This window comes from Ischnura elegans, chromosome 9 (assembly GCF_921293095.1).
Source record: "Ischnura elegans chromosome 9, ioIscEleg1.1, whole genome shotgun sequence".
NCBI lineage: Eukaryota > Metazoa > Arthropoda > Insecta > Odonata > Coenagrionidae > Ischnura > Ischnura elegans.
In genome coordinates this window covers 91,813,108-92,325,085 of record NC_060254.1, presented here as the reverse complement: position 1 = coordinate 92,325,085, position 511,978 = coordinate 91,813,108, and the positions used below count along the sequence as shown (strand labels likewise).

At 38.4% G+C, this 511,978-nt stretch overlaps 6 protein-coding genes, 1 long non-coding RNA gene and 1 other non-coding gene across 14 annotated transcripts; 5 read left to right on the top strand and 3 right to left on the bottom strand.

The window, feature by feature from the left end:
* Window positions 1-55,187: 55,187 nt before the first annotated feature.
* Window positions 55,188-253,083, bottom strand: LOC124165111 (cilia- and flagella-associated protein 298). Of its 4 annotated transcripts, XM_046542404.1 has the most exons (6): window positions 252,912-253,083; window positions 252,609-252,829; window positions 247,588-247,823; window positions 243,830-244,000; window positions 242,581-242,796; window positions 55,188-60,771 (listed from the first exon to the last, which is right to left on the bottom strand). In XM_046542404.1, exons 2-6 carry the CDS (start codon window positions 252,745-252,747, stop codon window positions 60,661-60,663), a joined length of 873 nt encoding a protein of 290 aa, XP_046398360.1. In that variant the 5' UTR covers window positions 252,748-252,829; window positions 252,912-253,083; the 3' UTR covers window positions 55,188-60,660. The 4 variants fall into 4 exon arrangements, with proteins under 4 accessions (XP_046398360.1, XP_046398363.1, XP_046398362.1 ...); XM_046542407.1 differs by having other exon boundaries at window positions 252,754-253,083; XM_046542406.1 differs by lacking the exon at window positions 55,188-60,771 and adding an exon at window positions 241,934-242,296 and having other exon boundaries at window positions 252,609-253,083.
* LOC124165109 lies at window positions 132,549-159,238 on the top strand. Of its 4 annotated transcripts, XM_046542401.1 has the most exons (4): window positions 132,549-132,812; window positions 132,880-133,220; window positions 152,788-156,373; window positions 158,070-159,238. In XM_046542401.1, exons 3-4 carry the CDS (start codon window positions 155,070-155,072, stop codon window positions 158,116-158,118), a joined length of 1,353 nt encoding a protein of 450 aa, XP_046398357.1. In that variant the 5' UTR covers window positions 132,549-132,812; window positions 132,880-133,220; window positions 152,788-155,069; the 3' UTR covers window positions 158,119-159,238. The 4 variants fall into 4 exon arrangements, with proteins under 4 accessions (XP_046398357.1, XP_046398358.1, XP_046398356.1 ...); XM_046542402.1 differs by lacking the exon at window positions 132,880-133,220 and having other exon boundaries at window positions 158,306-159,238; XM_046542400.1 differs by lacking the exon at window positions 132,880-133,220.
* On the top strand, window positions 165,981-232,791 carry LOC124165110. The gene is made up of 5 exons (XM_046542403.1): window positions 165,981-166,539; window positions 205,027-205,289; window positions 217,449-217,852; window positions 227,705-227,971; window positions 231,563-232,791. The coding sequence occupies exons 1-5, from the start codon at window positions 166,264-166,266 to the stop codon at window positions 231,922-231,924; spliced, it is 1,572 nt and encodes a 523-aa protein (XP_046398359.1). The 5' UTR covers window positions 165,981-166,263; the 3' UTR covers window positions 231,925-232,791.
* A 2,769-nt stretch (window positions 253,084-255,852) lies between the features above and the next one.
* On the bottom strand, window positions 255,853-278,642 carry LOC124165550 (ATP-dependent RNA helicase DDX55). The gene is made up of 12 exons (XM_046543005.1): window positions 278,558-278,642; window positions 278,313-278,452; window positions 277,947-278,054; window positions 277,470-277,778; window positions 275,866-276,087; window positions 271,571-271,764; window positions 270,259-270,350; window positions 268,739-268,944; window positions 263,691-263,865; window positions 262,005-262,131; window positions 258,897-259,182; window positions 255,853-256,585 (listed from the first exon to the last, which is right to left on the bottom strand). The coding sequence occupies exons 2-12, from the start codon at window positions 278,433-278,435 to the stop codon at window positions 256,496-256,498; spliced, it is 1,932 nt and encodes a 643-aa protein (XP_046398961.1). The 5' UTR covers window positions 278,436-278,452; window positions 278,558-278,642; the 3' UTR covers window positions 255,853-256,495.
* Window positions 266,107-267,316, top strand: LOC124165551. Its single transcript, XR_006866252.1, has 3 exons — window positions 266,107-266,261; window positions 266,747-266,911; window positions 267,111-267,316. It is a non-coding gene; the product is annotated as an uncharacterized LOC124165551 (long non-coding RNA).
* A 2,400-nt stretch (window positions 278,643-281,042) lies between the features above and the next one.
* LOC124165582 (YEATS domain-containing protein 2) lies at window positions 281,043-303,027 on the top strand. Its single transcript, XM_046543039.1, has 13 exons — window positions 281,043-281,263; window positions 281,508-281,686; window positions 283,438-283,709; window positions 286,042-286,221; window positions 287,000-287,145; window positions 289,136-290,007; window positions 292,127-292,347; window positions 296,489-296,666; window positions 296,845-296,995; window positions 300,576-300,737; window positions 301,235-301,443; window positions 301,542-301,612; window positions 302,286-303,027. The coding sequence occupies exons 1-13, from the start codon at window positions 281,176-281,178 to the stop codon at window positions 302,419-302,421; spliced, it is 2,865 nt and encodes a 954-aa protein (XP_046398995.1). The 5' UTR covers window positions 281,043-281,175; the 3' UTR covers window positions 302,422-303,027.
* An 11,528-nt stretch (window positions 303,028-314,555) lies between these two features.
* Window positions 314,556-329,632, bottom strand: LOC124165945. Its single transcript, XM_046543489.1, has 6 exons — window positions 329,309-329,632; window positions 328,202-328,407; window positions 324,276-324,449; window positions 321,475-321,580; window positions 316,029-316,149; window positions 314,556-314,614 (listed from the first exon to the last, which is right to left on the bottom strand). Exons 1-6 carry the CDS (start codon window positions 329,325-329,327, stop codon window positions 314,587-314,589), a joined length of 654 nt encoding a protein of 217 aa, XP_046399445.1. The 5' UTR covers window positions 329,328-329,632; the 3' UTR covers window positions 314,556-314,586.
* A 5,669-nt stretch (window positions 329,633-335,301) lies between these two features.
* Trnal-uaa lies at window positions 335,302-335,385 on the top strand. Its single transcript has one exon. It is a non-coding gene; the product is annotated as a tRNA-Leu (tRNA).
* Window positions 335,386-511,978: the final 176,593 nt, after the last annotated feature.

The following is a 511,978-nucleotide window of genomic DNA, read 5'->3' as shown; positions in this document are numbered from 1 at the left end:
CGATTCCGACTGCTCTCGCTCGCTCCCTCGTCGTGGGAGATTTGACTGGGCGGAGCGCCGATGGTGGTGTGAGCGAGTCGGGGAGACGGGGTTCCCTCTCGCTCTATGGGAAGTTTTTCGTCGGGGTGGCGCGCGCGGGGGAGGGTTTCGGGCTCCGTGGTGGGGGTAAAGTGGGGTTTTCGCGTCGGAGAGACAGCGGAAGGCGCGCTAAGGGCGTTTGAAAATGCACGTTCGTGTGTGTGCGAGTGTTTTCGTGTGAGTTGCAAGGCTAAAGGGAGTAGGTGAGGTTGCGTGGCCGGTGTGCGTGAGTTTTATGTGTATATGAGTCTCCTCCTTGGGCCAACCCCACTCCTTTCCCCTCCCCACCGCTCCTCCGCCGAACTTTTCCACCTCGGTCCGCCACTCTGTGTACGGCGCTCCCGGCGCGCCGCTCTTTCGGGCTGCGGTCGAGGCGGGAATGAGAGGGCGTGTTTGCCCCGGGCGCGGACAGGTGGCGCGCGGGGAAGCCGGCAGCTTCGCGTCGACGGGGGTGGTCTCTTGCGGTGGACGAGGACACGAAGAGGGAAGCCGTGTTCCAGGATGGGTGCGCGAAAAGCCCTCTCTTCTTCCCCGCCCGGCCACGTGGGCGCTCGTGTTTATGGATCGTGAGAGTGTGGGAGGGATGCACGGGAAGACAAGGGGTCCCCTTCAGGGGTTGCGGTTGAGGAGGTATTTCAAAATGACAGATTCTTCAGGGTTCTAAGTAGCACCACTCAAGGACTGTTCTGTGAAAGAAAACGGTAATTCAGTGCCTGCTCTTCACTGAGCATTTTGTCGTATTTGAAAGTTAATTCTTCAAAAATTATTTGAAACCTTGATTCATTTATTCAATTTCTACTTTACATTCTCCCTCTTAAAATTTGTAATATTTTATGAGAGGAATATAACGCTTCGTTTACATTATTTAACTTAAAAAAAGCTATGGAGTGGTAGAATGACATATAAGCTTCGATTTTTTCTCATTAATTTTTAACGATGGAGTATAAGGATAATATTTGCCGCGTTATTCTAAACTAATTTTTTCTCGGGATATCATATAAATGCACTTTAAGCAGTGTAACCTTTGGATTTTTCAAACCGTTCGAACGGATCAAATTTGGCTTAAAATAATTTTCCAGCATACATTTCTTTTTCATTAGGATGGCTAAAATAAATTACGGACATACCCGAGCCTCTGAGCCTCTCAGACCTCTGAAAGTCATTCTCTTAAAAAAAACAAGTAATTCTTAACCGATTCACGACAAAATGAAGGTAGTTTTTTCAATGCACCTATTAACTACAATACTTTGCAAAATAGTTTTCTTACTTGATTTCCAGTAATCCACAAGTAAGATTTCGAGGTATCCAAAGTAATGAAGGTTAATACAATTTTTTTTTAAATAATCAATTGGTACGTATTGGTTTACAGTTTACAGGCGAAAGAAATAAATTTCTGACAGTACTATATTTCCTAAGTTGAGAAAAATTTTCGCAAATTAGCATGATTGCAAAAAAATAATTACTCATTTATTAAGTTTTCATTACAATCGTGTAGCAATTCCAAGGCGTAACCTCCCAGTAAATATTAGCAAAAAGGTTTTGCACTTTCATAGATTTCCCTTTGCCACTCTCATTGGTTCAATGCGAAAATTGTTTAGACAGGAAATAGTAGAGCTCACCCCTGACTAAATCCAAATCGTAGTCGTTGCGATCATATGAATGAGGGCCTTGGATTCAAATCTGAGAGCACTGCGCCACCTCGTGCTAGTAGGATTAAGAGGATGTATAGCCCCCAATTGGACAGACGTATTTTGTCATTTTACCAGACAACTTACTGGTTAAAAACTAAAATAATCATCAAAAGATTCTCAATAAATATAGTGCACTCCCACCTATCTTCATCTACAATTTCACGTCTTTGAAATTACCGCAGTAGTTATTTTTATTCAGTCAGTAAAATTTTAAAGAATCAATGCATCTTGAAAGTTTAAAAATTATAGCTTAAGTTGTAGAATAGTCATTCGTATTTAAAAACCACCGCTTGTTAGACAGTGATGCGTATTCATAATGTATGGAGGTCCTCGAGGGGATCTCCCGGAATAGGCAACGAAATGAAGGCATATTTTTTCCAATGTATCCAGGAAGCATAATATAAGATACACTGAGTTGTAAGGTCCACAAAACCTTAATTGACCAACCAAGGTTTCGAAATGTACCCTGAGTCATTTTCAAAGGCGACATAGTGTACATATCACCTAAAGGTGACAGAATATACCTTTGAAAATGAAATAGTGTACATGTTGAAACATGGGTTGGTAAATTAAACTTTTGTGGAGCATACAACTCAGTGTATTTTATTATGTTTCCTGTCACCAATTTCCACCGAATATTGCCATCCAGCATTAAGTTGGTCCAATGTATCCATTAAAAACAATGCCTTAACCGAATATTTTTCAAAATCGTTTCTAGTAAACCACCAGTTTGGTTCTAGTGACCAAAATCATTCAGCAAAATAATCACATAGGTAGGTAGTCAAAATGAAAAGTAATGACGAAATTCGTCCAAAGGGGACGTATCCTCTCAATCCTCCAAGGAATTTCCTTTCCCAAAGTTGCGCCCTAGGCTATAGAAATGTCCTGGAACCCAGAACATTTCTATAGCCAAGGGGACTGCACAGTGGAGGCCCAATTTCATCCCATAGCAGAGCGGTTTCTGTCGCCATTTCGGTCGCATGTTAATCGGTTTCCAAAAGTGACCGTGACGCGGTGATGAGTAAAATGTGTTCCACTTTTTTCCAATATTTTGCTGTTTGATATTTGTGATTGCGAGGAGTAGCATTGATAACATATGCATTTGATAGATCACTTCATCACGTATATAAATAAAATCAACTGATTTGAGCGTTACTTGGTGGAACGATGATAAGTTCATGGTTAAACAAAAACTCTTAAAATGTTAGTCTAAATAATGTGCTAAAAAAAATGTTAGTCTTGATAATGACGGTGTAAATGTCGAAACTAGTAGACTGTTAAAATAAAAGTTTGTGGAATAGTACCGAGTTTTTGTTTCACCATAAACGTATATAAATTTCGTTTAACACTCCTAATTATACTTTATTTCCCAGTGAAACTCGGATCAATTTGTCCGTCAGCGATGCGACCGTTTTGTAAACCAATCGGTGGTTGACAGCACATTTAGAGGCTGACTTGATGATCTTCTCTTGCAATATTCGTACCCAGAACATTTCAGTGGCAAAGAGCACAACCCGCTTCTCCACCACTGCCCCTATCAGTGGCGCAGCGAGGGGGGTTTCGGGGGATAAAACCCACCCCAGAGCTCAGAGAAATTTTTAAGTTTAATCCATTTTACTTAATTGGATTGATATTACTAATATAATAGTGTAAGGATTAAAAAGATATCCCTCAGAAAGCCGCAAAACTCATCATTTTGAACAATTTATCTAAAAATTCTGCAATTCATTAATCTCGCACCTACCGCTTATCCTGGTGGGTATTCCATACCCCCACACACCCCGGTATTAGTTGCACCTAAACGCCCCCAGCCTTAGTGAAGAGTTCTCGGGATCGCCACCGGGTCAGGAACTCCATATCTGCAAACGTTTCGATGTCCGACTCGGTCATCGTCCTCAGGGCTGTGAATGCCCATCGTCCTCAGGGCTGCGAATCGGACCGAGTCGGACATCAAAACGTTGGCAGATATGGAGTTCCTGACCCGGTGGCGATCCCGAGAACTCTTCATTAAGTCCATTCGCCGGGAAAGCACGAAATATTTCCCCCCCAGCCTTAATTCTTGGCTGCACTCCTGCACCACTGTCCCTGTAGCCTAAACATATTCCGCAAAATTAACGCATGAAATATCACCTGAGTCGTACATCTATGGACTGAGGATCGCGAAATCGCTCTCAACGAATGCTCCAAGAGTCCCGGGGTTAATTCCTGTAAGTGTGTCAAGAGAGAGCCGCGTTCTGTTCCGCGCCTGCCTTCTGTCCCATGACACGCCTTCAGGTGCCGTCGTCGGGGAGTTCCAATCGGAAGCGCGGGTGCGGGCGATCGCATTACGAGGAATGCAGGGGCGCGGGTGCAGCGCAGCACGTGTTTCCCACACCCAGGAGCGATCGAAGGCAGGCGCGAGGGCGGGCGGTTGGCGGGAAAAAAATAAACAAATGAACGCGATCTCGCGCAGAGTGCGTGTGAATGTGGGCATCAACGCCTCGCGCTCCGTTCCCATGATGCCTCTTGAACTGCACCCCTTGATTTATATCGCCCACCACCACTCACCCCCTCCATGCATTCCAATGCGAAAAGCCCTGACCAAGGGAACTACACTAAAGCATCCATTAATGCTCGACTTTTGTTGCCACTTCGGGTGATTTTTGATCGGTATTCTATAATTTCTACAGTGCGGCAGGAATTTGCAATCCATCATTCTTGATCATTGTCAATGTCGTATTTATACTCGAGAAAAATAGTATTGAAAAGTTATGAATTTGATTGCTTATATGGATTGCATGTTTCTCTATGGAAACGAGGCTTGGACGTTGGCAGCTGCAGAGAAGTCAGAGGAGGAAGCATTCGAAATGTTGGTGCTGGTGCTATCGAAGAATGATGAAGATAAAATGCATCGACCGAGTAAGTGATGAGGAAGTGCTATGAGGGGTGGGGGAAAAGAGAATTCTTTTAAAAACGTAGGGGAGAAGACTGTACTGGTTTGTTGGCCACATTATAACACATTATGAGGGTCTGATGGAAGTAATCGTAAAGGACAGGTGGAAGGGAAGAAGGTCACACGGCAGGTTATGAAGGAAGTAAAAGAGAATGAATGAGTCGCAGTGAAAAGGCTAGCGGATAGGAGGGAGGAATCGAGAGCTGCATCACATCAATCTTAGGATTGTTGACTACCTAATGATGATAATCCACAATTATAGCTTATTTCCTTGGGCAATTCGGAACGCTCGACCGTCTGAGAGGCGGTTGGCGACTTCAGCTAATTTATTTAAATGTGCGGTGGGTTGTCACACATTTAGTGGACTTCTATTACAATATTCGTGGCCACGACACTTATGACAGATAATTGAATTTCTATGGTAGCCCAGTTGTTAAAGTGCTAGAGTGCTGAAGCTTCCAGGGATCAAATATGGATGATGGACAGCGGACGCCTTAAGATAAAAATCCTCCAAGTTCTAACTCTCATTTTTGCGATATTCCGTCATCAGTATGAGCCTCGATTTCCTTAAACTGCTGCCTAAAGTATGTTGTGAAGTAAGGAGGAGCGCAGTGAATTGTCAGATTTTTATGGCAATTTTTACATTTTTTTTTACAATTTTACATTTAATTTTAGAAAAATCCAAGCAAATGGCTACTTTCAGCCTTACGACCAATTTAATTTTTACGACTATATATGTATCTTTAACGGTAAGTATGACCGCGGTTCGTCATAACTGTAAAACGCATCTCTTTCTCTACTAATTTTATGCGTACTTCAATTTCACGATTGAAAAACTGATAGCGATTAGCATCGTGCTTCCACGAGAATGGAAGATATTAACTACCGTATATATAAACACAAATAATAATGATGAGGATCAAATGGTTCGATCGAGTAAGCAATGAGGAAGTCCTTCACAAGAGTAACAGAGAATAGATGCCTCATGAAAACCTTGATAAGAAGAAGGAACACATTTTAGGCCATATGTTGAGACACGATGGACCGATGAAGACAATCGTAGAGGGACAAGTAGATGGCAAGAACGGAAAAGGAAGTCCTCGAATGAAATATATGGTACAGGCAAATAAGGTATGGTACAGTATTTGGAGGAGGCGACCGACAGTTGAGGCCATTTGCGCCATGAGGGAAGGGGTAGGTAAGGAAGGGTGGAGAGAAACCTGGCGTCGGCATTAGCCTGCTCCTAACGAAAGGCGCCGAGGGAACCACGGCTTAACGTCCCATCCGACGGACGGAGTGCTGCGCTTGAAATGTCCTCGACACAACACTCAAGCAGGGATCGGGCAGTCTCTGAAAGTTCTCTGCCGCTGCCAGGATTTGAACCCGGGCCCACCGGGTGGGAAGCCAACACTCTAGCAACCTCACCACCCGATCCCCCTGCAGGAAAATAAGGATGTGAAAGAGAAGAAATAGGTAGGTGTGAAAAGATTGCCTGATATGAAAATTAAGTGGAGAGCTACGCCTAACTGTTGACCAATGATGATGAACCTTTTCTGTGTTACAACTTGAACGGCCACGTTTTGTCCCCTTCTAGTTTTGATTATGGGTACGCCCTTGGAGGAATAGAGTGTAATCCTACGTTATTCACATGGGTAATGAAACAGTGATCGTCTTTTCCTAAAAAGTGAGGTAAAACTGGCTAATTAGGTCCTCCTTCCCATTCATATGCTTTTTACATTTACCCTAACACCAACTATTTCAGACTGCCGCCGATTCCAATTAGCACAACTTAAAAAAACATTGTCAACATTTTAGTTAATTATTACAACTTCCACGGTATATGCTAGTTTCATTATTTTTAAGTCAATCCATGTCAAAATTTACAGCGCAACCAAAACCCGCAACCTCCACCCTATTGCACCACCGTGACAGTATAAATTGATGCACAATAAATGCAATTTGTTCATTTAGCCCAGATGGATCCCACGGCAAAGGAGATAAAATGGTGGCATTCTTAAATCTTGATGATGGTTAACCAAGAAATCATCACTGCTTGAAGAGAAATGTTTTTCTAGACAGAATAGTGTTTCCCGAATATCAGCGACGCTCATGAAGGAAATATACCAAAATAACGAGATAGTCTCCTTATCAACCTTTTGAATCGAGTTCGTAACACTAAAAATAAATATTGCTGTTTTATTTTTGGCATATTTGTACATTATTATGACTGTGAAGCTAACTTTTACCAATTTTTATTTCATTTCTCGCATAAAATTTTAATTGTTTACATAGAAGTTATGTTTGCATGTTGCCGGAAGTATCCTTCCAGTGAAGAGCACTCTGGAGATTGTTTTTAAAATGTCACGCAGGCCAAAACGTTGCACGAGCTTTTATTGCTTCCTGGCATGCTGTTTACCGCTGCATATTTAATTCGTGGTCGCATATATCGCGCACTCGACCAAATATCAAATTGGGAAAAGTTTTACGAACTTCGGTGAACGAGGTGTGTTCAGAAAATAAAGGGAACTAAATTTTTAAATTTCTCTGTTTTTGAGAGATCGATTGCCAATGATTTTACTATGCTAGTATACATGCACCTCAATTATGACACAATTTTCATTGGTATTCATTGCTTACTTTGCATTGACATGTTTTTATGAGCTCGGCGATTCCCGTATCACACTTAATTGCTTGTTCGTGCAAGGGCGTACCCAGGATCAAAACTAAGGGGGGGCGTAACTCATGGTTGTTCAAGTTGTAATATTTTTTAATATAAAAAAGGCTAATGAAACCAACATTTTAAGAAAACTATAGTAGCGCTTTTATTAAAAAAAAAAGAATTAATTTTAGGTACATGTCTTATACTAATATCATTTTTCGTGAGTTAAAAGAAAATTCGTTGAAAACTTTCGTTTTAATCCCGCCCTGATTTTCCTTAAAGGTTTTTGCGATTTTTGCTTTAAGGAAGGGGAATCTGCTAGTGCTGTGCGAGTGTCTCGTCTCGACGGTCGAGACGAGAATTTCATTTTTCGGCATTGTCGGGACGAGACTCTCGGCGCGGCGAGAGTCTCGCCTGGGTCGAGAGTCTTGACGAGAGTCGAGAAGTCTCGCCTCTTCGAGATTTCTCGATACCGGACGAGACTCCCGGAAAAGGCGAGAATTTCCGATGAATACCGCAATCTGTCGATGATAGCCCTTACGGCTTTTATAGATTTATTCACATTATAAAAATATTTTATTTAATGATTCAACCTCTGCATCCATTTTTTTAAAGAGTGTTCACGATGCTTATAGAGTTCCCAACGAGGGATTTGGAAAAAAAATTATTTCCTTTTCCTAACCTCAATATTTAATACAAAATAATAATAAAATAATAAAAAAGTAACATTCACTTGTAAATTAACAAAAAAGAGATCATAGTGTAATTCTATAGAATTTTGTATATCTTTTTGTAATGTTTATTTATGGTAACTAAGGTTCGTGGTTACCTGTCAATTTTGGTTAATTAAATAATAAAATATGCTAAAGCTGTCAATGTCGATTTTATATTACAACTATTTTTAGTTTAGGAAATATATAAGATGTCTTGAAATAATCTTTTTGTTACATCATTTTCAATGTCTAAAATAGAAATAGTTCGAGGAGCCGGGAGTCTCGACGGGTGTAAAACTGGGCCACCGATTGGAAACTTTCCGTCAATGCCACCAAGTGCGAACATGTGTGTTTTTCCAGACGCCCAAAAGCCGGCGATGGCCCGCAACTCTTCTACGGAAATAAAAGAATCCCAAAACGCCTGTCTGCCCGATACTTGGGAGTTGAAATGGACAAACGACTAACTTGGGCGATCCACATCCAAAATAGTATCAAGAAAGCCATCGGATAAATGCATCCCTGTTTCCACTAATGCGCTCCAAATCGCCGCTGCCCACGAAGACAAAATTACTCCTGTATAATGCTACGATAAAACCATTATTAAGCTACGCATCACCGGTTTGGCTGCATGCAGCGGCAACTCACTTGAAGAAAATACAAACCACAGAAAATAAAATCATCAGAAAAATCATTGGCGCGCCTTGGTTTATCCGGAACCAAAATATCAGAAAGGATCTCAAAATTACTCCTATTCTAGCGAAACTAAAATCTGCTCTAGAAAAATTTGCCCTTACATTTGATAAAACAAATAATGCACTGTTAAAAAATCTTTGGGACTACGAACCTTCGCTGAAACCAAAACACCGCCTCCCCAAATGTGCCCTCAACCCTTCCCATATCCCTATCCTCTAATTCCCTGTCCAGTATTATTATGCTATGACTCTTTTAATCTGTAAAACGTGATCAACTAATCTGCCTGCAACATTACTAAACGAAACGCCCAGGAGACAGCTGCAAAGCTGGGAACTGCGGAAAACAACAACGAGAAATATACTTGGACTTGGACTAGACGGGTGTCGAGAAATCTCGAAGGGGCGAGACTTCTCGAGTCTCGTCAAGACTCTCGACCCAGGCGAGACTCTCGGCGCGGCGAGAATCTCGTGCCGACAATGCCGAAAAATGAAATTCTCGTCTCGACCGTCGAGACTCTCGGGTGGTCGAGAGTCTCGCAGAGCCCTAGAATCTGCCCCCTTCTACCCTTGGCTGGGTAAACTATAACCATGTGTTCATGAATGTTTGGTCTAGGACAATATGTACTGTAAAGATGTCTCTAAATTAGCCAAGCATGGATCCGTGTGACTTTTTTCCTATTCCCAAAAATAATGGGAAACTTAAAGTGTCGTCGTTTTACAAGCTTACATGACAGTAAAAGAAATCGCTGCTGGAGCTAAAGACTATCACAGCTATAGATATTGAGGAATTTTTCGAGGAGCGGAAGAAGCGCGGGTACAAGTGCATATAATCTAATGGGAATAATTTTGATGGCGACAACATTAATGCTGACGAATAAATCAAAATTTTTTTCAAAAAAGTTCTGTCACTTTTTATACACATCTCGGCCTTATAAGAAATCTTCTGTTGGTTCGAGGTACAACTACTGGTGGATTACCATGTATTAAATGCTACCAAACTTACTTTTTCCAATTATTTACCAATTTTATGACAACATTTAAACAATTTTATTTTACATAAATCTTTTTCAGCACTAATTAAGCAGTTTTTTCGCTAAAATATAAAGTTTATTTTTAATTTCAAGTTTATTATAAAAACAACTATTTCATGAGTGAAGGGAGTTGGATCCAGTAGGGGAAAGGAAATTCACAAATATAAATTAAGGCTGTTTTTGAAAATCTGAATTCAACACTCAACTAACAAGGATAAACAGAAATGAATCCCGTCAAATACATTCGCATCGGTGCCGCAGAATTAGTATCCTTTCAAGAGGAAAAACCAAGGTGCGGGAACTTGGGGCATAATTTTTCATTCGCGGCGGTCAAGTAGATTGGATAAGATTTTACACTCACGTTATTATTTCGACCACGCCCAAGTCAATGGCGGATCGACACGGAAGGTATACATGAGAAACCATGGGGTGGGAGCTCGAAAAAAATGACAAAGTAAATAAAATATTCAAAAAGAGTGCATGCATCGTCATATTCAACCACACTTTGTAATTTCTGAATGAAACCTTACCACTTGGGAATATGACGCCAGTCCATGCATGCTATGAATCTTCTATATTATTTCTACTGTATTTTTTCCTCAACTTATACAACTGTACCTTTTTCTCAACTAATACGCAACCAAACTCTACAAACCAGGTACCAAAATGCACAGAATTTATCAGAGAACATGCAACGGCATATCTTACTTCCTAAATATTGCTATTGTTTCCTAAAATAGGTTTTTATAAATTAAAAAAACAAAAAAACGGTAAATGTTCCTGACGTTAACGGCGGAAAAACTGATACATTTTTTCATTTGCAACAATATCTCGCATTCTTTAAATAACTTTTATCAAAATGCGGCTGATTCCACATTCAAGTCTCCTGTTGATACATAAGTATGAGTCATCATGTGCGTTTAACAGAGGATAGTGTAATTACTTCCAATGTTGTGCTTAAATTGATCCTCTGACCTTAATTTGTACATAAAACCCTGCCTTTTTTTTCTACATTTTAAAATTAGAAACGCGCCTATCCCTCTGTGGACCTGCATTGAAAAGAGCGGGGGAAGCCCGCTGGGAGCGGGCGCAGCACGCTCGTAGATATATAATCCAAAAAGATATTCCGTCGACGTGATGTGGTAGATATTTATCATCTTTAAAGATGACATAGCAATTATCCATATCAGTATCATATATACATAATATATAGTATTCATATAATATCATTATCAATATTGTCAACTTATGTCCGCTGGATTAGTTTTTAATGTACCTACTCACAAATTGTGTTCTAAACATTTTGGTTTATTTTTTCACTCAAAAGCCAGAGATGGATTATTCTTACGAAACCACAAATTAGAATCATATTATAAGAATAACAAAGAGCATTATGAAAGTTGAGAGACTCCAACTATTTTTGGGAAGAAGATGATGAGATCATAGCTATAGAAAATATCCTGAAATCTTAAGTTATGTACTTTATTGCGGAGAATATAACTTTAGCTTATTATGATGAGGTAGATCCATTTTTCTATCATGAAGGAATTCAGGATTTTTTGTAACCATTCATCTCAGGTAGAAAATGACAGTTATATAAAATGGCTGTATTTATATACCATGAAAATAATTCAGAAGCCCTTATACCCCACCCCCTCTTAGAGTTGAAAATTTTATTCTTTTGCTAATTTTGGCCCATGAAAGACCATGACCTTATTATTAACCTCATTCAATGATACACCTTAATCAAAATTCACCATTACATCAGATGTCTTCACATTGTACTAAGGATATGCCTACCCCACTTTTCTTTATTCCAGCTAAATAAAATGTGGGACTCTCCTCTATGTATTCAGTGACTGCTCGCAAAACTTAATTAACCGAGGATTTTCAATCTAAATAGGCTAACTGTTCACCCGCTTATACACCCAGTTTCGCGTTCATTTTGGGGTTTCCCGGAGAATATTTGCCCCGTCTCATTTTCCGCAAAGAAGATGGAAATTTGAGTAGCCCTCAAAATCCCAACTCTAAACGTCCGTCTTATTACTCTGTGACCAACTTACGTCGTCTCAGCCCTTTTTTTCATTTGTTTTGAATCTAGGTCGCTTGGAGTGACCAATTTCGTTTTGTTCCTAGAGTTCGCGTCGATACGCGCTATTTTTAGGCCTCCGTCACCGTGCAAACCTCACGGCAGGGGAGGTAGGGACGGGCGCAGGGAATGAGAGAAACCATTTCTTACAACCAGCCCGCCCTCTCCTGCATCCTTGATGTTATCTGTCGACCTTTTCGACGTTTATCGGACGAAATGCGCGTATTGAATCAATTGAACCGGAGGCACCGAACGCTGCACGAAAGGGTCTACTCTGTCGTCACTGCTCGAACCGTAAAAAAACGGAATCCTCAAGGGAAAAGGTAAGAGCAATGGATAAGTCAGTCTTCCATTCGTCACCAGATGATGACGTGCCAACTCGCAATCTAAGTTGTACTTTAATAAATTCAAGTGGAATGTTGAAACCATGGTCGGTAGTTGAGTCGTGAATTTAAGTGAGGATATTATCATTTGTAGTTTTTATCATGGATATGTCAACTTTCCACCAAGCCAACCCTGAAACGATTTTATACGATCATAAACATTTTTTTTGTTACTTTTCATTATGGTGGCTTGTTTCCATGAAGACACGACGGGACAACGAATTATTCAATTCGTTCATTGGAGTTCCAATCATGGGTTAAAAGGAAATTTATCAAATAGATTTTACAGGCCAGTTTTAAGTCATGCTAGGCATATCTGAGTGATGATATGCCTAGAATCACCGTCCATATCTTGAAAATTACTGAGGAGATCCTATTTCGGACACTGTTGATAAAAATGTTCTAATTGAAACAGTTCAGATATACCTTTGGAAAACATCATGCGAATTCCACAAAATTCGAGATGGCCCAAAGAAAGGGTCTCGTTCCTCTTCCCTGAATGCGTGAGAATATTCCAATGGCTAATTTTGTGATAAGCTATACCATCACCTATCCAAACCAATATTCAGGTTGAATCAGTATGTACGTAAATAAACGCGAAGACTATGAAAGCATACAGGGAAGAAAACACTTTTCCGATGTCATTGCAGCAATATAGCCTCAATATTTTAACGGTATTAACTTGGAACAATAATTATGTCGATCAATCGGCATTTAAATACGGACTTTTTCGGATTTTTATCGATCGGGAATTTCGGAATCGAATAATAATGTCGGAATATCGATTTTCAACAAGAAAAAATGAAGCACAGCAGTTTTATATTTTGAGAACTTGACCTGAAAAACTAAATTATTTTGTGCAATATTCAGTGTGTAGAGGGCTTTTTAAGGCCAAAGGAAACTTACAACTATATATTAGGAGTAGTAATGTGGTAAAGAGGAATTAGTAGAACTGAACGAAAATGTAGAAGCACCTTGGAGTTCATCTATCATGAAGATTTGTGACTAAAATATTTTCATCTGAAAAAAATGAGTTGTTTTCCAGTAAAATAGCCCCCATTGAGTGTATCATATAGGAATACAGATTCTGGATATCGATCGGTAGAGATCTTTGAGGACCTCCTATTTTTTACACAAATAAAACAAAAAAATCTTATGAATCGACGGAGTAGGAAAAAATTAAGTCGTAAAATAAAATCTTACAGAGACAAATAAACGACGTGGTGGCCTTAGAAAGGCAATATTTGTATAGTAGACAAGAGTGTGGGCAGAATAGCTTGAAAAGTCCACGGATAGAGTTTATGTAACAGGTGACGATAGACGTGAAAGAGACTTCAGTAAAGAACTGCGTCAAGTTATTCTCTATATGTTTTTGCCAACGATGATGAACTAAGGCGGAATTAATGTAAATTGATAATGTTATAAAAATAATTTTTATAACGTAATTCTAATTTTATAATGTAAAATCATATTACTATTTCTTCTGAATTGAGATGCGGAAATTAGCTTTGTCAATAGCCATCCAATTCCTTACTGTAATTTCAAATACTTCCGTTACATATTTTCAGCAACCAATGCAATGACCAAAAGCAAATAATTTGACCATGATGGCATTCCTAAACGTTGATTACTGAATTTCGATTCAATTAATTCGTTTACCCAGGTACAAGATACAATTTTACCAAACATATGACAAGAAATAAACAAAAAATTGTCAGTTTGAGACAGCAGATTCTGCATAGTTCCATTTGGAATTAAATAGTAAAATCTGTAAAAAAAATATTATTGAGTTCGATTTAAATTTTTAAAACACAATTAAAGAAAAGATGAAAAGGCAGCGAGAGGTTTATTAAATCGTTCTCAAAACCTGATTAGTAATCTCTAAATCGAAAGTTCAAAAATCTCTTAAAAGTTAACTTGGAGCTCAAAATGGAGCTCATATTGGAGATCAAAAATTGGAGCTAAAAATTGAAGAATACTACCCAATCTACGTGAAACACGAAGGCACTGTGGTGGAGAAAAGTGTGATGAAATAGGCGGAGAATGAAAATAGGACCTTTGGATTTCTGGCAGCTCTGAGAGGCGAGGCATTGGGGCATATCGGGCATCATCGCTGGGAAGGGCAGACCATACTCTCGTATCTGGAAGGCCACCACACAAAGAGAACTTTGAGAAGATACGAAATTATAGGAAAGCTTTGTATCTCTATCGAGCCACCTCATCCGTTCACTGTGCTTTGAAACCTTTGGCGCAATATATTGCACGCGGTCAGTCGAATACAAGATCTCATGAAATCACGCTAGCATATTCTTAAACAGTATAATTCTTGCATCATCAAAGGTAAATAATTTGTTCGAAAATTACCCAGAGAATAAAATCATCCGCCTTGAACAAGATTCGAACCCAGATTTCCCGATTTCCAGTCTAGTGCTTAAGACAGTTAAGCTACCGAAGCGTCAAAGCCATAGAGTATATATTACTATTTAGAGTGTTATAGTAGAGCATTTGTGGTCATAACCCTCTGTTGAAATTTGTGGGCAATAATGGACTAGATGGTGCTGTGGGCTGCTGAAAATAGTATGTGACTAGCTGTCCATTTCGTGCCCATTGTGCCATCTTGTCCGGTATAGTCCACAAATTTCTACAAAGGAGGAATGCACAATTTTCGCACAATTTATGTGCTGCGGGTGACGCCGTAAATTTCTCACTGTGGCTATCCAACGCTTTGATCGATGGATTTTCTCATATACAGGAAAATTCTCCAAAATCGTTGGCACATTAATGGCTTTGCCTGGTTTCGCTAATAGTAGGGCCCTATTCGCTCCTATAGCGTTGAGGTGTTTTTCCCCATCCCTTTCCTTCCGCACCTTTCCTCTCCCAGAGGCGTCGTCGGGCTCCTATCGCGGCGGCGCCTCTTTCCTTTTCCCTTCCTCTCCTCCCCCTCCCCAGGTGTTCGGGCGTATAAGCCACGGGCTTGGTTCCCGGCCCCGGTGTGTTGTATCCTCAAAGGGCTCCCCTGAGCCCTCATTCGTTGTGGCTACTCCCGATATACTAAAATTAATGGTGATTTCTGATAATAATGGTAATAAATACTTTCTTTAATGCATCCAATGAAGTTTTGTATATATTGTATTTCTAAAATCATATTATTATTTCCTCTGAATTGAGCTTCAGAAATTGACTTTGTTATGGGTCATCCAATTCCTTATTGTAACTTCATATACTTCCGTTACATATTTTCACCAACCAATGCAATGATCAACGACTAATAATTTGACCATTAGCTTTCGCATTTGCTTCCTTGTAAAAATATTGAAAATTACTTTGTAATTATAATTGTTGGTATTGTCGTCATAAAAAAAAGAAATAAGCATCTATAAATTCTGGGATAGTAGCCTCACCACAGATATTTCTTAGAGGCTACTTATAGCTTACTTTGGATGTAAAAAAAACTGTAAAGTATTTTTGAAGATTTTTTCTGTTTTTAGAGGTAATATTACTCATTATTATTTCATTATTATAATTAAAATATGTCCAATACGTTCTTGGATAACTAAAAACCAGCACTGCTTATCGGGGGCAATTACCAATCTTCTTTAATGTTAATGTTCAGTTATGTGGTGTGTTTGATGACACAAATCCCCCCTCCATTAATACTCGCTGGTTCCCTTCTTAATCTTCCTGGCTGTCTTCCAGGGAAATATTCTCCTGTCTCAATACCTCCATTAATAATGTCAGGTAGCTGAATTTTAATCTTCAAAAAGGTTTAATACTTCCATTACATTTCATTTTTTCTTTATTACTCGAAATCCCTCCGATCTTATCCGTATAAATTCATGTCTGAATTGAAAAATTTTTAATACTTTCAAAATATCTCGAGCTTACAACCTAGTCGATAGATTTCCTTCAGTTTTCTTATACGGTGGCTAACTCGATAAAATTTCAAAGAAACGTCTCTATTTTATATTTTATAACTTTTATTTCTGAACACACTCCTTCGATATCTAATGTAATATATAAAATCCTGATCAGTGACACTTAAGCAGAACTGATGGAGACTACTGGCAATGATAAGATCGCCTATATTTTAAGAGTTTTCTTGGCGCACGAGTTTCACGGTTTTTTTTCTCACCCGGGTTTAAAAATAATTTCTATTGAATTTGTCACAGAAAATAAATTAATAAACGTCAAACATCAAATCAATGCAGCAAAATCATTACATAATTCATCCATTAAGCAGTGTGAGTGACAGGCCATAAAACAAATACAAGCCATGCCTGGAAGATAAGAGATAATGCCATTAATTCGCGGTGGTCCGCTTCCAACTTGTGTACACAACCTCATTTTGACTCGGTGACGTGTCCACAGTCGTTATCGCGGCAAAGAGAAGAGAGATATTGTTGGTCTCACTCGATTCTCCAAAACGTTGGGCCACCGTTTCCATTTAGTTTCACCTCGCCGTCGAATGCAGCGCAATCAATTCTACCGAGGGAGGCGTCGCCTCGCCATTTGACCGTGAGTGGGAGTCACAAAAAAATGGAACATATATATATCCAGAGAGCGACTCATTAAACGTTGAGGCCAAGCTTTGTAGCCAAGGTCACCTCGAAGTCTGCCTTGCAAGTGCATTGTCTCACGTAGGAGGCCGACCCTTTCCATATATCTCCGAAAGGGCGCATTATTCGCGCTCACCCTGACGACATCCTTCGCAGCGAGGAGTGCAGCAGGATCGAGTGTTTTGAGAGATAGCCAGGGCCGCCGGTTTGAAGGCCCTGAATGGAAGAAGCACTAGCGCCCGAAGAGGGGTCGAGTCGAAAGAACGGGAGAGGAACGAGGTCAACCAGCGGGACGCGAGCACAAGAGAGAAAGCGAAGGACAAGGCCTCAAGGTAATGCGGCGGAATATAGCAGCACCTACAGCAAACAAATATGTAGAATAGCGTAATAAGACCCTGAACAAAAAAACTGGAGCATATTGAAATTCTACTACAGCAGTTCATGAAAGCAATTTAGCGCATGGAATAGCAAGATTTTCCTCTGAGGAGATTATAACAGTAAGTATAATATTACCGGAGTATGGTCAATAAATATAAGTTAATGATGAAATATGTAACAAGATATAATCCCATTGAATACGCTATGGCTTAAAAGGCAACTTCTAATTTTATCTTGAGAGAGAATCCATATCAAATCCACATCAATAAAAGCGAGTCATTAAAATAAACAACATTTACCAAGTTTTCCAAATATTCTCTCATCCTACCTCGATTCTATCCCATATTATGTCATTATCAAAATCTTTTCCTAATATTTCACTAATAACTTTCCTTTGTGATGAAATATTTATCATAAAAACCCACGTCAGATAACATACATGTATCAGCGCTTTCTTACGATATGTTGACAGTAAATATTAACAAAACATTGTCAATATTTTATCAAATTCATATCGACATCATATTCAAATCGCAATAGGCAATGATAAGTAATAGAAGTCCTTAAAAACAAAATATTTATCAATTTCAAAATGTACATACTCGTTTGATGTTATTATGTTGATGTTATATGACTTCTACGGTCGAAAGCTTGGGTTGTTTGATTTTTTTGCACGTTAGCATTAGATATAAAATATTTTTTTTATAACCAAGAGTACTTTAAAGGCAGATATACACATTTGGTTGGGAAGCAGTGAGATCTTTTGATAAGAGGGGAATTATTGTGCAGTGTGGGAGAAGAGACGAAGAGTACATTGAAGCTAATAGGGAAGGAGGGTAAAGGAGGGAGGATGAAAGAAAGGAAAGATATGCGGGAGGTGATGAGGGTGGGACGAAGAGAGAGGTGATAGATGGAAACTAGAAAGAGAACGGCGAGTTGCGGAAAGCTAGAAAAAGGATGGGAAAAGATGAGAAAGAGTGTTAGAAGGGAGAGGAATTTTATGTTTGGCAGCCAAGTGTGTTCGAATATCGCTGCGCAACTATCTGCGGGCCACGTCACATGCTGCTCGACGGCAGACAGACTGACCATCCCCTCACTCGCTTACATGTCCAAGACTCTTTCGTTGAGTTGCTTTGTGAACTTGTATCGTAATACCACGAATATAGTTGTTTTTTAATTAAGTGAAACGACGAATTTCATTTCGATTACCTCAACCACAGAATACTAATCCTTAAACTATTCTCGCGTAATCCGAGATACTGGTTCCGTTTGCAGAACTGCAGAATCGGCGCGCACAAAGTGTGTACTTAGCGTGCCAATCACGTCACTTAACGGAATGGCGAGACAATTCCAAAGGTGCTTCAATTGACGGAATGCTCTTTTTAACAATATTCAACTAAGTTGTTACGGAGGCTTCCGCGGCGATTACATTGATGATTAATTTCCGGGTTAATCCCGCGTCGACTCATTTTTTAGTGACGACATTTTCGGGCGCTTTACAGCTCCAGGACCAGAAGACGGGAGCTGGAACTCACCCGAAACTGTCGTTCAACAAAATATGAGTCGAAGCGGAACTAACCCGGAAAATTATCATCAATTTAAATGAGTCTAGAATCATAGATTACGTCTAGTGACGTAATCTATGTTTCTCTGTTCACTCCTTGGTATAGTCAGTTCAATTCGGAGTCGATGGAAAGCAAATGCATGCAGAAATGTAATGTTTTGAATAACCATGAGTTGGGTGTTTATTTAGTAATGTATTTTTGGAAAGTAGCCAAAATGGCCGGCATTCAGGGAATAACCAGCGGTTTTGGGCCGGCATAAGTGTCAAAACCCTGCGTAAGGCTGGGTAAGGATTAGGCTAAAGTGGTATCGTTGGGCTCATTAGACTATTTCATACACTAGTGAGGGTTTAGGGTTACAGGATTTTCTTTTTCGCTAAATGGGAAAAAACAATTGCTTCGCATATTCCACTGTCATTACCACTATACTTAGGATAGATTTTTAATGTCAAAGATTGAACAAATATAAGAAAAACTCTTCATTTTTTCATTTATTAGCATTTATTTTTTTAAAGTGCGTACTTGAGGAGAGACGAAACTTAGCTTACACAGTAGAGACTTATAGCGTACCGCCCCTTGCCATACATCCCAGAGGTCACTAGCACTAAACCATGTAAATTTAGATCTCTCTTTTCGTAAACTTCGCACAGCTCGCGTAAATCTTTCGAGTCGGTGACTCTGGCCAAAGTTGAAGTGCCTTTAATTCGGGAATGGGTTTATTTTTTTCGGAGTGGGGCCAGGGACTGGCAGTGAAGGGGAGCAGAGCGGACCAAGGTCCCTTGAGGGCGCGGAAGAAGAGGGAAGGGGTTGGAAAGGGGGGCATGGGGAGAGGCGTTTGGGAGGGGTTGCTCCCGTTGGAAGAAGGGTGGCGATCCCTATACTGCGAAGTTGGGGTAGGAAATCGGGGTTTAAGGCAGGAAGCGATAGGGAAGCAAGGGTGAGAGGGTTAGAGATTTCGCTTAACGGCCATGAGAAGATGGGGTGGAAACAGTGGCGAATCCGAGATAGTGACAAGGAGGGGCTAAATAGGGGGGGAGCTAGGGGTAACCTCCCAGCGGTAAAGGGGGTCCGGGAGGTTAAATAAATGTTGAAAATTACGACACTTATAACAACACTGTAACGTTGTCTCACAACTAATTTTCCATGGAATTAACCGTGTAAAGCAAACATTTATGAATATTTTTAATGATGAATAACGTCTTGGAATATAGGCCTGAGAATGATATACAAACTTTTTTCGTGAATATTTCTTTTCATTTATGTACAATTGAATCCATTTTAAATTTTTTGTATCTTTTCTTCTTTATATTATTTTTCCGGCCTCGGTGGCGGCGGGTTTAAGTCCTCGCCTGCCAAACCGAAGGTCGCGGGTTCGAGTCCCGACTGGGTAGGTTGCCCCAATCCAGGGAATGGTAGTGTGTGATAGTCGTTGTTTCATGTTATTTCTTCCGATGTAAAAGGCGATGAATATAAATAAATAAATGAAATCTTAGAAAAAAACAATTTTTCATACCTGCATGTATTAATTAATTGTACCCATCATCATTAATAGCGCTGAAGAAGATATATGAAAAATATCGGAACGTTGGCAAACAAATTTGCATATCATTCATTCTCAGACCTATACTCCAGGACGTCGTTTATCATTTAAGTATTGAGGTCAAGAGAAATAAATCGATGTACATTTGTAGTGATTTTACCACTAACTTTCTACAATGCATAGCGTTTTTATTCCTTATTACATAAGGTTCAAGGCAGAAATATTTTTATCAGTTTTAGCTTTCGGGTTTATCAAGGCTCTTCTCTCCAGCATATAATCGACAACTAAACTAAAATAACCATTTATCTAGTGTAAATTGGGTACCCCAGGAGGTGCTATAGCCCCTCTCTGGATCCACCGTTGGGTTGAAAGCAAGAGAATGGGTCGTCAGTGATAAGTATAGTAGATTCCCTGACTAGCTCACTGATTAGCAACAGAATGCCCTAAGATAAGGTGTAAAAAATGGTAATGGTTACGAATATAAACTGGGTACTTACTTCAATAGACGAATTAGCAAAAATTAAATTGGCCAAGGTATGGACATAACCATGAAAAAATATTCGGCCGGGAAACCAGCTAAGCCAAATAATATTTCCTGGTGAACTTCATCCTTGGTGTATTTAACTTACACCCCTGCGCGTGACTGCGATTGGAGTCACTTGTTTCATGCAGTGCTTCAACAATGAAATCTTTATATGATGGCCTACATTGCGATTGCTATTAGCCCATGCTACATAGAACATTTATCCTAAAAAAGCATATTATAAGTGTAAAGGTGTGCTGGAATTATATTATCATGCATACGGCCAAGGTAAAATACATACGCTCGATGATGAAGAGGATATGTTGATTATTCACTCCAAATTCTAATGAAAACAGTAGCACATCAATAACAACTCCATGAGGCATTATTTTGTGCGTGATGTAGCGGCCATGACACGTTTCCTGAATATATTTACAAAAATATTTAGCTTAGAAATATAAAAATGAATACTTACACATTGATTTGTTTTAAAAGTGAGCTTTTTCGTCACAGAGCTCAAATTTTAGTTCCAGTGAACACCAGTTTAGTGCCCTGAAAAACTGTGCAAGTATCGACATTGTGTGACGCTACGATCGGTCAGGAACTCATTTAGAAAAGTATGCAAGCAGAATACTATATGCTACTAATTTGAATATGATGAAATCACAAATAAATATCATCTTCCCAACTGTTAAGCCGGTGGATTGGTTTTGATAGAAGAGGGTAAATCTCACCCTAGTCTGGGATACGGGCATATGACATCGTTATAGTCAAGATAAGAGGGGCGTCTCATTGTCTGCACCGCGTCACACACACAGGAGCACGACCACACACCTCACAGTTATCGTTAACAACATCCGCAGGGTTGGCTCAGGACTTGAACTCAGGATCCTTCAATCAGAAGCTCAACGCTATCCGCTGTGCCTCTCTCCATTAAGTAAATATCTCGCCCTATGCTTGATGGCTTATATAAAGTAGATAAAATGCTATTACAACCATATTTAGACAAAGAATGCCACACATTATTTTTTAATACACCGAAGATCGAAACATTCTTAAGGTATGCAATGTACCATTTTTAATCTTATTATTATAAATACCGATTATTATTCTATTATATTATTATGTATAATCATTGATAACTATTTATTTTTCAAGGACCACTATTACTTATCATTGCCTATTGCGATTTGAATGTGATGTCAATATCGATTTGATAAAATATTGACCATGTTTTGTAAATATTTACTGTCAACATATCGTAAGAAAGAACTGATACATGTTTGTTATCTGACGTGGTTTTTGATGATAAATGTAGTAATAAATTAGTGTTATGCTATTTTTAAGTCAGGGGAATTAACAGGCTGTTCGTTTACGACAGAGTTTTTAGTGGTAAGTGCTAACAACTATTACCTTTTATACTCTTAAAACACGGAGTTGATCAGAGAAAAACTCGAAGGAATTCTTGAGGATATATGGTCAGCAAAGTAATAGTCACATTGATTTGTGGAAATTCATTGTAATATGATACAAACAGCTATAGCAATTTTCCACACCATTTTATTTCTATATTATTTCTCTGAAAGAGCTTTTAATAACGACGCTTAAACATTGAAATTTGTTGAGTGGAATATTATTATAGCTGTAAAATTTTAGGTATTCCCGGCGTATAGATTGAAGAAAAATTTCTCGGGATTCCGACCGGGTGTGGTATTGGGTTAATTCTCCCAACGTTTCAATGGCTAAGTCTGCCATTGTCTTCAGGAGTTCACTTGTAATGGTACTTCTTACAATAAATAAATAAGTACCGTAAGAAGTACCATTACAAGTGAACTCCTGAAGACGATGGCAGACTTAGCCATTGAAACGTGGGGAGAATTGAACCAATACCACACCTGGTGGGAATCCCGAGAAATTTTTCTTCAATTATTATAGCTGTTTATATCTTACTAGCATAGTAGTACAAGTACATCGATTCATGAGGCAATCGGCATGAAACATGTTAAATTATTTTCCAGATAAATATTCATCTAGGAATTTTGCATTCACACCTATCTAATCACTGTAGTATTCTTCATGAGCATATGAATATAGTCTGAAATTTTAAGCTAAATATAGAGAGATAAGTATAGTGCATAATATTAGCTAGTGTATATAGAAGTATATATTGATTCAAAAGGCGAATGATATCAAAAATGTTATAATATTTTCTAGATAAAGAATCTTTGAGGAATTTTACCATTAATACCTATCCAAACGGTGTAGTAACTGCATGTACACAGGAATACAGCCAAAAATGTTAAGCTATATATAGAGATAGAGGTATAGTGCTTAAGATTAGGTCGGTTTTAACGATGCGGCAGCACGTTTGAGGAAAAGAGAATGGACTTTTGGAGTCGGGGAGGGTGTTGTAAGGGAGCAGAGGCGGGGAGGAGACGGAAGGGGAGGCTGTTAGCGGAGAGGATGAAGGGTGAATAATGGCCGAAGATAGGGAATTGGGTTAAAGGACTGAGGAAGTTAAAACTGTGGAGATGGCGAGATAGGAAGGGGTTCTGAAGGGTTCAGGAAGCCCGCTCAGGGTGTGTGGGATAAGGGTTCGAGAGTTGAGTTGAAAAGGGTTTTCTGTGGGCTGGATTTGGAGTGCCTTCGATGTCCTGGGCGGACGACTTCATCCGGGTGCCATAGGGCCCCCCCCCCCCCTTCCCACTTTTTTATTTGGGATTGAAACCATCGCAACGGATTTATAGCAGCGAGAGTATAGAGTCAGAATAGATTCCCAGGAGGTGAAGCAGCTGTCGGTTCACACGGAACATTTCGTGTTCACGGAATAATTCAGCGCTGTGGTCCTTGCACGATTTGCTCCCATGTTGAACTACGTTGCTGACAACCTATCCTCAAAAGTACCTCCGTTTTTTTTCTCAGATCAACTCCGTGTTTTTAGGAGTTAAAAATGATAATGGCTGTTAGCACTTGCTACTAAAGGACTGCAGTAAACTAACAGTCTGTTCATTCCCCTGACTTCAAAATAATGTAATACGGATAATAAGGATAAGTGCTAACAACTGCTACCTTTTATACTCCTAAAAACACGGAGTTGATCAGAGAATAAATCGAAGGAATTCTTGAGGATATGTGGTCAACAAAGTAATAGTCACATCGATTGTTGACGAGCTCGCTTCGGCATTTAAAATGATAGGATTAAAAAGTGCATCACATGCATCAATAATTTTTCGATCTTAAGTTTATTGAAAAAGAATGTGTGATCTTTTTCATAAAGAATGTGTGACATTCGAGTATGGTTGTAATGTCATTTTGCCTGCTTCATATATAAGTAAGTATAATATTTCTATTATATGAACTCACTGGAAAACATGGTATTGTAAATCTGTGATGTAATTTTGCTCTATTTGTTTGCAATGGTATTTTTACTACATTAGCTAATGAAATACAGACAATAATGTTTTTTATCAGCCTATTGTCTTTACTTCATGAAATTTGCGATAAGGAGAGAGGAGAGGGTACTATCCGCTTTGAAATCGTACAAAATGAAATGAACACAGTCGGTAGTCCAGAAAAAAATAATCCTATGGGCAAGAATGGCGTAGTTGCTATGGGGATCACTCGTTAGTGGATACGTATCATTCCTTGAGTAAAGTTAAGACAGCGAATGATTGTATGATCTTAATTATACGAGAGCTAGCTAAATTGAAGCTTATGATTAGGTATAAGCAAGTATAAATTACATCAAAGAGTTTTCTGTGCGAAAATTTTTAAATCCTCATAAATCACAATCAGACGCCACCTGTTTACATCCTTTTATTTAGTTTTAAAAACAACAAATTTGAAATTGAAACTATCGATTCGAATTTATTGCAGCGAGAGTACAGAGCCAGAATAGATTCCCACCCAGGGCATGACCTTAGAGCCATAATTCTGCTTATAATTAATAGCACCTAAATTTTATTTAGAAATTATTTCTGATATTAGGATATATTGAGAATATTATTACGATATGGGTATTATGAGTATTATGGGTATTTCGATCACAAAAAAAATTAAAATAAATATTCTCCAACTTTTCGTGCTTCGATGCATGAATTACCTATGAACAGTCAATCAGGGAAGTTTTTATGACAACAGCATTGAGAAAAATGAACTTACTGACACTGAGTTGTACTACAGTTCCCCACGCACAAATTTCATAACAATCTTTTTGATGGATTGTGCGTGATGAAGCAATTAATCATTTTTTGGCGATCTTAATCAGAAATTTTGGGATGATAATCACACTTGACTCTAAATACAAAACAAAAAGAGAGTCTTCAACGGCCGTAAAATTTGTCACCACTCGTCAAATTATTACCACAAACCGGGTTATTACCACAAGCATACAACCTGTGATCCTTTGCGGAGCTAATGCGGTTCTGCTAAGGATGGCAAGTAAATACACAATCACACTCGCAAGCATTAAAAACATTAACTCACACACACAGTAGGGCACAAATTCCAGAAGAACCGCTCAAAAAGAGCGTAGTAAAAAAACACAAACGCGAAGGAAGGAGGGTGTTTATGTTTTTTTGCACTTTGCAGTTAAATATTTATTTAATCCAAAGGTGGAAAGAATAGGCCTTTACCACCGGAGTAAGGTCAAAACTTTCCGTTAGATTTCATTGCTAACCAAAATATCTGTATTTAATAGATTTCAAAAATCTAAAAAACGAAACTTTCCCTCAAAATGAGCGTTGATTATTTGCGTATTAAATTAAAGCAGAGCAAAAAATTCGGAAGTTGCAGGATTATGTTACCGCTGCGGTTGATTTCAATTGTTGTGAAGCAATCCTACATTCTAGTATATTTTTTATTAAATATGTTTAAACTAATTTGTCAAAGTTAATTATTTCCTTTTGTACATTACCAATTTTTTTTTATTATGACTTGAGTTAGTGATAAAATCTACTTTTATACCCCATCCCGCAAACGTGTTTGACGGGAAATGTTAGAATACTGGCCGTTATCCTTTCAAGAAGTGGGCGTGAGTATTACCAAAATATAGGCGTGCATTGGGATTATTTTGATAGTGACCTTGAGTTGTAGTTTGTAGTATCGGTGATTATGCTAAATTATTAATTACGCTGTGATCAAGTTCCAAGTTCTAAATGAATTTTGGAAATCACTGCATAAAGTATGGTAAAAGGTAGCATGAAATCAGACGTGAAGTTTGTCATTATCCTGACAAGGATTGAGCGTGAACTATCAAAATTTAAAGTGTTCGAAATCAACTAATTTTGGCGTGACTTGGTGGAACGATGAGATAAAAAGAATATGGAGAATAAATATTGGTAAAGCAAAAACCCAGTATTTTTCCACAAACTTTTATTTGAACAGCTGCTCTTGATAATAAGGCTATAGCAGTCGAAACTAGTCGACAGCAAATAAAAGTTTGTGGAACAGTAATGGGTATTTTCTTCCCCATGAATTTAAGGTATTCATTGAGAGCATTTTAATTATGAGCATGAGTTGAAGTTTTCAATATTACTGATCATGCTGAATTATAAATTTCGTAGTGACCAACTTCATTCACTGAATGAATTCTAGAATACACTGCATAGGACGAAACATAAAATCAGACATGAATTAGGCACAATGTTAACCGAAGACTTATTGAACGCGAATAGAGCACGGTGTCTAAAAATGAAAGCACGGTACATCTCGGCGGGGACCTAGGGAGTTTTCCTCCCGTTGGTGTGTAGGGTGGACCCCCCTGCCACCCACCGGTCTCACCCGGGCGTCCAGGGACTAGGCCGGCTGCAAGGGGGAGGCGTGGGACGGGGGAGGGGGTGTCAGGCGTAGAGTGGTAAACAAGAAAGGGATCCAGGAGAAGTCAATGCAAGCGGTCTCGGAGAACTTGCTTGGACCAGGATGAACGCGGAAAATGTTGGGAACTCGAAATGATCGGTACCAGTATCAACCCATTTCCGCCAAAAAATATGTCTGCTTGCGATTTTGAAGATATTATGGCATGTCGCTCCGACGGCCATCAAAAGACATCATTACTCAATGTTTCACCTAAGCGAAATCAAAAATATATACATTTTCAGCGCTATTCAGGAAATATTTAAACTACGTGTTCCTTCATCCTGTAAGGTTTAATGATGCAATATGCATCTGCCGCAATAATTATGATTGAGTTGAAACTTCTCGCTGTTTTAAAATGAGAAGTCTTGAAATTTGACTTCTCCCAGAAGCAGTTCTGAGAGTTATCCATTTTGGAAGTTATCCTTTTGAAATACTTTGGCGGTGGATTGATCAGTTTCCTATGGTCCGTGACCGCACGGCTACTCTGGGTGGTAATGGCTTCCAAATCTAATGTTACCCATTTCCTGCCATTTCTTGCTTAAAGCAAACTAAAATTTTCAGTTAAAGCATTTTTTTGGATGAGGGAAAATTAAAATTATCTCTTCAATGTCCTATTTTTAATTCTATCATACTTAGCATCCTTATACAATTTATGCCAATGCATACCCATATATACCTACTTATCCATTTTTGTCTGTTGTCATCCATTTATTCAATGATTTTATTTTTTTAACATATTATTATAGTTTTATATTTAATGAATAATACTTTTATCATTTTTTTCCTTTTTGAAATCAAGTCTTGTATTTTTTCTTATCGCCTCAGAATATCAATTTTTTAATTAATTGCTTATATCTATGTTTTTAAATTAGTTTTATCAATTTTGTAATGTAACATTACATAAAGAACTCACTTATTAAATTTCTCAAATTTATAATGCTGAATACACCAATTTTATCTCATATTTAACCCAATCATTCTAAAGGTACATACGTATTCCCCAGTATATATTTTATTTATTACCTATTGGTATAAAATTCCCTAGCATAAGGTCAATTTTACCATTTTTACCGTGTTATAGTTCTCAAGTATTTAGTCTTTTATTTCTTTATGTATTAACTTTAAATATTTTAAAATTTCTTCATATAATAAGTTTTTAATTTCAAAATCAATTAGTTATAACACAACCTATAGTTGCCTGATGATACTGATGCTAATGGTGAACGGAGGAAGTTACCAGCTTGGCAGTCCTCATGGTTTGACTTTATCAGCTACAAAGTGAAACAAAATAGTCCAGCGGGCCAATTATCTTAGCTGATGTGTATTACATGGCTAAATTACTAATACTTTGTCAAATATCCTTGGCCAAGGTAAGAGGGGACTGAGGCCTCACCCAGGCTAGGTTCAAAAAAACTTGAGTGAAGTGAAATATTGAAATTCCGAGTTGATCCCGTCTTTTTCGGCAAATGGGATTATTTCTGCCAGTTTCAAAATTAACTAACGGATGGATTAGGCTAATAAAACATCAGGCAGCGTATTTGTAACAAATTGAAGACAAAATAGTGAGCAATTTTTCATCGACAGCCTCATTTTCCCTGCACGGTAGGGCGTAGCCACTTGTCTTCGGGCTACTTGTCAGAAATATATAAAGAAAAAAAAGGGCAAATGGTCCATCTAAATGCGGCTATTAGGGAATATAATCGAATATTTATGAGAATATTCCCATAACCTCAATTTGCGGATATTATCAGCGATTACGGAATAATTGTCGGGTTTTCGATAGGGAGTGGTTTTGGGTAATTGGTAGAATGTGGAGCCAAGTTCTTGTCGGTATGTTATTTATTTATTTATTTATTTACATTCTCGAGTGCCCTGATTGGTTCTTACTCGCTTAAAGAATTTGGCTTAGCGATGTTTGCGCTCGTAAAGTGTGCACTTTGTGAGCTAAATCGTCTGAATGGCCATAATGGTGAGTTGTAAACATCCAAGTGGCCATCTACACTTGCATCTATTTGAAAAATTACAGCTTCTGATTATCAGAAGATGGCTGAGAAAAGCCACACTCTTGTTGTATGTTAAAACAATCAGTAAGGCATTGAATACATATTTGTAACCATTTTGAAAAGCCAGTAATTTGTCTCATGACAAATTCCCCCACAATATCGTGATGCATTGCACCAGTAGTATACAGTACATAAATATTTCAAATCTCCAATGTTTCATTTTTGTATACACCAAGGATAATATTCGCCGTAAAATAATCACGTATGCCATCAGTTACACCACCAAGCCTAACTGGTAGCATACCTGCCATGGAATTGGTCGATTCGTGTTCGAATACCGGCTTAGCCAAATGATTTTTTCATGTCGAAGTCCATTCTTGGTTTATATAACTTCGCATTCGTGACTGCTTATGAAATTACTTGTTTCATGCAGTCCTTTGGGTCTCAACTATTCCGATTGTAGACCCAAAAGGAAAAATAAGACAGGAAATAAAAAATTATTGTCAATACAATTAGTTTAAAGATAAGTAGAGTGGGCCTAACCAGAATTTATGGCCTTGATAATAAAATTTATAAACTCTGATCAAATGCGATGATATGATGACAATCATGATGGTACGATTAAAATAAATAGAAAAATTACTACCAAATTATATTTTACTGCCGCATCTTACGATCACAACAGCGAGCATTATAATTTAAGTGTGTTTGTTGCATTCAACGATAAATTAGTCTCCTTCCGGCCAGTAAATTTTAATTCCATGACAGAAATACCGAAATCACTGTTTATATACTAAATTGCACTGAGACCTCCAGACACTATGCCAAAAATATTTCGACCAACCAACTTTTGGTTCACCCTCCTCATCCGAAGATCGAAGCAGCATTATTCAAAGGCCACAGACCTCCGCAGCTAATTCTGTGGACAAGGATGCTATCCATGAATGATTTATTAGAGTGATATCCGTGGGGAAATCATCGTCCCACTTAGTCCACAGTGGATTAAGATTCCCTCACATGCAGATTCATGGGCTGTAACTCAAACACTGCAAAACCATGACCCAGTCAATAAGTGAATAATTACTTGAAATTGCTCACCTGATTCTCAGCAAGAAAATCAAGCAAAAAAAATTGAAAGCATCTATATTATCTATTTATTTTGTCAGTGTAATACCTATGCTTTTTACTTCTAACAACTGATTAAAAAAATAGCCTTCTAAATATTCACAGTTTGCCTTCTTTAAATAAATAATACATCCATTTTAACATTTCTGTTTTTTATGTAGGGGTTAACTTTATAAAAACTTTTACTAGACTCAGCACATCAAATTCACTGCTTTCAATTTTCATGATGTTATAATCAATGCCTCTCCACGGAAAACATATTTCAATGTACTGTGATTTCTATTTAGGTAACATCTAGTTTACGTGACTTATGGCCATGGGGCAAGATTGGTGGACCCCGAAAAATCTAATGGGTGTGCTTATTATTTTGATAGGAAATATTATTTGTATTAACTTAGTTACTGATGTGAAGGAAAAGAAAAACTAATATAATAATATAAGTATATACATGAATTTCCATGGAAAAAATTCCCCGGTGTCAAGAATCGAAACACGGATCTGCTCGAGCCATTGTGCTGACGACTACCCCATCCGACGTCTTTGAAAAATGGGAACACTTAACATGTATGTTGTAGTGGTCTTCACAGTGCCCCAGAAAGTCAAAGGTCCGTGGCTAGATTGTCGGTCCACAAGATTTTCTTCTCATGGCAACGCATGTCATCGACTTTCGGGAATCAGGCTCGAAATATATCAATCTTCTATATTATTTCTACTGTATAGATACCTTTTTCTCAACTTATACGCAACCAAACTCTACAAATGAGGTACCAAAATGCACAAAATTTATCAGAAAACATGCGACGGCATATCTTACTTCATAAATATTGCTATTGTTTCCTAAAATTGGTTTTTAAATAATTAAAAAAAACAATAAAACAAAAAAAACAAAAATCGGTTAATATTCCTGACGTTAACGGCGCACAAACTGATACATTTGTTCATTTGCAACAATATCTCGCATTCTTAAAATAACTTTTATCAAAATGCGGCTGATTCCACATTCAAGTCTCCTGTTGATACGTAAGTATGAGTCATCATGTGCGCTTAACAGAGGATAGTGTAATTACTTCCAATGTTGTGTTTAAAGAGGTCCTCTGACCTCATTTTGTACATGAACATTCCAATTAATTTTGTACATAAGACCCTGCCTTTTTTTCTACATTTTAAAATTAGTAACGCGCCTCTCCTTCTGTGGACCTGCATTGAAAAGAGTGGGGGAAGCCCGCTGGGAGCGGGCGCAGCACCCTCGTCTTAAGGTATATTTATCACTAACTTTTTCCACTTCACGATAGTACCCTTATTATGGTTTGCATATTACCTTAATCTTGTCGGAATCACTTGGATTGCTCTTGTTTATATTTACTCCGAGGCCTCCTCCCGCAAATACCCACCTACCCCATGACGATGAATGGGGATGAAAGAGGGGGGGTGGTATTAAAGGGGAGGGGAGAAGGGGGTCGGAGAGGGGTGCCTTGGGTGTGGTTGGGAGTGGTAGGCGTGCGGGAGAGGAGAGAACTACTGAAGGGGCGGCTGGCTGTGTACAGAAAATGGGTACATGTGAAAAACCTAACACTGAGCTCCAAAAAATATCGTCAGGAAGAAAGCACGAAACAGAAGCTTCCGTTCTGTATACGAGGCCTTAATTTTAAATATACATAAACAAATGAAGGTCTTCCAATGAAAAACCAAAAGAAGTCATTTTTTTCGGAATATATATCGGAGAACAGCATAGCGCAAATATACTGAAATATAATGTATTGTTTACTTATTTTAAATTCAGAAACTACCGCACGTAATTCAACTATCTTGCTATCACTATCAGGTATTATACAGAGATGTTTCATTATATATTATACAGAGATATTTTATTTCTAGACAGATGTATGCATATCTTCCAAAGGTAGTGGAAGGGGAAGAATCAGAAAGATGAGTAGGGTATGGAGAAGACAAGGGCACAGAAACATAGTTAGAAAAGAACCCATCGTACAGACCAATAAAATAAAATTCCCCCGCGTGTCACATGACATCTCTGTACCAAATGATAACTGCAATACGATTGAAACACGTGTAGGATTTTCTGAAAATGAAATGAGTATACAGTTTGATATCCTAGACGATAGATATTTCTATGACGAAAATAAATTAATTTTTCTCATTTCAACGGATGGTGCACGAGTTGCGCCACGCGACTATTTAAGTGACCCAAAGGGGGCGCGGTCAGTTTAAGGGCTAAGGAGAGCAGATGAGAGAGAGAGAGAGAGAGAGAGGGCGAAGGGAAGAGATTTTGGGGCAGGACGAGAGGATGAATGGGGATGAAAAGAGGGGAAGGTGTGGGGGGTGGAAATAGGGGAGGGTGGGTGGGGTAGGGGCTGTTAGGGGTGCGGAGAGGGTGGAAGTCCCAGGCGGGAAGGGGGGAGGAAGGGAGGGGGTTGAGAGGGAGAGGAGAAGGGTGGGATCGAAGTTAGATCGATACATCTTGAAAGAAGAAGTGCTCTCCTTTCCCCCATCGCACCCCCTGCCACCCTCCCCGCCACCCTTTGCAATCCCAACCCCTCCCACCCAACCCCACTCCTACCTTCAAACAAACGAGTGTACAAGCGCAACCCCCTTATCCGTGTACAGGTATTTACGAATAATAGAGATGACCACAGATGCTATGCTAAACATAAAATTCACACGCTTGGTACTTTTGCGTTATGACATTGATGTTTTTATATCTATTAAATATTGTTCAGTGCCGGCATAGTTGAATCAAATTAACCATGTTAATCTCTATCACAAGGCATGCAGGGTTGTGAGGTTCTATCGCACTGATCTGAAGGTATTTTGCACCAAGTTAATTTGCTGCAAGATTGAGTACTCTATGCTATGTACTTATGCTTGTAATTTTTTTCACATTTGATAAAAGATTTGCTATTTGTTACTTATCACTTGCCTTACTCTACGATGAAGTTCTATCGCATTGATCAGAAAGTATTTTGCTGCAAATTAATTTACTAAAAGATGAAATACAATATTTATGACGGCATTTTTTCACAATTGTCATTGCATATTCTTGTGTTTTCAGCATTTATTTAAATATTCAACTGCAGAACTTTCCCCTGGACTGGAACATGGATTATACATACCAAATATACAAACAGGTTAAAGGTTTTAAATTTACTATTTTCCAGTGTTAAATGTATATTTGCAGCCGAAAGGATATTTTTATAAAGATTTACTTTTAATAGTTGTATAAGTGGTGAAAAACACAAAAAAATTCGTTTTAATTTCCATTATTTACCACTACTTACAAGGTTTTTTTTCTGTTTTAGAATGTGATACTAGATAAATTGTGCCGAAGATTGCTCATGTTGTGTTGAGCATAAAAAAGTAGAATCGCTATTCATAACATACTATTTGCTTTAAACATACAATTGCGCCATTTAAATAGCAAATAATGTTTTCAAATTTGAATAATATTGAGTTTTTCGGCGCTGTGTTGTATTATGACTTTTGGCAAAGCCAATGAATATGGATAGTTGTTCCTTCACAGCCATCTAGGTTACTAGGGTAAGATGATGGAAATTTTAATAAATGGTACCTATTAAAAATATCATGCATATTAAAACAGCTTAAACAAAACATCCTTATTCTGACGTTAATGCAAAGAATATCTTGAACCACTCACTTATGCTCATACTCAATACTCAATTACTGCAACTCAATTAATGCTAAATTAATGCAACTGTAAAAATGAACAATATTTCTATTTATTGGTTAACGCTAGATCGCCAATCCATAGGATTTTTCGTCGAAATTTCGCTTACAATGTAACATGATTGATAAAATTAGAACTTGTGATGAAGCTTTGATGGTTTCATAAAAATATGATTTATTTTTATTTAATTGATATAATACATAGAAATGCAGTGAAAAAAATATGACAGGAGAATTTTAGAGTATTTTAAATTGTCAACCAACTCACGAAGAGATATTATTACTCATCAATTTCATACTAGAAAGATCCAACCACGCAAGCTTGTAAGATTTGATTGCTACATTATGAATATTTTTATAAAGGGTAATAAAATGCATTATACTCATTTAGACGTAAATCAAGTGAATTAGTTGCTTTTTACTAGCTTTTCTCAGTTTGAGAGATTTTCAACCTCATCAGAAAACATTTTAACTCCAAGTAAATTTCATTTCTGTCACTCAAAAAATGAAAATTTCATCTAAATCAAAGAGGAAAACCATATATTTAAGTTACTTCCAGTATTATAAATTTATTTGCAATGGAATCGAATTATTTGACACATCAAGCGAAGCTGAATTGTACCTATTTCACGGCGCCATAAACTCATGAGGTTTGGGCCTATTGAATATACCAATGCTTTAGTTACAATAATTAATTCTATCGGTACTTTAAATATATGATGCACCACATAAAAAGCTTAATCTGTCCTAAAAACAATCGATTGCATGTATATTAATAGGTTTGTTTGCCAATTCGTATTGATGCTCAGTCAATTCAAAGGCACGCCTTGTTAACTTGTTGACAATCCGAAGTTTATAATAATGACTTGAAGTAGAATACTTTCCTTCGCTCAGAAACTTGCCGCCATACCTGGTAATCCATACTCGTTATTATACCTATGCCCTGCATCATAGTTCTTATCTTTATGAGCTGATATTGTGCGGGGGTTTTCCTGCAGTGGGTCTTTTTTCCAATAAGGACGAAAGTCAATATCCTTTGGTTTTTCCCACGTTTGTCCACATCTTTTTACCCTTGGTAAATGTAACTTTGTTCACCTTGCATTTTTTTATTTTTAAAGTATACCCATATGTTTCTATTGTTACAATTTGACTACATTTAATTTCAAGAGTAATGTATTCAACTGCAAATATTTAATGTATGGCGAGGGGTTAGATGGAAGGTAGGACTTTTTTCGTCCCAATCTTTTTTTTCAATAATAAAAATAAATTGTTTATTACTCAAAAAAATATAAGTACAAAATAGAATTAATTACATAAAACGGAGTAACTTTAGGAAAGTAGCCATTTAGGACAACCTGTTTTTTGGCTACCATCATTACATCGGGTCATGCTGACATATTAACATTTAGGCACAGCATTTGATTTGAAGCACGAGTAAGTACGTACATGTATTACATGGTATTATATCACAGAAAAAAATCGTCCATACTTTGCATTCTGAACAACCAAGACTGTATATTTTTCATAATTACGATATTATTTTTTGCTTTCAGGCATGAATCAGGTAATAAGTTGTACACTTTTGGGCCTATAAACAAGAAACAACGTTTTATACTACGTAAGATTAGGCCTTGGTAAAGTAATACGTGGTCTTCGTAGAGTGAAGGAAGGACGGTTGTATAATAATAACCCCGTATTTCCACTTCTCATGAAAAATCGACGTAAAACCTTGTAAATAAAAGATGTCTCAAGGAAGCAAGCCTATACTACAAAATAAAGGAAAGGAACTTTCAAGACGGCTCTTTTTTTAAATTACTCTAGTAAGCCTTTTTTGCAGTACAACAATGGATCTTATAGAATTTTTATAAGCTGGACCCCAACGAAATACACCGTAGTTTAGCCTGGTATTTATCTTTCCCAATAAAGACGAATTATTATTGTAATAACATTATAATTATATTTTCCGTTTCGTAGCTTTATGTGAACCATTTCTCCCCGTGATAACCCCATTTTCCCCTACCCTGAAACACACTCCTCGGAGACGAAGGCCCCTGGCTCTCCCCGTTCATTCATGTGCTCAGCGAGACTGGCGCTCAGCTTCCCCTCCCTTCCTACCTACCCCTCCCCCCGCACTTCCCCACCCCTCTCTCCGCCATTCACAGTCCACCGCTTTCGCCCCCTCCGGGACACGCCCTCTACCGCCCCTCCGAAAAACGACACCCCGCCTTTACGCTGTCCCAGCCCAGACCCTAGATTCGACAGTGTGGGCTCCTGTGTTTTGAGCGGGGACAACATGTATATAGAGTATACATGCTCAACTTTTACATAACAATATGGCCACTTAACGTGACAGAGAATTATTCATTCCTTTACGCGATTGTTCGAGCCATACAGTTCATTTCACTTGATGATTATGTGATGATAAAATATACAGCAATCGAAATTTCTGAAGAAATCTTTCTTAATTAACATAATGAAAGCATTTTTCTATTTCTACACATCTTTATTTCTACCGGCCCAAATTTCGGCACTTAAAACGTTTCTTAACCAGGATTTGGTTAAAACTTGCTTGAGAAATGGGTCGGTAGAAATAGGTAAATAACTGTGGAAATAGACAAGTGCTTTCATTACTTATGTTAAATTTGATCATATGACGAATAATTGTATGCATTAAGAAGCGCGCAAGAGTAATAATATTTATTAAACGCATTCATGAATATATTAAATATAAGCGCCATTTATATAATATATTATATTTTCTCTTTTTCCATTTTGTGTAATATTTCGCTATCCCTTTCTTTCCACTCCAAGCATTAGTTTTTTCCGCGGTTATGCCTGTACCTTTCCTCCCTAGAGAAAATATTTACAAAAAATAATAGTACATATAATAGATACAGGTAATGAAGGTAGGCAGGTATATAGAAAATAAATATAAGTTGAAGAAGTAAGTGCTAAACCTAGGTAAAAACCAAAAAGTAAAGTTTCGAGAAAAAAGAGAAACAAAAAATTGTTCTTGCATTAAAAGGGTCTATAACGTCAGTTATCAATAATTTCTTCTGAACTTATTTGAACTTTTTGTTGAAAATAACTATGTATGCTGGTAAAGAGCAGGAGGGGCTTTATGTGTTTGTAAAATATCAGTTCTTCCAAAATTGGTATAATATTTCGACAGTCTAACTCAAGATCTACTACCTCAAAGCCTCAGCAAATAAATGCAAGCGAAAAGCATATCCCTACTTCCTCATCGTTGGTTATTGCATGAAGATATTTAGCTTGTTTTTCTGGTGTGTTACCAAACAGGCTTTTCTTGTCATCATCGGCAACACATATCGCATTACATCCCAATCAGATATCTCGTGGATCGCGTTTTCCAAAGAAGCTAACAAGCATAAAAAGAACACCTGGTGGCTTGGTATCAAGTTCTGCTTCTTTATCTCACATGATCCACCCTTATAAATAACAGAAAATTCTCCAGCTAGTTATAATGCATTTTTCATAAAAAATAACAATAACATCAATGCAATTAATCAGATTATTTGTAACAGCGATCTATTCTTTAATGCTGCTGTTCCTTATCAGATTAAATATTTACATTAAATTTCAATCTTTACATTTTACAATAACATATGTGTCGATAATTTTTCATAAAAAATAACCTTCCACACATATATTCGTCAGTAATGTTTATGTAAACATGGTAGGAATACAGGTGTGCTCGTTTAATTTTGAAGCAGCTTTATAAGCTCTAAAAGATTAAAAATTACTCTGAACACAAATTACTAAATTTCCCAAAGATAAGGCCAAAATATCACCATATTATTCTTATCTGACTTTACTCTAAGTAATACCCTGTTTTTCCCAAAGTAAAGCATCCGTAACTGAATACATGTTCATCTATGTCCATATAAACCTCTCAGTCGCCTAAACATTCCCCTTCCTATGAAACTTTTAATAGAATCCGGTACAAAATCCTCATCTTTAATAGAATCCAGAACCAAATATACAGGTGACAGGGTATAAATAATATTCACTTATTTTCCGAGTTTCAGTACGACTGCAAATAAATTGGTGCTGTTCCTGCTCTTAATAGAACGAAGGATGGAAACAGACAAGGGTTTAATTTTCAGGGTAAAGTTAAGTGCATTATCTAATCATTAGCTGCACCAATTACCGTAGCATCCAAAAGCCTCCACTGTTTTTTACTGCTTTTTTATCTTTGTCTTATATGTTTGTGGAGTGTAAATATTGCAAAAACTTGAGTTAAATTATCATTGAAAATTTATCTTATATATCTAATCATTAATCGTACCAATTAATTTTACATTCAAAAGCCCTTGTCGATTTCTTCACCACGAATTAGTGGACGCGACAATTTGACGACGTTTGTAGTTGTAAAATTCCAAAAAAATTGAGTTTAATCATCATTTAAAATTGTGTTCGTTAATATGCATTAATATGTTAGTACAGTGTTATTAATTGCATTAAATAAACTTATAATTAGTAATATTAAAATACACACCAGAAATCTGCCATTTATTCTGATCTTTTCCCATCAGTTTTGTATCTATCAGTCACAAAACCCTAGAGCATCCATCCCTTATCCTCCGCTATCCCACTGCAGATAAGACGCCATCTCACCTCATCAAGGGGCTTTTCCCTGGACCACGGAACTAGTCTCTTTGTTTTACTGTCCCAGGCGAGACGGGAATCCGCCCGGTGGGTTTGATTTCTACTGCAGGGCGCCAGGGGTCTGGTTCCTCAGAGAAGGAAGATGTCAAGGTCCCGAGCAGCACTTTTCATCTACATCTACATAGTACCATGTTATATTTCCCTCCTTTCATTGAAAATGCAGCATCTAAATATTTCCACACAAATTATTGAAAATGAACGAAGTTTTGACTTTGCTGATTGTAAATTGAGATTTAAATATTTTAAAAAAATTACAATTTCAGTTTAAGAAAGTATTTTTGATGAAAATAGGCGAGAGGAATAAATTATAAAAAGCTATAAATACTTTAAATGACTGAATTTTTCACAACTGGAGAATTTATTTTCATCAAAAACAATTGATACTCAAAGAATTAAGAGTATTTTCCTATGTATTGAAATACTATTTAAAATATATAAATAAACGTACTGCTTAGGTATGTCACTCTATATCATTTTTCACGAGTTTCAATTTAATTTTGCGATCTTTATCCAAAGTTATCCCTTACAATCCAAACGGTAATTCATCACGAGTAAATTTAAGACGGACCAAATGAAAATATTTATTGCGATGCCAATTATTTTATACAAATTCTCAATAAGGATTTTTAAAAACTATCATCCATTGTAAAATAAATAAGTAAGCCGTTTTAAGAATGCACCTCGTAATAAATTCTTCACAATATCTTTCTATACCCAATGAGATAGTAATAAAGGACCATTGTCCATTCCAAATTTTTAATTCTATTTACCGCTTTGAACTTCCCATGTGATGTCTGGAAGAAAAGATTCTCATCAGTGGTGATATATTGAAGAATTCATCTTGAGCACATAATTATATTAAGGGAAGTACTATTTATTTTCATGTGGATCATTGTTTTTTAACACACTTATTTTCTTGTTTTTCTTATTAATGGAAGCGTGACTTCACGCAGTAAAGCTCTTATTTTGAGCTCCACCTAACACGTAACTCAATTTCAGATGAGGACTCTTCATTTATAATAAATCGAGTATCACTTGAAATGATTAGTTCGAGATTTCCGCTGAGTACCTCTGACCAAAAGTTTAGCAAACCTTCAAAATATGCGTGTTGTCAAAATATCAAATTTTAAGTTTTACTCTGTATTAATATACTTCTTGCGTGTATTTAAAGGGCAACAACAAACATCCCAGAGTTTCGTGGCAAAAGTAATCAAAATACCTGCCATTCATAAATTTTTAAAATCAGTCGCGTAATTCTATGGTAGCATCCGGAACTAATGGGTGGAGTCACAAAATACATATGCTGGTGAATTTAATATGGTGCACCCAAGGGACTCCACAATTTCCTCTTGTTTGCGTGAATGCTTACGGCTGCCATTATGCTGATTAAACGTTATCTTTAAAATTAAAATTTGCTCGACCATATGCGTAGAAAACGACGCTAAAAAGCATTAATTTCAAGTCCTTGCTCATATTTTAAAGATATTTCTAATTTGTGATGCTGACTTAGCAAATGATTACGAATTAAAAAATTTTTATGAGTCCATAATTTTAAAAGAATTTATTATGATTCCATAATTTTAAAAGAATTTTTAAATTATGGAATCATTATGGGCTCATAAATGGAGATGGAGACACGCCAGAGCATAATCAAGTACAACTATTATGAATATAAGAATTATTAAATGCAATTCTTCGGTACATACTGTAAGGAATTTTTTCATGCTGTGAAATACATGTTTCGAGAGTTTCAAGAGCTATCGGATTTTCATTCCGCATCGCTAAGAATAATAATGTTCAATGAAGCAGGTTGTCATTAAGTTAATATAAAAATAATGTTTGCATTAAAGAAGTATTCAAACTTATTACTTAAATTCGGGATATTGGAAATCCATGGACAGTATTGAATTCTTCCTTTTTTAACCACCCGCATTCCATGTATCTCTTCTTTTCTTTGGTTGGAAAAAAGTGAAGTAATCCATTTTAGACTCTAATATAACACTTTCAATTACTGTAAATGAAATGCAGTCATATTCACGTTTACCTGTTCAATTTGTAACGCATATTTAACGCATATTATCAGGCCAGTGCCACTACCGATGAGTTTCAATACAGCCGTTAGATATCAAAGTACACGGATATTTGCAAATTCAACCTTAACAAATTCATTTGCTCTAGATCAGAGGTTAACTATCCTTTCATGATTAAAGGCCACACATTTACTGCTCTCTCTCGGCGGCTTAGGACGCAATTACATGTAACTTCATGAGATTTTAAAAGCATTAGTAAGATGCGCTTTGAATACTATTCAAGGGGCAAAATTTATTTTTCATAACCGCCTTTTTATCTACAATACATGAAAATTAACTATTGACATTCTTAATGACCATAAGAAATTGGTTCAACCTGCAGGGGATAGCTTATCAACTATCGATCTTGAGGGAAAATCGAAACTTATAAGTATTAAATTTGTGTGCAACAGATTTTGTCAACGATTCCTTCATATAACCAAAGCTCGAGTAGAGTGTGGGCTGTTGTATTTGAACCAAGGAAAAGAACTCCGTGCGTTTGTTTCAGGCCTCAACTATTTATTCTCTTTCTGTAGCTGTATGGTTTTCTTGTATGGAAGGTGCTGCCATTGAGCGGCGTCTAAATGCACTTTTTCGAATTTGGAAATGACTATAAAAACATCAGAATACCTGAGTTTCTCTTAATCCGCACATGACAATACCATGGGCTTCATAGAGTTGATAAAATCTTCACTTATACAAAACAAAATATTTAAACCACAAAAATAGACTTCAATAATATCCAATCTTATAGAAATGAAAACAATAATATACTTATCGATACTTGTGTGCATTTTAAAGAACGATATTTGTATCGCCGAATGGGTTCAGAATTTTAAATGAAGGAAACGAGAGAAATCACGCATCGCCTTCGAAAACAGGAGCAGAAATCAAACGAAAATCTCGTCTCGTGGAATTGAAAGCACTTGGTCGCAGTCGCGGCAACGGCAGAAGGGAAGAAAAAGGGAAGAGAAACACTTTGCCTTTAACCTAATTCCCGTCAATCGACCCGTCCTGCTGAAACGCGCGGAGACGTGTTTAAACCTCCTTTTGGGGTCGATCATCTGTCGACGCGGGGCTTAAGCTTTTCACCGATCCAATTCAAATGAGCTCCCCTCTATCCCGACCCCCCGTCTGCGCCTGGAGAAAGATGTGAACCCGCTCACGGGTGTCGGCACAGAGAGAGACCCGCCATGGTGTGGGTGTGAAGGGCTTAAGATAGGAGGGAGGAGTTAGCAGATATTTGACCCCCCCCCCGACCCTCCTCATCTCTCTCCCGGTCCCGTTGGTATGTCTTCCACACTTTATACCTTCCCTTCATTTCCTCCTAAGTGACATAGAACCCTTTCGATTGATATGTGATACACTGCGAGCTATATCAAACAATCTCACAGCATATTTTTCGCTGATTTTTTTCAATCAACCAAGCATGAATCTTTTTACATTCAATATCTTACCTTAAAATTTCATAGGCATAATATTGTATTAAAACACCTTAAAATACACCGTTAGTTTGCTGTAAAATGTGACAAATTCAATTTTAAATTCAGAAAGTTGTGATTTTAAGATATAGTTTAACATGATTAGGTCTGAAGTATCATGATTAACTCTGAAACTATAAAAGACTTCCCACCAAAGAAGAAAAGTTGCTTGATAACCTTTTATGTGATTCGTCAACGTTAAACATTAGACATTAAACATTAAAATGTCAATTAACCACATTGCACATTTTACCTCGCTTAAAATTCCCTCCAGTTCACTTTAGGTGGCAAAGTAGCCTAATGATAAAGATTTGATATCACCAACAGTCATATCTTATTTAGTAACTCCATTTTTTTCAAACTAAAACGAATCTTTGCTTTCCATCCAGGAAAAATATTTATGCCTCATTATCAACATGGCAAGCGGCACTTATTTTTTCTTGTACTTGTTAATGCAAACTTAAAGAACGAGAAAATGATTGAGCAAAGATATCTTTCAACAAATAATTACACTATAACTACACTAAACATTCAAATAATATTATTTAGGAGGAACTTTTCCTTAAAAATTGATGGTGTAACGAATTGCGGTTAAAAAATATTTTATCCATCAAAATCAATTTATTGAGATTATTTAAAGAAAAAGCATACAGATAGTATTAAGGCAGTGAAAATATTGTTCTCCTATGTTTTGGGATAGGGTAGAATAAAAGGCTTAGAAAGATAAAAATCTTTTCCGTCGCCACCAACGAGATCACTACCTCCACAGTGTTCTTACGTATCAATGAAATATAATGCAGGTACGGAGGCTTCCGCGATGATAAAATCGTTAATCGCTTATGGGTTAGTGCCGCGTTGACTCATTTTGGTGGACAAAACTTTCGGACGCATTCCAGCTCTCGTCTTCGGGTCCAAAAATCAATCTTTCTAAGCTTTTTATTCAATGCTATTGTTTTTTGGACCCAAAGACGGTAGTTGTAATGCATCTGATACGGTCGTCCGTCTAAATGAGTCAACGCGGAATTAATCCTTAAAATAATTATCAAATACAATGTATTCCATTTCGTGGATGAATCTTACCTTAAAGGTAGTTTTAGCGGCATTGGTTGAAGGCAAGTATTGTACTCGAGCTACCAATTATTTCCTAAAAGAGTCGCCAAAAAAATTAACAAAAGAAAACATAATTAGGGATGAAATACTAGTGCAATTTTGCACCGCAAGACAATTCAAGCGTCAAAAATGATTTTTAAAGGTATTTACAGTACTAAACTTGTCTTGTTTCAACACTGCTTCTAACCTTTGCAAGCTGAACTTTTGAAGACACACCTTGACTAAATATTCACAATCTAAGTGATAAATCTTAAATAATTATGATTATTTACAAGAAAAAGATATGTAAGATGCATATAACAGCTGGTAAACTAAATATAATTATAATATTTGCGTTACTTAGGCGAATTCAGTGTAGTGGTTTTCGTTTTGCGATTTAGGTACTAGAGATCCCGGCGGCGATCTTGCGATTTTTAGGGAGTTTATCAAAAATATCTTCATCATTTCATCATGAACTTATACTTTCCCGTAAATATTTATATTCGTCTCAAAATTTTTCCTCTGATGAGTACCGTCTCAACAATATCTTTTTAAAAACAGCATCGCTAGCTCAAAAAAACTGTATTTTTTATAACAGCCCATGTTAATTTATCCTAATTAAAAACGCAAGAATCCCATTTTCTTTGGATCATTAAAAGTGTATATTTCAAAGAATATTTTATCAAAGTTTCTTCAAATTCCTTTCAATTTTTGCGAGGAGCTCTAACTACCTTAGGTCTGGTGTAACAAAGTGCGGTCAGGCTGCTATCCCTACGAATTCATTTGCGTCCCACCGCTTCCTCGTCCTCGATTCCCTCTTCTGTCTCTGCGTCCTCGTCCCTTCCGACCTACTCCGCCCCCTCGGTTGGGCCGGGGAAATTTCATTAAGCAGCGGCGGATGTGGTCTCCGAATATCCCGAGGTTGCTTCTCCCTATAGCCCATTAGGACATCTCCAGTTCCTTATGCCATGCACTCTGGACCGACAGATTAACTCTCAACTTCCACCAATCCTTCCGCTAACAAAAGATGGACCTCCGTATCCCATTGTCGTCAACTATCCCTATGAGACTTCCCCGATGAGTCCAGTTGTGATTGCTCCCTATCCTTCTCGAATGCGGTCATCGGAGCGTGACGCTTGGAAGCAGATTTAGCCCTTAGAGTCACAGTATTCATTAAAATGGTCATGACTATTTGGGGATTTTAACCTCTCAATGTGTATACTCGTCCATAATTATGGGTATCGACCATTAAATTAGCAACCTAAAAATTGCCTATCATTCTGGCAAAGTATTCATGACTTCATAATTGAGTTTGTATATCAAAAATAAATACTTCTTTCAAGGCAGAGAAAAAAAAAGTCTGACTCAAAAGGTTAAATGGGATACGGATAAAATCACTGATCGGAACATTCTCTCAACAGAGCCTTATAGAACACATTGATTAATCCTACGTGATGTAAATGTTTTCGGCAAGAATATGTGAATTTGTGTTTCAAAGTATAGTTTTCATCAAAAAATTAATATTCAATAAAACTTGAACTTTAGAAAGACATATTAATATATCTCTCAAATATATTATTGATTCCATTAAATATATAGCAGAGAACCTGGAAGATTTACAAAAAAAGATATGTCACATCATCCTACAAATAAAACTCATTTTTCAAAGAGACGATCAATTTGACAACATTTTGCAAAGATTTTAATTCTTCAAAAATATTGATAAATATACTACCTAGAATATATTCCAGGAAGAATTTTTAACTCGGTAATCCCTGTCCTTTTATCATTTTGAATGATCAAACTTTAACTGTAGAAAAGGAACCACCTTAGACCAATAATTATTTCAGCAATTCATAGAGATTATAATATCAAACATTCTTTTCACACTTCTGATCATAATATGATACTTGGTTACGCATGAAAATAACACATTCTTTAAGTCCAATTCAAAATTATATTTTCGAGCACTTTAACTTGCTTTTGGAAAAACCTATTGTTGATTTCATGAGTACGAACAAACTTCGGAGCACTCAAAAAACAACGGATCTCTGAAGGTAAACGACGATTTCTCTCACTTTTGGTGAATAAGTGAAGGAAAAACCCGTGTGCCATTTAAGATTTCAGGTGGAACTAATATACTGAAAAGGTAATGTTTCTGATGAAAAATTCTTCTTTGGGAGACATTCAACACCTTCGTGTACTAGAATCTTAGTCCTTGGGAGGAGACTTCTTCGTCAAAGCATCCCAGTGTACCTTCAGTGTTCGTAGGTCTTTCAAAAAAACTTTCAGTTGCTTGTTTACGTCTCTACCTTTGAATAATTGGAGAAGGTCATATCTCATCTGTTATAACTAGAACCTTGCATACATCCTCACGTGATAGCAAGTGCCGGATATTTAAAACCAACCGTGTAAACGAATATTTGTACCAAGAATTTTGAGGAGTAAAATTCGCACCTAGTATTATGTCAAATTATAAAAGAGAGGATGGGCAATATCGGCAGACGATGGGTGAGTGTGTGAGATATATGAGTGGGTGAGAATGCAAGGGGTACAAGTGATTTCTTTTTTCTACACTGAGTTAGGTACCGAAATTAGATTTAGAAGACAAATGAGATCAATTTGTTGTTTAGTAGTGCATTTCATTTTCCACTCGATGTCAGCGCAGAACAGAGACTCACTAGTATCCCTTGGCAACCATGCTTTGTTATATTTCTTCTAACAATTAATTTTGCCTAACTCTGTTGAGAAAAAAATCACTTGCACCCCTTGGCTTCTCGGCCCCTCATATCTATTCTGAAAATGTTGCCAGGGTAACAGCAGCCCTGGCACACAATAGCATTTTCCCGAGTAGTTAGAAATAAAATATTTCGCTATTAAACAAATCATGTCGATCGCAAAAAAATATCTGAAAATCTATCGAAACGCTGATGGGGTAATGAGAAAAGAAACTCATTTTGTAAGAAATAAATGCACCGTGTGGAAAATTAAACGACAAAATTTGAGAGATTCGGCTTAAACTTAATTTTTAAGATTACTTGTCGAAACCGTTCATTATAACATAATGAGCGCTACTCTAATATACCTTTTGAATATTGAATGAACTCCTGAATTTGTAAAATCTTATTTATACTGGGATAAATTTGGATAATTGACTAGAAAATGAAGCAAGTTGAAATCAAGCAAGCAAGCAAGTTGAAATTTAGTTTCAATTTATAATTTCTAATGGTGAATGAATCATGCCTATGATTGATTATTATTTATGTACCATCATGAAAACATATTTTAGTTATGCCGAAATATTGTCTGGAAATATCAAAACTTATAATTTTGCATTGACTACAAGAATATGACCTCCGATTAAAATAATACCTCTAACAAGAAAACTGTAACCCCTCCTACATAATGCAACCTTCGTATAAAAATCTGACAGCTATAACTGCTCACGTAAAAGGCATCCTTAATTGAATGCATATTTACTAGAAAAATCTTGTCGGAAAAAAATCTTAGGCATAAGATTTAGGAGACGACTCAATCAGGAAACAGAAATGAAAAAATAAATGACAGGAAATATACTTAAATTGCAAAGGACAGTTACATAATAAAAGAAAAAACTTTGTTTTCCAATGCTAATGCGGGCATTATAAAGTTCTAGACGGCTTAGTTTTTAGCATTATTTAGTTCTATACGGCTATTTAGTTCTAGCATTCATCGAATTATCAGCTCATTTGTTCACCAAAAGGTAAATTTATGAATCTAGGACGATATACATATATTCTATAACAATAATAGATTTAAGAATATCACTTGAGCTCCAAATACTACGTGATACATTTTGTCAGTGCCATCGATTTCTAGCAGCGCTAACATATTATTAACAAATGCTAAATAAAAGGTACTACATAAGAACCATTGCTTAAAAGGAAAATATCTCAAACTCAAAATATTACTGATCCTCATTCAAGGTTATTGTAAATTTAAATGGTCAACATTGTCGATGGCCGACACTACTAGTGTGGCACTTAAAAGAACCTTAATATTTATCACACCTGATATAACATTAAGAAAATAACCATATATATAAATAAAAACATTATAACGTCGAAATATAAAAGCACTATCCACGTTCTGAAAAGGTAGCGCATTGATTTAAGGTTTTTGAATGCGCATCTGTTGAAATTCTGATGCCATGCTTTTACCGGATTCTCCGATACGGTCATGCCGCCAGGGGAATTTCTGGGCCCCACAACCTAAAGCAACATCACCAATCCTCCGCAAAGTCCTCCTCCCCTAAATCCGGTCCCTCTCTTGACAGTTCAACTCCCTTATCGCTTCTCACGCCTCCCACGGACCCATATTCCTCCCACGGCTCCCCCTTACACGTCCCTAACCCTTGACCATCTGGTTCCAAGTTTTCCCCTTCAACCTCTACGCCTCTCTTCCAAACTCCTCCATCGTTCGCCTCAAAATTGGACTTCCCTCCGAGAGCTCAGAATAACTTGAGTCAAATGTTTCGTGCCAATTTTTTTTAACGGAAAACAACTTTTCCGGAAAAAGCTGGATGAAATAAGTTAATAACGGCACAAAAAATAATTATCTAGGTGGCTATTCAATGGAAAGTACAAAAAATATTATAAAAATATATTCATTCTCCTTAAAGAATTTAAAATTTTAAACGCCATAAAAAGCCAAATTTGAAGCGTCAGGTGACCCCAGAGGAAATTGCCTGCTGGAGAGATCAGCATCAGAAATCATAATACTGTTCACACTGTTTCTTTTCAAAAAAAAGTCTTCTAGATGAACTTTTTATGCATAAGGAGTAAAATATTAAAATACAATACAGGAGAAAAATCTAATTGAAATCAAATTAGCAAAATTAAATTAAAGAAAAATTATAATTTCTTTCTATATATGGTAACAAGCTGAGAAAAACGAACGAGATACCGTTTCAGGTTTTCACTAAATACTTTCTTCGAAAGAAATCGAGTCAAGCATACAATTTTTCTAAAACTCTGCATTTCAGGAATTAACTAGAGTCATATTGGTTAAATACCGTCGTCAAGCGTGTATTGTTTCATCATCTTGTGGTGTTCTGCCCGTCGGCAGGTCCGATGCAACAACACTGTCTCCATCCTTTCCAGTCTCCGGCCATTTCTTTGAAGTTTCTATATTTTCGTATTTTTAAGTTGTCAATAAACTTCAGCCTTCTCCTTCCCCTTCTTCTGATCCCGTCTACCGTTCCCTCCAAGGCTACCTTCAAGTCCCATTTCCTCTCATCAAATAACTATATTATTGTATTATTTTGTATTATTTCTTAGTGATAAAATAATTCTTGGAGTATAGGTCAAATGTACATAATGCAATAAAGTTGTTAGCCAACGTTTCAGTTTATTTAAAACTATCATCAGGGCTATAAATGAAAACATGAAAACGCCTGCTATGACCTATACTCCAGGAATTATTTTATCATTAATAAATAAGGTCAAGATAAGAGGAAAAAGAAATCTAATTATCATTTCTTAGGTGTGATTTTCTAACAGTGGTTCTATCCATCTCTCCTTATTTCATCAGATATATTCAGCCTTATGAGCTGAAAACGGATCATAGCTATTCTTTGTCTTAGAATGAAAAAGATGCAAGACGCCGAAATAAATTTAATTACCATGCTCTGTAAGCTGAATCTTACGCGTCACGCGGTCGTCAACAGTAAAGGAATAAATCCTAAGCCGTGAACCGCTTCCCGCGGACAAGTACCTTACACCCAACCATACGACATTAATTCCTCAGCCTTTTTGCCTTTTTTTAATTTCACATCATGTACAATACTGCAAACTAAAATAACTCCCTAATGTTAATGCCACCAAAATTCAATGCAACATGCTGACAACGAGAACATACCAGGTAAAGAGGCACTATTTAACACAAGCAAAATGCTAATCACCATAACCACCCAAATATTAGGACTATCTATTAATTGTGTTTCACTTCAAGGCGACATCAAATCAGGATTTTGTTTACATGACAAGTTTCTCGCCTCTAAATGGGACTCTGAGAGAATAGATAATATCTAAAGGTCTGTACCAAAAATATCATTATCTGCCCAAGGTAATGTTTTTATATTTTCAAACGGCTTTCCGCGTGTTAAATTTGATTTAAGCAAACTATTTAAAAGCAAACTATTCCCCAAAGTTAGTGTAAACTTAAATTCAATATGATATGATTGTACTCGAATTACTGGTATAGTTCCTATGTCTTTGCAGGAGTATTTACAATGCCCCCTTCAAATATTAAGCAAGTACGGACGTAGCTATAGGGGTAATACGTAAGGAGGAGGTACGGTATGATTTGAAATTATCATAATACAACTGCCATCTGTAGAAAACGTAAATACTAAGTGATCGACGCATAGATAATATTTTAGAGCAAGAATTTTCTAAATGTTCGGGCTTCCCCCTTGGTGCGGCTACGGCGCCAATGGGGAAAATACAACAGCCCATTCGTCCATCCAGCTGCAATCATAGTAAGCCATAAATATAAACGCAAGTTAATAAACGAGGACATTATATCATGACTGAAAAGAAATTTCAAACAATAGCATGGATAAAATTATACTTTCGAGAATGTATTTAGGTGTCTATGTTATTACTGCAACTTTAGGAAACGAAATACCTTTGCGTTGTATTCGTTAAAACCGTAAACAATACACTGCATTTACTTAAAGTAGGGATTTGAACAAATAGCTAATTTTTATGATAATGAAGAAATAATTTTTAATCGATTATAACTACCACCTCTAATTTGAAAAAATTATGATTTTTTAAATGTATTTAGCTGTAATTAACGTCATTTTAGCAGAGAAAATCAACCAATTCGTTCCCCACTGTTCTCTCTCACGCGCTGCATGCATCATATACCGACCAGAATCAATATTATTTGTTTGAATATCTCTAATCACTTCCATAATTTTAAGCTGCACATCAATAAATTTTTCCACAACTTCGTACTCACGGTATCAAATAGTTCATCCAAATACAGTCAATACAGTACCATTTCTTTGTTTAAAACCAGAGAATTGAAAACCCGCGACCACGCTCATACTGTCCACGAAGAAGTGCCTCAAACTACCACACTCTGTGGCGCCGTGGCTCCCTGCTTGCCAGTGCCAAAATATCCAGCGGATGAAGTTTGAACTTATACGTGATGCTGCTATCCTGGGTTAAATCAAAAGAGAACAAGTGAAGAACGATAATACATCAAATTATTAAAAAAACACCTGTGCACGATAAATTCAATTTCATATTATTAATGAATATCTTTCAGCTCTATTGATATTAATATATCCTTCTTCATAGTACGCATTTCTTTATGAGATACGTCGTATCATACGCTAACACACGCCGCGTTTCAGATGTGAACATTGAATATGGATATTAAAACACAAAATACCACGCTATATACATTAATAACAACATTTTTAAGGACTTCAAAGTTTCAGTATGACTCTGCTTCACATTTATTTTGATAAATGATGTGTTCTACTATTTTAGCATATAAATAGAAAGAGGAAATTGATGTACGTTTTAAGGTGGATCCAAAGTATCCCTTTTTCAACTATTAAATACATACAGTAATCGAAGGTTTCATCTTTAAGCGATGATTAAAGGAAATATTGCTGAAAATATCTTTTTATTGATCTTCAGACCAAGCAATCAGCCTAACATATAAATACCGGCATGAAGCAGTAAATTTTAAATTTACAGGTGGCGTTTTATTGCTTTTAAATGCAATTTTTGAATAGAACAACACGAGACAAAGTTGTTACTTTCGATCGATACCTTTTGAATTTTTACCATAGCATAAACAGATGCAGGTGCTTAGGTATTGAATGAAAAAAAAACATCAATTAACACCCTAATTACCTATTTCAATTTGTTTTACTATTCACTTCATGTTTAATATACTTCATTTTATTATGACTTGAAATCTCTTATCAAAATCCTTGATAATTTTTCAGCCTCAGCCATTTAGTGAAGTTAGCTTATAAGTTCTAAGATGGAGTCAGAATGAAGAGGTCAAGTTTTTAACAGTTATTGAGATAGTTAATATACTTCCTTTACTATATAGCACTATTTTGGTAAATTCTAGTTGGACATATTTTTAGAAATGTATATAATCATATTTAAAGTTCTCAAAAACAAAAAGGTATTTCTTTGTAAAATAAATGATGATCTATAATTTGCGACTCCCAGAATACAACATGGAAAGCAAAATATTGTTTTACAGTACCTTTTTTATTCAAAATTTCGTTAGAGTAACACCCAAAATTAGCACTAAATTCTAGCTCAAGTCCTATATTTAGCAGCTCAACTCTAGTTTGAACACAGTATTAAGTAATTAAAAGTAATGATTGATAATTAAACTATTTTTGAACTAATCCGAAAATATATTAAAGAATCGGATAGCTACTTATATTTATTCATTTTACATTACTATTTATGAATAATGGCGCTATCAGTGGCTGCAATAGAGACCGAAGAGGTTATGTATCCTGGTGAGTTTGCAATACCCGCAAGCACACTAGTACCACAAGTTGCATACGTGAGAGGATGACTAATTAGCCTTATTCCATTTCTCTACACCGAGTTACCGAACTGTCATTGTGAAACACCATTTCCCAACACTGCCGAATAATGCCTGTACTTAATTCCTAAATAATAGCTCTTGATTCTATTTTTCTAAAAACTGAACTTTTATCTTGTATTGAACAACGCACAAATCAACATAAACACTAGAATAGACTGCTGCAGCTTTCCTGAAACATTGCACAATTTCTACATTTTAATAAAACTGAGTCGTTAAACAAACGTGAAAATTGTTCATTTTAGGCTCGGGACAAAAAACTTTTCTCTTTGAAGGCAGCGATCTGGAAACATGACTCAATCAGTTTGTGGCAATATTTTTCGCCATAATATATCGACGAGATGCTACTTGTTACAGCTATTTTATTAATTACTTTACGTATAAAATAAAGTTTGAAGTGAAGAATTTCACTATTAACATTGTACTCATAGTATTTTTCGGCATTACAAATTTCTTACAAACTAATCCCTGGCCTTCATCAACGCAGTGTCAAATAATACTTTTAGCTAATTGAATTTAATGCATAGTTTGAATGGAATAATTTTAAATATTAATAGGATTCTGCCGTTTCCAACCATTAACAATGTCGTCATCAACACAGATACAAAATTTGACGCTTAAAATTATTTTTCTATCTTTGGCTTAATTTCAGCAAATTACTGGGCCAGCCATCAAATTTATCACGCAGAGTAACATATCTCTCTCTTTTAACATATCTCTATGTCCTCTAACCTTAGGTCTCTGCAGTTATGACTTAGGAGATTTAGCGATTGAAATATGATTAACATTCTGATTAAGCTATGCAAATTGTAATGATGAATACAATTTTTTCCTATGCACAGTGAAAGAAGTATATTTCTAAAAATATCAAATATTCATTTATAAGGCCCAGGTTTAGGTAAGGCTGAATATCGAGTAATTCACTGTGGAGCGACTTACTATCATGACTATCATAAGTAGCAAGTGATAGTGAGTCTAGACAAAATTACACCTTTTTTAACCGAAGAGACCTGTAAAAGCATTACCCACTAATACATTGCGTGTCCAAGCCCAAATTCTTATCTAAGGTATGCAATTAAAGTTCAATAAAGACGCACGGATACTTTTAGTCAAATAAGCATAATTTCATGCCTTTAGTTCCAGTTTAGCTTTGCATTTTCTTATTAAGGTATATAATGTGGTTTTTTGAGCTTTTAATATCCATATTAAATTTTTGGCTGGATAAAAATTATCAGTATATAAAATATGCAACTTATAAGTAGTCTTCATTATTACTGAATTCTTAAACCACCTGAAAAATGTAACTGATTATAAGCTGATAAAGCAGAACTAAACCACCGCTCTATGATAACATTAACGTTTAGCATTAACAATATTTACCAAGCAGTCAAATGAAAATAAAACCTATACCATAACGTCCTTAAACTTGTCTAAGCATATCGTTGGTTAATTATACTGACGATAATTACCATTCATTGGGCTAGTATATTGCTATAGCAAAATGCATTTAACATGGAGCGGTAAGCCTAAATATTTACGCATCTAAAATAATTATGACATTAAAACAGGATATTGGTAAGAATAGCGGAAGAAATTTCGTAGGAGAAACAATTTGGCTTGAGGAAAAGGAATTGAACACGGGAATGGCCTGTGAACATTGTAAGGTGAAAGGTATAGAAGGAAAACAAATGATTCTTACTTTTATTGATTTGGAAATTAATTTTAATCTTGTTTCATAGAATAAAATGTTTGAAATTCAAAAAGAGATAGATTTGGTATTGAAGAAGAGTAAACTCGTAAGAGAATTGTATTTGAGGCAAAAAAACTGCATTAAAAACATATGCAAATATGACTGCATTGATGGGTTTTGAAATATTATGACAGAGATTCTATCTTTCGGTAACCGCGTTCAATATAAAAGTTTGACCAATGTCTTGATGGAAGGAAGGATTCACCATAGGAGGCAGGAAGACTAGACGTATAAGATTCGCAGATGACATGGTAATAATAGCATATAATACTCATGAACTTCAAAGGTTGATTGAGGTTTTAGAAGAAAGGATTACGAGGTATGGGATGAAGATAAATCCACGAAAGATACATGTGAAAATTATACGAGTGAGGAAATAGAAAAGGGTGTAATAGGAAAAGAGCTACTGATACCTAGGAACTATGATGACAGACGACAGGAGAAATATTACAGAAATAAAAGTAAGGATAGCGATACCAAAAGAGACTTCAGCCAAATGAAAAATTTGCCCACGAAAGCCTAAATCTAGAGCTGAGACAGAGACTATCAAAGTCCTTCTAATGGACTGTTTTCGTGCGTGGATGTGAAGCGTGGACATTGCGTAACAACAGAAGCTTACGAGATGTGGGTGTGAAGAAGGATAGAAAAAGTGAGATGGGTAGGCAAGATGACAAATGAGGAGGTTTTGAGCCAAGTAAAAAGGTAGATCGCTCCTCACGGAAATAAGGAAAAGGAAAGAAAACTGGTTGGTCCATATGATAAGGGGGAAATTTATATTAACTCTGGGACGTGGAGGGCAAGTTGAAGTAGAGAGGAAAGAAAAGAACTAAATTGGTGAGTAGGATGAAGGTCAACAGCTAAGAGGAAACAGAGAAGAAGGCTATAGGCAGAATCCGATGGACACCGAAAAGGTGCACGAGACTTACCGAAGCAAGTTAATGATGATGTGCTAGGGATGGTAACAAAAAAATCCATACAGATGAAACAACTATCGTTACAAGATAACCTAAATATCAAGTTGGAAACTTACAAACAAAAATTACCCACGCATATTGAAGTGAATTCGATAACCCCATACCCATCAAATTGAGAAAACTTTATTTAAATAAAATCTGAAAACTGAAATGTTTCAAAATTATCGTCTGCAAGTTATGGACCAAATAAATTCTGCATTGTTGTACTCCAACGCACTAAAACAGTCTTAAGTTATCTCTCATAATTTAACCTTGATTAATGTCTAGGAGTGTAGGTCTTCAAGAATTTAAAACAAATATTTCCCCAACGTTTCGGTATATTTTTATACCCTCATTAGGGCTTTTGAAATGCATATTATTTGTTTGATCTTGAATTTTCTTGTATTAAAATTTGTTAATTTTTCAAATATATTATTATGTATTAAAAGCATTAACTCCAAGACACCAATCAATGTTAAAAATTGAGGTCAAGAGAATGAAAAAACTATACCCATCATATTGCAATTCAAAATTTCTAACTTAAGGAAAATAGTTTATAAATATAGCCTCATTGAAGCATTACATTAAATAAAATGCAAGTAGTCAGGAAAAAGTATATCGACAGATATGAGGAGATGTTTATGGTAAAGATTGCTCAATAAAAAATTTCCAGTAACCACATGGTATTTGGAGAACATCCCAAACTATATACCTACCTCTTCCTCAAAATGTGGCACTGGATATGACAGACTTGCAACATTTTTTCTTTAGTACCTAAAATCCTCTTGTAGCATTAATGAGATTAATATATTCCACTAAAATAACCTAGAGATTCATACAAAACTCAAAGTAATAATATCCTAAATAGAAATAAATGAGTAGCCTTAATCGAAATGAGGTAATATTGATAGAGTTAGAATACCAATAACCTTACCCACTTGAAACTCAAGAAAATTAAATGGTCTTCTTAAGCTGTCTTCTCAGGCGACAAAAATCACATAAAATATTTAAAGCTTTGAAAAACTTTATTGTTAACCGCTGGCAGATGAAAAAAAGCAAATGTATGCAGCATAAAACATTGTACATAACACTTTATCATGTGCCAAAAACAGTATAAATTTTTTTATTTCACATTTTATTCTTGGATTAGGAAAACAAATAATAGGAATAAGAGGACCACGCGTATATTTATTGATTTTGTTCTCAAATATTTGAACTTTCGTCGAAATACTTGCAGACAGACTGGAAGGACTACTCACGTGTCAAGATTTGATTTTCATTTAATTTCAGCAATCGGCCCCTTACTCACAGCAGACGGAAAAATATGTACAAAGTCACGCACCCTAGTATCCTGAGATACCGATAAATTAAAATCGGAAAAAATATAGTTATTTGTACAATCTCAACAGTTTACGTCAACAAAATAGCCATAAAATTATAATCGAATGAACCTTTTGCTAGGAGTCGAGAACAACGTTTGATACGTGGAAGATGGTTACAAACTTATGAATCGGAGTTTATAGGGGATGGTGAAGGGCCATATCCCTGCATTCCGTTCAAATTTCCATTTAGGAAGAGATGGAAAGTCCATTAATAAATCTTGAGGTATTGTAAACGTTTACTCAGGATGGTGCTGAATTGAAGAGTTATGGTGAACAGCTGGTCCCTAATCGGGAGCCATATTTATTTCCTTTCGCAGGCAGAAGATGAGAAGATGCTCTCTTCAAGGACGGACAATGGAGCATGACGTCACATGACCCCACGTAGAGCAACAAAACCAACCTTGAAATGCTTCAAATATCGACTTGTGACATTAACCTCCTCTGCGCGAAATAATAACAGTCTCAACAGCGTGCGCTGGTATCGCCCTACTTCTTGTACGTGCACTATAATTCTCATTGAAAACTTCCACTTCACACCTTATAAATATGTAAGAAATACTTTCAATGGATGAATAGCCTCTGAACGCGCAAGTGCGAAAAATTTGTTTATTTTTCATATGGATGAAGATTGCAGGAGACGTGGGAGAATATAGTATATTTGTATTCATTAATATAGGTAGCAAGCATGTATAAAAGCGCTTAGGCCGAGCTGTTCGACCAGAACGCACGGAGCACATTGAACTTGTGAGTAATAATTAATAATATATTAATGATTTACTTCCTTCTTAAACACCAAAGCTTGGGAAAAAATAGGGTAACTGTTCATTACTCGTAAAACCATCTTCTGATCACATTTTTTGCACGCAAATTTGTTTTTGGTAATATTTATACACTACGTTAATGAAGCCGATATTGTTTTTTTTTTCAATGCGACCAGGAAACCTGGGATATTTTCTCCACCTACGAGTGGAAAGGGACTGATTGCGTGTTCTCGTGGACGATGCCGTCATTAAAAAAATGAAGGCTTGTCTCCTTCCTCTTTTCCTGCTTGGTTTGAGCTGATATGAGCGGAGGACATCATTATTGTGTCGATCTTTCCGGGGCGAAGCCGTTTTGAAATTATCCCTTGCTATGGGGTCGCAAGAGATATCTCACTCGCAACGCATCCTCTTGCTCTATGGTGACCAGTGGCACCTTTCCGAAGGGGCATAGCCGCAGAGCAAATGCAAAAATTCGTTATATATATACATACACACACACACGTAGAGCGATTGATTGAGAGAGACGGATAGTAGGCATAAGATAGAGAGAGTTTGAGAGACAGATTGATGGAATGCAAATCTGGATGGAAAACGTCAATTTAAACCTTGAATTCTCACCCCCAAGCAGTGAGCGATATCAGTAAAATTCAGAGGACCTCAATTCAAAAAATAGTTTTCCCCTCGTTTCGCAATAACTTCGGCGCTAAGGCCAGTATGACTTCAGGCTGAAGCTACTTCAAAAACATTGTTTCTTTGTATTTTCGTATAAACGTGCTGCATAATTCGTTTGCTCGTCAACTGACTACTAAAGCGATACACTAGTGATACAGGTTTAATTCTTCATTGCAGTACGTTTTAAAAACCTATCGCAGTAATTCGTGACGGAACGATTTGAAGCTCTATTTATGCCGGAAGCCTCATGATGTGATTAAGGTGACTTTACCAATATTGTGGATGAATTTGATCATGCTAGCAAGGGAAAGGCTTCCACATCATTGAACACGAGAGGCCAAAATAAAATAATAAGATGTTGAATGCGACATCATACGCGCTGGTTAGTAACTAACCAGCGCTGGTCCATGTAGAAAGGATTATATTATTGCGGACGTAATGTGAAAATCGACTATGATGAATTACAAGCCATAAACTATATCATGGAGGTGGAATGGAATTCTCCTCTCTCCTGGTGCACCTACTGCCGATGATCGCAACAGTAGGACTTGTTACACTAATCACACTATTAAACTCAATTTCTTCAAATTCAGACCTAAATATCAGCTTCACGGCATTATGGTATCAAAAAATCAAAATAAAAACTATAAATCAATAGTTCATTATAGCAATAGCTAATGTGCTATAATAGCATTACTCGAATCACTGAAATAGTATAACTAGAAACTTTTCAGGTTGAAGTACGAACTCCTCTACCCCATAATATCTAGCCTGTATACAGTTCGCTATTTACATAGTACTGAATGAGTAAGTAACTACATTCACACAAAACCTGATAGGTCATTGCCAAAAAAAATTCTAAGCAATGACAAACAGCTGGGCTTACTCTCAGGTCTTGCTTAATCAACCATTAAATATGTTTTGTGCTCGGCTTGAACTACGAATCAACACTACCATAATGAGGAGTTTGTGAAAAGTAAATCGATAAGCAGCATAAAGAATGTGATTTAAGCTCAAAACATCTCAGACTTATGAATTCAAAAATGACGGTAAATTCTTGCAAGGCAACTCATATCGAGTATTTGGTGCTAAAATAACATCTCTTTACCCCATTTTATGAAATGAAGGCGTTATAAAGGCTTTCTCCCAGTCTCATTAAGGTATAACCAACGAGTAATGCGGAGGATCAAAAATAAAAATACGTACACCGTGTGCTTAGACGTAATGCTTAAAGACAATAAAGGAGGAAAAGTGAATTGGCTTACACACGATGCTAATATTCTCATAAATCCTAAAATTTTGAGATAACAGGTTTTATTGTTTGCATCCACGAAAATGGAGTAAATAATTGTTCCTACTTCATCAACTGCAATGACTAACACAAAAGACTGCGAAGAAATTGAAATTCTTGCACTCACCTTTTTTACTCCCTAACTAGCATTTGGCAAGGGGTTAAACTAACTTTTACGACGTAATATCGCTCGCGGGAACACGTCAGGATTGACTGATTCAGCTATACGCACTAGCTTCTTTGAAACACGCTTCACTGGAACGACGAGTCTGAGACCAACACTTTCACGTGCATTTTTACTTCCCGATGATCATACAGGAAATAAAAAGCACACAACGCACCTTTGAGTCACGTGTCATGATACGATATACACATTAGAGCCCACAGCTCTTTATGAACGTTGTATTCACGGGCTATCCCGCATGGACGGCACGGTATGACAAAAGATAACGAAAACGATCGCTAGCCACCGTGTTGATTATTCTAGAGCTTTAAATGTTGGCCGACTGAACTAAATTACCTACACGTCTAAAGGAGTAAAGCTAACACGTTTTTAGCACTCCTTGCTGATTATTTAAGAGAAATACTACATTTCTACTATAAGCCCTCGTCATAACAACCTTAACTGATATTAATCCTGTATATTGAAGAAAAAATAAATTGATACTGCTTACTTCACTTCGACAACGGAATCCAATTCAAAAGTTTCTTGAATAAATTACGCCAAAAGGTCAAAAGAGAATTTTATCAGGATGTTATCCGGTTGAGAAAGCTGAAATAATGGTAAGGATGTATGCATGAGTGGCTCGCACAGAAAAACTTACGCACGGATTCGAAAGATAATAAAATCCAAGTGAATTCGCCTGAGTTTCAACTAATTAATAAATCACGCAAGCCACGCCATGCAACTTTACTACCCCACTTTCCTAATAATTATAGAAACGAAATATGCAGCAACTGTGGTCTATATCGTTTCAAACCGGCCTTTTTTCTTTATCCCGAAATGACTTGTAACCATTTCCATCTCTCTCGCCTTCTCATCTCAGGAAGCCTACTAAAGACAACGTCTGAAAACTCGCGTTCATTTGTTTCCGCACTCAAATATTTTCTCTCCCCCTACCTCATTTCCGTCCAGTTTTGCCTCCAGTGGATAGTCAACCAATCCTATTTTAGTCAAGTTCATTCAGAAATAATGACTAGGGATGAAAGCAATTCGTTTAAATAGAGATCGAAAAAAAACGCATTGGGCCATCCATTTTTCCACCCGCAGGACAAGGAGGCGGTAAAAACTGGCTGTGTGAACTATTGGCTGCAAGAGTATTCCTATATTTTTATGCATCGATATTACTTCCTCTTTAATCCTCATAGGCATTTCATTTCGGCATTATTAATTTTTTCTGGATGAAGGATTCATTGACTAGTAATAAAAAAAATCACGCATGTAAATTTACTGTAATACATGCAGAAAATTTTTGTAACACATTTTAACATACATGTGTAATCTACCAGACAAATTAAAAGCGGTGAATATGTATCGAATTTCGACAAAAATGTGTTGTTCCCACAAAGCGAAATTGTGTTCGCGAGTTAGAAGCTTGTCAACGCTATGCGTTATCAAATACATTCCTCCCAATCTAGTAAAAAGAAAGAAAAACTTTCATTCCTCTGACCTGTTCCCCATTAATATTTCGATTTAGGAACCTAAAAACTCAAATGGCCCATTACTATCTCTTCTGACGCACAGTGGATGGAGAGAAGAAGCCTTCCAAATCATTTATCTCCACAGCCAATTGTCAAAACACGTAATCAACGAATTTTATAGAGGTTGTGTGCCATACTGAAGACGTAATGTGCATGTTTTCACTCACAAAGTAAAAACACCTCCTCGCGAGAGAAAAATACATAATTATCGCATTCTATTCGTCCTTAATATGTTTCTTTTTATTATTATCAACAGCAGCACTGCGAAATATCTCCACAGGCAGCGGCGGCGGCGACAGTTTTATGCTAATGCAGCATGCTTTATTTAAATGCGTGTCTGTTGGGCAGAGGTGTGGCTTTTCTTTTTTCAAAAGAGTTCCCCCAGTGAATTCACCGGATCGAAGTCCGAGCGATTGTTGATGCGGAGAAACTGATGATAGTGCTGACTGGCGAGTGTGGTGGAGTTGGCAAAAAGGAACGAGCGAAGAGAGAGGTGATTTGCAGTATCAAAGTCGGGCGGATGAGGGTCTCCTGCTCGGCTCTCGGCGCGCGCCTCGGATGGCTGACGGCGGGAAGGGCAGCGAAGTCGGACGGAGTCATCTTGGTCAGCGACTCCTCGCTCCTCCTCCCGCGCCCGACGCCGCCCGACCTGCGCGGCATCCCACGGGCGCCTTATTTGGGTCTCCAGGAGATACTCCCGAGGCCGTGGAAGGAACGTTTCAAACTTCTGCTATCGGCCCATGAGGAGGAGTGATACTGGTCGTCATTGTCTTCGTCAAGTTTCTGCAAAGATAAGGGAAAAGGCACCTCATTAGAGTTGGCATTGAAGCATAAAAATGATATCCCTTGAAGTTTGTAAAATTTCTACAAATGTTTCTGAAGTTTTTTTTTTTCAAATATAAAATATTAATAAAGCTAGATGAAAAATATTAGTGAATAAAATGCAAATTAAGAAATTCCTAAACAATGGTCGGCCTCGGTGGCGACGGGGTAAATTCCAGACAAACAAGAGGTCGTGGTTTCGAGTCCCGCCTGGGTAGGTTTCTCCTACCTCCATGGATGCTCGAGCACGTGTATAAGTTGAAATGCTTAAAATAACCCGGATGTAAAAGGCTGAAATGAACTGTTTTCGGTCGGATGTAAATAAATAATTATAATGAGTTTTAACGTTTATGGAGCATCACCCAAATGACACTCTGACAATAAGCAGTAGCGGATCCAGAATAGGGACAAGGGGGGGCTGAGGGGGGGTTAAAATTCAAGTAGTAGAGGGGGTCGCAAAATAATTACCATTCTATATGGTGTAAATTGGATATCCAAGGGGGGCTTAGCCCTCTTAGCCACCCTTGATGCACCCCTGGGAGTAAGTATGGGAGAAGTTGGGAGTGGGGGTGCAGCCACCCAGCCGAGGGTTTAGGGGCTACGAAACACCCTCAAGAGTATCGGGGAGAATTCCATATCCCCTAGGTTCTCCATGAAAATTTGGTTAAATTAGCTTATGAAAGCAGCATTTTAAGAACTATCTAAGACTAAAATTCATTTAAACTTTGATGTTTTTTGTTTTCATTGCGCTTGAATGTACAGGTTTCGTAATATTTTTCGAACAAATTATCATTTAAGCTGGGTGGCCAGGCTCCCCCCAACCCCCCCCCAAATCTGCATTGCAACCCATTGCAATAGGATGTTCAAGGATATCAATCATGCATCAAGATATATCAATGCGTCGGAGAAAGAGGAAAAATCACCTACTTTAACAGAAAATATAAATTTTTTAAACGGTGAAACTTCATTTAAAAATAACAATCTCTTAATTTTCAGATTTTACAGAAGAGTTTCCTGCGACAGGCATTATGGCCTGGTTACACGATACATTAACACGTACGGGTTAATGTCTAAATGTATGAACGCGAGAATGAACGCTAAAATGCACCGTGTAACCACCCAACTTGGGCGGATGCATGCACAGAAAATAGAACCTATTCTAATTTGGTTCATGCGTTCGTACATGATCCGTTCCGGTCCACCAAAATCATCCACGCAAACGTACATTAACTTGTACGTGTTAATATACCGTGAAACCAGGCTTTTAGTAATGATTTGAGCCGGCTTAATGGCGCGTGGATGATGTATTCATTAAATGGGAAATCAAGAGGTGGTAACATCCGTTTAATCTCATGGTCTAGACAGAAAACTAAGTCATTGTTACAACCTTATGGCGACAGTAGACCTCATCCGAGAAGAACACACAGGTGCACGATTGATAAACATTCCACCAAATTAGGGTATCAAATTATGATTTGATCAGACTTTGAAATGCGAAGTACTATTTAATGGTTTAAGCTGTGCAGGATTAAGACGGACAATTACCCACAATCCATATACAGAAATTTTCGGGGTTAATCCCGTAATTCCTGAGTAAAACATGATATAGATATAGACAAACAGATATTCATATTAAACATGATACATGATATTTATTAACGGGCCTTTTAACAAATTATTTTTGTATTTCATCAGTTCTTTGCAAATATTTTATGGTTTTGCTGATGAATGGATACAAGGATATAAATCCATCAGTAGACCATTTGAACCAACTCAATAATTGCCTACAGTAATTAAGTAAACAGTGGTAAGGAAGGATACGTTAGCATGAAACTGGATTTTAGTTCCTGGAATTTCATTGAATTCCATTGAGATAGAAGGATATTTTTTCTTGAGAAAATACGTTCTTAACTATTTTTATTCAGAAATGGATGAAAGGCGAAAATTTAATAAGGTAGCCTTGAATGGCGAAACTTTAAACCCTGAAATTGAAATGAAGCCATAGCTCTAACATTAGAAATAGAATAAAAATTAATAACTAAAAGATTTGAAAAAATAACATTGACAATTTTCTCAATAAACGTCAAAAGAATATGTTCAGCTTAAGTTTCGGTATTCAGCGAAAGTTAAGAAATTTTGTTTCGAAATAGATGAAGCTTGTAGTTGCTGGAATGTTAAGTTTTCAAAATATGGACAAAACGTACAAGCTATTTTCGACCAGGGTTTGAAATCCTCATGAATCATCTCCAATTTAAAAAAAAAACAACTATAATTTCATAGCGGGTACGTAAGAAGGTAAATCATCAATACATCAATGGCTTCCGATCCGGAAGCCTATTTTCTCCATTTAAAGGCTTTACATCCAAAAATCTTTCCCAGGCCAAATATGACTTCAGGGTGTAACGTGCGACTGATACTTTTGGTGCGTTTTACTGCGCGTAAATCTTTTTAAGCATCCCTGGTAAACAAAAATAAGGATACATTCAGCCTAAGTTGCGATCGATATACTGCTAAATGGATAAAGCTTGCTTGCTGGCTTAAATATTCCGGAATACTGATGCGATAACTGAGAAAAAACTAGTCATTGAAAATGCATATTTTAGGATACTGGACAGCGTAAAATGAGCAACAATTGACATCAATGTGTGAGTGGTTACATATTTACGTAATTTATAAAATTTCTCAAAAAGAGTATGAGATATTTATTCACGAATTTAGAATTGGTTTAAAACATCCTAACTCTTGAAAAAGGAGTGCACACTCCTTAATTTTAAACTTATGGCCATTAAACATTCGATAATTCCTTCCACGCCCGACACGTTTACGAAGAACTACCGTCTCCATTTCCATTTACAGTAAAAATCTTAGGTAAAGGCGTAATATAATATAAATATCTGACTAAAATCCCACAAAAATTGTTCCGAAAGTTCATAAAAACAACAATTGCAACTTAAAGATGATAGAATAACAGTCCTCTTTCCCATTAATTTATAATTTACCATATTTCACATACAAATATAATCATTCATGGCAACATCCTAATTCTTCGCTCTTCAGCGTTATTTTATGGACCAGCAGTATAACTTAATTTATTACTAAGCAAGAGAAAACCTAAAATATCTGCCTTCAGAGAATGAATATAACCATGACTCATCCAAAATTTCTTCCATCGTCCTATAATTGAGGCTTTGGGCAGGGTTTATGATAACTGTAATGGCAACATATTCCTATCATAATCATGTAAGAGGCGATCACAAAATATAAATAAGATTTACTTTACAGCGAAATTATTCTCATAGATTCCGTGATTGATTAGCAGAGGTGTCCCACACTCCAGCGCTCTCATTTCTGACGGCCTTAGAGCGAACTACAACGTCCTCTGCGGGAGAAGTAGGAAGGTTGGCGGCGATTTTGAACGAATCAAGCGCAAATACGAAAAAGGTTCCTCACAATGATAACCAAGTAACTAATGAGTACGTGCAACAAGCCATACCTATGCTCAAAGCTGGAAAAAGCAAGCATTTGTTTGAATAGCTTAAAGATGCCAGAATATGGGAGATGAAATAATTCAAACTATTTGAATGCTCTTTAAATTGCTTAAATTTTAATGCATTGAAGTGCAACGATACGGATAAGCATTACGAAACATTTCAACTCCGATTGTAAACTTGTAGTCCTCTGAAAGAAATCAAGGGCACCGTATGGATAGAATTTTACGAAAATGTGCAAGTTTACATCAGTCAACTATCCACTTCGATTGTAGAAAAAGAGAGAAACAACAAGTAATTTTCAATGCATATTAGCATTAATTTACAATTTAGAGATCCGTATTACTCTCAGTCACGAGAAGTTCCGCTCAATCCACAGAAGAGCTCTCAAGCAGGCAAGACACAGAGGATTTGACTTATACTGTTACTTCAAACTTTATACTTCACGACCCCTTATTATATTTATACTATTTGACCCACACCTCGTGATATAAAAAAAATATATGTATACTGTTACTTCTATTCAATGGCATATACCGTCGCTGAACTGCTATTTCTTTCACATTTCATTTCATTTGCCATGAAAAATCGTGGGTTACAGGAAATCGAATCATTTCATCATTAAAGTAAGAGTACCCATTTACATGAGATAAATAACGAAAGAACAGGAAGTGCTTCCTGGATTGGCATATCTTTTAATAGTAAGGTTTCAAGCACTGTGGATATAGATAATCCTCCTGAATCTAGCTCTAAGTGCAAACTTCATGAAAACAATTTAAACTCTGAACACATCGAGTCAAAACATTACTTGTATGGCTTTCTTCAGATAGTAAACGGAAGAAAATACCGTAACTACTTTAACTTCATGGCCTGATAAACATGGCCTGAAAAAAAAAGATGCCTTACGAGTTACTTAATCTGTTAAGGCAAGAAATGAAAAATGATGCATTATTCAACCAAGACATTCGGGTTTAATGAAGAAAAAAGTAGACAAACAACAAAAGCAAATAAAGATGCAAAGATTATGTAACTGCCCAATGAAGTTGAATAAAGAAGTTATTTATTTGGAAAAACAAAGTTTATATTTTCATTCACTGACCAATTATTTGACGATTTCAAACACTTGTCAAAATATACTATCATGAAAAAAGAAGTGGCATTGCTCCAACTTTGCCATTTGGCCGAGAAAAGAGGGCAGTTATACTTTCTTCTAATATAAATTGAGTCTCAAAAACACTATCCATAATATTCCTCAAGCGACTAAAAATGCTATGCCTAAAATAAAATTTGTTATTTCAAAGTAAGATGATTGATTACGAGTTTATACGTGGCCGTATAATCACGCAATGCATTAATGAGATAACTGCGGACAATCAAGCGTCATAGCTATAGTGAGTCATCCGTAAAGAAGCACAAGGCATGAAAACACCTCATGGCTAGTAATCTCATTCCGGTTAAAGAAAATAACCCTTGCCCAGAGGAATTATTGGGACAGTGTCAAGTCAAAGTATTAAGTCAAGGCAATGAAACCTATTTAACATATTCAAAGCACATTTTGTATTTGTCATTTTTATAATTGCGGTGTAATTCTTAATAATTGCATTTATTCCATAAGTAACCTCGATAACGCTCTTCACATTGCCCTGGAAACCCAAAGGTCCGCATCACGATTCTAGGCCCTAGGGTGCTAATCTTGAATATTGAGCAGAAAGTTTGAAAAAAATAACTTGATATTAATTCGCGAAAAAGACACATGAACCTATGATAATTGGGGGACAAATATGATTCTATAATGGACTTAGAGCTAAATTATCAAATAGAATTTCAGTTACCTCATCCTTACCTCGACATGAAAGAATACAATCAACGAATGAAAAAATTCCTTAATTACGAGAGGCATCGAAAAGGGCTTGCGATTAATTTCAAAAGGTATCTTCATTGAGGTCCTAAAAAATAAAAATATATTTGGCCTATATATATTCAATTTTAACACATTCAAAGCACATAAATACATTGTGAGAACTCCATATTTACGACTTATATCATCCCTCATATGATTTTCATATTACACATTTTCCTGAACTTCTTGCCGAACTTGGCCCTTTGGCTCACCTTTTATAGTTTCATCCTTATAGAATTTCATAGCCACCAGCAAAAAAAAAACAATCATATTGTTATATAATAAAACCCTATCTATTCCTCATTAATATTTAACTAGTTGAATACATTTTTCCTAAGCGTTCAGATAATAATTTACATTTGATGGAAAATTTATATGCCTAGTAAGAAAATAAAATTTATCGCATTCCATTTTCTCGGGCGTTACATCCACAAATTTACTCATTATTTTAAAATAATGGAAATATATTTGTTTTTCCACACAGATAAATCAGAAAGCCTAATTATCGACGAGGATTGTCTTCATTATGCCCACTGGTAACAGAAGGTATATCTAGTTTTGTGATAGTCAATTCGGTAAATATTATTCTAATTACCGATGTGCCTGATAACAATCATATTCTAAACCAAGGTCGTTTTGTAATAATACTACGTGAAAAAACAAAGATTTCTTACGATTTTAAAACATAATTTATCGTCGATTCCTAAATTAAACAATTTACAATCTTCCTCCACTAGACTAATATCATTTATTGTAATATGTAAGAAACGACCAAGAAAAGGTTGAACACTCAGAAATTACGCCCTTTTAATGTGAAAGAAGGTATTAAGAAAGAGAAATTTTAATTCCCGACTCATTAAAACAGGAAATGACATCGTTGCTATGGATTGAGGGCGTTGCCCGAATTACAGCGGAAAAGGGAAATGGTTGGTGAAAGCTTTCACGCACAGTAACGCAGCCTTTAAAAAAGAAATAAGAGTTTATCAAAAAAAAAACAAAGCCATAACCATGTAAGTTCCACGCCATGGGATGGCAGAAAAGATTAAGTATCAGACATAAATACGGAAATAATTAAATAGATTTAAAGAGAATAAATCATCTTATAATTGCTCATGGATCAACACCTAAAGCTGTTGTCACCGTGCACTTTAGTAAACTCCAAATCAGGAGGATTTCTACTCATGGAGCCAAAGCTAATGGAGTAAAGAGTACGACTTGGTGCTGGTGAGAATATTCCGCAAAGCATGCATTCACCACCATTCAATATAGCAGAATTATAAAAAATCGTCGATAATTATCCATTAAATTGGATTTTTAGAAGATAATTCTCAGATTACCAAGTGCATGACAGCGCCGTCATAAGGTCTGAAACGGTTTTTATGTAACTGGATCCATAATCGTTTGCTTAAGTTTTCATCAAGGAAAATAATCATCAGTGGCATCCCTTCTGGGCTCTTTTTCCTTTTGAATGAATATAACTTGACTTTTGCCATTATCGGTTAAGTTCATTAGTTCCTTATTGTCATCGTGCAGAAAAAAGAGGCATTTAATCTTGAATATCGAAACAAATGATAAAACCTCAGTAATTTAACCCGAACGTTTGTTTGAATATGCAATGGTAGAACTCACCTTCGGCTTATCCGCAGGCGAGTAAATATCACACATTCTAGGTAGTGGGGTCAATTTCTTTCCCTAGGCTACCTTGCGCTTCAAGAATTTTATTTGAGGCTGTCAAGAAATTTACCAACTAGACTACCAACCTCCAGAAATGATAATTAGTGGATCGTACAAACAAAAACAAATATGATTTGAAAGTGAAAGAAATATCAGGAGGGTAATCGAAATCAATCGAAGAATTCCCTCTACCCTCTCCAATCAAGTCGATAGAACGATATATAGTCAATAGAGTATGTAATGCAGAACCCAAAACCGCAAAGACATCTACAACACCTCTATACCAAATATCCCAAACTTACTACACCACCATTGCACACCTTCACGTGTCCCCACATAAATACGAAAACTATTACTGGTAAATCAAATTCTGGCACTTTCCAAACTGAAATTGAGCTAAAATTTGAATTCGATACCTCTCAGAGGATAAAAGAGTTTTCCAAAGAAAAATAAATCACATACAGGTGTACACAAGAAATAATAATTCCACTACACAAATTTAACTTGTTAATACGATTCAGCATATTATTTTCGGGAGACAATGAAATAAAAACTCGTAATTATTTCGTTATTACTTCTCCATTTACTCATCTTCAACCAAAAATTGTGCTAATTTCTAATACATTCTATACTGGATGGTTTCATTTAATTAACGATATATGTCCAGATTGGCTGTTGGTATAAAATGTATACAGTATATGTAAAAGTCATATACGCTAATACACTATGCGATGAATGCATGAAATTTTAGAAACAGCGGTCCCGCTTAGTAGACTTAGTCTGATATCACGTGAATAGCACTCAGTTAATCCTAAGACCACCAGCTTCAGCATTCTGCAATATAGCGCGTAAAATGCAAAGTAATTTTACCGATCCATTTTTCAAAGTGTCTTGCTAACATCCATTAGGCCCTCTCAATCATTTGAATGCAGTTTAACTTTGACCTATGCCAAGCACGCAAAAACTTTCCTCTCATTAAAAAATTAACTCAGATGATTGATGTTCTTCCTGATTACCTCTCATTAGCCTTTATCTTTAATTTCAACAGTTTACTCATTCATCGTCATCAACACTTTTTTCTCCATCAGTGATATTGTTCCAGAAGGCGTTTCCTATTTTATTCATCTGGAAAACATTAAAAATCCGGAAAAAGAACCAAATAGCAATGAGGTTGACGTCACTGAAAATTTTCATTCTTATAATATTCTCAGAAGAGAAAAATTGGGAAAAGAAATGACATATTTCGGTAACATACAGGGACTTAATGTGGCACTAAGCTGAAGAACGTTAGCACATATAGAGCAGATGGAAGGGAGCCACAAGGAACACCAAATAAATAATAGGTGTTTTAGAAAAACTTTTTTTTGAATAGATGAGTAAAATATCCCCCGGGAGAACAGAGAGGAAAACCTGAGCGTCTATTCCTACTTTCATTCGCGGTTGTAAACTTATGTCAGCGAAGAATTTAGCGATTCTGAGAGAGCTTGCTATATTATCTTCTTATGGCGCTCGTCTTATATTACAATCCATATAGTTCACCAAATAAAACGATACAAAGTAATCCTCGTAAGTAATTTGTAATGGTAAGTTAAGATCATCAAAAAAAGTTTTAAATTGACTAAGAAAGCTTACCACAGGATATCCAGAAAATTATTTTACTGTATTTCTAGTACTTGATCGCTGAAGAAAAAATAATGATAAACCACTATTTTCGTAGTTCTTCACGTTTTGTTCACTGGGCCTCATTACAAATACGATTCTTAAAAAAACGAAGTCCCTCATCAAAAGACATCAAAAAAGGTTAAAAAATAATTTTTAAGTCATTCCCAATAATTCAGCATGAAAATTATATCTACCAACGTTGAATATCCGATGTTTTTAACATTCACGCAAGGAGCTGCTCTGCATTTATATAGAGTATTTTTGTCAAAAATGACTCACTTATCTACTAAAAACATTTCTTGACTCAGGGTGGCTAAGATATTGTTAAAGAAACTCAAGTTTATGATAGGATTCATCATTAATTTTCATATCAACTATAGATTTAAAAACTGAGGATAACACTTAAAATACGCATAGGCAATCAAATCACCAAGCGCTAAGTGCTGGCAAAGAAACAGGGCTATACGTTTAAGAATAATCATTTTTTCCATTCATTAGAAGGCTTTGCATTTTCAAAAATAAATGTTCAAACATAAAAATAAATTAATAAAATTCTTTTACATTTCGTGGCATAAATGTGCGATAAAAATGATAATTTTGAACTGATTACACAAGTAGATTATTTATTTATTCAGATGAGTACTTGAGCTTGATATATGATGCCTCCAATTATCATGGTGGAATCACATATCACAGCACGGCGGAATATACTTTTTTAGCGTTTCAATATCCATTTAATTACGTTTAATTCACTTTGCCAAATACGTAAATTACTCTATTTGTTGTAAAAATGTGTGTTCTGCAAAATTTATCTATATGGTTAGTTGCATAGTATCAGAAGTACGCCAAGTAATTAAGATAATTAAGAAATATGTAATACATTTGAGAGCGGACAGAGAGATAATTTATAAAGCGCACATAAAATTATTAATGATCAAAAATTCCAGTTCATATAATTTAAAACGTTTTTTGCCAACGTTTCGGTTTATTTTAAAACCTTCCTCAGGGCTATGAATGAAAAAATGAGAGTACAATAAAATACAATAATATACAATAGTGATACATAAATAAAGTTAACAAAACATTTTTTACAATACATAATATAATAAAAATGACAACATAAACTTAATAAAACTTTTTGCATTATATGACCTATACTCCAGGAATTTTTTATCATTAATTAAAAGAGGTGAAGACAAGTGAAAAAATAAAAACTAATTATCATATTATTAATCAAGAACGCCACAGTAAATATGACTTCCTTATTTAATTTAGGGAACAATATACGAAACGGTGTTACTAATTACAGAAATGAATGTAAAAAATAATGACATTTGATACTTCAGTATTACAACCCAATGAAACAACTAAGTTTGCAATGCATCAAACAAAATCAGTACCTATGCAAATTATAAAGTTTACTAAAATGGTAAATTTAAATACACGATAGCTTTCGTGATTGCAATATTAATAAAAATCTGAATGTGAGGAAAATATGTAGCTACCATCGTTCGAGGCATATAAACGATACTTTAAATGAACAGTGCACAGCGTTTTATAATTCATCACTTAGAAAGTTACACAAACTGATTGTCCTCCTGATCAGCGGCAAACGAAAAATAACAAAAAAAAAGTTAACACCAAATTGGTGGAAAAACATTTTTTCCGATCGTGACACTACAGTATACCTTGATATTATGTAGTCTCATCTGAAGAAGATAGGAATAATTCGTAGATGATGACGAGTAAAATATTTCACGCGCTAATTGAAATAAAACAATTTATCTGATACCATATCTTGGTGTTTCAGCTTTATCCAACCATGGGCAAAGACGCTTCACATAAAACAAGACATTTCCAGCATACTTTGCGATCATTTCCGGCGGGGAACCTTACGCAGCAGACGTCGCAACTACTTCTACTTGGCCAAAGGCAAAAGTGGAGCAAGGGACTGCGCTCTTACAATCTGTCAAAGGAAGTCTTGGGATTAATTGCCAAGCTCCCCTCGGTCGATAAATGCAACCCCTTGAGTGCGATTGCTCAACTCAGACGCATGCGCCCCAGAAATGGGAAATAGAGTCGGGGCAACCCCATTGAAATGAAGCCGGTATGAATCAACCATTTTGCACTGCATTAGGATAATATAAGCAAATCATCTAAACGAAGAGTCTATAATTTCAAAAATACAAGCAATTGATTACAACCTAGAATTTCAACATTCAAAAAGAGTGAGTAAAAATTACTGATAATATTGTAGTATCACAAAGGGTGAAATTAGCATGAAGAAATGCTTTGGCTTAACCGAGATACAAACCCTCATCTAGATTCCCAAACTAGATCTCCTCAGTCGACCCCAGATCTTTTTAGGAGATCCATGTTCGTATCCCATCCAAGCCAAATGATTTTCCGTGGAAAATTTCACCCTTGGTGTAAATAACTTTACACCCGGGCAAGTAAATGCGTAGAAAGTCACTTTTTGGATACAGCACTTAAGAGAATTTCATTTACGAATAGGTAATGCTTAAATGGCTGAGCTCATTTCGGAGGATATAGGGGGCACTATTTTTGTTTGAGTGAGAATCTGGAGTCTCCCAAAAAGATAGTGCACTCCATCTAACAAATTTTGTATCATTGACGATGGAATTGAATCATCTGAGCGATTGATTAAACTTTAAGAAATTTTTAAAGGTTCTTGAATGGTACAAGTGATACATTTCGCGGCCACAAATACTTTTCAAATAGCATTACAATAACCTGTCGTACTAAAGACAACGAACAGCCTGTGATAGGCATTAGCACCAAAATTTGTGACCAAAATATTAATGCAGGTATGGATTAATGCTCCAATAAATTTTAATGCCGCTATATACAATCACTTCTAAAAAAATTATAACGAGGGCCCTTAAGATTACACAAAGAGACTTTTACCAACCCAGAATTATCAGTAACATATTCAAAACTCAGCATGAGGACATTATTACACCTAAAACAAATCTCCATTTGAGCGATTAATTCATAAATTACATAATAATCGCATTGCTGAGAACATAGAAAAGTAATAAGTAGATTCAGCACTTGTATTTGCTGAATTTCAGAAGAAAGTTTTGTTATATACTTAATTTACAAACAATATCCCACTCCATATTGAAAAAGACACACCGGAAAAATACAAATGTATTAACATAAATTCATCCCTGAGCACGATGGCCGAGTCGGATATCAAAACGTCAGAGTAATGTTCCTGACCCGGTGGCGATCCCGAGATCTCTTCATTAATGCACTCATTACTTGGGAATACGTCCAACATCTATTAAATTGCAATCTCAATAAGAGATTTCCATTATAACAAGAAACTCATTACAGTAATTGGTTTTTGAATGCCTAGCACGCAATGTGCCACCGAACTGACATACACTTGATTAAGACATAAATTTGGAGAAGTGAGCGCGTTTTTAATCCTTCCACTAAAGCCACTTGGAACTGATAGGGATAATGTGTATGGCATTCGCATTAATAATTACTGTTGAGCAACTCCCTTCGTTGGCGGGAGCATACTCATCAAAGCCCCTCTAAAACCCTATAATTGCGTAACGTAGAGAATTAGAATATAAAAAGAAAATTTGCAATATTTACTTTTGCAAAAGTGTGTCACAATTGCACAAGAGAACAAGCAGTTCGTACAGGTTTTGAAGAAACGAATTATAAAATGTTATGGACAGTTCATGTTAAGTATCGTTCACATATCATTAACGATGACAGCTAAATATTTTTCTCGCCTTCAGATTTTGCTTAATATTTCAATCACTACAGCATTAAATTTTAAAGCTTAGAAAAAATTGTAATTTGCATAAGTACCGATTTTTTGTATGCATTGCAAACACTGTATACTTAGTTATTTCATTTGATTGTGATACTTAACTACCAACTGTAATACATTTTTAAACATTCATTCCTGTAATTGTGGTGGGTATCACCCTTTAAAATTTTGTTCCCTGAATAAAACAAGGAAGCCATATTTTACAGTGTATTGCCCTCGAGTTAATTCAATATAATTTAAATTTTATTTATTTATTTTGAACAACCAATGTATTTTCGATTTAATCTCAAATAGTTTAACTTTTACACAGCTGTATAAAGACTAAAGGAAATCTGCGAATTCATATTGAATACTATAATATGAGTCAAATCGTACAATCAATAGTAAAATTAGAAACATAATCGTAAATACTGCAAAGATGAAAATATATACGAAAATTAATCTTATTTTCAATAAATTATATATAAGTTTTCTCGGTTTAATTAATTATTATCGTTATATTCTATGTGTGACTGTTAAAATTATTTTTGGGCGAGCTTTATCAAATATGTTTTATTACGATAGTTATTCTCCCCTCAGACGAAAAAAAAACAAGCACATGGAATAAGAGACCCCATAGCTATGTTAAGCCTGAAAAAACACGATCATTTTTAGTCGCGAAAAGTGATCACTATCGCGATCACTAGAGTGATCACTCGCAAATGATCGTCGCCGGCAATTGTTTTTCGCGATCGCGATGAGGATTCCCATCGCTATTTTTCATCACTCGTCCGGTCGCTTTTTCCGTCGCTAAAACCGTCCCTAATACCCCATATCGGCCAATCAGAACGCATGACCGTATGGTGTTAATGCAGCGCAGCGTTTGACAATTGTGGGAACGACATAGATAAACAAACTCGCTATATAATTTCGTTACGTGGGTCCTATGACAACGAGCTGTGATATCGGAAATGATGCGAAAAGCGACGGCGGGAGTGACCGTGTGATTCGGAAAAATGATCACTAGAGCGATCACTTTTCGCGACGAAAAATATGATCGTGTGATTCAGACTTTACACTATTAAAATTAGCAGCGTTCAAGAAAAGGGCTTCTAAACGTAAAGAGATTCAAAGAATAACTAATGCATAAACAGATATGAAAAACGGAGATGAAATTTTCCAAATAAAAGATAGATTTTAAGGCTGCGTGTAAACTCCGTACACAAGTTTATCGAGGTATTTTTTTGCGAAGCTCTTCAATTCTTTCATGTATATCTATAATGTCTTAGCAGAAAAGTCGGGAACCCAATTTAAATGAGATATGGCTGATTGGTGAGACTCGGCACTAATCTGGACAGGTGACTAAGGAAATAAAATTATATTTCCTCAATTTACTGTCTCAGATACCATTTACTCATTGAATCACACTCAGAAGTCAGTTCTTGCAGAGAAATTACGAGATATCATTCACCAAGGTTAAAACTTGATAAATGCGAGTTTCTACGAATAATTAATGAGAGAACTCAACGCACCTACAAAACTAAGAGCACTTCGTCCTATTGATGTATACTGGAGGAGACTGAAATGTACTTGGTATGATGTCGACTACATTATAAATCTTTACACAGCCTCTGATTGAATTTCAATTATCAGGGGCATTGTGAGAGTAATCTAGCAGATAAATAAAATTTACTTTATTCACTTTGCACTAGCATAAAAAATAAAAAATCGGAAATACTACGTAACGTCATTTTTCCAGCATTAATTATGCGATCTCTTAATTTTATATACAACCCTTAATTTTTAGTAAATCTAAACTACCTCGATGCTCTCGGTCCCCGATACTGCGACTTGTGTTTTCAATAGCAGGGATCAATAACTGCGCTAAAGACAACCATCATCAGCATTATCATACTCAATTTTAGCTTCAAAGTTTCAATCAATGAGAAATACCAAATAACTTAAGGCAATAATTGACGATTAACGATGACCAAGCAGCAGGAAATCTCTGATTATTAAAATACAAAACATCCGGTGTCCTTCCAAAGATTTCTGTAATAACGTTATATAAAGATGTACATCTTAATATAAGATAATAAGATTTTTTAAGGTCCAATATCGATTCGATATCAATATCGATTGGGCTAGTTCGAGTCTATCGAACTAGCCCAATCAGAGGCGCTGTCTATATCACTCCCTTCACCCGATTCCCTTTAAACCCTTCCAACAAACATGGATTTCAACATCCTCATGCACCCCACCCCCACCGACTCTACTTCCCCAAAATTTAAATCCTTCTGCTCTTTAAACATAGTTAGTTCTTTCTGATAAGAGTCACGAATTTTCTTTCTTTGGCAAACAACCTAAGCATTTCAATGTTCCACAGGCTACCCACAAAAATTACTGCTAAAATTCTAACCCACATTCCCTTGCATTACGAAAATTCAACAGAGAAAAATTATTTCCCTGGACCGGTATTCCAACGCGTATCTCTCCAATCTGTGCCAGGACACTTGAACCACCGAGAGATCTTCTTCACCTGATTTATTTTACCTCCCTCTAGGGAATAAGATGCTTTGGTAAGTTTTAGAATATCTGACGCGAATAAGGAAAAGCAGGGTTCGGATCCCGGTAAAAGAAATTCATTTTTCTTCAGTGAACTCCGTAAAGGTACGCGGCGATCAATTCCTTGAACTGACATACTTCTTTTCACTGTTAGCCTTCACTCCTTTCAAGTTTCTGCTATTTAATTCCTAATCACTTTCATTGCCATTTTCATTCGATTTAAAAATAATTATTTCTCAAATAAATTCATCAAATTATCGGTCACAGGCTTCGGTGAAGTACACGCTACTACGTTAGTTATGTTAATGGCCCTGGGTTTGGATACCGACAGGGTAGGTTTTTCCATGATTAAGGACATGATTTTTCACCACCGAGAGTGTTTCGTGATTATTCAGATAGTAGATGTTGCGGAAGGTCTAAGTATACCTAATTCCGCCGGTAAAAAAAAAACAAAAATAAATCAATATCAGAATCAGGCTATCGACCTATCCCTATAAAAGGCCTATCTTCGCATGCATGGTAGCCGACTGGCTTCATAATATTTCTTAAAGTGCATTTTTAGCAAATTTATTTCACTAAAACGCTTTTTAAAAATGTTTGCTAATTTCATCTAATGTAAAAATACAACCAAAAACAATGCCTGCCGCTTTTTCATAATATGTGCGAACAACTGTTAGGCAAAAAAAAACACTCAGAAGAGGGTCATGGCTGAAAACCAACACGTCTTATTAGGCGCGAAAGTATAACTATTTCATTACAAGTCAGACCAGTAGTTAAAGCTAATACGTGAAAGAATGAAGAGGAAACTACATCGAGGCCAATGGCTGACTAACAGTTCACTTTAATTTCTCATTACCCACAAATTCATGACACCCAAAAACCCATTTCAAGGTGTTCGATCCGATAACAAGTAAAATGTAAATAAGGACTCTCCACGAAAAACCTCAAACGAACCATGCAGGCAATATTTAAAGGAAATGTGTAGAAAAAGGACTAGAGTAAAAGGACTAATGCCTACAAGATATATCATTACTCATGCCTGTGGAACGTGATAACCGAATAAAAATCGTATCCTCACATAGCCAGTAAGTAGGAGAGAAGGTTTAAATACAGCGTGGGAAATACAGATTACCAGTAGAAGTGCTCGACACTGATCGGTATTATTATTACGATCCTTTTCATAGTAGGCGCTTGATTCCGAGTGGTTGTCAACGCGATCAGAAATATCAGAAATTTATCTTTTCAAAAACAGATTATATACTCACTATTTACAGAAGGAGCGCTGAAATTAAAGATCATAAGTACTCTCAAAATTAAGTTTTTTCAACAGCTTTTATATTGCGATTGCATGCTCTTTAATATTGGGCGCAAACAATAACTATTACATGATACCTTTAATACGTTAAATTCACAGACCCTGATTGATTGATCACCCTCTATTACCTTTTCTAGTGTAAGTATCCCTTACTTTTCCTGCTCTCTCTTAATTGTACAGGGTGCGTTCCGAAAGTAATGGAATTATTTTTTTCAATAAATTCATTGAACATGTTTGCTTCATCACTTTACATTCTTCATAGCACCGCCCTTGGGCTCCTACATATTTTTTCCAGCGATTCTGCCATGACAGGTACGCTGCCAGGGAGGCTTCTTCGGGGACCTTTCGCAAGGTCCTTGTCACGGCTGATAGGGTGGTTACTTACAATTTTTTTAACTGGCTAAATCGAAGGATTATTACTCCTGGAGTACGAATTTCACGCTTTTAGATTTTTAAATGACGATATCTATTTTTCGCGATTAAATGGAAAGTGAAAATTTTCAAGCGCGCGAAAACGCGACGGCTAAGTATGAATGCTGGGTAAACTCCGTGTGACGTCGTTCTGGTTCCTTGGGGCGAGGCTTGAGCGCTGATACGACGCAGGATGCTAGCAGGTAGCAGAGTACCCTGCTAGCTGGTAGCGCTTGGCTTAAATAAGGATTATTAATACCTTATCAAACGAGGAAAACTTTCCGACCTTAGCCAGTTTTAATAGGTGATTATTAAGACATGTTTCCCTGAGCTCTGTGCCTCATGCATGCATTGGTAATCTCAGACGATGTAAAACTCCTATCTACTCGTATAGAAACTATGTCCCTGTGACGTCACGAGGAGTGGCATCGCATGCGCCAATCTGGCCTTTTTCAAATGAGGATAAAATTGACCATTGCCATTGGTCTAAACCGGTATTTCTAAATAAAATAATTTTTATACTATGAATACACTAACGGTGGGTAACGAATCGCAATCAATACCTTTCGTTTCCTTTGATGAAGGAAACTACCCTATTGTGTCTTTTCTATAGGAAAGGTTCAGTTCAGGGCTGCTTCGATCTGAGGTAATAGAAATAAATCTGCTGGGGCGACTTTAGGATTGTAGGGGGTTAGGGCAGAATTTAAACCTTAACCGGTGACGTGCGGTCTGAGAGACCGCTGCGTTTCTAAAATTATGAATATTTTCAAAATTGCTATTTCAAAATATCTATAATCCTCGTGAGCGACATAATTTTGTATAATAAGGACGTAGCACTCTTAAAATTTAACTTTCTTATTATTTATTTCTGAAAATTTGTAGCTGAATTTTAGTAGCGGTCTGTGAGACCTCACGTCACTAAATTGTAAATCCATTAAACGTAATGCTGGTGGAAATGATTCAGAAAGTTGTTAAAACAATTCCTAGCGATTTTTAAGAATAATAATAATAAATAATTTGTAAGAAAACACTTTTAGCTGCATAACGTGGATAATTAAGTACTTACTTAATTAAAAAAGTACCATAATAAAAATAATAACTCAAGCGTTTTAATATCAGTTTTTTGATCCTGTTTCAAATAGTAACAATTTTTACTGAAAAAGTTGGTTCGTATTTGGAATGCATAATATTGATATAAGTTTTATAATAGTTGAGAAGTCAAAGAAACAGTAAACTAAGCAATAAAAATGACTTACAAACGTTTCACGAATTTTTGTTTTATTGCGGTCTCCCAGACCGCACGTCACTGGTGGTGTATCAAATATTTCACGTCAATGGTTAAGGGTTAAACCTCGTGTTATGCATGAACTCGCGGACTCGGAGCGTGTTGTGGCAAGGTCGAGATGGATTTGCCACGAAGCGGAGATGTATATCCTCGTCCTGATGACACTTTTTCGGAGTTTTTCCATCCCGTACATGTAATTGGGAGCATTAAATGTCTATCCATGAGAAAAATGCCTTACAGACCACTCCTTTACAGTCTAAAAAGACAATGAGCACTGATTTCACTCTTGATTTGCTCATTCTTGCAATTTTGGAAATTTACCTCTTCTCGGCGCTTCTTAAAGGCCTTTAACCACTTCATACCTTGTGAGATGGACAAAGCAGAGTTCCCGTAAACCTCACAAATAATTCTGTTTGTCTACTCAAGAGATTTTTACAGTTTAGCATGAAACTTACACTTTCCTACATCGTCGATTCCATTTTTTTTATCGTGACACGGTCGGCGCGCAGAGGTTTACAATAACTGACGTCCTGCCGCTCTCACAGCTTGGACAGTACTGACACTGGTATCGTAGTAAAGCTTAGAGTTGACCCCATCTACTTTTGATCCCACTTTGAAGAATAGGAGCGGCACAGAAAATTCAGTTGCATCACTTTCGGAACGCATCTTGTATACCATGAAACACTGAGAGACGTCGAGCTACATAGTTGATGATAAGTTAGACTAAGAGGAAAGCAAATTTGAGGCGGCTACCCGGGACATATGACTTAAGGTAAAACAAAGGAGGAAGAGCATCAAGTGGTTTTTGCACCCCTGGAAGCCAGATCCACTCCGGCGTGCTGAACTTGGACTGATCAGCCGTATCACTCGTTTCCGATTGGCATCAAGATTTTAATTAGGGAGATAAATCGAACCTTGATGCTTTTTTTCAGGAGTGAGGGCCCTTTGAAAGAGGATAAATGGAGCTATGCAAGAGGGAGCCTGGCACTTGGCTGGAAGGAGGGGAAAATGGAGGAGGAGGGGGAGGGATTGAGGGGAATACGAGGAGGCAGGATGGATCAACTGCTGCCCCAACGGAAGCGCGCAAATCGATACTCATTTTTTTCACAATCGCCACAGTTCCTGCCGATTGTTACCCAAATACGGTTCTCTCCGTACAGGCCTTTTCATGCCAAATCAACATTCTGCAAGTAAAAAAATCTTAGAAAAATACTGAACGAGGGAGCGGAAAACTTAGTCAATTACGCCCGACCTATTCCACAATTCTATCAATGCCCTAGATCTCTGGGAGACCGTTCTTTCGCTATAAAATCTTTACATCACACAAACTTTCACATTCACGCACGGCCTTTGAAGAAGAAAAAATGCTAAAATTAAGAAGATGCCGATTCAAGACCATAATTAATACTTCAATTTGACAATATCAACATTTTATTTTGGGTACAGCAAGTCCAAGTCACTGAATTTAACTTCTCTAATACAGGAAGCGGCCGTTGCCAGTATGAACCATTGTACACTTTTCTTATGGAGGAGCACTAAAAATTGAGAAGTTTACTGCTTATCGATGGTAACAGAGCGCAAATCTCGAGCAAACCATATTCGCACCCCTAAACACAGCTCCTCGGAGTGGGAATAGTGCCACCAATGGAAAAGTACCGCCAGCCTTACCCCGATTTTTTTAGTTCACACGCCTGCGGTTGAACCCAGTATAGTTTTACCTTCATCCAACACACCACTTAGCAACATTTGGGTGTAATCAGTGTGCGAATGATCATGTTTTCGTCAACTTTTGAATTTGTGTGGCCATTTATGAGGTTCTTTCGCGATCGATGTTTGACCCCCAGTTTTTTTTTTATCCATTCCCAATTGAAGGAAAATCACGAGAAATCAAAAACCTTACGTAATTCCCGTACATTAAACTGCGGCACTGCCCGAAAGGAAGCAACGTTTCATGGGGAAGTAACATTAACCCGACGAACCGTGGGGTGCCGTCATTGGGAGAGGACAGGGAAGCGAGTCAGAGCGCAGGATTGTATCGATTGCTTGCGTCACTCTAAAAAGGTGAAGCGGATAAATATCGCATTCCAAAACGAGCGCTCCCTCGTGTGCAAGCCATGCCAGGCATGCACTGCAGCTAAGAATACGCCCACAAAGAGGCGCCAGAAGCCAAGCACATAATTCACCAGCAAAGGAAACATCTTAATACCAAATGAACCTAGAAAAAAGAACATGAATTTCACAAAGAGGAAGCGCGGTAGCCTAGTAGGTAAAACTGAACTTAGGCTCCCGACTTAAATCCCCGATTAAGGCATCAGACATCACAAAAAAATCCTATAAGTGCAAGTGGGCCCACGAGAATGGAACTAGGTCCCCTAGCATAGAATGTGAGAAATTTTGGGGAAAAAACACGGGGCTTAGCCTGGGGTGATCTCTACCATCACCTATCCAAACCAACCTTTTTGGTTGAAGTACTAAGCGAGTGCTTGGCAAAACTATGTCAACACTGCGATAAAATTATGCCGTGCTTATATCTAGAGAAAAATAAGCCTGAACACTCATTGCTGAAGTTGAAAACTAATTTGAGAGAATACGGTAAATCTCCCAGCATACTAGCAGAAGTCAGGCTGATTTCACATATTAGGAGAAGAAGAAGCACCCTAACCCCTTATGCTACATCATTTTAAGACCTGAGGAAAATAGGATTGAGAAGTAATCTTTGGCAGCTGTTGAGAAGAAGCGTTTGAAACACCTGGTTAAATTGAGTTCGAGAGAGGTTATATTGGATTTTGGCCTCGCCCGGAACAGAAACAGAAAAAAACATAAGAAACAGAATCTAGCGTAATAAGGAGGAAAAGTTTGATATTTAACACAAAGAAAGCACAAATATTTTTTCACTCTTCTTTACTTCATTTAAGCATTAAATATTAAAATATTAAAAATTACGATTAGGTACATTCATTGGGTGCATTAAAAGTATTTTTCATCTTTTAGTGCAAATATTTAAGTTGCATGCAAAGAAATAAAATAGAAACCAAAGTTAGTTTTGGATTCAGAGGCAAAAGGCAGCCATTCTTTTTTTTAACTAGAAGAATATATCGAGAATTTAGAATAGCGCAAGTTCGCATTTCTCAATTATTTATATTGATATTACTGAACATAATGAACAATTCAGTCAAATACAGTAATAATCAAGAAAACAACGTACACAGTTAAGAAGATAGGCTCAAAAATGTATAATTCAACCCTAATATTTCCGCATGTAATAAAAAAATAGCCAATATAGAAGACACCCGTCGTGGCTTATGAGCAAACAGCTTAGAGAATATGGATAAGGAATAGTTATGATTATAATAAAGGGAGATGGATAATTAGATCCTTTTAGTCTGAAAGTTTCGTATTCTGGAGCAATCTGGGCCTAATTTAGTGTCATTTTAATGTCTTAATTACAGCACCCAATTGCTAACTCTAAAGGTAGTCTGGAGGCCTAACAAAGTATTCTAATCATAATTTCTGAGTACTAATGAACATTATAACCATAATTTGCTAAAGCACATATTGTTTCGAATTAAACAACATTTTCGTAAAAAGTGTCGCCATAAGAACCAGAGTTAAAAGTTGAACTTTCAAATGCAAATTACAGAGAATATAGAACAGAAAGTTTATATTTGGTATAGCTGATTGAGTAGAAGATGGCTTGAGAGTTGATGAAGTAAAAAAAGGACTTGACATTTGATGAAGAAAAATCACAAGAGGTCTGAAAAATTTTCATGACAAAAGCCTATAAGCCCATGATAAAATTAAAAAGAGAATTATTCATAAGCAACGACACTATAATTTGATTACTTATAACAAGGAAGCAGCCAAAATTATTAACAACTCTGGATGAATAAACTTAGATTCATCCATAGAAAGGGAATTATAATGAATTAAAACACAATATTCACAGCAAAGATAAGAAAAAAATTATAAGCAGCAATTTGATAATGAGTATACAGAGGTATGGGGAGAAAAGTTTTAATCAGATATGTTGAAACAGTACAATGGTTGATGGAATGTAGCGGCACGTTCCTCTTGTTTCCACTATGTTATGGCAAATGAATCCAAATACCAAAAATGGGACAAGTACCAATGACCCATTATACCAGTATTGGTATAAAGCAGTTCATCCTTGTTTCTGGGTTTACTTTCAATTCCCATGACCTTAATAAATTGATAAAAACTCTTTCCATTTACTTTTAGGTGGTATAATTCATAAGCATTTAAGTATCCAGGAAGTATGCCATTAAATCATCATAATTTTATTTTCATTAGATAACCTGTTTCCCTATGAAAATTATAAAAATAGATCGACCAAGAATGTTTAGTAACCATAGACCTTATCAGCCGGACGGAATACGAGATATCTTCTGTATAACAGCTCTCTAGGAAAAAGCCTAAACGTCCATCCAAAGTAACCCCTTTTGTTATTTCCTTTTTCATTATGCACCGAACTCTCGCATTCCCATGCATCCTAACAAATCTTAATTGCTACTTTTTCTGTCCGTATTTAACAAAAACTATTTAAGGTTTCAGCTCATCAAGAAATTCGCACTTGTGTGAAAGTGATTACAAGATATACTACTTTCTAGGAGTCTCAGCACAGTGCTTCCCTTTCCTACACACAACCAGACAAGTCTTTATTCACGTCTAAGCTTTGAAAATTACGCACTCTTTCGCCTTCAAGTCTTCTTCCTACCGTTTTTCATAAGGACATGGAGGAAATTTCCTAAGTGCAATAGTTAAGCGGAGACGATGACACGTCACTCTCGGCCTCAGTCTAATTATTTCATCCAAAAAACAAGTTCCGCATAACCTTGTCTCTTCTGATATTCACCATTCTCTTACATCACCATGAACCGTCTGCCTATGAGTATTAGTATTCTTCCGCACCACTTTGCGATAATTAGCTTACCAAATAGTTAATGTCGAATAGGAAAACCTTGCAGATTTTACATAAATAATTTAAATGTCGACCAGTTTCTGAGCGACATCTTCAGGTGCAAATACTCGTTGATCAGAACAGACAACCATGGAGGAATCGGCATGATTAGTTACACAGTAACAATGGAAAACTTTCTCTTATGCCCTCTGTATATTCCAAGTAATTGCGTGATCCTCATCGGTTTCAACGTAGATTGCCAGTTGGAAGGATTAAAAGTTAAAGTTAAAAACATATTTTACACCGAAACTACGTTCTTCCAAATAAAATTAGCGGATAGTACAGGACCTTTTTATAAAAACATACAGGAGGTATTTTGAAGATGCAATCGACGACTTAGGTAATTTGTGCCATTGGAAAGGTAGGGAAAGAAGGGTGGAGAGAATCACGGCGACAGCGTTAGCCAACTCAAAAAGGAAGGCACCGCAAAGACAGTGGGGCATTAAACCTAATCCGAAAGACAGAGTTCTGTGTTTGAAGTACTCTCCACACACAAGCAGGAATCCGGACATCTGGGAAAATTCTCTCCGAAAACCCGTTTTTTGTACCCAGGCCTACAGTAGGGAGGCGAGCCCTTAACCCTTTCTAACCAAGAGCTACTTTTGGGAGAATTCAAATTTCAAGATTTTTCATTATGAAAACTTGAACATTTTTCAATTAATCACAATTACCATGGCAGCTGAATATTTCGTCATAACAATTAACACCACAAAATAATGCGAAACTTAGATATTTCCTAAACAGAACATATAATGCATACATTTTTGATGTTGCTCAGAAGCAACATTGGGTTATAATGTGTTAAGCAATAACACAAATCAAATCGGGACTACTTGGTTAGGTAACTAGGTTACCTACCGCTTATTTACACAAGATTTCTCCAAATAACTTCTCTTAATTCACTTATCGATACAGGCCGAAGGCTGACTCGGTAAGTAATGGTAGGCATCGCACCCAAAAATAAGCCACAGGCATGCGAATATCATACATTCAGGCAAGGATGACCACTTCCTCTCCCTGAGCCACATTGCCTTTCGAAGGCTTTATTTGGGGGTATTCGAAGGCTGAACCCGGGACCCTACGATTAATGACCAAGAGCTCTACTCGATACGATTAGGTTTCTGAACTTAATACTGTCGCCTCAAGGGAAGACAAACATCCAATGGTTCTAGTACTAACCTCATGAAAACGTATTCGAATGCTTTACCCGGGAATTGGACCCTACGATGAGAAGTCAAGCGCTCAACACGCTTAGGTTTTTGATACTAACAATGTCGTCGCAGTGGAAGGAATACGTCCAATGGTTCTTATGCTAAGCTGATGCAAACCTGTTCGAAGGCTTCAACTGGGATTTGAATGATCTTACGATCAGCGGCCAAGCGCTCTAGTCACTAAGCTACCAATAGACTTAGGTTTCTGAAATTAACAGTGTCGCCACAGGGGACGGCAAACGTGAAATGGTTCGGGTGCTTAGCTTATGCAAACCTATTCGAAGCCATCACGCAGAAATGGAACACGGGACCCTACGCACAGCGGTCCAGCATTCTACATAATAGACTAAGAGTCCGCTTAGGTTTCTGAAATCAACACTTTTTCCACAGGGGAATTATCATATAAGTAACTTTTACAGGTAAAAGAAAACACTTGAACACTCCGGATTTCGAGGTTGGAGGAAAAAGTATTTCTCACGTACAAAATATTCGATACTTCTTACAGCATGTCACTTAAAAATACAGCACCCGATAATGATACTCCAGCATTCAGGAGAGTGCAAGTTTTTCTTTCACCAAAGTGTATTGTAAAAGTAACTAGTAAAATAAATGAAATACCACAAAGAGAACACTATTAAAACTTCATTCGCCACAGGGGAAGGCGAGCGTCCAATGGTTCTAGTGCTAGGCTGATGGAAACCTCAGAGCAGCGCCTGCAGGAGGTGAAGATGTTCATCGCTTGCGACGGCGAGGCAACTAGTCCAGGAGGGGAAGGAGGAGGAATGGTGAGCCTTAAAGGGCCCATTGATGGCATCCGCCCTTACCCTCTCGAAGCCTCCCCTTTAACAAAATCAATGCCTTCGAACAACGGCGGTGCCACCTCCGTTGATCCGGACCCAACGCTGAGAGCACATCTTGGCGGAAAATAAACACGATCGGGGGAAAGACAAAAGCTTCCCCTCCACCTGCTGGTTTATTATTATTTTTTCCCCTTTGAAGGACCTATTGCGGCCGGATGAAATCACTTGAGAAGAAATCGAGGGTGGTAAAGATCGAACATGCATTATGACACTCACCAACGAGAGGGAGATGGCGAACGATTACCTAAGCTTCAAGAGTCAGTAAACTCTTAAAAAGGGCCACCGGCTCTCGACAGTTGTGGCGATATCCCGGAATAGATGTGACACCTTTACGCAGTAAAACGGGTAGTAATGACAAATCCAGGGAAACTGCCACATAGAAGGAACCTTAGTTAATTGATATATTTATCGACATCTACCGTATTTTGCGGCTCAGAATATGAGCCATTTACCGACAGGGCTCCTTAGTACAGACTAGAATTAAACAAATCGAACTTATACGAATAATTATTCAGTAATTGGTTTACTTATGCAATAAAATCACTTCACTTTCTCAACCGCGCCTATCGTAATGACCAACTATATTATACCAACCTAAATTCTGTGCGCCTCTCTCCCAGAGATCAGATCAGTTTTACACTTGTTTTTTTGCTTGTGTACACAGTTTTACTCTCTACCTTGTTCAAAATCATTTCGTCTACCAAACCCTCCTTGGACCTCTCAACGCCCTTCGGATAACTAAAGAGGCAGAATTGAAAAGACATCTTCTCATGACTTCTTGTTTTATTCTTTTTTATATTTTATAGTTTTATAGTTTATATTTGTTAAAGCTGTACATTATGAGAGTTATTATGAATTCAAATAGCATGTAGACTGTTTTTGAATAATTTAATAAATAAACGATTCAAACACCTACAAAGATTGATGCCAGAAAGATAGTATTGAAATTTTGATATGCGTACGCAAATTTCGCTCGAGATTCTTGAGGGTAAACTTAGTTTTATTTGCCCACATTTTCTTCTCTCTGCAGAGAAGGTCATCCTGTATATTATTGAAGGCCCTTCAAGTATACATGCCATATTGTGTGAAACGGCTAGAGACATTTCTTCATTACTAATCCGTAGTACCATAATATTAGAATAAAACGTTTTGGAAATTACAATTTAGCAAGTGATATTACCTCGCAATGCACCATAAATTTAATAAGTATTTGGCGATTTCATCATTGCAGCTAATTATTTAATGACACGGTAGATTCAATAAGTACTGTCGTAATATCCAGAACTGGTAATGCACACAATATACTATTCACTATGCTTCACATGTCGCAAAGGTTTGCAGAGCATTAATCAGTACTAATTGATTGACAACTATTCAAAAACTAGTCTATATTCCCATGCGATTGAACATATTCTGAAAATTTGCACCAACTAAATAAAATCAAGCCATAAATCATGAATTTGCGGTGATTTTCAGCCAATGACAATTTACAGGCACAGAAATGTACATCTGTATCTATGTTTCTCCAAAAACAATTTCAATACTCGGCAGAGGTAGCTAAATTATATCGATTTTTAGTAAGGGTTTTTTCGCAAAGCCAAAATTATGAAAATTCACATTATTTTTCAGTTATATTAATCATATTATTAGCTAAAAATATGATTCTATATGATTAGGGATGAAATAATACCTCAATATGTGACTTAATCCCTCTTTTTGTCGTCACTTAAGCTTTCCGTCACCGTGGTCATCATGACTTCACAGTGTGCAAGGTGGAAAAAAGATGGGGTAATCTTTTACCCTGCAGAGATTTTTTAAGCAAAGACACTCACTTATACTTTTTCAAATTGAATCTCAAGTCAAATTTTTTAAATGTATTGGGATAAATATTTCCATGAGAAAGTCCGAGCTGAGGCAACGATGGAGCAATAAATCAAGTGCAAAAATTGCTATTCATATAAAAATCAATATCTCATTTTAGTGAGGCTAAATTCGAGTCGTACTTCAAAAATTAAATAAAATCTGGTTCTTCTTGAACAGATTATACGGAGGAACTCTTCCCAGAATAATCCATTGCTTTAAGGGCCCCACATTCTCAAATTTCTACAACTAACATAGTCATCGCTTCACTTGTGATAGTCAAGTTAGTAATTGCAACAGTGAGATGGAGCTCTACACCTGGTGAAAATTCCCAGGAGTATTTTTCATGTATTTAAAAACTATCTAAGGAGTACTTTCTGATGCTTTGGAGTTAAACCCTTCTTGGTGCTAAAGAATCAGACTTTTTTCTCCCATGCCAGAGATCACTTCAAAGTTGATGAAGCCCTGAAGAGACATGAGGAAAGGAAGAGCGGCTATTTTAGTCGGCTATTTTAGCAACACGACGAGGGTATCCCTGCAACACTAGAAAGTCATGGAAGACGTAGGCCGTGAAAGCATTAATAATATATAAATATAATGGGTTGCCTAATCTCATTGTGGTCATTTTGGTCTTTTCGTTATTATATTTTCGCCACAGCATCTCATATTCACGGCTTTTTATAAGACCAACAAGAGTGCTTCGTTCAGGATCGCTTTTCTCTCAGACTTGTACGTCAAATAACGCACTAATAGCAGTATCAGCAACCACCTCCTTCATCAAATCTTTTCCTGTACACCTCAAGGTGAAAAACTTGTATTGAAAAATGAAAATAACACTATGAAGGTAAAACTGAAATTCACATCTGGCTGAAATTTTTTTATAAAAATCAATATAAAATTTAAGTCAGTATTTGATTCAAACTCAGTCAGTCTTAAAATACCAGTTTTTCCTTCGAAAGGCCTCCCATATCTTTTAAGAGTAGTTACAGTATAAAACGCATAAACACACCTGGCTCGGACATATCGCTCGAAACTAATACTTTTGAAAAGACAGAACTTCAAATATCTACAAACACAAAATTATCTCTATCGTAAGGGAATTTTCTATAGTTTAGGAAACCATAAACAAATTTAATAAAATCTTATCTCACTAGTTAGAAACTTAACACGAGTATTAAAACGCACAATTATTTATTTCATCAATCCTAAAGTGAAAGGTTGGGAAAGAAAAGAGTTAGAGAAACGTCAAGAAAAGGAATTATGGTTTTTACGTTTCGGCTGATGAAAATTTTACACTTATTATTTACTAGGTTTTTTCATCAATTTTAAGGAAATATATTGTCGTATAATTTATTTTCCAAACTTTACAGCGATAAAGAAATTCATGTAAACGTCTTCGCAATCCCTTATGCTAGGAACAGCTAAAATTCACCTAAAACTAGTGCCAACAATTATATTAGCCGTTTCTGTTGCATGAATTCTAACTATTAATTATATTCAATAAACCAGATAACTTGTAAATATGGCTTTTTAAAATTTCCTGATCAAAAATTGGATATTACGATTGAGTCCTCTGAATCACTGCTATCCAACTCACGTATTTACGTTCCTACTGCATATTTTAATATTGTAACATTATAACTGAAATCATGAGTGAAGTACAACATGATACAGAGAAGTAAGCTTAGAATGGAAGTATATTTGCTACCTTTGCACTAATCTTTAAGGTATAACTCAGTAATTATTGAGTTTGATGCCTGATTCATAGATTGTCTTCGAGAGCATGTCAGTCTGACGAATTACAGGTCAATTAGACAAGAAAGTACATCAGATTTTTAAAAATAAGCTCACTTAGAAAAGAAGGATATAGCAACTGTTAAAGTTACAAACCAGGAACAACAAGCGAATATTCCAATAATGACAATTTGGCCTCCGCAGCCACAGTTCTATTGCTAATGAAACAAGGAAAAGAGCATTGAATATACTTAAATATAAGTATCATTCATCACTAGCCAAAATTCTACGTGTTTTTGGGAAGTTTAGAGGCTGTTTTTAATTATTTGTACATACATAAAAACCATAAATACGAGCATCAATTATACCGAGAAATTTAAAGTCAGAAATGGAAACAGTTACTGATCTGATGCATTAACTGAACTAGAAGCGTTTCGCAAGAGACAATAGTATCATTTTAAATAAAAATATCCAAATTTTGAAATTTTATTTACATTCTTGAGCAGGAAGTTTTAGCCAAACCCACGGATCAAATGACTCAGCTAAATTTTCAAAGAATCAAAGGTAACACAAGTTCGATTCATGTGAAAAAGCCATGACTCCTATGTTTTTCATAAGCAATGTTGTTCTTAACATTTTCAACACAGTCAAATATTGAAATTTCCACCGAACGTATTCCAGGCTACGATTTTTCTGATGACGTAATTCGAAGTAAATAAAATAATTCACTTACTCACATGAAACCCATGTCTTTTTATTACCATCTACCCAAATGGCTCCAAGGGAATATTCAAAAAGGCATAAATTCAATAAAATTTTAATGGCCAAAATGCGGCCAAATTTAAACGAAGATATTAATACTGACGAGAATATAAAAGTCTGCATACTATATATCAAAGGCACGACGGACAGAATGTCAAGAATATTGCTGAATGGCTTAGTAATGATTTTCAAGTCAAGGGAACTTATTAAGGACCCTTAGAGGAGCATCAACCACACAAATAAAATGGAGACAAAAGGATAAAGACAGGCGAGACTGCCTAAGTTGGAGAAACATGGAGGACAATCGAAACTAGAGTCGTGGAACATAACGACACCATTCGACTGAGGAAGAGAAATAGGCGGTCGCAGAGTAGGCTGCCCAAGAACAAGACGTAGACACCGAGAACGCCGATATTCTCGCAACAGATAAATACTACGAAACGCGAAGTTTCCGTGAGGTTTTGCAGATAAGGAAACAAAAACAATTTTAATAGGGGCAACGGACAAAGGATTAGTGACACCTGCCTTCCAGCAATTTCTACCAGGAACACCGTCTGGAATATTCCAAATCCAACCCCATGATCATGGGGACTGCATAGAGGAGGCCCAATTCCATCCCATACAAGAATGATTCTTGTTTCCACTTCGGACCTATTTTAATCGGTTTTCAAAAATGACCGCGGAGCGTTCATGACCACAGTGCGATACACTTTTTTTTAATATTCTGCAGTATAATGTTTTTCATTGCGAGGAATAGCTCTGAAGTGTAATAAATTCGATAGATCATATCATCTTGTGTAATATTTTGGTTAATATCTCTATTTATACCTCATTTCCCCGTGTAACTCAGATCACTTTGCCCGTCAGCGACGCGAGTGGCGACTTTAGGCGAGAATATTAGCCCTGACGAAGTATCCAGCTGCGGAAAAGAAGGTTAGCCATTTTCAATCATTGATGCGGGAAAACCCAAAAGTAACTCTTTTATGATAAAAAGATAATTTTAAATTCATTAAAAATACTTTCCCAATCAGAAAATTTTTCTCACAACAATAAAACTACATTTTAAATTGCATAGTGCATTCAAGGCTAGTTTAAATTAACCTCATGATTCATCGGGAATAATAAAATAATAATACCATTAATTTTCATCTAAGAAGTCTAAATTAATTCACTGGAGCACCTTATGGTGCGATGGAGTAACCCTGAACGATTAGAATACGATCCATTTAATGACGAGTATAAATCGATTAATTTTATGCCTTTTCCCAGAAGCCTTAATGCAGAGGGAGAAATTCGAATCGGATCAAAGGATAAGTATGTAAAATTTTTCTTCACGATATAAAAGCAAAACAAAATAAGAATGGTCATGGTAGTCAGCGATTTTCCCAGGTAATTCCCATGCTAATAAACAATAATAAATAAATACGCAAATTATTACGTCCAATCCATTTTAAATGTACTAGTACCTCACAAAAAGCACCTTGCACGCGATTTATATAAAATTGTTCACAATAAATCTTTTTTCCAAGTGGACAAGATAGCACCAATATTTAATACCTGTTAAATGATGAAGTTTTTACACAGGGCTGTACAGAGGCCGATAGCTGTTTTAACGGGATTAACCACTAAGGATGAGTCCTACCAAATTATCCGAAACATTTAATCCCTGTTCGTGCTATTAAACGAGGCGTATTAGAAGCTGAGTAGTAACACCTGACGGTACCGATTTTCCTTGAAACTAAAATCGAGAAAAAAGGTTATGGTATCCGAAAATACTAGGGCTAGGAAATGAAAACAATTAGCGACCTAATATTGATCCTTCAAGTGGACAACTGAAACCGACAAAATTCAGGGGAATTAAGGTGATAGCAAAAGAATGAATTCTACAAATTCTAACAGTGACTTTTCCATCTTCTTTCCCATGTCTGTAACGAAAGCTTGTGCATTGGCTGTTATTAAGATAGAATATGACTGAAACAAATTATAAAACAATCGATTCTTGAACTCTAGGACTTAATTTTTTCTGTTAGAATCATTAAAAGAGCATGCCTGACTAACAATTGAAATACCCAGTGTCTAATGTCTGTTAAATTCTAACAATTGTTTCTCTCTGACTTCATTCCTTATATATATTTCTATAATAGACTAACGTATTACTCATAGCAAACTCACATTCCAACTAGTCATGATACATCATACTTCATGCCTCTATTTTTAGAAAGAAAGTGGGAAGAAAAAATTGCGTACATCAAAAGGTATGCAAGTACTTTTATAGTTACATTAAATTTTCTTGTTTAATACCAATAATAACTTTTACACGCTTGGTGATGTTACTCAAAATACAATACTCGACCGTGTATTTGAAATATATTAAAATATCCCAGGTTGGACAGAAACACAGGACACAAGCAGATAAAAAACAAACACTAACTTAACTAAATTTTCGGTGGTAAACATCCACCTTCCTCGGAGTTAGGTAGGAGACTCAAATATATTAAACTAAAAAGTATGAAATCGTTTCATGCTTAACGTGATGAAAATGCGATATGTCAATGGTATAATATAAACAACAAATGGCAATTTCCACACTTTAATATACAACTCCACTACCGACCATGTTTTTGATACACTACATCATTTTCAAGGAAGTGAATTTGCAAAGCGTTTTCAGTAGAAATTCATACCAAACTATATTGCATTTAATTTTACTACAAAATTTAGAAATTGTAAACTATACTTGATTTTTTATATGTAAATAGTAGGCTTCTTCAAAGGCCATGAATATATTCATTTTAATGAATAAACACAATCTTCTTTACAATTTTTTTATATATGATCAAAATCGCTGATCAAAGAACTAACTATATTATTCAAAATATATTATTGCGATCAAAATAGCAATTTGAAAACTCAGAAATATCAAAAATCTTAAACAGCTGAGGCAGTATGACCCAGCATGGTCAGATAATTATTAATTCAAATACGGAAAAAGAAATTAATTACAAATTAAGAAAATCTGTTTGGAACTGATAAAATTTGGAATAAACCTGGTAAAACCTCCCTTCAATCGCTATAAGTACAATTCTCCTACTTTCAGGAAATGAATATCTGGAATACCAAGTAGAGGTAAGTGGTCACGTAATACTTCTTTCTCCATTCTTTAAGTGAAGAGAAAATTTAATAAACCGAGAAGTATAATGATATTACAAAACCTTTTTAAATGAATATACGCAAATTTTCAAATAAAAACAAAAGGAGAAGAGGTATAATATCTCTCCCAATAATAATAAATGTAATTACATTATTGATGAAAATTACATGAACTATATTTTATAAAACTTCTTCACGTGTTTAAAAAACAGGTAGGGTTATTTCAATGTATCCAAAATTCATTACCGTACTAGCAATTATTCGGGATGAATGAAAAATTCTTTCGAGAGGGTTCTTTCGACTTTCACGTATGGGAGATAAAAAAAATATGGATGCATTTATAATCGCATGCATTTGTGTGATACGATTATATTGTTAGTGTACAACTCATGCTTAAACAGTGTTGGTAAAAGTACCCGGAAAAAGTACCTGAGCTCAATTACAGTTGCTACGTGCAAAATGTAATCAATTACAAGGACAAATTACTGATTTTTTGAAAAGTGATCAGTGAAATTAAAGCCATAATAACAATTACTTCTTACAAGATTGTCTACTTTAGAGACCACCTGACATTTGTCAAATATTGCAGCAAAAATTTGGAATGAGTGAGTCACAGAAATTGCAAATTGCAATTTCGCTTGCGATACATACAATTGTAAATGATGCAACAATACAAGGGTTGTCATATTTTGTACCCTTCAAAAGTGGGCTACAGCAAATAAAGTCTGAACCTAAACAAGCAAATTATTACAAACTTAGGCACTCGATTTTAACCTAGGTAAATCAGTGAAATCAGAAAAGTAATTCTCGATTACCAGAATGTAACTATTACGACGAAAGTAACGATATCTCTTTCACCTTAAGGAGTAAACTACAAAAAAAATTATATTTCGTATAAAGTAATCTATCAAGTAAAAATTACTGCAAAAGTAATCGTTACGAGTTATTCGATTACTTTCACTCTTTTACTTACCAATAATGTGCTTAAACTACCCTGAACATCGAAAATTAATTAGTTCACAAGGAACCGAAAGAAAAAGACAGCGCTGGATAGCTAATGAGAATTGACAATCGCAATTCCAGGCTTTATCCTCTGCTATACAAAGAGTAGAGCAAGAAATGGACAGGCGCTTTCTTAGTATTCATGAAAATTTAATGTTTATAAATTCTCCTTGATGGATCCTCCCAATAGGATGTAGTTAGCACATATTTCTAGGAAAATACCCTAAAATATTATTCAAAAGCCAAACTTCTATACTAATGGCCGTATTCATTATTTTGAATATTTACTGAGACACGATGAAAGCTATAATATGTATTCGTATACCAGGCAAGAGAAACAACTGCGTTCAAAATTCAAATAGTTTGATATAAACTGTACATTTCCCTGGTGCCATGAAAATGACGCCGCTTACTCACAGGCTGCAGACGAAATGAAAAATACGAGCACGTAATAAGGCATACATGGATATTGATTTTTTTTCGGTCGATATTCACACAAAAAACGAAATTAAGTACCCCAAAATTCGAATTTATGCGATGACAATTCTTTGTTATTGCGTGAAAATCTGTCATAACTCCGAAATATTATTTGCAAGACCCACGAGCTGGAAGGCATTAGCGTAGCACGTAACTTGCTCCCTCGTTTTTATCTATCGATTTGGGCAAAAAAGATAGTTAACATCGAGCTGAAAGGGAAAGAAACCATAGCTGGTGACCATAGTTTTCTAGTATCCTGAGAAAACCGTGATTCATGACGAAAGTGGCGTGAAACAAATAATATGAATTAATGCATAAAATAATTTAAATCGCATTAATAATTAATCAAATGTTCAAAAATGGAAAATATTCTAATGCCATCATCCTCCACGAATAGTTTCCACGAACAAAATAGATGTTAATATAGGTCAGTTTCCCATTATGGGATTAATTTCAGAAAAATAAAACCATTTCTGTGCTTTCTGGAGTACAAGGATATTATCGTGACAATTAAAATGAACCCACGTTATACTATATTTCTTACTTGTTATCGTATACGAATATTGAAGCTAGACCCATAAGCATGCTTAACAAATGCATCAGCTACTAGTGACATGTACTGGTACAATGAGCAATATCGTTGACATAATTAATACAATTAATTTTGATTGATTATCTTATTATTAGATAAAGTCGTGTGCTATAATTGAATGTGCTATGACAAATGTTAGCAATTTGTAGAACTGATGACTAATTTAGATAATGTTACATGAGTACACTGGGAAAAGCAAACAATAGACAGCTTTAATTGCAATAAGCACGGTGATATAAGAATTAAAATGGCCTCCTTAGAAAACCGTTCTCAAACTCGACGAAACCTCAACATTAAATATCAACTAGGGAATCGTAGGCGATGCAAAGAAGCGAAATGGGGAGGAAAAAATAATTAAAAATACGGGACATGAAAGAAGTACATTAAAGACTTAAAATTACATGTTATTAAAGTCAGGATAATTTGTCTTCTCTGCAAGTGCTTAATTTCATGAAAATATAATTCAATCGAAGCAACAGACTAACAAATGCTACTGTTGAAATGAGTAAATCAGACCCAAAGTGGACGCTTTTATTCATTCCATTTTATCATTTCAATCTTGGGTGCATGTGCACGGGTCGAAAATGGCTCTCGTTTACATTTATATGAGGTTGGTTTTTTGATCCCCAACCAGCAGTTATCCGCTCCATTTCACAAAGATTCACAAATATTTAGTCATGTTGAAAGCAATTTCATTCCCACTCGCTGAATTTTAATTAATTAATAATCAATGGTAAATTTAATGGACGATTCATGATTTGTGTTGGAAGGTAAATGAGTGTATTGCATTTGAGCTTTATTAGAAACGTAAAAGATTGTTACATTACGATTTTACGATCCTACCTCGCAAAACAGCAGAATCCTTTGTGAAATTGAGACGAGTGGAAAAATGAGAATTTAAATTAACAGTCGGATTTTATAAGGCTGGAATCTGCGGAAATAACTAATACTTCTGTTTATGTTAATATGAGGGTTAACTGTATACATTTTTATGCAATATTCTCATACTTCAAAAATTATTTCATCCGTCTACAATTTAATTTTACTTTCAAATGTAATTTAAACATATATTATAAATAATAATATGCAATCAAATACGCCCTAATAATCACGAATTCATCCCGTCAATTATTGAACATTAGAATAAGCATAAAAAATTCCATAAATGAAAAAGTTAATCCCTATGGTTTGAACTAATAATTATGCTCTAAAGCAAAAAAAGAAAGATCAATAGTCTCTCCAAAAATTCATATACAACCTGACCATACTTAAACACCACTTAGAGAGGAATTGTATAAGAAATCTTAACCACAATATTAGACGTTTTAAGATCTGTGCAAGATTTGTATAATCCACGGATCAGTGGAAAATACAACATAATTCACAGTGCCCGGCGATATCTGGTGGAAATGTTTTATATCCATGAGAATAAAATAAAATGGTAAACTTCCACACAATTTCATTTACAAAGTACCGACCCGGTTTCGACACGTAATGGCTGTCACCATACATTTGAAATGAAGTAGCAAACCATTACGCCGCACCCTATTTCGAAAACACATAAGGGCGGCTTGCAGACAAATGTTATTATTTCATACGTCGACCTCTAAAATAAAAACTCACCGACGCATCTCTAGGTAAATGCAGTAACATTTTAAACAAGGCCGTTATTACAGTGCTCTTTGTAATGAACTGATATTTATGAATCATAAAATATGATTCAGCAATACCAGTTATACGTCACCTTCTTTTGTCCATAACCTAGACAACTTCTACTCGAGGGATTGCTCAATGAAATCGTAATATTGAAATTCAGTTCAAGCTACTTTTAATAGCCACTTTTTTGCCTTATTGAAGTAAAGATGAGGACCGACTTTCAGAACGAATTATTTTACTTCGAATTCATACTTCAAATCCATTTCAAGTGAATAACAAATTTAGATAAATGAATGAGGTAAGACAAGTGCAAGACTTCGAGTACAAGACATAGGGGGCAACAATAGCCATCGGATATATAACTGGGATTCGCTGGAGTGGAAAGATATTGAAAAGTAGAATGGAGGAGCGAACGCGAAAGGAACCATAGTCGTTCCGCCATCGCCTGAGCATCAATTGCAAAACGCTATCAGAAGGCATTACTGAGTCATGTTCCAAATAATATTAATAACAATTCAAATGACCTATTTTGAACCAATAAACTTTTAGCAAACACTAGTTACAAGTTAACTGTTTACCTTTGAAATTTTATTTCTAAACTACTATCAATATCAGCAATTAAATAAATTCAAATGGCAAGTTGACGCTCATATCTATACATATTTAAATAAATGCCGAGGAAAAATTCATAGTTCCCTATAACAAAGCTAAAAATACTGTGCGGGAACTAAATATGAAACAAATGGGTTTCCCCATTATAAAATTACCTCAAAAAGCTGCCATTGACTTGAAGTTGTCTTTAAATTAAGTTGGGCATTTTATCATCGGATAGTTAACTCGTGACAGATATTCACAGATAGCCCTTTGGTATTCGCTCCCATGATATGACATAAGAAAATTTCAGAGGGTATCACGCAACTAACGGCTCCGCCAGAACCCCAACAAAGACACCCCAGGGCGGCCATCCACTTACCCCTTTGCTGCTTCTCCACTTGTTGGGCTTCCAACCTTGCCACCAGGCAGGGTCCCACCGCCCGCCACCCCGTTACCAACACCGTTACTAACTCCATTACCCACACCGTTACTAACGCCGTTACCCACGTTGCCGCCGCCCAAGCCGTTGGGCACCCCGCCTTCCGTTAGCCCTTTGACCTCTTCCAACTCGCCGGTGACACTACCGTCCCCAGCACCAACAACACCGACACCTCCATTGTCACCACCACCGCCCTCCGACCCGGTGGGTGTCTTTGCGGGCACCACTGGTTCACCGTCCCCTTCTGCACCCTCCCCACCCTCCCCGCCTTCCCCTCCCTCTCCTGTACCCTCACCCCCCTCTCCACCCTCACCACCTTCTCCACCCTCCCCCTCCTCCGGATTCTCCTCCTCCTCGTTGTAGATCTTGAAGTACGCGATGGCCAGGTAGACGACCGAAATGATGAAGGACGGCACCGGAATCAGCACGGCGTACACCAAGTCCATGTGAACGTGGTGCATGTCCAGCGTGGTGATCACGAGGGCGGGGTCTATCCGAGAGTAGTGACAGGGGAAGCGAGCGCCCACGTGGGTATACTTCCCGTGCCATATGCTGCAGTTGAGGACCGGAGGGTAGCCGCATCCTTTCACATTGGGGTAGAGCCGAGCCGCGGAGTAGAAGACGTATTCCAAGGTTTCGTTGTCTCCTGGCTCGGGCAACTCCGTCTCGTTGAAGAAGAACAGATGATGCGGGATCGGGACGTAGTTCCCGGAAGGTAGCTCCTGAGGGATTGCCCTCGGCGACCGTTTAAGGGTCTTTTCCAGGTCGGCCCTGTCCCAGCTCTCCACCGACACCTCCCGTCTCTTGCGTCTCCGCTCATCCTCTTCCTCTTCCTCCTCCTCGTCTAGGTAGACGATGACCTCACCGGGGGCTCGCAGGCGGCGGTAGTCGACGCGGACCTGCAGGCACTCGTAAACCTCTCGGGTGCAGCCCTCGCGGCACGAAGCCCAGGAGCAGTTGCTGTTGCCGCGACGGAAGTCGATGGACACGGTGACGCAGTCGGCCGGGACCGGGTCGAAGGCGGCCGAGATGGTGGAGAGGGCGGGGTCGATCACGAAGGGCACGAGAAAGAGGAACGCGAACAGGCTGAATATGCTGACGAGGACAAAGAAGGCTGTCACGTGGAACAGAACCTTCTCCCTCAGAGTCTGCTTGATTACCTCCTCTTCGGGGATCATCTTGTCACGGGTGGTCGGCTCTTCTTCCTTGCTTGTTTACCTTTCTAAAAATTAACACCTTTTAAGAAAGTCCAGAAAAGAGCCCTTTTCTACCCTATCCGTCACACCACTAAATACATGCTAAGACGCTACTGATATCACGGGGTCATAGAGGAATCACTGGTATTTTTAGCGGTCTTCCAAAGAAGGCGGTGAGCGTGTAGGTGGTGGTTTTGTGTTGGCTTTCGTCAGGAGAGCAGCTGGCTTGAGGCGGGGAGGGGCGAGGACGAGGCGACCGGCTGGCGAAGGAAATATAAGGTGGGAGAGTAGGGTGGATGTGAGAGGGGTGTGTGTAGATGGTGGGAGATCGATCGGGGCCGTCAAAATAGAGGAGTCCTTTTTTCAGGTCGAACTGGATGCAGAAAGAACCTCGGCGATACAATGTCCGATGACTGCTTTCTAGAATTTCGACCACTGTAGGGATATCGATCCCGGTCGGTCTCTAGCAACTATTCCTAGCAACTTCACAACCGAGGAATGAGATGACACGGATGATGATGACAGTTATCACAAGAAAAAAAGTGCAAATTAACAGTAACCTGTAAGTAACAAGGTGGGTGTACCAACAGTATCCTATTTTGTTATGACTCTGCGATCATATATGCTCAATCCCTAAACTAAACTCTAACCCCTAGAATAACTACAATACATCCTTGCTAAGATAGGCTAAAAACTGGCTCATTGCTCACTGTCCGCTTAGAGCAGGCGTGAAAGCTAAGGCTCACCGGAGATAACATAACTTGAGATACCAACAACAACTTCACATACACACACGACGAATCAATGAGATCCCTTCCCCCTCTTCTCTAGATGAAAGAGGGAGGGGGCTGCACGAAGCTGCGTCAAAGCGCGTGCATCGCGGAGAGAAACTCAGAAGGCCACAGGCGAAGACAGAGCATCATTATTCTCAAGGAAAGACACAACAGTGGTGAATACTAAGCGATTCAGCGTCTATGTCAAGGGAGAGGCGGTTCGGACCTGGACTAATTGGATGCGCGGGCGAAACACTTCTCCACCAGTATGCACTCAGAAAGAGGGGTAAGTCGCGTGGACCGAGAGAGGTGCCGGGCGCCACACCCACCGCTCTCCGTCGGACGTCACAAACGGTGACGTGGGCGCGAGCCGCCACTGTCCGGCCCGAGGGAAATGGAAGCCGAGCCGAGGGTGTCGACCACGCGGCACGTCAAAAAGGGACCGACTCTCGGACACCCACGCCCCCCGCTGCGGGCTCCCCCTGCACCCGGCGCCGGCGACTCCAACACCGCTCTCCGCCCGCCTCCACCTCCTCCTCTGCCCCTCACTTTCCACCCCACCACCCGCTGGGGGACCCCGGTACCCTCGCACCAAACAACACCCATTCACGACTGACACGAGTCCGAGGGCAGGGCGCTACCCTCCAAGCGCCCTCCTTTCTTCCTCCTCTTCCGCTTGTTCCTTCCCAACATCCGACGACGACTACCTCCGAACCGCTACCACTCCACACCGACGACACCAATCACGCGGCCGTCGCCCGCTCCCTCCTCGGTCCACGGTGGTTATCGCATCCGAAGCGTGGTTGAGCAGCGGCGGCCAGCGGAGTCCATCCGTCGGAGGTAAACACGCCCGGCCGCCCCGAGGACTCAGCTGCGCGGGTGGGGAGACCTCACGGCCGGATCAGGGGGGTAAGCTTGAGGGGGTTGAGCTGGCGGAGGCGCCGCGCCGCGTCGGGAAAGAACAGCCGCGCACGACCAGAATGAGTGTGTGGGCGGGAGATGGAGAGATGGAAGGACACGGATAGAGGAGAAAGAGAGAGGGGGGTACGTGGGGGATGAGGGGGAGGGAGGGGTGGGCAATGCTTTTTGGCGGGGAGTGCGAGAGGAGGAGGGGGGGGGGGCTTTTGTGCAGGGCGCTTATGTCTGTGCGTTTGCGAGTTCAAGATAGGTGAGGAGGGGGAGGGGCTAAGGGGGCAGCTATATGAGGACACGACACGGGAGCGAGAGAGGGTGGGCTAGACGCAGCGTCGCGTCACCGCACGCCGCTCTGCGCCACCGCCGCCGACGCCATCGACTTGAATGCGGGAGGAGAGCGCGTGTGACGTTGGAGGGAGGAGGCGGGGGAAGAGGGGAGGGCGTAGGGGTGTGAAATGGAGGGGGAGAGGCAGAGGAAGGAGTCAGGGGTAGGACTGGTTCAAGGGGGAACGCGGGGGTATGGGTCGAGTAGGGAGTAGATAGGATGGGTGTACGGAGAGGAGAGCCAAGGGGTGAGGATATGGTAGGGATACGGTGGGGAGTTACGAGGGTTGCATTCGTCCGGGGAGGGGGTAGGTTGGGAGCCCGCGTTGTGGGGGTAGTCTATAACTCCCGAGGCGCAGGGCCTAGCCCCCTGCCTTACACCGCTCCCATCCCACACAAAAAAGAACGGTATGCCCTAGAAGTGGATCACACCAACACCAAGAGAACGACTCTCCTCCCCCGCCTGCTCCTCGGCAGGCCTGCCAGTGGGCTAAACTGCTTCTCTGCAGCACCACCTCCGCACGCGGAGGGGGGCGCGGAGGGGGGCGCGGAGGGCGAGCGGGGCAGGGAGCGGCGACCCCGGCGCCACGGCGCCGAGACGCGGAACGAGCGGTGCTGGAAGCTTCCGAAAAGTGCCCACCCCGCCCGCTCCTTGCCCCCTCTCTCGGTCCTTCCCACTTCTATCTTCTTCTTCTCTTCCTCTCTCCCTCCCACGTCCGTTCTCATTCTCTCCCTAAGCTTCGTTTCTCTTTCTCTCTTCATCCCTTCTCTCCTGCCGACTCTTACCCCACGCATATATCGATCTACTCTCTTGGTCGACCTCCGGATATATATGAAATAAGGGCGGGTCGAACGGCCAACCTCTAAGGATTTCCATCGACTGTTTCATTGTAGTTTTTTTTTGTTTTCTTCCAACCACTTCTGCATGATATAACTGATGACTTAAGGTTTAAATGAGTGAAACCTTTACATTGTGGAAAATGAAAAAATAAACTATGTTAGGTTCACTTATATATTAGAAAAAACGCGACCCGCGTTTCACAAAATACGATGTGACTACGTTATGAAACCCGGGTAGTGCTTTTTTTAAATGAATTAGTGAGCCTAGCAAAGTTTATTTTTTCATTTTCCATAACTTTTATGTGGATGGGGTGAATAAGTAAGGAGATATATAACGCCACTTTTTCTGTTCACCTTTCCCTGGTTGCTCAATTATCACCTCGGATAATTCAATCCTATAGGCAGTCCATGTAACTACGATGAGAAATAACTGAGAAAAGATAAGCCTCTCTTATTTCAACTAAAAAAAATAAAACTTTGTGTTTGACGGAATTATTACATGAATAAATTCTTAGCCAAATTAAAAACAATGAATGCGATGCTTCTGCAGGCCATCAATATAATAGGCAGGTAATAGTGCATATCTGATGTTGAATCCCTCAAGAGAATATCGGCATTCAACAACAAAATCATTATCAAAAAATAAAATCTCGTAACCCTTTCTCACTTTAAGCATGACTTAAATTATTTGGATGAAATAATTGAACTTCTCGATTTTCCTCTTTCTATTTAAAAACTAAAAAATTACAATGCCGTTTTATAATAAAGGCTGAAGAGGATTGCAAAACATAGTTTCGTTCAAACACATAAGGTTAGAAATAAATAATGGGAATATTACTCTTTTTCCCAAAAATCCCTATAGAGTAGCTAAACAAGGGTTCCTTCAGAATAATTTTAAAACCCCAACTGAAAAATTTAGGTGGATATATAATAAAAATCTACTGATCATGCAGTGTGAATACGCGAGGGTGAAGCTGACCCTCGAATAGTGTGAACACGATGTCCATGAAAGCTTCGAATCCCACTTCACCAAAGGGGTGGCTCGGGCGAAATAGGTCAATAAGTACTAATATCCTACCGCAACAACTCCCAGGCAATGCTATCGGAGATAATTACTTCCGAAATTACAGCACATCAATATTAGAATTTGCATGAAGCAACGCATTACGACGCAGTTTCCAAGCCCCAGAGAGAGGCTTTAATTGAAATTAAAAGGCAAGTCGATGTGTACTGCAGCATCAATAAGAATTCCTAAACATTTTTGTAAGAGGTGAAAAATAATTGGCAATTATTATTGAATTGCCAAAACAAAATAATATGCAGTCAACTTACCAAATTGTTTTCATAACCTTACCTCATACAACATAAAACATACATACACGCAGAATCAATATCCTCATTAGGGACAAATAGATTTTACATCCTTTTAATCATTCACAATTCTCGAATACCGCACATCAAATGTTCAAATACGAGCTAATCATTAAAAAAAAGCGATACGCACACATCTATTCGCATCGTTTCTTCAAAGAAAATAGTGACTGAATCGACACTTCAAAGCTGTAAGCATGAAACTTTTCTGCCCCTAACAAAGTTAGTTGTTTTACTCATTCAGTTAAATAAACTGTAAGACATGCAACTACAGAAAATAGAGGATTGCAGAGAATTTTTTTATTAAAATGCTTCCTGTGAGGCTAATATCATTATTTAATTCCTGAAAATATTTATCCTCAAAAGTTAGTAGAAGGTTTCCGCTTACTAAATAGTTCCAGTGTCATTAGTATGAGATTCCAAGCTAATTTTATTCTTAAACGAAATTCTGGAAAATAACAGAAAATTTTAAATAATTTAGATTATTAAAATTTTAAATTAGAAAATTATTCATTACTAAAAACATTCTTTTTAAGTTTCAATATTCAGTAGACGATTTATATCGCTAAGGAGACATAACTCCTAAAGTAAACTGCAATGAGGAGAACAAATAATTCATGTGATAAAATTTACATTTCCAATTTATGCCATTGATTTCACCCGCATGAGATAAAAGGATATATTACGAGGATAAAGGATAAGTTATAAGGATAAAAATTGGTAACAAAAATTATCTTACCAACTGTTTCAAATATAAATGCTTCCGAGTACAAACTAGTGTATTTGGCAACGTATTTAGCGAGAATTTCACCACTTGAGGAGGGACTTTATAACGTTAACGTTTAAGTATCCATGTCAATATAGGGACTAAATATACCAAGGAAGTGAGTGTAAGAGTAGAGGAGAAAGACGAGCTATTAGAAATAATTCTTTAAAGAGGAATGAGAGACACGATAGCAGGAAAAATTAAAATTCAGAATTTTACCTCGGCGAGAAAAAAGAAGGAATATTAGACCCGCAGGCCAGCAATTAGCCCTTAAAAAAACTGAACGCGAGTTATTTAAATAGCTTCTGTATTTTTCCAGTTATTCCCAGCGGCAATGGGAGTGAGGTCAGAAGTTCATTCTAATAATTCCATTCGAAGGACAAAGAAGATGAAATTTAAGTGGTGGCGGTGTTCTCAGCACGCTGAGAGGAGGGAATCAGAGGTTCTGGTAGCCTGTGGCGATGTCGTAGAACACGCGAAAATGAGGTACTTAGCGTCATTTTGAATAAAAAGGTGGTTAACGAGAACGGAGACCGACAAGCCACCTCCAACAGCTCCTACTTCATCAACTACTGTGTAAGAGCCTCTGAAAATCCATCCCGTTCATAAAAAAGTTTCTCTAAAACAAAGGAATTGAAACACTTGTTTTCCAAGGAAAAGAAAGGCTTCATGAAGAGTGCACGAATCCAACAAAGCGGTAAATGCTATTCAATAAAATTTAAAATGACTATGCATAAGAGTGGGAAATCATGAAGCCCGTTTAGTGCATTAGCGTATAAAATAATATTTTAATTGGGTGCTTTCCCCGACCCGATATGGGTGAGTTTTTTATCCATCAATACAAACAAACCACTGTGGAATTTCCCGTTTTACATATAAATGGTAAATATATCATGTAAATTTACAACGTTAAAATGTTCTTTGAGTTGAAAGGGTCTCAATACAAAATTATTATTTCATTACCAATTAATTATTGAAAAAATGAATAAAAAAATTAAATTGTGCGAATAAACCATGTCCACGATGGAATAATTCCCGCAAATACACAGGTTTCCGCTTGGCAGAGAATTGACCACAGGGCTTCCCAAATTCGCGATGGATTATCATGCCACTAAGCTCCCGCAAGCTTCCTTTTAAAAACTTTTAATTCACTTGAGGTTTGAGTAGACCCTAACCCTTAGTTGCAGTCTAAATAATAGACAAATGGATCCAACTAGGCCACGAGCCAAACTAACTTAAGATGAATCCAATAATTAAACTCACATTTACTTAACACGCGCAAAGTACCAATCAACCCTACATTCAATCTGCCGAAAAGTCACCAAATAACGCGTTTTGACTGAAAAAAGACCGAATTTAAGAGGAAGAGGGTGGTAATATTTTGTTCTCTTTGTCGCATCAACCATCGTTTTGTTAATGGCAACAAATTTAAGCTGACTTATGTTGCCACTCTTAGGTAAAAGTATGTATTCCTATCAAAATAAACATTAGTTAGCAATTCACTATACTCATAAGAGTTTTACTACATAAACGTGATATAGCGAAAGTCCGCGATATTGAAATAAAATGTATTTGCACTTTTCCACAGTTATTTTAATGCGCACGACGTTTACGATGCGTTTCGCCTCACTGAGCCATCATGTGGTAAAACAAACGCATTAAAATAATTATGAAGGAGTAGAACTAACTTTCATTTCAATTCGTCACAAATTGTTATGTGGCCATGTACATAAATTCAATCAGTTAAAACCATGGATTTTCCAAGGAAGAAAACTAAATTATTAGCCAGCGCTTCCTAAAATGTTTGCTTACCCCTATTGTGTAAGAAGCCATTTCGTAACCGCTGTGAAAGGAGAGAAAGTGGAGCGCCGCGTTGCGGATGTAATGACGAGAAGCCGTCTTATGAAAAGAAAGCAACATTTAAGGCGACGTGGGACTTGAGCGCAGTGCAGGCGCGAATGCTATTGATTAAATCCAGACATGGAAGAACTTGAAGGATTTGACCTTTGATGATCATCATTATTACAGTCACTGAACTCCGTAAAGCAAAGTAGCAGAAATGAGCCGTAGAAAAATATCGATCACTTGCATGTGAGAAAGCCCTGACCAAACCATCACGATTTCTCCAGCTTAAGTTGAAGCTCGGCGTGGGCATTTCAATGGCATTCAAAGTACTAGTAGAAGGACTAAGGCGTCGAAAAGATAAACCTGGGAGTTTAGCATGGAAATTGATTAAATTACATAAGAACGTACGGGATATACTTAAGGATTTAGTAATATCTTACCACTTGACAGACCAAAAAACGCTATTTTCAGTGCCAATATACGCAGCAGCTAAACTACTCTAGTGACTTTGATGAGCTAACAAGTGTTTGACTGGTAAAACTGATTAAATAAAGCTGAAAAAATCCGAATATGCCATTCACTGGATAAAAGCTTCAACTTAAAGGTCTTCTTTGCTAGGTAAAGGTATAGTGCAACCCTGTTTCTAGTTGAAGGAGCTCATACCGGAGTCGCACGTATTGCTCACCCGTTTTCTTGTAATTGATAATACATTTCTGGAGGTTTGCTTCCATTGGGAAGAAGGGACTAATGATAGGAGGAACAACCAGCAGTTGATGTTATTTGCACCATAAGGAAAGGTAGACAAAAACTCGAGGTCGCCTCCTATGAACGAAAATCGCCAAGGAGATCAAACATTAACGTCCCATCCAACAGACGGAGTGATGAGCTTGCCGTGCCGTTCACAAAGCACTCGACTAGGAACTAGGAAGTCTCTAAAAGATCTCTGCCTCCGCCAAGAGTTGAACTCAGGACAAACGTAGAGTGAAGCCATGGTCGAAGCCACCACATCAAGGCCAGTTGGCCAAAAATAAATTCTCACATAGTCACCAAAGTGAATCCAATATGAACGATGCCTGAGGTAGACAAACTACTTCGATATTGGTCATTCACACTCATATGAATTTTACAGATAACCGCTGACACATTCTAAATGGGATATTGAAATGGGACGCTAGATGCTAGAAGCGTAACAAAATTCCAGGAAGAATACGTAATTGTCAACATGAGTTATCGATCCTCAATTCTATCCACCAACTCGGTTTAGATTGGTAAGTACTGCGCAAGTACTGAATATAAAATCTGCTCCGCCTTGATGTACCTTGGCTTAACAGAAACCGTTATGTCCATCTACTGGAAACATTGGAAGCCTTTTTACTAAGTGTGCTTAAGTCGGAAAAATAAGGGTATACGACTGAAAATTACTCTTGGAAGGATCAATATTAATGTTACTGCGGGGAGAACGCGACTTCGTGTACGCCTATGCGGTTAATATCGTCATTTTCCGCGTATGGGACAATCGCGTGATTCAGCGAATTTTAAGATAATAATACCCTTTACCCAGCAACACCCTTCCTTAATGACATTCCGGCTTGTACCACGGCACAACCTTAATTTAAGGCCTGAGAAAAGCTGGACTAATAGTACCAAGCCATGATAATTTCCAACAAGACATATTTTACAAAAATAAACCTATACCATTGGTGCTCCAAAATTGTGAATGGACGTCGTAATTGTCTCACCTAGAGTATAAAGAGTATTTTTTAAAATTACTGCATTCAAAAGACTAATAAAAATATTGAATACCGAACTTTTCAATATTCTTGTACCGTTAACCTGAAAAGTTTTTACTGAATCAATTTTTCAGCAGTCAACTGTATTATTTCATTAATCGCACGACGGCAAAATTTCAAGGGCCATTGAAGCCAACACAACAAGGCCAGTTGGCCAAATAGAAACTCTCACATAGTGACTAAAGTGAATTCAATATGAACGATGCCCCAGGTAGACAATCTACTTTGGCATTTGTCATTCACACTGATATGAATTTAACAAATAACCGCTGACGCATTCTAAATATATTGTAATGGGACGCTAGATAGCGTAACGAAATACCAGGAAGATTCCTGATTACGTAATGGTCAACATCAGTTATTGATCCTCAAATGTTTTACAATTCCTCGACCCTTGAGTATTTATCGTCAAAATGATTTTTTTTCAATCAACGATGCACACAAAAGCCAATGATTTGTTTGGATTCCACGATGCTACAAGGTGAATGAAAAAGACTTCAAGCATGCCAAGATCTCGTAAAAGTAGAAAAGTATACGCATTACTAAGACAAAAAAAATCCTCACTCTTTAAAACCCTTTTATTATCGATTGTTTGGAATGCTGCTCAAGTGAAACCACTGGTAGGTATTTACATTCCCAAAGCATGAGAAATTCATGCCCCGTTGGTAGTCCAGGGGTTAATATGACTTTACTCTTTCAAAACAAAATTAAGAAAAGGGCGGGTTGTCTTGGAGAAATGAGCGAATTTTAGCCATCACATTATCTATGATAAGATGTAAAACCATCACTTATATAATCATTTAAAACCGCCGTCAAATCTTGAATTCGCCCATGTCGCAAAGCCAGCCGATAAACATAAATCCGAAAGTGTATCAAAAATGAGAATACAGTTTAATGATGTACCTGGATGATAATAATGAATCTGAATTTTAAAAATGGCTATTCTTCTATGAAAGAATATATTCATCAGACAAAAACCTAAGAATACTAGTGTCAACGGCAGCCATGCAGACTGTCCCATTACTTATATGTAATTTTTGACCTCCTATTTTAGTATCGTACAGGGCCTATGGTATAAGGAAGGCCCTAAGGCTTGGGTATAATCGGAATGGATGTAATAAGATAGATTCTGCCTTTTTTAAGCGTAGATAGTTACGATATCTCTTTTCTTACGCATATCTCGTTGAATGAGCCAACGCCAAACTTGAAAAAAAAATATCAAGTTCTATTTATCAAATACCTCAACACTGAAACCGACAAAGCCAAAAAACCGCGAGGTAACCAAAGTACCTACTAATTCTTACATCCATAACAAAATAGCTAACTCCAGGCCTCAGGGAACGAATCAGAATGCTTGGAAATTTTCAAATCCAACTGTACTCATTAGATGCAGACGACACTATTCATACAGCAAATAAGGCCAAATCCAAACGCAGAGTCTTAAAAATCTCACGTACCTACTGCCGACACGGAACAGTGGAGTCCTTGTAAGCCGAGAGGTGTTCAAACCTTTGCACAAGAGATATTCGGGCAAGTAAACAATCAGAAATCCGATTTCACAAATTTAAAAATTTATATGTTTCATCAGCAACCTTTGTCTCTCAGATTTGGTCCATGACCTCCAATAGACTCATCAAGCTAAGAGCAATCGTACCTTTTACTATTTCACGATTTAATCTCCGACCGTAATACCGTTCCCAGACGGGACTCAATGAGAGAACACCATCATAAAGCTTCACAGTATCCAATAATTTCCCTTTAAGCACGGAACGACTCCCCCTGTTCACTTGAGGAGATAACCAAATATTCCCCTTTTTGAATGAAGTTTCATTGCGATGATGTGAAAAAATGAAGCAGGTATAGAAATCCCCACTCTCAGCTTACTTCACACGAATAATTCCAGAAGTTACCCAGACGAAAGTTTTGATTTCTTTTCTTAACTGGTCATAAGACGGCAATCCAAATTTATTCGTTTTAATCTACAGGCAATAATTGTGAAAGCAGCATATGCTCTTTTACGAAGCTAACTACTAAGCATTCTTCAGATAGGGCCACAAGGTTGAACCTTAGCGTGAGACTAGAGAATAAGATTCTATCTACGATTTCCGAAAAGGGATCGCCCTATTTCAGGAGTCTAAATATTTCACGATCTACGAGTAAGGAGGATGGGTGAGGTCTGTTTGAATTTATATCTCCTGTAGATAATCGAGTAAGGAATAGAGGGAAAGTGAAAACATATGAGGTGGTAGGCAATCCCGTCTCATAGGCAGTTTTAATACTAAATGCCACACCATATATGTTTATTGATTAAGAGTCCACATTCCAAATAAATCGAACATGCAAAGTGAAATCTAAAGGCCTCCATTTCAAAAAAAAATCAAAAATGGGTGTCAGCAATTGTAAGCCAAAAACCCGCGAGGTAACCAAAGTAGGTACCTACTAATTCTTAAATCCACAACAATATAGCTAACTCTAGACCTCAGGGAACGAATCAGAATACTTGGAAATTTTCAAATCCAACTGTACTCATTAGATGCAGACGGCACTATTCATACAGCAAATAAGGCCAAATCCATACGCAGAGTCTTAAAAATCTCACGTACCTACTGTCAACACGGAGTGCATACTGAGTTAAAAATTGATAATTGTGTGTTACTTCTTAAAGAGCATCGTCAAGAAGTGGAAATGTGTCTCATTCGTTCAATTAATTAATTCGTCGTCCGCACCAAGAAATGCAAATACCATCGTCGTCAATGAGGAAAATACGGTAAAATATGTCAAATGGTGGTGCCTAAAAATACCGTCATCAAAAGAATATGTGCTGACCGCATCATCTGATTGTATGCCAAACCGAGCTAAAGCTCCAATATAAATTGATTTTCATGTATAATTAACATCGATACATATTCGCATATTATAAGTATTCACTGGAATGAATAAAAACTTCCTTTAGGGAGACATTGCGAACAATTGCGTATCCCCTACCAAGTATTTTCTTAAGTGGATAGGACCGAAGACAGGAAAGCCAAATCTTTATTGAAATTGCTAGGAAAAATACCCCTGAAACGGAATCGAAAAGCATGAATGATTAATTACATATTAACCGGAAACAAACCACGAAAAGTGTGTCTTTTTTGATTTTATGCCAGTAAAACTATCAAACTATACATTGTGAAAAAAACTGATAAGATTGGAATGCCACAAAACTGCCGCCTTCCGCTAGGCAGGTAAGAAGCTAAATGTTAATCTCTCCCCCAAGCCGTTATTACGGGATACTAATAGTATTTGCGTTAAAAATATAATGTCTTAAAAGCACTAGGAATTAGATGCCGCAACTTTTTGGAATTTAGATGCATACATTATTGGGTTAATACAAAATTAATGTAAGTACTCCAAAAAAATGCGCCATGAATTTATACTCACATGAAGCATTAGAGACCTTTTCCAGGCATAAAATGCATGGAATATGATAGCTTACATGTTAGACTCTAAACGCATACTACTTGTATAGAACGATTGTAGTAGGGATTCATTGTTAAATAGAATAATTACAGAAACACTAGAAGTTTCACTAAGTAACAATGTGGAAATGGCATCTACTGCAACCGACATAGTGTCAAAAAGTACAACCAATTCAAATAAAGCCAAGCTTTTAAAACACAGTCGTTATAGAAACAAATAGTCTTCAGTCTTAGTTTGACAAAGAATAGTTAAATGAAAACACAACTAGGATGTATACGAAGACACAAACACAGCAATTCTTAAAGCAGTAAAAACGATTGTGCCTTCAAATATTTAAATGCGTGTTAAAATTATCTAATAAGTGCGTTTTACATGCTATACAGAAGCATTGCGGTTAATAAACATAAACAACATTTTCATTTGTACCGCAATACGAAAAACAGGCACTAATTTGTAAAAATACTACAGCAGACGCTACTTTGTAAGTCTAAACCCTTCACAAATAGAGTCGGCAAAGATATAAACCTCTCGAAACAGCAACGAAGGCAGCTAATAGAACGATTTCTCGGAGGTAATCATTTGGGAGTCTGAGACACAGATTAGATGGGGGCAGAGTGTGAAGAGGCGAGAAAGATGGCATCATATTACGGTAATCGGCTCCGCTTCAGAATGAAAAAGGAAAACAACAAAACGACCAAAAAAATAAAGGAAAGCCTAAGCTGCAGCAAGGAGAGGTGTAGGGGTGAAGGGCTTTGAGGAGGGGAAAGAAGGGAGAAAAGGGTCGGAGAGCAACGTCAAAGGCGTCAGCGAGAGGGTCCTCTTAAGTGCCATTATAGGAGCTCAGAGTATGGGAAGGCGTGGAGAGATCCCGTGGACGGGGAGGAAAAGGTACGATCCCGGGTGGTGGAAGGGCGTGAAAGGGAGAGGTTTATAAATAAAAAAGCACACGGGGATGGGGAAAATGCGAGAAGTAAGAGTGCAGTAAGAGGAAGAGGACGCCGGAGCTGGGGTTGTTTGATTTCATCCACACGAGGTAAAAGAAATGCACAATAAAAAAAACAGCCTGGATATATTCCAAGTCGTTCACCCGATAACTCTTCTGAATGAACAGTCCTTTTTTCATGTTAAGTGAAGATAACCCATGATGTTTTTCTCTACTGCACTATTTCTAACGTAAAATGGAAAAGGCATTTAAAAAATAAAATTTTTGAGGAACTACCAGGCTGGGTCCACTGACTAAATTCATTTTTAAACGCAAAGCTGTTTCAATTCGTCGTAAAGATAATTTTGAATATCAACGTAAGGAAACAATACATTAACTTACAATGAGTAAAACTGAATTTTGCTAAACACAACGATAAACTGAACGCAAATATGACATTGTTCATATAGTTACCGATAAGTAAATTTTACGGATTAGTGAGCATACAGATACAACAACAACATTTACATGAGGACATCTATAAATGTTTCTTTCATGGCACCATAAAGTACGCGATGCGAGACGAATAATGAGCAACTGTTAAGCAAATTTCATTAATCTCTCCTATTTGCTTTAAGAGCAAACATACAGCCTAATAATGAAGAATTGTTTTACGTTAATTGTTTTGCTGTTGAAATATTTTCACATGGAAATATGGGTAAATAAATTCCTATTGACTTCGAGTATAGCTTACTATGCAAAAGTAAATAATGAAAACCAAATATAGAAGTACACCCTGATCATACGATTAAAATATTAGTACCATATTTGCTTTGGTTGCTCTAAATTTTTCTTTGCAACATCGTATCGAAATTATGAATAGAACAAGACCAAAGACTCGCTATAGCCGAGTAATTCTATGCGAGTTGAAAAAGAAAATTAGTAATATCTAGGCCTATGGCTAATATAATATATTTAATCATGCAATAAATCATAGGACAAATGAATTTGGGGAAAAACATTTTCTGAGGGTAAAAGCAATAAATTACTAGCTCTTTCTGTTTTTAATAAATTGGAGAGAGCGTTTTCAGATATGATATCGCACAAAATTTTCCAAGCCCAATCCAAAAGAATCCAAGCCCTCACTACGACGACTTGCAAATAAAAAAGGGTAGAAAAATTTTTAAACTACCATGCATTACCTGCCATCTAATTTTGTTCACAGTCCAATTTTTCATCAAAACGAAGTGCTGAAATTGAATTTTATCAAAACAGGGAGTGTACCAATAGTTAATACCCATTCAACTTAATTTTTATATGCTGTCTCGGGTTAGTTTTCAAGCTGGATGGAAATTAATTAGTAACTTGAATCTTAAAAGCATACGTATTCTCTGTTGTAAGATTCACAAACTAGCAAGTATTTTACTCGATTGTAAGCAGTGGGTGATATAGGTCCACTTACATCACTATGAGCTGTCTCAAGCGGTCTACGAAGTGTGTGATAGACATGTGGAAGACGTGTCTGTTTCCCTTGCACAGAAATATCTCACAATTCATATTTAGCATTTAACTCACACATTCCATCCACCGCTTTACTAATCTGCTTCATGCCATCAATTCTTATGTAACCCAATCTCCGGCGCCATAACTGTCCATCCATGATTCTCATAAATTCCTCGACATTAGATAATGCTTTTAACTACAACTTATACATATTTGACTCTCTTCCTCCCACTGCAACAACAGTTTGATTTTTAGTCACGGGTGTTCTCTTCTCAAACTTGCTTTGTAAATAAGTCCATATTTCATTTGCAGTTTCTTTACTTCGCACTTGTAGAAACTGAGAAATTCCCAAGCTCTGGATAATGTACCTTTTACAATTTTTCAAACTTCTTCAATTCTGTTGTAGCATAATCTTTACTTGCCCGAGTTTCAGCACTACCTCATCTCTGTATTTCATTTGGTTCCATCCGTTGCTCATATGGCACTCTCAAATGCTCCAGCAGTTCATTTTCATCTAAGTAAATCTCTATCTGAAACTTCCACTCATCATATTTCTTTCCATCAAAGAGCTGAATTTTTTATTCAAATTTGTTCTTACGAGAAAATGCCACACATCCAAACACACTCAACTTACTTACATTCTTTAGTACAATTTTCCTTGCTTTCCCATCAACATAACAGTTCAACACATCACCAATTTATTTTGAGATAAAATAGATACTTGCTTTTGCAAGCAGATCCTCTTCTAAGATATGACAGTATAGATGTGTGAATGGTGCAGTGTATGTTAATGAGACTGATAAGATTTTTTTCCAGGAGAAAGGAATTCAGTTTGAGTCAAGTATCCCACACACTCCTCAACAAAATGGAGTTGCAGAGAGGATGAATAGAACCATTTTAGATAAAGCCAGGTGTTAGGGTCTAGTTTAAGAAAAACATTTTGGCTGGAATCTGCAATTGATGCTGCTTATTTAATTAAAACGAGGCCAACTAAATCATTGGATAGACGTAGGGTGCCAGGCGAGTTATGGTATGGTTTCCGTCCAGATGCAAGTAAGTATTTGAATGTGTGGCATTTGCATGCAAGAACAAATCTGAATAAAGAAGAAAATTTTATGAGAGAGAAAACAAATGTATTTTGCTTGGTTTTTGGCCTAATGGCTATAGATTGTGGAGCCTATCCGATAGAAAAGTAATATCTGCATGTAGTGTATGTAAATCTTTTAAGATGAGAATGAATGTTCTTTTAAGGTCGAAGTAACTAATTATTTTTCCATCCGGTATGAAAATCAACCGACGACAACATTATCCCACTGAATAAATTTCAAAATAGAGGATATGAAACCTTAAAATAGAATACGGAAGTTACTCATTGCCATTCTTTTTGTATACATTAGAGAAAAATAGTGGAAGAAGATATCATGAGCGTTGGAAAATTTGCATCGTAAGAAAAATCACGAACGAAAGAAAGTTATCACAGACGATCGTAATTCATATTGATGGTGTGCCGATGACAACTTCACTGCAGGAGGTGGAAGGGCAAAGCCCATTGATTATTTGAAATCCGCGTCATCTGAAAAAACGATCGGCAGTTTCCACTCCGATAGAACCGCACGATTGGCAGTTTCCTCGACTACGGACGAGCAGGCTTCCAGACTGTTCCAAACATGCCCAGAGCATTCTAGAATTGAATGCTTAGAAAAGCTATTTTATCCACTGCTTCCATGCACGATGGATAGTTTTGAATTTAAAGGTAAACGTTTTCCACATTTTTAATAATACGTAACAACGTGATAATAAATTGAATCATGCAACATTGTTCAAAAAGATCATTTGGCTCATGCGAGACTTGCACTCGCATGGATGACTGCGTGTACAGTCACTTTTTTCATTCAGCGCTCGTCAAAAAATTGATTTAAAATATATAAAACCTGAAAATTTTCTACTGCCACGCAAATGTTCAAATATATTATGTACAAGTTGAATAATGAGTATTTTGGATAAAATAAAACAAAGTTGTTTTCCTAAGGAATAAAAAATTTGCCATTTAGTTTATATAATAGCCAAAAGCTAAAAAATGTACATAACAGAGCAATACGGAAATGGTTATAGAAAGATAACTTCAACATATTTAGGCGTTACATGGTGGAAGTTCGATATATTTAAATAAAATCTGGAAGCACTTTTCCACAATATTATGATTCGTACGACGCCTTTCGGCTCACAGAGCCATCCTCTCGTACAAGACGCATTAAAATATTGTGGAAAAGTGCTACCAGCTTTTTTTTAAGTAGTTCTAGAAAGAGATTGCCAAAAAATGTTCACCTCAGTCATCCGGTAGGAAGTCTTAATCAGCCACCCACTAGCCAGGTGAATGCGGTTTTTTTACGTACCTAGAGAAAAGATAAAAATATTACTACTTGCAAATGGCACCAGAATAACATCATACTACCACGTACACTAAGGATAAATTCAATAATGCTTAACTCTAATAATAGCTGTATAAGCCATCAAACTTAAATGGTAAATGGCTATATTTAGTGTAACCGCGTAATAGATTACATAATGACAGAAAAACGTTTGTATGGTCCAGAGGTTTTTTCTTTATACCGACCAAGGTTTCGACAAACTGTTGCATTACCAAGGTAGAACTTCACATGACCGGAGCTTATAATATAAACCATTTTTGGAGGTGGTTAAGATTGGGGGAAGGGTTAATGGAGTATTGGACAACTTACTCCTTTTCAGAGGCTTTGTTGTTCACCCTGCTCAGTTCCTTTGCGTTACCGGATCTTCTAAAGTGCCTTTACAAAGTTAAACAAGATATCACAACTAACAAAATGGTAGTACCTATAACTTAATTTTTTCCAGGCAGAATACGGTAGTGAATTTTTTTCTGCAGCTTCCGATCGGCATTTGTTCTCCATCCCCATTGAGATTCATTTCATCGCCTCCTGGGCTATTTGATGGGCATCATAAAGCATATAATGAGTCATTCATCGATTATTTCGTGTATAAAAGGCCTTACCCGGTTGATAGCTTAAAATAGCTCACTTCATAAAATACTCCCCATACTGATCATTGCTACAATGAGAACCGACCCAGAACATCATGCAATTCCCAATCAGGGAAACTTCAAGATAGCCTCTAACCTTTCACATGGAGGGTTGCCAATAACCATGGATGACTTGGTAACATTTCGTTTCCGCAATACATTTATAAATTAGAGATTCATTTTATTTCCCTTTATCTGAGAGGAATACTCCAAAAAATAGCCCATTACCAAACTATATTTGTACGGTCAAATCGCTGATACCCGTTCCACGGGTGAAATGACTAACGATTGATGATTACGGATCACTCGCTTGTTTTTCGGAATATCACTAGAACATGTGCAATTTAAATTATTAAATAACATATACAGTAGTGAGATTTAAATCTTTCGCAGCAGTTAAAACTTGTTAATTTTTCTGCGGCCTCAATCGACATAATCTCGCCATTTCTACAGAGGGTTCTCTTAATGAATTCTACATCGTCTCCATAGCTATTTGATGGGCAAGATAGGACTTGAGGATGATGAATGAGTCGATATTTACATTTTCTAGGAGATTAAGAACCTCAACCCTCATCTTTTACGCCTTTACCCTATAAATACGACTTTATCTCTGGTAGTTAAACGCGTCCTTATCGTTAAAGCAGCAAAATCGTAAGCATTGGAATATCAACAATTGCTTATGTCAAACATTGACTAAAAGAGGTACTCATTCTTTTGGAAAGCTCTAAAAGCCACTAGCTGGTCATCGGTGATCCTGTAAGTAGTCCATGTCAGAGGTATAACCTAAATAAGATATTTCACTGAATAAAACGGACTGAAAGAAATGCAACAGTTCATTTTCCATGCTATTCATTGATATTTTCCCAGTTTCAAAACTCTCTCAACATTTCATTGGGCATCCTATGGTATAAATAATAATGACAAAAGAGTATTAAATAAAATACAATCTTAGAATGTACACTTGATATTATTATTTCACTGAGTTATTATTCCACGTCTCTTCCAGGTTTCGACGCATTAGCGTGATTTTTTTAAAAATCCCCTTGAAAATGACGGCAATACGCTGAACCTAGTCGGGTAAAACAACGCTAGGAATAACAAAAGTTTGTAATCCATTTACCTAAGACATAAGACAGCGTAGAAACCATTAGCGCTTGCACAATTTGTCAGAAAAAAATACATCCCTTAAGTTCCCTCCGCGTGATAATTCACATTCCACACTTGAAGGGGAGAGTAAAAATAATTTTCAGGAGTGGAATACGTAATCAAAAAGCTATCATTTTATCATTGTAAAGGCTCTCCTTATGGGAGAGAATTGAATAATAATATATGGAATACATTTACGCCAATCAGGTTAGTCCTCGAGGAAAACAATTGGTGATTTAAAGAACATTAGGTTTCTTGTGATTATGATATACAACTACATGAAGAAGTATGACAATTAATTCCACTAGGAAATGAAACTTTTATCAAACTTTCCAACTAAAAAAATTATTTGGCGTTTGCATAGGTTGGTCCACAACTAAACTGGTAAACTTTCCCCCATGTTTTTTATGCTAGTTGTTTACCATAATTCCTAGAAAAAAGCAATAATAAACCTAGGGTAGAAATTATATTTCTTGCAAGTCTCATAGTTAAATAAAACTTAACAGAGCTTGGGAGGCTATGATACATTTCCAAAAAGCAATCTGGCTATATGGTACAGAGATGCAAGGCAAGAGATCCTGCCTCCTGCCTCATTTCTTCTTGACATGAGGCAAGTGTCAATTAATATTAGAAATAAAAGCACATAGGTGATTGATTTCACAAAAATTTAACAGTGTGAACGCACACTTCCATGTTATCAATAAGCAGTTCATACGTGCTGCATTAAAGGTTCAATGGAAGTTTGCATAAAGCCATCGATGAATCAAGCTACATTTTTATTTCGAAGAAGATTACAGCCGAAGGCGCAGATAAATTACCGTGCCCCCCAAAATCAGTTGTTAATTGCAATTCCGTAAGATTGTAGTTCTCATAAATGGAAAATCGTTTCAAATCCATCCGATTTTTGAGACCGATGCTCTTTGTAGTTTATGTATAATAGCAAAAGAGACGTGATAAATCTGAAATTTATTGAGAATTCAATAGCATTAGCACAAAGTAAAAAATATATATTGAGAAATAATGCTGAAATAGCATGAATATGCAAATCAATGAAGCTCTAAGTAAGAAGAAACATTACATTTGGCGATGTCCCAGGGCTATTTTTTCACTATAAGAGTTGTTCTATAAAAAAATAGCGATATTATTTTCAATAACACGCGTGCTTATTGAAGGTGATTAAACAATCAACGCTTAAGTCAAATGTTTACGTAATGTCTTAGATCCGTGTATTAGCGTCAATAAGATATAACTAAAATATCATCTAAACAAATCAGACTTCCAGAGGTTCTCAATAAGCACACGTATGCTGGTGAAACCAATACTTATTAATAAATATAATTTAATATCATTAAATCGATAATTAATATTTAAAAATATTATAATTCATGGAAGTGGCACCACGACCTTCAGATACTAAAGGCAACATATGCTAAAGTATTATGCATGAATTATCTAAGCAAGCAAGGAATATCTTTTCACTTCTGATTCACTACATAGCCACCATTTTTCTTCCACAGTCCTTACCCATTAGTTACTAACATCACCATGTGCAAGACGTCGGTATCATTTATAAAATTTTCCTATCATTTCGCAACATTAATTAGACATTAGATGTCTTACCATCACAACCAGAACTGAAACAGTTTTCTATCTCCTTAACATAGAACAAATAATTAACATACAAATGAAGCAGATGTTAGGCCATTATTTATTTATCCATGGCTGTAAAGAAGCATGATCCTTCTTACGTTAAATTTTGATGCTGAAAATCAGCCTTTAAGGAAAACCTCAGTTAAGAAAACTTCACTTCCAGTTCGCAGCAAATAACTGCGGTTACAAAAGGGTCTAATGATTATATTTTTGCGGTCCTCGAACTTTTCTTTTTCTTGGTGAGAGGCGTCCGAAACAGCTCTTGGACACGCCAAGTCAACGTGCCCAAGAGACCCTCACCCTCTCTGACATCTAACGGCGAAACTCTCAAACTCGAAGAGCCAGTAAAGCGGTGAGCTTAAAAATTCACGCCAAGGATTTGACCCCGTGTCCGAGGTCAAACACCTGAAGGCTGCAAAAAGTATATAAGCCGGGGAAAACGTACCGTTAGCTCATATCAGCTATGTTCTAAATGAGCGCATTAGTAATAACTACATCACATTAATTACGATGAAACGGAACCGCTTAAATGTTACATAGATTTATTATTGACCATTTTTACTCTCCATTCCTTCCATACGAAATAGGATTATCCCCACCCATTTCACCCTTTCTTTCAATCTTATAAAATGCGTGGGTAACTTAGTTTACTCGAAGCCAAATCGTCGTTTCTAAAATACCAAATGTCCACAGAGTCCACTGACTTTCGTTGAGACCAAAATACTGATAACTTTGGAGCATTAAAGCCCAAACCAAAATCCTTAGCATAAACAACATCAAGGTATAAAAAAACAGAAGCATGTCACACGGCTGAATAATTTGGAGGTAAAAAATAGGTATCATAACGTGTATTCCAATAAGCCAAAAAGAAACGTCATCTCTTTTTTATAAACATACAGGTGAGATAAAATAATTCGACCGATCAGGTAGCAAACGCTGAAGTTATCGAAAGGTAGTGAAGTACTACGAACGATGCGATTCTCTTGTTCCTAAGAAGTGCCATTATATCTACATACATAGAGACATACGGCATTCAACTGGACCCGTTCTATGAGAAATGAGCTTTACGGGGACGTCTTACGTCGAAAAAAGTTTCAAGTTCTTGGTACACCGAATAAGAAAATCAGATCAGATGTGGTAATTTCTTCTTGGATTTCCAATAAATTTAGGATCGAATAATAGATTTCCTCATACTTTCGAATTTGCAAATACCAAAATTTTAGACACAGAAAATAACTTAACAAAAATATTATTTTAAGAAAATATGGTTTATTTTTCCATAACCAATAAAAAAGTTGAGATTTGAGAAATTTTCATTTCAATTGTTTCAAGGCTTGAACTCCAGTATACGATTCGTACTTACTGATAGTGTAAAAAATGAGGTGAATATTGGCATGGATCTACTCCATATACCCCCAAAATTTTAAGTTTATATCTCATGTTTGCAAAACACAATGTGCCATGAAAAAAAGACGAAATACTGAATGGCCGAGCGGGAGCGATTCGTCCTCTTTAGTTCTTGGTATTGGTAGGGCAGCATATCAATAAGAGCGAAGGCCGACTGGAATTTCACAAGGTCGATGGCATGTTCTGCGCGACAGATTCTTTACGGCCCTATCAGACTATGGTATCACGATCAGTCCAACACGCACGCCACCAAGAGGTCGATTGAGCAATGCGAGAGAAAGAGCATTTCCATGCAGGAAAAACCAGGGGACACTAGCAGTAAATCCGGACCATAATTTGAATTCATACTTCTGAATAAATTAAATCCATTCGAAATAAACAAAAACCTCCCGCATTAGTAAAACTTTGAATCACTATAACATTATTAAGCACAAAATAGCGAATAGGCATTTGTCTACTTAATTATAAACACAGGATCGATTTAAGTCATCCAAAATTATCAATACACCAGAGCATCACCCGGTTCACAGAATTAACTTTTTCTTTAACCATTTCCATACAACCATTCACTAACACTACTCAGATTGAATGTACGGACAGTTGTGCTTGATAGGCAATTCGTAAATAATTGGTGCTTAAAGAGCTTAAAAATGTGCGATCCATCTGCTCCTCCATCTCAGACTTTATTAATTTTGCCTAGTGATCATTTATAATTCCTAATCTTAGTTAGATATAAGGAGTATACTTACTTCATAGAATGACAACAAAATTATGTGAAAAATTAGTTTTTTAGAAAAACATGGTTAACTCGGGTTAAAAATCAAACCATTATAGAATTATTGAAGACCATCGTCAAAATCCCCGCCAAATTAACAGAAATCCTGTCAAAAACTCCGATGATGTATGGGCACCAAAAGAATAAGAACAAGCCGCTAAATTTCAAATCAGCTTGTTGTTTTAGAACCACGGACTGTTACACGGAGCACTTCATCAATGAATTATCGAAAATTTCAATCACATGAGAGAGAGAACGAGAGAGTGAAAACAATGTTCTTCACTTATGGAATAACTATGATATTTTTTTTATTAGCACTCAGATTCGACGATATTAGAGTCTTACTTTAATCTTAATTTGAATTCATATTTTTTCCCCATGCGACATTAGCATTTACGCAAGCATAACGGGAATTGGCACCCTTCGGGACAGAAACGAATACCAGTGGTAAAGCTTATCAACTAAAATCTGGTGCAGGCGGTAGGTGATTAAGACCAAATGGACAGATGGTGAGAAAGGAGCAGCACCGAAGAATATGAGGGTAATAAGAAGCTCGATACGCAATGAAAGGCTCGGTGCATGGACCATGTCATAAGATAGAGTAATTATGAAGTTCTCTACGACTGTCGTCGTTTTCCTGCACTCAGCTTCCATATCTCTCTGTCATTACGATTCTCTTCTCTCATTCCTCCTATTTCCAGTGCTCTCCGCATTCGCTGTCTCCCATGCACTCAGGGTCTTCATATTATCAGTTTTCTGGAGGTCTGCAATTCCAATACTTACTTGGATCATCTGGTGTCATTCATTCCATTAACATTAATATGGCCGAACCAGAGTAGTAACTTCCTATCTACCTCGACGACTACATCTTTTTTTTTCAATTCCTTCATCTTCATTATTCATTTCTAGCATTTCAAAGTCTACACTTTCTGCAACTCTTTCTCATGTAATCTCTCTCAGTCGTCAATAACCTATCTCTGTTTTTTTACTCAATGTTACTAAGACCTCAGCTTCATATGTCATTAAACTGACTACCATTGTTTTAATGTTCTCACATTCGTTTTTCTATCAATATGTTAATCTAATGGAGATAAAAACTGAAGTAAATTTCCCGGAGAGAACCAAGACATGAGGATTTCGAGCAGATTAAGTAGGAAGAAGAACCTTATGACATTTAATCGAAAGGTTCACTGCGGAATTTAATATCTCCACCCGGATTCAAACTGCGGTGGGACCCACCGGTGGGGGAAAAATACTTAATGGAAATACAATCGTCAATTTTTTCTTAATATTCCCTCCATCAATATCCCATGATCGTAATCACCTCTATTTTCATCAAGATTTTATGGGAAAAATAAAGGTAAACTTTAAGTTTATATAAAAATAAATCCCTCAAAAAGGCAACGCATAGTTCAAGGACTACGCTAGAGGCCTTCCTATTGAACCCTCCCCCAGTGCTTTTGCATCGTGAGTGATAGACTTAAGGATAAAGTCAGATGGGAGCAACCTGAGAGCGGTAGCACCATTTTATTTTTAAATTCGATTGTAAAGTTCCATTCTGAAAGGACGTCAGGAGGTGGGGGTATCGTAACACACGAAACGTATGTTTTTCACCAAAAATTGTGCGCCGACGTGTTTTCTCTGATGGGCCAATAGGCGGATGGTCGGACATTTTGCGTGTGGCACCACCCATTCTGGCGAGAGTGTGACCCACCGGTGTCACACATAATTACCATTCATACCACATAGGTTACCATGCACAGTATACACACGCCAAGTTATATCACAAACTTCTCATTGCATCACTTGACGACAGCACTGAAATGAAGAAAAATAAATTTGCCGCCGCGCTCGGAGGAAGTCAGGTGTGACCCACGCCGTGCGGTCACGCCGCCAAGGGAAAAAGCAGCATACTATGAACGAATATTTTTCAGGTTTCCCAGGGAGTGGTTTTGGGTAATTGGGTCCAACGTTTCCACGGCTGAGTCTGCTACCATCTTCAGGGGTAGAATGTGGAGCCAAATATTTTACGGTATTTTGTTTATTATTAATTGTATTATTTATTAGTTTTTACTTAGTCTTGCGATTTGAAATCTATGAATGAATGAATGTATAACGGGTAATTAGATGACTTTAACGGCACTAAAAATTGAGATAGCAGGAAACAAATTCAGGCCACCCACAGACAAACCAAAAGTACTGAAATTCGTGAATCTTCCGGGTTTTCGCCGTGTTACTTGTAATAGGTTGACGACAGTTTCGCCGGGATTCCACCAGGCGTCTTCTGCTCGCAATATTTACTACTAAACCTATATAAAACAACGCGGAGAAAACCCGGAAGATTGAGAGATTCGCGAATCAAGAACGCCACGGAAAACTACACAGGTAAGAAAAGCATGACGAGAAAACATACGTTGAAGAGAGGCAAGGCTCCAAGAAACGCCAAGCTCTAAGAACTAAGGGTGACGATGAAGTCCTTAATGGATCGTAAGGCTTCTGTTGAAGCAGACATTACTCGACTCGTTACTCCGTTATTTCTACGAATTCCTGAGAGAGGGAAAAGATGAATTTTCTGGGCACAAACCATACTTATGCACACGGACTGGCACGTCATGTTCTCGACTAAGGTGAAGCCTTCCGAGTGTGTCTTAAAGAACACGGAAGAGGGAAAGGTAGTAACCAGTTTAATACTCCGCTCTTTCATATTCCTCTTTTTCACTGCTACGTAGAAGGTAAGAAAAACAAAAATAAACCACCTTCATTTCCAAGTGTCTTGAGAATGACGATATAGCCGTCGAAACTATTCGACAGCACCATAAACGTTTGCGGAACTGTACTGTGTTTTTTGTTCTACCATGAACGCCTTCATTCTTCATTCAAGAAGTTATTGAAAAATTTCAAAAAGTACACCATGTGCAAGGTCTATTACGAAAATAACAGAAATCATGACATTTTGAAAATTATTTATTTATTCGTCTACATTGACGTTGCCGCTTTCAAAAAGGACCCCATTATATATTATGCACTAGTGCCAGTGCTTCTTCCAATCCTCGAAACACTTCTCCAATTCGATCTTTGGTTTATCCTTAAGTTTCAGCGATTTCTTTTAAGTCACTTATGCTTGTAAAACGACGGCCCTTATTTTTTGTAATAGAAAAAATTCACACGGAGACATGTCTGGCGAATATAGAGGCTAGAGTATCTTTACATTACTGTTTCTGGCCAAACATTTACGAAGAACTAATGAAAAGAGGGCCATAAATCGCTGAGCTCATAAAATCACGTCTAACCTTAACGTCTGCCGCAGACAAAGTAAATTATGAATACAGCCTTTGAAATGTCATATGAAATAACATTTTGGGGTCATTCCATTTTAAAAAAACCAATATAATTAAAGTTTGTTCCTCGATATTTTTAATTATCCTGATTTTTTATCATTGGTTGCCTACACGTAAACAATCACAAAACACAATTTGAAAACATTTACAAGCCACACTTTTTTTGGGCGGCTGGGTAAATTTTGATGAAAAACGTGGTTTGCGTTAAGTTTAATTTCGAAGCTATTTTAAAAGATGTCATAATAATTTAAAAACCAGTTTAAAAATCAGCATGAAATAAACTTTAGGAAAACATTTTTTTTAGTTTCTACAGTTAAAATCTTTCCGTAAAAACTCGGGAAAAATTTGTCAATACTAACTTTTTTAAATAATAATTTTTTATGAAGGTAATGAGACTCACTAATAAAATGTTATTTCTGAGTTGAATACTTGAAGAGCTACTTGCAGTACATGATTTAGTAGTGAAAATGCACTCCTTTTTTTCTAGAACTTGTCAAAAAATGCCGAAAGCCTTTTAGCGTCGATTTTCGCAGGTCAACATCTAAAAAGGGACTGAATGAAAACAATGAAAATTTTACAGTATGTTCTTTATACACATAGAAATTTCTCATAAAAATTATGACTGAGACTCTACTACATTTAGTGCACGGATTAGTGAAAATCCGTAAAAACGCAACCATTCTACACGCTTCTGCAGCGCAAACTAGGGCTCGTGCAGCGCAAGTTAGCACTAAAAGGCTTCATTAAATTATTTCATAAACAATAAGTTTTATCTATAACATTAAAATAACATTTAAAATTTTATGTCAAATTACTACTGAACTCTTCAAACTATAAACCCGCGAACAAATTCCCGTTATTTTCTGAACACAACTCATACGAAAGAAATATGGAGAAATCATCATTACAAAAGTGGAACAGAAATTTTATATGGTATATTGCATATTATATGCTGACTGCGATAAGATAGGTAACATAAAGGTAGACTGGCCTTACATTCACCCTTGGAATTTGGGCGGTGAGTAAAAATAATATAATTGAAACAATTCCTTACCGGCATCTGTAAAAAAAAAAGACAAATTATAAATGTCAAAACAGAACTGTAACATCCATCGCCATTGGGTGACGAAAACTTACTCCGCAAAACAATTGCGCTACCTCGATTGAGGTCAAGGTGACTGAATGCTTTGCAGCAGCGGAGGGATAGAAGCAAGCCAAGACGCCGGCTCCATAGATCCATGATTCACAAATCCTTTGAACCAAATAACGAGGCAGCGCAGAGGAGCGAGGTTGGTGGACTGGGAGGTTGCAAGGGGCGCCACGGAGGGGATGGCGGTGGAGAGTGGAAGTAACGAGCTGAAAGAAGGTGCGGGTGACGTAACGAGCCTGCATCCGAGGCTCGCCACACACACACACACACCCAAGAGATACCCGCAAGGACACGATAATGATTCACGCTTCTTTGACCGTAAAATGCCAAGGGACGTAGGCCGCAGGAAGGGAGCAAGGATTATCACACAGCTAGAACATCTGCTGCATGACATTTTGAGAGAGACATATTGCAATGGAATACACCGAAATGGAGCCAACCGCTATCAGGCATGCAGGATAATAAAACTATTATTTAATCACCAAACCTATGAAATTTTACAACATGGAAACATTCTTTTTTTGGAGGGGGGCTGTGAGCGGAAGAGCATTTCTAATAATATCATCGCGTCGGCTAAAATACAAAGTTTTCAATAACATACTTTCATTAAGTCTTTTCACGGGAAAGGGTATGCACCACATATATTTATTTACTTTACACAGATTCAAGAGCTTCCTGAAGAATATTATGTACGCTAGTAACCGTTGGAATATAATAAATTTAAGGATGGATTTTTTTTTCAAGTATATATCACAATAACTATTCAAAACCTGAACTTTTCGAGAATTTATTTTGTTGATCATGTTATTTCATAAAAAATTTTAATCCTATTTAATACAACCCAATACTTTATATCATTATATTATCACACACATATATCATTAATTTTTTTATTTTGCCATAAGGGTTTTAAGCTGGTCAATAGCATAAAAAAATGACTTTATCTTGGTCTTGGGGTCTCAATATTTTCTTAGAATATGCTTAAGTCGACATACTTTGTTCACGATTGTTTCCACCAATTAATCGGAGGTAGTGCATTCATTATCGCATTAAGGTATTTAAGTATAAAAGCACACGATCTATGTCACGTTTTTTCTTGACCGGCCTCACACCCGATAGAGATAATTATATTTTTATGCAAATTCTACCCATCTTTCTACCTATTCATTAGGTTATATAGCTGTATATATTCTTTTTTGCTTCGCAGAAGACATCGTTGTTAGCTTTTCGTCTGAAGACTTTCACAGCTTCTTCTAAAACTTCGATCCTTGGAAATTGAAAAGTTGTACGACGTCGGATTATCACATTCTTTAACACTGTTATGCTAATGCAACACAGCTGGATAAGTTTTTGGGGTACGATGTAAATGAAAAAATAACAGCTTACTTCCTTCAAAATAATTAATTTTTGTGTAAAATTAGTTTTAAGATTATAAAGCTCTATGTATAAAAATCACATAATGAGGTTGAAAAATGTAAACACTCAACTAATATCCCAGAAACTATTAGAAATATCACTCCCCTACCTTACATACCGTTATTATAAGAAGGCACCATTCCCATCCCCACTTTCTCCTAAGTATTGTGTCATTCATCGATTAATTGACTGGGGATTTTAAATAAAAATCATGAGAGGAATCAACTTCGCAATAGACTTCCATGAAATGTACTCGCATCAAAGGCATGTTCAAAGACAGTCTCCCAGAGGATATCCCCTAACAGCCATACTTACAACTCTTCATGGTTAATTTCGTGGACCGTTGCCTATTTCATCGGTCAATCCAAAGGCTCCTACCTATACTCATACCTGAACCAATTCTGCTCCCAAGTTCACGGAATTTAAGCCTACGTTTTCATTTAAGTAATCCTCTAACTAATGCCCTTTTTAACGCTTTTTAAAATATTCCAGGAAAAATCATCTAACTTCTTATAGAATTCAAAGCTATCAGATTTTTAAGTTTTTACGCACTTCCGATGCAAGGATAACAGGGGCGATGTTGGTGGCTTGACCATTTCAGCATGACACATGAAAATTTCTGCATGAATTATATGTGAATCATATATGAAAATTCCGGTCACAATAAAAGATTTCATTGGAATTCCCACCTTTAGCGGGCGTTCTGATTGTGAGGGATTGTAGGTATCTAACTGGCCAGGAAAATAACATTAAAAAATTTATTTCCTCCGTATATGCAACATAGAAACGGAAATTCACCACAATTTTTCGTGTATTTCTTGTCTGTAGCCACTCTTTTGTCACGTTATAATGAAGATTCAGGTCAAGCACTCGTTATATAATGATGCGCTGGCCGGAGTGGTAAATTCAAATAAGGTAAGTGACCGATTTAATAATAACATACGGACTTAAACCGCGTCCCTGAGTTTAAAAAGCCGCAATTAATTTCATAAGTCACCGTTCTCACGAGATATTTCGTCAGGTGACCCGCAACGGATGAGATGAATCAGTCCAGCGGCCGCAGGGATTACCGCGGCGCCTCTGCATAGGCACGCATCGTCACGAGAAATATAAATAAGCACGCCGCGGGCGAAAACTTTCCCGTTTTGAAGCGCGTCGCTTTGAATCTCCACCTCGTAATTCACGACGATAGATTGAAATGAAAGCCGTAATACATAAAACAAATTGCCAGCCATGACTCAAGAAGTAACAGCGGAATAACGTAAATGAAAAGTTTAACTGTTTTTTTTAGGAAGGAATGGCATTTTAAATCCTTTCAGTCTTTCAAAAGAACGAAGTAACGAAATTAATATTTCATCAAATTTCTCACCGGGCAACTGCCTTCCACGAATGGTAAACAGTTCACCTATTTGATATCTACATTTTCCTTCACAAAAACTAAAAAAATACACAGTTGTTGTCTCTCTTAGTATTGAGACCACTTGAGAGTAATGAGAGCAATGAGAGTACATTGATCAATGAATTTCCTTACAATATACCCGTGACATAACTCCATATTTTGTGATATAATAAACCTTTATCAGATATTTAACTTATGCATGCATTTAATGACGATAAGGAAGGGACCTGACATCACTATTCTAAAGATTAAAATTTGCTCCACAGAAACTAAGAATTTAGCACGCTTTCTCCTCACCATCAATGTTATATATTTGTTAGTATTCAATGTTTCTGCTACCACTAAAAACAATTTTCATCTGGTGGACTTTGAGTTAGCTGTCAAATGAAATAGTCACGGGAAGTTATAGCTTATGGCTGTAAAATCCTTCCGCCTTCCTTTAAAAGGCTTGCAAGGAACGGAAGGAAGGTAAGACGAGCACTGCCGTCAAGAAGAAAATCGAAGGACAGAGGCAAGCACGAAGCGAGGAGACCGAATGCAACACTAAATATAAATGCTCGTTGGGACGACACCGACCGACTTCGTGGGAGATTCGTCGACGTAGTTGGAGCTCAGAAGCTTAAGCATGAAAATAAAATGTCACCATAGCTCTAGAGAAGAAAAAATGTGAAAAATATCAGATAGGTACGTGTAATTTTCCTACATTATGTAACCTTTATGTATCCGTCTGTGTGAGTACCAGGGATACTGCGGAAAAACTCGAAAAGCGTACTCATGGTGACTAAGTAAAGCATCTCATGTGTTTTTTTTTAGTTTATATTATGTGAGTTGCGAAAAATTGACACGCAATAAATTTCACTCAAATAAAATTTTGAATAATTTCTATACTTATTAAGTTGATAACATTTGTATTTAATTTTATACATGTAACAAAATACTAAAATTATATATATATATAAACAGTGTACAATGGCAATTTGAAACTAGTCGTCACATTTCAGGCGTGGGTATTTTAGGAGATATTTCTTGAATAACAGTAATGGTCACTTAATCATGATCACTTTGGATATTCAAGAATTCTTGATAGAAATGGAATAGTTACCGGAGCGGGCCCAAAATACTTTTCCCGGAATATATTTCACCCGGGTCGTGAAATTATAATACTTTTTTAATTTCAGCGTTCTGCCATTGTTGATAAGATGGGCTGAATGGAGTGAGCAGAGAAAACAAAAGAAAGACAACGTGTGGAGTAGTAATGAGGTGGTAGGCTGCGACGCTGAGGAGTAGAAAGCCCTCTTAATAAAAGACAAACTCATAAACAAGGGCAACCTTCTTTAAAAAATAAACCTGCCGACGTCGGTACCAGCAGGAGAGGTAAGATTTTTATCGATTGTCCCAATCCGTCCATTCCTTCAAACGGAAGCGTAGAAATTTAAAAATGGGTACGATAGAATAACAGCGAAATTATAACAAAGCAATGACAAGGAGAAAACATACATTAAATGACAATTGTAGAGGCTAGGATAGCAGAGAGGATAGAAACTAACAAAAATAATAAATCCAAGAGTAACAGAAGTTAATACGTCGAGGAAAAATGGTTTTACTGTCTAAAAAAATATGGCACGACAATAAATCTAGTTTGAGTTCTGCCAAGGATATGTAACAACGTACGATAATAATCAGTATAGATTGTGCTAAATAGGCTTCGCTCCTACAATTATGCCACAATTAAATTAAGTGAAAAGATTTATTACGTAAAATAAAAGGGGAGACATAGAGATGAGAAAATTCTAATGGCCAAAACACTAAAAGTCATGAAAGACGATGGACGAATGAAGAACTAAAAAAAAACTTGAAAACGCAACGTATTGTAAGCCTACTTTCTCAGAAGAACACAGTAATACGTTCACTAAGGAGACTTTCTTATTGCATAATTCAAAGGGGAATCATGAAAGCAAAGAATAAAGTATATACACCAAAGTGAACCAATATACGTTTGTATAAACTAAAACAAGGCTGTAGAGAAGAAAATAATGAATTACTACAGCCCTGGAAGATACATTAAAACATCATACAAGCCAAGAGAGAAATCTGGGTGTGCAAAGGATAATTAAATTATATGTAAAAATAAGGCATATTTAACTGATCATCATTAAATTATGCTGTATATAAGGAATTGACAAGAAATGAAACCATCAACAGCTTAAAGAATAAATAATTCCGTCCAGGAAACAACAATAGGTATCTTTGAGATATAAACTTCTGGTTTATTACATTTTTTCGTATTCATTGACCGTTTCAAGAAATACAGAGCCAGCAAGAATAGCAACGGGCGCAATGAATGTGAGGAATATAAAAGGAGGGAACTGCATGAGAGATAATTCGGATTCAAACCAATGCGCAAATAGGGCCATAAAGAATAAAGGGTAATTATGCGCAAAGAAAAAGCAAATGGATGTTAATTTCTGAAAGAAGGTGCTCCGTTGCCATCAAGAAGGAGTAAGAAATAAACAAATTAAAGATTAAATAGGAAGAAATATGACCTTGAGGTACTTCAATAAAAATAAAACTAAGAATACAAAAATTACGACTACGCAATAGGATTTTTATCATACATGAGGCCTTTAACTGCGGGTGAAAGTAGGAAAGAAGATCTGCAGAATAGCAACGTGTGCAATGAATGTGAGGAATATTTAATGAGCAACAGTACTGAGAACTGCAGGAGAGATAATCCCTATTTAAATCAATGCGCATGGGAGAAAACAAAGAAAGTATAATGATGAGCAAAAAGAAGGCAAATGGATGTGAATGTCTGAAAAAAAGTTTTCTGCTGTCATCAAAAATTATAAGAAATACATAAATTATACATTAAATGAGAAGAAAAATGACCGTGAGATACTTGAATAAAAAAATAAAACAAATATCGAATTTAAAAAATCAAGACTGCATTAGGTGTTACATTTACGTGTGCCCACTTAATTGCGGGTGAAAGTAGGGAAGAAGATCTGCAGAGTGAAAATCATGGAATTGATGACTGGTGATGATAACGATGATAGGGTAAAAAAAATGAGGAGACAGGAGGAGACTAGAACGGAAATGGGGTAGGTTCCGAGAGCGGAGTGGCGGTTGGAGGGGATACGAAAACGGAGGGGGATGGAGAGAAATGTATTGCGGGGAGACCGCGCAAAAGAGCCGAGCCAGGAGCGGTGGAGGGTGTCAGGGGAATAGGGGAGGGCGGAGTGGTTGAACCGGCCGCCGACAGATGGCGGCCCGATCGGCAGCAGGTCGGGGCGACGCGTGCGGCCCGGAGCCGAAAGTGGAGGAGCGACTCGAGGTAGTCGAGGCGCAATCCGCCCCGCTCTCAACCGAGGGTGGCTCTACTTTTTTCGGCCCATGCCCAACTTAAACAAGCGCGAGCTCCGGGAACGTCCGAACCCAGCGGCGAGATAAGCCTCACGATCGGAGCACACGAGGAGGCGCGGGACCCCAAGGAAGGCGAGATCGAGGAGGGAGACACGGTTAAAACGATAACCCGCTTTAAGACGAAGGTAAGCTCGAACGACGGCGTTGATGATCGCAAAAAATATTTTAATAACCCTTTCTCTGGCGGGCTAGGCCAGCTCGCGGATACTTCCCCCCAGAAGCGGGCACCGCGGCACAGACTTTATTTAAGGTCACGCACTCCCCCCCGGTGTGTATCTCGGTCGTTGCGTCCCACAAGGCGGCCTTCGGGACGTCACGGGCCGTCACCCACCCACCTGCACCACACCACGAGACGCGGATCTTGCGCCGAGGAAAGAGAGAGGGAGAGTGATTAATTCACGCGAGAAATATATTCGGAAGACCTGGTGCATGTGTGTGTTGCCGTGACAGGCTCGTGTGGTGTTTTGACCAACATCTCTTGAGAGGGAAACCTCAGCAGTGCGGAAATAAAAACACCCGAGGTCTGAAATGAGGTCTGTTCTATCTTGACCATTTTCTTTTCAATCTCTTAACACATTTAAACCGCTCTTTTTGCGATTTGTCTCGCATATTGCTGATTATCTATCTCTTGACCATCTATAGCTTTTATTCTACCTGCACAATGCATGCATTTTTAAAAGTAAAAACCCCCAGGGCGTGCTCTGGAACGTTCCACATTCTTTCTTCTCTCCGATTACACATAAACAAAACGGGAGGGATCGGTACCTTTCCCTCCGCTTTGAGTAGTTTGGAAACAGCTCCCGCTTTTATTTACGCCCGCCATTTTTAAGGGGTTCGTTCCCCGGCCTCCCAACCCCGCTGCGTGCCTTGCTTTTCACGCGTGCCGTCACCCCGTGATCCGAATGGGCGCTACCAAGCAGTTCTCACGTCGCTCACTTGGGCGACGTTCAGCTGTTCTCGATGCCTTCCGAGCAGGACGTAATTCGCTTGGCAGTCCCACCGCGGCGCTATCGGTCGTTTTCGCTCTTCCTCTTCCAGAATTTTCCCGAGAGCCCGGATGACCACGAGCGCGCATAGATGGAAGGGAGCTCCTTTCAAGTGGCCGCCTTGATGGCTGGCAGTGAATGAAAATGCGGAATCAAGCAAGACTGCAAAAAGTGAGGATTATATAAAAATGCCGAAAAACTGCGCAGCAAATGCGCAACAAAGAGTGGGCGAAAAGGTAATTATAAGCGCATTCTATAAAGAGGGAAATCCGACGACATTTAGGTGAAGAAGACGGAAGGAAACAAAATGATTCTAAAAAAAGAAGCATTGGGGACACCGGCATGAAATTCTGACTGGGAAGCAGGATAAGAGATTCCGTGCACGATCAAGTCCTCGAATCATGAGCCCCTCCGAAACCCGTGGAACCCTTTCCCAAAACCTTCTCGAAATTATTTTATAATTCAGGATCTTTTTTTCTTTTATTTTTTATCATTCTCGGTGTCCTTGCGAAACCTTTCCTTTCTCTTCTCACCCCTATCACACAGGGCCTTCTCCTCAGCCACACTTAAACACCAACAAACTCCCCCACCTCCTCCGACGTGTAAGAAAAACAGAATGGCAGATCCTGAGCCATGCCGCCGCTGCAGTGACGGCAGCGAGCAGGCTTCCACTTATTGATCCGGTTGGCGCCGAAGGGGTCAGAGAAGGGAGATGTGGGAGAAGTAGTGGCGGGGATGCTGCCATCCCCTTACCCCCGCGTCCAGGGTGGGCCCGGGGCACGAAGGTTGCCCTCCCCTTGCTGGAGGGTGGGCGAGGGAGGGAAGGGATCCAAGCCCTGGGATGGGCACGGAGGGAGGAGCAGGGGTGGGGGGCGAATCGAGTGCCAAAGAGAGAGAGAGAGACATGCAGAGGGAGAGGGGGGTGTCGGGAAGAGGCAAGTAGGGCGGTGGGGGGGGAGGGTGCCGAGTCGGCGCCGATCCCACCACCTGGTGCCGCATCCACGGACCACAGCAGCAGTCTAGAGGAGTATCACACACGACCGACTGCTGTGGGGAAGGGCACGGGTCCCGCATCCCCCATTTCGACCAACCCCCGGGGCGCGCAAAATACCAAGGGGTGGTCGTAGTTACGCGTGTGTTTCCTGTGGGTCAGTGTGCCGACTAGAAACCCATGAAGGATCTGTTCCCCTCGATCGAGCGCCAACGGTTTTAGCGCGGAGGAACCCGAAAAAAAGGGACCGTTTCAGCAGACTCCCCCGGCCGCGGGGGAGAGAGGGGGTAACGGGTTGCGGTCTACCCGTGACAGAGCGCGTGTTGCGAGTGATTTGAGTGACGAAAACCTCAGAGCATCGGACTGAAGGAAGAAGGAAAGATCAGACCAGTGCCACCATCACTGGAATAATCGTCAAGGATATTCACCACGGAGGAGATCAACCGGATGGCCGAGATGAATCGTAGGTGCGACACCGGCAAGTTGAAGGACTGTCGAAGGTCCTGAGAGGAGGAGAAAGGGAGGAGAGGGACGTTCTCTCCCGCGGGGGGGTCTCGAGCGGGAAGGATCGAGGCCATTCGATAGCATTCTCACGCCTCGGATGGTGCGCTTGCGGTAGACACCGGGTGGCGCCTCGATATTGGGATCAAGCCAGGAAACGTCGCCCATTTTGACCACGTGATACGAAGGAATCAAGGTCAAAGGGGAATTACGTCCGGCCCCAGGTTGTATATATAGAAGCAAGAATAGCCTAATCGATCCAACAAGGCGAGACTGCCGACGTTCCACAAGGGAGAGGAGAGCGGGGTAGCGACCTCGAGATGCCGAAACACGTCCCGCCAGAGGATCTCCTGATCCCCCCGCAGGACAACAGAATATGCGGGACGATATGCGTGTGCCAGATGACCGCAGTCCTCAGCAGCGTGGCCCTCGTCTATCTATCGGTGGCCGTGTACATGCCCTCGATGCGGGCATTCAAGTCCGGCGTGGACGAGACGCCCGTCATGTGTACCACCATCAGCACGCTGACCAGCAGCGCGGAGCAGTGCACATGGGGCTCCTGCGGTGAGTGGTGTCTCTCCAAGAGCGGTGGTGGAGGCGGTGCCACGTGCGTCCAGATCTTTGTTACCCTCCGGCGAAACGGCTCGCACCTATTATTTCAGAACTGTAGCAGCGCGGCCACCAAGACTTGTTTCGGCATCGACTCGGAGTCCGCGCGCAAGATGAGGTGCATCAAGGACGAGTGCCGGAATCTGACAGGCACGTTCAACTGCACCATGGGCAAGTGCATCAACATCACGGACGCCTTCGAGTGCGTCTTTCTCCGGCGACCGCAGCCGGTGGTGTTGCCCACGCCCGGGATGGAAGGTGGTGGGACGGAGGACGGGGGGGCAGTGATGGCACCGCAGCTCTTCCCGGACGAAGAGCCGCCATCAAAGTGCAGTGGTCGCCGAGGCAAGATCACCTGCATTGAGCTCGATGGCCTCCAGCAGTGCGTGAGAGGGACTTGTACGAAAATACGACCACCGTATAACTGTGACCGGCGGTGCGTGGACATTCCTACTAGAAATAAAAACGTCATCTTATTGAGCGGCGATAAGGTTTACCTCTCCAGGTGTACCTCAGCTGTTTTGGCAGAGCCGCTGCCGCCAGAAGGGGAAGAAGAGGAAGACGAGGACAAGGAAGATGAGGAAGAGGAAGAGGAACACGATGACCCGGCGTCGATACCCCATGGGAAAGTGGTTTGGAAATCGTCCAATAACCCGGACGACATCTTATTGGCCTCCTGCCACAGCGTCATCAACACCACTAGAGGGGTAGAGGCAACCGATTGCATAAATGGATCCCTGCTGGAAAGGTCGCGACTAGCTGACCTCACCAACTTCACCCACCTGACGCATTTGAGCGCCTTCTACGAGCGAGCCCTGGACGAAGGAGACCCCCTGATAGACCGGGAACCCGTGGCCCCTCCCGAGGCAAGACTGATCATATCAAACCAGTCCAGGTTACAAATCAACCTCGAGGGATGCGTAAACACGCTTCGGGATGAGTGTAGGGAGTTCCTGAAAGAGTACGGGAGAGACGGGACAGACCACAATGCTAGGGCGCGGTTCCCCTGTTTCTTCGCCCCTGGCCAATCAATGGAGACCTCTGAGGACGGCATGTCCATGACCACGGCGGTGGCTCGCTTCGATTTGGCCGCCACCTACCGGGAGTTCATGGTGGCGGCGCTGCTGCCGTCCGTGCTTTTCGCCGTCAGCTGTTTCACGCTGCTGCTATGCCAGAGGACCGTGGCCGTCGGGGATGACGCCCGCATGAGGTTCACTGGGTGCTCCAACATGTGCAAGGGCAAGGAGACGTCGGATGGCCCCCCGCCGGAAGAGGTCAACACGGTGGGCACGGAGAACAAGTGCTCTCCGGGAGACGTAGTCGTGGACATGGGGGAGGCGGCGAAGAAGGGCAAAGTGGACGAGGAGGAGGAGGAAGAGGACGAGGAAAGGGCGAACGGAGATGGAGGGGGAGGGGGATCGGGGAGGCCTTTCTGAGATCAGTCACGTAAGTAAGAGGGTTGCAGTGCGGTAGGGCACGCCTCACTCCCTCTCTCTCTCTCTCTCTCTCTCTCTCTCTATGCTGGGGCGGGGGGAGAGGTCACGTGAGTTCACGAGGCAGGTGGGGAGCACGCGGAGAGTCACGCCAGGCGAGCGAAATTATTAGGTGAAAATGAAAAAAAAACGAGCTATCCATAGGAATAGGCTTTCCAAATACTAATCTGATTTTGGCCGTTATCGATGGGGCTGCAGCAGACTTCTTTACATTTTATTTTTATGCCTATGATTAAGATGACGCAATTTCTTGCGATGGATTTTGCAAGGATATATTTTTCTGGACTTATATATTAGGCTACGTAGAGTGCGATTTATTCTAAATAAAATAAAAGTCTTTCAGGGCTTCGTATTTTGCGTTATTTTGGCATGAATATTTTTTACCCTTCTTACAGGATCGTATTCAAGAAAAACTGAAGACAAGCAGAAAGTATAAGCGTCCTTTTGGCAGAAAAATCTTATATTGAAACTTGGGCACACATCTTCATTTTCTGCGAAAAAAACTCCAGAAGTTTTTAACATCGTGATTTGCGGAGAAAAAGCAAATGCAATCGTTCAAAACTAACCTTCTTATGGTAGGAGATATGATACTACCTAGCCTATATAATCAAAATCTTCAATAAAAATGGTTCAGCGACATTTTAAGTAAACAGTGCTGAAAATGTTAGGCTAAGTCAGTGGCCTTTCACAAATAAATCACAAGTAAATCTCCCAAAACTATAGCAATATAATTCTGATTATAATATGAGAATATCATTATAATTACAGATACGTACTAATTTGAGGCGAGGCTGGAGCTTCCTTTGAGTGCAAAGAAAGTTTTATTTAAAGATTTTAATTTATATCCTTCGTCATATTTTAGCTGAGTTGAGTTATAAATAGATCAAAATGAGAGCCCTCCTCACCCTCGTAAAAATAAATGTATGCCCATGCCATTCAATTTTTAGGCAAAAAGATAGTGGAGAGCTCAAAACATATCACTTGTAATTACCAAACATTAAAAAAAATGCGTGCCCTCAACGCAATTACATTAATCATAAAACAATTAACTTTCAATTAAGCCATAAACAAATGAGCATAGAGTCATAATTTTACAGCAAACTGTTCATACAACCACCAGTAAGTTAGTTGAGAACGACCAAAATGTTGTCTCAGGAAGTACTTTCACTCTGATTAAACCTAAAGATACTATTGAACCTTTTGAGACTCTCCTTCGACTCTTTAAATGCATTATCTTTTTGTTTATTGTATTTGTACACCAAAATCTTAGAAAACAAATTGGCTTCCGCAACATCTTATATCGTAAAAATAAAAGATTATATCCCAATTTGTGACACCTCTGCGTCAAAATTGTTGCATACGCAGCACTTACTGAGTTGACTGCAGTATATAACCGCGCATACGCTTAAGTTTACTTGAACGATTCATAGGTTTCCCATGAAATTTTGGACTAAACGAGCTAGAACGTCCACACCACTAGACTCCTGAGCGACCTATATCGACCGATATAATCAATAGGAGCGCAACTTAAAATGCACGGGTGAGAGTGTTACTTAATTATTCCCGCCCAAAACCTCCGGCTCGATCAGCCTCGAGCCTGATAAAACTCGTCCAATCAGGGGACAGTCAGACACGCCCAGAGCGATAAGGAGCTCGCCAACACGAACGAGGCAGCAAAGAGAAGGAAGGCCGGCAGGAGACGTAAATGTCAATCAGCGGAAGCGAGACGAATGACGTTGGGGGGCACAAAAGAGGCGGCTCTGAGGAGAATCCTTTTCGGCGAGGATGAATGGGAATCCGGGGAGAGGGTAATGGGGTCGGTAGGCCTTGCAGGGAGAGACCCTGTCGGGGGAGAGAAGGAGAGGTTTCGCAGCAGGGCGCCTGGCGCTTCGTGGGGGAATGGGGAAGGGAGGGAGTGGCGGGGGGGGGGCGAGGGGGGAAAAGTCGATGGAGGAGGGGAGTCACAAGGGGTTAGTAGTGGGAACCCCGAATCGATTCCACGCATAACGCCACTGCAGTGTTTCTTCCTCCTACACTGCTCCCAGCCTTACCCTCCCTCATTCCCCGTCCCGACTTCCCAACCTCGTCGAATAGTTCTCCACGAAGGCAGTGCTCCTTAACACTAGAACCGCGGACTTTTTCGTATACCTAGAACCGCGGAGGGGGTCATTTTGACCCCTCGCCTTTTCTGGCCATATTTTTAGTATTTTGGGTTTCTTTTGGATACTGCACTATGTGAAATGAAATATCTGAGATTTATAATGAAATTTGAATGATATATGGGCGGTATAAGCGCTAGATAGGCTACCCGCCTTACACAAATAATGCTTTTTTTCACATTTTACTGTATGTTCGGCTGAGGATGGGGGAAAAATCTAAATTTTTTTAAGAAAAAAGAAACACATTTATTGGTGCAGAGTAGCATACAGTAATGAAGAATGTAGAATAAATTCATTTCGTTGGGTAATAAGAGAAACACCGAACAAGGTAAGTGTAGAAAAGGTAAGTAAACCACATTGATTACTTTGGTTTTCTTGACCAATTTTCACATTGCGAAACTAATTTCTATCTTTTGGCTTACAGGATAGACATATTGCTTGCATTGTCGAAGTACATGGACCGCAGACAACTTTCTTACATTCCATACAGAGATAGGATGACTTGTTCTTGCTTTTCGCAGAGCATACCTCAAGTACCTGACATTTGCGTCGATTCTCCAGCCCTCTTAGTGAGAAGAAGGGTGGGCCCCATTCTTTGGACCACAAAAAGTCAAGCTCCAAGTTCCTTGCTCCGTACCAATCACGTGCATACAAAACTGCAATGAAAGCTTCCAGTTCATCCATAGATACCGACCAGTCCTTGTCCCCACTTTCTTCACGAGCCCGATTTTCCGTGCACATCTTCATGTGCGTCAGCATAGTTGGAGTTGTCACTAAATCCCATGCTGAGCGAACAACACCCTCATGAATGTGACGCTTTGCGAACGCAGAGGGTCCAGGAGCTTCACGAAACACATTGTGAGCGTCCCTCCGCCCAACATTTCCGGGGCCAATGTCTCTTACTGTCCATTCTGTTCCATCTGTTCCAGATACTTTGTCACCAACCTGAAGTGCATGCAGTGAAGAAGAAGATTGAAGACTAGCACGCCCCCGGCGAGAACCACGTCGTCCTTGTACCTGGCCACGAGGAGCGGCAGCAGCAAACTCAAGCGGCTCGTCGTCTTCAGCAGGAGCGACAACAGCATCGCCACCCCAAGTCCTCGATGGCCCCGAGCACCACAGCAGAGGCCCTGGGCAGTTCCAGGGCGACCACGAGTCCCTCGAGCAGGAGCTGTGGACGCGACTTGGTCCACGGGAGGCTGTGTTTGGGGACCACGTCCACGTCGTAGTGTGCGGGTGGTTGGCGGCTGATAGGGAACGAACTCCTCACCATCATCACCTGTTCTAAACAAAATAAATGCTTTATGAAATAGATTTGTAACAATTATCAAAGAATGCGAGTAAAATAAAAATAGGAAACTTACCAGTGTCTTCGCTTGAATCTTCAGTCAAGGACTCTTCACTGTCTTCCTCAGCGTCAACGCCGCCGTCATACACTACAACAGGATCATCCTCCGCCTCAGAGAAATCCTCACGCACATCCTGAAGTTGCTCGAGAATACGAGTGACCTGTTCTGCGGTGTATCTCTTTGACCGACGCATCGCTGGGCGTTGACCGGAGTATCACCCTTGAAACGGTATTGCCCTTTGTTCAGCGCTGAGCGATGCAGCGCAACAATCGAAAGGGCGAGACGGCGAGCCTGTCAGTGTCGTGAAAAAAGACGTGTTCGTTCTGTGAAAACCAATACGAGGCGCACTCCCCCTCGACTCATTCGACTTCTCGCTTCACGCAATACCGCATTGCCGCGCAAACTGATGAATTCGGGTGAATTGCGAAGTATTACATTATAAATCATGTAATAGAGCTAGCAACTACAATGACACCACACTGGTAGGGGAGGTACGGTAGGGGAAGGAAGGAGCCTTGAGTGGGGGTAGCCGAGGAAAAGGGGATGCCCGGAAATTTTCGCGTAGGTCCATTTCTACGCGGCTCGACTCTCACATTCTTTCAGGCGTCTGCTGGGCGGGTTGCCTTTATCTGCGGCCTAATAAGAAACGAAAGAGGTAATAAATGCCATTCCCACAAATTCGACCTTAGAAAATTACGCTTGCGGTGAATTTCCGCTGCGAAAATATAAAGTTCGGGAACGACAGCAGAGCAGGGGTCAAAATGACCCCTACCGCGGTTCTAGGTATATTGTTGTCTAGTGTTCACAAAAATAGTCCTAGAGCGTCGGAATTTCGCACGAATACGCCTTTCTACAATTCATTAAAAGTCAGAAAATGTCAGGTTTGTGAAAAAAAAATCATGTGTGAAATATACATGTTGAAAATCATAAGGGGTCAATTTGACCCCTTCCGCGGTTCTAGTGTTAAATGTATTGATGGCGCATTTTTTTATTTCTTTTCACGCATCATATTGATTTGTAGCGACACACATTGACTGACAATTGTGGGAGTGAGAAACCATTGGTTAAAAGTGACTTATTTTTCTAAACAGTGTTAGATACAGAATTTAGGTAAATAAAACAAACGAAATCAACCAGATATTTTATTTTCCACTCGATGTGAGCATAGAAAAGAGACTCATTCGTATTCCCACGCCATTACGTTTTTGAATATTTCCTTTATTAATTTCTGTAACTAACTCTGTTTAGACAGCAAATCTCTTTATACCTTGGCTTCTCACCCCTCAATTGTTTTCATTAATGTTTAAGCAATGTAACTATTATCACCTTTAAATATGTAGTTCCAATAATAATTTCAATATAAAATTTAAATTTTCACAAAAATTATTCTTGACAACATGCAGAGGACGGCCAAAGCTATCATTAAACGCAGCAATTACGTGCAGGGATGTATGAACTGAAAATAAAGTAAAGATAACATTAAGAGGATAGGCCAATGCATGCATATTTAAGCGAGTGCAATAACAACCTTTTCATAATTTAAGAGAAAGATAACTCCCTGGCTAACTAATGCAACATATAATGTGCAGTACATGGCATAACGAATTGAAATATTGGCTACAACTACAGCTATATCGAAAATTTAAAATTATTTTCGCTGTCTGGTATCATTTCGCAATCTGATGTATAAGCGAATGATTTTTTTTATTAATTCTTGAGTTTACAATAAAAAGTAAACGCGTACAAATATATAGTTTCCATCGAAACTAACTCCTCATCTCGAAGAAAAAATTCCGAGCAAAAATGTTATGAGATATAATGATGAAAAATGTGCTGCAATGTACCAAATAGATACCTTGCCTACCGCAAAAATAAGCTCCGTCAACCGAAGTTTCACCGGCGAGACAAAAAAAACTGCCTGACATCGCCCTCATGAGAGAGACCCCGAGAGAACCCCTGGGGGTGAAGGAGGGAGAAGCGTGAGAATGATATCTCGTAGCCTTCATCCTGGTTTTAAACCTTCTCGAGGGAGAGTGTTTGGCAAAGAGCTCCACCGATGCCATTGGGTCGATCATTTAGGAAGCTAGCAAAAAATGGGGACGTTCCCACGTAGGATGCCATTGTTCACGATTTCTTAGACGCCGTGTTGAAGAGGCTCCCTGATGATGATGACAAGGGCGTTCTCAGCATTATTCTAGCATTATCATTCAGAAAAGCAAACAATTTCATCAATGCCTTTGAAATATCAATCAATTCGTTCATGATCACAGCGGTGGAAAGGGATTATGAACATTAGGCAGACTGAAACGGTTGGTGAATGGAATGGCCGACATTTTTGAAAATTTGTTGCTTTTGCTGTCAGATATAAACAATGGCCAACGCCTAATTTTGAGCAGAATTTACTGTGATGAGAACAACATACATGCCGTATGCCGTACACGAAGTCCATTTTTTTCCACTACAGGATCATAAAAATTATCCCTACATGATTTCAGTCAGTCCGTTGTTACGACATAATGTTAAATTTTGTAGTTTAATTGACCTATTCTATTATCATTCTGCTTTTTTCAAGTCCTTTTTTCCTGAGGGCTAGGTTCAAATGATTATTTGAAAAAAACTTCCCTGGGTAACGTATCGATTGATTCAAAAACCGTCCTCAGGGCCTAGAGTCAGCATTGACACATTTTATGGACGACATCAATCAATTTGTTTTCCATGAATTGTTTTAATCATAACTCAAAGCCCAAAGGATACTTAAAAAATAAAGAGAAACGTTGCCCGAGGAGGTTTTTCAATAACTTAAAGTAACTTTACACAATTTTGCGAAAGCAATAATGCTATAAATTGATAAAATATTTTGAATAATTTGAAAAATAAATAAAACCTCAGAATACATAAAAATTCTTCGTATCATTCACTCCTTAATGAATAATTACCACGTTCTTACCAACGTTACATGTCAAAGCCAAGAAATTTTAATTTTTAGATGAAATCTTATCCCTAATGAGGCTCTGGCAGAGATAATAAAGGATAGTTCACCATTTGATGGATTACAGGTCAAGAATATCCCCTTCGTTGTAATTTTATTACAGGTAGGCTAAAACCGGCGACAGTACTCCCTATTCCCTTACACCACATCATCCTATGTTTCATTCGGCTTGAGGTATTAATTCGTAGGAGATAAAGAATTAGCATAGGGATAAATTTCTCACCGACATTATGAACGTATTTCGTAACGTTAGTGGAGCATAGAAAAGAAACTCTTCTTCGACGTAATATAACGCACTAGTGATAAAATTTTACTCAAGTAGTACAGTTAATAGAAATGGAACTTGGAAGACAGTAGGGGTGTTCGAATCACCAGTAGATAATGTGAGTGGCGGGCTAAAAACAGCAGAAAATAAAAACTTATAACAGATATTAAGTGCGGGAAATTTGATGTTACTATAGAAAGTCTTCTCAAATGTGAGCCTCTGATTAAGTTACCCGTCCTAAATTTTCATTAAATGAACCCCTTCATATAGGGGTTATTTTTTTCCGACTTTTAAATCCGTTTATTATATTCGACTTATCGTCTTAATGACGACACTAACTCTAAGCTGGAAAATGCGCACTTTTTGCGCAGCATAACGATTACGTATCCTCCGCGTGACCATGAGAGACACGAACCGTTACACGACACACCGCTTCCGAAGGCTATTTAATGAGTCATTGCAACGCAAACCCTTCAATTGAGATAAGGCGATAAGACATTCCGAATGCATCAGGTAAGGGAAAGGCATTTTTCTATTCTCCCGCTTGAAGTCAGGTAATTTTCTTTTTTCTCTATGAAATGGCTTCAATGGGAAACACAGTTACCGATGGCAGTAAACACGCACGCACAAAAAACATTTGGCGCCCTTATGGAATCAAGAAAATGAACTCACAATTGTAATAGGTTCATTTTACGAAGACCGATGTCAAATAAGGGGTGAAACCTATGTCTGAAATATTTCAGTTTAGGCTAAATCCAAATAGAAAAAATATGCGCAAAATATGCGACGAATAGAAAATTAAACAAAGTAATAAAGGTGACTAAGCTCTATTTGCATCATATCATCGGCAATGAGGCGTGAATGAGCTACCTGAAACCACTTAAAACATGTCATAAAATTAAATTCTAAAAAGGCGGCCGACAAAAATATTTAATTATTTTAACAGTCTACATATGCCATAGGCAGAGATAATATATCACAAACATATCAAATTATTTCTTCCAAAACTGCGTTTTCTATATTTCCATTCTCTTTGTTCATTTTAGAAATAACTAATAGCTTCTAAGTTTATAAATCAAATCAAATAGCATTTGAGAAGAGCCAATAATCAGAGGATTCAGGCGAAATGGAGAGGAAACGGAACATACGACAAAGAATCACGAGCAATTTCCACAATTTTATAATAATTGTACGACCAGTTTCGCTTTTAAGTGAAATGAAGCGACCTGATAAACGAAACCGGTCCTACAGCAAATATAAAATTGTGGAAATTCTCGTGCTCCTTTGTTATGAGAGCCATTATTTTAGCCCTTGATTTTCAGTTACCATGTCGTTAGTTGAGTAAGAACCAACCTCGAAAGAGTATTGACGCGAAATTATGAATATTTTGTTCGGATATTATGTGCGGCATTATACAAAAGGAAAATAGCCGAGGAGATACGCGGTATATTGATTACTATAACAGCAAATGCATTAGAGGTACAAAGCAGTTAAATATTTTTTCTATTCCCTAGCTACACTTTAGACAATATGTGCATGTTATCTAAAGTTTTATCAATGCTTTCAGTTGTAACTTAGAACAGATATCGAAAGCATGCGTAAGCTGGCTATTATTAATATTGCATTACTTCTTTACTATAATTCCACACTAATGCATGCCTAAAAATTACTTTATCTATCAAGGTCTTCCTCATGATATATATTTTTATACCGCATAGCTCATTATCTAACAAATATTCACCACTTCAGAGAGCATTTACTAACGCATATTGATATCAATTAATCAACATTTACAAATTGCTATTCGTCATCTGAACCATAATCACATCATTAGAAATGAGATGACTAAATTTGGCAATATGAAAAAACTGTCTATTTATCATGGAGAGAAATATTTTTGAGCCTACAATGATTTGGATTTGTTAACACATGAGATGCTTCGCAAATACAGAGCAACGTAATTTACACTCAAGTTTCAAAACGGTTCCAACCTAGGTATAACTTATCAAAAAAAACCTTTTATACCAAACTACCCGTAATGATTATTAATAGTCAAAACTACCTTAATAACTCGGTATACTCCAAATTGTATTTAAAGCACATTAGCAACTACTGTACACGATGAAATAAACAAAATAAAAAATATATATTGACAAAGATGAAAATTTTAGTTTTTCATATAAGGAAAAAATTCCACGCTTCAGTTTTCGAATGAATGAAGAGATAACATTTTACTTCTTAGCGCTTATGAAAACGATTATGAATTTAAAGCATGGGATCTCATAAGTATTTTATATTGGATTTATTTATAACCTTCAAGAAAAATCGCTACCATACTTTAATATCTTCAACTACGTTAATCATATGCTTAAATGATCTTAAAACTGTGATTTTATATTAGAAATGAATTTTAAGTCAGATAAAGGAATATTACGGTACATCTTCTGCTGACAGATCCTTTCGTTAAAATTGTTCATCTCAATAACTTTATATATTCATATAGATTATCTTGGAAATTTACAAATTCAATGAAGGCTACTTTGTAGAGAGAAAGAAGATTTGCCAAAAATCAGCTCGAAGAAACATAGGGCAGGGTTACATGTTTAAGATATTAAGTCGATAATGAATCCCGATATATATGCCACTCAACATACACAATGACACTGTACGTTGCATACCCACTAAGGATAATTCAACGGTCACAGAGGATCTAAGATATGATTATCAAACTAGTTTAAGCCGTAGTTCACTTAAATTATATAATACCCATACTCATTAATAGCACATATGAGTGCCAAGAGCAACCTTAGGTTAACATTTGATTGATGGTTGAATTTCGACCACAATATTCTGTCCAGAAAAAGGTGTAGGTGGAATTTAAAAAGTGTAATAAAAATTATTAGTACAAAACCATTAAACTTCGGAATGAAGCTGAAATATCTATTATGCGTCAAGATTTCTAGTTCAAATTATTTTATAAGAAAATAAAAAAAACATGAAAACAAATGGGAAGAAATTTGAATATGAATGTGAAAAATAAATGTGAAATGAAATAGCTGGGGAAGGATTATGAAACAGTATACCTAGAAGTTATTTCCATGGAGAGAAAAAAATGGATTAGGTGAGTTTATTTTCTCCACCACTACAGACCTATTTCCACAACGTACGCTTTATTTGCCTCATCATGAATTTCTCATTTTCATTCAGTCAGAGGGCTAATTATGTTGCCTAAAAATAACAATAATTGTTCAAGAAAAAGCGACTTTAGCACATAAAAGACAAAATAAACTATTAGGAATTTAAAATAAGAAGAGATTTCATTTTTACATTCAATTTCCTAATGGTGTTTTTGTTTCATTTTATCAACTCTTAATAGTTATTTTCAAACAACGAAAGTCAAGCGTGTCAAATCATTTTCTCTCTTAGCGAGTTTAAGGTAAATCAGTGCTCGGTAAGGATTAAAACATCCTGCAATCAGGTATCAATAGAATTGTCATGACAAATTATAATCTTAGATTTTTCATTGTATATGAAGTATTATTGAATAATATTAAAGTATGGCAGCAATATTTCTTGAAGGTTATAAATAAATACAATATAAACTACTTATGAGATCCCATGCTTTAAATTCATCATCGTTTTCATATGCACTAATAAGTAAAATATTATCTTTTCATTGATAGGAAAGCTGAAGCGTGGATATGATCAAACAGGCCAGTTTTAGTTTCTATATGACAATGATTATGGAAAAATGTGATTTAGAGGTCATAATTATGCAAAGGTACCTTCACACCTTTTTATAAGGCTGACCTGTTTATAAATTCAAGCGGCCAACGTGAAAATGCCAATGATACGCTAGTGCACAGCAACATTTAAAAATACTACAAATAAGACCTTGACTTGATATTACATCATAGCCCTGACATTTTTTCCTGTTTTATATTAACTAAATTTCAAGAAAATCGAAAAAAATAAAACGATACATGCCGCAACACATTAGTAAAAAATTAAATTTCAAATTTTCATCGACCGAAACAAAATCAGAACATCAGTAAATAATCAAAATAAATGTTTCTCCCACCGTCATCAAAGATCTGCTGTAAGTAGAGGTGTAATTCGTAACACATTTTCTCACTTCAGAAAATTTCCAGTGTTAGCACAGCGAGCATATCCCTCTTGCATTCATTCGGTGAAAAAGTGAATACTGATAACAACATCCACATATACTTATGAGTGGAATCCGAATGGTTTGAATATCAGTTAACGACGGAAAAAGCAAATTTTTCGGCAGCAAAAAAGGTAACTACACAAAAGGCTCGTTGTCCTTTCATAATTTACATCGATGAGACAACGGAAGCGACACAACTCTCTGGATCAATCATTATTAAATATGAGAAAAAAAGTGAAAGAAAAGCTATGGGAACGACCAGGTATCATGCTCAGAATAGCTCGCATCGTCTCGGAAACGAAATGGAAATTTTATAGTCTCCTAATTCCACTTTCAGCACTTGCACGAACCTACTCCACGCCGGACCAAACATTAAATCATCTTCGTGGACTTTTATCCTCTTCCTCGAACAAGGATAAGCCCAAACACAGGAGTCGGGGAATAGCGGCTATTTCAGACGCTACTAAAATTTTCATCGACCCACCACCACCGCTGCCGCCAATACCAGCGGCGAAGGACCCCTGGGCGGGGACATGTTTTCCGAAGACCCTTCTGTCAACCCCATCAATCAACCCGGAGGAACACACGCACACCAAAGTAAATTGGGAAAATAAAAGGATGACGTAGAGTTTTCGTCGGAGCCCACAAATTCAAATAAAACTGCTATAACTACACGTTTTCCCAGCTTTCACTCCCCCTAGGTCTTTATCTTTCCCTTGGTTGCATATGGGGGAAAAGAACCACAGCCGTGGATCATTGTTCCTCGGAAAGTTGAAGAGAACGGTCACTCTCTCAGTATTTCAAACGGAACGTTACTTGCAGAAGCCAGGGTAGAGTTTATACTGTATCTGGCTATGTTCGCGTGATAGATAAATTCGCCGTGAGGTAATGACGCCTTTTACGTGGCCTCATGTTATTTTCCACGAAGTTGTGACGATCAAAATATAGCATTGCGAGGATTTTATCTTGGACCCCTTCATTCTATGGTGAGTAATCCCGCGCTTTGATTAATTAACTAGTGGTAAGGGTAGACAACAACGTTCAATGTATCACAGGTGAGTTTGTTAGAAACATCCGGGCTTCTTCCCATCGATGAACTATCCCCAAAGAACTCAAGTGATCCAACAACGACGATTTGATAGATGAAAGTATAGACTAACCCATGCTATACTACTGATGAATGAATTTTACTCTTTCAAAGAGAGAGATATAATTTTTTCGTCAGTTTATATCCGATTTCTCACGCGCTCTCATCATATAACTTCTCATTATGGACTTCATTCTACATTTTCCTGCAGTTAAAACCGAATTAATACCAGGGGAGAATCCTTGGGGAAGTTAAAGTACTGAGTATAAGACGTTTAATTTATTTATCAAAAGAAAAATGAACTACAAAGGTTCTAATGTAGAACCTTTGTATCTAGTTTTTCGTTGAAAAGGTTTATTAGATGAAAGGCCCCTAAACTGAACTCTAAACAAAATAAGCGAGGTATGAATTACTGAGTACAGCTACCGCAAAACACGTCCATTTAAAGTAACAACACGCTTAAGAACGAATAAGGGGAATAATTTCACAAGAGATACAAAAAGGTTTTTCATTCATAATTTTGCACTCCTTTGATGTTTCATACGCATTTCATTGCATTCGATCGCTATTTATAATAAGTCTAGTTTCCAGACAAATATCATGTATGTTACGTATATGCAAATGAATGCTTTGGTGATGTTGTCAGCCTTGACAGAAGAATCTTTTATATTATTCTGGGAATCAAATCATTATCCCAGCTTTTGATTTGAGATCATATTGCCCTTGGAAGAATAAAATGACTATCAAAATGAAAATAACAGCTTCATGTAAGTGCCCGAAATATTTCTTTTAATGACGCCATGCACCCGTAGGGCTGCGAATCCATCGTTTTCCATCTACTTATCATCATAGCATATTGTACTGTTAAATCCTGGCTTCAAAATATACCCCTACTCTACCTCTTTCCTTCTACAAATACCCATTCATAACGACATCCACGCTTTACTTAATACGTAAATTTGCGCATAAAATGTTCTTTTCCATTACCTACAAGCCAAGCAAGTTACATTTGAATAACACTTGTTTCATTTCCTTGGATAATAGTTACTTATTTAAGCAATATTTGACCCCAGCACCTACTACAAGCAGGATGCAATATCATATTCACGATCAAAGCCTATATCACACAAGTTAGTGGGATGGAGGAATTACGTGTTTGCAAACGATATTACTAAATATCACAAACTGTAAAAATATATTATCAAATTACTTACACTGGAAAGATGTCGTATAAAATAGCCAAAATCCACAATTATCAGTGTACTATAAAACTTATTATTGCGATCAGTAATTCCTATCGCTAAGGCAAGTTATTTAATTCGGTGTTCCCGTCTCTTCCCTATGATTTTACATAATTTCCCCCAACATTAATTTCCACAGAAAGGCACAAAGAGGAGAGAAACTCCAGCAGTACCACTCCTGAGCCAGTTATGATGCAGTAGTGACATCTGTGGACAATTTTATATCCTTTTTCTTTTAAATGCAATTTCAGGATTCATACGTCATACCGAAAGTATGTACAAGAAAAAATAGTGAAAACAAAATTACGCGACTGACAGATGATATAAATCCATATTTTATTTTCTCCTGATATACAAAATCCATTACCCTTGCAATCATTTATCATTATTGGCGAAAAATGGGAGCAGCGAGCGTGTGCCGTTCATGAATAGGGATGAACCCAGAGAAAAGTGGCATAATTATTCGCTCTTTGGCACAGAAGATGGTTATCGTGATTATGTGGTCGGCTATAGATACCCGTTATATGCAGCCAAATACGAATTTGAAAGAGTGAAGTCATTCAAAAATGGTCCTAAGGATGGGAGGGGAAAAAGACTACGTATATAATGAGATGTGTGCAAGCAAACAAGATTGAATACATAATACATATTCTTCTTCAAGGCTATGCTTTATTGCAGCCGGTATGAATCTAGAGTATACTTTTTTTAGAGAAATGCATAAGAAGCTAGTACATCCCTATTGACGTATTACGGACTTTTCAAGGTACTTTATCATTAGGAAAGAGTTTATCATCACTGTGGGGAAATAAAACAAGAGTCCATGACTGGGAAATTTTCGATTCGGTAACGATAACCCATACACGTTATACTATCAAGAGAGTAACGTCTAAAGCTTGCCATACCCCTTTCTCTAGAAGGTCACATAATTTTGATATCTCGCAGTTGATAATTCGAATATAATTCAAAGGATAAAACTATAAAAAATACAGCTTTTAGCTATGCTGCCTAATACTATTTTCCAGTATGCCCCCGATAACACTATAACAAGGGCTGAAGAAATTTGATGTGCACCGTACAAAGGGACCAAAGAGTTTGAAATCTGTAAACATGAATTTCAAGAAACAACAGTGCTAAGTCGCAATAAACACATTCAAACGTTCACATTTCAATGTTAGTTGGTTTCAGTCCACATCCTATTATTACAGAACGCCTCGTGGTTTAATTACAGCTTGATGAAGAGATTAAAAGCAATATATTATCTTCCACACAGAATATTCCACATTTCACGGTCGCGGTAAATGAATTTTAGGTGTGGATAGTTGCGGTATTTTCAATGCCTTCTTCAGTAAAAATTCCAGCAAAATTAATTCTTATAAAACTCATCTCATTAGGGGTACAAACTTAAAAACCGGGTCAGTTTGTTAGAGAAAGTATGTATTGAATCTAAGTGAAATTTTCATAAATTTAAGTATACCGGGACTAGCCTCAGTGCTAACTTTTACGGGAGTCACCCTCAATGCACAAATTGTGCGAAATATCCACAGAGAAAAAAATCATTCGCCTTGACCAGGATTTCGCCAGGACCAGGATTACAGGAAAAAAACATTCCCTTATCCACAGGGAAGAATGGACAAAGGGAAGAATCGGTAACTTAACTGGCTAAAATCCTGGTCAAGGCGAATGATTTTTTTCTCAGTGGACATTCCGCACAATTTGAAATTTTCATGATGGATATAGGAAATATAAGTAAAATATTTCAGCCTCAAGTGATTGCTAATATTGAAAGGTGTAACGCCAGCTGTGGCCTATCACAATGGCATTCTGAAATTAATTATAACATATAAAATATCGTAAGGTTTCTTCGCGAATACTATTGATAAAATCCTTTCGGGTTTGGTACCGGGTAAGGCTGTTTAAGGCCTACGTTTTGGTGAGAAATGCCCTCATCGTGTTCAGGGCTAAGACTGACTACTCAGACGATGTTGATTAATGTGGACTCAATGTTCCTCGTTTATTCGTGACAATGAGAGAGTTTCTCATCAAAATGTTGGCCTTAAACAGCTTCATCCAGTGCCAAACACGATAAGATTTAATCGATTGATTATCAAATGTTTAAAATAGATTAGTGCCGTCACACGGTACAGGTTGATTGTGTTCCTAGTTTAACTCTAGCATAGTGAACAGCTTATATTTTCGCAATCTCATGTCCCATTCATTTTTCTTTCCCTTCACCACCCACCCCATGTCGACGATGACCTACAGGCGTTCCCCTCCTGCAGTCGGGGCCCAGCTGTAGCAGCGGCAGCCTGAGCGGAAGCAGCGGTGGCCTCCGCCGTTTCCACCTGCCAAGTCCCGGCACCTTCCTCCATTCCTTCTCCAGGCGCTGAGGAGAGACGAGGGAGTCTATAAAGGACGTGCTCGCTGGCGGGCGAGCCCTTAAAAGCAAGGGCCTCGCCCGTTGACACGCGGCGAACCGAACGAAGCAAGCAAAGAAGACGGACGAGCGGGAAGTCGAACTTCACCGCGTCGGACAGACTCTCGAACATCTCCTCAACCGCCCAAGTAGAAGAAGATAAAACGCTGAAGAGGCCGTAGAAGAAGAAGTGTTTCAAGTAAGCGCGTCGACGGGGAGACATCTAGTGAGCACCGCTGAACCGCAGCAAACAAGCAAGCAAGCAGCAAAAGAGGCATCGAAACCAAATTTTCTCTAAATATCACCCGCGGAGCTTTGCCAAAATTTGACCTAAGAAATCTTTCAAAAAAAAGCACACACAAAACACGACCACGCCACACGTTTAAAAAGATTAAAAACACCCGCTCGAGTATTGAATATTATCTATATTTATATTTACCTATACATATATATATATGAAAAAAAGAAAACTACATTGCCTTTTTTTGATCTCTCCCGATCATCACCGCTGTAGTTCTTGATCCACACACTTTGCATAGATTGTCTCACGTGGTTTTTCATTGATTTTTCCATTAGCTCGAGTGAGAGGGAGTGCAAAAGGGCAAAAAAATTAATTTGGTGGAGAGAAAAACGAGGAAAGGACAGTATTTTTTCAATTATTTACGACTCCTGATACTTCATAGCACGAGACTACCTCACCCCCCCCTTCAGAACCGCGACAAACTCCTCCAGGAAACATTATAGCAAGTATAGTAGTGTCTTTTGAACCGACCCGGACAGAATTAGTAGACCGCCAGGAAGAAAACAAGAGAGATAGATAGAGGTTGTGAAGAAGAGAAAGAGTAATAATAATATTAATAATATTTGTATGATCCCAATCCTCTCCTCCCCCGTACCCTTTAATAATTGATAAACCCTAAAGCAGCAGCAAGTGAGCATATAGCAGCGCCGACAGCAGAATTTCAGCGGCGCTACCGCGAGTGTGCGTATTGTGTGAAAGGAGGGCAGGGCTTTCCGGGGGAAAACGTTTCAAGTTTATCTTTCCCGCCGGAACGACCCCTGTCGCCAGTTTCCCGAGGCTGCGGAGGAGGCGGAGAACTGTCAACGAAGTTTCAAAGAAGGAATTCAAAACAAAAGATACAGGCGGCCGGTTGAGAGAACACGAGTCACTGAAAAATATATTACACGCGGGAAGCACGAAGAACACAAGAGAAAGCGAGTTTCGTCATTTAAAAACAAAATCAGGAGGGGAAAGCGTGATTATTTTCTCAAAGAACATTTTTAATTGCACCGAACGAATAATAATAATAACAATTAACAAAAAACTTTTTCCAACCAACAAAGCATGGACTGTGACTAACTCCTTCATATCACGGCTTTAAAATAAAAAGAGAAAACACTAGGGAGAAGATCACTGCCCAGGCACGTTATCTTCCCGTCCAAACCCTTCGTTTTTTTAGCTTTAGACACTTTGTGCATGGGTAACATAAAATAGGCTCAGCGCCCACGTGCAGCGGTCGTGATAAATCTTTTTAGCTTGCATGACACTTAAGCCGAAAGCATCTCTAAATACATTAGGCTGTAAACCAGAGCGTAACGCAATATTCACACAAAGAAAGTGTATTATATATATTTAAATATATACATTTGCTGTTTTACTCCTATCAAAAAGACGGAGTAGTCCAAAACATTTTCGTCGGCAGCGGTTAATTGGCGGCGAGATCACATTTTTACTAACCACGACCTCCAATCTTCAGCATGAGGAAAGGCAGAGGAGTAATTATCTCTTAGCAAACCTTAATGATACAGAAGAAACAAATATAACACCATACCATCCCAGAGTAAATCAAAGTGATACAGTTGTCCTCCCACTTGACAAACCAGACTGTACCCAAGCTCTCTTTCCACCCAGTCCCACATTTTTCTGCCCGGTGAGCACACACGGCCGATATGGCCGAGTAGCGGCGCGATAGGTTCGTTGGCCGCCAACGGTTTCGCTCGATAGAGGGCGTGGCAGGCAGAGAGGTGGTAGGCGGCCCCAGGAGGCGACAAGGACGGCGAGCTGTCGTCGCGGGGGGGACCGGTGGCGGCCTTCCGGGGCTTCCCGCTAGGGTCGGAGCCGGAGGAGTGGATGGACATGGAGCGGCAGGCCATCATGGGCTCGGAGGCGGAGCTGGCCCGCGAGGACGGGGCCAGCAGCCCGGAGGGAGGGAGCGTGGGCGGGGGGTCGTCGAACAGCGGCAGGAGGCCGGTGTTGCCAGAGGCTCTGGCGGAGCCACTCGTGCCGCTCGCCGAGAAGGCAAAATTGTACGCCTCCATCTGCCTCGGCACCACCGCCATACTGTCCGCTTTCGCCTTCCTCTTCCTCATCCCCTTCGTCGTCGACCCCGCCATCTCAACCATCCTCTCAGACTTCGAACCCGAGGCCGTGACGTGCATCACCTCTAGGGTCACCTACGCCGAGGGCATGCGGAACTGCTCGTGGTCCTCGTGCCGCGAGGGCTGCACCACGGCCGCGCTCAAGTGCCACCAGATCCTCGTCAACTACACCCGGGTGCCGTACGCTGAGAGCCTCCGGAGGCTGGAGGAAGTGCAGGAGGCGCGGCGGAGGCGGCGGCGGCGGAGGCGCGAAGCCCAGGAGGAGGACACCTCGCACCCGACCCCTTTCCTTCTCCACCTGTCCACCCCACCGCCCACGTCGCCCGCAGGGGGCGGGCCGGCGACCGAGAGAGCCGCCCCCGGGAGCCCGGCGGAGGCGGCGGACCACCACCCGACTCCTCCCAAGAGCCGGAAAAGACAGCCGCACCCACTGGGGGGGAAGTCGGTGACCGCCCTGGTGGAAGCTCCCCCACAGACCAAAGTGGAGGAGGAGGCGGCCGCGGCGGCCACTTCGGAGGAGTCGGCGACGGTGTTCTCGCCGCCCCCGGCCGAGGCGGAAGGCGGGGATGGAGGCGCCGACGAGGACCTGGATGACGAAGACCCTGAGGAGGACTCCATCTGGGACGTCGTCGACACCAAGTTCTTCGTCAACACGGAGGGGTGCGGCTACCCGCCTAGGGTCAACTGCTCCGTCTTTGCAAAGCAGTTCATGACCCCACCGGAGCCAGGCAAGCCCAGGATCTTCCCCTGCTACTACAGCCGGATGTACCCGGAAAGGGTGGTGGCCAAGTACAGCGCGGAGGAGAACATCAAGCACCTGGTGCTGTCCCTAATCGTGCCCAACGTCCTGTTCGTCGGCTCCATCGCCATACTCTCGTTCTGGTACTGCCCCGGGTGCTGCGGGAGGGGTCGGGGGGAGGGCGTGGGCTCCGCCGCCGGCTCGGGGGCTTGCTCCCCGGTTATGGGCTCGCTCGGGTCGGGGGGCAGCCTGAGGAGGGGAAGCGGCAAGAGCCTGAGGGGCAGCTCCAGCACGGACAGGTTGCCCACGAAGGAAGAGTAAGTATCCGAAGTCGTTCGCTTTTTGATGTGCTACTCTACTTTACTACCGCATGATTGCGATTCCTTTTAGCTGTCTCGGCCCCGAGGGCGATGCACGAGCCGCGGGTTGGCCTACTTTGTCTCTGAGAAGGGTGGCTGGGAATGGTTGGCCGGTAGATGGCGGTTGGGAGGGGGGCAGTTTATGCACTGGAGATCGCGAAGAGTACTAGTGCCGAGACGGGGCAAAGAGTAAAAAAGAGGCAAGATAAGTCACTCGGGTTGGGAGGTTAAAGGATTTGATGGCAGGAATCAGAGCTTCAGATAGAGAGCTTGCTTGAGCAATTTAGATTTTTTGCAATTGCCGTATTGCAAAATTAATTATAAACCGCTCTTTGGCTGGTTGTGTATCCCAAGTCATCCACCAGCGAGGAATCAATTTTATATCATTTCCGAAAGAGAACGGAAAGCGGTCCAAGAAAGATAAAAAAAAGAGCCTTTTCCATCCACCTTACTTAACTGTGATGATTAAGTAAAAGAGAGTTCCCTGAGTAAATTTTAGTTGGTTCGCTTTGTGTCTGTGTTGGCAAAGTGCATGGTAAGCCAAGCATTGGTGTCGTTAATCCTATTAGGCAGAGTATGAATGTGCATCCGAACCGCAGGCATGGCAAATAGGAAAGCGGAAATGAAAGGGAAAAGAACACAAAGCTATCTCTTACATTAGATATCGCATCGAGAAATCTTTTATAATATATACATATCATTGTTTGCCAAGTTAGACATAAAATGTTAGCCATCATTTTATCTTTGAAAATGATACGATGGAGTGCGAGAAGCATTACAATATCTCTTAATACATACCTGCATCAAGAGTCATTGAATCTAGTCGCTCGACTCATTTGAATGAAATGAAATTATAGAGAATGACAATAAAAGCAGCGGATCAACATTTGCTACAAGCGTAATTTTATCCGAGAAATAATATTGCAATAAAATGCTGTTCCCGTATAGTAACCTACAATTTTATTTCAAATAGAAAGATTACTCAAAGATATACCAACTTCTAAGAAGTGTAGAGACAAGGATTTTGAGATAAAAAAGTTTTCTTCACGCTATATTCTTCGATTAACGCACAATTAATTCATGAAGTATAGCATTTTTATAGAAGAGGTGACTTTTTTAAAAAATTACGAATTTGCCGAGAAACCAGCAGAGTAAATACATTAGGCGGCCCGCTAACCTAAGCAAAGTAATAAATGCGTTTTTTAATCGCGGGAGAGCAATGACAGGATGATAATTACAGTGTGATAAGAGAAGCTTTGAAAAGGAGATATGGGGTACAAGAGTATTTATATTTTTTCAACTGAATAGCATACAGGTTGAGGGCAATCATCAAACACTTTCAATGAGACGGCTGATCGCACTTGAGTCAGAAGGGATAGCCAAAATCACGCAACACGGAGAAGGGTTTGGACAAATTCACTGATACGTAATATTGGTGGAAGGGTGGACATTGGGGTTTCACGCTCAATCAGAGCTACACTACACAACATAAGAGGGAGAGACAATAAATACAACATAGCATACAATTAATACGAATTAGAAAATTCATATAATTATTATGACAAGGTATTTCCCTTTCAAATCTGCTTAACCTACTCACAAGCACGAGTCTTGGCATAACAATCCCATTTTTTTTTTGTTCTGGAATTTACAGGGGCTTCGTCCGATTAAGGAAAAAAACGCGAGTTGGAATAAGTGAATAAGCAAGTCTGAAATAAGAATCCCTCGCGTCCATTGAATTGAATGCCCTCTCTGTCTGTCAAAATCTCTGTCACAAAAAAATGTCCAAGGGCGGTCCCCTCTAAATCCAACTCTGCTACCAAAAAACCAAAGAGATAGCGGCTGAACTGTAATGCCATTCTGTGTATGTGTGTGTTTACTCTAACACAGAGATATTGATGAGGAGGACGAAGACGACGAAGAATACTGACTAACTGAGAGACTGCAAGACGACCAGCATGGTCGGGTGCCTTTCCCAAGAAGAAGAATGGACTGTCGATGATTGGAGCCGCCATAAAAAAACCTTATTTGAAAAAATAAAAGAAAATCGATCTTATAGTGCCATATTCTCGCCATAGTTTCAGCACACTTCAGAACAAAAAATAAATAAAGACACACCAAAGCTTCGAAAAAAATACTCATTTTCCTTTTCAAAATAATTCCCAAGACATATTTTTCAATATAATATTTCTTAGTAAATTCTCAGTGTGTATTGTACTGGGCATGATGATATTGCTATTTTGACGAACAATCCTTTTATAAAGGAATGCTTCGCCATTAACCCTTTAAAATGCACTCAATTATGCCGACTCATTGTGAAATACCCGAGTTGGTCATTACTGCTCATTTGATATGCTCGAGACATAAAATCAATCGAGTAGTTACAAGTCGTTCACTTTTATTCAGCATGTTCTCTATCGTAGGTATAGCCGTTTCTCTTATACATAAAACAATAACCGTTGTAGATTACTAGATAGTATTTATAGACTACAATTGGTGATTGTTTTGTTTTAGTTTACAAATAGAAGCTGTGACACATTTTGCGTACATCCATCAAATGAGAACAAGAAGTGCATGACCTATTTAGACTTATCAAAAATCCCTTTTCTTCATGTAAAAGCCGAAACAAAGAACAAAATAAGTGCCATAAATTTGATTGAAAATCGTTATATTATTGATGTTATCTTTTGTTAACGTACTTCATCAAATAAATAAGCCATATTGGTTTCTGTTTTCATAAATTATCAAAGTTAAATATTGTACAAAGAAATTTGTTATGTTATAACTTTTCAGTTAAGAAATAAATTACATCAGTGTTAAAAAGGTCTCTGTGTTTTATTTAATCCTATATCCTCCAGGGTTCTTATGGATCGGTATTGGGGTGGAGAATTTCAAAATGGGCGGTGGCTGATTTCTCACGACCCAAATCACGAGACGTCACGTGGTCTCTTTCCATTGCCTTATTTATTCACCAAGCTCACGCACATCACCAGTAAGTTTCCCAAATAGAAAATCATCTAGGACAAGGGGGAATACATTAAACTTTCTCGACCATTACACAGAATTAATTGGGGGAATGGGGCAACGCTATATATTGAAAATAAGTAGGAATTTCCTTTAATCACGAGATGTTGTGTGGGAAAATATCAAAATATTTTCCCAAAGTCACAAAGAATATCATTAATCATCAATCACTAAATACATATATGATGGGATTAAATTAGTACACATCCTTCAACCAATGCCACAAATTTCCAGGCGAGTTTAGCCGCATTTAATTTCTCTTTACATTTCATTTTATATTTATGCAAGTAAAATTTTAATGCCTGTTTGCAAGTAGATAGAAACTGCTTAAATAGCTGATAGATTTTTATTAATACATTTTGAATGATATAACAATCTGTGATTTTATGCTAAAATGAAATGATTTAGGATAATTTATTTCAATATTTTTGGAAATTTCCGATATTTTGACATAGCGGGAGAGTAACTTTGTAACCACTTGAAAAATTCTCTAAAACAGCATGTAATTAGATACATACTCCTCCCTGATGAAGTAGCATAATTTTAACTCTTAGTTTAGTGTATTCAATTATGAACCTTAATTGACTCAAAACTCTAACAAGTGTCCTGAAACCAGAAACCCCACCTCGAAGAGCACGGTCATTTGATCGGACAGAAATTTAACATTATTTTCCTGAAAGTCTTTTCAGCCCAGCAAATCATAATATTTCCCCATAGGAATGGTGCATCAAATAAGTAGTAAATGACAACCTAAGTTAAGTTCAAATTAAAAGTTGATCTTCCCATGTTTTCATTCGATTAAAATCAATAATCAATTAATCCTCTTTTGAAATTCCTGTAATGGCAACCGGTAGCGCATGTTTCCGGAAAAGTGCACATAATAATCATTTAAATAGAGTATATACATGTAAAACTGAGATATCTCTCGAAACATATTAACAATTTCCGCCATTACACCATTTGTATTAATAAAAATAATTTGGGAACGCCAGGGCTCAAAGCAAGAGTAAATAATTTAACTGAATTACCTTGCAATAATAACAACCTCTCAAATAACTAGCATAGTTTGGTGAAAAGTTCCAGACGCCATAAGCTAGTACGAGAGTGAATTTTCACCTTGATAGGAAGAAAGAAAGCTGAATGTTATCTATCTCATGTAGACCTTAACATTTCAAAATAATGCTCCCCCAACCCCTCTATCAACAATCCAACTCATCGATGAGCCTGAGACACTCCGTCTGGTAAAAATGACCATGCAATCAACGCGACGCAACAAATATTAATGGCAGCATAATAACCACATTTCAAAATCACCAAGGACACGTGGGAGTTTCCGAAAATTCAAAATTCTACCGCGTCCCCATCGCAGTCATGCGCAGAGCTACGGCCTCGTTGGCGAGGCTGTAGTTGAGCAAGCGGCCGCCAGGAGGCCTTGAGTGAAGCAGTACGGGCTATTATCATGCCCTTGTCCCAAGCTACCAAGAGTCTTGAACCGTAATGATTTTTTTTTTAAGCGCTTTAGATCTCTTCCGAAAAAAATTCAAATACAGCGTTAGTTTTTCAACAATAATAAACACTGCGAATTCAGTCTAGCAATAAGACAAATAAGCAAGCATAAACCTTTTATCACTTCTCATTATTTCTGTTTATTACTACTTATCACTTTCTTTGATATCTAGTTAATGTCAATAATGTTTCACATGCAAGAACTACATCAGAGCTTCATGAGAGAAAAACAAGTTCGATGATAAAGTCAAATACTAAGGTCGTCGGATGAAAATGAGATAAGTTTTAAACAAGAGTAAGAGGAGCCAAGGCGGGCTATGAGGTGGGCGTGGCCCATACAGAACAGGGGTACTGCGATTCAAATATAAAGGCACACATTTTCTCATTACAAGCTGTGGCGCAAGAAACGATTTTAAAGAAGATGTATAATGCATGTGCATTTATTTTTATCGTACATCGTTGAAATGCTCAGCTAATTGAGCGAATCTAAACGAGCCTCTCAAAATGTCCATAATTACAATCCGTGAGACATTGTGAACAGAGAAAAGAGATAATCACCAAGAAAAAAATATTCAGTGAGTAGTGTATTTTTATCAAAAATTTACTTTTAGTTCGATTTTAAATGAAAAAATATTTTTTTCTTCTTTTCAATCTTTTTAATTCGAGTTGGTATATGGAGCACTAACATCTAAAGAGTAACTACTCATATCCCCAGAAATACATAAGGAAGAGGAAACTCAGGAATTTAATGAGTTTGAGTACTAGGTGCCTATTTGTCAGATCATGGTTCGAGTCAAGGGTAAAATGTACGGTGTTTCCTCAATCGAATTTTTATGCTCAGAATGCACAAACCGATGACTCCTAAAATGGTCAGTCCCGGGTAGGCTACGCGAATGTTAATAAAATAAGCCCTGAGTAAAAAACGATATTTTTCTTTCATTAATTAGGATTTTTATCCCATATCATTTAGATGCAGCATCTCTGGTGTAATGTACGAGGAAACTGCTGTGATAAAATCAAAGTTTAATTGGATGACTTAGTTAAGAATTTGCTGAAGTGTTGAAAAAATCAATGCGCCCTATACCTCTTACTATATTCCTAGGTCATAGATATGCTTGGTAGCATACGAAACGAAACACAAAGCTGTAACTAAAACGTATTCCGCAGTCATAGAGATTATCCTTAAAATACCATGTAGGAAATCATCATTCATGATAAAAATATCCTGCCACCACCACAGCATGGTTCGTACTTCCATTTAACCATACATTTTCTTAAATAAGCTCTATATCAGGGTTAAGTAACTTCTACACTCCGAAATAATTTTTTACACCTCGCAAAATGATTATCCGCGAATTGTTTTAACACTTAGGATTTTAACACTTGTCCTATGGAACTTCAATATTGGCGTCTTAACTAACCACGTCTTTTGAAAAGCACCACACAGGCATGGCGGGTTAATAACTCTTATTCTAAATCAGAGCAAAATCATTTTGTCTCCCGCTCTTATATAAACCTAGTAGCAAAGTCTCGACAAGTGTCTTTTTAGTTCAAAACAAAATTAAAAATGCATAAACGCAACGAAACAAGACAAAGGTAAACATCAAGCGTTTCCAAAAATGTAGAATTCCCACATATTCGTGACTGCAAAATTCTCGTGATCGAGGATGAAATTATGAAAAACCGGAAAATTACTCAGCGGAAAGGTCAGAAAGTCCAAAAGAAGGCCATGAATATGCATGCGTATCGCGATCAATAACTCAAAGAGTTGGCCAACGGCGACCATGCAGGCTAAACACACGCACTCGCGCGGGCAAGTAGAGCACAACGCACGCACGAAAAGAGACCGTGAGGCAGTAGGGATAACAGCCGTTGAGGCGCCAAGGACAGCGGGCAAACTAGGCGCCAGATACATTAAGACCACTCCCTCAACTTGTTTCCACACGCTCCTCCGAAAATCAGTGATTCAACGTTAAGATTGGTTTCGATAGGTGAAGGTAGAGCTCATTCCGGACTAAGCCACAGGCGGGTGACTTTCGCTCAGCAATGGTAATGGGAGCCAGTTCTTTCTCCTGGACCCTTCTCGCACTTAGAGGATTTTTATTTGTAGTGTCCATAGAGATTTGAATCCGGGACCGTTAGGCCAGTAGCCTAGCGCTCTACCCAGTAGCCCATAACCAAGGATGGCAACAGACTCTATATGGAAGTCAAAACCAGTAAAATTTCAATATTTCCGTGCCCGGGAGCGAATTGTAGAAAAGAAACGATTTAAACACGGGCAGCTGAACTCAGGGTCAACACGAAATCGGAGTAAAAACTACTTCGGGTCGAAACTAAAGTAAAAGTTTGAGACGAAACGAAACGCAGATAATGTTTCGCAAGGGAGGGACCACGTGCTTCACCTCCGAACGGTTTAGTTTCGACCCATATACCGAGTACGAAATATGGTTGAATGAAGTAGAGGCTCGGCCTACCGCCATTAGATCCATAGGGCACTCATATTTTTACCACTAACAGGAAAACGGTGAACGCAAAATGGACATTCTCATTTTTAAGCTCAATGTTTTCAACTCTCTACACGAATGTAAGGCTAATGGGTCGAAACTATTCTCTATCATCCCCTCCACTCAACTTCTGGGATTGAAACTTAACTATGAGCAGCGGAGTTTCGATTAATTTCGTTTCATTCCCGAGAGTAAAGTTTCATCCCGGGTCGAAACTTAACTTCCTGGTGATTTTAATTTCGCGCGGGAACGAAACAAAACCTAGACCTCGTATTTTCGTTTCCCTCCGGGTCGAAACATTGTCGTTTCGTTTCACTAGCCATCCCTGCCTATAACCCTACCATCCAACACTAATCGACATTTACACATCGGTATAGAACGAAGCCCTTAAAATACCCTCAAAATTCTGCCATGAGCGAGAAGAGAAATGTTCCAGCCGGAAATTTCGGGGAGTTTGAACCCCCTGACAGGCCCCTCGCTCGCAGCGGTCTTGTACGAAGGAGACAGGTTCCGATGAAGCGAGAACTAAGCGGAAAGGGAATGCTGAGGAGCGTGGTGAAGAGTATTAGGTATGTGGGAAAGAGGGAAGAAGGAAGGGTTGAGAAAAAAAAGAGTGAAAAAGATGGACCATACAGTGCATGAAAGAGAAAAATTCACTCAAGGAGGGGGGTGGGTCGTGGTAGCACGCAAAATGCTCCATTTAAATTTACCATCAACGGTGTAAAACCTAAAACAATATTGACAGAAATAAATCTTCACACAGTCACTGGGTGCTGAAGCCACTACCGATTACGATAAAAAAGTATTTTAGACGAAAAGGTACGATGAATTTGACAATGACATGGGTGTAAAAATTATATACAAATGCAACCCTGACATGTTTACATTCGTACTTAACGTTTCTATGTAAATTTAATAATATATATTATAGATAAAAAAGTATAAACTGCAAGCATTCACATAATATGTCAAACATTTTAGCACAATTGTTAATAGAACCAAAAGCTTTACAACATCGGCTTTATCCGGGGGCAATACATCGTCTACGCTAATACATGTCGTTCGCTATGAATACTTAAATAACTTTACCTTGTCACCAATTACTAATTTTTGGTCAATCATTTTAAACAATCAATAGAGAGAAACAAAAATTCCTTTTGCCTCGAAGCCAGAGAAAGGTACTTCGCTTGCAAGGAAAGGCACCAAGGGTTTAAATGTGACATGGTTGTAAAACATATTTATATTCGCGAAAATTGGATAGCTTGTTTCAGGCGCCTAGCATCCAAAACATTACGCTTACTGACATACACACAGCCATCAAGCGTAAAAATTATTTCTTCACCACAAAAGAGATGCACATCCCAAATGTTTTCTCAGCAGATAATGGTGTCTGAAATAAAAATATTTCCAAGGGTAATCAACTACCATAAATCCCTTCATCAACGGTTACATTCATAAACGCTAACAATTTCTAAAACAACAATTTTACAACGTAATTTTTACCCAAAAAAACCTTAGCCAAGAGCATCAATTACTCGATTTTTTATAGAAACTAATCATAAAACTAAAAACATTGGCACCTTTACGATAGATTTATTAGGCTGGTCTAATGTAAAATACATAATGCGAGGGGCTACAACTCGTTTCAAGCAAGGAAATATTCTTAAAAGTTTCTAATTCGATGAGTCCTTTCGTAATCCACTCGAACTGGAAATATACTGTCATATTTAATTATGACTATAAGTCAAGAATGAAACCTTTTATTTTCGCTGAAAAAAGTTCACGTTTCCCAGTAAATTATACATAAAATTAAGTGTAAACTTCGAGGGGCAATAAAATGTCCAATGTTTTAGCGCGGTTGGGAATAGAACCAAAATCGTAACAATATCGACTTCATTCGGGGGAAATAAATCGTTTACATTAATACAAGTCATTTGCCATGAATACTTCAATAAATTTTCACCAATTGCAAACTATTTTCTAGTCAGTTTTATCACTCAAAAGAGATTAAGACAGATTTCATAAATAATAAAAAAAATTACGCACTGATTGTTATTAAATTCCAAGGTACACGTAAAAAAATCTAGCTCACAGCGATAACACTCATCTTTAAGTCCTCAAAGCCAATGAATCACTCTCGAAAATGATGAAGGCCTCCCGCTGTAACAAACAAAAACACTCCCCCAACTCGCGAACTGATCGGTGGCGACGTCTTCGACCAAACCTTGAACTCCATCCTCTCGGAGCGTAATCAACACACCCTTATCCGCGCATGCCCACGACGATTCAGGGGGAAGGCTGGCGGGCCACTGGGAACAATTGGGGAAAAGCCGGGACTGGCATTGGGGAGGGGCATATCGCGGGGGTTTCATACGACGACCTGGGAAGGGGTGGCGGGGAGGAAAGGGTCCGGTACGAGGGAAGGGGACGGTGGGACCGAGGGCGGGGACGTGGTAAGGGTCGCCCATGGAGGGGAGTGGCGCCTGAACCCTTCAGAAGGGGGCGGGGGGATTGGGGGTTGGTGGACGTAGCGGAGGGCTGAGAGTGCGTAGGGCGCGGGTGGCGGTCTTCGTGGGTGCGGAGGGGAGGAGGCGCGGGAAGGCCCCGTGCTGAGTCGTTGGGGATCGGCTAGAGCACTTCGCTCGGCGCCATAGCCATCGGCGGTCGGAGACCAAGCCGACAACAATCCAAGGCTCTGACACGAACGGGGGGTGCCTATGCGTGGGGTCGGGACACTGGGGTGACCTTTCCGGAGGACGTGAAACAGGAGGACAGGGTTAGGGGAGGTCTCTCACAGCAGGAGCAGCGCCGGAGATGGGCCGCAAGAACAAGGCCCGGCTGGTGCCGGAGCAGGACCGTCGGATCCTCGGGGGGATTTGCATCTGCCAGTTGACAGTAGTGCTCAGCATCGTCTCGCTCGTGTACCTCACGGTGGCCGTCTACCTGCCATCCCACCGGGCCTTCATCTCGGGCCTCGACCCCGTGCCCTTCACGTGCAAGACCATCTACACGGGGCTGCCGGCTTCCTCGTGTTCCTGGGCCTCCTGCGGCGAGTGGTGCCTCACCAAGACCTCCGGACTCTGCCCACAGGTAAGAGATAAGAGGAACGGGGACCAAAAGACTCGAGTTCCTATCACGGCTCCAAAAACAACTAGTACAATTCCAAATTTAATTTTATTCAACTGACCCAGGTTACAGCAAATCCATGTCATTACAAAGCTAATGGCAATTGATATTAGAAATAGATTGCGATTGATTTAATTCATGATAACAAAAAATTGCTAATACCTAGGTCGGTTGAATAAAATTGTGTACCGGAAATTGGCACGTAATTTTTGCCATTATGACTGTTACGCACTCAAGTTCTCGTAAGATGATTTAAAATTTGAGTAAGCCCTCAGTTCTTTTTTTAAATATGTGAACTCAGTAGGACAATTTTCTGCTACATCCACGACTGAGGCGTTTCGGGAGATCGGAATTTAATGCCCTGGTATTGAAATGCAATGTATAAACAAGCTTAGACTTGGTATGTTGCCACTCGCACGAAAACATCTGTAGATCAAACTCCAAAGGAGGGCATTCATCAGGAGAAAAGCATTTCACTTGACCGGGAACCGAGCCCAGACTTCCTGTTTTTCAGCCAGGTATGCCACAATATACACAAACAAATATCATCAGTTGAGAATTTCCTTCCTTGGTGTCTCGTGTGTCCTAAGATTCAAAGCCTTCATGAGTTCCATAGCTTTGATTTCCTGAGGGCTTACAATGAGATTTCTAATTTCTATGTGCTCCTTTCCTGACGCATTACCACAACGGCAAATGCTGATGAATGACGTGTTATGATTGTTTGATCAAGACGGTTGGTGCCATACACATCTCTACTTTACCATCAAGAATAAAAGTTTGTTTTTCAAACGTTAGTTGAGAGAATTCAACTCCCGTGAACGAAAGATTTACTTCAGTTAATGAGCATAAAGCAATTTCCAAGAGTAGAGATTTAATTTCTCCCAAATCCGTTACCTGCAGTTTAACAGCGGTTTCACGCAGATGATACACCTTAATTCGCTATTTAAGCATGAACTTGTGGTAATTTCGAGGCATGCTAGGAGGTCTTCTTACTAAAACTAATTATAGTTTCCGTTTTTACATTACCTAACCAAATGGTCTGGTCCATTTCAGCAAATAATATAACATAATTTGCTCCAGAAGTAAAATATTCGAAACTTCAAAACACTCCTTTATCTCAAAACAAAAATACTAAGAAAAAATCGAAAGAAGTTTTCCCATAAAATCAGCGAAACCAGATGATTTTGCTCTCACTTATCCTTTATAGTCTTTCCCAAGACATCCGATGTTAGATAACAAAAACAGTCCGTAAATACAGACTTCGAAGAAAGCTTTTTAATTAATTTTTCATCCAAGCATGATATTAGATGCATCCTATGAAAATAAATTTATCAATATTTCCTGAATTTTGTTAAGTATTGACATCACCAAACCTCCGAGTTTCATTCCTGCCCAGTAAAAAACGCAAGACCAGGGAATCTCACTTAGCACGCAAGCAACACTCCCACAACGGCGTTTGAGTAAATAAAAACCCTCGATCACCTGTCTGTGCCCATCCAATGGATATCTTGACTAGTAAACAAAAGACCCACTTAATCGCTCCATTAGTGCCTCGATTCATTTTCCCTTCTCAAGTTCCCTCTCCGCGGGATCGACACATCCTCCAACTGACAAACCGACTGCTTTATCGCGTAGAGTATCAATTTAGCAGCGATGGAACATTTCCCATTTGTCACATTTGAGCTAAGAGACAAACCATTGATCTCCCGGATCGTTCCATCCTGCTTTATATCAAAGAGAAAATCAACTTAAGGGGAGAAAAGAATGAGCGGAATTCGACTCGGCTATCGCGCCAAAGAGTATTTTTATTGGTAACAATAGAGAATATTGTTTTAAAAACACAGCATTGAAAATGTCTACCACTATATGAAGCTGATAATTTTTGCCAAAACTTTGACACAAGTAATTTTTAAAAATTTAAAATTATTTACAAAATTATTGGGAGTAATTATTAATTAGTTTCCAATTTAACGCAAAAATAGTTTTTATTCACTGCATGAGTAAATGGTGTGAACGAAAATATAATCTCCACATCAGAAGCGATGGTGTCTTTGTAAATGATACGGATGAGTTATACGCATAATGATAAGAGATATACGCATGAGAAAAACATGGATCCTGATTTTGGAGAAAAACTATGGCAATCAAACTCACGAATGCAATGAATAATAAAAACGAGCTCATGTGGCCAAAGTTGAAAACAAGAAAAAACCCCTATCAATCTGGGCATCGATAATTCATTTTTATTTCGACGGTTTCCACGTCTTTTAATATTTAATAGGTGTTCTCCATGAAATAAATATCTCATAAGAAATGTATTCATAAATGTGAAGCTTAAAATTTTCAATTAAAGATTTCAAATTTTTCTTACCCTCAGAGATGATTCGTTCTAAAACGTGGGCCAATAATTAATATTTTAATTTGGCTTCGAAAACTGCATACCACAGTTACTGGTGGCTGTACCAAGTGTACCAATAGCTATAATCCCCTCTCCACAGTAAATGTGAAGTAGTGTTTCTATGTATTATACTTTCTATTCATAAAATATTGACAGTTCATTAAAATTGCTATTAGACCGTTAGTAGTACATATTAAAATGTAAATAATTTAGTGAAAAAGAGGCAAAGGTACAATAATTTTGAAGCAATTACGTGTTTTACCACGCGCCCGTGTTGCAGGGCTCTGCAGGGCTACATATAAATGCAAAACGAGTAAAATTCACATGATAATAGCAAAGTTACTCTTAGTACTTCTCTTAACTAATCCTCCTCACCCGTGACGATATTTCAAGAGGGTCGTACCCATTAAATTAATAACGCAAATTACGCATGATCCCCATAGGGTGTGAAACCTTTTTGAGAAAAATTTTTCTCAGTTCTTGCCGTGTTCATTTACGACGTACGAATCAGGGAGGGGGAAAAACGAATCACTCCGCTCCCCGGCACGGTGCATAGGTTTCAGAGTGAATCCCACAGGTGATACGGCGTGACTTGCCAACATCACGTGCAACGATCACTCGAAGTGGGACGGAAGTATTTTTTTTTTCGCTCCTATGCTATCGCTGAAACTATTCCTTCCATTCGTCATAAGTCGCATAATCCCTTTCTTTCAAGTTAATTATTCCGACCTCGTCGTAATTTTTCCATTTTGGTTGAGAGGGAGAACGATGCATAATTAGAATTCATTCTGCGGAGGGAGAAATGACATTTTGGGTCGCACTTGTTTTCCCTCATCCACACTCTCGTCGTCCTCTTCTTCCGACACGATTTCCGTTCCCCCTCCCTGGCGTTTATTCAAGTTTTCCCCCAGACGGGGTCGATGCGACTCGCACCGCGGCGCCAAAAGCCCGAGTCCCACTTCCATTTCCATCAAACACCCGAACGCAACACCTCTGAGTACCACTGGAACCCAATTCTACGTTCGCACTCCCCATTTCACCGACGAACGAAACTACCACCACAGCAAATTAACGCGGCGTAGCTCCGCATGATATTACCATCAACATGAAGTGTAGTAGAAATCCAACCAACACTAACTCTATACAAAAATCTATATTGAAATAAACACTGCAATTTTCCGCGAATATAAACGTTTATTCCGACCTAGGTATAATGCACCTTGAAGATGATATAGTAACATCGAAACCTAGGTCGAAATAAAATTTTGTAATCGTGGAGAATTTATTTCAATATGGAAAAATTCACTCCATCATGCTTGGTTCTTCTGATGACATAAATAAAATGTATCTTACAATTGGAACACTTTTTAGTTTTTTGTGATATAGTTATGCATAGCTACATCCCCTACTTAATTAGCTAGAATTATGAGAAAGTTCAGCTCTTTTCAACTAATAGTCTCGCTACATGTAGTTACTCTGATGTAAGTTGCTGTAAACTAGCACACACTGCTCTGAAATGCTCAACTTCTGGTCTGCACCAAGTCAAGTTTACAAGTTGTAGCGAACGAGGTTTTATGCTGGGTAACTCTCTACTTCCCATAGACCGGAGATCAGCAAGTATGCAATGTAATTGGGAGTAAAGATGATATTCCACTTTCAAATCGACAGAATACCAGCTGAAATTGAGGGGTTCAGAAATAAAAGGGACACTTGGAAAAGGCCAAGCCATTTTTATCCACCGAAAATTTTTGTTTGGTATAGATTAAGATTTAGCTAAGTTACAGAGGTTTTAGAATTAAGAAACGGTTGAATATTAGATTATTTTGTCCATCTAGTCAATTACTCAACTATTGATGGATGAGAAATTGAGCTTCCGGTGGTAAGCTTTCGAAAGTATTTAGGTGACCCATACCACAACGGATGGCAAGCCTTTTAATACAAGAAAAATGCTGTGTTATACCCCATTAATCTTCCACATAATGATAATAGAACTTGTAATATCATCTCGTAAGGTTAGTTGAAGGAGGTTGGCGACAGATAATGACATGTTTGCCTCTATGGAAGAGAATAATGAAAATAAATCCGATGCTAAATGCTCAATCCGACACTTTACTTGGAGATAGCACCCAATAAGGGAGCGGAAAACTTATTAAAAATATTTACTGCTACTGAGGCTTAAGCCACCATTATTGGAATAGGAATAAGTATTCTACTCGTTACGTCCATCCTATTCTTTGGGACCAATCAAAGCTCACCTGCTGCTATTCTAAATTATCATTTTTGTGATATCCAACAATAAATTACCCCATTAAAAATCAAGTTTGGCGACTAAATACCACAGAATCAACTATTAGATTGGCTGATGAGTGTTTATTTCCAAAGCCAAACTCGCTCGCGTAGCCTGCTATCATATGAGCTGCTATTTCATATAACAGATAAAACTTGTAGTAAGATAAATGCTGTATGAATAAATGACAATTGAAAGTGGATATATTATAAACACTCGATATAATCGAAAAAAAATAATTTAGCGAATTTATCCATATTCCGTTATATCATACATTTCCTTCTCATAACGTTTAAAGCCACTGATACTCACACTCCACACGGACGAAAATAATATTTTTCAGCATTTGACTAAACGAGACATTCGAAAAATGCTATTTGCATCAACTAGGATGAATTTGACGAAGTGGAAAAAATATACGCTTCTCTTTTTTTATTCCGAATCCGACCTGGCGCCGCGCAGCAATTTTCGAGTAAGGTTAAGAATTTCCTCGAGTAGCTTAGGGAAACGTACATCACAATAGTACCAGAGTTTTTCCGTGATTTGGTAGATATACAAAGTCATGGATTATAAGTCATTTTTCTTCATCCCAAACTCTTCAATCTCAGTGTAAACAATACTTCAATTTCTCAAGCAAAATTTAGTTGCGAATTAGTGCCAGAGAACCTCGTGAAATATGATTTGATGCTTTCCCGGCGAATAATGTGGGTAAACTCTTCTCGGGATGTCCACCAGGTTAAATTATCCATATTAACCAACGTTTAAAGCTCCGACTCGGGGCTTGAAAAGTTGGCTGATATGGATGATTTAACCCTAACCCGGTTGGAATACCGAGAAGAGTTTACCGACCTACAAAGCCTCGTTTATTTACCTGAATTTGAGAAATTTAGGGCATATACCAATAACCTAAGGTCTCCAGACCTGACGATGGATTCTATAGTATACAAATGGCAGTCCGCTAAATACAAGAACACTTCAATGTTATTCTCAGAAATCTGCACACTATACCGGGTGAATTGTCTTGCATTAAGAACATAGCTATACTCTAAGTTGCAAATAAGTGGTTTGCATGCTCTACGATAGAGCGTCAGATGATTTTTCTGGGTAAATAGATCCTATTGCAGCAAAATATTCTGTTCCTGGAAAGGAAAATTTGGGCAACGAATACAGTTACCTGTAACACACTATTCAATTTTCATTTATCCCAAGATAACGTATTTTTTGCATTAAAAAATTCACCACGTACCTACATTAAGGTAATGTACCGACAGATAGGCACTGGCGTACTATCGGATGACGGTCCTGAAGATGACAAAGGGGTTCATGACCACTTGTTGTTCATTATAAGTACCTGTGGATATCGATAATAGATATGGGCACCAATAATCAACAATTTTTCTAAATAACCAAAGTTTTTCAACTGAGGATAAACCCTTCAAGACAACGTGAAGCCTAACGAAACCGCAGCTGAATGCTAGACAGTAAGATTTTCTCACTCTTAGAAGCTCGTGGGATATCACAGGTGGCCCCGGGAAAGAAATTGGCTTCCCTACCCAGGGTGAGAAGATTTCACACTCCGATGGCTTACTTGAGGGTGAAAGCCACCATCGCCAACCGAAAATACTTTCAAGTCGAAACACTGAGAGACTGAAAAGAGCCTAAGTTCCTACAATTCCGGCTTCCTTTCAAATTAGGCGTCTCACTCAATAAACGTGAAATGTTTGAAGAGATCGTTATTGCGGAATATTTATAACTGTTGCAGGCACTGACAAAATCAATAAATTCATTGCAATTTCCATAGCCCCTTCGATGGGCAATGAGTTTAATAAGGAGCACGATAATGTTCAAACGAATTTTCCAATATTGTAAATTTCAGGGAAATAAAATCCATAAAGTTCTTTTTTCTGCACAGTCATTCAGGCAATGCGTCGACAATCACTCATTTCACCGTTATGCACTACATGATATTATTTTCCCTATAGCTAATACACTTCTTTGCATTAATAATATATCGTGTAACTAACTTCAAGTTGAAATTAGAACAAAGTTCATTGTTTCAGCCTAGATTGTTTCCATGAACAGTATATACTTCAACCGTTCCTTTACTATCTGAATGCTCCAGCCCATAACAACATCCACAAAAATTGACAATTTAGCCTTTCACTTGAAATCATAGAGAAATGAAAAATTTTACTGGCGATATTCTTCTGTACTTATCACACCAAAAATTAATTTTTACCCATCTCTAAATTAGCATTTCAATATCCATAGCAATTGATAATGTATCCTTGAGCATGAATTATTTTAAATTATATTGGCACTACATCCTTATTGACCTCAAAAGTCTAGTCATTATTGATTTAATCCCTTTTCTAGATAAACATTTCACCTAAAATACATGATATAACTCGTCATTGCAGGCGTGACTTCAAGGAATCGACGTAGTGAAGTGGAAAAACTCCATTATTACACATAAATTTAATGCTGTGCGACCTAGGCTTCGACGTGGCGTGTCCCCATCTGGTACGTCTTCGATGCGAATGTACCAGATGATTACGTGCTACGTAAAAACCTAGGTGGTACAGCATTAAATTTATGTGGAATGTACAATTGCATCGAAGGCGAACCAGTTTATAGCGTGCCTCGTCGAAATCTAGGTCGTACAGAATTAAATTTAAGCGGAATTATAAAGTTTTTTCATTTCATTACACAATACATGATGTGATTTGGTTTCAACCATTCGGACGAGATAACGTTTGCCAGTCAATGTAACGACAGTAGCATCAAGTTCTTTAGAGTGGCTGTAAACGGTCGCCCTTCTTGTGATCCCGCCCGTCAATGCTTCCCATGGGAGACGGGTCCGGGGAACTCCGCACGGAAGGGAATGCAAAACACCCCCTCGTTTACCGTCTCCTTTCAAGGGTTTCCTTTTGCCATTTCCTCCGCCTCCTCCACCCAACCCAGAACGCCCCCTTAACTTGTTTTATGTGAGTTCGTCCCCAGCCGAAATACCGACTCTCCCACCGCAATTCCCTAAACTGAACCCCCAACCCTATCCTCCCCCACCGATGCCACCCTTCCCGTTTAAGACCCCCTCTTAAGTCCGCTTCGCAAACAACGGGGACTCATCCTACCGAGGAAATTAATTCATGCGGGGTGGGGGATGGGATGAGGGTCGGTTTCGGAAGGCTTTAAAGCGGAGAAGGTCACCGGGGGTGGGCCGGAGATGTCCGGGGAAGACTCGAGCGACGGTGGTCGCCAACGAAGCCCATTTGCAAAATTAAGGAGAGCGTCCGAGCCACAACGTTTCGCGCCCTCCTGAGGGAATTCATTAAGGCGTGGGGAGAACTTTTTTTCTCTTAGTCATGAGCATCTAGAGCCACATTATCACGTCCTACTGGAGAAAAATGGTTTGAATGAAGTAAGTAAACATGTCAATCTACCTACTACCACGCCAACCGCACCAATAGGGTCGTTGTGGGAAGTTTTTGGTCTACAGCTATTAGCGTGTTTACGTACCCAAATCAGATAAAAATTCATCTTAGAGCCCCATTATATTTCTAGGTCTGACAGCAGCAATAATTTAAGAGAGATATTTTGTCGAACGAATTGATTTGGGAACTCGTTTTTCCCCCGAACCATAAAAGACTAATAAATACTCGTCGTAATTTTATTTGCTTTATATATGTAGACGGCTGATGTCCTAACACCCCCTGCCACACCTCTTTTTAGGCGGCTTGCGGGTTAGTATGTAGATGTAGAAGAAGTTGAACGTTGGTGACTACGACTAAGCATTTATAAAAGTCCTTCATTTTTTTTTGAAAAAAATGATTTCCATGCTATGATAGAAGCGAGCGAGGACTCAAGGGTTAATCCCCCCGAAAAGACCGGGAAAAACAGTTTTACGTGAACCCTCTCTTAATGGACTCTTCAGAAATCTATATTCCCATCCACGTACACTGTCCCACTCCCTGAAATATTTTACCAGCAACGGCCTTATATTATACCTATCCGTTTGGTCCAAGTACCTCTCCTATTTTATCGTTTCCGTAGGACCTGGAAAAACGTTTTGGTTCAATGACGATGTTCTCCCAATCACTTTGAAATATATCTGCTCTTTATTGCACAAAAAATCTACGCCCAAAACGTACCTACTAGTTTCTAGCTGATCCCAGCCTAATTCGTGTAAAACATGCGTGACGTGGATAAAAACATCGGTTGGGCGATATTATACCCCGCTGGGAAGTGTTACAATAAGTCAAGCGGAGGAACGATGTAAACAGTGGAAATAGCAACAACGCCTGAGGAGACAAAATGTTTGCTCCGGCTTTTATGCCATTTGGCAGAGAACATAAATCATTTGTCCCAACAAAAAGGCGCAGGAAGGAGGAGAGGGGTTATATAACAAGTGATGAGAAAGCAGAGGTTTGAAATGAAACGAGACTCCCTAGCGGTGGTATTAGTCTTGCTTGGTCAACAAGAGAGGCTCATTTCAATACTACATCCATGCACAACACCGAGACCACCATTCCGCGAAAACCACGAGAACACGCATAATACCATGACCTTGTGGCCAGGAGTGCAAGGACACCATCCGTGTAAGTTTACAATGAAACTTCTGGTCAACACATGGTGAAATCTCAAACCAAAAACGTAAATTTTTCGAATGCTTCTCCCGTTTTCCGTAAATTCCGTACCTACGTCGAGTTCATCATTACGAGACACTAGGAAGGAATAAACCCTACTAATGAAATTTCACTCAAAAAAAACTTAATAACCAATCTAAATTCAAGAGAATCTTAGTCATTATCTGAATAACATGATTCGATAAAATCTAGGAATTACCTTTGAATTAAAATGTGAACAGCGGCACAAAATGCGAATCCAGACCTTAGGGTCTAAATATAAAGCAAAACTCTGTACCCGTTCAGTCCTCTCAAAACCTAAATACTGCCCCTGAAGAAGGAAGTTGAGCTTCAATAAGTTAAAGTTCTCCGGGAAGCAAAAACATTCAAGTTTCAACAGAGGAATTTATCAGTGTATTATATCCCTTATATCTCGATTAGTTTTATCTTAAGCTAGAAATACCAACAGGGAATACAGGCTTAACAGTTTTTATTTACTTTATTTTCCCAGCATGCTCACATTAATGGTGTGCTGGAAAAAGCAAGATTCAAACGTTGAGCAATAAGCTTTGCATTTTCCTAAATATATTCTAAACATCTCAGGACAATCTGCGTTTACTCGCACAAATAATAGCGCCTCAAGCATTTATTTTCGGTCGGCCCCTTTCTCCTGACGAAGTTTGAAGATTTGGCTATCCAATGGTTGACCTTTAGGAAAGCCCAAGGAGCCTTAGAGGACAATACGATGCGAATAGAAGGATGAAAACCAAATGTGTGGCAGAGGATCAACTTTTTATGCATGAACAAGTTGAGTCATTCATTCAAAATATGATAAAAAGGATGGCATCATTTACGAGAACGGTATTTTCCTGTCCTAGCTTTTCCACAGTGTGCAGTTAAATTGTATTTCATAAATTCAAAGGCAATTAATGGCAAAAGTATATTTGTATTTATCAGCTTAAACTATCTGACGATTTCCATTGAGGCATATGGGTAAAAACTACGAAAGGACGGATCCAGGATTTTTTCGGATCCGGATACGGATCGGATCCTTGATTTTCGGAGCCGGATCTTTCGGATCGAATATTTTCGGATCCAAATGCATTTTCAAATTCCTGACGCTGAGATTCCCCCGATGACTGTTCAATTTATTGGGAAGAGTCACACTATGAGCCAGTCGTATTTTGCCTTTTTTATTTTCCACGGCTGAAATTCTCCTACGTAACCTCTGCGAGAGCTTTCAGACAAAACGGTTCATGAGTAGCACAAGAATCGCATGCGACAGCGCGTTGGAACACAGAATCGGAACTCTTTCCATCCTTATGGTTGATTCCACTGAAGCTATTATTTAAAATTTCGGATCCAGATCCGACGTCTTCCGCGACTTTGGTTCCGATGTATCCGATGAAGGGCAATATCCGCGGATATTTGGATCCGAGGTATCTGATCCGACCATCCCTAGTAAAAACTTATGAAGTAAAACTAGTTTCCCAAACTTTCTTCGCATGCTAGATGTATAAAAACATATACTGCCACCCCGGCTGCAATGCGCTTGCAAAATGGTCCAGACCGCTACGAACATACTTGGGTTGTCTGACTGGCGACGGACCCACGGCAGTTCGCCATCCTTTGGCGGAAAGGATTGCAGTATTTCGCATCCGAGATTGTAGATACTGTCATCTCGAGTATATTTATTCGCGAAGTAAGCGCATTAGATTAGTAATCATCGAATCAAGGGGCAATTTCCAAACCATGTGCATCCTTAGAATTCTATGAAAATTTTCGAGACACATCTCTAAATACGTTCGCCATTTGACTAATTTGAGGTAATAATTGACTTTAGTGACCCTTAAGACAATTTTACCGATAAATTTTGCGTCCTGTGATAAATTTGCGATATGTTTGGGCCAAAACTGCAAAACAATTAACGCTACTGTGTTATCCGAGGACATAATCGAATTCAGCAGGTTTCAAAACCTTCGTACACCGAATTTGATTTCAAAAACCCACAAAATGTGGTCTCCAGAGGTTTGTTTCGACATAGCGTCATTTCCTAACACTTTGCGGCACACCGCCGTACCTTCACCGCCGTTTCCATGAAGGATGGCGAAAAGTAACATCGTTCGAAATCAGCCTTATTAGTAAACAAGAATGTGCCGCACAGGAAAAATGTCATACTTATCTCAGATAACTTACGGGAAAAGTTACATATTCTCTCTTCAGCCTCTCACAGGGAAGAGAACTATACATTTCATCCGCCTGCGAAAGTTTAACAGCAAGCTCATCTTCAAAATCCAGCCTCGCAGCCGTGTTCAATTAAGTCTCCTGAAATGTTTATGTGACGAGCATTTCCCCTTTCGCTCGGATTCACCAGGCAAAATATTCCGCGTCGTACCGTGTCTCCAGCCATTCGAAAACAAAATAAGCGCGGCGTAAGCAATAAATAGGATGGAACCGTTATGGAGGCGCCATAATACAATTGCGTGGCCGGCAAATAGGTCATCACGTCAACGTCGCGATAACTCGTTAGTCCACCCACGATCTCAAGAAAGTCATTTCGTGAGGTTTTAATTATTTTCCAGACTGGACTTGCGGGAACGTGTCAAACAAGATGTCTGTTCACTGGTATTGACCCCGTTTAAAATCCATACTCCGTTGGATACCCGTCCAAAGTGAGGGAATGAAATGCAGTACGACATGTAAGAAATAGCCAAATGCTATCGTAAAAACAGTTGAATGTAACAGACACAGAGTCTAGCAGGATAAAATGTTGAAAGAGCTAGCTGATTGAAAACAGAACATTACTAGTGTCCAGCATGTCACACTATCATTGTATCCGCTCAAGAAAAGGGCCGTGATTGAGATAATGAGTTCTTAAATTTTCAATTCCATGTTTTACCTTTCCGAAAAGTATGAAAAAATCCGGAGAGGCGAAAGACACATCGATGACTGTTTTAGTTTTTTCGTGGTACACATGGGGTAGACGGAAAATCAAATTCTTTTTAATTTTTCAATTATTGACACAATAATGATTGTGAATATAAAATTTCGAAGCATAACCATTACATTGCTCCCAGAGAAATCTGTTTTTTTTTCCATTACCAAACAGTTTTAATATCTTGATGTGCGATGGATATAATAATAAAAACGTTTTTGACCTTCACGTGACCACAAGGTTTATGACTGCTAAGAAAGCATATTTTTAATGGTCTGCGTGGTGGTTCTGGTCTGGTTTCAAACCACTAGGGAGCACATTTTACCTTTTTATCCTGCTAGGCCTTTTGTCCCACTATTTTCAAAAGTTCATTGGCATTAGAAATTTTTCTAAAAGCAATTGCTAAATAGAGATAATCCTACACAGTCCTAACACTTCTGTTTTAACCACGCCTAGCTTCCCTTAATGATTAGCCTTGGAAAGGGTAAAAAAAATAACTGCGCCAGGAAAATGACTATGGCCCATTAGGAAAAGAGATGACCCGTCGTAAAACTGTAAATTGTAGCTTTAGCTAGAGAAGCATTAACCCGAGAATATTTCGGTATTTTCTTGATCAATTTTTTAAAAAGCGAGAGATTTAATACAATATTACCAGTACATTACCAACAAAGAAATTATGTCAAGGAACGAAATGCAATATAGCGGTCGCCGCCTTTGCTTACTTCAGATTATAAATAAATTGTCATAACCATAGACGTAGATCTATTAGTTCACCGAGTTAGAGATAATATTAATTATATTTAAAAAAAAAAAACGTATTTCTAACGAGGTTAGCGATTGATACGATACATCTTAATGCCACGCTAACTTAATTTATCTGGAAAAAATAGCATAAAGCCAAGTACAAATTCCGCTTGTGACTTGAGAGCTAGTAAACGGATGAAAATGTTTCCTTCCGCGAAAAACTCTATCATGCGTTTCCATAAATCGATCACAACCACGGTTTTAAGAATAAAAACACCATTCTTAGGAGGAATGTAAAATTCATTAGTGATTCTATTGACTGAGTGAGCTTACAAAACAATTCAGAGAATTGAAAACCCTACGGAATAATTAGTCAAAGTAATAACGAAGACGTACCAAAAGAGGCAGCCCAGACTAAGCATAAATAGCCCAAGTTGCTTATTTGGAACCATAAGAAGCTGAGATTATAGTAGCAATATTGTAACATTTTGATACACAAATATTCTACTGAAATACATGAACTACGGATATAGTTCCTACTAATAAGTGGAGATAACATGGAATTCACTATCAAATAAATCTTTCTGGTTTATATATACGGAATTGAATGTGATGTCTTGACAATAAATGCGCTTTTTACATGACATCAGTCATATTCGGAGTGAAGTATACGATGCATTTTTACTCGGAATCTTAGAAACTTGTAAATGTTGTGTAGATGTAAATGTTGAGTAGAAGGACCTTTTCCCAATAAAATAAATTATTTATTAATTTTTTATTGAAAGATCCCACTGCACATGCCATTGAAATTCAAACTTTCAAAATAATCCATCAAAAATCTATTGAGATTAACATGACACTTTAGCGGCTTATATTACCGAGGCAGAGATGCGAATTCCGGTTCTATTCCATGTCACGGCAAATATTTACAGCACGGGATAGTAACATTAGCATAATTAATCAATTAAAATACTTTCAAGTATACAAGAGTTAGCAGTTAAATTTCTAAGCAATTTAAGACAAAAAAATTAGACAGTGATAGATGTGAAAAAAATCGAGGCTTTGACGCATAAATTATGCCACTAATACGATCACTCTTACGACTACACCGAGCTTCAAATTCACGACCTCTATTGTAACCTTATTCCACATAATATCTCCATCCATATTAAGAGTCTAACACCAGGAAATATTCAACGACGACAAACCACCCGATAAGGACAGGTCAAGTAACACAGATACACACATAAACTGAAAATGCAAGGATATTTAAGTCACGAAACACGTGAATCGTGCGTGCCATGGAAAAGTTATGCACTACGGAGATTACAAACACCTCTAATTGAATAAAAGGACAGCATGAACGAGACTCACTTGTTTCATCAAACACGAACGCTTGTTATAACACACTGACATCAAACAACACATCGTACGAGAGAGTTATATTGCGCTACACACCTTGGATGAAAATTTTAAATTACCAGGTAGACGTTTTAAACAAATTTAGGCCATTAACATGCACCAACAGAATTAAAATAACACGAGCATGCAAACAATAAATAAACTATTTTAGGAAGATATGCACAATTAACTCAGATACAGAATATTTACAAAATGTCGACCGAGAATCGTTGGTCCCTTTGCCATTACTTCCCACGGTAAAGATATTAGTATGTCTGACAAAGCATTATCATGCAAATGCAGGTTTAGTGAGAGTCAAGATTCAGTAAAAAGATATTAAGTAATAAATCTAACCGGACATTTACGTAGACTGGGTGCGGTGAAGATGGCTTGAAACCGAAGTTTAGACAACAAAGGTTGAGTGACGTTAAAAAAATTACGAAGACGCCTTCGATGGAAGCTGCCCATCAAATTGAAGGATTTTTGCAATTTCCAATTTGCGCACACAATTTCTAGGACATCGATTTACTTCGCTCTGGTATATGATAATCGGGCCTAAAATATATTTGCGATTGCACGCCTTAAGCTACACAAAAAATTCTCCATGCTATTTAGAATGGAGATTAGAAAACACATACATATGGTTAGTTTTGTAGCCCAATAACTACGTAAACTGTAATTTGTTATCGAGATAAACAAACGTTTACGCCTGAAATCAGGTTGGTGTAAAGGTGTACCCGTGAGTGTTAAAATTGAGGCCTCCATAAGCAGAATTCGTAAGGTTTCTATGATTATTCATTTCGTTGGTCATCCAATTATTCGTCGGAATCCGGGTCACTTTATTTTGAAAACAAAAGTGGTATAATTAATAGTTACCCAACCAAGAAACCTTAAAATGGTATACAACACAGTAAAAAATGAGTTAATGATTTTTTTACAAGATTTGCTATTGAACACCTCAATTTTAACGCTCAAGTACACCAGCCTGTACACCAACCGTTAAACTTATAGGATACATTAGACAGCCCAAAGGAAAAAGAAGTGATACTATCCCCAGTATGTGTAAAATACATGCGCGCATCAACTTCACATCAAGAGAACTCCACGTACATCTATCTTACAAACCTGTGGGCAGAGAAAAAGGGACTCCCTCCGAGTTACAATTACTCGTGGCTCAGAAATGTTACTTATTAATAATGAATCGCGGCAGAGGCGGGGCTTTTTTCATCGAAATCCCGGTCTCCCTTCTTCCTCAACGAGGAGAGGGTTTTCGAGATTTGTCTCACGAACACTTTGAAGCGCTTCGGGAGATGTGTTAAGGTTTACACAAACCCTGTAGCGTTTAAGCAGGATGTATTTCGCACTCTTCCGAACCACATGGTGAGAATAGCTACTGTGCGCAACAAATTTTAACGAATATTTTGTCCTAATTTAATCCTTATTATAAATTGCAACGCCGAATGACAAGAAAACGAGTAAAAAGAACATTATACCTACCATACTGGGAATGCATCATTAACATAAGAAGAGGAACATCAACCGAAAGGACAGATTATTAGATTTATAAAAGAAAATGTAAACCCATTTATCGCATAAAATACAAATTACCCAAATTGCGGCTCGATATCTCACAAAAGAATCACCCAAGATTGAAATAAAATAGAAATTTGAAAAGGAAAACTTCAACTTATCAAAGTTAAAAAGTAGAACACCCAAGATAAACCTCATTTTTTTGTTTAATTTTTGAGCAGTCTAAATTTACGATGCTAATCCCTCAGATTGTTTAACATTCCCAAATAGTTAAAGTCAATGCCTGACAACTGGACTACAATGATAGACCTAGAATTAAAACCTATTCAACATGCGTGAAACACCTGAGAAATCACATGAAAATATACAATAACTTCAAGGTAGAGAGCTTTATGCATTATCTATGAAAAAGTACTAGTGTAGATCACTCCAATTAGAACGCTTGGCCCTTGGACCCATAATACATCACTCTCCCGTATAGGCTACAGAAACCATCACTAAGCCACTGGCTACTTCCAAACGGACGAAGGCGTGAGAACAAAATATCTCTTAGCGCCATCCGAAAGCTCAAACCCGCTATTAGGAATCGATTCATTTTTGGGCGAGGGCTCTGGTCTTTCGGCATAAAAATTTATCTGAGGTTCATCATGCACCAATATACTCATCTCGGCTTTCATTTCGAAAGCTGATTTCGACAGATGAGGGCAGGGTTCCTCCCGAGCTTCGCCGCTATACAGGGTAAGGAGGTCACTTCCTTTCCCCGGGCCACGAGCGATTGACCAAGAAGTTCTGTCAGGCAGAAGAAGGCGTCGTAAGAATTTTATGGCATGGATAGTTGCGAAGCTACTTTCTTCCAGGCTCCAAATAAGATAAACTAATTACGGTCCCCAAAATACCTTTCATTTAGTTTTAAAATTTTCAGTTAGCAACGAAACTCTCTTGTATAATATCCGCTTGCGGATTATAAGTCTTAAATAAGATCGTTCACTTTCATTTTCCATATAATATATCATTTTTGTACCTCTTTCCCCACAACGTTGGAGCCTTCGGGGCCCCGGTTGTCCCAGTAAAACCCGTACTCTGGAGGTATCATACGCTTTACTCCAGAATTAGAACCCAGTCAAATGCTTCACCCACGAGGCAAAAAATTCCACACTCCTCAGTGACACTTATGAATGATTTCAACAGACAGATGTGGAAACAGAAAAGAATATGCTAGTGAAATGCATAACGCGTGACTAACAAATTTCAGTGCGATACTTTTTGGCAGAGAAGTCTAAATCCTTCACACGAATTTAAACTCCGGATCAGTCGGCCAGTCACGAATCACGAATACTACAAAAGAGGATCCCCTCAAGTCGGCCTCTAAATTTTTTGTCAACCCCCGCGCATTTAAATGGGTTTACAGAAGTCGCCACTCACGCCGCTGATGGACGAATTGATCCGAGTTTCACAGGGATATAAGGTAAAATTAGGGGTGTTAACCAAAATTTATATACATGATGAAGTGATCAATAAAATCCATAACTCTTCAATGCTGTTCCTCGCAATTAATAGCATTATATTACAAAATATTGGAAAAAAGTGGATCGCATTGCACTCATCAAAGCGCCGCGGATATGTTTGAAGGCCAATTAAAATGCGATAGAAGAGGCAACAGAAATCAGCCCTTTATGGGATGTAATTGGGCCTCCTTTAAGTAGTCCCCTTGATCACAATATTCAATAGGCTATTTTTTTAGTATGAGTTTTTGTGTATTTCAATAGAGGGAAAGAGGGAAGCAATAAAATAGCGATCGTAACCCACCAATTTTCCTTTTCCGCCCGATAAATTTTGCTAGTGGAGTGCCACCCTTCATATGATTTCAGGAATTCTTCTCGGAAACTCGTAAATACTTTTCGTTCAGAGGAATGGATTATGAGAGGCGGGACGATGAAATACTATGTACGTGATCAACGAGGGGAAGTCCAAGGTCTTCACTCGGATTAGAATGCTTGGTACATGGGCCCATAATACATCACTCTCCTCAAAAGGCAACAGAGACCGTCACTTAGCCGCTGGCAACCCCCAAAGGAAAAACACAAAGATTCCAACTATTTTCGTACAGGGAATTATAAAATTAGAGTGGATATATCAAATAAATAGTATCCCACTTCATTTAAAATCCGAGAATTTTTTAATATTATTATCCAAACCTCTACCCAGGACCCATAGGATTATCAGTATCACCCCTCACTCTACCCAAACGGCTGTGAGGGCCAATACATGGCTGCTGGATATCCCGAAACGGAACGCGTATATGATCCCAAACTCTTTGTAAACAGAGGTCGAGAGAATGACAGGCGGGGTGATGAAACACCAACGGCGGTATAAGGGAAGCCCGTCAAGTTTCACCAGCAGATCTCGAACATATTTTTCTAGATGATAGAAAATGGATACCCATGCGATGCAATTTTGGTATCAGCCACCAACGCTCAATGCTTTTCGAGATATTAGCGACGGAAAGAACCAAAATTTGACAAAATTTATGCAACCAGAAGCACAACAATAGATCATTTTAATCCGTTCCAAGGATGAAGAGCACCAACTGTATACTGCATAAACACTTCTCGAGATATCGCGCGGGTAAGATTATGTAAGAGCGCCGACGTTTCGGGTACCGACTCGCTACTCATTCTCATGGTTATTAATCTTACCCGCGCGGTATCCCGAGAAGAGTTTATACATATTGTTAGCCGGGAAAGTGTAAAATCTTACACAACTGTATATTGTTGTGTTGCAGGATAAAATTTAGGCGTACTACCACTCCGCCGCAAGCTAACCCCAAACGAAATGCGTGAACTGATCCCAACTCTTTTTGTACAGGGGAATATGGAACGAGAATGGATATACCAGGTGAATGACCGGCCACTTTCATCTTTAAATTCCGATAGTCTTTGATAGAATACTCCAAACCTTTATACGGACAACAAGAAGCAATAGCCCATGAACCCATCCCGATCAACCAATATGGTATGACGCCCACCAATGACTCCAAACCCCGGAACGAAATGCGTGAATGATTAGAAATTCCTTTTGTAAATGGGAATACGGAATGAGAGAGTGGAAATAGCAAGTGCGTGACCTCTTAGTTCCTTTCCAGTCCGTGCGAGCCACCCCCTCCTCCTCCTTCCTTTCACAGCCGACCTCTCTCCTCATCTCCCTCCCTCCTCGACGGAACCATTCTCTCCGCACACACCATTCTCCGAAAAAAATAAACTCTCCTCCTCCACGCCCCTTTCTCATTTCCTCCTCCCCTCACATGCACACGTATTCGCCCGACCCGCTTCAACCCCCGCCACCCCATCCCCGAGGAGTAGCGTAAGGTGGGGGCGGGGAGGGAACCCGCCCCTGGCGGCGCTGGCTAGGGGCGGCAAAACTCCTATCCTACAATAATCTTCAGAAATATCTAGGGAGCGTCCAAGCACAGTAGTGTAAAACTTTGTTCACCAATCGACTGGTTTATTTTTCAAACAGTAATAATAATAACGTTTATCACTCCATACTAATTATAAGCAAAGACATACAAAATGTAAGGAGCTTTAGGAGACCCAGAAGGCGGACCTGTGTGTAGGTAACCATCATTATATAATAATCTGTCATGCATTGGTTTATAAACAGTATAAAAAGGACATGTACCAACATTAAAATAAATAATAACTTTGACTAAGAATATTATTATAAAAAGACAAATTTGATTTAACAAATTCCTGATGATGCCCGAGCAGATCCCAAAGTAAAATCCTCGTCGAGTTGGCATGTATGATACCACGCGCCTATGTGGCTTGTTTTTGGGTAAATTCTATCCTCACATATTGAAAACAATTTTTGGGTTACATCCTTGGGTGAGGGGATAAAAGGGATGGGTGTATAGAAAAGGTACGTTTGAAATCTTTGCATCAGTAAATTGAAGCATAAAAACAGTAATAACACTGGAAATGCTATTTTCAACCGAATAAAGTAAAAGTTATAACTATACCATAATTACACAGTGTTTCAGATGCAGACATTATTTTCGATTAGGAAAGTCATTCGCAGTCATCATCAAAATTAACAGTTAACTATGCCTCCGGCGTTTATTATCTCCGATAAAGTCGATTGTAAATCGCATATCTCTTTCAGCAATTCCAAAAACTCAAAGCAAGCGTCACCGTCTCTTACATAATTGGGAAGTATATAATATTAAGGTAAAATCTGCAGTCCTGTCAAGGCAGGGAAAAACCAAATCAAATTACATACATTTTCTTCAATTCTACGATTGGCAAAAGACATTAACCGATTAATATCTACTATTTTTTATGATAATTCATTTATATTAGAATTCAAAATTTATTTTCATTCTAATAATACTTTCTATGGGGTAACTAATTGTGAATAACAAAATTACAAAAGCTTTCCGTCCTCTAAAAATGAGGAGCGTGTAGTCAAAGGCTAGGTCGGCGGGCAAAAGATCGAAAAGCCCTGTATTCAAAGCACGGAATTCCATACAATGAATGAGTGAACGCCTGTATCTTAGTCTGGGGTGAGTTCGAACCTCAACTACGCAAACATACCCTCGGGTTGAATCAGTGAGTAAGTGAGAAAATGTTGGCTTATTAAAAGATCTTAATTTGTGGAGAAAAGGGGGTGGAAAATCTGGTGTGAACGAGTGAAATTCACGCGCCTGTATCTTAGTCTGGGGTGAGCTCGAACATCAACAAAGCAAACGAACCCTCGGGCTGGATCACTGAATGAGAAAGAAAATGTTGGCTTATTAAAAGATCATATTTCGTGGAGGAAAGGGGGCGGGACATCTGGCATCTGCCCCGGGCGGCACAACCCCTACGTTCTCCACCTCCCCACCCTACTCCTCCCCACAATCCCCTTGCCCCCCATCCATTCCTTTTCCTTCCATGCAACCCATAAAGCCGCCTTACCCATCGATCCAGTCAGCGGAAAACCGTGAAACAAAAATAGTTCGGAACCGCACCCATTCCGTCCCTTCAAATACACACTCCCACAACCCCCGCGGGCGACGTGACGGCCGCTAAAAGCCACCCCATGTCAGGATGACATTGGACGAGAGGACGTGTGCCACTCAATTTACAACGTCAACCCTAAGTCAACAAGAAAGACTTTGGGGGCAACGCATGAATCCATCCACGAGACTATCCCGGCTAACTGGCCCAAAACGTCCAGCTTTCCCCACCCGTTGACGTAAACAATTTTTCATTTTACTTTTCTTTAACTTCATTGCACCGACAGTACACTGACGCCTATTAAATCTGGGATTTATCAGCAAATAACAGTTGAAGGGAAAATGATTCATCCCTATCGCCAGAGAGGACTACAGAGTACGCTACGCATGATATCAAGGTAGTGTGACTTTACGGGGGTTCGGAACCCCCGAAATTTCTCATGTACTGTATGATTCCATCCACGATGTTACCCCGGCTGGCTGGCTGGCCCAAAGCGTCCATATTTTCCTCCACGTAGACGTAACCACTTTTTATTTTTTTTATTTAACTTCATCACCCCGAAAACAGCATGCTGACGGCAATTACATTGGGGATTTACAAAAAATATCAATGGAATTGACCCCACCACCATACAGGCCGATAAACATGATATCATGTCCGAGTGGGAGTGGACGGGGGTTCAAACCCCCTAAAATGTCTCTAAAATACGGTCTTAAGTGTAGGCCCTCTAAAATGAGCCCCCCATAAAATACCCTTCGTATAAATACCTCGATATATACCTTTCATCAGAATAAACCCATCATAAAATGTACCGTAAGCTAAAATTATTGGGATAAAAGATCATCTAACAATCCACAACATGTGTACCTACAACATCGTTCTCTATGCATGCATGATCGAAATTTATTTATCCTACTGCCAATATCGCTGTCGTTATAAAGACTACCAATTACTCGACAGGTGAGATAATATGGGTAATTAATTACTTTGACCGCTTAATTACTGCAGTCATTTTTACCTTCCCACCCAGAATTGAATAATACCGGCACATTCTTAGCTATGTAAGTTCTGCAAGCTTCTCAACTAGGGTAAGGAGAGAGAGAGAGCAATTAATAAACCATAATTTCTCATGCAAGCAATGCTTCATCCACACAATTCAAGCGTCTGGAAATCTTTCCCATATATCGTCGCAATTTATTTCCAGCATGGCCGCTGAATTACAAGAATTCAATGGTAATTTATCTTTTAAGCCACTCTGCTTATCCTCATTCTGAAATTAGCTAAGCCATTAAAAAAATCGCGAGTGAGTTCCTTCGTATGTGGGGAAGCCAGTCCTTTCACGGGGCCATCTGCTATGTTTCACGAAGTCCTTACCGACAGAAGATAGCTTTGTCTAACGCTTTGTTAATTAAAGCTTGACTTAACTATGCGTAACTATGGAGCAGAGAACTCTAAAAGAGCATACGTTGGTAAAAAAGACAAAAAAATAAACATTCTCAAAAAACAAGCACTCTGGAATCGATCTTACGATTGATATACGGTTTCCGCCGTGACCGAAGGATTTGGTCATTGATCATAAGCCAAGTAATACCCACTTGCGGTAGTATGAAGGGGTTTTTAAGGCTTAACAAAGATTCGAACCCGAGACACTTAAGCTTGTAGGCCAGTGCTCTGAGTACTAGACTACCATCCTTGTTAGTAGTGACATCAGATAAAACTTCAACTGACACAAAATTCGCTTGAATTTGAGAAAGTACACATGATTTGCATTGCGATGTAAATAATGGCGCTCTTAGTTAGCCTTAGTTTATTTAACTGATTTTTCTACTGTTATTACTGTACTTACAACTACGTTCTCAAAAGTTAAACTCATATGAAGAAATAAAAGTCCGAATTACTTCCTTAGAGTATCGAATAGTGGAAACGGTGATTTTTCAACTAACAGAATACCCCTAATGGCATTTATAGTTAAATGGTCTTAAAACAGACTTACAGGTATTGTAGGGCATTGAGCAAATATCAGCGCTTTTAAACCCTGCTGGCAGTTGACATATCTACAATTATTTTTAATTAAGTGATGGACTTCAAAAGATAGTTTTACGCTCGACGTATAGAACTGATAGAAGAAAGAGAAACTACCGCTTTATATGTAATTAGGATTCATAACGTGGTGCAAGGTCATTAAATTTACATTAGGCCTTTAAAGAGCACCTAAGACACGCAATATATGATAGCTCAGCATTTGCAACGTTACACAATAAAATGAGCTCCCTGCTTCCGTAGAATTATGCGCTTCATATTTAGAGCCTATCGTGTCGGGGAGGCTCAACTCATACTTTTAAGAATGCAGGTATATAATCATAAGCACAAACTAATATTTACTCTGCACAAACTAAAATCCTTGTCTACAAATAATTGTAATTTTCAAACCTCATCCACAGCAATTATCCCCAACATTTATGGTTGATAAAAGAAAATTCGACTCGGTCTCGATACATCGTCCTTTTTATGCAAAGTTCTACCACTTTTCTTGAGCTCGTGGGAGCGATAAACGGTTGGGGTCACGCACGAGGGAAAAATGAGGCCATGGATCGACCATCTCCGACAATGCGTCGCCCCGGTCGCGAAGGGAACTATCCCGGGCAAAAAATAAATTTCTCAAGGATTCCCTTCCTCAAATGTGCGGGAAATTCGTAATAAGAAAACGACACGAAGAGCAACAAGCTAGACACTACAATGAAAAAAATTATTTCAGGTAAAAACAGAGCACGTTGCATGTACTAATGCGTAAAATGTTGTGGCATAACTTAGTGGCATATCCTTATCTCTTAATCAAACTGCTTTCCTGAGTGATAGATTTACTTGAACGACTGTCCTACGTAAACGAACAGTAAACGACTACGTAAAACCTCTATTCAGCGGCCACTGTTTTCCCCTTCGTTGGCCGCTCATAACTGATTTCTCTGCATACGAAAATATAATTGTCCAGCACTCCACACAATATGAACCAAATATTGTACATCAAACTCAATATCCAGCAAGTAATCACTGTCATATTCACTCTGCATAACTCATCACTGATTGTCAAGGAAGCATGCTATTGTTCCCTTCAGAGAAATTTATCAGACTTTTCCCCTAAAAAATAATTTCCAGACAAACACGACGCGTCAAAGATAATAATCGATTGAAACAATGGGAAATCTTATACATTCCGCCGGACCATTAGAGAATCCCAGCCCCTGGCTTATAGTGAAATTAATAATAACAATCAAGAGATAAAACCGCCGCTCAAATCTCAATGCTTAGCATGGATCATTTGGGGGGATTCAGGAGCCTTGATGCCGAGTTACAATGAGGTAGACAATGTAAAAACCTGCTCTTAGAAATAATACATCGTCCCACCTTCCATGATAATTGAAATATGACGCTGATATTTGAAACGGTGTAAAAGTCTATTGATTATGGATATACTAACAGTCATTTAATAATACAGATTATTTTCAGTAAACACAAAGTACGGGATACGGAAATTACCAATTAAATCCTAAATCACACAAATTAATCGCAAAAGTTATGGATTTTCTATTTCCATTGGATGATTGGCTTGTAGCGCGCGTGTCAAAATTAAAAAGAACGTTCCTAAGACACCAACGATGACGACAGCTAACTGCGTCACAAGTCGCAAGATTCATACACCACGATAGCACGTCAGATGTGGGCGTTGCCAAAGACGAGGCTACCCCGTCGACGTTTTCGATTACTAGAGAGCGGAAACTTTGGAGCACCTTTATTTCCTTTCACATGAGATAACGGATGATCACCGAGGAGAAAAAAGGAGAAAACCTCACTCGGGGCCTTCCAATAGATTTCGTGAATGAAATTGAGACTTCTATTCTGACTGGACGACTACTATCATTTGGGTAAGGATTTCATTTAGCCAAATTGACTTTCCTCGGATACAAATTGATGCAACACTGGATTTTTTTACTATTTTATTCTAAATGGATTCTTTTGTTGTAATAATAAATCCAGGTTTACCTTTAAGCTTACATTATTGACGGTAATAAAATCATGTTGTTTCAAACAATATTTTTCGCAAAAAACGACAACAAGTTCTTTTTAATTTTGACACGCGCGCTATATGCCAATCATGTATTCGAAATAGTAAATCCATAACTTTTGTTATTAGTCTGTGTGATTTCTGTTTGATTGGTAATGCTCGTACCCCGTCAGCCTCGGTGGCGGCGGGAATAAATTCTCGCCTATCATACCGAAGGTCGCGGGTTCGTGTCCCGCCTGGTTTGGTTGCCCCTTCCAGGACATGGGTGCGTGTGATCCTCTGTCGTTGATTATTTAAACTACCGATGTAAATGCCTCATTGTGCTGTTTTCGGGGTTCATTTAGATAAATTAAAAAAAAAACACTTTTCCACTTTTCCAACGTCTCCTGTGCTGGTCCATCAATTATTCTCTCGATAAGGTATTTAACAGGCTGAACTCTCGCATGTTGCGCAGCAACCACCCCAGAAAACTATGTAAAAGGTATTTTTATTAAAATGTTTCGTAGGCAGACAAGGAGGCCCTAATCTAGACGGAGCCCCGAGAAAAATTATTGAATTAGTTCCCGGAAAAATCATCAGATCCTTTTGTCGATAATCCTATGACTGGTTAGACGCTTTCTTACGCACATAATTTCTTCTAAGTTAAATTTTTCGACTTTGGTCCCCTTCTTGGAAAATTTTTACCGGGATAAACCAAATAATGGAATACCTTAAGTCACTCTGTGCGTATTTAACTTTTAAAAAATATTGCTATTAGCACCAAAGATTCATACCAAATATTTGAGTGGCAGTATCATTATTTTTGTTTGGTACCGTACTAGATCAATTAATATCATTCCCGCTTCAATCTAGAATTCACGTCTTCTATTGTTTATAATCCAGAATCCTAACCCCACCTTTGAGAGCACGTCACGAGCAATAATGAACTTTAATTATCCTGCTCATTCCCTTTTTCACATCACCGCAACGCCTACTCCAAGTCTACAGAGCACCATCCACTAATTACTTACACAAAGGACTCCATGCCACGGAAAAAATTAACGACTTCAGTTCATGCTCTCGACATGACAATTCAGCAAACAATCAGTTTTCCTAATTAATTACTGCGGTGAAATTTTCGAATTAAAAAAAATATGATTGTCAACAAATGTATGATGAACAGAGCCTATATCATTTGAAAATATTTCCTCTTCGCCACATTCGAGATGACTTTGATTCCAAAAATAACTCAGCCTGTCTTATCGGGTATAAAGAGAGCGATAGCAAATGGACACAATTTAAAACACAGAATGCCCTTCAGTAGAATATGATTTCGCAAAAATAAACCAAAGCCTTCAATGAACGTTGAAAAAGCGTAAATGAAATATCGTCTCAAAGCTCCCGGAGTCCACTTGATCAGACAATTGGTTTTTTTTCCAAGATCGTAATATACGTGGGTCAAAAATGGTGAAAACTAAAAGACCTATGTCTTCTAATTTACTTCAAATCCGTAAAAATACGACCTAAGCTATAATTTTCTCATTATTCTTATGGTGAACACCCAAAACCCTCCTTTTGTGTAAAATAATTCAGCTATGTGTACCAATGACGCCACATTCCTCGGTCTCTCCATCACCCAGTTATTGGCCCTGGAAATCATGAACTATTAATAGCCGGGTTAATATTGAATTAATTCGTTCACCCCTTTACGCTTCTCTGATCTTCTGATGTTTTCATTGCCAAAAATTGCAGGTCATATGGTTATAAACATGTAGAATGTATCCGAATCACCCCACACATTTCCATATAAAGTTGGAAAAAGAATACGCCATATCAACACATTGAAATAAGCTATAGCAGAAGGAAAACTGAATAAATGGAATAATGATTCACTGCGAAAATTTAGAACCTTTTCGAGGGAATACGACACCGATCGGTAGAGGATCAAATACTTCTATAGGTAGACTTTCTTTGTTTCAAATATGCTCAATTTGGGACGATTTCTTTATGTATCAGACCTAGGAATGTGACTAGCATTTCGCCTGAAACCTACAATCGTTTGTACCGAAGTAGTAAGGGATTTTCACATTCTATTTATAAATAGAACCAGGAAATATTTTTAAGAAAAGATTGGGAAACAAGGAAAAGAGGTCTATCCTGCCCAATTAGCTCAGATCACATGAGACAGAAACGATGATACCGGTACATGGATCAGCCTTGTGCCATTTTGTATACAATATTTCCCTTACCACAACGCTATAACAGAAATCTAGGGAAGCCCCAGTACGTTGTGACACGGAAAACTCATATGAGACGTTTGTCACTGGGAAATTCAACCCGACCACGACATCGCTAATATGTTGTTCCTAAGTCCAATCTCAAATCAACAGCCTTGCTATAATCCTCTCCCTTTTATAATCCTTTTGAAGAGTCTTAATTTGAACCGTGTTGCACAAACCTCCGGGGAGGTGGGAGTCCTGCAACAAGTCCTTATAATCCCACCCTCTCTAGGGACATAAGCCACCCATCTAACTCCACCCCTTCCCTCTTCCCTGCTGTTCGGCGACCTTCCCCCTAACGCCCAATCTCCTAGAAGACCACCCACGGGCAGTGGTGATAACAGGAGTTTGAGATGGCTACGAAGGCTTAAGAGGACGCATCGCTTGACTGATCTTTTTTCCGGACTTATTTCTTGTAGGTAGGATTTAAATTAAGCGGTGCGTCGACGGCATAAGTCATTTCGCACCTTGAAAAAAAAAGAAAAAACCACACAGTTATAATATTCAATTATCAAATGTTACAATTTCTTAAGAAATCCGGTGGTTCGTATAAATTTGATTACAGAGTCGATGTGCTCAATATCGTTGCCAAGAATTTTGTCAATGTCTCCAGATATATTCAGCGCATTACGTATAAGGCGATATTCAATGCATTCAGTCAAAATATGTCGTACGCTGGGGAAGGAGTCGTAGTTCTCGCAACGAGGTGGAATTTTTTCTTCCGTAAATAGGTGTGAGTGTGTTAGGGTGCAATGCCCTATGTATTTCTTGTTTGAAACCTAACACTATGATTTTGGTATCATCAAGGTGCCCAGAGTAGACCCATGTTAATATTCCTTGAATGTTAGAAACGAAAATTTTACCCCGGTACTTTCTCAGTTGTAAAATTCTATATTTTAAATACAGCAAGATACTGGCAAGTGTCACGGAAGAAGACTAAATACTACCGGCCGACTATTACTTCGCCTCACATTTATTGCACTTAGGCAATTTCGACTGGAAAGCCAACCGCCAAATTTTATAGCTATTTATTTAACATTCAATCGCGCATAAAGGATATATAACGTCTTCAATATTAGCAAGGATGGTCAAAAATGTCTCTAACTATCTTTTGCCAAGATATAGAATGACAGAATTACTAGAGGATTTATCTTTTACGCCTATATTTCATTAAAAGCAGGTATAAAATGCCTTGGAAATAAAATTCACAACAAACAGCGAAAAACTACCTTCAGCGATATGTACACTTTCCCGGCGAACAACATGCAAAAACTCTTCTCGGGAAACCGCGCGGGTAAGATTATATGAGAGCGCCGACGTTTCGGGTACCGACTCGCTATTCTTTAGCCGTGAAAATGGGTAGCGAGTCGGTACCCGAAACGTCGGCGCTCTCATATAATCTTACCCGCGCGGTATCCCGAGAAGAGTTTTTTCACACCTTCAGCGATGACAACCAACAATTATACAAACACGTGTTGCTAAACTTTTCATCCAAACAATTAAAAAAGCTATTAAAACACTTGTCAGAGTGTTATAATTCCATCGATCAAATTCAATTACATTTAATTCAATTTATTTCATTTACCGTTTAATGTAAACGGGTACAATTCGCTACTCCACCCATATGCGCATAAGGATAGGGAATGCGTTGGAAGATGGGCTTCGCAGAAGATGAAGAGGAAATCGCCCACTCCTCTCCAACTTCCGAAAACCGTCGCGTTCCATCCATTCTCACCGAATCAACCATGTCCGTTTCACTAACCTTTCTCCACCCCAAACTCACTCCAGCCACCCCATTTCCCCATTCAAGCCCTTTCCTAACTCCCGCCAACTAGGGGAGCCCAACGTTCTCATTAACCGACGAACGAATTTCTAGTTTCCCTCGATCGCCCATCCCACTGATTTTTCGACCACCTCGGTCGAAGCCCTTGTTCCTCTCATACGGATTCTCCACCATCCACTCGAGGGACTTGTCCTACATCACCTTGTTTGATGTGAAGGAGTAACTTCAATAATTATCTCGGAAATAACTTGAGGGCGTAATAACGAGATAGAAACAAGATGAGGAACATTCATTGTTTGTTCGTCAATGAGAGGCGACGAGAATGGGAATTTCCACCTATGAAAGCCATACTTATGAATGCAGCCGGAGTATTTTTTTTAGAAATAAATCCCTTTTTCCCCTCAACAGCATAACAGCAGATGCCAATACGTTTCCACTAATTATAAATGAAAAATTATGCGACGGTAGCGATGCGATTGCTTCATCAAAGAAAACGAAATCCATTGATTCGTTACCCAACATTAGTGTAATCAAAATATACAAATTATTTGGTTTTAGAAATCCCAGTTTATACGAATGGCAACGGTCAATTTTAGCCTCCTTTGAAAAAAGCCAGATTGGCGCCCATGTGATGTCACTCCACGTATTCTATATGAGCAGATAGGAGTTTTACATCGTCTGAGATTACCAATGAGGCATAGAGCTCAGGGAAACATCTCTTAATAATCACTTATTAAAATTGCCTATTGTCGGAAAGTTTCCTTCGTTTGATAGGGTATTAATAAGCCTTACTTAAGCCAAGCGCTACCTGCTAGCTGGTTACACTGCCACCTGCTAGCAGCCTGCACGGTAGCGGCGCTCAAAGCCTCGCCCCAAGGTCACCTCACACGGCGGAAGCGGGAACCAGAATGACGTCACACGGGCTTTTACCAGCATTCATACTTAGCCATGGAGTTTTGGCTTGAAATTTTTCACTTTACATTTAATCGCGAAAATTAGATATCGCCATTTAAAAATCTAAGAGCGTGAAAAGCGTACTCCAGGAGTAATAATCTTTCGATTAAGGCAATAAAAAAATAATAAGACACCACCCTATTTTGAGTCCGGGTGAAATACAGCGTCACACCCAGCTAATTCCCGCACGGACCCCCGATATCCGACACCTTTAGCCATTCCAGAACTTGGGGCTCTCCCTTGAGTCTTCTCTCTGCTGCGAGAGAGCATCGGCACCCAGCCGCATCCGCCATGGGCCGACATAATTACATCGCACATGACCTCACCCCATCCTTCCCACTGTATCCAACCAACCGTCAAACGTCCACTCACAGCCATCACAACCACTTCATCCGCATGAGATACTAATTCGCTGTACAGTAAATGCGATGGCAAAATGGAAGGTCGGAATTAAACTATGCCGACGTTGTGTTTTGAATTATGCTCACTAAAAAAGTGCGACGCTTCAACAAGACGACTGTTTTCATGATTATTTCACTAATGATGATTTCACTGGCCCGCGTAAGAAAATACCAAAGCGTCAAAAAGCAAAAATAATGAGATCAAGATGAGATCTTTTTAATATGCAAGCCTGAAAAATATTTGTTATACTCTAATCCGTTTTCAATCAAACAGTTTTCCGCTCGGTTTGAACCAAAAAACGAGACATTTACTGATAATAAAATGAAACCACCAAGTTCATAGCCTGAAAACGCTAATGAAGAGCCAGAGAAAGGAAGAAGAAAACAACCAAGAAATTCAAATTTCCCATGCAAATACTTTTTATGGGAATTTTTTTCGTTTATTTAAATTTATCGTCAATTTCGTTTATTTGAAAATATTAATCAAATTCCACAAAGTTTCACCGAATACAGTCAAATCGTACAAACAATTCCTCGAATGGGGATTTGGGCAACGCCGTTGTGCTACGGAATGTGACCTCCCCTTTCGGGGAAGCTTCACTGTATCACTTGCTAGTAGACAATGGGTCACCGTCACTATTTCAGACTAATAGTAGGCTTTTACCTAATGAATAATTTGGACAAGCATAGGAAAATGTTTGCATTGCATACCTTGCCGATTTTGGATCAGCTCGATCAAATTCACTACAAGTAAATATCATCAGTAACTTCGCATCGTATTAGGCGTGTTTGAAGACGCTTGAAAGATGGTGGTTGCTAAGAACCGAGTCTGACAACCACCTCCCAGGAATTTCCACGAGGATTAAGAGTGATTCACTACGAAGCCGTATTCATGCGGCAAGACTCGTCAGAAGACACACCCAAAAAGAGTATCTGGAGGAAAAACTTCGCGCTCTTGGTGAAAAAATCGGAAACTAAAAGACTCATTGACCAACGCCCCTCGTAAAAATACAAATAAACGTCCACGAACAAAGCTCTCTTACAATTTATGATATATTCGTCATAAATACTCTCATAGCTCTATTTTAACCAGACGTGTGGTGAGATATTCGATTAACTTTACTTTCTCAGCTACAATGGAATCAACTTGGGGATTATTCTGCAGGACCTAATGAGAATCGAGGTGGTCACCTAGAGATTCTTAACGAACTATTTAAAAAGAACTTTAAAAATGAGGACCGTAAGTCAGAGATAGAAGCACGTTTTCTTGTATGTAATGCCTTAACACCATAATAAGAGGACTGAAATATTATGCAATGAGGTGTTCCAAAATACTAATGGCAGAATATTCGTCCGACAAAGGATATATTATGGAAAGAGTGTGTTTGGAGTGTGTAAGATAATTCGAAAATATTTCATACAAGTATTAAAAAGTATTCGAATATTTTTTGCAAAAAGCATTCAATTAGCTTATCTGCCAGTTGTTCCCCTTTATTTATCATCATTTTTAGTCAATTCATAACCCATGCCGAGCACTTAATTCTCCGAACTCATGGAATATTCTGCGGTATTTGCCCCATCCCTAACGCTTGAATGAAATTTTGACTTATAAATATCTTCTAAAATTCCCATTTATTTTTTACAGTAACTTTTCACAATCTAGTGTCATCATTTCTCCTTAATGGATTGCCAACTTGACATTTACCACGATAGCAATATCAGGCATAGCAACCAAGAAACGCACGCAGAATACGGAGGAACGCAAGTATTGCGCTCAAAGGGAATTTCGATCTTCTATATTCTTTCTACTGTATAGATACCTTTTTCTCAACTTATACGCAACCAAACTCTACAAATGAGGTACCTCATTTGTCAGAGAACATGCGACGGCATATCTTACTTCCTAAATATTGCTATTGTTTCCTAAAATTGGTTTTAAAATAATAAAAAAACGGTAAATATTCCTGACTTTAACGGTGCACAAACTGATAAGTTTGTTCATTTGCAACAATATTTCGCATTCTTTAAATAACTTTCATCAAAATGCGGTTGATTCCACATTCAGGTCTCCTGTTGATACGTAAGTATGAGTCATCATGTGCGTTTAACAGAGGATAGTGTAATTACTTCCAATGCTGTGTTTAAAGAGGTCCTCTGACCTCAATTTGTACATGAACATTCCAATTAAATTTGTACATAAGACTCAGCCTTTTTTTCTACATTTTAAAATTAGAAACGCGCCTATCCCTCTGTGGACCTGCATTGAAAAGAGAGGGCGCAGCACGATCGTCTAGCACAATAATGTGCTACAGGTAGTAGTGAAGGAGAAATAGAAAACAAACTCTTGCAGTAATGCTACTTAAAAGGTAAAATGAGCCCATCATTGAGGCCGAAAGGACGCAACACCACATTACCAACAAGCTAGTGAAAAAAGCGGTCAAAGAATGGGCAAAAATTGGCCCCAGTTTCTTAGTTCTTATATTAGTTGAATTCTTTCATTGTTTTTATATTAATAATGCACATTTTTCCTCTATAATTGCATTCTTCCTTATCTATTTTTGTCTTCCTTCCATTTTATGTGGCTCACTAAACACCAACTGCAAGAGATTTAAATACCAATTTGCTGTCTGCAATTATAATACGTAATAACAGCCAATAAATCATCACATGCAATGCCTTGGTGTGTGATTATGCAGCTAATGCAAGTCCTGCGCCGTTTCTAAAAGGAAATGAGTTTAATTCATTTGTGATGACATTAACTATTCGACAGATCTAGTTGCGAGCTCATAGCTTGCCATATATCCTCGATACGTGGGGGTCAGGATAAATTTAATACTCGGAGGTCAACGTTGCTTTTTCTTTCCAACTTCGTAAGAATCAAGACAGAGGCCATGTAAATGGGTGCGCGAATACTACCACACTTAACAGCATTCAGCTAAAAAAATTAACCAACTGTAGCCAACCAAAATCCGAAGAAAATCTTTTTACTCACTGAATTATAACCTAAATAATAAACTATTTAGCCAAACCAATGTTTGAATAACAACACTCATCTTATTTTTTTGTTATAACCAGTAAGCCGCTGATCGGGCAGTAAGAAATCACCTCAAGGGCCACACGTAGCCAAGCCCTGATTTAAATTATTGATATTTTACATAATTTTCAGCAAGTGATTCCTGGAGTTTGCTACAAGATAATTTTCCCGTAAAAATTGTAGCATTTGGTTTTAAAATAAGGAACAAATATTTGATAAGGATTACTCAGTTTTAACACAAAACGGATTATTCGAATGATCAACTGCGAATTAAAAAACTGGCATTTTGAGACTGGAAATATTCTGCAAAACTCATCATTATCTTTTCGTCACAGAATCATTTTTCGTCATATTCAGAAGCCCCCATCCATTCCCCTGAGTGCTACAATATTTCTCTTTTAGAATAATGGCGGTGACGTGACGGCGGGATGTATCACTGAATTCATTTCGAGCCATTAATATTAATTTACATATAGCGTGAGAGGCATTAAAAATTCATACGGCTCTTATACGTTTTGATACTGAAGGGAGGGAAGGAGGATCTGGGCAGCAGAGAACCGTTGCGTAATACCACGATTTTAAATATGTGATGAATTCGGCACCTCCTCAACCTCACAGTCAGAAGACATAAATCCTCATTCCAAATTCAATTTCAGTCGCGAGATTTTTCAGAGAGAGACAAATTTATAGCTTTGAAATTATATGTTCAATTGTAAATATTCACGATTGCATATTCTAATATAAATAAATCCAAAACAACGTGCTGAAAGGAAATAATAATACAGAATGTAAATCAAATAACAGAAATTCCTAGTGCGCGATTTACAACAGAACTAGCTTACATCCTAATATCCAGCTGTAATAGGTACTTAAATCCTTGCACCAACAAACACGATTCTTTGCAAGCCCAAGCGAATTCGCGTCTCAAAATATAAGAAAGTACACACTATTGAAGAGAAAGCAACTCCATTTTCAATCGACAATTAACAACAGCTACGAAAAGAGGTGCAAGTTCACAGAAACGCAGTTTGTAATGAAAAAATATAGTAATTTACCACACGGTTTTATTGTCTGCTGCCGGTTTCAACGGCATCTTCAAGAGGTTAAAAAAGGTATTGTGTAACCTTTTGAAGGTTACAAGAGGTTACAAACCCTTTGGAAATATCACTATTGAGTACAAACCCGTAGATAATAATGAATCTATGAAGAAAATTACAAAGATATTTAATCCTATACCACGGAAAAGTTCCACTAAATAAGCTGGCCAAGGATGAATTTTATTAAGATGAAACTTAGGTCCTTCCCGCAGAAGAAAAGTTTATGCTTCATACTCATTATGCAAAACAAGAATACATGTATTTTCCAAAGCCAAATGCCGTAGTGAAGGGGCATGGACTAGGAGTTTAATGGAAAATTTTTAATAGATACAGAAACCAGCTGAAACTAGGCACGAAGAAAAATAAGATCTTAGTACGCACTGGAAGAGAAAAAGTCAAGACAAGAAGAAAAATAGGTACAAAAAAACTGCCAAGAGGTGAACCATTTGTTATTTGGGAAGCAGGATAACTAGCGATGAGAAAAATGATAAATTTACCGCAGAATAGCCCAAGCAAAGAGAAAATTCCATCAAACGAAAGGTAAAATCACCGCGGTGAATCTATACCTTCACTGCAAAAACGCTCAACAATCGCCTTCCTTACTAGGGCTAATAGATGAGCGGATTTGATTCGTTGGGCGATTGTTGAGCTTTTTTGCAGTGAAGGTATCGGAATGTAAGCATAGGAGTGAAGAAATAATTTGTCAAAACTTGCTTATGTAGTACGCTTCCTTACGGAAGTTAGTCATGGATGACGGCGGAGAAATCAACGGTGGCGGATTTCGAAATGGGGCACTACAGAAGAATGATGAGGAACAAATGGATCGACCGAGCAAGTAATGAGGACGTCCTATGAGGGGTAGGAGAGAAGAGACGCCTCGAGAAATACTTGATGAGAAGATGAAACAGCCTAATCGGTCACATCTTGGTACATGATTGCCAGATGAAGTTAATGATGAAGAGGCACAATTACATGGGAGGAACGGAACAGGAAGACCACGAATATAATACATTGAACAGGTAAAAAAGGATGTGAAAGGGAAGAGATATGTGAGAGTGAAAATATTAGCTGACAGGATAATTGAGAAAGGAGCTGCGTCAAACCAATCTTAAGATTGTTGAGCCGTCGTGATTACGGTCCTCGGTGTACCTCCAAAAGTTACACCTGTGAATGTAGATACCCATCGTATTATATTTTACACAAAATATAGAAGTTAATGAATTAATTTAGCAAACGCTAAATAAACCTTAAAGATCAAAAAATATGTTTCATGAATATTTAATACCTCTTTAAATATTTTTTAATGCAGCGCGCCCAACAGCTTTGCAATGGGTAGCCTTCGTTTAAATGCAACCCATAGAATGGACTCTGCATACGCTTTCAGTTCCACGCTCAACCAATCCGATGTCTCCAGTCTTCAATTTCGGCTTATATCCGTCACAAAAAAACGGCGTGGCTCAACTCGAAGTCTCTGCTCAGTCTGTTCCAAAATATGCCCGCCGGCCAATGAAGAAGCACCCAGCCTTCGTTGGAAAGCTTTACCTTCAGAGCACTAACCACGTTATGCATCGATCGAAACTTCCATCAGCGAAACTGAAATTGGTTCACCCACTCCTCTTCCTAATAGCCATCCTCCCACTGCCAAATCCACTCGCGCACTCAATCTAATCCAATTTCCCATGCTCCCCCGAAATCATTCTTCCAACCCTCTCCCATTACGGTACGATACTAAATTACGCTACAGCAACGCACTTTTTGGATTGAATTACGACGCAGCATTTAGAAACGTATCTACATCCACAAGATACCCAGGAACCATATCTAGGTTACTTAGTAAGGGATAATTTTCTCCCAAATCCGGTCCTCAGAGACAGAGAGTCATCTCTACATTAATCTCAAATTTGAGAGCTCAGTTTTCAGCCCAGATTAACATAGCCGTGAGCATCAGTTTTGGAAAAAAATTGTAAAATGTCCATGAAATGTGTAGAGCAAGGGTCTTCAACCGCATGCGGCACGCCGACTAATTTCTTGCGGCTCTTAGAAGCTGAAGAAATTATTGTATCTCACCACAATATATAAAATAGACACACTCCTCAAAAATAAACACAGCCAAAAATCGTATTGATTGAGACAACTTTTTCATCAATAAAGATTATTGCACTTTGAAATTGTTTTTTTATTAATGGGGAGGTGACGAGCATTGTGGCCCTTCGAACCATGTGAAATCGATTTCTGACCCTTGTATTAAAGAACAAGGAAGACCCTGATGTAGAGTGTAGTGCACAGGAAGTAAAATTGGTCCTTTGGTTGATAGGATATGATAAAAATCAAATTTAAAACTAGAAATTTGTATTCTTTCAGATTAAATTTAAATAAAGGAACATATTTGTAAATTTGGAGGTCATGAGTAACACAACGAGATTTAAATTGCTATCAAAATAAGAATTCACAGTTTTATTTCCCAGAATAGGCTGACGATAAATATCTCTGGGATTAGATTGCAGGGTCCACTCTTTAAGCTTTGGAGACTTTTCTGATGAATGATCACTGGGCAAAAATTAGGGATAATTATTATAGGGCTGACTAAGAGTTTAACTTAACAGAAATAAACACTTTTTTCAAGGCTATTAAGAAGAATATTATATTTTCCAAAATATGATTTTTTTCTCACGCCATTATAAGTACAAATATATATCGCTGGCATTTTTGGAACCTCACGTGCTTTTTTTCATGACCACCTCAAACGTTTTCTATAAAAGCATAGAAATATCAAAGAGTTTTTTTCACGAGAACATCAAGCGGTAGGTTTGTGACGGTAAGATAATACTAATAGGCTCCCATTTAGCAGCCAGTCACCACAGAAAGCGATCACATATCTCCATCTACTTAGGCTACTCTACTCTAATTAGTTTACTCTACTCCTTCCTGCACAGCTAACTTTATTTGTACAATGGCAATATCATTTCTGTATCATTCAATCTATAAGTAAAGCGATCTCTTGGGTCATGCAAGCATATTCGCCAATTCACTTACCTATTCCCAAACCTAAGAAGATAAAAACTCAAAGAATAATGTTCTAGGAATACTTTCGTGCTTCTAGATTTCCCTCAGGTAAAGTCTGACCCTGAGGTTCATGAACTATGGGACCAATGAAGTGGAGAGTGTCCACCAAAAACCTAAGGCAGTATACGAGAGGAGGGAGGAGAATATTACGTTTTTAACACTAAATTTCATGATACACAAGTTAATTTACTCATATCCGCCCAATTTAATAAAAACATGAGTATTTAAACAAAGCAAACATTTATCACGAATATTAATAACTTCTACCAACCCAATTCTAATGCACTTAAAAAGCAACCGTAAAAACACGGTTGCTTCTTGGCATTTACCAACTCAGCAAGAATTGTGATAAGGTTATAGATAAGCTGAACCAATACCTCTAGTACTGAAATAACGTCGCCTTGGTATTAAGGTGTACACAATGCCAATCTCCAAATGACAATGGCACATTCAACTCACATTAAAATTTCTTACTCTACAAAATTCTCTAAGCAGACTTTCATATTAGGGACTAAAATATGTCCCACCAAAGACCTGATTTGAATCAAACAAACTTATCGAGTAAAATTAAATTATGTACAAAACCTTCTAGTAAGTGGGCATCTAAACTACTAAAAACGGATACAAACATAAAATGTGGTAATATTCCAATAAAAATTATTCAAATCCTTCAAAGTTTGGGATTCTAACAACCACCACCGCAACGTTTTTCATGGCAGCGTAACTTGCGCCATCCATATCCCCCATAAACGACCATTCTGGTACTTTTTACATTTATCAGCTTGAAATATTGTTATACAAGTGCCAATCAATGACCCACGAACATCGCTTCAATGTCTTTCACTAGCTCAACATGTCTGATCCACTTTTTCCCGACCCTGCAGATCAATGTGATGGTGAGGAGGAACGGCTCTACGCTGAGGCTGGAGGGCTGCCGAACCGAGTCGAGGGTATCTTGCCCGCCGGCCAACCCGGCCGCCCTCCGCCGCATCAACTGCAACGTGGACGAGGCCTGTGGCGCCATCTCGGGCGTGTTCAACTGCTCCCTGGGACACTGCGCCAACATGTCCGAGATATACCAGTGCCACAACGCGACGGGTGACGGTCCAACCATTGACAGCGACAAGGACAACATGAAGCTCAACGGGTGAGCATAATCCTCGGGGGGGGGAAGGAGACATACAACCGCGGCCATCATGGTATTGACAATCGGCGAGGCTGTTTAATAAACGGACTACATATACAAGCTGGTTTTAAAAAGTATCTTCGACGCGAATATCGGGAAGTCGTCGGACACTAATGTTCCTCTGTTTTAAATATTTGAAAAAACCTATGGAGAATAAATCATTAAGTCCAAATAAAAGCCCGTTTTGGAAATAAACAGCGATAAATATAGCATTAAAGGCTATATTGACGAATATTAAAGTTAATCTAAAGAATTTTATGGTTTTACAATGAGTGAGAATGATCAACAAATGTGGAGCGTATGCAACCCGCGTGCCACCAAAAATGTCTGCCTAGGGTGGGGCGCGCTCACTCTTGGGGCCGTATCTCGGGAACCTCTGGTCACAATTGGAATATGTTTTAGGAAGAGCATGACAAATGTCCATTGTATCGTTAGTTTCCATTTAATAACAGTTGAAAAATACCAGCGCCTTCTTATCGCCATTCATATCCGAAAAACAGCCGAAAATACCAAATTTTCTCAACTTTGAGTGAGATGCGGCACGTTTTCCCGTTATCCAATTGAAATATTATTTTACAGGACATGTTTTTACACCAGTTGGCATAAAATTAGGGGGTATCCCGAAAGAAATTCGAAAAATCGACAAATAAGGACCACCCTACTGTTTATGCACGGGCAGAGTCCTCTGGATGGCCGTTCTCTACACTAACCCCTCATAGAGTTATATCATGTCTAATACCTTACAAAAATACTATCAAATACTGAAAGTTAAAAAAATACACAAAACCAATATCTATCAGCAGGAGAAATCGAATCTGAATCGTGCCGTGCGTTCTTGCGAAGTTGGAACTTATTTAAGCGTGTTAAATTAATAATGTACCCGTTGTTGCGCCGGAGTATTCTGCGTCAAGATATCCAGACCCAAAGTATTCCGCGCCCAACCTTGACGGGTGGTGCCCATGTGCGTTAAATAGTTTGATTTGGGATTTCCCAGCGTTTAAATTTTAAATTATAAAGCCTTTCTCCTATTTTGTCTGAGATCTCGTGATTGCTTATATTCTTGACTCCATTGGTAGATTCAATATACCTTCGTTAGGGTCTTAGCTTTCGGACTCTGTATATCCCAGCTATACAGCGTACTATCGGCAATCCTGAGGACTCTGGGCGCGAGATAATTTCGGGCGGGATAGCTCGACTCGGAATACATCAGCACCATAATGGGTACATTATTAATTTAAGACGCCTAAATAGGTTCAAACTTCGCAAGAACGTACGGCACGATTCAGCGATTCCTCAGGCTGAGATTTCTTGGTTGAGTGAATTTTTTCTTACAGTATTTGACGGTGAAAGTAAAAAAAGAAAACTATTTTCAATTTTCCAATGCTTCGTTACACTTAACATGCGATACCAGGGCATATTAAAAAGCAGAAATACTATACACAGGATTCTCCACTCCCACGGTTCCATTGATTACCACCGGTCGCAATAAATAGCGGCGCTCCAGTCGCTAGGGTACACGTCAACATACGTATTAGTCCGCGAAAGATACGCTACGCGGAGAATGTAATCGTTTTATTGATAAAACTTAAGCTCAATTAATTAATATTAAGCTCAATTACATAACTAATACTTTTTAACAAAAAGCTGTTAAACATTTTACAAGTGAAATGTAGCCCCATCCTGTGTTCCAGTGGTTACGGTGCTGGAGTACCATTTTGAAATTCCATGACTGATTCCCGTCGGTGGTATTTTTTTCAATGATTCCTTCTACTTTTTCTTTTACAGAAACCTGCTATTCAACATTATTTTCATGATTTTAACTGAAAATTTTATTTATGTGTGAGGAAATGTTTATGTGCACTTGCGACGTCCAATTTTTTTCCATTTTTTCACGCGGAAGCCTCCTTCGAATTATTTTAATATCGTGTCGCAACACGACGCATTTTTAAGATGCACTTGTATTTGGTTTCCTCTTATGTTGCAAAATGATATTGTGAACTCATTCTTACCATTCATGCCTAGATTTGGAATCATATTTCGTTGTCCGTTGAAATTCTAACACCCTTCGGAGTAGAAAAAAAACACAACCGGAAAAGCTATATTCTTTGATGATTAAAATTGACATTTCTCTTGATGGAAAAAGAAAAATATATCAATAAGACGCTTCTCTGGGGCCTCTTGTTAGATGAGTGACCGCTCACTGAAAAGAGGGTCGACCGTCCCCAACTCCGGAGGAAGAACTCATTCCCTCCCTGGCTCTCTCTCTCTCACTAAATTTCAACGGTTCTCTTCCAATGATTCGAACACTAGGCTTGAACAGGGTTCCCACTCTAACTACATTAATAAATTCACGGTTTTTTCCAGGTTTTCACGGCCTAAATGTCATCAAATTCACGGTTTGTAGATGAGACATCCAAGAGGCAGAAATATTGATCACGTAACAATCATCGGCCACACGTTAACTAAAAGTTTAACAAACGCAACAGATGCCTTGAATGCAAATGCAGAAATGAAAGTGCTATCTCTTATGACGTAACCTATAGTTAGCAAAATTCAGGTCCTGCTAAAGGGTGTGTGTGTGGGAAAATGGAGAGAGCAGGGTGGCAGGGAAGTGAAGAAGTGCCTGATTTTTTGCCAGGGTTAATGTCTTCCAATCGCAGGATTAAGGTCAATGTGCTGTCATGGCACACGGACCAATTAATAATTGCGCTTCGAATACACGTGTGCAGAAAAATGCGTGGACAGTATCTGCACGTGGCTCGACCTTGAAACATGATCAAAGCATCGATTTTTCTTTTAATCTGTCTATCGTAGTTCTACAATCAAGTTTGAGAGATTTCTAAGGTTTTATGACGAAAGTCACGGCTATTTTCAGATTATTTCACGATGGACAAAATTCTCAGCTTATTCACGGTTTTAAGGTTTTCACGGTTGAGTGGGAAACGTGTTGAATTGTAAGAGTCCACAATAACGCATTGCAGTATGAAAAGAATCCAAGTACATGTATATCTTAAAAATGCGTCGTGTTGCTACACGGATTTAAATAAATTCAAAGGAAGCCTCCGTGAAAAATATCGGGAAAACATGAGCACAAAAAAATTCCTCGCGCAGAAAAAAGTGAAAAATATCTGTGCAAACCATGGAAATAATCGTGAAAAGCAGGCTTCCGTAAAATGAATTATGAAAAAAAGTACTGCAGACGAGTCTCGATCTTAGAACCTCAGCGTAGAAGTACATTGACATACAAATTGACATCAACTACATTAACACCAACCGATTCTTGCGCCACTTGTGACTGAAGTTGGAGTGCGAGATAATGCGCGGAAACCGGTTTCACAATAAAGCGGCAACTGCTTTCAAGTGCAAGGGCGCAGATATGAATTAAGGCTGGGGGGGTTTAGGTGCAACTAATACAGGGGTGTGTGGGGGTATGGAATACCTACCAGGATAAGCGGTAGGTGAGAGAGAGTAGGTAAATTGCGGAATTTTAAGATAAACGGTTCAAAATGGTGATTTTTACGGCTTTCTGAGGGATATTTTACTACTCCTTATACTATTCTATTAGTAAAATCAATCCGATCAAATAAAATGGATTAAACTTCAAAATTTCTCTGAGCTCTGGGGGGGGGGGTTTATACCCCAAACCCCCCCCTCGCTGCGCCACTGCCCTAGTGGAGCCTCCTATAGTAATATGAACTCTACGTTTACTAAGGAAAAAAATTATATCTAGATAATAGCCACAGATCGAACATTACAAATTTTAAAATGTGTGCCTCGCATTTGTCAGATTGTTACAACCTTGACGGGTACTATGCGTAGAATAGTTTGATTTGGGATTTACCAGCGTCTAAATTTTGAATTGGAAATCTTTTATTCTGCTTAATCTAAGATCTTGTGAGGGCTTATGTTCACGACTTGAATGGTAGATTAAATAGACACACATCAGGGTCTTAGAAATTGGACCATTCTCAATCCATTATCCCAACACCACGCTTAACTTGCCTGACGTTTGCAAACAAGGAAAGAGAACACCATGATTGAGGAATAAATGGTACCCATCCAACTTTTCAATTTTTCAATGCTGTTTGTAAAAATAGTCACTTCCACTTCATTTGACGCCTAGACGAATCAAGTAACCATATATCCAATCTAAAAATTAATAAATTTGAATTAACGTGAAACCTAATAGAATATCTTACACGGTAAAGGAATATTTAAATTATTAACACAAATACCTTTAGCCTTCCAAATATGTACTATTACAGTACATAATGTGATAATTATCAAATCAATAGAGTACTTAAATCGCCGATTTCATTCTCAAGGGGTTACAAAGCAACAAAAAGGTACGCTAGCAGATGAAACTCAGGTTTTTACCCCCGAAAAAAAATTTACCATACAAACAGATGATGTAACAGAGTTAAATACGTTTCCATATTTCAGGGCCGTAGGAAAGGGGAGGAACTAAGGGTTCAAATACCTACTGCAACCCGTTTATAACATCGTAATTAATTTTCATACAACTTTTACGGCTCTGCGCATCGCGTGCGATGTTGTATGTGATGAATAGATATTATTACCGGGAATTGAAGCCGAAACCAACAGGTGAGTAGCCCAACGCTCCAGCATCTACACTACGACTTCACCCTTTAAATTGGATGGAAGCATAAAATAAATGGACATAGTTTTTTAGAATAAGTTTCGCTAGCATGACTGAATTATTAATAGCATTAGGGATATCGAACAAAACTCGGCAAGAACCATGATAAAGAAGGGTGGAGAAATATCGCCAAATTTATCAACTCTCCAAAATGAGTTTCACCGAGTCAAGATCCAATTGTTCGAAAATGATTTATGAAACGACTCCGTCAGAGACCCTGAAATGGACGCAGTGGGCACAGCTGGATAATAGGCCGCAAGTCCCATTGGTTCTCATTCATCAGGGTAAATTTCACAAGCCGTTCCTACTAATCCCGATAAATTACTAACACCTACATCCCAGGCTTTACAGAATAAGATGAACAGTTTATTTGATACTTTGAGAATAAGTCCAAACAGTGAAACCCACCCAAAAAAAAAGGAGATAAATTCCCAAAACCTATCACACGCTGGAATTAAATCTAGCCGTCATTCTTACAATACGTCAGGTATTGGCATTAGTAGTCCAGCACTCATCAAAAATGACAAAAAATAATACTGCAAGGATGAGAAAAATATCCTTTCCGTGACCTTTCATACACATATGCTATATTTGTCCAAGGTGAATACCAGGACCGAGGAACAAATGTTGAACATGAAGGAAGGAAGTTATTGAAATATAATACTGGCCAGAAGTTTCACGTAAGTATGATTAATTACTTCATATTTGAATACACTATGGAATAATCTTCCCCAAGAGGAGATGGAATAATTTCTCAGTTCTTCTCTCATGGCAGTGTGATAAGCAAAAATTTGAGTAAAGCATACATCACTTCACAAGAAGTTCGAAGGAATAAGAAAACTTAAGAGGAGAATTTCCATCGTGGTAGGATCAACAGATATAACAGCGCCACTAAAAAATATCTCTCTTTTCTACATCCTCAGCCTGCGGCCATAAAACATCCAGGCCCACTGTCGCAAAAGTCATGACGGTGTATCTCATGTACGAATGAACATGTAGAAGCGAAATTATTGATAGATCCATTACACTCTGGGTAATTACTCTCCTGGGTGCGAAAAGTCATTACGGTACTTGGTTTCAGTTGGCGCAAAAAAACGGTTGTATGTTCAACAAATCTACATATTCGGCTTTCACTTCGTAGCTATGGAGTGACTCTAAAGCAATTCAGAAAACGTAGCAAGGAAAGTCTATTCTTTCAGGCGGTTGATCGATGAAATAGGCAAAATTAGAAGAAAATATTGGAAAACTTTCATGAAATGATATGCACTTAGTTTCTCGGCACAAGCTCCTAAATAGTGATTAAGGGTCGGATCATACAACACCATCATGCAAGATCTATAGATTTTTACTGGCGTACAAAGTGTAAAAACGATTTTCGGGTTTTACACCGGGTAACTGACTGCATGTCTCCCGACGTTTCGAAGAACTACTTCCTCTTCGCCCTCGTGAATGAATCTGAATCATCAGAAGATCCCCTAAGAATATCGTTCAGAAGATTCTCTAAACCTAAAGACCAAACCCGAGAATCCTTTCCGCACAGGAACACCGTCAGTCACTAATTTCCAGATTCACGTACACGCTTATTTTCTGGGCGCGCGATGAACAAAGGCGGGCGTGAGAAGGGGATGAAGTGGACGGGATATAAGAAGAAGGGAAAGGAAGGAATAGGATGTGTGCCTCGGCATCGATCCACGCGCACGAGAAGGAAGGAAATGCGGGAGCGTCCATGGTGCAGAGCGAATACGGGATGATGGAATCGGGGGAAAAAAAACTAAGCCAGCAGCCTCCCTCCACCGCTCGCTATTCCTCAGAGCGGCCTCGAAGGAATTGATAAGACGCTTTTCAGGTCTCTAGGTTGGATAACTATTACTTATACTAATTCTTTTTTTAAATAAAACGACCCGGGTTTCAATGAATAATCATCATCATCCTGCGTAAGTTATCCATTTATCTTATTTTTGTAACCTTAATTACGTAACGCAAGGAGAGATGAATTTTGAAACGGACGCCAGAATGGGGGAAAATGATGAGTAAATATATTGGTATAAGGGAACACACGGCGGAACAGGGTAAGCTATTTTTAAGTGCGAAAAAAGCAGAAATAACTATAACTAGTTCAAATTGGTGTTGCTTAACCTAAAAGTAACACCAACCTGGACTAGATATAGTTATTGCCGCTTGCGCAGCATCTTTTTTCGCACTTAAAAAAATCGCTTTACCTGTTCCGCCCCGCCACCCCTTTCCGCCCCGGGTAGTGTTGCCCTTGTTATTAAAAAAATTAAAATTTCTAATTTACTTAAAACTAGAGGTCCTTTGAAATTTTTCTCTAAAATGCTTTATAACCAGAATAAACCACACCCATAAACGAATATATTCCCATAATTTTCCCCTTTTCTGACGTCCGTTTTAAATTCACTCCTTCTTCCGTTACGTAACTAAGGTTACAATAATAAGATACATCGATAATTTACGCCCGGTGATGATAATTCATCAAAACCTGGGTCGTTTTATTTATTAAAAAAAAGAAGAGGTATAAGTAATACTTATCCAATCAAGAAATCTTATAATGGAATACGGCACAGTTGAAAATGAGTTAGTTAACTTTAAGACGCTTTTCCTTCAACTAGCACAGATAAATGCGTGATCCACGCTGTCGACCCTTGATTGGATTCTCGGTACAAAGAAAGTCAAATCATTAAATTTTCTGGTGTAAAAATGAAATGCGGGTTGCATAAAACCAAAATTTGTTAACCATTCTCACCCAACGCAAAACCATAGGACTCCTTAGATAAACTCCTTTTAACTATGTATACATAATTTTTAAGGTGGTATTTATCATTATTTATTTATGAAAATGGGCTCAGTTGTAGTATTTTCTTCTCAAAAGGTTTTTTTCTCCAAAATCAGCCTGAATTTAAACAAAATATTAAACTTCAAGGCTCGGGCGACAGTAGTTAATATTATGCGATTTTGAAAAAAATCAGAGATACAAGTCCGCAAATTTCCCGAAGGGAACAATTTGATACCGAAAAAAGGTAATTTTTCGGCCCACCCTAGTGGGCACGTCGGATGTAGTGCTAAGCTTGAAGTACCTACCACAAAGCATTCATGCACAGATCGGGTTGTCTCTGAAAAATATCCACCACCGCCGGGATTAGATATGTTTCTAAGTCTCTCACAAAAAAGAACAAGATAATTCTCTCTAAAAGCTACTTTCATGGATAAAAGGTCGAGGATGTCCCTGAAGGCTCAGCCATTTAAAAAGTAAATCTTTCATCTCTCACAGCAATAATGTAATAAACTCAAACTTACGCTTTGAATATAAATTATATCAATAATTAACAGAAAAAATAATTATTATAAGTCAGAAATCAATACGCGCAATACAACCGCTAACAAGAATATGTAACAATGAAAAAGTTCGTATGAAAAATATTAAAATAATGAAAAAAATAACATAATGGATAAAAAATTTGCGGAAAATAAAACAAGTTACAGCAATTATCTAAAGCATTTTTCATAAAAGAAAAATTTTAAGACAACATTGGTAAAATAGATTAACAGATTTCACGTTTTTACCTCATGTGCCGTTCCTAAAAGCGGCCTAGCCCAGGAAATGTCTGGCCAGGTGCAAATAATACATCACAGTCTACATAAAAGCAGCACTTGTCGATTTTATAATAATATTATGATTATAATATTATTATAAAATAATTACATGATTAACGACGATCAAACAGTGGTGGGCACATACTGACTCCAAACATACACCCTTTCGCTCATAGTCAGGCCTTTAAGAACGATATTCTACATAGATTCGACGAGGGATGCCTGAGATAGAAGAAGAAAGGGCATCGGACTGGGCGTGATTTTAGGACAATGAATAGGTCCCGAATTCATAATCAGGATCGCAGTCACATAGGGAGGGGGGATAGGGAGGGAAAGATAGTCGTATCGAGGGGTAAAGGGTTGGATCACGCGCCGCGTCACGGGCAAAGAGGAATGGAAGGAAGCCGGAAAAGTGCGACAAAGCGTTGCGAGCAGGGAAGAAGGCACTGTTGCGCCAGAGTCACACAAGCCTCTTTAATACGCCATTCAACAGAAAACCCTACCTTAAACTCGCGTAAACAAACAGGATACGCCCCTGCATATAATATGGTGGTTTCCTATTATTTTTTATTGCCTTAATCGAAAGATTATTACTCCTGGAGTACGTATTTCACGCTTTTAGATTTTTAAATGATATATATTTTTCGCGATTAAATGAAGAGTGACAAATTTCAAGCGCGCGAAAACGCGACGGCTAAGGGCCAACGCTGGTAAAACGCCGTGTGACGTCATTCTGGTTCGCGCTGCAACGTGTGAAGCCACTACCTTGGTGCGAGGCTATGAGCGCCAATACGATTCCGGCTCCGAACAGGTAGCAGAGTACCCTGCTAGCAGATAGCGCTTGGCTTAAATAGTGATTATTAATACCCTATCAAACGAAGGAAACTTTCGGACCTTAGCCAGTTTTAATAGGTGATAGGTTAAAAAAAAACTCCGGCCGTGCGGGAAGATTGGATTATTTATGCACGTCGCGTTGTTGGTCTAAGTTAAAGTTGAGACCAAATGCCACCATGAATAGGGTAGTTTCCTTCATCAAAGAAAACGAAAGGCATTGATTGCGATTCGTTACCCATCATTAGTGTATTCATAATATACAAATTATTTGGTTTTAGAAATCCCAGTCTATATGAATGGCAATGGTCAATTTAAACCGCATTTGAAAAAGGCCAGATTGGCGCCCATGCGATGCCACTCCACTTAACGTCACAGGGACCTAGTATCTATACGAGTAGATAGGAGTTCTACATCGTCTGAGACTACCAATGCATGCATGAAGCACAGAGCTCAGGGAAACATTTCTTAATAATCACCTATTAAAACTGCCTATGGTCGGAGAGTTTCCTTCGTTTGATAGGGTCTTAATAATCATTATTTAAGCCAAGCGCTACCTGCTAGCAGCCTGCAAGGTAGCGGCGTTCAAAGCCTCGCCCCAAGATCACCTCAACGGCGACAGCGGGAACCAGAATGACGTTACACGGTGTTTTCCCAGCATTCAAACTTAGCCGTCGCGTTTTCGCGCGCTTGAAAATGTTCACTTTTCAATTAATCGCGAAAAATATAAATCGTCATTTAAAAATCTAAAAGCGTGAAATACGTTCTCCAGGAGTAATAATCTTTCGATTTAGGCAATAAAAAAATAATAGGAAACCACCCTATTGCGACTTAAGGTGTTAGTGAGCGACCCCTACTGTTTCATCACCATCAGTCATCAATCCTCACATTGGTTAGATGCAGTGGCAGATTTAATTGGCCATGTAATGAGACTCGGTTGTTTAAAATTATTTACATTTTTTCCAGCGGAAATATCACGTCCATTTCCACCCGGAAAACCTGGAAAAATAATGACAGGGCAGGAGAAGAAATACTAAATAAAAGAAAGCGTAGTACAGGATTCTACCAGAAATTGGTTCAAGGTTGTCTCACAGCAGCTCAACGTTTGAAAGCATCATACAAAACGGAAGTAGAGCCATCATGAATTGTCGATGGCTCTTCGGCGACGTTCACGCGCTTGCGAGTCAGCCGGTATTCAATTACGAATTTATGGGAACGACGAAATCTGAAAAACCTGAAGCCTTGCGAGCATCCTGATTCCAGTTCAGATTCCGTCAAATCGAGCGTTTGGGAAATCGGAAGCGAAAGAAAATTGATCGAAGGACGAGCACAGGTGTTCCGAGGAAATGAATCAAGCATGACCCAGCCTTTAACGGGTATCGCTTCGCCTTCGCATGGGCGTGTCCAAAATTCGATCATGAACATGAAAATCAACGCTAGTTGCGCCTCCAAATATCATTTCCCCTTCGTTAATAAACGTAATTTTTATTTCGAAATATCAGGACGTATTCTTCATGAAACAGCTATTAATTGTAGTTTTAAAAAAAAATTTTCTAATAAAGTCCTAAGTCTTATTCTATGGAACCTTCTGCAGTGGAAATTAAAAACAAAGCATAACAATGGTCCACCTGAGAGATTAATTAGTAGCATCCCCTGTTTTTATAACGCACTAATCTGAGGAAGTCACAACAAAATGAAACCCAGAGCATAGCGAATAATTCGATATAGTGGACCATTACGACGCGAAATTTTTATTTTCTCTAATTTTACCTAAGCGAAACACGAAAATTCTGTAAAAGGCCATTTCCAATGTATTTAAGAAAGTAGTTTAATTATATTCCCATCTCTCTCACATCTGAAAGAACTAATTCTTTGTACCCGTGAAGTCATCGGAAAATTGCTCACACAACAAAAGTTGGTGAATTGCAAAATATATTGATATTAAAGATAAATTTGCTTCATATGGCTGCTCCAAACACACTACAAAAATGAAGAAAAAGAAAGAGAGATGGCATTAGGATGGGCTTAAATGGTTTCGCTCTCCAATTCATTCATTCTCTATTGAGATAGAGCTTGAATATTAAAGGCACCGTTGTTTTTCAATATGTAGATCTGTGGCTTACTTCTCGAGCTATTAGCGGCGAAAAATCGACAGCCTCAACCCTTTCAAAGATAATTTGATGACGTCACGCACTCCTGCTGAGCAGGTCACCGCTTCTAAACAACTCATTTGACTCGCGCCTCGCCCTTAAGGTACGGATTAGTGGAGGGCATCACTACTTTGGTCCCAACATATCTCCAGAGTCTCAATAGCAACGTGGTATTGCGTCACGTAACTTGCAATATAATAAACGAATCGTAAATTATTGCGGTGAATTTAAGTAGCAATAGAAATCATTCAAGGAAAGCTCAGTGACCTTTCATTGGTTAGTACAGTCAAAAATATTTCAATACATTGATTCGTTGTTTCGGACGTGAATTCATGGAATCGACTTGACATATTGAAATGCAAATATAGACAGATATAGACAAATATAAAACAGACAGATAGACATAGAAGACACACATGTATCTTCGATGCAAATGCATCATATGATGACGTGCCATATCGAACAGTAGGTAGCACAGTATTAAATTATGTGCAATTATAAAGTTTTTTGTATTTCACTATGTTAATGAACTAAATTTGATTTTGATATGTGTTTAATTTTCCTCCCAGGTTCATAGATGTGTGATTTTCCCATGTCACGTGATACATATTATGGTTATAGGTTTTTACCTAAGAGGATGCTGGCTACCCGCTCTCAACTAATCCTTACTCTAAGGTACTATAGTTACGAATTCATTGACACGGCGATGACCGCTACATGCCTCTTCCTTTGGAAGTAGCCCATAAAGTGGAGATCGTTTCCCTACCTCATCGAGTCAAATCAAATCGAAATCAAATTTCTTGGATTACGTGCGCTTTTGTACACGGACCAAGCCGCTCTTGCTCAAAATTTAACTATATCCTTCCACAGATTCTTCGAGTGCCACAAATCCAGGTGCACGAAAATCCGGAGACCTTTCAGCTGCGACCGCTACTGCCCGCGGGTGACCACGCAAGGGGTCAACGTCATGATCATGCACGGTGACACGGTGCACACGGCGTGGTGCAAGCGCGCATTCGCCACGTCCACGGACGAGGGCGAGGAGGATGACGAGGCCAAGGTATGGGAGCCGCAGGACGGCGTGCTCATGGCCAACTGCCAGACCGTGATGCGGTCCGAGGGCGGCTCCACCGAGGCCTCCACCTCGACGGCCGGGTACTCGACCGGCGGAACCACCATCACGGGCACTGACTGCGTCAACGGCACGCTTATACCCCCAGACAAGCTGCCCAAGCCGTCCGTCAACTTCACCACGCTGTGGGCGGCCTACGACGGTGAGTGAACTAATACTTGGAGGGGTATGTTCTCGACACTGATGCAAATTATTCCGCTCGGTTTTCATCCCGAAAGGTTGATTGCGATTGGTTGGAAACACAATCAGGATTTGAGGGCTTGTCAGCTTGTTGTAAATACGATTTCATCTTTGTAGTTAGAAGTAGTCTAATAAAGCATTTTTACCCTTCCGAGGGTAAAATGTGCATACAGCGACATCATTGTTTCATTTCAGTCAAGTTTTCATTCGATAATTGCTGAATAAATGGTAAAGAGCCCATAACTAAGGATTGGGATAGAAATTTATTTCCGATTAGCGTCACAAAGTACAAGCTTTTTTATCTCGCTCTAAGCGTCGAAAATTAATACGGCCAACCATATTGAAAGTCTCGTGGAATTGTACAAAGGGTCTCAATTATTTTTAATGTACAACCGTTTACAAAGAAACTTTTGAACCCTTGAACTTGATTCAGATAGACCTGAATCCATGAACTTCCTTCACTTCCATGCAAATCGCATAATCTCGAAAGTAATAAGTACTTTCCTCATTATCCAAATGCTGAAGAATTTTCCAGGTTATGCATACAACAAAATCGTTAAAAGTGTCAGTTTCTCAGCTATCGCCAATTCTGACGTAAATGTGTTCTGACAGGTTAAACAGCTTTACGCGGTAGACTAAAACGAATATTGGTAAAATAACCAATACATGTTTCAGTAAAATGTATTACAAAAATGGCTACCATTAAAAAACACGCACCAAAGGAAGGCGATTAAGGATAGCTAACCCATTTCTTACTTCAACTCTTTAAATGCTGCAACAAAATATGAAAGTTCTGACAAAAAATCGGCGGTGTATAAAATTTGTACTTAAAATACAAAACTACTCTTCAGTCAACTACAGCTGCAATATGAAACTGTGAACTACCGAGCGAAACATTTAACACTTAATTTTATCCAATTTCTTCATTCAATATTTTAATTTAGGAATTTCAAAATATATTTCCTCAAGAATGCTGGAAAATGGAGCTAATTACTTTGCCTATTTAAAACGAAGTAAATTATATTTCTAAAAGGTGAAATAGATTTTTTAATAGCTGCATGAATACTTTTAGAAGACTAAATCCGGGTTGTAAAAGTAAAACGCATCATGAGAGTGCGACACGATTTTGTGACGATACAATGGAGAAACAACTTAAAACAAATATTTTAGATGTCAAGAGAGACGTAGCCAATTTCAGAAATGGACCCCAGTCTGGGCTAACGAACGGAGAAGGCCAAGGGGTGTAGGATATAATCGAAAATACCATAATGAGAGAAATAAGTATCTAGAAGGAGCAATCAAACAACCGTCAGTGAAAGAATTTGAGGGATTATCGAAAACATCATACTTCACTAGAAACCACGTTAGATTATTAAATAAAAACGTCATTCGAATTGGAGTTTCGCATAGCCTATCCCAGCGGTTCCCAAACTGGGGGTTGCGACCCCCAGGGGGGTCGCGGGCCGTTCGGAAAGGGGTCGCGAGATGTATACGAATAATAAAGTGAACTATGTACTTAAACTTAGACAACCATTTTTAGGGGGTCGCGGCTAAAACGTATGGGCTAAAATGGGTCGCAGAAAGAAAAAGTTTGGGAACCGCTGGCCTATCCTAATGCTAAAACAACCGAACAGAGGAGTTGAGACGGTGCATAATCACAAGGATAAAAGAATATCTACTGTCTGCCAAGCCTCCAAAAAATTTTCTCGTGTGTTCCTAGAGGCAGACCGAGATTCCGAGAATTTCCGAGAAACGCCTATCAAGGTTGTTCTGTCTTATCAAGCAACGAATTATTTAGTCATTTGCAGTGAAGACAATTAGTTGTAAAATATTTTTAACATAAAATAGTACTAATTACGAAACATCATTACTTGGCATGATCTGACGCAATAACTACGAAAAAAAAATGAAACCAACTACATAATAAAGAGAAGTTTTCAACTCGCGCAAAGTGTTATATTTCTAGTTAGCTATCAGAGAGAGCTCTCTCGGCAATGAAGTAACAACCTACTTCAGCATTAAAAACTACCCACAAAACGTTTTCCCTTTTTCGCTAGATCAAGACGATAGAGGAATTACATGTATCAATATTTAATTCACCGTCCTTATTGTATTTATTCCAATTTCTGGAATATCAGCATCAATGATTGTTGATTGATTATGACAATAATAGCCACCCACCATTTATTAGAACGTCATTCAATTTTAACCATGGTTTGAGAGTTCTTACACATTTATCGAAAAAAAACATTAATTTTTCGCTCATCGATAACCAAAAATTGCTAAGTGCCATAACAATAATAAACACGTACACATTGGTTAAAATAAACAGCATAAAACAATGGACATAGCTCATACATTACTCTAGAAACTTCGTAAATCTAATACTGGAAAATATGCAGTATTCCAACATCTGGGAATAAAGATGTGCGCTGGCATAACGGCATTTAGGAATCCGATAATGGAAGCCACGATTCCAAGTCGAAATGCTTTCCAAGACAGATAAAACGGGAAACGAATTAAACCTGGCGCAAAGGCGACGTTTAACGATAGGAACCATGGGATGGGGTTCGCACGTAAACTTGGATATCGATGTGACAAGCAAGGGGAGAAATGGGGTGAGATGAGCGCTGTGGCGTAGGAGAGACAATTAATGATGGGAAGTTAGGGCGGAGACAGTACGTGAAAGGTAGCTTGCATAATTCTACAAGCTAACCCGCCCCAATGATAGTGTGGCGGGAGGAGTAATGACGACTCAGTTCACGAGTACGACAATATTATTTCCAACAACTGTATTTTTCCACTTGGTGCACCACAAAAGAGGGGGTGAGAAGCCAAGGGGTACCAGTTATTTTCTTTATGAACGGCGTTAAATACAGAAATTGATTTTTATAATATACAAAAACTTGGTGACCAAAGGATACGAGTGAGTCTCTGTCCTATGCTGACACCACGCGGAAAATCAAATGCACTACTAAATATCCAGTTGATTTAGTTTGTTTTTTACCAAATTTCTGTTCCAGGCTCTGTTTATGGAAAAAAATCACTTGTACACCTTGGCTTCTCACCCCCTCGTATGTGTTATCTTACTTTTATTTTTACTTATTGTTCCTTAAAACCGTTTTCTTTTAAAGCTGAAGAGCAAACAAGCACGACATGAAATGGTGGCCAAGAGTAACATTTATTACAATTTTATAAAAATCTTGAACCAGTATTTTCTCCGGAGAGCATACCTATTAATCACTTTCATGTGGGCCATGACTTTTTTTGTCTATGTGTAACGTTTCTGCTCAGCAGCAAGCAATTATTTTGTTCTCGTTCATACGTAGTTATAGGCAAGTAAACATGGAATCCGAATTTACAACAGAATGGCGGCAATATCTTACACTACAACTACTTTGCTAGTAATGAAGGAGTCCCGAAATATATTTTCTCAAATAGTATGGAAAACATTCACGTACTTAACCGGGAAAATGTTGCTTTCTACTTGGACTCATTTCATTCGATAATGTTGCCAAATATTAGGATTTGTTAAAAAAAATTGAAATGATATCTTCCTGTCACAATTCTCAAGCATATATACTCCCATTATCTGCATTACAAAGATCAAAAACGCTTGGTGTTTAATTTTTTCACTCCAGCTAAATGTGATAACCGTAAAAAAGTCTTCAGTCGAGTGAGGCTTTTTTAGGGTTATCATTTATAGCGCAGAGAAAACTTGCCTTCACTCTTCGCATTTTAAATTACATCAAACAATCGATCATCAGGAAGAAGTTTTACCCAAGAACCCGAAACATTTCCTGTACTACCCAGATGGCCAAGAAGATGTGTAAACAAATATCATATCTCAATTCTGAGATCTTTTCGATGGCTCCAAAGGAGAATACTCTGATATTAAATTTTTTCCCGCGCTAGAGAAGCTTCTGATCTGTCCGAGTGTTCGTCCAACTTTTTTTCGATAATCGATTAGTCTGACCGGTATACAGCTATTTTACACACCTCAATGTCAGTCTCATTCAAATCTAAACATTGCCCTTCACTATCACTCCGAAGCATTTACAGCATTTGCAGTCTTTCAATCCCACTATTATTAGCAAATGAATTCTTACATTTCAACTCCTTATCGAAACAAGGCCACAGCCAACACATTAATACTATTGTAAAGAAAGCAAACTATTCAGAGTGAGGTTGCAAAATTCTGTGGCAAGCCTAAAATAAAAAATCATTCTGCTTAGAATCGATTTTGGTCGATTTTTCAAAACAAAAATTTGACTTCTATCAAAATCGATTACCCAATCCCTGGTTTTAATCCGTGGGTTAGTATGACTCCCGAATCATGTCCTGTTTGTAACACAACCTGAACCACCCATACTAAGCAATATTTAACCCCATATTTGGCACACAGTGTGGTATTATAGCTGTAAAATGTCATGGGAAAATTGGAATTTTTGAAGGGTTTAGCAACTGACCCTTTACCTAGGCTATGTGAAAAAAAGTTGCAGGCAGTGGTAATTATTGATGGTCTTTATATCATTAAGTATCCAGTATCAATACATTTAAGTATCCAGGGAGACGCGACGTAAGGTGCACTAGCCAACAGGGTATACTCATGGCGGGATAAAGATAGAAAGAGGACCTAAGCTATTCCACTTTTGAGGCCTTTCCATCACTCATATTTAAGTTTGCTAAACCAGAGCGTAATAGTGTAAGGTACGTCAATTTCCCATAGCACTCAGTGAACCTATGAACTATACTTTGTAACGTAGCAACAAACTATGCAACTCAGTATATATAAAAACGAACATACCCCATGATCAAAACGTGTTGATCTTCTTCAATGAATTCTTATGTTTGCTTATTATCATATGCGTAGAATTTCTCCTTGTTTTTGGTTCAGTGTTTTAGCATTCATTGTTTTTAGAATAGTATAATTTCATTAATTTAAAGTATACCGGGACTAGCCGCGGTGATAACTTTTACGGGAGTCACCCGCAATGCACAATCGTGCGAAAGATCCACAGAGAAAAAAAATCATTCGCCTTGACCGGGATTAGACCGGGATAGACCGGAAGGCAGATGATTTTTTCTCTGTGGATCTTTCGCACGATTGTGAATTGTGACTCCCGTAAAAGTTCTCTCTGTAAAAAAGTAAAAACTCTGGATCTTTCGCACAGTATAATTTCAATTTTGCCAACAATATGAATGGAGGCCCCTCTTGATCTTTAGGCCTTGGGCTAAAGCCAAGTTAGCCTACTGGAAAATTCGGTCCTGGGTATACTATCAGAATCATTCTAATTCATGAGAACAAAGTTTCTTTAAATTTTTGGAAATATTTCGTCAACATACGGAGACGGGAACGGCAAAAATTTCCTTGAAAGTGTCAGGAAGAATGTCCGGAAACACTGCGCGGCAATTTACTACACTTTACAGGAGGAAAATAAGCACGGAAAGGTGAGGTCGATGAATTTAAGGGATCACGGCGGGACGATGAGGTTGGTATGAGCTCTAGGGCAAAGGTTAAAGGTTGCGCGAACCACATCGGATTGGGTTGCCAGTGGGAAAGGAAATGGAGTGGAAACGAAGGGACAAGGTAGGTAAGTGCGTGACAAAACCCCAGAGGAGGAGGAGGGGAAGACAATCACCTGAATAATGAACGAGGAGGTCGGAAGGAATTAGTCGTCTTAACCGTTCGCTAAAGAGCATGACTTAGGAACTACCTGATGCATCGACTGCGATTTTTGATGCGCCGATTATAAAGGAATAAATTGATGGGGCAGCTGAGTGAGTGGAAACTTCTACATTCATCTTAATTTAGAATGCGTCAGTTCTACCTTTTTGTCCGTTTCTTTCGCGCCAAGCCGGCTCGGAACGTGGAATCATTTAGCTCCGGATTTAGCTCCGGATCTTAATCAAGTTCTTCACTTTCATTGATTAACTTTCAAAATCAATTAATTATTTTCATCAGGCCATTAAGAAAACTAAATAAAATTAAATATAAAGTTTTTTGACGAGTGACTCGTCCCATAAAATCACTCTATTTAAATTATGGTATGTAATTAATCTCGGTGAATATTAACAAAATTATAAGTTAGTCCTTTCTCAGTGACTTATGTTAAAAATAACTCTCAAGATACAAGCCGATTCAAATTGTTTGTGGCTAACTTTGTAACAGAACACTCTTCCGTCATCTTACGAGCAGCAATATCGGCTGGGATTTTATTAACTTGAGCGTTGAGCTTAATGGATACGTTCTGTAGAAACATTTGCCACAAATTATTTAACTCGGCTTGAATTTTACAATTTTTTTGAGAAAATTACTTCGGCTGCTTCGGTTCCGATTACGGTTTTCTGGTCAAGAGCCAATAACACTGAGAACTGAAGAATCGTTCGATTAACTAATGTGCTACTCTTCATACACGCCCAGGGGGAAAATAGGGAAGAGAAACCCGGCGTCGTAATTAGCCCGATCCTGACAAAAGAAGACGAGGGGACCAAGGCGTGACGTTCCATCTGATGAACGGAGTGTTGCACTTGGAGTTCCTTCCATTAAGTACTAAGAAGGGATATCGTTATGAAATTCGTAAACAAGGGCCCGTGGATATAACCTTTACACTCACGATAGACGAATTTTATAAAATAGACCCTACCAGAGTTAAAATCGTCTATTGCACAATAACCCAAGCTTTCGCGATCCATTCTCCCACACAATGCCACCTTTCTTTTAGTTCAGTGCTACTGACAGGTATAGAAAAAAATCAACATACGATATTTTTAAAGTGATAAATAACCATAGGGGAGAGTCGCCTAATATTGGATACCTTTATTGAATAATTGAAAAAATATTTTAAATTATTATATTAAAATTAAACGATGCTAATGATGTAAAAACATGATATTAATTACATTCTGTCATACTTTTAAGCAGTTATTTTAATATCTTTCAGTGTGGTATAAGTTTTTCATGCTTTTGACACTTTTCAAACTTGTTCAATAAGGTTCCTATTATTGAATAGTACCGTACAAGAAAAAGTCAGGCGAAGTTGCTGTCAGAAAAATAGTATAATAGTTTATTAATGAAATAAATGTATTACTAATTACTAAAATAGTTAATATACTAGTATACCTTTTCGTGCAGACTAGCATGATAAATATTACATTAATGTCAGTATTGCGTCTCTTGCACTGATTAAAATCAACATCGCGATGGAATACATTCGGGTGGAAACATCGCAGAACCTCGCCCACTAGGGGGAGAAAATGTTCACCCAGTGCACGTAATGTAAAGCACGGAAGAAGGTCATGCCCGGAGAGTGTTCGATGTGACGTAAGAGGCCAGAGGGGGCGGGAAGAGTTCAACTCGCAGCGCGCACGGACGAGGCATAGAAAGAGCTTATCATTCCGAAGGAACTGAGACTAAATACAAAAACATGCAAGGCATGACAAGCGACTTACGACCGCTCCGAAAATCGATATTACTTCTCGCGGCAAATATTCAAATTCCCACAAGACAAGTACCCACGTACTCAATCGAAATGGCATCCCGAGGGAGGAACTTGATTCGTACGATTTCTTTTCTTTGTAACCGTTCGTCATGAAAAGGTTAAATCATGTCAGTCGTTTCTCAGAATTCTTAGGTTGACCTCAATACAGGAACTGACCACTGAAATCCATACAAAGTGAGTCGCAATAATATAAAGCCCGGAGAAAAGGGTAAGGCGCGAATTATTTCCAAGGAAACGGAGCCATAAACTTCGGAAAGGCTTTAAAAAAAACACTTAAAATATATCACTTGCAATAAACGTTAATATGCGAATTGTAAGTTAAGGTAAATAACTAGTTCTGGAGCCACAAAATAAAATATATCCAATTAAAATAATGGCAACGCTTAAACATAAAAATTCGCTTGCAATTACTAAAATTAGCGTGTTATTTTGAGCAAGAATAATTAGTGGAAATTTACGAGCCATCAAATGTTATAAAACACTGTCAGCTAATCGTTGATGGATCAGGGTGCCAGTAGTAACAGAGTTGTTTGAAATACTTTTCACAGGGAGAACCGTAGCCAACATACAAAAGTCATATAAAGGTCGGGTAGCCACAAATATACGACTGTTCTCTCACTGAGCAAACTTTTCAAAAACTTATATTAAGAACCCCTTTACAACGTTGGATATCGATATTCCATAAAAGCGAGCCGCTTTGACACGGTAATGAAGGGACGTCGATATAAAGAGCGATTAAGGGGTAAAAATCGATCCTTAATTACGTAATACGTTTCGAAAAATAAACCCCTCATAAATGACAAGCTGTCAATAGCCTTGGAGAATGAAAACAAGTCGAAAGATTTTTTTAAAAGGCCGTCATTTGACCCGCAGATATCTCCATCGCTTCGGAGTTTTGACGAATCGCTTATTAAAACGCAAGTGCTTGGTTATGACACACATACTTCCACGTAAAGTATATGATCGTTCATCTGGGGTAATAACTACGCTCTCCTTAGGTCAACAAGTTCGCATTCAAAGGCACAAAAATAGTTCTACTCATTTTTTCATCATGGAATTTCCACATAATTGGATGCTAAAATTGTGCTAATGCTCAGGAAATGTTATGTCTCCATTCAAAATATCGCGGATTACGGAGCAAACTACAGGTACACAGTCGAAGTGCACCCTACAACCAGAATGCGCAACGACCCTTCTTATTCAATAATCCCACACAGCAGTTTCTGGTGTCAAGATAGGTCAAATATTTTCTGCGTATATTCATACCTATTTTTACCAGAAATTAACAGAAAATATCTCCTAAGGGTCAAGCATTGATCAAAAGTTGAGTATTGATGGCACCATTAACTAAATATACCGCGATTTTTCGCTAAAAAGTTCGTACGATAAATTCAAATTGCTTTAGAGATTTTTCCGTAGCTAAGTGCAGTGAATGGCATCATTTCTCAAACCTCTGCTTCTAATTTTTGTATAAAAATGTTGTTTGGTTTTCATTAGAGCTCATGCCTTGTTCAAATAACATGGTTCCAATTTAAATGAATTTTCTATCCAGGTACGTACAGATTGTAATTTTCGGATAATATCAATAACATATCGTTTCGATTAATAATAGGTATCATAATAACGATTTTGCTATAAATTTGTAATTTACGGAGTAATTCAACCCAACAACGTCCGATTCGCAGACATTTTGATCGCATTCAAATAATTTTACACAAATCCGCATTAAAATACTTCCAATACACAAAAAGAATAAGATGAATTCGCACTGTCCTCTCCGTGCATCCCTGGAATATGGTTACAGAAATATTACCTAATGGCCCATGCCTTGTTGATACAACCATTCACCTCTGTCGTTTGCCCTTCGTTTAAGTCCCGAACAGTAGCTGTACCCTAATTCTTCTCAATTTCGTCCAATTACATCCTCAGTCGCCTTGTTCAATTCTTTCCAAGTACATACTTTCCCATTAAGAATATTTTTTACAAATATATTTATCGAATAAAATTTATATGAGAATATATGTCCTTTTCTATCTCCATCACTAATATTCTAGAGCTTCCAGATTTGTTTTTCTTTCCGTTCACATCGTTCCAGTTATCTTCTACCACATCCACATTTTACTAGCCTGCCCCTTTCTTATTTGCCAAAAGTACAATGTTCACTCCCATACATGAGTGTTCTCCCCACAAATATTTTTCAAAGGATTTCCTAATATTTATACTTAATATTTTTACTGTTATAGAAATTTTCTACGACATTGATGCCTATTTTGCCTGAGGTGACAGTATCTTCAACGATTTTCTTTTCGCAGCTAGTCTAGACAACCCTGTGGATCCAGAGGGGGCAAGGGTGCCCTCAGAAAACTTTCTGGTCATCAACCCTTACATTCGACTGTACATCAACCTCGAGGGATGCGTGAACACCCTTCGCGGAGAGTGCCTCCAGTTTCTGGACACCCACGGCCGGGATGGGCGAAACCAAACGGCAGCGTCCAGATACCCGTGCTTCTACCGGACCATTACGCCCGAGGAGAGGATAGGATGGCGAAGGCGTCCCAAGAACAACGTCACTACGACTGGTAAGCGAGTGTCAACGTGTTCCTAACAACTAATAGCTGCACTATATAATTCGATCGTCCTTAGAGGACGCATCTACCCCAATCGCACGCTCATATTTTGTATTTTCCTGTCTTATTACGAGGCGCGTTTTTTAAGTAAGTACCGTATTGAAATGCTAAAATACAGTAAACTTATGATCTTAGGTTTTCCCGGCGTATCAGAAATTTCCCGGCGATTTAGAAATACCGGTTTAGACGAATGGGAATGGTCAATTTAAATCCTCATTTGAAAAAGGCCAGATTGGCGCCCATGCGATGCCACTCCACGTGACGTCACAGGGACCTAGTTTCTATACGAGTAGATAGGAGTTTTATATCCTCTGAGATTACCAATGCATGCATGAGGCACAGAGCTCAGGGAAACATCTCTTAATAATCACCTATTAAAACTGGCTAAGGTCGGAAAGTTTTCCTTGTTTGATAAGGTATTAATAATCCTTATTTAAGCCAAGCGCTACCTGCTAGTAGGGTACTCTGCTACCTGCTAGCATCCTGCGTCGTATCAGCGCTCAAATAAGGTCACCTCACTTGGCGGCAGCGGGAACCAGAACGACGTCACACGGGGTTTTCCCAGCATTCATACTTAGCTGTCGCGTTTTCGCGCGATTGAAAAATTTCACTTATCATTTAATCGCGAAAATTAGATATTGTCATTTTAAAATCTAAAAGCGTCAAATACGTACTTCAGGTATAATAGGAATACGTACTACAGTAATAATCTTTCGATTTAGGCAACAGAAAAATAATAGGAAACCACCCTATTAGGCCGGCTGCATGGGCACGGGCATTCATGCAGCAAAACGATCCCTTTACTCCGCATCACTCGTCTTTTGTTCTCAATTCCCACGCGCGATTAGTTCTATCTCTTACAAAATTTCACAGGATTTATTAAGTCACCACGAGGCAAAACAATCGACTAACACAACCCCTTCCCTATCCCAAAACACGGGTCCACACGCAGCCACTAGAACTCAAGTGGCTTCGTAGGTGGCAATGGACGACGGTATATAAAAGCTTGTTATTCGATACAATAAGTGCCTTATTATTAACGGACATTATGTGAAAAGGTCGTTTAAAGTGTGGGCTGTTATGTAAATATAAAATTACCACAAAAACTTCAGTTTTTTTAGTAATTCAAAACGGTACTTACTTTTTTTTAACTAGCCTAAAGCTTATGTAAGACTTGTTATCACCTTGAAATGTAATTTTTCGAATAAAAAAGAATGAAAAATCTTCTTGGTTGCAGTACTCGGCGGACATTCTGGGGATGCTATTTCGAATTCAGGTAAAAGAGAAATAGTTTTCACCGAAAAGTTTCGCTCCTAATCCTAACGGGTCCCTCCTATTCAAATTATTTATTTAATTAACGATTCCCCCTTCATATAATATACTTTTATAAATAAAAGAATGAGTCAGAGTTCATTTTATTGGAGAAAGAAGAAGAGCCATGAAAATGAGAGCGTAATTCACGTAATCGCTGCCCAAAAGTCTTATGTCAAGAATAGGCTCTTAGGCGATTTCAGTCGCAGTAATGACTAAGGCCCGCTAACATAATGTAACAAATAACTCATGCTACTATCTTATGATTTGGGCATTTTGACTGAAGGCAAAGAAATAAGGTCTAATGAATGAACCAAGTCTCTCATTCCTATACCGGTGCCGCGGGTCCATCGATTCAAAACGCTTCCAACCACTCCTTTCGTCTCTCATCTAACGTAAGCTCTTATCTCGCTCTCGGCGACCTTTTTCATTCTCCCTAATGTCCTCGATCATTTCCCTATTCTCCATTAATGATATCCCTCTCCTTGGGCCCATCCAATGTCATCTTCCTAGCATACGCACCTTCCGCCCCTTGCAAGCCTTATCGCGACTCCGCCACGCCATTTACTTTCTTTCCTTTTTCCATCGATGATTATGGAATTATTTTTTCGCTAAATTTAGAGGAGACCCACGAATCGAATGATATGTGGCCCTCTTAAATCATCCTACCCAAGTGAAATTAATAGCTTTAGACACTACAAGAACTTTAAATGGTAGTGCACTATTAGCCATACAGTTGCTCCATTATCCTCTTATACTCATAATACCCTGCGAGCCACCTCAAGGGTGTTTGGCAGGGGGAGATCAATCACCAGCATGCAGCATGCAATTAGACTACCACTTACACACCACACGGTCCAAAACACGTCAAGCATACAAACAAATTATACTATCACATGCTGTTAGAAATAATAATAAAATTCAGAAACATGCATAAAGCTCTAACTAAGTTAATAGGCTACACTACAAGTCATCTCATCTATTTGTGAGTTCTAACGCTGCCGTTATAATCTTTTATTGATCGTGGAAAAAAGACATCCTGAATCTGTCTGTTCTACAGTCTATCTCTCTTATTTCATTTATATGATCTGTTCTTCCGTAGTATGTTGGCATCCGTAAGATATGGCTAACTCCGTCAGAAAAGACACTGCCCTTGATATTATCTAAAAGGTTTAGTCTATTTTTCAATCTGCGGTATGACAGAGATTCCCATCCGAGTTTATCTAAGAGGTCAGTTACACTAACAAGACTATCGTAACGACTTTTCACGTACCTGGCAGCTCTTCTTTGCACGCGTTCTAACTCTGTTATTTAGCCTTTTTCATGAGGGTCCCAAAAACTGGCAGCGTACTCCCAACTGGGGTCTAACGAGGGAGAAGTACCTGTCTTTTTCAGGTTATAGGCTTACGAAAAAATGCTCAATTTTTAAATGTGTACTTGAAAGTTTTCTATTGATTCCGTACACAATTTTGGCTCAATATCTCACGCCTCGACGCCATAGTCATTACATGAATCATGTATTTTTGAGAAAATACAAGCTTAAGTATGAAATTCGAACAACTGATAGATATGCAGAACCATTTATTTGCATTTTTGACCTTCTGAAGAACAAAATGTAACTTTTGCCTGGAGGACAGTGGAGGAGAGGCCTCGAGAAAATTTAAAACTTCGTAAAATGCTTATTTATGCTTACTAGGGGAGAGTGGTCAAAAACAGCCGAAAATGTGCATATGTAATACTTGAACTCTAACTAAGAGAAGTTCCTACCCCTAACTTCCTTTCCCTAGCTACCGCTACTACCTGAGGTAAGGTGGCCATCAATTTTTTGGCCTAAACCGAGACATTTAAGTAGCTGGTAGAAGGAGAGTCCCTGCAGTGAAGTCCGAAAACCTATACGCAGCCTTACTCCATGGAAATGGGTTTGTAAAATGAAAACTAATATTATTTTTCATTATAATTATTCCATTTTTTTCCTTCTTTGACCAACTACTCTCTAAACTCTTATTGCCGTATTTTGTTACGCTTTCTGTTATATATTATTATTATAAAACATAATTCCCATAACTTTTGCACGAAACCGGGACATAGTAGAGAATTTTCAGACTTCGACGGGACGCCCTCACAAGCGGCCTAAACCGGGACGCATGGTCACTTTAGCTCGAGGGCACATGTGACACAGCAACCACCCACCAAATAACTTAACGCAATATCGATGTCCCCTTCCCATTGCAGAGGAGTCCACGACGCTGGGGGTGACCTCAGCCTCCCCGCCGACATCAACGGTGAGGACGACCCCCGCTGCCCCGACCACCCCCGCGACGCTGGCCTCGTCTGATGGCAAGTACGCCTACGCCCGCTTCGACCTGGCGCAGACCCAGAAGGAGCTGGTGATCGCGGCAGCTGTTCCCTCCGCTCTCTTCGTCGTCTCAGCGGTCGCCCTGCTCGCCTGCACCCGCGGCGTCCGCGTGGGCGACGACGCAAAGATGCGCTGCACCCTGTGCCGCACCGGGAGCGGCTCTTCGCCGGTCCACGAGCCGGAGGAAGAGGGTGCGGGAGCCGGGAGGAGAGGCGCGGCCGGCAGACGGCAGCAGTGAGGGGTCGAATGAGTCAGCAGGTGCCACGTGCCCGCCGCATTCAACGTTAGAATGACGTGAAGCGTTATTAGGCCGACCGAAGCTATGCCCACGTGGAATCACATTCGGATTAGACGCATGTACTCGTACGAAAAGAAAACTCAATACAAATTGGGTGGGAAGCATTTGGAGCCCGTAGGATTGTCGATAAGCTTTACCGATTGATTCCCATAAATTACGGAATTGAGTATGCTATTAAAAAAACATAAATGTAAACCATTGAATCGTCCCTAAGTAAACGTACTTAATTTCCATTAAATTTCATTAATTTTCATTTAAACGTAAAACGTACTCGAACATAGTGACAAGAGAGCATACCACCCTCAAGACCGATCATTGCAAGCACTTAAATCATTTAAGATCTCAGGTCTTAATAATGTAAAAATAGTGTGTAAATCGAACGAACCGTTGTGCACTGAACTGGGATTGGTGAAGAATTACCTAAATTACTCGGCCGGAAACCATGCAAGACAATGAGTGATCACGAAAATAAATGAAAATTCAATATAACATCTTCTATGATTTGCCCACCAATGAATATTTCATTTATATAACATTCTCAGCACTGTGGAATTTGGGCTCATGTAATTAGTCTTTAGTATGAGAGTAAGCAATCCCCAGAAATCAGGTGAAAGGAAACATAGGAGACCATAACAAATTTTTACCCAACTAATGAGTACAAAAATTTATTTCAGAAATCTTTTTCATTTCATTCAGTCCACCAATCCTGAGGCTCACAGATACAAAACGGCAATCTTAGTGGAAAGCAACAACAGCCATAGAGCTGTGCACCTCGATAAATTCCATGTTTCTTGGTACAAGCAGGGACGCCGACTTACAAAAAATATTGGGGGGGCCCAAACCGGGGATATTGCCCCGGGAAATTTTATAAGCAGTGACTTTTAAGTTTTTTTAGCATTTTAGAGGAGTCATATGATCCAAATTAGAACCCTGATAACTCGAATCTCGATATCTGGATGCTACGGGGAAAAAAGACAAGCCTGACACATTTTTCCTCACACCCATAACGAATTTTTGAGGGGGCTCGGGCCCCCTCAGGCCCCATGAAGTCGGCGCCACTGGGTACAAGGACATGAACACATAATGGATGAAAATTAAAAGCACTTCAAGTTCTTTTTTAATCAAAGAGCCCTGATACCACCCAATATAAAAAAGAAAGCGCCAAACAGCTTCCATTTTAAGAATTTTTCCGGATAAAAATGTGAATTCCCAGAATTTGCAATGTTTCATAGAGCTACAAGTCCTGACACAACCATCAGACATATTTATTTTTAATATAAAACACATATTGACAATTTCCACTTTATTAATAGTTTTTATCAACGTTTAAATCTATACGAAGTAAAACACTATGTGAGGGTGAGGGACTAAACATGTATGCTCCCTCACCATTGGCTATTTTCCATTGTTTCATGGAAGAAATATGTAACTGATTCTTTTGGTACACTGATAGCTCTAATTTTTACAAGATACATAAATAATTTGAAAGGCCTATAGATTCTATTTTCAAAAAATCGGCCAAAATGAATGCCTAATGAGAGAATTAACAATAGGAAGAACTGAGTAGAACCATCGTACTGAGTCACTTTTGCAAGCCCAAAACTGCCAAAAAATCAAGGGGAAAGGTGTGGCTAGCCCTGGTGACCCTGGAGACTGATTAAAGCATTGGTTAAAATGTTTCATCACAATGCAGATTTCTCATGAGCTTCGAAAGAATAAATGGGCAGCCTAAAGCCCATTTTTTCACTATGAAAAGAAAAATCCTAATGCTTCATTGAGCCTAGATAATTTATAATGGAACATATTTTGGCTACATACTTACGTTAGCATAGAATTGCAAAAGTTTTTTTATTACATTAAGTTGTGAATGCAATTGTTTACAAGTTTCGTATATCGCATCAAAATATATTTTAACCCTTTTACTGCCAGCCCATTTCAGGTGGGATGTACGAAGACTGCAAAGGCTATTTTCTGGAATTAGCAACATTTCAGATTTAAAAATTTTTCAGCTACCTACTTAATTTTATTTAATACGTCTAGAAATTTCCCAAATCTTAAGATATATTTACATCTTAAAACCATAGGTAAATTATGGGGGTTTACATAAAGTACAGCCTTTGAAAAGGCCACAATCACAAAAAAAAGAGAGAAAAGTGAAAACTGCCTGGGGCCGATAAATCGGCCCCAGGCAGTTTTCGCTCAACCAGCGAGTGCTGATATATCAGCCCGGTGGCAGTATAAGGGTTAAACTCCCTTTCCATTGAGCACAAACAAATAAATGTCACCAATTTTAATGTTACTGCATTTTTATACCCAGTGCATCAATTTTTAATATAAATGGAGACAGGAAACTAATTATACATTAATGAAATTGAGCCTGAATATTGTTTCCCATTATGATCGCATTGGCAAAATTCATGATGTCTCACAAGCACTATTGTGTTAATACCCATGTATTTTTAAGGGACCACACAAATTTTTTATGCAAAAATCATAGAATGTACTATACATACAAACAATGTTCACTTTGATGAACGAATGATTCTCTTTTAGATACTTTGAAGTTACCTCAATATACATGGGTAGATTGAGCAAATATAAAAAATGAAGCATAGTAAATTAAATGCATTCCAGTCAAAATTAACAAACAATTGAATATTTTGAGCTGCTCCAAGCGGTTCTCAAATTAGTTTTCATCAAAAAGGAGCACATGGCTGGGTTTTCACAATAACAATCAATCATTCAAAATTTCATAGCAGGACAATTCAAGGGCAGCAGTTAAAATTACTATGGCCAGACATTTAACTGCCTAATTCACTATGGGAGGGTCTAGGAGTTCAAACCCCCTGCCCTCAAAATATTTAAGAATACAATCTGAGGTGAAGCCACTTCCAACAAACCCTTACATTCCACCATTTTCTCTGGGTATAGCCTTGAAACCCAAATATCTACGCTCACCAATCTGAAGAAATTCTAAGAGTGTATTATTTCCTCAATCATGCCTGATGATACTTAAAACATATGCAAATCCATATAAGCTCTCTGCAACACTTTCTTAAGGACTGGCTGCTGCCTTTTTGCATCCTATACCACTTTTTCATACTCATCAGAAAGATAAACCAATTCAATGAAAAGTTGTGGATACATCTTCACACTCAATTGTGTTGATGTATGGCATTTGTATGAGGATGTATATTTTTTAAGTACATACAATAACAGACCCAAAATGTTCAAGGTATTTCTCATCATCTCAAATTTGAATTAATAAGTGGGTTTAGCCTAACAATTGGAAACCTATGATGATGTAACTTTTTCAACGTCTTTTGCTCTAAAAATGATACTGAAATTTGCATGAGGTATGGCAACAGATAAAATTAGACAAGTAGAACTACAAAAATTATGATAGAGAATTTCCACTATTGTGATACAAGGAGAAAATTTCTATAAAGCAAACCAATCAATCTGATAATGACACCAATATGTGGTCATAGCTTATAGAAGAAAAATGTCTCAAGCAGTAAAAGGCAAACTTTTAATGAATGGAGTCCACAATTACCTATGAATAACAATATCTTTCTCTAAAACCACTTTCATATATTTATAAAATGTACTCCTGCACACCTCAAAATAATCAGAAAAACTAAATGTATAGGAATTTTACATTTGTAACACCAGTTCAAAGAAAACTTGACAAGGAAATAAATATGCCGATTTTGCACCCAAATGTTAGGGCAATATATGACGGATACTATATAATGTCATATTTAATGCCAGATAACATCTCAGAAGTGCATGTGATATTGAGATGAAAAAAGAGAAAAAAAGCTACAAGGCCATTTTATCTTTTCGGTTTATTTAATGAAAATAACAAAAAATATGTTTGCCTTTTATATGAAAAACCTCAGCTATTGTACTATACCAAGTTCATGGTGTTACTGCAATGGAATGATAAAAATAATAACATGATATATACATATATAAATATTTTCTGGAATAGTCTGTATGAAATTATTACCAATTGTACATCAAAGTTTAAGCTTGTGAATGGCAAGACTGTTATTAAATGTGAGATAAATTTGTACAAAATGCACAATGAATGTCCTCACCCTCTTTAATATGACTTGATTCCATTTTCCTTAGAGCACCAAAAATATGTAGTAGATAAATATTTTGCAATGTTCTTGTATTAAATGTGCCTTTCTCATATATTCATAATCCTTGTATTTTGAAACTGAATGTTATACAATGTTAACTATTTACCTATTGGTACCAATAAATGTCATGAAAATGGCTACATACTTATTGACACTGTTTTCAGTTTGAATAAATGAAAAAATGCATGTATTCTAACCTTTAAGGAAAATTAGCCATCCTATTAAAGTCATAAAATAAGGAGCAAACAAGAATTCCCCACCATGTACAAAATCAACCTCAACAATTTTTGGCAGTAGCGCAGTGAGGGGGATAAACCCCCCCTCAGCTCAGAGAGATTTTTAAGTTTAATCCACTTTACTTAATTGGATTGATATTACTGATAGAATAATGTAAGGATTAATAAAATATCCCTAAGAAAGCTGTAAAACTCAACATTTTGAACCATTTATCTTAAAATTCCAAAATATATTAATTTCGCACCTACCACTTATCCTGGTGGGTATTCCATACCCCCACACATCCCGGTATTAGATGCACCTAAATACCCCCCAGCCTTAATTCCTAACTGCGCCCCTGACTTTTGGTGCTATGCTTGACCATAACAGGTGATTCATTATGCTTTTGGGAAAGTAATCATAGGCCATTCTATAGAAATACAATAGGGTGGTTTCCTATTATTTTTTATTGCATAAATCGAAATATTATTACTTCCGCATTTCACATTTTAGATTTTTAAATGACGACATCTATTTTTTGCTATTAAATGAAAAGTGAAAATTTTCAAGCACGGGAAAACGCGACGGCTAAGTATGAATGCCGGGAAAAGCCCGTGTGACGTCATTCTGGTTCCCGCTGTCGACGTGTGAGGTGACCTTGGGGCGAGGTTATGTGTGCCGCTGCAATGCAGGCTGCTAGCAGGTAGCGCTTGCCTTAAATAAGGATCATGAACACCTTATCAAAAGAAGGAAACTGTCCGACCATAGACAGTTTTAATAGGTGATTATTAAGACATGTTTCCCTGAGCTCTGTGCCTCATGCATGCATTGGTAATGTCAGATGATGTAAAACTCCTATCTACTCGTATAGAAACTAGGTCCCTGTGATGTCACGTGGAGTGGCATTGCAAGGGCGACAATCTGGCCTTTTTCAAATGCGGTTAAAATTGACCATTGCCATTTGTCTAAACTGGGATTTCTAAAACCAAATAATTTGTATATAATGAATACACTAATGGTGGGTAACGAATCACAATCAATCCCTTTCATTTTCTTTGATGAAGGAAACTACCCTATTGCATACATATACTAAGTTAAAGATTGACATTTAACATAAAATTTATTTTGTACTTATATGAAATAGATCTACGAGCCATGTCAAGGCATACAACATGTGAATAACCTTCCCTGAATTCACCCCATCACAAAAATATTAAGCTAAGTATTTTTTCAAAAGGGGCTACATTAATTTTTATTGTTGGAGGTGTATGATGCAAAAGTAAATTTCTTTTGAACTAAAAAAAAATTGAAGTTAGAGATTTTTAAAAGTTGTTTTAAACCTATCCTGACACTTATCTTCAGTACCTGGATAATTGTTGCAAGATAATTTTGCTTGAGCTCAAATTCCTACACCTTCAGCATCTCCCATTATATTTCACCATGTGTACAAATATACTATTGTTTGATTAATACCGTATTTCCCCTAATATAGTCCCCCCCCCCTTCTAATTTTGAGGCTTCAGTTTTGGGAAAAGTTAAAAAATGCATTTAAATATAGTCCCCCCTTTACTTTTACCACAGGCATTTTTGGAAAAAAAAGGGGGGACTATAATCAGACATGTACAGTATGTAGGCACCTACAAGCCCCAATTAATTGACATCGTTGGGTCAATAAAAACTTGGAAGGTTGGCACATGAGGTAACCTGGATCCCTCACCTGTATGCCACTAAAGGCCGTATCACACTAGCGACTGCGACCGCCGCTGTGACCGCGATTTCGGCTGCGGCTGCGACTGCACCCCATCACACATTGCGGCGGACGCCACGATCGCGCATGCGCACATATGAACGTTTCTGCTTGTGGCATGTTTGTTTACGAAAGCCCAAAGAATAGATAGAGAGCAGCAATTGTTGAAAACGTTCCTAAAATATGTTAAAACGTACTTCATTTTCATTCACCTGTGTACTCGGGTGCAATATCCAATATACTGGGCTTCCATCTTCACTTTAAAAATCCGAAATTATCTCAGCGTTATCTTATAACCTTCTTGAACTTCCCTCGCTACGTTAACCAAAACAAACAAACACATCTGCCGCAAGCGCGCGAGATTGAAATGGAGCTCTCTGATTGGCTGCGACTGCGACTCAGAACAATAGCCGGTCGGCTATTCTTCGGAGTCGCAGTCGCAGCGCCGACTGCCTCGCTCTGATTGGTCGACGGGCCAGTCGCAGTCGCGGTCGCAGCCGCAGCGCCGGCTGCAGTCGCTAGTGTGATACGGCCTTAAGAGCCTACAAGGATGGATGCTGTGCTGGGGCGACTGGGCTCGTGAGACAGGATTCAAAGTCCAGGCACAAAAGCCCTAGAGAATGGAATGCACAGAGGAAACTCACATTCACGTACAGGTTGCACCATCACTTTCTTTCCAGTGGGCGTGCTAACCACAATACTAAGGACCAGGTGGAAATAAATTGGTTTTTGAACTATTCTAAATCCTGCATGAGAATGGACAAAGTATTTGGAGCAAAGGGATTTATACTTTTTGTGGGAAAATAAGGTGGTCTAGTGGGGAGAGTTTCTGGCTACTGGCTGAAGGATCTTGGGTTCACTTCCCATTGAATTTACTAGAAGTTTTTGGATGCCACGAACAAAATTATTGCAATGCAAGGAGGCCAAGTGAAAGGAAATGGATCCCCTACCATGAGTGTGTGGAATTCACAGGTTTGTGGCCTAGTCAGGGATGATTAAAATCCTACCTATTACAAACAAACTTTATGACTGAACCAATTAGTGAACCACTTGATAAAAAAATATGAAGATAATGAATAATAAAGAGTATCCTCTGATGTCATCTTATGGTGGCATGATAGATAAAAATATTTTCATCATATTGTGACGATTATTCGAGAAGATATATGCAGATGACAACATACACATTGAATTTCCAGCTTTGCTCAAGACTGTTTTTAGAAGATCTGATTGTCATCATCGCGAAGTCTCTTTATTCCAATTAAATTAAATATTGTGGATTTTACATGTGTCAGGAGGGGTTAACAAAGTAAAGTGGTTGGCAAATGGTTTCTAAGTACTTAAAATAACTCCACCCTTTCAATAATTCAACACAATATTAGTGCACTGAACAAGAGCAAAAAATATTAGTGCGTGCTTTTGTGGGGGTACTGCACCATTGTAGGTATACTAGAGGAGATCCAGAAAGTATAAGTAACATCAAGACTACTTGAGTTTTTGTTGGAACATAACTTCAGTTTCAATGTATGAACTATTTTAAGGAGAAAGAAATCACCAATTCCAGTGCTTATGAGGGTAAGCCACTTCCATGGTGATACACCATACTCAGAAACTCTTCACAGTATGACAGAAAGAATATTTTTCTAAATTTCAAAGTAGCAGTCTCAAGTTTGATTCCAAGAAATTTGTTAATCATTACTAATGAGAAGCAAGGAGTTGGCAATACCACATACTTTATTTAACCAACCATGTTTTTGGCATAGTACTATGTACATTCATCTAGTACAAGAACAAGGTAACATTTAGGTATGTACTTGCAAGGCATAGAACATTCCCAGTAAGCTGGAGGGTTATCATCAGGGTAACATCCGGTGGGTGGAGGGGAGAGGGAGGGAGTTGACTTGGAATTTGAGGTGTGGGCCGTATATATGTATCTATTGTGAAGGGCTAGGGTTTGAATGGCAAAGGAAAGTCAGTGACCACGTGACACACTAAAATGGGGTCGGGGGTGGAGGACCAAGCTTTAAAATGGATCCGTAAAAATTCTATTTGCTTGCAGGGCAACGCATGGTACTAAGGCTGGTGGGTGGGGATGGGGAATTGAAGTCAAAGTGGGGATGGAGGTTGGGCTGGGAGGAATATACAAAAGAGGGAAATGAAAAGAGAACAAAATTTTGCTGACAATCTTTTCTTTACATTTCACACTCAGTACAATCTCTAATTGCTCTAGTGCATCTAGTCATTGTCTGCTATTTTCCTGCTGAATGATCACTGGTTGGAAATCACTATTATGGTCTGCTTCTGATAGATATTTTGCAAATATCAATGTCATTTTGTTGGGATTTCAACCATAAATAATTTGCTCCATTTACAATGTACGTGAGGCCGTTTATTGCCTCGTAAAATAGGAAGTTAGAATACAGTTCGAGAACGTCTGCTATAGAACAACTGCTGTGTAGCAGGGCGGGTTACAGACTGAATAGAACACAGCAGGTCACACGAGAACATACAAAAGCAGTGCCGCCAACCCTTGGAAGTGTTTTGGTTACGACATCTTAACAAGTTTACAACACAACACAATTCCATACTTTTAGCACAGGTTTCTCGTTCTTAGATTTTTTCCTTGAACTTCCACTCAGTTTTACATTGGCCGCTACACATTCACAATTAAGTTTCTGCACTCCACTTTCTATTAGCAAAGGAATTAAAAAGGGTAGGTGAAAGCACGTTTTGTTAGATATTTTCTGTTACGGATGACCACTTTCATAGTATCCTTCAGTATTTTTCAGTAGACCTTCAATGACAGGGAACCTAAATAGAGGTATTGTCTCCATTTACCACCCTAACCTTCTCTATGCTGAGATTTGAAAGTATGTATCATTTCTGGAAATTACAGACCTAATGTAGTGAAAAATTTAATTGATTAGATCTTCAGAATGGCTGTTATAAACTACAATCATTTTAATTGTATTGGGTTCTTTATGCAACTAAGATTGGACATCAGAATGGACACTGGTATATGAATCACTGCATTAAGCACAAATAGTTTTGGAACTAAACAGATTCTAAATTTAGCATGAATCATGTGATAAGTAGATAAATTCTTCCTGAGGATAGTTTTGAAAACCATTATGAGTCTTGGAAAGGATGTGTCAAAGAAATTGAAGGAATCCTATCCTATCCTTTTCCATTTTGAACTGTATGTTTGATTTCAAAGAATATAAAGACCAAGGAATTTTTGAAGTGGCCTTTCAGTCCCTGCCCAGACATTATCTACTAGTTCAGAATATCATCAAAGAAAACCACCTAAAGAATATGATTTTTGCATGTCTGGGGTAATTCCTTGAAATGTACTGCAAAGGGTGATAGATAGTCTCCAACACTCTCCATAAAATATGCAAATGATTTATAGCCTAATATCTTTTATATTAAAATTTTAATATTCTTCGTTTTTTATAATGAAAATATTACTGATAAAATTCCAAGACAGGCATCAGACTTGGGCAAAGGCAGACATCAAAAGACTTGTTTGTAACGGATTTACCATAGTACAGAATAAAAAAGTAAAAATCACGCATAATATCACAGTAAAGGATAATTTCAAAGCCTTTCATTTATAATTCTAATGGGAACAAAAATTCTCATAAAAAGTAAGCTAATATTTAGCATATTTCACAATCTCCTTCAGACTCACCCTTAATGTCAAATTTCTCTTTTATTTGGGGTGAATAAACTTAAGATTCTGTCTGAAACATAAGATTAAGTTAAGAAGGACTTCAATGGGGAAAATAAAGACCATAGGCAGATTTAGGGGGTGCAATTCAAGATGACAGATTTGCCCGTCATTGGTCTTTCGCTAGTCAGCACTTGAAAAAAAGCATCATCCAAGTGGAAAAGGGGCTCGAAAACTGTCATTATTATACATGTAATTCATTAATACTTTCATATAAAAGTAAAGAATTTTTGTACAGTAATTGTTGTACATTGTTTTTAATGTCAAATATGAGAAAATGAGAAGACAAGCCTGATGACAATGGACGACACAGCCATCAAAACGTCGGCAGAGATGGAGAGCCTCACTCAGTGGGAAACTCGAAACAACTTCAACATCATCACATGCCAGGAAAGCCTCAGATCTTTCTTTCCACACCTCTACGGAGAGGAGATTCACCAAAGCATCCGTCAATTAGAAGAACTACAAAAGGAGAGGGCAAGTCTGTTTACTCAACTTGTAGACAAGCCTTGATGACGATGGATGACATGGCCATCAAAACGTCCACAGAGAGCCTCACCCGGTGGGAAACCCAAAACAACTTCAACATCATTATATGCCGGGAAAGCCTCAGATCTTTCTTCATGAGAAGATCGTTTGCCTGTCGGACTTTGAGCCCCCCAGAAAAAAAAATTCAGGATCCGCCTTTGAAAGAGACAGCACTTTTGCAACATTCTATCTAAGAAGATAACAAAATATGAACTTACCTTTAGCTCTTCCTGTCGCCGATAAGCATGGGACATCCACTGCTTCCTCTCCTCTTCATTCATCACAGGCTCCCTGGAAGGTGCACCATGCCCTCTCTTCTGTAGTTTAACCACAGCTTTGGTTTTTTCATTTTTGCCAACGTAGTCCTTCAGCTTTTTATCTTGCAGCATTTCTTTACCCGAAAACCACAGCTGAGCCATGCATATTTCAATCACCTGAAATTCAACAAATTATTGAAGCTCAAGCTCAACAGCCAGTAAGCAAAATTAGCTTTCCTGCAAGACCCCAGAACCTGGATGAGGTTAATTCACCACTTCCCCAAAATAAAGTCGGCTCCCCTGAATGGCACTTCCTTTTGGCAGTAGACAATATTAAATATGTATAAAGGGCCATTCAAGGAGTTCTTACTGCAACAAATCTCAACACTTAATTCAATCCAAAGAAGGTAAAAAGGAGTATCATTCAAAAGATGAATTTATGGGCTTTACAGTAATTAATGAATTAATAATGTATTTAGAAAAAATTTTACAGAGATTTTCATTCACCCCGGTTTATCAATTGAAAATGTTCAATTTTGCTGTTTGAATATCTCGGGCAATTCCCATAGCTAAAGTCCTAAAATTGACATTCATGTTAACATCATCAATGATATCCTTCTTTCCAAATATTTTTGAAAATTAGAGCAGTTAAGGTCAAAATGGAGATCAATATGACATGTTATTTATCTTATACATTTGAGCACCCCAAAATTACATACATGGATCACAAAGGAGCTTTGACTTCAGTGTATTTACCTACATAAACCTATTACTTGTATCCTTTTCACTATGCCATTCTGCAATATATGTATGTACTGCCTAATGGTTAAATATTATACACTGAGTTTGTTAATTAAAAAGCAATTACTTTCTTATTTATCACAATTTTTTGCATATTAAGCATAGTTATTTTAAATTTCACCCCATTTAGTTATAACTTATCAAATTTCCTCGTAAAAAAAATTACGAATCCCCTCATTATACAGGTGAATACCTCAGCAAAATCCGGCTAAACTTCAAACCCAGCATAGCTCAAAGTCCCTACAGAGAGACATTTGAGGTGTTCAACTGTACTCTAATCCAGGCTTTCAATCCTATAGAAGTGTTTTAGAGTAGGGATGGACTGGTAATATTTCATGGGATTTCTTTTCATTTTTATTTTTATTTCAAGAGGGGAAGAGCCATAGTATGGATGAGATCATTTTATCACCTCCAGAGAATAATGAGTTCCCTCCAAGTCCTCAGCATTCTCAAACTCCAATCTTATTGGGTCATGTGGTGGCAGCCCCATCGGATAAACAATCATTGTGGCTCCACGCAAAAGCTCCAAAGCTTCTTGAATCATGCTCAGTGAGAGACAAACTCCACGTTCCACTTGTTTCTGGAAAACACAGATGAAGTATCATAAATTATTCAAGTCTTGCATTTAAGGATGGAAATATTCCAGTTTTTTTAATTCCAAACCTGATTCCTCCCAACTCCTAAACTTTAGATTTTCAATTTCTGATTGTGAAATATGAAGTACCTCTATTCCAAAGTTTGAATAATAGAATAAACTTTTCAATAAGCTACAAATTATACATAGTCAAGCCATGAAATAGAATGAGGCACAAGTTTTGGATATTTTTTTAAATCTTAAAACAAAAAACATTAAAATAAAACTAACACAAACCTTTAGAAAACTGACTTCAAATATATTTTGGTGAAGAATGGATTAGATGAGAAGGAATTTCCATATGAACTATATTCATTGGAATTCAAAACATACAGAACTAATTGAAATATTTACCTTATTTTTCACTTAAAAAATTAAAGCAGAAAAAGTTAAACATATATCCTAGAAAGCCACCTCTAAGTTGTTACAAAATTCTTGATAGAAAAAGGGGAACATTTAGCTCTATGGCATCAAAGAAGCAATATGGAAATAAAGAAAAAACCTAAAATGGCTGAGCAATATCTCCCAATGCTAATTCACCTGGCAAAAATTAATCAGTGTTGGTGTGAGGGAAGGGAGTGTGTTTCACGGCAGGGAGCAAAACCCAGCCTTTCGACCGGAATAGCCAAACTCGCTTAAAACACATTTACATAGCCACTCATATGCAAAAGCAATCAAACCAAGATCCTTTACAAGGGCTGTAGGGACACAAACTAAGGCTTCCTGGTCTACAACCCAGGATTCTTCACACGGTTAAAGAGACCCTGCTGAGGATGCCTAGTTGTTGGTATATGTACACACCAGGGCTGGGAAAAATACAGACTGAGGAGTATTTGAAATACAAAAATACGGCTCAAAATGTCTTTGAAATTCAAAATAAATACAACTCCAAATGTATTTGGAATGGAAAATAACACTCCAAATGTCTTTGAAATGCAATATGCAAAATACCTTAGACTAGGGTATTTGAAAAACAAACTACAAAATAGATATTTTAAATATGTAACTTTTAAAATACAAAGTACATTTGTATGGAAACTAAGATATCTTTAAAAAATATAACTTGCCTTGGCACTTCATGGATGGTTGCAAACACGAAGAAAATAATTCTAACAGAAACAAAATAATCTCTGAAGCATAATGTTAAAAAACTGTTATCAGAACTACTTCAAAAGTAGGTATTTCACAAACGTACTGTTTATTGTAGAATGGGAAAATACCAAAAATCTATATGTATGTATTTGAAATACAAGATACATTCAGGTCGTGTATCTGAAATACCAAATACAAATTACAAATGTATTTCAAATATGTATTTTAAAATACTTATATTTGAAATACTGCCTAGCCCCGGTACACACATGCACTCGGGAAACAAAATAATCAATAATAACAAAATAACAAAGCTACCAATGACAATGTTATTAAGGAACAATATATTGCTTTCAAAAAGTACTACTCAAGTTTAATCACCACTACTAAAAGGTCTTGTAATATCAATTCCATCTATTCTTCTGATAATAAATCAAAAACAGCTTGGAATATAATAAATAACACCTCTGGAAAATTGAGAAAGAATAAATCACCCAAAGAAATCTTACACAATGATATTCTTGTTTCAGACCCAGACATGATTGCAGTTAATTTCAATACGCATTTTCTCAATCCCTTGAAAACATCATCTATGTTACAAGTCAATACAGATAATTGTCCTCAAAATAACTCTGTTCTAAATAACATGTACCTTTACCCTACCAATGAGAAAGAAATAGAATCAATCATTAATAAAATTAATACAAAACACTCAGCAGGGTGGGATGGGGTTCCCTGCTCCCTCCTAAAGGGTAATTGCATAAGATATCTTCTTACTCCTATCACTCATTTGGTCAATGCCTCTCTCTCCTCGGGTATTTTCCCTGACAAACTAAAAATGGCAGTTGTAACTCCTCTACACAAAAAGGGTGATATTCAATCAATTGAAAACTATCGACCCATATCAAAACTTTCAGTTTTCTCTAAAATATTAGAAAGTGTCATTTCAAAAAGAATAATGTCATTCCTGATAAAAAACAACATCTTATCCAAATCTCAGTTTGGTTTCATAGGTGGTCTTTCGGCAGAATTTGCCATTTATAAATTTATTGACTCTGTTCTTGAAGGTCTTGATCATCACCTCAATACCGTTGGTATTTTTTATGATTTGTCTAAGGCTTTTGATTCTGTTGACCATGAGACTCTCTTGAGGAAAATCCATATATATGGTATGAGAGGAATTGCAAACAATCTAATCAGGTCATTTCTTGAAAAAAGAACCCAGGCAGTAACCATTATAACCGATAACATGGTTAAACATACCTCACCTCACCAGGAGATATTGAGGGGTGTTCCTCAAGGCTCCATTCTTGGGCCCCTGCTTTTTTTGTTATATATCAATGATCTACCCTCACAATTAAAAGGAAATATTTTTATGTATGCTGATGATACAAATCATCTACTGAAACATGATGGCAATATTGTTGCTCCCACTCAAAATGCTGTCATCAAAATGGAAACATGGTGTTCATCTAACAAAGTGGCTATAAATAAATCCAAGTCTTCCTTTATATTTTTCCATCCTACTCAAAAAAAAATTGATTACAGCCCTTATATTAAATTTTCGGATTGTACTGTTAAGCGGGTTACTGATACCAAATTTCTAGGCATCTCCATCAATGAAAATCTAAACTGGGATACCCATATAAATTGCATTTCATCCTCGGTGGCTTCAGGCTGCTACTTAATTAGACGGGTGATTCAGCTCACAAATACAGAAACAGCTAAATCAATTTACTATGCACATATTTATAGTAGATTAAAATATGGTATTTTAGCCTGGGGTCACTCCCCTAAGTCAGTCCGTCTTTTTAAACTACAAAAATGGTCGGTAAGAATATTATGCAAAGCTAAAAAACAAGTTAGCTGCCGTAATCTTTTCAAAAGGTTACAGATCCTTCCCCTTCCTTGTATATATATTTATTATGCTGTGATGTTAATTAGAGAATTTAAACAAAAGTTGTGCCTTACCTTGAATAACGATATTCATGATTATCATACAAGAAGTAGAAATGAGCTCGCAGTGAGGCAACAAAATCTTTCTCTCTTCAGTAGAGGGCCTATCAATATGAGTATTAAAATTTATAATAAATTACCTAAATCAATCAAAGACGAAATCAGACCTGGCCTTTTCAAAGCAAAATTAAAAAAATATCTTTTAGATCATTGCTACTATTCAATTGATGAATTCTTTGAGGATGCCTCGCAACTAATGTAACATATGTATATATATATATATTGTGAGTTACTTTGTATTTTTGATTTGATTTTTATGTTTTCCTGACGGGTCCTATATATGTATATTCATATCTTTTCTGTGACCAATAAAATATTATTATTATTATTATTATTATTATTATTATAACAGTCACATTCATATTCACTCATCCACAGACGGCTTCCAACATCCCAGGAGAAAAATAGCACCCACAAGGGCTTACCTTTGATGTCATTGCTTTAGCTTCTTCAATTGTATTCTTTAAAACTTGCTGCATTTTTTCATTGGGTGCCTTGCCATTTCTCCTTCCCACAGGATCATCTTTCTGAGTAAATCCTCCACTAGGAATACATTTTTCACCCCACTCATCCACGAGCTTCAGTTCAGCAACTTGCTCATCAGTTAACCCAAGCATGTTGGGTGGGAGATAGGTTCCATGTTCAGCAAGATTTTCCATTTCTGAAAGTAAATTAGGAATCCACATGAAAATTAGTAAAAATAAAGTAAATTAGGAATCCACATAAAAATTATCGATAATGGTTGAGAAACACTGAGATAGCAAGGTGTTCTCAAAGACAGGCATCGCCTCCACACAAAAACGTATGCAGCCACAAAACTTTGATGCAATGATATTTGATTTCTCAATGAGGGTTAAGGGAGCATGGTGACCAAGTGGGTAGTGTGTACATAGTAATTTTATAATTTAACTCCTGAAGACGATGGCGGACTTAGTTATCGAAATGCTGGGACCTGTGACCCAAATCTGCACCCCGTGGGGGACCCAAGAACTATTACTGCAGTATTTTATATTACTGTCTTCAATTAGAGCTAAATTTCAACAACAAAGTCCATGGTAATACTATTTCGAATCCTGCCACATGAACTTTGGTAAAATATACATGACATCTACTACGATGAGCCTTGGTAAAATTGCCAAGGGAATCAAAGCACCTCAACAGCGTAGTGGTATTCACAGGGGCCCGTAAAGCCATAGGTCCGTGGTTTGGTTACTAGTCCAGGGGAAATTATTTCATGGCAATTCATGAATACTAAGTCCATACTTACATTCACCTCTGGCAGTCATGTTCATCCAAGCCCCGGTAAGAGTAACTACCAAAGCAAGATTAGAACTTACGACCTTCAGTTCAGCAGGCCAGGGCATCAACTCCCAAGCTGCCACCAAGGCTAGCAGCTGGGGAACTGATAGAAGTGTTATGATTCCCAATGAGATGCTCATGATGAAAAATAGCCCAGGGAAATGAACTGGCCTCCAACTCTGAATGAGTGAATATCGTGCACCCATACCCAAGTCTGGGTTGAGCTAGACCCTCATCTATCCAAACTAACCATCTAAATGAATAACTGACAATGACTTGAGGGTTTAGCCTGAAAGCTATGATCAACTTTCCTTAACGTCCAATTCAAACTAACAGAGATGGACCCACCTAATAAAATTCTTCATTTCCAGTTACCACCGCTGTGGCGAAGACAGCAGTTTTGCTGGCACAACTGCCTGTGTCTTTAGGTCAAAGAAACTGTAGTATTTGCCACAGCAAAAAATGCGGAAGTGACCACAAATGAAGAATTCCACCACACCACAGAAATTTCCATCCACAATGACCCACCTAATATGATAAATCAACTGGCACTAATTAAGTATATATTGATTTGAATACAAATTTGATATTTTATCACAATACTTTCCTCACACCGACTGCTCTCCTCCTTTTGATATTGATATCGAAAGTCACCAGAATGACTACTAGCTACTCTCCTCTGATAAAATGAAATTTCAGGTCCAAACAAGTAGACTTCTTTAAGAACCAAATACATAGCAATGAAATATGTTTGCACTACAGTGCAACTCAAAACTAACCAAGGTAAATGCTTCCTAAATGGTGAACAGTTCTTGAGAGCCACTCTAGAGCCAGGGTCAATCTCAATCTACACAGTTCGCGCAGCCAATAAGGACGACAACCCAAAAGGGTCTGAGAGTCACTTTGCCCTAGGCCTAAGATTTTTATGAGCCACCTAAATCTTCCTTAAAGCCAGTGGCGTAGCCAGAAATTTCTTTTGGGGGGGCTCCAATACCATGGGTGAAAAGTTTTGAAAAACAGGCTAATAAGTAGAGGGTTTTAAACTATGATGGTATGGTATTTGGAGGAGGCGACCGACAGCTGAGGTCACTTGCGCCATGAGGGAAGGGTAGGTAAGGAAGGGTGGAGAGAAACCCGGCATCAGCATTAGCCTGCTCTTAACGAAAGGCGCCAAGGGGACCACGGCTTAACGTCCCATCCGACGGACGGAGTGTTGCGCTTGAAATGTCCTCCACACAACACTCAAGCAGGGATCGGGCAGTCTTAGAAAATTCTCTGCCACTGCCGGGATTTGAACCCGAGCCCACCGGGTTGGAAGCCAACACTCTAGCAACAACACCAACCCGATCCCCGGGTTTTAAACTAATTTACACTTTTCATAATCGAAAAAATTTTATTTGTCAAAGAAATCTTTTGTAAATTAATGATTTTTCTATATTTTTTCTTTTATGAAGGAAAATAATTATTTTTTTTTATTTTAGGGGGGTCAGGAATGGCAACGCCACTGCTTAGAGCTCATTTTTAAAGATTAAGATTGGCAGTGGGAAAGAGTCCCGAGGAAAGAATTGCAACAAGCTCCAAATTCCCCATGGGTTAGAACCCATGGGGAATTTGGAGCTTGGGAGCAGGGGAGTCCCCTTTTAGAACATATGTACATGTACCTAATGCCAAAGCAATTGCTTATTCCGGTAATGATTCCTCAGAAATCAATTTTTTTAAACTACACTAAGATGAAATACCTCAGGACTTTGTGCCACAGATATCAAAATGTTTTTTAAAATCTAAAAGTTTAGCATTATTCTGAAAAAGGATGTAAAATTGAAGTGACCTGAGGAGTTATTTTCTCACTTTTAGGCTTCCATTCTGGGAGCCTGGAATACTCTTCCCCGAATCAGCTATCAACCAAATTCTGCAACTGGGGATAGCTTTCTCAGACCAAGAATCAGTGATAGCTTTCTCAGACCAAAATAGGGGAATGAGAAATATTTCATAAAAACACAGTTTTCAGATTTCAAAATTTCGACTACAATCCTTGGATTTCAACCGGAAGAGCAAATCCATTATTGGACAGACTTCTAATCACAATTCCACTTTAGAACTACAAATCAGTTGTCAAAAAGCTGAATATAATAAAACAATCATTCTAAAAGCAGCTTCGCATGTTTGTGTATGTTGTGCTCACAGACTGGATTACACAAATGAAATTTGAATAAATTGCTTTTGTAGGTGATCATTACCATTCAAACAATCTGAACGGATGAAATTTAATGGAGTGATTATTTTATACAGAAAACATTAACATGATGGGAGCGAGACAATAATGTACCCTCTAATTTTATTGGGAGGCATATGATTGCTTGAGTAGAAATCAGTGAGGATCAGCCTAAAGTGGGACATCTCAACACATAATGCAACTTATAAATAATTTGAATTTCCATAACCAACCTTTGGAGGGTATTTCAAAGAGAAATCAAGTAATTGTTTGCCCATAGTTACAGCATAAAAAATTTCTAAAAATTAAATAAATTCTATTATACACAATAACTTGCACAATTAATAGACATTTTTTACCTAAAGATATTTAATTTTTGTGAGATAAAAATATATATAGACCATAAAAAAATTTCTTCGAAGACAAATTTGTAAGGTTTTAGACCAACCATCTTAATCAGGTTAATAAATGGCTCAGTAAGTGGATCAATGATTTTATTTTTACCTTCATTACAAATTTACTATGAATCTAAGAACATAAAAGGGGATCATAATCTGGTATTATCTCATGAAGAAGTCCTTGATAATATATATGCTCCTCCAGTCCACAAGGTATACAGTTACTTAGGTCCTGATTCCATATGGGGAAAATTGACCCAAAACAATAATGTAATAAAAGTCAGGACCATCAATATTGAAATACAATAAATTCCCCCTTCATGAAATGCTTGAATTGTGGTGGATTTGGTGCATAATCTGAGGTGTTATACGTGGACTTTGTAAAATTTAAAATTTCACCGATTTTTTTTTTCACTCACAACATACGTCATCAATTATGTCCAAGCCTAATTTGCTAATGAAACACATTTTTTATATTGCAACATTTGCATACGATTCAAAAAGATTCCCTGTCCAGAAATAATGATGATTCAAGATGCAATGGAAACCCCCTTTACGACCGATCATCTGGAACTGATTAGTATCGTAAAGCGATGGTATACTGTAATGCCATTGAATAAATGTAAGTTCATAGTAGGTATTCGAGACAAAATGTTCACAAAAATCACATGGTTCCGCCAAATAAAATTATTCCCTACGCAACAAAAATTGAAATTATAAACCGCAAGGTGTTGTTGATAGCAATGAATTTATAATTGGAAGGAGACTATATTTACAACGTCATAGAGACATTTTATTAACAAAATAAAACAAAAAATTCAGAACCAACTAAGTAAAAAATCACGAAGTAAAAATTAAAAACCATAAAATATACCCTTCAATACCAATACATGGGGATTAAGGGTGCCCAAAATTGAGGCTGATATGGCTCAATGTGAGCTTGTGCCCTTCAAAATGAGAATGGAGAATTATGTTCTGAAGTTAGAAAATGATCACCAAGTTTCATTAAATGTGCAACAACGAAATTAATGCCATAAATTAGTTCATACGCCAAGCATAAGACAACAGGGATAAGTAATGAAGATATGTGAGAGAACTAGGGTTGAGAAAACGCAATATATACTGACTGTCAGGGCATACCATATAAAAAATTAGTCTAGAAAAAATTATTACTGCACTATTTCCTTCTCAATAACTTCATCAATTCCAGATGCCTGGCTTAGGAAAGAACCCTACTAGTATACATGGCTACGAACTAGAATTACAACCTCTAGTCTATACACCATAGATCTTCCAAATAACCTGTTGTGACATATCTTCTACAAGGGCAATACGTTTTCAAACAGGATTTCACATTACATCCGCGCCAAATGCAAGTTTATAGCCGGTGCGGCAAGAGTCTTTCAAATGAGCCAAACTAGTTTTATTTTTCAAGCACAAACGCTGGTATACCTTTTTACATTTGATAATTAAAATCACGAAAATGACAACAAAACCAGGATCTATGGGTGATTATCTATGAAAACATTATTCTTACCATTGCAAATTCGGGATACTTTAAGTTTTCCGTTGTAAATAACGGTTATATCGTTAACCAACTGGCTGATATCAATTTCAACCGAGGTCTCGAACAAAAATTGGCTTTCTTCGCCTTTCTTAACGTGAAGTAGCACCATGTTTACCTGAATCTCTTCTCTCAAACCGCAGCAATATCAATTGTCTCGTCAAAAGCGTTCTGATTCTTACTTTAAACTTCCCCTAAAACGAGATATGGGGTCAATAATTCACACGGGTGCTCAAAGATTGACAGAATGTAAGTTTACTTCGCTCTCGAGTTTACTTTGCCAGTGGTCGTTTCTATAGTGATGAATGAGTACCAACGTAAATAAACGAGTGACTCAACGCCTGCAACCAAAAGTTATAAGGAATTACAGAAATATTATTATTATGAGGATAACATAAGTCCACAATCATTTATCAACAGTAAAATCCACAATTACGAATATTTTTCGAAGTAGTCTGTATGACCAAAATTACCAACCTGTAAATATAGCTAATATTTAAAATAACATTATATTTGACGTTGCGGTAAGATTATCACGGCTGAAAAAAATTAATCATATATTTATCACAATTTTTTTTATTTACACTCAAATGAGGGCAATGCTACCGCAAGAAAGATTCAAGCAAAAATTGTAAAAATAATTATTAGGTTGGCTACTTACGTTTTTACGAGTTTCATCAGTAAATAGTTCACATTTTCACCGCAGAGAGCTCTTGGTAGCAAGATGGTTTCAGCGGTATTTTCGAAATAGGGTGATTTCTCTCATCGACAAATGATAATGAATGAGGCTCGACTCACTTCCACCCACTTTTTACAATGACTATTTTACTGTAGTTGAAATAATTAATGAAAAATTATTTCAATATTAAAATTATATGGTACATAATATCAACCTGTTCTCACAAACATTATTTTCCTTCCAATACTCTGGTTTTCACGAAAATATTTTGAGATTGTTCAATAGTTTAAGGATTTTATCATATATAACCACTTTGAATCTAGTAGACAGTAAAGTCTTGTCAGCCTTTCCAACAGGTAAACAATTAAAATGCAGATTTAAACTTTTCTCGGGTTTCCGCTATGTTCAATCCAAAGTGTTCAGATAACAACTTCATGTCCTAACCCATCATGTCCAATTATTATGTTCATTACCATATCAATCCTAACCAAGTTATTTTTGCTTTCCTTACCATGTTCCCAACATATAAAGGTTACTTGTTCAATCCAAAGGCACAATGGTTCACGATACGAGACAATTAATTAGACCTAGTACAATAGCCATTTTCACATGTTTCCACACTAGTCTTTCATGTGAAGAGTGCCACTATAAGTAGAAATGCTACCCATGGATATAGAGCATACTTCATTGATAAGTGGCTGACCAATAAAATTGCCAGTTATATTTCAAAATATTCAGTGGTGAGCCTGAGAATGAATTTTTAAATAATGATTTGCCAGGAAAAGTGAAAACATACATCACTAGCCAACAATCTACAAGAATTCTCATTCCATGGCATACATCCATCCCAGCGGAGGACTCCCGAAGAGCAGTCTGCTGAGTGTTTTACACATCTAAAATCTGAGCATGGATTTCAAGTGGAGTTAATGGATTTTAGTACAAAAATATGTATGTATACATTGACTTCAGTCTGACAACAGTGCCAATGACACTATAAGTACATATACATGCGTTATGGAGTGATTTAGTATTTCATACGAATTATGACCCTTTTTTTGTCTCCTTTAATATCAAAAACAAATGATGCAGTGGACATGATTTCAAAAAAGAAAATGAGACAGTATGAATGGCATTAATATCTTATCAAATCCGTGATCCGTTATCTTCCCAGGCCATTGTTGGTTGATATTACGTGTACAAGAATATTTCTTTCCTTTAAGAATCCTATACATATCATATTAAACATGATTTTCGGGTAAAAGGTACAACAGAGAGCAATGGTGGAGTCATTGACTCTCCTGGCAGCACTCCTCTTGGCTTATGTCCCCATTCATAAATGAAATGATGCTAGACGGTGATGAGCTAAACTCATTGTTTCAGCGCAAGGGGTTAGCAACATACTTACTTGCATTCACGAGTATACCAGCGATGGGTTTTATGCATTTGATAGATAGTAAATCCTTCACTGCTAGTATAAACTGGATTCATAATTGTTGTTTTCTGCCAGTCACCAGCCCGAAGCTCTAAACTCAAGCAAGAAAGATTCCCAAGGAGCTGGACCACCCACACAACAGATTTCACTACTCTCCTTACAAAAACCAAACAGTATAGAGAGCTGTATTACTATGATATAAAAGATTCACTTCTAAGTTATCTCAAATATTTATAATCAGTGTGAGGCTGGCCTTTTTTTCAGATTTGGAAAAAGTTATGCACAAAATGGGGAGCTAGGTGGCCATGAGGTTTCATTGCTTTTTTGTTGTCAAGGGGTGCCAGTTAAAAAGTCCAGGTTAAGTCTAACCACGCAAAACTAAAATATTCCCAGGGAAAGGAACCACCCGCCAACCCTGAGTGTAATGTACTCACTCACCTTTGGCTCAGACTGGGAGAGCTATAAACTTGACAGCCCAAACCAACCTTAAGGTGACATCACTTAATGAGTGATGTTTTCCCGATCTCCATACAATCACAGCAAAGTTTACATTCACAAGCAAAAATTTGGTTAGGGAAGTCTGATGACCCCAAGTAATTAGGACTCGGAAGCAGTGATTCCTTTTGATTTTGAGCATTCCTCGGATCTTGCACCTTACCCGCTAAGGTGCAAGACCTGAGAAATCTTTACTGCTATTGTTTGCCAGGAAAAAACAGACATTTTATGACTAGGAATTGTGTTTGGTAGGACTGAAAAATTACCATGTCCATGAAAAAAAATGTAAAGTTGCAAATTTTTGATTTTTCCAACCTATGACTTTATGTTAGCAAAATTTGGTCTGCCACAATCAGATCTACCTCTCTGACTACAACCCTGGACCGCCAAGATATGACCCACACATCTTACTCTCACAGATTTCTACTCTGCTACTGGAATTACATTTGGATCATTCAAATTTTCAATTTGCTAATGGAGGAGGTTTTGTGAAATGATTTTATTTACCACCTTTACTTTTTACACCCATTTTTAACCACTTAGTGAGGATTTTATTTACCATAATCTAGGAGCCCTCACTATTGGTTGTGCTTAAATGAAACAAGACAGACTATTTTACAAAACTGTGCTATATTCATGAAAATATATCTGTACAATATTTACAAATTTCAGTACAAAATCTCTCCTTGTGAAGCAGTATGTATTTGAAGAACACCTAATTAGAGATGCTGTCGCCAACATTTGAAAATAAAAAGATCAATCCATAAAATTGTCATTGGTGTACACACTGAAACCTTTAAGCTCACAACTTATTAAAATTCAATCTCAAAAACTAATTTAAAAACTTGAATTTACAGTAGCAACCAGAAAAGATACTTAAAGATTATGAGATATGAATACATATTAATCACATGCCTGAAATAAAATAGCAAGAATAAAAATTAAGAATAAAAATTTGTTTCGATCATATTATTCCAGAAGATTACTTCTTATCTTTTGAATAACCACAGCTCATTTACACATAAAGCTTCATAAAATGAACAACAATAATTACAACAAAAACAAAGAGAGCAATAAATAAAACAATTATCTCAAGAATTCAACTGAGCTCATTAAATGTAAGAGCTAACTCATATTAATTCCTCAAAGTCATTTACATTAGACCAAACATGGCTCTCACTTAAGAACAACATCTACTGTTGTCAATTTTTCCTTACTCATGACAGAGCATCATGCCCATGTATTTACACAATTTCAGGTTGCTTTCACTTCTTCCATCTTACTTTCTTCACCGCCTGAGTCGTCACCCACACCAAAAGCAGAATCAAACTTCTCTTCCGAAATCTAGAAAGTTCACAAAAAACTAAATAAATACATGAATTTAAACCATAAGTACACAGATATGTATCCAAAAAGTGTATGAATTTAAAATGCTCTTCAAAATGAAACAGAAACGGTCAAAGTGGAAAAAATTGATGAAATGAGCACAGGAAAAGGTCATTTCTTGCTGGTTTTCTCTTAGTAAGCCTTCCCTGCACATGGGATCCTAAATTTTTTTCCTTCCTCCTGTACCTCTAAGTAACTTTTTATGCCAAAAACCTTTCCAGCATTTTGGAACCCTCCAATCTTATCCTGGGCCACTGAGTAAAGATTATCGAGTCCCCATCACAGGCAATGCCCAGGCTCAGTTGTTTTTGAACATGTCTTTCTCCTCAAAATACTATTTTTGGACAATAGGGTGGTTTCCTATTATTTTTTTATTGCCTAAATCGAAAGATTACTCCTGGATTACGTATTTCACGCTTTTAGATTTTTAAATGACGATATCTATTTTTCGTGACTAAACGAAAAGTGAAAAATTTCAAGCACGCGAAAACGCGACGTGCAAGTATGAATGCTGGGAAATCTCTCCGTGCGACGTATTTCTGGTTCCCGCTGCCGCCCTGTGAGGGACCTTGAGGCAAAGCTGAGTGCTGATACAATGCAGGCTGCTGGCGGGTAGCTGAGTACCCTACTGACTGGTAGCGCTTGGCTTAAATAAGGATTATTAATACCTTATCAAACGAAGAAAACTTTCCGACCTTAGCCAGTTTTAATAAGTGATTATTAAGACATGTTTCCCTGAGCTCTACGCCTCATGCATGCATTGGTAACCTCAGACGATGTATAACTCCTATCTTCTCGTATAGAAACTAGGTCACTGTGACGTCACGTGGAGTGGCATCGCATGGGCGCCAATCTACCCCTTTTCAAATGAGGATAAAAACGGACCATTGCCATTCGTCCAAAACGGTATTTCAAAAACGAAATAATTTGTATAATATGAATACACTAATGGTGGGTAACGAATCGCAATCAATGCCTTTCGTTTTCTTTGATTAAGGAAACTACCCTATTCAAGAGAAATAACTATCAGTAATTAATTTCTTTAGGTTTAACAATCTTTTACATCTTTTGATTGAAATTCTAGCATCGATATTAAAATATTAAATACAATAACGTAAATTTAAGATACAAGCAGATGATAACTTTATGAAGAGGTTTAGTACAAAACTTGAACATACAATTGTATCAAAAGCTGTTTTTCATTAATTTTTCAAATTTTCTGCTTCATTGTCCGCATTAGAATTAATTTTAATCACTAAGTAAGCATATTGGCACAGTAGACTCATGCCTTGAGCCCTCAAATGCCTTGAAAAAAAAACTTTAATTTAAATCTTGCGAAGGTTTCCATACTGACTTTCATGATTATTGCAAGTTCTTGGGCTCTTCAGCCATGTTTCTGATAAACCCTGAGATTCTCAACGACGAATTCATATGACGATATGTATTCCCAAGCTTGTGAGGAAAAAAAAAGCTACAGACCTTCTTACCTGCCTGACCGCATGTAACGGCATTCATTTGTTTGACCATAAAAATTCATGCAATTTTTAGATACCCTTTTAAGCAAAAGGGATACCTTTCCATGCAAATAACACTAATGTACACACTAGTATGTTCTCTTTATTCATTACCAACCTCCCAAAAAACACTTTGTTTTCCCATTCAATGCTCTTCGCCAAGAGAAAAACAAAAAAAACTACATTAAATAAAAATAAGTCTTGGCCCTGGAAGATTTGATAGGGGCTTGTATTGGTACCCATTAGTTTCATAATCAATGGAAATCTCCAGACGAAAGAACTGGATAGGTGTATGGGCATGCATTCCTATGGGAAATCCCTAAAGCTAATACAAGTACCACTTGGCTTTTACATGCATAATAGCTTCCACTCATGAATGAACCGAATGAACCAGGCTTCTTTCCGTTGACCAGATGAAAAGCTGGATAGCTATTGAAACAATTGTTTCTTTAAGTGAATAAATGCAACTGGAGAACCCAGAATCACACACGGACCAAAAATCCAAAAGGTGACATAACAGAGCAGGGTTCAACTGACTGAGAGAAATAAAGATAATTCATGTTCATTCTTCAGAGAATGCTCTAATGTAATTGTATAATGTAAGGGTCTGCTGGACATGCTAGAAAATAGCTCCCCAGATATTCAACAGTAATTAATTGAGCAAAATAGTGCACTGGCACTTGCACCGATATGGAAATTCAAAAAGAAACAAGAATTACCACAGAGCAAAAGAATAAAACAATGTATGTACATACTTTCTTTTTCTTCAGCTTTTTAAGCAGGGCAATATCCTTAGCTAGTTCTTGCAGGTCTTCCTCAGTAATTTTGTTAGCTTTCCTTTTGACACCAGAAGCTTTGGCTCTTTGCCTCTTCTCCCTTAGCTCTTTCTTTCTCAATTTCCTCTCCTGACGCTTGACTTTACTTTCAGACCATGCCTCTGTTTTTTTAAGACGGGTACCATCTTTATTTTTCGTAGGCCATTTACCAGTTTCCTTGAATTGTCTTAACTTCTCTTGCCTTGCCTCCTCTCTTTGCTTGTCCCTAAAAATGTAATACATTACATTAAGAGTGTATGCATACAAAATATGAAAATCGTAACCCAGAAGTACCCGAGATTAAAAAGGCACCATTCTAAATACCATCTACGGCACAAGGATAATGCAATGACTTTTTGTACTCTATAACTGACATCACTTCACCCTCAGACACTAAAAGTGCCTTATCCCAGCTCTCCCACAACCTCTAAATGATGCCAAGAAGATACAGGTTCTATATTCCATGGAAAATGTGAATTTACATAGTTATTTATTGAAAGACACAAAAGTTTGTGTCTTTGAATAAATTAAAAGAGCTTCCAACCAATGTTCAGCAGGAGTTCAGCACTATAAAATTCGACAAATGAACCAGGCATCTCTAAGTCAACCAGGTGATAAAAGCTGGATTGAAACAGTTGTTTCTTTAAGTGAATAAATGTAGCTGGAGAACCCTGAATCAAGCACTGAGCAAAAATCAACAAAATTAGAATTAGATACAAAGATACAAGAATACAAAAATCTAGAGTTAGATAGCCATAAAAGTTAGACTGAACAGAAATTACACAAGAAATATCAATCACAAAGCATTGGTAGGAAAAGCAATGCAAAGTTAGAAGGTCTTTTAGCAAACAAGAGTAGCAGCATAACAAATTTATTTTCGACAAGGTTTGGTAAAGACAGGGACAGTGCCACAACATACTGGATCCATAAAGAACGCAAGAAAAATATTTATTTACAATGGGATTTGGAGTCACATGGACAGTGTCGTAGCCCAGTTAGTAGAAAGGAGAAGAGAGCTTGTACATGCAGGGAAGGCCATGAGGGAATATGTGGGAAAATGGACACTGTTTATGGCCCATTAACCCTTAGACTTTGGGAACGTTTTTAAACGTTTTGTATGCTGACTGCAGGAAAAATGTTTTTAAAGGCCGCTTTACATGGGGCACATACTTGCACAATCTGACATGTGTACGAAGGTGCAGTCAAAATTGCATCGCGTAAAGCTGTGAACACATGCGGGAATGCGTGGATGTGAGATGGCAAAATAGCCCCTGTTCTAATTTCCTTCATGCATTCGCGCAATTCTACACAATTTTAGAAATTAAAACAGTTCTAACCTGTGCAATTCCATGCCCCGTGTAAAATGGCCTTTAAACATTTGACCATTGCTTGACTACCTTCAGCAGTATCTCCAAATTTTTACTGCTACCTAGGTAGAGCCCAAATGCACTTTCTCTCAATGTAGCAATTAGAGATGGGTCAAATAGCAGATTTCTCGAACTCAAATATCGAATTCGAATATTAACCCTTTCGAGCTGAGCTCCTTCACGGAAAGTTGCTTTTGGCTGTACGAAGGCTTTGAGCATTTCTTTTTTCCCCTGTACGGAGTTGTTTCTCGGCAAGGAATTGCCCAGGTAGTCGTTTCCTCCACTGAATGACCCTGCCTAGCGGGGTGGCGGACCCTTTCCTTGGCAACTGGGCAAATATAATCCTTGACCCTTTTCCCGAAGGCAGCCCATCACGGCATACTTTTGCGGTCAGTTTATTGTTACTAGCGTGATTTTAATTTTTTTAATTTGTTACTATTGCAGCAAATGTCAGTTCATCAATGTATGTCACCTTTCATTTTGCAATGCCTCTAGAAATTTTAAATGAAGTTCCACGGTTATTTTAGGGCTTTCAGCAAAAGAGCATTATATCATAGACCAAAAATTACTTTAAAGGGAATGAAATCTTTCAATGTATCTAGCATACTTCTAGGTATTTACGATTTATGATATTAACATATTTTAGATCCATGATGCCCAAATCCACACTCCTCATTCGCGTCTGCTCTCCACAAGTTCTCTGAAAACATGGGAATGAAACATTTCGAATTTTTTTAGAAGAATATTTTCCCGAAAAATTCTCATAAAACTACTTGAATCAAACAAATTTGTTGTTTGAAATGGCTAAATAATATTTATCAAGCATTTTCACTTAGATAGATATAAATTCAAATTACATACAAACAAAATAAGAAAGAGAAGAGAATTATATTTTACTACATTACGAGGGCTTTTTTTCATAGGAGTTCAAGATCACGGTCCTGTCCTATAATTTTCCCGAATCCATTGTTCGACGAAAATGAGACAAAATGTTTACGATGTGTTATTTGTGGCTAATGACAACAGGCACATAATTTGAATCTTCACCTGGAGATTGAACTGCCATAGGCAGAAGCTGAGTGCCATGGGATAGTAACATTAGCGCAATTCCCAGGGTCCGCTATAACCCTCCATTCCGCACTCACCTCCCCCCCTCTGACGCTTTCCTCTTCTCCGAAATCAAACGAAAAGTCCCAGCTCACGCAGGGATCGCATTACGAAGACCTTAGCTTTGAAAGAAAATATCAAGTTACTCAAGAGCAAAAGAAATCTTTTTCGCGCCTTTTTGCCTTTTTTGCACCTTGACTTGTTTTAGCCGACTCGCTTCAAAGTTCCCCTTTTATGGAGGTCAACTACTGCATCAATCACCAATTAGCCCAAAAGGTGTCTAAAAATGAATTTAGGAAATTGGTATTATACTTTTATTAGATTGAGATATTAATGATGTGCACGTAATTCAAAAAAGAATGATACCAAACACGAAATATTTCTAGCGTTATTTAAGCACTATCGGCAGAAATGTGTTATTCCTTTTTTTTGATAAAATGCCATGTGAGAAAGAAGCTTTATAAGAGATTAACAACATGAGCAGAAGTAATTTCTGTGAAAAGAAAGCAAATAAGTTGCATATCCACTTTCCCCTCTGAAGACAACATAAATACATAATTGGCTAAAATTTTACCTGTATACAATGCTGTTCGGATGGATATTAACAGGTGTGAAACTTGACACATCTTTATTCTTTAACTCTGGCATCTTGGGTAAGTGCAGCAACCCATAGTTTGCAGCCATTTTTCCTAGATCTAAATCTAGTAGAAACAGAAAATACATAAATAAATTACTTAGGAATCCAGATAATTTAACAACAGTCACTCACAAAAGTAAACATGGAAATCTAACTCACTCCTCATCTTGAACCCCATTAGAATAAATTCTCATGCCCGAATATCAGTAATGATACATATAAAAATAATCTGTTCAAATTTAAGAAGAGGTTTTAAATTGTCCAATTTGGATTGCCTAAGCCAAAAGAAGGTCAACTTTGCATAATAAATCATCCTACAACATCCAAGGTTGAAAAAATAAATGCCTTAAGATGAGTGAAAAGAAGATTAGTAGGAAAAGTAGGCAGGGAAATTTATGAATAGAAAAATTTGAAATTGGTAACAGCATCAAATGGAACTTGAATGAACAAGGTAACTCTTAAGCTCCTTCAATTGGAAAAAAATTCTCTCGTGGATAAAGGCAAACACCAAGGGGCTAAAAGCTTCACTGGTACACATGTGAGGTCAACTTTTTTTAAAGAATGAGCCTTCATATGGATGCCATGTTGCAAGAATTGATCATATTACTGGCCACATCACCTTAACTGAAGAATGAGCCAATTTATTTGCATTCTAGGTTTAGAGAAGGACAATTCATTTCTCCACAACTATAGCCTATTAGGAGAGGGAATTTTGGATGCCTTAAAATATTCATCCAAGCATTGATCACCAGTGTTTCACCACAGTTCTTGCTATAGGGCAGCCTGACCCACCAGCCCATGCCAGCTCAGATAGTTAACTCTTCCACAATGTCAGTAGAGCCTCATTAGATGTTATTGAATAATGGTGGCCACCACAGCAAGGATTACTTCCTATCCATAAAACAGAATATTTCGAGAAGTCTAGAGTGGAAGTATTCAAAATATGGTGCAAACAAAGAATGATGAATATAAAATTGATTGACCAAGTAAGTATTGACCAAGTGCCATGAAGAGTGAGAGAAAAGAGAAGTCTTCTTAAAATCCTAAAAAGGAGACAGGACAACTTAATTGACCACTTCTTGGAGCATAATGCTCTGATTACGATAATCGTCAAAGGGAAAGTGGACAGAAGAAAGGTAATGAACATCCCCAAAATTTATGTGGAACAAGTTATCATGCATGTAAAAGAGAAGAACATTGCAAGTGTGTATGAAAATATTAGCACATAGGAAAGCAGAGTGAGGAGCTGCATCGAACCGATCTTTGGATTGTTAACTTATGGTGATTGTGAGCCCTAAATTCCCAGTAAATATTAATTTATGACCAATTTCCCCATTGGTATTTCTGTTTGAATGACTCTTGACTTGAATAAGTAAAGGTGTGAGACCTGCAATGCAAATGATTTTCCTTTGAGGCATTTTCGAACATAAGGAAAATACGCTCAAAAAAGTCTTGGTTTTTCCTAGTTAAATTATTCCCCCAAATTCAACCACAGAATACCCACGGACAATATATCCAACAAAACCACAGTGATTTTAAAGCAGTTTTTCCACAAAACATTTTATTCTTACAATTTAATACCACACTTCAATTTACAGTGAAAAAATAGATGTGTGTACATACCTTTAACTCTTAAAATTAGGTTGCATTCATGTTTGCTGTAAGCCTGAATTGCTGACACAAAAGCTCGATTTGCCATGTCATAAATTTCCCTCTGCTCACGCTGAATTCGATGGCAAGTGCTCAACACTTCCTTCAGCAATAATTTCTCAGGCATTTTCATTTCTTTTAGTTTGACCTGTAACAGCATTAACATTTATGTATGATAAGTAAAAAAATTAATTTCACACAGCGTCAACAAATGGACTGTAACATGGAGATTAAAAAGGAACATAAATGAAGTGTAACATTTATTTCGATGAAACTTGACAGGATAGTAGACAAAGATGTGATGTAATGAAGTAAAAGCAATTGAATTACTTTAACGATTACATTTTAGGAAATAAATCACAATTCCGCCACAGTGTGGCCATAATTGTTGAGTTGACTGGGATGCATTCAGCTAGAAGACCGCGCATATGCCATTTTTTACTATTATTTTAATGAAAATTTCGATCCTTTTCAACTTTGACGCATAATTGCGGCATAATGAAACTAAACTGACGTCAGGGGAAGCCTGCATCCAGAGGTGGTCCAAACCCAGGGGAGAAAAGTTTTGAAAAACAGGGTACTAAGTTGAGGGTTTTCAACTAAGTACATGCAACAGTTTTCAAAATCAAACCTTTTTTTTTCAAAGAAATCTTTTCTAAATACATGATTATTCAATATTTGGTTTTCTTTAATGATGCAAAGTAAGTGCTATGCCACTGCTATGCCATTGAATCACAGCCCTCAGAGTGAGAATAGACTTAAAAAAAACGACGACATTGGTGATCAAGGCATCCCACCTGAAGATGCTCATAGGACAATGAGTGAAACTGCTGTAAACATATCAACATGTACACAGTGGGAACCTCAAATATGACCAATCCTGGAACCAGTTCCAGAAGAATACAAACCACATCCAGCAGGTAAATATAACCTCACAAAGAATACGTCATTAGTAGAGCGCGGAAAAAAAGTCTTTCGACTTTTTGTAAAAGTGGGACTTTTGTGGTTTTAAATACAAATCTTCACGAATCTCATCAAATAAAACCGTTATTAATGACTTTCTTAGAGACTTTTTGGGACTTTTTTGCTGTTGCGGGACTTTTTCGATTAAAAGAGACTTTTTCGGGACTTTTTATTGAAAATACCTGCCTAAGTTATTATTTTGATGTTGTGACCACACCTGATCAACTTTTTGTCGGACAAATCTTGTTTTTTTAGGCGGTGCATACTACACGGAGCAGATATTTACCGTAAAATGTAAGCTACTAACAATTGCTAATGCGGAATTTTATTGATAGCTCCGGAAACAGCAATGAATTATTTCGATTACTCCACCGTTCATGAAGTAAACCCATGCAGTGCTTCAACTCGAAGGTGGTTTGGATATGTGACGGTAGAGCTCACCACGTACTTATCCAATTGCATATTAAATTCACACATTGTTTCTTTCCCTGGGCCACCTCACCCTTTTTTTGCTAAGGGTGTCCAAAGACTTTACAAAGGGACATTATGAACCAACTTATTTGAACCCGGGTGGTCTGCTGACAAGGGGACAGCGCTACACTGTAAGCTAGCACTCTGCTTTTTGCAGTAAATTAGTGGAAAAATGATACAAATATATGAAATGTTATCTAGAATTTCCGACGAAGTGAATGTCTCACGTTGAGTGTAGATGGTTACAAAATGAGCCTACATTGTAGAGAGGCAAACTATGCGCTCTTGGCACTCGGTCGAAGAGGAAATATGAAGGTTCAACAAGGACTGGTGAATGTATACACATTGTATGAACACAATTCTATATATTCGAGTGAGACGCGTAAAGTTTCAGTCATTTGCTGAGGTCCCCAAGCGTTGCAAGACCATCGTCCGCTCGATTGTGCAGCCCAGCCCAAGAAAATGTACAAGGTGAAAGGACAGGCATCTTCAGAAGCCAAGCTGACTGCGTATGCTTCACTATGCAAGTACCTGCAAGTTATGAGCAACAGTATTTACTGCAATGCTTGTGAAAAAACCGTGAGTATCAATACAATTTTTGAATCTGACGACTTTAATAATTATAATTACTATTAAGAATTTTTTGACATTCCCGAATAAGTCAAAATTGTGAGATAAATTTTTAACTGTACATTGTGTGTGTTTTTAATTATAATTCTTTATAAAAATACAAAGACCTATTTTGAGCTATGCTGAAAAATTAACATTAAAAGTAATTCTAATAATAATTTATCTTTCTCATTATTTTTCAAGATATCATCAGACAAAAAGTCACATGTAAAACAGCACATTGACAGCTCATCGCATCTATCTCAAGTGAAATTAAAGGAAACCGTGAGCTTGCAGAGTATAAGACAGAGCCAACTATCGTTTGCAGCCACCGGCGATCAGTTTGCTTTAGATTTGTGCGAGCTATTTGTGGCATTGAACATTCCTACTCACAAATCAAAACACCCTCTATTCACATCGTTTATGGAAAAATATTTAAGAAGGACAGTTCCATCTGAGAGTTCTCTTCGGAAAACTTACTTGCCGAGACTCCATGAAAAGGTATGAGTTTCTAAATACTTTTACGTAGTAAATGCTGTAAAAACCTTTTGCATGCCTGCTCTTTGGAGATAAGCGTTAAAACTTTGGTTTGATACAATTTCAAAGAAATATTCGGCTGTATGAATCATTGTATTACATAAATAGTTCACTAAAATATAACACATATGTTGAATGGGCATTCCTGAATAAGTCAACATTGTTCGATACATCTTTAACTATACATTGCGTGTGTTTTTAATTATAATTCTTCATAAATTATAAAGACCTATTTTCTGCCTGCCTTTCAAGATGCATAGTTTGTGTCTGAAATAGTATTATCTATTGAAATACTTTTACTATTTCCTGGTCGTAATCCAAATGGAATAAGATTAAGAACGAAAAAGTATTAACTATTTACTAAGAAAGTAATTATGTGCCCTGGCCAATTTTTTGTGCTCTTTTAAGTGTTTGCCTTAATATTAAAAACAAATGCTCTTGTGTTTAAGATAACGAAAAGTATCAAGGATGACCTGAAAGTAAGCAAGTTATATGCAATTGTTGATGAAACGACTGATGTTAAGGGTCGATATGTGTGCAACATATTGGTTGGAAAATTGACACCAGATGAGCCCAATAAACCCTACCTCATAGCATCCAAGGAACTTGAAAGAGTAAATAATGAAACGGTCGCTCGTTGCATTGACGAATCTTTGAGTAAGTGATGATACCTAATTTGGTATTGTGAAATTTTTGCTGAAAAGGCTAGCATATTCAAATTAGAACTGAAATTAACTAACGGTATAACTTATGTTGATGAGTTTTTGCCGCATATTTACCTTATTTATCGTAATGTACTCATTTTTTTTACAGCTTCCTTGTTTGGAGATAATAGTGCTAGAGAGAATTTGCTTCTTCTCCTAACCGATGGAGCGGCCTACATGGTTAAAGCCGCCAAAGTTTTGGTGTTTTTCTACCCTAAAATGATTCACATCACTTGCAAAGTGCATGCTCTTCACAGAGTATGCGAAGAAATTCGCAAAAGATTTCCCACTGCAAATAAGTGGGTCTCTACCATTAAGAAGGTAGGTACTTGCCGTTAATAAAACTAAAAATAAATTTTCCAATATATTACTGCAGAACTAATATTTAATATTTTCGTAGGTATTTTTGAAAGCACCATCGCGCGTGGAAATATACAAAACATTTTGCTGCAATCTGCCATTGCCTCCGGATCCAGTCCTCACGAGATTTGGAACATGGCTGGAAGCTTGCGTGTTCAATGCCCAACACTTCGAGAAAATTAAGAATGTAAGTAATTATTTGTAGTTATGATTGTGACTGATGAATCAATTTCATTATATAAAATAGAATACCTGCAATTTTGCTCAGTTAAAAATAACTACAACTGCACGTTCTAAATTAAAGAGGAAAACTGTATTTTAATTTTTTACTTCAGGTTATACAGAATATTGACCCTGAAGACGATGCAGAATGTATAGAAAATGCTCGAGAACTCTTAGAAGATAGCACACTACCACTGGAAATGATATGTATTTCAGCATCCTTTGGGTTTTTGGTAGAAAAAATCAAATATCTTGAATCTTCCATCCTGAGCCTCAGTGACTCGGTGTCTACAATACTGGATGTGAAGAAGAAACTTGTATGTGTAAAGGGTGAACAAGCCGCAAGTGTTTATGGCAAATTGTGCAATGTTTTGGATAAAAACGAAGGCTTCAACTTAATGACTGATATAGCTCAGATTCTCAACGGAGAGGTCAAGGGGCAGACATCTAATGTTTTACAAAAACTCACCTTAAGTGAAGTGGCTACGCTGCGATATGCTCCTATTACAACATGTGAAGTTGAGCGATCGTTTTCGACGTATAAACTTATTTTGACCGAACGTCGCACAACATTTACCATGGAAAACATAGAAAAATACCTTATCTGTCACTATTTCATTAAATAATTTTTTAGCGATACAACTCGAAGTGAATGAATATACATTTTTTTCCTTTATTTTATATCATGCAATTAATAAATAAAATCTGTTATCCATAACCTGTAATTTGACTTTAATTTCCCTATTTCAAAATAAAGATAGACATTGATCAGCTAAAAAAATTACAGGGTCAACTATATTCTTAAACAATTGCTGATCATCAAAGAAAGTGTTATTCAGAATTAAAAAATATATTTTGTAAAATTATGGTGATCTCCTGTCTTAAAAGACCATAAAATAACACGTAAACCCAATAATCCGCATCTCTACCCTCTATTCTCCATCAATTCAGTTAAATCCAGTCACTTTCTCATGGAAATAACTCAGACTTTTAAAGAGACTTTTTTCAAAAATATTGACGACTTTTTAGGCAACTTTTTTTGAAAAATTGGAGACTTTTTTTCCGCGCTCTAGTCATTAGCCACATTAATTAACAGTCATCAGTGGCAGGTTTACAATAGCATTCAGCCAATAGAAACAGCACTCAATTACTTGCATTTTGATTCATCTCCAGGAAACTGATATAGGTCTTCTCAGAGGGAAGCAGAAGAAGTAGGGCCGATCCAACATTGCCCATTCTTGCAGTGCGGCCACATCGATGGACAAAAGCAGCAGCAGAGGTAGGTGGCTCATACTGAATCACCCAATTCACCTGAGGCACATCCACACCACGAGCCATGACATCAGTACAAATGAGGAGCCCTGAAAGATTGATTTCACTCTCTTGAGTCAATTTATAAAAATATTAAATTCATTACAACATGCAGCTCGTTTACACATTAGAAGTAAAAAGATCAGTACTGTGACACCTCTGGCCAATGAAAACTGAAGAGAAAAAATTGTGAGAATTTCAAGATGAAAGGGCCACATTATAGTAACTACATTGAGCCGTGGATGCTGGCTCGAGGTCGGCCTGGGCGACCGTACAGGAGTCAAACGAGGACGTGGCTGGACGCCGCCAGCAGAGTCACCCCCCCTCCACCGGCAATTTGGGGCTTATATAAGGCCTTCCCGGGGATGAGACGGCACTGTTTCCGCCTCTTGGCTTGTGCCGTCGTTACTGCAGTTCGGCCCTGCTGTCTCCCAGTCATCCCCGGTGCCTGGCGGGAACCTACCCTCTCCTTCCCCCTCCTCCTACCACCAACTCCACCACTACCACGCCCACTTACCAATTTTCTTTTGTATTTACTATAATAAATACTCGCCAGAGGGTGGCGAGTTTTCTTGGCTTTATCCGGTTAGTTTCCTTTTTTTATCCTTTTCCCCTAATTTTCGGAGAGGTAACCCTTCAACATAGTCTGGCAGTTTTTAATGGATATTTGAATAAGTTTGGTGAAGCAAAAGAATTATTCTTTATCTTGTACAGCACTACACAATATTCAAACAAAAACAAAGTCATATGTGTTCATGTGTTAATGTAGTTGATCACATTTAACATTTTACAACTCAAATAACTACAAACTTGCAGAGTAACATAAGTTAGAAGACCACAAGTGACTTTAAAGTTCTGTTAGTAGCTGTTTATGTTTAATACCAATATTTTTCATATAATGTTCATACCAATGCAAAAATACTGTGTAATAAAATGATAAGACATAATGGACAGGCACATAGCAAGGCTTTCTGACCTTTGAAAATATTTCCCTTATGGTGACTACCAACCATATGGAAAATATACCCTTAGGAAAAAACCAGCCTGGAGGCTTATCGTTTGACTTTCTCTTTACCATTAGAAGTTACTGGACTAAAATCAGGGAATCAGATCCAAAATTTACTCTAAATCAGTTAATATTAATCACGCCCTGAAGTTTAAACTTTTTTCCAAAGAAGCAGATAAATCCTGGGTGAATCTCTAGTTCGTGCCTATTCCAATAATTTGCAGTTCTTTTTATATTTTTTGTATTTTCCCCCTTGATGACATTCATAGAAGCATTCTTCAGATGAATAAAAGCCATTACTGCAAGCATTAGTTCTTACTAAAGTATATACCTTAACAACAATGATAAAATCAATTACCTGAATCAGCTTGGCGAAATGAGTTGAAAACGCCAAACCGTTTCTGCTTCATTTTTCCATGTATACTAAATATTTTCTTTCCTTTCATAAACCTGGGAAATAAATAAAACTTCACTTAGACGAAATAACAATCAATTTCACATCAAAATATTCAGATTCATGGATAGCATAACTAATATTTCTTGAATGTCAGATATTCACACAATTAATGCAAACTTTTTCCACTAAGAAAAGAGTCCAAGGCTAACAGGAAGGTGTTTACAGTGAATAAAATCTGAATATTTCATCAAATAAATCTGTTGATTTTAGTTTTTACTTCATATCTTACCATGCCAAAACTCATCACATTAATTCAAGGTCACTATTTCATGAAAATGTCATGTCAAAATTACTTTATTCAAACTTTCTTCTTCATCCCTCCTTCCCAAAAGCTTTCCTACGGCTCAAGCTGCCAAAGGTAAAGTAGGCAGTTACCTACAGGTAGGGATGCCGGCTTACAAAAAAATATTGGGGGGCCCAAACTGGGGATCTTTCCCCGGGAGATTTTATAAGTAGTGAGTTTTAAGTTTTTTAAGCATTTTAGAAGAGTTATATGATCAAAATTAGAGTCCTTATAACTCAAATCTCAATATTTGGACACTCCAAGGAAAAATCGACAAGCCTGACACATTATTTCCTCACACCCATAACCAATTTTTGAGGGGGCTCGGGCCCACTCAGGCCCCATAGAGTCGGTGCCACTGCCTATGGGCTCAGAGGTTGTAAAGTGACTTTTTCTTGGAGGAGGGAGGCTCCTACATGGGACTTTGATGTATCCTTCCTCGAGACTTGTTCATTAGCATGATATCCAAGCAAGCTTTTTACATCTTCCTTTGAGTTTATTACTGAAAATTTAAACTGTTCAGACAAATTGGACTTTAGTGCAGTCCTCCTATTTTCTTTTGCTTCCATTGCAACAGTCTTTCACATGCATTAATCTATGACTACATGTACGGACAGACATTGGTGGACCCAGGGAGAGGCTAGAAGAGCTATAGGAGGCCCCCCCCCCAGGGATATCCAATTTGCACAAGATAAAAGGGTAATGGACCTATGTATTATAATACGGAATAAAAACTTAATGCATTATAGAAATTATGAAAATTGTACATATATGTTTGTTTTAAACATGTAATTCTATGAAAAATGAGACAAGAAAGGGAAATAACGAGCAATTTCTAAATTAAGAGAAAAAACTACTTGAAATTACATTATGAATTTCTATAGCTGGTGTGGACCACTTAAATAGCAATATGTACCATATAATACTTACTCTGTAATAACTTTGGTGAAATACTCCACACATGCACACGTTGGAAGGAAAACAATAACTTTGTATGGGATTTCAATTCCTTTTAGGAAGGTAATCATTGTAGCCAGTTTAGCCTCAGGCTCACACACAGCATAATAATTATCTAAGCTTGAGGGTGTTCGAGTTGTTTCCTCTGCTTTCCCACTTCCTTCATCCTGAATCGGCATAAAAAAGAAAAGAATGCGATTAAATAGGATAGTGCAGTGCCTACATGAGGTACCAAAGGTGTCCTCCTATATCGTGCATCAGCTTAAGTAAAGCCAAAATTTATCTTCAATTAATGGACATCTAACTCCATCTATTACATATCTACTATATATGTAGTCACATACAAGCAACTTTAAGTGACAACTTGCATCATTTTACAAGAATATGACAAGACTTCTTATCTGATACCATGGCACTGAAATTATGTACACCGATTAAGATAATATTTTGGATACACTTCTTTGAAAAGGATCAGGTAGACGGGAATAACACATAACTAGTAATGAATTTGCTATAACTAGAGGGCACAAGGCAAATTTTTTTAACATTTAGAAGTAACTAAATAATACAGACAATGCAATGAACTACATTATGAAAATATTACTATTTTATGCCAGAAAATAAATTAATGCATTAGAATCTTACCCAAAGAAAAAACAAATACATAAGTACAGGCGGTCCCCGACTTTCGTACACAATGCGTTCCCGAAAACTTGTACGAAAGTCGAATGTACGAAAGTCGAACCATTGACTTCCATACTAATTAGTGGTTACATTCCAAAAGAGCGGAATATACGTACTTAAACTTTTTTTTTCACGGAATTCATTTCAATTGACTTAATTTTAATAATATGTTAATAAAACTCCTCAAATCATCTAATTTCTTTCGAAAATAGGCAGAAAGTGCAAATAAAAGTTTAAAAAACAAGAACTCCGTTGGCTATCGAGTGAAACTTCCTCTTGGCGTCTAAGTTGACATTCCACTTATTACATCCACTATAAATAAAAGGACATATCAAGAAGCATAGCAAAATGTATTTGTTGAACCCGCACTCTGGATACCTTTTAATTTTTACACCAAAATTCGATATTTGGCAGGTGACATTCGTGATCGCGTATATTCCGCATGTTTTTCAAAAAAGACAAAAGACAAATGGAATTCGGGTGATGTTTCGTGCAATATCGTTGCTGAAGGTTTACATGAATTAAACAGCACTCAAACGAAAAAACACAATTAGAAAGGTCTTACTAGTTTTATTGAAAGCTATTCGATGATGTCTAGTCAACTTCTTTTGAAAAATATCTTCAATGAAGGCTTTCACCTTCTCTTGGTAAGGAGCCTATAGCAGGCAGTCTCTCTCCCAAATAAATCACCTAGATTAGAGTCAATTACCAACAATTCCCTTCATTATATACGTTCGTATTGTTCGTATATACTGCCGATACTGACATTTGAAACAATTGAATGTTGGGATGCGCAATAAACATCGCGGGAATTTTAAAAAAATTACAGACCAACGTCCGAAAGTCCGAATTTAGCGTACGAAAGTCGAGTAAAAGGTGTCAATTTTGAATGTACGAAAGTGCGAATTGTACGAAAGTCGAGGACCGCCTGTATTTAACAATACAATTTGCATATTCAATTATTAAAAACAAATTGAGTTTAGCTTATTAGTACGAGACATTTACAATCAAACAAAATTTTCTGCTAATTGGCTAAAATGAAATTCAAAAGTGTATCTCCCAGAGCCAATGAAAATAGGAGTTAATACATAAGTTTTTTTCCGTTGGCTAGGTAACCATCATCAGGGAGAAGAATGTCTTAACCTGCCTGAGGATGTGGTGGAATGACCACTCTCACCAGTTCCTCAGACAGGTTGAGACAATTCTCCTCACCGATGATGATTACCGAGCTAACCAAAAATCCAGTTTCAAAGATATAAATTCTTAGTTTAATTGGCTTAACCCCTTGCACTGAAATGATGAGTCTAGCATGACATGAACTTCCACTGCCAAATTGCTCAATGATGAGTCTAGCATGTCACCAAATTTTCATAATTTTAGCACTAATTAGACTCTCATTAATACGAACAACGTTATTACGAAGTTCTCGTTATTACGAAGCAAATTGTTGATCCCGACAAAGGCCTATCCAAGCTATAGGAAAAGAAACGTATTACGAAATTTTCGTTTATACGAAATTACGAGCCTGTCCCGGTACCTGCGGTTACAAAATGAACTTTATAACGAAGTCCCACGCATAAGCAATGGCATTAAGGTTTCTTACCTGGCAACACTGCCCCGACCCGACCTAGACCATTCTGCCTGTCATAGGATAACTCTCGGCGGATGGACCGTAGGTTTATCTACTTAGGAACAAGGTCTTTGAACACGTCTAGTTCGTTTATCGAACTTACTGTATTCGGAAAGATAACCCTCGATTATGTCATGCCACGTTCTTCTGTTGAGAAATTGAAACGAATTATCCTGTTTCTATATATATTTCCACGTAATTTAACCCCTTTTATCATATACAGTTTTTTTTTCAACGATTCCTAAAAGAAACGTTCATACGAACTTCGTTATTACGAACCTCCGGTTTTTCAGTCCTTTGAACTTCGTGATAACGAGGGTCTACTGTATTTGGGGAAGAGCATAAATATTTTGAAAGTTTAAGAATGTTAAAAAATCAAAAATGTACATAAAGAACTCATATTTCATGGAATATGATTCATTGGAAGTATTTAAGTGTACCGGGACTAGCCACGGTGATAACTTTTTACGGAGTCACCCGCAATGCACAAATAGTGCGAAAAATCCACAGAGGAAAAATCATTCGCCTTGACCGGGATTCGAACCCGGATCCCTCGATCTCCGGCCGAGTGCTTTAGCCAGTTAAGCTACCGAGGCGTCATTCTCCTCTGTGGAAATTTGTGGACTTTACCGGACAAGGTGGCATGGACTGCTGAGCATATTATGCGACTAGCAGTCCAGGTCGTGCGCATGGCGCCACAGCCAGAGAGCAAAGCCCGAATTTTGAACACTAGAGGTGTTCGCTCTGGACTTATTTAAGTGTACTGGGACTAGCCACGGTGATAACTTTTTACGGAGTCACCCGCAATGCATAAATAGTGCGAAAAATCCACAGAGGAAAAATCATTCGCCTTGACCGGGATTCGAACTCGGATCCCTCGATCTCCGGCCGAGTGCTTTAGCCAGTTAAGCTACCGAGGCGTCATTCTCCTCTGTGGAAATTTGTGGACTTTACCGGACAAGGTGGCATGGACTGCTGAGCATATTATGCGACTAGCAGTCCAGGTCGTGCGCATGGCGCCACAGCCAGAGAGCAAAGCCCGAATTTTGAACACTAGAGGTGTTCACTCTGGACTTATTTAAGTGTACTGGGACTAGCCACGGTGATAACTTTTTACGGAGTCACCCGCAATGCACAAATAGTGCGAAAAATCCACAGAGGAAAAATCATTCGCCTTGACCGGGATTCGAACCCGGATCCCTCGATCTCCGGCCGAGTGCTTTAGCCAGTTAAGCTACCGAGGCGTCATTCTCCTCTGTGGAAATTTGTGGACTTTACCGGACAAGGTGGCATGGACTGCTGAGCATATTATGCGACTAGCAGTCCAGGTTGTGCGCATGGCGCCACAGCCGGAGAGCAAAGCCCGAATTTTGAACACTAGAGGTGTTCGCTCTGGACTTATTTAAGTGTACCGGGACTAGCCACGGTGATAACTTTTTACGGAGTCACCCGCAATGCACAAATAGTGCGAAAAATCCACAGAGGAAAAATCATTCGCCTTGACTGGGATTCGAACCCGGATCCCTCGATCTCCGGCCGAGTGCTTTAGCCAGTTAAGCTACCGAGGCGTCATTCGATCGATTCGATTCGGCCGGAGATCGAGGGATCCGGGTTCGAATCCCGGTCAAGGCGAATGATTTTTCCTCTGTGGATTTTTCGCACTCATTGGAAGTAGTAAAATGGTTTTATAATAGTAGCAATAACTGTGTTCTCTATGTATTTTGCAAGACATTTTACCACATTAAATAATCACTTTTTATTTCACTGTTTTATGCTGATTACAAACTACAAAATATCATTTCACTACCTATTATTCCGTTTAAAAAGAACCACAGAAAAAATAAATAGAGGATATGAGCATGATATTCAGAAAATAAATTGAAGTAGAAGAGGTTCCGAAGATGCACTAATAAATTGACACTTCAAATTTTACAGAGTCTAACTGTACACTAACCTCCAAGTTCGATATCCCAGACCAATTACTCCTTTTGTCTCTCACAGTTACTTCTACAGGATTTCGTAAGCCCAAACGAATGAGCTGGGCTCCATCTCTTATTCCAGTAGCTGAGAATAAAGCTGTTCGACGAAGGCGGGGCATCAGAGGAAGAACAGCACAAACACTCTTTTCAAGTCCACTTTCCAACAACCTATCAGCTTCATCCAAAATCAAGATTTCCTTCACACCAAATGGATGAATAATATTAATACGTATGTCATCACATATATGCCAATGTAAAGAAAAATTCTAGTCAACAGGCATGCACAAGATGAATTTCACAAATAATGTTAACAATAAAAAGTACAAATAAAAAAAGTTGCTAATGAATCGTATGGTTTGTTAAAATAACCAAGAGATAATAAAGTAATCATCTGTAAAACAAAACTTCTGACGGACGCGGCTTGTCTGATAGGGCAATACAGCAATTTTATCAGCCAGACGGACAAATAATAGTTGTCAGAAAGCATGCCAATGTTAAGAAAAATTCCAGTCAACAGGCATGAAAAAGATGAATACCACATATGATGTTAATAATAAATACTTCAATTAAGATAGCTAAAAATCAGCCCAAGATGAATTTAAAATTTCTATTATCAGAAGCTCCACTGAAAAAGTAAGACAAAAGATGAAAACTTAATGAATGAAATGTTTAGGTACCCCAAGTAAAAAACTTGAAAAAACTAAGCATCTGTTTCTTCATTTTATTAAATAAGACTCCTTCTCGAATATGTATCTTTAGCACCCAGGAATAGGGCCCATGAGGCGAATGTCTTACAGCACATCCAGGGGCTGGTTGAGTATTTTTTTGGGTGGATGGATAACTACTTTTGAGAGGGTGGTTTAAAATTTATGAACTTGAAGTCCCTCTTTGTTTCGCTAGGGGGCTCCAGAAATATCAAGCAAATGAAAACATATCCTGAAACATGACCTTGCACAGACATTTTCAAGACGATTCATGGTACATTTCAGCATGTTTTAATCCAGTATTTAGGAACATGAGAGTTTTGCATAGTTGAAGTGGTCAGGTTGGTTTAGGCAACTCACCACAAAGTGTCAAAAGGTTCATAGAAGTTTACATTATAAAACCTGAAGTTACCTTGACTTGAACCGTGTTTAATAAGTTGCTTTTTCCTCCTGGGCAAATAGGGATAGATTGGTAGTTTTCCCCAAAAATAAAAACAATATTAACTATAAAATATCATGGGGTGCCCCGGTTTAAAATGAGTTTACTTAACATAAGCCCTCCCCACCTCCAATTGCCTAGCATAATTTAGTAAATATTTCTCAAGTGTCGTGACCAGTGAGATCTCGTCACTGAGGTTATGCCCTCCATTGGGACCAAACTAATGTTTTGAGTAGGTAAAATACTCCTCTGACAGGGGAATATAAGAGAGCAGGATTTAATCCTCAAAATTACAATCAATATACACCACTGTTTGGTTATGATCACTACGATTGTTGACATTCATTAATTACGCACTGAACTCAAGCAGTTAGTCTACTATACAATGAATAACACGCAAGAATATTTTCACAGTTAAAATGTTGAAATATCTCACCAGCTCTTTGACTGCAGAAGGTAGACCACTCACATTCCCATGATTAATCATCAAATCTTCCAGTCGTCCTGGTGTTACAACTAGAATGTTGCAGCCAGTGCCTTCCTGCAATTTTTTGGCATCAGCCAACACAGATGCTTCACCTCCAGCTCCACCGCCAACAAGGAGGCTATGAGATGGTTTTCTAGCATTGGAAGGTAGACTATCAATTAGCTTGGAGAGAACCTCCCAAGTCTGGGTAGCTAATTCTCTCGTTGGTGATATGATGATGGAGAAAACTTCTCTGGGCTTCAAATCTTCTTTCCTTTTCTGCCATTGATAAAATCAAATTCAACGATTTAAGCTACTACATTGAACATGCCACAATCGATAATTAAAAGTGTGTACAGGGCAAGACAATGTGACAAGATGCATGCTGGGATTTTCAAAGACTCTAAAACACTATGGAATGAAATATTAATCATTTAAACACCATACCTGAACCATTTCCAGCATTGGTATGAGAAAGGCTAGCGTTTTACCAGACCCCGTGACAGCTTCCACCGTCACGTCTTTCCGTTGAAGAATTAAAGGGATGCAAGCTGCCTGTTAAACAAATAAGCATAAATTAACTTGTCAGCTCGAATGCAAGTGCTGCGAATGCTCCAGCATCATTCCGAAACAAGTTATGGAGAAAATTCCCACGTTATTACACCTATAAAATATTAGCGACAATATATCAGATGATACATGAAGTTAACCTCCCTTATTGCGAGTATATGGAATGGCATGAACGCGAGAGATTAGTTGTATAGATGAGACGCTGTCATGACAGATAAAGATAAAAAAGGAAAACATCCAAACCTGTACGGGAGTGACAGATGGAAACCCCAAGGAGTGCAGAGCTTTGATTAGTGAATGGCTAATCTTTACTCGTAAATCAATCCATTTTATAGTCAATTTCCCAACAATGGAATAATCCGCCATAGCGCAAATGCGAAGGCCTGAAAATTTTTACCAAAAAATTACCATATATTAGATGTACAGCATGTATCAAAACACGAATAATGGTTAAGACGTATATGGAACAACAAAACGAGGATACTCACAGGAAAATGAAGATATTTAAGAAAGAGCTAATCAAACCACGAGTTGACACATGTGTAAACACGAGTTCAAAAGCGCACGAATTAGTTTCGCTGTTCAGTTGTTAAGTCATAAGATTCCGCGCGAGTAATTCAAAGTGAAATAAAATAGGTTCAAAATCGTACGAGTAATATCAGTACTAATGAATGGTTAGTTTTATTACATGTGATCTGAAAGATTTAACCTGATCATCTATAAAGCACATATTCAGATGAGCGCAGTCCATTCCAAAGCGAAATAAGAAATACCATTTCAAGATGACTCTTTTTCATTCATTTCATGATGAGTTCATTCATTACTCGCCTTTTTAGCATGATTTTATCCGAGGAAATAGGTGGGTAAACTATTTTGAAAAACAACTCATTTACTTTTAATATTTGTTGATTAACCATTTTTGAGACCACTAGCTCTGAAATGGTGCTTGTAAGGGGGCGTCTATCATTTGCGTGAGGTGATTTTGGCAATTTTTGGACCCCTCCCTCCCCTCTTAGTGAGATATCGTGAGATTTGACTCGACTCCTTCCCCCGTGAGACTGCTCAAAATTCCTTTTTTTTTAAAGAATATTCATTCTAATTCAGTCCACAGGGACTCAGTTACGGTCTCAAGAGTGACTACTGGAACCAACATGTCCATATTATTATTAATAAAATCATCCGCTCCTTTAACCTTGATCTGATTTTTTTAAATACGTGACACTTGCCACAACACTCTCTACCCCCCATGTGAGATTGGGTGAGAATTGGCTTATCTGATATCGCATCACTAAAACACGTCCTGTTCGCCGCTTAAAATTCTGCAACTAACGGGAGCATCCCCTAAATGCCTCGTAGCATTCACCACCTTCATCTTCTTTTATGGATTCTAATACAGCCGCAGATTTTGCACAAATAACAGTCTGTAATGCAGGAACATCACTTGAACGTTTATTATAAATTTAGGTACATAATTAGAATAAGTCCTTCCGTTTTTTTCAGCAATGAACTTCGCTTGCGTGTTGATCACTAGGCTAAAGTTGGTGTGGCCCATGGCACTGGCGTTTTAACCTGATCTTTATTCAAAATAATGGTGAGGAATGCCGACGTGGCGACGTCGCGTCGGCTTACGGACTGTCGGACGTGTCGTGAGCTAAAACTTACGCGCAATATCGCTTTTGACACTCACCAGTTTCACAGCAATAACTTAAGAACTTCTTTATTTTTCTATACGCATTCATATTTTTTGCAATTGTTCAATTTTCAATTGTTGGTTTTTAATCCGAATGGCTCTATCAAAATCACCTTCCACTGCTGAACCACTGCCGCACTGTATTCCTGAGACGCAATTCGACCTACGATTACTGGGAAGGTATGAAGCCAATGTGATTGAGACTCTCTCTCGGACCCTTTTACGTGTTGATGCTATTCAAACGCACTCGGCCACCGCTCTCCCGTGATCAACGATGACCTTGAAGGCTTTAGGGCGGACCCTTTACGCGGACAGCCCGACAGCCATAACAGCAAAAATAATACCTCAAACCGCATTGCTTTCAAAATATTCATTTCCACTAGCTCCAAACTCAATTAATGATTTAAGTTAACTAATGCCATTCAGTTAAGGAGACGAGATAAATTACTTCGGTAGGTCGGCTATCCGGACGCATTATGAGTAACGTTTTTGGCCATGACGCTGCAATGGATATCGGCGAATACATAAAAAAGAATAAGATTTGAAGCAAGTGATACTATTAAAACTATGCGTAAAATGAGAGTAATTTCGAGTGTATACAAGTTCACTTATTTTCTGAAGAATTTAAAAATTATTTTATTAGGCTAATCCGTTCCTCCGATGAACGAATTAGCCCAATAAAATAAGGCGAGGCAAGTGTGTAATAACCACTCCACTCCACATTATTATGAAAATTGTCTGTATTTGAATCAGAGGTGCATTTTGGTGGAGGAATAAACACAAGGATGGAGTTCCACCGAAGTGGTATCGCATCATACTGTGCTCTAGTCCTGAATAGGTACTTTTATTAGGTGTACCATTAGAAGAAAATGCTTTCCAATATAACCCTGCATTTTTATGTTTAAAATACACATGTATAAACACATAAAATATTTTGGTTTTGAAAAAATTACAAGTACATCTCTTAGGTGTACTTTATTCCACCGATTGGATATGGATGTCAATGTGATAGTGACAATCAAAATGACTCATTTCCATGTCACTTATAAAAGGTTTTCATTTTGAAATTTAATAATTTTCATATATGAATGATTATTATTGATGAAATGTGGACGATTTTCATTAATGAATGAAAATGTGGTGAAAACACTTCTAGCATGGAGGAGTGTACCCCTATCCTGGCGCTACATGCGTTGTACCACCGAAAAGTGATTTTAAAATTCCCGGTTAATTGCAGTTGCAAAGCAACAGGAAAAAACAAAAGCCAATCGATAATTCAATGGTGCGAATTCGTGCGTGGGTAATAATATCATAACAAGAATTACGCTATCGTTGGAGAAATACCGCCTGCATGTGTTACCCTATTAAAGGTAAATTACGCGTAGTTAGTGGTAGTAGTCAAACCTTTTATCTGGGATGTCCGAGCTCGGTAATCGCAAAAGGAGACGTTCAGAGGATGAAACAGATAATCGTTCCAACGACGGTCTCTCTGACAGTTCAGAAGGTATGTTATTTATCTTGAGAATTTCAATGCATCAATGTTGATAATCAATTCCGAAACAAACGGTGCTAAGACTTTTATGCCGCAAATGGTCATCATTGATTTACGAAGTAATTGGTTATGGCTAACTGATGGTTGCATTATTTCTTTTTCACCGTGTTATACCATTCTTACAATGAGTAGTGTTCTTAATTTTTAATCGGTATTAATTATTTGAACGCTTATTTTCGATATGCATCGTATTTAGTTCCCGATACTACATTGTCTAAAGCCTTGGCGGTAATTAGACGTGAATTTAAAATTGAACTCAGAAAAAGAGAGCAGGAATTGGAGACAATTGATGAAAGATTGAAAGAGGCTTTGAGGATTCAGCACTTGCTGAGATATGCAGTTGTGTCATCCTACTATGGCATGAGAACCTCACAGGTATGTTAAAATTGGAAGATCAGTTATGTGAGTTATTGATTTGAAGGAATGCTTCTATTGTTTTAAATGTCACATAATATTTTAGAATTAATAAGACTTCCAAGTTCAGCTTTGGCAAGATTTTAAATTCGACTTCAATGTTAATTTTTACTCTGTTTGTGTTTGGTTATCTCACTAAGAAGTTGGGTGAGCAGTAATAATTATATAAAACAAAATAAATAGAGCACAGGAAAGTGCCTAGGAAAAAAAATGTCACGGTGATTTTTCAATGATGGGTTTCAAAAGTTGGGCTTTGGTGCTTTGTAATCTGAGTCTCGGCGTATAATATTAAAAATAAAAAATTAGTGGCAGAAAGTTGGGCAAGTATATGTCTATAAAAATTTTCACTCCTGATTCCACTGCTGTGAATATGTTTTCATGCTTTAGGCCTTGCACTAAAGATTTTCTAAATTTTTTTCTTCATTCATTCATAGTACTATAATGCTAAGGTTGGTGTATTGTAGTCCTCCATTTCCATAACTACATATTTCTTTTCAGTGGCGTAACTATGAAAATGCTTGGGGGGTGGATGGAGCCTGGGGGGGATTTCCCCCCCAGCCATAGAGGGGTCCAGGAAAATTTTTGAAAAATGACATGCCTGGAAATATATTTTACATCATTTTGGCACTTAAAATTTATTTTTAAACAGATGACGTTATTTTATACCAAAACTAGGAAATTTTTAAAAATATATCTTTTACATATTTCTCCGAGGCTTTGGGGGGAGTCTATCCTCTCATCCCCGCAGTAGGAATGCCACTAGTTCTTTTGGTTCTCAGATGTTTTTTGCCTTGTGTCTTCCTTTTTATTCCCCCAAGTACTTATTTCTGGTCCTTCCTTGGTGGAAATTGTCTTATAATTTTTCCTCCATTGTATTTCTCATATAATCATTGTGTCTTATGACTTTCACTATTCAAAAGGTCCTTCTTAAGTGCACAACCTTATTTTTCACCCTATCAATCCATTTAATTTTCATCGCCCACCACCAGCAATAGATCAGGTAGACTTCTATTATACTCAGAATAGCTAATCAGCAGAAATATTCCTTGAGGTTTGGTAAATTCAGGGTTCCCACTCAACTGTGAAAGCCTTAAAACCGTGAATAAGCCGTGAATTTCATCTACCGTGAAAAAACCTGGAAAAAGCCGTGAATTTCGTCAGGAAACCTTAGAAATCTCTCAAACTTGATTGTAGATCTACGATACACAGATTAAAAGAAAAATCTATGTTCGGATCATGTTTCAAGGCCGAGTCACGTGCAGACACTGTCCAGAAATTTATCTGCACACGTGTATTCGAAGCGCAATTATTAATTGGTCCGTGCGCCATGATATCACATTCACCTTAAGCCTGCGATTGGAAGACATTAACCCTGGCAAAAAATCAGACACTTCTTCACTTCCCTGCCACCCTGTTCTCTCTATTTTCCCACTCAAACCCTTAAACCGGACTCGAATTTTACTACTACAGGTGACGCTATAAGAGATAGCACTTTCATTGCTGTGTTTTCATTGAAGGCATCTGTTGCATTAGTTACATTTTTAGTTAACGTGTGGTCGATGATTGTTACGTGATAAGTATTTCTGCCTAAAATGCCTTATCTACAAACCGTGAATTTGATGCCATTTGTACCGTGAAAACCTGGAAAAAACCGTGAATTTTGTAATGTAGTTGGAGTGGGAACCCTGTAAATTTATATTTTGTATGTAAAGGGGGAGTGGCCAGATGCATCAAATACAAAACACCTGGCCCATCCTGCCGTGGCTGGGCTCAGCAGGAAGAAGAAGCCTAAGCGCAGTGCGGAGGAGAAACTCGAGGAGAGTAATGCCTGCGATTCGGATGGGCCCAGTGAAGAAAAGGGAAATGTAGAGGATGAATCAAATTTGCCCACCAAAATTCCTTGTTACATACCACCTGTGACAAAGAAAGGAGCCCCCGAACCTACCAGCCCAACTAGAGGATTCCACACAAAGAGGAGATATCGGTTGGTATCGACTTGTATTTATTTGTTCAAATTTAAACTTTGAATGCAAATTTTTGAACCCATTTATCCCCTTGGAGAGAAATCGTGAGATTTGGCTCAAATCCCTCCCTCTGTTGTCATGTGAGATAGTTCAAAATGCGTATTTTCAGTGTAAATACTTTAATTTATGATTGGATTTATTTAGAAAAGAAGTTGTTTATTTTTAGTTAAGATTAGTTAATAATTAGTATTCAAGATGACTAAGTTAGTATTTTTTACGTAGATGTAATTATCAAGATGAAGAAGTTAGTATTTAAGATGACTAAGATCGCAATAGGGTGGTATCCAATTTTTTTTAATTGGCTAAATTGAAAGATTATTACTCCTGGAGTAGGTATGTATTTCAAGCTTTAGATTTTTAAATGGCAATATCTATTTTTCGTGGTTAAATGAGAAGTGAAAATGCGACGGCTTAGTATGAATGTTGGTGAAAGCCCGTGTGACGCCATTCTGACTCTGGCTGCCACTGTGTGAGGCCACCTTGGTGCGAAGCTATGAGCGCCGCTACGATGCAAGCTGCTAGCAGGTAGCGCTTAGCTTAAATAAACACGACGGCTAAGCATGAATGCTGGGAAAAGCCTGTGACGGATTTCTGGTTCCTGCTGCCACCATGTGAGGTGACCTTGGGGCGAGGATATGTACGCCGCTGCGATGCAGGCTGCTAGCAGGTAGCGCTTGGCTTAAATAAGGATTATTAATACCCTATCAAGCGAAGGAAACTTTCTGACCTTAGGCAATTTTAATACATAGGTGATTATTAAGAGATGTTTCCCTGAGCTCTGTGCCTTATGCATGCGTTGGTAATCTCAGATGATGTAAAACTCCTGACTGCTCTTATAGTATCTGGGTCCCTGTGACGTCACGTGGAGAGGCATCGCATGGCCGCCAATCTGGCCTTTTTCAAATGAGGTTAAAATTGACCATTAACATTCGTCTAAACTGGGATTTCTAAAACTAAATACTTTGTATATTATGAATCAATGTTACTAATGTTGGGTAACGAATCGCAATCAATGCCTTTCGTTTTCTTTGATGAGGCAAACTACCCTATTTTACGCTGTTTCTTGTGGAAAAAAATCACGTGATACTTGCCAGGAAACTGGGTGATAATGGTCTTGACCCCCTCCCCTCCTAAATGCTACACATGGATGCCCCCTAATAGCTGATAATGGTGTTGAACCCTCAGGTAAGCTCTGGCTACCTTCTGGTGAGGGAAATGTCTTGGCATGAACTCCAGGTAATGGCAAAAAGGTAGAAAACATGTTTGAACATGCAAATTGTTGCTGCATTTGAGCAGCATAGTGTGTGTTTTGCAGCTGCCCAGGCTAGGCAGCACGGTGAAGGTCTGACTCAGCAGCTCATACAGGCTCAAGATCTGGCTGCTCGTTGTAACAGGATGGCTGGTATAATCGCAAGCTCTAGTTTTTTTGTGATAATATGTGGGATTTTTAATAGTTTCTAATTTTTAAGCAAAGACTGCTGACATTAAAAATTTGTTTTATTTTTGAATTTGAAGTAGAATATGATACATTTCTGGAATAAATAAATTTTGTTTCACAATTGGCTTAATTTTCTTGTGCCATCTCTGTATAGCAGTGCAATAATAGTCATATAAATTGAGGGAAATTTTTATTATTTGGATTGAATATGCATGGGAAAAGATAGATATAAAAACTAGAAAGCTGGTTGAAACCCTGTTAGTGGATTCATGTGGACTAATATTTTGACATTAAGTCCTGTGCAATTTTTTTAGCATTGGTAGACATGGAACTGCTAAATTAAGGGATAACTGGAGAGCTCTCATCTTGGAAATTTATTTAGAAGTCCTGAAATAATTCTATAACATAACAAATTTAAGTTGTATGATAGATTAAGAAATTCTTCTTGGGTTTTCCACTTGGTCACATTATCTATGGCAGACAATTTAATTTGACCTGTTGGAGGTTCAAAGAAGAATTCCTTCAACATGTTAGCTTGGAAAGCCTATTATATTATTTCTACGTATGTGAGTTGCCGAGCAAATCAGGCCCTATGATTTTATTGTGTAACAAAACCCATCATCATATATGTAGCCATAGTATGGTAATTGCTAGGTGCCACATTTATTTTATCCTATTGGAGTGATTGATTTTGTATGAATTTTATTGTGAATGCAAGATTGGCCAGCTCTCATTTTTTAAGTGCTCCACTGCCGGATGTTCTTAGATTTAGATTTTCTGAAACAAGAGCTATTTACGTTGTCTAATGGTTGTTTCTCTTTTTTTCCATCTTGTTCCTCTACCTGTCCCTTCAGTATCATTGTGGGAAATGTGTCACGATGGATCCCTGTTGACTGTAGGGAAGATGGAGCCAGCCACAAATGGATGGTATATGCCCGATGTCCACCCAATGAAACCCCTTTCTCTCAGTTTGTGACCAAAGTGAGGTTCTTTCTGCACCCAAGCTACCGTCCATTTGATGTGGTTGAAGTAACGTACGTATCTCCTGGGATTTATCTTATATTTGCCCTTCTTTCAGTTTCATTCCTGTAATATTTTTTATTTAGCATAGTAGTGTGGCATAATGTCCTCAAACCAGAGGTTACTAACATTCACCCTGTTGAGAACAAGAAGTCTTTCCTCCTGTCAGTGACAATCTCCACAAAGCATACTTACTATATTTTGGAGGACATATTTTGTACAGGTCTATCTGAGAATTGGGCTGCAATAAACTAGGTATAATAGGTCTTAGGATTGTATTCTAAGTAACTCTAAACTAGTACCTAAATTCATCAAGGACTTCCTCTTTCATCTTATATTTTGCCTAAAAGCTGGCTTCTGTGCAGGTTTTGACATTTTTGAGTGCCTGTAATTTATTCAGTAGCTCATATGTGGTGTAGCTAGTGGGAGGGCACCATTTTGTGCATAAATGGTTGTATGATGATATGCATGTGATGTACAGAAGTAAGGATTCAGGTTGATGGATGGGAGAGAAATTGTTGGCCAAGGATGGCAGTATCTTGCGATAAGTGGAGTTGTCAGATTGAGAAGTACCTATACATTTTTTTGCTGGCTAATGCAATGAAGGTGTATTCAATTAAATCAATGCCTCAAAAATTCCAACCTTTGTCTTCATGGATTACTTTTATTTTTTCATAATGGAATGGTACCTATCTCAGTGTGATGGCTGAAGTGTTGGCAATAAGTTTATTTTTTTGCCTTTTTCCATAAATGTGTACAGATTTTATTGGATATCATAATATTTCATTCCAGATCACCACCATTTCGACTCTCTCGTCGTGGATGGGGAGAATTTCCTGTACGGGTTCAGGTGCACTTCAGAAATCCTCTGAACAAGCCCATTGACATTATTCACCACCTGATTCTGGACAAAACAAAGTCTGGACGTCAAGTTCTTGGTTAGTGATCATCATAATCACTGGTCAACAGTCCTAAGATCGGTTTGATACAGTTCTCCACCATTAATTGTAATAATCATAAAATATGTATCCATGATTCAGAAAATATTAGCACTCTTGCATTATTTGTATTTTGGTTCACAATTCTGCTTTTATTATGGTAGATATTTAAAAAAATTGGCCTTTTGAAATTCAATCATATCATATAAAATAATCATATAAATACAATTAATTTTTATAGTTGTTAATGGCTAGGTTATTTACTTTATGGAGCTGATATTTTGCTCTGCCATTTTAGTAATATCCTGAAATAGGATGAAAAGGATAGGATATGATGGTAACAATAAATGACATTTGAGTATTTTTATACTGTGGTATTATCCTAGTGAAATTCTTGCTTATTAAGTTTATAGAGAGCTTTTATCTTAATCCATAGTATTCCCTGTAAAGACAGTCAATCATATCCTTATGATTTGTTATGGCTACAAGGCATATATAGGTATTTGAAATATTTTGTTATGAGTATGGATATGGTTATACAAACTCTAATGTGAGTTATATTTTTGATGCTTGGTGTACAATAGATAATCTTAAGGAATCAGCTGCTTGCTACAAGTTCCCATAGTTCCTCCATTCTATTAAATAGGTAATCAGTGAAATTTGCTAAGGCTGTCTTTGGGATTGCATACATTTCTAGGGGTTGCAAAAGCCCACATTGTAGCCCTAGTAAGTTCTAATGGATTCCAGATGACATGGCCAAGGACATATCAGATTCAATACTTCAATTATGGTTCTATAGCTTCATATATCCTACTTTTTTCTTAAAAATTTGTTGTATGCAGTTAAGCATGTTGAAGGATCCAAGGCTTTCATGGTGAATGATTCGAGTGAACTCTTCTTGGGCTTCCACCAGGTTGGTGTCCGCATGATAGATCCTGACATTCCATTTGGAGGCTTTCACAATATCCTCTGGGCAGATGATGAAAATCATCCATCACGCAGACTTTAACCCAGTTGGAAAGCCAATAAAATTTTACCCGAGCCAAGCATATACACGCATATTTCTAGTTTACTGACAATGCATCATGTAATTAAAAGAAAGAATTGCCATGAATTTTGTCTGTTGAAGATGAGCTTGTGAAATGAGGTGATGAAATTGTGTGAGATTGCTTAGAACCTAAGTAATAGTGCAAAATACAGTAGAAATTTGGTTAGCGAACGCCTCTGACAACGAAGATTTGGATAACGACCAAAAATTTCGCTAAAAATATGCCTCAGATAGCAAACAAAATTTTGGTTAGCTAATAGATGCATAGCGGCCACGTTTGTGTTCGGTGCCGTGCGATCCCAAATGGATCGTGTTATGTTTAAATGCTTTCTTTACTGTTTTTATTTATATTAAACTCAATTTTAACTGTATTATAACTATTCTCATTTAAAAAAAAGCATGCCTATATAGCCTGTAACTTTTCTTATGATAGCGAGTCAATAGGAGCTAGGAATAAATTATTCCTATTTTCTTTATTTCTTATGGGGAAAATTGTTTCGGATCACGAACATTTCGGATAACAACCAGCTTTCTGGAATGGATTGTGGTCGTTATCCGAGGTTCTTCTGTATATAGGATGGGGCGGAAGCGGCAGGATTTCATACATTCAAGCAACCAGCGGATGTGGATACTTTTTTGGCTCAGTGGATTGATTTTACTGTAACATCCTACCTTATTGTGAATGGCTTTTGGGAGCAGCTGCGTATTGCACTTTGTCACGCGAGCTTTCATGGCCATTGCAGGTTGCATCATCAGGCGATGAAGCGCATCATTAATTGCCTGATGATGTGACCTGCAATGGCCACGAAAACTCGCGTGACAAAGCAAAATATGCAGCTGCATCCAAAAGCCGTTGACAACAATGCATATTGCTGCAAAAGCCTACGTTCCAAGCCATCCTGCCTTATCTTCAATTCATGGTGACTCTTCATTTCATTGCAGGTTCAGAAACTGTGGTGGAGGGGTGGATGTTTGTTGATGATGATGGGAGAAGTGATGGTTTGGAAGACGGTGGTAGAAATCAGGATGAAAGGGATTGGAAGGAAAATTCATCGCGGCACCACGATGGGGAAGATACAAGTGGTATGGGTGAGGAAGACTCGGGGTCGGGTCTTCTTTCTTCAATCAAGAAAGAAAGGGAAGAAGAAATGTCTTGGGAAACCTCTGGAAATATTTCCAATGTATTCAATGAATGCACGTTGATGAGTGATGAAGATATTAAGGAAGAGATCATGGACGAAGAAAGTAATTCTGAAGATGATATGCGAAGCTGTCCTAGTCCTGCTGAAAATGAGGGTGTGGAACATGGAAATTCTGTGAGTGAAACAAATTCTGGTGTGGGGACTGGTGTCTTGGACCAGGTATTTGTTAAAAAGGAGCCCCTGTCAGAGGATGAACAGAATGTTGAAGAGGAAATTGTCATAGATCATAAACTGGTGAAGGAAGAGTTTATTGTTGGGGGCATGACTGAGGAGTGTGGTGTGTCTGTAAATGAAGAGGTTGTCATCGAAGAAGGATATTTTCCTGTGCCTGTGGTAGAAGACTCAATCATTGACATATCTTCATGTGTTGTTCCGAACAATGACAGTGTTGTGACTGGGGGGGTTACAAATTTGCCCAAGTCTGGTGAACAAACGGGGAAGAGTCAAGTACCTGCTGTTAAAGTTGAAAAGAATATTTCTAGTTCTAGTATTTCTATTTCTAGCTCTTTGTTACGTAATGCATCTGGTAATAAGTCCCTATCATTGGTGCCTCACAATGAAGTCAAGCAATCTCTGAAGCCAAAACATCCCTTTTCAGCAGGTTCTACCAAGGTAAGGAGGAATACCATTATATTGCTCATTATGCTCCCAGTATTTTTACTAGAATCCTTTTCATGGTGTAAGTGTAAATTTCAATAGCATTGTGCAATACTATATCATTCCTGGGAGTGAATAGTCTCAGAAAAGTCTTGAACTATGCATTGCTTCAAAAACAAACTTAACATGCACATAATCAGCGTAACACGCATATTTGAAATCATCCATTTCTGATGCTTAAATTATGTATTTTTAGGTGCCAACTTGTAGAAGCCTTCCTTGCTCTTTGATTTATCAAGGCACTGTGCTGGGGTAGATCAAAAAATCATATTTTTTTGCAATTGGTCTGTGGATAATGCCTCAACTTTGTAATTGGTGTTCCTTATGACCCATAAAAGTTTCACATCAATCAGATTATATTGTCTGGCTGCACTTCTTAATTACAACATTTCATATTTTTAAGGAAAAATTGTAAAGTTTTTTGGTGGTTGGTTGTTGTTCCAGGAGTGATTTCATGGCAAGTAATTACAGAAATTGCTCGTATAGGTTTGAATCTGGGAAATTAATAAAAAATTAAAATTAGTTAGACGCCAGAACTACAGTGGGTCCAGGGTAGGTAGTGGCCTGCTATAGTAATTACTCTCCACCAACTAGATTTACTGAGGCATGAATAATTAATATATTACATTCTTTGTTAGATGACCACCCATCCAGTACTTACCATCATGCAATAGTGATGATGGCTGCAACTCACCTGCTGCCATCCATCCATCATCTTTTTATGAATATAGCATTTTATTCATCTATTATATTTCTCGACATCTGATATCAATACCACTTCAATTATTTCAATTTAATTCTGAAATGTTGGCAGTGAGAGTTTTTTCTTTTAATAAGACAAAGTCCTGGTATCTGAAATGGTATAGCATAATAACTTGTAATGAAAACTGGTAATCACAGTGGAATGGAAGATTGGTGCAATTGGGGAGAGGGTAAATGAGGAAGTTCTAAACATGGGGGGGGGGGGGGGGGGCAAAATTATGCTGCGATAGGTTGGAGTGTGTACTTAAGAGAGAGGAGATGCCGGAAACCAACCAAGATGAAAGGATGTTGCGAGCATATGGGATTCGGTGCCGGCAGGATTAGTACGTGAACTTAATAAAATACAAAGGAAAGCTGCTATGGACATACAGGAAGCATTACACTGGAATTAAATGAATTAGGTTAGAAGATGCTGGAGACTCAGAGATTGCACGCTAGGCTTGCTTGAGCAATCAAGAATAGATCCTGTCATTGATAGCGACATGGAGGACATCATTTTAGATACCCACCATATCTGTAGATCTGACAGAAATGATAAATTAAGGGAGATATTTTACCAAATGGATAGGTATGGGAATTCATTTTTTCCCCAAACAACGAAGGATATAAGTTGTTGTCTGGCGTAATTTGTTTTGAGCATTTCCTTTTTCATTTGTCCTACAACCCCTGCCATATGCCTATTTAGGCGGCTTGCAGGGTAATTACTACATATATTTAGATGGTGAGTGAGTGGGAATGAGAGAAAGAGAACATAAAGGATAGAATGATGAATAATAACTTTTTCACTGAACTGCCAGTGGAAATCAAGTTTGGGAAGGGGGAAGTACAATATGATGAACAAAATGCATCATAAAAACCTTGTTGAAAAACTATACGTATACCTCCTGCTCGACTGGTTGTTTTTGATGATGGATTACCTACTTGAAAATCATCCTATCATTTGAAACTTTCAAGGCCTGATAAAGTAGGTCTTGGTCATTATTTGTTATTATCTCAAATTTGAATATTACACCTCAGTAATTTATGATTTGCAGTTTTTTTTAATATTTGAGAAACAGGCAAATATTGACTAAGTCTACTGTTTATGCTCTGAAAATTTCAGATGAATGCTCATGTTTTTAAGGAGTAATACATCGCCAAAAAAGACAGATATGACTAATAAAGATGTAGGTACATACATGTAATTTTAACCAATGAAATAACTCATGTATTCTCAAAGTGTAAATGTGTCTTCCATTGCTTACAGAGAAGCTTTTCTCAAATGCTTTCTTTATGACACTAAAATTGTTTGCTGATGTTTTGGTACTTTCAGGGACTTCTCACAGGAAAATCATTACTGAAAAACCCTAGTATTCGCCCTGGAACTAGCCTTCTGTTACAACTCCCAAGCTTGCCAGGTGCTGCTCGGACAATCCCACAATCCACTCCATTAGCATTTAAGACACAAAATCAATCAACCCATCAACCAAATGTCACACCATCATTGAAACCAGCAGTGGATGTGAAGGCTGCTATTTATGCCCGAAATTATAGGTATGCTATGTTATTTGGAAATTTTATTTTTATATTTTTTTCTTTCCAGAGACAGGATATTTCCTTTTTATCGGTGAAGTTTGAGTTCATTTACTATAACCTGTATTTTTGGTTTCCCATTAAGGTTGTCCTGATTACTCTCCCAGTAATGGTTTATTGTCTGTGTCTTCCATTCTCCCAATTGCATAATTGGCAGCAGCAGTTTGGCTACTTAATTGTTCATTACAATTGGCCATATTTATTTGGATATTTTTGTTTCATAAGTGGCGGAAAAAATCTCAAACATTTCTACCACTTATACTGTCATGGAAAGATGAATAAAAATAAATAAGATATGTGTAGTGAAACTTTCCTTTTTACAGCTTACTGTGATTTAGAATCCAATTTACGTTGTTTCCAAATCAATGCCATTGTTCTCTGAATTCTATACACTGGCTAAATTTTTTGTGGGCTACAGTTACCGTAAATGCTAATCCTCTCCTAGCAGTATCATCTTTGGCCTTAGCCCCAGATTTTCGAATAATTTGTGCTATAATTTTATTTACGGTGAACAAATTTTCAGACTTCAGTTCTTTGTGAGATTTTATACTATATTTTCCAGCTTATTGTTTCCTTCTATTCTCTCCTCTTTTTGATTTTAATTTTTGTACCTTTAATGAAACGAAGGTGACATTCAGAGTTTTTTTTTGCTGAATATAATTATGCTGACTCACCACTTCTGTTCTACCCCTCTTTTTTTCTAACTCATTAATTGTTTTAAACTTGAGCTAAAATATTAAAATTTACCGGGAGTGTATAGTGGACTCCTGTCAGAATTTGACAGTACATATATTAAATTTGATGTTTCCTCCATATTGTTTTCTGAGAAAATTCTACTCCCTATTACTTTAAAATTTCAGAATAATAGCTAGTTTTAAAATAAGATATTATTATCACTGAAGTATTCTAGTGGTAAAGGTAGGTTTGTGTGGAGGATGACGTGTATGTTATAAATGTTATATAGAGCGTTCCACATTTAGTTGACAGTATGGGCTCTTATGGAGAATCGTTTCCCATGTTAATCTCCGTAAGGCCAGGAGCGCGGTGTTGCCAATGACAGCACGAAAATTAATGTTGCGTTATGCACTGATTAAAAATTGCATTCTAATGCAGAAAGAGATGCTGCATTCATTGGTGCCAATAGTTTTTCGATAAAAATTATAACAAAAGCTATAAATAACAATTCCTTAAATTTCCGTCAGAAACATGTATTTTTTTACTTTATCTTCTTCTCGCAATTTCTGCCTGACCGTTGTCTGTATTGAATTGAATCTTCTGCACAAAATTCATCACATTATATTCTCTTTGAAGGTCCTCACCAATTGTACAAATATTGAGTTAAAATGTTGTTATGCTGATGTAACACCCATTAGGACAAGAAAATTTTGATTTTTGCAAGGTAAAAAGTAGTCGCTTACTAACTTACGTTTCTTACATCGTAGGTCCCTATATGCTGCGTATCAAATGTGAAGAAAACTACAAAGTTATTTTTGGTGAAAAAATAATTAACTTACATCAATTCTGAAGCGAGTTGCAAGGTTTTGATCTTAAGAAAAAATAATACGGTGCCGCTGGGCCGGGCTTCTTGCTTTTCCTTGCGCGCAGAGGGAAAATTCTCGGGCGGAAAAGGAGTTCTTTGTCAATGCGTACTATGAAATGTATTCGTGTAAATGTATATCTATTCGTTTGTTATCCTAAACAGAGAATACTCATACGTCATAACAGCAGTGTTTTTATCTGAATACATTGATGTACGAAAGTAAGCAAGCGACTTGGAAATAAGACGCTTTCGCCTTGGGTGTTTCGGTCCCATCGCGGAAACCAAGAAAGAGAATATCTCATAATCTGTGCGAAACACTACCCCATCCAGTGCACGCCTTTTACAAAAGGGGGCTTGGGTTTTTTCTGAGTTCCTTTCATAGGGTACCATAAAATCTGCACCAGAATCGACCCTAGTCGAAGGGGCTGTGGGAAGAATTTACGAAGGCATTCAGTTTGTCATAGCATTTTTTGGAGTGAACAAGTATTGTGTGCTCTACTGAATTTGAGAATTGTGAAGTGCGTTTTACACTTATCTCTGCTGTAACACGCCCAATCAATATGTCCGATACAAAGAAGAGGAGAAAAGGTGAGAAGCTCATAAGCCGCGAAAAACAGTTGGTGCTCAAAGTCTTCTCGTACTAAAGGAAATCTCTCAGCATTAGTGAGGCCTGCCGAGAAGCTTCGAAGGCTACTGGGTGCCAGGAGTCCACTATTTACAGAGTGAGAAAGGAAAGCTCCCGTGGTCCATTGGTAACTCATTCAAAAACTAAAGAAATTAGACAGCCTTACAAAAATGCGAGAGCAGTGACTTTCGACGATTTTGTGAAATCGGGAATTAGAAGGAAGGTACATAAATCCTTCGTGAAAAATATTCCTCCGACTCAAAATCCATCTTAAACTAGGTAAATATGGATAGTATTCTCCCAGATAATAAAAGGACAACACTATATCGTCTTCTTTTGGGCATAGGCTTCGTGCACGAACGCAGGGGGAAAAGAATCATCCTTATCGAAAGGGATGATATTATTCGTTGGTGGCACAATTAATTATTATTTAAGGCAGCTAAAAAATATCGTCGCGAACACAGGACAAGTGTATTCACAGGCGAAAGTTGGATTAATGTTGGACAAATAGTGAACATTAGTTTGCGAAACAAACAATTAGAAAATATGCGTCAAGCTTTCCTTGCTGGACTAAATATTGGGATTGGCCCCCACTTCCCGAGGAGGACGATTTGCAATTATACGCGCAGGAACGGAAAATGGGTTTATAAAAGGAGCATCGCATGTGTTTCTGTACAAAAAGAACTCAATGGATGAGCATGAGGAAGTGGGTGGCGAGTGTTACAAGAGATGGTTTGAGCACTCACTTCTTGCAAACTTACCCAAAGGATCAATTATAGTGGTGGATAATGCCTCTTATTACTCAAGGACATTGGAATCCTTGCCTACTACAAGGTAGAGGAAAGAGAACATTAAGGAAATTAGCTTTGAAGATGTCAGCTTGAAAAGAGATCTTTAACTTACAATAGACCAAGTACGGGAAATTTTTGAAAAATTAAAGATTGTTGATGTCTTATACAACATCGCCTTCCATGTAATATTAGCCAGAGCCAAAAATATTGCATAATATGGAAGGAATAGAAATTTTGTCTCATTCAGGAGAGGCGATAATTTTTATTATCCTTCAATTTATTGTTATTTTTTACATTACAGATTATTCATTATTCAGCTTGTGCATTGAATAAGTGCATACATAAAATAACAAAAGACTTCTCCTTTTATATTCCAGCAAAGGTATTGTAAAATACGCTAAAAATTCCTTAATTTACGCCGTCTTTCGTGAGATCCCTAACTCGTTTTTGAACTAAACCATTTTGGCACTCTATTATGTGTGGTTGCATACGCTGTTAGGATGCCTTCCGGCGGAGCGGAAGCTTGGCAACACTGTTATCCATAAGGCCCGTACTGTCAACTAAATGTGGAACGCTCTATAGAAAACCCTCAATAACTCCACTTATAAGTTGTCATGGAAAATAACCAATAATAGGTTGTTGTTTATATTTGGGGAACGAAAGGGAGCGAACACGGAAGTTTATATAATCTTTTTGGACTTAAAAAGATAAAGAGGAAGAATAAAGAAGTAAACAAAACTGTAAGTAGTGATAAGATACTTAATTCTATCGCTACAATACGAGAAGCATTGGACAATTGGCTGTCCCCCCTCTCATCTTAGACTTCCCTCTTCAAATCACAGTATGGCCCACTCCCTTTCATTCTGTCTGTGAATCCATTTCTCCTCCCCTCCTCACCTCCTTTCAAGCAATTTTCCCTCTGGTGCATTTTTTAACATCCCCCCCCTCACTCAATACTCACTCAATCCAAATCTTTTGTCTCTTCATAAGGCATCACAAGAAAAGACAAAAATGCAATGAATGGAAGAGATGCATCCATAATTTTGAAGTTTCTTTCAAGTTCATGTTGATTCTGCATAGTTATAATAGTAAATTTTCAATTAGGATCAGTGTTATATTACATTTGAAACACATTTTTAATTTCAGCAAGCTTAAAACTCGATTGCACGAGGACCGAGAAGCTGCTACTAGCCACCTGCTGAAAGCTCTCCCAATTGTTACATCTTTGGCCTGTGATCCAGCTTACAGGGCTTTGCATCATTATGCTGCAAACTCTTTGGAAGAATTTTTTAATTGGCCTCTTGCAAAGCAAAGGGCATCAGAGGTTCGTAAAAATAAGAAACTACAATTTTGTTGAATTCTTGTGCTGTATCTTGATTTAAATAAAATAGAAATTGCTGGTCTTTTAGAAAAGTAAATCTGCTGACTCATGAATTCATAGAATACCACATTATATAATTTCATTTGACTTGAAACATATACGATCATTTATTTATTTTTAGTGGATACGTGCTGGTGAAGTAAGGAAACTGTTGTTAGCTCAGGGATTTAATATGGAAGAAGAAAATGCATGGACTACGAAGGATATTATGATGTGGGCAAGGCTGCGTGGATTCACCCCACTTTCTCCTAAAGTGCCTCATACAGTTTTGGGTATGTCCCCTGCATTGTCCATATTCCAAGGAAGTTCTTCCTGCTTTCGTCCAGGGTCTTCAGGTCTGAATTTTTTAATGCAGGGTTTTGCTTGACTTATTTAGACCTGTTTTGGGTGTGTCTGTCTGTCTCTCACTCAGAGGTGAGAAATACTGAGGATACCTGGGATTGCCCTGGACTTCTGGTAGAGAAATGTAATTAAAAATCGATTTTTCGATCAATCAATTTTTAATTGAAATGTAAAGCTTGATTCTTCTGCAAAAATCGAAATTTTAACCAAAAGATCATTTAATTAAAAAAATTGACAGTTCCTTATATGTATAACCGTTGATTTTTTCTCATGCGCAGTATGTACAAAAAAATGCTTATTATTCGTTCGAAAAACACTCATAAAGTACACATTTTAGCAGTAGAAAAAATCCCAAAAAATCTGCTTAGAATATGTGCTTAAATTTTTAGCGGTAAAAATTTACAGACTCAAGCACATAAAAGTTAGGGGATCACCTGTTGGAACCATCCTGCTTCAATAAAATTTTTAAGGAAGATCAGCCGATGGAGACACCTTAATCATGATCGAGGGTGTGCCTTTTCAATTTTGCTGGCCTTGAGAAAAGTCTTTCGCATGGGACGTGGGATTAGGTTATCTTAGGTCGGTAGTGACGCTGCTGAGATCAAACGAAATGGTCAAGATTGAAGCTGAAAATTTGAGTTTGCTTCGAAACTCGGTGATCATGGCTCGATCTTTGAATATCAAAACTTGATTTTAATTTAAATAGATTTTTCCATCACTCCCGTGTACCTGGAACATATTTTGCCAATGTATTTGGAAACTGCTTTTTACTCCGCCGAGCAGGTACACTCTGCTATTAGTAAATGCAGTGCTGGTACTTTCCACTCTTCTGTGTACTGGTGTATGAATTTATTCAGCCCAAAAAAGTGTTCAATTTTTAATGTAATAAATACTAAGGGTGCGATTCATAGACGGCACTTTAGGCTAAAGTATACTTTAGCCGGGCTAAAGTCTGCTTTTTCCGTTTCATAAACGCCACTTTAGAAGAAAAATGGCCGAATCGTCACTTTACCGTAAAGTGCCCAACCGGAGCTCACTTTAGGGCTAAAGTGTCCTTTACGGATAAATTAATATGGCGGCACCGGCTGTTACTGAAGTTGAAATATGAAGATATTTGGGTTACGGAAATGAATAGGAACTAATTTTTTGGTGAGAACACAGCAGAGTGGCGTGTTTCAAGAAATAACCAGACACGTAATATATGTCTTTTCCCTGAAAATATATCGTGTCGGTATTGATGGAGATGACCCATTTCTTATATTTTGAAGTTTAACTCTATCGGTCGTGTGATAATTACAACACAGTAAGTGGTTGGACATGTTGGCATAATTTATGTTGCATTTGTACACAAGCTAATTGTTAAGTTCTTCTGTTATTTATGCGTTTATGTTCCATGATTTTCCTAAGATACTTGAATATGATAGCAAAATTCTGTTTACATTGGCGTCAATAGCCTTCGTACGCGAAGACTTGATTTTCATGTCGTTTGGTCAGCTTCTATACCTTGCATTGCATTTTAAGCGTTTTTATTGAAATTTAGCATAATGTACTCTTGCCGTATGCCTCCATATCACGTTTAACATGTTTCTGTGATTTTGAAACTATATTGAGTCGAGTTTGTTTCCTTTTTCGACTATGCATTTGAATGTTTATAATGATGATATAAGATCTCGTCATGAAAAGCAGCAAAAAAATTAAAACATACTTTCCTTCATAATCATATTATCTGCAGCAAAGCAATGTTTTCTCGAGGATGTAGGATTGTTATGAAATTTCATTTACACAGCATCACAGACTTCATTGACATTTTTTACTACAAAATTCGTGAATGGATACTCGGGTTAGGTATTCACATATGTCGAGGCATCATTTGAAGCAGACAAAGAGATATTTATTGATATAAATCCATTCTCACATTCAAAATGTTTCATTGTGTGGCCATTCATTCATTGGTTTTGATGATGTGGGTATTCTTGAATGTCCATTTCTCTAGTATAGTATATAACGCCTTAGCTCAACATTCTAAGAATTAAGATATTGGTAAGCAGAAAAGAATTCAGCAAACACCCATACCTCTTTCAAAATATGCGTCCAACTGAGATAACCACTGATCGGTATATCTTCAAATAATTGGTACAGTTTCAAGTTAACGCGAGAGAATTTCACTATTTCACCCACCTTCAATGAAAGTACACCATCAAACTTCGCCTAGCATGTAGTCCTAACAACCGTTTGCAGTTAATCATAGAAAATGTCGTGAAAATATCATCATTTGAATATTTACATCGCTGGAAACATCGAAGGGCATTACCAATGCACGAAGCTAATTAAAAGTGAGCTTTTATTCAGCTAACTCTGTCATTAACGTACAAAAAAGGTAGTGGGGAAAAGCTTTCAATGATGCAGTATTAATTTACATTCGCACATAATATGAGAAAACGAGAAAATGCAGCTTAATAAAATCTTAGCAAAATACAACACGAAAACCCAGTCGCTAGAAACAATTGTAAACAAGTACGCATTTAAAATCGTGTGTCATCTTTTTCTTCACTTTTTCGCAGCGTTCATTGCCAACACTCAAAATTTCAATGCATGATCGAGACTTTAGGAGCTAAAGTGCCACTTTATAAAGTGAGATCCTTGAAACGACTCTGCATCGAACTTTAGCTAAAGTCTCACTTTACCGTAAAGAGAGACTTTGTTAAGTGAGCAATTTCAGTGTCGTCTATGAATCGCACCCTAAAATATGATATGATTCATAGTCATCGGTATGGAGGCTAAAGTTTACCTTTCTACTTCTATCTAAACTTGAGCAAAATCAATATATGGCATGCTTTTTGAAATCATCCCAGATGAAGGCTCAACTTTATTTTTCAAGTCCTAAGTGTGTCTTAAATTGGTTCAAAAAAGACTTTACACAACAGGAGAAGGGAGCCTCTTAAAGTTCAGACCTTTGAATTGAACTCTGCTAAGAGTGTATCTGAGATAGTGGAACGGAGAAAGCTGAAACTCACTAAGTGAATCATTCTAATTGATGTGGCCTGCCCTGAATGTAATAAAATGTAGAATAGTAATAAAATAAATTTTATATAATCCTTTATAGTATGTATATGTAGAGCAGATTCTGTCATACTCAGAGCCCTAGATTATCCCCTTGAGTGTATCAGAAAGGAAAGACAATAGCAGGTTCCTCTATTTATTAATTACTGTGACCGTTTTTGATTACATAGTATCATCATATGTAATCAAAACCGGTCGCTGTAATTAATAAATTGTGGAACCTGCCATTGTCTTTCCTTTCTGATACATCATGAAGGAGTTCCATCATGTTTCGCCTGGCACAATTGAATTTATCCCATTTAGTGTAAAGTCTTTCCTCAATGCCTGTTTGTTTGATTTTAATTCCGGTTGCTCTATTTTATATACATTTAGAAATTAATATAGGGAAGATGCTGATGGGTTGTTTTAAGTGACACAATAAAATATTTACTTTCATTTTCAAATCTGCAGAACATTCAGCAGTGGCCGTGGACACCACCAACACTTTTTCAGAACCTATTGCTGTGAATAATTGGCTATCTTCACATGAAAAAGAGCGCCCTAATTCAATGGATGGAAACGAAAATGACAACGAGGAAATAGATGTAGTGAATATTGGAGGACCACCAAAAAGTAAGTATAGTTGAAAAAAAGAAAGATTTCCATTTTACTGTATCATTTCAAAATTGTTTGTGGAAAGTCAAATGAGATCTACAATTGAGGAAATCTCTGTGAAAATAAGGGAGTATAGCAATCCTGACATGTGGTGATAGGGCAATTAGGCTATAGTAAATCAAAGCTGTGTTTTTCAAAACAGCTCAAGTCCATTTCTAAACATTTGAGATGAGCTAATTTCTCTGTACATCTTCAAAGCTACTTATGGAATCAAGTCATCCATTCAATTCAATCATTCAGTTTTCCTCATGAATAGATATGTTGTACTATGTATTATCCATTCATGGGAAAAAGATTAAAGGAGGAGTGGTCGTCTCAAATTGCTACCTAGTGATCTTGTGCCCGTTTGAAAAGCATAGCTTAAGTTGTGACTGTGTGTGCTTTTCCCTTTTGTAAGTCTTTCATTACAGTATTTATTTTATTTAATCCAGCGTATAAAATTATCTCTTTCATAGAAGCAAATTCATTGGGAAATCAAAGGACTGGACTTGGTGCCCGTGCTGCAGCTGGCCAAAAAGTTATACTTTTAGGAATGGAGCAGTCCTTGGGAGACTTGTCTCATTTTGTTGACGAATTTTCCCGCAAAATTGGAGTTGTCTCATCATGCCCAGAAGAAATTATACCCTGTGTCTTTTATCCTGCTGCAAAGAGGATACTTATTGAGGTACGTCTAATGAAATTGTTCGTGCTAGTTATTAAAATTTGCATCTGTATCACACAGGAAACTTTTATTTGCAATATTGCCCTGTGTCTTAATTACAGGCAGTGAAGTCATTCATGAATGATTTGGTTCGTGGTTCCTACAGCTTTGCCTTAAAACGGACCTGTGAAAGGTAAGTCAGAAATTTCTTATCTCTCTGATGGATGCTAATTCTCATTTGAAATCATAGATAGGAACCTGCACTATGAAATAGCAACTACCGATTGCCATTTCAAATGAATGGCATAATGCTTTTCTCATCCATAAAATTATGATGCTATTTGCCATAGCAAGACTTTAGAGGATTCATACCTTCCATTTGATCAGTCTTTCATGGTGGTCAAATACTTCATTAAAACTTACGCTATCATCTTGAAATTTTAAGGTAATATAAAGTATAAATTTTCAAGATTTGCCTGCATCTCAAATTTGAAAATTTTACCTTTTATGTAATAGTTTTCTCAGATCTTAAGTTTTAAAATTTGAGTGCTAGTAAATGTTGAACGGGATTTACTCTACTTATCCTGAAAGTTTCAAGACGTAAGTCTCAAGCCTTAGGCGGATCTAGGTGGGGGGCGTGGGGGCACGTGCCCCCCCAGACCCTTAATAATATGGAAGATTTTAATATGGTTCCATTATCACTGCGTTCGTTTTGTATTACAAGGTATCCTTGTGCTCCTCCCCAGAAAGAAATCCTGGATCCGCCCCTGCTCATGTCTTAATATTTTTGCAATAACTTAGACATTAATTGTAGGTATTGTGCAAACTCATGGATAACTTGTTCATTTAATTATTGAAATTTACAGTTCTGGTATGCCCATGACCATTAAAGTGGAAGATATTAGAAAGGCAGTGCTCAACAGACAAGAGTTTGACATTCTTACGAATGAAGGGCTCAGTACTGAGCCAGATGAGTCTTTGAAATGGGATGGACCTGTGTAAGCTCCCCTCAGCCTTTACACCGCCAGCAGTATTGTATATCTTTTGTGCATCCGTATGAAAATATTTTATATTGAAAAGAATTTTTATGCCTCGTTGTCAGTATCAAACCTGTTAAAACTGTGATATCCATATATAATCCATATCATATGATTGAAACCCTTGATTCAAAAGGGTTTTTATGCTGTCGGAGGCTGATAGTTTATTCTCAGAGGTGAAAATCTGATGCCAAGTTAATACATTCAATTTTTAATCTCTGTTAATTCGTTATTTTGTGATATTTGGTATATCAAAATGTTTTTAGGAAAGAATTTTCAACTTGAGTCAAAGCTGACTAACTTTTATTTTTTTTTAGATATTCCTAACAATTCATGCCTGTATGTACTGTAACTCTCACCAGGTTATACCTAAACTCTCAGGAGAAATTTTTGTTGTGATTCTAACATTTTTGTATAAATATGAAAGTGGAATTTTTCATATAAATATGAAAGTGCTTATCATATTTTTAGTCTTTAATGTGCAACAGTTCCTTTGTTTGTTCAATTTTATTTTTTATAAAAAAGAGAATTGTCATATTGGTTTGTTATTGACTTTTTCAATTTAATAAAGAAATTTAGAAAAACTGGGAGTTTTAGTGCTTATAAAGCTGTTCCTAGTGTTTTTAATTTTCACTTTACGTTAATTGTTGAAAACTTAACAGCTTCATGAAATTATTTTTTGATAAACCCCTTCCTAAGCCATTTATCTGAATGGGAAATTTAAAATGCTCAATTTATATGCCATACTAGAACAACTAGGTAACTTGGACAGCTAAGTCTTCTTTTATCTGTGGATATGCCAAATTATAATAAATTTATTTTCACCATATTGCCTGCCATTTGAATTTTTCTTACATACTGAACTTTTTTTTAATGAAAAAATAATATAAATACTGAAAACAAAGTAATGATGGTACAAAAAATGTGGAAGAAATTAAAATTAATAAAACTCAAATTGATCTGGAGGATTAACTAACAATTAGTTATATTGGTAGAATAATCAGACAAAATATGGGAGGTGAAGAGACATTGGCAGAAAATAGAACCATATTTTGCATATATATAATAATTTACTTATGTTACAGAAATGGTATTTGACAATCTTGATTGGGGCAGATATAACTTTTTCATACTCAATGCTCATGGAAATCAAGCCACTTGATAACAAGTAATGATTCCTAAATGACACCTGTCCAGATTTTTACTGTGCTACAATCATTATATTGGCTGATTACCTCAAAATTAAATCATAATAAGTAATAAATTTAATTCTAAAAAATCACATCAATGACTGAAGGACTGTGAAACCGGAATCATTGAAATTCAGAATATGAGAAGTATTGAAAAGTCGATTCAGTCCACATATGTATTCCTTGCTACCTTTTTAAACAGCTTGTTTGTTGACAGGAGATGGTTTTGGTTGAACTTTACATGAAATTACTTTTACACGGTACTTTAAGATGAATTTGAAATCTGAATGAGCCATTGCAATGCTGTATAGGAATCAATTCCTACTGCTTGCTACAATTTTCTGTCATCCAAGATAGACGACATCCAAATCAAAGACCAGAAGTTTAATTTCAAACACAAAGTTCATCAAATTTACACGTGCTTACCTGGGTACTCACTGATGATATATGAATTTTTTTATATAATTTTACGAACATTTCACTGTGTACTCTGAAAGGATTGGAGCACATTTATTTGTTTGTCAGACTTGGTATTTATGGCTTAATAGCTTCATGGCGTGGAAACACAGATGCTGAGGAAAGAGGATGAGAAAAGATAGGTGTTCAAAATATGGGTGTGAAGGAAAACGGAGAAGGTGAAGTACACTGGAGAAAAAGCAACAAGATGGTGCTAGTCCTGGTTGGAATGAAAAGAAAACTTGTGTAGTAGATTTGAAGGACTCAGAAGGTTTGGTTGAAGCTTATTCTAAGCAGTGTGAGGATGCTGAAAACTGTGTTTGACCTAGGTATATTAGGCAATCTGTAAGTATCACGAAGATGGGACGTGACCTCCTTTTTCCACCTCTCGCCACCCACCACCCACGTGCCGCTGCATTGGCGGTTTGCTTCTCGTCTTATCACCCTTCCTGTCACGCACCCCACTCCACATCTCCTTAGGCGTGAGAACCGTGCAGCGTCAGCAGAAGGCAGCCTCTTGGGTGGCCGCGAATGGGAAATACAGATATCACGCGGAGAGGCGTGCTATGAGAACGGCCGTTGGAGTTGCGTCCACGAAGAGGACGAGAGTGTGTTTTTGGCGGCTGTAGAGTGCGGATGTGCCCAATAAACCTGCTTTGAGTAATAGAGTTTTTCCTTTTAACTAATCCTGCCTTTCCCTGATGCTATCGATATATTGAACCTTACAAATCACAGAAAGGGGAGGAATAGAATAGGATTTAAAGATAGAATGACTGTGCCTTTTTGTGAACTGAAGAGGAAGCTCAACATGAGAAGGGGCCATAGAAGAGAAGCTCCATAAAACCTCTTGAATGACTCTCTGACTGGGCTGCAGTACACCCTTTCTCTTCTCGCCTGGCTCCTGCAAATTCTACTTGTGTATACATAGGCGGATCTAGGAGGGGTGGCATGGTGGTATGTGCCCCCCCAGAATAACCCATTAAAAAAATGCAAGATTTTTAATACGGCCCCATTTTAATTAATTACGGGTTATTCTTGTGCCCTCCCCCCCCCAGAACAAAATCCTGGGTACGGCCTTGCTTGTGCCCCCCCCCCCCCCCCAGAAAGAAATCCTGGATCCGCCCGTATGCGTATACATGCAATTAAATGCTAAATGATATCAAATTACTCATAAATTGCAGAAATCATTAGTGGATCCACAATGATAAACAAGAGCAACATGATGGCCTAAATGCAATTTTGCCCATTGCTCAGAACAGAAAATATTGTAGGCTTACATTTGTCATTGAAAACTGAAAGACTGATGAGCATCATGTTCTGGGTTTTGGAGAGAGTCATAGAGAAAGAAAATTGTGATATCTAAAACAATTTTGTTGCTACGAAGCTGTACATACAAGGCATCTGTTTCTCAATGTTAATTAAATTAAATTAAATTTTGTTTCAGAGCAAAAACTGAATTCATTAACAGAATTAAAAACATTATTTACCATCAATAAAATACCATCAATGAAAAGTATAAAGAAAAATTTATTTTAATATCGAATGAGCAGTCATAAACTAGTCTTCAAACTTAGGTTACAGAATTTTGTAACGGATAATGGGCCCAATATACTCCAGCCTAGTCAGCACTGAACAACTAATGAGAATATTGAGGAAAAACAAACACTTTAATTTGCCTTTTGGAATCAATTGATCATAAAATGGCGAATATTGGTGCTATTGGGAGAGTAATGCATGAAAATTTTACTTGAAAGCAATGATAGCCTTCAGCTGGGTATTCTTGTACAGTAGATTCCGGTTAATTGGGACATATCAGGACTTGTGCACTTTGCCCCAATTAAGCGGCTGCCCCAATTAGACGAACTCTCTTGTACATGGGCATAAAAAACTTTGAAATGGTAGAAAGATGACTAAAGAATGTTTATAATGCAACATACGTTTATTAAACTATTAATTTGATTAATAAATCAGCGAGTTTAGTTAATTTATTATCATTTTTAAGAATTATAACATTTTTGTTTAAAATATTTTTCACAGCCTCGGGCGACGCTAAATGAATGTCTTTTACTAAGACCTATTAAAGAGAAATCCTATCCTCTTGCAGATAGTACAGCAACAAGAGCTTTCAAAATAGGGCAAGAATAGGAACACTTGTGAAAAAATAAGAGTAAATCAAAGGAGGAAAATATAAAAAAATAGTATTCTGAAATCAAAAAACTTTAATTTGGTCATGAGTATAGAGTCTATGTCACCGACTCATGGGCCAATAAAGCGGCATGCTGTCCCAATTAAGCGGAGAATACTCTGGGATATTCCTCTATTGGGTTCTGTTCTTCAAGATCTGCCCCAATTAAGCGGCTGCCCCAAGTAACTGGTGGACCCATTAAACGGAATCTACTGTATGTACATACACTGAGTGTACTTATAAAATTATGAAAAGCACTCAGAACAAAGAGTTCTACATGGTGGCAAAAATTTCGTTCCGAACTACAAGAATCGACCACTAAGACCCGTACTTTGGCCTGATAACAAGAGAATTAATAGTTTTTCCACAAAGAATGAAAATAAAGGCCAGGGTGCTCCATTGTGCCATGAGACTCATCCTTGATATATGCAACTTGCGAATGCGTAAATTTATTGAGGAGAAGTTGGCAATCAAGGGGCCTTTGACAAGCTCCAACAAAACTAATTCATAGAGAGTTAAAAGGCTGCAATCCAGGTAAAAGTATGTAAATCCGTGTGTGCGGCCAGCACTAACATAAGTAGTTGAAACCTGGCCTGCTAAAAAGACTCACTAAAAGAGAATGGACGCGGTTAAGATGAGAATGCTGAGATGGATGTGTAATGAGAAAAACAAGACGAGATAAGATTATGAATAAGATAGGAGTCCAAAACCAGGGTGGAAAATTTAAAAAAAAAACAAGGTACTTAGTAGAGGGTTTTAATCTAATTTTAAGACGTTTCATACCCAAGTAACATTTTTGGTTGGCCCTATGTTGGCAGATGGTGGGACACAGCAGTTGGCCTGTGGTATGATTTGGCCACCTCGCCAACAATATCCCAACCAAGGATTCCCCAACAATGGGCCAACAGAGCATTACAGTCAGTCTGTATTCCCAACCCATAGCCAACCAGTTTCCGACAATGTGTCGTTGGCCCTTTCAAATTCTGCTTACCATTTCCCAACTAAAGTTGTCATTTTATTGGCATTGATCTTTTTGATAGAATGCAATGTAAATTAATTTAGCTTCTCACTTGATAGGGATCAGGAAAATAGAAGAATCTTTACCTCTAACTCCATATAAATCAACATGTAAGATGTCTGCTTTGGGCCAACAGCAGAATTGGGCAGGCATATCCACCCATAATGAGCCAACCGTGCCTACGGTTCTCCAAGAAAGGCCCAACGGTCAATGTTACTTGGGTAGTCGAAACAATTTCATTTGTAAAAGAAATCTTAAGTATAAAATTATTACAAATGATCTGCAGAGCTGCAATTCTTTATACATAAGGCTAGTCAGGCACAAGTTAATTTGCTCGGTTTGAATTCTATTGTTGGAAGAGCCGTTTGAATGATGAAGCTAAAGGATAGCCGTCCTGCCAATTGAAGTTATTTTCATGATTCATTATTCCTATCGCCTCCTTAATCAGCCGAGGGAAATATTAATTTTCTCGTTCATTCGAATGTTCATCTTGAATTGAAAAGACGTGGCAACATAGCATTCGTTCACTCCAGCATCTTTTCATAACGCCCATACATAATTTATGCTAGATATAAATCATATATTTTTGGAACATAGAAAAATTACTAATAAATTAAAGAGTTTCCATAAGTTTTTTTTCTTTTGGGGTAAATTGTAGCAGCCTTGTTACCCGGGAACTGGCAGTGGCCCGCTGCGGCCCCGTTTGGCAACATGCCATAAATAGAATTGATGAACATTCACAAATATCAATATTTTTATAGATAACAGATCATAGACAATTTTTCAAATAAATTAGGAAGTGTTTCCAACCGTTTTATTTTTTCTTTCGGGATAAACTCTAAGACTAGATAATGTTTAAGCATTTTCGTTAATTTACAACAAAATATGCGTTATAAAAATACTCAAAAGCCATTTACTTGATCTGCATTGATGTATGCAACTTATTGTGGAAGATGAATGCTTTAGGCATAGTAGTTTTCCTCACGTTGAGTTACAAAGTTCATAAATTTGACGAAATAGCTAATTTTACGGTGCGCGGAGTCATTTATTGCCCTGGCGTGTCTATATTTTTGAATTTTACATTTAACACAAAATAAATGCGAATTAAGAATAAAATCTTCTTTAAAATGGCTTATTATTTATTATTATAGCATGCACTGAAGCCCAGATATAAATTTGCAAAATACAGCGGCACATAATTTTGACGCCGACAATACTCCTTTGATTCCGTATGTGTACTTCATCTACATCTAGATAGTACTCCGTAAGCCACCTCACTAGGCGCGTGGCAGGGGGTGTTAGGACAACATCTGTTTGCAAATATGTATAAAGGAAGTGCTGTAAAAATTACAAACCGTTGGCAAGTTTTATTTTTGCATGAATGCGCACATCTATTTTGCAATTATGCGTGAGGCCTCACACCTCACTCTAAAGAAGCCCGTTTTATTGGTGCTAATTCATCACTCAAAGAAGGAGGAAAAATTATTCGTTAAATACACGTTGAACTCAGTAATATCTTGACCCTGCATACCTCAACAGCTTTGCTAACCGTCAATTTCTCGTTCAATTTAGATTTCAGCACCAGAGTGCAGCACAGGTTTTAACCACGAATGCACGATAGTTCAAACGATTGCATTCAGTTCAAATCTGCGCCTGTCACTCATAAGCTTCCACAGTAAAGTGACCGAAAACTACTGTCTGTAAAAAAAAGCAAGATACCCGAGTTTGAGGAGCTCTAGCGTCTAAACGAAAAAATCAATTTCAATGCAACAAAAGAAATGCGAAAGAGAATTTATTTCTACGTGGTATCATGCAATTTAAAAAATCTTCGGCTCAATAGTATTTAATTTTTTCTCAAAAAAGTACCCGTTTTTTGCGCGTAAAATCAAGTTACCCAACGTTGAGCACTTGACATTCCTGTAGTTTTCGTTCCGATAACTTGCAATTTTGATATAAAGTATCCACATCTATTATTAGCAGTTTGCCGAAAACAAATTGTTTACACCACTAAAATTAACGGAGTTGTTGTAAACAACGCAAACCTCTGCTAACTTCGAAACCAGTGTGTCAATTGAAAATTGGGACAGGAAAGGACCAACCATAAAAACTCTATGGGATCGACTCAAGTAACTGGAGGGTCTGCGCCGGACCGCGAGCGCCGGGGGAGGGAAGGGGGAAGTACCGGCCATTAAAACTGTATGGGACTTACTCAGGTAGCCGGCGGGCCCGTACGCCCCCCTACGGCATACAGATTATGTATAGTGTTTTACCTCCGTATGATTTCAAGAATAGGAATGCGCACCAAACATAAAAAAGATCCTCGAGGGAGTCCAAACATGATGCATTTCCCTCATAATTTAATTTTGTTAATCTTGGTTCCAAGGGCGTACCCAGGATCAAAACTAGGGGGAGGGGGGGGGGGGGGAAGCCATGGTTTTTCTAGTTATATGTAAGATTAAAGCATGGAAAAGGTGAATGAAACCAACATTTTAAGGAAACTATAACAGCTCTTTATTAGTTTTTAAAATTATTTGTTTGAAAAAATATTATTTTCCTTAATACATTTGCGATTTTTGCTTCTAGGGGGGGGGGGCAGCTGCCCCCTCCTGCCCCTCGCTGGATACGCCCATGCATGGTTCTGTCACTTTTATTTATCAATTCATCAACGAATCACGAGTTGCTATATTACACCACACCCAAAAAGCGATGAGAAGTTTTTACAACACAAGCATAATTTTGCTTGAATTAGCATAAGTGTATTAATATAAATTACACTGATATTTCCAATGATGAAAGCAATAAGGATTACATGCAATAATTAGAAGAGTAGGTATGTGCACATTGTTGTATTTTACACGTGTGTACACATATAATTGTGCATCTTATATTTTCGATTATCTTCTATATATGACAGTTTAGAAATTGACATTATCCAAAATTTCCATCATTTTGTTCTGGTTCTTCTCAATTTATGCTTTCAGACTCACAATGACCTCTTAGGGCCGCCGCGCACTGGCAACTTTTACAAAGCAACTATTTAGTTGCTTTGTGGATGTTCAAATGAAACACACGAAATTGACTGTGGCCCCGCGCACGGGCAACTTTTTAGTTGCCGCAACTGCCGTGTGTTCCATAGGGACTTCCTCAAAGTTGCCAGTGCGCGGGGGCCCTTAAAGTCATTTGCTGCTTTCCACAAAGCCTTATTGATTATAAAACAGGGATCAACCTTTTTCTATTATTTTCAACATCCAATCGCTTTTGGACATTTACTTGGTTGATACCAATTTTTTCTCTACAATGGCTCTTGTGTTCTTAACACATTCACTGCTGGGCTAAATTTCTTTAGTCTCCCCGATGTCTGAAATGTTTTCTTTTTTTAATACACTCTTTTTGACATATAGAAAATATATCTCAATACTTTTTTGCATTTTGGACTTTGTTTATAAAATATAACGACTTGCGACACAGTGTCGGCTGCCGCCGTACGAAAGCCCCTAGAATAGGCCATGCTTATGCAGTCCCGCAGTACACAGGAATTCCTGCTTGTTTGCATTCGCTATGACATACTGAATATGTGGCAGATTTTGTATCCATCCAGTTTCCTAAGAATTTATATACCGGCTCAATAGTTATAGGTTATTTTAAATATAAATTTTGCAAATTTAATTGCAAAAAAAGTAATTCATTTTCTCGGTTGAATTTTTCCAAATAATCTTACTTTTTCGGATTCTCTCTATATTCATGTCAGATCTATAGGGCAAGTTTATTGTAAACTAAAGATAAATAGTTTAGATCCAAATAAATTTTACAGTAAGATTACACTTTTTGACCATCCATTACTTTTGGACATTGAAACCAAGTATACTTTCCAGAAACATAAATATTTATTTCAACATCCTTATGAGCACATTATTACAAGAGATAAATATATAGTTATAAACTACAAATAGGTAAGATGTTTTTTACAAAGAACAATATGTAAAAAATAGTAGAACAGTCTTTCATTTATAGCCATGAAATCGTGCAAAACAGCTTTCAAGACATAGTCCTGGTTTGCTGGGACATCGATAACAGTAATAGCTCAACTCTACCCGCATAATTGAACTTTTACAAATGATGCATCTATTTCTTATTTTTCTATTTTTTTCTTTCCGAGGAACTTCTTTCGGAATATGGATGTTTTTAGACTTGGGATTTTCTACCCATGACTCAAGAGGTGGACGATGTTGATAAATCAGGGATTGAATCACACTATCCCGAAATTGCAAGAGAGTCAATTTTTCATTATTGCTGAAAATATTATACAATATAAAAGCATTGTTTAGTATAACATGGAATTTGGGAATGCCAACTTTGGCATAACAGCGAAGAGTTTTTCTTTCACAGGGGTAGTATGCTAATAATTGGTCACATCTGTCGACCCCTCCCATAAACTCGTTATATTTTAGGACAGCCTCAGGTTTTTGAGTAAACTCACCAGAGCAGGATTTGTGTTCAGACACATGGACGCCAAACTCTGAGGACACTACTGGAACGTCACGTTTGTCTCGCCATTATTAGTATAAGTTGCTACTACATTACCAGGCTTCAAATTTTTTTGCACTAAATCTGAGGGGTTACCTTTCTGGTTCGCCTTCAAAGTTCCTGTTACGTATGTTTTACGATCAAGACAGTAAGCTGTTAGACCAACCTCAGAATAATAATTATCCATATATATTGCATGACCTACATCTAAGTGATGTTTTACAAGGTGTTTCACGACCTTTTCAACATGGCCCGATCCACCTACTACCTTATCAGCCGAACCACAACATATTCTAAATTTCAATAGGAGACCGTTAGGCTGTGTCAACATGTAAAGTTTGACGCCATATTTGTGCCTCTTATTCTGGATATATTGCCTGAAGGAAAGGCGTCCCCGCCATAACAACGTTGACTCATCATTGCTCAACTCTTTAGTGCAGTAATAAATGTCTGACATTTGTTGATGAAATAACTCCACCAAGGGGTTAATTTTGAAAAGCGGGTCTGAAGTTTAAGGCTCACCTTGCTGAGGATTTCTGGCAAAGTGAAGAGTTCTAAGGATAAGTAAAAATTTGTCGTGCCCCATGGCATTTCGGAAAAGGGAAAAGTTATATACCGAATTTTTCATCCAATAATGTGCCAAACTGGGTACATGAATATGACCAGAAAGATAAAGCAAACCCAAGAAAACCTCAAAATCAACACAGTTGATGTCTTTCCATCCATTTATGCGAGCTTTAGGTGAAACAATCTTAGATGTCAAATTTTGTGCCTGCAAATTTGTCTGCTGAAATATTAAATCAAATATTTGATCAGAAAATAACAACTAAAAATAATCTAGAGGTTTATTTCCTTGAGGAATTATTTTCATCCCAGAATTTCCTGAAAAAGGAATTTGTGCGGAAGGACGCACGTTTTGACACCAAGTGGATATTGATGGTTGCCCTGCTGCAGCTGGCGGTACATTTACAACATCTGCACCGTGATTTTGGGACATTTAACTCCCGGGAGATGGTATGGCTGGTGGGCTAGCTGACATGACGGTTGTTACGGCAATAGGTTGAGTTGCATTTGGAAAAAAATCAACATAGCCTGCCTCTTCTTCATCATCATCAACTTCCTCATCTTCATCGGTGTATTCCACTGGGCTGGATTCGGAATCAGAATTGAGATCCTTATCCCTGTCAGAATGCTGCAACACATCGAGTAGCTCCTTGTATGTTCACTGCCTTTTGACCAGCCCAAGGGATTTTTTTTCTTAGGTGAAGGCGATCCGAACAGCAGGCCACTAGATGAGGGTCCAGGAGACGTCAGTGCAGAGGAAGTGCCAGGAACAACGGGAGATAGTTCGTCATAAAAGTTAAATGAATTAGATAAATGCTGTTTGACGCCATTTTTTGGTTGATCCATGTCTAGAAAAATCATTGAAACATAATCCAAAGTAATAAATCCTTAATTCAATGAGTACAAATATACAGAATAATATTTCATTATTACTTGCTGCAAAAAGATATCCTGATATCCCATATAAGTTTATCAAATCACACCAAATATTTATAAGAAAAGAAGTAGAACTTACCGTTGAAAAAGTGAACTGAGCAGGAAAGAAAAAACAAGACGACCACCACAGGTAATATCCTTCGGTCTTGACGGGATCAGAGCAAACACTGAACTAAAATTTTCTCTTTGGTAAAAAGGGTCGGGCCATTGAAGGTGGGGAACACTACATTGACACATTTTGTATCGATGTCCGGAAAACACCTCCACGAAAAAAATTGTAAACACTGTGTGCAAAGACATTATAAGATACTAAAATGTTACACGATACGGGCAAAAAAGATGAAATTAAATAAAAATTAATGTCTACCAAGTGAAATGAATGTGAATAAAATCCGAAAAAAATTCAGGAGCCAGTGAACCCACCTTACAAAATGAGTACACTTGGTCGGCAACAAAAAACTCTTAACTCACGGCGGAAACCACCAGAACTATCTGTCGACCTTTCTGAGGGCTGAGTATACATCGGAAAGAAATTTGCTTCAAGCAAAACAAATACGGGCACTAAAAAATAAAAGCAGTCAACAGCGACGCACTGTCGACGCCCGCCGGCAGAAACAGACTTGCCACGCGACACTGTGTCGCACGCCGCAGTGAACGTGTTAAGCAGTTGAAACAGATTTTAAAAAAAATGATAATATAGATTTTCATGTTTGTTAAAGGCTTCTTTGGCTAATTTCAAATTAGTAAAAGCACCGTTACCTATACCTTTCTCTACATTTTTGGTGCAAGCAATTAACACGCAGTATTTATAAAATGATCCCAATTTCTCCTATGAATAAGCTACACACTTGGATTCGTCAAGCCATTTTAAATGAAAAGACCAAGTATATGCCTCCCTCCCTGGGCCCGGGTATTATACAGAAATTGATTGAGAAGATGATATATTCTTTACCATGCATATTTTAATATGTCCTCATGTAGAAATGTTGCATTTTCCTGAGGCACTACACAATCTGTGGATTTATGGTCAATGTAGATGCCGAAAAATCACTGCTGATGATTCTCTTGTGGGGTAATACAAAATTAGCATATCAAATGCTGTCAAGGAGGCTACTCATGCCTTAAATTTGCCAAAGGTCCTCATTCACTCTATTAAATTTACCTTAACCTCTGATGAAAGGAAATCTCATGAAAGGAAAAATCATGCTGAAATAAGGAAATAGTGATAATTTTCTTAGGAAATTTATTCTATTGTAACTAATGCCGCCTCAGGAATTTGATGCATCTGAAAATAAAAAAAATACACAGTAGTCAACATCCTTTCACAAAAACAGAAACTATGTAATTTGCATGGCATATTCCAAATGTTGCATTCACATAGCCTTTACAGCACAGGGAACGAGGAGCATATTAATTTGAACAGAAAAATCATCATTCCATGAGTGTATATTGGTTAAAAGTAATGTATATGAATAATTCAGGCAGTCTATTTCCTTAACTATAATACATACATCTTTAATTTAATTTGAGAACAACCTTGAAAATAAATACTGCATGAACAAGTCAGACCCCTGATAGTATTTTACCCTAAAAAAGTGTAAACATATTTTTAGAGGTGCATGACCTCTGACCTTCAGGTGCTAAATTGTAAGGGTATTTTGGTAAGAGCACACATGATATTGAAAAGTCAAGTTGTAATCACCACTTCAATTTAAATTAATTAAATTGACCCGTAAACAATTGTTTACCGGTCAATTTATTGAAATTTGTTCACAAGTTTAGAAATTGGCTTATGAGATCTAATGCTTGCACATTTGAAGTTAAATTGTACATTATGTAAACATATGATAGTAGTAGTAGGCAGGGAGATGAAGTGAAACTGCAAAAGAAGATATGTATGTAGTGATATTTTAAATTGGAATACGCGTCAACCAAGTCATTGGAAGTGAATGGGAAAACATCAAACGGCAGTGATTTACTGATACATGTATGACAGCAGGGGTGGTGTGGCCAGGTCAGCTGGTCGGGCCCCCACAGCGTTCAGGTCTATCGTGAAGCAGATATGAAAGTTGTAATACAAAAAGGTTACTTGAACCAAATTTTTCATTTAATTATAAAACTTGACGTTTTTATTAGTTTCTTTATTTACAAAATACTCAGTGAAAAGGTCATATCAAAAATAAATTAAATAAAGGTGTCAGAAGACTAAAGAGAACCTGATGCTTTTTTGAAAAACAATTTTTGTAATTTTTTTTTTAGATTTTGGTGCAGTTTCACGAACAAAAATTCACTAAATAAATAATAGAATCATATAATGCACAAAATTTTATAAGCTGTGAAATTCTCTTCTTTCATAGCATTTTTTGACAAAATTGGTATTATTCACAACTTTTGTCTAGTTTTTAAAGGGCCATGATAGCAACAAAATCTATTTCCATGCATGGAGATGCCTTAAATTTTCCGAGGGAGGATCCCCAAATCCCCCAGTAAGGAGGGCCCCATAATGAACCCCAGCTGAAGGCCCCCAATCATCATCATTATTTCATGCTGCATCCGTCATTGCATATAAGTGGATTTAGGATTGATAGTTGGGTAATAATTAGCATTTTGACTGAAGCTCAAGGAAAGATATCAGAGTCACACTTTTAGCTAGGGTATAAAACAGACTGAATGTGCTAGAAAATCAAAAAAATACCTACTCTTCTGTTAGCCTTATAAAAGCATCACCAACTTCGTCTAACTTATTCGCCATTTGCTGCATTGCTGCCGAGTGCCCTTCAGCTGCTTTCGCCAGTCTTTCCTCAATACAATCCGAGTTTTCTGAAAGTAAGAATATCTCCATTTATGGGTGCTGGACTAATTTTTGATTTTTTTTAAATTACTAATTAATACTTGAAGGATAACAATAATTGTAGCATTAACGGACACGTACAATAGGAAATAGGTATCAATAGAAGTTTAATTACATGAACATAAAATGTACGTTATGTGATTACAAACGTTTTTGTTGATGAATATTTATATTTGGTCATTCATAGGGAGAAATCGATGTATTTAATTCTATTTAAGGTCAGGTGGGGTAAGTACGTCACTTCCTAAAAAGCATATATATCTGTCAATTTTAACTTCGGAAAATTTTCTTGGCTTAATACAAATATGAAATTCAAACCATAATATGCATGTGAATAATTGAAACAGATTTATATTCCTTTCACTTGAAAATGCTAAAAAAAAACTCTTATTAACTATTTTAGTACCAGCCTATTTCGCCTGGTATGCTTGAGAATGCCAGGGCTTTTATGATGAATTTGTAGATTTGCATTTAAACATTTATATATAGCCTAATAAATGCACTCTCAGAAAGTATTTTCTTTCATTTAGTCCAAATACTTACCGGTAAGTCAAAGCATGACAGATACTAAAATATAGTTGCAAAAGTTATATAAGTTACAAAAATAAAACGTGTGAGTGTAAAAACCTGGCCAATAGATTGCCCCTCGGCACTCATCACACCCTGGGCTGATGGATTTTATGCTGGCACTGCAAGGGTTAACTTGTCAAGGGATTGCACTTTCCCTGTACATGGTGCAAGTGAGTGATGTGCAATACATGTCTGCATTAAATACATGGCACATGGAGAAAATGTGATTTACCCAGAAATTCAGCTTTAACACAGCTTTTCAAAGGACCAAATTATATTTAACCGTTCTTAATAAATCAACTTTTCTCATCCGTGATACAGATATGGAACTTTTTTTGGCATTTTTCGGTTCATTATGACACAAAATGGAATGACAGCCAAATATGTTTTATTAATGATAGATACAATACATATATGACTCTTAGGCATCAATTTACGAACATATTAAAAATAGCTAGAGTGCATAAAAGCTGAAAAAATATTATAAATAGTGTAAATATTGTATATGATTGCATATCTGATTATAAACTAGATCAGGCCTGGAACTAGGGTGATAGGGAGAAAGTGCCCCAATTTTAATAAAAAAAGGTGTAAAGTAAAAAAATTCAAAATTACAATGCCCCATCCATATGTTTTTATTTTATTTGATTTTGTTGCACATTTAAAACCTTTATTACACTGCCCTGAATACCAAATTATTTTCAATTAGTTACCATACAAACAAATTATTTTTGTATTAGCCATGCATAACCAGGGGCGGATCCAGGATTTCTTTCTGGGGGGCACAAGCAAGGCCGTATCCAGGATTTTGTTTTGGGGGGGGCACAAGGATACCTCATAATACAAAATGAATGCAATGATGATGGCACCGTATTAAATATCTTGCATATTTTTTACAGGTCTGGGGGGGCACGTACCCCCGTGTCCCCGCTTGATCCGCCTATGTGCATAACTGTATTATAGTGTGTTAATATAAGTGTTATTAACATATGTTTTTCACTTAGGAAATATTTATACATCTTCCTCAGGTATTTCACAATAACCCTCACTCTGTGAATATGCGAAACTTATTTCTGTCTCAAAACATGTCCTCAGAAATCAAACTATGGCATCACCTGATCTATCGATCTAACTAAATTTTCCTTCCATAGTGAGCAGGTCTTTTTGCCGCTGAAACTGGCCAGAATCCAATCTCCACTTTAAATGATAGCCACCAAATTTGTTTTTGAAAGTTTTTTCAACCTATGCCATATTCTGTTTCAGGCATTTATGCCACTTCTTCTACATCCTCCTCACCATATGATAAGATTATACTATTTCTGGATTCTCTTTGAGCTAAGTTTTATTTCATTTGACCACAGATGAATTTCCCTGTTACCATTCCTTCCCCTTTTGCCACTCATTTCCATTTAATTGCCCTCTTTACTAGTTCTAAATTGTTTTCATGGACAGTCATGGCAATAAAATTTCCTTAACCTTTTCCCTGTGCAGGCCGTGTTTTCACGGCTTGAATTTTTCGACGCTAAAGGACAAAGGCCGTGTTTTCATGGCTTTGCGGTCAAGCATGCCAAGTGGGTCCCAAGCGCCATTAGGATCCCTAGGCACGAGAGGTCCAACCCTTTCTCATAGTAGTAGTAGTAGTAGAATTGAGATAAAGGGTGCGTCGACGGCAAGGTCATTTTGCACCACTACTCAATCGTTTGATTCAACACTCATTATAAATGGATATTTACTACGCAATTTTTAACATAAAATAGAGGGAAGCTTTTAAATTTTGTTGAAAAGACCTATTTCCTTGAGAAACAAAATTGTACTACTTAGATTGGTGGGGTGGTCTCCTAGAATAGATTCTAGGTCCCCATCCAGATTGAACCGTGTCCGCGCATCACGGTATTTGTCGCACTCTGTCAAGATATGTCTTGTGCCCCCCCCAAATTTTGTTTTGGGGGGGGCACAAGGATACCTCGTAATATAAAATGAACGCAATGATAATGGCACCGTATTAAAAATCTTGCATATTTTTTAAGGGTCTGGGGGGGCATGTACCCCCGTAAGTAGGGTCCCTGGGCGTGAGAGGTCCGACCCTTTCTTATTGTCCGTGTGGGGATTATCTCGGCCCATTCCGGCACTTAATGTCCCACACAAGGAAGGTGCCCATGGTCACTTATTTGTTTATAAGTTAGAATAACTAAAACGTACATGTTGCATTTATTGAAAATCAATGCCAGGAAATACATTCTGGATGTTCTGCTGATTGGTTACAAATTTTAAACGGATCTCTAGTGTTCATATTAACGGAGTTCATCATCACCTAGAACAAATTTTGGAGACGCTAAGGTTAGACGTTTAATTTTTTTTTTAAACGTTACTATCAAATTTATAGGAGCGATTTTGTTATGATTTACATCTAAAGATATACGTTACTCTGTTAGCCACATTCTAGGTGTATATTTGCGGTGAAATATCCGTTGGAACTCCTATGAAAAAAAGCCCTCGTAATGTAATAAAATATGATTCTCTTCTCTTTCTTATTTCGTGTGTAATATGAATTTATGCTTCGAAGTGAAATTGTTTAATAAATATATGAGAATTTTTCTGGAAAATATTCTTGAAAAAAATTTGAAAGGTTTCATTCTCATGTTTTTAGAATGCTCGTTGAGAGCAGACGCGAACGAGGAGTGTAGATTTGGGCATCATGGATCTAAAATATGTTAATATCAAAATCGTAAATGACTAGAAGTATGATAAGTACATTGAAAGATTTCATTCCCTTAAAAGTAGGTACTTGTTGGTCTATGATAAAATGCCATTTTGCTGAAAACCCTAAAAATAACCGTAGGACTTCGTTTAAAAGTTCTAGAGGCATTGCAAAATGGAAGGTGTACATTGATGAACTGACATTTGCTGCAATAGTAACAATTAAAAAAAAATAAAATCGCACTAGTAACAATAAACTGACTGCAAAAGTACGCCGTGATGGGCTGCCTTCGGGAAAAGGGTGGAGGATTATATTTGCCCAGGGGCCACTAGGCAAGGTCATTAAGTGGAGGAAGTGACTACCTGGACAATTCCTTGCCGATAAACAACTCCGTACAGGGCGAAAAAGAAATGCTCAAAGCCTTTGAAGAGGCAAAACCAACTTTCCGTGAAGGAGCCCGGCACGAAAGGGTTAAATGACACTTCTTATGATGTTGCATAATGACACACAATGGATGGCTCACTGCCAGAACTTGTTGACAGGGTTGGATGAGATGAGATGTAACTAAGAGACATATCAGCTTCAGCATCGATTAAACACAACCCTGAAATTAACCTTGATTCTATCTGTTTCTCTTTCCAGCATTGAAATTAGTGATGGATACATATGGGGGGTAGAGAGGCTGCATTTCCCCCCTCGCGGGGATGCCCGCTTTGTCTAACGTTACAGAACTACAATTGTGACTATTTTATATCATCAGGTGGCATTGTCTCGTATACAAGTGTAATCATTTTAAATAAAACTTTCTTAAACTTTTAATGTGACTTATTTGCATACGACTCCACTAAGAGGGAGTGGAAAGAGTTTTGATTCTGTCTTCGCATACACCAATGCACTGGCTTGTCCTACTCATGAAACATTTTTTTAAAAGCTCTCGCAGGGGTAACACAACAGAATTTCAACCATGGAAGATTTTATGCCAAAATATGACAGGCACAATATGTCAATCTTTCCAAGAGATTTAACACTTAGCGTGGTAAGGGCGTAATACCATGCCACAGGTTTTTTGAAAAATCGTAATTTGCCATTTCTTAACAAAGTGGTATTAACCTCTATATAAAAAAGATGAAAAAAATCAAAATTCATTCCCTAAAATGATACCAAACACTTATTCCTTGCACAAATTTTGATTGTTACGAAATAACACAACATTATTGAAAATAGCCAGCACTGAGGTACAGATTATTACATTGTGCTACAGTACAGTTCTAAGGTCAGCACAGTATGTGTTAATATCCACTGAGAAAAGCTCAGCGACCAAAGGTGGTAACTACATAGCAGATTCCACTCCCTTGGCCCTCCATCAACCTTTGGTCCAAGACTCCGGCATTTTTCTTTTCTCCGAAACCACACAAACCATAAATCATTAGTTTCCAAGGAAAACATCAAGTTACACTTGAAATAGTGGTCTGTTTCCTTCCTTACTTTCAGATTTCTGGGTCATATCATTTATCAATCGGTCTCCAGCACGATTCCTTCCTGGCCTCTCTATAAATTACTGGCCTCCAGTCATCTTTATTCCCACACTTTTTTCTTATTTCTCCTTTGCGAACCTTTTTATCTTAACTCCATCACTTATCAAGTTTCTGACTCCCCCATCACTTATCGTTGCATACTTGATTATTATTTTTCATTGTCCTGAACTTCCCCAATTGTAAATATTGATTTATTTTACGTTGCCCTCATTATCTATTGTTATATGTACCTACGTTATTTTATTGTGATTCATCAACTACTATCTAATTTGAATTGTGATTTTATTTTCTGATAATACTTATGGTATGTAATTTGTTTACTCAGTTACATATGTACAAATCACTAAATTTATCAATAAAATTTATGCTAGTCCTTCAGCATTATGCAGCAATAAGAAATTTGCTTTGCTTTATTGTTCTAATGTGGCTCCATTGGTGTAAAAGTGCTATGGTCACACATATGTTCTGGTTCATTAGCACACCCTTCATACCTTCGTCATGTTTCCTTTTCTGACCCCTGGGATTTTCTGTGCTTTCTCTTGGAGCTGTGTTTGACTGGTCATCCACTTCTGAGATATTTTCCTCTTCTGACTTGCACTGCAGAAAAATTATAATGTGGATGAGAATAGGAAAGGTAAAGCTTATAATTGTCCATATAGGTGTTAGTACCTAGGGTCATACACCTTAATATGTTTTTGGTTATAAATTACAATTAATGATTATGATATACCTATGCTAATTACTACACTCTGCAGTGTTTAACAGTTTATACTCCATTTCTATGATGTATTCAGTCGTTTAATGACTGAATGTTTCATATTTTATTTAAGTAGGTGTGGAGTGCAAAAAATAATTAATACAGTGCATGCACTTCAGTAATAATTTTATACCCATCCCTTTGGAGTAAATAATCAGAGTTCTTAATAATCCTTTTACTTATGTCAGTGGCGGCGCGTGCGTATACGCATGTTAGCAAGTGCACACCCAAAGATGAATGAATTATAAAAGAAAACTATTCCTTCGCAGCGAGAAGGATAAAAATCCTGTCTACATATGCAAGAAACATGAAGCTCCGAACGCTACAGCTATAACCTTTTCGAATTCACCGTTCTACAAGTGTGCGATCCTGTGGCATCGTGCTGGTCGCATATTTGGTTTATGCGATCGCTTGTGGGTGCTCTGGCGGGACGAAGTAAGCGGGGGGGGTATGTACAGTTCAAATGGGTGATGGGAGCAGACTCAAAACAATGCGAGTGCGCACACGCATATTTTTGGTGAGTGACTCGCAGGTAGTGTAGCTGCCACCTACACTACCTGTCCCCAGGATCCTAGTCCGTCTACAGAGTCATCTGTATGGCCGTTTTCTACACCACTTCCTCATAGGGTGTAAGGAAAGGAGTATGAATTTCACCTACCGTCAGTTGTAAAGGTGTGTTTAGAATAATTATTTTCATGCATGCTAAAATTATTTCTGTTCATGCAATTTTAAGGGTAGAATATACCAGTGATATGTTTTGCTTGCTATGTATTCTAATTACGACGAAATATGATGCTCAAGGATTAGTATTAACATAATATAATTAAATCATCCTATATCTGCTCTAATGCACACCCTAGAGAAATTACCACCAGCCGCCCCTGACTTATATTATTTTTTAAACCCACTCAACAAAGAAACACTAAAATGTGGATAAAGGTCAATGGCAATAGTTTAGAATATCCAATCACTACCTTGTGAACTATAGGAGTGCAATTTTTAATGCTATTAAACTAAAACAGAATAAATCTCACCAAATGTTAAAGCTTTTTCACTGATTCTATTGTTCCAATGCATTTGCTAGTAGTGCACATAATTCTTAGAATTATTAATCACATGAACTCAAAAGTTATAGTCTTGATAAATTTGGTCCTCATACACTGAAATTTTGAGATGCTAAAAAATCAATATACAAAAGTGTTAAGAAATGTAAAGGTGCTTTCATAGGATGGTGAAAGAAATTCAGCATTGCATCAAAATAAAGTGAGAGTGAGGGTCTTTGTAAAAAATAATTCACTCTTCTCTAATTAGGATACACAATGCATATACTACGAGTTTGATTCGAAGGCATATCCTGAAGTCTTAAGTTTAGATATAATGGGCAGCAGTAATATTTAACTGATGACAAAACTGCCTTAAAGACTGCTCTCATACTCTTGATTAGAATTTTCAGACTTAGGTCACAACAATAGTTGTCATTATGTATTCAATATGGATTCCATTTGAATTTTCTATGGGGATTCTAAATGGAAATCCATAATGGATTCTACAGGGAATACTTCTCAATTTCCATCGGGACCAAGGGCGGATCCGGGATTTTTTTCTGGGAGGGGGGGGCACCAGGCCTGCCTGGCAAATGGTCTTTTCATATTTTTGCTACACTACTTTAATACAATTACATGCAACAATTACTCAATGAAATATACTCTTAATTTTATTATAAAAGTTATTGATATAGATAAAAGTATTTATAAATTTCATATTAAAATATAAAATGTATTAATATTTGTATTAAAAGTCTCGTCCATTCTTTAAGCGTCTTGGAGGGGGCACGTGCCCCCCTCCTAAAACCACCTATGATGGGGACTCAATGTGGAAATTAAGCATGGATTCTAAATGGAACACTTTCCAATTTTATGTGGGGATTCCATATGGAATCCACATGGATACATGGCTTTTAAAATACTTTTGCCAATGCTCTCCATGATATTTCCAAATAAAATTGCATATGGATCCATGATAATTCCATCATGGACTTGTCCTGGAATACATGTAGATGAAATTAATGTTCATTTCACAATGTGTACTGTGTGGATTATATCCCATGGTGGCTACTCTTCTGGAAAACCTGAAAAGTCAGGTACCTTAAGTTGTGTCCAGAAAGAAATGTCATGCCAGGGAAAGCTGTGAAAAAATATGGCAAAATGATTACTACCCTTGAAGTTAAATGTTGATGATTATTCATATGGATAAATTCTTTACAGGATTCCCACTAGGTGAGCTGTTCAGTCACAGCTGACATTAAAATGGCTATCACTGCCATCGTCCTTGGGGCACCATATTTCATCCTAATATATATTGATAAATATTCAATATTTGAACACCCTATTCCCAGCATGTCATCGAGGTGGTGTTCCGTAACTGGTAACATTAATTTTTATCTCCTCAAGAGATGATTTATTCCAAAAAATGCATCAAAATTTTCTAAAATGACCTGTTAAGTCCGAAAAATTAAGGGTGTTATGGCAGACATACCTGCAGTGGATCTTCCAAGTCATTTCCTAAAACAGCAATCTTCCCAATAACACTAAGAAGCCTCTCCTCAAGGCTCCTCAGGAGTGGACGTTTCATCGGTGGAGTAGCATCCTCAGAATATGCCATAATTTTGTTGAATTTCAAATTTGTTTCCGACTTCCAGTCTTGCCAGCACTGAAAAAATGCACTGTTGAATATCAGCTCAACTATGGGACTAACATAAGGTTCCCATGATCATATGTGCAGGGCCAGATTTACCCAAAGTTACGCTATAGGCACCTCCCCATTGAGCGCCCCTCCTCACATGAGCCCCCCCCTCCCTCCTGATTTTTATGATTAGGCATAGCCACTCGCATGAGGTAAGGTTCGGAAAAAAGAAATAAACAGGTATTGACTGACAGCATAAATTTATGCGTGACATTTTATGCAGGGAAAACATAGAAAATTCAATTAAAGAAAAACAGCTTGGAGTAAAACTACAGGAAACAGTTAAACTTTTATGCAACTAAAACACTTCATGAATACCCTTTCCAAAAATAATGTCTAGCCTTAATTCAGACAACAAAAAAGAAGAGTAACTTCAAAATTAAAAACATTATGTACTGCTGTAACTGAATGAACTGCCGCCCTTGAAGGCACCCCTTATACTATGACGCCCCTAGGCACTAGCCTATTTTGCCTAGCCAGCCCTGCATATGTGTTAATCATTATGAAAGCAAAAACATAAACTGAGCATATAAGTAAACAGCTTTGGGTTTAAAATGCAATGAAAAACAGTCAAAATTTTATCATTCTTTGACGACCTGTTTTTTAACATTTCCAGATAATAAGGCAAGCTAAAATTTAGAAAATGGGTCAATTTCATCTTCAAAACTCTAGAAATGATCTAATTTCCATGTTTTTGTACTATAGCCTTGATCTCCTTAAAAACATAATGGAGAAACAATTTTTGGAGTGTATTAGCTCAAATTAAATTTCAGGTTAACTTAATATTTTTTTCAAATATAAGTTATTCCTTGATATTATAGTGAGAGTTTTGATAGGGAAAAAATAATGAACATATAAATGCACTTTTAACACTATATTTCATTCACTAATGAGCTCTATTTCAAACCTTACAATACCGTAAACCGGGACAACTTTGCCACTTTTTTTTCTCTTTCAGCTGCATTCTTGTAAGTTCATGAATGACAATGATTCAAACCCATTATCAGCCATTACTCTTGGTCTCTACTTTCAAAATGTGTGAAAAAATTACAACTTAAGTAAAAGTTTACACGTTAAAAAATTGAAAACATAGCTGGCAAAGCTTCTCTGGAACTGGGGCAACTTTGCCAATGGAGTTAAATCCAGCGGAAACCTCAATAAAACAATGGAATAAATAATTTTAACTTAGAAAACTCTTAAATATAGAATGGTACACACAGATACTCAAAACACTGAACATAATATACTATGGTTATTCTCCCAATTTTTCTTCTATTTACAAGTTCCTCCACTATGATTCTGAATGGAGGTGCTTGGAAGTGATCAATTGTGATTTTTTCCACGGTTTCTCCAGGGGCCACATTAATTTTCCGTCTTCTTCTCTATGGCAAACTTTTGTTTGGTTTATGACGACAGGCTTGAAGATAATTAAAAAATGAAGCACTTACTCTTGCAGGAGTGTCATTACGATCAGTTTTCTATGCATCCAGAATTCAAGACTAAACTGCTTTGGGATTGAGTGGCACGATGCCACATTTCTCGAACCCTGATATGATGTTTGAGTTCATTTTACCTCCTTCATGCAAAGCACTGAGAATTTTTGCCAAATGTGATGGAAATGCTCTATTTTCGAGAGTTTCATAACTAGCCAAGTTCCACAATTTATGGTCTGTCAGTATGGCTCTCCATTTATTTTTTACAAGGAGCGAAGACTGAAACATCAAAATTTTGTCATAAATGATTGGACGATGGTGTAAGAACACAAAATGAATCAATCATCAATCAATGGCATTAAAAGGCATTCCCCGGTCTGCATAAACAGGCACATGTTCAAGGATCTCTTCTTCCTTATCCTTGCTCAATGCGGTCTGGCGCCCTGGATTCTTTGAATAGCGACACTTCACCTTACTGTCAATTGTCCCTTTTGGAATATTATATTTCAGGGCTGCTTTTCCACTGCTCATTTCATTATTAATCACTGCAGTGACAGCAAGTTGCAGCGTCATCATAATTTAGATACCTACGGCCTCCCAACTTGATATTAAAGCGTCTTGGCATCTGAAAGGTCTATAAAACGAATATGAAAAACGCACCCTAAGGAAAAAGTGTACTAGAATTTGAGAAATAACAATATTGCCAGTTGGCAAAGTTGTCCCATTTCCACCAAGCTTCCTGGTGCAACATTGCCAAGTTACATTATTAAACCTAAGTACAACATACATTTTACCATTTAAAGTAAATTATATGCTCTTTTGAACGATACAAGAAGTTTTTACTTACGGTAGAGATAATGGGCATGGCGAGACACTTAAATAACCTACCAAAATATTCAGTTTGGCGCGATGAAAACAAAACACTAATGAAGACCTGCAAAAAGCCCGTAAGACTACAAGTGTGTTGAAAGGCTATCACTCAATATCTTTTCTGTGTCATGAAAACATAGGCCCTTTCTTGGATAATTAGGGAACTTATTAGGGCACTAAAGATAACATTTTTCAAAACCTGGCAAAGTTGTCCCGGTTTACGGTATATGTAAATGCCCTGGACTCCTCAACCAACAGTCAAACACTCTAGCTATTTGGCTACCACACTCCCCAACATCTCTTAATCTTATTTTATAATGCCAATGGTGATTTAACTATTAGCTTTGATGACTTCTAGTGTCCTTATAAACACATCTTTTACTTAATAATAGGCTATGTATAACCAGCGCAGTAGTTTATGCATAAAAAAATAAAATATTTGATTGAAAGATATTTTCATAATAGATTTATCTGGTTTCACTACGGTCTTACACTATACATTAACACATAAATGGTCAAAAACAAGGGAATCATAATTATATATCAGGTTGACATGTAGATCAAAATGAAACAGAAGCCTATTACATACACAACAGAGTCTAAATTATCCAAGGTAATTGATGAGGAGAGAGACACATATAACCGGGAAACATGGATGGTCCACACTTCCTTTTATTTCTTTAAGGTTTCATGATTTACAGAAAATAAACATACATTGGTGGATTTAAAGGGTAGGGGGAATGATGCTTATAAAAAAGGCAAATACATTTGTCATGAACCAAATTAGAACAGGTTCTATATGCAGTTCATGCATTCGCACAGATTGGGTGGTGCATTTTTGGGTTCATACATTTATACATTAACTCATAAGGGTTAATGCACCATGTAATCAGGCCTTGAGAATAACCTAAAACATAATGTAGAAGGTATGCATGCAATGTGAATGAGGATAAATAACTAGGAATGGCATCATATACTAAAATATTTCTATCCATCATTTTGACAGGTCGTATTCCTCAAAGGAATATGAGCATTAAAAAGTTGTATTTTAGTTCCTTTTTGAATATCATTGCATGTTTTGGTGTAATTTTGATTGTCAAAAATGATTTAAAGTCAGGAAAAATTGGGACAGTACATTTGAAAAAGTAGGAATGTAGGCTTCAGAGTTGTGTCTACCTGTTAAAATGATGGCTCCAGTTGTTTATGCGTTTATGATGAATTAAGTCACTCAAAGGATTGGGAGTTTTCTGCACCTTAGGATGAATATTAGAAAATCTTTTATGAAGTGGTCCACTGGAGGGCAAAGTAAAAATGTTATGCCCTAAGGTTTGAGAGCATCTATAGAACTGGAAATCACATTTTACAGGGTACTGTGTCATAATTTACATGCCAATATCTGAGGTCAAAGATACTTACTTTTATCCACCTGTCAGGTTCCTTTTTTCCACCGGTAGGGCATGAATTTAATATTTCACTTAATTCTTGCCACAATTTAATCCTTGTGCTTGCCCCTTTAATCCCCATGAATGCATTAGTAGCTAAAGCTGGGTGGAGCTCCATAAAGCTGATCATTAGCTCTCGCTGCTCCGGAGACACCCTGTTGCTTGTCTTCAGATCAATTTCTAAAATAGAAATGACTCTTGTGAAAATTATCACTAAAAATAATATTCACAGATTAATAATACACCATATTTATGGAAAATTGTCAGCTATATAATTGCTTTCCCAAGGTACAGTAAAAATTAATGTTTGAGATACTATCCTACCAGTGGCACAACTAGGAATATGCTTTGAGGGGGGATGGGGGAGCCTGGGAGGGCGACCCTATACCCCCCAGGTAACGGGGTTCCGGGAAATTTTTTGAAAAATGACATGCCTGGAAATATATTTTACATCATTTTGTCACTTAAAATTGAACTTAATGCAGATGCAGTCAGAACTAGACAATAGCTTACAATTTAACTTAAAGCAAATATGTCAAAACTAGATAATAGCTTTAAATATTTTTTTTTGTTTCTCTGAGGCTTTGCTTTGGGAGGGGGATATCCCCTTCATCCCCCCCCCCATGGTTACGCCACTGTTTCCTACACCATTAGAAACTAAGAATATTTTTCAAAAATCAATAATCTTATTTACAGGTTCCTAAAATGTCATTAAAATATAATGTAACACTTCAGCTTCAGTTCCCTCACAATGCGTCAATTTACTCTTCAGCATGATACTACTTGCTCTTCAGCGTATCGAAGGGCGTTTTTTTTTTGGCAAAAAAAAGCCTCTATATTCAATTAATGATGAACAAGTGAATAATTTCCTCTTGATAACAATTTATCCACCGGTTCAGGTAAAATTCTATGCTACCGCCATTTGCGGTACGAGGACTCGTACATACGTATAATTATGGTCACTTGCGTATGATTTTTTGCATCTATCTTGAAAAATAGAAGTAGAGGTCTGTGGGCTCCACTCACTAAATCACTGAATAGCACAAAGCCAAATGCTGAGAGACTTCCATAAATCACTTACCTTTACCCGCGTCTTCCATTTGAAACTGCTATCTTCAATTACGATGCTTTGTTTTTCAATGAGGACAGCTGCGACACGATATTTTCATTGCGTCACGCCAAAAAAACCTTTCCGAATGGCTCGGATTCCTTGTAACATGTTTTTGGGACAAATTCTCCGGTATCCGTTTCCGAATATCACGTATACGATTCTTCGCAAACACTTCTTCGTTTCCTACCGACTATAGCTTCGAAAAAAGCGTTGTTCAATCCAGTTCAATATTTCCAGTTCGATTATTGGCGTAATCTTCGGAACATCGCTGGGGTCTCGTCGGAAATTCCCGGATGCCCGCCGACTTTGGAGCCATCTAGTGAGCGTGGGGAAAACTATTGATGGGGTGGCGGTAATTTCAAATTCTGATGCAGCTGCGTGGTAACTAGTCGTGGGTAAAGGTTTTTGCCAGAAAAGGCGTGTTGCGTCAGTAATAATGTTTATTTAATTATCGACGTGTGTGAGCAAACATGAAACTAAAATTACAGAAAATCTTTTTCTATTAACGATCAAATGTTTTATCGGAGCATCAAAATATGAGAATCCATAATTAGTACAGACAAACTAACGACACGACGGATGAAGGTAGTTCGGATTATTGAGGTGTTCCGACTATCGTGTGTTCGGACTATAGAGGTTCGCCTGTACGTGGGAGGATTGCCAACTCACACATTCAAAGGTCCTTCATACTTCACATGAGCATTTAAATGCTCAAGTTGCTTAGAAAAGTTATAATACTCTATGGGGCATTATCGTTCAGCACGGGGCAATACAGTACACCTTGCGCCTTGCAGAGGCGCAGCTAAGAATTAAGGTTAGGGGGGGTTTAGGGTAACTAATACTTAGGGGTGTGGAGGTATTGCCCGCCAGGGTAAGCAGGAGTTGCGGGGGCCCTCCTCAAGAATAATTTTTTTACGTTGTCCTACACTCCAAGAAATATTTTAACATAAATAATTTTTAGACTAATGGTTCAAAATTGCGAGTTTTACGACTTTCTGAGGGATATTTGATTAATCCTAACACTATTCTATAAGTAATACTGATCCAAATAAGTATATAGATTAAACTTAGAAATTTCTCTGAGCTCTTGGGGGGGTTTTAACCCCCAAACCCCCCCCCCCTCGCTGCGCCACTGGCGCCTTGCAAGGTATTGCCCCATGCAAGGTGTGCGGAATTGCCCCAAAACGACATGACGCACCATTTTCAACCCTAACCCGAAATAAAAGCAATATAGGACTTGTGTTTGGTATCAAAAATAGCCCATGATATGGGCTATTCAAAACCACAAGTTTGAATATAGTCACTGATAACATATTTATCTTACCTCAGTTTGAGTTAGTCTTTATAATTATAAGAAAAGTTGACAAAACAGAAAAAACTTTCGTCACATTCACGTGCGGAAGGCGGAAGCTCCCAGATTGTCTTTATCGGTATCTTTTTCCTTTCGCTCTTCAGCAGTATTTCCCAGTGCTCACTACATACTCCAGCGGATCTCAAATTATGGTGCACGGCAGTGGCGGATCTATTTGGGGTTGCGAAGAGGGCTATAGCCCCTTGGACATCCAATTTACACTAGATAGAATGGTAATTTTTGCTCGGAACCGCAATACTTCTGAGAGTTTACCCCATACTTAGCCCCCCCTTGTCCCTATCCTGCAGGGGCGCAGCTAGGAATTAAGGCTAGGGGGGGGGGGGGAGTTTAGGCGCAACTAATACTTATGGGTGTGGGGGTATTTCATACCCACCAGGGTAAGCAGGAGTTGCGGGGGCCCTCCTCCAAAAAAATTGAAGAATAATGGTTCAAAATGGCTAGTTTTACGGCTTTCTGAGGGATATTTGATAAATCCTAACACTATTCTGTAAGTAACAGTGATCCAAATAAGTAAAATGGATTAAACTCAAAAATTTCTCTGAGCTCTGGGGGGGTTTATCCCCTCGCTACGCCACTGCTATCCTGGACCTGCTACTGGTCACAGCTGAAGTCGAATGCTCGGGCATTAAATTCTCCATCCGATGCGACACCTTAGAAAACGAATATTTTTTCCAAGTATGGAATTAGATCTTTGCTAAAACACCAATAAGGACTTCGGTCACGAACGGTCGAAATGATCGTGTCGTTCGACGTAGCTGTTCCGTTCATTAATAGATCGCACGGACGATTTCGGTCGCTCATGATCGATCCATCAACACCTACATTGATGACTAAATGCGAAAATTTTAATGAGATAAGAAAGAATTTGTATCAACCTGTTCTCAATAAGTTTATGATTTGTGTAGGAATTTTCTTATTGAATTCATTTAAAAAATCCAATCGTCAAATGATATCGTAATAGCTGAAGTTCTTTCCGAAAATGAAAATAAATTTATAAAATGTTTCAGTTTAACCTTTCAGTTTAGAAAAAGTAAATTTATTTTTAATTCCATTCGACGCGGCGACTAAGAATTTTGAGTCCTGGAATGAAGTTCCCATGTTGTTCTGTTTCACCGAAGACGGCTCACACAGGATAACGCCAGGAGTAGAACATCATTCAGTAGTATCATCCCTCGTTGAAGCGATGTTTCCTGGAACAGTTGTAAAAATGATATGTGAGACTTGAGACAGGAATCACGTGGATGATTTGTATACCACTTCTAAGTGTGATGAAGTTCTCGGTGGAATTTAACGCTTGATTCAAAGCTGAGGTGAGTTGAAGATGGTGTCAAAATCAAGTAAAAAAAAATTTACCAACCAAACTAACATTTCGGTGAAAGGGAAGATTAATTAAATATGTGTATCTTCGGTTTTAACAAAAGACCATGAAATACATGTCTTAGGAACATTTAATCATCATGGACGCCTCATACGACTGCATTATGTTCAATAATCTACATGCTTAAGTTACACAATTGCTACATCAAAGTTAATGCTGAAGCGAAGGGGAAATGGAGGCAAATAAGACACTGAAAGCGCGAGCAACTTGTTGGTGTTAAGAGAACATAAATGTTCTACAGCTATAACTGGAAAACTATCGTTTCATTTCTATTTGACTGGATAACCTTAGGTATCAATTGGGTGGTTTCCTATTATTTTTTTATTGCCTATATCGAAAGATTATTATTCCTGGAGTGTGCATTTCACGCTCTTAGATTTTCGAATGACGATATCTAGTTTTCGCGATTAAATGAAAAGTGAACATTTTCAAGCGCGCGGGAACGCGACGGCTGAGTAGGAATGATGGGAAAACTCCGTGTGACGTCGTTCTGGTTCCCGCTGCCGCAAGTGAGGTGACCTTGGGGCGAGGCTTGAGCGCTGATACGACGCAGGCTGCTAGCAGGTAGCTGAGTACCCAGCTAGCTGGTAGCGCTTGGCTTAAATAAGGATTATTATTCCCCTATCAAACGAAGAAAACTTTCCGTCCTTAGCCAGTTTTAATAGGTGATTATTAAGAGATGTTTCCCTGAGCTCTGTGCCTCATGCATGCATTAGTAATCTCAGACGATGTAAAACTCCTATCTACTCGTATAGAAACTAGGTCCCTGTGACGTTACGTGGAGCGGAATCGTATTGGCGCCAATCTGGCCATTTTCAAATGAGGTTAAAATTGACCGTTGCTATTCGTCTAAACTGGGATTTCTAAAACCAAATAATTTGTATATTATGAATACACTAATGGTGGGTAACGAATCGCAATAAATGCCTTTCGTTTTCTTTGATGAAGGAAACTACCCTATTGTCATTTTTGATCCTCATACTATCCTAGCCCTTCTGGCATTACAATCTTAAAATTTGGAGCAAATTCTTTTCACGCGTCTGATGATATGTTTTATTTTGATATACTCACAGGTAAATCATTTCATCTTGCCCTTTGAGTTGAAAATCAAGCGATTTTTAGATCTCATATAACTTCTCTCACTCGAAATGAAATTAATGTCTTTTTTTATTTAACTTTTGAAGTTAAATACCGTTTAATGGTAATGTTCTAAAATAAATGCTCTCCGCCACTCAGGAAAAATGACATGAAATACTAAAAATCACGACTTGAAATGGCATTAAAGCTACTTAAATAACAGTTGTTAAATAAAATGTTACGCTTAATTGATTGTTCTTTGTCTTTACGGCTTACCTTAACTGCATTTTTCAATACTAGATTTATATTTAAGTTACCAAGTTCATTCATGGTGTGTGTGTATACATATATCATGTTTCAATCGCCTGTTAAATGTTGGTTACTTCCAAGCTAAGAGCGCCTGAATATAAAACAATTGTTATGATGATGTTAATGTATCAATTATAACTTATGGTTACATTACATCACCGATCAAATAAAATATATATTGTAAAAAATCTCAACGAACTGAGCCCCATTGGTTAAACTATGACAAAAACTCACTTGATGACTTGTGCTAGTATGAAATATATTATAATGCATATGATTCAAATTCATGATATTACAGATCTTCTCATTCAGCATCACCATAAGACCGGCTACAACAGTAATGCAACGGACACCAAGATAGCATAGATACACACTTCTCTTTATATCATCACCCGCACTAATGAAAGCACGGCGGTCTATGTGGCACTTTCCAGGCTTTCGAGTGTTGATTAGCCAGTCAGCGAGGGCTCCAGACTCTAATAAACACATTAGAGAAGCGTTCCAAAGAGTATGGCATCAGTATTAATCACAAGAAAACCAAGTTTAAGAGGTTTTGTAAAACATTGCGAGCCAGGAATGTGAGAATCAAGATGAAACCAGGTGGCATAAAAAAGCAGATAGAGCAATTTGTCTGTAGACTCTAATTAATAGACTTTTTCCTCTAATATATGCTCCCCAAGTAGACTAGATGAAAGCATGTGTAACATCAACCCATTATTTACTAAATACAGAGAAATATGGCAAAATGGATTTCCTTGATAAAGAATGAATGAAAAATACAATGATGACCTTGTGAATCAAAATAACGAGTTTTATGGTATATGTACGATTTTTTAAATTTACTTAATTTTAAGGCTTGCTATGTATTTACAAGTTTAAAAGCGGAGAACAGGCTTCTTCTATTTTGATATTGATAATGGCAAACGATCATAAACTTCCTAATCGAAGTTTTAAGCTAAATTAACTACCCGAGAACACTGCTCGGCTTCAGAGAATTTGAATTTCGATCCGCTGCTTAATTTCGACTGTGCTGCCATCTCACTAGCAAACTTGAACCCTTTTTGTTCAAAAAACCACAAGCACGTTAGCATGCGCACTCTATCGTGGAAAAAATGTACTACCAAGACGGCGACGTGTAGGTGGTGTAGGTGAATGTTTACATATGTGCTTATGTCTACAACGATACCAAAATTAACTCTAATTTCATTATCATTTACCATCTACTCGGTGGTGAATGTGACAGCCTGTACCAGATTGGTTTGGCGATAGTGTCTTGGAATTTCAGGGAATCCGGGGAAGCAAAGGAGAAGCATAAAATTCAGTTTTGTTCTACTGAACATTAGTCCAACCACGTGAGGGTAAAGCGTCGCTAAAATAGTGCAACGTAGTGCTACGACTGAAATCGTGCTACCTCACCTACATATCGTAGTGCAATGTAAATCGAATCGTAGATGAATGGCTAAATATCTAAGATTCTGACAATTGCCTAAATTTTTCATTCTCGTGTGCAGCATCAGCCGATTCTGTTTGAAGGTGATGCGTTTAGCTTTGGGAAATAGCAATCATTCATTAAGATTGGATGTAATCCACAGCAGACCGGTTGATTAAAGCCACAATTATAATTATTGACAGATTCACTCCTGGAAAATCCGCGCGTAAGGCAGCCATTATCATCGGAAAACATAAGATTAGAAGAATTTTAAGTTCTGCTGAACTCATAGTATGAAATGAATAGTAACAAGAATAAAAAAATTATAATGGGGAAAAAATTGAAATATACATTAGTATTGGTATTAAATAGTACAAAATTCACCTCCCTCACACATCGTCAGGTTGGCCGAGTGGTCTAAGGCGCCAGACTTAAGTTCTGGTTCCCGAAGGGGAGCGTGGGTTCGAACCCCACACCTGACAAACTTTTTTATCCAGCATCATCGATCAAATAGGCTAGGAAATGCCAAGCAATGAAGAATATCATTGAAAATTAGCTCATTTTCTTTTTTCATTAGAATGTGAATATTTTTATTCCGACAGTTTTCCTCATGCACACCGATATTCAAATAGGGAAACAGACATGGCCCAGGCAACTATCGTCCAATTTCATTAACATCGATTATAGGCAAGAATCTCGAGTATATCGTCATTGGCAATATCATGATTTTCTTTGACAGCCTTAACTTCTTACATGGCTGTCAGCACGGCTTGTGAAAAGTTAGATCATGCGAAGCACAGCTCGCGCTCTTTCTTCAGAACGTTCTTAAATCTGGTGAATCGAAAAGAAAAGTTGACGCATTATTTTTTTATTTTAAGAAAGCTTTCGACACGGTACATCACGAAAAACTTATATAAAAATTACAGTAATGCGGATTAAACTAAACAGAGGTAAACTGAATACGCGACTTTCTAAATGATCGTAAACAAAAAGTAGTTCTCGACGGATTTAGCTCTGCTGTAGCTTAAGTATCATCACATGTTCCACAAGGAAACGTAATCGGCTCCCCTAGAAATGTGAGCACGCGTGGAAATATAACAGAATATTTTCGGAATTTAATAGCAGTATTTCGGATTTTAAGGGGAATAAAAGTAAAATTCTAAAGTTGATAAGGACTAATAAGTGCAAAAGTAAATTATTCGGTACCTTTTCGTAATTTTCAATTCACTTCTTCCAGCTCTAACTCTTTTAGCTTCCTTTTTTAAACGCAAATAGGCACGCAGTGAACTTTATGAAATAAAGAGCAAACTTCTAAATAGCTCTTTTACTCATTTTATTTTTAAGTTTTCAAAAAAAAAAAACAGAAAAGATTTTACATCAATGCAAGTTTAATCTGATTAAATTTTCATGGAACATTCATTTCAGCTTAAAATATCGACGAAGGTAAAACAAAAATCACATCGATCTGGGGCCACTACTATAAAGAGTTAAACTTCCCTGAACTATGGGCACTGATCGGCATGAGTATGGGAACTAAGGTGAAGAGTGTGCATTATGCATCAACACCATTATTTCTTAAGTGTTTAAGCTGCATATCATAATCATCAACATGAAAAACAATGTAAATAAATAGTAACTTACGAAACCCTAAGATTCACTCAAAAATTCATATTATACCCATAGCTATTATTGATGTACACTTATTCTACCGGTTATGGTTGGTTCACAAACAGCACATAGCGATTACCTAAGCTTGTCACCCATCACAAACTGGATTTCCATTTCAATTTTAAAAAACCTATTCCCTTTCATCCTCTCGATAAATCTATTCTTTTCCACAATCCCTCGCCTGCCAAACTTTTTCCTTCTAACTTGCTTTTGTTTTCTGCCTCTGACTGTATAGTAGGGGGAAAGTGGGGCAAAACCGACCGGTTAACCTTTTTTCATTTAAAACTTGATCATTCTGCTGCTAATTTTCTTTTAAATGTGGTTAATAGTAACATTTATACATATAGGGTGTAGAATATTAATGTAAATGCATTTTATTATAGTGATTACATATATTTATAATTTTTTTCAAACATTGACAAATGACGATTTTGCCCCATAGGTGGGGAAAAACAGACACTCATTGAATTTGCATTTACAAAACCTTTACTGTACAATTTTGAAAGATTTATTTTACGAACACTCTTTTAACACGTGTGTGATATTTCTGAACATTAACAGTAAATTAACAATATGTGAGGTTAAATATGAACTTACGTACATAAATCACAAATGATATTGTCATCTTCTTCTTCACAATTTGAACACTCCTCGTGAGCCCACCCTCTGCAGTTCAAACATTGTATTCAACCCTCTTTATTCTTGGAACCGGAATACAACTCATTGCAAAATTTGCAAGCCTCCTCGTCTCCTTCGTCACAATCATCCCTATTTTTAAGAGAATCCAACCTCTGTCGGTCCTGCCCCACTCTCCGGTGACGGTTTTGCCCCTCGACACACAACATCAGAAATATGTCAATGCAGGCGTATCCATAATCAACTACTCGGCTACTTGGGCTTAAAACACAACTAAAAACACTAAATTATCATATTAACTTACCGTAGGTAAATCAGATCGGCATTATACCTGCCAGATCCAAAACAAACGTAATAAAAATCATTAAGAAAACTGTATTAAATTTGAAAAATTCACAGAGACTAAACGGCGACCACTACGCAAACGAAAACAAACTCGATCTTCTGGTAATGGCGGCCACTTCAACTAGCATATAATGTTGCTACTTGAAAGCAACAACTACCGGGTGATTTTAAAGGGGTCGGTTTGACCCGCCCAGTCGGTTTTGCCCCACTCTCCCCTACTCGCAATGCCACCCCTTGCTACCTCCGTTTGCATTCAAGTTTCTTATCCTCATTCCCTGTTCTTTTTTCTCTCCTTACCAGCCTTTTCTTAAACTATTTCACAGCGATCTGCTCATCAACTCTTTCCTATTCATAAACGCCTCCTTTGTAAACGCAAACACTTCCCCGATGTCTTTACAGCTGCATTTGTTACCATCTAATGTGCTGTTTAACAGTGGAGCTGCTTCGCTTCCTCAACTTTGTGACCTACTTTTCCCTTTAACCTTAGATTCCTAGATAACCTTAGTTTCACAAAAACGCGTAATTTAGGTCTTCTCGCGATCTATCTTGCCGCCACATTCCTCGACCGTTTACCCAAAGCATCAACCAAAAATCTCTTCCAAGCATATGTGCCTTATGATAAATTCGAACAATTTGGGAGATTAACCTACCTTCCATTATACGACTAATTAAATGAATTCTACCGATGATTTTTCAATCATCCTTCAAAATGAGTACCTTATACGACTCTAACGGCTTTAAGAGGGATCATATTCCCTCATTTCATTTCAGATGACGAGCAGTGGAAGCTGTCTTTGTTTTTTTACCACCACATTCAGACCCACACTTCATAGCAGCGACAGACATATCCTTATAGAAATTAATCAGAGTTCCATTTCTTGCATTACCCTCTAAGGTTCTTATTTTCCCACCTGTCCCATGAAACTTGTTAATATGAGATATATTTATTATATCCATCTGTTATACCTTCCAAATAGACAAGATTGGATAGGTTAGGATACTAGATGTACCAAAAAATAGGAGGCTAAACGGAAGAGTCACAGTAACTACATGAAGAATGTAATGGAGGGGAAAACTGAAGGAAAGTTCTCCAGAGATAAGAGGATTATGCACTTAGGGAAAATGAAAAAGGAGAATAGGAAGAAGAAAGAATTTAAGGGGACAGGATTCTCTGAAACCCTCTTCCAAGAAAAAAGCGCCTATATTCGCTTTTGACATGACTCTCTTAGAGCAACATTTTTTAGAAGCCCGCAAAATATCAGCATTATCTCTCTCTCTTTCCAGTAATACGTCTTTCTTAAATTTTAAACATCCTCCGAAAGTTTTTTAGATGTCTCAATATCGCATTACCCTTATTCTTCTATGCGAATAGGGTAGTTTCCTTCATCAAAGAAAACGAACGGCATTGATTGCGATTCGTTACTCACCATTAGTGTATTCATAATATACAAATTATTTGGTTCTAGAAATACCTGTTTAGACGAATGGCAATGGGCAATTTTATCCTCATTTGAAAAGGCCGGATTGGCGCCCATGCGATGCCACTCCACGTGACGTCACAGGGACCTAGTTTCTATACGAGTAGAAAGGAGTTTTACATCGTCTGAGATTACCAATGCACGCATGAGGCACAGAGTTCAGGGAAACATGTCTTATTAATCACCTTTTAAAACTGGCTAAGGTCGGAAAGTATTCTTCGTTTGATAAGGTATTAATAATTCTTATACAAGCCAAACGCTACCAGCTAGCAGGGTACTCTGCTACCTGCTAGCATCCTGGACTCTCCTGCTAGCATCCTGGATCTCTGGACATCCCTCGCATAGCATATCATTATCAACATTTATTTATTTTGAATGGTCTACCCTTAGTAGCTCACCTCATCTTTGTAATCTTAGGATTTCTGTGTTATAAATGAATGAATGAATGCTTTATCGCATCCAAAATATTGCAAGTATTTTACTCTCTATTACAATTAAAATCGATGAGAACATTTTCAATACTGTAAAATTAAGCCGTCAAATGTTTTTGAAGAGAGAGTGAGTAGGACTGACTGTTTGCTTCTGAATTCAAATGCCTTCCACGCCCTCTGCTTGGCAAGTGTGCCTCCTCATTTTCCCCGTAGCTGCTCATTACGCACGGCCGGACATTCGTAAACCAATCCTCCGAATGCGCTCCCGATCTGCGACTGGAATCCTCCTCCTCCGGCGACCACTTTTATCGTGTCAAACACCGGCTTTTTAATTGGCCACGCATTTGCATATTCCTCCCGCCTGACGGCCACTGCCGTAGCCCGCCCACCGCTGCCGCCCAGACGGCCATCGCCAAACCCGAGGCGCCTATTTCGCTCCCAATCCCCTCCACTTCCCATGGTACCACTCTCGCTGCTTGCAAATCCCAGACACCCAAAATCTTAACGGCGCACAGAGCGAAAAAGGCTGAAAAAAATACTCAAAAATGATATTTTGAGTACGAAGTTGAAACGTGGAACATATTTTTTATACATATCAAACCTATGGCGGATACATATGGGGGACTCAGGGGGTCAAATTTCTTTAGTCATGTCATGTCTTACGTCAAATAAACTCAGGTAATCATTTCTAAAGATTAATAATCACAAAGAAACGTTTATTGGCACTATTTTTGGCACGTACCGTTGTAAGAAAAGATGCAGTATTACTTGAGTGATGTGAATTGCCAAAAATATCAGCAAGGGCGATCCCCCTCCCCTTTGCGGGGTCGCCTTCATTGCCGAAAATTGTAGAACCACAATTGTAACTTCTTTATAACATAAGATCGCATTGTCTTGTATATGTGCATAATTAGTTTCAATAAAACTTTCTAAAAATTTGCATGTAACTTGATTATTTTTTGTTACGATAAAAGTATAGGTACCTCAAAATATCATTTGCGCCCCCTTGAGTGATTTCTGTATCCGCAACTATGCCATACCACCGAAAACATAACATTATTGTCTTGAAGCTGAAATCGGGCTGTCCACAGGGTTTAAGTTTCTATTGATGCAAACGTTTCGAAAACCCAGTAGGTTTTCGTCTTCAGGGCGAGTGACGTGACTAGAAATGTGGTCCGAATATACAGGCAGAGGGTGACTGTCAGGTGGCTTCTGATTGGTCCTATTCTCCCGCTTTTTTCTTCTCTCTTCCCTTATTGATAAACTTTTAAATTGGACTTTAGGCGGTACTTAAGTTTTAGCCGTTGTCTCAGGTGATATTTTTCTTTTCCAGCTCGAGTTCAACGCTAAGACATTATTCGCTGGGAAACGATGAGATCATGCAGCAATATATTGGCCTTTATGACAATCACGAACATCCATTCCCTGGATAGGGGCAAACTAACCCGGCGGGACTCGAACCCCGCTACCTCTTCTTTGGCAGGCGAGAACTTCACCCCACCACCACTGAGGCCGGCTACGATTTTGCCGACATATTAGCTCAAGTGATGACGCATAAAGTTTCCATTGCTCATCAATTCTTGACTTACATGGTTTCGAAGTTAAAACATTCCGTATTAATCGCCCTTACTGATTTTTTTTGGAAATTCACAACACTCAAGTTAATACTACACCTTTTTTTAGCAACAAAAATAGTGCCAATAAACATTTCTTTGTGATTATTAGTCTTTGACCTTCATTACCTGAGTGCATTTGACATAAGACACGATATGATATGACCAAAGACATTTGACCTTATTGCTGTATTGTAATATATGTTATCACTTTCGACGAATAAAAGTTATTGTAAATGATGTCTTTTTGACACAGAGTGCTATAAAAAGATACCACTATGCTGTTTGGGACCAATTTCCCACAACTCGTCCTCTGCATGAGTGCACTTGGCTCAGTGATCAGCTGATCATGACGCCATGGTCATTCGGAGAATGCAGCTGCGCGCAACGTGACCCGCACTTGTTTTCCTCCTCCTTACCACAGTTAGAAGAGTATATTATGGAACTTTCATGGGAATGACATTCCCATTCGTTTCTAGCTGAAACAACCTTAACGATAGTGCTCAGATGTTATCACCCGTAAATACGTGTAAAAATTGGCAACGATTAAAAAAGAATCACGTCATTGGTCTTCCAGAATAATTGCTTTATTAACTGACGCCCTAAAAGCGTTCGACTGGTGCTTGCGGAAATCTAATAAAATACCACGTAGTGGATACTCATCACGCGCTAAAAATACCACTCAGTGGATACGCACGCAGTGATGGCATTTTTTGTAGTAATAAATACATTTGGCACGCTTCTGTATCACGCGCCCCCAATAACACCATTTCACGGATCCGATGACTGAGTTTGGAGCACCTGCATCGATTACATGCTCGATGTTTATCTTTAGGTGAAACGCCGCCTCATGCTTGTAAATATTGGGCAATCAATCAATTGCTTATGCAATAAAAATTAATCTCATGTTGACAAAGGCCAGTCAGTTGGGCGTCATCTCTCCATGGAAGTGAAAATGGAATGTCGTAAAAAAGTTATCAGCAACGGGAAGAGGTAAGTGTAACTAGAAGGGAACACCAATTTAAAGTTGCAAATTCAACCCAATATCGCAAAATTTCGTTCGTTTTACGTTTTGATAGAGTTTCACAAAGTATTGGCCGCTAAAACCACTTTATTTACGTGTAACTACCTTATGAAATAATTATACCTAAAGAATGACATAATTAGGAACTAGAAATTAAAAGAAGGAATTAAAAAATTTTTGAGAACGATATCTGTTATAATTTTCATCAAAGCATTAACTCTCAGCATAGACTGAGATACACTAAAAGTACTTTGTATCGTATTATTCCCTACTATTTATTGATAGTTTAATTATAGTTGAATTATAGCTGACATCTCTATCAATTATTAGGTAATTGTTTTTCCTCACTCTCTGCCTAATACTCCCCTATCAAGTATGAACTGGATATTTCAAACTTCAGGAAATCGATGTTTAGGAGAAATCCATATTCAATATGGGATTATCCAAATTTAAATCCACAAAAAGCATTTTTTTAAGGTAAAAAATAATAATGAAAATCCCCAGAAAGTCTTCAAATATTTCTCCTAAAAAGTATAACATTTATTCGTATTTGAATGAGACCTCTTTTTTTACTGCGATATTTAGTTCCACTTCATTTTTTTCAGCATTGGTTCTGATTCGCTCAAGGCCTTTGCGTAAGGAGATAAGTAAAAGATGATTAATCATTCGAATCCTAGGTCATACGTCCTTATCTTTTGGGCGGAACAGTAATGGCAGAGATAAAATTTGCGGAGAGTATTGATTATGCTGCAGCTACAACACGCTTGTCACTTAATGGCTGGGCTTGAAGGCTAATAGTATTTTCAAAGCGTCGGCGACAGTGTTTACAAAATATTTAGTCCCATAACATGGGGCGCATTATAGGATGAGCGCTGTCTTTCCTCCGGAGAGGGAGTTGCAAGGCAAGAGGATGAATGCTACCAGTAAGATTAGAGCCTATTTACTCATATTTCGTGATGTTAAAAGGTAGAACAGATGAAAAAATAAAAAAAATACATTTAAAACATGAAAAACCCTCTAAAGTTATCGTGAGGAATTAAGACAGAAAATCTTTTATGCAGTGTAACGATGCATAAGTTCCATCGAGAGATGAATAATGTTTCCTTATCGTGTAATCAAAATCTTTATAATTCAAACATGAGACATACTAAGCCCTGCTTACTGATAGCAATAATGGTTTTATTATAATAATTTTAATGATCGCAGCATTACTTGGTCGAGCTTTAAGCAGCGAATGAGAACCCTTTTTCAGGATTGGGGCCTTGTTGAACTGTGCTGTGAAGCCACAGGAAAATTATGAAAAGTACTCAATGAGTGTTCTCTGAACATCTTTTAGATAGTAAATTTCTCACTGGAAAATCATTCAGGCGGCACTTCATTACAGTTTATATTCATTTTAACATAGCAAATATTCGTTATTTGTTTTATGATAACCAACTTACAGCAATTGATCGCCATTTTTTCTCCCACCTAAATGATTGTTACGTAAAAATACACATTGTCAAATCAAGGAAATCTTTGAAAAATTATCAAATATTATCCTCATATTTGCGTGGCCATACTGAAAAGTAACGAAACGAAATTTTGCCTATTTAAGGTTTATTTATTAAGTTTAACTTTATGCAACTTGGGGCTACTTAATAATCATTATCGTCGTAAGTCAACATTCCGAGGATTGAATTCAATTGATTCGGCTTTTACTTTGTGAAAATCCATGTTGAAATGAAAATACACAACCTTGGTAACTTTTCACTGGAAGAGGTACTTGAGAATGACGCCTCAGCGTCGAAACGCGTCGTACCAATAAATAATTTTCCAGTGAAAAGTTACCAAGGTTGTGTATTTTCATTTCCGAGGATTGGTTTAACGCAACTCTCCACTGCACTCTCATACCTGCTAGCCGTTTTATATTTACGCAATCCTAAATTTTTAAATCATCAGCGACCTGTCCCATGTAACTCGTGGGGCATTCGCTTTCCTTTCTTCCTTTCTCTACTTCTCCTTCGACGAATGTTTTGATTAGGTCATCATATCTCATGATACAGCCGATTAAGTCATCCCGTCTTCTATTTAGCATTTTAGCGATGTTTTAAGAGAGCCGCAGATCAAAAAAAAACAGCTAATGGTATTGAGACCATTATTGTTTACGACCACAAATGCGTGACTCCAACAAAACAACACTATTATCAGTAGTGTAGAAGAGAAAAAGAGTAATACGCTGGTTAACTTAAACGCCTCAGACCTACAAACCACCGTCTCAGTAAATGATCAATGGCAACTTAAAGACAGTGGTGTCATGGTGCCGGAACGCCGCACAGTGGACTAAAATCGCATAATGCTGGCCAAAACCTCAAAAACGATTTTTTTGAGCTAGAAAGTTGAAACTTCGCATGCATATTCTCAAATAAATTGTGCATAACGGTGCGCCGTTCCGGCAGTGGTTAACAAAAGACATAATAGCCGAATAACACTTCTATCAATTTTGCTGCATCAAAATTTCAAATATCCTACATGCGTAACGAAAACAAAAAATTGTAATTAAATGTAAATAATAACTAGTAATAAAAAACAAGTAGATTAATATTTAACTTATAAAAAAGTTAAGGAAAGTGCGTTCCCGCACTGCTAATTTTGCCACGACGTCATTTCTAAATGAAATTTTACATAAATAGAAATGCATAAAATATATTGATCGCTTAATATCAGAAAAATAAAAAGTGAAATCGGAAAATACACAGCAATGCCAATGATTTGTCAACGAGTGAAGAATCTGAGATTTTCCCGGTGAATAGCATGGATGAAAGCTTCTCGGGTTTCCAACTAACCCTGCTGGGCCCTGACCCGGTTGGAAACCCGAGAAGCTTTCATCCACTTGTCAACGTGGTTTCCGAAGGCAATTGCTTGGTATCCTCGGAGTTCTACTTCCGAATTTAGCCGATAGTTGGTGTTCACTTGTCCGTTTTCTCGAATAGTGGCGGGGTAGCCGATGACCACATGCCACACTGACTACATAATAGTAATGACGCACTCTGATTTCAGCACAGTTAAAAGATTCTCTCTCGTCCAATTGCTACTCCTCCTTTTCGCTGTTCCCGCGCACCACGCACCGGTTGAGGGCACCATCTCTGGGCCCCTCCCGCACCCTCCCAAAGCCCCCAGACAGGATATCCTGCCAAGTTATTAATGCCGCGCAGTTATTTCGGTGCGGGCTTATTCCAGAGGAGGGTGGCTAACGCACACACACCGACCACCCCCTTATATCCTTACAGTCACCGTCACTCGCGCAGCCACGGAAATCATTTCTCCCGACCCCCTTTGCGTCACGTTGAGGCCAGTTTTTCGCACACTTGTTCCGTAGGATTGACGTCACGCGTCAAAATGTCATCGTGGGAGTGTAATATTTCGAAGCCTGCTGCGTGAGCGGCGGTGAATGGCCACGAGAAAAAATTTCCTCCAGACCGGGAATCGAACCGCGGACCTTTGCCTTTCCGAGCGACCTCGCAGAACACTGCGCTGTCCAGGTTCCTGATTTACCATTGCAACTGCACAGAGGCTGATGGTAATAAATGTTAGGCCCTCGCGGTCCATCAAGAAAGTCATCGCAGGAGTTGAAGAAATAAAAACTTTTCTTTTTCCACATGATGATAATTCATATATGAAATATGAGGGAATGGGGAGTCAAGAGTTTTCTTAACAGAGATAAGTACAGATATTTGGTAAAGAATAGAAAGATATCGATACCTCTACTGCATAAACGCTCAACAATCGCCCACCGAATCCAATCCGCTCATCTAGTACTATAAGGGCTATATAGATGAACGGATTGATTCAGTGGGCGATTGTTGAGCGTTTATGCAGTGGAGGTTTCGATATATAAATAGGTAGATAACTATTTATAGCTTAGGAAGAAACCATAAGAACAAAAACAATAGTAAATTAGATAAATAAATGACAGTTTGCTAGCACATTAAATACAAGATAGATGATTACACTGATAATAAACTGAAACATTTGAAATCTCTATCCATAATCTTATTCCTTTTCATGACATATCCAAACATAGCAAAAGCATGAAATCTAAGTAAAAAGAGCAAAAGTAAAGAAAACAAACGAGATCGTCCAGATATTTAGTAGCGCTTTACATTTTCCCCTCGACGTCAGCAAAGAACATAAACTCACTCATATCCTCAGGCCACCAAGTTTTTGTACATTCCTTCTATAAATTTCTGTACCTAACCCTATTAAGAATAAAATCACTTATACCCAGTGGCGTGAAAATGGGGGGAATGAGGGGATATAAATTCCCCTCCCAAAGCCTCAGAGAAATAAAAAATATTTAAAACTATTGTCTGGCTTTGACATATAATACCTGCATCTGCTTAAAGTTAAATTTTTAGTGCTAAAATGATGTAAAATGTATTTTCAGGCATTTTTCAAAAATTCCCCCGGTTGCCACGGGGGGTGGGAGGGGAGAGCCACCCCAGGCAATCCCATCTTCCCCCAAAGTATATTCCTAGTTACGACACTGGCCAAGGCTTTTACCATTTCATACATACTGAACCATGCTTACTGATAGAAATGTTTTTATACATCATCTCTCACTGAAAATTTCTATGATCACACCATAAAGATGCTTACATTAACCGTCACCATGCTGAAAAAGTTTTTATTCCTTCAACTCGTACGATAAAGGGTTTCCACCAAATCACGCCCGCTACTATTACATAAAATACCAACGGATGCATACGCTTTAACGGTTGCAAAATGCATTCGCTGAATTTTTGAAAAATGTTTCTGAAACACCATGTAAAAGTGCAATGAAATGACCATTGTATTGCTGATGCGCACATGACATATATCTCGTGATTGTGTGGTACAGGAAAACCGCGGTCGTATCATGAAAAGTGCGCGTAGAAAGGAAAAGCTCTCTTATCCACAAGATAAATTTACCACAAAGATACCCACGAGATAGTTTCTGGATGGGTTTTTGAAAAGTTGTTTATTTTTATCGATTTACTTGAAACCCTAAGATATGGCTAACAACTTTCTGAGTGAATATTCTATTGACAGGGCATCATTCTGTTTGCCCCAGTCTTTCCCTGAACCAGGAAAGAGAGAACCAGGAAGAGATCGAAGTAATATAGAAATCCAGTTTTGTCAACGCGACGAGCCCTATAATTGTGTCCAACAGATGCTGGAAATGTTAACTCGTTGTTATTACTTAATACGTCTCTTTTCAACTTTCTAGGATTCCACTGAAATTTACCGTCTCTAACTGAATCCAGACCCCTTATAACCCAATCCTCAAACCTCGTTTTCCTGACTAGGAATTATGGCAGTTCAAAAAGGAAATGAACACGAAAGAAGACTGTATCACAACCAAAGGATCATAAGTAATAGGGATGGACGGATCCAGGATTTTCTTTCGGATACGGTTCTTTTTTATTTTCCACGGCTGAAATTCTCCTAAGTAACCTCTACGAAAGCTTTCAAACAAAACGCTTCATGAGTAGGACAAGAATCGCATGCGACGGCGCATTCGAAGAGAGAATCAGAACTCTTTCCACCCTTATTGATTCCACTTAAGCTATTATTTAAAATTTCGGATCCAGATCCGACGTCTTCCGCGACTTTGGATCCGATGTATCCGATGAAGGGCAATATCCGCGGGTATTTGGATCCGAGGTATCCGATCCGACCATCCCTAATAAGTAATAAAGGTACAGTATAACTTGTTTATAATGTCATTTAAGAGACCACACAATCATTGACGCTATACCAGAGTGACGCTATAAGAGTTTTATTTAACTAATCGATTAATAACATGGGATAACTTACATCGAAAGTTACATTTTTTCACGAAATACATACTTCAATGAGATTATAGGTGTCAATGCAACTAATTAATAGTGTTGTACTATTTATATTTTATGCAAAAAAGTCATGAAAATGAAGTGCTTTTAAGAAACAAATACAGTATTATGTTAAGTAAACGCACAATACAGTATGTTTATAAAAATTCAAAACTTACAAGCACGTTTAAATGAAGCCCTACGGCTGAAAGAAATCTGTAATTTTCGTTTGCACAGCCGGATTTTGTTGACGTTATACACGAAGTTTTGGTATCTATTGAGGATTAATTCGAGGTTTTATCAATGCTTAAACTTTTAGTTTGGCGGGACTTAGGAACGAATGACGTCATATCCGTGTTGATATTACGGCTTCGGACGTAATCACCAAGTCGCACTGCACAAACAATGTGAGCGAAATGTATAATGGTTTAACAGAAATACTCCAGCAGACAACACTTCAGCAAAGAGGAAACTTCATTTAGAAAAATCCCATTGACTGCTGTCACATGAAAATAAATTCGTCATAAATAAATTACGTAGAAAGTTAGACGAGGGTCGGTGACTGATGAAAGAGGTTAAAAGATTACGGTGACTGAGAAGAAGAGGATCATTAGGCGTCTCTCAGAATTGATGTGATTTAGAAACGATTTACGAAAAGGGCTCTTTACAAAAGTTAACATAACTAAGCGATCCGTCATAATTTTCAGGAACCCCATTCAAGATAATATGCCTCGGCACAAATTAATAGGAGAATTCCTTGAGATTTTGGGACAGGTTTGTTCGACATGTTACCACAGTGGACGGCTAAAGAGGCACATAACATGTGGAGAGATAACTGCTGAAGACATTTCGAGCGGTCCGGAGGACAGCCATTGCCGTCGGGGAACTACCAAAGGAGAGGAGGAATTCCATGGGTGACCGGATTTATAGTCAATAAAATTTTGATTTACATTTCGAGACTGAAACGGCCGCGCAGCACAAAACTGTCGGTTGGGATTGCTTCGGGAAAGGGGCAAGCGGCGGATGGCGCGGTGAAATGGTGTCGGTGTTGTCTGGCGTTGAAGGCCCCGAAAGAATTCAAGCGAGGCGCCACCGAAGCAGTATTCGACTGAGGCTCATCAAGGTCACGGCAGGGAAAATATCCAGGAGGCGATTTAACGCTAAACGATGCCACTGATTTGATTGTTGTCATCGCCCGAATCTCGACTCGATCTGGGGGGTGTTTCAGAGTCTCATAGGATTGGCGGCGTCGGAAACGGATTCATTCCGAGTCGATCGGGAACCTATCCTACGCTCGTCTTCCGTGCGTTTCACACATACTATCGGAAAGCGTTCCGCTTTTGGTATGACGTCAACAGTCATCCTCCTCCGGGAAACGAGAAAACGTCACAATTTCAAGTGACAAGTGAGCAGCGAAAATAACCTCCCGCAAGATTTGATACTTTACAAGGGAGGCGAAAGGTATATACGGGCATAAATAAGTGCTAACATTGTCACATAATTGACGCTGTTGCCGGGTAAAATAATTTTAGAATTGTTCGTATGTAGTTTTTTTTTAACGTAATACCCTGTCGTTTTGAGCAAATTACGGGAATGAAGGAAAATTTGGAACGAGTTTGTTCTGTCATTCTCGTGAGAGCATAGTTGATTGTTTTTAAGAACTAAACTACAGGCAGTCACGAAATCCATAATTTTTTCCAACAACATATGGTTTACTTACTCAATTGTTTAACCAAAGTGTCATATTTTCATTCAGTATCTCAATTAAATATGAAGATTGATCATCATAAATGATGTTATGGCCTTCATGATTTGCCGTAAACGTCTTACAAATTTTCCGTGAAAGTGGAGCTACGCTGGAACAAAATACAGTGATTACATTAGGTTGGATAGTGTCCATTAATAGTAATGGCTCGAGTTATGTACGCTAAAATGACGCAAAATAATTTTGTTAGTTTGTTATCTGTTTTGCACGTTCTCGGTTATTTCTATAACACCATTTTACTTGGTACGAAAATGACAAATTGTTACTATCGATGCACCTTGAAATACATCTTCTAAATTATATTTCAGTGAGCGATAATTCCACAGAGAAAAAAATATTCGCTGCAAAAGGGAATCGAACCCATAATCTTTACCTCGCTGCATACTGCCTTAAACCGCTGCGCCACCGTCAATTGTTGATAAAATGTTGAAATTTGTAAGCTATAAATAAAAGGATGGCATGAGGGAGCTTCGGTATAGTTGTTATCGTGGCTATTCCCGTTATGCTTGAACTAATATTTCCTATTAAAATGAATATTTAGAATGTACATGGAATGTATTGAAACCATGTACCATGGAATCAACTGAATTAGGTACATAACCACGTCTAATTTCGATGTGACTACGATGCCAAGTCATACACACAATCATTTCAAACTATACAAATTGTTATACTTCCTAACCCACGGACACGTATTCAATGCATTATGCTACCTGCATATTTGTAAGTCATTACGCCATGCATTCCAACTTGTTTCACGTTCTTTTTGCCAAATTACTCGTCCAAATAACAACGCAAACGAACTTGTACCGTCAGTGATACAGTCTGCCTATTTATCGCCTAATTTACACGAGAATTAAAGTCACTTGCACTTATATTACTCTATCAAAATATCCACATATATCAGCACTCATGAAATAAAGTGGTATGATTTTATTATAGCCAAATACTCAATAAAAAAACAGCAATATAACATATCTCCACTCGCCACCGGAATGAGTTTCCGGCACCTCTAGCCCACTCGACTTCTATCCGATAGGAAAGCCGGCCTTGAGTCGGTAGGAAGCCAGTCTGAAACGCACGGATTGCCTGGGCGATAGTAAGTGACGTAGAATCCGCGGCAAGTCTCCCGATCCGCTCGGAAAGGGAGACTCTGAAACACCCCCCTGATGTACTCATGGAAACACGACCGCCTATGGAGTTTATTACAGGTCCTATCCCGTAAATAAAATCACTCGCAAATTAGTCTGTTCCCCGGTATCCGATGTATCCACCTACGCGCTATCTGATTAAGTATCTCGCAGGTGTAGTGGATGACATCAAAGTTTTTTATTTACTTGAATACACCTGTACTCATTGGTGATGTTATCTTGGGATATTGAGGATGGTATAATGGTACGTCCTTCATTTTTTAGCTAACCGTATGCAATTTTTCCAAACAATTCCGGTCAACGTAATATATTAATATCAATCAGGTTAACACGTTCCATTATTTCATCCCTTTAAGCAATACATGCATCGTGTTTAGTCTTAAACTGCATCGCATTCCTGTAGTAAAAAAAATTGCCACGTTTTTGAATTTTATTTATTCACAAATCTGGCATAAATGCCATAAATGTACGTACCTATTTTTACCTATTTTTTATTTTGAACCCACTTGAACTAAAGCCTGATGTTATCCGCGGATAATATTATGGACTTTACTTCACTTTTTTGGTAAACGTATGCAATTTTTACAAGCTATTACGTCCAAGGTAATATTTTTATATTCATTAGGTTAACAATACCACATGTTTTCCACCATTAAGACGATCCTGCAATGTTCCATACCTATTTTTTCCTATGAGAATTGAGCCCTTCAATTTTTATTAACTTCAAGTCCATACTACCAACATGCACAATTTTCTAAGAAAACGATTCAGTTACAGCATACAATTTGAGAATAAGTTAATTGAGAGAAAAACGTATACAGATTCTTGCAATGCATTCATCACTAATAAAATTTTATTTAAGAGAACGAATTTTTTTAAATGCAATAGATGGTAATTTAAATCAATAAGCCTCTCATTGCTTTCAAACAGCAACCAGCATAAAAAGCGTAATATGGCTCAATGACATCTTGGATGCTTATATAAAAACTGTAATGTAATATCCACTGAGAGAACCATTATGAAGTATCTATGAACCTTTGTTACACCATGACCTATGCCCTTGCTAAATTATTTTATGAGAAATTATAGATTTTTTTAAATTTCCACATAGTATCATGAAGTAATTACCTAAATTTTTAGAGAACTTTGTCTATGGAAAATGTTAGGGTAATTGAAGCAAATAATTTTAACTTAATGGTCTCAAGTAATATTAGGCAAGTAGGGTAATCATTCAATGTCTCAGCCAAGCGTTTACTGTGGCTCGGTGAACGATTGGTCCGAACCGTCAACCCACCAGTCACATTACCGCTCTGTCCTTCATGGGTCATCTGAAGATTCTAAGAGATGAGAAATGCCCGAGACCAATTGCCACCAGTTTAAATCAAGTGCCAAGATTAGCTGCGGGTAGGGCCTTCAACATCCTCCACAGGTCCAGACGCCTCGAAGCGGGTGGACCGTTGAGATTTTCGTTCCTCCACCACACTCAAAACTTGTCCCCCTCACAAACAGACACCCTTATTGCCGCCACTACGTCATTTCCTTCCTCCATCCCCTAAAAAATAACCCTCCGAAAAGAATAAAAAACGAGAGAAATCCCCAAGCGTCCATTTTACTCCTTTAATCCGTTACCAAGGGCGAAGCGTGAAATAAATCATCGCTTTATGAATCCGACGGACAGACTATTATTCCATTCTTGCCCAACCCCTTCTCCCGGTCCTCCACTCATTTGGGTTTTTAAGAGTCGGAGACTGGGAGAGAGTCGAAGGGTTCCCATTGGTACGACGCTTTAAATAAATAAAAAAATGAAATACTTTGCGGTGGGTTGGGTTTTGGAGAAGGTCAAGTATGGGAGCTTGATCCTCGTGGGATTCATTGAGAGCTCCAAGGATGAGGAGGCGGGTTTCTGCAATACTCATTCGCAACAGAAAAGGTCCACCTGACACAAGTACTCAATCAAGAGCTTAAACCGAAGGATCGCAAGCGATTGTGTGGGCGCGTGACAATAACTCGGAATTTTCTGAGGAAAAGAGGAGCGCCACAGGTTATTTCTTCTCCGGACCAAATAAAGACTCCGCGACCAATAAGATGTCGTCATTTAGGGAGTGCCAACGTTAAAAAAACCTTGAACGTTTTAAATGTTGAATAAAATTTGCTCGTGAATATGATAGCTGATACGCGCGTGGCTAAACCTAAGTGAAAAGGGGAAATTGTAGGTTGGAAATAGGTATTCGGAGCAGGCGGCCGGCATCTTAGGATATTCACGCCAAAAAGAAACCTGGCGTCGGCATTGGTCTGCTCATAGCGAAGGGGGGACCACGGATAAGTGTCCCATATAACGGACGGAGTGCTGTACTCGAAGCGCCCTCCACAAAGTATGGGAGATAATATTGCTATCAGTAAAAAAATATAATATACTGTAGTTTGAGAATTCATGTGATTTAAGTTCTCAGAAACATGGAACACCGACATGGTGCAGAAAGTAGAATAGGACACATATAGTTTATATTTGTAATTCTTCCTCCATTGCCGGGAATTGAACTCGTGCCAACGGGATGTTAACCTTGCGAAAAGGAATAACACACGAAAAATTATTACTGCGTTCAATTAGAATTTATTTCCAGAAAAAGGAAGCGGTTCGAGATAATACTTATGCCAGTAAAAACATAATGTACTCGAGTTTGAGAATATATGTGACTAAATTTCTCAGAGATATGGAACACCGACATGGCACAGAAAGTATAATAGGACACTTATAGTTTGTATTCAAGTAGCCATGAATAATAACGAATTTTATTGAATGCATGCATTATTTCTTACCCGCATAGAACTTATCAGTCTAGAATGCTAGAAAACATGCCCTGAAGGTTGAGAAAAGTTTTACGAATGCATGAGCGTAGATACTATAAGGTGCTCAAATTTGAAAGAAAAAATTTTTCCTCATTTTCAAATTATGAGCAGCTTGGGAAGCTAGGAAAATTAACTTTAAGCATTGAGTAAGCAATTTTAACTGGCGGGCAAGATGACTGCGAGAGAAAATGTTTAATTAATTACTCACATAACGTTCATTGTTTACAACCTATGCCCCCAAATTATCACCCCTCTCATGTGCAAAATTTCCATACAATCAATTCGCGAGTTGATTCGCAAATTTGACGCGAGGATACAGCAAGGCATCAAGCATTTGTTCCTTGGAGATCAGTCACGTGATATTTACGAGGGCGGCTGAGTGTATTGTCCCCGTTTCAATTGTGAGCGGAGCTTTACTGCGTGGGTAGAGGAAAAGGTAAGAATGGAATGGTAGGCGGAGACTCAGCACATTAGAATGTGGCGATATTGTGATGTAAATAAACACAGCCGGGGCCGGCTTTGCATTTTTTCCCCTCTGCTCCGAATTACACCGACCCCTTCCACTCAGAAGGGGAGATTCAAATTGAAAGCGAAGCCGCAGCGGAGGAAAAAAGGGGCACTTAACATTTATATACATACACACACGGGCACTCGAGAGGTTTTGAGACAACGCCCTAGGCAGGAACCACAAGAATCTCCCCTCTGGCAAAATCCTTCCCTCGGATACTTCAAGAATGCTTCAGATGCTACAAGAAATATGCTGCAAGATAAAATACGCAGATTAGTGTTAGATGGGACCTATCATACAATTTGAAATTGTTCAGATAAACATTTTTACGCCACAACTTTTTCGAAATTTTATCCACATGGCCAGTGGCGGACCGCCCGGACCGCCCACCTAAATATAGTCCGTCAGTCCGGACCCCCCACCTAAATATAGAAACAAAATTGTTTTCCTTCATAAAAGAGAACAAAATATTGAAAAATCATGAATTTGCAAAATATTTCTTCAACAAATGAAGTTTTTTCGATTATGAAAAGTGTTAAAATTAGTTTAAAACCCTCTACTTAGTACCCTGTTTTTTCATTTTCCCCTGCTTTTGGACCCCCCCCCCCAGGAACGAAATTCCTGGCCACACCACTGCACATGGCACTTACCGAATAAACAGAATCAAAAAGGAAAGAAGATAAGCGTATAAAGGAAGTTGCAGGAGGAGAGTTTTTGTACTTATTTATTTAAGTAGTTACTCACATGCAGCATCTCGGCCAATTAACAATGACGTAGAAACAAACATGAAATTTAAACGTAAACAATAAGAACAAAGAGTTCAGGCAAAAGATAGTAAAGAACAAAATTACTACCCAAGTGGAAAGGAAGGGGAAGAATGAGGTTTATTTATTCGCCGGGGAATGGGACATCGCGAAATTGACAAATGAGTTTTAAGGGCAGAAAAAACGGATCAATATTATCTGGCAATGAATTGCGCAGGGAGTAAAGGCGGTGTTGGAGTGAGCGATTAGCGAGGGATAGTCAGAGGATAGGCGTGTGAATTACGGAATGTGTTTGTGTGGCTTGGCACTCTAAAATTAATAGAGGAAAGCAAATCAAGACAAATGTGTGTGTTTAGAAAATATGCGTTCCTACTCCGAAACGGATAATTAAGCATATATATTTTTTTTTCAGAGATATTTTGGCGTAATGAGAGCTAATCATGGGTTTTCAAATATTTAAATACCATCAACTCAAAAATTATGTAAAATATTTCTGTCTTTTCTCGGCAATAGGAACTGAGGAGCACCGTGCGCAATACGCATAGTGTTGGATGGGCCATGTCTTAAAATTCAGTAATTGCTTAAGAAATATAATTGGGAGAAAAAAAGAAGTAAAATTTCACCAGAAAGGACGATATAACATTAAGATTACATTATATAAATAAATATATAAGTAAGTATCTCTTTATTTGATATTCAGGAGATAATGGAGAAATGAGTAGGATTATTATTTTACCGTAATCTATATTTCACTCCCATTTGGGTACATAACTGATTCTTGTAATTATTTTCGGTTTCGGATCGGAGAGGACAACCTACAGTGTTTTGTTCCTCCTCTTTTTCATATTTGATTTTTTTCTCAAATTGAGACGACGGCCTCGGCAAGAACAACAAGAATCTCCCCTCTCGCAAAATTCTTCGCCGAGAACTCTATACTAATGGTTCATTCAGAGTGAATGCGGATAGTTGTAACCTTAATTGATGGGACCTGTTACAACCTTTAGAACCGTTTGGATAAAAATTTGTGCACAACGTTTTTTTTTTAATTTTTATCCACGCGGCACATATGGTATACAAAGAATCAAAGAGAACGAAAAAAGAAAATAAATGAAGGTGTAAAATGCTAGCTGCTGATTAGAAAAGGCTTTAGAAAGAGATTAGGGAAAATTCAGCTTTGACGTTTTTACAGACATATTTCTTAAGTCTGAATCACAAGAACATTTTTTCCCGTCCCTTAGAATGATAGCTCCAGCGATAGGTTTTCAGGGATTCGGCCATTCCCACCGTCCTTTTTTCCATCACTTATTACGTCACTTTCCGCACTTGCAGCTATCGTTTAATTAAAATCCAAGCGTGGCATTACAATCGCTGTTAACGGCCGTTCGTTTTGATTGGGTGGAGGATGGTGAGAGCTATAGTTCCAAAGACGGGAAAAGGGACGCGCCGAGGGATGGAAATCCCATCCCTCGATCCATTCAGGAAAATGATCGAGTGAAACTGTCATTTTTTCGCCATCATTGAAGCGATCCTTGGAATCATCCCTCGAAAGGGATGGAAAAAATGATCGTGTTATTCAGGTTTCATGCAAAGTGGATTAAAATTGTCCCGAAAATTTAACCCCGGATAGCTGATGGCAGTAGGAACAAAAATTATCAATGACTTTTCAGTCGAAAACGCACCATTTTTTAAATAAAAAAAAACAAGACCCAAGCGCTTGGATTGGCCGCGAGTTTGCTCTGTTGCCGAATGTTCTGGACAACTCATGACTTGGAATTCTTTGCCTGCCGGAGATCGCAATGCACGAGGGTTGTTTTTTTTAAGTAAGGGCCGTTTTTTATATAAAATGAACCAAAATTATTTTTTCCAAAATTCTTTTATTTTCAGAATTTATATACTTTTTCTTTACAGTGGCGCAGCGAGGGGGGATAAAACCCCCTCAGGCTCAGAGAAATGTTTTAGTTTAATCCATTTTTACTTAATTGGATCAGTATTACTTATAGAATGGTGCTAGAATTAATCAAATATCCCTCAGAAAGCCGTAAAACTCGCCATTTTGAACCATTATTCTTACAATTTTTCCGGAGGGTCCCCGCAACTCCTGCTTACCCTGGCGGGTATGCAATATCCCCACACATCTTAAGTATTATAGTTCCGCCTAAAACCTCCTCTAGCCTTAATTCTTATCTGCGCCCCTGTTTCTTTATACTTCCACATAGTTACCTTGTTTGTTTAGGCACTTATCATACCTTAAAACTGAGCTTTAAAACCACTCTTTAAAGAAGTTTTCCGCCTGCCCTGACAACCAGGAGATGCCGCGTCTTTTGCTTTGAATGGCACGTCGGAGCCTGGCCAGGGTAGCACAGTAGGCTTCTGAGTTGATCCTAATTCCTCGTGTCCTAAAGTCCACTAGCAAAACACCGCGCCTGTCCCAGAACACCGTTGCCTTCATTTTGCAGCGCGACGACGTTTGTGATCAAAGATGGCCACCCTGAGCGATCATCATCGTTATCGTGAACATTTTCGCGGCCATCTTTGAATTCTCCGACCCATTTCCGCACTTTACCTTCGCTCATTGCATTAGCAGCAGTGGCGCAGCGAGGGTTTTGGGGGTTAAACCCCCAAAACCCCCCCCCCCCCCCCAGGGCTCAGAGGAATTTTTAAGTTTAATTCATTTTACTTAATTAGATTGATATTACTAATAGAATAGCGAAAGTATTAATAAAATATCCCTCAGAAAGCCGTAAAACTCACCATTTTGAACCGTTTATCTTAAAATTCCGCAATTCATAAATCTCGTACCTACTGTTTATCCTGGTGGGTATTCTATACCCCAACACATCCCGGTATTAGTTGCACCTAAACTGACCAACCTCAATACCTAGTTGCGCCCCTGATAAGCAGCATATACTTCACAAAGCTGAGGGTGAATATCTGCAGCCGACTCGTTTCTTACAGTCGAAAATCGTATCACTGACCGAATCTCACACGCGGCGGGCGATTCAATAATCTTAAACATTTAAAAGATCTGCAGTAAAGCGTAAACGTTAGATACGGAACTGCAACTGACATATGGTTGTTCGCAAGGAATGCCGGGAGGCGGCGCGCACACTCGTTACGGACGGCGTGCGAACTGCTACAGTGTACGGCAAAACGGCCCTCATTCAAAAAACAGCCCTCGAATTCCAGGCTCGCGGTCTATCGGAGCGCATGGCTCAAAGTATCTGAAGTTTAAAAATTATGCGTTTTCGACCTATGCATCATCAGTAATTTTGGTCCCTACTAGAATTAGCTATCCAGGGTAAAATTTTGTGACACAATTTTCTCCACCCTGTATAAAGCTTCTCTTCCCTGAATTCTCGGACTCTCTTCCGATGAACTCCGATCGACGCCCGGTTCTACCTCCCACTGCTCCGAATCCGTGAGACCGAAGCCGAACAACTGACTGACGGGGAGTGACAATAGCGCCGCTGAGCCACCCCCTCGCTCTCGGCCGGAAATTCCCGAGTCCATTGTCCCGCGGCCTGCTTCTTGCGTCGCGATCAACCTTGCATCGCGTCCACCGATCCGAGAGTGGCTTTCATTCTCCACCATTTCCCACACCCCCGTCGAGTCACGTCCAGGCAGCGGGCTCGGAAAGGGGAAGAAGAAAAAGGAGGTATCGAAGAGGTTTGGCGTGAAATCGTCGCATCCGTGGAGAAAGAAATAGAGACACTTATCCCTCCTCATGCCACTCCGGAGAACCAACCTTTCTCTCCCTCCAACGCCGAGGAGATGGTCACCTTCTGAATCTGACATCGAGAACCGGCGCAGGAATGAAAACACCGAAATAAAAAAAAGGTACTCGGAAATAGAGAGGTGCCTTCTAAGATAACAGCCCACTAAAAGAGGTGTCAAGCATATATTCTTGGTTTTAGAGTGGATCTGGCTGAAGCGATAAACGGACGAACATGAATTTTTGAAGCACCCATACATAATAAAGTTGGCTTGATATCTGCATTTTTTAACGAAGAATGCCTCCTTGAGGTATCTCCGATTATTCTAGCTGAAAATATTTCTTCTGTCCCAGAGATAATCAGATTACGATAGCTATATGACGTTTTTTTCCGGCTAGCAAGTAAAACAACATAACCTATAAACAAGAATATTATTTAATTGCATAAAAAATTCCATATTTTAACAATTATTTTAGAAATGTCAAGGATGACCTTGGCTAATGTCTAATGGATAGGAAAAGCATATATGTATCATACTATCATGTTTTATCCGATAGAATCGTATTTTCAAGTTAATATAAATTCTAGGTTACAACTAGAATATAGTGATCACTTCCCCTGTAAAGTGCCTCACGTGATGAGAACTCCTAAAAAGACGCATGAACCTCATCTCGTTACTTCTAATCAACTAGTATATTAATACTGTGACTAAAATCAAAGATGACATTTAAACGGACTTTGCGCCAAAGTAAACTCATGTAGTCGTAATGAGCATCAATCGAAACTTGATATTCATGGCATAAAAGTATGCCATGTTCCTTAATTTTGCCTCATAACTTGGGAACGACATCTATAAAAATGTAACTTTTTACAGAATGTACACAAAAGATTTTTCGCAGCATTTATCATGGATCGATAAATTATTACGACCATTGCTTCATGGCTAAACTTCGCTTTAAGATATATATTTCACCAATCACAGCGTAGATAACGCACGAATCACGGAATTAACTCTTGAGGACCTTCTATCGTCTTAGGGCTATCGGTAGGCAATCCTATACCACTCACCGTTTGTAAAAAGGTAGAGAAAGGTCACGCCGAGTCAATCAACACTACATTCCATGTGAAACAACAGTCGCTGATCTAAAATTATCCACTCTGAAGTTACTCCAAGTGAACTTCGTTTATCGGCGGATCATCCTAAAATTTGAAACGGAAAATTCTTTGACCGAATACATATCTTGTTCACCAATAATTAACCACAATTAATCTCTCAGCTTAATTAAACGAGAGATTTGAGCGAGTATCAACAATACGAATGCTCAATCTCACGCACTTTTTGATTAATTGTTTCAAACAATTATAATGGCACATTTTCGCCCTTCTATAATTACTTAATATCCTTAAAAGTTCCGAATATTATACAAAATGTCGAAAAGGCGGATATCCAAGTAAACCCGTTTTTATGGTAACTGCATAAGTGCATCCGAAAAGATGTTTTCGGTACCATAGTTCGGTAACTAAGGAGTTGCGACTCCATGCTTATGTAAAAAAAAGCACTGAAAAGTTTTCCCCTACTACCTTATGAAGTATTGCAGATTTCTCCTGTAACAACGAGTATATATGAAATAGTAACGTAAGAATATGAATGCATAGTTTTATTCGAGTCTTCATTAGGTGGCTATGATTGACTCGGCGTGACCGTTAATTGATAAAAAAATCTCAATTTTCTCTACCTTTTTACAAACGGTGATTAGTATAGGATAGCCTACCAATAGCGACAAGATACCTAAGGCGACAGATGGTCCTTAAGAGTTGATTCCGTGATTTGTGCGTTGTCTACGCTGTGATTGGTGGATTATTTATCTAAAAGCGAAGTTTAGCCATGGTCGTAGTAATTTATTGCTCCATGATAAATACTACAGCTGCGACAAATCTATAATTTTTGCACATTCAATAAAAAATCCTATTTTTATGAAAGCCGTTCCCATTACAAGAGGCATGCCTCTGTTCACTCTTAACATCATACCTATTTGCAAAGCCGTGTAATTTTTTTCCAGCCAGCAAAAGGACACGTCTCAGAGGGGCATGCCGGGCCTGGTAGCAAGCTAATCTGTGGAATGGCCGACGAAGCGATTCCCGCCCTGCGTGGGAGGAACTGCGCGGGGAGGGAGGAGGAGGCTGCGGGCAAGGGGAGGGGCAGGAAGTACCGTGACCAAAGGCGAGGCTGGATGGATGACGGGGTGCTTTTTTCTCCGGGCGAGCGTGCACCTGCTAGTGGCTAGCCCCCTTAAGGGACGACCAGGGGTCCCCAATCCCCCCCTGCAGGCACATCACAGGGAGAACAAATCGGAGGTGCCCAAGGATCTCGAAGGATTGAGGGTTTCCCGTGAAGATACAGTTGCAAGTGTTGCGGATTCATTAGGAATCGTGCATCTGGAATGCCTCAGAGTGTTTTATCGGATCGGACAAGATGGCAATTATTTTGGCATATTAACTCGCGGTTCCTTGGTTTCTTCAGTGTACTTAATGAAAGGTAATCGATCTCGCAACTCGTAATCGAGACTATCATTAAGATCATAAAAATTTAATTCATGATATAATGTAGTATAGTCATATTTGTCCTAAATTGTGTCCGGTTTTGATTTCAAGCACTTATTTCGTTATCTGCGTAATCGAATTGTCGAAACCAGTGCGGAGTTCTGAGAGTTATGGAGAACTTATTTTTTTCAATATATCTATGGAAAAGTTTCAAATCTGTAACTCTCCGTGCGGTGCCGCCACACTGGTGAAAAAATTGAAGTTATGGGTGGCATTATCAAGGACATTGGGAGTTTGAGATCGAACTAGCATTGGAAAATGAAGAGAAATGAGGATAACATGAGTTTTTTATAACATAATTATTCGGTAAGTAACACTACCACCCTTGATAAATTCCCGTTGTGACTGAAAACCTCAAAATAATAACTTTTTTCCATAATTGGTTTAAAAAATCTTTGCTTTTAAGGATAGGAATTTACTGATATAACAGAGCGAGATATGTGCGCACAAAATGTGGAAAATTCAGGGCTTATATCATATAATTTTACTTGCATAAGCTTGATGAGCAAACTGTTCCGCCATTTTTTATGTAAGTAAAGTTATTTGGCTTCAATTACAGCATTTATCGGGTATAATTCAGAAATTAGTGAGGTGGTAGGAATACGTTTTATTTTTACCATTATTCCTACAATGTATCGCACAATTCATCAGTTCACTGTTATAAAGGCAATAACAAAATCGGTTTCTTAGGGGTAATTATCAATTTTCCTACGATTAGACCACCGTCGCCGCAAGAGCCTACGTAAAAACTTAGATTTTTAAATGTATTTCCAGAATATATAACAATGATAGACCAATTTCATTGGTTGATTGAAGAAAATTGGCTTTAGGTGGGCATATACGGTAATTTTTATGAAAATAACATTCCTGTTTCTCGGAAGAGCATCCTCAATCTGCCACTCTCCGTACAACGACCATAAATGGAAGCAGTCTGCGATTCAAACCAAGCGGCGGTCTCAAACGATTGGCGGTGCGCCCGCTAGATGTAGCCACAGTGCCTAGCGCGCAAACGAAATCAGCTGGTTGCACCAGGCGGAGTGGGTCTCATCTCGACCGTTGCTTCAGAATCTGAGAGTAAAACATCATTGAAACGATCATTTTTTTAATCACTCGGCACGTCCCTTTTTCCGTAGCTGATGCCATCGCTGGCACCGTCCTTTAGCCAATCAGAACCAACGGCCGCTAACAGCGAGTTTAACCTCACTCTTTTCCTTGAACCGCAGTTAAAAATACGGAAAGCGACGGTGGGGATGGCTGTATGATTCAGAAAATGACAGGTCGAGCGATCATTTCATTGGTCCCTGAAAAGCTATCGCTGGAGCTATCAGTGATAAGGACGAAAAATATTATTATATATTCAGGCTTAGTAAATATCTTTCAACTAACTCTTTAAAGCAGACTTTTCCGTTTCTCAGCAAGAGCTAAGATTTTACAGCTTAATGTATACTCTTTCTTCGTTCCTTTTTGGTTCTTTTAATATTATACTAGCCACGTGGATAAAATTTTAAAAAATGCTGAGCACGAATTTTTATCCGAACGGTTCTAAAGGTTGTAATAGGTTCAGAAAACAAGGAAACTACATGCCATGTTTTCTATAAATGAAGCTTTCGTTTAACGTTCTCAGCGAAGGATTTTTCTAGAGGGAAGAAGCTTGTGGTTTTTGTCGAGTCCGTTGTCTGTGTTTGAGAAAAAAATCAAATGTGAAAAAAAGGAGGACCAAGCATTTTGAGGTCGTAAGTATACTCAGACCTAAGATCAATCCTAAGACCTAAGGAAAATCATTTTAAAAAATAGTTAATTATTTTTTTTCCTTATCTTAACCTCGTTTAATTCATGTTAAAATAGTTCTTGGAGTGTAGGTCAATGTATGTTATGCAAACAAGTTTTAGCCAACCTTTCTGTTTATTTAAACTATCATCGGGGCTTTGAAAAAATACATAAGAACAATATAAAATACAAAGATATACAATATTTCTGCATAAATAAATATTACGATAGCGTTTTTTTACAATAATATAGGTAGTTGATATACCCTGATGATAGTTTAAAATAAACAGAAACGCTGGCTAAAACTTTTTTGCATAACATACATTGACCTACACTCCAAGAACTATTTTAACAAAAATTAGTTACGTTGTAATATGGCCTAGGCATCAATGCGGAGGTTACTGATATAGACGATTTATCATGGGGCACCAGGTTCAAGTTATAAAAAAAAAAAAAAATTTGAACAGAAGCCAATGGTCTCTTGTAATTAGAGCGAGGAACGCCATCATTAACCCTATCCGCCAATCACCACCGTATTCACACCTGGGCTATAGAATTTGAGGCCAACAATCAACACTGACGTTAGACAGCCAAAAAGACGAGGAGAAAATCTCTTTTCCAAAAGTCGGTAACGATGAAATAACGGAAGCCCCAGAGATCAGGGGCGCAGCCAGGAGTTAAGGCAGGGGGGATTTAGGTGCAACTAATACCGGGATGTGTGGGGATGTGGAATACCCACCAGGATATGTGGTAGGTGCGATATTAACCCCTGGCGCTGTAATGACGACTCCATCTCGTCATGAACTTTCGACGCCAAACCGCGCAATGACGAGTGTATCTCGTCACCGGATTTTCATAACTTTAGCACTATTAAGAGGAACAATATAATTATTTTGAAAGCTTAACAATGTTAAAGCATTCATGGTATACTACATGAATGATTCATATAACATGAAACGTGATGCATTTGCAGGATAAAAATTATTTTATTCGAGTAGCGATATCTGTGTTCTCCATGTTAAATAATCATATTTAATTTCACGGCTCTGCGTTGATTATAAAATATCATTTCATCACTTACCATTTAAAAGAGAACCGCATAAAAATAAATAGAGAATAGGAGAACGATATTCAGGAAATTAATCGAAGTGGAAGGGGTTTATAAATTGCGGAATTTGAAGATACGCGGTTCAAAATGGCGAGTTTTAGGGATTTCTGAGGGATATTTTATTAATTATAACTCTATTATATTAGTAATATCAATCCAATCAAATAAAATGGATTAAACTTTAAAATTTCTCTGAACTCTGGGGGGGTTTAACCCCCAAAACCCCCCCTCGCTGCGCCACTGCCAGAGATATTCGCCATCCATATTCACCCGTCTTTCCTGAAGTCTTGCTTGAGTTCTAGAGTGAAAGATAAGACTTTTATCGACATCGTAATGTAAATTTCCAAAGTTAAATAAATATTTCGAGAACGAAAGATAATATCTGCTCCATGTCAAAAATTTCACTTGAAAAACGGGTACACCATTTTGATCTGCAAAACTAAACATATGTGAGCCAGCAATATTTAAAGTCATGGATAATGTAGGGATAGAACCAGGTCAAAGGAATATAGTGTTTTTAATTACATTAAAATCACACCACCGCAATAACACCCGCTTTAATTCAAAGATTTCAGAAAAAAATTAATGTCGCGCGATTCCAGTAATATTCCTTTGAGCTGGTTCTTTCCCTACATTATCCCGGCCCATAGATGATTTTGGCTCACATCTTCCTGGTTTTGAAGACCAAAATGGTGTACCCGTTTTTCACGTGGAATTTTTCACATGAAGTAGACATTATCTTTCGTTTTCGAAATCTTTAACTTAATTTAATTGAAATTAAATTTTAAGGTTTATCTTTCAGATCAGGTCTTCATCAAGGCTAGAAATGAAAATAGATCCATAATTTTTATAAATTACACAACATTAAGAGTTATAAAAATGTTTTTACGATAGTTTATAGTACAATTAAAAAAGAAACAAATTCAGCAGTAAATTAACAAAACATAAAACGAAACTTTGAAAAAAACTTGTATATAAAATTTTTCAAGACCAACGTTCCTACATACTGATATAATCCTCTATATTATTTCTAATGTACAGATACCTTTTTCTCAACTTATACGCAACCAAACTCTACAAATAAGGTATCAAAATGCACAGAATTTATCAGAGAACATGCGACGGCATATCTTACTTCCTAAATATTGCTATTGTTTCCTAAAATTGGTTTTTAAAAATAAAAAAAAATAATCGATTCTGGCAAGATTGTCCTCATCCCAAGAATACAGTTAACGCCGTCGGATCACACCATGCCTTTTAATTTGACTCGCAGGCAATTTGCCATTAAGGTTTCCTATGCGATGACTATTAACAAGGCTCAGGGTCAGACTTTGCAAAGAGCTGGCTTATTCCTGCCTGACCCTGTATTCTCTCATGGCCAACTTTATGTAGCATTCTCTAGGGTAAGATCTTTTCAAAATATTTTTGTAAATATTAAGGAAAACGCTAAACAAGTATTAACAGAGGATAGTGTAATTACTTCCAATGTTGTGTTTAAAGAGGTCCTCTGACCTCAATTTGTCCATGAACATTCCAATTAAATTTGTACATAAGACCCTGCCTTTTTCTACATTTTAAAATTAGAAACGCGCCTATCCCTCTGTGGACCTTCATTGAAAAGAACGGGGGAAGTCCGCTGGGAGCGGGCGCATCACGCTCCTATAGTAATAATCCAGTACACAATTTACAATGATTAGGTACTTTAGGGGCACTTGTATTAGGAAGATTTGTCAGGTGAGATAGGTGGGAGGATTTTAGTGAAGACGTAGTGGAGGATGTCCAGAGGAACTCGCAGATGGAATTCCGATCGGAAGCGGCCGTGGGTAGACGCAATGAAAACCCACAAGAATATGCAAATGCAATAAGGCCACATGCGGATATCATTTGAGATATGCGCCCACCGGAAACAAAAATAGAATGGCACGGAGCACAATGCGATAATGCGTCATCGATGATTTAAATTATGTAGATGATATATCTATGCACATAAAAAACAGGAAAATAGCAACTTCAAAGATCATTTTTTGCACTGCGCTGAGGTTCTTCAGAACGACGACTGCGAGAAAGATTCGGCTAAACCGTCACCCGATAACATCACTTACCGCGACATGATGTCGACCATTTGGGCCGAGAACATTTGACTGCTGTTTCCGCTGTGTTCTTCTTAGGGCGATCTCTTGTCGGAACATAAATATTCCACTTATCAGTTTACAGACATGGTGACACTCATCAGACTTACAATCGTAGGATTCTGTTTGTGTAGGAGATAAAAATTTGTTGCAATTAGGGAGTATAGCTTCCTTATCCTTGAAAATATTGCAATCACCTCAGATGTAAAGCAGGGCTATTCATTGTTTATATTAATTGTTCATAAAAAGCGACTTTCTCAAAACTATCTCAACTACTGTCTCAAAGCAAAAATGAAAATTAGGGATAAGAAAATAAAGATATTTTAGATCTCGGCAAATTTTCGGTCTGAAAATATGATCTGGCAAAGCCAACAGTTGACAAAAATCCGCGTTACTCTCAATGAAATAATTTTTCCACTACGAACAAAAGGTGCGTCTATATTTTATTTAACTGCACGAAGGAGTATGGTTGTTTTTTTACCATGAATAATTAATGGAATAAACTATTCTCTTTCTTATCCAATACAAAAAATAAAGTTCAATTCAAGCATATCTTTCGTCATATTCCTTTGGTTTATAATAGAGTTCTGCGAACCCCCATGGTTGCTACTCTACTACCCCTATGGTTGGTTCTTTGCAGGAGGGATTTGTAAATTGTAGACTTAAAAGAAAACACTATAGTTCTTTGTAAATGCACTTTTAACATGAGACGCAGTGTTACTCCTGCTGAAAGTTTAAAATGGTGAAATTTTATGATGTCTTATCACCAAAATGATTTTTGATACGGTTGTAGGTTAGGTCACCGGTAGCTAAGGAATCTCTGAGTCACAGGTAATTATCGTTTATAAACGGTGGAGAGGTAGATGGAAAAGAGAGGGGTTCATGGTTTTGCGGGCAGGGACACGGAGGGAGAACATTGGAAGAATGTCATAAGACCTGAAGTGGCCATACATAATTCAGAGGAAAACCTGTGGTCAATAAGTGCACGTCGTCGTTAAAAAGGAAATACCTCAAGTTGAGATAGGAGATCATCAGTAGAGAAATTACAGAGGGAGGGGTTACGCTTTTTTTACAATGTTGAGGGAGAAATTGAGAAGCATATTAAGAGATTTGATATTCGAGGGACAAGTCTCGGACCATATAAGCAAACTTTTTCTTGGATATTACACATCTACTTATACCACTTCTTAAGAAGCGGAATAAGTAATTGTGCAATATCCAAGAAAACTTATAATGGAACACCACAAAGTTAATCATGAGTTAGTGAATTTTGTTCATATGAGAAAATTTTCATTCTTAAAAGTACTGTTGAATTAAATGCATGAAATATTTTCTTTCCCATGAGTCTAGTACGCTCTATTATTGCATCACCTTTTATAAATTCTTCATGACCGTTAGATATTTTCCAATTTGGAAGCTCTACCGCCAGGAAAGGTAGAGATTTTGATTTGTCAGTATTATCTCCCTTCTGATAGAGGCAAGCGCTTCCAGAATGACACTGAGGTCCATGCATTCTCCACTCGACTTTGTCTTTTCAAGGGTTAACATTTTGTTAAAGGCCTCATCAGCGAGCGGACATTCGAAAGAACGCTACGAAAGAATGATCGAAAGAGATGAGGTCCCATTTCGGAGCATTTACACGGCTCTTGGAATCACTCCGTTAACGACGTTCTTTTTTTTCGTTTTCTTCCGACAACGAAATAAAATATTTCTCTCGCTCACTCATTCTCTAGCGAAGATGTGAAGAGGACTTCGTTACGGGCCCCATGGGGCGCTCCAGAGGAAGGAGTGAAACGAAATGTGAAGGTAGAAGGAGGAGAGATAAGAATGGGAAAGAATGAAAAGAAGGGGGAAGGAGATGGAGGGAGAGAAAAGATGATTTGTAGCACTGAGAGGTGGGATAGCGGTGGTCGGGGCGAACCTCGAAAACATCAACCACTCCAACCCTTCCCACAATGCTCAGGGTGGAGGGGTAAGGTGAGGGGGAATCATCGTAACTTCCGACCCCCCCCTCCCACACTCCCCTGGCCTTTGGGAGAGTGGAGGGGGGTGGTGTCGGGGACGGATAAATCTTCCGAGAAATGACGCGCGAGAAAAGATGAAAAGAAAGCATTTATAAAAGGGAAGGTAGAGAGAGAGAGAGCCCCTCAATACGCCCCTCATGCCTATATCTCTCTCCTTCCCTCCCTCCAGTGCCAAATAACAAATCCTTTTACCCCACCCCACCCCCTCTTCAGACCCAATCCCTCCCCAAGTCGAGGCGCACGGACACGTGAAGGCATTGAGAAGCAAAAGGCTCCCATATACCCGCCTCACCCCGAAAAACCCCTTTGAGGCAACATTGATGACTCCACGATCCTCCCACTTTTATGGGGCCTTTAAAACTCCCCCGCACACCGTCTGCACAAGAGATAGATAGAGAGAGAGAGAGAGAGAGTCACACAAGGGGGTGCAGTATTCGTTGAAATAGAGGAGGGTGAGTAACGTGTGATCAGGGACTCTTGGAGTGTCTGAGTAAAAGTACTTCAGTAAAACAGTAGGGAAAACATTTTCAGCAATTTCGTGTTACAATCGCTACGTTTTTAAAATGTTACCATTTCCTGTAAGGCAGTAAATGATTTCAAGAGTAAGTGAAGCTATGTCACCGGCTTGTCCTCCGCATCGATCCATCCTCCTCGATCCATCGATGTCCTCCATCAACATTTTCAAGATTTCTGGAGTGAATGATTTTCGCACCGAGGCTTTATATGAGATTAACATTTTCAGCTGCCTCGTCTTGTAATCGCGACATTTAAAAGTGACACAACTTTTTGTATTGCACTAATTGATTTATGGAGTAATATTAACATTAGCAATAAGATATGACAATAAAATTTTCAGCAGTTTCGATTTGCAATCGCTACATTTTAAAATTTCATTCTTTTTTGCAATGCGCTCAAAGATTTCTGGAGTAAGCGTAACTTTCGCACCGTCGCTTAATCGAAAATTAATTGGCCAAAAAGACCATATGAATGCATCTTAATACACGGAAAACCATGCTGAATAACTAACTAAATCTAGCAATAATAATAAATAAGGTCGTCCGATGCAAACTATTCAACTACAGGCTATACAAAGGTATGTGGTAAGCAATACTTACAATTATTTACGCCTTCCTTACTGCTTCTGGGGAACTGTAGGTGTCATTAATTATTTACCAATAATTAATACAGGCTTAAAATATTTCGCTTTCAATTTATTTCTTCATAAAATTTCCATCGAAAAAGAAACGTTTTTCGATTTTCTTTTCGTTCTATGGTACATCATTGTGTAAAGTAATTGAAATTTACTTTAAACCCTAACTATTGACTGCTTAAAATTACAAATTTTCCTGAGAACTGATTACAAGTGTTAAAAATATGTGCAACTAAGTCCACATTACTTTTTCTCAGTACTCTAACCACCTCTGGGCTTCGGATGTAACTTCCCACACTGAGAAAGGGACTCACGAGATATCTTCCCTCCAAAGGGAACTTAAAAGAGTTTCCTGCTCAAAGGAGAAGAATCGGAGACGGCGTGTGACAGCCTCTTAATGGGCAAAGGACCGCGGAGGTGGCGTAAAGTCACACCTTGCCTTCAATTCGAAACTCCAGGCTTCTCTCTGCCCCACACTTTCTCCCTCCCAACCCCATCCAAGTCTTCTGCCTTCCTTGAAATGGTCGCGGAGGAGGAAGAAGAGAATGGGATGGAGAAACCTTTTTCACACCTCACTCTTTTCTTCTGCCTCGAAGGTCACGCGTCTCGCTAGCCGGGTGGTGGAAGATCCGTGCTGGATCCGCTCTGTTGTGTTGCCTTGGAGACGGGGAGGGGAGGTGTGCATCTATGGAAATCCCTTATTCACCCCCTCCTATCCACCTCCCATTTGTATCTTTCGCACCCCTCTCAGCCGCCTGTATCATAATCCCCGCCTAGCCCTCGCCCATACACCTCGTCACACGGAATAATCGTCTGCGTCCGGTGATACCTCGAGGATTAAGGATGCTTCACGTTTTATCATAAAGATAGGTATTCCTTTAAGGCTGCAAGATACGGACGTGGTATTTGAGCTTGTCGCAAAGAGCGCGCGAAACGCTTCTTGAGATTATAGCAAGTGAGAACAAAGGATAACTCTCGATCATTTTAAGCCCTGTTAGCCTTGGGTGAGGTCCAGGGAGTGATATTTTGGGATCTCAATGGAATATCAAGAAAATAATTCAGGATATTCGATTAAAATGATTTTTTTAAATCAGATGATATCCAAGTCTTTCAGATTAGTGCTTCATCTCCTCCTTTACCTTTTAAGGTGGCTTAAGAGAAGAGTACCTGAGGGGAAAACGCCAGCCAAAATAGAAAATAAACAATTTAAAAGGAAAAAATCAGAAAAACAGCAGTTTGGACAACCAAATATGAGACATTAGGGCTAGTTACAATTCCAGGTGATATCTCAAGCACAATAAAAGCACTGAATGAGACTTTACCACAGTACCAACATGCGCACATGGCAATGTTTTCGTGTAATTTCTACAACTGGCATGTTGTATTCCATTACTATAATTATAAGATAGCATTTTCTTAGGGATATCCTTTGCAAAAACTTATCTCTTGAGACCTGCGAAGCTATTTCTCAGTGTTTAAACCCGCGATTACTTCCAGAATGCAAAATTTCGAACGTCTGGCTCCGTTCCTTCAAATTCAAATTAATTTTATACAAAGTCAAGAAACTATCATCAAACTTGTTGTCTCGGAGTCTTCCGTGGCGTGCAGAATTTGTGGATCTCTCCATTTTCCGGGATACAATATAACCAACGCCTATGGAAGAGAGTGTTTAGAAATCCAACCAATCACGGCGCAGCAGCAAGGGTAACCGGCCAACAACACCGCGGCCGCCAGGAGGGAGAGCTATGCATACGCGGCAAAAACACCGAAAGCACCACTTCGACCTGAAGACGCCTGGTGGAATCCTGGCGAAACTGTCGTCACCTCTGACCGCGAAACGCGGCGATAACCCGGAAAATGGAGAAATACACAAATATCATTAAACTTGACTATATCCACTTATTTTCATCATTCAATATTATAACCTCTGTGCGTGAAGCATATGTATCCTTACGTACATTTTTTGTGGTTTTCCAAACATATCCGCGTCTCGTGGCCTTCAGACGTGACTTTTGAGCGTGCATGAATCGCATGGGTAGTTAGTCTTCAATGGCCGAGTTAAAGATTTTGGCTTTCGGTCCCGGTGGTAAAGTTACGTCATGCAAATAAGCTATGAGGATCCGTCTGCGTCCTCCCCCCCCCCTTCTCCCATTCCTACCCACGCAATAAAAGCGCAGACAGATGGCACTGAGATCGGTGCCGTGCCCATTTTTGGGAGCCTCCCGACGTCCATCATGGTGGCCACGGAGGTGTCAGTCGGGATTACGAGAATCACACTCACACCCACCGTCTTAAACATTCGTGTAGCAGAATCTGTTCAACAGCGGCGGAGGAAAAAACCGAAGCCGGCTCACGTTTTTAACAATCTTTACGGCACGTGAAGGACGGGGGGAGGGAGAAAAAAAGGTGTGATTTAATCCATAGCACCATGAGTGAGGAGACGCCCTGAAAAATTTCTCACCCGAGAACTATCGTAAACTGTGAAGAGTCGAGAGATCGCATTTGCTCATCCTTGGGAGTTGGGAACGGAAAAGAATGTGGCCATGATGTGTGCGCGAAAAATCTCATGGACGTTAAGAAAGAGAGAACTTGAACTTTTACCTCTGGTGTAGTCATTATGGATCACGGAATTGGAGGACGACTGCCAGAAGATAAAATTTATGAATTCTTCAAGCCCGTGAATAACAAATTTTTTTATTTCTTTTTTGAGCACTCCATCTTGTGGTTTTTTTATGGCTTAATCTTAAATCAAGGATTGTGTGCGGCACGTATTTTCCTTTCAAAGCCAAAAATGTGTCACCTACCCTTTCGATAAGAAACGAGAATATTTTAGAGTCGGAGATTAAATTTGCTGTGATGTCAGATGATATGTATTTAGAGTTTTGTTCACTTATTTTATTTCCATGGCTTATTTTATCGCGAAAATAAAACATTCCAAATTCGTTTTCAATACATAACGAATGGGCAAATAGCATCTACAACGCATTAGTAATCTATTGATGTGAAGGATTTTACCAATGCGTTAAAGCTGTGCACTACGTGCTACAATGACTACTTAACCATTATCAACTGAAACAATGATTACAGCACATCTCCTTACTCATCATCATCACTGGTCAACAATCCTAGGATTGGTTTGACGCAGCTCTCCACTCAGTTCTCCTATCAGCTAATCTTTTCACTCCTACGTATTTCTTCTCTTTCACATCTCTCTTTACTTGTTCCATATATTTTGTTCGAGGTCTTCCTTTTCCATTCTTGCCTTCCACCTGTCCTTCGACGATTGTCTTCATCAGGCCATCATGTCTCAAGATGTGGCCTATAAGGTTGTTCCGTCTTCTTATTAAGGTTTTCATGAAGCTTCTCTTCTCTCCTACCCTTCTTAGGACTTCCTCGTTACTAACTCGGTCGATCCATTTGATTTTCATCATTCTTCTGTAGCACCACATTTCAAAGGCCTCTATCTTTGCTTTCTCCACTGCGGTCATTGTCCATGCCTCACTTCCGTATAGGAGCATACTCCAGATGTAGGTTCTTATAAATTGTTTCTTTACATCCATATTTAAGTTTCCCGCTGTTAGCAGGTCTCTCTTTTGGTGGAATGCTCTCTTCGCCTGGGCTATTCTGCTGATAATTTCTTTCTTGCTGATAATCTCCTTACTATAGATGAAATTCGTAATAATATGCAGGGAACATATATTTTTCCATTAACTCATTTCAGAAATTGACAGGTGCATATGTTTTGCCGATTTAATTATGCCTGGATTTTCGGATTTACTATTTCATATATAATAAAAATAACGGATATTATAATTCGAAATCTCTATCGCTGAGTTCAATGCATTCTTCGACGAATTTAGATCGGCGAAATTTTCCCCTGAAGTTTCAATTTTCCCGATGAAATTTGCAGTACTTTTGTGTGGCCCTTTCGACAAATTATTTGAGCTCTATTTAGCTACCATTAGCTCAGAGCGATTATGATATGCAGATAAAATAAAAGTAATATAAAACAGTTACTTGCGCTGACTTGAAACCAGAGAAAATTTGTTGGAGCAGGGAAGCATAAAGTACTGGAAGCCTTTCATCGAAAAGTTCCAGTTTCTTTTTGGTCGGTAAAAAAAGCGCTCGAAAAACTTTTAATGATTGCCACTTTTTAAATAGACATTGAACACAACATTAAAACCCCTTTTTTAGCGGTTATGTAGCTGGAAGAGAGACTCCACGCCTAGAAGTCATTGCATGCCCCTGTACAGAGACACGTTTTCCTTTCTGTTGAAGGGATATTTATGATAAATACCCAGAGAGGAAAAAAAACAGGAAATTAAAAGTAGAGACACTAGTGAATAAATAGTGACCATACGCCAAAAACCTTATCTCAAATTTTAGAAGAAATCATCAAATAACATTATTAACAAATGCTTGCTTTGAATTCTCCGCGAAGAGTAGTTAACTTAACGATTTTAATTACTACTGGTGAATTATATTATGTGTCATTTTTTATTTTTTTTATCCTAGCAATACATGGAGATCTGTCATCAGCTGCATAAAAAACATAGGGTAGGACATAAAGGATTTCATGAGACCGTCAGCCAACCGGACGACATCTGAGTCTTATTGTTGTGCTCGCTTAACGGTCGATTCGGTTCAGTGTGAAACTGGACTTTCATTGAGTAACACGCCTTGAAAATGAGAGGCAAGTCGTCTTCCGAAACGTCGGCCTATACGACTGAATTAATCTGGGTGAGAACATGAGAAGAATTTCTCAGTAGCTAACTGCTCCAATCAAATTTCAGGATCACTGCTGCGTAGCAGTTGTTTTCAAGGCAACGTTTCTCTTCCTTTGCTGGAGGGGTAAGTCGAAGTAATTCCCTCCTCGAAGTTTCATCCCCCGTCTTGGAGAGGAATAGAGCAATCAATATTTACGAAAACCGTCAGAAATATACGTGAAACTGCATTTTAATACTACCGACTCCGCAAGCCGTCTACCCAAAACCAATGAAATAATACCTTGGCATAATTTCTTTAAATGTTTACGTTAATATTTTATATGTTTCTGTATTTTTACGAGATAAAACGAATTCCTATACCTAACCATCTATACTTATCCATCCGAATCATCATTTCTCTTATTTGGCCATTCCTGTCAGCTAGAAAAATATAGCTTCTGAGGAATGACATCCTTTATCCTACACAGAAAAGGTCTGTTTACAAACCATCAACCTTGTAAGTCTGGAATAGATATTCCAGTGTCTTAACTATCCTAATAAAAGTTCTGCAAAATTAACCGCTCCTTCGAGGCAGACCTCAACGAATTGCAATACTTTTCTTCGATGCTGGAAGTAATATTTTAATTCATGGATAAGTATTCCAGCCTTGGATGATAAATGCTAGCAGCGTATTCGACGTGCATTGTGGGAATAGCATCGCTCTCTCACGTATTCTTTGGAGAACCTATAGGTACACACTTGATAAATCCTAGTTTCATGAGCTTTTCCAGAAAATGTATGAGTTCATAAACGAGTCAAAAGTTGCTTCTCGCGTTCAATCTACATCTGCATACCACCCCTTAATAGGCGTATGGCGGGGGTGTTAGGAAACCAGCCGTTTACAAATAAAGAGGAAATGCTCTTCAGAAATTACGCCTTGTATTTATTAAAGTCTTCAATTGTTCCGCAAATACATCTTGCTTGTGTTCCCAACCATAGGTTTGTTGTTTAATGTGTGTGTGTGTGCTTTCGAATATTGATTTTATTTTCCGACCTAATTTGTTTAAATGAACTGTTTTACCCTTTCGAACCCAGAGATGCTTCTGGGAGAAATTAATTTTGAAGACTTTTTCAAGGCAAAAAATTTTGTACTCAATCATGATTATTGTGGCAGCTACTTATTTCGCCATTAAATTTTACAGCACAGAAGAACACGAAGTTGAAATATTTCCTTAGTTAAACGCTAAGCGGGGATTTTGCAGTATTTTTCGAAACTTCGAAATAGCGCGTTAACTGCGTATAAACCACTGGTGGCACACTTTGGTATTCTATTACTGTACTTTTTCCTCGACCAAGAACATTTTCGTCCGCAACTCCTTTAAGAAATATTTTTCAAAGTATTTATCAAGAAATTTGCATTTTAATATGCTTCATTTTTTTATAAATGAAAGAGAAAAATGCTTAGAGTGCTTTTAATTTTAGAAGTTATCCAAATGCGTGAAAATAAACTATTTTAATGTATACCTATTAAGGAAAACCAAAAATATTAAAGCGCGGCAAAAAAGCCGCCAGCGTGCACTGGCGCTATCCTCGCGGGCGCATGTAGCTAAGGGTCAAGTGAACTGAGACATGACGGTAGAAAATGAAGGATCGAATATTTCGTCTGCTCACCGGGGCAAGAGCCATACCTACTGTTCCGCCCACGCCGTGACCTCGTGCCGCTTCGGCAGCAAAGGGGTCATCCGCAGCGGACCACATGACAGCGTCGTCTCTGACCTCCTTCGCCCTTGCCCACATGACATGTGAGCAACCCTTGATGGATGCTCTTGCGTGCGAGAAACACGCGACTTCCTTCGCCCCTTTCTTCTTCCGTGTGCCTAATCCACTCCGTCGTGTCATACCAGCGCCGAACGCCGCAATCCTGATAATCTCTTTGTAGGACGCTGTTTCCGTTGACTGCAAGAAGTATTTACTTTTTACTTTATTTAATTTAATTTTATAATTTACTTAATTTTTGTTTTTTATTGTATTTAATCTTTATTTATTTTTGTATTTATTTTTTAAATTTTTGTTTTATCTTTATTTTTTAATTTTTGTTTAAAGTTTATTTTACTTTAATTTAATCGTTATCTTACTTTTATTTTTATTTCATAATCATTTTATTTTGTCTTTATTTATTTGAAAAATTCTTAAAAACGACACTAAGGAGCACTGAAGTAACCAACAAAGAATAAATTATAATAACAAACAATAAGTAAAAAATAGTAGAAATAGAAACACGTAAAAATAAATAAACTGGAGAGGAAAATAAGGATATGACGAGAGGGAGGATATCAGTGAATATCATTTCAGAGGGAGGATTTGAAAACAGAGTTTTCAAATCCTCCCTCTGCGGAGAATACAGGAAGGAGAAGCAGGAGAGAAAAGGGAGGGTGGTTACGGTGCCAGAGAGTTGAAATTTTAGAGAGAAATAGAATACGATAAATAAATGATGGCCAAATAAAAATATATTCAAAATGTTAAAAGAAAATTCAAACTATAAAGTTTCAATACGATGTAATTAACTGGTTAACCGAACTGTGCAAATAGTCACAATTATAAGATGCTTGGAAGAAAGTTTGATTCAACTTTTATACATCGATGGAATGAGTAATCCGTGTGGGATAATTAAAAGAATTTTGAAGTCTTTCCATACGGTGCGAGAAGAGAAAACGTACTGCGCGAAAGAAAGAGCTGACCAGAGTGAATATCAAACTTCATGAGTTCACAAGCAGGATATTCTTCAATTCTACTCTTCATGAGCGAATGCACATGAATATGGAGATAGGAGAGTCTTAGTAAGGTCTACCTTGATTTACTTCATCGAAAGAAGTTACAGCGAGACGTGAAATTTCTTTTTATCTATTAAATGAATATTTGTCTTTTTAAGCATTTGCACTTAAAATCAAACGATTGGATCCACATTCCACTCTGCAATGAGACCGGTTAGTTCTAAGTGTGCTGACTCTTCCGTCGATGTAAACAAGCGTTTCGTCTCATTCTCCTTCTTTTTACAACTCAATAATTCTCCAAGGTCTTGAATGAAAATTAAAAACTTTATGTAGAAAAACAGTTTAATTTTCATTCAATATGAATAAATTCCATATAGTAACGCCTCAAACCATCGACTTCATGGTATTTGTCTTCCACATTCAGTACATTTTTCCCATCTTCTTAAATTTGATGCTTATTCTCCAACCTTAACTTGATGCAATTCTTAATGATCATCAATAAAATCATCTCTTCATCATTTACATTCTAAAAACAATCTCCTAAAACTTATTGGCTGGATGAGAAAGATGATTAATAATTCTAATCCTAGAAGGAGACGTGGTGGGAAAGTGGGTAGGTCATTAGGCTACTCTTTTAAGGTTCAAAGTCCAGTTGAAATATTCAGACACGCCGAACAAAAAACCGCAAACCACGAGGTGGCCCAGGGAAGGAAACTTAGCAATCTCCCATATCCTAAAGGTGTGAAATTATCTTGATTGTGGCTTAATGTGGGGTGAGCTCTACCCTCAACATTTCCACATCAAAATCATCCCTTTCATTCTCACGACAATTTCCGTTTTACCTCACAGAAAGCTAAAGCCCGAACGCGTCAGGCGTTCTTGAATTTAATGCTCTACATTTAAAAAATATGTTTTTTATATACAACAAAATACCGTAGAAGAAATACCATTTTATCACGAGTGATATCATAATTAAAGTAATCTATCGATTAAGGTAGGTTTCTATGGAGTAGTTAAGAAGCTTACTGGCTGCCTCCCACGTCCTTCATGTGCGTACTTCTCTCTTCAATTCACAGTACGGCCTACTCCCTTTAATTCTCTCTAAAATTCCTATACTCTTCCTTCCTCTCCTTCCTTTTCCCAACATTTTCCCCGCTAACACTGTTATCGAACAGGGGTGATAAAAATGTATACAGCCTCTATTATAAAAGTAAATCTAATTCGCATTATTATAATAGATTCACATGTGATAGAGCACGGGGTCGATATATCGGCACCTTCAGCGTTTTTAGGCGAAAACTGAAAGCTTATATATATCACCTTGAGGGTGTAAGGGTTAAGGTTGTAAGATTGGCTAAGACAGTATAATACAATCGGTTACCCGAGATAGACATTCCAGCCCACTTCCATAGATCGGTCCTGAATTTTTTTCCCGGCAGATATTGACATTCAGCAAGTGGGCGTGCCCAGAATCAAAACTAGGGGGGGCAAAATTAGCTGTGGTCGTTCGAGTTGTAACTTTTTTTGCACAGGAAAGGTTAATGAAACCAAAATTTTAAGGAAATTATGACAGCAGTTTATTAGTTTTTTAATAATTATTTGCTTGAAAAAATAATGCTTTTTATTTTAGTACCATGTCTTATACAGTAGATACCGTTTAATAGGTCCACCAGTTACTTGGGGCAGCCGCTTAATTGAGGCAGATCTTGAAGAACAGAACCCAATAGAGGAATATCCCATAGTATTCTCCGCTTAATTGGGACAGCACGCCGCTTTATTGGGCCATGAGACGGCGACATAGACTCTATACTCGCGACGAAATTAATTTTTTTTGTTTTTCAGAATACTATTTTTTTATATTTTCCTCTTTTGATCTACTCTTATCTTTCACAAACGTTCCTATTCTTGCCCTATTTTGAAAGCTCTTGTTGTTATACTATCCGCAAGAGGATAGAACTTAGTAAAAGACGTTCATTCAGCGTCGTTTGAGGCTGTGAAAAATATTTTTAACTAAATTGTTGTAAATCTTAAAAATGATAATAAATTAACTAAACTCGCAGATTTATTAATCAAATTAATAGTTGAATAAACTTGTCTTGCATTATAAACATTCTTTAGTCTTCTTTTTATCATTTCAACGTTTGTTTATGCCCTTATACAGGATAGTTCGCCTTATTGGGGCAGCCGCTTAATTGGGGCAAAGTGCACACGTCCCGATGTGTCTTAATTAACCAGAATCTACTGTGTTAGTATCATTTTTCTTCAAAAGGAAAATTTGTTCATAACTTTTGTTTTGAACTAAATTTATTTTCGCTTCTAGGGGGGGGGGGGGGGGCCCCCCTGCGCCCCACTGGGTACTCCATGATTCAGCATATATAACCCGTACACACTCCTCATCCCCTCACCCTATATGAATCCCTTTCCTCACCCGCCCCCTCTCTTCCCCATGCTCAATGAAGATTTTTTTAGCTAGTCCACTTGAAGCGTGTCGTCGCGTGGTTTACGACTGTCCCAATCTCTCTTTTTTTGACTCTCTCAAGTGCGATCCTCGAGAATGAAGCTCATTCACAAAACCAAATCTCCGATCGAGTGTGTTTTTGTTCGCATCCGTCCCAAATTCACATCTGGTGAATTTCGTGGCGGCAAAAATACTATTAATAACACTGGGGAACAATTTTTAACTTATTTTCTGTTGACTTCAATTATTGAACTGTTTAAGGTTGAAATAGGCATGCTGATTTCAAAAATGTAATTAGTTGCCTTCTACCACGTCAAGTTTTTTTTTTACTATTCCTTGTGTAAGTGTGAAAACACGCAGCTTGATTGTGCGTCGGTCACAAGAGGCATCATTGCTCTCCAATAGGGTAGTTTCCTTCATCAAAGAAAACGAAAGGCATTGATTGCGATTCGTTACCCACCATTAGTGTATTCATAATACACAAATTATTTGGTTTTTGAAATACCGGTTTAGACGAATGGCAAGGGTCAAATTTTATCCTCATTTGAAAAAGGCCAGATTGGCGCCCATGCGATTCCACTCCACGTGACGTCACAGGGACCTAGTTTCTACACGAGAGGATAGGAGTTGTACATCGTCTGCGGTTACCAATGCATGCATGAGGCACAGAGCTCAGGGAAACATGTCTTAATAATCACCTACTAAAACTGGCTAAGGTCGGAAAGTTTTCTTCGTTTGATAAGGTATTAATAAACTTTTTTAAGCCAAGCGCTACCATTCAGCAAGGTACTCAGCTACCCGCTGGCAGCCTGCGACGTATCAGCGCTAAGCCTCGCCTCAAGGTCACCTCACCGGGCGGGAGGGGGAACCAGAAATACGACGTACGGAGATATTTCCCGGCATTCATACTTGAGCGTCGCGTTTTCGCGCGCTTGAAAATTTTCACTTTTTATTTAATCGCGAAAAATAGATATTGTCATTTAAAAATCTAAAAGCGTGAAATACGTACTCCAGGAGTAATAATTTTTCGATTAAGGCAATAAAAAAATAATAGGAAACCACCCTATTGGTTGACATTAACCTCATGCGACCGTTGCCGGGTGACTGACGCCTTAGGAGGCCAGAAACAGGTGCATGGTTGTGTAGTTATGCAGGAGATATTATACAGAAACGCAGGCACGTAAACCGAAATTTGCTCAATGGCGAGCTTCAATGTTGAGCGGGTTTTATACACTGACATTTTGTTGCCAATTTAAATGCATCGGTAGACCATCCCATTGAATAAATCACCTGTAAATTTCGTTTGGAAAATGATGAAATTTAAATTCATCGTTGGTTATTGGCAGGCGTTATGAAATGTAAATAACTATATCAAAAAGTGGAGGGTCAGAGTACAGGTGCTCCTTGGCTAGGTTATCCTCTTCAGTCCGGAGGTCCACATTTGAGGACCTCATTTCACTATTGTTTCTTCCGAGCATGGTGCTACAAAGTAAGAATTTCGACGCGTGTTACGCTTCGACCAACCTTGTTCCTCAATGTAATAGAGACCGCAGTGCCATTCAGCTCACCGTTTTCAAGGTACAACGTGTTCTCTCAGTCTTGTCCTGGTCAACGTGCAAAATGGCTTCATCTTCCGGACTTCGTCGTGGTAAGTGCTTATTATTTAGCAAAGTAATTCAGTCTTGGTGCTTATGATTTTTATAATTGAAAACTAAATCATGTTCAATAAATATTCACCGCTAATTTATAGTTTAAATTATTTTCACGATCATACTAGTTGTTTAAAGAATGGTCCTCATGTGTGGACCTTGGGTCTCAACTGAGATATCCCTAATTTTTGAAGCGGATTTGTTTCAGGTCGAAAGTTACAAACTGACGAGGAAATACGTGCATTTATGGACGACAGTGATGCTGATCTGTCTAGTGGCGATGAGATAGAATATAATAGCATAAATAACAGCACCAGTGGGGAAGAAAATGGAGACGAAGACAATTTTTTAGGACATGAGGAAGTCCAAATTGAGATACCTTCATTACCTCCTGGGCGTGAAAGACCACTTTTATGGAAAAGAGCAAGGTGAGTGAGATTTTGAAATAACCACCGTGAAGATCTAAACACATTTTCACTTATTGGAGATGATTTTTAACCATTATTTCCAGTAACAAATTTGTCTGTCAATTTTGAAAGTTGAGAACAATTCGCAGTAAGGATATCAATGATATGCAATAATTTGGTTGGATTTAAATATCTGATAATATCATATTGATTTTTATTAGATATTATTTTCACTTGGGTTGCGGTAATCCAAGTAACAATTGAACATTACTCTTCCTCTCCCTTTTACTCCTCCTTCATTTTCTTTGCTCCAATGTCCTCCTCTCCACCCTTACTTTGGTTATGGCTTCATGACCTCTCCTTTGACAGACTTAATTTCCAATATTAATCCCAGGAGTTGTATTTGACAACTACTTTGTTTGTACAAAAACTGTTCTATGGGAATGATTGCCAGTTGAAATCGAATTTGAATAACGCTCTGGCTTCATTTATGACTTATTAATTGAGTAACGGATGTACGAATTAACTAAATATGTTTTCCCTATATTCTCTCAACTTATTCCACAGATCAATACTCCTTAGCTTATTGCAAAATTTTCTTTATTCCTAGAATGCAAATGAAAGGATCTCCCGGGGACGAAAGTCTTTTCACAGAACATGATGAAAAGAAAGGAGTATTGTCGTCTTTTCTGGAGTATTTGCCGTTAGAGTTTTGGGAAGATGCAGCAAAAAATACGTGTCTCTATTCTGTGCAGGAAAGAGAACTACGATGTGTGAAGACTACTGCAGAGGAGTTGATGCATTTTGTTGGGATACATTTAATAACGGGATGTCTTGGATATCCTCAGGTAAAAATGTATTGGCAGCGAGGCACCGAAGTTCCAGTGATATCTAATTGTATGTCAAGAGACCGGTTTTTTGAATTGAGACATTATTTGCATTTTGTGGACAGTCAAGGTGAGCACGACCACAATGATAGAATGTGGAAAGTGCGTCCATTTTTTGATTTTGTAAGAAGTAAATGTATAACTTTACCCAGGCCAGCTCACATGTCATTGGATGAACAATTGGTACCATTTTCTGGCAGATGTTTGTTCCGACAGTATGTCCCTTCTAAACCAAATCCACTCGGATTGAAATGTTTTGTACTTGCAGCCTCAGATGGGTTAGTGTTGGATTTCCATATGTATACTGGCAAAGGTACTGTTCCCGAAAATGACTTGAAAGAAATGGGTCTGGGATCTTCCGTGGTAAAGCTACTTACCCAAAGTGTACCGCAAGATGGAAGGCACTGTGTTTACACCGATAGATTTTTTACCAGCATTAAATCCATCAAATACCTCAGGAAAAATAATATCTTTCAAGTAGGAACAGTGATGAGGAACAGAATCGGACCAGTCATAAACAAGTTAAACAGTGACAAAAACCTCAAAAGAGGAGAATGGGACGAATTAGTAGAGGAGAGTGATAGCACTTGCCTCGTGAAGTGGAAAGATAATAAATGTGTTTTAATGCTGTCATCCTGTGCTGGTAGTCAACCACTCTCTACTTGTAAAAGGTGGAGTAAGGAGGAGAAGAAAAAGATTGAGGTACCCTAGCCATACGTTGTAAAAATTTACAATGAAAAAATGGGAGGTGTAGATTTATGCGATAGGTACATGTCGTACTATAGATGTAATGTGCGCACTAGAAAGTGGCCCGTGAGACTTTTCAACCATTTTGTTGATTTGGTGACTGTAAACTGTTGGATCATGAACCAAAGGCACTACAAAAAGGAAGACACTCCAAAAAAGGAAACAACATCGTTATTAGATTACAAAATGCATTTAGGAAGAGCACTGACCCTGTATGACAGAACTGAAGACACCCAGCGACGTCGAGGACGACCACAATCAAACTCGCCATCACCCAATGTGGAGGCTACCGGCGAAATAGAAGAGCCAATGGCTAAGCTACCGAGAAAGATTATATCGCATCCCATTCCAGAAGTTCCGATGGACAATATTGGGCATATACCCATTTATATAGAAGCGAAAAATGCCTCTAAATGTAGAATGCCAGGCTGTACTTCTAAAACCAGGACGATGTGCAAAAAATGCCATTTGTATTTGTGTATAGTTAAAAATAATTGTTTTGAAAAATATCACAAAAAATAAATTGTTATCTAACGCCAGTTAAAAAATAGTAATTATTTGAAAACCCCGCAAAATGAACCATAAAGAAGTGACGCAAAAAATAAAATGCATGATTTTGCTTTGACCATTCTTTGTGTTACTGGAGCCCTGAGGTCCACAAATGAGGACCTACCATTATGTCGAAATAGGCTGGTGAAAATTTTTTTTTTTTGTAAATTTGGTTTTCAGTACTCCTTGCATGGCCACATTTCAGTAAATAATATTTTTTTAGGCTATACTTTGATCTCAGGTCTGAAGAGGTTATGACGTGGTTTGACGTGTCCTATGTATTCTTATTACAATGTTAGCAGCGTTTAGTTTTTATCCATATGAACTGAAAGATTTCCTGTTTTGAATTTGTTTATTTCAATATGCAAAAATTCCTCTCCATCACGCTATCTTCGAATTTCCAGTCTGCCTGTGTTGGTCGGCGTCAAAACACATGCAGCAATTCACTCGTCAGGCCTTCAAAGCCTTTTTTGCCTAATTTACGGTGAAAATTAGTGTTCAAGATAAATCATAGACCACTCACAAAGTGAACTAGCAGTATGTCAAGAAATAACGGACATGGAGGGAGGGAACACTACACATTTCCATTTGATATGCCTATGATTTGGCGAGAGCCCAAAGATCGCTCAAGTTGCTGCTTTTTATTAGCAAAAAAAGTCTGTACACAACAAGAAATTAAATTTAAATAAGAGTACCCCAGTTACTCATCATCTATACGCCCAGTGCTTTATCTAGCTGAAATCCTAGTGCTAGTTTTCAAAGTATCTCATTTCATCTCTTCGCAAATACAGAAATACGAATCTGGTAAAGATCGAAGTCACTCCAAAAGACGAATACATTGACATTGAAGATGATTCCGTTCGTAATGGATTTGACCAGCATGTCTTCAATGATTTGGTATGATATTTGAGTCTCTCTCAAATAGATTGTCACCGAATAATGTCCACATATTAAGTACTCCAGAATAAAATCTAGAAGCGAAACTTTTTACCATAATATTTATATTTATCGTTTGGTAAAGAATTCCCTATTTGATTGATCCCAATTTTAACTTGCAGTAACTGTATGTAACCGTTGTATAATTTTAAACCATTCTATATGGGCGGTATGTAAGGTAAGATTTCCCTTAAAATTCCCGCGTACCATAATTTTGTATGATATATGAGACAAAAAGAGGTTATCCTGTTGCTTCAAAAGTTGACGTTATGTATAAAAACTGAGGTTATTTTCTTATCCAGAGGCCAAAAACTAGTCAAAAGAAAAGTCCCAGATATATGGCTACAAAATGGCTGTTCTCCAGTGTTATTATCGCGCACGTTATTTACAAGGATTTTACTGGATTTTACTTTTACTGGTTGTGTGTTCAATTTAGTTGGTAATGAAATTGTATATGACGTTACACTTATTTCAATAGTGAGTGCTTTTGCAATTTCACAAAAGAATTGTCAAAGAAGAGTCGTAATTTACAAAAAATATGTTGCAAACTACGTTAAACAAACCTTCAAGACCATAAAAAAACCTTTATCAAATATGGAAAGTATTTTTATCAAAATATCAATTACTGAGTCTCCCAAATGGATGGTACAATAGCACTGAACGGAAATAACCGTGGACTAGCCAGTGGTGAATCTTTATGGAGTCTTCCGTTAGTGCAATACCAGTGCAAATTCGGGATATCCGTGTTCTAATCCGATTCAAGAAAAATTAATTTTCTTTTGCGGGATTGCCGCACTGTTAATTACTGCAGTCTTTCGCCTAGAACCTATAAACATCATTGATAGGCATTGGAAACCCTTTAAAATATAATTTTGTTCAAAAATTGGATCGTTTATTATGACATTAACAGAAAAATCCTACTACGTTATTTCTATATTATTTGGAACAAAAAAATAAAATGAAAGAAAAAAACACAAAAAACCGAATTCTCTCTCCTTTAGCCCTCCCTTTTAATCCTTTTCCATCTCACTCAGAATAAATCCATTAAAGAAGCCGCCAATATTTCAAATCGAAATATTTTAAACTGTAAACTTCTGACTAACTAAATTAAAAAGGTCTTAAAAATTGAAGGAGTGAAAGAAGACTACTTTAAAGTAAGGGAGTCCATATCTTTGAAAAATGGCATCTTTTTTTTAATATTATAATATGTGAAATCAAAAAACAGCATTACTTTGATTGTAAAGTGCAAAAATTATTGTAAGATTGTAAAGTGCAAAGAGGATATACATCGCACTCCTTTTGCCTTCCTCTCTCATGAATTGCTTTGAATCCCCCAACCCCATCTCTTCCCCATACACATTGAGCAATTTTTTGGCTCGCCCACTTGAAGCGTGTCGCGTGGTTTACGACTCGACTAATCGCTCTCTCCCTCTCTTTTTCGACTCTTTTACAAGCGTTCCACGAGGGAAGGAAGATCGTTCAGCGCGCAGTAAGTAAGTCTCCAATAAGGGGAGTGTTTTTGTTCGGGAGGAGAGAGAAGAAGCTCGAACATTAAAAAAAGTGGTGGTAAGCGGAAAGATTAGGAAGGTCTTCTTGCTCTTCCCTTCCACGAACGTCCACTTGAGGAGAAGTGGAGAGTGGAGGGGGGGAAAGAGGGGGAGGGGAGGGAGGTGGAGTGTGGTCTGTGGTGTGAGGGGTGGAGTCATCGGCGGCCATGATGTGGCGTGATTGGTGGCGGACGATTAAACGTCCACTTGGCAGTGCGGCAATGATGACGATGATTATGATGAAGTGGAGAAAAGGAACTCCCACCCGGAGCACTTAAATGACTCCCTAACGCGGCCCGCCGACAGCTCCCCTCGCGCCCGAGAGGGGAAACCACTTTTCAAATCGCGTATAGAATAAAAAACAAAAGCAAAACAATTACGAGCCGCAACATCGGCGATTCCTCTAAGGGATCGCGCACTAATGAGATTTGCAGATCGTTAAGGTGTCCACCATCACGGCACGCTTGGCGGTAGGTGGCGAGGGGTTAACTACTGCACTACTTCCTTGGTAGATCTAGGAGAACCGTTCTCCATTCTCGGGGATTATGGTCAAGTTTAAGACCTATGTAGTCTCGTGAAATTGTTTCTATCAACATGTCGCGTAGGGAAAAAAACAAAACAATAACAGGCTGCAACATCGGCGATTGCTCTTAGGGATCGCTCACTAATGAGATTCGCAGATCGTGAAGGTGTCCAACATCACAGTTACAGGTGACGAGAGTTACTGCATTAATTCCTTGGTATATCTAGGAGAACCGTTCTCCATTCTCGGGGATCGTGGTCAAATTTAAGATCTAAGTAGTCTCCTGAAATTTTTTCTATCAACATCAACATCCTAGGATTGCCTCGAGAAGAAATTCTCATCAAAATTATACGTAAATTAGAATACCTGTAGTTGCCATTTTTAAATAAACAATCGCGTAGTGGCCAGAGTTCAACGGTGAAAATGAAATGTATTCGAATTTTCCATGAGTATTTAAATCAATTCTATTCAGACATGCACCCCCTGTTGAAACTGGGTTACCTTTCATGGTGGGATGGAAGAACAAGATAGTTTAAGTATGCTGTCCTATATGATGACGGAAGGCAGGAATAAATCCATATTAGGGTTCTGGCTACAAATAACGAATTTTTCCACTTGAGGACTCCCAAAAGTGGCCCGCCAACAGCTCCCCTAGTGCCCGAGAGGGTAAACCACTTTTCTAATGGCGTTTGGAAAAAACCAAAACAATACAAAATTCACTAACTCTTGATTTACTTTGTAGTATTCCCTTATAAGTATTCCTGGATATCAGACAATTACTTAATAAGTTTTATAAGTAATAAGGTAGTTTCCTTCGTCAAAGAAAACAAAATGCAATGATTGCGATTCTTTACCCACCATTAGTGTATTCATAATATACAAATTATTTGGTTTTAGAAATACCGGTTTAGACGAATGGCAAGGGTCAATTTTATCATCATTTGAAAAAGGCCAGATTGGCGCCCATGCGGTGCCACTCCACGTGACGTCACAGGGACCTAGTTTCTATACGAGTAGATAGGGGTTTTGCATCGTCTGAGGTCACCAATGCATGCATGAGGCACAGAGTTCAGGGAAACATGTCTTAATAATCACCTATTAAAACTGGCTAAGGTCGGAGAGTTTTCTTCGTTTGATAAGGTATTGATAATCCCTATTTAAGCCAAGCGCTACCAGCTAGCAGGGTACTCAGCTAGCTGCTAGCAGCCTGCGTCGTATCAGCGCTCAAGCCTCGCCCTAAGGTCACCTCACTTGCGGCAGCGGGAACCAGAACGACGTCACACGGGGTTTTTCCCAGCATTCATACTTAGCCGTCGCGTTTTCGCGCGCTTGAAATTTTTCACTTTTCGTTTAATCGCGAATAAATAGATATCGTCATTAAAAATCTTTAAGTGTGAAATTCGTACTCCAGGAGTAATAATCTTTCGATTTAGGCAATAAAAAAATAATAGGAAACCACCCTATTGTCAGATATCCAGAAAACAAAACAATTACGAGCTGCAATATCGGCGGCTGCTCTAAGGGATCACGCACTAATGAGACTTGCAGATTATTAGGCTGTCCAACATCGGAGCTCACGTAGGCGGTTGGTGGCGAGATTTACAAACTGCATTACTTCTTTGGTAAGTACTGATACCTAGCGTACTTTATTCTCGGAAAGAGCGGTCAAGTTTTCGATCGAAGTAGTCTCCTGAAATTTTAGCTATCTACATAAAAAATAATTGATCCAAGGACTGGCTAGAGAGGAAACCTTCATCAAAATTATACGGAAAAGAGAAAACAGGTTTTTTTATTTTTAAATAAACAACCACGTAGTGGCAAGAGTCATTATGGAGTAATCCCAATGTGGATTCAACTGTGAAAGACAAGATTACTCGAATTTGCATTGAGTACTGAAACCAATCCTGTTTTGGCTATTAGTTATCAGTGATTTACTGCAATAACTGTGGGCGAGGATTATGGTACCATTATATGGAGTAGCGAGAAATGTGTTATGCTTCCAATTTCACGAGGCCACCATTGGGGAGTTGCCAGATTTTCAACAAATGAAACTGTCACCCTTTGAGAAAGAGCTAAAATCAAAGATGTTTGGCCGCTCATTACTTGAAAAAGTGGTCTATTCGCAATTCCATTGAATGGTGCGATAAACTTTGCAGACTATTATTTCAGTAAATCACTGATACCTATAGAATTACAGCTGCTAAATCTCTGAAAATTATCACTATTATTTTTGAATAATGTGTTTAAAATCATATGAACAGTTTGTGCACAAATCTTCACCGTAATAGGTGTAGATAAACTACTTTTATCCTAATAGCCTTGCTGTACATTTCAAAGCAGTTGGGCAAGACATTGTAGCGATGGTATGCTGTCCGATTTTATAACAAAAGGCAGGAATAAATCCTGCTTCGAGTCCCGGCCAACGCAAATGGAGTTCTCCCACCTTTCCTCGTAAATAGTTAATTTAGCTAATAAGTGGTGGTAAGTGGAGGGCTGTGGATTAATTAACTCGAATATATATAGACAGACATTGTCCCCGCGAAAGCTTTCACCTTCAGCATTCAACGCAAAACTTGAATTTAACCATCAGAAGAACCACACCTCGCAATGCAGGGAGGGTTCATAACATCGCGTTTTTAATTACACTAAGATGACTTTAAATACACTTTGAAGCGTTTGTTAACCTCAAGTTTTTCAAATAAGCATGTCGATCACGACGTGGATGTAAAACTTCATAATCCAAAATTTATTTAAACGGCAATAGAGTATTTTTTCAACTAAAACTGTAAAATTCTTTGACTGAGTGAAGACTTTCGGATTTCTTTTTTATGCTTGCATATAATATTTATTGCCATTTTCTACTCATGTACCAGCAAAAAAATATTAAAATGCGAAAAATTACTTCGGTGATTCCAGTAAAAATACTGTCACTGTTGATTACCCTTCCATAAAGAAAATTAATATGAAAGCAGTGGATGACACGATATAAAAGAAGGAAAAAAATAAGTGAGCCCTTCAGAAAGAGTAGGAACCCATGAATGAGAACTGAGTAAACAGGTATCGCACACATGTTTGGTATCTAAACAGCAAGTAAGGAGAGTTTTTGGATATGAGATGAATGGCGCCTTCTAAAGCGTGTTTCCTAAATAAGACAGACTTGAAGGAGTGATGGCCAGCGCAGAGGAGAGGAGGAAAACACTACACCCTAGTTTACTCTGATGAGCACAGCAATTCTCATACACCCATCGTGGCATCCTCGAAAGAAGATGAGTGTAGTAGCTGAAAGTCTATGGGGAAACAATTGCCCAGAAGAATGATGACAATAAGCCTGATAGAGCATAGAATAAATATGTTTACAATGGTGCGTGAAGGAAAGTAGTTGTTTTCTGGGAAAAACTTTGATGATCTGTCATTCATTTATTCAACAGCTGGGATATAAAATTTTGCCGAGAAAGCGTAGTTAAAAATTTTTTTGTGCTGATTAGTTATGTTAATTCTCAATGCCAGATTTTTTGGATGTATAATTAAAGTGCTTTCTAAAATCACTTGATACAGATAGCAAAGGAAATATAGACTAAAATAAAATAAATTAAAGATACAATGGTAAGCATTTAAGTACAAGACAAAGGGCAATATTTGTTTCAATGTCTAAATGAACTTGAAACTTACATCTGAATGCGTATGTAATGAAAAACTCATCTTAGTAATCTCTCATCTCATTTCAATTTTTTATTAACTTAAAATATTGCCAACGCACGATATATGATCACAATTGGAAATAAAAATGGAACTAGACTTGTGAAATGTGAATAAGAGAATAAGAGAGAATAGTTAGAAAAGTGTCTACATTTAACTTTTATAATCTCGTAATCTTCTGATATCTTGTCAACTTGGAAAAGTGCAAGTGATTCAAGCACGACTTAGATCTTCGGTAAATGTGTCGTTTTCATAAGAGATTTATCCCTCTGAACGATTTGCAACTATTAGGCAGATATATTCTGACATTGGTACTAGTAACACCAGTGCTATGTTTGCCATAGTACCATGTAAATTAGTCTCGTCTTTTTCCTATCATCTCGTTGATACAATGATTAGATATTCCATCAAGAACATCTGTATGTTTTTAGTTTCGATGCATCCTAGAAGACATTTCCGTCAAACTAACAACTGCCCGGCAATATATAGATAATTTGAGAGGCAAATATATTCTGGGAATCGGGTTGGTGAGGTGGTTAGAGTGTTGGCTTCCCACCCCGTGGGTTTGGGTTCAAATCACGGCGGTGGCAGAGAATTTTCAGAGACTGCCCCATCCCTGTTCGAATGCTATGTGGAGGACATTACAAGCGCAACACTCCCTCCGTCGGATGGGACGTGAAGCCGTGGTCCCCTTAGCACCATTCGTTAAGAGCAAGCTAATTCCGACGCCGGGTTTCTCTCCACCCTTCCTTCCATACCCTTCCCTCATGGCGCAAATGACCTCAGCTGTCGGTCGCCTCCTCAAAATGCCATACCATACCGGTAAATATATTTCTTATTTTTTCTGTGTAAAAATATATTTGATGGACAATTTAGGTGTTGTTTCCATGTCTTCGTTTCCAGTCGAGTAGCGCCAATCAGATAGCTGTACGATCGTCTTCAAGTTTATGATCCATTGGAGAGTAAATTACAGGATAGGGCGTATTCCCCATTCTCCAACATTTCCTTTCAACCATAAATCATTTTTGCCATAGTGCATTACTCCAAACGCTTGAGGCACACTAAGGATAAGATTGATTAGAAAAACAGATTTCCTGAGCGCCCTCCTCCGATATTACATGTTACATACGTTCACTGCGTAAAAAATAATGCTGTTGAATTTATTACGTTTATATGAATTGGCTACCTATCCTATGGTTTAGTTACCCTTGTTTATTGTATAGGTGGTTCCTCAATCAGCCCCTACGCCCAGGAGGCACCTCACACAATTATTCCCTCATTTTTCTCTGAATTCAATTGATGGAGCGTCGAGCGTTGCCCACCACTAACGTGACGGTATTTTAGATTTTGTACAATGAGGAAGGTAACCGAATTGCATCATGAATCTCCTCATTCTAGCTTATTGCCTTATCATTATACTAATATCATATTCTTACTGTAAAAAATCGCGGATTTAATCACCGCCAGCCACAATACTTCTTAATGAGGGGAATGTGCTAGTCCCATGGGAATGTAGAACTGACAATAGGGTGGTTTCCTATTATTTTTTTATTGCCTAAATCGAAAGATTATTACTCCTGGAGTACGAATTTCACACTTAAAGATTTTTAATGACGATATCTATTTATTCGCGATTAAACGAAAAGTGAAAAATTTCAAGCGCGCGAAAACGCGACGGCTAAGTATGAATGCTGGGAAAAACCCCGTGTGACGTCGTTCTGGTTCCCGCTGCCGCAAGTGAGGTGACCTTAGGGCGAGGCTTGAGCGCTGATACGACGCAGGCTGCTAGCAGCTAGCTGAGTACCCTGCTAGCTGGTAGCGCTTGGCTTAAATAGGGATTATCAATACCTTATCAAACGAAGAAAACTCTCCGACCTTAGCCAGTTTTAATAGGTGATTATTAAGACATGTTTCCCTGAACTCTGTGCCTCATGCATGCATTGGTGACCTCAGACGATGCAAAACCCCTATCTACTCGTATAGAAACTAGGTCCCTGTGACGTCACGTGGAGTGGCATCGCATGGGCGCCAATCTGGCCTTTTTCAAATGATGATAAAATTGGCCCTTGCCATTCATCTAAACCGGTATTTCTAAAACCAAATAATTTGTGCATTATGAATACACTAATGGTGGGTAACGAATCGCAATCAATGCCATTCGTTTTCTTCGAAGGAAACTACTCTATTGAATTGATTGATGACAATTGAAGGGTACCAGGATCAAATCTGTAGGAAGTTCCCTGACAACAAAAATCAAAATTCCGGAAAAAATTGCTGTGGCTCGGTTGAAGTACTTGGGATCCTGGAGGTGAAAATATTACATGCCTTTGGCTCAGTCCAAAGTGAGCTTTACCTTCATCCATGCAAAACAACCAATGGTTGAATCGCTTTGATTTACACTTAAAGGTAATGTTTAGAATGTACCTAATAATGATAACAGCCTCACTTTAACTCAATTGTTATTAGGTAGAAGGTAATTCTAAGGAAAATTATTAATTCCTGAAGTATGAATTAGTGCTACCCCAGGAAATGATGAATAGTATCTTCCATCATCTTCCATCCCAATTATCGAGTCCATTTTTGGAAAACGTTTCGGTGCATGACTTGGGCACATAAAAGAATGATGACAATGATTAGCATGACACCCTAACACGAAAGAAAATTGGTCCTAGAATCCAACTCACTCGGTTATGAATCTCGAGAATAATTGTTATGTAACCTTAATATGCACTTTATCCCCCGCCATGACATTTATTTAAGGAAACGATAATGTTAATGCCTAGCACTCGCCCCCGACATAGTTTTTTCTGATGAAATATTTCACTCTTTCAAGGTGGATGGCTTGATTGTATTCCTCTCGGGTATTGCACCGAGTCAGATGGTCCATGTTATCCGATTTTTCGCTAGAATTCTTTTCTGGCATCCTCAGTGCTGAGGCGAGAGTGAGATCTGACGTTTCTTACCCAGGGCCTGAGGATTCTAGAAAAAAAATTAGCGAAACGTCGGCTAATATGGACCATATGACCCGGTGTAATACCCGAAAAGAACAAATCCATGCTTTCATCTAACGAGCTAATCCAGGAAGGAAATGAAAAGTTCCCTTGTCTTCTTCTCAATTGCCCGAAGATGGAATATACTCAAAATCATACTTCAGCAATTACTATGGGAAATGGAAATTCTTATTTAGGCCCATACCTACGCTAATACATTAAATCTACACACAACCTGATGAAGTACCACGGCAGAGCAACTTTAATGCGCTTCGTTCAAATAATGGAAAACCGGGATTCAAATACACTCAAGGGATCCCTTCCAACTCAATTCAGGTTTTCTCGATATAAAATCTTCATGAATACCTTTGTCGACTCTAGTATGGGCAACAAACATTCGACTTCCCCTCAGAGTGTGTGTAAATTTCACACGCTGTGAAGTTTTTGTTTGCTTGCAGAGTGAACTTTACCCTCGTCCGTGAAATCGACCTCGCCGTTGAAGAATGCGGAGGTGGCGGACCAAACCGAACATATTCCCGGCGTAATCCATCTGGCGTGGGGTCACAAAAGAAGAAGGGTTTGCCCATAAGGCATCTCTCGATTCCACCGATAAACATTTGGGTTTTTGATACGAGGCGCGGTGACGCCGAGAACACTCCCTGAATCTACAAGAATTATTCATCTCCGGCGCGTCCGCGGTCAAACACCGGGGATCCAGAGAGGGCATCCGGAGTATGAAGCGAGCAAACAGGAGAGGAAGACACGAAAGTTTGAAGAATTCGCCCCGACAACGACGGAGGAGAAAATCTTATTTGTTATCGCTCCTTCGCTAAACGAACGTCCAAACACATTCTTATTGGTACACAAGGAAATTTTTTTTTATTCAAAGTTCTTCCCCTCGTGTGAGAGACTACGTGCGTGAGGCACTCTTCGATCCAAGCCACCCACGCCGAAGAAATAGGCTTTCGAGGCGCAGGCATCATACGTGTTGGGACAGTGTCGTAGCCAGGAATTTCGTTCGGGGGGGGGTCCAAAACCAGGTGGGGAAGTTTTTGAAAAACAGGGAACTAAGAAATGGGTTTTAAACTAATTCCAACACTTTTCATAATCGAAAAAACTTCATTTGTCAAGGAAATATATGATAAATTCTTGATTTTTCAATTTTTTGTTTCCTTTTGTGAAGCAAAATAATTGTATTTTTATATTTCGGGGCGGCGGTCCCGACCCCCCGGACCCTTCCCCCCAGCTGCGCCACTGTACTGGGATACATTAAGGTAGGGCGGCATCCGCTGAATTCAAGTGATCTACTCGGGCACATGAGTCACAAAAAATATTTAGATAAAAGAAAACATAATTAGGAATGAAATGATAGTGCACCTCAGCACAATGCAAACGTCAAAAATTGATTTTTAAAAAGGTATTTACAGCAATCAACTTGACTAGTTTCAACACTGCTACGAACCTTTGCACACTGAAATGTTGACGACACAACTTGAAAAAAAACATTCACAATCAAGTGGTAAATCCATGTGTGGTATCGAAAAAAAAGATAATAAAGTGCTCTAATTATGGTACACAGTTTCTTCTCCTGACCTTCCTTATTATTACAACAATGTAGTGTTTATGATTTTGGAGTATAGGTCATGATTTAAATTAAATACACTTTTTGCCAACGTTTCTGAGATTTATTCTCCTTCCTCAGGGCTCTTAATTATGATGAATGTTTACAAAGAAAATAAATTAATTAAGTGGTTACAAAAATTTTGAGTATTCAAAATTTTTGTAACCACTTAATTAATTTATTTTCTTTATTTTCTTTGTAAACATTCATCATAATTAAGAGCCCTGAGGAAGGAGAATAAATCTCAGAAACGTTGGCAAAAAGTGTATTTAATTTAAATCATGACCTATACTCCAAAATCATAAACACTACATTGTTCTAATTATGGTAGCTATTATTATTGACACACCTACGCATTAGTTTATCGTTTTTCTTTTTTGTTATTGTCAAAACTTTCTATTTTTCTCCATATTTGTACGCTACGATTTGTACTAAAACTTATACTTTTGTGTTAATGATATTTAAGATTTTATTATGTGGTTGTCAAAACTGTTTTTTCTTGTGAAACCTCGCTATGGTTAAAACCGAAACTCTATTTTTTGTATCGCTGATGTGGTATATTTTGTAAAAATGATATTTGTTTTCAGAGCAGAACATGATATTTATTTAATTTCTTTGCTCTTATAGGTTATCCAAGAGAATAATAACAATTTATTAATTCATTTACCCCTGTAAAGTCGCCTCATTGTGTTCATGTGTGCTTTCAATGTGTAGGTTATCTTCAATAATGTGCTTTGAATTGTCTTATGGATTATTTTCCCGCTCTTTGGTAAAAAAAATCCCTGCATGGTCCGTGTCGAGGCTTGATCAGATTTATAAAATAAAATAAATTACTTTGTTCTATTCCACACTTTATTTCAAATAGTACGACACTGTTTTCTGCATCTTATGCTATCATCAGGTGATGGTAGCCTTTTTCTGCATCTTATGGTATCATCACCCGATGCAGAAAAAGGCATCTTATGCTATCATCACCTGATGGTATAAGATGCAGAAACCCGGGTCGTGCTATTTAAAATAAAGTGTGGAATAGAACAAAGTAATTTATTTTATTTTATGATGAAGCAGTTCCACAAAGTAACGCCTGAGACCGTGTCTCATATTGATCAGATGTAATTGTTTAGTTATGACTCTTTGTGAAGTATGGCCAAAGCCAATAAGCTTCATTCAAGCTGATTCGGCTGAATTCAAGTGATCTACTCGGGCACAAGAATCGCCAAAAATATTTAAAAAAAAGATAACATAATAAGGAAAGAAATAAGAATAAAACTCAGCCCAATGCAAACATCAAAAATGATTTTTTAAAGGTATCTACAGCAGTCAACTTCACTTATTTTCTTCGGTGGTGAAGGCAAAAGGGAGGTGTGGAGTGATGGAATGGATAAAAGGATTGGATTTTCATCCCTCGATCCATCGCGGAAAATGATCGCATGAAACGGTCATTATTTGCACAAACATTGGAGCGATCGCTTGAGCTGTCCCTGGAAAGCGATGGAAAAAATAATCGTATGATTCAGGCTTTAGTAGCATTCTTTACACTATTTTATTAATTTACGTTATGTTCGCAGCGTTTGAATGACTTCATATGGCACTTGTACCATATAATGGCCGGCTACGGCGATCACACAACACAGTTAAACTTTCCGATACGACCGCCTCTGTTCAACAGGCCTCTATTCGATTAGCGGCCATTTTTCTCCGTATTTTCAGCGATTTATCATCTTTACAACGAGTAAAAACTTAATCAGCACTGTTTATTATTGATCTACGCAGCCAAGAATGTATTTGTTCCTAAAGAGATCAATGGAAGCGGTTAATCGCAAAAATGGAAGGTTGTTCCTGCGATATGTGTTTCTTTGGCTTTTTTTTCTTATCCTGTCTGATTCAAATTTTTAAGACTTTTCCCAGTTATCGCAGCATTATAACTAGAAGCCAACTCATAATTATTACATTTTCCTGCACACCGTACCACCAAATGCAGCAACTCCTCTGATGTAACCTCTAAGGAACTACTGATTATAGCCAGTCCAACAAAAAATCAACTTCCTATTACAAAAGTGGAACTTATGGTTTTTTTTCATTAATTTTTCATAAGTCCTTTTCCTAAGAAATATCAACTTGAGAAATAATGTTTGACTTTTAGTAGCAATTACTATCTTCTCTCATACTTGATAATCTATACGTGGTTTTAATATGATTATTTTCATACATTTATGATTTGATATTCGCATATGGCGATTCGCTAGTGTGATTGGGTATTGGATTTATATAATTTTATGTAAATTTATGAATGCAAAGATTCATTTATTTGGACTTTTGCTCTTAAGGGCCTGTATACCGAGCAATAGAGAAATGACCCTTATACTATTCAATTTGCAGAGTGACTTTGGCCTTTTCACAGGGTCCATATCCTTCAACAACCAAAACCCATTTCATTTTTGGCCAACGTCCAATCGTAGAACGGCAAACTTTTACTTCACATTGAAATATCGTTTTGGAATGTATTGCAGCCAATCTGGAAAATACTCATTAAAGAGCATTCTAAGGAGGTCAGTCTATAAAACATAGCCGCCCCTCCGTGGCCTTACGATACTCATAGCCCTGGAAATGGCATTTTTACATGAAATTTTTACAACTCAAGCCAGATAATTACGCCAGTTTTAGATCGAAAAGTAATTGATGGCTATTTAATTTTTATTAATTCCTGAAAACCTTACCTGTGTTCGACGATCACCTCCTTATTATTATTAATTAGATATTATTATTATTAAATATTGTTGCAAGTAGGCTATTGCCTGGTGGCAGCATTAGATTTACTCACATGAATAACAAATCTACCTCTCTAATAACAAAGAAAGAAACAGAAAAGACACATATAGTAAAAAAAATACATTGCTCTCATATGATACAACTAACAATTGAACATTGACCCAAATAACCCAGTTTCAAAAACTCCATAAAATACATTAATTCTAAAATCATACAACTAACAATGAACATTGGCCTAATCAACCCAATTTCAAACACTCCCTAATAAACCACTATGTAATTAACCAATAAATGTTGAACACTTATTCCTAAAAATGTTCGCAGTTGGGGGAGGATCTTAAAAATAACTTCAGGTTGGTCGTTCCACTCCTTCATTCCTCTATATAGGGAGTACTTTTTTTCAAAACTTCTGTTTTTATGCGGCTAGTTTTCACCAACCCGTTCGGTGTCCGCTAAATACAGGTTTCACTGTTATGTATATGCGTTTGTGTAGCTCCTAGACATGACTGATCAAGACGGTCTATGCGGTCAATAGGGTGGTTTCCTATTATTTTTTATTGCCTAAATCGAAAGATTATTACTCCTGGAGTACTTATTTCACGCTTTTAGATTTTTAAATTACGATATCTATTTTTCGCGATTGAATGAGAAGCGGAAATTTTCAAGTGCGCGAAAATGTAACGGCTAAGTATGAATGCCGGGAAAACTCCGTGTGACGCCGTTCTGGTTCCCGCTGCCGTAAGTGAGGTGACCTTGGGGCAAGGCTTTGAGCGCTGATACGACGCAGGATGCTAGCAGGTAGCAGAGAACCCTGCTAGCAGGTAGCGCTTGGCTTCAATAAGGATTATTAATACCTCATCAAACGAAGGAAACTTTCCGACCTTAGGCAGTTTTAATAGGTGATCCTCTGAGCTCTGTGCCTTATGCATGCATTGGTAATCCCCAGACGATGTAAAACTCCTATCTACTCGTATAGATACTAGGTCCCTGTGACGTCACGTGGAGTGGAATCGCATGGGCGCCAATCTGGCTTTTTTCAAATGCGGTTAAAATTGACCATTGCCATTCGTCTCAAATGGGATTACTAAAACCAAAAAATTTATATATTGTGAATACACTAATGGTGGGTAACGAATCGCAATCAATGCCTTTCGTTTACTTTGATGAAGGAAACTACGCTATTGTGTTAGACTCCTTCCCGATAGAGGCAAGGTGCCGAAGCCAAAAAAATTAACGCACCCCCAAAGAATGAACTTTTCACGAATATTCGGGTGCCACCTTAAAAATAAGCCGCCAATAAACCTAAGTGACAGCATTGACGGGGCGATACATATCTTACGCACCACTGAGAAACGCCACTTAATTTATACATACATGGTAAGGTATGAGGTGGTACATATGTACACATTAAGGGAGATAGAGGTGTCCGCGGCCACAAAACGCCCGGATGCGAGTATTATATATGTGCTTATATATATAATTTGGCGCCTCGGAGGCGGCGAAGAGGGGTTACAAACCACGGGGCATCTGTCAGCTTCCATTCTTGCCCCGGCCGTCTCGAAAACCCGTGGAGACTTTCCGAAGCATCATTTTTTACGCCTCACAGCCATCCACCCCCCCCCCCCCCACTACGCCTCCGTACCTCATCCCCCCCCACTCCAAGTTTCTCACCTACCGACCTCCACACAAGACTACCCCCAGCCCTTTGGAAGCTTCGAAAATCTCATTCTCCCCTCCCCCACCCCATTCTACGGCCGAAAAACAGCTCTCCCCCACCTCCCCACTCCCACATCGCTCCGCTCGACTGGCCAGCCACCTAGCGGCGTCCTTGAAAAACTCACGCCAGTTAGTCCTCTCTCGCCTACCCTCTCATCCCATCGTACCATTCCGATTCCCTTTAAACCCATCCCCCTATACCTAGTACCCCATCCTACAGCCGTCAACCCTTCAAGGCGTCCGGAATATATGTATGGAGAAAATATAAAAAAAGCGATCTCTTCTGATCCTTCCTCTCACTTTTTTTTCTCCGCTCACTTCTTTTCTCTCCCATCACTTTTCATATCCCTTCAGGGGATTCGTCCATGCCGGTGTAGTGGGCGGACGCCCTCCCCTATTACCTACCGAGCAGTTTGTTGCTCCTGCCTGCAATTGCTCGGCCGTGTGGTACCGAGGACTTCCCACACCGTTTGGCCGGGTAAGAATCCAAGCGGTGGTGGAGATACCCCGGTTAACTCTCGATCCTTACCAAGAATGCAAAGTCAGAGACGCTATCTCCGTTTTTAGTGTAGCAGGAACTGTTAATTTGATAACATGACACGGGAACATAAACCCAACGGAGACAATGGATGTGTTCTCGCACATGTAAGACAAATTGGCTGTCAAAACGCAATGCTGGTATCAATTGCATCAAAGACCATTTTTTTAAAATACTGATCGGATATAGTAATTCTGTGCATCATAATTTTAAATTATTTTTGCTTTTAAGACACTCTGTTCGAAATATATTCCGCATGGATCCGACAGGATTTTCTGGACTTTCATTCATAAATAACGGGTGAAGGTGTAAAATTATTTACTCATCCTTTTGTATAAGCATTTAGCTTGAAATTAAATTTTGAACGTGCAATGCGGAGACGCAGACAGGAGACACTTAGAGTAATTCTAAATATACCTGTAATGGGGTTAAGAGATTAAAAAATAGGTTAAAATCGCTTGAAATATACAAAAGTGAATATGAATGACTTTTAAAAGTGCGTCCATACAATAATATGCCGTGCATTTGTATAACAGTGGGCAACTAAAATTTGGGCCTCATTAAAACTTGGCTACAGAAATCACAAGAGAACTACAATTTACATTGCCGTCTTATTCTAGATATGCCTGAATTGGTTTCCTACTACTCTGAGGTGACCTCATAAAACTATTTTTAAGTGCTTGCTTGCGTGCTGAATGTTCATTTTTTCGGCCCTTGAAATGGGTAGGTTCCGCAAATTTGTCTTGGGATCTTTTACGATCGTGCCTTACAAACTGTCTCTTTCAGCACGAGATATCTTAGATTACGAGTAAATAGTATGCAATTATTATTTATTCTGGCCTCCATAATACTCCGCGTTAAAATTAAAATATATTCCGAAAAACTAGTCCTTATATAAGGTATTTCATTCTTGCTGAGATATGGAACTTAAACTTATAATTACGGATATTCAGATCTCAAATTCGATAAATTTGTGAAATAGATGTAAGTAACTTATTTTGAAGTTTACTAAAAGTTTACAGGTCGGCAGTAATTATTATGGAGAAACATGATGTTTGCATTTATAAAAATTCATAAACTTTAAGAGTACGTATGAAATAATTTGCACTTATTGAATAAATAAAACCCAATAATTATAAGAGTAGTGTTGAGGCTTGAATTCGTGGAACTTGCACAGATTCGTAATGAAAAAATGATATTTGAATCCATTCTTTTTTATTCCAGGACCCAGATGATGGTACAAATGTGTTGATACCTGGGTCGGATTGGCAAGAAAAAATATGGCTGTAAAGTACATTATTATTATTATTATGGACAATAATTGAGCATGCATAAACATTTCTTAAGATGTGTGCGCGTCTAAATGAATTTATGCTTAAAATAAAACACAATATGCATCAAATAATGTAAATATGAGTGTAATAAGACTTATGCATGTGAAAAATATAAGTGAGTAATACCATTGAAAAGTAATGAATATGTTAGATCTCATCATCATGTGCATAAATTTCGGCACACACCCCTAATTATACCTTATTTCTCCGTGAAACTGGGATCAATTTGTCCGTCAGAGACGCGAGTGGCGACTTTTGCAAACCCATTTAAATGCGCGGTGGGTGACAACACTTTTAGAGGCAGACTTTAGCATCTACTATTGTATTACTCGTGGCCCAAGGCCGTAGCCAGGGGGAGGATGAAGGGGGATTGATCCCCCCCCGAAATGAAAAAATTAAATAGATATTTTATGCTCGCTTGGTGCTCACACGACGATATTATATAGCGGCGCAGGGACATCTAGTAGTCCAATGCGACTTAAGTCAATAATTATTATCTAAGCGAATTTGTAGGTGCAGTGTGTGCAGTTGTAGTGCAGTGTGTAATAATAGTGCTGTAAATTAGTAGAGAGGTGAGTGACTTATGAGCCTCCTGAGGGACCGCAGAATTGACATCGACACCGAGGAGTTAATTGATTTGTTCGCTGCAAAGAAAGCTAAAGGCTAAATTCAATTTTATAATAATATTTTTATATTGTTCTTTAAGGGTTTATAATAAATATGTATATTTAACCGTATACGCTATTTTATTTATCTTATAAAAATAATTTTATGTTTGTCAACTATTCCATAAACCCCTCCCCCCCCGAAAATATTTTCTGGCTACTGCATTGTGACGTGGCCTGAGCAAAATGCAGTTGAACGCGGCACCAATGATCACCACTTGTACCGAACACATTCCCCCTCACGGAGAAGGCCTCTGCTCGGCCGTTGCGGGCGCATCGAATCGAAAAGGGACGAGGGGGGAATGGGTGGAGGGACCTCCATTCCCCCGCCCCCTCCATTTCCAATCCGATTCCCGCCCTCTCCGATCGCATCGCTTTTTCCATTCCTTCTCGACGCGAGGCCCCAACTCGCTCTGAAAGCGATTCTATCGCGAGGGGCCGGTTTTTCGGGTGGGGGAGGGAGGGGGGGCGGGCCCTATATGTAAGGGTCCTCCACCTTGCGTTGGTGCTCTCTTCGAAGGTCATCGGTTCGGAGCCCGCCGGAGGCAGCACATTTTCCTTCCATTCCGTCGTCGTTACTCAATCCACTCATTCCGTTCTTCTTTTATTTCTTTCGTTCGTTCCTTTCCTTCCCGCCTCTCTTCCCAGAGGGCGTCTCCTTGCTCCGAAGCGATCGTGACCAATATTTTCTCCGCCCCAGAGATGATGCCGGAATTTATTCGTGTTCACACCCGACGCCTTCGCAGCCCTACCTTCGACTGTTTTCCTCCCCTTCCGTACCGGCACTGCCTCCCGCACTGCGGTCGGGGGGGAAGATTTCACGGCCGCATACGCCTTCGCCGCGAGACCGTCGTCTCACGGGAAAGACTGCGGTACAAATTGGAGATGCCGCAGCGGCGTACCTTATGCTGGCTATACGCTGATTATTTGTCAAGGCTAGCGACAAGTCACAGGCCTTAAACGTACCACCCAATAGGGAGTTACGTAGGATACTAATGAAAGGATCTGTGCGGTTTTTAAGAATATCAGGCAACCAAGACGGCCAAGTTCAACCAATTCAAGCGTGATGTAGTGGAAGTTCGACATATTGAAATGAAAGGTATTTGCAGTTTTTCACAATTATTTAATACGTATGACGCGTTTCGGCTTACAGGGAGATCATCTGGCACAAGTTTAGTACCAGATGATGGCTCATGATTGAAGTGCCATCATATGGTGCAAGTCTTGTACCAGATGATCTCTCTGTGAGCCGAAACGCGTCGTACGCATTGAATTATTGTGAGGAAGTGCAACTACCTTTCATTTAAATGCGGAAAGAAGGCGTTTGCACCAGAACCTATGTCATAATTGACCTAAGCATCTATCTGAATTGGCATTTGTCTCACGAAGTTATCGGCAACTCAGGACTTCGAATAAAATAAATGCGGTTCTTACGGTAAATATCAATCGATTATGTCAGAACTAATATACCGAGTGCAGTGCTTAAATTCAGAAGATAATTATTTCATTGATAAAAATATATCATGGAAATGTAGGAATTTGCACCCCACTTAATTATTGCAAATTGAAAAGTTCAGCCAGCAGATATGCAAATATAACAATTACTACAACCGTTACCATTCCCGGACGCCGCGCGATGAAGGCTGTGGTATTTTGAAGCTCAACATATGGTTGGAAATACTCTAGCGGCTTACTTGAAGCTCATTTTTCGTTGCATATTTGTATAGGCTAGGGACAACTACGGTCATAGCAGCCGCAATGGTCATCTTCGTATGATCTCGATGGTTGATAGTTTAAAAATCACCGAGTAATTAGGGATTCACAAAACGTAAAGTGGGCGTCTGCACCCGAGCCATAATAGTACATTACCTAATAATGAGTGCAATAGTATTTTGTTTGCAAGCAGGTCTTTTAAGGACAAAGCGTTTGTATACGACAAATATGTTTAAAAGAGGGAAGCGTTGAGCCCCGTACACTGATCAATTAACGGCTACAATTAGCCATTTTTCGATAGAAATGCTCATGAATTAATTAAAAAAACAGGACGGCAGCTTTTGCTATTTTTATTTCAGGCTGGGTTGCAGGTTTTTTTTTCAAAGAAGGTCATCTTAAGATGCATGATTTAAGTGTAGGTTTACCGACATAACAGACCGGCAAAGAAAGGTGTAACACGGGAAGACAGGTCAATTAAAGCTTTGCATAGACAAGAGACTTCGCACATAGAGACGTAGACAGGAGCAGCCAAATTAGTTTCGCCTGAATGAATCAAAAAATGGTTTGTAAACAAGCTTCACAAATTTATTTTGCTGGGTCATTCCTCGATTTGGCTAGAACATTTATGGAAGGGATAGAATTGAAGCAGTTTTTCAGAACATAATTTTCCTCCGAAGCCTTCTAACGTACTGAGGATCAGTCCACGTTCATTGCAGTGCTCCCAATTCATAATCTAAATTACTTCATCGTCGGACCGGATAGCTATACAAGGTTTTTTCTTCATAGCCTATTGTACATCATTACCTCCTCAAAGCAGCAAGAATTGTACGAAGACGGTAAATGATTCCTAGACTTGGGAAAATAATAGCCGCGTTCACAAAGGCTGCTCGAAAAAAGTGAGTATTTAAGAGTAGAAGGCATAAAAGGGGGAAGATTGAAAAATTGAAGACTGAACATTGTATGGTAATTAATAAGCTAGTCCATCAGATTGAAGACATAAAATAAAAGATTGGATTTGATCGTATATTATCACTTATCTATTCGTCGTAGGTATATCTCATGATGTTGGCAATTACCCTCCTTCCTTTCCGGTGGGATTCAATGATGATGAAAAAAGTTATGATGAATTCAAGCCAAATTACCGACTGGATTCTCATCGAATATTATATTAAAACATTTTGCCATCTTAAAAGGTATAATTTTGATACATTTCTCATATATATTTATTGATTATTTAAGGATTTGGCGTCATGGACGCATAAGTCAAGATTATCGATAATTAAAAGGTTAATGGGTTAACATTCAAATGAATAACTAATTAAAATTTAAGACTGTATTTGCTTTCCTAAGAAAAATAACATGTGAGAACGCTAATTGTTCAAGCTCAAGAATATTGGAAAATGATTCACAAACGGGGTTGGAAAAAGGATTTTTGCATGCAGAAAGTATGGTTGTATCTCTTATCAGTGCGGAAAGATATCCGTCTTTCCAGGTGCACTAAAAGGACTTTTGAAAAATCAACAGAATATAATTACCTTCCTCCCCAGTAAATCGTCCCAAATAACGGATCGCTCCGTCCTCCAAGGGTTACAGTTTCATCCGACTTTCCGCCTTCAAAAATGACCCACCATTATGTCTAATAGCTTATCATTAGCACCGACTCCTCCTTTTACCGGAACACATTCGAAAAGATCGGACGATTATTTGTGGTAATGCAGTGATGGAGGTCCATATCGGAGGAAGATATCGTAGGATTCGGGGAGCTTCTGGTAGCAGAGGGAACTCAGTATCACAGTTTAGCTTCGCGCAATTAGAGGCCTTAGACTCCAGTGATATTTAATTGAAGCGAACACCCCATAAAACAAACGTAAACGAGCACAAAAACACAATACTGCGTATAGTTTACTAATAATCAGTGAAGTTCGAATTGCAATCATGAATTCATCAACTACGGATAATTTTACGTACAGATGAAAAAAGTGGATTTAGGCACTTTCCTCTCTCTCTCTTCCAACCGAATATGATAGCATAGCCAATTTAAATATTTTTCCATTCTATTGGATAATTTATAGGCGCTACAAATATTTAGATATTAAATTTCCGTATAATTGAGTGAGCAGTAAACGAAATTGTCATATATACCTAAGAAATGAAAGGAACGGATTAAGACCAATCCGCTGCTATCAGGACTAGCCATGGTATTTAATTTCAGGCTTTATTTTACTACGGATAAACAATTTACATAGTACCTATTGAATTTAGATTTGATGCGCTGTCATTAATTCATTCAATCCCTGTGATTCAACATTTATAACAATAAGATCATGAAGTAAAATGGAAATATCGGTCGTAATAAATTTTATAATCGTGGAAAACTGAAAGTATTTATTTCATCATTTCCAAAGTGTTTGGGTGAATAATAAAAGTGTTCATATAATTCATTTGTGCAGAAAATATCCTAAATATACATACTAGCATACAATTACTTTATATACTTAAGATATTAGCATTTATGCATGATACGAATGGATTATTCTTGGGCTAATCCTTACTCTTTATGGATTATATTTTTCCTCAGCGTCATTAGGAAGTGTTGCCAGCGTTTAAGACGAAAGACAAGGCGAATTCCAGTTTTTTTTACCCGTCATCCCTCATCATATAAGCCTACGTAAGAACGAGCGGTTGAAATAAAATGTAAATTGATGCCCATGAATATTAATGATTTATTAATGGGAGAATAATATGGATTGATCATGGGCGCGTTGAAAGGAAGGCAGCGGCTGATTTCTTACCAATATCATACTCTGCCATTTGCACGCCAAGTCAATCAATGGCGTTGGAATAATAAAAACATCGTAATAAAGTAACGAGTGCATAACCTTTTGTCGAAACGATAAGGATGCCTATGACGTAGGGAGGAAGGGTGCAATAAGCATTTATGAAACCTATTTGAATTTCTTGGATGCACATCATAAAGCTTAAGCGAAAGTATTACTGGCTGTTTTATTGGCTGTGGCGCCATGCGCATGACCTGGACTGCTAGTCGCATAATATGCTCAGCAGTCCATACCACCTTGTCCGGTATATTGCACAAATTTCCACAGGGGGGAATGACGCCTCGGTAGCTTAACTGGCTAAAGCACTCGGCTGGAAATCGAGGGATCCGGGTTCGAAATCCCGGTCAAGGCGAATGATTTTTCCTCTGTGGATTTTTCGCGCAATTTGTGCATTGCGGGTGACTACGTAAAAGTTATCAGCGTGGCTAGTCCTGGTATACTTGAATAAGTGTAGAGCTAACACCTCTCGTGTTCAAAGTTCGGGCTTTGCTCTCCGGCTGTGGCGCCATGCGCACGACCTGGACTGCTAGTCGCATAATATGCTCAGTAGTCCATAAAATCTTGTCCGGTATATTCCACAAATTTCCACAGGGAGGAATGACGCCTCGGTAGCTTAACTGGCTAAAGCACTTGACCGGAAATCGAGGGATCCGGGTTCGAATCCCGGTCAAGGCGAATGATTTTTCCTCTGTGGTATCTATCGTCTAATAAACCTAAGGAGATGTAAGTTTAATCGAGCACATCATTAAGAATGATCATGATCGTATCCCAATTTAAGCATTCGTTGAAAGGCCAGAGGATAGGAAGAGAAGCTAAGGAGAGCTCCGAATGAGTAATGTAAGACAGCTTATTAAAAATTATAACGAGAAATTCATAAATATGAAATGTTAGCTAATAAGAGAGTCCAGTGGAGAGCAGCGTCAAAGCAGTCTCCGAATTGTTTACTTAAAGCTTGGTTACAGGATACATCAACACGTACATTAACGTCTAAATGTATGAACGGGAGAATGAACACGAAAATGCATCGTACAACCACCCAACTTTTGCGAACGCATGGACAAGAAATACAACCTGTTCAAATTTGGTTCATGCATTCATATGTTCCGTTCTGGTCCACCAAAGTCGTTCTTGCATTCACACCTTAACTCGTATGTGTTAATGCACCGAGTAATCAGGCAGTGGCGTAGCCAGGGGGGGGGGTCCATAGGGTCCGGAACCCCCCCGAAATATAAAATCACAATTATTTCCCTGCATAAAAGAAAACAAAATATTAAAAAATCATGAATTTGCACAATAATTCTTTAACAAATAAAGTTTTTTCGATTATGAAGAGTGTTAAAATTAGTTAAAAACCCATTACTTAGAAGCCTGTTTTTCAAAAATCCCCCCCCCCCCTGGTTTTAGACCCCCCGAAGGAAATTCCTGGCTACGCCACTGTAACCAGGCCTCTATGATAATGATGAACAAATTATTATTAATAAATATTTTTTCCGTGTTACGAAATGTGATGCGGATTGTTATAAAGTTTCATATAGAATATAAACTTTGAGAAAAAATAAAATATGGCACAGTTTCGATCTCACTTTAAAAAAAAGAACCCTCCGCTTTCTTTTACTGGATGGCTGTCTTCCCTGTCATTTTTCAGCTCCCCCCTCCGCAGGAGGGAGAGCGAGAAGCAGTTCGGAGTAACGAGGCGTGAAAAAACTCGCGATGACATCCGGGAGATTGACCCAGCACTTGAGATAACGACACCGGACGTTGTGTAATGCAGTGAGGAACACTCATTACACTCACGCGGGACGGAAGAAACATTGTACAACACATGTGGAGCCCACTTTTTTATTCTTTCCCTTCTTTCCCCTGCACTCTTTTGGCCGTGCATCGCTCGGTCATGGTATAGAAACCAAAATAATAGGTAGACAACTAAAGGGCAAAGTCTTTAGCTGGTAACTAGGACACATCAAATCCGTTTTGTCTTTTTTTCGCGGTGTATCGCCTGATAAATGCTGTTCCATATATTTTGTTCGAGGTCCTCCCTTTGAATAAATACTGTCATTTGCTTAATTTCATCATATTTTTAGGAAGAACAACTTAATTTTAAAGAGCCGAATTAGATTATAGCGGGTGTGAATGCGATAAATATACTTTTTTCCTGACGATTTCGTTTTTCGATTTAACTCAGATGAGCTGAGAAATTTCTGTGTGCAAATGATACACAATTGGCTGGATTATGTTTTTGTTATCGAAGAGATGATCGACTCCCACCCAAATAGGTAAGAATCAGTCTGAGTGGTTGTGAATAGTGGTTTTTAAGTAATTTTATGACTTATTGTCTCTTCGTTTCCCGGCGAATGATGTTTTGTAGTTGAACTCGGGCTATCCACCGGGTGAAATTCTCCATTGATGCCGACGTTTCGAAAACCGAGCCAATCAGCAGCTACCTAACATTCACCCTCGGCCTACATATTCTGGCTACATTTCAAGTCGCGTCACTGAAGACCAAAAACGATTCGGATTTCGAAAAGTCTAGTCATAAAGGAAGACTTTCACCCGGTGAACAGCCCGAATTCAACTATATCAGCGGTTTTCAACCTTTTCCCCTCCCGTACTCCTATGTATGCATATTACGAATATTGTTCCCCCAAAAATGTAACTTGCACATTTTATAACATAATTTCGCTACTGGTAAGAGGCACTTTCAGTCATAAACAAATCATGTTAAAATAGTTCTTGGCGTGTAGGTCAACGTATGTTATGCAAAAAAGTTATAGCCAAAGTTTCTGTTTATTTTAAAATATCACCAGGGCTATTAAAGAAAAACATAAGAACAATATAAAATACAAAGATAACAAGGAATACAATATTTTTACATGAATAAATGTTACGATAGCGTTTTTTACAATAATATAATTTTAAAAATATGTATATTTTTAAAATTATATTATTGTAAATATAATAAACAATATATTATATATTTTTAAAATTATATTATTGTAAAAAGCGCTTTCGTAACATATATTTATGTTAAAATATTGTATACCTTTGTTATCTTTGTATTTTATATATTTCTTATGTTTTTTTCTTTCATAGCTTTGATGATAGTTTTAAATAAACAGAAACGTTGGCTATAACTTTTTTGCATAACATACGTTGACCTACACTCCAAGAAATATTTTCACATGAATTAAACGAGGTCAAGATGAGGAAAAAAAATAATTGTCATAAACAATTGTATAAATAGGAACTTTATGCTATAGAAACTTGTTTTAAATCTTCCATGTAAAATGTATTTATGTATATATATTTCCTGGTTAAGAGATGCATAGTTCCTGGCGTCCGCCATTATCGATTTTTTTCGGTATTATTATTACGCGTACCTCCAATGGGTACGCGTACTACCGGTTGGGATCCGCCTTAGCTGGAAGACATTATTCGCGGGGAAACGACGAGATCATAAATCGTAAAATTACTTAAAAGCCACTACTTGCCACCATTCAATCTGATTCCTGCCTACTTGGGAGAGAGTAACGAATTCCTGCCTACTTTCAAACACAAGATAATTTTATGATTGTCTCTCTCCCAAATGGGCAGGAATCAGACTGAATGGTTGTATGCGGTGGTTTTTAAGTAATTTTATGGTGGGAGACGTCAAAAAAAAAAAAAAACAGTAGGCTGATTCTTATGGGATGATTCACGGGAGTGATCATGAGGGAAATGCTTCCTGGGCGAGAGGCGTGGTTTCGGCCGGAGAATAAGTGGCGGGTCAGCTGATGCAGTCCACTTTACGAATTAGCAGTGAACGCGGCGGGGTGAGGAAAATTGTACCCAATGGCCGTGATTTAGAGCCCGCGAGATTATTAAAGAAAGTTCATCATGCGATAAACCTCATTTTTATTGCCATCGTATCGAAAACACCTTTTTCGCCAGTTTAATTGTTCCCGCTGTCTACCGCAGAGATCATCGACACATTGCAATTTTGATGAGGAAAGTGGTTTATCAGGGTGAAATCGACACGATTGCAAATCACTGAAACCCATTGCCCATGCTAATGGAAAATATGTTATTCATCAGCCTCACTATGAATATACGGTGATATCAGTGGCGTAACTATGGGGGGGGGGGGGGGATGAGGGGGTAAATCCCACCCCCCAAAGCCTCAGACAAATAAAAGAATAATTTAAAACTTTTCTCTAGTCTTGACATATAATAACTGCATCTGCTTAAAGTTAAATAGGCATGTATTTTTTCAAAAAGTTTCCCGGAGCCCCTGTTGCCTGGGGGAGTGGGGTCGCCACTCCAGGCCATACCATCCCCCCAAAGCAAATGCCTAGTCACGCCACTGGGTGATATTACTTCCATAAAAAAAGTGTTTCATTCTGCAACTCGGCAATGTAACCATTTTCTTCGTCGCGCAAGGGTCTAGCGTGCTAATATGTTGATCAATGTTCGCGTTCCCAGTTCTTCAGAAAAAAGTTAAAACGTTTCATAGGAAAATCGCGCTTTAATTTTTGGCAACATTTGTATATTTTAATTTTAAGGCGTGAAACTTGGTGGTTATTTATAACACAGGCCAGCAAAAAATTTTTGTTTAAAAACTTTTTTTTATTTTAATAGCTGATCTTTATAGATTTTGATGTCCCGAATCCAAACCTGGCCTTAGTTTTTTATTATCACCCATAGTTTCCAAGCAATATGTATTTAATATTTAGTCCAATACCCCTATACGGTATACAGGGGAATCAATGAAACACTGTATTACATCATAAAATTGTTTGTATTTACTGTTCACTACATCGTGATAAAATTGTTTGTATTTTCCACAGCGTGATAATACAGGATTCACTTGTCAACTGGAATTGGTCTACACTTCCTTTCCCTTTTTTCCTTGAAGCTTCTTGAGTAGCTTTTTCTGCGATGAGTTGCTTGTTGAATTTCTCGGTGAAGTACCAACAGTAATCCCCATTATCTTCGTTCATTAGACCTACTTTTTCAATTTTATTATAACTATAAAAAAGCTGTTAAATTATAAAAAATATTGCTTGATTTCATAAATTTAACTGAAAAATGTGAATAAATGGTGGGTAATACAACTTTAAAACCATCATATTTGGATTCAGCAACTTTAAACATAAGAATAAGGTATTTTCAATAGAAACGTTTTTTCACTGTTGGCCTGTGTAATTGTTACTTTAATTACTCCCATACCACCGAAAACGGGCCATATTGGCCTTTTACATCGGAATTTACGCAACAACATAACTACTAGCACGAACAACCACGCCCTGGGTGGGGACAATGTACCCAGGCGGGACTCGAACCTGCTATCTCCTGTTTGATAGACGAGGACTTTTACCCCGACGTCAAGCGGCGTAAGATATTATGATGCAAATTAAACATATTTTTATTTTAAAATTTTTTTTCGTTCGGGGCACTTGGGTATTACCCAATATATTTAATACCCTATACATATATATCTTTTTAAATAATTGCCTTTATTTGCATATACAAACTTGGTCCTTCTAAGCCATATGGCTTGTCAGAAGGTTCCAGTTATTCAATACAACATGTGGCACATTGAGAGCATAGCATTTATATTACAAGTTTCAAATTCAACTTTAGGGGCTTTAAAACAAAACTATGATAATTTCATATATTTTGTACATTTCAGATTAAAGTAAAGAAATTACAAGGTTACAATATCACTTATATAGCAATCTTTCACTTTTCTTTTCATGTCGGCCAAAGATTTGAGATTACATAAGATTACATATATTGGGTATAAAGGCCATTTTACGCGGAGCACGGAATTGCGCAATCTGACGTACGTGCGAAAGCGCAATCAAAATTGCGTCGTGTAAAGCGGTGAATTGCTAGAACACATGCGAGAAGGCGTGGATGCGAGACGGCAAAATAGCCCCTGTTCTAATTTCGTTCATGCATTCGCGCAATTCCTAACAGCCATTTTAGAAATAAATGCAGCTCTAACCTGCGCAATTCCGTGCCACGTTTAAAACGGCCTTAAGAGGGTACCCATGCTTTTAGGTTTTTTTCCCGTGACGCATGAATTGTTTAAAAACTATAATTTTCAAATAATTTTATTTTCATATACAACCAATGTAACGTTCGATTTCATATACCATTCGATAAAAAATTAATCATCCTTAACGTATGGCAAAATCAAGTTACGTGCACTTTTGGGGAATAGCCCTTTCAGCTCCCCCTTCAAATTTATTATTGTCAAAGAGCAAGCGAATCAGGCAAGGCGCATAAAGTTTTTATCATAAAGACGTGTTGCACGAATAGGTATTGAAACACGAGTATAAAGTTGGTATGGATTGGATGGCCATGGTCATTATCTTTGGATGATCAACCATGTTATGAAGTACTCACGCCTCTGTAGTAATTTTTATTTACAGCTAGCCTAATTAAGATTTCGGAATTGATCACAACCAATAAGAGCGCCAGGTAGGTACGACCGCTTCATAATTTAATAATAAATGATTTTTGCCTCTAACGCCTTAATTAACTCATTTAATAGAAAGCAGACCAATAGGGAGGGAGGGGAAGATGTTGGATTAAGTGCGAATCCTCCATCAGTATGTCCTAGCAAGAGAGTCCTCGCTAATGCTCTCACTTCACTTAGCAAGGCTGCGCCTCATTCTACGAGCAATTTATTTCACAACAATCGCAAAGAAACTCACATGACATAATAATTGATAGAACAACATTACTCGTTCGAACAGCAGTAATCAAGGAAGTGTAATTATTACTTTCCCTTAACGAAATTTGAAGAAGTATTTGCAATGCTATTCAAAACGAGCTGACACTAGCCTTTAGTTAGTTTTCATGACGCATTAATTAAACGAAAACTTGAAGGTACTTCAATGACATTTTCGTCTCGCGACTAAGCCTCCTTTAAATAATCCTTGACTGACAAGCACACTGTTGTAAAAATCTAAAGCCTTCGCAGCGAATTCTGGGAGAATAAAAACGCTTGCCATATAAATAGATTTCTACTTGCCTCACTGGCGACCGAAATGCAATGTTTCTAATTTATATTTAGAGATCAATGCTACAACTTTATCAGGCCTTGCAGTAAGGTAAAATAATCTTAGACCTGGGGTTATACCTGAAACACATACATTTAGTGATAGAGAAATTTTCGGTTTCTCCGCATGTCAGCCAACAATGGGATTCATAGCATCGGCGAAAATTCCTTTCATCTTTGCGTTGACAATATTAAAGCTAAATTTTACTGAGAGGCACTCTGGTTGACCGTTACTCATTTAAAGAAATTTTCGTTGATATATTTTAAGACCCCTTGGTGCCTCGTGATAATACAGTCTGTTGCGTTTTCTTTATATTATAACACTGGACATGAAACCATACAATCAACGTTTTCATAGAATTTTTCAGAGTAAAAATATGCGTTATAAGATTTGAAATATTTTATCCATTTTGCGGTCTTCCTAGATTTTCCATAGCGACCATGTCTATGACCTACTCCCTCGATTTTCATTTTGTCATCATCAAAGTATGTACTATTTCCTCCACACAAGCATAACTCTCCAAAGCCTGGACCTTAAAATTACGCAAACATTTGAAGGTGTGGCAACATCTGTTTTAGTATGAGCATTGGTCCAGACATCTGTTCCCACGCCCGCGCATATGTCCGGGTATCGACTTGAGTGTGCTATTGTTTCCTGAATAAACGAACATCAAGGAGAGAAATCAGGCTAATGAGCAAACGCTATGACCACAGTCACTATGCATCACGTCAAATTAAAGTCGTCTCGTTGATCATCATTCTAATCACGTACATATTTTATACGCGATTGCAGTCAATACTACTGTTATATTCTCCCGTATTTCTTGGGGAATGTGACTATGCAGTAGGTAGAGCGTTTGTCCGCTGATCTAAGAGTTGCGGGCTCAAAACGAAGGGGGAAACTTTTAACACCTTCAGCAACGAAATCCAACCCCCATCTATGAACTTCTCAAACAACTCTATGAACCTCCACCAAGTTCGGAATACAGAAATGCTCGGATTCAAAAATCTTTAATTCCGTGGGTAGCGGCCGGACCAAAATCCTTCCGCGGCAGCTTCCCCCTCCATCCCCCACCACTCCTACACGCCATCCCCGCTGCTCTACCCCCCACTCCACTCCCCTAATTCGTTCTCACCTGAGCGCGAGGGAGTGGGGGGGAGGGGTGGTGGTTTGGGGGCCTTATCGGGGGCCCTTTATCGAGAGAGTATGGACGGGTCGGGAGGGAAACCACCCCTACCTCCCCCACCCACTTCTCTCTCCCCGGCGGGGAATTTATCGCTGAACACCGTGTCCCGTCGTGTTCCACAGCTCGCTTAACTACCTTACCTTCTTCTTCCCTCCCTCTTTACCTGCTCTCGCCGCCTCCCACCCCACTCTCCCGTACGACCGCAAGGCACACCCCACCCCCTCCTCACTTCCCATCCTCCTCTACTCATGTATAACCGAAGCGGAAAGCGAGCAACGGACCAAACCCGCCCGACACAAAGCACCCATCCTCTCAACCTCTCCTCCTCCGAGAGGAAGCTCTCCAACACCCACTGCCCAAGCGCCGAGAGAGGCCCGAGAGAGGGATCCCTAACGACACATCTTCCCCATCCTTGCACGCGTCCTTTTTTTAACATCAATTCTTTTTTTTTTCTTTTTTTTCCTCGGAAACTTTTTCCCCTTATTTATTTGACAACCTCGTTGTAAAGGGTGTCTGTGCCGTCGTAACGTATCTTAGCTCGCAGTTTTCATCCCGTGAATATTGGCGGCGCCACTTTCTTTATAGTCGAGGCCGGCATTCCACGCGTTCGATGGAGGGAAACCATCTCACGGCTCCTGGGGCAAAATTCAGGAAGAAAATGACTTGGTGGAACCACGAAATTATCTAGGGCGTGAAGTATCGGCTTCGATGAATTCTAATAATTTTCAATAAAATAATTCCGGAAAAGTGAGCCTTAGATGATGATTATTATTATTATTATTAAAGTATTTTACCGATTAAGGTAGGTTTGCAATGAGCTTTACGAAATATTCCGGCTGTCTGCCTTCCCTTCATGTAGATAGCTCTTCCATTCAAAATGAGACCTACTCCCTTTCATTCCATCAAAAAATTATATTAGGAACAGATAAGGAAGGGTACAAGGGAGAAGAACAGCACGAAACTCGAGGACTGTATAGGGAAAGTGAGTAATAGAAGGCTGCAGAACACGAACCTTAGGATTGCAGTACTAAATAATGATACTTGCAAAGCATGAAGCATTTATAGATCGTATAGTATCAAATATAGTGGACAGCGAAATTTCCTAAGGTATTCTACCCTCTTAAGTCTTCGACCTTTCTTGGGAAAATACACAAGCGCGGTATTCATAGCTCTACAGGATTACCATTCGGAGTTTAGATGCACTAGATATCTCTATTGGAGAACATATTTTTATGAGATATATGAAGTCATCGGAAGAGATCCGACTCCAAATTCCACGAATATTTTTATAGTCATTCTTATGCAAAATTTTCTTATTTATTTGACAAAGCCGTTGTAGAGAGAGTCTTTGAAGGTATACCGTCCATTCTATTCCTCAGAACGGACTTTTTTGCCCCGTGAATCCCCACGACGCCGTTCTCAACGGGACGAGGGTGAATGCCTCAATCGCGATCGTAGCAAACGATTTTCATTTGCCTGATTTTCAAATTTTGGAATTTACTCGCTTATTACGTCGCCGAAACACACGAAGAGAACACTAGTCCTGAGTTTCCCCTCAAATCAAGCGCTTTAAAATTTTCGAAGCAACCCAAATAATTATAATATGTTTAAATGGATAGATAAAATGAAACAGTGAAAAAAACAATTCAATTATTTAAAAGCATGGATATGTAGTAAAAAAAATGCAGGGGTGCCTAATTAAATGTCTAAAAACTTTGAAAAATAATATAATACTTGGATGTTCATGAGTGTGTTTTGTAGAAAATATAATCTCAGCGTGCCTGGCAGTATGGCTAGAAGAAAGTATCAATACGGGACGTCCAGATGTGTGACAAGGATACACACGATATTAATGTACATGGTGTTTCTAAATATAATTTAATATTTAGGTTACTAATTGATACGCTAACCGTCCTCCATATAAATTCATAATAAATTGAACCTCCTACCTAACTCTGAGGAAGGTGGTAATACGCCACCGAAAATTTAGTACTTACTGTGAGTGCTTTTTTATCTTTCTTGTGAACTGTGATTCTGCCCAACCTGTGTTTTTTTATGTAATTCATAATAAATGAAATGAACATTAACTTTAATGAATATTTCAAATAAAATATTTAAGAGCTTCAGTCAACGATTGATGGCATTTAGTATTATATGTTCAAGGTTTCAACCGTTTAGTAATAGAATTTCCGCTGCTTCTATTGAAATTTGCATGAAAAATGAGGGTTTTCTCTTTTTTTCTACGATAGGAAATGTACTGTAGCTGGATCCAGAATCTTTCGTCCGTCAATTCGTTCTCCAGTAACTTTAAAGTGTCATCTTTTATCATCATTTTATCTGTTGCAGACTAAGATATGTCACAGAAGCCTCAACTGTCAATTAGAGAAACTATATGGAATAATAAATTATATTTATCTCGCTAAAACAGTAAAAATATCCAACTCGTTCACTTTTTAAATTTCTCTTTCCACATCTTCTAGCTGTAGATAAATTAATTACAACGAAAGCTTGAACGTAAATTATTAGAAATTATTTTCACTTACGGACATATACTTCATAATTTCTATATAACTTATCATGAATACAAACTCTCAGTTTCAACGGCTACTTGTAACAGCCAAGGCTTATTTCTATTCTCTACTATTTTAAATGTACCTATATCGTTTGTAAACGAAAAATACGTAAAAGGTAGACGATATAGGAGCAAAAGCGTGTGTGATGGTTTACCTCTTAATGTTAACATTAATTACAAATTAATTATAAAATAAACACAAGACATCTTAAGCACAGCGACCTTTCCTGAAATAATCCCCCAGCCTCTTTCCATTTAATGAGAGTGTATCAATTTACGCCATCGCTAATGCTAGAATAAAAGTGATCCCTTGATTTTTACGAATTACGTGCATGTATTAAAACAAAAAAAAATTTTGAAGGATGTGATGGACATTTTTTATCAACTCACTTTTACATGTAACATCGTGTAATTATATTCAATTCGCAACTTGCTGATATAAACATGCAGCTATGAGTACAGCTACTGAAATGTAATCTTTCTATTTTAATAACAAAACATCGATATTTTTCACAGTGTCCGGCGATATATGGTGGAAATGTTTAATGTTCATGATGATAAAATAAAATAAAATGGTTAATTTCCACACACTTTTTTTTATTAACGAACTACCGACCCGGTTTCGACCCTTGATAATGACACTACGTGTCGAAACCGGGTCGGTAGTTCGTTAATAAAAAAAAAAGTGTGTGGAAATTAACCATTTTATTTTATTTTATCATCGATATTTTTGATGGCAAAGTAAAGAAAGTTTCATATACCTAACTACGAATTTGAAAAGAAAAGCATCCAAATTACTGAGGTGTAAGAGGTTTTCAAATAATAATTCCTGAAACGAAGTCATCCACAGACGTCTAGCACATAATATTTTGCTTCCTTCGTTTTTGCATGTCATTATATTAACGGCAATGCGACGTGCTCTTAGACGAGACTACCTGAGCAATAGGGTAGTTTCCTTCATCAAAGAAAACGAAAGGCATTGATTGCGATTCGTTACCCACCATTAGTGTATTCATAATATACAAATTATTTGGTTTTAGAATTCCCAGTTTAGACGAATGACAATGGTCAATTTTATCCTCATTTGAAAAAGGCCACATTGGCGCCCATGCGATGCCACTCCACGTGACGTCACAGGGACCTAGTTTAATTAGTGCTTCAGGAGTAATAATCTTTCGATTTAGGCAATAAAAATAATAGGAAACCACCCTCTGAAGGAGTGAAAAGTCAAGAGGTAAAAGTGATTTTTTTCCCAACAGAGTTAGGTGAAGTTAATTGTTAGAAGAAATACACAAAAACTTGGTTGCCAAGGGTTACAAGTGAGTCTATCTTCTGTGCTGACATCGAGTGGAAAATCAAATGCACTACTGATAATTTAATTGATATCGTTTGTTTTCCATAGCTTATTTCTGTGCCTAACTCTGTATAAAAAAAAGATATCACTTGTACCCCTTGGCTTCGCACCCACTCAATTAAAATAGCAGGCATTATGTGATGAATTCTAATTACCATTTAAAACAGCAATCATGCTGTTTTCGGGGCTCGTTCGAGTCTCCGATGCAGCGGGAAGAAAAACAAAATCGTCGCGAGGGGCGGTTATTTATTCGCTCGTACTTGCCTCGCACCTCCCTAGGCGTGCTGTCCCAACAACTGTCTCGACCCACTCCCCTCTCTGCATGTCGCCTCGCTGTAAATGGCCCACTTCTCCGAAGCATCGGCCTCTCATTACGTACCTCCTGTTTCTTATTTAACTATCTTGCCCCTCTCCCCTCAACGTAGCTTCATTCACTTACATAACACACTCCCAAGCAAGGGCGTACCCAGGATCATAACTATGGGATTGGGGTGGGGGCGGGGGGGGGGGGGGGGAAGGCAAAATGTCACATTTTAGCATGGCAAACGAGAACGAAACCGACATTTTAAGAAAATTATAACAGCGCTTCATTAGTTTGAGATTATTGAAATTGCCGGCCTTCCTTCGGTGGCGGCGGGGTAAAGTCCTCGACTGCCACACAGAAAGTCGCGGGTTCGAATCCCGCCTGGATAAGTTATCCAGGGCATGGGCGTGTGTGTCCTTCATTGATAATAGTTAATTCCACATTGTAAAGGCCGTAAATGTACTGTTTATGGGGTAATAGAAATAAATAAATAAAATAGTTTTATTTTAGCTACATATGTTATACTAGCACGTATCTTTTTTCGTGGGTTTAAAGAAAATTTGTTGAATACTTTCGTTTCAATTCAGTACTGATTTTGCTTAAAGACTTTTGCGATTTTTGCTTCTAGGAGGAAGGGGGGAGGGGGCAGCTGCCCCTCGCTGGGTACTCCATGCTCCCGAGAGATCAAAGCCCTCTCTATTGGCATGCTGTTTCCGAGTCCTCTGGCCTCACGGTTGAAAGTTTCTTTCTCGACTTTGCTGCAAACCGGGTGGAAAATTTGGAAGTGCCGCACTCCATCCTTCATCCACAACAGCATGGCTCTGCTCACTGATATCCACTCGTGGAATACGAGACATGAGACAACCAATTTCTGCTCCCAATCCATAGATCCTCGCGTACTGCGAGATCATTCCTATATAGGTACCTTTGCCCGCTCATTTAACGCCCTGTCGGATGACCAGAGACGCGGATAGTACAGGACGGAGATGATCAGACCGCTGGCACAAAATTACAACGTGGCCTAATTACATCAAAATGAAAAAAACAGCTAATTTATTTTTAACTAATGTTTATAACTTATTTTTATTACTGAACTAATAACTTTTGTAAAAGAGAGTCCTGGCCCAGAGTAAGAGGGGACTAGCATGTGGCATCATCTGCGCCAGGCAAAACAAATTAAGATATCAAATCATATCTGCGACTACATGCCACCCCGCAAGCCACCTGAAAAGGTTTGTGGCAGGGGGTGATAGGAAAGCAGCCGTTAGCATATAAAAAGCAAATGTCCATCCAAGATTACGACTTGTTTGCATTTTGGGCGTACTATAAGAAATTATTCTGTGACTATATTTCCGCTTGGAAATGGCAATCACTTCAGCACCCTGGCAGTGCGATATCTCTAATTCAGTGTATGCAAGCCGTCGTCCAACTTCCCATTGATCCTTCAAGTAAAGATACAGATAAATATCTTTGCATTTTATTCATTACATTTGTTTAGGAACTTAACTTGGGAAAATTATGGAAATTTAACATAAAATCACCGAAAACTCATTCACTTGATTTTTTTGCGATGATTCCTGATCTGATCCATGCTGTTCAGATTCCTCTGGAGCACCACATGGCAAAAACAAAAGAGTCGAATATCGAATTCTATCCGCACTTCTCAAGTTTTGTTCTTATTCATTGCAGTTGGAGCAAAATACCCTTATGGTTTAAAAACATGCTTATGTAAAATAATAATAACGGTACTAATTTAATAACACGAATAATTGAATAACTATAGAAATCATTTGTGTCGATGTAAAAATATCTCGAAGCCTTTTACCAAGGACGATAATCACCCCAAACAAGGTGTTGGGTGGGTCTAAACCCACCTCATCCCCCTACTAACCGCCTCTCGATGAAAATGACAATCACTTCAGCACACTGGCAGTGCGATATCTCTAATAGGGTGGTTTCCTATTATTATTTTATTGCCTAAATCGAAAGATAATTACTCCTGGAGTACGTATTTCACGATTTTAGATTTTTAAATGACGATATCCATTTTTCGCGATTAAATGAAAAGTGAATAATTTCAAGCGCGCGAAAACGCGACGGGTAAGTATGAATGTCGGGAAATCTCTCCGTTTGACGTATTTCTGGTTCCCGCTGCCGCCTTGTGAGGTGACCTTGAGGCGAGGCTTAGCGCTGATACGACGCAGGCTGCTAGCGGGTAGCTGAGTACCCTGCTGGCTAGTAGCGCTTGGCTTAAATAAGGATTATTAATACCTTATCAAACGAAGAAAACTTTTCGACCTTAGCCAGTTTTAATAAGTGATTATTAAGGCATGTTTCCCTGAGCTGTGCGCCTCATGCATGCATTGGTAATCTCACACGATGTATAACTCCTATCTTCTCGTGTAGAAACTAGGTCCCTGTGACGTCACGTGGAGTGGCATCGCATGGGCGCCAATCTGGCCTTTTTCAAATGAGGTTAAAATTGACCATTGTCATTCGTCTTAACTGGGATTTCTAAAACCAAATAATTTGTATACAATGAATACACAAATGGTGGGTAACGAATCGCAATCAATACCTATCGTTTTCTTTGTTGAAGGAAACTACTCTATTCAGGAGATGTAAGCCGTCATCCGACTTCTCATTGATCCTTCGAGTGAAGAGACTGATACATATGCATTGGGTATTTATTTATCATATATCTTTTATTTTCTATTATATTTTTTGATATTCAGCAATAATTTTCCCAATAAAATTAAAAATTTCAATAATAAGAGTATTTTGTGCGCAGATGATGAAATCATTTTATCAAAAAGTAAAAATATGAGCATGTTAATTGATGCTAGTAAACATATAATGAGATGCATGTAAACATGGTGTGATGACAATGAACTTATGTTAAATGATGATATAACCCAATTTACATTGTTTACTGTTAAGTACAGCCTCAAGGAGAATGCTGCAGTGCAAAAATAATTATTTTAATAATGTAGAGTGTGCATAATTTCTTGGAATTTATGTTGATAGTTATTTGAAGTGGGATGCACACATAGCACACTTGCGTAAAAACTGAATACAGTATTTTACCTAATTTCAATACTAAAGGACAGTGTAAGCCAGTATGTTCTCAAAACCCTATACTATGGCTTACTCTACTCTAAAATGCCATATGATATGGGGATCTTCCTCAGTACTTGATGATGTATTCACCACACAAAAGAAGTCAGTGAGAAAATTGAAGTATCGTGCTCATTGTCGTCCTTTTTTTCTAAAGTCTTGAAATACTTAGTTATCTTGTGAATATGTATCAGTGTGACATGTATGTAAAAAAGCATAATGCCAATTTTATTATGAGGAATAGCTTCCATTCATATGAAACCAGGAGATGTACCTACCTAATGACATTCACGTCAAATCATCAAAATTAACACTGGCGCCTCGAGGGCCTGAGTTCATGTGCACAAAGTTGTGCAACAAATTACCTGCGTCCATTAAAATTTTTTAGATATTTTTATCCTTTTTAAAAAGACAGTTTCAGCATATTTTCTGGAGAAGTGTTTTTATAGTGTAGAAGAATAGGTATCTATACACCGAATTGTAACATTTCCGTTATGAATATATGCTTTCTTTTGACTTTGCCTATACACTTACGATTGTAAAGGTAATGATGTATTGTTCCCTCTGGGCAAATAATTATTAATATTATTATTATTATTATTATTATTACTTGAGTTTATGCACTTTCTCAGCTGATTAAAACCTGGAAATATTCACCTATCCCAAGGTCAATTTAGGATTAGGCTCGGATGTTAAGGAAGAGAATTTACCCTGTCCTACACTGTCAGATCATGCCCGACCCAGGAATCTTCTCACGATCTGGCAGGTCTGTAGTAAAACAGCTTTTTGCCCGAGGTTAATCAGTTGTTTTTTTAATTCCCAAGTCTTCGACTTCTTTATTATTCTTATTATTATTACAATAGAACATACAAGAAACGACATTTTACCCGATTGCGCGAGTGTTTTTTTTCTCCCTAATGACAAACTTCTCTTCGATATGAGGTTAAATTTTGCCAGATAAAGCATGATTTATTTTTGCTAGATTTCGTCCCTGAGTTATTATCAAGTTATCCAATTCGCCAACAAAATCTCACTGAAGGGCTAAAAACGATCAAGAATTGATTGAAGGAGATGCTGAAACTATATATTCGTATTGGGACAGTTGATCGCGGAAAAAGGGCACTACGATCAGTCATTTCATTATCTAACGACTGCACAGCAATACCACTGTCTTCCGCGCATAGACAGAGCTAGAATGGCCTAATGGTACATCTCACATATGAGCGATTATTTTTACCACACCCTTCACCCCACTCACAGCTAGAGAACCAGCTGGTCCTTCCGACCCACCAAAACTCTTTTTTAAAGCCCATCGCTACATCGGGTTACAACTAAAACCGTGGATAGAGAATGCCTCACTGTAGTTTCAATTGCAGCTAACCATCCCTGTAATTCCTAAGAGCTCAAAACGAAAATAATTATTCATGGAAATAATTCTGAGGGTTCCATAAAACGGTATGTCAAATAAAGCAACACACAATCACTTTAAGGTCAGCTGAAACGTGCATCATGACCTGATCAGTTTTAAACGTTAAATAATTTTATTTTAAGGCCAAATATGGAAGAGTCATGGCGAAAGATTATCAATTTATTGTCAGCAATGTGAAGTCTATGTCCTTTCCAATTACAAAAATAGAGCAATACCAAAATCATCAAAATAAAACAGTCAGGGATGCGGACAGAATCCTTCGACACGGATGGAAGTCGTCCCTAGCGGAGGACACGTTTCCGGAGCGGTCCGCACGTTCCCTGTGAGGCGCTGCGGTCGAACTCGCGGAGGTGTTTGTTGACACAACAAATATTCCCGCCACGGTACCAGAGGGTTTCTTGGGAGGAGGAGGCGGAGGGCGTTGCCTAGGATACCGCTCCTTCCGGTGGGTGGTGGGGAGGGTGTTCACGAACGCAACCCTCCGCCCACGCAACGAGAGAGGGAGTACAAACAGCACGGAGGGAGGAAAGGACGACAGGGTGTGAGAGAGCTGTGTTTTCTCAGGTGGCCGTCTTCGAAGGGATTTTCCTTCTCGGAAGGGTGGGACTCGGGCGGTTTATTTTGCCTTCGCCAGCCTCCCCACTCGGACGACGATCACACCGTAGCACACACAGCGAGCTCCCCAAGCCAAATTCCCCTGCTGGCACACACAACTCCCCCCCATCCCACTCTCGCGACCAACTGTGGACCCCGGTAACAGATACGGACGAGCGATGACACTCGAGAGCGCGGCTATGAGCGTGGATGGACGAAGAAGGGACTTGAAGATATCCCAGACAGTGACCCCAACCCAGCGGTAATGCTGGAATCGTTCAAGACGGATTCCGGTGGGAACCATGGGCTTGTTCACCAATTTGTTTTTAGTTTTTTTTTATATTTTGACAGAGTTCAATATTTTGCTGCGCGCTAGGCTTAGATTGCTTGAACAATCGAGAATGGACATCTTTAAGAGCGGCACAGAGGACATAATATTAGAGCCACACTATATTTCCAGGTCCGATAGAAGCGATAAATTAATAGAGGTATTTTGCCGAACGGATAGATATTGGAATTCGTTTTTCTCCCGAACCATATAGGACTTTAATAAACGCTAGTCCCAACTTCGTCAGAGCACTTCATTTTTTTTAGTTGTAAACGGCTGGTGTCCTAACACCCCCTGCCACACGCCTTTTAGGCGGCTTGCGGGGTATTATATAATGTAGTTGTAGATGAATATAGCAGAATGGGGTATCAAATTGAAAACATTAAAAAGCAAGTTCATAACGGTTTAAATAAAATTACCTCACATTTTCAATAGACCTTTTGAAATGTACAGTACACAAAAATATAGTGGAAAAGATATTAATTTTACTTTTTTCCCCAAAAGCAAAATACTATGCCATTAGGCAAGGGTAGTGAGAAAATGAATCACAAAAACAAATTAAATATGTGAAACAAAATGAAAACTCAACTTGTATGATCTTGTCTTTTAATTTGAATAAACTTTTAGGAGCAGTCCACTTTTACTTACAATTAGTCTTTTTTGAAGCCTAATCGCATCATTCACTCACAAGTACAGAATCATATGCTTCGCTTTCCACTCCTTACGAATTGTGAGTCAATTTTTTGCAAATAGAACAAACGACCCAGCCTTCAACTGATTTTGAATATATATCGAGGCAGCATAAACATAGATTTGTTTCTCTATCCGATCATTCTTTTTCCCATTTTTTCGTACTTTACCGTTCCGCCCCACCCGTTATGCCCCAAGTCAATTGAAAACAACGTTCAGTCAGACGCTCAATTATACGAAACTAAGGATAATAAGATGTACTTCAAACACATACCAAGAAATACTGTAATTCAAACACTTAAATATGACTTACCATCGATGCAAAATCTTCCGAAGTTAGAAAAAACAGCAAAAATTCAAACAACTCACAGTTCACGTGGTAACACTTAATCAACCAATCCAACATGGCTGCCGAAGATGACAGGTTATCAATGACAATAACAGGTTAATCTATTTCCAATATTCTCTGATAGATGACAGCACCTCCTAGACGCAAAAAAAACCAAACCCCATTCTTCCCCGTACCCCGTACTACCCCTTGTTCCCCTACATGGTGTTCCTGGAGAAATCCGCAAAACACCATGAGGTGTTAGGGGTGATCATTTTAAGCAGTTTTTTCCAAAAACATGTGGTCGCAACTCCTTAGTTACTGAGCCATGGCAACGCGAATATTTTGCAGGATGCACTTAGTAGTTACCATTGAAACGATTCATCCAGCCTTTTCGAGATTTTATTTAATACTCTAGATTTTTAAGGACATAAAATAATTAAGTTTGAACGAAAATGTGCAATTATAAATGTCTGAGACAATTAATCTTAACTAAGCGATAGCATTGAGCGAGTATCAACTATAAGATTGAGCAATCTTATTCATTTTAGATGAATTGTTTCAGAAACTTTTCTTGCACATTTTAGTCCAACCTTAATAGATAGGCTTCTAATAAAATTAAATCGATGCGATAACTGATCCAGGCCGTGACAATATGGTACAGCGATAAACTATCAACGCCACTAATACTTACTATCTTTATTATTAACAATATATAATTTTGCCAAGCCATGTGCGATGAAATGAACTGAAGAGATGGATTAGTAAACAAATTGCATTACTTAATTTTCCTGTGCGTTAATGCTATGTTCTATATTCGTTATGTAAGAGTTCAAAGAAAAGGTTAGTGAAGAGTTTGATTTGGAGTGTAGCTCTCTACGGTGCAGAAACGTGGACACTGAGGAAAGAAGACGAGAGAAGATTGGAGTCATTCGAGATGTGGGTATGGAGAAGAATGGAGAGGGTGAAATGGACGGAGAGGAAAAGGAACGACGAAGTGCTGGACATGGTGGGTGAGGAGAGGTAGATGATATTCGGAGGAGACAGAAGGTATGAATGGAGTTAATGCTTAGCGGGGAGGGGATGTTGAAAAAGGTGTTAGAGGGAAGAATGTTAGGGAAACGAGGGAGGGGAAGGAAAAGAATAGGATTTTTAGATAGATAGAAAGGGATTAGGCCTTACAGAAGGCAATGCTAGAAGGAAAGGGAGGCTTCCAGATCACTTCTTCAACACTCCATGGAAACCTACCTTAATCGGTAGAATACTTACTATAATAATAAATATTAATGCTATGATGGCTAAGTAAGATGGTTAATAAATCATGGTCGTTTAAATATGAGATGTTATATAAACAAAACATGAGATACCATTTTTCCCCCCACCTCGCCTTGGTCCAAACATTGATCTGCTACTACTGCTAGAAAAAAATTAACCTCCTTCAAAACCCGACCCCCACGGCTCTCGCAATCAACTGTGGACCTCTGGAACAGATACGGCCAAGAGATAACTTCCGAAAGAACGTAATGCGGAGCTGGACGAAAACCTTGAGGCTATTCAAGCCAGTGATTTCAACCCTTGGGCCTCCGTGACCACCGTGAATGTCCACTGAGATAGTGTCCAGAGGCGGATTTTTACGGGGGGGGATTAGCGAAGCTAAATATCCTTCCATTTTGTCAAAACCTACCCTAGATAAAATAGAATAAATAAGACCGTACCATTTTGTACAAGTAACTTGGTACATTTAACAGTTCATTTACCTACGGTAAAGAATTTTAAAATATAGTTAATGAATAGATAATGAAAATTAAATGGACAAAAAACACAATGGACCCATTTTACATGCTTTCAGCACATTCCAATCCATGAAGGCTGATTATCAAGTCTCAATTTTAAAAATAGACAAACCATCATCATAATTTTTCTCTACGCATATATTTCCGTTTTTTCGATGGACTGAAGGAGAAGGCCCCATTATGCCAGTTTTAGCAATAATTTGTACGGAAGTTTTACCAGCTATACACTTATGTATAAAAGAGGATGTCTGTTTGTCTGTCCGCTATGCGTTTCCATAAAGCTGGATGGCTTGCGACCAAAGTTATTACATTGGTGCATCTCATGCTCTCAAACGTCCTATTGGTACTTTCGGTTGCGTCCGACGCGTTTCTTACGTCATTTCCTCATAACTATTCATTGCGTCACGTCATACAACTTCTGTGGTCGGATATCCTGCCGGGTAGGCACTCCTCTTGACACGATCAAAGTGAAAGAGTAACTATAACGAAAGATTCTACACTTAACTACTAATCCTCTCGGTACAAACCTATCCGCTGAGGCATGCGTTCACACGACGTCTTTGGTCTAAGCACGTTCGGAACATATTAAACGACCAATGCTGTGGAGCGGGGTATAAGCTGATACAGTGCGTGGTATACGGAAATCATTTGTTCCGTTGCTTGCTGTTTGTACAAGTTCAAAATTTTTCACTTCTCTGGGTACTATCCTTCCCGTGCAACGCCGGGTGGCCTGCTAGTTGAGTATAAACTGCTACGGCCAACGGCCCTAGCTACGAAAATAACTCCAATGGAAATGCTTCGTGCATGTCATGGGGAATTGACGAGAACATATCGTGAGTTGACGCAGCGCACGAGAAAATGTGAGCGTGAGATGGGAATTAGACTGAAATTGGAGGGATTTTAAACCAGCGCGAAGTATTTCGTTTGCTTCTCGCTTAGCGTCGTGAATTTCCAAATGGTTGGAACTTATGCCCGTCAGTTAAAACCTCTAATGGAGACTCCAACTGCGTGTTCGTGACTGGGGATGCACGATAATTGACACGCATCCAATGATCTAACGTGCGGATTAGCGTCGTGGGTCTTACAAGAGCTGTACACCGAGAGAAATTGGCTTCCGTCCCGATTTTAGGCTGAGAGTCCGTCGCCACGCGCGTGAGTAAACACTGAAGGAGTTAACAGGTTATTAATTTACTGAAAATTGGAGTTTAACTAGCTAACGACCCCAATGGAATTTGGCAAACGTCTAACGACTCGAGTGAGCTTGATTTCAAACGCACGAAACCTCGTCCGACGATGAGCAATCGAAGAAAAAAGGAAAGCCAATTTTGGGACACCACCTGACAGTATATCGCATGCTAACTCACATCTTTTATCATGAAAGGCTGATTTCTAGGCTTTATTAGAAAGGCTAGGAATATAGGGCTCATATGAATGCTTGCATGCTAAAACATCTACGGAACGATATTAGAGCCTCTTTTTATGTAAATTCAATGGTAAAGATAATTTTCAATTCCACAAAAATTCAGCAGGAAGGAATTAAGTTATCATTTTGCGTGTACGTAAAAATTTGAAAGAAATATACCTTATTGGTATCGGATTTGAAATATTTCTCGCCATCATCATTTAATAATGAATGAAGTCAGAAAACGGACTAGAAATTTTCTATTCCATTCTTAATAAACTTTTTACAACCTCTGGAATTAACGGCGAAACTGTGAGGATTATAAACACGGAAAATAGTCGGTTAAGATGCATGGAGATACTTCTTTTTGTTTCATAAAATATAATCCCACTTTATTCCTCTCCAATTTAATATTTCTTCAAAAAAGGTGATGATAACATAATTTGGAGTCGATATATCACATGCCTGAACTTTCATCATATTCTAATTTGCCAATAGAATTCGCATTGGTTGCAAGAATTATTATGATTATTATTATATAAAAATCCAATATTAACCGTAAAAAATGGTGATAAAAACGAGAGCAAGACAGCGCGATAACACATAATTGTCTTCTCAGGAACAAAAATTACCATACCCCAAATTTTATACCGCATAGAAAGTTAAACAGAAGAATTATTCAGAGCGATAATTCTCCGTATTCAATATCTGAGCCATAACCTAAAAAACCATTTTAAGTACGGAACACATTGCTTTAGCCAGAAATTCACTCTTTGTCTCACTTTTTTCAGCAAAGTTTTATTGTAAGTGATAGACTAAAATTTATAATTGGCAAATAAATCATGGGAAGGTTTTGGTGACAGCAGGCTTTAAGTAAACCCTTGCTAAGTTTCTTCATCGAAAGCTGTCTAGTATGCGATGCACCATCCAAGCACCGTGTGGCAAGTCGTGAGTGTCGTCCTCATTATAGCCTTAAAAGTACAGGAGCGGCACAAAAAATTACCACCTTCGCTTCCGGCATTAAAACTAAAACCATCCGGACGCTTAAGTTCATTGGCCATCATCCCAAATAGGTAATCCTGAGTCGCCATTTTTACTCTCTCAGCAGAAGCTGAGTGAAACCTGGGGAAAGTTTCTTGAACGAAAAGAATCGGCGGATTTAACGCACCATTCAAGGACTGCGAAAAGACCGTCCTCATCGCTACAAATAAGGGTAGGATAACGATATAAAAAAGTCTCCTCATCTCACTGGATTTGAACCGAGACCATCTGTATGTAAAGGTTCATTGGCCATCATTCCTATGGGATAATCCTACCTCACTACTGCTTCCACCTTTATTGAGTGCATCCAATCACTTAGGCTCACGGTGACTGCCGATTCGCAGTCTCCGAGATTGGAGTGGAAATGCTTGGATCTCAGCCAACAATACGCAAGCGAACGGGGAGATGCTCCGCTCCTTGTAGCGATAGCCCATCGAAGGGGAGAATAAAAAAAAAAAAAAAATGAAAACTGAAGGCACGCCCATGGCTGCAAATGACCTCCAGGCCACTATCAGATCACGGAGCCAATTGCAAGAGCTTCCAATTGGACGTAAATCGTCGCTTTCCTGTCCACCTGGACCGATCTATATGGTTTTCAATTAGATTCCACTCCGCCAATTTCGCTCGGGCTGTTATTCCGATAGATTGCGATCGCAATTTTCGCTTTAGTTGGCAACATACGCCCTTTTCAAGAGTAATAAACGTGGTTTAGCGGGAGACACGTGCCGCGCCCATTAAGATAATAAATATGTAGCATTTTAAGTATGGCGATAAAAATTCACTTATTCCAATACTTAGAAAACGCGTAATAGAAAATACAATAGGCTGCAAACAGATATACTTGACACTGAGGCATGAGTGGTGATTGTATTAGTTATAATTTACGAATACGGTTTGATAACAAGGCCTCATTAAGTTTTATATGAGGAAATGATTACACGTTCCATAATTGTAGTGAACTTTTCTGGTAGCATTTGATACGGCAAGGTTTTTGTAGGAGAATTAGCTAAAATCACTGGCGCTGGAGAAAGGGAAAATGCAGGGAAACTTGGTATCGGTGTCAGTCATTTCATTAAATTTGCCAAGGAGGTCAACGCTTGATGTTTTAACCGAAGGGTGGCACTCTATACTTGAAGTATCCTCCATGCAGCTCCATTTTAGGTATCGGTATTTCTCTGAAACAACTCAGCCTCTGCTACCACCCCTATCCTGAGACAATAGGACAGGAACATGGAAAAATGTTGTCTCGAATTTATTGGTTATAATATAAGTGCACATATTTTTCAGTGAAAGAGAACAAAAATGCAATGAAAATTATGAGGATAGGTTAGACAGAATATAATATAAAGTCAAACATGAATTCTATTGCCCAAACTTCTCTTTTAGGTAGCCAAGATCGGGCTATCAAAGGAGAATGACTTGAGAAAATTCCACACATTAAAGTTGTACAATGGCCAAAAATTGCAAATGGCTCAAGAAAACTCCGCGGAACGACTACACGACCTCGATGAAAATAAACAGCGGCACATCACAGCACCGCAGCTTGGAATTAATTCGCACCTCGTTCAGACGTATGCTTTAAATTAGCATAGCATTTTTGAATGCGCGAGAGCATCATTATTCATTGAGGAAGTCACGGATGACACTCCCGCACAGTCCAAACAAATCTGGGAAAAATTATGAATGGAAGTATGCAAGTCATGGAAAGAAACGAGAATGAAAGAATGATTGCAAAACTTTCCTTAAAATATTCCTTGCCGACAGTACGACTTCCTAAACCACTTCCTGTTTTTTCTTTTGAAAGCACAGATTAATACCCGGGCCACATTAATCCCAGGCGGAATGTTAGGCTTTCTCGTGGTGTTCTTAGTGGCACCCATTGATGCATTTTTGTGTTTCATCTAATTAATTTTCTTATTTTTCTGTGGGGAACCAAAATTTAACATCATAATAATGGCTGAATAATTTTCTTAACATACTTTCTTCACGGTGATCCTAACAGGGAAATAGTAGAAAAAATTCTTGATTTATTTTAAAATTTTCACACCTGCTTTCCTCATTACGCAGATAATTATCTTTCTTGCTCTTCATTATAAGTTATGATGCTCCTGATGTTCTAAGGCAGATAAACGGCGTCAATCCCAGTGAAAACTTCATAATGAACGCCGAAATGTCAAATCACAGGTGACTGGACTTGGATTACACATCATTTTTCCACCGGAAATGATTACCGGCTGCCCAACAATATCGTATCTTCTGAGTCTGCAGAATGCAGCAAAGATTTGTGAAGCTACAAATTCGCAGATTCCACCGAATTAAATATTGAAATTATGGTGCAAATCACATGGAATAAAATTGTCTATCCATCAATCTATATCAGTTTATCAATCAATGTCAACAATGTTATATATCAATCTATGTCAACTCTTTGAAGTTCGGTTCCCTCCAGCTCATCATTGCAAAATTCGCCCACCTATTATTCCGTGAGTAAAGAATAATATTATGTAGGAAAAAATGCTCCAAAAATTTTTTGCCCTTACAAAAAGTCCTTCCTTTACATGCATTAATGTATCGATTGTTCACATTGGAGTCACTTTCGAAGAGAAATCACATGCTCTCAGCAAAAAGTCGATACAACTACCACTAATAGATTGCTTGAAAAATTGATATCTATAAGAGCGACACAGAGAACATAATAATAGAGCCACACTATATTTCCAGGTCCGATAGAAGCGATATATTAAGAGAGATGTTTTTCCGAACGAATAGATATGGGAATTCGTTTTTTCCCCGAACCATAAAGGACTTTAATAAACGCTAGTCCCAACTTCGTTAGAGCACTTCATTTTTTATGTGTATATGGCTGGTGTCCTCACACCCCCTGCCACACGCCTTTTAGGCGGCTCGCGGGGTATTATGTAGATGTAGATGAAATGGGCGGTATAATTTATATTCATACATTTCTTAATGCTTTCATTATTGCTCTACATCTACAGAAGCTCAAAGAGTACCTATAGGAGGAAATTCCGTCCATCAAGATACAGATAGTGAGTGCATAGCATAACAATTGAATCCATCCTCCTTGTGTTGGAATATTTGTTTGAGCCTTAGATCGAAAAATATTAAGAATGTTCCAGAGTCTAAAGAAACGTGAAAATCAGTGGAAGTAGACAAGCAAGATATGTTTTATACATTCACTCCCACATCTCTTCCACCTCGGACATTTGTTTTCGATGACCACCGGCGCATCAACAGGAATTAAAATACCACCATGTACTTATTTATGCAGAAATAGAGATAACAGCAAAAAATTACTGCGAGTTGATCCTTCTTATCAAACAAACTTAGGTGAGCTCACGAAATGTTAGTCAAGTATTGTGAACCCATTAAACGTTTGTTGGGACCCAACACAGTCTAATTTCGGTGTTTCTGAGTGTTGATGCAGCGCCAATACACGATCCAAAATACATCGTTAGAGGATAACTAGATGACATGGGAAGGATTCGTAGAGAGTAGTAACTACACATATATTCTCTGAAATTGTCATAAAATACTACTTGCATTCATTTCACAGATACATTCAGTTCAACGGCATGGATTTTCATCCACACAGCCTTAGCCAGGACCCAACATTGCTTTAATTCGGCGATCTTACCATAACTGGTTGATCAATGTGGATAGGCACTTAGCTGAACCTTCAGGACCGTAGGGACTTCAAAATGGCAATATCAATGCCTTCTTCTAGCACATCTTTTTTCAAATCAATCAAAGTCAAAGTTAATTTCATCATAATTCACAAATATCATTAGTAACGGGTATTGACGGATCCAGGACGGGGACAAGGGGGGGCTAGTTGGGGTGATCTGCAAGCAGTAGTGGGGGTCCGGGAGGTTACGACAATTTTGAGAATTCCGAAACATATAACAAACTCTAAGGTTGTCTCATTACTTATTTTCCAACGAATTAAGCTTTTAAAACAAACAATTATGTACATGATAATTGAAAATTAAAACTTTGTGTATGTCCACAGTATTTATTATTGTACTACGCGTTTCAGCGAATCACCATCGCCATCATTCGCTGAAACGCGTATATAAGAGACCCCCACAAACATATACACTTATTTATGCGGAAAGGAGGGGTATGGTTATGAGTTGGCGGAAGTGTGAGCATAACCATACCCCACACCCCTCCTTTCCGCATATATGATGTATATATGTATAAGACTTCTTGACTGAAACCTGCATTTGCACGTGACGATGGCGAAGGTGATTCGCGGTGAACGCGTAGTACAAAAATAAATACTGTGGACATACACAAAGTTTTAATTTTCAATTAATATTAATATGTTCCATAACATCTCGCCAAACACCGTTGAATACATTTGTGTATCTACATTTTAGTAATTTAACGTCATCGAAAGTTTCCATAATGCATTACGTTTTTATTCATTATCAAAAAAAGGTCCAAAAATGCTCTCTCCTCCTGATCAGGCACACCGGTCACTAAGGTGAACCACCACCAGTTGGTATCAACATCAATATTGCATTCTTTGCAAATCTGCGGTCAATATTTTCCCCCGAACCCTATCGGAGGGAGGATTGAGGAGTGGGCGTGTGAGAAGAGGTGGGGGGGTGGTGAGGGGGTCTCTTCCCTCCCAAGTGAGCCATTGCGATTCCGCGGATGCCTCCTCGACCGGTCCATCCAACTCCTTATCTCCTCTCTCTCTCTCTTTCCAGGCGAGAGAGTCTCCAGCTCCCAGCAGCGACCCTCCATCCCTGCTGGATCCGGACGGCTTCTGAGGATTCCGAGAGGATCTTCCATTCCCATTTATATGTATCCATCTCCTTTCTTTCTTCCTGCCTCCTCTTATAAGGCGAAGACGTGCCAGTGGGAAACCCCCCGACCCCACCCCCCGTCATTCTTCCACCCACCCTCCGTAGAGGGAGTGGTCGCCTACCTCGCAATGGGATGCTGTTCCAACTCCACTTGCTACCGAAGCCGGATCGATTCCTAAGGGAGCTTTGCCACGAATACACGATCCAAAACGCCTCGATAGAGATAGCTGAGAGGATCTAAGAATCTACTTAAACGTATAAAGCTTATTTCAGGCTAAATTTAGTGGGATAGGGTAGTTTCCTTCATCAAAGAAAATTAAAGGCATTGATTGCGATTCCTTACCCACCAATAGTGTATTCATAATATACAATTTATTTGGTTTTAGAAATACTCGCTTATACGAATGGCAACGGTCAATTTTATCCTAATTTGAAAAAGGCCAGATTGGAACCCATGCGATTCCACTCCACGTGACGTCACAGGGACCTAGGTTCTATGCGAGTAGATAGGAGTTTTACATCGTCTGGGATTACCAATGCATGCATGAGGCACAGAGCTCAGGGAAACATGTCTTAATAATCACCTATTAAAACTGGCAGAAGTCGGAAAGTTTCCTTCGTTTGATAAGGTATTAATAATCCTTATTTAACCCAATCGCTAACAGCTAGCATGGTACTCTGCTACCTGCTAGCATCCTGCGTCGTATCAGCACTCAGAGCCTCGCCCCGAGGTCACCTCACTCACGGCAGCAGGAACCAGAGCGACGTCACACGGAGTTTTCCCGGCATTCATACTTACCCGTCGCGTTTTCGCGCGCTTGAAAATTTTCACTTTTCATTTGATCGCGAAAAATAGACATCGTCATTAAAAATCTAAAAGCGTGAAATACGTACTCGAGGAGTAATAATCTTTCGATTTAGGCAATGAAAAAATAATAGGAAACCACCCTATGTCGACATATCCATGGTCAGAACACAAATGGTCATTTTCACACTTTAATTCAAAACTCAACTACCGACCATGATTTCAACATTTTACGTCATTGATGTCTCCATGTTCCTGGGATTCACCGCGTGGATTTTCTTTGTGATGACAGTTTCGCCGGTATTCCAACCGTCGTCTTCAGGTCGATGTCGGGATTCAATTTTTGGTGACTTATATAGTTCATTTTTGGCGCCAATTTTTCATGCTGGATGCTGATTGGTCCACCTTCTTTTCTCTCGTATGACCCTCTTCCACGAACTGTGGAGAGGGTAGCCGTCTTCTCTATTTATGTTTTCCGGTGTCTTGAATATTTCGATAGCCTCCTTTATTAGCCTGGGATAATATCTATTTTCTCTTACAACAACTGATGCTTCGTCAAACAGTATCTGGTGTCCGGGTTCGCTCCATGCATGCTCCGCAATGGCGGAGAGCTGAAATTGCTTATTTCTTGTGGCTCTTCTGTGTTCCTGGATGCGCACTTTCATTGATCTACTCGTCTCTCCTATGTAGTCTTTGCCGCATGAGCATGGCACCTTATAGACCCCTTCTTGAATGTCGTGCGGCAAAACGTCTTTTGGACCCGGTAGCACATCGCCAGTCTTGGTGACACAAGTGCATCTTGTTACGACGTTGTGCTGTCGTAGAATCCTAGCAATCTTCTCTGAGGTGCCAGATACAAACGGAATTACTGCGTGTGCCCTTGCTTCCGTCTGATCCTCCTTCTCATTGGTGGTTTGATTAGATGTTAAAACGTCTTCGTTTAACTCCTTCTTTCTTCGATGTTCCGCTTCAGCGGCCCTTTTTTTTGACATCATCTAGGCCGCTGCCAGGATTTGAACCCGAGCCCACGGTGTGGGAAGCCAACACTCTAGCCACCACACCCAACCCAATACCCAAACATTTCGGTTGCATTGTTTTAAAATACTGCATTTCATTTGCTACACAGATCTTCATCACTATAGTAAGCAATTATAAAAATCGTTAGACATCGGCAACAGTTTTTTACATTCATCTGAGTCTTCAATAGCCCTATTTTCGTTAAAATCTATGAACCTCCCAGGTATTATCATCAAAATTCACAAATACCATTAGTAACTTGTAAATTCCATCTCTCAATGTTCGATCTCCAAATCAGTTACTGATCGGATTTAGCGGTTAAAAGTGTGAACCACCAGCAACTACATTAATATTTTATTCTTCGAAATTAAAATCATTCTCACTTCAGTCCATTCGCTTTTTTGGGTTTTAAATCCGTTTTCTGAGATGTATAACGAGATACTTCTATTTCGTTTGAATCAAAATTTGTAGATCGTAAGTGAATATATCAGAGCTCTAAAATTTCATCAAAATGAAATTTAAGATTTGGTTGGTAGAATTGGATATTTACTACTTAGAGCATTGGTCGTATGAAGAATTTACTCATGAAAATACTTCCAGAAGAGTAGTGATGGATTTGTTTTTTTTTTTAATTGCACCGTAGTCCGTATCACGAGTTTAAGTTGACGTTTTGCGTCAGTCGAAGTTTTCAGTAAGTACACTTCTTCTGTCAGAGTAAGTACGTGCTTGAAGGTTTGCTGGCAGATTATAACAGCAATTAAAGGTATGACGATAGTGATAAAATGTATGAGCCCATAAATTTAAACATGGCTTTAAAAAACTGAAGGAGAGCAGTGGACATTGGATGATGAAACCTTGCACCAAAATGCAATGTCGAAGCGGAAGATGGTTAAGTGACTCTTGGGCAGGTAATGGGAATAAAAATATAATGCTATTTATGAAGCCTGTTTTCTAAATGCGTATATACTTATAATGAGTATATATATATAGCTAGTGGTATATCCTTAGTCGCTCCTTGAAATTAAAGACAAAAGTGGATGGATGACACTGTATGAGATGGGTGGAGTGTAGTAGACCGATAGTAGGTCCGCATATCACTGCCATTCAATCGCAATGTCATTCACAAGGAACCTATCAATATTCTTTATTTTCATCGGAAATCCATCATTTCACATAGTGAACCATTATTGCCATTTAAGCTCGCGAAGACGTTCAAAATAAGTCATCCTAAGCAACTTTTAGCCGCCTGTCACGTCAATCAACTTCCATTTGCAATGCCGTCTTAGCCGTAACGTTTCCGATATCCCATGCCGAAGCACGCTTTACGATCGGCTTCGACTTGAACTTCGATTCTCGTGTCTCGAGTTCAATAAACGAGATATTATGTGAGCTTTTACGATTGCGCGTAATAGTGAACGGTCAAAGTGAAAGTTTGGCTTGCGCTGAGTTTCATGGTTGAAGGTTAACGCCGGCGCGAGGGAAGTACGTGCACGGCATATCTTTTCTCGAAAATAGTTGCGAACGGGTTCTTACTCTAGGTGGCGTTGGTTTAATCCGTAGTCATACTCATACCAGATTCCTATGACGCGCCGCTGCATTGTTGTGCTGTTCTACGATAACCAAAGAGTGAACTAATATAACTATATTAAAATAACATTTTCCATTTTGAAATATTATTGTGATTATATTTTAATTTTTTTTTAAAGAAGAAAACAGTGGCCTTATACCCATTAAGCAATTGAAAATTTCAAATATGATTGATGAGAAAGTTGAAATAAGTTTTAGAAGAACATTTCACTTATCAAAAACGAAAAACGTAGTGCGCATGCAAGAATATATTCTTTTTCGCTGAGTGACAAGGCTGATATATATTGCCCAACCATATTCATTTTATAATCTTACATACAGTTGATTTTTCTGAGGATACTTTAATTTCAGTGCCTCCATTTGGTTGTGTTGCCCATTTTTGGAACTGCATATATTATTTATAATTCTACTCAAGGTACTGTTCTGATCGTGGTAAAATTGTAAGAAAATTGCATTTTCATACACTCCTGAGCTATTATGAAAATTTCAGCACTCTTGGTAATCAGAAAGTGGTCGAAATTTGAGCTGCAAGATTTTTCCCGGAAGAACAAACAAGAAATAGTTTAATCCGTAATCATACTCATACCAGATTCCTATGACGCGCCGCTGCATTGTTGTGCTCTTCTACGTTAACCAAAGAGTGAAAATACAGAAGAATAATATAACTATATTAAAATAGCATTTGCCATTTTGAAATATTAATGTGATTATATTTTTATTTTTTATTGAAAAGAAGAAAACAGTGGCCAACAGAAACCAGCATGGAAAAACTTTTTTTTTCAAAAAATTTTATATTACGTAAAATATAGACACAAATAAATCTGAAATATGTTAGAACGTAGGTTTCCGCGGCAATGGTTTGATCTCTGCATTTCTTCAGGGTTTTCTTCCGCGTCAGCTTGTTTGTGGACAACAGTTTCTCTGGCTATCCTGCCAGCGTCTTATGGTCGAAGGTGTCGGCTGTTCTCATTCATTAAATAACGCGCCGAAGGCGCTGTCTCGCTGTCCCGGTGAATTCCTTCACCCTAACCAGCCAGATTACATTGAATACATTTGGTGCGCAATTGTCTGTGATGTGAGGGTAGTGTTTTGTTTGTGTGAGCTGAAACTTATAACTAATGAGGATTTTTACATATACATATTTTTGATATAATACATAGGTTCATTTTGAATTAAAGAACAGTAAAATGATAGATTTTCTTGACATTGGTATAACATGGTTATAATAGTTATGTTAAATTTTGATGATGCATATGGACATACTTTTTTTTTTTTTTCTTTATTCATTTCTTTGAATAAAGTATTTATCTCTTTTTTTTAATATATATTTTTTTTTGTATTTTTTTTTTATTCATTTTTGTATTTTGTTTATTATTATTTTTTTTGTTATTATTATTTTTTATTTTTTTTATTTTTTATATTTTTATTTATCTTTTTCAATCTTTTGTATATTTTTTTCCATGATTTTTTTTTTCCTTTATATTTTGTTTATATATATATTTTTTTCTTTTTATCATCATCATTTACTTTGATTTTGAATGCACATAAATAGTTATATAGAATACCATTAATATAATATTACAGTGGGAGACTATTCTACAAGAGAGAAAGACATAGGAAAGACTCATAGACGAGTGATTAGTTGAGGCAGTTTGTATGTGGTGGGGATATTTGGATCATAATCCCATATGTTTGTGATTGATGTGTTATTAGTTGCCCCGAGTCTGGACTTAAAGTTAATCGCTAATTTGGTGATGAATGTGTTAATGGCGGGAAGGTTATGTTTGGACCGTACATCGGACATTCTGACCAACCTGGATTGGTGGAGGAGTTGGCGTATGGTTTTATTTTGGAAGACTTCCAGCTTGTTTCTTATATTTTTGGTTAAAGCAAATATCTCGCAGCCGTACAGAAGGACTGGTCGGATTGTTGAGGTGTACAGTCTCACTCTGTGATTATGAGAGAGAGGTGAGGATTTAGAGCATAGTGAGGCAATTGCCTGCCTAACAGCCAATGCCTTGCCGGTGCAGTACTTAAGGTGGGGTCGGTAGGAAAGTTTTTCGTCTAGCAAGACTCCGAGGAATTTGTGGGTGGGTGCTCTTGGTATTCTATTTTTGTTTATGTAAGGTGATGTCTGTGGAGGAAATTTGCGTCTTTGTGAGAAGTGTATATGAGTGCTTTTTGCAGCGTTTATTTGTATTTTCCAGGTGTGTGTCCATTTGTTTATGAGTTTCAGGTGGGTGTTGAGTTTATTAATGTTTGTGTCACCCCGCCGAGATGTCGCTGCTATAGCGGTGTCATCGGCGTACATGTGTAGGGTAGTGTTTGGTGTGTGTGGCATGTCGTTGACGAATAGTGTGAATAAAAGCGGACTTAGAATGGATCCTTGAGGAACGCCAGCTTCCATTGGCCGTAGGGAGGAGTGGGTTTTAGCTTCGGCGACTAGGAACTGCCTTTTTTGTAGATATTTTTGGATGAACAGGATGTCAGGAAGTGGGAATTTAAGTTGTTGTAGTTTGAATAGGAGGCCACTGTGCCAAACCTTGTCGAAGGCGCGCGCAACGTCCAAGAACACCGCGTCTGTTGATAGGCGGCGGTTAAAGCTATGGCTGATTTTTTCTACTAGCCGTAGGATTTGGTGTATGGCAGAAGTGCTTCTCCTGAAGCCGTGTTGTTCGGGTCTGATTATTTTGTTGTCTGTGGAAAAGAACTCGAGGCGGCGTAGGACTAGGATTTCTAGGATTTTGGACAGGTTAGAGAGGAGGGAAATTGGACGAGAGTTACCTGGGACTTTTGGGTCTTTCCCGGGTTTAGGAAGTAAAATTACCTTTGCTTTTTTCCAGGAGGATGGGAAGTGTGGAAGGGTGAAGCAAAGGTTGAATAGATTTGATAGAAGAATAGGGAACTTTGGGCATCTACCGGCATATCTGAGTTGGGAGTTGCTAATATTATCTAGGCCGGGGGCTTTTTTTGTTGAAAGAGAGTTTAGAATAGAAAGGATGTCAGAGGGAGTGGAAAGAGTGATTTTAGCGATGGAACAAGAAGGGAGGTTGTCCACATATTTATTGACCGCCTCTTCAACTGGAGAGACAGACTTGTTAAGGGACATTGTGTTTTGTAAGTGGTCTGCCTGAATTTCTACTTTTTTGCTGGGATCAAAAATTAGAGTTTGGTTTAAAGAAATTGGGTGAAACATATTTTTCTCAGATTTTTTTAATGATTTAACTGTCTTCCAGATTGATTTAGTATTTATTGGAGCAGGGTTGTCAAAAGTTAGTTGTTTTATGTGGTTTTCCCAGTTGCGGCGGCTGATGATGCTTATTTCCTTTTTGACTTCGTTTGAGAGACGGTTGTAGGTGGTTTTGTACTCTGGTGCACGGTGCTTTTGCCATAGCCGACGGGCGATGTTGCGGCGCTTAATAAGTTCGACCAGGAATTGGGGGAATTTGGCGTGGTCTCTTTGTCTAGGAGTGAAGGAGCGAGAGGCCAGTTCTTTGGCCAAGGTTAAGGCGGAGGTGATTTTGTTCACCTGATTTTCTATCATTTCAGGTGTTGGGTCTGTGAGTGGGTTTATTTTAGAGAGGGACTCGTTGAGATGGACTATGAATTTGTCCCAGTCTGTGACGTTCATTACTGGGGGGGTAGTTGGCTGGTTATGCAAGGGAAGGGAGAATTTTAAAGGGAGGTGGTCTGAGGTGAAGGAATAGATTACTGATGGTGAGAAAGAAATTGGTAGGTTATGGGCAAGGCCGAAATCAATAACGTCACAGGAATTAGGGGAATAGTGCGTAGGGGAGAGTGGGGCCAGGACTTGGAAGTTTTTATTTTTGATATAAGAATGTAGGGTTTTGCCAAATCTGTTTGTCTTATTACTGTTCCACATAGGGTGTTTACAGTTCCAGTCTCCGAAGTAGACGCCACTTGGGCCGTAGAATAGGTGATCCAGATCGTCCGGTGTGAGTTTTTGATTGGGTTTGCGGTAGACTGTGTAAAGGTTGAGTGGGCCGGCTTTGGTGTTTATTGAGATTCCAAGAGCTTCAATTTTGGTAGGATCAGGTGAGTTTAACAGGGAGTGTGGGAGGTTTTTCCGGATAAGGATTGCTACTCCGCCGCCTCGTGTTAAGCGGTCCAGTCTGTATGTGTGGTAGTGTGGTGAGTAAAATGTTTTGTTTGGTGTAAGATGCGTTTCTTGTAATAGTATAATGTCGGTGTTGTTGTCTAGGGCGTATTGGAAGAGTTCTTGTTTTTTGGCCAATACGCCGTTACAATTCCATGATATGACGTTTAGTGAATTAATGTTCTTTGGGTGTGTGTTCATTGTTGGGCTTGGAGGAGTAGCATTTGTTTAAGTAGGAACATTTTTCTTTCCACTGGGGATTGGAGAGAGGAAAGGTGGGAGCTTATGTCCGTGAACCATGTAAGGAGTTCACTGACTTCGTTTTGGGGAGTAGCGGATGGGTCAAGTGGAGGGAATCCAGGATTGACGGCAGAGGCGAATGAGCGGGTAAGCTGGGGAGGTTGAGGAGCTGTTTGTTGGGTGGAGTTTGCTAGACGGCGGGCTGCCATGGCGGCTTTTGCCGCTTTGTGTTTTTCACACCCGCGGTAGCTGGCCGTGTGATCGCTTGTGCATAATGCGCATTTTGCTGGGAGTTTTGAATCTTTTTTGCATTCAATGGATGCGTGATCTCCGGCACATTTGACACACTTGGGAGGGAGTCCGCAGTGGTTTTTTGTATGTCCAATTGCTTGACATCTATGGCATTGTACGGGGATGGCAGGTTTTTTGAATATATCTATTTTGATTCCTACACCAGCAAGGTGTTTAATTGCCATGAATTTGGCGGCATCAATGTTATTTTCGGTCATAATATGAACCGTTTGAGTGGGGTATTTGGGAACAGAGAATGTCCCTTGGTCTCGCAGCCGTTGGGATGGCCTTGTTGAGTAAATGCGGCGGCAGGAGATTACGGGGAAGCCTAGACCTTGAAGGTCGTCAAGTATTTGCTCGTCTGGTACTGAGGTGTAGATTCCGCGGAGTGCAAATTCTCTCCGCCTATTTTCAGGGAGGCAATAAGTATTGTAGGGGATATTGAGGTTTTTAAGTATGGATTGCGTTGCGAGGAAGTCGGCAGTTGTAGAGCATTTAATAATTGCTGAATTTTTGGAAGATGCATGAGAAATTGGGGGGAACTGGCAGTGTTTAGTTAGTTGCGCATGGAGAGAAGGCCAACTGGAAGTATCGGCAATATTAATTGGGGGAATATTAGACCTTTTTGTGGTTGGGTCTTGAGTGAAATGCGTTGAGGTAGCTGTAGTACTATTATCGGCTGTGGTTGGTGTTAGGTTGTTTAAACAGGGGTCGGCGTGCGAGATACTACTTTTTTGGGGAGTAGTATTGGTCCTTATAAGGGCCGTGGAGGAACTGGCTTGGGTTTGGGATTCAGGAATGTGGTTGGCGGTTATATCCTCTGCTATAGAGTCAGATTCGGTTGAATTTGGGATAGTGATTTTGGCCCTCTTAAGGGCCATCTCAGTTTCTGATTGAATTTGAGCCTCGTCCTTGAGGCAATCTTTTTTGTTTTTGCCCATGGATTCGTTTTCTGTGATAATCACAGATTCATTGAATGTCGCAGAATTGGTCCTCTTAAGGGCCGGGTCGTGACTGGCTAGGCTAGTCGCCTTGGGGGTGCTTTTTACTCTTTGGGGCTTGGGTTCTGCATTACTTATTGGTTTAGAATTGGTTCTTTTTTGGGCGGGTTTGCTGAAGGCGTCGGTATTGACTTTTTCTGGGGCCAGAAGGGCGTATTTGTTTGAATTTACAAAAATGGGCGTTACTGTTACATTTTTACCTCTTGAACGCGAGGAAGTGGGTTGGAAAGTTTTGTCCAGACTCTTACAGGGGGCGCTTATTTGCCTCTGGCTGGCAGGGTTGGCTGGTGGATTAAGGGTAGTTGGCGGTGTCTCGGCTGGAACAGGGATGGCAGCTGATGTTTCACTTGTCAATAAGGTCCCCTTAAGGACCTGGAGGGCGTCTTGTGGAAGCCTGGCAATCAGGTCAGTGATCGCCCGCAGCAGTGCCGCGGGGTCTTCACCGGCCGTAGTCTCGGCGCTCGTTTGGGCCGCCATGGACTCCATGGCGGCCAGTTGTCTCGTTGGGGAGGACAGGGGGGGGTGAGGGGCCTAACTCCCTAACGAGGGGACCCAGCCGGGTCCCCCAGGCGTGCAATGAGTTAGACTCTAGTGCCTGGGGTAGCGGCCGGGACAACCTGGGGAGTCGCTTTTGTGAAAAGGCACCACCCGGAGGTGATAACCACGGTGACCGGGTTCGAAAGGTAGGTACGAGCCCAGTCAGCCGCGGCCCCCCGGGTGCCCTTTTAGCGACGGGAGTGGCGGAGAATGCGCTGCCGAAGCAGTGCTTGATGGCGGCCGATGGTGCTGCAGTGGAAGCAGCTGAATATGGGCCTCACAGAAGAAAGGGCCCTTAAGAGGGCCAAAGTGGTTGGAGATTTGGCTGCTGCGGTGGACCAAGTCCTCTGCTGGCTGAACCCTTGAGGGCGCTCAGCCTCTCTGGTCCTCCGGAGGCTGTCCAGATGGCTTCCGGAAAATTTTTGGTTGACCTCTGAAGACCACTTGGTTTTGTTGGTTTCTGCCTCGCTTATATACTGTAGGCTGGATGAGAGCTGCACTGTGATTGGCTGTCAATCAGCCTACAGTATATATATACAGTATTATAATATTCTGAGAATAAAATTCAGTTATTTTTATCAAAATTCGATTTTATTTCCAACGAAGCGTAGAAAAATAATTCTTAGGCTCTTACTCTGTTGACTATCGAATTTTTTCCAAAATGGAGTCCAAATACGCTAACCAGATGGCAATGAATTCGTGGGAAAATCCACATGATCTTATTGGGCCGATTTTGATGACTGACAACGATGGATGCATTCTACGTAGGCAAAATTTCTTACGCTATAAAGAGTACCTGAATAACTATGTACTAACTATGTTATGTAAATATATGTGTAGCCATGTACCTGACGATGTAACTATGTTATGAAACCCGGGCCGTGCTTTTCCAAATATTTAGTGAACCTAACAAAGTTCATTATTTCATCTTCTCTATGGCCATATTAGAGAGCGCACCCTAAGATGGGATAGATGAGACACTTGCAAACCACAAGCAAGGGATTGGCGAAGATCGGTCCAGGGCGAACGTGTCGCGGATAAACTTAAAAGACAAGCGTCGGTCTCACAAAAGGAATCCGCGAATTCCTGGATTTTTCTCCCCTCCTCGACAGCACACCTGTGGCTCTGAACCCATTTTTGGGCGATGGCCGGTCGATATTCAAGGAATGGGTCGTTCCCATATGAAGAGACCGCACCATAGACGGGACGACGACGTCCTTCTGTTTGGTATCGACACAATCGTGATCTCCGTGGTAGAAACGTATTGTGCGGATTCCACGCCACGCGCATATATCCTTTTCCGCGAGGTCCCTTACTTGGGGTCTCCTACCGAACGAGGTCCTCGCGCGAGGTAGCCTGGCAAATCTGAACAAGGTGCGGATTCTGGAGAAATGGATACGATTTTATGTCCTAATACGAACGCAAATTCCCCACGCCCAATTTGGGTTACGGCAACAGATGGTCGCACACTCTTTATGACTTCGGCTGTATTCTTTACTTACACGTGTTCTATCAAGCCAACGTTCACTGTGAATTAAAAGAAAGTATTTTTGTATTTCGTCAGATTGAGCCGTTTTCTGTAAGATTGAAAGAAATAACATTTTATTTAGAATGTCAATAATAAGAATAGGCTTTCAACGGTGATTTGGTATAATTTGATTTCCATTGTTCACAATTAAAATAATAAAATAGTCAGATTAAATCAGTATTATATCAAATGTATCAAGACTACGTTAGTCTCTGTAAATTTAAAGTAACTTACTACTACTACTACTTAGAGCCCTTAAAGTGTCAGTTCTACGTCGTTCTATATTTTATTAAAACGAGGAGCATTTTATTAGAACTATCGATTATAAAACGTTTTAACGTTTTCTACAGCAGTTTGTTATAATTTTATCTCCACTGCACAAAATAAAATAAGTAAAATAGTGAGATAAAATCAGAATTATACCAAATGCGATACAATAAGAATCAAATAATTAATTATGTTTAAATAAAAATTAATCCGCCAATTACTTGTTTTCTGCTTGCCTGTTGCTGATTCATACTTGAGGTATAAAATTTCACATTACATATTTTCTCAGAATAAGGGGAGAATGAGCGTAGTGAAGATTTTCAAAAAAATTAATGGCGTAATTAGATGAAAGTGAATGAAAAAAAATTATGAATGGAGTTAGTATGCAGAGATGACCAGTATTTTCACAACATCAACAACCCTAACAACTGGTAAATAGACATTTGAGTCATTCAATCTACCCACAACGTAAACTTCGATGCCCACCGCCGAGAGCTTCATCTGGCGGATTTAGTGAAAAATCTATACTTCTCAATGTTTAGAAATTAACTTCGGAAGTAATCAACGGTAAAATTTTATGGACTCACCCGCAAAAACACACAAATGAGAATAAACAAGCGAAACGCCAATTCGGGGGATCCTCGTACGAACCAAAGGCAAAGAAAATGATATTTCTCCTGTGGATTTTTAAAACTCTATTTACACTTGTGGGTGATTCAGAGAAAGGCTTGCCACTTGACATTCCGCAATTAGACCTAAAATAAATGTCAACACAAAACACTTTAGCGTCTTTTTAAAGTGCCAATAATCAGGTTAACATGACTAATATAAGTATACCCGGCTAGCCACAGTGATAACTTCCGTTCAAAATTTCCCAATAGAGAAATGACGCCTCGGTTACTTACCTGGCTGAAACGCTTGGCCGGAAATCGGGGAATCAGAGCTCGAATTTCGGACCAGGCAATGAGTTTTCTGCGGAATTTCTGCATGTGAACTTGTTTTCGAATTCACTTGATGACGAGGAACAGCGATCTGAAATGACTATTTACTAGTTATAGTAAATTAATTGAAAATATGTAATCTGGATAGCTTTCAATTAAGTTTCCAAATTGGTAATTAATTAAAATTACAAATTACTCTTTGGAAAAGCATACAGTGGGATTAAAACTTCGATTACGATTACTTTTAATTTTGCTCTTGTACATGATGCAATCGCTGTCAATATTTTCTCAAACAGGGAGTGCTAATGTCGAACCAGCATTTTAATTATTATTTAATACGATGATAAATAAATAATATTAACTTTGGGCAAGCAAGGACCACGAAATTGCCGGTTTAATTTTTAATTAGACCTAATTAATTATTTAAATCTTATTTTATCCATATGATATAAATCTGATTTTATCTCACTATTTTATTAATTTATTGCGTACAATGGAGATCAAATCATAAAAATGTCAATGTACAAATGAATAAAATATGTTATTTAGGATCTCAATGCTTTTAAACACGTCTGCCAAAAACTTCCACCTGTGGATGAGGTTAACGAATCTCCGCCCACAATATGGATACATTCCTAACATCCTGAGCGTAAGAAATCTGACCTTAAGAAAACTATTTTCTTAAATAATCTCCTTTTTGCTGTCACCAATATATTGTTGAAGCTTGCAATTAAAAATACCCTTTTTTGTGTATTTTTGAAGCAGGTCGCAGTAGGCCCAATGACGGAAAGTGACTGCGCGATATGAACGCTGCCTGCCTGTAATTACGAGCAATTATCATAAAAGTAGACACGAAATGGCATATCATGGATTATTTTACCATGGATTACAAATAAATATTAACAGAGACGTAATCGTTAACAGAAATACGAATACTTTAACTTCGTTACATCTCATTTCTGGTATTTTCGAACAAAATCCAACGGAGGAAAATTTAGCGGTCATTTGTGACTTTAAAAAAAATGATAATCGATTTCCAATAGTATCCGCAAGGGGGCTGCATAAAAGAGCCCCAATTCCATCCCGTAGAAGGCTAATTTCTGTTGCCACTTCGGTCGGCTTTCAAAAATGCCCGCGGCGCGGTGATGAGCGCAATGCGATTCACTTTTTTTTCAATATTTTGCAGAATTGTGAGGAATAGCATTGAGCTTTTATGAATTCGAAAGTACGCATCATCATGTATATACAGGGTGGCCCATTTATCTTGACCACCCGAAATAACTTTTTGTCCAGATGTAAATTAAAAAAATGTGTCAAGCAAATGTCCATTAGCCGTCAGGGGGACATTAATTAGCATGATTGCCTTCCTTGTAGCTGTGTTATTTACAAATACATGAACAGCGGTATTTCTTTTTTAAATGGATCCATTTATTTTTTATGCGGCAATTCGTCTCCTCCATTTAAAAAATACATACCGCTGTTCATGTATTTGCAAATAACAAAGCTACAAGGAAGGCAATCATGCTGATTAATGTCCCTCTGACGGCTAATGAACATTTGCTTGACTCATATTTTTGAATTTGTATCTGGACATAAAGTTAGTTCGGGTGGTCAAGATAAATGGGACACCCTGTATATTTAGGTTAAAATCGCTTATTATACCTTATTTCCCCGTGAAATTCGGATCAATTTGTCTGTCAGTGACACGAGTGGCGACTTTTGTAATCCCATTCAAAAGCGCGGTGGTTGACAACACATTTAGAGACCCTCTTAAGGATCCTCTTTAGTTATATTCGTGAGTATCCCGCAGTACAAACCTCGTTAACTCGGCTATGACCGCTAGATGTCTCCTATACTGAAGGTAGTTCGCCTATTGTAATACGGGATTGTTGCCCTTCGTCATCGAGCGAACCCAACGTCAACATGACGTCATTATTGACGCTTTAGAAAACGCTCTAAGTGTTTAAATCTTTTCTATAGCATCGGGATTGTGGCAAGATGCACCAGAAAATTCACCTTTTTAGCATCGTATTCCTGAATACACACACAACCTTTCCCCCTAAAGCCAAGAGAGCGATACAGGGGAAGAAGATGGATTGGTATCAAAAGTAGTTGCAGTACCAGATGAGAATGCGGGAGATTCTGGATCGAGTCCATGTTAAGGCAAAGCGTTCTTTCCATGTGATTTTTCCCATAGTTAAAACTCCATCCTGATCGTTTCACTGAAGCAATGCATAAGAAAAGATAGGCCCCATAGAAATAACCAAGTACTTGCAGCAGTTATTGACTATATTACCCGTCTTATATAACGCCTTCGTTGATCCGGTGCTAAAGCGGCATGAAAACAGGGTAGGAACGCAACGTTTTTTTTTCGGTTTCATGGAAGAGATATACGAATTGCTTCTCAGTCATAAATCTATAAAGCTTCGGAATAGAAGTGCTGTGGTTGAGACCCATACGGCTTCAATTCTCAGCAACAGAGCACCTCAATCCAATAAACTATAAATTACTTTTATTCCGGTTGGTATTTACTGCACCGACGACGCGGCGTCTGAAGTTCAAGCATTTATAGATGCTAAATTATGATTCTGACTTTTTCAATCAACCTAAAACAAATGCCACAAAAAATCTGAATAATCTTGGAAGGGAATCTATATACAAATCGGCTTAGTACTTCATTTGCCTCGGGGTGGTTATATTTTGAAGTATTTCAGGGAAATATCTGAAGGGTTGCAGATACATTTACTGGACATATTTTTGCTATCCTTGCGGTCTTATTTTTCTGAGCAATGCCATTTTTACAATTTCAATTAAACTTTTGGAAAAGTTTAGAAAATTGTAGAAATAATTTACGTGGAATCAAAATCCCCATTTTTCCCGAATATAATTTTAAGATTATGATTATTTTTACACTACAATTTTACAATTTTCGAAACTTTTGGAAAAGCAGCAAAAATATTTTTTCACTTTATCAGTTTTCGAAATATTTCCATAATATTCCGTTCTGGTAAACAATGAACACAATATTCTTCCCGCATATAATGAAATGAGGATGGATTACGATGAAATGTGGTGGATTTAAAGATAAAGGAAAATATTTCTCATGTATATAAAGAGGAACTCGATTTTGTGTTTCCACCAAAGCGAACATAAACAGCTGATTTCCAGATATTCATGTCATCGTGGTCGTTGATATTTCATCGGTATTTCCAATGCTTCCCCAGGCCAAAGACACATCTTTCCTTCTTCGAGGAGTATCCATCTCCACTGCGCAAATAATGCACACCATAACTATGGAGATAAATAGTTCCTTGAAGTGACGGTGATCTTAGTTTTTTATTCAAATAGACTCGAGGTACTCGCCCTGCTAAATTGCTTTCTTTCTTCATCTGCTCTTCCACTTGTCGGCACTCTGTGCTCAGAAAGACGCCCGAACATATGAATATCTCCGAGTTGTAAACCAGTTCTGTTTTTTCTCAAAGCGCTTCCCTCTACACCTCAGCATGTTGCACGACGCGGAAATTGCCATTAATGAATGAGGCGATGGCATATTCATATCACGAACAACATCATCATCATTCGAAAGACAGCGCTCGCATCTGCAGTCACATCTCCGCCATATATTTCTCCACTCTCGCACCATCGTATATTTCAGCCATAAAGTGTGCAGGCAATATATTAATAACTCGAAAAAATAGAGAAATATTTCAAAGGTTTTCCAGAGTTCGATAGTTATTTGTGAAATAAAAGCAAGTGCTTGATGACTCACTTACGGATATTTTAATAGCCAGGTAATAATTTTATACAAAAAAATACTGAATAACTCACAAACACTTCGACAAAGGATTTTATTGTTGTCATTAACTCTGTTGTGGGAATTCAAGTCACAAACAACGAGGAGAAAACAGCTTTCATGGTTATTTTTATGGTGACACCATACTATTTAAAATGTAATAAGTTCCATCTGCTCTAGAGATTTGGAACTTGCTTCATGATCAGAAATATTATCTTATATCATCCGTATCCAAACCATAATATGATCTCTAAATTTAAAAATAATACAGCAGACCCTCGCTTCACGATAGGTTCGACTTACGATGGATTTGGAATACGATGCTAGATGGTTTTCAATTTCAAATTTCGCCGATTTAGTTTCCATTCGCACAATATGACATCAAATAGGTGTGTATTTAAACGCCTTATTTTCTAATGAAATACATTTTCAAACATAACAAAATCAACATGCACTGATGCTATTTGAACTTATTTCTCGTCTAGAAAAAATCCGCTTTAACATTCGTTTTGCAATCGGCCCCCCGAAACGGATTTATATCGTCAAGTGAGGTTCTAATGTACGATATTATCGAGCAATAAACGTAAGTGCTCAAGTACATGATGAGAAAATGAATGAATTACAATCTGATTGAAATTTAGCAAAATTAACGGTGAATTTGAAAAGGTTGGTGGAGATAAAATAAAAACTCGAGGAAAAATGATTTTCCATGCAGCGAGTTAAGTATTTATAATACAGAATCAAGTACCTTATACGATTTGCCGAGATCGTCCCATAGTTTAAGGATTTTAAAAACTGAACATACTTCCTTTGAGTAAAAACTACTCTTTAATGATGACCACTGCTGAAAATTTTCGTGTTCAACTTTGAATTTGCTTTGCCACAAAATGCCATACAGACACTGAGGTCCAAGTGTTTAGCGCAGTAACATAAAATAAATATAAAATAAAATAAACATAACATAAAAACAGTAACATTAAAAAAAAACAGTTCCACATATCTTCATAACGCACTTCATACTTTTAAATAAAAAACATGGAGAAACTCACATAGACTTCAACAAAAGTTGGATTTTCTTGCCTTTATTAACTCAGATGTACGAATTGAAGTTACTAACAATGAATGGAAAATAGCTCATATGCCTATTTTTACGATGACGCCAAAGTATTTCAAACGATATGAGTTGCGACAACATTTTTGCATGCATCGGTAAAACCTTTCTCTTCTCTGTTGCAGTTGTTCGGCATTCCTTTTGCAGTCACTTTGCCTTGAACCGCTTCCTCGATATTCGCCCAATATGACTTCATCCGTCTCTCCTTTTTGGTTCCCTCTTTCTCCTTTTCACAGAAACGCCAATCTGATTAAACCTTTCTTGGAATGGAACCGAAGAAGAATAACGTGAGAGAAGCGGGAACTTGGGAAAAGAATGAGTTATTTACGACCGGCCCGGGCGACTATGCTAATTTTCAGATGCCATAAAGGCCTCGAGAGACGGGTCAGAAATGTTTTCATGTGCCCAGAATTCAGCAGGTGTACACGGAGCATTACCGTCACGCTACGATTATTTAAATTTGAAAATCAAATCCTATGGCTCCAAAATCCGTTCATTTGCTTTAATTTACTGACATGTGCCCGGATTCCTTGCGAAGGTTTTGGATCTCTAAAATACGAACCTTGAAATAGAATCAATTCTCATTTAACAAGAAACTTTGTGTCTATTTCTGGCATAACTGTTAATTGCCTCGATCCTACACTCCATTAAAGGTGCATTAACTGTAAAAATACGAAAAAAAGATGCAGAAATCCGATCCAGCATATCAATGAAGTGTTATCTCACGAATTCTGAAGGACTAGCTCAATTAACTACAACTTATGCCCCAGCGAGAGACATTTATTATGAGTGACTTTTAATTTGTCGTAGTGAAGGTCAGTAGTATCTTAGGCTAGGCCAGCAATGCCCACGAATTGATCAACTAGGTAGTTGATACACGAAAAAATACGGTGTAAAAGAATGGAATTATTGGAGAAAAGTAGACATGGATGTAGAAGAAAAAGTTCTAAAGGGATGAATAATTGGGGCCACAGGAGAAAATAAGATACCCAAAGAGTTAACAACAGTTTAAAAGCTAATTAAAGTTGCTAACAATGAGGACGAAGCTTTCTAATCCGGGCAAGTTCTTAAGTTAAAGCAATTGAGGACTCTTCATTGCGTGCTCCGCAATTGAGAAATAAGAGTTGAGAAATAAGTCTAGAGAAGAGAGATTAGGTTGAGAATTCATTCACTTTAACTTAAAACCGTTACATTAACCTTGAATTCGAAATTCTGAAGAAAAAAAGATACTTACGGGTATAACGATACCGAATTGATTAGGTAGGAGTAGAAAGATTGAAGAAAATAATTAAGCCCCTTTCCTATAAAGGTATGAAATTTCGATGTTTCGTCACTGATAACTCAAAAAAAAGGCAAGGGCTCGAATGCGTGGAAAATAAAAGGTTGGCAATAGCTTTTTTCATGGATGACGGAAAAAAATATTTGATGACCATGACCATTGTGTGATATATCGTTGCGTGATTTGACCGCGTGACTCATAATTCCCAAGTAAAACTGCAACGAAAGGTTTGTTACCATCAGATGCAGTAAAGTCCAACGAATATGAGATAAGAATCATCAGAGAACCAAATGAAATGCGTTAAACTTTAACTCTTGGCAATTTTTGATCTTTTTCACAATATCTGCGTCACTACCTTATCATCATAATATGGTACATGTGGTTTCTTAATGCACTCACCTTGTCCTTTGCATCCATTAATACACGCTGCGGTAAGTTTGATTAGTAGAGTTTAATATTAATACCAATCCGGCCACTTAGGCCAAGAGCATTCATGGGTGAATCATTCACAATTTAGTATCACCAGCAGAAATATTCTATTTCTCATTACACGTTGCCAGGGATTTACTACAGCAGCTAAATTCCAAGACCCAAGGGCAGAATCATAATGAAACAATTTTTAACACCACACTTACATTAAGTGAATTTAATTATGAAGATTAACAACCTCCACAGTGCATTGCCTTAATCGATATCTTTTATAGCTAGCTAAGTGCTAAGTGGTAAAGTACGTACTTCCTGAAATGGTAGGGTAGCTAGAATTTTAATCACACCTTATCGAGGGTCATTCGCATCGTATTCGAGCACGAAATATGTAAATAATATGTAAATATGTAAATACGAAATATGTATGTATATGAGACCTTTGGAGGAGGCTTTACACCGGAATATCCAACTTCTCCTGTTTTACCATTCATTTCTATTATTTATACATTTTTTTATTCTTTCAATCGCATTTTTCTCGACTAACTAAGCACTTACTTCATTTCCCTAAACGGCTGGCTTAAAAACATCTCGAACGCCTTCAGGACGCCTCAGAACGATATCCACTTCTCCCGAACAAAAAAGAAGAACGAAGTTTTATGTACACATAGGATTGGTGGACAACTCAGTCAACAAAATGGTCTAGATGAATGAGGAGGTTATGCAAATACGGACCGCTCTCCTGCGGAATAATGTGCCTGGTTATTTTTGCTCTTTCGAGTTCTTTGGGAGCTCATTCGCATAATTTATTTTCCTTTTCTTCGAATGGGTCGGCAGGTTGCCTTGCACACACGTCCACCACCGTTGCCATGGACGAAAGGGGAAGGGGTAGGACCACCCAGGATCCCCTCTTGGTCACACCGTCACCTGTGTGAAATCCTAATTTTACGAAAATTTCTCTCCCTGGGTGAACATTTCACTAGATTTGGGCTGAAGTGATTATAATACCATTGAGAATTATGAATGAACCTTAAATAACGGTCCCCCTGATGGATTCCATGAGACATCAGGCCAGGGGCTTTCTGTAATTTTATACCTATCTTTCAGGGGCGAATTCAGGACTTCTTTCTGGGGGGGGGGGGGGGACACAAGAAAGGCCGTATCCAGGATTTTGTTCTGGGGGGGCACAAGTATACCCCGTAATACAAAACGAACGCAATTATATCGGGACCGTATTAAAAATCTTGCATTTTTTTAAGGTTCTGGGAAGGGCACGTGCCCTCCCTAGATCCGCCTATGCTATCTTTGCTATCTGATTTTTATTTTTTATTTCCAACTTCCCCGTAAACAGCACATAGAGGCCTTGGCAACGGAGGAATTTACAAAAAACCACACAAAAATCCATGCACTGGATAGGGAACACCTACTCCGGTGGGATTTGAACCAGCGACCGTCGGTTTGGCAGGCAAGGACTTTACCCCACCGCCACCAAGGTCGGCCAGTTAATAAATAAGTCTATTACTGACTATCGCGGTAATATCACAAGTCTAAATTATTCGCGCCCATGTACGAATCATAGACCCAGACCTATCAAATCTCGAGTTTTGTCAGCCCGGTATGAGCCCGAATTTATAAAAACTTGCATTGAAAAATCTGGACTAGCTCAAAACAAAACGAATCGAATACACGTAATCCCTTAGCAGCCTGACCTGTTTATTTGAAATTTCTGATATTCTGCAACTAAATCACGACATAATATACACATAAGAAGCAAACACGCATTCCATCATCCTAGAAAATACCATAAGTAATTAGAAGGATTATAGGTTGTGAATATTTAGATTAAAAACCCAGCATACGTTAAAAACATGGTGAAGTCGCAAAATCATTCCCAACAATAATAATCGAATGACAGATGAATAAAGTAAAGATGGATAAGAAAGGATTAGCCGGTGCCCAGCTGGTGACTACAGTGGCACCTGTCGAATAAGCATCAAAGATGTAAAGCCTTGATCCTGCATATCACCCATACGGTTCCAGAGATCTCGTCTATGGAAATGAAATCCTGCTTGCTAAGTTTTAGCTTTGGCAAAATAAAAAGGAGGGTTCCAAAAAGTAAATATTTGAATTACTTATTGCCATATTTAAGAATATTAGATAAAGACGTACCAAACATAGCCATGCAAAAGGGCAGGAATTAAAACTTTGAAGCCCGAAATACATTGGGTCGATCGAAACGTGGAAAAAGTGAAGAGGGATGGAAGCGAAGTCTCTATGATGTATGAGAATCATGTAATCCAATAGAAATGAAAACGGATGTAAAACACGATAGGCCTCGACAAAAATTAGGTTTTAGCAGAAAATGTCTTCCCTTTAATGTAATGAGGCTAAAAACAACGTTAAGCGTGATGCAGCGGGTAAACCTGATTTTTTATTCCAGGAACAAAAGAAAAAAAAATGGCGGAAATATATCTGCTGATCAGCAGAAGAAATCGGTCAGGGAAAAACGACGAAAACGCGTCGTTGACGAAGACATAGAACCAGAATTTTTACCTCTATTGTGTTCTTTTCCGTACCTCTTGAAGGAAAATCGGGGGAAAAAAATGTCCAACCGAAAGAATCCACTTCGGGTTCCAAAATGGTTGGTATAAGGATGAGGAGGGCTAATTCTGTCCATTTGGAAGGTGAAATTGGCAGAAAGTGGAATTTGAGAGAAAAACCTCGTGGAGTCGACTTTTTTGGTTCCGTAGCTGCCAACCCGTCGGGCGGCGCTGCCGTCTGCGCGCACTGGACATCGGCGAGGTCCCCAGCGGAGACGGTGGCATGCGGCACTGGAAAGGGATGCTGGTCAGGTGGATGAGGTGGGGGAGGGGGGGGGTTTGGGGTTAACCAGTCTGCAATTCTTCCACCCCTTCCCCCACTCCTAACATGGCCACCGCCCGCATTAATACACTCACCTCGTCGCTGACCACCTCATTGCACACGCGGCCCCCTCATTGCATTCGGCGCCCGTTCCACGACTGCTCTTATTGACGTCCGCGGCCTTGTTCCCTCCCTCCTACCCTCATCCTAGCTGGCGCTGTATTGCTGGAAAACCACTGCCGTTGATCGAGTTCGCGCTCCACCCTTTTTGGCGAGGGGGGAGACTGTGTGGATGCCTTAAAAAGAGTTTTTGGATCGCATCCTTTACGGGAGAGTCGCAGGGAAAGGAAGAAGAAGAAGAATAGGTTTCAGTCGTCTTGCTGGGGACAGCGGAAGATATAGCTCCGGCCGCATTAAGCGGACTGGAATGGTGGCTGGGGTGGGAGAGGTTGAAGCTGGAGGACGCGATTATAAGGAGACAAAGGCTTTCGCTCGGGAGGAGGCGGAGAAACTAGGTAGAAAACGGAGGAAAAGGGCTGACTTTAAGGAGGACGTCTTACAGAGGTGAAACCGACTCTCGCCGACAGCACGTAGGCAGGAGGGCACTTGCAAAAGCCAACTCAAGTACTTCTCCAAACCTGGTTAAGCACTCGCTCGGACGCTAAAACGCATACACATTCGTTTTGGGTCCTTCTGGGTGGCCTGAGAATGTATCCAGTTCTCCAAGCAGGGTGGTGTTTGCTCCCACTTGGCTCCCACGAGCAAGAATGCACGTACTCCAGTGCTCATGACGGGAAGCCATCAAAACCGTGTTCGGATGGAATGGAAATACACGTTAATTGACAGGCAGTCATCAAAACCCATCCATTTGGAAACCGAACCACCTCATCTACATGCAAAAATAACAGTTGAGGCTCAGAATATTCGTGATTCTTCACGAAGGGAACACTTTTGATGCGGTGCCACGTTTTGCAATGAAATTGAAGTAAAATCTCTCTTATTTTCAAATACAAGTTAAAGTATTATAACAAAGTTAGTTAAAACGGAACAAGTTTATAGCACCAAAAATTTATTTAGAAATATCCCATCATAATATCCAATTACTATCATATTATACTTTTGCCGCTTCCTGCAATCAATTATTGATGCAATATTTTATAACTTAGCTAAATGAGAGAACAAGGAATTGCAATAATGCTCACACGAGTATAGGTACTAAAGATGATACTATAAAGATAATACAAAAAAATAACATCATAGCAGGAAGGTATAAAGAAAATCCCGAATAGCAAAAAAGTCTATCCCATGAAATCATTTGTCAAACGAGGGGTATTTTTTTCATGACGCCTGTGATTACAAAAGTAAGCAAGAGTGTAAAATATAGTCTTGTTATTAACATCACCATAGATAATTGGCGCAATGAAGAATAGCCGCGTTTCGTTTTAACTTGAAAATCTGAGAGAAATCCTGACATGCCCTCATAAAATATGATGCACAGTTTATGTAAAGCAGCAGAAGAATGTATGGAAATAATCTAGTGTGACCCTTATGAAATCAATTTTCATATTTTAATGCGCTTAACAAGCTGGGTGCATCAATATCGTACATTCAAAGAGCTCCTGGCAGGTTATAGATGTGAATAATTAGGTTTGTTAAAAAAATCATTTCATTTCGAAAGAAAACGGAATAAAATTTAATGGAAATTACACTCTCGGAATAAAATACTTTTCGGCTCACGTATAATTAACTGTTTAGCCACATGCGCAATTATATCATTCATCTTTCCAGATCATAAACTTTTAATTATCTCCCAATTGTCCAAATTAGCGATTTTCATCGCATGATTCGTTTTGGTATATAAAAAAAAACAAGCTGACCGCCTCTTCACTGAGGTCTTGTTGTTCCCCCTCCTCCTGCCCGTTCCTGGCCTTTTTCGCTTCGCTTTTTAAGATTCCGGTCGTCTTTCGCTCGGTCGGGTTGAGACGACCACGTCGGGGGTTGGGGGATGGCTAGGAAGGGGAATGGAAGATGGGAAGAGGGTGGAAGGAAGAAGAAATTCCCTCGGCCGCGCAGAGGAGAGGAGGCCGGTGCCGCCGCGGTCGACGAGATGATCTAAAAAGGTCTTTTTCCTCCAACCAGCCGCCTACTCCGTGAGACGGAAGAGAAGACGCGAAGAAATCATCCCTCTGCTACCAAGTTAAATAGAGCGATACCACAATGAAATAATAACCATAGCCAGCGGCGAATATGCAATGATTAAATTGAGCGGCTAATAGGGTGGTTTCCTATAATTTTTTTATTGCCTAAATCGAAAGATTATTACTCCTCGAGTACGTATTAAATGAAAATTGAAAATTTTCAAGCGCGCGAAAACTCGACGGCTAAGTATGAATGCCGGGAAATCTCCGTGTGACGTCGTTCTGGTTCCTGCTGCCGCAAGTGAGGTGACCTTGGGGCGAGTCTTTGAGCGCTGATACGACCCAGGATGCTAGCAGGTAGCAGAGTACCCTGCTAGCTGGTAGCGCTTGGCTTAAAGAAGGATTATTTATACCTTATCAAACAAAGAAAACTTTCCGACCTTAGCCAGTTTTAATAAGTGGTTACTAAGACATGTTTCCCTGAGCTCTGTGCCTCATGCATGCATTGGTAACCTCAGACGATGGTAAACTCCTATCTACTCGTACAGAAACTAGGTCCGTGTGACGTCACGTGGAGTGGCATCGCATGTGCGCCAATCTGGCCTTTTTCAAATGAGGTTAAAATTGACCATTGCCATTCGTCTAAACCGGTATTTCTAAAACCAAATAATTTATATATTATGAATACACTAATGGTGGGTAACGAATCGTAATCAATGCCTTTCGTTTGCTGTGATGAAGGAAACTACCCTATGGGACGATATGGAGATTGAGACTGACTTTATAATTCAGGGTAAGTTAAACTGATTCAGGCATCATACTGTGGAAGTTCGACATAGTGAAATGAAAGGTAGTTGCACTTTTCGATAATAATTTTCCAGAGGCTCTGAGAGCCTAAACGCGTGGTACGAATTAAATTATAGTTGAAAAGTGCAACTAACTACCATTTATTTCAATAAATCTAACACTAATTCTATGGCGATAAATGTTCGATAATTTTACACAGAATGGACCAGGTTTAAGCTTGAAGTCTGCATAATTCTGTGAAAATTTTCATTACTTATTATAATTTCAATAATAATTAAGAGATGGCACTTCTCTACAAATTTATTCAGTAACTAGCTGGCCACCAGGCGTTGCTCGGTAAGGATAGCGCCCAGAGAAGTGGGATTCTTGAAATTTGCGATCAAATGGTAGGATTTTTATGCAATATATGCGAGTCGTTTAACATGAAAAAAATTACTAAGCTACTTCAGAAAGGTCATAATTGAGGCCTAAATGTGCAGTTTATCAGTCATAAATATGAGTGGAAAAGGGCATTCGATTAACAAATCTCAGATTCGATTCGTTGATAATATTTTTAAATCCTGAAGACCTGAAGACGCCTTCTGGAATACAGGAGAAACTGTTGTCCCCAACGCAACCACGACGCGGTGAAACCCGAAAAATGCAGCCTACATTACCAGCGCACCGCGGAAGCCTTCGCACCAATATTTTTAAAACTTTGATTGTGAAAGGTACTACCTCTCTTTTGATCTCCTCGCTTTTGGAATAAATATTTCAGACACATACAGCGTAATTATGTTTTGGTTCAAATCATTGAATTATTTCTCGGTGGAAATAGTATAAGAATATTGGCGCGTAATATGACTCGAGAGATATGAAAAAATATTTTGATTCAAAAGTAAGGTAATACTATCCGACTTCCCAAATGAAAACTATGTTTTTCTTCCTACATTTCGAAACAATACTAAGACGGATAAACTCTGTCATTCAGTCCCAGAAAATTTATTCCCTGTTTTGTCTTCAATCCCGAAATAATTTGCAACGCAGACTCCCTAGGGAAGATGTATGTGGCTAACCACGGAGCTCAAAGTGTGTTTATATTTCTCAGAGAGCTTTGCGCTTTGCAAAAATGATTGGATGATATGCCTATTTCGCGAGATGACCGCAAAATTCGGGTCCACCGGCGCCGGCGAAGAATTTTAACGCGCCCCTAAGTCAAAAGCTTGGGTTAAATTGGCGTGAAGGATTTTATTTTTTATTTTTATTATATTGTCGCCCTTCCTTCTTCGCAGTTGAGGCGTGGAGTCGCCTCTTGACCCCTGGTTTCCGACGGCGCAAAGTCGTTAAAAGATCGGGGGTGGGGGGGGGGGGAGATGGGAACCTTGGGGCGGCGTGTCTTCTTGGGTTACGTCGGCGTCGCCCGCGAGAGACGTACTCTTGAGGATGACGCGGACACGTTCCACGGCTCGCCAAAAGGATTCACGTCTCCTGTCCGTCCGTCCTTCCCTCGAGAAAATGTCGCTTCTCCTCGTAAAGAAAGCGGAGAGGAAGGAGGGGAAAAGGGGGAAATGCGAGCAACACTCGTTGGAATGGAGCAGGCCAGCCACTCCGCCAGAGCAGATAGCATGAGAGACCGCCTTCCTTCCTTCCTTCTTCCCAAACGCAAAATCCTTTTTCGTTTCTCCACCCACCCACAAAATGATACTCGCGGCCTCTCAGGAGGCTAAGGTGCAGCTATTTTACTAGACCATTGGGTGCATTACTTTCCAGTGGCGCAGCGAGGGGGGAGTTTTGGGGGATAACCCCCCCCCCCCCCAGAGCTCAGAGAAATTTTTAAGTTAAATATGTTTTACTTAATTGGATTAATATTGCTAATAGAATAGTGTGAGGATTAACAAAATATCCCTCAGAAGGCTGTAAAACTCAACATTTTGAACCATTTATCTTAAATTTTTTTCTGGTGGAGGGCCCCCGCACCTCCCGCTTACCCTGGCGGGTATACCACACGCCCAGGCACCCCAGTATAAGTTGCGCATGAAACCCCCGTAGCCTTAATTCCTAGCTGTGCCCCTGTTACTTACATAAGTTTCTAAATTACCCCGTGATCTCATCGTCAGTTTGTTTTGCAGACATTCAGTCCCACTGCCCGCAATTCTTTTATATTGAAATGAAAGGTAGTTGCATTTTTCTTCTCTTCACTTTCACTTCCACTTTATCAGGCCTGAATCAGTTAAACCTACTTGCGACTCCCTCATTTTAAAATTTTCAATTAATTTAACTTACTTTACGCCCACATCTGTCTGAATTCGCCTCTTTTATGTAGCAAGACAATTTTTTGAGTTCACTACGTGGAATATTCCTGTAAAAGAGAAAGGAAAATATGTCCTTATCATTGTATTAAATGAAACTTATAATCACACACTGTCATGAATGGCAGGGTGATTTCTTCTCCTCACCGTAACTCTCATATGGTATTTGGTCAAATATTGTTAAATGCTGATATGAAATGCTGGTACGATGCTTTTTACAAATATTGAGAAGCATAATTAATGTGAAATTATTTATGTGTGCATGTTATGAAGGTGGTGCGCTTGCAGAAGATGAATTTATCAGGAAAGTAATGAATTAATTTCTTGCACATCGAAGAAATATCATTGAACTTATAAACATCCGCCGGATATGAGCAATTCACAGTTTGTAATTGGGGAATATTAATGAAATATACTTTGTGATGGAGTTCCGTGGAATTTATTTATAGCTCTTTCACACTTATACTTAAGTTATTCTAATGTTGAGGCATCCACTCAAGCGAGACTCCTTTCGGATTTTTTCAACGGTATAATCACCAAAATACAATTTAGTAGCAGTATGTGACCTCCTAGATACCCCTTGCATGCTTAAAAAAAATGGTTTTGGTGTGAACTGTGGAATTAAAAAAGTTTTCCTTTCCTAAAACGTAGTCTCCATTAAATGTTGGGATATCGTTGCACTCTCAAATGGGTAGCCAAAAAATCTAATTTGTTTCACAATAAAACATGGATAAACCAATCGATGCAGGACAAAGCTTATTGAGTTGATATTCCACATTTTTTTCTGAAATTAATGCTAGGCAAATACAAGAAATGGCGTAGTGAATGAACAGTTTAAGTTCACTTGAATTCATTAGATTCATTGCTTGATATATCAATACCTAAATGGATGTGATTACACTTCCTTTAGACCCAGATGGAGGCAGATTTTGGAAAAAGCGTGACGGTATTCGCCTTCATGAACCTCGCCGCATGCTGATCGATTGTTTCCTAATGGTAAAATCGGCTATGCTGAACAAAAATCGGCACAATTTTTTACAGCTGTTGACTATAAATGTCATATTTGAGTTCGCTGGAGCTGTAGCAAATCCGTTCTTGCGTTCAATATTCGTTTAACGTGTTACCAATGCCAATCACAGCTTATCATAGAGAGAATGAACCGAACAGGTGGCGCTACGATCTAAAATACCAACTTATGTTCGCGGAGAATTGGAAACGGCGGTTGTCGTCGGTGGTGCGTTTCACGTATGGACACTAGAGCGACATCTGTATTTCGAATGTAGACCGCGTGCGACAAGATTACCGGGAAACAGAGAGACCGCAGCGCAAAAGGCCACCGGAATGCTTGAAAATTCGAGCGGCCGGGGGTGTTTTTTTATATATATCTAACCCTCCCTCCATCCCCCGTTGAGGAATCGTTTTTTGTGGACACGTCCATTAAGGGGGAAAGAATGCGTCGCTTTTTCTCCCTGCCTCCCATTGTTGACCCGATCGAGCCATCCGTCCTCCTCACTGATCCTGACGTGTATCCACGGCAGTGTAGCGAATCTCTCTCTCTCTCTTCACGGGGAGGAGAAAGGACGCTAAAAAAATTCTAACTTTCGGACGTATCTCCCAGAGTTTCCCGACATTGTGGGAGGATGATCGGAGTTTCGGAGGGAAACTCTCTCCCATCGTCTATGTTCGCAAGGCAAGAGGAACGAGAGTCACCCGACCACAAAAGATTTAAGGGGGGCCTCAGGGCAGGTTTGAGAACACAGGGAAACCAGTAGTAGTCAGCGACCAATCGAGATAAGTTTAGTTCAGCATTTTCTTTTTTACCGTCACAGTTGAGACAAAAAATACGTACCGAACATAGCCAATGCACATTGCTCCGGTTAGGTAAAAAGAAAGAAACTTACAGAAATTTAATTTTCAGCATTTTCTATCTTGAAGATAATGTAGTAATATCGAAACCTAGGTCGGGAATAAAGTTTATAATCGTGGAAAATTGCAAGTGTTCATTTCGATGTGGACCATTCCACTCCATTACGTTTGGATCTTTGGATTTTATTTAAATTTGAGGTAGTCCTAGTCACCTTCCCCAGAAGTAGGGATAATCGGCCGTTATCTAATGAATCATTGACATTTGGGGGAAACCATGATTTGATTCAATTCACAAAATATTGCATCAATTCCTCTCAACGAAACGTGAATTCAAGAGGACCTTCCGCAAAAACAGAAGAAATGAAACTGTTAACGATTGAATATTGAACATTTGGCATAAAAAATTAAGCTGAGAAACTAAAATGATTATTAGATTTTTTATTCTCAGAGGAAATGCGTTTTTCCCCGCCCTCCCATTTCACGCATGACTAAAACTGCAGATTAAAGGCCCTATAGTGATGGTGTCCCTTCCTTGCCTATCCACTACGCAAAAAAATTTGATAAACATCGATTGTATGAACTTTACACTAGAAAATAAATGCAATGTGCGGGTTGATATACAGTGCATGAAATGTATCTTCTAGGTAGTAATTGGTGGGCATGGCTAAAAAAAATATGAATTCACTGATTTACCTAATGGCATCGTGATGGTTACCTAGATACGAAAATGAATGCATCAAATCTCAGACATAAAGTATGAAAATTCAGCTGCAACTGAATCAGCTATGCTCTAGAAATTACACTGCCCACGAGTAATTTAACGACAAAAAAAACTTTTCAAACTTGATATGGTGCAGTCATCATACACCCTTTCGCTAAGTTCTACAATTCCATCCTCTCATTTCCTCTTCCAAAAGAATATCCGCCACTTAAGCCTAGATCTCTTCATGACAAAAATATGATATGAAAAAATCGGTTCGGATATATTCAAAAAAGGCTTGTTGAAAGAAAAAAAACTGACCTTTGAACACGACAAGGTGGAATTTAAGTTATAGACATCTCACGTTCCTTTTCCCCCTATAATGCATCAAAGAGAAGAGTCATATGGGTTGATTCGTCTTTATTTACATAGTGCGCCGCAGTGTCGGCTGCAGTTCCAGCATCTTTGAATATTTTAGTGGAATAAGGGGATTATGGATCTCAAAGGGATTTGTGTCCCCTATTGACAATGAGATGCCCTCCTAATTCTACTGCATCGAGAAATACCAAAATGTTTGACACTAGGCTATGCGTTCACACACTTCATTTAAATCCCTTTGAAAAGCTGACGGCAGAAGTCAGTTCCACCTCAAATCCTAAATTTCGAATTGGATGGCTACGATGTTTAATCATATAATCGTAGTAAGCCTCATGAGTCAAAATCATAGTCAAGGTTCATCAGTAGCTACTTCTCGGATTCGCGAATGCTATTACACAGGATTTCCATCTGGAAATTACACTCCACGGATGCATTTTATTGGTTAAAAAGCACTAAAAGAGTGCAATTAACATTCATTACATGTTGGAAAATGATTCGTTGAATCCCAAATACATTAAAAATCATTGTTTTCTTGTTTCAGTTGAATCAGGGTATCTTCCTTGCTCTTGCTCTAATCCATACCTCACATCGCCATACCTTTGCCGAGATATCTTTTTTTACTTCACGATTCGAATAGCCATTTCCAAAACAGATCAGAGGAGTGACTGGATGGGCTTTGTACGAGTTTACAGCAATATTTCATCCATTGCAGCATCACCATTACAATATTTACATTTAAGAAAATCACAAAAGAAGGCACGAAAGCAGCAGATAGCATGAAATCAGTATGAACTTTTAACAACTTTGAACAAGTCTTCACTACTCGTTGGCGGGCTACTAAATATACTGCCTAGTCCTCAAGGTAATTACCGTCGTTTCTGTGGGTTGAACAGCGGTGTCATGGTGCCGGAACGCGTCGGAACGTCGTTACGGCACTGGTTAAGAAAAGCCGTAATAGTCAAATAACACTTTTATCGATTTTGTTGCCTCAAAATTTCCTCGTAGCCAAAACAAAAAATGTATAAAATGCGAATAATAACTTGTAATAAAAAACACACAGAGTAATATTTCACTTCTAAAAAAAGGTTTAGGGAAGTGCGTTACGGCACTGCCAATTTTGTCATGACGTCACTGCGGTTGAAGTGAATTGATGCCTCCTAATGGCCACCTCTTTTGCCTCAATTATTTCTCATATGAATTCACTACGAAAGTAGTGAAATAATTTCATACCTCTTTTTTTAAGACACAAAATGAATTTATATATAAATACATGTAAACAAAATGAGTGCAAAAAAGTCATATACGTTCCAAGAGCACAATTTTATCCAGCAACAATAAGTCCTTATTTGAGATTGGTACTGTCTCATTGAGTTCTATGATCTCCGATCATACGTGATCAATATTTCATGAGAAATGAATCACCGATTCGAAATATTGATTGGAAGCGCAGGTCACGGACGCCTGATTTCGTGTAGGATAGCCTATACTGTCGGCAGTGTAACCATCACCTCCCCTATCCAACCAATTTGAGATGGAGATATCCTCGCTTGCACATCAAAGCAACAAGCGAGCGACCCTTGGCTTTCAGCAATGCGGCTAAGTGACTTCCAAGTGCATAGCCACCATTGAAGTTCCTTCATCAGTGGCGCCGATGACCTCCCAAGTCGAGACGAGCCAACTTCTCGTGGGACACTCAAAGAGATCGTTTAAAATTAGGAACTACCTTCGCAAACGCGGCCCGAGCATGGCAAGAGAGAAGCGAACACGCAGGCGGAAGTGGAGAATTCAGCGGAGAAACAAAAGAGCGAACAACGAGGAGGAGAAGGGGGCGGAGAAAAAAATGCAACCCTTTCCCACAGTGGCGCCATCTGTGAGCGCGTCCCATTACTACTACTACTGCAAGCGACAAGAATAGGTGGACCTCGGCGTCTCCTCCTGGACCTCATCCCCACTTTTTATCCCAGGGACCCCTTTATAGAGAGAGTGCCCCCCCTTTTCCCCTTTCACCGCATGCAAGGCCCTGACCGCGAACGACTTGGTTCTCCTCCCGAGGGATTCCAAGTATGCAGCTGGCCTTTGTCGGCGTTGTTCTGTTGGCCAGGCGAGGGACAGTGGGGAAAATGTAAGTGTGTTCATACACATCAAATATACGCGTACAATAGCGAAAATGTACTTAAGCAAGTAAATGCAATGAATAAACTTCTTTCGGGTTTGCGTGCAGGTAAGAAATTCTAAGGTAGCCGACGTTTCGGATTCCGTCTCGTTACCCATTCTCAAGGCGACTACATTTAGTATCCGCGCGTTAACCCGAGAGAATTTTGTTCATTCTATTCATCGAGAAGGCGTTAAATCATGTACAATTAAATAAAAGGGAATACAGGAGAAAGACGAATAGAAGTTTTCTCTGTTTCAACGAATTCTTGTGCCCACAATCCAGCATCTATTTTTCTCTCAAACTAGATAAAAATTTATTAATTGATAAAATTTGTGGCAACTACAAACTTGTTGTACTCATAACGGGCCAGTACAGAACTTTTGAAAGTTGCTTTTGGCCGCGCAACGTCGCACAAAATGGAAATATTTTGAGAAATCCATTGTTCATTTCAAATCTTTAATAATCGGGTACCATTAGTGTTTAAGTTTGCTCAAAATTTCTAAACTGTATCGTTCAATAAGGTTTATGAAAGATTTGTCCAAGCAATCGATTGTATTTTTTAATCCTTTTAGGAATTGCATAGAATAATATCTTAATCGTGAATTTCGTTCAAATAATTTTCTAACCCCTTAAGGGCCGATTTCACTGATGGTTTCGTGTTCGTAAGATCGTTTTCTATGATTGCCTTAAATTCTTTATTTCCAGTTTTCCTTTTATACAACTTGATAACAGACTTTCGGGTTGGTAAATATCATTATGCTAAAATCGAATAGAAAAGAAGTAGTAAAATGTTTGATATGTTTGTGACGAGTGTTGAAATATTTAGCTGTTTATATAATAAAACAAAGGGAATTATAAGAAATATCATTCAAAAATTAAGCATTGGGAACATTAGTTTACACATGTGACTAACTCGATCGAATTGAGGAAAGAGATTTTAGACTGCAGTGCGTGGAAAACACTTGGTCAGTTATCCGCATTAGTGAGGGAAATCTAATTCGATTATGCAAAAAAAACTTCGTTTACCTTGAAGGAAAGTTCGATCAATGACACAACGCAACATCCGTGGACAAAAGCGCAAGCAGTGAGGAACAATGCTTTACCCCTCGCTGGTAATGCATGTCTAAATATAAGACAGGGTTTTGCGGAAAGCCGGAGAGACTGCACATGAGCGTATCGAGGATTCTTTGCGAGTCCGCGTTGGTAGTCTGTGCGGATGGATCCCACCCAAATAAGGGAGGGAAGCAGGGGGGGATGAAGAGGGAGGGAATCCGAGATAGCCGGATAGAGATACGGGCGGAAAAGGACGAAACTGGAAGGTCCGCCGCAATCCTGTTTCTGCCTTTTTGCATACCCACGCACACATGTATACACTGGTGGCACTCCGCGCTTCCTCTACCTTCATTCTTTTCTCTCTTTTTCATACCCTCCCCCACCTACTTCCCCTTCCCCTTTCTCTCCTTCCGTTCCCCTCTTACCACTGCGAGTTCTATTCCTCCTTTTCCTGTCGCGCGAGCGTTACGTGGGCATGAGGAACTTTTGCTAACAAATGTGAAACATGATAGTTATTGCATTGTACAGAGCAATAAAAGTGAGACTTTTGCCTAAAATGCAAGTAACGAGATTGAATGGGGAGGGATTTTTTCAGTGTTCTATCAGAAATATAATTTGTGATTTCAGTGCCTCGTTATATTCCGCGAGAATCAGGACCTTTCGCTAGCAGATGTGAAACATTATTTTTTTAATTGTTCAAAACGAGTAAATCGGGACTTTTCCAAAAATACAAAGAACGAGGTTGGACCACGAGAGATTTTTTCAGTGCTCTATCAGAATATGTCATTTTTGAGTGCAATCTCTCCCTGTGTCGTGCGAACATCAGGAAGTTTTGCTAACAAATGTGAAGCGTGAAAACTTTTGCATTGAACAGAACGATAAAAGTGGGAATTTTGCCTAAAATATACAAATAACGAGGTTTAACAAGGAGGGGTATGTTCAGGGTTCTATTAGCATCCATCTTTTACGAGTTCAATTCCTCCTTGTATAGCGCGTGCTTCAAGAACTTTCGCTACAAATGTGAAACATGAATAAACTTCTCTCGGATTTGCGCGGCGGTGAGAAAATCTAAGGCAGCCAGCCAATTTAAGATTTTCTTAACCGCGCGCAAACCTCAGAGAAGTTTACTCATTCTATTCGGCAGGAAAGTGTTCAATCATACATGAACGTGAAACATGATAATTTTTGCTTTGTTGAAATCGAGATAAGCTGGTCTTTCGTTTAGAATACAAGTAACGAGGTTGAACTTGAAGAGTTTTGCTCGTTATTATGGCGTTCTTAGGGGATATCAGAATCTATGATTTGCGAGCTCGATTTCTCCTTATATCGCACGAGTATGAGGAACTTTCGCTAACGAATATGAATCGTGGTAATTTTTGCATTTTTCCAAACGAGAAACAGCTGGTATTTTGCCAAAACTGCAAAAAACGAGGTTGAACTAGAAGGGATTTGTTCAGTAATATGGCCTACTTGGATTACTTAGGGGTAGAGATACGTGCAAAGCGCACTTTCATTTTTATTTCATCGCACTTTCAATAACAGTTTATCGCATTTTGTAGCGTATATTTTTTATTTTCATAATGAGGTAAATGATAAAATGTAGTGAAACACAGTTATATGACAAAATATAGAATATTTTAAATAATTATGTGGTGGAACAATAATAAATTAAGGAATGAGATATATAGCGGCGGAGGTGTAGCTTGCCCGCGCCCACTTGTAGTTCGCGGCCACGTAGAGTCCCAGCCAGCTAGCAGCTGGCCAGTCGCTCACATGCTATCAGCGGTGAGTGTCGGCGGAGCATTTAAACTGCGCTCGGCACAAAATGTACGAATTTTGCCGTCGAAAAGGCAAATTTGCGTAAAAATATCATAAAAGTCCAGTCATCGCATATATGTCGCATTTATCGCATATGCGATTTTCACGCATCTCTACTTAGGGGATATCGGAATCTATTATTTGGAAATGTACTCGGATTTATTTTAAAGAACTTCAGTGATAATATGTAGCAAAATAAGAAATGTTACCTATTTTACCCTGTTTTTGGTAACAGAAGTACATTAAAACGCTTCAATGCCTTGGTATCGGGATGGAAGGAATTAAGAGGAATGTTTTGAGAAAAAGAGAAGCTTCACTTGCGAGTGACAAAGATAAGCCACTGGATAGTCCATGGTCATTTCCTTCAATATTAAAGATGAGCCCTATCTCATAAAAAAAGTTTCTACCTCATCTCGTTTGCTGTCGGTTGTCGAAATGCCACAGCGGTTATTTTTGTACCTTTATTTGAATTGATTTTTGTTTCAATGAAAAGGAAGTCCTGACGATAAATTAGCAATGAGTTTAACCAGGGGTGGATCCAGGATTTTTTTCTGGGGGAAGAGGGGGGACCAGGGGCCGGACAGGCCTCCTCACATTCGAGATTAAAAACAAAATACAACAATTAATGTAGAAAAATTTCTCTCTGTTGTGATATGAAAGTAATTAATAATTAAACGATTGAGGCTCCGTAATACACATAATAAAACAAACGTAACCATAACCATATTAAAAATGTTGTCTATTTTTTAAGCGCCTGGGTGGGGCACGTGCCCCCGTGCCCACCCCCTAAAACCGCCCATGAGTTTGACTGTCAGTTATGTAATTTATCTGAAGAATCACCATTGATTTAACAGATATATCTGCAGAAGACTATTCATTCCAATGTTAATCTTCTTCTTCCCTCCAGGATTAGGCTACTAAGCCTGTTCCGGCTCCACATTACCACATTTTCCTTGGTCTTCCTATACTTCTCTTGCCAAATGGTTGATATTCCATTGCTTGTTTTGGAATTCTTTCATTTGGCATTCGAAGTAAATGTTCTTTCCATCAATGTTTGTAGTCTTGTATTTTTTCAGTGACTGCTAGGACACCCAGTTCATCTCTTATTTGGGTGTTTCTTATTTTATCCAATATTGTGCAGCCTTTTACTCATCTTAAAAATTTCACTTCCGATGATTCTATCTGCCTTAATTCATTCTTTAGTGGTACCCAACATTCTGATCCGTAGAGTACAGTCAGGACTGCCATCACTTTGTAAAATTTTACTTGTGCTTCGTTTCTTGTTTTGTTTTTTTTTTTTTTGGAGTTCTTATAATTATGCCACATATTCTCTGAAAAGTTTCGACCTTATTTATAATATTTTTTTCCTCGTCATATGTTATATCGCATCCTAAGTACTGGAAGTGCGACATTTGCTCCAAGACTCGTCCAATGTTAATTCGGCCGAGAATTTAAACGCAGCTGTAGCAAACTAGCCTGAGGGCCGATTAAACCGAAGAAGAGCCCATGAAGAGAGGTAAATGCAAATAGTATCAAACAATGATCCATCTGCGCCGCTATAATTCCCTGGTCGTCATTCCTCTTTCTATTTTCCTTCCCTTACGTTTCCTTCCTATCATTCCTCTTCCTTTCCACTCCCTTCTTTTGCGAGATCTATTTCTCCTTCTGTCGCGCGCACAAGACTGGCATAATAAAGAAGGGGGAGGCGGTCGCGACCATGGTTACGACGAGGGCTATAACGAGGAACCCCTTTCGCCGACTAAGCAGCAGCAACAGCGGAGGAGATGGACGTTCGCCTTGCTTTTCCAGCCCTCTCTCCTTACGAGGCGAATGGGAAAAGGAGAAGGAATGACATTCGTGAACTACCCCATCCCCAGCGTCCGTCTCCTCCTCCGCTGCCCTCTCCTGAAGAAGGCAGGTGACACGTGTAGAAACGTGTAATTGGGTGGGTTCGGGGAGGGGTTGTCGCAAGAGGAAGGTGGACCATCCTCCCAGCTCTTATAACAATCGCAGAGGATGCAAGGGGGCCTTTCTTGGGGGCCCTAGAGTGGGTTCTGGGACGTAATTCAGTGGAAAGTCAGGGGGCCGCTGACCAAATGATGGACACCCGCGCCGAGGACTGGGCCTGTTCAAGGCAATGGAGGACCCACCGACTGGGAGATGGGGAGAAACCAGAGACAAAAAGACCTTTGCTTAGCACATAAAACAATCTGAGAAAGAGCGTCATCTTGCCCCATACGTTTAATAAGATTTTAACAACCACCATATTTTCAAGAAAACAAGTTTTATCTTGCAAAAATTACTAGGAAAATTATAAGAAATTTTTTGTCAGATTTTGATTTATTAGTTGGGTAACTATGCTTTATTGATGTTATGAAGAGGATGTTCCTTAACTCTAGTTCCTAAACGCCGCTTTACAAGAGGCACGTAATTCCTCAATCATTCGTGTGTATGAAGCCGCAGTAAAAATTGGGCAGTGTAAAGCGGTGAATTGAGAGAACGCATGCGAGAAAGCATGGATATGAGATGGCAAAATAGCCTGTTCTAATTTCGTTCGTGCATTTGTGCAATAATGAGAAATAAATGCAATTCTAACCTGCGCAACTAGGTGGCCCGTGTAAAACGGCCTTATGAGTCGCAGAAGATGCAATGGGGGCTTCCCTCCGGCTCTTGGTATGAGTTGTAGGACGCTATTCACATGGAATCGAGCAATGACCTTATGCCGGACTTTATTAATTAAGCAAAGAACAGGATATTTTCAAAGCTAAGTCGTACCCAAGAAGAGTGGCGGGTCAGTAGAGCAATTCCCTTTACCTTTTTCATTTCTTCCAGTATCAAAAAGAGAAAGTGTTTTCGTGAGGTTAATATTCTGGTACTTTAAAACCAAGCGCCAGATTTCTCTATTGGTCTGGCATAGTTTTGACTATGACCATGAATTAATTAGAGGAAAATAAGTTGCAGTATTGCTATGCTTGCATTTCAATTTCGTTATTTTGAGTCTATACTAGCGAAAGAATATCGATGTTATTAAACTTTTCACTTAATTTTGATAATTTTAGCCCAGTGTTTACTTCGGCGCCTAAATTTATATTCGACCTATAAGTACATGCTGCAAAATTTCAACTCCATATGCCCCGAAAAATTAAAGGTGATAATGCAGGTTTTAAATGAGTTATTCCCCGCACAAAAGAAGACTAAACAGTGATGCGTCCTCGCAAGGCACCAGAAGCAAACAAATACCGCCACAAACTGCTACAGGCGTACAGACAGTGTTACCCAGATGTTAAGCGAATTAGGCTGGGAGCCGCTGGAGACTCGGGGGCTGCGCGCTAGGCTTAGATTGCTTGAACAATTGAGAATGGATATCTTTAAGAGCGACACAGAGAACATAATATAAGAGCCACACTATATTTCCAGGTCCGATAGAAGCGATAAATTAAGAGAGATGTTTTGCCGAACGGATAGATATTGGAATTCGTTTTTCCCCCGAACCATAAAGGACTTCAATAAACGCTAGTCCCAACTTCGTTAGAGCACTTCGTTTTTTTTATTTAGCTGTAAACGGCTGGTGTCCTAACACTCCCTGCCACACGCGTTTTAGGCGGCTAGCGGGGTATTATGTAGATGTAGATACCTACGTCACTCGGGCTTGGATCTGAGCCATTCAAGTCGCCTAGTCGTGTACCATTAGCTCATGATCATACACATTAAGCCGTTTGGCCTATCTTTTTGCGCCAGAGAAGAAAATTATTTTCTTAAATTTTTATTATCCCTTCCCTGTAATTCTTTAGCCATTCTCCTCCCGGAGGAGGAGAAGCTACTGGCCTGTTAAAACGATTTAATTGGGGCGTCCGAGTCTGGATGATGGATTGGGATATCCGGGGATTGCCGTCAAAAAGCACTGCGGGGGGTTGCGCGGACGGGCAAACGGAATGGTTCTGCATGGCCGCGGCGAAAGTCTCCCGAGCGAGCTTACGGGGCGCCGACGTCCCTGCCATCTGTCAAAAGATGCCAACTCAATCCATCGCCCTCTTACTTGGCATGCATGGCGATGAGTCAGTTCGGAAAATAAAATCGCCAGAAAAAAAACGGATGATTTACTGTTACTGCTGGACTCTTTGTTGGACCCTGCCAAATTCCAACTGATGTTATTCCAATTTCAAGGCTGTGAAACCACACCTTTATGGATATAAAAGTGGCAAATTGATATTAATGAGCTGATTCCTTAAATTAAAACAACTACCATAACTCGTATTATTTGCAAGGGGGTTAAAGTGCTGAGGCGGTGCTGGATTTCACGACCTTCGGATAGGATAGTGATGGCATAAACTCGCCACCATTGAGACTGCAATTTGATAACACAGAGGGACACATTGTTTGGAGTTAGATCTGACACTTGTCTCTCACTAATTTTTGGCTTCTGAATCCGAGAATAACACCATTTTTCCTCTATCACATTAACTTTTTCAGCTACAGGACATCCTCAAAAATCATGCGAATGATGCATTTAAAGAACGTAATGTATAAACGTACCAAATTTACAGTTAACAAAACCAATTACCATGACTTAAATTGTGTTCATACAAATAATTGTTTAAGTCACGAACGGTAAGTACACATTAAGATAAAAAAATTGCGCATATTGTTTTTTCTTGAGTGATGAATATACGGACATTCGTGCTTGATGTTCCAGCAATAGCCAGCCATCATATGAGTACGTCCCATCTACCTTGATGCCATGCTTCCACAACCTTCAAATCATGGTGGAATCGCTCACCCTGTCCATCACCGACTGTCCGGGAAATCAGCAAGGGCAAAGACTATCTAAAAAATGAAATTTACTTATGCTCAGGTTGCAACCCAGCCCTTGCAAGTTTGGTCACAACTATTCATTTCAAAGCCAATTTCATTCATTGACCTGAACAAATTTCAGCTCATGGTCGATCTCTTGAAAAAATTAAAGGGCTCGTCAAAAATTAAAATAAGCAAGTTCCGCACTCGAGGGTCATAACTAACTTGTGCTCTCGCCGCTTAAAATAGAGCTCCTCAGGATATAATACTCGTTCAAAAAAGGGAAACCCATCCATTAGATTGCATGGAATTTTGAATATGTATGAGAAAAGAACCAGTTAAACAAACTGAAAATGACATATAGGAATTTCTATAATATATATAAACATATATAATTCATAAAATAAGTTGGCTAAATAATGGCATTGACAGTCATAGTTAGTTGATGTGCGAATTATGACACTCATGAGGCATTTCTATTTCATTTATTCTTCTTTTTTAGCCGCATGCAGTTTTGAGGCGAGTGTTTAAAGGGAGAGGAGGATTTCTTTTAATGAGGGACCTTTATGAACATATGCTTGCGCTAAAGAAATACAGACATTCAGGAACAGCGATAATTAATTCCCAAGGAAGAGAGGACTGTGGACATCCAATTAGTTGGGTATAAATACTCTGGTTGCTTTTTTAAATGAATTATTTTTATGTTATTGTGTTACTCTCATTTAACTAGCTGGTAACTCCTAAATGATGCTAACTGCAAAGTGACGCCAAAAGGCAATTCTTCATGCCTCTCCGACAGATGCGGTAGAATACGCCTCTCTGCTGTTTAAATTTCCATTATGGTGTCTAATTATTCTTCCAAGCACTTTTTAAATGAAGTAATGTTGGATATGGCGTTTATAAAGCAACCAAAACCAACCCAATAGAAATAAGAATTCATAAATCATCTCGCTTCCCCCGGATTACAAAATAAGAGTCCTGCATCCATTGCACCCTAAGACAGAAATTGAGTCGCAAGAGTCTCCTCAAATGCTAATAGAGTGTTTTCTAATGGAAATGCCTAAGGTGATAGAGAGAACACTGCCAGAAGAATTTTGAACTATAGGGACAATATCACTTATTTATCACATCTTTTGTGGTTCATCATCATTCTTTTCCCTCTGAATTCTAAGGGATGAACTTCAGCTACTTAAAACAAAGGTGACAAACAAAGCGAATACACCAAAATTTACCCTTTAAATCTCGCTTTTTTACAGTATTAAGTCATGTGGAATTTTATTTACATAATACTTTGATTAGATATTCAGTAAAGTACTTTTTATTGTATTTGATACCTCATTAACGTAATATGAAACTTCGCTTGATAAAATAAAACTCTGTATAAGTATCGCGTATCAATATTAATGATGTAAATGCTAGGGACTGCAGATATGCCTATTCCTTAGAGCAACGCCCATTAATACAGTATGATGATTATCATGTCCTTGTATAATGCATTGATTTTCCGCTCCATTCGATATTTCGCTGTCGCTCGTGTAGACAAGATCGTTTCGTTATCTATCTGCGAATGATAAAAGGTCCGTTCACTCAGCATTAGACTTGGCTTAAAGGTCTCGAAATGAAAATGCGATATGATCTGACCAAATGGTGCCCGTGCAACCCAAGTATGGATTTTCTTCGTAGCTTTCAGTACCTTGATTCCGATTGGATTGAGACAACGATAAAGAAAATTTAAAAAGGAAAAAATGCAAAAAAAAACTCAATCTGCGAATTTATCTCGGTGGGGTCGTACGAAAAGGGCATGACCTATAATTTCCCTTTTTTGCTTCACGATGCACGCCTGTGGCCTTTGATCCCTTGATTGAAGAACGTCGATCACGGAAATCGAATAAAGAGCAACATGTCGGGTGGTGTCGAAGGGGGGGGGGGGGGGCTTATAGTTTGGTGGGTTTGCAACTTCGGAGCGAGGGTTGTGACCGCGGAGGATGTCATAAAAATTGAAGTGAATCCAGTAAGGTTTGTGGCAGTGCGTCAAAGAAATTTTCAAAATCTCCAGCAGATCTCTGCGTGAAAATCTGCGCCTATAATGATCATCATCTTTCGTCAACAATCCTAGGATTGGTTTGACGCAGCTCTCCACTCAATTCTCCTATCAGCTAATCTTTTCACACCTACGTATTTATTCTCTTTCACATCTATCTTGACTTGTTCCACATATTTTAGTTCGAGGTCTTCCTTTTCTGTTCTTGCCTTCCACTTGTCCTTCGACGATTGTCTTCATCAGGCCATCATGTCTCAAGATGTGGCCTATAAGGTTTTTCCGTCTTCTTGTTAAGGTTTTCATGAGGCTTCTCTTCTCTCCTACTTTTCTTAGGACTTCCTCGTTACTAACTCGGTCGATCCATTTGATTTTCATCATTCTTCTGCGGCACCACTTTTCGAAGGCCTCTATCCTTGCTTTCTCCGCTGCGATCATTGTCCATGCCTCACTTCCGTATAGGAGCATAATCCAAATGTAGGTTCTTATAAATTGTTTCTTTATTTTTTCTATATTTCCAAGCGTTTACGATCCAAAAACTTCCGAACAACTCTGTGATCCATGTTAAAGGTCGAAAAAGTGTTGGCAATAGAATGACCTATTTATTTGACCATAGTGCTGCTCCTAAAGGATAACTCCCCTAATTCTATTCAGCAGATATTATTTGACTGAAAGTGTAAATTAAAAGAATGAATATTTTTTTCGGAATAATAAACTTCGCAAAAACTTTTTAAATTCAGTATCGGTTAAAATCTTCATAAAAAAATGATGTTGTAACTACATTTATCCGCAACTAATAGGAGGGATAACTAATATGGAGGGATTCTCACGATTAAAAAAATTAAAAAACACTATTGAGATGATATAAATGAACGTTCAAAGTCCTTCATCAGCACTGGAACCATATTATTAAACAAGTACGATTTGGTAGCTAAATATTCTTTGGGTGCTATCATAGCTACAGAATGAAAAAGACCATAGTATACCAAATATCGTATATATTTAAAGGAAGATTATTTTCGAGATAAGAATGAAGAAAGGGCATACAATATGGTGACATCACCGGCCAAATACAGCCAGTACACAGGTAGGAGTCGAATTTGAGGACCAATTAGAATAGGCTTTCGATTGCTTCTCCGTGATAATTTGTCTGAAGACGACAGCGGTTATTCTAGCCATCCATCCTTCTTGCAATGGCGGATACATATGGGGGGCGCAGGGGGCGCGACCCCCCCCCCTTACGGGGCGGCCTTCATTGCCGAACATTGCAGAACCACAATTGTAACTTTTTATGCCATAAGATGGTATTGTCTTGTATATGTGTATATTCATTTTAAATAAAATTTTCTTAAACTTCGCATGTAACTTGATTATTTTTCATTGCGATAAAAGAATAGTTAGCTCAAAATATCTTTTGCGCCACCCTTGAGTGTTTTCTGTATTCACCACTGCCTTCTTGAGTCTTCAAATTATAAATCCATACACACAGTTGAACGCCTGAAATCCTATGCTTATGCATATGAATAGCGTGGAAACCTTAAAAATCATTGAACGTGAAAACCCATTGGCATTGGGGAATAAAATATCTTAATCAAAGAACGAAATTAACCGTTATAACCTGACGTCAATTCGAAGGAACACGATGGAAAGAATGGACAAATACAAGAATAAAATAAGTAAACATTTGTTCCACCATCTGCCTGATTAAGGACCTTCTCACACAATAATGTCGAGATGACGGAGAGTGAGCATGATATCCGAAGTTGTCGGCTATAAGTCAGACAAGAGCTCTCGATCAATTCGGATTTCAGTCGCACGACATGGAACTCTCCTTGTATATGACTCGAGTGTTTGTTTCCTGTCACTCGGCTTTTATTCTTCCCTTCCGCGTAAGAGAAGCTACCTGAGCATGCATGGATTCTAGGGTGTTAGGGGGTCTTCTACTATAGTACAACTAGCTTTTCCTTTGTATTTTATAAAAATCATTGATTAAGCCTTTCTGTACCGGATCCCATATACTCGCTGTATGCAGGGTGTCCCACTTATCTTGACCATCCGAAATAACTTTTTGTCCAGATGTAAATTCAAAAATGTATCAAGCAAATGTTCATTAGCCGTCAGGGGGATATTAATCAGCATGATTGCCTTCCTTGTAGCTTTTTTATTTACAAAGATATGAACATCGGTATGTCTTTTTTAAATGGCGCCCTAGACGAGGACGCGGTTGTGGCCCCGGGCTCAAAGTAACTATTGTGTTATGTTTTGACTTGATTGTCATTTGTTTACTGCTAACACCAGTAAGTAGACGAGTTTCTTATGCTTTCATAACGTTCTGTTTATGTTAATGGTCCACTGTGCTACATTTTTGAATAAGTCTTTATGAGAGGAAATGAATTGCCGAATAAAAAATATAGGGTGCCATTTAGAAAAGACATACCGCTGTTCATATCTTTGTAATTAATAAAGCTACAAGGAAGGCAATCATGCTGATTAATGTCCCCCTGACGGATAATGAACATTTGCTTGACACATTTTTGAATTTGCATCTCGACAAAAAGTTGTTTCGGGTGGTCAAGATAAATGGGACACCCTGTATTCAAGTCAGTGACGGCGCTAGCAGGTGCGCGGCTAGGGGCGAACCTTCAGTGCGGGGCCCTTCGCTTAAAATATTTAACTCCTAACCCAATTACAAACTCGAGCATTTTGAATCCCTACCACTCTCTGGTTAAGTATGTGTTCCCCTCCCAAATTCAGACTTCGTAATTACGCCGTTATCATACCATCACGCCTTTGAGTTCAAAATAGTATAATACAAATTAAATTTATAATTATATTTATTCATAAAATTATAACGTAAAATAAACATAAAAAGCGCGCTTTTTACTTTAAATTACTGCATTATTATTCCTTTTTCATAATATTATTTTTTGTCTTGCACGGACTTAACAATACAGTAATAGTTGAAATTGCGTTTTCAAACTATCGTATATTTTAATTTTTTTTCACGAACGCGGGGCCCCCCAAAGCGCGGGGCCCGGGGCAGTCGCCCCGGTCGCCCCGCCCTAAGGCCGGCTCTGATTCAAGTTGTCGCCGGACGAGTGCAAAATGGAACCTCTCTTTTACTTTTTCTTCCGGAAATCTTCCCACAATATGCTTAACGAATCTTGGCTTCTTCGACGCTCTACCTAAAATATTTCTCATGTGTATTCCCCACGATAGGTTCGAGGTTATCGATACTTCCAAATACTTCACCTCATCTGTCGCCTTTATGTTAACACCATCCACAGTACATGCATGAGAAAAGTTACGGATAATGAACATTTGCTTGACACATTTTTCCATTAAGTAATGTACCGCCGTGCATTTGCTCAGATTTAAAGTAGAAGAGTTATCCGGCTCTAGTAGGGTCCTCAGAAACCCGAGAATATTCTTTAGTTGCTCAAATCTGACTGAATCATTTGCTTAAAAAAAACACATTACCATTTGATATAAAACTTACTTCATCCGCTAATTCTCATTTTTTTGGTATTATAGTGAATTATAACCATATGTTACTGAAAGATCCGTAAAATATCTCTTGAAAGATTAAAAGTAATTCATAAGGTTAAAAATATTGTATTTCATTTCGATATCTGTATAATTTCCCCCGGGACCATTGGTGTGTAAATTTCACACCCCACGTTATACATATGATGAGCACACGTGTTAAGTGAAGAGGGTGCTTACTACCAGTTCTCTAATGATACATACTCTAATTTTGCGCAACTTTAGAACAATAGTCGCTTACGTTCGATGTGGAGGGCTCTGCCCCACGCAGACCCAATAGATCTTTTCTGGTTACTCTGCCAGTTCTTACAATTTTTGTCTGCGTTTTTTTCTTCTTAAGGATCGTTCTATCTATCTTTTCGGTGATATCTAACCTACTTAAATTGAATGCTAGGAATACCGAACAGTTATTGGCTTCCAAGGCTTTCTGACTGTTACAAGGTGTGGACTAATGGCTGCTACAATGACTTTGGTGCCATTAATAAGCTTCTCCGCGATGTTCAATTTTCTCATTACCATCGATTTTTTAACCCCCAAATTCCCACAATAAGTAGAACCAAAGAGACAGTTGGCAAAACTGTAAGAGATAGAAAATTTATTGTTTCGACAATTTCATATTCAGACGATTTTAGAGGGGGGCAATTCGTAGACTTTATTTCGTATCTCGTCTCGTTTATCCCAAACATTTTTTACCCCATGAATCAGTCAGCAGTGGCAGTGGAGTAGCGAAGGGGAGAGGTCCGGGGGGTCCGAAAACCCCCGAAATATAAAAGCACACTTACTTTGCATCACAAAGGAAGACCAAATATTGAAAATCCATGAATTTACAAAAGATTTATTTAAAAGATGAAGTTTTTTCGAATATTGAAAGTGTTAAAATTCTTTAATACCCTCTACTTAGTACCCTGTTTTTCAAAAATTTTCCCCCCTCGTTTTGGACCCCCCCCCCCCCCCCCCCGAGCGAAATTCCTGGCTATTCCACTGGAAAGTGGGTTTTATAGTATAGTGATCCAGCAATCGGAGTGGTCAAATATCGTTCCGGAAGGTAAGTGGCACCATACAATTCGTTGGAAAACATTTTTTTGACCTAATGACGTACCTACATGCACAATTGTGTATCGAGGTTGATAATCCGTAAAAGGTTCACCCCGAAACAGCTTGTTGCTATGGTGGACAACTACTGCGATGGACACGGATTTTTTGGGGTTTCCGGAGCGAACGCTACAAGCGGAGATTGTGGAAAAGGGGAAGGGGGGCTTGGTTGAGCCGAGGAACAGGTGAGGGTGGGTCGGAGAGATGGGGTATGGTGGCGGTATCTCTTGGCGGACGAGGGGATGGGGACACTCGCTCTCAGAAGGGAATGTCGCCCCTTAATCTGGACGTATCTTCCCTTTTCCTCTCTCTCGCAAAAGGATTCGCGTCTGCAGCAGAAAGGCCGGTGCAGATTCCTCCACGTAGGGAAAATACGGGGCGGGGTGGCACTGCTTATGCGTCCGCCTTTTCCAGCGCGGAGGAGCCGGCCAATTTATGTGTCGATACATCGATGCACGCGATACCGACTGTCTCGAAGAAGCCAGTTCTAAGAGATCCAAGGCGTCCCCTTCGGTGATATCGATTGACAAGGCCGTATTTTCGCGGGGACCAGTCGAATAAAGCAAAGTCGACTTCGGGACGTATTCATGAGTGCCTGCCTAAGCCTTATCCTCTGCAAAACCCTCCCTTTTTAAGCAATTTTGGGGTGGAAAATAAAAAAAAGATGGGACGGTTTTTCGCCGCAAAGCGTTTTGTTACTCAGGTTAATTTTTTTACACTCGTCGAAAGATAGTGGGGTTCTTTGCTCACCACCTGCGCGAGGGGAATCTACAGTTGGCGCTGGGAACACATACGAACAGATTTGAGAAGTTTTTTTCCATATGTCTTGATATCCAAGTAAGTAGTTGCATACCGTTTCTGCAACTGCTTTTACCTGAGCCCTACTTTGTGTTTTGGAGGAAAATGAACAATCTGCGCAATCAAATAAGGACACAATTTTATAAATAACGCATTGTTATTCAAAAATTCCAATTCCAATCAAAATTTATCAATAAAAATCGATACTTTCTATAGCTAGAAGATAAGTGAATGGAAATTGGGCTGGGTTTTTACAGTTTTGATAATAAAATTGGGATATTTTTTGAAACAATAGTTCTATTATTATCTTGAAAATAGAAAGAAATTGTTAACCTGCAGTGTTTGATAAGGATACCAAAGAGAAAATAGTAAATAAGGTATTAGATCAAAAGCCCATTGATTAATAACCATGTGGCTAAACGTTACAGAATATAAGCGTACTTTTGATACTTCTATATAGAACCTATGTAGCCGTAGGGCTACCGAAACAACAGTAACCTCTAAAATCTCTTTCTTCCCGATCCAGGTTTATTTTTTATCTAATCATGGACTATTTACGTTTTTTACTCAGATTCTGGCCTCAAGAATTCAAGTTATCCCTAGAGAACGCATTTCTTCTTCAAATTATGATTGAAATGGATAAGCAATTGTATAGAGTTCATTATTTAATTACGTATGGCCATAGGGTTATTTCCCATAGATTGTCTCTTTCGCATGTGAATAATTTGATTGCCACCTATAACGCAAGTCCCGATTGAGGGCTGTATTTGGTTGTACATATGATTATCCTCGCGGTCATAATCACAGCAATTTATACATTGTGGACGTAGGAGACCATCTTACTGGCATTAACTTCTCCACATCTCGTATTTGTCTCCCCAGTTCACAGCTAGGCGCGAAGAGTTAACGGTGACGTCTACGTCTTCACGATTCCTACGTCTGTGTTTGAAGTTCACTTAGCCGTTGTCGCGACTAACGTCATTCCATTGGTTAAAAGTGCGAATTTGAGCCCGTACCTTGATGTTTTAGTTTAGCTGTATTGGGCAAGGTATGGTGGGAAAACCTAATGAATTACCACCCTATTCCACGCACCCTCGAGTGAGTTCTCTGCCTTTTTCCTTAGCATTACATATAAAAATTTAACAGATACGGAACGAAGAATGGCCCATCTTAAAAAAAATCCCTGATAATCGATTTCTCGTAAGTTCAATATCGCGTGACTCTTATCTGACTTGTCCTCGTTTCCAAAACTTTTCGTGAATCTTGTTTCCAGGTGAAATATATTTATTTTTGCCTGATTCTTCCCCTTTTTATACATTTTCCAAAAACTGGCAAAGGTTTAGTCCAGTCAACAAGCCTGAAAAGCCAAACCCAATTCTTTTCTTGAAGTCATAAAACTAGGAAACTTGAAATATATACTGATGTCAGATAGGTTTAAGACACTCAATGGCTATTTTAAGCATACGAATATATTGCAGGAAGTTATAAATAAGTTAAGATACATTTTTGTAGAGGCTCAATTCGGAAAAGCATTTTGATCACGGCAAAAATACGCTAGGTACGGAAGTTATGACATTCCCATTACTTGAATCATCAATACTGGTCAATAATCTTAAGATTGGTATGACGCAGTTCTCCACTCAATTCTAATATCAGCTCATCTTTTCACGCCCACGTATTTCTTCTCTTTCACATCATTCTTTACCTGTTACATATATTTCACTTTTCCGCTCTTGCTATCTGTATTTATCCCTCGACGATTGCCTTCAGTAGGCCATCATGTCTCAAGATGAACATTAACCTCACTACTACTACCAATACTGTGTTTAACGGCGTACCATACCATATTCCAGTAATTTGCATAATTCTAATTACGTTAACTGCCAATTTATCCTGGGAATGACATGTTAATAATATTTCTAACAAGATTCATCCCATACTTTATCAGTTAAAAGTTCATAAATACTTACTTCCATTTACTACTAGAAATACGCTCATTTTCGTCGCTTATTTTCTCTGTAATAGATTACTGCTGCTGTGTTGTTTATAATGACCTCAACAAAGACAGTAATTTAAAACTTTAAACTCTAACCTTAAACTCCTGTCTCAGGTTCATTTTTTACCTCCGCAGAGACGTCCACATCCCACCATATTATCAGCAATTAAGATGGCTCAACCACAGAATAGGGACCTACGGCGTCCCTATTCTGTGGCTCAACGTCAAATACCGTAGAGAATACCTCTGGGATCCTTTTTGTTTGTTCTATCTAAAAACAAATCACCAAGGTATAAGTACGATTTTTTCCTTAGTTGTCCCTCTGTCTCTACAATGTACACTCGGTTTGATCCTAATATGTTATATTTCCTTGGGTATCGCACTACTGTTTACAGTAAATCTTTCCTCGTTACCGATTGAGGGATTTGGAATGAGATACCAACTGATGTCAAAAATTGCTTATCTTTCAAAACCTTTGAACTAAAATATTATGATTATTTACTATCTCGATAATAGCATAAGTTGCTCTTATTATTTTCAAATTTATTTTTCTGGTTATTAAGGTTCATTTTTTTGCTGTAGCGTTTTTTGTTTTGTTTAGCTAAGAATATGTGACTTTTTGTTTGTTTTTGTATTAAATCCGGCTGGGAATATAGCTCAATTTGCCGTTTTTTTACTATATTTCATGCATTCGCTATGATCGGTTATGTCATAAAATAGAATATCCTTGTAATCATTTATCATTGTAATAATTTATACTGTATTTTAATGTGCTAGAAAAATGTAATAATTTATTTATGTAATTTCATAATATTTTTTAGTTCGTACGGAATTTTTCCTGAACAATAAATATTTTTCTATCCATCTATCTAAAAGGTTGTTCCGTCTTCTTGCCAAGGTTTTCATGAGGCTTTTCTTCTCTCCTATTAATTGAGTATACCTAATATATTTCAACTAGTTCGATAAATATAATCATTTTCGCAATGCAATGATGACAGTAAAATGAAATTTTCAAACATCACCCAAGGGGTGGTTTTCTAGTGACGGGTCTGATAAAAACTTTTTCGGAAGTAATTTTTTACCTCAATGATGCGCTTCTCAAAGTTTAAAATGGAGCGATGGCAGCCTGATCCATTTCACTTCAGCGTGAGATTGATACCAAGCCATTGCATCGAGCTCTCTCTTCCGTTTGACAAACGTGGGCAGCAACAACATCCCCTATTCGACTTCTTACCTTGTTCCCCCCCTGTCCCCCGCTGCTACTACTATCCCTCAGCCCTCATCACTTTCTAAGTTACTCTTCCGCTGGACACAAGGCTTAGTTTATGCGGCGTGTCTCATTGAGTTAATTGAGTAGGCGACCGTCGACTACGGTTTGACATTATTATGATGGATGTGTGGCTTAGATGTGGAGTTAGGGGATTCGTGCAGCTGGATTACATTTGTCTTGATGGCATAATTTGCATTTCTGAGAAACATCGATAGAATAAATTCAGGATAGCCACACTCTTCCCGAGACTGAAAATCTTTCCCGTGCTAAGTTCATATTTACTTAGACACGAAGGATTCATTTAAGTGCCCTTGAGATACTTGAAAGTGTAAATAATTATTTAATCCAATAAAGGTAAGAAAGAAATTCTTTCCACACGTGCAGAAAGTAAATAAAATGGTCAGATAGCGTATAGTTCGTAGTTTAAAGGTCTTCATTGAAGGGCTTCAGAACCTACCTAAGGCCCCGCTTCATAATTTTTTATCAGATTCTCCGACCTAGGACAGAAGAAAGAAAATCCATTTGCAGAACTGAGTTCACTTTCCACAAATAGGTACTGAAAGAGGTTAATCAATGGACTCGTTTACCAATTTTACTGCAGTTTATGATACTTTGAAAATATAAAAAGACTCCTGTGTTTCATTTGCCTTACCAGCTGCCTCCCGGTAGTTCTCGAGGCTGCGTGTTTTATTTGGTGCCATACTGAAAGCCTTTGAGCAAATAGCACAGTTCCTATGAGTGAATTTTCGCCCTCAACCTAACACCAGATGAATAACAAGAGAAGGTCATATTCTATTAAAGGAGTGATCTGCTATTCCACTGCAAATAATGAGTCGTGGTATTATAAACATCGATGTCAAAATATCGCTCGAGCATATTCCTTTCTCTTCCATCGATATTCATTTGTTCTGATTCAACGGTAAATAGGCATCGGATGAGAGAAATGGAATAGGCGATGAAGGATGTAAATTTGAAGAATCATAAAAGCCTAAAATGATTGAGTAGAGAAATGAATAGAAACCAGTGGCGTAGCCTGGAATTTCGTTCGGGGCGGGGGGGGGGGGGGTCCATAAGCAGGGGGAGGGGGAAATTTTCGAAAAACAGGTTACTTAGTAGAGGGTTTTAAACTAATTTTAACACTTTTCATAATAAAAAAAACTTCACTTTTTAAAGAAAGCTTCAGAAAATTCATCATTTTTCAATATTTTGTTTCCTTATATGAAGGAAAATAATTGTAATTTTACATTTCCGGACCCCCCGGACCCCTCCCTGGCTACGCCTCTGATAGAAAGATACCTCCAGACCAATCGAAATTGTTGAATGATGATGATAATCAAATGATAATTATGGCGATTCAAAAGCACTGTCTGTTTATATATATCATAATGGTCCACAAAAGCCACTACTGCGGGTGAATATAAACACATTATAGGATGGCACTTACATTTATAATTAAGCGCTTTTACCTCAGCTTAGTCTATTCTCGTTCTTCGCATAGCTCTATTCTCTCTCATTGGATCTATTTCACGAAGTCATGTCTGGAGATTCAGAAATAACGCGTGCCATAAAAATGATGAAAATAGCACTCACCGGAAGCTGGCATCCTCAAAACACAGCGATCTGTTGCATAAGCCGCATTCTCTTTGCTTAATCATACTTGAGAAAAGATCCACGGTTAGGAGAAAGCTTCAGGAATCTTCGCATAATTACTTAGGGGATACAGCAAAAACATCCTTCTCATAACCAGCAATTCAAACAAAAGTGAAGGCATGAGACATAAATAGTTGTGCCAAAAGTAAAAAATTCGTTACAATCAACTCTAATAATCACATTGAGGTAAGTTATCTGAACATCCCTCATATATACACTATACAGCCCTATGTGTGACTGACTCACTCCCTCACTGATTCATGAATTCTAATTCCCGGCCACTTCTAGACGTGCTGGAGAGCTGAAATTTGGTACTCGTGCGGGGAACCGGGTACAACTCAGAGGAAAAATCCGAAAACCGGAAGTTTTCACCATGTGCCCCTGCTAAGATTTGAAAGACCGAAATTTTGTATTTTCTAGGGACGGTTTTCCGGTTTTCAATTTAATGCGCGCAAACAGTTCATGCTACGCGAATGATTGTTTAATATTTTGAAATCTGATGAATGTAGCCAGGTACTACTGTAATTTTATTAGTGTACTAATGTTTAATTACTGTATTATTGTACTGTAATATTACTGTACTAATGTTAAAAGCTAGGAAAGGGGGTATGGTGGTATATAAATCATATACAAAGTAACCAAATGGGAGGCACATAATGATACAAAATGGGAGGAAAATAATGTAACAAAATGCCCCCCCTCCCCGGTTAGCCAGCCTTCCACCCCTACTGACGCAATGAATATAAGATCATAATCTCCCGGTATCCTGCATTTGATCCTGACGATGTCGCTCAGCAACTAAACTGGTTGTTATTAAAATCATAAGTGAAATTTACAAAGTTTTTGTTTAACTATTATAAGTACTTAAATGGGAAAATTGAAACTTGATAATTTTTAAATAGATTTAATTAAAATCCTGATACTTCTCTTCCTTCTTAGACACAACATTTCATGGAGATAAAAATTCCAATCGAAATTAACTACATGAAAATATCGTAGATAACCAATACGGCCCACGAAGTAATCATGGATTTTGCCATTTATACATTTAACACATGCACAGATGATGCATATCTTTCTAACGTATTTTTACTCCAAAGGAAGAACTACTGGAAATATTTGGTTTATCTGTTGGCTTTATTGGGTTATGTAGCCACAGGTAACATTATTTTCCAACGATTTGAAAACATGTGGAATATTGTCAATATTCTAAAATTCACATACAGTATCCCATAAATATCGAGCATGAAAATAAAGAAATACTTGCATGGAATAAAAACAGTCCCATTGAAGCACAAACAAAATAGAGACGGTAATTTTACTCCACCTTAATCATTGGTTTAACCATCAGCGTAGCTAAAATATTTATTAGTTATTTTAGTAATTTTTATTATAGATACTCCTGTAAACAGTTATGTCTCATCGATGCGTAATTATTATGAAACTAATCAAACACACTTTTTCATAAAAATACTTAATATTTGCTTTACTAAATTGCATAAAAAACTAATATTTTGTATTGCTAAATGCTTTGTAAATGTAAAAAAAACACTCAATGTGACAGCCTTTGCTGAACACGGCCTTTGTGTAGAAAATGAGCAAAATCACTATTATTTCATTCCTATTCTCTTTAAAAAAAAGTCTGTTAAAAATGCAACTTAATAATGTGGACCCAGCGAATAAAAAGACCAGGTATTCGAAAAAATTGTTCCATTTGCCGTAAATGATGGTAATTTAAGCTCGAAAAATTAACTTGGGTGAGCGAAATTCTGGCCTGGATAAAAAAATCGAAAAAATCGAAACGCTTATTCATGACTTTTTGTTCACGAATGCATTTAAGTGTTTCCTGCATCGTCGATAAAAATTATCTTCACGTGCAATGATCATTTATGACAATAATTTTTCACTAGCAATCGTTCTGCGAGTTTTACGGGGCTGTCGTCAGAGAAAATTTGCGTTATGAGGTTTTCCGGCATTGTTTTTTTTATCTCCTCTCAGTTCTGCATTTAAAGGGAAGGGGCTCTATATTGCAGATGAGTACTAATTTTTTCGCCCTTTTCGAGCACTGGCGGAAATCATAGCTCGCAGCTGCGGCTCGCTGATTTTTTCCTGACAATGGAGGGTTTTTGCCCAAAAAGCATGAACTTCCTCATGAGATGTCGCTGCCATTTTTACTTGACCGCTGACAGAGGTTAAAGAGTTCATTTCGACCCTCTAACCATTCCTCTGCTCTGTAATACGTGCGACACAACATCTTTTTCTCTCAGAACAGTTTATCTTGATTTATTTTTTCGACCGTCGAGTGTAATAAGCGTGAATCACCGCAGTCACTCAGAGTCATTAAAATTTTTATGAAGAAATGCTAATGTAATTGCGTCTCTCAAGGCGCAGGGTTTTGACATTAAAGTTATGAGGATCTATCTAGTGAACTTTGGTATAAATACGTGCATACCAATGAAAAACATGTCCTCTGGTTTTTTCGCACACTAATTTACTATCACAGCTGGTACACAACGAGTGTCAGTTTTTAACACCATTTTCGGGGACCCTGAGACAGAACTGCTATCTCGGTCCCAACGTCTTCAGTACTACTTTCAATGAACTTAAATATCAACGGATTTAAAACTAATAAAAATACATAAAAAATCATTGTAACACCAATAAGGAAAGGTAATGTATTATGGATACTGATTTCAATAAAATAATGTTTTATTGGTGAGATAATACGTATCAGAAACTTCTGATTTCACTGGATTATTTCATTTAGGGGCTAGTGATATTTTTTTTAATTTTAAGTAAGTTTATAGGTTATATCCATTACGTTTCTCCACACAATTCGAGAATTGGAACATGCTTCCCGAGACAGTATGAAATTATCAACTGAAATATAACGATAGCACGCTAGAAGATGAAAAATATCCAAATAAAATAAAAATATCGACAGACGTTTTGGTGGACAAATCAAATTAAAAAAGGAAATATTAGTTTTACAGTTAACTGAACATTTCCATGAACGCATAACACTTCACTTCATCAGTAAACAAAAAATATTATACTTGATTTCTTTTAAGGTATTATAACTATAGATTCAATTGTATTTCATATCGCTTGCTTATACTTGATTGAACTAAACTAATGCATGCAGATTTCCTCGTTCCAGTAATACGTAATCAATAGCCATGATAGCTTCATTAGTTCTGCTAAGTAATTAACCTACATAAAGGGCAAAAAAATATTTTTGTCAACCATTGGTATAATAAATAAAATTACTTCAAAGATGATTTAGATACTGCTATTGATAAGATAATTCTTTATTAACTCTTGAGAGCGTAGATATCTTGCCTTTACCTTCCTTTTAATTGGAGCCCTTGTAATTAATATGGCACTCAATACGCGGTATAGAAACGACAGCAATCTAGATCTTAATCTTGAGAATATCTTGAGCTTGAAATGTTCTCAATACCTTTTGCCTCCCCACTCGATGGTTGGAAAAACACCTACGATAGATATGTAACGTTTAATATGCTATGGATTATCGACAATCTATTTTTAGAGATTTTTTATGGGAAGAGAAGGCAAAACTTACCCTTCTTTCATTGAAGTTTGAAAGATAAAATTTCAATATTTTCCGCCTTGATTCACCGGTAAGAAGGGAGAGAAATTCCCCAGGGCTTTTTAACTGTTGAATGGCAGAGCAGCGACTCGTTGGAAAATCCTGTGATCGAATCGAGTCGACTTCAATGCATTCACACTGATAGAAAACGGAGGAATAAAGAATTGAGGATTTCTAAATGCGATTCTACATGAGATTGATGAAAGGGATCGACCGAGAAAGTAATGAGGAAGCTCTAAAAAGAGTAAGTAAGAAGGGAAGCTCCATTAAAATCTTTATAACACTACGAAAAAACAAAATCTAGGTCATTCCATTTCAAATCGCCCAATATAAATAGAATTTGTTGCTCGAAAATTTTCAATCATCCTGATTTTTTTTCATCGGTTCCCTACAAGTAGACAATCACAAAACACCATTTGAAAAAAAATTACCAGCCATACTTTTTTTGGCAGCCATTTTAAAAGGGCGGCTGAGCAAATTTTGATGAAAAACGTGGTCTGCATAAAGTTTAATTTCGGAGCTATTTTAAAAGATATCAGAATAATTTAAAAACGAGTGAGTTCATCATAAAAAGAACTTTTGAAAAACTTGGGAAAAATTTGTCAATACTAAATTTTTAACGCCATAATTTTTAAATGAAGGAAATGAGACTCACTAATAAAATGTTTCTGAGCTAAATACTTAAAAAAACTACTTGCAGTGTAAGTTTTAGCACTGAGAATGCCTCCATCTTTTTTCTAGAGCTTTTCTAGAGATTTTAGACACTAAAAGGCTTTCTAGAGCCGAAAGCCTTTTAGTCGATTTTTGAAAGTCAATATCTAAAAAGGGACTGAATGTAAGCAAGTGAAAATTTTACAGAATGTTCTTTATACACAATAAACATCTCATATAAACATTATGACAGAGACTACTACATTTAGAGTAGTGGAGCAGTGAATTTCAATAAAAATGCAACCACTTTACAAGCTACTGCAGTGCAAACAAAGGCTCGCGTAGTGCAAGTTAGGACAAAGGGGCTTGATTGAATAATTACTAAAATATAAGTTTTGTTTGAGCCATTAAGATTACATTTCTAATGAATTTTTTAATAGAAATAATTTGTATGGTCTGCATCTTGACCGCTACCCGTTGTAACCACAACGCACTTGCGGGAGTAATCTGCAGTACAAAATGGCCTGATGAAAACAATCTTCGAGACAAAGTAGATGGCAGGAATGAAAAATAAAGGCTATCGAATAAAATGTATGAAATAGTTAAAAAATTATATGAGAGAGGCTAAATACGTGATGTGAAAATATTAGCTGACGGGATAATTGAAAGGAGAACTGCGTCAAACCAATCTTAGGACTGTTTATCAGCGATGATGACAGCAAAAAATGTAATTATTACTTACGTCAATATTACGCGAAAAGGTTTTTATGGTCACTCGGAAGCTCGGTGCTTCTGAGGTGCTTTAGTAATTGCGTTAGTAAGAGCTTTCCGCCGCTAGAATGAGAGGATATCACCGATCATTAACAGCACAAAATACCAAATATCCAATGAAAATATAACCTATACCTATATGGAAGGCCATCAATTTTTTTTCGCATTAATGCAAATTATTTTTGCATAGTTTGTATTGCCTCGGTGGCGGCGGGGTAAAGTCCTTGCCTGCCAAACATGAGGTCGCGGGTTCGAGTCCCGCCTAGGTAAGTTCCCCTTATCCAGGGCATGGTTGTTCGTGTACGTTTCATTGTTGAATTTGTTGAATACCCCGATTTAAAATGGCCTACGAGAGCTGTATTCGGAGGTTTGGGAATAAAATTAAAACAAAATAATAAAAAGTAAAAATACGTAGTTTATGGAGAGTCAGAAACGAAATTGTGGCAGTAAATGTGTCGTTGCACTCAACTTCCGCTAGAGATTGATAATTGAAGAGCAATAAGAGTGATGGAGGGAAAAGAAAAATCGCACTTTCCTCATCATAAGTTGAGCAAAATTAATACACTTCATTCCTCTTCGAATCTCTTCGATGAGGATGAAAATTAGTTATCGGCATTTTCAACAGAAAAAGCGCTAAAATGTCTGAAATCTTATGTGATCGAGTCTTTTTAGGATAAATTTGATATTTATATATTTTAAATTCTCATAGGTGAAGTTAGAATATTAGCAGGCATCCAGTTGTTACGTCGCAAATTTTAATTGCTGTCATTAGTGCACGGCATATTGGAAGACTTTCATATCCGGATAACGGCAAAGTGAGCTTACGACAGTTCGCCACTGAAAATGCCAACGGCTAAACTGAGACGCACGACAATTTCGATGTTTTTACTAATCATTCTTATTACATTAGCAGTTAGCTTTAAGTTTTCATATTTAATTCCATATTGCGCCGCTTTAATATGGCAAATTGCAGAATACAATCAAATAAGTATATTTAAAAAATGAAAAAAATAGGGAATAAAATTGAATCGCGCGCTTTCCGGAAACTATTCATTTTATTTCCTAGTTAAAAACAATTTTTCATTGAAAAGGAAGAATTCCAAAGAGGAAACTTGATTGGCCGACAACTGCTAGGTTCTACTAGGAGCAAGAGAGAAAGTAATTGAACTTCATATGTAATTTTTATTTGGTATTGCAAATACACGACCTGAATGTAACTTGTATTTTGTAATTCAAATACAGATTTTTTGGTATTTTCTCATCCTAAAATAAAAAATATATTAGTAAAATATTTTGGAGACAGCTATAATACCACTTCTGTTACTTAATGCTTCAGAGATAACTTCGTTTTCATTAGAATCGTTTTCTTAATGTTTGCAACTATCCACAACGTGGCAAGGTAGGTTATATTTAACTTAACCGGGGGTATATTGCAACATTATTAATGATTTCTTAAAGCCAGGAAGATTTAGTACGTGAGCACCAGAAGGTTCAGATGGTAGTTCTGACTGAGTAGGAATAGATAAATCTCTAAACACTATAAGTAATCATCTCTTACGTATTAGCGTTAGCAGTATTTTCCTCTTTATTTCAGAAAAAGTTTTTTTTGCCGTGAATGATCGCTAATGTACTCGAATTTGTGTAAAGTAAATGATTGCGCAATTCAGACTTAAAATTTATTGCATTCGTATTTTACTGATTGACTGTAAAACATCCGTACTTACAAAAAATATTCTAGACTTAAGCTGCAGCTTGAGAGTCATCTTTTTAAATCATTTGTCATAAAAGGAAAAAATGAAAACGACCTTGTCTCATCATTTTTTTGAGTGAAATAATTTCACTTTTTCCGCCTTGCATCTCCTCGCCAAGAAAGAGAAATGGTCTCGGTTTGTCCGAGTCTTAATTGGAAAAGCGCGCGCTTGTGCCTACTCCCCACTCTCTTCCTCTCTATCTTCCCCTTCCCCCGCGCAATCCTTCCCCTAATCGCCCGTAATTGCCCCAAAGTGCTCCAAGCGAAGGGGTTAGGGGAGGGTGGGGTGATGAGGAGGAGGAGGGGGCAAGAAGGAAGTTTGCGTCCCGGCTTGTGTTGGGGAAAATCTCGGTCGTCTCCTCGATGTGCGCGGTCTTATTATGATTCAGCCGAGAAGGGCAAAGAGGAGTTGTTACAGCATGACAAAAAAAGATGTTGCTGAGAGGGTGGTTATAAAGATAGAAGGAATGGGGAAGGTACGGGAAAAATAAGCGGAAAAAAACTGAAAACTAAACGCAAGAGCTGATCCCATCTTTTTTTCACCCAACGAGCCCGCGACTCGGAGAGAAAAACAAAAACGAAACTCTTGAGCGCAAGAAAAAAAGAAGAGCATCGTCCTCCGAATATAATTCATTCATCTCAGTCTCCTCATCTCAAACTCTTTCCCTCTTTCTTTCCGACCGCTCGTGATAAACAGCCCTAATTTTTTTCCTCTGGAGAAGGTCGCTGCGAGGAGAAGAATCCGTGCTCCTCCTTCTATCCTCCCTGAGCTTTCCCTTGATATAAAAAATTCACCCCTTGAAAGGTCCGAGGAGATTCCATAATTAGATAAATTTCAAAAGTTGCACGGTTGCGATGGAAACCGGGAAGGGTGAGCTCCATTTAATGCAGCAGGCCAGGCTGAGATTTTTCGGAAAGATACATGTAGCTCGATTTGGTTCTGGATATAAAGGGATACTTTTTCTTGAGACGCCTGCTACAGATATGCTTGTACGTAGACTAGAAAAAAGTGGGCGAGTGAGTCCACGGTTAAATTTTAAGTAGCGGCTACAAAATCTTAGATTTAGGCATGCGTTCCTTCACGGGGACCACACAAAAAACACAAAAAGATAAGAGCACTAAGTAACCGGCAAAAGTGATTGAATAAAAATCAAGGAATCAATTTCGGTTAAAGGTAAAAATATCTCCGCCAAAGATCACTCGACGGTGCTATTCAATCTTTTCAATCACGGTGAAATGAGAAGCTGCTATTTGAGGCGTCGCCGCGATGTATTCCGGGGGATGTCTTAGAAAAATTCTAAACATATAAAAAAAATATTCATCTACATAATATCCTGGAAGCCACCCTTAGGGCATTTGGAAGGGGATGATCAATCACCAACATGCAGCATGCCAGAGGACCGCCACACGGACACCATAAAATATTACGCATATTTGCAAAAAAATCATGAAAAGGTAAGATTTTCCATCGGTCAGTCAATCCAATTGCAAAATTGGAACAATAGAAAAAAAAACATGCAGTGAGTTGACCTAGCAAGTGGCACCATAAATTCTATTAATCGAGATACCGTTGCTATCCTCATGAGCACGAGAAGAGAAGGACATTTTGCATCTAACTTTTTCAAAGCCTATTTCCATTGTTTTATTCTCGTGATCACGTTGATCATAGTAAGACGGAAAGCAAAGGAAATGCTTCGCGTCATCTGAGAAAAAATCTTCTAATTTTTTAACTAAATTAAGCCTATACTTTTCTCTACGCTCCTGTGAAGACCCTAGCTCCCCTAACATATTGGAAGCGCTAAACGTTAACATTGAAGCCAAGAAAGAAAAATAAATCAATGGGTATCCATGATGAAATATAAACTGCAATTGGTAATTTCCACACTTTAGCATTTCCCTAGAAACGTAAAACTCGAATACCGACTATGGTTTCGACTTTCTAGGTCAATTTCAAGTCATCCTTAAAACTAAATCTAAACTAAATCACATTTACACCAAGTCAAGCCTGAAGCGATTTCATACGAATCAATGTATAAATTATAAATGAGTGCAACAATAACTTTCGGTAAGAATGCTCTCATCTAGCCCTGATAATTTTTGCCAATTTTTACAGCAACTTTCACTCATTTGGATACCACCAGAGATGATTATCACTTCTGAGTTGTTCTTAACCTAAAGACATATCCACTTGGCTTCTCAGAAATCATCATCTGCCCGAAATTCGCCTTATTAATTCCATACCTTCATAGCTTCCCCGGCGTATGATAGAAATTGTCAAAAAAACATCGTAAATGTAGCAAATAATAATTAATTAAAATATATCCATTTCCAAATTTGTACACTAGGGTAGTTTCCTTCATCAAAGAAAACGAAAGGCGTTGATTGCGATTCATTACCCACCTTAGTGTATTCATAATATACAAATTATTTGGTTTTAGAAATACCGTTTTAGACGAATGGCAACGGTCAATTGTAACCTCATTTGAAAAAGGCCAGATTGGCGCCCATGCGATGCCACTCCACGTGACGTAACAGGGATCTAGTTGCTATACGAGTAGATAGGAGTTTTACATCGTCTGAGATTACCAATGCATGCATGAGGCACAGAGCTCAGGGAAACATCTCTTAAGAATCGCCTAATAAAATTGCCTATGGTCGAAAAGTTTCCTTCGTTTAATAGGGTATTAATAATCCTTATTTTAGCCAAGCTCTACCTGCTAGCAACCTGCATCATAGCGGCGCCCATAGCCTCGCACCAAGGTGGCCTCACACGGCAGCAGCAGGAACCAGAATGACGTCACACGGAGTTTTCCCAGCATTCATACTTAGGCGTTGCGTTTTCACGCGCTTGAAATTTTTCACTTTTCATTTAATCTTGAAAAATAGATATCGTCATTTAAAAATCTAATAGCGTGAAATACGCACTCGAGGAGCAATAATCTTTCGATTTCGGCAGTAAAAAAATAATAGCAAACCAGCCTATTTCTTGCATTTTCCAATATTTTACGGCATCTAAATAATCGTCCATTGAAATTCTGCAATATTAACGTAGAAATTGAATAAATCATATTGGAATCCTGTCGTCCAGAGTCCATTTCTTGCTCAAATACTGAGCAGATTTGATAATAATTTATCTCATAATTTGTTGATAGAATGAGAAATTTACATTAAAGAGCATGACGATTTCTATGACATTACGATGGAGGTCCAAATACTTTAATCAAATAGAAGTATCAACATCTTGGCTATTTCCACATGGTAATTTATTGAGACCTACCATGGCTTCGATACAGCGTAACATTATCAATACGCTGTAACGAAACCATGGTAGGTCTCAATAAATTACCATGTGGAAATTGCAAAGTTGTTGATCCTTCTATTCCTGCGATTATAGATTTCCACCAAGTTACGCCCGCTACTATTAATTATATTAATTACAATTACTCTAATCAAATACATTCCCTAGACAATTCTATCGTCCGGTTTTCTACCTTATACGCCCTATTACACGGTATGCTATCAAAAAAAGTTAAAAGTAATGAAACAGATGAAGAATTTGGAGACGCGCCAATGGAACGAGTGATATTCTAAGAGCTGTTGAAAATGTTAGAAAAGAATACAGGCGAGAATTCAATTCTGAAGACGGATGAGATAATTGAAAAAGCAAGCTCACGTCAAACTCACAATATATAGGTACTTTATTTATTTACGCATACACTCTTCCGTCTTATCTTAAAAACGCCGGTCAAATGCGATAAAAGCATTTCGATAATTTTTTGTCACGCCGAAAGGTAAACAGACACGTGGATGTTTTTGTTTTCTTTCGTTAAGGCAAACAAGGCGTCGTCCCCCTTCGCATCAGTAAGACGTAGTTTTAAAGGAAATTAAAAAATAAAGGAGGTTAGAGGGAGATAGCAAACAAAATGCGATCGCCTGAGCGAGTCCATTTCCTCGAAGGAGTTAATCCAGAGCGGCCTTTCGAGAATATGAGCGATAAGCGTCGATTCGAGTGAACAAGGCAGATAACAAATGAAGAGAGCACCCCGAGATAAGGTGAACGAGGTTTCCTGAGTGAAAGGACTCCGCTGGTACCACCCGCGAAGGAGCAAAGTGGGGAGATACGACCGTTTCCTCCGATGGAAGCTATCCGTCTTGACCGCACACCTGTCCGTTGAGGAGAGTCTATGCCGAGGATCGCCCCTGGGGCAGGGGAACAGGGCATAGAGAACACTCGCATTCCTCCACGAATATCGACTGCGTCCAAATGCCAGTGGACTAGGATTCCCATGAACGGATGAATTCCCGAATCAACTTTTTGTCCTGCCTAGCGTGCTACTACGAGAGACTTTTTTATTCGGAATTCCGAGGCTAGAACGTCCGATTTTGTAAGTTCATGAAAAAGTCCCGAAAACTATTTTTTTCCGTTAAACAACACTATAATCAACGGTTTTTATAAAAATTGACATGATATAGAATACTTTTCGTAAAATTCGCGATTGGAATCGTTCAAATTTAGGTTTCATCCACGAACATAGATTGTAACCAAATGTCAATGAACTTGGATTCACATGAACGGATGGATTACCGAATGAACTTTTTGCTCTGCGTAGCGTACTACAGAGATTTTTTATTCGAAATTCCGAATGTGGACTGTTTAATTTTTTATGTTCATAAAAAATTCCCGAAAACTAAACTTTTATGTTTAAGAAAACAATAATGAGCGGTTTACAAAACTTTGACGTGCTATTGAGTGCTTGCAGTAAAATTCGCTATTGGAATCGTTCAAATTTAGGTTTAATCCACGAACATAGATTGTACCCAAATTCCAATGGAATTAGATTCCCATGAACCGATGGATTACCGAATGAACTTTTTGTCATACCACTACGAGAGATTTATTTTATTCGGGATTTCGTGGTAGAGGGTCTAATCTAATAAGCTCATGAAAAATTCCCCAAATGATATTTTCGTTCCAGTGCACAAAAAGCAGCGGCGCAAAAATAGTGACGTGGTATCAATTATTTTTTTACCTAAAATTTCCGATTGCCTCCTTTTCAAATTTAAATTAATTCTAACGGATATATCCTAAATGAGATACAGAAAATGTGAATCATTCCAAGAAAAAACTCAGGCAAAGATTAAAAATATTATCAATATATTCCGATTTTAAGATACTTTAAAGATCAGTAAGCAAAAAGTGCCATCGTACTTATATCTAAACATTTAAAGTTTATTAAATTAAAAGGAATTTCTCGCCTATTTCCGGAGGACTTCACCATTTATCGTCTTCCTACATTGGAAGGCTAATGAAATGAAGCGCGTTATATTTAAATTCTTAAAATACGTGCAGTTAATTGGAACTTGATAGAACGTAAAGTTAATCCAGGAAGTACAAACACAGGTAATAAAAGTAAAATATATATTTAAACAATACAAATATATTTTATTCTCTCTTGCCATTTTCAGTTCAGCTTGCTTTCAAAATCGAGGTAATACCGCTGCAATTCTCTGACCTTTTTAAAAAGAAGATAGATAGTTGTTTCAGGATTAATCTTGAGGAATTCTAGCTACTGAAACTAACTAGGAATTTTCCAAAAACTTTTATTCACACGACCGTTTCAATACCTTTCGTATTAAGAGAAGTTTTCCTTCTTTTGTAATGTTATTGATTGCAAGTCCGACCGACTATTGGGAGACTCAGGTATACCGCTCAGTCAAGGCAAATGATTCTTTTCATGGTAATTCTATTATTAGACGTTAACTAAAAAAACAGGATAAATTAGGGTTTTTTATGAAGATGCTATTCTCAGAGGATAAAATTTCGCTGTAAAATCAATTTTTAAAACGCTATTCATGAACCATATCGCAGAACCTATGAGAATTGCGGTGATGCTTTGGTTAACCCCATTCTTCAATATTTACATTGCAGAACATCGCACCCTTTTCTAATGCAGCACGCCAGTAGATTGACCAGCTATTGAATACCCTTGTTGAAGTCCTAAAGACTGTCAATTATTGTTCTGATGCTTCATAAGATTAAATTTTTTAAAGCTCTTCATGAAGCCGGTGCAGTTTGAATCATAGGATGGTGAAGTTTAGAAGTATAATGGTTTTATTTTAGTCGTAGGTGGACTAATATATGTATAACTAATGGCAGATATTATGATGAATAGTATTCTATTCGGTGAATTTCAAATATATAGTTGTTTACCATTTTTTCAAAGTGAATGAAATTGTATCTATGATATTTTAAAATGTTTAAAAAGCGATAAAAAGAATATAATTAATAAATTTATCCACCAAAAAACCATTTCCGACTCGATTTTCAAGTTTATTCGCAATTGCAATGCCTGTGATGTACCTAGCATAAAACGTATTGCTAGTCTCCTCGCACTTCCTGAATTAGTCCATGCATCTTACTCCCTCTATCATTACGCCACAATTTGCGTAGGTGACTGCCACCAACTTTACTGCTACATGGATGCTACTACATCCCTAATTCGGTAGACTTTCGCTTCGTACATGACCATCGCACGAAATTTTCGTGCTGTTTCTTTTGCCAGCGAGTCGTTCTTCCCAGCAGAGAGGAATTCGCGCTGCCCCTAAAGGTATCCGACCGAATGCGGCAAAACCATCCTCGCAGACGCTGAGGGTCGGATTGTATTGATAACATCTCGGGCGAATCCCTTTGTGACTCTCCCAAGGTTATCAAGTCTTTTGACTCCTCCCAGGGCAACCGTGCAAAAGGTAAGCTGCGCTCGACGATGTATTCAGAAATTGGCCACAATTTCCAATGCTTTGAAATTCATATATTCTCTTCCTACTCAGAATTCGTATTTTTATTCATTCTATATGGGTATTAGCCATATGGAAGGCATGGATCAAGAGAGAATGTACTTATATCTCTGTTTTACGAATAGATAGTGATTCTACGTAATGCTACCAGGAAAATTTAAAAAAAGAACACCATCTATGAACAGGAATTGTAAAAAACGTTAAGATGCCTCTTTCTATCCGTAATACTATGAAAATTATGAAAGGGAATTAAAATTATAGAAAAGCACGAAATAAAATTAATACAAATTGAAATATTTCTAAAAATATTTGTAGTACGTGATTACTATCGTTCAACTGTCAATTTTCCTTCAGTTTAACTTACGCAAATATTCAATTAAGGTTTTTTTATTCCTCCCTATGGCAGTGGCTGAGTCCGATTGATAATGCCCGGCCAATAGCTTCAAAATAACCTTGAAAGTCGTACTGAGTTCAGTGTTTAAATTGCTCACATTGGCGGATCCAGGATAGGGGCAGGGGGGGGCTAAGTAGAAGGTAACCTACCAGCAGTAGTGGGGGTCCGAACAAAACTTCCATTCTATCTAGTGTGAATCGGATACCCAAGGCCCCCTCCCCAATAGATCCGCCATTTATTGCACATGAGATTTCGAAAAAATGTCACCATCCCAAATTCCAAATTTTTAATCCCTTGAATTTTCACTTTTTAAACATACGAGTATGTAACAGTGTAAGAAAAATTTCAGCACATAATCTTAATCTTTTTGAACACATTAGATTTTCCAGTGCAGCAAATGGAGTAAGAAAACGCTAAAAATGGTCAAGATATTCATGCAATTTAAGTTTGATAAAACCAAGCTTTGGTATTCTGACGCAAGTTAGATAAGGCAGTATATACTGAGGAAGGAATGGGGACAGTACAATAGAGCCATGCAGATGAAACCCGCTGAAACGGCTGCACCTTACGAGAATACAGATTATTGCGAGTGAAAGACAGCACCCTTATTCCACGACTATCAGAGAGGCTGATATATTCCCCTCGCTCGGGAAGAGCAAACGCATAGGTACCCATTGTATTCCGAAAAACCCAGACGCATGCGCAATGGGCTTCTGCCATCAAAGCGATAAGATCCCGCGAATCAGAAAGAGTCCCATTGTTGTTCGGGGAATCAGTCGAGATGGGAAGAGCTGCAAATTCCACAACATAAGAGTGGCTGCTCAGAAATAACTCTCAAAAGGAAATCGAAGAGATTTTTCCCATCCGTAATCGTATTTAAAATTCACTTTATCAATCATTATTACTCACTCTAAACAATTTTTCGGCAATGACACACCTACCTATACCCATCTTTTAAGTATTACATCTCTAATACTATTACAATTTACATCTTTAAGACATATAATATCTCCTTTTTTCTATTAATGAACAAACCTTGATGACATTTTTAGCTGATTTTTCAAGAGAAATGCATTTGAGCCATAAAGATATCCCATGGAATGTAATGAGCAATATCAATAATTACTCCTCTAATTGTAAGCCCCTACCTTGATTGTTCAAACTTGTTCATTTATTTAATCTGAGGACGAATTACTGAGATCTGACCAAACCCGAGGAATAGCTCCCTTAAAGTAAAAACTCAGTTCACATAAGATCAATTATTTATAAGAGTATAATCAATTTTGCAGCTATATATATGCGTTGTATCCCTTTATTTGAAGAATTGATGAAAGCAACCAAAATTTATTTTATGCATGAAATCTAAAAAGGAGTTCCCTAAGTTGAATAACATTTTAGTTTAAAAGATTTCATTTCAAAATAAAAAAGCCAAGTTAATGATATTTGGAAAAATCTATATTGCAAGTTAAGACCGATAACGATTATGTTAGTGAATTAAATCATGGTTGTAGATTCACGAGCAACGAACACAGCCGTATAGTGTGAGGAACGTCAGAAGCGATTAATAAAATCATTGTTATAGTTTCACGTGATCAAAAGTCTATATGTAGCAAATCAGAGAAGTTTCCAGTGTAGCAAATGGGTTGAGAAAACGCTAAACTCTAAGAATTAACAAGATATTTTTGCGTTTTAGTATGATAAAGCCAAAGAAAACAAATTTATATTAAATTCCTACTTTTCTTACGAAATTAAGTGCTTAACCCTTAATTTCATCAGATATAGCATCGATATCCCTATCATTTTGGTGCAATTCAGTTCAATAATTTAGAAAATGGATGTGCTCAGAAGCAGTTGTTCTTTACAATCCAACTCATGTCAAAATGTAATTTTTAATGCATTGTATTTCCATTTGTCTTAATATAGTGTTTTACATCATATCCTCCAGGGGTAGTTGAGCTAAGATACCGCTTTATCAATTTCATCTGAATTTTATTAAGATTTTCTGGCAACTTAACCTTGCGCCATGAAAAGCGCATCAGTTCCTTCAATCCCTTAAAAATACAGATTCAAGGCAAAAAATATATCTAGAATTCTCACAATATTTTCATATTTTTACATGTGAAATGAATGAGAAATAATTTATCATTAAAATCACTAATTTTGAAATTCTCTATAATGAGTGTCATACCACGAAGGACTTGATGAAGAAAAGTAATCAGTTGATATTTAAATTTATAAAGACACCTAAGTCTACAAAATACCTACTTTCAATATCTTGGTAATAAGTCTTTAAAAAGACGTGAGTGCTGTCGAACGTTATTTAAGTATTTAAAATATACCATTGAACAAATAAAGGTGCAAAAAAAACGCAGCAAACAAGGGTTGCAATTTATGGGAAATAAGTTTACCATGAATGCTCATAAATGAATGAAAAACCATACCCACACGCGCCATACGCGCCATTTTGCGATATTTCGGCTCTAATTAATTGTGAAACAGCAAAAAAAGAAAGATTCTAGGGACTGAAATGCCGCGGAACCTAGGTTTAAGGACATAAATCACCCATCCACTTTCTAAAAATAAAATAAAAATGCGCTTAGGGGATGTTCTACTTAGGCCCCGAAATGTTAAACGTTGTCCTTCCGGGGCACGCAGCTCACGACTAAAGGATTTTATTCGAATCTCACGACGCTTCGGACAGTATTGGAAAGTTTCTGATGGCATAGGTGTGCTAATTCTATGAGGGAAACTTTCGCTTCTCTGGCCCACCCATATAGCACCAGGCCACCCGCGACTCAGACACGACGACGCCCACCGCGGGACACATGTCTTATTTTATCAGTCCGCATTTTCGCGTGAAAGTAGTGCCGTAACCATGGGAGCTACAAAGAGGAAGTACCCGTCCATCCCGTTGAAGCTTGATTTTGTGGCCTCTTTGGATTCATTTTAATCCGTTTTCAAAACTGTCTACAGCGTATTTTCAACAAGTATACAATTATTAGGCATCTATTAAAAAGCCCTTATGGATTCACGCGTAATTTCTCGCCCTAATCTCTACTCAATACGTTTAGAAGGAAAACAAATCAATATTCATCTACATCTACATACTACTCCGCAAGCCGCCTAAAGAAGGTGTATTGCAGGGGATATTAGGACACCAGCCGTCTACATATTAAAAGCAGATGCTCAAATAAAATTAAGTCCACCATTTATTAAAGTCCTTTATGGTTCGGAAGGAAAACTAATTCGCCTCTGTCGGACCTGGAAATATTGTGAGACAAGATGATGTTCTCCGTGTCGCTCTTAATGATATCTATTCTTAATTGTTCAAACAATCTAAGCCTATCGCGCAGCCTCCGAGTCTCTAGCGGCTTCCAGCCTAATTCGCTCCACGGTAACAAACAATATTTATCTCATTTGCCACCGAGTTTAATGACTATGAAGTGTTTGTCATGGCTTAATTTGTCAGATATTTGATTAGTCTGCAACTACTTCGTAAAGAATAAGCAGGGTGGAGAGAGGAGGATATTTGAACCACGTTCAAAATAATAAATGTCGGCAGTAAGAATAGATGCAACATGAAACTTTGCTAGTTGCATGCGAGAGTAAATATAACCATTTTGATAACCTTAAATAAATGGTAAGTCTGAGGTAGGCCATTTATAACTTGTCGTTTAATACAAAACAACAGTTTTGCCGTAAAATGCTTAAATATTGAGAGGATAAATCAATATTTAATCGATATTTTGAAGTAAAGTTAAAGGGGTCAGTTTACACTATATCTTTCTCAAGACAAGTTTTACTCGAGGTAATGCTAATTTATCAACACATATTAATTTTGGTAGGAATCGCACAGTTGATTGACCAGATATAAGATACATGAGTTCAGATGATCTTCATCATCATCACTGGTCAACAATCCTAAGATTGGTTTGACGCAGCTTTCCACTCCATTCTCCTATCAGCTACACTTTTCGCATCTAAGTACGTATTTCTTCTCTTTCAGATCCTTCTTTACCAGTTCCATATATTTTTTTCGAGGTCTACCTTTACCGTACTTGCCATATGATTGTCCGTCGACGATTACCTTCATTATGCCATCATGCTTCAAGCAGATTTTAAAACCTAATTAATGATAGGAATAACTTTCCAACAGATAACCTGTGACAAAAATGTTATAAATTTCTATTTTAATAGAGTATGTAGCAATGGTAACCACGTTTCCCATTTTTTTGGATTATTCCCAGTTTAGAATAATCACGTGAAGGCTTACAATTAATGACATTAACTGATTTGCCAAGGAAAACTTTTAAAAGAACGCCCAGTCTTATAAAAACTAATTTTCGCTCCCCCCTATATATCATCCCCACCTTACTGTCCCTCGCACTCCGAAACCCTTCTTTAATCCCTCCAGGCTGGGCATTTTCAAGGTTAATTTCCCTTTCTCCCCGCCCTCCCCAAACGTCCTAACGCCTCCAAAGATGCCCGCGAGAAGAGGGATGAATTATGTGAAGCACTTTATTGTGGCGACGTTGATGCGCGAGGGCCGTGGAGAAATGAAGAGATTAGTGCTTTGCAGGATGGTCCGCTGCCATGGCGATTGTAATCGCTCGAGCGGTGATGTCACATGCGAGATGATTTATATGTGCATCAAGCCTTCTTTGGGGGGAGAACTGGCCAACCTTAAACGCGGACAATATTATAATTTTAGTGAAACGCTTTAATCCACTTGGAGCGTTGAATCGGTCGTTTAATCTGCCGCCACGCCCGCCGCATATTTCAACGGCTGTAATATAGGGGGGTCCTCTTGTTTCCCGCGAAAATATGGGTGTGAGTCGTAGTCTACCATCAAGACGCTAGTTTACTGTGATATTCCAAAATTGATTAAATAATAGGGTGGGAACATGTTCAACTCTGATCCTCCTGGGTATATGTACGCTGGTGGTCTATGCAGTGGTGCCTGGTAAATTAACTGGAAATTGCTCCATCAGGCAACTGAGTTATGTTAATAACTGAATGAGTCTTTCTACCTTTTAATGGATTTTGTTTAATTTTCAGCTTTAACATTATCGTTTCCAGATTAATTTTTCCTAAACAGAGGATTTTATGCTTTCAAACATAAAGAAGAGGGTGGGAAAATATTTAACTCTGCTGCGCCCAAGACGCTGGTGGTCTCATCTTGTGGTGCCTGATAAATTTACAGGAAATTGTACCAATGTACTGAATGCGTGTTTCAATCTTTCGAAGCCATTTTTTCTAATAATGACCCATTTAAGTATCGTCTTATAATCACTTCTTCCAAAACAGAGGATTTAATTCTATCAAACATAAAGAACAGGGTGGGGACATCTTTAATTAACTCTGCTCCTCCTTGGTATAAGGGAACGTGGAGCAGCGAACGTTTGTGGTCTCATCTTGTGGTGCCTGATAAATTTACAGGCAATTGCACCGTACAACTGAGATCTGTAACTAACGGAATGCGTCTTTTTACCTTTCAATGCCATTTTTTCTGATATTCAGCCTATAAAATATGGTTTTGAAAGTATTTTTTCCTAAGCAGAGTATATATTTCTGTCAAACATAGCAATATGAGCTCTTTTCCACCGTAAAAAGAATAAATGTCGCGATATTGGGTTATTAGTATTTATTTGCACGTTCTTAGAGCCATCTTATATCTTATTCTAGCCCTTTTATTTCGACATCTCCCAAAATTCGAAAGCATTCTTGTGAAAGCGTACTAAGCCATTTCCTGAAATATACAACTACCATACCATTGCATTTCTTGAATCTGAGACAAAGATTTTAAAAATACGTATCACCCGTAATGCTGGACATTTTCAAGATAATAGGATTAAACACTCCTTGCTAAGCCAAAAGATTTTATCACGGTGAATATCATGCTTGGTGTAAATACGTTAGCCATATATACACCTAGGTTGTAGTTCGCCATGAAAAATATTTGGCTTAACCCGAGATCGAACCCGGATCTCCCTGTTGCCGGTTTGAAGTGTCAGCTAATTACACCACCATGCCATATTATAATAAAAATAATGTTTAATCCACAATTAATTACAATTTTTAGTTGTACATATATCTTTAGAAACATAGGTACCCCATTGGAATTAAAACTGCGTTTTGGGGTTCCGAAAAAAACTTGATAAATCGACCGCAGTTACCGAGCCTCAGGGTCTCGCGTCGCGCAGCTCAGGCTTGTCGCGCGATCGAAAAATCGCTCTCATTTCCTTGGTCGCAAACGTTTTTTTCCAAGATTTCTTCGCAGTTTTCTTAATAAATTTCTATTTCACACTGCGATGTAAATTTCCCGATCACCATTTTTCATAAACGAAAGATAATGTCTACTTTATTTAAAATTTCACGCGAAAAATGGGTACGCGATTTTGTGTTGTAAAACCATGCAGATGAGAACCAAAACCTTCAAAAATCATGAAAAATATAGCCAAATCATCTAATTAAAGGAATATTGTGTTTTTTATTCCATAAAAATCATAAAACTGCAACAGTACCTGCTTAAGTTCAAAGATTTTCGGAGAAAAACGAGATCTCGAGCGTTTTTTAAAAATTGGTCATGTTTGAGCTGCTGTATCTCAGCAACGGATCAAATGTATGCAAAATGGCATACACATCCATAATCAGTCATCATTTCTGAGTATTTACGCTAAGTTTTAAGTCTCTATCTCAAAAAAAGGCATTTTGGATTTTTGTCCGACTTTTTTCGATTTCAGACCACTGTGCGCTGTGTGAAACAAGTACGCAGTCACGCTTGTTAATAATTTACTTCAAAAAAATTTTCTTCTTGCTAGCGACAGTTTTATACAAGTAATTGATCAGGGAATAGAGACAATCGGTCTAGTCGCAGTTATGTATCCTCTTAGTCCAGCCTTCAACAATATTTTTATACTATATTTATATTTTGGATAGTCACAATTGCGAGTGCCAAAGTTCTTTAAAGATTAAAACAGAGTTGGTTGCTTTCCTTTCGAGTCGAGCTATTGCCATCGCCTGGCAACGGGTCATCTTCGTGTGGATCTCCGAGACTCCCAATTCAGGAATTCTTTAACCTCGTGCTTGCCGCGGGTTGGAGGGAGACGAGGAATCAGATTAGGATGGGAGGGCAGAGAGAAATTGGGCCTGTTTTTCAAATTTGCTCCGCACGAATGGGCTCACCGAGCCGCAGGGAAGAGGATGTATATGCACGACGAATGGGAAGAAGGGACTGAGGAAGCAGGTGACCACCACCGCTGGGACCATCGCATTCGCCAAGGGCCCAACGGCGCTAATGTGCATAAAATGCATTCTTCACATCCGAGTGGAATAGATGACAGGAAATTTCAATGCTCGATGGTATTAGTCACTACCATGGCAACCTGCTAATTCTCAGCTTAATGCATATGAAGGAGGAAAAGAAACAGGTCTCAGTAGTATCTTTTTTTATTGGTAGCAACTGCACCAACTCTTTCATTTTCCCGTAACTATACCGAAGTTCGAGGTTACAATGTTCATCTACATCTACTTACTCATCCGCTCAAATAGGCTTGTGGCGGGGGTGTAAGGAAACCATTCGTTCACAATACAAATCAAAAAAGAAATCGCGAAGTGTTGCGGAGCAGCGCGTACTAAATCCTACCTAACACTTATTTAAGTCGTTTATTGTTCGGGGGAAAAACGATTTCCTATACCTATCCACTCGGCAAAATCTCTCTCTTCATTTCTCCTGCAGATCGTTGGTCTCGGCTCTCGGTAATTGCTCAGCCACATTGAGCACTCCTGTACATATATTTACAACAAGCTTGCGGCTCGGCACTATACGGCCGCCACTTAAGCGGGTGATAAAATACATTGACATCTTCATAAGAAGAATAGTTTTGATCTAGGTTCCTTTGTTTGGTATTGGATGATAAATAAAATAACAGCCCAGAGATGTGGAAGTAAGTTAAATAAAAGTCATTTTCCTCTCTGTAATTTCATACCTACACACTATGAATACCCATAGCTGAAACTAGTTAGCCATCGATAAAAGAACTTTTGAAGAGAATTAAGAAGAAGAGAATGGCGAGTAATAATATAATTTCGAAAAATGAAACGATAGCTTAATCGATATAATTTGAAGGCGAGGTATTGTAAAATATTTTATTGAAGGAATAGTTCGCCTAAATACTTTGTTTGGAAATTTGGAGCTCTTTTTTCCGAAATAATTTTAAATCATCATCATCATCACTTGTCAACAATCCTAGGATTGGTTTGACGCAGCTCTCCACTCTATTCTCCTATCAGCTAATCTTTTCACACCTACGTATTTCTTCGCTTTCACATCTCTCTTTACTTGTTCCATATATTTTGTTCGGGGTCTCCCTTTTCCATTCTTGCCTTCCACCTGTCCCTCAATGATTGTCTTCATCAGGCCATCATGTCTCCAGATGTGGCCTATAAGGTTGTTCCGTCTTCTTATTAAGGTTTTCATGAGGCTTCTCTTCTCTCCTACCCTTCTTAGGACTTCCTCGTTACAAACTCGGTCGATCCATTTGATTTTCATCATTCTTCTGTAGCACCACATTTCAAAGGCCTCTATCCTTGCTTTCTTCGCTGCGGTCATTGTCCATGCCTCACTTCCGTATAGGAGCATACTCCAGATGTAGGTTCTTATAAATTGTTTCTTTACTTCCATATTTAAGTTTCCCGCTGTAAGCAGGTCTCTCTTTTGGTGGACTTCTCTCTTTGCCTGGGCTATTCTGCTGATAATTTCTTTCTTGCTTCTCCCGTCACTAGTTATCTTGCTTCCCAAAAACGAAAATTTATTTATTTGTTATTTATTTTCAACTTACCCGTAAACAGAACATACGTAAACACACACATCTTTTTACAGCGGAGGAATTAACAAAGCACAACACAAACATCCATGCTCTGGATAGTGACCACCTACTCAGGTGGGATTCGAAACCGCGACCTACGGTTTGACAGGCGAGGACTTCACCCCACCGGCACCGAGGACGGCAAAATGCATAAGTCACAGAAGAAACTGAATAAATCGACGGAAGGAGAGATTGTACTGTTGTTTCAAATTAAGACTAGAAAACTATAATATTATCATGATATTGAATAGTATTCTACTTATCCATAACCCACCCATTATAATAAACATAACCTAAACTTCCTAAAAATTCATGTCGATAAATCATTGGTCCTCCTCTCGGTACCACCCAACCGCGCGAAAGACATTCTCAGACTGCATTCCAAACCCAGTGGAGGATGCAGCTACCAATGCGTTTCAACAATACCAATCTCGAGTTTCCCAACTCGTATGTCATCTGTTCAATTTTAAACGCATGGAAAATAAGGTAGACAGCATTCACCTTTAAGCGTTTCAACAGTGGAGTCTTATTCAAAAATGGCCATTTGTGCTTGTGAGCACTTCCAAGTACAAGAGGGTGGTAACCACGCAACGTATAAATCACGGTCACATGATGATACACGGTCGACGCGGCGTCGAGCGAGGGAGTTCGACCCAACCCATCCCTCCAAGGAAATCTCACGGAAAAAAATTCGCCAGCCAAAAGTGACAATCTCAAATACATTCATCAAACTTAACCAAGGGGTTTTTTTTGCCTCTCACGCCCAAGAGTGATAAATACTGCCGTCGACAATTTTTCGCGCACCCAATACGCCACGAAGTAAATTTTACCCTCTCCGATGAGAAATAGGAGAAAAAACTAAAGGTAAGGTACCACAAAACGATCAATACATCTACATAATACCTTGCGAGCCACCTCTAGGGTGTTTGGCAGGGGGTGAAAAATCACCAACATGCAGCATGCAAGAGGACCGCCACATGCTCACCGCACGGTCATAGAAATATTACGCACACTATCAAAATATACATGCTCATTCATAAAAAAATTGCTAATGGTTAGTAATTCCTAGAGCAAATACATGCAAGGTTAGAACTATGAAAAAACATGCAGTGAGTGATCCTAGCGAGCGACGCCTATCCTTTGATCCTATGAATTGAGACAACGTCGCTATCCTTAATAGTACGAGGGAAGAATGACATTTTAAATCTCTCTGTTTTGCAGTCTATTTCTTTTATTTTATTCTCATGATCGCGTCTACTATAGTACGATGGTAAACGAAGGATATGATTCACGTCGTCTGAGAAAATATCATCTTCGAATTTCCTAAGTAATTTAAGCTTATACTTCGATCTACGCTCCTGTAAAGATTCCCATCATAACTCGTGTAACATACTGGAAACGCTGCACTTTTTGTCGTATCAACTCATCACAAATCTAGCCGCCCTGCGCTGTGCTCGATTGATTTCAGCTATTAGTCCTACTTCGTAAGGGTCCCACACGCTATCAGCATATTCCAAGGGAGGCCTTCCTGGAGTCCGGTAGCTTATTTCTTTCACCTTTTTTGGACATTTACCGAGAACTCTTTTTACAAATCCAAGAAATTAGTGCTTGGGACCCATAAAGAAGAAAGCTCGGAAAATTAACATCAGAAAGCTGAAACAAAAAAAGAAAGTTTAAAAGAAGAAGCTGAAGAAAGTAGCTTGAGAAATAGAGGAAGGGGAATCTAAAGTATAACTAGCTTAGGATTGCCATTCATTTTTTTCGGTCAAAGAGTCTACATTTTCAAACATAGAAATATTTACCAACGAAAACTGGCACTTAAGCCTTATCATGTCAGTAATGTACCATTTTTTATCCATTAGATGACTATATACGCATGGTATTGAGAACGCCGTTTATATGTATAGTTGACAACCCACAAAAAACGCTCGCCATCAACGCATTTTCTGAAATGTAAGACTTTCCATAGTTTTTTTTCCATTCAATGCCTTAGAATGCATGTAAAAAATACTAAGGGAGGTTTCATTACTTTACCACTACTGGCCTGACAATTTCATATTTATGATCTTATGTTTTTCCGGCGCATCAGGTACAGAAAAGTTTCTCGGGTTTGCCACAGGTTGATGTCCTCCATGTCTCCCGACGTTTCGAGCAGCGGCTTGCTGATCATCCTCAGGGGATCTTCCAAATGAAATGAATGAATCGCTGCTCGAAACGTCAGGAGACATGGACGACATCAACCGGTGGAAAACCCGAGAAACTTTTCTATTTCATATTTATTTAGATCTCAGGTCCTAGGCTCCGGAAGAATCAGATTGGAAAAAAATGAAAAAGGATTTTCCGGTATCGACATAATAATAACATGAAACCTGATACAGAAGCATAGAATTAAT

Bases quoted from the DNA above. Each gene is read 5' to 3' on its own strand.
- LOC124165582 (XM_046543039.1), top strand. From the start codon at position 281,176: ATGTCCGAGCTCGGTAATCGCAAAAGGAGACGTTCAGAGGATGAAACA. The intron at 287,146-289,135 runs GTTAGTGATCAT...ATTTCATTGCAG, and splicing joins GTCTGGACGTCAAGTTCTTG to GTTCAGAAACTGTGGTGGAG. The intron at 301,444-301,541 runs GTACGTCTAATG...TCTTAATTACAG, and splicing joins CAAAGAGGATACTTATTGAG to GCAGTGAAGTCATTCATGAA.
- LOC124165550 (XM_046543005.1), bottom strand. From the start codon at position 278,435: ATGGCGGATTATTCCATTGTTGGGAAATTGACTATAAAATGGATTGAT. The intron at 270,351-271,570 runs GTAAGTATTATA...TTTATTTCCCAG, and splicing joins TTCACCAAAGTTATTACAGA to GTTTATGAAAGGAAAGAAAA. The intron at 262,132-263,690 runs GTATGTACACAC...TGTTTCTACTAG, and splicing joins CCTAATTTTAAGAGTTAAAG to ATTTAGATCTAGGAAAAATG.
- LOC124165111 (XM_046542404.1), bottom strand. From the start codon at position 252,747: ATGGTGCTACTTCACGTTAAGAAAGGCGAAGAAAGCCAATTTTTGTTC. The intron at 247,824-252,608 runs GTAAGAATAATG...ATTTACTTTCAG, and splicing joins AGTATCCCGAATTTGCAATG to AAATGGAAAATCTTGCTGAA. The intron at 242,797-243,829 runs GTGATAAAATGA...GTTGAATTTCAG, and splicing joins GAACTCATTATTCTCTGGAG to GTGATTGAAATATGCATGGC.
- LOC124165110 (XM_046542403.1), top strand. From the start codon at position 166,264: ATGGGCCGCAAGAACAAGGCCCGGCTGGTGCCGGAGCAGGACCGTCGG. The intron at 166,540-205,026 runs GTAAGAGATAAG...CCGACCCTGCAG, and splicing joins CCTCCGGACTCTGCCCACAG to ATCAATGTGATGGTGAGGAG. The intron at 227,972-231,562 runs GTAAGCGAGTGT...TTCCCATTGCAG, and splicing joins GAACAACGTCACTACGACTG to AGGAGTCCACGACGCTGGGG.
- LOC124165945 (XM_046543489.1), bottom strand. The intron at 324,450-328,201 runs GTAAGTATCTTT...GCATTTTTTCAG, and splicing joins AACCTGACAGGTGGATAAAA to TGCTGGCAAGACTGGAAGTC. The intron at 321,581-324,275 runs GTATGTCTGCCA...ATTTTTCTGCAG, and splicing joins ACTTGGAAGATCCACTGCAG to TGCAAGTCAGAAGAGGAAAA.
- LOC124165109 (XM_046542399.1), top strand. From the start codon at position 135,486: ATGCCGAAACACGTCCCGCCAGAGGATCTCCTGATCCCCCCGCAGGAC.